Source organism: Chiloscyllium plagiosum, unplaced genomic scaffold (genome assembly GCF_037043375.1).
Source record: "Chiloscyllium plagiosum isolate Xiang-an unplaced genomic scaffold, Cpla_swu_hap1 HiC_scaffold_23, whole genome shotgun sequence".
Taxonomy (NCBI): domain Eukaryota; kingdom Metazoa; phylum Chordata; class Chondrichthyes; order Orectolobiformes; family Hemiscylliidae; genus Chiloscyllium; species Chiloscyllium plagiosum.
The window spans coordinates 38,821,673-39,398,388 of record NW_028270161.1 but is presented as its reverse complement, the minus strand read 5'-3'; the positions used below and the strand labels follow the sequence as shown (position 1 = coordinate 39,398,388).

Below are 576,716 nucleotides of genomic sequence, written 5' to 3'. Positions count from 1 at the left end.
AAAACTTTCACATCCTTCCTATAATGCGGTGACCAGACTGTACGCAATACTCCAACTGCGGCCGCACCAGAGTTTTATACAGCTGTAGCATGACCTCATGGTTCCGAAACTCAATCCCTCTACTAATAAAAGCTAACACACCGTATGCTTTTTTAACAACCTTATCAACCTGGGTGGCAACTTTCAAGGATATATGTACCTGAACACTGAGATCTCTCTGCTCATCTACACTACCCAGAATCTTACAAGAGCCCAGTACTCTGCGTTCCTGTTACTCCTTCCAAAGGGAATCACCTCATACATTTTCGTATTAAACTCCATTTGCCATCTCTCAGCCTAGCTGTGTAGCTTATTTATGTTCCGCTGTAACCTACAATATCCTTCATCACTATCCATAAATCTACCGACCTTAGTGTCATCCGCAAATTTACTAACCCATCCTTCTATGCTCTCACCCAGGTCATTTTTAAAAATGATAGACAACAGTGGACCCAAAACAGATCCTTGCATTACACCACTTGTAACTGAACTCCAAGATGAATATTTCCTATCAACCATCACCTTCTTTCAGCTAGCCAATTTCTGATCCAAACCACTAAATCACCCTCAATCCCATTCCATATTTTGTGCAATAACCTATCGTGGGGAACTTTATCCAAGCCTTACACATTCCTGAAGAAGGGCTAATGCCCGAAACGTCGATTCTCCTGTTCCCTAGATGCTGCCTGACCTGCTGCACTTTTCCAGCAACACATTTCCATTTCTAAAATCCATACACACCACATCAATCTCTTTACCCTCATCCACCAGTTTAGTCACCTTCTCAAAGAACTCAATAAGGTTTGTGAGGCACAACTACCCTTCACAAAACCATGTTGACTATCCCTAATCAATTATTCATCTCTAGATGATTATAAATCCTATCTCTTATAATCCTTTCCAACATTTTACCCTCAACCGAATTAAGGCTCAGTGGTCTATAATTTCCAGGCTTGTCTGTATTCCCCTTCTTGAACAAGGGAACAACTATTTGCTATTCTTCAGTCTTCTGGCACTATCCCTGTAGACAATGACAACACAAAGATCAAAGCCAAAGGCTCAGCAATCTCCTCCCTGACTTCGCAGAGAATCCTAGGATAAATTAATATTTGAAGAAAAGGCCTTCATGATTATTTAAAAATTATTGTCTCTTTGTGGTTAAACTCCCAGGTCTTGTATATTATTCATTGATCTATATTTTGTAGTTTCATTAAAACTCTACATTTTAATCACATGTGTACTGCGATTTAATTTATATGTAAAATGTGTCCCTGTGGACAGTAAGGTATCTCAGTGGTTAGCATTGCTGCTTCATAGTGCCAGAGATCCAGGTTCGATTCCAACCTCGGCTGACTGTCTGCCTGGAGTGTGCACATTCTTTCAGTGTCTGCATAGGTTTCCTTCAGATGCTCCAATTTTCTCCCACAGTCCAAAGATATGCACATTAGGTGGATTAGTTATACTAATATTGTCCATTATGCTCAGGGATGTGTTAGGCTAGGTGGAGTAGCCATAGTAAAAGGGGCGTTATAGGATGTGGTGGGGGTACTTGGTCTGGCTGGGATGCTCTTTGGAGTGTTGGTACAGACTCGATGGCCTCCTTCCACACTCTAGGGATTCTATGATTCTAAAAAAATATTAAAAATGCACAGAACCAGCAAAACATTTTAACTTGAATAAAATGTGTGAACATTAATTTACAGGAAATCACAATTGCAGAAGTTAGAAAAACTGAAAAAAGAAAGAAAAGTCCTACCAGTCCTCTCGAAAGCAAGAGAACCCAAGACTTTATTAATTGGTCCGGTAAGGAAAAACACATTTGATATTCCACAACTTTGTTAAGATACAGATCCAGGTTAACAATAGAAGGTTTGCAATGTCACAATGATGTAGAGATGGAATCCTGAGCAACAAATGGATCACAAATGGTGTTGTGGCTTCCAATGGAGAATTCAAGGTGAAATTAGTGATACCTTGTTGTTTGTCTATTTTTCACTCAATGACAAAGAAATCAGATAAATAAGTTGCTTGTACACTGAATGCTACGTACAAGACCAATTTCACCCATTTTTCTAAGAAGAAGCATACAGGCAGGACACCAGCATGGCCAATTCACCTGACCTGCACATCTTTGGACTGTGGGAGGAAACCGGAGTTCCCGGAGGAAACCTACGCAGACACCGGGAGAATGTGTAAACCCCACACAAACAGTCGCCTGAGGCTGGAATCAAACCAGAGTCCCTGGCAGTGTGAGGCAGCAGTGTTAACCACTGAGCCACCGTGCCACCCCTGTAGTTGAGTATCTGGTTTGTGTGTGTTGCTCTCCTGTAGATGCTGGTTTGTAGTTTTCCATTGACTGTTTGTTCCACTGTGACATATAGGAAGGGGAGTCTCTTGTTGTTCTCTTCATTTTTGGTGAAATTTATGCCAGTAAGGATGTTGTTAATGATATTGTAGGTTTCTTCTAATTTGCTCCATTCCGTGATGACAAAGCTCAGTGAGCAAACTTACAACCTGATTAATACCCACCTTGCATGTGTGTTAGGGCCCTCACCGGGTCAAAAGGAATTGAGATGCAGGGGAAATGGGTCCATGGAAGGAAAATGGGGAGAGGCCACTTATGGTCGTTCATCTCATTGAATGGTGGCAGATCACCAGTAAAGGATGAAATGGCCTGGTTTTATGTGTTCCTAAAATATGACATCAAGTCATATAAGTAGCAAGCAGGACAAGTGAAAAAGGTAAGTTTTAACAAGTATCTTAAAGGTGGATGGACAGCTGGGAAATAGAGAGCCATATGGAATGAATGTCAGAGCTGGCGGACAGGGAAACTGAAGGATGACCACCAGTGAAGTGAAGTGCACATCAGATAGACAAGAGATCAGAAATGGTGGAATACAAAATTCATAATGTGTCGCAAGTCCAAAGAAGGTTCCAGGGAGGGGTGAATCCATGGAGACATTTGAAAACAAAGATAATTTTAAAATCAGGGATTTGCTGGATCCTTTATAGCTTGGCTTTGTCAGGGCCAATGGGTGAACTGGATGATGCAATATAGGACATCAAAAATGTATTTCAATCGTCATTTGCTTAAGAGCAGATGTAGCTGTAAGTTATGCTCAGATTTATATTATAGATTAATTGTATAGCAGTCAAAATAATTAGAATTTTAAGTAGAGGATTTTAAACATAATAATCTATAACATTTTGGGTTGTTAATATTTGTTTTTTTTTAACTAGTTGAGAATTGTGAGTGTGAAGTTGCTATCTGCCCAATCATTATTCAATCAGAATAACTTTGATTTTCATTGGTGCAATGTATAATGAATGATCGATCTGTATTCTATAACCTGTATCTAATATAACCTGTTTGATCTGACTACCAAAAGCTGAAATTGCTTCCATTTATTACTTGGTCCTTCAGTTGACCATTATGGTCCATTGAACCTGGATGCTCAATTTCTCCTCGGGAATGCCTGTGGCCAGTCTCTGTGCCATCAAAGTATTCCTTCACTTGGTTGTCGTGGCTCAGCTAATGAGCAAGTACATTTTGCTCAATGCAGCTATACCACAAATTTAAGTTTCACAAAGTGCTCTGATGAATTACGGTATGTTACAATATATTTCTGATCTTTTGATCACTTTCACTGGTTGTTTCCTTTGGCTGTTTTGGGCATCATCTGGTTTGCCTAACTGCCTTACTGATAGGCCATTTGTATGGTTGCCTCATTCCCTGTAGTCTAACTCTGGAATGACTTCAGAAAAATATGTTGATGATCTTTTTTTATATCATAAATGTTATTAAAAACAATTCTTCAGTTCAAACCTCAAGTGTTCTAATAGAAAGGATTAATTAGTTCATGTAAGCCCCTTCCAATGTGTCAATCAATTTATTAAACAGATGGCAAAACTTATGGTTGGCCAAAGTACTCTGGTAACACTATTAAGATAATTGTGGTAGGTTTGTTACAGAAAATTTCCAAGTCCTCCAAAATAATTATTCCCAAAGCACCTGACCAACTTCCAAAAACTTAACATCAACTTCTCAGGTTAGTTGATGGACCATTTGATGATACATACAATTGCCAGTGTCCATTCCTCCTTTTCTGATAATTTTTACTGTTTTAAACACTATGCTGGAGAATAGAAACTTCAATTGCCCAAGAAAAAAGGCTGGACAAAACATTTTCCAAATGTATTGAGATTATCCTTCTCATGTTAAATTAGGGGTAGGTTCTCCTGACTGTTCATTCAGCACTGATAGTTTTCATAAATCCTTAACCGTATTTATTTGGCAGTTCTCTAGCTGCTCTCCTATGTTTTGATTCATGAGTTTCTTACCCCTTTGTTTCTGATTTATCATTCAATTTTGAGCCAATTAAAAATATATATTTGTGAAGAAATAATGGGAATAAGTTTCAAGAAAATAACGATAGGTTGGTGGTTTGAATAGACACATGCCAGATGAAATTTGCCGCAGAAAAGGGTGAGGTGACACCTTTTCAAGGAAGAATAGTGAATGGTCTGTTATGTGTTTGGTGTGTACGCAAATGTTTGAAGGTGGAAGAACAGGTTCACAAAACAGTTAATAAATTGTATGACATCCTGGACTAACTATGTAGAAGCACGAAAAGCAGGATGATGTGAAAACCTACATAAACACTATTTTCACCCCAGCTGGAACAACATAAGCCATTCTGATACCAGAAGAAATTAAGGCATTGGATATAGTATCAAAGAGAATTTCTCAAATCATTCCAGGGATGATGGATTAAGTTAAATGGGTACAAGGGACCAACTCAAATTGTTGTCCTCAGATCAGAGAAAGTGAACAGAAGAATTCATAGAAGTGTTTAAAAGCATGAATGATTTAGACAAAGTAAAGAAAGATAAAGTTTTTCAATGACTGATATGTACAGGGGAGGGTACAGATTTAACATGGTTTGCAAAAGAATTGATATGTGAAACAATTATACACACAATGCTGGTTAGGATTTTAATTAATGGTCTGATAGACTTCCTTCAAAGGGAAGTTGAGTAAATCCTTGAAAGAAAATAGTTCAGGAATATGGAAAAAGAGGATTGAAACGCTGTCACAGACTGGATGGGCCAAATGCCTTCTTCTGCCTATACTATTCTCTGATTCTATGTGACAGGAATTAAATGTGATGCTGAACAGGTACACACAAAACAAAACAAAATCTATTCAATCTTTTGTAGTTATGCTCTCAATGTAAGTTCTGTAGTCCTAACACCAACTAAATGTACAGTTTTTTAAAAAATGCAAAACCAATTTAAGGTTATAATGTAAAAACAATTTCTAACCTGTAACCTTGAGGGATAATAGTATATAATTACAATAAGATGGTAAGAATAGGGGCAGCATGGTGTTTAGCACGACTGCCTCTCAGCACCAGGAACCCAGGTTTGATTCCACCCTCGGGCAACTTGGAGTTTGCGCATTCAGCCCATGTCTGTGTTTCCTCTGGGTGCTCCGGTTTCCTCCTACAATCCAAAGGATGTGCAGTTAGATGAAATGGCCATGCCAAATTGCCCATAGTCTCCAAAAATGTGAGGTTAGGTGAATTAGTGATGGAAAATGCAGGGTTACAGGGATAGAGTTGGGAGGTGGATCTGGCTGGGATGCTCTTCAGAGGGTAGGTGTGAGCTTGATGGGTGCATGGCCTGCTTTCTCGCTGTAGGGATTCTATGATTTAAATACTACCCACGTAATAATATAATCACTTTAAATATTTCCATAAGGATGATGTTATTCTGCTGAGTGCTGAGTGATGGAGCAACATGGATAAGTAGGTTCTGATAGAAGACAGTGGTGCATTCTTCATCAGTAGTTTATGGCAGGGGGTCCTCCACCATTTTGGTTTTAAAATTACTCCTGGGATTTTTTTTCATATAACCCCTACCGTATGGAAGCAGGCCACTTGGCCCATCAAGTCCACACTGACCTTCCGAAGAGCATCCCACCCAAACCCAACCCCACATTTGCCCATGGCTATGCATCTAACCAACACTGACACAGGGAGAATGTGCAAACTCCACACAGTCATCCGAGGGTGGAATCAAACCCACATCCCTCCTGTTCAGAGTCAGCAGTGCTAATTGCTGAGCCACCCATGTTCTGAATATTCCATATGTAACCCAGCCACCAAATAAACACAACCATGTTTATAGTTCCTGTCACTTTGATAAAAAGATGGAAGTAAATTGCAGCTCTGTAGGATCCTGCAAGAGAAAATCAGATCAATCACTATAGATGATGCACATGTAAGCTGCTGTTTGACTTGTCTGTGTGAAAACGTTCAATTTGCATGCAGCCTACACCTTGTGTGAGTGATGTTACTGGAAGTCAGACCCAGGACAGTGAGGTCTGGCAGCAGCAGTTTGATTAATCATGGTGCTAATCTCTGTAAATAGCTGCCATAGACATTCAACCAAATACGAATGGAAAGGTGAACTCTTAGGTTAATTCTCGGTCCAATTTTAGTACATAACAAACACCAAATACCATTGACTTTCATCTCAGCTCACCAGATTGAAACACAGCTCCAGGAGAGTGTGCAATACATGGCAGAGGGCAATATTCTGCCCAATGTCCCTAACAGATCTGGGGGGTGGATGGATTTTTCACGAGTGGCCTGAATTCTGCCATTTTGAGTTTGTGTTTATGAGTGAGCTTCATAGCGCCCAGTCAGCTATAGATCAGAGCAACTCCTCTCATGCAATTTTCCGCCTTTTGCCTTGTAGGTTATGCATCATTGCGGGACCACAGGGCAGCAGATATAGAAATGCTCGCTGTCGCTGGGACCTTGCGGAGTTCACACCACTACAGTTATATACTTAAAGCTCAGCCGTACGCCATTTCAGATACTGCAAGGCATAAACTGTTCCTGAAAATGTGCCTCTCCACTGTCAATATGGAATGCATGGTCCAGAAAGACAAGTTAATCGAATCCCTATAGTGTGGAAACAGGCCATTTGGTCCAACATTCCAACACTGACCCTCCAAAGAGTAACCCACCCAGACCCATTCCTCAACGTTTATCCCTGACTAATGTACCTAACTTACATATACCCAAACACTATGGACAATTTAGCATGGCCAATTCACTTGACCTGCACATCTTTGGATTGTGGGAGGAAACTCACGCAGACGCGGAGAGAATGTGCAAACTCCACACAGACTGAGGCTGGAATCAAACCCGGGTCTCTGGCACTGTTAGACAGCAGTACTAATCACTGAACCACTGTGCTACCCTCTCTTTGTTGATGGGGACCTAGAGGTGCTAGTGGATGGGAGGATCATGCTTTATCCTGCAAAGCAGGTCACTCCACCAGATCCAGAGGGAGAAGATAGCCTAGTAGTATTTTGAATGGACTAGTAATCAACCAGGTAATGCTCTGGGGAAACTCAGATTTCTCCAGTTTCCTCATCTCCCCTCCTCCCACCTTGTCTCAATCAAATCCCTCGAACTCAGCACCGCCTTCCTAACCTGCAATCTTCTTCCTGACCTCTCCACCCCCACCCCACTCCAGCCTATCACCCTCACCTTGACCTCCTTCCACCTATCGCATTTCCAATGCCCCTCCCCCAAGTCCCTCCTCCCTACCTTTTATCTTAGCCTGCTGGACACACTTTCCTCATTCCTGAAGAAGGGCTTATGCCCGAAACGTCGATTCTCCTGTTCCTTGGATGCTGCCTGACCTGCTGCGCTTTTCCAGCAACACATTTTCAGCTCTGATCTCCAGCATCTGCAGTCCTCACTTTCTCCTCGAATGCTCTGGGGAACCCAGGTTTGAATCTCAACACAGCAGATGGTGAAACTTAAATCTACAAGAAATCTTGGAATTAAAAGTTTAATGATGACCATCTAACATTGGAAACTGTTGGAAAAATCTAGCTGGTTTATTAGGAAATGAAAACTGCTGTCCTTACCTGGGCTGGCTACAGGAGACTTCAGGCCCACAGCAATATGGTTGACTTTCAACTGTCCTCTGAAATAGCCTAGCAAGATACTCAGTTGTATCTAACTGCTAAAATGTTTCAGAAAAGGAATGAAACTTGATGTGCCACCTGGCAGTGACTAAGGGACTAGAAACAACAATGGCAAACCCAGTTTTGTTGATTCTGAGAAGTGCTCCTGGAGGGCTGGTGTCAAAATTGGGAGTTGTATACCTTGCAATGTTCCAGACTCCACCATCTCATCCCTGGGTATGTCCTGTCCCACCGTGGGAGGGTGATGCAGTGGGAGAAAATTCCCCTGCAAGATATCAACATTGACTCTTGGCCTCAACATCACAGATGCCAGTCTTTAGGCAATTTGATTCACTCCACATGATACTCCACCAGTTGGTGGCAGTTTTTGAGGATAAATCTACATCTGACATGTGGAAGTCTTTTAAAGACTAGTCTTGCTGTTGTGTTTTGCATTACCAATGTGGTGTTTATGAGAATTATACTATTCCAACATCAAGCATATTTTTGTTCTGATGTCAATACAATGCTGAATCAGGGCATCTTAATGTTTGTCCAGGATTTAGAGCTGAGCACAGTGCAGCTTATTAGTGACTTTATAGAATTAATGTTACAAAATCACACTACTGGATCATATGTCAGCACACTTGTCCCTTACTTTGCCATTACTTAATTTTGTTAGCTAATTAAGTTGTAATAATTTTCGATAAGTAGGCAACAGGATTTTTATGGTCTGAGTTTTTAGTGCTGTTAACATTAGCAAATAAATATGAGGTGTTAACTTCTTGTTCCTCTGTTAATAGATGTTAAGAGGTTTGTTGAACAAATAACATGTCTGTTAAAATAATGAAAAATTGTATAAATGCACTGGTCATAAATACTCTTTTGGCCTTGTATATTTTCTTACATCATGCAATGTTCAATTTTATATGGTCATGTACCTGTCGTGATATTGGGAATGTGTAAAAGGTGTTGTGTAAATGCAAGTTCCTGGTTTAACATCATTATCTCTAATTGTCTATCCTCATTTGCATCATGAATGTGAGAGTAATAACTTGTCTAGTTTTATCTTGGTTGTTAATATCATTTAATTTTTATTTTTTGTGGCAAGTTTATGAACAGTGACTTTGTAGCATTTGTTAAGTAATACCCCTATCACACACCTTTTCAGATGTTTCATGTTATTGTGCCAGACAGGAATATTTGAATTTGGCTAGTCTATCCTGCATTCTTTTTATCTATTGATCTATTTTGACTCATTGTTCTTTCTTTGTCTCCTTCAATCAATTTTGTTTGCAAGCCATATTTATTGGAAGTGATCATCAGAGCTTAAGTACATCAGAAAGGCAAAATGAAACCTGAAATAAATACTGTCTATTAAATTAATTTTACAAATTGACTTCAATACCTATTTGTTAAATGTTTTTTCACAAACCAATTTCACACCTTCGGCGTTTATTCAAAACAACCAATTAACAATCTGCAATCATGTCAAACCACCCAGTTAATTTATTTATTTAAATTTCTCACACTAACCATATTTGGGCTCTTCTTAATGACAGGTCCAATTAGGGGCAGTTTGTGAGCTTATGCCCAGCCCCTTGTCACTTAACAAAGTCTTTCTGAATGCATTCGAGATTACATTGGACTGGTTTTGAATTCAGATCATTGAGGTGAAGGGTCGTTGTGACACAATAGTAATGTCTCTACCTTTAAACCATGACCATCTAACATTGGCAACTGTTGGAAATGAAAACTTCAAGGCCCTACTTGCTCCAGAGATGTGTAATAACAGGAGATATTATCTGAAAGATCACTATCTAACCCACTGTGTTAAGCAATTCCAAAAATGCTGCAGGTTTATCTTAGCAATAAATACTTAGAATTTTTTACAAACCATAATTACCTAAATGTGTTGCTATACATCATGCTGCACTCAAAATACACTAGGGTTTCACCATGATCCTATCAGTAACAAACATAGGAGAAAAACGGTGATTAGAGTGGCATTTAGAAGGTGAGTAGCAGCAGTGAGCAAGGCTGCTAAAGTTGATGGAAGTGAGGCCAGAGACCAAATTATGGTGGAGCAAGAAGTGAGGTCAGAGGTCATGGTGGGAGTGAAGTTGGGACCAGGGAGTGAAGTTGAGACCAGGCAGCAAGACTGCTGGACTGGGGATGAGTGATACTGATGGGTTGCAGGACAATTAGGGATAATGAAGCTGCAAAGGGTGGAGAGCGGCTGCGGGGTTGTGAAGGGGAGAATGTGAGAGGCTGCAAAGGAGGGATGGGAAGAGTTGCAAAGTTGGAATAAGGCGATACAAAGGGCACAGAGGGATTGCATATAGGAGAGCGTCATTTTAAACTTTTCAATAGACTAATATTTCACTAAGTGGGAGCCAAAAAAACCCTGAAAACACTGAGGTAATTAATTCTTGCAAATGAATATCGAGTCTCTAGCTTAAGGCTGCAGATGTTCAGGAGCTGCCATTTGGGAGGAAAATGTGGTGGATGTTTTTATCAGGAATACTATGTCAATTGGAAATTAAATTTTAAAATTTTATTTCTTAAAGATTTGCATTTATTTATTTGAGGTATTTATCTTACCTCAAATTGAATCAAGTGCAGTTACTCTATTAGAGATAAAATGCCACTATTTAGCTGTGACTTCATCAATCTGCAGAAAGTGTGTTTAGGGTGGTGTGTATATAAGCATGTGTCAGTTTTCTTAAAAATAGCTCATTTTATTATGAATGGATGTCTGTTGTCTTTGTGTCAGCTTAAGTGCTGTGCTGTCTGGGAAACTAATGCTTTCCTTGAATGTTGTGGCTTTAAGATTAATAGGTATTTGAAGACATTAATGAATTCTTCCAGTTCTGCTTCTGCATGAGTCTAACAACACAAGTATAGAAGGTAATTCTACTATGTGACTGTATCACCTAACCAAAGCGTTAGTGGGTTTGAAAAAAGAAGCAATTGAAAATCAAAAATTGGCCCTCAATACTTAAAATATAGACCTCAAGAAAAGCTGAAGAGTAGGTCTGAAAACAATTATGTGATTCATCTTTACTGCCTCGATTACCTATAGATGATATGAGTAATTTGAGATGTGTGGTGTGTTAAAATCCCCACTATTAAAATAGTAGTCAAATAACACATTCAGGCTCTTGATGTCCACTCATGAATACCATTATTTCCAACTTTATCAATATAGTATTTGAATTTTGTTACTCATAGTTAGTGAATTCTATGCTCCCAGCAGGATACCATGCTAAAGAGTGTACAGTTTTGAGGCAGCGTTATATCCCTTGATTCCTTGGAACCCTTCTCATGTCAAAGACAGAATGGGATCACAAAATTAGACCAAATACTACTTATCTCAATGTAATTGTCTAAAATAATTTTCATTTTACACATGTTGGAATATTTTGTTATTTTACAGAATCTCAAAATTGACAACATCTACTGGTTATTTGCAGAAAATAACAAATGATATGCCAGTTCAGCATATCAGTACATGGTATATTGAAAAAGATTGTCAACAAATCATAGAATCCCTACAGCATGGAAGCAGGCCATTTGGCCTATCAAGTCCACACTAACCATCCCACCCAGTGCTCCCTATCCTCTTAATTCTGCATTTACCATGGCCAATCCATCTCACCTGCACATCTTTGGACTGTGGGAGGAAGCAAACACAGAAACAGGGAGAATATGGAAACTCCACACGGATAGTCGCTCAAGAGTGGAATTGGACTCAGGTCGCTGAAGCAGCAGTGCTAACCACTGAGACACGCTTCTGCCATCTTTGAGTGATCAGATGCAACATAGACACCTTTTGAAGGAAGTTTAAAGATGGGCAATAAATGCTGACCGAGCTAGTGTCACCTGAAAAATATGAATTAATTTTTTTAAGAAGCTCTTATCAATCAAACTTTTTTAAAAATTCACAACCATTTCATAATTATAAATATCAAGAGTTTCAAATAAAAAAATGGAAAGAGAGACAAACTTATAATTAGAAACTAAAGTACCACACTTGCAATTGTTGGTGCACCAGCGCTGTTATCTTTACATCACAATTTACAAAACATGTATGGGCAATCCTGAATATATGGTCTGGTACAGCCCCTCACCTATCGGGCTTAGGATATCATGGCCATGCTCCCAACAGTTTCGTTGATTGTTAGCAAATCAATGAATTGTTTGGATTTATCATCCCCTTCCTGCAACTCTTCTAGTAATGAAAGGAGCTAGCAGCTGGTGTACGTGTTTCCATGTCCTTTTGTCTCATTCTGTGGGGACGGGTAGGGGTCAGGGTGGAGTGAATGGGTTTGGGGGACCCGGGTGAGGGCGGGGGGGTCGGGGTGTAGGGCAGGGGCTCGCGCATGATGTGCTGCTGCCTAGTCTCCTGAATGGGGAGCAGACTTACCAGAAAACTCCGAGCCCCAGAGGAAATCAATTAACCGAATAATCAATTATCCGAATGAAATAGAGCCCGCCCACCTCATTTGGAAATCAAGGTTTCTCTGTAGTAAGTTTGCAGATGACCCCAAAATTGGAGGTGTAGTGGACAGCGACGAAGGTTACTTCGGATGACAATGAGATCTTGATCAGCTGGGCCTATGGGCTGAGGAGTGGCAGATGGAGTTTAATTTAGATAAATGTGAGGTACTGCAATTTGGGCAAGCAAATCTTAGCAGGACTTATACACTTAATGGTAAGATTCTAGGGAATGTTATTAAACAAAGTGACCTTGGAGTGCAGGCTGTCTAAGAAGAACAGGGGGCCCACCCAGTCATTTGGGCTCCGCTGACGCCTGAGCAGAAGAGCTGGATAGTAAATGTACAGACTTGTACATAGGAAAAATAAATTTTGATGTCTGTATGTAACGAAATGTAATGTGTGCACAAGAATGGCATGACCAATTATAAAGAGATACAAATAATTTTATGAATAAAGTATATTTTTGAAATAAAAAAAAACGACCTTGGAGTGCAGGTTCATAGCTCCTTGAAATTAGAATCGCAGGTAGATAGGATAGTGGAGAATGTGTTTCGTATGCTTTGCTTTATTGATCAGGGTATTCAGTACAGGAGTTGGGAGATCATGTTACCCTGTACAGGACATTGGTTAAGCCATTTTTGGAATATTGCATGCAGTTCTGGGCTCCTTCCTATTGGAAGGATGTTGTGAAATTTGCAAGGGTTCAGGAAAGACTTACAAGGATGTTGCCAGGGTTGGAGGATTTGAGCTATAGGGAGAGGCTGAAAAGGCTGGGGCTGTTTTCCCTGGAGCGTCAGAGGCTGAGGAGTAACCTTATAGAGGTTTATAAAATCATGAGGGCCATGAATAGAATAAATAGACAAAGAGGGGGAGTCCAGAACTGGAGGGCATAGGTTGAGGGTGAGAGGGGAAAGATATAAAAGAGATCTAAGGGGCAACGTTTTCACGCAAAAGGTGGTGCATGTGTGGAATGGCCTGCCCGAGGAAGTGGTGGAGGCTAGTACAATGTATTATTTAAAAGTCATCTGGATGGGTATATGAATAGGAAGGGTTTGGATGGATATACGCTGGGTGTTGACAGGTGGGACTAAATTGGGTCAGGATATCTGGCTGGCATGGATGGGTTGGACTGAAGGGTCTGTTTCCGTGCTATACATCTCGATGACTCTAATTATTCCTTTCTGAAATCTCTCCCATAATTTAAAATCATAGCACTTGCCTGCTCAGAATTTATCTCATTGTTGGTGTGTGAAATAGTTTGTAATTTAATCCGTGACTCTAGCAAGAAGGTTGATTAAGTGGATTGACTATATGATGAATCATAGGTTTCATATATCTTCTTATTAGAGATATAGCTCTACTGTTGGGCCCCTCCCCCATTTGGAACCCCCTGCTAAGCACACTTTAGTCAACACTCTGAGACTACATCAACATGACAATATCTTTTCTCAAATATCCTTTGTCAAATAGATATGCACTGTATCAAGTAACAAAAAAAACTATTCAAATTATGAAGTGTCTTGTGAAAGAATGTCATTTATAAAACCAAATAGCCTAATAATTAACTTCAGTTTAAATATATTTAAAGTATCAGCCTTTCTAGTAAATGTAATTTTTTTTTACATTTTACAAGTTGAATCAATGTTCAAGCTGTGATTTTCTGTTTAAATATTGTGAAAAGTAGAGAATTGGTTGATTCTAATATCCCATTACTTTAACAATGGGTTGAAACTCTCATTGCATGAATTTATTGGACTGTTAGTTGGTCTTTCATTGTAAAATGAAGCCAACTAGTTAATGTCATTCACTAGTGTTTCTAATGCATAACCCAGAAATGACTTGGAGCTGACACCAGCAACTCTTAAAGGATGTTTGACCTTGTCAATAAAGCTAACCTGCTGCTGACAATCCCAAAAATTGCTCCACCAATGGAATGAAGATGTGCATCTTTTTAAGATTGCAACTTTGGAGAACAGCTCCAAGTAAGGATGCTGCTATTTTCATTGTAAGAGAACCTTTCCATTATCAGAATGCCAGACCAACCTGGACAGAGGTCACAGGAAGGACAAATGCATTTGATGTGAACTCCAATTGTTGGGAGAATAAAGAAAGTATTTATTGATCTCTAAAGGATTGTCAAGGTAAGTGTGCATGCCCTTTGTGGCTTTTACAAATTGCCTTAGCTCTAAGCAACATTACAGAGAAAAAAAAAAGTATAATTATGTGGCAAGTGTTCACCTGTTCTCTAAGCGCACTGGCATCCTTTGTTTTTGGAGGATACTCTATTGCTACCACGCTAATATGTTATGAACCAGACCAAAACCCCTCAAAATATATTAAGGAGGTAGACTAGACCCAAATTGGAATAGCTTAACTCTATTGAAAAACTTAACAGAATAATAGATACAGTAACTATTATTAATTAACTTTTCCAATATAGTAACATCCCATAAACACACCCTTGGCAAAAAGGCAAATTCAGAAAACAGATATGTCACATGCAGCTTCCATAGCAGACAAACCCCAGCTTTTGGCTGTGTCCAAGGGAGGGATAAAAAATAGTTTCCTCCTCTTCAAGACCCCAACAGCAACTGCTGCTGAAAACTAAAAACCAAAAATCCCTGTTTCTCTTGGAGTTCAACCACATTCATTCAGGATGCTTCTATTGTTCCACCTTTTGTAAAAAAAAAAATCCAAGACTTCAAAAGATGTTTGTCTTCTCAAAGACTGCTCGGAACCTGTCCCCAAATCTCTCTCTTGAAAATAAACCAGGACAAAACACCTCTTAAAGACATAGTATTGTCACAAATACAATTATGCTTTCCCTTTACACTGTACAAGCTATGAACATCAATTATACGCCACAATGTAGCTGAATCTATGTGTATGAACTCAGTGGATCTGGTTGATGGACTAAGCATTTGACCGTTTCTCAGTTTCTTCATTCTGTCATATGTCCCTCTGCTAAAATTAGGGGCTATCTTTTACAACATATATGAGGAGTGTTTTTTCTCTGTGATGCTTTGGAACTCTCTGCCTCAGAAAGTGGTGGGGGTAGAGGGTCATTGAATATTTTGAAGGCAGATTGGTTCCCTTGCCTGACAAGAATCTAAGTTATCAGGGGGAAGATGAGAAATCAAAACAAACTGATCCTGTTCTGTCATTTAAAAGGATTGAGAAGTGCATGGTCTACTTTTCTTTAATTTGAACGTTTATACAATCATATGAACTGGCGTAAAGGACATACATGATAGGCAGTAGGGCACATTAGCATGGGGAGAACATTTGGGACTTCTGAGAGTTTGTGAGGTGATAATAAATGTACAACTTATTTTGAACATCCTAAACTAACTCCACAGAGGCTGCTATCCCATCACCAGGTCATAATCAATACTAGGGCTGGAAATGTGTTGCTGGAAAAGCGCAGCAGGTCAGGCAGCATCCAGGGAACAGGAGAATCGACATTTTGGGCATAAGCCCTTCTTCAGGAAGAAGGGCTTATGCCCGAAACGTCGATTCTCCTGTTCCCTGGATGCTGCCTGACCTGCTGCGCTTTTCCAGCAACACATTTCCAGCTCTGATCTCCAGCATCTGCAGACCTCACTTTCTCCTCATAATCAATACTAATCCAGTACCCTCGGAGACAGCTCTCAGAGTGAATAGAATGTCTGACACACCTTATCTGTCAGCCAAAGGCTGTTAATCTGGTCCAATCAGGGAACTCCTATTCTATGAGGTCCACCTGGTTGACCTTGTTAAATTACTACACATCCAGAACAAATGTGGTAAATATGGGTAATAGACTGTGTTGAACATTCCACAACACAAGGCAAACATTAAGTGCAATCAAGTCAAATCCTATGGATTTCTTAACAACCCCTCCACCACCAAGATATTAATGTCACACCAGGTCATTAATATCTAATTCTGCTTCAGCAATTATAATTCTTCACTTTGCTACTCTGGCCTTAAAGTGCCCTCTCGGGAATCACTATGTGATGGACTGCCTTAACAATTATCCCCATTCTGGTCAATTGGCCCTCTTTCATGGGTTTTTGTTCCCCTACTTTCTGAGCCTATTTTCCAGTAGTCTCACACAGCATAACTCCAGCTTTTCACCAACAGCTAACTTAACCAAACAAGTCTTCTTTGGTGTTTTCCCCAAGTTCTAAGCTTGTTCAGTTGCATCAAGCAAAACTAACTTGTGAGATTTTCAAACCTCACTCTCTCAGCTGCACTGAAGTGTGCAGGCTTCTCCAAAGCCCCTCACAACTCCCACCGACATAAAACTAGTGACATTCCCTTATTCTCAGCTTCCCAGCTACTTAATTATCTCCAAACCTTTTCCTGGGTCCTGACAGCACAGATCCACCCATGTGCTCTTTACTTCCCTACTCCCTACTTCCTACTTCCAGAAGTTAACTGCAGCACTCCTAACATACAATCTACTTTTTTTTTGTCTTTGCCACATTCTCATTCACTGCCTGTAACCTGTAAAGTCCTCTTTAGTGACCAAACCATCCAGAGTGACCTACTGAAAACCTTGCAATAAGCCCCTCTCCTATTGGTTGACAGAATTGAATGTAGGCACCTATCAACTCTTGGGACTGAGTGTGTTGTGTTCAGAATGTTACAATTCACAGAAAAACTGGTTTTCTCAGTACAATAGGATACAACAGGAAATGGATTTCATCGTATTTTACTTTCTAATAAACTGCATCCACCCAAAGATGAACATTAATTCTTATACCAATGAAGATACAAGAACCACCAGCTGCAGGAATATTCTCTGCTCTCAAAGATTTTAAAATAGATTGTCATGTTTGTAGCTTACACAAATGTTTAGACACTAATTACAACTTTAGTCAGATTCTCAATGTCTGCCACAAATGGTTTATGAAACATTTATTGTAGGCACCATGAACTAGGGAAAGGGAATGGCAGATGCTGAAACATCAAACAGTGCCTGGTTTCAGCTTGTCAATCTCCAGTGTTAAATGCCCTCACTATGCCTATGATAACTCCTGCGTTAGTGCAGAATTTGCAGTGCACAGGATCTCTTCCTGCTCTTGCAAACTTTCTTAGTTTGTGTGCCAGCTGTCATGTAAGACAAGCGTCAATGCTCTAGCGTATGCTTCACCTCATAAGCTGAAAGTTTCTGAGGTTGCCAGGAAGCTTGACAAAGTACCATCTTGAAGCAGAGCAGAAGTAAAAGGAAGAAGCAGTTGCAAGGGCAGTAGAAGGTTACAGGATATGAATACCAGCAATGTCCATAACATTGAAATGTTCCATCATATTGTTTGTTATTTTTGTTTCTCGTGCAACACAGCAAGGTGTATCCATTACAACTATCTAATTTGATTGAATACTCATCAGACCGGAAGAAAACCTTCTTATTAGTCACTACAAGGGGAGGTAATGGCCTAGAGGTATTATTGCTAGATTATTCATCAGGAGACTCAGATAATGTTCTGGGGACCTGGGATTTGAATCATGCCATGGCAGATGCTGGAACTTGAATTCAATTAAAATCTGGGATTAGAAGTTTAATGATGACCATTATCAATTGTCAGGAAAAACCCATCTGGTTCACTAATGCCTTTAGGGAACGAAACTGCCATTCTTACCTGGTCTGGCCTACATGTGACTCCAGACTGACAGCAACATACCTGACTCTCATGTGCAGTGAATGTTGGCCCAGCCAGCCATGCCTGCATCCTGTGAATACATAAGAACAAAACTTGATGTCGTTAATTCAATAATTCTGTTCAGACATGCTATGACATATGTCTGGGAAAGTTGGGACTTGACTCCACATCTTCTGACTTTTTAGCAATTTCTGGCCTGTTAATGGGCTAAAATTCCTAAATTCAAATTCCACCTGCCCCTGTGCTGTGTCATAACATTGTAAACGACTAATTTACTTTTTACATTGTGAAATAGAGTAATGGATACACTTTTGTGTTCAACAAAGAAAATGCTGATAATGGACCAGCTAATGGGAACATTTAGAGCAAAATAATATTAATTTCTTTTACCAGGGTATGAACACTGATGGCATTGATTTACAACAGATAATCCAATGTGGCTCAAAGGAGAACCAGCCAAAGACGAGCTGTAATGTCCATGCAAAGAAATCTGATAAAGGGAGGACCTTTGAAGGTTTCAAGCTGCCAATGACACCTCAAGGTACAATACTTAGCAGCAATATTACAATGATTGTTCTATCTGCTGCAGGGGAGTGGAGACAGATGAAGACAGTCTCCCTTTTTTTTAAACTTGTGCATAGTTATCATGTGATTAAGACAGAATGCAAGTGCAATTTTGAGCACATTTTCAGACACACAGACTTAATGACAAGAGTTATCATTACAACATAATGAAAAGCGTATTCGCTTTTGATTTGGCTCTGGGTTGACATCACCAATAATGAGCAATCACCAAATGTGACCACATTGTCCACCTGTTTGACTTTAAAATTAACCTTCTTGTGTATTTGATGATTGCGAAAAGTTTAGCCATAAAACTAAAACCACCTTGTAGTCAAATGAACATTAGTTTTCTCATGATAATTTCTTGGCATTAATTACTCATCTGACCCTCCACATTGTCCCAAATGTGATGTAACAATGACCCTTAATATAGGTCAGTGATTAGTGGCTTAGTCTGATTTAGTGACATGGGTTATAACAAGGTTTGTAGCAGAATCAGCAAGAAGTATAATGGTGCCTAACTTGACGTCAGGAGCATCTTGTTCCATCTTTTATACTCTTGAGAAATAGCGCAATGAGTTTCTTGCTAGGCAGTGGTGAGTTGCCAATTAAGTGGGTATTGTTAATGGCTTGACTCGCCTCATTAACGTTCAGCTCTCTATCTGATCAAACACGCCAAACAAGCTAGACGCTGGGAAAATGGAAATCAGTGCAGGTAACTGATGAATACTGCTCACCACTTGCTTCAAAAGACCTTGTTGAACTCTGGGCAGGATCCATATGCACTGACACATGCACTGCACTTCCATGGCAACAGATACACGCCAGTGTCTAAAAACCCTCATGCTCCACTTATAGGATTTGTCTGCATTTCAGTGCTGCATTGGCAGTTATCATTGTAATGCAGCAGCAAGGACACAGGGCACTCTGGGACACACACTGAACTCAATGGACCAGACTGCATCCCTAGGCTCTTCATTCACTTCCATAGCACTTGCTTTCTCAGAGCCTACCTGGATCCTTGGATCATCTCTGCTGTCTTGCCTTTCCAGTTCGTACAGACACGAAGGCAGGAAGTGTGGCATGGTATCAGTAGACCTCAGTCAAGTCAAGAGGGACAGCTTCTGCTCAGGGGATCTTGGCTCTGTAAGTCAAGAACAGCCTCCAATACCAGTTCGGAGGATGGACATGCTCAGTTACCTGCTCAGAGCATGGGCATAAGGGGTACTGGACAATTTCAGGATATCCCAGCAGTGACGAGGCATTCCAGGAACATCATCATGATAAGTTGGGGCTGGAATTGGGTGTGAGCAGTGTGGTAGATCACAAATAAAGTGAGTCTGGTCAGATATGTAAGAAGATTTGCAGGCTTCATGGCAAGAATCCCTTCAAAAAAATGCTGTGGCAATTTGGACTGAGCCAAAAGACACCAGATTCACCCACAATATTCGCAGTCATTTTTGTTACCTTTTGTACTTGTGAGCTAGATTTTAGCAATTTGTGTGCTTGGGCTTGAAAATCCTTTTGTTTTTCTGCAGGCTCTATTCCGTCACCATTTAGAAAAGAAAAAGGTTTATTGAATGCAATTAGATTCCGCATTTTCTCAGTTTTACCCACCAGAGTAATCTGTTTACATTCTTTTGTAAAGTCTTGCTCCTATCTACCTAATTGCTGTTCTACTTTACTGTTACTTGCAAATATGGATGTGTAATTCTTCCTTTATTCCTACCTCTGGCCACTCAACCAATTATAACCCATGCTCAACATTATCTCCAAGTTCTCAGATTCTGATTATTTCTTATGCAGAACCTCATTAAATATTATAGAATAAAAAATGCTTTTGCTTAAATACATTTGGAAGAAAGTGAATTGGAAAATCTACTGATGTCTTTTTTGCCCTATTTGAATAGAAGCACTGATGCATTTTAAGAATGGATTGACCAATTACGAACACAAAGAAATCCTAAATTTTGAAGAAATCTGGTTTCTCGGTTTGAAAGCCAAAAAATTTGACTGTTCTCCAGAGAAACAACGCAACATTTGCTTTGATGATAAACATGGTTCTTACGTTAAGGTAATAATACATATTTGGTTTTGACTAACTTAAACAATCAGTATGGTATGGATTTGACTAACTAAAACAATTGCTCTTTTTTATTGATATTTCTTGCTGTTTTCAGACAAGTGGCTGAGATTGTAGGTTCAGCACTTAAACCCTTTCTGCTCAAAATAGAAGTGTTTATGTCTTGCATGCTTCTGTCAGGTCTCTCATACACAGAATGCATCTTATGGATGTTAGCTTCCTTTCTTAGCACATACTCACTTGCACTACTTCTCTTTTAGTCACAGGATTAGTGCTCAGCTATAGGCAGCCAGCATCTGTGACTTATATATCTTTTAGCGCAGAAGAAGAGACAGGCATATTGCCATGGTGGGGAGCACTGAACAGTTAAGGGTGTGGGTATATTGCTGTGAAGCACCATGCTATATTAGATTCCCTACAGTGTGGAAACAGGCCTTTCGGCCCAACAAGTTCACACCGACCCTCCGCAGAGTAACCCACCCAGACTAATGCACCTCCCTCTGACTAATGCACCTAACACTATGGGCAATTCAGCATCTCCAATTCACCTGACATCTTTTGGATTGTGGGAGGAAACCGGAGCACCCAGAGGAAATCCATGCAGACACTGGGAGAATGTGCAAACTCCACACAGACAGTTGCCTGAGGCGGGAATTGAACCCGGGTCTCTGGCGTTGTGAGGCAGCAGTGCTATCCGCTGAGCCACAGTGCCACCCTTAACGTCACATCACTTACATGGCAAGCACATTGCATGAGAGTCAAGCAAATGACCATGTGTAAAAGTCAAAGGGGAGCAGTCCTTAGTGGTGTGGAAAGGACTAAAGCCAGCCTTGGAGGACTGCCACAGTGAGTAATAAGGCTCATTCTATTCCAGTCCAAGGTTGGCCACAGTCAGTCAGATACTTGGTCCAATCTGAGTCTGGGGATCTATATCCTTGCAGTCTGGGGATTGACCACAGTCAATCCTACAGGTCAGGTGCAACCTAGGATTAGGGTTAAATCAGTCAAGTTGTTATAGTGACATCAGTTTGGGGAGTGGGCCATTTTTTAATGAAATAAGACAAAGGGACAGATTGAGTATGAAAGAAGTGAAAGGAAGAGCAGTTAGTGGTGAAACAGGAACAGGAGTAGTGGTGAGGTGCCCCGTGTAAGTAAGACCATACAACATAGGAGCTGAATTAGGCCATACAGCGAAGTAAGTCTGCTCCTTCATTGCTGACATGTTTCTCAACCCCATTCTCCTGCCTTCTCCCTTTGATCCCCTTATTGATCAAGACCTATCTATCTCTGTCATAACGCAATCAGTGGCTTGGCCTCCACAGTCATCTGTGACAATGAATTCCACAGATAAATCATCCTCTGGCTGAAGAAATTCCTCCTCATCTCAGTTCTAAAGGCCCATCTCTTCACTCTGAGGCTGTGACCTCGGGTCCTAGTCTCTCCTACAGAGGAAACATCTTCTCCTTCTCCACTCTATGCAGGCATCTCAGTATACTATAAATTTTAATAAGGTTCACCCCTCATGCTTTTAAACTCCATCAAGTTCACTCCCAGAGTCCTCACTGCTCCTCATGTGGCAAGCCCTTTATCCTTGGAATCATTCTTGTAAATGTGCTCTGGACCCTCTCTATCACCAGTTCCTTAGATGGGGACAGATCTGCTCACAATATTCCAAATGTGGTCTAACCAGAATCTTGTGCAGCCTCAACATTACATCTCTGCTCTTGTATTCTAGACTTCTTGAAATAAATGCTAACATTGCATTTGCCTTCCTGATACCTGAACCTGTATGTTAACCTGAAGGGAATTCTGAACTCGGATTTGTGTGCCCCTTTGTGCTTCAGATTTCTGAAGTCTTTACCTGTTTAGAAAATAGTCTGTGCCTCTATTCTTCTTACCAAAGTGCATGTTTTCCCAGATTACATTACATCTGCCACTTCTTTGTCCATTCTGTCAACCTGTCCAAGTCCTTCTGCAGCTTCCCCGCTCCCTGAACACTACTTGTCCCTCTACCTAACTTGATGTTATCTGCAAACTTTGTAACAATGCGCTTAATTTCTTCATTCAGATTGTTAATGTATGGCATGAATAGTTGTGGTCCTAACACATGTGGAACACTAACTGCCAAGCAGAAGATTCAGAGAGTCATTGAGATGTACAGCATGGAAACAGACCCTTTGGTCCAACTCACCCATGCTGACTATATATCCCAACCCAATCTAGTCCCACCTGTCAGCAACCAGACCATATCCCTCCAAACCCTATCTATTCACATAGCCATCCAGATGCTTTTTAAATGTTGCAATTGTGCTAGCCTCCACGACTTCCTCTGGCAGCTCATTCCATACATGTACCACCTTCTGCGTGAAAAAGTTGCCCCTTAGGTCTCTTTTATATCTTTCTCCTCTCACCCTAAACCTAAACCTATGCCCTCTAGTTCTGGACTCCTTACCCCAGGGAAGAGCGTTTGTCTATTTATCCTTATCCATGCCCCTCATGATTTTATAAACCTTTATAAGGTCACCCCTCAGCCTCCAAATCTCCAGGGAAAACAGTCCTGGCCTATTCAAACTCTGCCATTGGTTCAAATCCTCCAACCCTAGCAATATCTTTGTAAATCTTTTCTGAACTCTTTCAAGTTTCACAACATCCTTCCGATAGGAAGGAGACCAGAATTGCACACAATATTCCAAAAGTGGCCTAACCAATGTCCTGTACAGCCGCAACATGACAACCCCATTCCTGTACTAAATACTCTGACCAGTAAAGGAAAGCACACTAAACGCCTTCTTCACTATCCTATCTACCTGCGACTCCACTTTCAAGGAGCTAAGAACCTGCACTGGTCTCTTTATGTAGCAACACTTGCTAGGACCTTACCATTAAGTGTATAAGTCCTGCTAAGATTTGCTTGCCAAAATACAGCACCTCACATTTATCTAAATTAAACTCCATCTGCCACTTCTCAGCCCATTTGCCCATCTGATCAAGATCCCGTTGTACTCTGAGGTAACTTTCTTTGCTGTCCGCTAGACCTCTAATTTTGGTGTCATCTGCAAACTAACTAACTATACTCCTACGTTCATATCCAAATCTTATATAAATGATGAAAAGCTGTGGACTCAGCACCGATCCTTGTGGCATTCCACTGGTCACAGGCCTCCAGTCTGAAAAGCAATCCTCCACCACCACCCTTTGTCTACTACCTTTGAGCTAGTTCTGTATCCAAATGGCTAGTTATATCCTGTATTCCATGAGATCTAACCTTGCTTCTCAGTCTCCCATGGGGAACCTTGTCAAACACCTTACTGAAGTCCATATAGATCATGTCCACCGCTCTGCCCTCGTCAATCCTCTTTGTTATTTCTTCAAAATTCAATCAATTTTGTGAGACATGATTTCCCATGCACAAAGCCATGTTGACTATCCCTAATCAGTCCATGCCTTTCCAAATACATGTACATCCTGTCCCTTAGCATTCCCTCCAACAACTTCCCCACCACTGACATCAGGCTCATTGGTCTATAGTACCCTGACTTGTCCTTACCACCCTTCTTAAACAGTGGCACCACATTAGCCAACCTCCAGTCTTCCGGCACCTCACCTGTGACTATCGATGATACAAATATTTCAGCAAGAGGCCCAGCAATCACTTCCCTAGTTTCCCAGAGAGTTCTAGGATACACCTAATGTGTTTCAAGACATCCAGCACTTCCTCCTCTGTAATATGGACATTTTTCAAGATGTCACCATCTATTTCCCTACATTCTATATCTTCCATATCCTTTTCCACAGTAAACACTGATCCAAAAATTCGTTTATTATTTTCCCCATCTCCTGCGGCTCCACACAAAGACCACCTTGCTGATCTTTGAGGGACCCTATTCTCTCCCTAGTTACCCTTTTGTCATTAATATATTTGTGAAAACCCTTTTGATTCTCCTTAACTCTATTTGCCAAGCTATCTCATGTCCTCTTTTTGCTTTCCTGATTTCCTCTTAAGTACACTCCTACTGTCTTTTAGCCATCCAGCATTCCCTACACCTATCAGCCTTTCCTTTCATCCTAACAGAAATATACTGTCTCTGGACTCTCGTCATCTCATTTCCGAAAGGTTCTCATTTTCCAGCTGATCCTTTGCCTGCGAACATCTGCCCCCAGTCAGCTTTTGAAAGTTCTTGACTAATGCCGTCAAAATTAGCCTTCCTCCCAGTTTAAAAATTCAACTTTTAGATCCGGTCTACCCTTTTTCAAGACTGCTCTAATTCTAATAGAATTATAGAACATAGAACAGTACAGCACAGAACAGGCCCTTCAGCCCTGGGAAATAGTCTCTGGCTATCGACTCTATCCATGCCTCTCATTATCTTGTTTACCTCAATTAGGTCCCCTCTCCTCCTCCTTTTCTCCAGTGAAAAAAGTCCGAGCTCAGTCAACCTCTCTTCATAAGATAAGCCCTCCAGTCCAGGCAGCATCCTGGTAAACCTCCTCTGAACCCTCTCCAAAGCATCCACATCTTTCCTATAATAGGGCGACCAGAACTGGACGTAATATTCCAAGTGTGGTCTAACCAAAGTTTTATAGAGCTGCAACAAGATCTCACGACTCTTAAACTCAATCCCCCTGTTAATGAAAGCCAAAACACCATATGCTTTCTTAACAACCCTGTCCACTTGGGTGGCCATTTTAAGGGATCTATGTACCTGCACACCAAGATCCCTCTGTTCCTCCACACTGCCAAGAATCCTATCCTTAATCCTGTACTCAGCTTTCAAATTCGACTTTCCAAAATGCATCACCTCACATTTATCCAGGTTGAACTCCATCTGCCACTTCTCAGCCCCCATCTCTGCATCCTGTCAATGTCCCGCTGCAGCCTACAACAGCCCTCTATACTGTCAACGACACCTCCAACCTTTGTGTCATCTGCAAACTTGCTGACCCATCCTTCAATCCCCTCATCCAAGTCATTAATAAAAATTACAAACAGTAGAGGCCCAAGGACAGAGCCCTGTGGAACACCACTCACCACTCACCACACCACTCACCATTGCTTTCCCTGTTAGGCCTCTTGCATTGAAATAAATGCAGTTTAATTTATCCGTGCTACCTTGTTCTCTGCTTTGTCCCTGCCTGCCCTGACTGTTTGACCTACTTCTTTTATCAACTGTACCAGTCTCAGATTCATCTCTTTCCTCACTATCTCCCTGGGTTCCCTTAATAGTTTAAGTCCTCCTGACCAGCTCTAGCAAGTCTCTCTGCCAGTGTATTAGTCCCCTTCCAATTCAGGTGCAATGAATTGTACAGGTTACCTCTACCCCAAAAGTGATTCCAATGATCCAAAAATGTGAATCCTTCTCCCATACACCAGCTCCTTAGCGATGCATTCATCTGCTCTATCCTCCTATTCCTACCCTCACTAGCTCACGGCACCGGGAGTAATCCAGATATTACTACTCTCGAGGATCTCCTTTTTAAATTCCTACCTAACTCTATATTCTCCCTTCAGAATCTCATCTTTTTCCTTTCTTATGTTATTTCTTCCAATGTGTACAATGATCACCTGCAGGTCCCTCTCCCCTTTGAGAACATTCTGCACCCTCTCTGAGACATCCTTGATCCTGGCACCAGGGAAGCAACACACCATTCTGATTTTTTGCTGCTGGCCAAGAAACGTCTGTCTATGCCTTGAACTAGAGAGTCCCCTAACACAATTGATCTCTTGGAACCCAACGTACCTCTAAATGCATTGGAGCCAGTCTTGATATCAGAAACTTGGCTGTTCGTGGTACATTCCCGAGAATCCATCACCCCCTACATTTTCTAAAACAGCATACTTGTTTGAAATGGGGATAACCACACTACCTGCCTACCTCTCTTACCTTTCCTGGAGTTAACCCATCTATGTGACTGTATCTGCAACTTTTCTCCCTTCCTATAACTGCCATCCATCACATCCCCTTGGTCGTGTAAATTCCTCATTGTCTCTAACTGTCTCTCCACCCGATCCATTCAATATAACAGCATTCATAACCAATGACATTTATTGCAGATATAATCCTCAGTAACATGTAAACTCTCCCTAAACTCCTACATCCGACAAGAAGAGCATATCACTCTACTAAGGGCCATTTTTGCTTCGTCCAATCTACAGACCCAGAAAATAGCAGTGTATTATTCCTCTACAAAACACTGCTCCAGGCTAACTTCATACTTATGGCTTATGTTTTTAAGTTTAATCAAGAGACAAATCTCAATAAAACATATAATCAAGAAAGAACCCACTCTACTCACTACTGCAGACCACTGTCTAAACTTTTGCCAGTTAGCCACTCCTCTATCCTTGCCCTTAACACCATTGGCTCCTGTTTAATTTAGCAGCCTTCTTTGCGGTACCTTGTTAAAGATCTTCTGGAAATCCAAATAGATCACGTTCACTGGTTCTCCATTGTCCAACTTGCTTGTTAGCTCCTCAAAGAGTTCTAACAGATTTGTTGGACATGACCTCTCAACCTATTAATCCTTCCTACCCTCTGCTTCCTACTGATTTGTTCCCCACTTTTGTGGCATGTTGTACCGTGGTGTCATGGTTAGTTATCTCATCTATCCTGCAACCCTCAGATTCATCCAGACAAACTGAAAGAACCTCAAGCTATAGCTTATGCTCTTCTGCCCTCTGGGTCCCCTTTCCGCCTCATTCACAGTCACACTCTCCTGTCCCCGAACACTGACCAAATCAGCCAATTCAATCCTAAGAAGTGTGACTTCATCCTGATACAAGGAATCCAAGTAACTACCTATCCTGCCCAATGCATTACAGTGTCTGTGGTTCAGCTTTCATCTCATAAAGTCTGATCCCAAAAGCTGCTTGAACTTCAGACATTTGCTGCAGAGTTGGGATAAAAGGTTCTTTTTCAGAATGGCAGCCGGTGACGAGCAGTGTCCCGCAAGGTTCGGTGCTGGGGCCACAGCTGTTCGCATTATATATTAATGATTTGGATGAGGGAACCGGGGGCATTCTAGCGAAATTTGCCGATGATACGAAGTTAGGTGGACAGGCAGGTAGTACTGAGGAAGTGGGGAGGCTACAGAAGGATCTAGACAGGTTGGGAGAGTGGTCCAGGAAATGGCTGATGGAATTTAACGTGAGCAAGTGCGAGGTCTTGCACTTTGGCAAAAAGAATAAAAGCATAGACTACTTTCTAAATGGTGAGAAAATTAATAAAGCCAAAGCACAAAGGGATCTGGGAGTGCTAGTCGAGGATTCTCTAAAGGTAAACATGCAGGTTGAGTCCGTGATTAAGAAAGCGAATGCAATGTTATCTCTTATCTCAAGAGGGTTGGAATATAAAAGCAGAGATGTACTACTAAGACTTTATAAGGCTCTGGTTAGGCCCCATTTGGAGTACTGTGTCCAGTTTTGGTCCCCACACCTCAGAAAGGACATACTGGCACTGGAACGTGTCCAGCGGAGATTCACACGGATGATCCCTGGAATGACAGGTCTAACATATGAGGAACGGCTGAGGATACTGGGATTGTATTCGTTGGAGTTTAGAAGATTAAGGGGAGACTTAATAGAGACGTACAAAATAATACATGGCTTGGAAAAGGTGGATGCTAGGAAATTGTTTCCGTTAGACGAGGAGACTAGGACCCATGGACACAGCCTTAGAATTAGAGGGGGTCATTTCAGAACAGAAATGCGGAGACATTTCTTCAGCCAGAGAGTGGTGGGCCTGTGGAATTCATTGCCACGGAGTGCAGTGGAAGCCGGGACGCTAAATGTCTTCAAGGCCGAGATTGATAGATTCTTGTTGTCTAGAGGAATTAAGGGCTACGGGGAGAACACTGGTAAGTGGAGCTGAAATGCGCATCAGCCATGATTGAATGGCGGAGTGGACTCGATGGGCTGAATGGCCTTACTTCCACTCCTATGTCTTATGGTCTTATGGTCTTATGTGTTTGCTCTGGGCCAAATTGGTTTCTAGACACTCTCACATGCTTCAACTGTGACATGTGACCTTTCCTACCAGCCCTATTGTGTTCTAATGAGCTGCTTGATTATCTTAATCAACTTTATACTTAGTTATACCTTTATATATTTTATTAACCTTACCACCAGTTGCTATATTATTTTGAATTTTAGGAATAGAATAAACTTTAATCACTTACCAGCTTCAATTAATCAGCTTCTTCTCCTGTAACATTGTAGGAATTAATTCTGGGGCTAAAAACATTTAGGCAAAAAGAATAGAAAACCTTTTTCCCTTCCAGTAATTAACTACCTGAATCTCTTAATTCTGGCATTCTTTGGAAGTCATGCTCAAGTTCTAAGTCACCCACAATTGGCCAGTTTTATATGATCCTGGCACAAAAATGCTTTTCTGACTCACTTAAAGAGAATCCAGTTTCAGCTCGTTCTTCATTAAGCTGCCCTTTCAGTGGAACTCTTGAAATACATCCTGCTTAAAACTGACAACTTAAGTACTTAAACTGTAGTTTCCAGTTTAAAGTCAACTACAAACCACATACTAAATTGGATTTGTTCAAAACTGAACATTTAAACTTTCTTACCCAATAATTGCATGCACTCAGTATTTTGTCAAACTGAGATGGCTAGCTGAATTTATATGTTTCTAATACAATAGACTTAATTGGCTTACTTAAAGAATGAAGCATGGTGGCACAGTGGTTAGTACTGTTGCCTCATAGTGTCAGGCCCCTGGGTTCAATTCCAGCCTTGAGTGATTGCCTGTGTGGAATTTGTACATATTGCCCATGTTTATGGGTTTCTGTCAAGTGTTCAGTTATTTAACACTTAGACAGTCCAAAGATGTGCAGGTTAGATGGATTGGTCATGCTAAATTGCCCTGTAGTGTCCAGGAATCTGCATGCTAGTTGGGTTAACTAAGGTAAATGTGAAGTTAAGGGGATAGGGTGAGATTCTCTTTGTAGGATTGTTGCAGACTCGGTGAGCTGAATGGCCTCTATCTGCATTGTTGGGATTCTATGATTCTAAAGGGGATGTTGCTTCAGATGGCTAATCAATAAGCAATAATGGGCACTATAGTCCATGAGCCTTAGTGAGATGTGAGTGCTATGGCAGAGTTAGAATGAATGCACGTCCCTGTGGAAAGTGAGGTAACAGATAGAAGATAGTGGCATGTACCCTTGTACAATAGAAAAGATTATTGACCTCCTTTCTGAGCATCCCACTTTACCTGGGGCACAGCACTGGCCCAGCCTGCAATTTAGATCCAGGCTGACTTGGTGTGGTGATGTCGTGGCCTCTTGTGGCTGTGCACAGGAAGTAGGACTGCTCTTCTCTCCAAGATGCTGCCTAACAACATCTCCAGATCCTTGCATATAGAGCAGGAATCCTTTCCTCCAGGACATGTCCTTGATTACAGTCAAACATTATATTGTAAGGGGCAATTCATGGCAATTGAAATGATCTACAACTCAGCATTAAATATGGCACCAAAGGTGTGAATGCTGGAACATTTTGGAAGTGATGAACATTTCCCACATAATTATCCAAGAAACACACCCAAAACCCAGTTGCATAAGTAATTTACAGCGGAAATAGCTGAGAAAAGTCATTCTGAGACATGACTGACTAGGTGCTATGACTCTCACTCAACAAAATGTTTTAATTGAAAATGGGAAAATTCAGCCAATTAAGAAAAGGGGAGAATATAAAGAAGGTAGAAAAAGGAAATTAACAAGAGGCAATTTCAATGTCAGGAAATTAGGAGAAACTGAGGCATGATGGTGTGAACGGCCTCCTCCTGTAGAGTAAATTCCACATGCATTTAATTCCTGGGATTAGGGAGGTTACTGTGGGTCAATGAGTTAGGAACTTGCGTGTGGTCCAGATCTTCTGGGTTGTCTTCCCCATTTAACTGCTCTGTCTTCCTTATGCTGAGTGACTCACCCAGTAACATTTTCTCATCTAAACTATTTCAGAAATTTCTCGTGCTTGTATCTGGGATTGTGAGCATGTGAGAATGAAAGCAATGGCTGAGTTTGTGTCTGCAACCAGTGCCAGATTTAGATCGACGGGTATCAAATCTTCAACTGTTTTGTTGCTTGCTTTTTCTGAGGATGTAAAAGATAAAGCAAAACTTATTAGAGGGCTCCTGTCACTGAATAATATTCTCATCTTACTTTGCAGCTTCAGGCAAACATATTTTTCTTTATCTTTTTCCACAATCAAAGTTTAAATATATTTCTTGGCCATCACAAACCTGCGCTGGGCCAGGTCCTTCAACTCTTCGAGTCTCACAATTTGGGAAGCAGACATTAGTGTCCACAATTCTGATTGTCTTTTCTTCCTGGTAAGTGAAGGACTAGATGATTGGAGACTTTGCACCCATGTTTTTTTAAATCGTTCCTGGGATAGTAGCACTGCTGACCAGACAACATTTTTTGCCTGACACTTGCTGCCATTGAGAAGATATTGGTAAGCTCCTTTCTTGAACCATTGCAATTCTGTGGTATGGGTATACCCATAGTGCTGCCTTGGAACACAGTTCCACAGTTTTGACCCTGTGACTGTGAAGAAACAGCAATATAATTCCAAGTCACAACTGTGTTAGGTTTAGACAGGAGCTTAAAAGTGGTGGTGTTCCCACTTGTTAACCTTTGTCCTTCTGGTGGTTGAAAGTGCTGTTAAAGAAATCTGGGCATATTAGAGTCAGAGAGTCATAGAGATGTACAGCATGGAAACAAACACTTCGATCCAACTCATCCATGCTGACTAGATATCCCAACCCAATCTAGTCCCACCTGCCAGCATGCGGCCCATATCACTCCAAACCCTTCCTATTCAGATACCCATCCAGTGCCTCCGCCACTTCCTCTTGCAGCTCATTCCATATAAGTACCATCCTCTGCCTGAAAAAGTTGCTCCTTTGTGTCTTTTATATCTTTCCCCTCTCACCCTAAACCTATGCCCTCTAGTTCTGAACTCCCTGACCCCAGTGAAAAGACTTTGTCTATTTACCGTATCCATGCCCCTCATAATTTTGTAAACCTCTATAAGGTCACCCCTCAGCCTCCAATGCTCCAGGGAAAACAGCCCCAGCCTTTCAGCCTCTCCCTATACTCAAATCCTCCAACCCTGGCAACATCCTTGTAAATCTTTTCTGAACCCTTTCAAGTTTCACAACATCTTTCCAATAGGAAGGAGACCAGAATTGCACACAATATTCCAACAGTGGCCTAACCAATGTCCTGTACAGCCGCAACATGACCTCCCAACTCCTGTACTCAATACTCTGACCAATAAAAGAAAGCATACCAAACGCCTTCTTTACTATCCTATCCTATCTACCTGTGACTCCACTTTCAAGGAGCTATGAACCTGCACTCCAAGGTCTCTTTGTTCAGCACACTCCCTAGGACCTGCTAAGTCCTGCTAAGATTTGCTTTCCCAAAATGCAGCACTTCACATTTATCTGAGTTAAACTCCATCTGCCACTTCTCAGCCCATTGGCCCATCTGATCAAGATCATGTTGTAATCTGAGGTAACCCTCTTCGCTGTCCACTACACCTCCAATTTTGGTGATATCTGCAAACTTACTAACTGTACCGCTTATGTTTGCATCCAAATCATTTATGTAAATGACAAAACTTAGAGGACACAGCACTGATCCTTGTGGCACTCCACTGGTCACAGGCCTCCATTCTGAAAAACATCCCTCCTTCACCAGCCTCTGTCTTCTACCTTTGAGCAAATTCTGTATCCAAATGGCTAGTTCTCCCTATATTCCATGAGACCTAACCTTGCTAACCAGTCTCCCATGGAGAACCATGTTGAACGCCTTACTGAAGTCCATATAGATCACATCTACTGCTCTGCCCTCTTTGTTACTTCTTCAAAAAACTCAATCAAGTTTGTGAGACATGATTTCCCATGCACAAAGCCACTGCTGCAGTATATTTTGATACAGTGCACATGTCTGCGTGGTAGAGGAAGTAAATACTTAAGTTGGTGGATGTATTGCTAGTCTGGAAGATTACTGTGATGTGAATTGTGTTGACATTCTTGAATATTGCTGGAACTACACACAGTCAGACTATTGGAGAGGATTCATTAGATTTTTCTTGTGCCTTGTAAATGGTTGGCAGGATTTGGGGAATCAGGAGATGGATTGCTCACTACAGAATTTCCAGTCTCTGACCTGCTTTTGTGTCCACAATGTTTACATGGTTGTACAATGGTAACCCAACTGTCTGCCCTTCTCTTGAATGTGTGCTAATATTTCCTGTAAGCTAATTTTAAAAAGAGAACTATCAGTGCATTCTCTGATCCCTATTCTACATGACCCTGTCTGTTTTTATAATATGCAGGAAAATAAATGTAAGGAACTTGGATGAAGGAAAAGGACAAACATGTTTTCAAGTTGTATGAATGTGTTGAGTGTGGTACAATATGTTCTGTATATGACCATAGTGCTGGGAATGATGACTGCTCTCTGAATGTCTCTCCATGGCTATTGTGGTAATTAGTTAGCAAGTTATTTACCTTGCTCACATGTTGATCACTCAACATTTTACTCTATTATAAAGTGTCTTTGGAGTTATGGTTGTGCATTGACCTTTTGCATCACACAGGCAACTGTAATAGTTGTTACACACCATCAGCTCTACAAACGATCTCCCTTCTTTACCTAATTTCATCAGCAATCTTTCTATTTTGTTTTCCTAAAAATGACCATTCTTAGTAATTCTGGTCAGCATGTGCAAAAATGTAATTCTCTTTCAATGTTGTAATTTTATTGACAACATTCTATACATGGGTAACACCAAAGCCACACAATTTATTCCTTTCCATATTGCCTATTATTCCTATGGTGATTTTATTTTCTCTTTAGTAACTTAATCCTTTTAAACTGATCCAGACATTGAAATCTTACTGATGAATTGAACTCTGCTTTCTTCACCTTCCTTTGTGTGATTTTCTGGGCTTTCTTGCACTAAGTAACTGATTGTGCATGGGATTTCCATCTGCTTCCATTTGTCCAATAATAATATTAGGTGACTACAGGATTTATTTCCATCAGAATATGCAAGTTTCCTTCAACATGCGTCCAGGAGCGGAGTGAGGACCTTAAAAGTTTGGAGTCCATGATTTTCTAAATGCCAGTATCAAATATTTGAAAAGGACAGATTAGCCAAAAATGGCTAAAGAACACTGGTAACAGATGAACTTTCAAAATTTTCTATATAGACTAATAATCAAATTGGCTGTTTATATGTGAGTTCATTAAATGGAATAATAAATGCAGGTATTTCATTGTAATCACATTCTTTGCATCTTTATTAAGAATTAGCAGCTAGGGTAGCAACAGATATTTGACGAAAGTGCTCTTGCTTTTATGTTTAGGTATTGCATGACCATATTGCATACCGGTATGAAATTCTTGAAGTGATAGGTAAAGGCTCCTTTGGACAAGTGGTAAAATGTATGGACCATAAAGCAAATGAACTTGTTGCTATCAAGATAATAAGGCATAAAACGAAGTGAGTTGCATGTCATTTTATGCATTTAATGCTAAGATATATCTTTCATCTTGTATTCAGTCAATCTTACTAATTGATGGATGTTTATAAACCGTAGGGCACACGCAGACAGAGAAAACAGCATGCTCTACGTGAAGTTCATTCTAGTACACCTCATAAGAATGTGTTTCTTCTTTGATTCATGCTTATGTTCCTTTGTTGCGATGTTTGTCAGCATGCAAAAGTCTTCATCTTGATCCTTTGAAAGTAAAAGCTTAAATTTCTGTTAGATTTCCAGTGGCACTTAGACCCCAGTTGATTCTCTGATCTGACTAACAAATCCATTGCCAACTTCAGGGAATCCTCGTAAATGAGTGATCAACTGCTAAAAAAGGAACAACGTCAGCCCTGTCAGCCCATTTATATAATTACTGCTGCTTTGAACCCAACACCCTTCTACCTCAGCCCTAACTGTCCATGGTGCAAAGACCCAATGGCACATTTCCTGCCCCTGCTAATTGATACCCTTAAATGGCAATTAATGTCCACTTAAGGGCCTCATCCTATTGCTGCAAATACTAAGCCAGCAGCAGGCTGAGGACTCACTCTGAAAAGCAACCCTTTGTTTGTTTGCTTGTGGACAATTGGGGCAGAGGTTTCTTTGTTCAAAAGTGCTGCCTCATTGAGGGACCCAGCATAGAAAAGAGTGGTGGGGTCTGCTCAAAGCCTCCTCCCTCCCCTTGCTGCTGACCATCTTGAGACCCTCCTGCCATCACTGACCTGTGCCTGGTCTCTCCTTGACCTCAGACAGCGAGTGATGTGGTGCTTGCACCAGCCACCACTTCCACAGAGGCGCTGCTGAGTACAAACATTCTGTATGGAGAACAAGCCAATTTTGCTAGTCTCTTTTGCAACTGATTGTCTAAACATTGTTTTATTAAGAATTGGCATTCCTCGCTTTTGGACTTGTGCTTCTATTAAAAATGCAATTAATCACATTTGCTTTTTAATTAGTCTTCACAGCTTGTCCATCCATCCATGTGTCTGTTTGTTCCTGCAACTTCTTAAAATGATATAAAATTGTTTATAATTCCTCCTCATCAAAATTTGGCTGCAGCAACAAGTATTCCCATTTATCAGTCTACCTATATTTTCCTGATAAAACAGAACACTGAAAAAAAGCTCAGTGGGTTTGGCAGCATGCATGTAGAGAGAGAAATAGTCAATGTTTCAGCTCTAGGAGTCCTGGGTTTAAGACCCATCTGCTCCAGAGGTGTATCAGAAGTGTAACATATCTGATTGTAAAATATTTAACCTGCAGAGTGCTTTCAAGCACTTTCTAGTTTTATTTCACATTTCCAGTAACCAGAGCATTCTGCTTTTATATTTTGTCTTCCTGAGGTTTGTTGCTTTGCTTCTGATTGATTCCTATATTTCTAAGTTTCATGTCATCTGTAAACTTTGCTTTGGGTTTAGGAAATTAATATATATCAATATGGGCATAGACGACTGAAGAACACCTGGATATATTTCCTTCCATTCTGAATAACTTCTACACCACTGCTATCTGTCCTTCAAACAATTGTGTACCTACACAACCCTATGGTATTATAGGTTTGTCACATGGTACTAATCCGTGGTCTGAAGCTATTAACTTAGTACTGCATCCAGAAGGTTGCAAAGTACCGAAGTGGAAAATGAAGTGTATTTCTCCAGCTTGCATTGGGTTTCATTGGAACACTGCAATAGGAAGCAGACTGAAATGTGTGAGCATGAGAGCACGATGGTGTATTGAAATGACAAGGGTCTGCTTATGCAGTGAACAGAGGTATTCCAGGAATCAGTCACTAAGTCTACTTTTGATCTTCCCAATGTAAAGGAGACCACATTGTTAGTAGAAAAATTGAATGACATACAGGCAAGTCACTGCTTGCCCTGAAGGAGTGTTTGTTTCCTTTGACAGAATGGAGGGAATAGGCAAAAATAGGTGTTACACTTGCTGTGATTGCATGGGAAAGTGCCTCAAACTGGGGTTAAGGTATTGGGGGTGATAGAAGAATGGGCCAGGGTTTTATGGAAGGAACAGTTCCTTCAGGATCTGAAAGGCAGATGAGGGAAACGTTTTTGGTGGTGGCATCATGCTCAAGATAGCAGAAATGGTAAAGGATGACCGTTTGAATATGGAGGATGATGGGTTGTAAAGTGAGGACAAGGGGATCCTTACTGCAGGTTTGGGATGGAAAAGAAAGACTGAGCACAGAAGTGTGGGAAATATTTGGGAATACAGTTGAGAACACTGTCCACCACAGAAAGGATGCAATGAGCAGTTGAAGAAATGGGCCACTCTTCAAAACATTAACTCTATTTCTCTCTCCAAAAATGCTGCCAGACCTTCTCCAACATCTCCTGTTTTATTGCATCCCATTTTGACTAGGTGACATTTCCATTTTGAGGCCTGCCAACCCTTTATGAACCTCCTCTCTATCTACTTTTATTCTATTCGGTACTACTATTACCCGTTTCTTTAGTTACTTTGAAATTTGCAACATTCTTTACTCTAGGGAAAACAGATGCAAAATGTCATGCCAATGATTCTTCAATTCCCTTTATGTCCCTTCAAATGCGCATTTTGACGACCTACCTGAGCTAATCCTTACTCCAATTTATCACTCCTCTTCTATTTTCCTAATCTCTTGCTACTGTCCCAGGCTTGAATCCCACTCGAAACAACTCATTAATATCTACTGCACTTTTTGTCCTTCTTGTAAGAACATTCATGGCACACAGCATTGTTTTCTTACACAATATTGCTCTGCTCTCCCCGCTCAACCACTCTACAACTTAATCTGCCTTTGGAGGATCAGATCACAAAATCCTTCTTTGCAGCATTCTCTCTTTTCTTCCTCTCCTTATTCTCATACTGTTTTCAATTCTCCCTTCTTTCTTTATTCCTTATCACTTTTTCTTTCCTTCTTCCCCCTTGCAGATGAAAGAAAATTGGATGGTATGGTGAACTGTGAGGTGGATGCAAAGATGGTTCAGTGTGATTTGACGAATTGAGTGACTGGCTAAATACATGGCAGATGATGTATGATGTGGATGCATGTGAGTCTGTCCACTTTGGTAGCAAAATCAGGAAGGCAGATTATTCTCTGATAAATTGGGAAAGGGGTAGATGCACTGAGACCTTGGGCGTCCTGGTACATCAGTTGTTGCAAGTAAGCAGGTAGTGAAGAAGGTGAATAGTATGATCTTCATAGTGAGAAGATTTGAATATAGGAGCAAGTATTTTTTACTGCAATTGTACAGGGTTTTGGTAAGACCACACCTGAAGTGTTGTGGTCAGTTTTGATCTCCTTATCTGAGGAAAGATGTTCTGGCTATGGAGGCAGTGCAACAAAGGCTTACCAGATTGATTACTGGGATGGGAGGACTGATGTATGAAGAGAGACTGGATCAGGTAGGGCTACATTAACTGGAGTTTGGAAGAATGAGAAGGTATCTTTTAACAGGACCAGGCAGAGAAAACACAATGTTTCTGATGACCAGGGAGTCTAGAGCTATGGGTCATAGTCTAAAGTTACAGGGTTTTTTTGACTTCATACGTGGGATGTAGGCACCACTGGCTAGGCCAGCATTTATTGCCCATCCCAGAGAGCAGTTAAGGATCAACCACATTGCTGTGGGTCTATAGTCACATGTAGGCCAGACTAGGGAAGGATGGCAGATTTCCTTCCTGAAAGAACATCAGTGAGCCACATGGGCTTTTTCTGATAATTGTCAATGGTTTTGTGGGCATTATTAGAATTTTAATTCCAGACTTTTAAAAAATGTATTTTAAATTCCACCATCTGCTGTAGCAGGATTTGAACGCATGTTCACAGAACATTATCTTGGTCTCTGGATTAATGTCTAGTTATTAACACACTAGGCCATCATCTTGCCTTGTGTAGACCATTAAGGACTGACATGAGAGATTTCTTCACTCAGTGAATGTTGAGTTTGTGGAATTCTCTGCATAAAAAAGCAAATGAGGCCAAATCATTGAATGTTTTCAAGAAAGCATTAGACATATTTCTTAGATCTAAAAGGATCAAAGGATTTTGGGAGAAAACGGGAACAGGGTCTGAGTTGAATGATCAGCCATGGTCATATTGAATGGCAGAGGAGGCACAAATGGCTGAATGGCCTACTGCTGTTTCTGTTTTTGAAGTTTCTATGTTTGTCCTTGTTACAATACTTAACACACATCTTTGCATCTTATTCTCCTTTTCTTCTGCCTACACCTGCCCTACTTTTCCTGTATACCTACCTCCACCTCTATTCTATTTTCACTAGCCTCTCCTAGTTGCAATCCTCCTTTACCTTTATTCTCTCCTAATCTCTTACTCCATGCTCTCTGCTACATCTATCGTTTCCTACTTGTGTCCTGTACTGTTCCAGAGCTGCATTAGTCCCACCCTCAAGACTGCTTACACTGAAGGCTGCAATTTTTCTTTTTCAAGATGGATAGTACTTTCTGGACTGTTACAGTAAAGACCAAACACCTTCCAGCAAAAGTATATAATTGGGATAAAGCAAAACCAAAATTTCAAAGCAGATTTTTATATTGCAGGAAATTATTGTCAACTAAATTCTGTCATTGCATTTAAATTATAACATTGTCACAAACAGAATATGTTTTTGCTTTTCTGCTTTTGTTTTTTTTATTGATCAATATATACTTACATTTGAAATGTGTGTACATTTTACAGTGAGAGAGTCCCAACTGAAGTATAAGCGTGGCAGCAAGCTTTGTGAATTTAAACATGAAGAAGGTTATTTGTCATCCCATTCTTTCCCCAAAGGTTTAAAACACTTAATGTCTCACTCACTCAACTCACATACTCTATCACTGTCACAATTATTGGATACAGACGATGACAAAAATAATATGATTAAAATTTGGAATTATCTCAGTTTCATTTGTAGCAAGCCTGTTGTTTCTTAGATAAGCTATTGCTTTAGCTTGAGTGAAGGTCTTTAAAAGTTGAAGATTCTCAGTGAGTTGTGAGGCTTCTTTTGCTTTAATTGTAGGGGGAAATGGTACTCAGATGAACTTGAAGTTAGAACTGGCTGGAGAGTTCCTCTCTTACTTTTGAAGTCAAGCAACTTATTACCTTGGCTGCATAATTGTCTTGCCATGTTGGTTTCTGACACAGAACAGCTTTTGATGTAATTTAAAAGCAAACAGCAAACATGGCTGTCTTACCCATGTGACGTTTACAATTCTGACACCCTTTTCCAAATCAGCAAGTGCATCAGGCCGATGAACATTCTGTGTTTTGCACCTCAAGAGACTGAGACACTCAGTCAGCTTGCATTTCAATGAGGGGGTATCATGATACAATGATAGATCTGTGGAATCCATTCCACATTTTTCTAACACCCACTGTGCTTTGATTGTTCCTTTGTCAACAGTGAAGCAGAAAGACTAGTTGGCTGGTGTGTGTTTGTTGACAGTTAAGATTAGAGTGGTGCTGGAAAAGCACAGCAGGTCAGGCAGCATTCGAGGAGTGGGAGCATCTTGCTCCTCAGATGCTGCCTGACCTGCTGTGCTTTTCCAGCACCACTCTAATCTTAACTCTAATCTCCAGCATCCGCAGTACCCACTTATGCCTATGTTTGTTAACATTCTATTCCAACCAAAGAAATGGTCCTAGATGACTGTTAATGACCATTTTTTTAAAAATTGGGTATTTTCTTGAGTATCTAGAATGCCTGGAGCTAATACTGCACAAGTCACAGGTAGTCAGCTTTTATGTTCACTTTTTAAAATCGGGTTTTAAAATTTGTGTTAACTTTGTGCCTATACTGGGCATGAGACTTGCAGATAAAAGTTTAGATACAAAGAATCACATAAATAACCATTGTTCAATAAAATGCAGAAATCTGAACCATTGTAAGCATGTTTATATTTTTAAAATAGGATTCAGCAACAAGCTTTTGTGGAACTGAAGATATTAGATATCCTCCTTAAGAAGGACAAAGATGGTAGTAATAATATTATTCATATGAAAGAATATTTTTACTTCAGAAACCATCTGTGTATTTCTTTTGAACTTTTAGGGTAAGTTGCATTTCACTTTGTCACTGCATTCAATTAAAGCTAATGACCCAGTTAAATAAGTTCAAAAAGATAAGCTATTAAACAAATTACTCATAACAATTTACTCATAAATTTCCTGTTACAGTGATGGAATGGCTCAATTAACCAGGTGTCTGTATTACCTTTGTTACCTCAGCCAAGGCTTAAGTTACAAACTAACTTATCATGCTCAGTGTACCTTTATGTATTTTAACTCTTTGGGAGTGAAACCTGGTGAGATTGTGTGAAGAACTAAGAAAACCAATCCTCTATACTGATGATAGTTAAACTGTAGAATCTTTGCCTTAAACTATTAACCAAGCAAAATCTGTAATTATTTTAGAAGGAACTGATGTAGTTGTTTAGAAAACAGGCAAAGGAGCAGAACCCGTGTTGAATTGTTCAACTGGGTTAATTTGCATCTCTGGATGTCCAGGTAATGTCACTTAAGCTGAGTCTTTCCAAATAACACTTTCGGGCAGATTAAAAATTGAAAGGGAAGAAGGCTTACAGTTCCACAGAACAAATTCTCCTGTATAGATTTGAACTCTCAGTAGAACTTAATCCAACTCTCAGTCTGAGGTATTAAACACACCTTGGAGGAGAAGATTGGATTGTGGCAAATAGAGTTTAATTTAGGAAAACATGAAATTGTTCATTTTAGTAAGAATAATAAAAGACACATTAAGTGGTGAGAAATTGCAGAGCTCTGCAACACTATGGGATCTGGAAGTCCTAGTGTATAAGATTTACATAAGAAGCAGTACAACAGTACAGCAACTAGTTCTGGCAGCAAATAAAATGGAATCATTTATTGGGAATGGAATTGAATACAAAAGTAGGGAGGTTATGCATCAGCTATACAGGGCACAGGTGGGATCACATCTGAAATGCTATGTACAGTATTGATCACCTGATTTAAGGAAGGATGTAAACGCATTGGAAACAGTTCAGAGAAGATTTCTCTATTTTGGACTGTCAAGTTGACTCAGTGGTTAGCAATGCTGCCTCATAGTGTCAGAGAACCAAGTTCAATTCCACCTTCAGGTGACTGTGTGGAGTTTGCATCATCTTCCCATGTCAACCTGGGTTTACTCCGGGTGCTCCAGTTTCCCCCCACAGTTAAGAGATGTGTAGGTTAGGTGGATTGGCCATGCTGAATTGCCCATAGAGCCCAGGGATGTGCAGGCTAGGAGAATTAACCATGGGAAAGCGGAGGGGGTAGGAGTGGGTAGGATGCTCTTTGGAGGATCAGTGTGGAATTGATGGGCTGACTGGCTTGCTTCCACACACTAGTGATTCTAATGTTTGCCAGACTAATACCTGGAATGGGTGTGTTGTCTTGTAAAGAAAGGTTGGACAGGCTAATCTTGTACCAGTGGAGTTAAGTACAGTAAGAGGTGATTGGATTAAACATATAAGACCCTAATCAGTCTTGACAGGGTAAATATGGAGATTATATTACCTCCTGTCGCAGAATGTAGAACTATCTCAACACTCCCAACTTTCTTGCCATTGCCCAAGTTGTTCAGGTACTGGGCAGATTCTGCCCTTTGAATACTTTTGAGGCAGAGGTGAATATATTCCTGATAAGTAGAGAGGTAAAGGTTATTAGGCTAGGTGTGAATTTGAAGTTACAATCAGATCCACATGATCTTATAAAATGGCAGAACAGGCCAAAGGGCTGAATGGCCTACTCTTTTTCCTTGTTATGTTCAACATGTTGAAACATAGAAAATAGGTGCAGGAGTTGGCCATTCAGCCCTTTAAGCCAGCACCACCATGGCTGATTAGGCAATTTCAGTATCCCATTCCTGCTTTCTCTCTATACCTCTTGATCCCTTTAGCTGCAAGGGCCATGTCCAACTCCCTCTTGAATATATATAACGAACTGGCCCCAACATTTTTCTGTTCACAACTCTGAGTGAAGAAATTCTTCGCGGCTGTACAGGACATTGGTTAGAATGTCCTGTTGGAATGTTGTGTGCAATTCTGGTCTCCTTCCTATAGGAAAGATGTTGTGAAACTTGAAAGTGTTCAGAAAAGATTTACAAGGATGTTGCCAGGGTTGGAGGATTTGAGCTATAGGGAGAGGCTGAATAGGCTGGGGCTGTTTTCCCTGGAGCATCAGAGGCTGAGGGGTGACCTTATAGAGGTTTACAAAATAATGAGGGGCATGGATAGGGTAAATAGGCAAAGTCTTTTCCCTGAGGTCGGGGAGTCCAGAAGTAGAGGGCATAGGCTTAGGGTGAGAGGGGAAAGATATGAAAGAAACCTACGGGGCAATGTTTTCACACAGAGGGTGGTACGTGTATGGAATGAGCTGCCAGAGGAAGTGGTGGAGGCTGGTACAATTGCAACATTTAAGAGGCATTTGGATGGGTATATGAATAGGAAGGGTTTGGACGGATATGGGCCAGGTACTGGCAGGTGGCACTTGATTGGGTTGGGATATCTGGTCAGTATGGACAGGTTGGACCGAAGGGTGTGTTTCCATACTGTACATCTCCAAGACTCTATGACTCAGTCCTGAATGGCTTATCTCTTATTCTTAGACTTGAACGTGGTCTTCTAAGTGTCACAACTGACTTGATTTGAAATGCTACTTCAGATAAAATTGTCCATATCCTAAAAAATCTTTTCCATTAAAAAAAATCCTTTTATCATTCCTTTTATGTTTATAGTGCAAACCTGAAAGTTCTGTAACATATACCATTTCACATTAATCAATCTTGAACAAAATTGGGGTTGAAATTGTTACTCCTTGTGCTGCTTTCCTGAGTTGTTGAGTAAAGGTTGTGTTGAGTGCAGGAGCACATCAAATCATTTTTAATATGGAAGTTTGTATTCTCTAATGCTTTGAGGCTTGTTAGTAACTTTAGAAGCCCCAGTCCATAATGGCATCTCTGAAATACACTTTTCGTCCAAATATTCTGTCATTTTAACATTGAGTGGCATCTTATAGAGGTCTGAACAACATGGACTATGGAGAGATTTGTGCCAGAATCAGCTGGGAAGGACCATTTCAACTTGTGCCATTTTTTATACTTTTCACAAATGTGTGGTGAATTATCACTAGATAGTGATGAGTTGCCAATTGACAGCGATTACACTGTTTAACGCCTTGCTGATTGCACAACTTGCCGCATTAATAAGCAATGTCCTAACTTACTAATTCATCAAATAAGCTCAATGTAAGGAACATTCGACATGAATACAATGTAGGTGGCTAATTCATATCGCAGCTTGCTTCAAACAGCCTCCCTACTGCATTCGACTGAATTGCAGCTCAGGCATGACCCACTGGCACCTCATCAACAGACATCAGTATCTGGCATCTGCCACCCCCCTCATGACGATCATGACATCTTGCAGATACACTGCTGAGAAAGCACAGATTGGAATTCCAGGGTGCACTGGCAACCAGCATTCAAAAGACGCAGTAGGTACCCACCTCATAGTTTGAATCTGACTGCACTACAATGCTGCTTGCTTGCTGTCCTAGTACTCACATAATGTGCACTTTCTTGAATGCTTGCACCATCCATGCCTTGAATTGCCTTACCTTGCCATGTTGTGCCATGCCAGTTAACACAGAGTCTTTAGTACAAAACAGTCTTCCAGAAAGCAATGGAGGCTAGTTGTCAGTCCAGTCAAAGGGTGAGGGGCTGCTGTCAGTCAGGAGGCCCCTGTACCATCAGTCACAGAAGCAATGTGCACACAGTCCAGGGGCTTTGACACGGTCAGTCGTCTGCTCGGACTGCTCACAGCCAGGTGATCTGTCGCAGTAGATCGGGGAATATTCCGAGGTCTGTCCTGTAGGAACAGCTTCTGCAGTAAGGGGAATTGTGTACCATCATTTGGGGAGCTTCAAGCACAACACACAGGGATTTGGTCAGCCACTGTAAACTGAGTTCTCTGTCATCACTTTTCTTGCCGTAGATGTGAAGGGCACTAGAAAATGGCAAAGAATGGGCAAAAAAATGGGATCCGCATTTGCCGGAGGCTCAGACATTGTAGCAGGAAATACATGAAGCAACCATTTGCAAAGTGCAGCAGTGAATCCATCATGTTTTTGCTATGCAGTCAGTGTGAATGTATGTGGGGATCAAATGGTGGTCAAAAGCAATTTGTTACATGCCATTGAACTTGAGCACCTCATTAGTGTGGAAATGAGTAATAATGATGCTACAAAAGACCAATACTGATTGAAGACAAAGCACAATTCATATAGAATCGAAGGGTCCTTTATGATGCACATAACATTGCTTTCTCATCTATCATGTAAGTGTGAAGATAGTCTGTGCTGAATGCAGTGTGAAGGTTGGGGTTGTGTGGGTTGATAGGATGTCGGTGTTGTAGACACTCCCTTCTCAATGACATTTGGTGGTCACTCGGCTAATGTAAAATCTTCACTAATTTGCTGCAAGGCTGAGCCAGAGTGTGGATGGATGTTGCAGATATGTCCCTCATTTTCAGACTACACCATGTCCCACCGTGTGGTGGGTGCTCAGACCTTATCTGCAGGGTTCACTACCGATAGCTGTTCTGGGATCCAAGAAATGTTTTTTGCTCATTCTGTTTCCTATGTAGGTCCAATCCACTGAGAGTGATGGGTCCTTCTCCTGGTTACATGTTGGTCACTGCAGCTAGAAGCAAGTGAGGAGTGCAGATACTGGAGATCAGAGTCGAGAGTTGTGGGGGTTTATGCCCAAAACATCTATTCTGCTGTTCCTCGGATGCTGCCTGACCTGCTGTGCTTTTCCAGCACCACACTCTCAACTCTGGTCACTGCAGCTGCTAATCTAAGGTGAAAACAGATGCTGGAGGACCAGGACTGCCAGAAAGCCCAGGAGCAGCTCGCCACATTATGGAGGACAAAGAGTACTCAGTTCAAGACAGGTTATAGCTGCAGGATCCCTTGGGATTTGGGGGTGCACAGGAAGTGCAGAATTCTCCAGCCCTGTCTCTATTTTCTGTGGATGAATGGAGTACAGTGTTGATGTAAACTCCATTTATCACAGGACTCTATGATGGAACTGTACCAGATGGTGGAATGAAACCTGAGGGCTGCACGAGTGGGTGACTGTGACAATCAGCATGGTGTTGAACTTCTATGCAATCAGCTCCTTTCAGGGAGTAAAGAGTGACCTGTGTATAAACTCTCAGTCAAGCATGCACAAGTGCGTCAAGACAGTAACTAGTGCCATCTGTGCAACATCACTCCAGTTAATTTTGGTCCCCTATAATCTGGTCGATGATGCTACCTAGACAGTAGGATTCAGGAACAAACCTGGGCTCCCCCAGATGCAGGATGTATATACATGGCATGGAGAGGGCTGTACGAGGAAGGGTAACTGGACCCAAAACATTAACTCTGATTTCTCTTCACAGATACTGTCCGACCTGCTGAGCTTTTCCAGCAACTCCTGTTTTTGTTTCTCATAGAATAAGAGTTCTCTGATTAGGGCTGTTGATCTGGCCCAATCAGGGAGCCCCGACTGACAGGCAAGAACTGGAGTGTCAGACATGGAGTAAATTTAAAAGATGGCTTGGTGATTGGATACCGGCCATTGTGGAGTAATTTTGGGGACCTAATAAAATGAGGCAGAAATGGATGTGAGAGTGCCATAGGGATGTGATAATTAATTATTGAGGTGAATTTGGTAAGATACTGCAAGAAAACTCACAGAAAAAAAACCTCCTAAAACATAATGCAACTCTGCCTTAACTAACAAAGTAACATTCAACTCATTGTAATTGGAAATCACAAGGATGAAATAAAATATGGACATGTTGCAAATGGGGGTGAAACAAAGGGGTTTAGTTAAAGTTATTAGCAAATATCCTTAGAACAGTTAAAAAACTCAACTTCCATTGCTCTTTAAATGTTGTGTAGTTTCGATATAAGTTTCATGATTAGCTTGTGGTTAGGTCTTAACATCAATAATTGGTGCTTTAAGCACATCTTTGGTAAAAGTCATTTATCTATTTTGAAGAATTCTTCAGAGAAACATTATATATGGACGTATTGTCAGCTTGTCAGCATTTTCTCACCATGATTTTATAATATCAGCATCCATATCACTTTTTCCAAAATAATTGTGGAAAAAAGGGGTTTTGCCTCTAAACAAGTACTTTTCACACAGCAGGTTACAGGTTTCATCACTCATTTAAATCAGTTTCACTTTGCAGTTTACTGTTTGCCTTATGTATCTGATGACTAATATAAACCATTATGCATGAAGAGGACATAATTCATTAGGACAGGAAAGCGTCAGTGTTTGGCAATGATAACCCAGTCTCTATAAAATAAATACAAGATAAACAGCATAGAGACTCCAAGGTAAAAACAATGACTGCAGATGCTGGAAACCAGATTCTGGATCAATGGTGCTGGAAGAGCACAGCAGTTCAGGCAGCACCCGAAACGTCGATTTTGCTGAAGCTCCTCGGATGCTGCCTGAACTGCTGTGCTCTTCCAGCACCATTGATCCAGAGCATAGAGACTCCCACCGGACCTTAAACTGAGAAAGTCTAATGATTATATGCCTGTCACAGATCAAAGTAAATGCAAAGTTATAGATATGGCACCTAATACTTTTAAAATTTGTATAACTTTCAAAATACAAGAAGGCAAATGTATTGTATCTGCTTAGCAACAAGTCTGCTATCCTGTTTAACCAAGTTCCTAACTTAGTTGGATCAAAACAGTAATAAATCAAATATATGCATAGCAATGCTACCAAGCACTGAACTGAAACCATGTAGTACTCACCAATATGTTACATATGTTTATATTTAAAATATATAAATTTATTATAAATTGATCTTTAATAGACATGAGTTGATAATACTTTTGCCTCTAGTCGGAATGCCTGGATTCAAGTCCCACATAATTTGAGCAAATAATCTAGACAATATTGAAGGAAAGCTATGCTTTTGGACATGTCAGCCTTCACATGCAATAGTTAAAGTGACTTCTCAGATTAATGTGAATAACTCCATGGCACTACGTGAAAAAGAACATCGGTTTTCCTGGCAGTCAATTTTTATCTTTGCTGCTTGCAGGTGATAATTTGATGGAATAGATCAGCCTTTGGTTGCAGGACCTGCCAGATTTTCATTCCCATGAATTCAAGGGGGTTGTTTTTGTGGAGGGAAGAACAGTGTGGGAAGGAGAAATGGGAGATTCACTCTGCCAGACTAGAAGCCAGACAGTGAATGTGAACATTTACTCCAACATCCTGGCCAGGTTAGTTTATTTGTAAAGCTTTGAGACAATATTCAGAGGTATGATGAGGTATTAAACAAAGAGAGATGTTCTCTTGCATGACTGTTAGTTACAATGGGAAACAGGAGAATTCCCACTGAAGTTCACTTTCAGAGTTTGTCATTTGTGCTGGGGCATCATTCTGGAGGTATTTTATCATCATTATCATTGCTGCACTGGCTGAGTGTCATTGATAAAAGGATACTGACAAGAAGAAAGGTTTAACGGTAAATGTGAGAACGTGCATTCTGTTGCATTTGCTAACTAATATGATGTAGAAAGACAGTCCCTGGAGAGTGATGGAAGCCAAATTCTTAGATTATGGGAACTCTGAACAACACAGAAAGGAAAAGAATAATATAGCAGCTGTCTCAAGCTTGGTAGCATGTGCACTCTTTGCAGTAAGATCTCCGTAATTTATCTTATCTTTCAGCAGTTTCACTTCTGAAATTAAATAGCACTGTTACATGATTGGCTGCATGATTTATGTCACCAATTTTTTGAAATATTTGACCCCTAAAGGTTATTTGAAAATGTTCCCACAGCAAATGGCATCAACACAAGTTCAGAAATACACGTACAAACTTTTTGGTAGGAAACTTTAAGGCTTTGAATTACTCGCAAGTTAATTACCTAAATTCTGAAATAATTTTAATCTGGAAGGCTATACACTACTAATTATATCCGAATTTTAGTAAAGAAACTAAAATATACTGACCCTGTATTTATTTTATTTGTAACTTTCTTTTTAAAATGATGAAATTAAAAATGACGGCTTTTCAGTCATCTTTTGGATGTACTTATTGGGAAATCATACAAACGCAAATCATGATTTTTCTATCCATATTGCACTAAACATCACGGTTCTGCATGATTAGCTTTTCAACATGGGAATTGAGGCTGTATGCTGGGAACACATTTGGAAAATGTACCTTATTGTTTCAAATTGAGTCATAAAACAGCAAACTTCAAAATGCAAAGTTAAAAATCACACAGCACCAGTTTATAGTCCAACAAGTTTAATTGGAAATACTAGCTTTCGGAGCACTGCGCCTTCATCAGGTGGTTGTGGAGTGTTTCCAATTAAACCTGTTAGACTATAACCTGGTGTTGTGTGATTTTTAACTTTTTACACCCCAGTCTACCCAACATCAGCATCTCCAAATCATTCGAAATGCAAATAAGCCATGTGTTTTTCATTGGAGATACATAATGCACAGATTCCCCGTGTTCATTGAAGTAAAGGCAGAAAAATAAATGAGAAGTATTCAGCATGTCTGGCAGCCTGTGAGGGAAGTTAAACAGGGCTTATGTCCGAAACGTCGATTCTCCTGTTCCTTGGATGCTGCCTGACCTGCTGCACTTTTCCAGCAACACATTTTCAGCTCTGATCTCCAGCATCTGCAGCCCTCACTTTCTCCAGGGAAGTTAAACAGTTAACATTTCAGGTTGGTGGGCTTTGATCAAAACTAGACTAGGTTAGAAATTTAATAGGTTTTGAGAAAGTGAAAGCTGTAGTATGGGAAGAACAACAAGGATGGTCTGTGATGGGATGGAAGGCAGGTGATGTTAAATTATAGAATCTCTGCATTGTAGAAGCAGGCCAATCTGCCTATCAAGTCTACACCAAACTTTTGAAGGTCATCCCACTCAGACACACCCACCTACCCTATCCCTGAAACACTACAATTCCCACCTAGCCTGCGCATCCTGAGATACTGTGGGCAAAAGCATGGCCAGTACACCTAACCTGCACACCTTTGGACTGTGGGAGGAAACCCATATAAACACAGGGAGACCGTGCAAACTGCACACAGACAGTCACCCGAGGCTGGAATTTAACTCAGGTCCCTGGCACTGTGATGTAGCAGTGCTAAACACTGAGCCACTGTGCCATCCCAAATGACAAATGATTATCTAATGCAAGGCAAAATGGAATGGTAATGGACAATTAAAGAAATTAAAAGAATTGTTTGTAGAATGTGTGAATAGCAGGATCCTGGATAAACTTTTGTCAGAAAGCCAAGTGAGAGGGAAGTAAGAGAGAAATCAAAGGAAAACACAAAACAATGAAGCAGAGGTTATAATCTATTATCAACATACCTTACAAACAAGTTCTCATTATTTCTTCCATTATGCTCCACTGTAGATTTTGTTAATGTTAGGGGGCCTGTGCAGCATTCCCAAAAGTGACTTCTTGCCTTTATTATGTCTCAACTCTACCCAAACTGTTTCCACGTCCTGATTTCGTGAACTTAGGTCACCCTGACATGTCTCTGTGATGGCTACGAGAATATATTGGTTTATTTATGTTTGCCATGTTCAACTGTTTTGTTTTAAATAATCATTATTTTTGTATCCTCTGGCCTTATATGCTGATTAACTCTTAGATATATATGCTTGATTCCTTCCTGTCATGGCTGTCTTTCCCCATATTGATACTTTTCTCTTTTGCCTTGTCTTTCTTTTTGATGTACCACATAGAAACATAGAAAATAGGTGCAGGAGTAGGCCATTCAGCCCTTTGAGCCTGCACCACCATTCGATTCAATCATGGATAAGCACGCAATTTCAGTATTCCACTGCCGCTTTCTCTCCATATCCCCTGAACGCTTTAGCCACAAGGGCCATGTCCAGCTCCCTCTTGAATATATCTAAAGAACTAGCCCCAGCAGCTTGCTGTGGTAGAAGATTCCACAGGTTCACAAATCGCTGAGTGAAGAAATTCTTCCTCATCTCAATCTTGAATGGCTTATCCATTATTCAAGTCCTAGTTCTGGACTTGCCCAACAACAGGAACATCCTTCCCAGATCTATCCTGTCCAGTCCCGTCAGAATTTCATATGTTTCTATGAGATTCCCTCCAATTCTTCCAAATTCCGATGAATACAAGCCCAGTCTTTCTTCATATGTCAGTCCTGCCATTCCAGGAATCAGTCTGGTGAACCTTCAATGGACTCCCTCTGTAGCAAGAATGCCCTTCCTTAGACTAGGAGACCAAAACTGTACATAATACTCAAGGTGTGGCCTCACTAAGGCTCTGTACAACTGCAACTTACTCGGATACTGAAAACCCGTCACTAGAAGGCCAGCATGCCATTCGCTTTTCTCACTGCCTGCTACAGCTGCATGCCAACCTTCAGTATTTGTTCCGTCATGACACACAGATCTCGTTGCACCGCACCCTTTCCTAAACTGCCACCATTCAGATAATAATCTGCCTTCCTGTTTTTGCCACCGAAGTGGATAACCTCACATTTATCCACATTATATTGCATGTGGCAAGTATTTGCCCACTCAGCCAGCTTATCCAAGTCACCTTGCAGTTTCTTAGCATCCTCCTCACAGTACACACTGCCACCCAGCTTTGTGTCATCTGCAGATTTGGAGATATTGCATTTAGCTCCTTCGTCCAAATCATTAACATTTATTGTGAACAGCTGAACCCTACGGTACCCCACTCATCACTGCCTGCCACTCTGAAAAGGATTCATTTATTCCAACTCTCTGCTTCCTGCCTGCCAACCAGTTCTCTATCCACGTCAATACATTACTTCAGATACCATGAGCTTTAATTTTCATTACTAACCTCTTGTGTGGAATCTTGTCAAAAGCCTTTTGAAAGTCCAGATACATAACATGTACTGATTCACCCTTGTCCACTCTACTGGTCACATCCTCAAAAAATTCCAGAAGATTTGTCAGGCATGATTTCCCTTTGGTGAATCCATGCTGACTTGGACCAATTCTGTCACTGTTTCCAAATGCTCAGTTATTACATCCTTAATAATTGGTTCCAACATTTTCCAACTGATGTCAAGTCATCCAGCCTATAATTCTCCATTTTCTCTTTTCCTCCTTTTTTTAAAAACTGGGATTACATTAGCTATCCTCCAGTCCAGAATGCTGGAAATTGATCACCAAAGCATCCACTACTTCTAGGGCCACTCTCTTAAGTACTCTGTGCTGCAGAGCATCAGGGCCTGAGGACTTTTCGGGTTTTATAGAGTCATAGAGATGTACAGCATGGAAATAGACCCTTCGGTGCAACTTGTCCATGCCCACCAGATATCCCAACCCAATCTAGTCCCACCTGCCAGCACCCAGTTCATATCCCTCCAAACCCTTCCTATTCATATACCCATCCAACTGCCTCTTAAATGTTGCAATTGTACCATCCTCCACCACTTCCTCTGGCAGCTCATTCCATACACGTACCACCCTCTGATTGAAAAAGTTGCCCCGTAGGTCTCTTTTATATCTTTCCCCTTTCACCCTAAACCTATGCCCTCTATTTCTGGACTCCCTGACCTCAGTGAAAAGACTTTGCCTATTTACCCTATCCATGCCCCTCATAATTTTGTAAGCCTCTACAAGGTCACCCCTCAGCCTTCAACGCTCCAGGGAAAACAGGCCCAGCCTTTTCAGCCTCTCTATAGCTCAAATCCTCCAACCCTGGTAATATCCTTGTAAATCTTTTCTGAACCCTTTCAAGTTTCACAACATCTTTCCAATAGTTTGTGCGAAGATTTGTAGCTCGGGTGCTCGTTGTTGTGGTTCTGTTCGCCGAGCTGGAAGTTTTTGTTGCAAACGTTTCGTCCCCTGGCTAGGCGACATCATCAGTGCTTGGGAGCCTCCTGCGAAGCGCTTCTTTGATGTTTCCTCCGGTGTTTATAGTGGTCTGTCCCTGCCGCTTCCGGTTGTCAGTTTCAGCTGTCCGCTGTAGTGGTTGGTATATTGGGTCCAGGTTGATATGGTCCAGGTCCCAATATACCAACCACTACAGCGGACAGCTGAAACTGACCATAAGACCATAAGACATAGGAGTGGAAGTAAGGCCATTCGGCTCATCGAGTCCACTCCGCCATTCAATCATGGCTGATGCGCATTTCAGCTCCACTTCCCAGCGTTCTCCCCATAGCCCTTAATTCCTCTAGACAACAAGAATCTATCAATCTCGGCCTTGAAGACATTTAGCGTCCCGGCTTCCACTGCACTCCGTGGCAATGAATTCCACAGGCCCACCACTCTCTGGCTGAAGAAATGTCTCCGCATTTCTGTTCTGAAATGACCCCCTCTAATTCTAAGGCTGTGTCCACGGGTCCTAGTCTCCTCGTCTAACGGAAACAATTTCCTAGCATCCACCTTTTCCAAGCCATGTATTATTTTGTACGTCTCTATTAAGTCTCCCCTTAATCTTCTAAACTTCAACGAATACAAACCCAGTATCCTCAGCCGTTCCTCATATGTTAGACCTGTCATTCCAGGGATCATCCGTGTGAATCTCCGCTGGACACGTTCCAGTGCCAGTATGTCCTTTCTGAGGTGTGGGGACCAAAACTGGACACAGTACTCCAAATGGGGCCTAACCAGAGCTTTATAAAGTCTTAGTAGTACATCTCTGTTTTTATATTCCAACCCTCTTGAGATAAGAGACAACATTACATTCGCTTTCTTAATCACGGACTCAACCTGCATGTTTACCTTTAGAGAATCCTCGACTAGCACTCCCAGATCCCTTTGTGCTTTGGCTTTATTAATTTTCTCACCATTTAGAAAGTAGTCTATGCTTTTATTCTTTTTGCCAAAGTGCAAGACCTCGCACTTGCTCACGTTAAATTCCATCAGCCATTTCCTGGACCACTGTCCCAACCTGTCTAGATCCTTCTGTAGCCTCCCCACTTCCTCAGTACTACCTGCCTGTCCACCTAACTTCGTATCATCGGCAAACTTTGCTAGAATGCCCCCGGTTCCCTCATCCAAATCATTAATATATAATGTGAACAGCTGTGGCCCCAGCACCGAACCCTGCGGGACACCGCTCGTCACCGGCTGCCATTCTGAAAAAGAACCTTTTATCCCAACTCTCTGCCTTCTGTTAGACAGCCAATCCTCAATCCATCCCAGCAGCTCACCTCGAACACCATGGGCCCTCACCTTGCTCAGCAGCCTCCCGTGTGGCACCTTATCAAAGGCCTTTTGAAAGTCTAGATAGACCACATCCACTGGGTTTCCCTGGTCTAACCTACTTGTTACCTCTTCAAAAAATTCCAACAGGTTTGGCAGGCATGACCTCCCTTTACTAAATCCATGTTGACTTGTTCTAATCAGACTCTGCTCTTCCAAGAATTTAGAAACCTCATCCTTAATGATGGATTCTAGAATTTTACCAACAACCGAGGTTAAGCTGATTGGCCTATAATTTTCCAACTTTTGCCTTGATCCTTTCTTAAACAAGGGGGTTACAACAGCCATCTTCCAATCATCCGGGACCTTTCCTGACTCCAGTGACTTTTGAAAGATCTCAACCAATGCCTCTGCTATTTCCTCAGCCACCTCTCTCAGAACTCTAGGGTGTATCCCATTGGGGCCAGGAGATTTATCAATTTTAAGACTTTTTAACTTTTCTAGCACTATCTCTTTCGTAATGGCAACCATACTCAACTCAGCCCCGTGACACCCTTTAATTTTTGGGATATTACTCATGTCTTCCACTGTGAAAACTGACGCAAAGTACTTGTTAAGTTCTCCTGCTATTTCCTTATCTCCCATCACTAGGCTTCCTGCATCAGTTTGAAGTGGCCCAATGTCTACTTTTGCCTGTCGTTTGTTTCTTATGTACTGAAAGAAACTTTTACTATTATTTCTAATATTACTGGCTAGCCTACCTTCATATTTGATCCTCTCATTTCTTATTACACTCTTTGTTATCCTCTGTTTGCTTTTGTATCCTTCCCAATCTTCTGATTTCCCACTGTTCTTAGCCACTTTATAGGATCTCTCTTTTTCTTTAATACATTTCCTGACTTCCTTTGTCAGCCAAGGTTGTCTAATCCCTCCCCGGTTAATCTTTCTTTTCTTGGGAATGAACCTCTGTACAGTGTCCTCAATTATACCTACAAACTCCTGCCATTTTTGCTCTACTGTCTTCCCGGTTAGCCTCTGCTTCCAGTCTATTTTAGTCAGTTCCTCTCTCATGCCCTCATAATTACCTTTATTCAACTGTAACACCATTACATCCGATTTTGCCTTCTCCCTTTCAAACTCCAGACTGAACTCTACCATATTATGGTCGCTACTTCCTAAGGGTTCCCTTACTTTAAGATCTTTTATAGAGTCTGGTTCATTGCAAAGCACTAGGTCCAGAATAGCCTGCTCTCTTGTGGGCTCCATGACAAGCTGTTCCAAAAAGCCATCCTGTAAGCATTCCATGAATTCCCTTTCTTTAGATCCACTAGCAACATTATTTACCCAGTCCACCTGCATATTGAAGTCTCCCATGATCAATGTAACCTTGCCTTTCTGACATGCCTTCTCTATTTCCCAGTACATGTTGCGTCCCTGGTCCTGACCACTGTTAGGAGGTCTATACACAACTCCAATTATGTTTTTTTTGCCTTTGTGGTTCCTCAATTCCACCCACACAGACTCCACATCATTCGACGCTATGTCATTCAATACCATAGATTTAATTTTGTTCTTAACTAACAAGGCAACCCCACCCCCTCTGCCCACCTCTCTGTCTTTTCGATAAGTTGAAAAACCATGGAGGTTTAACTGCCAGTCCTGACCCCCCTGTAACCAAGTCTCGGTGATGCCTACTACATCATAATCATTCACTATTATCTGTGCCATTAGTTCATCGGCTTTGTTATGAATGCTACGAGCATTCAGGTAAAGTGCCTTAATGCTAACTTCCTTATCATTAAAGATGTTGGAAGTCATATGTCCTAAGTTATCCTTGCTTTTTACTGTATTCTCAGTCTGCCTCAATTTTAAATCCGCCTGGAAACATGCTATCCTGCTGTTTATCTTGCCATTTACCTCCATACTCCCTGTCGCTTTCACTTTCCCTTCCCCCCAACTCAGAAGTTTAAAGTCCTACTGACCACCCTATTTATCCTCTTTGCTAGAACATTGGTACCTGATCGGTTCAGGTGGAGACCGTCCCAACGGTACAGATCCCCCCTGTTCCAAAACTGATGCCAATGCCCCATGAGGTGGAATCCCTCTTTCCCACACCAATCCCTTAGCCACGTGTTTACTTGCCTAATTTTCTTGTCCCTATGCCAATTGGCACGTGGCTCGGGCAGTAATCCGGAAGCGGCAGGGACAGACCACTATAAACACCGGAGGAAACATCAAAGAAGCGCTTCGCAGGAGGCTCCCAAGCACTGATGATGTCGCCTAGCCAGGGGACGAAACGTTTGCAACAAAAACTTCCAGCTCGGCGAACAGAACCACAACATCTTTCCAATAGGAAGGAGACCAGAATTGCACTCAATATTCCAACAATGGCCAAAATAATGTCCTGTATAGCCACAACATGACCTCCCAACTCCTGTACTCAATACTCTGACCAATAAAGGAAAGCATACCAAACACCCTCTTCACTATCTTATCTACCTGCGGACTCTACTTTCAAGGAGCTATGAACCTGCACTCCAAGGTCTCTTTGTTCAGCAACACTCCCTAGGACCTTACCATTAAAAAGTGTATAAATCCTGCTAAGATTTGCTTTCCCAAAATGCAGCACCTCGCATTTATCTGAATTAAACTCCATCTGCCACTTCTCAGCCCATTTGCCCATCTGGTCAAGATCCTGTTGTAATCTGAGGTAACCCTCTTCGCTGTCCACTACACCTCCAATTTTGGTGTCATCTGCAAACTTACTAACTGTACCTCTTATGCTCGCTTCCAATCCCATCAATTTCCCACCTACCATTTCCTGACTAATAAGGATTTCCTTCACTTTCTCCTTCATGCTTGACTCTCTGTCTTCTTGCATTTCCTGAAGATTATTTGTGTCCACTTTAGTGAAGATTGATCCAAAGTATTTGTTCAACTGGTCTACCCTCTCTTTGTTGTCCATTATGAGTTCACCTGATTCGAACTGTAAGGGACCTACATTTTTCTTCATGGATGTTTTTGTCTTTATATATCTATAGAAGCTTTTGCAGTCAGTTTTTATGTTTTCTGCAAGCTTATTTTCATATTCTGGTCTCCCCTTCTGAATTAAACCCTTTGTCCTCCTCTGCCAAATTTTAAATTTCTCCCAGTCCTCAGGTTTGCTGCTTTTTCTGATCAATTTATATGCCTCCCTTTTGGCTTTAACACTATCCCTGAGTTCTCTTGTTCGCCATGGTTGAGCCACCTTCCCTGTTTTACTCTTATGACAGACAGGGATGTACAATTGTTGAAGTTCATCCATGTGTTCTTTAAATATCTGCTATTGCCTATTCCACGATCAACCCCTTAAGTATCCTTGGCCATCTAATCTTAGCCAACGCATGCCTCATACCATCAAAGTTAACTTTCTTTAAGTTCAGGACCCTAGTCTGACCAACATTTAGTCTAGAGTGGATAAAGACTTGAGCTGGAAAAAGCACAGCAGGTCAGGCAACATCAGATGAGAAGGGGAGTTGACGTTTTAGGTCAGAACCTTTTATCAGGACTGGGGAGGGGGCTAAGAAATAAATAGAGGGAGGGGTTTGGGGCTGGGGGAAAGGTAGGTGGGATGACAGTAGGTTGCTGCAGGTAGGAGGTGGCTGTGATTGGTCGTGGGAAGAATGGAGTGGATAGGTGGGAAAGAAGATGCATGCATAGGGTCAGATTAAGGGGCGGGGTAGAGAGGGAGGGCAAGGCCTGGGATAAGGTGGGGACTGGGTAGATGTGGAAGCTTGTGAATTCTATGTTAAGGCCATGTGGTTGTAAGCTCCCTTGGTGGAAGATGAAGTGTTTTTCTTCCAGTTTGTGTATGGCCTTATTTTGATGATGGACGAGGCCCTGGATATGCATGTCAGCGGGGGAGTGGGAGGATGAGTTGAAATGGCTGGCAACTGGAAGGTGGGGTTGATTGGAGCATACAGGCCGTCTAAATTGAGACCGTTTGAATGTTGTACGGAGTCCATGGAGGATAAGCCAGCTGCTGGTAGGCAGGTACTGAGGAAGGAGACATGGCTATAATAGCCATATCTGACCAACTCTGATCACTTTCCTCTACTATTTATTTTAAAGTTCTCTCTACTTCCCAAGTTATGGAGCGTGCAAGATGACTGGTATCAGCACAGGTGGGGACTGTCCCATCAGTACAGTTCCCACTTTCCCTATCACTGGTAACAGTGTCCCATGAACTAGAATCCACTTTTCCCCCACTAGTCCTCAGTCCATTATCTCTCCCGCTGATTTGCTCACTGCCAATTTTTCACTTCACAAAATAAAGTTCACGGACTCGGTTCAGAAAAAGTGAAGAGTTCAGTTCAGACAGAGAGCAGTTTGTCTTAGCAGGAGAGTAAAAGTTTTAGTTTAAGGCAACAAGTCACTCTAGTTGAAGTGCTTGAATTTGTGGAGTTTCCAAGCCAAATTGTTAGAACTGAAACCATTTCGGTCATCACTATTGGGAAAGGTTCATACTGGCCAATTTGGAAGAGAATTATAACACTGCCTTCACAATTTAAAGAAAAGAAGCTGGCAGGAGGTAATTGAATAAAAACTTAGATTTGAGGTAGGAATTAAATTTCTCTTGATTGAATATTTGTAAAAGGATAGTGTTCAGGAAGAGGTTGAAACTTTGTTTTACTGTTTGTGTTTAGTCATATATATGCATAGTTTTTCTTTTTTTATTTTGTGAAATAACGTTTGTTGTAAAAGAACAATCTCATGTGAATATGTTTCAGAGACTAAGCACCGCAGTAGCCAACTAAAAAAAAATCAAACATCTGCGCTATCAAGCCATGTCTCCTGGGATCTGACATGTTCAATACCACCATCAAGTGGAATCATAACATTGCTTTTATATATGTTGGTAGCCTTGCCATCTGTTGCTATACTATTTTTAATCTTGGGAATAGAATAAACCTTATTACTTACTAAATATTCACTAAATAACTAACTTCCCTTGTGCAGTGGAAGAATCAATTCCTGGAGGCAGAAAAAGTTACATAAACCAAAAACAAAGGCAAAGCACCTCTTTTCCTTCCTCCCCGGCACTCCTTTGAAAATTATATTCTGCTACTAAGATACACTAAGTTTGCTAGTTAAATATGTTGTTAACTGAAAAGGCCTAACTGACCCAGTTACAGATGACCCATTTTCAATTTCAGTCATTAACTAAGCCCAGTTGTACTTCCATTGGAAACCTTGTTAAAACTTTGACAAGTTTAGAATTTAAATTGTAGGTCTCAGTTAAATGTTAACCACAAACAAAATTAGATTTGTAAAAAATGGTATAGACTCTTTTATCCAATGCCAGCATCATAACCTACTCCAGAAATAGAGACAAAGTCAAAGAAGGAAGAGCAAAGTCAGTCTATTTGAAACTGAGTGAAGAGTTAAATTTGGAAGAGAAGTTGATGAAAATTTTCATTCATTGGCAAGAACAGGAGATGTCAGAATATGGTTACGAATGTTTCAGGAAAAGAAATGAAGATGGGGATCTGAGCAGGTTTTACGTATCCCACGCAACGTTTCTTTACATTCTACACAAAATAAGAACTCATGATACAAAGGAGCGTACTATGGAGGAAGAATTGGTTAACTAACAGAAAATGGAGAATAAAGATAAATGGATAATTTTCATGCTGGCAAGTGGTGGAGTGCCATAGGGATCAACTCTTGGGCCTCAACTATTTACAGTTTATAACAACAACTTGGATGAATGGACCAAATGTATGGCTGCTACATTTGGTGACCACATACAAATAGGAAAGTAAGTTATCAAGAGGACATGAAAAGTCTACAAATTGACTTAGAATAGATCAGGTGAGTGGGCAAAAAATTGGCAGTTGGAGTATAATGTGGAAAAATGTAACCTTGTCCATTTTGGCAGGAATGAAGGGAATCTACAAATCTCAACAGTACAAAGAGATTTGGGTGCCCTGGTATGTGCAACTCTAAAAGTTGGCATGCAGGTACACTGTGAGTAAGTAAAATATTGACATTTTCATTAGGGGTATTGAGTATATAAGTGGAGAAATGTTGCCACAGCTGTATTAGAGCTGCAGTTAGATTTAATCTGGAGTACTGTACATAGCTTTGGTGACTTTAAGAAAGGATATAATTAGAAGTAGTTCAGAAAAAGTGCATTCTATTGATTCCTCAGATGAAGGGCTTGTTTTATGAAGAAAGTTTGAATAGGTTGGGCCTACACCTATTGACATTTAGAAGAACGAGTCATGATCTTATTGAAATGTACAAGATCCTGTGAGGACATGACAGACTACGACAATATTATCTCTTAAGTGGGAGGCCAGAAGGAGGGGACACAGTTTTACAATTAGGAGCCTCCTACTTAAGGTTGAGCTAGGGGAAGGCAACTGTTCTCTCTCAGAGGATCATTAGTCTGTGGTGTTCTCTTGCACAGAGAATGGTGGAGACTTGGTCATTGATTATATGCGAGGCTGGGAAGTTAGATCGTCAGAGTCAGGATTATAAAGGTGCAGACAGGAAAGCTGAGGTCAAAATCAGAGCAGTGATTCTCTTGTTGAATGGATGAGCTGGCTGGAGGACTTTGAATGGTCTACTTCTGTTCCTAATTCTAGTGATGTTGTGCATATTCCACAAATAGTGGTAATTGATCCTGTCTGCTGGACTTCTGCTCAGAAAACTGATGTCATAAACTTTTATAATTTGTAGTCAAACAGATTAATAAAATAGGAGAAAGTGATGACTACAGGTGCTGGAGGGTCAGAGTTGAAAGGTGTGGCACTGGAAAAGCACAGCAGGTCAGGCAGCGTCCGAGCAGCAGGACGGTCGATGCTTCAGACATAAGCCCTTCTGGAATGTGGAGGGGGAAAGGGGCTGAGAGATAAATACTGGGGTCAGGGTGGGGCTGGGGGAAAGGTAGGTGGGGCATTTCACTTAAGAAAATAGACTATCAATACAATGGAGAGATTACCAGTGTGCTCATTGTGAACTTAATGGGTTCAAAGACCTTGCTAAAAACTTGAAGATTAATATGATAACTGTCTTGATAAATATTTTAATCCATTTGTGCCACCTAAACTGTATGCTTAAAACTTAATTTTATGGAGGTGTGTTAAGAATGGTAACATCACCCACAAACCTTGTATAATGAGAAATTACAGGTCAGCTACTCAGGATCTCAGTACATGTTATGCCAGTGGGTGAGACTCCCCACAAAGGTCACTTATGCTAGACATGATCTATAGTGCTGCAGCCAAACACAGATGTGCAAGAACTGAACTATGTTGATAACTATTTTTTGTTAAATAGTTACATTGTGGTTAAGAATTGATCAAATGTTCAATGTCTTGTGTTGGGATAAATTTAATGTGTTCTGCTGTAGGTACTGACCTGCCAGGGCATTGCATGTGGACTATCAATGATAGTTTTCAATGATACCAACTGAAAAACATGGGCAGCATGTTTCCCAATGTTGTGCTCCAACCATCAGGACTTCCCAGTTGTGAATATTCATATAATCAAATAAAATTACCATTTACCACATGAAGGATGTTAGATGATAACTGAGTCTACTCTTTTCACAGAATGAATCTGTATGAACTTATCCAGAAGAACAACTTCCAGGGTTTTACCATATCTCTTATTTGTCGATTTGCACACACTTTACTAAAGAGCTTACGAATGCTCTTTAAAGAAAAAATAATTCACTGTGACCTGAAACCTGTAAGTAATAGAAATATGTTGCAGCTTTAGAGTCATAGAGTCATAGAGATGTACAGCATGGAAACAGACCCTTCGGTCCAACCCGTCCATGCTGACCAGATATCCCAACCCAATCTAGTCCCACCTGCCAGCAACCAGCCCATATCCCACCCAAACCCTTCCTATTCATATACCCATCCAAATGCCTTTTAAATGTTGCAATTGTACCAGCCTCCACCACTTCCTCTGGTAGCTCATTCCATACATGTACCACACTCTGTGAGAAAAAACTGTCCCTTAGGTCTCTTTTATATCTTTCCCCTCTCACCCTAAACCTATGCCCTCTAGTTCTGGACTCCCCGGCCCCAGGGAAAAAACTTTGTCTATATATCCTATACTTGCCCCTCATAATTTTGTAAACCTCTATAAGGTCACCCCTCAGCCTCCGACGCTCCAGGGAAACAGCCCCAGCGTTTTCAGCCTCTCTCTATAGCTCAAATCCTCCAATCCTGGCAATATCCTTGTAAATCTTTTCTGAACCCTTTCAAGTTTCACAACATCTTTCCAATAGGAAGGATACCAGAATTGCACGCAATATTCCAACAGTGGCCAAAACAATGTCCTGTACAGCCGCAACATGACCTCCCAACTCCTGTACTCAATACTCTGACCAATAAAGGAAAGCATACCAAACGCCTTCTTCATGATCCTATCTACTTGCGACTCCACTTTCAAGGAGCTATGAACCTGCACTCCAAGGTCACTTTGTTCAGCAACATTCCCTAGGACCTTACTATTAAGTGTATAAGTCCTGCTAAGATTTGCTTTCCCAAAATGCAGCACCTCGCATTTATCTGAATTAAACACCATCTGCCACTTCTCAGCCCATTGGCCCATCTGATCAAGATCCTGTTGTAATCTGAGGTAACCCTCTTCGCTATCAACTACACCTCCAATTTTGGTGTCATCTGCAAACTTACTAACTGTACCTCTTATGCTCGCATCCAAATCATTTATGTAAATGACAAAAGGTAGAGGACCCAGCACTGATCCTTGTGGCACTCCACTGGTCACAGGCCTCCAGTCTGTAAAACAACACTCCACCATCACACTTCGCCTTCTACCTTCTACCTTTGAGCCAGTTCTATCTCCAAATGGCTAGTTCTCCCTGTATTCTGTGAGATCTAACCTTGCTAACCAGTCTCCAATGGGGAACCTTGTCAAATGCCTTATTGAAGTTCATATACATCGCATCTACCACTCTGCCCTCATCAATCCTCTTTGTTACTTCTTCAAAAAACTCAGTCAAGTTTGTGAGACATGATTTCCCACGCACAAAGCCATGTTGACTATCCCTAATCAGTCCGTGCCTTTCGAAATACATGTACATCCTGTCCCTCAGCATTCCCTCCAACAACTTGCCCACCACCAACGTCAGGCTCACTGGTCTATAGTTCTCTGGCTTGTCCTTATCACCCTTCTTAAACAGTGGCACCACGTTAGCCAACCTCCAGTCTTCCGGCACCTCACTTGTGACTATCGATGATACAAATATCTCAGCAAGGGGCCCAGCAATCACTTCTCTAGCTTCCCATAGAGTTCTGGGGTACACTGATCAGGTCCTGAGGATTGATCCACTTTATGCGTTTCAAGACACCCAGCACTTCCTTCTCTGTAATCTGGACATTTTGCAAGGTGTCACCATGTATTTCCCTACATTCTATATCTTCCATATCCTCTTCCACAGTAAATACTGATGCAAAATACTCGTTTAGTATCTCCCCTTTTTTTTAACATGTAATTAATATAACCATTCTACTGCATTGGGCAATACAGTGTTGGAAGCTTATATGTTGTGAAAGTAGATAGTGCATTCCCATAGAAACTAATCAGGGCTCTGAATTTCATGTTTAAATACACATCTGAAGTGTGATGTAATAGTCCATTTACTACCTGACAATTTTCAAAATAATAGATAATTTCCCAACAGAACAAAAATCGATCAAAATATTAAACCAAGGTAAATTAGAAGTGTCAGATTTCAAAACAAATGCAAGTTTCTCTCTTGGATGCACTGAGTATGCTAGACAAAGCTGGCAGCATCATGGCTAATTCAAGATATGTGGAATTGTGGATAGGTACCTAACTGAATACTAAGCTAAGGATAAGGTAGATACTCAAATTGCTAAATGGTGGGGATAAAAACGATCCACTATAATGATACTTGAAGTGGAGCTAATATGTATCAGGAAAGTTATCGATTGATTTATTGTCACGCGAAAAGCTTTATTTACGAGCAATACAGGCAGATCATACTAAGCAAGGATGAAGATCATTTGGTATAAAAAAACTTAGAGGCATACAGATCACGTCGCACAGAAACTATCACCTTCTGTAGTTTCTTACGGACATGGGCAGAGCAGTTGCCATACCAGGCTGCTATGCACCCAGATGGTATGCTTTCAACGGTGCACTTGTAAACGTCGGTGAGGATCCTTACGGACATGGCCAAATTTCCTGAACCGCTGAAAGAAGAAGAGGCATTGTTATGCCTTCTTGAGTGTTGCATCTACATGGGAAGTCCATTTCAGGTTGTCGGTTCCCATTCACTCCACGGAACTTGACACTCTCCACACTTGCAACCTCAGCTCCATTGATGTAGATGGGAGCACGTTCTCCACCTTTCTTTCTGAAGTCAATGATCAATTCTTTAGTTTTGCCGATATTGAGAGAGAGGTGGTTCTCATTGTACCACGTCTAAACTGCCTGGAAATCATTTTTTTGAACAGAAGACTGAATGGTGATCTAATTTTTAAAAAAATGTCAAGGTTATGTAAGGCTTTTATAGAGTGCGTAAAAAGAAACTTTCATATGTGAGCAGGACCAAAACTAGGTTATTTATGATAATCACCAATAAATGCAAGAGGCAATTCAGGAGAAGTTTCTTTACCAGAAAGTGGATAGATTGTGAACTCGCCACCAGAAGGAATGATTGGAGTGAACAGCATAGATGCAGTTATGGGAAAGATATATAAGCTGAGGAAGGAGAAATGAATAGAAGGTTAATATTGGTGGGGTTCGATAAAGAAGGGGGGGGGAGAGGGCCTCCGTAGAGTATAAATACCAACATGGACCTGTTCAACCAAATGCCTTGTTTCTGATCTGTAAATACTTTGTAACTTTGCATTATACTGACATCATTATAGATTGCACTGGCAACATCAACAAAAAAACCCATTTTTTTATTAACCTGTTTTTCTAGTCAACCTGTTCAGAGATATAACATAGAACAATACAGCACAGTACAGGCCCTTCAGCCCACAACGTTGTGCCATGCATTTATCTTAATCTAAGATCAACCTAACCCACACACCCTTCAATTTACTGCCATCCATGTGCTTGTCCAGCAGTTGCTTAAATGTCCCTAATGTCTCTGACTCCACTATCACTGCTGGCAGTGCATTCCATGCACCCACCATTCTCTGCATAAAGAACCAACCTCTGACATCTTCCCTACACCTTCCGCCAATCACCTTAAAAGTATGACCATTCATGACAGCCATTTCTGCCCTGGGGAAAAGTCTCTGGCTATCTACTCCATCTATGCTTCTCATTACCTTGTACACCTCTATAAAGTCACCTGTCTTCCTTCTTCTCTCAAGTGTGAAAAGCCCTAACTTGCTCAATTTCTCTTCATAAGACATGCCCTCCAATCTAGGTAAATCCTGGTAAATCTTCTCTGCATCCTTTCTAATGAGGCGAACAGAACTGGACACAATATTCTGAGTGTGGTCTAACCAAGGTTTTATAGAGATGCAGCAAAACCTCGCAGCTCTTAAACTCAATCCCTCTGTTAATGAAAGCCAAAATACCACACGCATTCTTAACAACCCTATCAACTTGGGCAGCAACTTCAAGGGATCTATGTACATGGATCCCAAGATCCCGCTGTTTGTCCACGCTGCCAAGAATCCTGTCTTTAACCCTGTATTCAGCATTCAAATTCAATGTTCCAAAATGAATCACTTCACATTTATCAGGTGCCACTTCTCACCCAGCTCTGTATCTTGTCAATGTCATGTTGTAGCCTGCAACAGCCCTTGACACCATCTACAACACCACCGACCTTTGTGTCATCAGCAAATTTACTATCCCACCCTTCCACTTTTTCATCCAAGTCATTTGTAAAAAAATACAAAGAGTAGACACCCAAGGACAGATCCCTGTGGGACACCCCTGGTCACCAACCTCCAGGCAGAATACTTTCCATCCACGAACGCACACTGTCTTCTTTCGGCCAGTGAATTGTGTATTCAGACAGCCATATTTCCCTGTATTCCATACCTCCTAATTTTCTGAATGAGCCTACCGTGGGGAACCTTATCAAATGTCTTACTGAAATCTACATTCACCACATCCACTGCTCAATATTGATCAACTTGTCTTGTCACATCCTCAAAGAACTCAATAATGCTTGTGAGGCATGATCTGCCCCTCACAAAGCCATGCTGACGATCCTTAATCAAATTATGTTTTTCTAAATAGTCATAAATCCTATCTCTCAGAATCCTTTCCAGTACCTTGCTTACCACAAACATATGACTGATTGTTCTGTAATTCCCAAGGATCTCCCTATTCCCTTTGTTGAACAGACGAACAACATTCACCTCCCTCCAACCATCCAGTACTACTCCTGTGGATAGTGAGATTGCAAAGAGCATTGCCAGAGGCACAGCAATCTCATTCCTCACGTCTTGTAAGAACCTTGAATATATCCGGTCCAGCCCTGGGGACTTATCTACTTTGATGCTTCCCAGAATTTCCAGTATATCCACTTTCTTAATATCAATCTGTTCAAGTCTATTAACCTGGTCCACTGTGTTCTCTATGAATACTGAAGCAAAAAACTCATTTAGGGCCTTCCCTACCTCTTCAAACCTCAGGCACAAGTTCCCTCCACTATCTCTGATCGGCCCTACCCTCTTTGATCATTCATTTATTCTTCGCGTAAGTGCAGAATGCCTTTGGGTTTTCACTAATCCTTCCCGTCAAGATCTCCTCAATCCATTTTTGAGTTCTTTCCTAGCTACCCTGTAATCTCTAAGGCTGTGCCAGATTCTTGCCTCCTCAACCTTAAGTGAACTTCCTTTTTCCTCTTGATGAGAAGTTCCTCTTCTCTTGTCATCCAAGGCTCCTTCACCTTACCATTCCTTGCCTGTCTCAGAGGGAAAAAGTTATCCAACACTCACAACAAGTGCTCCTTAAACAGCCTCCACATGTCTGTTGTGCATTCTCGTAGAACAATTGTTCCCAATTAATACTCCACAGCTCCTGTCTAATAGCAGTATAACTTCCCCTCCCCAATTAAATACCTTCCCATACTGTCTGCTCATATCCCTCTCCCTGGCTTTGGTAAAGGTGAGCCGGTTGTGGTCACAGTCACCGAAATGTTCTCCCACCAAGAGATCTGACACCTGGCCTGACCTGTTGCCTCAATGTTATTACACACCTCTGGAGTAGGTGGGACTTGAACCTAGGCCTTCTGGTCCAGGGGTAGAGACACTATCACTGAGCCACAAGAGGGCCCAGAAAGTTATAGGACAGTTTTATACAGCACTTTGTTGATGTCCCTACTGTTATATTTGGAAACAATCTCTTGTATTGATTCAATTTATCATTATTTGCAAAGTCTTTCTGTGAATTATTTTAACTATACAATTAAATTCTGCAATAAAAGCTTTACAGAAATATTTTGAACTAGAACAGAATGCAGCATGAGTTTCCTCCATATTGCTTATGAAAAGTTTTGTGAATAATGGCTTTAACATAGATAACACACAGAGTGAACACAGACTGCCATTCATAGAAATAAATACATCTGTGCTAGATTGCCATCTAGTGGCAATGAAATTAAAAAACCTGACTCCCTCTAGGGCAACCTGGTCCACTCTTCCTTCACTCTCAACATTCCCCCCTCCCCACCTTCTCCCCCCATCCCACCCCCATCCTACCACCCACAGCACCTTCCCCTGCAACTGCCAAAGGTGTAACAGCTGCTCATTTACCTCCTCCCTCCTCAGTTTGGAAGGGCCCAAACATACCTTCCAGGTGAAGCAGCAGCTGCACTTCCCACAATCTAGTCTACTGCATTCACTGCTCACAATGTGGTCTCCTCTACACTGGGGAAATGAAGCGTGGACTGGGTGACCTCTTCATAGAATATCTATGTTCTGTCCACAGAAAAGACTCTCAGCTTCCAGTTGCCTGCCACTTTAACACACCACACGGCTCCCTAGTCAACATCTCTGTCTCAGGCTTTCTGCAATGCTCCAGCAAAACTCAGTGCAAGCTGGAAGAACAACACCTCATTTTCTGCTTGGGGACCCTGCAGTCCTCTGGACTCAATATTGAGTTCAATTATTTTAGGACCTGAACTCCCCCATATCCTAGTAAACCCACCAGGCCTTGTTATCACATAGTTTGTCATTACACACTACCCATTGTTCGTCACTAACAGTGTCTATTGATAGCTATTCACCCTCCCAGTCAAATCATTATCAACTCTTTTGGATGTCCAACTGTTCTTCTCTTTATTTGGGCTCTATCCCCACCTATCATTTAATCAATACCCTCTCCCCCCACTCTATCTTCTGCATATAAACCCGACATTTTCCTAGCTACTATCAGTTCTGATTTCTTTTCACAGACACTGCCAGACCTGCTGAGCTTTTCCAGCAACTTTTGCTTTTGTTTCTGATTTACAGCATGTGCAGTTCTTTCGGTTTTTAATAATACCTGATACCTGATGTTCTGCGATATTTTTCCATTGGTATGCAGAAGCTTTGCACAAACATTCACAACCAGCTCCACCAGATTTCCCAGAGTTGGTGCTAGTTACAGAACCTGCCAAACTCGAAATCAGAACTGGAGAATTTCAAGTATTGTTGCAGTTTTAAAAGGATTATTGTCTCCAGGAGCCTGGAAATATTCCCTAAGGAATAATGATTCTGAACTGTACAATAGAGAATGGAACTGCTACTTGAGGAAACAGTGTTTTTAACACTCCCAAGATATCGTCTATGGAAGGCAGCAATGAAAGGTTTATGAAAGGCGGTAGCAGAATAGGCAAATGTGGTAGCGTACATTCAGTGGAATTGGTGATAGCTTGTTAACCAAGGTAATTCTACCTAGTTATTGCTAACCAACATTCTTTTATACTAAGTGGATAGACAAAATATACATGTCACAAAATGTTACATGTTGTCTATGATGGTACACAGAGCATTTTAGAAGATTTGCAGCCTTTGTGAATTTATGTTCCAACGACAATATGTCGGTGGATTTCCCTCTTTGTTCCATACATTAAACTTTATTCTCCTTTCAGCAGGAGAGGAAGAAACCATAATTTCAATGATCCTCAGCCCGATCCTCATTGTTATTCCAATCCCATCTTCCCATCTATTCAGCCTTTCACATACAGTCAGTGTAGAACATTTGCCAAATGAAAAGCTTTCACATGAGAACATTGACGAACCATTCATATAGAATTCATATTTCATTTACATAGTAACTGCAGTAGTTGCTGCTTACTTTGGGACTTTTAAATAATCAAATATACATTATTCTTTCCCATGAAACACATAACATAATACAATAATGTGTTTATTCTTTGTTGTTAGGAAAATATATTACTTTGCCCCAAAGGCCGAGGATTAATCAAGGTGATTGATTTTGGATCAAGCTGCTTTGAGAATCAAAAAGGTTTGTACAGATAAAATAATTTTCACTCTCTACATTTTCTGTTGAACTGTCAAAAGAAAACAATATATTTTCCCTGCCTCATAAGTGATATGGTTGGGGATTCTGGGCAGAGGGTCCACAACATAGAGAAAAGTCATTTTGAGGTAGATCCTGATGCCTACCTCTGAGGGAAGGTCATTGCCAAGGTTGGTTGGGAAGAGTTGCCTTCCTTTTGCACAGAGGAAGGCAGTTAACTAAAGGAAATGAGGTCCCATTTAGGTGCCATTTTGCAAAGATATCAGTATTTTCCCATTGCCTGCAAAATATGAAGACCGTTGTTTCAACTGAAGCTGTCTCGGTGTCTGTCAGAACCGAGTGCTGCTTGCATCAATACAGAAGCTGCTGGGATTTAAAAAACACTGGCAATTGCCATTAATCCTGCAGAGTCTCTCCACCATCTTAATGGCCTTACTGGCTTTGGGTCTCTTTATCTGATTACTTTTCTGCTATCAACTGAAGGTACTTCCATTGCTGATATGTCCCCATAATTGTATGCCTGTTTTAGTAGCATACACCAATCCTGGTGGGCAGCCCATCTGATAGGGCATCAACCCAAGAGACCCACCCATCATCCTTAATAAAACAACGAGTACTGAATTCACCTCCCATAACATTGTGCTGGTGAGAGCAATTTCAGCATTCACATGCCTGGAAAACTGACATTTAGCCAAAACAACATGTTAAGATTCAGCCCAGTATCTAACTACCCAACGTAACTTGTAGTTTATTTAATGATAGCTATTAGCAAATCTATTTAAGACAAGAGTCTCTTCTTGTTAAGACTCACTCATGGTTGTTCCTTTGCTGCCATAAAACGAATGAGCCCTTAGACCCAGTCAAGGAATGCAGAATGACAGCAGCATCTTTCTACCCACAGATTCTGCACAGGATACCTTGCAAACTGTTGCCAGGTGTTAAGATCACACATAAGTCTTGCCTGTCCCTTGTCTCTTTCCTTATTCTTCCAAGCACCAGGCCACCCTCAGCACTCAGAATTCCATGTCCTTGGTAAGATTTGGCATCACATCCTATTATTCTTACAAAATCTCTAGCTCAATGTTTGCTGTGGCCTGTAAAGAGGTACAATTGTTTGAACCTACAGGTGTGTAGCTGAATTGTTACTCATTTATTTTATTTTATTGTTAAAATCTACTTTGTTTGTACAACAGTTTATACATATATCCAGAGCAGATTCTACCGCTCCCCTGAAGTAATTCTTGGCTGCCAATACGGATTAGCAATTGACATGTGGAGCTTTGGCTGCATTTTAGCTGAGCTCTACACAGGCCACCCACTCTTTCCTGGGGAAAACGAAATTGAGCAATTGGCTTGCATCATGGAGGTATGAAAAAAATCAGGTGTCCATCTTTTTTAATTGTATATTTATTTTTGGATTATCTCCTTATTGGATTTGTACTTTGATTTCTTAAGGTATTTGGGGTTCCACCCGCAGAAATCATTCAAACCTCACAAAGAAAACATTTGTTTTTTGGTAAGAGTTGGTATTGAAGAGTTTTATCATTAAATTCAAGCTCAATATGATGTAGAATATTTCACAATTTTTTAAATTACTTTAATAATAATTCAGTTTTCACAACTTACTGGCATTTCAGTGATTGTGTGGAAATAATAGTAGGCTGTAGATAAGAAGAAGAAAATACATGTTGACAACAATTGTTAAGAGTGCAGAAAGAACACAAAATAAAGGTAACATAAATACTTAAGGAATAGGAAACATTATATTGAAATAACAGAAGGTAATAACAATATATTTGTTTAAAAATATCAAGTAGGAGTATTGAAAGAAATGGCACATTAAGTAGTTAGCCAACCAACTTACAGAACATCAGTAACAGAACAAGGTAGTGGAAGATCATAATTAGAAGTGAGAAACCAGATCTAATAAGGACATCAGAAACATGCTACAGATAAGCATCAACAGATAAAATTGTGGGCTATTCTGTATTTAGAAAAGATATGGACAGAGAAAATGGCTGTGGGGTAAATGTCAATCAGAAAAATACTGGCTGTCGCAAGAAAGGTCTTACAGGTACACAATCCTTTAACGGAAAATCTGAAATCTGAAAAGCTCCGAAGTCTGAAATTTTTTCGTGGAGTGTGGAGCGTCATTTTAGCATGTGAACAGATGACCCTACTCCACACCCACTTGAACCACCCCAGACAGGATGGTCAAGCACTGGCAGGCGTCAATTCTGTCTCAGTGCCCATACTATTCACATGTGTGTCTGCTGTTAGGTAATTTTTGTTTTTAATTTCACTGTGAAAATGTCATTTATTCTGAAATCCAAAAGATTCTGAATTCTGAAAAACAACTGGCCCCAAGGATTTCAGATAAAGCATTGTGTACCTGTGCTAACAAATAAAGGAGCAGTATCCATTTGGATTGAAATAAAAGTTAGGAGGAGATTGGTGACACTGTTAAAGATTGCCAAATAGCAGCAGGTGAAGAAGAGGAATGAGTAGGCCAACACAATTATGATAATTGGGAATTTCAACTCCAGTCTATAGCACTTACCAAAATCTTTTAAAGATAACTATTTCAACTTCACCGAGGTCTATTACAAAGGTCAAAAGAACTGTGGATGCTGTGAATCAAAAACAAAAACAGAAGTTGCTGGAGAAGTTCAGCAAGTCTGCACACATCTGTGCAGAGAAATCAGAGATGACGGTTCAGTCCTGTGATCCTTCCTCATAACTGAGAACAGTTATCAGTTCACACAAACGAAGCTGTATCAGAACGAGCCACCTCACACTGCAGCACAGACGAACTTCGGAAAACAGAGGAGAACCACCTATAACAACGTATTCAAGAAGAACGGATACCCAAAAAATACAGTCCGCAGATTCCTCAAGAACAAACCACGACAAGCAGACCAAACACAGCCAGAAACCCTAACCACCTTACCATACATCAGAGAAGTTTCAGAAATGATAGCCAGACTACTAAGACCCCTCGGAATCCTACTGGCACACAAACCTACCAACACTCTCAAACAAAAACTAACAAACTTAAAAGACCCAGTACAACCCATGGACAAAACCAACGTTGTCTACAAAATTCCATGCAAGGACAAACAGGAAGAAAGTTAGCCACCAGGATACACGAACACCAGCTAGCCACAAAAAGACACGACCCTCTCTCCTTTGTAGCCCTACACACGGATGAAAAAAACCACCATTTCGACTGGGACAACAAATCTATCCTGGGGCAGGCTAAGCAAAGACATGCCAGAGATTTCCTAGAGGCCTAGCACTCCAACCACAACGCCATAAACAAACACATAGATCTAGATACTATCTATCAACCCCTCAGAAAACGAACAGGAAATTACATCACCACAAACTCCAGGAACCCCATCCAGGACAAACATATAAATAGAAAGCAGGAGACAACAGCTTTGCTTCACTTGGAGGTTGCCACTGATGATGTTACCTAGCCAGGTAATGAAACGTCTGGATATCAAACCTACAGCTCAGCGAGCAAACCTACACCCTAAACTGAACCAGTCACAATAAAAACAGAAAGTACTGAAAAAACACAGCAGGTCTAGTAATATCTGTGGAAAGACACAGAGTCAACATCGAGTTCAGTGACTCTTCTGAAAATAGAGTCAGATTTGTCTTGAACTCTGTACATAGATGCTGCCATACCTGTTAAGGTTTATCAGTGCTTTCTAATTTTATTCAAATTTTCCAGCATTTTGTTTTTCGAAAACATATTTTTATTGAAAAATAGATTTTAAATATTTCAAGTACAAAACAATACAATTCAAAACAATACAAAGAAAGAACACCAAAAACATTTAAACAACCCAAATCGGCCTCATGTAGAAATGTATAAATATACATATGAAAATATATTTAAAAGCCAATTAACTACTTAACTAAATAAATGATAACTAACAACAAACTAATAAATAATAATAATACAGCTCAGCAAAACAAAACACTAACTCTCAAATATCGAGAGCGTTACATTTCACATATTCATACTTTCACAGTTCCCCCTCTCTGGATATTAGACTTGTAAAGCACAAACGTTACGGCTATACAAAAGCCCTTATTGGTGTGGCATCCAGGTATTCCAAAAAGGGCCGCCATGTCCTACAGAAATTCTCAGTTTTGTGGTGTACCATACTTTTAGGATGCTCCGTAACAATCTTATGCCAACTCGACAGACCCGGGAGATTTTCGGACACCCAATCTAACAAGATATTCTTTCTTGTGCAGAAAGTGAGGATGTTGAAAAGTCATTTCTTATGTGCATCTGCAGGGAATACACTGGGCAGGCCAAGAAGAAGAGAGATCGGATCCTTCTCCACTCTTACACCCAAAATCCCCTACATTGCACCTGCCACAGCACTCCAGTATGTTTGAAGCGTACCACAAGACCAGAAACAATGGGTAAGAGTGTCCGTACCAACTTTACACTTGGGACATGTTGAAGATACTCTGGTTTGAATTTTGACAAACAATCCAGAGCCAAGTGGACCCTGTGGAGAATCTTCAACTGTAAAGCATAGGTCCTATTGCAAATGGATGTCTTTCTTGCGTTTTCCCAAATATCTTCTCATGCCTCTGAGAAGACCTGAACGCTTAGCTCTCTCTCCCACACCCTGCAAAGTGGATCAAACTCATCTGAGGGGCCACCCCCCTAACTGATGATATGAAGTGCTGACAGAAAGTGTACTCTTAACACTGAGCACCCACCTCTCTATGTCAGATTTGTAGGGATCAGTCAAAAGTGTAGTCTTTTTTTGAATAAAATCCCTACCTTGAAAAACACAAAAGAGGTCCCCATTAGATAGCTTGTATTTCCACGCTAACTGATCAAAAGACATCATTGTGTCTCCCTCCAATAAATCGCCCATGCAAAACATACCCCTACTTGCCCAATGTTTGAATCCTGAATCCATCATCCCTGGTTGAAAACCCAGCATACTCACCATAGGTGTAAGAAAAGATGTTTACCAATATTGTCTTTCCTCTGCCGAATTGCCCTCCATGCTTTACCAATATTGATAATTATTGGGTTATGGCAATATTCTTTAACTGTCCTCATTTTGTCCAAAAACAGCAAACTAGTGAGGGAGCACTTTGCCTGAGAGGTTTCAATATCAAACCATACTAAAAAAAGGATCCCCACAAGCTCAATCACTCACGCAAGATAAAAGCGAGCTTAGTTGATAGTTTTTAATGTACGAGAGATCCACTCCCCCCAGTCTGTGAGGTCAATTCAGTTTAGTTAATTTAATAAGGGGTCGCGTACGATGCCAAATAAAAGAGCTGAACCAGCCGTTCAGTCTCCTGAACGTTTACTTACCGAAAATTAGGGAGAGCATCCATATAGGGTATAACAAACTGGGGAGAGTATTCATGTTAATAAGAACTATCTGACCTAACCATGAGACCGGGAGCACATCCCATCATTGAAAGTGTTGTGTGATTTTGTCGAATAATTGAACAAAATTAGCTTTAAACAACCGATCAAGAACAGGAGTGATAAATATGCCCAAATACATAATACCCTGCTCATCCCCCCCGTAACCACTTAAATGGGAATTGAGATTTGCCTTCAAGACCTAGCAACTTTGTAAAACCACCCATAGGCATAGCCTCTGATTTTGCAAAATTAATTTTGTACCCCAAAAAGGTGCCAAATGAGCTGAAACTGCTGGATTTGACAAAAAAAATTAGGACATCGTCCGCATACAATGAAATCTTATGTAATTTTAATCCCACTTCTGAAGCCGATATATTGGGATCCCTACGAATGACCTCCCCCAACAGTTTAGTCACCAGTGTAAAAAGCAATGGTGAAAGGGGACAGTCTTGTCAGCTGCTGCTAAAAATGCAAACATTGCTTGATTGTACCTCTATTGGTGATGATTGCAGGGAGAGGGTCACTGTAGAGAACCTTTACCTATCTTATAAAGGCTTTGCCCAAGCCAAACTGCTCTAGAGTATAAAAAAGGTATGGCCACTCAACTCTGTCAAATGCCTTCTCTGCATCTAGAGAAATCACCAATCCTGTATTGACTGTTGTTGACATACTTGAATTACATAAAGCAGCCTCCTAACATTATTGGAGGATCTGCGGCCCTTTATGAAGCCCATCTGGTCCTCTTTAATAATAGAAAGTTACACAGTTTCCAGCCTTAACGCAAGAGTCTTAGAGAAGATTTTAAAGTCAACATTTAAGAATGAAATGGGCCTGTAAGAAGCACAGTCTTCTGGGGCCTTCCCTTTTTTAAGAACAAGCAAGATATTTGCCTCTCTTAGAGATGGCGGGAGACAATCATGACTTTACGAGTCATTGAACATGTTGAGCATCGGGCCTGACAATATGCTTATAAATTCCTCATAGAATTCACTGAGACGTCCATCAGGACTGGGTGCCTTTCCACACTGAAACTGCTTCACAGCCTCCTGCATCTCTTGCTCTGATAAGGGAGCTTTGAGAGAAGACTCTTGTGTGGGGGTCACGCCTGGGGGCTGCAAATGCTTGAAAAATGATTCCATTTTGGCCCTCCCCTTCTCACAACCCCCAGATTGATATAATTCAGAGTAAAATCTCTGGAATGCTGCATTAATCTTTTTGGAATAACATGTTAGGTTCACAGACCCTTCCCTAATCGACGTAATGGCTAGAGGAGCACTCCTTTTCCAAGTGAGATACGCTAGGTATTTGCCCGGTTTGTCACCATGCTCATATAATTTTTGTTTTGTGAAAGTAAACTCCTTCTTTGTTGTCTGCGTGAACATGGAATTCAGACCACAGCGCTATAATCTTCTGCAGCTTGACCAATAAGGGCCTGTCAAAGTAAGCCTTCTCGGCTGCCTTCAACCCTGCTTCGTGAAGACATTGCTGCTCACCCTTCTGCCACTTCCTACTAGCAGAGTAGGAAATAACTAACCTCCTGCCATAGGCTTTGGCAGTTTCCCAACGGACGGACAGGCTACTAACTGAGTCTGAATTAATGTGGGCGGCACGGTGGCACAGTGGTTAGCACTGCTGCCTCACAGCGCCAGAGACCCGGGTTCAATTCCCGCCTCAGGTGACTGACTGTGTGGAGTTTGCACATTCTCCCCGTGTCTGCGTGGGTTTCCTCCGGGTGCTCCGGTTTCCTCCCACAGTCCAAAGATGTGCAGGTCAGGTGAATTGGCCATGCTAAATTGCCCGTAGTGTTAGGTAAGGGGTAAATGTAGGGGAATGGGTGGGTTGCGCTTCGGCGGGGCGGTGTGGACTTGTTGGGCCGAAGGGCCTGTTTCCACACTGTAAGTAATCTAATCTAATCTAATCTAATCTGTCTAGCAACGCCCTTAATTCCTGAGAGAAGTACTCCACAAACTTATTATCCTCAAGGATAAAGAGATCCATTCACCAATGCCTCAGGCCCACTATAGCGTCCTTAATCTTAACCAACAGATACACTGGAGCGTGATCGGAGATGGTAATATTAACAATTGTACAAGATGGCACCAAGTCCAGGGTTGCCACAGGTGTCGAAAAAAAATCAATCCTGGTGTGACACCCGTGTGGATTGGAAAAAATCTGTAGGGTGGAGATGCCTCCAGATGTCCACCAACCCTAACTTCACACAGATCCACTAATTGTTTAGTTTGTACAGAGGGTACCGGGAGGCCTTTGGGCAACCTGCCTACCATAGGATCCATAAGACAATTAAAATCTCTCCCTATAATCATATGCCGTGACTCGAGACTGATCAATTTAGAGAACGCATCTACCAGAAATTTGAGGGGATGGGCCGGAGGGCAATAAACATTTAAAACACCATATTCTTCCCCGTTTATCAGGGCATTGAGGATTACAAATCTCCTGCGTGTGTCTTTAACACACTCTAGTAACTTAAATGGGAGATTCCTCCTTACCAATATAGCTACTCCCCTACTTCTGGTATTAAAAGATGCAAAGTAAACCTGATCAAAGCCATCTGCTATAATTTCAAATGGTCCCTATCATTCAAGTGTGTCTCCTGTAATAAAGCAGTATCCTCCTTTTTCTTTTTAAGACTTGAAAGTACCTTTTTTTCACTTAATTGGTGAGTGACTCCCCTTGATGTTCTCGGTACACCATTTAATCAAGTCATTAGCCATAACCTTCTGCAGTAACATTTAGATTCAAGAGAGGAGGAACTCAAATGACAAATCGCCGAGCCTTAGTATCACAAGATCCATCGATCATTAAAGCCACAGAAACCAAAACCAATACATTTCACAAACCTATAAAGCTATCAAAGACCATATCAAGCAAAAACCAAAACATAAACCAACATATAAAGTACCAATGGCGCTGAATAGGGGAACTCACCCCCTGCCCAAAGGGAGCATCTACACATCCCCAAACCCAACTTACCATCCCGCTGCACCAGGGCATTTAAATACCCGAACCAGGCATAAACTACCCTTAAGTAGGCATCTAGCCATCCCAAACATTTTCTCTCCTCCTAGCTAGAGCCGCACCACAAACACAAGCAGAAAAGAAAGAAAATACACCACAAAATAACAATGTGAACAAAGAAATTTTGAAAAACAAGTATCCCACCCACTCTTTGGTATTACTTAAATTAAAAATTGAAAGTACAAATCCCAACCACTCCTGAGCATAGTTTAAACCAGATTATTACCAATTTAAAAAAAGGAAAATGAAGCCCCGACCGACTTCCTCTTTTTTTTTAAAAGAAAAGTAAAGACATACACAAACGACACTACTTTTGTACATACTAAATTGTTCAGATTAAGTTAATTTGTCCACAAAGTCTCTTGCCTGCTCCGACATGTCAAAGAGATATACAGATCAATCTAAGGTGATCTGAAGCATAGCCGGATACCTCAGAGAGTACTGGATCCTGTGCTCCCTCAGTCTTTTCTTTTGATACTGTCATAGGAATTTCTTTTCCAGATGACCGCCACTGAGAAGTTCTGTGAGAAAATGATCTTAAAGCCCTTGTAAACTAGGGCCTTCAGATCCTTCCCTTGGATTCTGGAAGCTTCCACGATTCTCTCTTCATCTCTATAGTGACAAGGGCGTTGGTCCAGACCTGACCTCCATGCCATGACCCGGTGAGCTCTTTCAATCTTCAAGCTTCTCATTCCAGCCTCCAAGTTAAGGAATTTCGGCGGCCAGTCCTCAATAAATTCCACCAGCTGCTCACCTTCTTTACCCTCCAGCAGACTGACTACCCGAATATTTTTTATCCTGCCCCTGTTCTCAAGGTCATCAACTTGGTCAAATTTGGTCATCCTGCCCTGGTCAAATTATGGACCTGCATCTCCAGGGCCTGGATCTTATCCTTGGAGGAACCAGTATCAGCTTCCAACACTGTGACTCTGTGTTCTACCTCATCTGTCCTTTTCTCCAGGTCTCCCAGCTGCTGTTCATGCTTCCGCAGCATGGTAGAGATCGGGGCCAGCTTCTCCTCTATCTGCTTGCCCACATCTTGCGAGATTTTGTGAGCTCCTTTACCAGGACCTGGTAGGAAATTGAGTTGGACGTACCTGTTCCCTTCTTCAGCATTCCTGGACAGTGAAAACTAAGGTAAGTTGCTCTCTGACAGTTTCCTGGAACTCCATGACCTTTCCAGAGTCCCAGGATATTGCAGTGGTCCAAGTAGGGCGGGTTAGGACTTTGTCTCGCTTGCAGTGCGGTGTGGAGCTCTGCAATGCAATCTTCCGAGATCACCGCCACCTTGGATCCCATCAGCATTCTGTTTTTATTTGAACCAGATGTAGTACCTCATTTGTTGAAAGACAACTCTCTGTAATGAACTGAAGTGTCAGTCACAATTACACTTTAGGTTTTCAAACTGGGACTTGAACCCACAACTCACTAATTCAGAGGCAGTTTTTTTCTTACAAATTTATTTAACCTATTTATTGTGACTTGTTCAGTATGTACTGATTTAAAAGTTCTGATTTCATACAAATTGTAGTCTTCAATGAGCTTAATTCAGTTATAGAGTCATAGAGATGTACAGCATGGAAGCAGACCCTTCGGTCCAACCTGTCCATGCCGACCAGATATCCCAACCCAATCTAGTCCCACCTGCCAACACCCGGCCCATATCCCTCCAAACCCTCCTTATTCATATACCCATCCAAATGCCTCTTAAATGTCGCAATTGTACCAGCCTCCACCACATCCTCTGGCAGCTCATTCCATACACTACCACCCTCTGCGTGAAAAGGTTGCCCCTTAGGTCTCTTTTATATCTTTGCCCTCTCACCCTAAACCTATGGCCTCTAGATCTGGACTCCCTGACCCCAGGGAAAAGACTTTGTCTATTTATCCTATTCATGCCCCTCATAATTTTGTAAACCTCTATAAGGTCACCCCTCAGCCTCCAACGCTCCGGGGAAAACAACCCCAGCCTGTTCAGCCTCTCCCTGTAGCTCAAATCCTCTAACCCTGGCAACATCCTTGTAAATCTTTTCTGAACCCTTTCAAGTTTCACAACATATTTCCGATAGGAAGGAGACCAGAATTGCACGCAATATTCCAACAGTGGCCTAACCAATGTCCTGTACAGCCGCAACATGACCTCCCAACTCTTGTACTCATTACTCTGACCAATAAAGGAAAGCATACCAAACGCCTTCTTCACTATCCTATCTACCTGCGACTCCACTTTCAAGGAGATATGAACCTGCACTCCAAGTTCTCTTTGTTCAGCAACACTCCCTAGGACCTTACCATTAAGTGTATAAGTCCTGCTAAGATTTGCTTTCCCAAAATGCAGCACTTCGCATTTATCTGAGTTAAACTCCATCTGCCACTTCTCAGCCCATAGGCCCGTCTGGTTAAGATCCTGTTGCAATATGAGGTAACCCTCTTCGCTGTCCACTACACCTCCAATTTTGGTGTCATCTGCAAACTTACTAACTGTACCTCTTATGCTCGCATCCAAATCATTTATGTAAATGACAACAAAGCAGAGGACCCAGCACTGTTCCTTGTGGCACTCCACTGGTCACAGGTCTCCAGTCTGAAAAACAACCCTCCACCACCACCCTCTGTCTTCTACCTTTAAGCCAGTTCTGTATCCAAATGGCTAGTTCTCCCTGTATTCCATGAGAACTAACCTTGCTAATCAGTCTCCCATGGGGAACCTTGTTGAACGCCTTACTGAAGTCCATATAGATCACATCTACTGCTCTGCCCTCATCAATCTTCTTTGTTACCTCTTCAAAAAACTCAATCAAGTTTGCGAGACATGATTTCCCATGCATAAGGCCATGTTGACTATCCCTAATCAGTCCTTGCCTTTCCAAATATATGTGCATCCTGTCCCTCAGGATTCCCTCCAACAACTTGCCCACCACTGAGGTCAGGCTCACTGGTCTATAGTTCCCTGGCTTGTCTTTACCGCCCTTCTTAAACAGTGGCACCACGTTTGTCACCTCCAGTCTTCCGGCACCTCACCTGTACTGTCGATGATACAAGTATCTCAGCAAGAGGCCCAGCAATCACTTCTCTAGCTTGCCGCAGAGTTCTCGGGTACACCTGATCAGGTCCTGGGGATTTATCCACCTTTAACCGTTTCAAGACATCCAGCACTTCCTCCTCTGTAATCGACATTTTGCAAGATGTCACCATCTATTTCCCTACAGTCTATATCTTCCATATCCTTTTCCACAGTAAATACTGATGCAAAATATTCATTTAGTATCTGCGGCTCCACACAAAGGCCGCCTTGCTGATCTTTGAGGGGCCCTATTCTCTCCCTAGTTACCCTTTTGTCCTTAATATATTTGTAAAAACCCTTTGGATTCTCCTTAATTCTATTTGCCAAAGCTATCTCATGTCCCTGTTTTGCCCTCCTGATTTCACTCTGAAGTATACTCCTACTTCCTTTATACTCTTCTAAGGATTCACTCGATTTATCCTGTCTATACCTGACATATGCTTCCTTCTTTTCTTAATCAAACCCTCAATTTCTTTAGTCATCCAGCATTCCCTATACCTACCAGCCTTTCCTTTCACCCTGACAGGAATATACTTTCTCTGGATTCTTGTTATCTCATTTCTGAAGCCTTCCCATTTTCCAGCTGTCCCTTTACCTGCGAACATCTGCCTCCAATCAGCTTTTGAAAGTTCTTGCCTAATACCGTCAAAATTGGCCTTTTTCCAATTTAGAACTTTAACTTTTAGATCTGGTCTATCCTTTTCCATCACTATTTTAAAACAAATAGAATTATGGTCGCTGGCCCCAAAGTGCTCCCCCACTGACACATCAGTCACCTGCCCTTCCTTATTCCCCAAGAGTAGGTCAAGTTTTGCACCTTTTCTAGTAGGTACATCCACATACTGAATCAGAAAATTGTCTTGTACACACTTAAGAAATTCCTCTCCATCTAAACTTTTAACACTATGGTGGTCCCAGTCGATCCCCTACCATAATTACCCTATTATTCTTACAAATAGCTGAGATCTCCTTACAAGTTTGTTTCTCAATTTCCCTCTGACTATTGGGGGGTCTATAATACAATCCCAATAAGGTGATCATCTTATTTCTTATTTCTCAGTTCCACCCAAATAATTTCCCTGGATGTATTTCCGGGAATACCCTCCCTCAGCACAGCTGTAATGCTATCCCTTATCAAAAATGCCACTACCCCTCCTCTCTTGCCTCCCTTTCTATCCTTCCTGTAGCATTTGTATCCTGGAACATTAAGCTGCCCATCCCTGAGCCATGTTTCTGTAATTGCTATAATATCCCAGTCTCATGTTCCTAACTATGCCCTGAGTTCATCTGCCTTCCATGTTCGGCCCCTTGCATTGAAATAACTGCAGTTTAATTTATTAGTCCAACCTTGTCCCTGCCTGCTCTGACTGTTTGACTCACTTCTGTTCTCAGCTGTACCCATCTCAGATCGATCTCTTTCCTCACTATCTCCCTGGGTCCCACCCCCCCCACCTTACTAGTTTAAATCCTCCCAAGCAGTCCTAGCAAATTTCCCTCCAGTAGATTAGTCCCCTTACAATTTAGGTGCAATCTGTCCTTCTTGTACAGGTCACTTCTACCCCAAAAGAGATTCCAATGATCCAAAAATGTGAATCCTTCTCCATACACCAGCTCCTCAGCCATGCATTCATCTCTATCCTCCTATTCCTGCCCTCACTAGTTCGTAGCACTGGGAGTAATCCAGATATTACTACCCATGAGGACCTCCTTTTTAAATTTCTGCCTAACTCTGTGTAATCTCCCTTCAGAATCTCAACCTCTTCCCTTCCTATGTCGTTGGTTCCAATGTGGACAATGACCTCCTGCTGGGCCCTCTTCCCTGTGAGAACATTCTGCACCCTCTCTGAGACATCCTTGATCCTGGCACCAGGGAAACAACATACCATTCTGCTTTATCTCTGCTGGCCACAGAAACGTCTGTCTGTACCTCTGACTACAGAATCCCCTAACACAATTGATCTCTTGGAAGCTGACGTACCCCTCGTTGCATTAGAGCCAGTCTCAATACCAGAAACTTGGCTGTTCGTGCTACGTTCCCCTGAGAATCCCATCACCCCCTACATTTTCCAAAACAGCATACCTGTTTGAAATGGGTATATCCACAAAAGACTCCTGCACTAGCTGCCTACCTCTCTTACCCTTCCCTGAGTTAACCCATCTATGTGACTGTATCTGAGACTTTCCCCCCTTCCTATAACTGCCATCCATCACATACTGTTGCTGTTGCAAATTCCTCATCGCTTCTATCTGTCTCTCCAACCGATCCACTCGATCTGATAAGATTCGCATCCAACAGCATTTATGGCAGATATAATCCACAGTAACCCTTAAACTCTCTTTAAATTCCCACATCTGACAATAAATACATATCACTGCAAAGACCATTTTTGCTCCTTCACAATCTACAGACCCAGAAAATAACACTGTCTTATTCCTCTACAAACACTGCCCCAGGTTAAATTAATAGCAATGGCTTATATTTTAAGTTTAATCAAGAGACTTATCTCCAAAAACACACAATCAAGAAAGAACCCACTGTACTCACTAATACATGCTTTCTCTTGGACAGACTTAAAACAACAATTAACTTATCTGATTCTGTGCTGTGAACTTCGCCCAACAGTTCCTCCAAGATTAGTTGTGAATTTCACTGTTTGTTAATTTTCCCAGATGCACTCCGATGTCCAGCGATACACAAATTCAAACAGCAAAGGCAGTAACTGTGCGGGTTCTCTCTCTCTCTCTCTCTCTCTCCTGCACTGTCCTCACCATGTGCTTCCTTTGTCTGCTCTTCTCCCTTTTAAAACAGTGTTGAGTTGGTTCAAGCTGTCTAAACTTTCTGCTTTCCAACTATCTCAAGAACTAACTAACCCATGCAAATAGATTACTTTAAGCTCTGCAAAGTATTGATGACAGTCATTTGTAATATGACACAATCATTGATGCCAGTCAGAAGGTGGAAACTTTCAGCACTTTGGGTTATTTCATTGGATTTTTAAATTTTTGCATGTTCCAATTTTAAATATATACCGTTATTAGGAAAAATAGTGAAACAAAGAATAAAAGTAGATGCTGATGAATAATTTTAAATCAGTTTAGTCCATTAGCATTGGCAGCCCATTTCTTGCTGGTCAATTTTCTTTTCCAAGTTGAAGAGGTTGAAAGAACATGAAGTCAGAGTTCAGTAGCTGCAATTATTTTGCATACTGCCTGGGCTCTTTCAGTGAAACTGTGGTTCATTTCTGAAACAAACCCTTCTCTTTGACAATGTTGTCTCAGATCTTTCTGGAAGTTCAAATATGCTGGAATCCCCTGTAGGTGGTTCTTACACCGTCTCAGAAGTTTTAAATGCCACACCTTTAAGGACCCATTATGCTGTTAGACAGGTTAATTGAATTATAGATAAAATACAAAAACATTTCTACTAGCCTGGACTGCACAAGTATGTAGGTGAATTTTGCCATACGTGGTAAATGCCTGTCAGGTAATTGGAAAACCATAGGCAGTAATAAAACCCGCGCTTTTAATACCTATTCCTGCATTTGAGGAACCTTTCACAAGAATCTTAATTGATTGCGTAGGATCCCTACTTAAAACAGAAAGTGGGAATCGGTATTTGTGAACAATAATGGAAATGTCCACTGGTTTCCAGAGGCTATTCTATTATGCAATATCACAACCAAAAGATTATAAAGGAGTTACTCAAATTTTTCACTAGATATTGACTACCCACAGATATACAATCATATCAAGGATCAAACTATACATTAAAATTATTCAAGAAAGCTATGGACAGCTTAGGAATAAAACAATTCAAATCTACTGCATACCATCCAGAATCACAAGGGGTGCTAGAAAGGTGGCATCAGACATTAAAGACCATGTTGAGGTCTTATAGTCAAGACTACTCAGATGATTGGGATAAGAGAAAGTGCTAGAAAAGCTAAAAGGTCTTAAAATTGATAAACCTCCTGGCCCTGGTGGGTTACATCCGAGAGTTCTGAGGGAGGTGGCTGAGGAAATAGCGGAGGCGTTGGTTGAGATCTTTCAAAAGTCACTGGAGTCAGGGAAAGTGCCGGATGATTGGAAGATCGCTGTTGTAACCCCCTTGTTCAAGAAAGAATCAAGGCAAAAGATGGAAAATTATAGGCCAATTAGCCTACCCTCGGTTGTTGGTAAAATTCTAGAATCCATCATTAAGGATGAGGATTCTAAATTCTTGGAAGAGCAGGGTCGGATTAGAACAAGTCAACATGGATTTAGTAAGGGGAGGTCGTGTCTGACAAACCTGTTGGAGTTCTTTGAAGAGGTGACAAGTAGGTTAGACTGGGGAAACCCAGTGGATGTGGTCTACCTAGACTTCCAAAAGGCCTTTGATAAGGTGCCACACGGGAGGCTGCTGAGCAAGGTGAGGGCCCATGGTGTTCGAGGTGAGCTACTGGTATGGATTAAGGATTGGCTCTCTGACAGAAGGCAGAGTGTTGGGATAAAAGGTTCTTTTTCAGAATGGCAGCCAGTGACAAGTGGTGTCCCGCAGGGTTCAGTGTTGGGGCCGCAGCTGTTCACATTATATATTAATGATCTGGATAAAGGGACTGGGGGCATTCTAGCGAAGTTTGCCGATGATACAAAGTTAGGTGGACAGGCAGGTAGTACTGAGGAAGTGGGGAGGCTGCAGAAGGATCTAGACAGTTTGGAGGAGTGGTCCAGGAAATGGCTGATGGAATACAATGTGAGCAAATGCGAGGTCTTGCACTTTGGAAAAAAGAATAGAAGCATGGATTACTTTCTAAACGGTGAGAAAATTCGTAAAGCCAAAGTACAGAGGGATCTGGGAGTGCTAGTTGAGGATTCTCTAAAGGTAAACATGCAGGTTGACTCCATGATTAAGAAAGCGATTGCAATGTTGTCAATTATCTCAAGAGGGTTGGAATATAAAAGCACTGTTGTGCTACTGAGACTTTATAAATTTCTGGTTAGGCCCCATTTGGAGTACTGTGTCCAGTTTTGGTCCCCACACCTCAGGAAGGACATACTGGCACTGGAGCGTGTCTAGCGGAGATTCACACGGATGATTCCTGGAATGGTAGGTCTAACATATGAGGAACGGCTGAGGATCCTGGGATTGTATTCATTGGAGTTTAGAAGATTAAGGGGAGATCTAATAGAAACTTACAAGATAATACATGGCTTGGAGAGGGTGGACGCTAGGAAATTGTTTCCGTTAGGCGAGGAGACTAGGACCCGTGGACACAGCCTTAGAATTAGAGGAGGTAAATTCAGAACAGAAATGCGGAGACATTTCTTCAGCCAGAGAGTGGTGGGCCTGTGGAATTCATTGACACAGAGTGCAGTGGAGGCTGGGACGCTAAATGTCTTCAAGGCAGAAATTGATAAATTCTTGATGTCACAAGGAATTAAGGGCTACGGGGAGAATGCGGGTAAGTGGAGTTGAAATGCCCATCAGCCATGATTGAATGGCGGAGTGGACTCGATGGGCCGAATGGCCTTACTTCCGCTCCTATGTCTTATGGTCTTATAAAAGAATTCCATTTGTATTTTTTGCCATCAGAGGTGCACTAAATGAATCGACCAAATTCAGCCCTTTGAATTAGCTTTTGGGCATAAAGTGAGAGGGTCATTAAAATTGATTAGGGAGACATTAGTAAGTCATAATTCGGAGACCACATATTTGGACTATGTGTCATACTTTAGGGAATGATTAAATAGAGTGGGGGAGTTGGCTAGACAGCATTTAAAAGTATCACAGCAGACAATGAAACAGGAAGCAGACAAGAAATCAAAATTTCTCAATTTTGCTATTGGAGATAAAGTGTTATTTCCAGTGATAGGTAAACCTTTAAAAGCAAGGTTTAGTGGACCTTATCAAGTTGAAAGGAGTTTGAATGAGGTGAACTATTGCATAAGGACTCCAGACAGAAAGAAATCTCATAGACTATGTCATGTAAATATGTTCATAAGATATTTTGACAGGGAAGGAAAGCCAAAGGAGACTGTTTTATTGGTTACAACACAGAGTAAAGAACCAAGTTCAGAGGATTCTGAATTGGACATTCCTCAAATTAAATTGGACAATGTGGAAAATGTCAAAAATTGCGATAAATTATTGAGTTACCTTCCGGAGGAAAATCGAAATGACCTGAGAGAATTATTGATATCGCATGTGGAGATAGGTGGAAATAAACTGTGAGGTACAAACCTAATAATGCATGATGTAGGTATAGGAAATGCTATTCCAATTAAGCAACATCCTTATAGGCATAAGCCTCTAAATTTGGCACAGGATCAAAAGGAGATTGAACGCAAGCTCCAAGATGACATAATCAAAGTGAGTTACAGTGACTGGAGCTCACCCATAGTAAAGATGCCAAAACCAGATGGTACCCAATGGTTATGTGTGGACTATCTCAAAGTCAATGCAGGCGTAAAGCCTGATTCGTATCCGATTCTACATTTGAAAGAACAGATGGGCCAAGCAGAGGGTCCAAAAGAGCACAGACAATTTTGGCTTTCGTAACATCGAATGGACTGTATCAACTTAAAGTGATATCATTTGGTATGATATCACTTGCAGGAAGTGCACCCATCTCCAGCTCCTCCAAGACCGCGTTAGGGAACTGGAGCTGGAGTTGGATGAACTTAGGATCATTCGGGAGGCAGAGGGGGTCATAGATCAGAGCTTTAGGGAAGTAGTAACTCCGAAGATGGCAGCTAGATGGGTGACAGTGAGGGGGACTGGGAGGAAGCAGCCAGTGCAGGGACCCCCTGCGGCCGTTCCCCTCAAGAACAAGTATACCGTTTTGGATACTTGTGGGGGGGACGACTTACCAGGGGTAAGTAACGGGGCTCAGGCCTCTGGCACGGAGCCTGTCCCCGTTACTCAGAAGGGAAGGGTGGAGAAGAGCAGAGCAATAGTAATTGGGGACTCAATAGTTCGGGGCACAGATAGGCGGTTTTGTGGGAACGAGAGAGACTCACGTTTGGTATGTTGCCTCCCAGGTGCAAGGGTACGTGACGTCTCTGATCGTGTTTTCCGGGTCCTTAAGGGGGAGGGGGAGCAGCCCGAAGTCGTGGTCCACATTGGCACCAATGACATAGGTAGGAGGAGCGCTGAGGATGTTAGACAGGCTTTCAGGGAGCTAGGTTGGAAGCTCAGAGTTAGAACGAACAGAGTTGTTGTCTCTGGTTTGTTACCTGTGCCACGTGATAGAGAGTCGAGGAATAGGGAGAGAGAACAGTTAAATGCGTGGCTACAGGGATGGTGCAGGAGGGAGGGATTCCGGTATTTGGATAACTGGGGTTCTTTCTGGGGAAGGTGGGACCTCTATAAACAGGATGGTCTGCACCTGAACCAGAGGGGCACCAGTATCCTTGGTGGGAGGTTTGCTAGTGCTCTTGGGGGGGGTTTAAACTAACTCTGCAGGGGCATGGGAACCCAGACTGTAGCTTTAGGGTGCAGGACCTGGAGTGTAGGGAGGTTAGGAACATGGCATCATTTTCAAAGGAGGGTGCCTGTAAACAGGGAAGTGGCTTGAAGTGTGTATACTTCAATGCAAGAAGTATACGAAATAAGGTAGGTGAACTTGCAGCGTGGGTTGGTACCTGGGACTTCGATGTTGTGGCTATTACGGAGACATGGGTAGAACAGGGACAGGATTGGCTGTTGCAAGTTCCAGGGTTTAAATGTTTTAGTAGGGTCAGAGGTGGGGGCAAAAGAGGGGGAGGTGTGGCATTGCTTGTCAAAGATAGTATTACAGCTGTGGAAAGGACGATGGATGAAGACTCGCCATCAGAGGTAGTTTGGGCTGAGGTTAGGAATAGGAAAGGTGAGGTCACCCTGTTAGGAGTTTTTTACAGGCCCCCTAATAGTCCTAGAAACGTAGAAGAAAGGATTGCGAGGATGATTCAAGAGAAGAGTGAAAGTAATAGGGTGGTTGTTATGGGGGACTTTAACTTTCCTGATATTGATTGGGAAAGCTATAGCTCCAGTTCGTTAGATGGGTCAGTGTTTGTCCAATGTGTGCAGGAGGGTTTCCTGACACAATATGTAGATAGGCCAACAAGAGGTGAGGCCATACTGGATTTGGTTCTGGGTAATGAACCAGGCCAGGTGTTAGAATTAGAGGTAGGTGAGCACTTTGGGGACAGTGACCACAATTCGGTGACTTTTACTCTAGTGATGGAGAGGGATAAGAGTGCACTACAGGGCAAGAGTTATAGCTGGGGGCAGGGAAATTATGATGCGGTGAGGCATGACTTAGAATGTGTGGCCTGGAAAAGTAAGCTTCAAGGCAAGGGTGTAATTGATATGTGGAGCTTGTTCAAGGAGCAACTATTGAGTGTCTTTGATAAGTATGTACCCGTCAGGCAGGGAGGAAAGGGTCGTGTGAGGGAGCCGTGGTTTAATAAGGAATTGGAATCCCTTGTCAAATGGAAGAGGGCGGCCTATGTAAAGATGAGGCGTGAAGGTTCAATTGGGGCGATTAAGAGTTATAAGGTAGCCAGGAAGGACCTGAAGAGAGAGCTAAGAGCAGCAAGGAGGGGACATGAAAGGTCCTTAGTTGGTAGGATTAGGGAAAACCCTAAGGCTTTCTATAGATATGTCAGGAATAAAAGAATGACTAGGGTAGGAATAGGTCCAGTCAAGGATAGTAGTGGGAAGTTGCGTGTGGAGGCTGAAGAGATTGGGGAGACACTGAATGAATACTTTTCGTCAGTATTCACTCAGGAACAGGACATTGTTGTCGATGTGAGTACCGAGTCACAATTAAGTAGTATGGATGGCTTTGAGGTATGTAGAGAAGAGGTGTTGGAAATCCTGGAAAGGGTGAAAATAGATAAGTCCCCTGGGCCTGATGGCATTTATCCTAGGATTCTCTGGGAAGCAAGGGAGGAGATTGCAGAGCCATTGGCCTTGATTTTTATGTCCTCGTTGTCTACAGGAGTAGTGCCAGAAGATTGGAGGCTAGCAAATGTGGTTCCCTTGTTTAAGAAGGGGAGTAGGGATAACCCTAGTAACTATAGGCCGGTGAGTCTCACTTCTGTTGTGGGTAAAATCTTAGAGAGAATTGTAAGGGATAGGATTTATGAACATCTGGATAGGAATAATGTGATCAAGGATCGTCAGCATGGTTTTGTGAAGGGCAGGTCGTGCCTCACAAACCTTATTGAATTCTTTGAGAAGGTGACTAAGGAGGTGGACGAGGGGAAAGCAGTAGATGTGGTGTATATGGATTTTAGTAAGGCGTTTGATAAGGTTCCCCATGGTAGACTACTGCAAAAAATACGGAGGTATGGCATTGAGGGTGAGTTGGAGGTTTGGATTAGGAGTTGGCTGGCTGGAAGAAGACAGAGGGTAGTAGTTGATGGCAAAGGTTCATCTTGGAGTGCTGTCACTAGCAGTGTTCCGCAAGGATCTGTTTTGGGACCATTGCTGTTTGTCATTTTTATAAATGACCTGGAGGAGGGGTTAGAAGGTTGGGTGAGCAAGTTTGCGGACGATACGAAAGTCGGAGGAGTGGTAGACAGTGAGGAAGGATGTGGCAGGTTACAGCGGGATATTGATAAGCTGCAGAACTGGGCAGAAAGGTGGCAAATGGAGTTCAATATAGCTAAGTGTGAGGTGATTCATTTTGGTAAGAGTAATAAAAAGATGGGGTACTGGGCTAACGGTCGGATACTTGGTAGTGTGGATGAGCAGAGGGATCTTGGTGTCCATGTACACAAATCTTTGAAAGTTGCCACCCAGGTAAATAGTGCGGTGAAGAAGGCATATGGCGTACTGGCTTTTATTGGTAGAGGAATTGAGTTCCGGAGTACTGAGGTAATGTTGCAGTTGTATAAGACTCTGGTGCGGCCGCATCTGGAGTATTGTGTGCAGTTTTGGTCCCCATACTATAGGAAGGATGTTGAGGCACTGGAACGGGTGCAGAGGAGGTTTACCAGGATGTTGCCTGGTATGGTAGGAAGATCGTATGAGGAAAGGCTGAGGCACTTGGGGCTGTTTTCATTGGAGAAAAGAAGGTTTAGGGGTGACTTGATAGAGGTGTACAAGATGATTAGGGGTTTAGATAGGGTCGACAGTGAGAATCTTTTTCCACGTATGGAGTCAGCTATTACAAGGGGGCATAGCTTTAAATTAAGGGGGGGTAGGTATAGGACAGATGTTAGGGGTAGATTCTTTACTCAGCGAGTCGTGAGTTCATGGAATGCCCTGCCAGTAGCAGTGGTGGACTCTCCTTCATTATGGGCATTTAAACGTGCATTGGATAGGCATATGGAGGATAGTGGGCTAGTGTAGGTTAGGTGGGCTTGGATCGGCGCAACATCGAGGGCCAAAGGGCCTGTACTGCGCTGTATTCTTCTATGTTCTATGTTCTATGAAAAATGTGCCAGTTTCATTTCAGAGACTAACTAACAACGTCATTTCCGCATCACCCAATTGTGTAGTTTGTATTAATAAGCTGGCGATGTTTAGTCACACGTGGAAGGAACATTTGCAACATTTATCAGAATTAGTCATTCAGCTTCGGGAGGCAGGCTTGGTGATAAACCTGGCTAACAGTGAATTTGCCAAAGCCCAAATCATCATCCTGGGCCATGTTATTGGACACAGACAAATGGCCCCGTGGGATGCAAAAATAAAGGTAACTGTGGAGTTTCCCATACCATCAACCAAAAGAGCAGTGCTATGATTCCTGGGATTGGGTGGATTTTATTGGAAATTCATACCAAATTTTAGCTGTGTGGCTGCTCCATTCACTTAATTACTAAAGAAAGACAAGAAGTTTCACAGGACAGCAAACTGTCAGAAGGCGTTTGACAGTCTGAAAGCTGTGTTAATCACTGCCCCAGTATTAGCCACACCTAATTACACAAAGCCACTCAAGGAGCTATCGATGCAAGTGATGTGGGTGTCAGTGCTGTGCTCTTACGGGGGGGACGGCAATGAAAAATATTTCTACCAGAAGGTGAACATTCATCAGCGGAAACATTCGACAGTTGAAAAGGAGACTTTGAGCTTGGTGTTGGCATTACAGCATTTCAATGTTTATGTTATCAGTAGTGTATCTGAGACAGTCATATACACTGATCATAACCTATTGAAGTTTGCTGAGAAATTTAAGGACAAAAATTCCAAACTGTTTAGATAGAGTTTGTTGTTACAGCCATTCATTTTGAAAATTGTGTATGAGGCAGAATGAGAAATGCATTACCGAGACTTGGATGAGAAATTGAGGTGTTCAGTGGCAGGAATAAATGGACTGAAACAGAATGTAGTAGTGCATGTTTGCATGTTTATAGTCAATATAATGAAAATGTGTTGTAGGGTATTAGCAGTGTAAGATTCAGTGGTTTTAAAGTGAAGCCATCTTTGGATATTGATGGTTCATTCTTTTTTAAGGGGGGACGTGTGACAATGCTGCTCCTTTAACAAGGTTATTCCGTCCTTGGTTTTTGCAAGAGGAGTCATAAAGACAGAGGTTCCGATATGTCTGGAAATATCTACTTCAGAAGGCTTTTACGTATTTGTTAAAACACTTATACAATGAAAGCGGAGTGGCAAGTTCTCCCAGTCCAGGATTTTTTCTGGTTTGGTTTGGTTTGATTTCAGCAAGCAGTCTGTTTGAGGCTGTGGGTCAAAGAAATGCTGCTAGGGAAAAATGTTTCCTGATTCAACAGAGGTTTTCTGGCTGTCTATTTCTGCAATCTCTCTCTCTCTAAGAACTTGTGTTGAATTTACCTTGTTGCCAACGGGTGTAAATGGGATATTGCGGGAAATTGGAACAGCTCTTTGTTAAGTTGCTTTTTCATGTCGGTTGAGTTTCAAATAGTTATATTATTCTAAATTTGGATCTCTTTTGTTTGTGTTTCATTCAGTAGTCTGTAAATAAATTTGGTTTTGTTTAAAACTGAGTGGTTGAGCCAGCAGCATCATTCCTGGAATATCTACCTTACACCGGCTTAAAACAAGAAAAGTTAGGGTCTGGACTATCTTCAAGAAATGCTTTAAGGAGGTCTGCTCTGGTCCATAACATAAGGATTGACTTCATGGTAAAGGAGCCTCGAGATGACAGTGATCTCAATAGGATAGAATTTCCTGTTCAGTTTGAAAGGGAGAAGTACATGAATCACATAAAGTTAGTAAATGGGTACAGCAAGTGATTAGGAAGACAAATGGAATGTTGATATTTATTGTAAGGCAAACTAAATATTAAAGTAGAAAATTGTCTTGCTACCATTGTACAAGTCAGTGGTGAGATCACATCTGGAATACTGTGCACAGTTTTGATTTTTTTTATTTGAGAAAAAGATATAATTGTTTTAAAGCAGTTCAGAGAGAGCTCACCCAACTCAAATATGAAGGAAGGTTGAATAAATTAATCCTATATCTATTGGAGTTTAGAGGTTTGAGAGGTGACCTTATTGAAATATAAAGCTCTTATGAAGACTGAGTAGGTTGGATACTTCAACAGGAATTACACATTTTTCACAAAAGAACAAATCTATGAATAGCAGATGGTGCAGAAGATAAATTCTCTTCAACATGCATTGTTTTATCTTGATGAATATGATCAACTATTGGACAGATGAACAAGAGAGGTACAAGAAATGTGGAAGTAGAAGGGCACATGACTCATGCAGGTTGGACATTACATTCAACATAGGTTCTCTCATGCTTCTGAATCATGCATATCTGTTACTCATAAATATTGACCAATTTGCTTGGCATTCCATTTTGTGAAATTTGCATAGATATAGTGTTGCTCAAATATTCATCTCTCCTCTTTTGGTCCTCTATCAGACATCTTGTAGTGGCAAGCACTTGAAGAACCAGATCCCTTATCCTCAGCTTCTGTGGTCACAGTCTCAATTGCCTCAGGAAGGAAAGCCATGATGAACATTTTTCACTCAATTCTGCTTATTAAGGAGCACAGTGGAGAGGTCTGGCACATTGGGGCACCATATGTGGAAAACTTTCAAAAATACTTGGTCTGGACAGTTGAGCACTTAGATATTGTTTTTATTTAGGTATGTAAAACGTTTGGCTGTAGTAAGAATAGGAGACATGTAACTTAGGAGTGTGTTTATAAAGTAATGTATGGATGAAGATAAGAACAGAACTATTAACAATGTGGCCATATGTTGGATCAGAAGACATTCCATATCAGCTTGCTAAAAAAATGTCTCTTGCAAGGGCCAATTTATTGCATTCTTCATCCTCCTTTTCCTTCTCAATAACTAAGTACTAGGCTCGACCTCTGGGTTCTTCATAATAACTTAATCCCAAAGGAAAAGCCTTGGTAACTGGGATAACTAGTTCCAGGAGAAAAGCTGCTGAATCAACAGTAGAAAACATAAAGACAAAAACTAATCCTGCAGTTCAGAGGGTCGAAATGGTGAATGAGAAAATGAACTATTCTCCCAGGAGTCCTCAGGAAAGATAAGGTGCCATTTTTTCCCATTGACACAACTTCTGATGGGAAATGACTGTTGTTATTTCTGATGGTGGGTACGTGCTGCTCGAGCAAATAAAGAGCAGAACATTCAGGCTGATGACGCAGTTTGCTCAATTGCTGGTTCAGCACATAACAAATATGCATAATGAGCTCAAATCTGGCTGGCTTTCTGCAACAGGAGCAAACTTCTAGTCTTCCTCCCTTCCCAGCAACATCAGTGAGGGAATACTCAATTTAAAAGAGTAGATATAATGAGAGTATATTTCCTCTGTTATGGTGACCTCCAGATAACATTGTAACAGAAGGTGGAGTTTATGATAGTCTGCAATTTTGGAAAATAAGCTATTGGTGAATTTTCTGCTGTGCTGTAAAATTTCTTCAACTTTTAAAGAATCTTTTACAGAAGTATTTTTTAATATACATCATTATTACAATGCACTTGTGTCTTTTCTAACTGAATAATAACAACTTGATAGTTGGTTTTCTATTTCTAAGAATTCATATACTGCAACTTATAACAACGTAAGGCTACAAAGACTACAGGGTTGTTTGTGGCTGCTCTTAAACAATGCTCTCTTAATTTATGATTCCTTTTTAAATTTCAAACATATTATTTTAGTTGACAATTATTTTTCTGTTGAAGATTCTAAAGGATTTCCTAAAAGTGTAACAAACAGTAAAGGAAAGAAGAGGCGTCCAAATTCCAAGGAGCTTGCCAGTGTACTAAAAACAAAAGATAACCTCTTCCTAGACTTCCTGAAAGGATGTCTCATGTGAGTTTAGCATTTTAACATGCATGTAGCAATAATCTTGTGTTAATGATGTCCATCATCTGTTCAATGAATTTACTAATATAAGCTCATACTGTGGAACTTGACTCATCATGAAACTCACATTGTGTTTTTATGCTCAATAGATATAGATGATTTCATATTATTTACATTAGCCCCTGAAGTGAATACAATACTACAATTATAATTCATTTGTTATTTGGATTTTATTTGAAATAGATGTTCATTTAAAAGTTTAAGTTAGTTTGTGGATTCGAAATGAGAGCACCTCTGCTAAACAATCCTGTTCTGTTTACTCTTGTTCAGCTGGTCATTACCTTTTCTTTTTATATGTGGAAGTGCACTTACACACAATCGAATGGTCTTTTCCCCCATCACCATATCACCATGACTTTTTCTTGTTTTTGAGCTATTAACTGTCACCAGTAACTCACCCATGTAGTCAATTAGATATTTATATGCAAAGCCAATAAAAGGGCAACACAAGCCATCAAAAGTGTGGGGGAGTAGGGAGAGGAGGATGGGCTAAATCAAAATGGAGTTGGAGGAGGAAATTAAGTACTATATTCCTGAAGTATCCAGCTCTCTGTAAAGGCACTGAGTATATTGGGGAACACCACATCCTCCTTCCCCAATGACACCTGGGCATGAACATAGCTGTGGAAGAGGAGCAGGCAGTCAGCATTAATGACCCCCCACAACTTGCTGCCTGGACCTGTTTATGGCCAATTTGGCCTTGCCCAGGAGCATACCCACGAGGAATTCCTCACACTTGCCCATTGCCCTCCGCACTGGATTTCTAAATATCAGGAAGGTGAGGTTGAAGTGCAACCAAAGCACCTCAAAAGATTTCTCAAATAACTAAAAAGGGAGTGTAATTACCCACAACCAATATGTATAAATCCACAGACTCCACAGCACGCAAAATAAACAGTTGGGCTGGGAGACCATGAATTGCCACAACCTGCAGTTGCAACTGGTCATTATTAGGGGAAGCTGTTAATGATAATACTGCTCACGAAAATACCAAAACTCATCTTTAATGAGGGCTAACAGACTCTTTGATTGTCAATCAACCATTTAATAATTATCAGGTGGCTGTTCCTTGTATGCACTTCAATTCCTTGACCATATTGTGCTAAATGCGCATTAACTCAGTGTTGCTGTTTTAAACCTCAGCTTGGCCTTTCTGGAGACCCTTTAATGCCTAAAGATTTTAGGGAAAATCACTGTCTCTGTGGAGATCATATATAAATACAAACATTACTTGCTATTATTTGTTTCCACAAGAATTTTGTCTGTTTTGACCATTATTTGGAAATGGAAGGGGTAGGGTGCTGAATAATATAGTCTAAACAAAATGCTGTCAAGATAGCTGTATTTTGGATTCCTTTTTGGGCAACAGGCCGATCCTATAGCAAATGCGAGGGCAGGAAATTTATCTAACTTTCGTGCAGTGCTCAAGGCCATGATGGCAGGCTGTAAATTGTGGGATTTAACTTTGTCTTTAGCAATAGTGAGAAATATATTAGAATTGAGTTAAAATGCCTTTAGCTTTCGGGGAGTTTGCGAATGAAGAAGAATTGTAGAGTAATAATCAGAGGTTTGTCTGCATGTTCCTAAGGGAGTCTATATCAGTTGTACTTTTGAGTGTCAGTCAAAACCTTTTCTGACTATGGCATGTCAGGGAAAAAAAAATCATTTGCCAACTCTCCCAGGGATGTACCATACCCTCCAACCTGATCTGTAAACTACATCCGAAAGGAATGGTCCAAGTTGTAATAGTACAAATGACTACATTACGAAGCTTTCTGAAAGAGGCTCCTTTCAAATTAAACTGAGCATATAATTTTGTAACACAGATAATGCTAGGAAAACCCACCAGGTCTGGCAGTGTATGGAGAGAGAAACAGAGTGTATTTTGAATCCTGCATGATTCTTCTTCAGAACTGGATTTGTTTTTTTTACCTTTTATTTAATGGAAAGCCAATAGCACAGAAATGCACTCTTTAATGTAACTGAGATTCTTTGATGAAATTTACATGGCTGTCTTGTCTGTGCTCCTCCTCTGGTAAAGCCACATGTTTCTTGACATCTGTGCACTGTTACTTGCCAAGGGTTAACTCCTCAAACTCATTCATTGCATTCTCTGGGATGCGAGTATTTGTTTTGGTGCTTGAATGCTGAGAAGGACAAAGTTTGGGTATGGTGCTGATTTATTCTGGCTCATTGGTACTACTGATGTCTAATCTTCAGCCTACAAGCACGGAAAATGGATATGTTGGTATATATGATCACAGAGATATCTACAAGCATAGTTTCCTTTATTGATGATACTGAAAGTATTTGTGATACCAATTAGTTTTTGTTTTTGCTGATGGTGCTAAAGGTCCTGATTGAACTATTGGTGCTGACAGTGCCAATGATAGTGATAGCACTGATTATTTGATAGTACAGGTGGTTCTGGGGTAATGCGCGTTTCAACAGCACAATTTGGCTATAATTTTGCTGAACAATTAAGGAATGTTATTTTTGAGAATGCTTTTCTCCATTCAAATAGCGTGATTCCAGTGCGGATTGGTTCGCGCATTTCATTCTGTGCATTCGCCGATATCCACGCTGAAATGTCCATGCTGTTGTGCGCATGCACCGATATCCGTGCTGATCTGCACGTGCACTGGTGTCTGCGCTGTTCTGTGTGTGCACAATGTTGGTGCTGGGCTTTGTGCTGTTCTGCGCCTGCGCCACTGTCTCCGCCAAAGTCTCTGTGGCGTTCTGCGCATGTGCCAAAGTCAGCTGCTGACAGAGCAGTTTTTTGTGAGAACTACTGTATAGAGAGTAGCTTTTTTACATTTTCTAAAAGTATTGTGTTAAATTTACTTTTGTTTTGTTAATAAATATAATTTCAACCTGCATCCAGGTTGTGTTATACTTTACATTAGACTTTTGACTGTGTTTTGAGCGATTGTGGGTGATATTTTTTTGCTGGTCTGCCCCTAACCCCACTCTTCCCATAGGCCCCATTATTTCTGTTAAGCGATTTTCTATGAAGCGAGGTTTCACTGGAATGCAACTACGGCATTATAGGAGAACTACCTGTAACTGATTATGCTAATAACACTGGTACTGAAAGTACATTTGATGTAGCTGGTGTTCATATTATTGGGAGTACTGATGATTGTAGAGTCAGAGTAGTCCTAATAAATAATTAATAATGTTCTGTTATGCTAGTCGTGCTAATGTTACTGATAGCACAGATGATAAAAATGGGAGTGATCTTGCCTACAGCATTGATCCAACCGATGGTGCCTAATAATAATTGCAAATGTGCAATTGGTAATGACTGTGTAGTTGGAATTGATACTACAATTGCACCTAAAGATGCTGATGGTAACCTCAAAGATAAGTTTTATGATTTTGAATACTTTTTTAAGGTGGAATCCTGAACACCGCCTGACTCCTGATGAAGCAATGAAACATAGATGGATTCAGCAATCCAGAATGCAGAAATCACGTCTTAGAATGAAAGTGATGCCTATGACTGGAAGTAACAATAAACAAGCAAATAAAAAAGCTCAGCTCTCAAAGACAGGTATTAAGCATGTTATCGAGGTTAGGAATAGGAAAAAGCCTATTTCTTGAGATTGTGCTCTTAGTTGGAGCTTGATTGACTGAAGCATATATCTGGAATTCAGATGGCAAAGTCAGCAACCTTCCCCAGATCTCAGGATTTCCCTTTTATTATTTATAATGACTTCTGCATCTGAATTCCTGCCTGCACTCATAAAATCCCTACAATGTGGAAGCCTATTGAGTCCATACTGCCCCTCTGAAGGCATCCCACCCAGACCTACTCTATCCCTGTAATCCTGAATTTCCCAAGGTTAATTCACCTAACTTACACATTCCTGAACACTATGAGCAATTTAATACAGCCAATCTACCCAATCTGCACATTTTTGGGCTGTGGGAGGTGTTACGACACAGCGGTGAACCCCTCTGTTAATTAAAGTAAACACCCAGAAAAGCTTACCTCGCCTTGTAATCTGTTAAAATATGAGTGACAGAGAACTCCCAAGTTCCACTATTTAATGAAAATAATATCAATTTATTCCTTAACTCTAACAAGTTAACATTAAACAACAACTATTCACAACTCTAAGCACTCCACTTCTCTTAACTGCTTATTATCTGCCTCCAACTCTATGACAATATACTGTTTCAATAAAACTCTTATTAAAATTACATCAACTTAATTTCAAAACCATACAATGGCTGTCGTGGACAGTGTCTGTCTTCTTCCAGCTGAAGATGTCCTTGGTTTTTTTCTTTCTTTTACTGCGAATATGTTTCATTTGAAAAAGTACTTTTAATAGAGAGTGTTTCAATGGCAGTTATTCTGCTGATGGCAGTTACTGTGTCTGACTTTCAAACTGCCTGTTTTTTTTTTACCCCCGACATCAGATTGTCTCATTGGTTCGATGTTGGCAAAAACAATAAATTCAAACTTGATTGGGTTTTAGTATCCTGGGGCAAAATTTAAACTGATTGGTTAAACTTGAATTATTGTCAAAACAGCAACCAACTCAGGTATCTATTTCACAGTCAAATGTTACATATTTTCAACTTTCCAGTACATTCTGGAACTGCTAATTAGTCATATGGCAAGTGCTCAGTGTTCTCTCTCTTAAAAATAGAATACACGCCTTCAACTTGATAACAGAGGAAACCCATGCAGACACATGGAGAATGTGCAAACTCCACACAGACAATCACCCATGGTTAGAACTGAACTTGGGTCCCTGGTACTGTGAGACAGTAGTGCTAACCACTGAGCCACCATGCTGCCCTATTTGGCAAAGCTCAACATTAGACTTCTTGTTCACATAATGTATATTTTGATTATCATTTCCCATACCATCTTGCTTCGTGAATTGTTCAAAATATTATCACTCTTATTAAAGAACATTTTTCCCAAAACCTATTATAATTTTTCTCTTCATTAATTTCTAACAATGTCCTTTAAATCTACTTACTGGCATATATTGAACCAGTCTTCTTTTTGGGCTATATTATTTCCTAATTTCCAATGGACATCAGAATCACATGGGCCTCGCATAAAATTGTAGCCACTACTCAATACCAATTCTCTGAACTTGGACTTTGATTCTGATGTCTTTTTTTTCCTGGGTATTATGCAGGTGGTAATTAACAATGTGCCTTATAAATAAATAAATACACTGGTAAACTCAAATTTTTGTTGTGTACCTCTCATGGTCAGTTTATTTTAAAGGGAGATGCTCATGATATCATCAGTATATTGCAGCCTTTGACCCAGGATATAAATTACTTCTACACCATCTTATCCTAGAATCACTGGAAGCACGACACTACTGGAAATACATTGTCCTGTATACGCTATTACCTAAATGTTAGCCAAGACACTTATGTGTCTTTGAATGTAATGTTTATGCATTATATTTAATTTCAATACTACAATATTCACATCCAGTTTTTTTATGCTATTAAGATAACAAAACAATTGCTGCATCTAGTAAAATACCTTTCAGAGGCAACTTCACATCAACTTCCAGAAGAGTTAATGGTTGAAGTCATGTCACCATGACTGACAGCAGGAGACAAACCAGCTTTGGTGAATGGCAGGATCCAGGATGGTATATAGCCAGTGGTAGCCACTACTTGTAATATGGCAATGGGAATATACTGGGCTCCCTCTCTGATTGATATAATCTTGGAAAGTCCCCACAAGTATAAAATGAGGCAAGTGGGGACATTAAATTGTTCAGGAGGCCAAAAGTCAGCTTCCTGATGAAAGAAGGGGTGTATATTGGTGACATATCATCAGCAGATTGAGCTTCTTGACAGCAAGCATTAGGAACCTGTTTTTTAATATATATTTTCATGTTGGGTAGGTTAATTAAAAAGCTATCTTGTGTGAATTAAGTACTATATGCCTTTCCAAGTAATCAGTGAATGTGAAATAACGTGCCTTCAGATTGAAGACTGATTAAGCATTGTGTACATCAGTGAGGTTGGCTTCCATGTGGATTTAGAATGAGTAGTAGCTGCCTTTTCCCCCATGAGAACCTTTATGCAACTGTTGGTGAGAAGGCATTGATGATTGAGATTGGGTAGTGTAGAAGAGTCATATTGGACTCTGTTTCTGTCTCCACAGATGTTGCCAGGCCTGCTGAGTTTCTGGAGTATTTTCTGTTTTTATTTTAGGTTGTGGCCACTGCTACGTATAAAGTTCCCCTGTTGATCAAGAGTGCACAAGACAGGAAGGAAGTTCCTTTGCTGCCCTCCCCTGGGAATTAGGACATCCTGCTGTCCGTGGATGGCCTGGAGGAGATACATCACTGAACAATAAGGCCATGAATCTGCAGCCAGATATCCGTCCTTTTTGTATGGAGCAACAGCAACTCCAGAGTCACTGGATGAACAGGAGGTGGTAGCAGTTATTGTTACCAAAATCTCTTCCCAACCTGTCTCCAATACACCAGGAAAATTCAGTCTAAGAATTCATCAACCCCATATGCCCTCAATAGGAAATATGTAAACTATTCTGCCTAATAATTTGTAGATCATGAAATTAGCAGCTATATATGACAGTTAATTTTTTAAAAATGATAATACAAATAGAAACACATAATTTCACATGGAGTCCTATTCATATTCATGAGTGGACATGTGGATTAGGAGAAGCTATCCTTGAAGGAAGATTAAAGGATAATCTAAAGGCGTTTAGGAAACTAATAGAGTTGAGAGGGCAGACAAAGAAAAACCATTTACTCCTGTTCACAGCTCAGAACAGGGGATCATAACCTCAAAATAAAAGCTCAGCTCTCACACAAAAAGCTTGAGAATAACTGAAATTTTCAACTTTTGGCTTGACAGATTTCTTTACTAGGAGAAGTCTCTTAAGAGTTACAGAACCAAAGCAGATATATGAAGTTAAGGGTCAAATGAACTATTATCTAATTGAATTGTGGAACACGCTGTTGGGGTGGAATAGCCTACTCTCAGCCAATTCCACCAGAATGGAAGGAAATCTTGCCTGTTCCTCATGATAAGTCCCCTATTTTGAGAGAATGTAACATTAATGAATCACAGCTGGATGAGGGTAAAATAGCAAGTTTAGGAACTGCTGGCTGAACAAACCCAGACAATGGTTGGTTTGTGTTTTATAGTCATTAATCAGGCATTGTTGGTTAATAGGGCACATCTGGATGGAGCAGTGTCATGCCAATCGAATAATATGCCAGTGATGTGATATTATATTTAGTGCTGCCAAAAAAGAACTTTCACAGTACTTTATCGATAAGTACTGTTTCCACAAGAAAGTATAGAGTAAATTCACTAGTTGCATTGAAGAAGTGTACCATTACATGACCGTGTAAGTTACGAAGTAGTCAGCTTACAACTTGCAAATTTTAAGTGAAAGGGAACTGTGAAGATGAAAACAACCCAACATTTTTTAATGTTCAGCTAGCAATCTGGGTGAATGGTTGCCCGCACGTTATAGAAACCACCCCATTTTCGTTCCATTGGTCACAACAGAATGAAAAGTTGAAAGGTTCTATTGTGGATGAGCAATCAATCCATTCCACCAGCTGAAAATTTTTGCTCATCATGTAGATTTGTGATGACTATCACATCAAAGCTGATTTCTTAAATATAAATTATTCTAATAGTTTGCCAATTTTTCAGATTGCACTTCATATTTTACAACAGGCAAGATTTCCTGTGAAATGGATGTGAGGCACAACCTTCATTTAGAAGAACAGACGTCCAAGGCCTCTAGGGTCTTCTGCCGAAGAAGATATAACAAAAAATGCAAATGACAGTTGTGAAGTCCCTGCTGAGAAAAGTCCGAAAGACAAATCATTGGACAACTCACTGTACAGTTTTCAATCTGAATCAACTAAAGAAATAAAGTGTCAAGAGGACAATTAATTTCTGTCACCTGTTGTTTAGATTATACTTGTAGTCCTGTTGGATCTTACTCAAGCTGGTTCTTCCAGTAAAGCTGCTCCTTATTTAGAGAAAACTACAACATAGGAAAGCTGTTTTAATTTTATAATTATCTGTAATGGAGAATGATGGATCATTTGGGCATCATACAGAAAATATATATGACTGTAGGCTCTACACGTGATATACCAAACGAATGTATCTATGCAATAGTTTCTGCCTGATCTTTTCACCCATTGATTTATACTTTCATGAATAATAAAAGCCAATGACACAAACAATAAGAGTCCCAATTTATCATCTCTTAAAGCTTTAGTATAATTTTGTTTGCAGTCATACTTTGAACTAACAGGTGACACTATAAACAAATTTATCAAATTTATATATATGTTACATTCTCTATAAGGCTTCAAAGTTGTAATAAATATCAAAACATAGGAGCCAAGACAATCCTCAGGTATGTGATCTCAGCAATTATGTTGAGGCCATGTTTGTTACAGAGATTCACTGCTGCTCCCTCTAGAGTATGCAGTGCCAGTGAGAGGTTACCTAATTTGCAAATGGATAGCAGTCTTACTTAATATTAGACATCTCAGACACTTATATGTCCTGGAATGTTTCAGTGTTCATGTGGACTCCTCTCAATCCCTGTACCTGTGCCCTAGAAAGTCCCCACATACACCAGGTAAAGAAAGATAAGACACAGAAACATTGAACAGGAGTGGGTCATCCAGCCCATCAAGTCTACACCATCATTCAGTATGATCATGGCTGATCAAATATTTCAATGTCTTTTACCCACTCCATTTCCATAATATGTCAGAGGTAACCAGAAGGAGAAAGTGAGGTCTGCAGATGCTGGAGATCCAAGTTGAAACTTTATTGCTGGAACAGCACAGCAGGTCAGGCAGCATCCAGGGAACAGGAGATTCGACGTTTCGGGCACAGGCCCTTCTTCAGGAATGAGCAGAGAGTGTTCAGCAGGAGAAGATAAAAGGTAGGGAGGAGGGACTTGGAGGAGGGGCGTTGGAAATGTGATAGGTGGAAAGAGGTCAAGGTGAGGGTGATAGGTCGGAGTAGGATGGAGGCGGAGAGGTCAAGAAGAAGACTGCAGGTCAGGAAGGCGGTGCCGGGCTGGAGGGATCCGGCTGAGACAAGGTGGGGGGAGGGGGGATGAAGAAACTGGTGAAGTCCAAGTTCATCCCCTGCGGTTGGAGGGTTCCCAGTCGGAAGATAAGACGCTCCTCCTCCGACCGTCGGGTTGTTGTGGTTTGGCGGTGGATGAGTCCAATGACCTGCATATCCTTGGTGGAGTGGGAGGGGGAGTTGAAATGCTGTGCTACAGGTTGGTTGGGTTGGTTCGTCCGGGTGGCCCAGAGGTGCTCTCTGAATCGCTCCGCAAGTAGGCGGCCTGTCTCCCCAATATAGAGGAGGCCACACCGGCTGCAGCGGATGCAGTAGATGATGCAGTAGGTAACCAGAAACCTATTAATCCCTACCTTAAACATTCTCAAAGACTAAACTTCAACAGCTGTCTAGGGTAGAGAATTTCAAAGGTTCACAACCGTTTGGAGAGGAAAGAAAAATTTTCATCATGTCAGACCTAAGTGGCATGCCCTTTGTTTTTAAGATATGCCCCCCAATTCTGCAATCCCCAACCGGGAGAACATCTTACCTGCGTCTACCCTGTCTACTCCTTAAGTATTTTGTGAGTTTCAATGGGATCATCTTACTCTTTACCCTTGAGATTACAAGCCCAGTTTACCCACTCTTTCTTCACAGGATAGATCTGCTATTCCCACAAACACGTCTGGTGAACCTTTGTTGCATTCCCCCTATGCCAAAGATATCTTTTCTGAGATAAGGAGACAAACTGCACACAATACTGCAGGGCTAACCAAGCTCCTATTCATTTGGAGCAAGACTTCACTACTCCTGTACTTAAATCAGTTTGCAATAAAGACCAACATGCCATCAGCCTTCCTAATGGCTTGCTGCAACTGCACTTGAGTCTGCAGAGAGCAGCTAATTTTATTCAGGTGTCAAGAGATTCCTTGAATGTGTGCAAGTCTAAGGTGTTGAGAGCTTCCAATTTAGCCCCTGCTCTGTGTCACTGACCAAGTAAGGCACACGTACAGGAACTGCCCCATACAGCAGTGTGAACATATGCAAGATGCACTGCAGCAATTAACCAAGCTTACTACTTCTTAAGAACAAAGTAGAAAATCACAAGAACACCATGACACGCAACTTCCACTCAAAGCTACTCCTTTGCTGGCCTTGCCAGTAATGCTCAGGTTGCATGGAAAAAGGGGACTTCAGCTTGAGGCTAGGAACTCACCAGAAGGCTGGATTTTGGGTTACAATGCTGCAGGAATTTACTCAGTCCTTGTTGCACTGAATGTAGGCTCTAGCTAGTTGGCAAGTTTTCAGAAGATTTGAGAAGCTGGTTGGTTGGGTGCAGGTTAGGGAGAGAGGCTATTTCAACATGTTCTGCTTTTAATCTAATATAACGTAATTTTTTCAGATCCTTTCATATTCTTTTACTTTAATCTAAAATAACATCACTTTTTCAGATCCTAAATTTTCCTTCTGTAGTTAACTGGTAACATTTTAAAGCTGTAATTAATCTAGCATTTAGCACTTATGGCAAAATATGGGGAGGCAATAACCTAGTAATATTTTCATTGGATTGTTAATCCAAAGAAACAGGTAATATTCTGGGGACCTGGAATTAGGAATGATGTCCATTAATCTATTGTCAAAAAAATCCATCTGATTCACTAATGTCCTTGAGGGAAGAATACTGCTAACCTTACCCAGTCTGGCCTATATGTGACTCCAGACATACAGCAATGTGGTTGATTGTTAACTCCGGGGAACTAGAGATGCCCTCATCCTGTGAAGGTATAAAACAAATCTTTGGATGAAAATTCTTCTTCAAATCTCTCTTTTCACCTACTTATGTTGAAGTGATATCCTCCCATTCCTCCTATTCCGTTAAATGCATAATTGATTCTCTATCTAATACCCTGATTCTGAAAATAAACTAAAGCTATTTTTAGAAATGTTTAGAGCAAAAAATAAAGCATACAAAACACTACTTTTATGCCTTGAATAAAGACATAACATTTTGGAATACTTGACAAATCAGATGGCAGCTATGGAAGGAAACATTTAACATTTTAAACTGTGATGATCTTTCTATGTCTTTGCATCATAGTAACCACACACTCAATTTCCTTCAGCTCTAATGCTGAAAAAACTCTTAATTCCTTATAACAGCAGCATCAGAGCTGCATTATCCTGTCAAGCTATTTGATGGTCAAACCATTAACAGGCATAGCACAGGTCTACCTCTGTCAAGGCCTTGTGCAGATGTTAGAGGTGGAAATCTGTGAGTTTTAAAAATTTAATATCGGGGTGCAGTTGCAGGTCTGTATAGAATTTTCAGCTTTGCGAGGGTACAATACTGGAGGTTAACTCTCATGATAATGCAATATTGACATTTTTTGCATCTGTTTTAGAAAAGCTTGTGTTCCCTGTAGTTGAAGTCCTCTGATCCATGTTTTTTCCTGAGGTAGACAAGCAGGAGGCTGGAAAAACACAGCAAGCCAGACAGCATCAGGAGCTGGAGAATTCGATGTTTCTGGTGTAACCCTTCCTCAGGACTGGGGGTGGGTGTAAGGGGAGCTGCAGATAAAGGAGGTGATGGGGGTAGGGAAGTGAAGTGGGGATAGTTGAAGAGATGTCAAAGAGCTGGAGAGCTGAGGAGGTCACAGCATTGTGGCAGTGAGAAAGGGACTCACTGAGTGCACGTCTGAGGGAGGCAGATAACTTCTTCAAAGTGGGCATCCTTGGAAGAGACTTCATGTGGAACATACTTGGTTAGAGACAAAAAAAAATGCAGATGCTGGAAGCCAAGGTAGACAAGCAGGAGGCTGGAAGAACACAGCAAGCCAGGCAGCATCAGGAGGTGGAGAAGTCGACGTTTCGGGTGTAACCTTTCTTCATGGTACAGGAAGATCAGAGAAGCAGGAGGCCACCAGGAACAGGTAAAGAAGGAAAACCTATGGTGAAGAGAGGAAACCAAAGAAAGAGGCGGGGGCTGTGAGGTAAGCTGTGAGTATAAAAGGGGGAACGTTACATAGGGCTCAGTTGGGAGCACTCTCATTTCTGTAAGCGTAAGGTTCAAGTCTCACCCCACGGCTTGAGCACATAAATTCAAGGCTGACTTTTCAGGGCAGTTCTGAAGGAACAATGCACTACTGGTAAGTGCTGTGCCTCAGTTACGATGTTAAGCCAGGATTCCATCTGCTTGTTTAAGTGGATGTAAAAGGTTTCATGGCAATATTTTAAGAATAGCACAGAAATTATCTTCGGGCACTATCCAATATTTATCCCAGAATCAAAGTCACAAAACAGATAATGCAGTTATTATCCCATTGTTAAACAACATCTGTAGAATACAGATGTTAGTTTGTGCTATAAATACAAGCGGAGCAGAAATCACAGTTAGGAAGCTTTTGTTTTATACTCCATCAGCAACTAACAGGAATGCATTGAACTGCAGCAAAAACTAATGGTTTTTATAGATTGACAGAAATCACAGTGCAGGAGCTACTTGAGACCTCATATCCATACAATGCTGATATTTTACATTTTAATTATTCTCCTCCAGATCTTTTTACATATCCTTTAGATCCTTAGAAATAATTAACCCAACTTTTCTTCCAATGACATTTTGATCCCTGCTTTATTTGCAAAATGAACTACTCTCGGGAAGCAAGGCAGGGCAGGTGACTGAGGTGTCAGTGGGGGAGCACTTTGGGACCAGCAGCCATAATTTTATTAGTTTTAAAATAGTGATGGAAAAGAATAGACCAGAGCTAAAAGGTGAAATTCTACATTAGAGGAAGGCTAAATTTGACAGTATTCGAAAGAACTTTCAAAAGCTGATTGGAGGCAGATATTTGCAGGTAAAGGGATGGCTGGAAAATGGGAAGCCTTCAAAAATGAGATAACGAGAGTCCAGAGAAAGTATATCCCTGTTCGGGTGAAAGGTAAGGCTGGTAGGTGTAGGGAATTCTGGATGACTAAAGAAATTGAGGGTTTGGTTAAACAAAAGAAGGAAGCCTATGTCAGGTATAGACAAGATAGATTGAATGAATCCTCAGAAGAGTATAAAGGCAGTAGGAGTATACTTAAAAGGGAAATCAGGAGGGCAAAAAGGGGGCATGAGATAGCTTTGGCAAATAGGGTTAAAGAGAATCCAAATGGTTTTTACAAACACATTAAGGACAAAAGAGTAGCTAGGGAGAGAATAGGGCCCCTCAAAGATCAGCAAGACAGCCTTTGTGTGGAGCCGCAGGAGATGGAGGAGATTCTAAATGAGTATTTTGCATCAGTGTTTACTGTGGAAAAGGACATGGAAGATACAGAAAGTAGGGAAATAGATGATGACATCTTGAAAAATGTCTATATTAGAGAGGAGGACGTGCTGGATGTCTTGAAATACATAAAAGTGGATAAATCCCCAGGACCTGATCAGGTGTACTCCAGAACTCTGTGGGAAGCCAGGGAAGTGATTGTAATGCCTCTTGCTGAGATATTTGTTTCATTGATAGTGACAGGTGAGATGCCGGAAGACTGGAGTTTGGCTAACATGGTGCTACTGTTGAAGAAGGGCGGTAAGGATAAGTCAGGGAGCTAAAGACCAGTGAGCCTGATGTTGATGATAGGCAAGTTGTTGAAGGGATTGCTGAGGGACAGGATATACATGTATTTGGAAAGGCAAGGACTGATTAGGGATAGTCAACATGGAAATCATGTGTCATGAACTTGATTGAGTTTTTTGAAGAAGTAACAAAGAGGATTGATTTGATTAGATTCCTTACAGGCCCTTCGGCCCAACAAGTCCAAACCAACCTGCCCAAAGAGAAACCCACCCAGAACCATTCTCCACATTTTACCTCTGCCTAATGCACCTAACACTATGGGCAATTTAGTATGACCAGTTCACCTAACCTGCACGTCTTTGGATTGTGGGAGGAAGCACCCGGAGGAAGTCCACGCAGACACGGGGAGAATGTGCAAAGTCCACACAGACAGTCATCCAAGACGGGAATCAAACCCGGGTCCCTGGCGTTGTGAGGCAACAGTGCTAATCACTGAGCCACCGTGCAGCCCCAATGAGCCACTGAGCCACTGAGCCACCGTGATGAGGGCAGAGCAGAGGACATGATCTATATGGACTTCAGTGAGGTATTCGACAGGGTTCCCATGGGAGACTAGTTAGCAAGGTTAGATCTCATGGATTACAGAGAGAACTGGCCATTTGGATACAGCACTGGCTCAAAGGTAGAAGACAGAGGTTGGTGGTGGAACGTTATTTTTCAGACTGGAGGCCTGTGACCAGTGGAGTGCCACAAGGATCGGTGCTCAGTGCACTACTATTCATCATTTATATAAATGATTTGGATGTCAGCATAAGAGGTATAGTTAGTAGGTTTGCAGATGACACCAAAATTGGGGGTGAAGTGGACAGCGAAAAAGGTTACCTCAGATTACAACAGGGAGTGTTGCTGAACAAAGAGACTTTGAAGTGCAGGTTCATAGCTCCTTGAAAGTGGAGTCACAGGTAGATAGGATAGTGAAGATGCATTTGGTATGCTTTCCTTTATTGGTCAGAGTAATGAGTACAGGAGTTGGTGGGTCATGTTTCGGCTGTACAGGACATTGTTTTGGCCACTTTTGGAACATTGCATGCAATTTTGGTCTCCTTCCTATTGGAAGGATGTTGTGAAACTTGAAAGGGTTCAGAAAAGATTTACAAGGCTGTTGCCAGGGTTGGAGGATTTCAGCAATTGGGAGAGGTTGAATATGCTGGGGCTGTTTTCCCTGGAGGAGAAAGTGAGGTCTGCAGATGCTGGAGATCAAAGTTGAAACTTTATTGCTGGAATAGCACAGCAGGTCAGGCAGCATCCAGGGAACAGGAGATTCGACGTTTCGGGCACAGGCCCTTCTTCAGGAATGAGCAGAGAGTGTTCAGCAGGAGAAGATAAAAGGTAGGGAGGAGGGACTTGGAGGAGGGGCGTTGGAAATGTGATAGGTGGAAAGAGGTCAAGGTGAGGGTGATAGGTCGGAGTAGGATGGAGGCGGAGAGGTCAAGAAGGAGACTGCAGGTCAGGAAGGCAGTGCCGGGCTGGAGGGATTCGGCTGAGACAAGGTGGGGGGAGGGGGGATGAAGAAACTGGTGAAGTCCAAGTTCATCCCCTGTGGTTGGAGGGTTCCCAGTCGGAAGATAAGACGCTCCTCCTCCGACCGTCGCGTTGTTGTGGTTTGGCGGTGGATGAGTCCAATGACCTGCATATCCTCGGTGGAGTGGGAGGGGGAGTTGAAATGCTGTGCTACAGGGTGGTTGGGTTGGTTCGTCCGGGTGGCCCAGAGGTGCTCTCTGAATTGCTCCGCAAGGAGGCGGCCTGTCTCCCCAATATAGAGGAGGCCTCACCGGCTGCAGCGGATGCAGTAGATGATGTGGGTGGAGGTGCAGGTGAATCTGTGGCGGATATGGAAGTTTCCTTTGGGGCCTTGGAGAGAAGTGAGGGGGGAGGTGTGGGCGCAAGTGTTGCACCTCCTGCGGTTGCAAGGGAAGGTGCCGGGAGTGGAGGTTGGGTCGGTGGGGGGTGTGGATCTGACAAGGGAGTCGCGGAGGGAGTGGTCTCTACGGAAAGCTGATAGGGGAGGGGAGGGAAATATATCCTTGGTGGTGGGGTCCGTTTGGAGGTGGCGGAAGTGATGGCGGATGATGCGCTGTACATGGAGATTGGTGGGGTGGTAGGTGAGGACCAGTGGGGTTCTGTCCTGGTGGCGGTTGGAGGGGCGGGGCTCAAAACTGTTTTCCCTGGAGAATTGGAGGCTGAAGGGTGACCTTATAGAGGTTTATAAAACCATGAGGGGCATGGATAGGGTAAATTGACAAAGTCTCTTCTCTGGGGTGTGGCAGTCCAGTACTAGAGGGCATAGGTTTAGGGTGAGAGGGGAAAGATATAAAAGACACAAAGAAGCAACTGTTTCATGCAGAGGATGGTACTTATATGGAATGAGCTGCAAGATGAAGTAGCGGAGGCTAGTACAATAGCAACACTTAAAAGGCACCTGGATGGATATCTGAATAGGAAGGGTTTGGAGGGATATGGGCCGCGTGCTGGCAGATGGGACTAGATTGGGTTGGGATGTCTAGTCAGCATGGACAAGTTGGACCGAAGGGTCTGTTTCCATGCTGTACATCTCTATGACTATATAAATCTCAGCTTCCCCAAGTTTTCTTCTCCTTTGGTTCTCACATATGATTTCTTTATGGTTTCCCATTTGCTCACCAATGGAAAATATCTTTCACCTGTTACCAGTAGACTTTATCCATCCCTTATTGGCTGACCCTGTCTGGGAACCACCTGAGTTTATCACATTGCAACTTCCTCACCCTAATCTGTCAGAAATGCTGGCCCCCCCCAGCCCCCATTTCCCATGCTTTGCCCAAGTTTTCCAAACTGCACAGCCTTCACTCACCTGTCAGAATCCCACTTTCCAATTATCCCTCTTGTTCCCAGCTGGACTGCAAAGAAAATAGTTCATTTTTATCATGAATTGTTAACCTGTATTGAGAACCTGAGGACTGGGATATTGTCAATGTTTTATGAATGGTCAATAAAAAGATCATTTTACCCAGCCTGTCCAGTGGATATTGGACAAACCAGTGCCTGAAATGGTAGGTGCAACTTACATGTAACTGATCGCTTCCAATGGGGTTGCATTCCGAAGCTACTTTTCAGAAAAGGCAAATGGCATAGCCATTAAAAAGCTGCACTTTCTTCTTTAAAGACGTAGAGTGGAGCTGCTTACCATCTTAACTGGAGGCTTATGTGACTTTATTCCAACACAAGAGCTGGGGCTGGAAGAGGCCAGTAAGGTACTTTGACTTTTCAAGTTGATAAGTTCATAAGATATAGGAGCAAATTAGGCCATTAGACCTATTGAGTCTGCTCTGCCATTTGATCATGGCTATTACGCTCCTCACCCGATTTTTCTGCCTTCTCCCCATAACCCTTCAACCCATCGCCAACTAAACATCTGTCCAGTTCCTCCTTAAATTTACTCACTGTCCCAGCATCCACTGCACATTGGGGTAGCGAATTCTATAGATTCACAACCCTTTGGGAGAAGTAGTTTCTCCTCAACTCTGTTTTAAATTTGCTACTCCTTATCCTAAGATTATGACCTCTCATCCTAGAAAGCCCCACACGAGGAGGCATCCACTCCACCTCCATTTTATCCATATCTTTTATCATCTTGAATACCTCAATTTGATTCTTCTGAAATTAGTTTTAAGGAAAGTTGGGTGGAGCAGGTACGTTCTTCCAGACCCAGAAGAAAAACTTGGGTCTCACATTTTCTAGAATTCTGACCCCCCTTCCCACTTCCTTCAAGTAGGAGATTCTCCTGATCATTTCTGGCAGTGCAGGGTCTCCCTCTTTTGGGTTCTTGGTGGTGGTCTCCTGCTGCCTAACATCTGCTCAATGATGCCTATGCAACTAAAACCCAAAATCTGGTCTTAATAGAGTGAAGGTGGGCATTTTGCTGAAACCCTTTTTGTCTTTTTGTCAGGAGTTATAATTTGACCTCATGTTTCACAACTGTACCTTAATACTGAATACTGAGATTGCACTGCCCTCTGCTGCTTGTATCCAGTTATGGCATGAGCTCTATCAAAATGATTCTGTACCATTAATTTCATTGTCTACCTGGAATGAGAGGTTGTGACTGTGTTCTTAAATGTTTCTGCATGTGCTTTTCTTCATTTTCAGAGTTACTTAAAAGGTTTCTTGGTCCTTGTTTTTCTAATGCGCCCGTTTTAAGGGCATAACATTGACTATGACCTATTTTATCAGTTCTTTGTCCCAAATGCATGGCTTAGATTTTGCCTGTCCAAATTGCTGGAAGTGCATACTTTTCAGATGGACTTTAAATGGCATGTTTCATCAGTGATATCAACCTGACTGTTGAGGTTTTCTTCTTTGCATTTCCATCAGTCATTAAATTGAAAGTGAATCTCTGGAAAGTTTGAAATACTGAAATAAAGCTTGTCATTACTAACTCACACAGAAGGTTTTGTTTTGATCTCTTTCTTTTGCTTGAACAAAAACAGTCTCTGCCAAGGGATTGAAGAGCTAGCTCATATTTTATTGATATCTTAGAGTTCAGGTAGGGACATCACCCAGGGCCACAGAATGAGAAGCCACTTTAGAACTTATTCATGGATTATTTTCAGTACGAGGAAGATGAGGAGGAGAAGAATGATGAGCAGGGTACGCAGTACATGAGGCATTCCCAGAAGAGAACACAATTTTACTTACAATTCATAGTGGAGCTATTGATTCCAGTTCAGAGATAGTTCAGAAGATTCTGATTTGCTGTTGGATACACTCCAATCATACTGTATGATACCAAGAAACATAAAATAGGTCAGCACGGTCACAAGTTACTATGCCTGCAGAGCTACTATGGGGGCCATTACTGGCACTGTAGGCATCTGTTATGTGCTTAAGCAAGTCATGGATGCAGTATTTGTGAAAGTAAAACAGTTTATCATTATCCCAATGCAGCAGACATGAGTACCATTGCTTCTTTCACATGACTAGATTTCCAACAGTACAGAGAATAATTGATGGATGTCTGTGCCAATGAACAGAGGAAGAGTAGGTCTTTCCAGCCCTTTGAGCCTGTTCCATCATTCAATGAGATCATAACTGATCTGTGGTCTAACTCTATATACCCGCCTTTGCTTAACAGAAATGTATGTATGATGCATAGATGAGCATCCCTAACTTTTAATCTCTGGAATTTTACTTTATAATTTCCCCCCATGAGGGAAAAACCTGGTAGTGTAATGTCACTACACAGACCAGATTGATTTCCTGCCCTGCAATGCTGCCTTTCTCAAGGGAATCATGGGAAATATTTGCAGCAGCACTTTGTAATTGAACTTCTCTCCTTTCCCCAGAGTGTTATCACCACCACATTATTATGTATGTGGAAAAAAGATTCCCTGACAGCTTACCTATTTATATGATTTATTACATGATGATCAGGAGATGGCTCAAGGAGGACGAAATTCTACTGAATGATGCCTTACTCATGATTTGGAGATGCCGGTGTTGGACTGGGGTGTACAAAGTTAAAAATCACACAACACCAGGTTATAGTCTAATAGGTTTAATTGGAAGCACACTAGCTTTCGGAACGGCGCTCCTTCAAAGGAGCGTCGCTCTGAAAGCTAGTGTGCTTCCAATTAAACCTGTTGGACTACAACCTGGTGTTGTGTGATTTTTAACTCCTTACTCATGATCACTACTGTTGTCATCCATCAGCAACATGAGAGCAAAATTACTGTGTAACCATTATCATCACATTAAGCATATTACTACAGAAGTCATTCGACTAAAGGAACTGATCAGACAATGTCCTCCACAATCACTCTCCACATTCTACCCACCAGGAAGTGAAAAAGTAGGAATTCCTCAAATATGAGTTTGATTAGGTATCGGAGAAGGCTCCGCATTGTCCGCTATTGTGATCCAATAGCCTCTAAAGAAGGAAAGATCCCCTTAAACTCCACTGGTGTTTTTACTTTTCATCTTCTTGCCAACTAAATTCAGTTTCATGTTAATTCAAAGTGGGAAAATAACAAGCCTCATCATTCTCCAGTAATAGCACTCTAACAAAACATTTCTGACCTCAGCTTCAGATAAATAAGGGGTTGGGGGTAAGGTAGCAGGGAAGATGATAGGTAGATGCAGGCAGTGGATGATGGTGATAGGTGAGAGGGGAGGGTGGAACGGATAGGTGGGAAGGAAGATGGACAGGTAGGACAATTCAAGAAGGTGGTGCTGAGTTCGAGAGTTGAATCTGGGATGAGGTGGGGGGAGGGGAGATGAGGAAACTGGTGAAATCAATGTTGTTGCAGTCTGGTTGGCAGGTCCCAAGGCAGAAGATGAGACGTTCTTCCTCCAAGTGTTGGGTGACTTGGATTGGGCGGATAAGGAGGCCCAAGGCTTGCATGTCCTTGATGGAGTGGGAGGGGGAGTTGAAGTGGTTGGCTACAGAGTGGTGGGGTTGTTTGGTGTGTGTGTCCCAGAGATGTCCCAGAAACATTCCGCGAGTTGGCATCCTGCCACCCTGTGGTGAAAGGGTTAAAATTGTGTCCCAATACATGTGTGAATCTAACCGAAAATGGAAGGTGTCGCTTAGTCCCGTGTGAATCTTATTACACACCTTCCCGTGTGAATCTTCTTATCTTTATGTGACCAGAATGGAATGTGTTTTTCAGCCTTGCTCTGCTGTTCACATGAATGTTTAGATCTCGAAAAGAGTATATCAGCTGGAAAAGTCTCCAGTTCGGTAGAGTCTGCTCCGGGGTTGCGTTTAACCGCCGAGCGTGGGTTGTTGGCAACCGCTCTATGAGAACTGACGGCTCCCAGTTCCGGTAACACGTAGAGTGAGTATAAACCAGACCCGTTGTAAGTACGAGACCTGGTTGTGGCGACGCTGCGGGGAATAAAACACTTATATTCTAGCAGACTCGCCTCTTGGTCGTTTGTTCTGTGTCAGACTACTTTCCTGCGAGCCTGGTCCTTGACCTTGAGAATTTTTTTAAAACATTTTGGCGTAGTCGGCAGGATCAATCGCAATTGAGGAAAGATTTTGATACAGAACAATGTTTTGGAAAAAGGCTAAGAAACCAGAGGAACAAACTGTGGAGGTCCCGACCGTCCCGGGATGGCATGGACCGTGGCATGGCGTGGCAGTTTGTTTGAGAAATGGTGGGGGGCGACCGGAGAACTGGGAGGCCGAGGGCGTAGGAACCCCAGGGTCGCTGCTGTCCACCCTTGAGAGGATCCCAGTCCTGCCGAAGAACCCCTTGCCTGGGGTACAGCGGAGGATGTGGGCCTGTGCGGCGGCTTGTAGACAACAGTCAGACAAGCGCCAAAAAGCTGAAGCAGAATTAGCCCTCCTGAAACATGAGCAGGGACTCAGTTCGGGAGATGCCTCTATGTTGAGGCAGGAAATTATGAAGTAAAAAGCTGAATTGACAGCATTAACTGAACTAGCAGGACGAACTATTATGTATCTGTCTGCTAAGAAACGGAAAGAGAAAAGGAAGGTCCCTCGAACCCCGGACCCAGTACAAGTACGGGCGTTTGTAGCCCAGTTAAATAACGGGGATCGGTGGGATATCGATCATTGGGATGGGAACATTTGGGGAGATTCAGATGATCAGTACGAAGAGGACCCACCCGTACTCCAAGCTAAACCAGTGGTTAGGAGAAAGCAGGTTCAGAGACGTCTCCCAGTGCAACGGGAGGTAATGTTAGATGAGGAAGGAAACCCTATACGGAATGAACAAGGGGAGGCAATTATGCATGAATTACCGCGGGCTCAGCCTCCTGCAGAATTCTCTGAATTAACGGAAGACTTCACTACCGATGAGGTGCTGTTTATCACCCAGAAAACCCGACGTAATCCTGGGGAGCCGTTAGAGCTATGGCTAATTCGGCTCCTCGAGGAAGGGGGGCAACAAGTGCAGGTAGACTATCAGGATGCTCCCAAGTTTGGTGGATTAGCAAAGGATGCTGCCGTAGACCTGGGGTACCGCAGACAAGCCAAGGATATGGTAATAGATCGCAGTATGGGGACCTTATTTGGGATGTATGCCAGGGCAGTGGCCGAACAGTATCCCTTCCCGTCCGATTGGCCCCCCTTGGAAGGAACTTGGACAACAATTAAGGAAGGGGTTCAGAGGCTAACCCGTTTGTGTGTGCGGGATGCCCTGTTGCTGGGAGTGCTGGACGAGGTAGATAACACAAATGTTAGTAGACAGACTAGAGACCACCTAGTGAAGACTGCCCCCCCCCCATTATAAACCACTGTTATTAACCATAATGTTGAGTGGACGGGGAGAAACCCTAGGAGATGCCCGTAGTATGATGAGGGAGATGGGTGGTTTGGGGGATTGGGGACCCACAACCCGTGCTTCTCAGGGGGGCACGGAGGGGCGTCGCCCTGAGGCTCGGGCAGGGGGAAAAGTAAACCCTAATCAAGGAAGTAACCAAGGCCCCTCACGGCGTGCTTTGTGGCAAGCTTTGATACGGGCGCAGGTCCCAGCATCGGAGATTGATGGCCTACCTACACCGGAATTAAAAGACTTATGCAGACGAAAGGGACTGAAGGTGTCCCGGGTAGAGACGGAGTCCCGACCCACTATGGAAGACCTAGTGGAATTACTAACACAAAAATGTCAGACACGGGGTCCGGTTGTTAATGAGCCTCGAAGGGGTAGAACTTCCACTTCCCAGCGGTGGGAATCCTCGGAGGACGAGGAGGAGGAGGAGGTACGGCCTCCTCTCCGAGAGTGTTATAAAGTGGATAGGCGTGGCCGGAAACCTAGTAAGAAAGGCAAGAACAAAGAAGGGCGAGGCAAACGTCTTTACCCAGTGCTGTCTGGGGAAGATGAATGGGAGGAACAATAGGAATCGGGCCAAGCCCCAAGGGTTTGCCCACGAACGAGCCAATGGTCAGCAGACGACATTCGACCTCATGTATCATTGACTATCTATTGGCGCAAATCCGTCCAAACCGTTATGGCTCTAGTGGACACAGGGGCGGAGGCCACCTTAATCTATGGGACGCCCCATAAGTTTAAAGGAACCCCAGTCACGCTGGTTGGGCTGGGAGGTAATCTGATTGAAGGAAAAACAGTACAATTGCCCCTAAAGATAGGTACAATGCCCATTAAAACTTATTCAATTATCATTACACCAGTTAGAGAATGGATCCTGGGAATGGACATTCTGGCCGGTTTAACACTTCACCTCCAACAAGGGAAGTTTGAATTTGGAATCACGAAAATGGCTTTGCGCTGTAGGACGGTGTTAGTGGGAAAGGTTAAAATGGACCCCTTCCCCATCCCGATCGCCGATCGCGTAATAAGTCTTAGACAGTATAGGATTCCCGGCGGACATAAAGAAATATCCGCCACAATTAAGGATTATTTGGAAGCGGGAGTGCTTAGGACATGCACCACGGCGTGGAATAACCCCTTATGGCCCGTACATAAAGCCGATGGGTCATGGCGGATGACGATAGATTATCGGCAACTAAACCGTCACACTCCGGCCTTGACGGCAGCGGTCCCGGATGCCGTCACTATTATAGGACGAATCCAACATCATCCAGGGGTGTGGTACGGAGTAATTGATTTGGCTAATGCCTTCTTCACAATTCCTATTCCCGAAGATAGGCAGGAACAGTTCGCATTCACTTGGGAGGGTAGACAATTCACGTTCACGCGATTGCCCCAAGGATATCTGCATAGCCCTACTATCTGCCACCGGATAGTTGCAGAACACTTGGCTGCCTTTAAAGTGCCTGACGAAGTGATGATCTCGCACTATATTGACGATATGATGATACAGGGGACAAGTCAGAAGCAGGTTCAGGAATTGCTGGACCAACTGGTTCAACATATGCGAGGATATGGGTGGGAGATCAACCCAGCCAAAATCCAGGGTCCCTCACAAACGGTAAAATTCTTAGGAATCATGTGGAACAAGGGGGAAAGGGAAATCACTGCGAAAGCTAAAAATAAGATTCAGGTCTTTGCCGTCCCTCACACCCAGAAGGACGTGCAGCAATTTATTGGGTTATTCGGATTCTGGAGACAGCATATTCCCCATTTAGGACAAATTTTAAAACCTTTGTATCGAGTTACGAGGAAAAAGGCAGCGTTCGAATGGACGGAGGTCCATCAAACTGCATTTGAAATGGCCAAGCAAGCGATACAGCAAGCTGTATCCTTGGGAAAGATACAGTCAGGACCTGTAGAACTGCAAGTCTCAGCACAGGGGGATTATGCCAATTGGAGCTTATGGCAAAAACAGGGAAGAACCCGTAAGCCATTGGGATTTTGGTCCCGAAAATTACCCCCGGCAGGGGAACGGTATACCCCCTTTGAGAAACAGTTATTAGCATGCTACTGGGGCTTGGTGGAAACCGAAGCCCTGACCATTGGACATGAAGTGATCATGAGAACAGCTATTCCTATTCTTCCGTGGGTACTTAGTGACCCCACTACCCACAGAATAGGAACTGCCCAAGAGAGCAGCATCATTAAATGGAAATGGTATGTGTCGGAGAGAGTGCGGACTGGACAGAAAGGAGTGTCAGTCCTACATGAGCAAGTGGCGGAGGCCCCTGAGGAAGGGGAAAAACGGTTTGAGGTGATTGAATACAAGGAATCACCCGTTAAGATGGGAAAACGGTATGATGAACTGACCCCGGATGAACAAGCCACGGCTTGGTTCGTAGATGGGTCAGCCCAATGGAAAGCGGGACAGCGTAGATGGAAAGCTGCCGCCTTTAACCCAAAACAAGGCACTACCCTAGAAGAATTAGGGGAGGGAAAAAGTAGTCAGTGGGCAGAATTAAAAGCAGTGCATATGGTAGTCATGCAAGCAGGGGTCATGGGAGTTTGTTTGTTCTCTGACTCGTGGTCAGTGGTTAACGGCATGACACAATGGATGCCAACTTGGCAGGCCAATCAGTGGATGATCCAGAATAGGGAAGTATGGGGTAAACAGTTATGGGAAGATATATGGGAGAAAGCTCAATACCTGGTCATATACATCACCCACGTAGATGCTGTTTTAAAAAAATTCTCAAGGTCAGGTTCGTAGGAGAGTAGTCTGACACAGAACAAACGACCAAGAGGCGAGTCTGCTAGAATATGAGCATTTTATTCCCCGCAGCGTCGCCACAACCAGGTCTCATACTTACAACGGGTCTGGCTTATACTCACTCTACATGTTACCGGAACTGGGAGCCGTCAGTTCTCGTAGAGCGGTTGCCAACAACCCACGCTCGGCGGTTAAACGTAACCCCGGAGCAGACTCACCGAACTGGAGACTTTTCCAGCTGATATACTCTTTTCCAGATATAAACATTCATGTGAACAGCAGAGCAAGGCTAAAAAACACATTCCATTCTGGTTACATACAGATAAGAAGATTCACACGGGGAGGTGTGTAATAAGATTCACACGGGACTAAGCAACACCTCCATTCCGGTTAGATTCACACATGTATTGGGACATAATTTTTAACCGTTTCACCACATTCCACTGCTTGGCCCAATACATGTGTTACATTATGATTCACACATGTATTGGGACATAATTTTACACCACAGATGCCCATACATCTCGAAATGATGTGGAAGCTCTACATAACCGATATGTGGATGGTATCGTCCGAACCATGATTGTGCAAAGGGGCACCTCAGTGGACCTAGCTAGATGGGCACACCTTAAGGCTGGGCACTGGGGAGTGCAAGGAACCTTGCAATGGGCTCGAGACCGAGGAATAGATCTTATGGTAGATGATGTTAAGACTGCAGTAAACCAGTGTGAGCAGTGTCAACATCAGCGGCAGGGAGTGCCCCAACACATGATGGGACATATCCATCGGGGGGATGGTCCGGGACAGAGCTGGCAAATGGACTTTGTGGGTCCCTTACCCTCCTCACAAGGATGTAACCACATATGTACAGCTGTGGACACTATGTCTGGGGTTTTGGTAGCCCATCCCTGTCGTCACAACAATCAACAGGCTACCTTGCGATGTTTAGATTTGATTGAACAATTTTATGGATTGCCCATACAGGTCCAGAGTGACAATGGCTCCCATTTCACAGGAAGGGTGGTAAAGCAGTGGTGTCACGATAACCACGTGGAATGGGTTTATCATGTACCCTATCACCCACAAGCTGCGGGACTTATAGAACGAATGAATGGGCTTCTGAAGTCCTCACTACGAAAAGCAGGAGGTTGCAATGACTTAACAGGTTGGAAGAAGCAACTAATTCGGGTGGTGAAACAAATTAATAATCGCCAATTAGGAAATGGGGTAACACCCTTGAATAGGATGATACGAGTATGTGATACCCCAAAGACTCAGCCTATTAAAATGTGGAAATTCGCTGAGGAAGCTGATATTCCCGTAAGGGCCACGCCGGCTTCGGCTGGACTGGACTGGACCTACGAGCACTAACTGCCCAGACTTTGATCCAACAGAAACCTACGGTGATTAAGACCGGATTAGGATTGATTTGTCCCCCTGGAACCTATGGGCATATCTTCCCGCGGTCGGGACTGTCACTAAAGGGGATTGATGTGATGGCAGGCGTAATTGACGCGGACTACCAAGGGGAGTTGGGGGTGGTCCTGGTCAACATCACTGCTGAACCTTACGTGATACAGAAGGGGGACAGAATAGCGCAATTGGTCATTAAGCCATGTAACCTTACAACGGTGGAAGAGACGGGAGCTCCCGTTACGGTTACTGAGCGTGGGACGGGGGGATTTGGGTCTACTGACACTAAGGGGGCCAAGGTATGGGTGCGCCAGACGACCGGCCCCCCCAGGCCGGCCGAAATCATAGCACAGGGGAAGGACAGTCTGGTCACCATTATGTACCCCGGGGACCCGACCTGGGCAAACGTCCCGGCGAACCAGTGCTACTTACGTGAGACCTAAATAATGTTGTAATTGCTATGCACCCGCAGGCTGGCCCTCCGCCTTGAACATGGGGTGGTCATGGGGATTGCGACTCCTATTGGCGATGTTCGCGATCGGATGGCCACTCCAGGGCATCGGTATCACGGCCTGGACGCTGGTACCGGTCGCCCGCCATGAGGTGCGGTGGGAGGCCAGTAGCCAGCGACGGACGCAGGACAATTTTACATGTGAACCCGGTCAGCAGTGCGTTGTTCTGACTCTCACCAGCGACTGTCAATTGTACACGTGTGCACAGTGCTACATGCGCCGGGATGGGGAAAAATATGACATATTGTTCATACCGCCTAATTGCACCCTGGTGGTGAATGCCCAAGTCAAGACGTGTTTGTGGGACCGACGCACCCAGACATGCGGGACAACGGGGACTCATTGGAGCGTCACAGCTTGGGGGGAAGATCTGTGGCTGCGCAATGCCACCGATATTCGGAATCGTCATCGATTCATGTGGTTAATAATGGTACTGCCCTCGACGAACGCCCCGTCTGAGGCGTTATTAAACCCCACGCGGGGCGGGCCAGCACCGAAGAGGGGTGCCACGGGGGGCGTGCGGTCGCATCGAACACAGTTGGCCCCTATTATGTCAACTTGTCAACAGATGGCCCGGGCGGTACTGCACACTGATGTTCATTGGCGGGTACAGTTGCCCCTCATACCCGAGTGTCATACCAAGAGGCGGCGACGAGCGTGGTACGACACCCTGCTGGGAGGCGCAGGAACTGTTATGGGTATCTCGAATGCCATTGACTCTGAGGTAACCCGTACTAAATTATCTAACACGGGACAGGCCACCTCACAAGGACTACATACTATTGGAAGGTGGATGCCATCCGTAATGATGACTCAAGGAGAGACAGCTGAAATAATGATACGATCTCTGCAATGGGAACTGGATGTCTGGGGTGCCACTCAGGAACTGTTTGAGAACATTACGGCTCAGTTAAATTGGACTGCCTGTCATATTCAAATGTTGCATGCTCAAATACAGAAAGAACGCTTTTTGCGTGTGGTAACATCCCCCAATGTACAAGCGTGGAGGGGAATATGGAATGTATCTGAGAAATTGTGGATGATAACCCATCCAGAACGAACATGGTGTAACGCAACTATGTGTAACGGATACTTTGTTACCATGAATGTAACCCACACTGTTACGGTCTGTCGATATTATGTATTACCAGTGATTACATCTTCTGGATATTATTTTCTGAAGACAAGGGGACAGTGGTTTAGCCCAGATACCAATATTACCTATGATCTGTCCGCTTGTGAACAGACTGATCAGGGGAAAACTTGCCTACTGATGGACAGGTATCGGGACCCTTGCTTGACTAAGGGAACAGCCCTGTGCGAATGGACTGTTGAAACTCCAAGGGACATGATGTGGCAGATTGGGCCACACACGCTCTGTGTGGCTACCAATAATCCACATCCTATGCTTCCCTCAGCACCGTTCTCGAGATGCCTCTCAAATGTCTATCAGTGGCACTGGCAGAATCAGACCTATCTGTTGACCACTTATAGCAGTGCTCGCCACTTTACCAAGGTGCAGTGGAAAGTGCTGATGAATCCTTGGAACATTTCCCTGGATCGGTTTAAGCGAGCATTGGACCGATCCGAGGAGCTTAAGCAGATATTACGAAAGCATCAAACCAATGTCACCAAGGTTACGGTGTCTACCTTTATACATGGACAGGAGGTAGTACATGCTGCCCGTGTAGTGGACGTGGAGTCAGCTCATCATTGGTGGGACATATTGAATGGTATGTCCTCCACTGCGGGGACATTCCTGTTCCCACCCTTGTCGATCCTGGTAGCGGTCCTGGTGATTTTAACATGCTGTAATGTCCTGACTTGCTTGTATATTTGGCGTGTACGTAGGCGCTTGTTAGAAAGAATACATTTGGGCATAATGTAACACATGTATTGGGCCAAGCAGTGGAATGTGGTGTAAAATTATGTCCCAATACATGTGTGAATCATAATGTAACACATGTATTGGGCCAAGCAGTGGAATGTGGTGAAAGGGTTAAAATTGTGTCCCAATACATGTGTGAATCTAACCGAAAATGGAAGGTGTCGCTTAGTCCCGTGTGAATCTTATTACACACCTTCCCGTGTGAATCTTCTTATCTGTATGTGACCAGAATGGAATGTGTTTTTCAGCCTTGCTCTGCTGTTCACATGAATGTTTAGATCTCGAAAAGAGTATATCAGCTGGAAAAGTCTCCAGTTCGGTAGAGTCTGCTCCGGGGTTGCGTTTAACCGCCGAGCGTGGGTTGTTGGCAACCGCTCTACGAGAACTGACGGCTCCCAGTTCCGGTAACACGTAGAGTGAGTATAAACCAGACCCGTTGTAAGTACGAGACCTGGTTGTGGCGACGCTGCGGGGAATAAAACACTTATATTCTAGCAGACTCGCCTCTTGGCTGTTTGTTCTGTGTCAGACTACTTTCCTGCGAGCCTGGTCCTTGACCTTGAGAATTTTTTTAAAACACACCCCAATGTAGAAGAGGCCACATCAAGAGCAAAGGATGAGGATGTGCAGGAAAAATTCTGCCCCTCCCCCCATTTCCTCGCAGATTCAACCCTCCAACTCAGCACCGCCTTCTTGAACTGTCTTACCTGTACACCTTCCTTCCCACCTATCCACTCCACTCTCCTCTCTGACCTATCACCATCACCCCCCCTACCCCATATTCCTGATGAAGAGCTTATGCCCAAAACATCAATTCTCCTGCTCTTCGGATGCTGCCTGACCTGCTGTGCTTTTCCAGTGCAACACTTTTTGTCTCTGATCTCCAGCATCTGCAGTTCTCACTTTGTCCTCATTTTTATGTTACACAACTCCTGTATTTGGATAAAAATCACACAACACCAGGTTATAGTCCAACAGGTTTATTTGGAAGCACCAGCTTTCACAAGCCGCTCCTTCATCAGGTGGTTCTGTCCAGCACTCCGAAAGCTAGTGCTTCCAAAGAAACCTACTGGACTATAACCCAATGTTGAGTGATTTTTAACTTTGTCCATCCCAGTCCAAGTCATGACTCCTGTATTTGCATAGTTTGCTCCCTGGAAGGAATACCTTGATTTATGCCAGATATCCTTTGCATGAGCGTCCCTTTCTGGGCATTCCATGATGTTTCTTTCTTGTTCGAGAACTCAGTCCTGTTCTGAATAAATACTATTGATTCAACTTCATGCCAACATTTTTTTTACTCTCAGTAAGCTTTGGATTGAGTGAGAAATGAAACCATATTAAAACATGGGCTGGATTGCCTAATTCTGCTTTTATGTCACATGAACTTATGTAAACAGGTAAAGATACAGTAAGCATAGTCTTACCAGATAGTAGGGTTGCTGTCTCATTAGATAGAAACAACTGGTGGTGGCTTAGCCTGAAGATCACCACACGTCAAGCAAGGGGAGAATTTGAGAAGGAGGATTCTTCATGGTAACTTCAACCAGTGTGGGAATTGAACCCATGTTATTAGTATTATTCTAAATCACAAAATAACCATCCAGCCAACTGAACTAAACTAACCGCCTGCAACATATATTACATTAGCAGATCAGTAGCACTTGTGTTCGCCAGTTTTTTCCCCCAAATTCAGCAATTTAACAATTATTTGTATGGGTATCCAATGAGCTGCAGCTGGTGTACAATTGGAGTAAGTTATTTGGAGACAATTCCACCTTCTCCAGAGGTGAAAATAATAACGTCGCTGAACAGATTGATTAGAAAAAAAGACGTATCTGGATTTATTCGAAAATAGGTCAATTTAATATGGTACTTAGTAAACTTACGAGAAGAAATTAATGTTACATTTACAGAGATAGACATAAACTGCGAATTGTGACCTTCTCTGATCTGGGTTAAGATTTACGGTCCACTCAGGGTCCATTGGTCCTATTGGTCAGCGGGGTTTAGCTGCTCTCGTCCTATTGGTCATTGGATTATGCTCTCACCTTATTGGTCAGTTGCTTTATGATGCAGTGATTGTATTGATCAGACTGCGCAAGCGCTCTCTTGGTGACCCCGGCTCTTCACAGCTCATTGCTGATTGGTGGTTTGGCATCAGCTGACACAAGATGGCGGCGGTTTTGGGTAGCGGCGTCTGGGCTCGGGCCCGTGTCCTCCCAATGTCAGGTCGGTCTTTGTCCCAGTTTTATTCCTTTGATTTTGCTCTCGTCTAGTGGGTTTTTCGTTCTCCCCCTGATATCGAAGTCGGAACTCCAATAGTGCTTTAGTCTCCTCGCGGCTCCTGGTCCCTGGGGGCTCTTGTACACCCACACACAAGGTGTACATTGTTAACTGAAGGCCTTTTAACAGATACTCGATTCAAATTTAAACAAATAGGAAATTAGTTTCAAAGAATAGCAGAATGATATAACGCAATAATACAAATCGTATCTTTGAGTAATGCTGTTATTCCTGTTTCCAAACATTTTGGATACGAGTCTTAGTTCAGGTCGCGAAGCACTGACAACTCAGTTGTCACTGGGTTTTGAATTGATGGGTAGATTTCGGTTTTGTAGTGAATTGTTCCTGTGCCTTGGCCTAAAGCAAAGGCATTCGTGTCAATTGGTTTGTGAGATCTTGCTGTGTGATAAAAAGACACCTAAATGTTCACTGTTTGTGTAGCACTTTGAGATGTTCCTTCGTTAAATTCTAAGGTGTATCTAGAAATGGAGGTCTCTCCCTCATTACCGTGCTGCCAGTATGATTAATAATAATGTCTTTGGCTGTTCTTTTAATCTGATTGGAGTAGTGAGACAGGTTAGTCCAAGGCGATCTTGATTTGTTCTGTGTAGAGAGTAATACATCAATCAAATGTAACATTTGGTGAAAGTGTGCCAGTTACTCCACTGGAAACAATACTTAGAGTTCAAGTTGTAATGTATTTGTCATAGTTGTGTGTAGTTGATGGAAAGTTTGGTGATGTTAATAGGGAGCTTGAAGTGGTGGACCATGGCAACAAAGAGCATGCACCTTTTGTTCAGTCAGAGATATGAAATGTGCCATACAGGATTGTGCTGGTTGAATCTTGTCATTAGATGAGGGTATTCACCAACTTTGGAATAAAAGGTTGCTATCAGATCAGATATAACACAGGTAAATCATGTAAATGTGTGTGGTTGTGAATTTCTAGTCATTAATCTGTTCAAAGACCACTTGAAAAATGAGAGGGGTTTAGGAAAGAACAAATGAGGTGAATAATGAGAGGCATGTGGAATTAGAAATTAGAATTAATGCATTTGGAGACAGGTCAGCAATTTCTATTAGCAGATCAGTCAAACCTGTTAAAATCAGTACATGAATTAATTGTGTTGAGTTTTGGATTCTTATTAATTTGTATTCTGAAACTTTGACTTGTTATCCCAAAAATTAATGTTTTCTTTTGGGGAAAAAAAAACGTCATGTTAGAAATACGATTTCATATTGAATCAAGCAGGTTTCATTACAATGATGTTTTGAGTTCTGCATTATTCTAGTGGTTTCCTTTATTGTCAAAGGTTACTAATTTAATTTTGATGAAAAGCTTTGGGTTACTGCATCATTATGCAAAATATTGTTTGGATATTTGATTTTAATTTGACAAAATTGGTTGTAAGACCTTTTATGAAAGTTGAACTGATTTCCAACATGACTGATCCAAAATAGGTTTTTGTTTTAAATATTTGTTCACCCTGTTTTTGTTCTTGTATCAGCCACAGGTAGCGACTGTCTTGTTATAAGGGAAATTGAAATGAAAGTACGGATGTTTTGTTTGTTATAAAGGGCTATGATGAGACCATTTTGTTTTGGTCCTTTCTTTTAAGGAAGCATGTAAATGCATTGGAAGCGGTTCAGAGGACGTTTGCAAGATTGACTCCTAGAATGAGGAGGAGTCAGACTCGTAGAGACATACAAAATGGAAACAGACCCTTTGATCCAACTCTTCCATGCTGATTACTTATCTTAACTAACCTAGTCTCGTTTGCTTGCACTTGGTCCATGTCCCTCAACTCTTCCTATTCATAAACCCATCCAGATGCCTTTTGAATGCAGTAATTGCACCAGCCTCCACCACTTCTTCTGGCAGCTCATTCCAAATACACACCACCCTTTGCTTGAAAAAATTGCCCACTCTCGCCTAAGTCTATGCCCTTTAGTTCTCGATCCCCCCACCCCCACAAATCCCAGGAATAAGACCTTGTCTATTTATCCTATCCATGTCCCTCATGATTTTATACAGCTCTGTAAGGTCACCTCAGCCTTCAACAATCCCAAGAAAACAGACCCAGCCTATTTAGTCTCTCCCTATAGCTCAAATCCTCCATCCCCGCCAACATCCTTGTAAATCTTCTCTGTACCCTTCATGTTTCACAACATCCTTCCGATAGGAAGGAGACCAGATTGCATGCAATATTCCAAAAGTAGTATAACCAATGTCCTGTACAGCCGCAACATGACCTCCCAACTCCTATACTCAATGCTCTGACCAATAAAAGAAAGCATCCCAAATGCCGCTTTCACTATCCTGTTTACCTGCGACTCTACTTTCAAGGAACTATGAACCTGCACTCAAAGTCTCTTTGTTCAGCAACACTCCCAGGACCTTACCATTTAATGTATAAGTCCTGCCCTTATTTGCTTTTCCAAAATGCAGCCCCTCTCAGTTACCTCAATTAAACTCCAATTGCCACTCCTCAGCCTGTTGGCCTATCTGATCAAGATCCTGTTGTAATCTGAAGTAACCTTCTTCGCTGACCACTACACCTCCAATTTTGGTGTCATCTGCAAACTTACTAACTATAGCTCTTAGACTCACACTCAAGTCATTTATATAAATGACCAAAAGTAGTGGACCCAGCACCGATCCTTGTGACACATCACTGGTCACAGGCCTCCAGTCTGAAAAGCAACCCTCCATTACCACCCTCTGTCTCTACCTTTGAGCTAGTTCTGTATCCAAATGCCTAGTTTTGAAGTTAGGTTGTTCATGCTGGGCTTGTTTCCACTGGAGTTTAGAAGAGTGCACGGTGACTTGATTTGAATTGCATAAGATCCTGAAAGGTCTTGACAAGGTGGACAAGGAAAGGGTGTTTCCTCTTGTGGGTGAGTCCAGAATTAGGGGATATTGTTTTAATATTAGGGATTGCTGTTTCAGAATAGATGAGACTTTTTCACTCTTAATGTTGTACGGATTTGGAATGCTGTGCCTTATGTTATGAAGTTGAGGGTGTGAATTATACCTCTGAGAGAGAGAGAGAGAATGCTGTTCTGAACTGAGAGATTATAAGCACCTGTGTGTAGAACTGGATGGCAATCCCAGAGTGTACTGGAAAATAGAAAATATGTAACATTTGACTATGAAATGGACACCTGAGTTTATGTTGCTGTTTGGTTAAATTTGAATTGTTGTCAATCAGTTTAAATTGTGCGCTACGATACTGAAATCCAATAGCGTTTGAATTTATTGTTTTACCAACATCAAACCAATGAGACGATCTGATGTTGCAAGGATATAAGAATGCGGAAAGTTTGAAAATTGGTCAGAAAGCAACTGCTGTAAGGAGAGAAACGGCAGGAAAGATAAATGCCAATGTATCGTCATGCTCTTAAAGAAGTCAGAAAAAACACTTTCTGTGAAAAGTATCTTTTTCATGTAAAGCCTATTTGCAGTAAGAAGGAAGAAGACAACCCAGGGAGACCAGCAGCCGGAGGAGTAAAGACACAAAAGAAGACACAGACTGTCATTTTGAGATTAAGTTAATGTAATTTTAATGTTTATTTGGAATAGCATATGTATGTTTTATAGAGTTGGAGTCAGATTATAAGTAGTTAAGAGATTTTGAATAGTTTTTGTTTAATGTTTACTTTTAGAGTTAGAAAATGTTGTTATTTTCTTTTAAATAGTGGAATTTGGAGTTCTCTGTCACTCATATTTTAATAAATTACAAGGTGAGGCAAACTTTTCTGGGTGTTTGGTTTAGTTAACAGAAAAGGTTCACTGTGTAACACTTAAAAAAAATGGGGGAAGGTGGGGGGTCATTGAATATTTTAAGTCATTGGATAGATTCTTGTTAGGCAAAGCAATCAAAGACTATCAAAGTAAATAGAAATGTGAAATTTAAAACACAAGATCAACCATGATGTCATTGAATAGCAGCGTATGCTAAAGGGACTGAATGGTCAACATCTGCTCCTGTTCATAATTTGTTCCATTCAAATATGTAAAATTGGCATGTAGACAATGTTCCCTTTTAAATGTTAATTGTCAATTGCATATCCTGTCATGATAGCTGTGTTGTCTTTCAGGTTCTGTTTCACCAGGTTTAGCCTCAGCAGTGTCCATTCTGATTCAGAAAAGGAAGATCCATCACCCTCCCATTCCTGGTGGTAAAGGTGGACGTTCGTCCTTTAGTGGGATTGTGGCCACGGTTTTTGGGGCATCTGGATTTCTTGGACGATACGTGGTGAATAGGCTAGGTGAGATCCATTACATATTTTAATATTGTCTTACAGTAGGGATTATGAATATTTATTTTCTAATCAAGTTTTTACTTAATATTTTCTTCAGCCTTTGTGAAATAAAATGTTATTTTCAATTAGTAAAGTGCAAAGGATTTCTAGTTGTGAATGCTGCAATACCAAGCCTACGATTTGAGATTTGTTTCATACATCAAATTGATAGAAAATTTATAAATAACTGAGTTGTGAGTGAGGCATTGAAAATATCGATTTATTTCAGCATTTTATGTAATTTAAGCCATGTAAATACATAATTGAAGCAATAGAGGTTCAGATTCTGAAGGTATGATGGGAAAACGCAATATAACATAAGGCTACATGGTAATATTTTAAAATAAAACAAAATTACTAAACTCCCAATTTATAAACTTTAAAGGTGGGTATAATCATATTTGCTGTAGCTTCACTGTAGCAGTTGCAATCATTATAGAAAGTGGTTGCATAAATAGCATATGCTCTCACTCTCAGATTTCTAATTGTTGAGAATGATTGATTGACTGTAATTTTCCCCATTGTTGCAAGTGTTGTAAAGTTTCATTGATTACAATCTTTGAATTCCTTGGTATTTACCTTTTTAGGGTTCTTCATTAGCCTTCATTTAAAAGTTTGAGGAACTCTTTAACAATGTTCTAAAGAGCTGATATTGCAGGTGTTGGAAAACTGAAATGCCAGGCATCTGGAGCCCTCTGAAAAGGACGCCCACTAAGTCTTGTCTAACTATAAAACTGGACCCCTCCAACTAACCACTGGAGCCCTCCCAATCACTTGCACCTGACCTACCCAACCCTCACACTAGTTTACCTGTCAACTATACCCCCTGTCAATCTATGAACCCCTGTGTTCTTAAGGAAGGTAACTGGACATGAAATGTTAACTCTGCTTTCTCTCCACAGATGCTACCAGACCAGCTGAGTTTTTCCAGCAATTTGTTTGTGAAAATATTAGCTATCTTAACAATAAGATAACTCGGGGGGGGGGGGGGGAATTCAAATGATATGACATTGCATCCACTTTCCTGTGTGTCTCAAAGCAGGACAGTAGTTAAAGATGAAGATTGAAGATGATTTTAAAAGTGAAGAGACCTGTAAAATGTGTGCAAAGACCAACTGAAAATGCCACATGAAGACAAATCGTTATCTTTTAGAAAGTGACAAACAGCAAAAAAAGTCAATATTTCAGCTATTTGATCAGAATTAGAAAGCTGCAGAGATCTTATCCAGAAGGAAAACCAGAGGCCAGCAGAAACGATTGATCTCTGTATGGTTGGATGACGTATGTTTACAGAGAAACTACACTGGATGTGCAAGGATGGCACAAGACGTATGTGGTCGACCATGACTGCAGACGTGGTGACAAACAGCAACAGCTTTTACTTTTACTCCAACTCATAGAAGTTGTCTGTTTGTCAAACTGGGATCGTGGATAGAGTCATAGAGATGTACAGCATGGAAACAGACCCTTCAGTCCAACCCGTCCATGCTGACCAGATATCCCAACCCAATCTAGTCCCACCTGCCTGCACACGGCCCATATCCCTCCAAACCCTTCCTATTCATATACCCATCCAACTGCCTCTTAAATGTTGCAATTGTACCAGCCTCTTCCTCTGGCAGCTCATTCCATACACGTACCACCCTCTGTGTGAAAAAGTTGCCCCTTAGGTCTCTTCTTTTATATCTTTGCCCTTTCACCCTAAACCTATGCCCTCTATTTCTGGACTCCCCGACCCCAGGGAAAAGACTTTGTCTATTTATCCTGTCCATGCCCCTCATAATTTTGTAAACCTCTATAAGGTCACCCCTCAGCCTCCGATGCTCCAGGGAAAACAGTCCCAGCCTGTTCAGCCTCTCCCTGGAGCTCAGATCCTCCAACCCTGGCAACATCCTTGTAAATCTTTTCTGAACCCTTTCAGGTTTCACAACATCTTTCCGGAAGGAGACCAGAATTGCACGCAATATTCCAACAGTGGCCTAACCAATGTCCTGTACAGCCGCAACATGACCTCCCAACTCCTGTACTCAATAAAGGAAAGCATACCAAATGCCGCCTTCTTAACTATCCTATCTACCTGTGACTCCACTTTCAAGGAGCTATGAACTTGCACTCCAAGGTCTTTGTTCAGCAACACTCCCTAGGACCTTACCATTAAGTGTATAAGTCCTGCTAAGATTTGTTTTCCCAAAATGCAGCACCTCACATTTATCTGAATTAAAGTCCATCTGCCACGTCTCAGCCCATTGGCCCATCTGGTCCAGAACCTGTTGTAATCTGAGGTAACCCTCTTTGCTGTTTACTACACCTCCAATTTTGGTGTCATCTGCAAACTTTCTAACTGTACCTCTTATGCTCACATCCAAATCATTTATGTAAATGACAAAAAGTAGAGGGCCCAGCACCGATCCTTGTGGCACTCCACTGGTCACAGGCCTCCAATCTGAAAAACAACCCTCCACCACCACCCTCAGTCCTTTTACCTTTGAGCCGGTTCTGTATCCAAATGGCTAGTTCTCCCTGTATTCCATGAGATCTAAGCTTGTTAACCAGTCTCCCATGGGGAACCTTGTCAAATGCCCTACTGAAGTCCATATGGATCACATCTATTTACCTGCCCTCATCAATCTTCTTTGTTACTTCTTCAAAAAACTTAATCAAGTTTGAGACATGATTTCCCACGCACAAAGCCATGTTGACTATCCCGAATTAGTCCTTGCCTTTCCAAAAACATGTCCATCCTGTCCCTCAGGATTCCCTCCAACAACTTGCCCACCACCGATGGTCTATAGTTCCCTGGCTTGTCCTTACTGCCCTCCTTAAACAGAGTGGCACCACATTTGCCAACCTCCAGTCTTCCGGCACCTCACCTGTGAATATCGATGATACAAATATCTCGGCAAGAGGCCCAGCAATCACTTCTCTAGCTTCCCACAGAGTTCTAGGGTACACCTGATCAGGTCCTGGGGATTTATCCACCTTTAACAGTTTCAAGACATCCAGCACTTCCTCCTCTGTAATATGGACATTTTGCAAGACGTCACCATCTATTTCCCTACAGTCTATATCTTCCATATCCTTTTCCACAGTAATAATGATGCAAAATATTCATTTAGTATCTCCCCCATTTTCTGTGGCTCCACACAAAGGCTGTCTTGCTGATCTTTGAGGGGCCCTATTCTCTCCCTAGTTACCCTTTTGTCTTTAATATATTTGTAAAAACCCTTTGGATTCTCCTTAATTCTATTTGCCAAAGCTATTTCATGTCCCTGTTTTGCCCTCCTGATTTTCCTCTTAAGTATACTCCTACTTTCTTTATACTCTTCTAAGGATTAACTCGATCTATCCTGTCTATAACTGACATATGCTTCCTTCTTGTTCTTAACCAAACCCTCAATTTCTTTAGTCATCCAGCATTCCCTATATCCACCAGCCTTCCCTTTCACCCTGACAGGAATATACTTTCTCTGAATTCTTGTTATCTCATTTCTGAAGGCTTCCCATTTTCCAGCCGTCCCTTTACCTGCGAACATCTGCCTCCAATCAGCTTTTGAAAGTTCTTGCCTAATACCGTCAAAATTGGCCTTTCTCCAATTTAGAACTTCAACTTTTAGATCTGGCCTATCCTTTTCCATTGCTATTTTAAAACAAATAGAATTATGGTCGCTGGCCCCAAAGTGGTCCCCCACTGACACCTCAGTCACCTGCCCTGCCTTATTTCCCAAGAGTAGGTCAAGTTTTGTACCTTCTCTAGTGATGATTTAAACATCCAGAATTGAAGTAACACTATGTATTTTCCACATTAGTCATTTATGTTGGTCTTTTTTTCCCCCTCTGTTATTGTAAAAGTCAAGTGCAATTCTTGTATGATGATTCTTTTGAAAAAAGCCTAGATCTTTATGGTCATTGACTAACATTTTGTATAAATGCTGTTTGCTTTTTAATATTAGGCTTGGGAGAAAAATATCTTTATTCCTTTTTCCTTTGTAATATCATTTGAGTTTTCTGTTCGAGTTCAAACGATTTTGCACTTATCGTGTCTACAGTTGAGGGGTATTGATTGTAAATTCACTGATAAAATACTACCTTTGCAAGTGTCACCTGTAGCCTTGACACAATGTGTCCCTGCACATATCTAGGTGGGATCAGAATCTTTGCTTCCTTTTTAGAACGAAGGTTCCCTCTAAGCTGTACAGCTGCTCCAATTAATATTAATCAATACATCAAATGTTGACTTCCAGCTCAGAAGTTGCTGCTGTGTGTGGAACTCCATGAAGAAAAAACAACCTAGAGGGAACATAGGTTATAATGAGTGAAGGAATTTGTTTAATAGGTTAAATGTTCACATTGACAGCAAGAATGGTAGCATGTAAACATTTGGTCTAAGGTATATTGTTCGCTCTCTTGTTGGAATATTTTGGGTATCCCCAAATACTCCTACCTTGGAAAGTATGTGGGTAAAGGTTGGCCCTGGTATAAAGATGATAAGCAGTAAACATTATTGTGGGTGAATAAATTAAATATTGAGAGAAACCCAGATTGTGTTTTCAGAATATACCAAATAAATTGGAAAAAAGTGAATTTAATGCAACAGCCAGATAATTATTTACTCTTGCTTAATGATTTGAGTGAAATAATTGTACAGCTTGTGAAAAACAATTAATGTCATACTGATTAAAGGGATGGGCTCCCCCAAGGAAGAGGCACTAAAAGAGTTTGTAAAGAGTCATACAGCACGGAAACAGACCATTCGGTCCAACAGTCCATGCCAACATAATCCCAAACTAAACTAGTCCACTTGCCTGCCTGCTTCTGGTCCAAATCCCTCCACATCTTTCCTATGTATCTATCCAAATGTCTTTTAAAAGTTTTAATTGTACTCAAATCCACCACTTCCTCAGGAACTTCATTCCACATGCGAACCACCCTCTGTTTTAAACAATTTGCCTCATGCTTTTTAAAAAATCTCTCATCTTAAAAATGTGCCTCCTAGAAATCCCCCATCCTTGGGAAAAGACAAAATCATTTACTCTATCTATACTTCTCATTAATTTATAAAGTTCTATCAAATCGTATATTAGAAGGACTTCTTTTTAACAATGACATCAAAGCTACCCCCTTAATGTAATAGAGGATTATTTCAGTGTGCTGAATGACTTTAACTCCATGATTGAATATAATTAGAAATTATTTCTTTTTTTTTTAAAGAAACTTTCTGTAGTTACATGCTAAGTTTCTCAGGTAGTCCCCAGTTTGGTGTCTGATCTTAGAATTGTCTTTGACCGGAAAGGAAAGGTGAGGTTTTGGCCTTTTTATGCAACAGCTATGACGCAGATGATACTCGGAAATTTTATTTTGTATATTAAAGGTTTGTTTAATACATAATTCAATCTTTTCAGGGCGAATTGGTTCTCAGGTGGTGATACCACATCGCTGTGATCCATATGATGTCAATCATCTCAGAGTCATGGGGGATTTGGGACAGATTACCTTTCTTGTGAGTCTCAAATACTGTTAGTGACGTGTAACTCGTAGATATCTTTAGAGAGTTATCAAAAGTACATTTAAGATATTAGCTCAAGTTTGTACTGTGATTTCAGCTGATGCTGAATTACCAGGTTTAAATGAACTTGTAAGGGGCAAACCATAATCAAACACATCTCTACACAGCTGAAGACAAAATTATTGAGCTGTTCTGGGAGAAGTAGCAATTCTAAACCAGAAAAGCAACAACACTCAAATGTAAAAGAAAAGAAACCGGTTTGAATGATTGGGAAGTATATGCAGTCTACATGTTGGAAACATTTTGAATCTAAGGAACTGATTGAAATAACAAGTATGTTAAATGGCTGCAATTTAAGGAGCCGCAAAGGACTGATTTAGCCAAAAGAAGGCTGTCCAATTAAAGAATCCCCTTGCACATGTCCACCACTAAGAAATTAAGTAGCTGAAACCACCAAGTAAGAAATGAAAATGCAAATATACTAAGTTGCGTTAGTTTTGAGGGGTGGGTTGCCATGATTGACACATGGTGGACATTAATGTCTCAAAGCTGTATTTTAATCTTCTTCTAATATGATTAATTTGATTGTCAGGATTGGAATCCTAGAGATATAGATTCCACCAGACGAGCTGTGGAACATTCCAATGTTGTTGTTAATCTTGTTGGACGTGAATGGGAAACAGGGTAAGCATCAATTTTTACCAGAGTCAGAACAAACATTATTTGTTTTACTATATTAACTTGTTTGTTTAGGGTGTAATTTATATACCACACGTTAGGATCCTTTCTCTTTGTTTCTGATCTGGGAACCTTTACCTAAGTGAATGAAAATGTAGAACCAGCCCCACTGGGCTGCTGCAAGAGTAAGATTTGTGTTAGTCATCCACCTCTTTTCAAGGCACTGACTAAAACTGGTCTGAGCTTTCACTAGATTACTTCAACGGATAGAAATCACAACAGCTTTCAACTCTGCACACAGCAACTTTCAAAAAAAAAAAAATGGGGCCGCCTTGTCCAGAAAGAAATAAAACTAAAAAGTTGCACTTGCATGTAACTACAGGCATTCCAAAATGCTTTCCAGCCAGCGCAGTATCTTTTGCGGTTACTTTGCTATTGCTGGAAATGTGGCCATCAATCCTCACATTGCAAGTTCCTGCAAACAGCAATATGATAATGGGCAGATAATCTTGTTTCTTCTGCGATGCTTTTTTGGGGGAGGAATGTTTCTGTAAATGCTGGTCAAAATAGTGCTGTGGAATCTTTAACACCCATGGAGAGGGCAGATGAAGCCTTAGTTCTGAATGACATCTCTTCTTCGGCGCTACGCTGAAATGTCAGACTTATTTATTAATTTGTGTTCCAGTTTTAATGTGGGACTTGAACCCACAACCTTCTGACTGAGGCGGAAATGCCACCAATTGACCCACAGTCATATAATTGGGAGAAATGTAATGTGCACTGCTGAATAGCTATCAGCAGTTTACGATACTGTATAAAGACAAAATGCAAAACTGGCCATAATTTCCCCAGATGCTAAGTTTCTGGTCTTAATGTTGGAATATTGCGTGCAATTCTGATTTCCTTCCTATCTGAAAGATGTTGTGAAACCTGAAAGGGTTCAGAAAAGATTTACAAGGATGTTGCCAGGGTTGGAGGATTTGAGCTACAGGGAGAGGCTGAACAGGCTGGGGCTGTTTTCCCTGGAGCGTCGGAGGCTGAGGGGTGACCTTATAGAGGTTTACAAAATTTGAGGGGCATGGATAGGATAAAGAGACAAAGTCTTTTCCCTGGAGTCGGGAAGTCCAGAACTAGAGGGCATAGGTTTAGGGTGAGAGGGGAAAAGATATAAAAGAGATCTAAGGGGCAACCTTTTCACACAGAGGGTAGTACGTGTATGGAATGAGCTGCCAGAGGATGTGCTGGAGGCTGGTACAATTGCACCATTTAAGAGGCATTTAGATGGGTATATGAATAGGAAGGGTTTGGAGGGATATGGGCCGTATGCTGGTAGGTGGGACTAGATTGGGTTGGGACATCTGGTCAGTATGGACGGGTTGGACTGAAGGGTCTGTTTCCATGCTGTACATCTCTATGACTCTGTGACTCTATAACGTTTAACCTTAGCTACTGATAAACAAATGGAAGCAAGCAGAAGCGGATGCTGTTTACAAATGTGGCCATTTTCCGTGCAGGTGTGGACAATATCCAATTTTGCTTCACTGCCACACAACTTGACACTTTCATGGCTTGTTAAACGATTTAACAGATTTTTCAGTTGTGAGTTAGCTACATTTGCCTCCAAACATGGAGCCTCTTCTGTCTCAAGCACAAATTCTGTTTCTATTTTCTCCAAAGGAGACCGAAGGAAGAGCAGAGAGACTGAGGGGGCACATGATTGAGATATATGGGATTGTGGTGGGCATGGTCAGGTTAGACTGGAGAAACTTTCCCTTTCCTGGAGGATTCGATGAAAAGGTAGCATATATTTAAAATAAGGGGCAGAAGGTTTAAAGGGGATGTACGGAAAATATTTTCACCCAGAGGGTGATGGGAATTGAAACTTGGTGCTTGTAAGAGGGGGAGAGATAATATTTAGCTGTCATTTTCGATGCGAAGGCAAACAAAGCTCTGGGTTCTGCTTGAAAATTTTGACTAGTGCAGACTTGATGGGCTTATAAGGTCTTTTTCCGTGCTTTGGAGAATGGAGTAAAGTCAGATATCCAAAGTTCAGGTGCATAATTCTTTGAAGTGTATGTTACATATAGACAGGGTGATTAAAAAGATGTCTAGCACGCTTGCCTTCATTGCTCATTCCTCTGAGTTTAGGAGTTGGGGAGTTGTTTTGAGGTTGTACAGGACATTGGTGAGGCCTCTTCTGGAATACTGTGTCCAGTTCTGGTTGCCCAGTTATAGGAAGGATATTATTAAGCTGCAGATGGTTCAGAAGAAATTTACTAGGATGTTGCTGGATGTGGAAGGTTTCAGATATAAAGGAAGGCTGGGACCTTTTTCGCTGGAGCATTGGAGGTTGAGAGGTGACCTTAATAATGAGGGGTATAGATAGGGCTCATAATTTTTCTCTAGGACGGGGCATTTCAAGACTAGGGGATGGACTTTTAAGATGAGTGAAGAGAGATTTAAAACAGACAAGGGGAAAAATTTTTTTGAGGTAGTTCCCATGTGGAATTACCTTCCTGAGGATATGGTGGCTGTGGGCACAATTGCAATGTTTAAAAGACATTTGGAGAAGTACATGAATAGGAAGGGTTTGGAGGGATATGGACTATGAGCAGGCAGGTGGGACTAGATTAGTTTAGGATTATGTTCAGCATGGACTGGTTGGACCAAATCATCTGTTTCTGTGCTGTGTGACTCCATCATTCTCTCTATTCACCTTTACACTGTGTATAATGTTTATTTGGAGATTTTTGACAATGACAGCCAAAAATAATGCAAATTTTATTTTCTGTTATATATCAATGTTTAAATATTTTAGGAACTTCAAGTATGAGGATGTTAACGTCAAAATTGCACAGGATATTGCTCGTGCATGCAGTGAATCTGGAGTTGAAAAATTAATCCATGTTTCTCATCTGAATGCACACATGAAGAGTGTTTCAAAACTATTAAGAACAAAGGTAGGAAGAACGTGACATCTTGGAAGTTAGAACCTCCAGCTGTAATATCAAAATCCACAGAACAAAGTGGAAATGCACTTGTTTTGAATGTTTTCTGGCAGGCTGTTGGAGAAAAGGTTGTGCGGGAAGAATTCCCAGATTCTGTCATCATCAAACCATCTGAAATTTTTGGAAGAGAGGACAAATTCCTCAACTATTTTGCAAGTAAGGGTTTCTTTTGTAAGCATAATGTGCTTTCGATTTCAATTCACATTTTGTGAATCATTAATGTTTGGGCAAGTGTTTTATTTGGAAGCTTTGTACATATTTACGTACAGAATCATACCTTTTGTGCCTGTATTGACTCTTCCAAAGAGTTGAGGAGAAAGTGAGGTCTACAGATGCTGGAGATCAGAGCTGAAAATGTGTTGCTGGAAAAGCACAGCAGGTCAGGCAACATCCAGGGAACAGGAGAATTGACGTTTCGGGCATAAGCCCTTCAGGAATGAGGAAAGTTTGTCCAGCAGGCTAAGATAAAAGGTAGGGAGGAGGGACTGGGGGAGGGGCGTGAGACACCTGGACCAACCAACCCAACCACCCTGTGGCTCAACACTTCAACTCCCCCTCCCACTCCACCAAGGATATGCAGGTCTTTGGACTCCTCAATCGCCAGACCACAACAACACGACGGTTGGAGGAAGAGCACCTCATCTTCCGCCTAGGAACCCTCCAACCACAAGGGATGAACTCAGATTTCACCGGTTTCCTCATTTCCCCTCCCCCCCCTACCTTGTCTCAGTCAAATCCATCGAACTCAGCACCGCCTTCCTAACCTGCAATCTTCTTCCTGACCTCTCCACCCCCACCCCTGTCTGACCTATCACCCTCACCTTGACCTCTTTCCACCTATCGCATTTCCGACGCCCCTCCCCCAGTCCCTCCTCCCTACCTTTTATCTTAGCCTGCTGGACAAACTTTCCTCATTCCTGAAGAAGGCCTTATGCCCGAAACGTCGATTCTCCTGTTCCTGGATGCTGCCTGACCTGCTGCGCTTTTCCAGCAACACATTTTCAGCTCTTCCAAAGAGCTGAAATTTAAGCCCGCACCCAGACTTTTCTCTTTTACCTCCAAATTAGTTCCCTTTAAATTCGTGTCCTTTTTAGAATTTCTATGGAATTTGATTATTCCATCTTAAGTGGTACTTTGAAGATCCCTATAACTGTTTTGCATGAAAAGAATTCTTCAAAATTTTCTGTCCAAATTTTTTCTAGCTAAGGAGTGGGAGAGGGTGTGGATATGAGAACAAAATAAACTGATGCTGTTGTGCAGGTAACTGTATTTTGCAACAATTTCTCTGGATAACTGGTATGCAGCACATTACTTTTAGGACTATGAGTCTAGATGCCAAGATTGTTAAAACCAGAGATAGGAGTCCAACCCATCGTTAGCACTAGAAGTTTAAATTCAGTTTATGCAATAAATATTCAATGAAAAGCTGGCATCATTAATGGTAAACATGGATCTCCTGGATTGTGGTAAGAACAAATCTGGTTCACAGGTTTTTCCTTTAGTGAAGCAAATCTCCATACTTGCTTGAAAGTTTAAAAATGACCCCAGATCCAAAATGATTGCCTTTAGAAATGGCCTGGCAAGCCATTCAGATGTAGTCAAGAAGGTGAGTCAAAACCCCACGAATGTTGTACTGTTTAAGTTTACTCTCACTGTTTTTCAGAAAGTTCATTATTTCACAGATAACCATATGTCTGCTCATTTCACCAGTGTCTCCACAGCCTCTTGTAGGCTGCAGCTGTCCTTTTCACTATTTACTACGTTGCCAAGTTTTGTTTCATCATAAACTTGAAAATCGTTTTCACCATTCCCACATTCATTTATACAGCAGCAATTTTCCTAATACCAACCCCGTCCATGCAACTGTTCAGTCAGAAAACAAAACAATCGCCACTATTCTCTGCTTGACCCTTAACTAGTGATAGCTAATGTTATCACTGCCACTTTTGATACTGTGTGCTTTTTCATTCTGTTTATAGCACTTTATCACATGCCTTTTTAAAGTTCATATGTACAATAGCTACTTCCCTACCTTTATCAACCTTCTGTTATTTCATCAGAGAATCTTTGTCTCTCACAAATCAGTGCTGACTGTCTTACTAAAGTGAGAATTAATTGTGCATCTTTATACAACAGAGATTTTCATCTGTAGCTAAGCAAAACTCAGACATGATATGACTATAATGCATAAAGTTAGAAGTGATTTGTGACAATGGACTTCTTATCAGTGAGAAAAATGTGTTCTGAAGCTACAGGCTTCAGAAGGCTATTTTTAGTGAAGCTGATTCATTGGATGAGACTGTCAACATCTTTATTGAATCACTGTAGATAGAATTAAACTGTATACCAGTGTACTTGACACAGCAGCTAAATGGCTAATAATAATGGAGCAAAAACATTGGACACAAAAATACATACAAAAATATTATAAAACAAACCAGCAGATATTAACTGACTATAAAGGCCCAGTCTGTATAAATTGGACCATGAAAAATTGTGACGTGGAACCCTTGAATTTGAGGTTAGAGCTAATAGTAGGCAAGGGAAAGGTCGATATTCTTAAATTTCAGTTCACATTTTTTAAAGACAGTCCAGATGAGAAATCATTTAGCAGTAAGAGCCTGGATTAGAACTTGAATACAAAGAAAATGTCTCCACGTAAGTATGCAATGTTTTATTTTACTATTAAATGAAATGAAGGCATGAAGAGTAAATTGTATATGCAAATTGTCAGCTTGTCATTATGTTCAGTACAAAAATATTTTACTACTTTTTGAGGACACCATTGGATATTGTGGCTTTTTTTCTAGATATGCGTTGGTTTGGACGTGCCACACCCCTTATTTCTATGGGCATGAAGACTGTAAAGCAACCTGTATATGTATGTACATTAGAAATGGTTTTAAATTGTTTAGTTGGTGCTTAAAATCCTGATTATTTCTTTTGACCAATTATGTAAGCGTAATTTTCTATCTTAATAACACAGGTGGTGGATGTGGCCAAAGCGATTGTAAGTGCTATTAAAGACCCTGACTCCAATGGAAAATCATATGTTATAGTTGGGTAAGTTTTAAAGTTAGCATTTACTTCAGCTTCCTCCTGCTCAAATTCTCCCTGACCCCTCTTATCAGATTAACCTTTGGTGTGTTGTTTCTCATCACTACTTTGTTCCTCAGTTCTCATGGAAATTATTTCCTGCTTGACTCAATGCTTGATTTTCCCCAGATCGGATTCTTTTAATCATCAAAGTCTTCCTTTCTTTAAACTTTAATCCTTTCTTTTAACAATACTGTTATCATTTTATCTTCAAAGCAACTTATCTGTGGACCATTCAATCTCGTCACTTTCTTCATTCGAGTCCTAAAATATTACCTCTATGTTCAAATCCCTTTTAGTCTGCTTTCTGTTCTGTCCACAGCACTAGAATTGCCTTAGTCAAATTCAACAACATAATACTGCGAGAATAGAATAATTCTGCCCTTCCTTTCTCAGCTGTTCACGTGATTGTCTATTGGTTTCCTCCTTTCTCTTTTGCGTTGCTGTCCACCACAGTATCTTAGTCCTATTCTTACCTGTCCCAAAGTATCAGTCCGCTTTCAACAGACTGTCTTCCAATCACCACTTGATCACTTTGGCAGTAACCCAAGGCTGCAGCTTTGGCACCTTCCTTCTCCTTGGATGTGATCCAACACTCATTGTGGCAGGAGTTTGAACATAAGCATAGATTTAAATGAGTGCTTGTTCAACTGGTTATGAATTGTAATAAACCAAAATACAGCAACATAATGTTTTCAGATTGAGGAACAATTTAAGTGCATGGCTTTTTTTTTTTCATTTCTCTTTGCATGACCATGCATGCTCAGTAATTTTGTGTGTGCCATGTGTGGAGGCTTAGCACAGCTATTGCTTTAGCATTGGCCTTGCAAACTTAGAGGGAATGTTTTGCTTCGGTGTAATTATCCTTGGTTTTGGAATTGACAATACAGATTGTGATTTTATATATTCTAGTGTGACTAATTTTGTAGTAAACATCAATATGATTTTAATTGCAGTCAAAATTAAGCTTGTTGGAATTTTTTATCTCTCTGTAATGGGTGATGAGTTGAGACTTTTATGTTCCTGAGCAGTATTTATAATTTTTATTATTTAACAGGCCTCATCGATACCTTCTTCATGACCTTGTGAAATATATATATGCTGTTATGCATCGGCCATTTGTTTCATACCCAATGCCAAGGCCTATCTATCAGTGAGTACAAGCTATAAGATTACAGTGATGGAATTGATGGCAGGGATAGTTAAGAGGATACTGTGAATCAGTTGTTTTGAAAGGAAAAAGTTTTAAATCGCTTACTTTTGCTTGTAAAGAGATGCGTACCTCTCGGATTACCTGGTTCATGTCTAGATTTACACACTGTTTTAAAGGTCAAATTCATATCCTAATTGGGGTGTTTTTATTTAATTATGTAGCTCGTGTATTTTTTCAATTTTTTTAAAAATTACATTTGAAAGTGAACATTCTTTTAAGCTTCCAATTCCAAGAATTTTTTTCTTTCTCATTATTTTTTTAAAAAATTGGAGGCACAGTTCACCATTTCCTACTGTGACAATTTGGGAACAGAAATCTGGTAGAACTCAGTGTGTTTTTTGCTTCAATCTGACATTAAAAGAAGAAGCTAAAAACATATTAAAATATATAATACTTTTAGTGCCGAAGATAAATTCTTAGTATACAAGGAAGAGGCAATGGTGTAAGTGCTAATGTCGCTACATTGGCAATCCAGAACCCTAGCATGGCGGTGAAATTTGGAAGTCATGAAAGCCAAATTTGAATAAAACCCTTTTGGTCATCCTTACTAAGTCTGGCCTTTGTGATTGACTCTGCTTTTGCCCTCTGAATTTATGAGCAAGCCACTCTGTTCAAGAGCAAATATGATGGCTTAACAAAAGCTAGCCAAGCCAATGATGCCCACATCCCATGAATGAAATATATTCAATTTCATGATCTAATCAAACTGGAACAACAAATTTAAAGTTAAAATTATGTTACATTTTAGTATTTGTAGCCTTCTAATTGTCCCATACATCAAAGTTGCACGAAAATATAGAATTACAATGTGTCTGGTTTCTGCTTTCTGATTCTCTATTCCTACCTGCTTTTATCTTGATCCTTTTTTTTTTCATTGCTTGGTCCAACAGCAGTGCATCTCTGGTAAAATTATTAGATCAGGTGGTCAGGAAGATTCTTTCCCCCCCCTCATTTTGTAACTGGTTTAATCTTGTCTATTGATGTAGCTGGATTGATGCATCTTTGTGGCGTTCATACCCAGTGGCTCTATGGTTAGCACTGCTGCCTCACAGCGCCAGGAACCTGGGTTCAATTCCAGCCTTGGGTGACTGTGTGGAGTTTGCACTTTCTTCCTATGTCTGGGTGCTCCTGGTTCCCCCCTCAATCCAAAGATGTGCAGGTTAGGTGAATTGGCCATGCTAAATTGCCCATAGAGTTCAGGGATATGTAGGTTAGATGCATGTCGGGGGAAATGTAGGATAATTGGGGAGGAGAATGGGTCGGGGTGGGTTACTCTTGGAGGGATTGGTGTGGATTTGTTGGGCCGAAGAGCCTGTTTCCACACTGTAGGGATTCTATGATTCTACTTCAGATTTCAACATGTCTCTGTCTTGTTTCATCTTCGAATTATAGTGGTACAGTACAGAGAGACCATTTGATCCATCATGCCCATGCCCCTCCTTGTAAAGCTATACTACTACTGTTTCTGTACAAGCCCAGTACTTTTTCCTTATATAAATCATATTGAACTCCCTTGAAAGTCATTGTTGGATCGGCTTCCACCACTTTTTGAGAGAGTGCATTTCTGATTGCTGCAATCTGCGACATAAAGAAACAAGTATGGACTTCTCTGCCATTGGAAATGAGTTTTTCCATGCTATCAAAGGTTGCCTACCTCTGCTTAATCTGTTCTGCTCTGTGCAGAATATCCCCAGTTTCTCCAGCTCCACAACCCTCAGAAATGCATGTGGTTCTCTAGTTTGAGAATTTCGAATACCCCCAATTTTAATAGCTCCACCATGGGTGGCTATAGCCAAAGCCCCAGATTCCGGAATTCCTCTATACATGTCATTGCCACTCTATCACTTTCACCTTTAAGGCAGTTTCTAAATCATCATCTTTAACGAAAAGTTTAATTGGCGAGACTGACAGCTGTGATTCAGTGCCAACTTTATTTGATAATGCTGCTATGGTGTATCTTGGCATTTGCGATTTTAGAGAATCTAGAGGCCTGGCATTCAAACTGGAATTCCATTAACAAACATCGATTTAGACCCCATTTACCAGCCTCTTCAAAAAAGAACCAAAGTGATATCACCCACCACAATAGACCAAAACACACAACAAGCAGGACAGAACACCAGCACTTCATCAGAGGCTCACTGATGTTACTGAGTATGGAGGTGAAATGTCTGAGAACAAATCTACCAGCTCAGTGAGCAAACTTAGAACCTGCAACTTATGATGTTTCATTTCATTAAAGGCATAAAAATACAAGTTGCTTTTATGTACACCTCCCTCGATCTTTGTCCTTCAGCTTTTCTCCTGAAAGCAGATGCAACAATCTCTTAAAAGAGAACTAGATAAATGCTTTACAGTTGTACAAATTAGTTTATATTCAGTTAAAACAGCTTTTCACCACATACAAATCTTACTGATTTGAAAGAAGGAACAGAGTTTTGGATCTAAGGTTGTGGATTTAGAACACACTATAAATCAGTGTAATGGGCTTGAGTAGTTTTATGCTACATTGTGTATGCTCAGTGACCAGTTTGTTTGGTGTTAATCAAGTAAATGGCTGTTATTCCTTTACTACAGTTTGCTGGCAAGACTTTTTGAACTGAGCCCTTTTGATCAATGGACGTCTCGTGACAAAGTGGATAGGGTATGTGTTTGCTCTGCTTAGTACATTACTTTTTTTGATCGTGACATTGGATTTTTAAATCAGGATTGTAAAAAAAAAAAAATCAAACTAAAATTGTTTAAGTATCTTCAGAAGTGTGTTAAATGCATCATCAATTATGATTCTGTGTGATGTATGTTGAATTCTGTATTAATAGTTCAAGTTTCTTTACTGAGATCATCTCAGAATGTATTTAGTTGTATTCTCGGCTGTGAACACTTGACCTAGACTGCTATTTAATCCCAATAACACTTTTGAAGAATTGGAATTTCTCCTTGGTTTAACATTCCTCCGTCAGCTGACACTGTCCAGAATATTGGGTGATTTTTTTGTTTATTGCTGAGCTAAGATGGGTGTCACATTTCCTTCCATTCACTAGGAGGGGTGTGACATCATCAGATTATCTTGAATTTTTTTACTTTCCCAATCTATATATTAGTTCTTAGAATTTTGTTTTGCCTTGGATGGATGGCAAAGGGTAATGTCGGCAGAATAGACATGTTTTAATCAATGTGATTAATTCAACAAAATTAGAATTCATTTAATGATTATTGTGCATTGTCAGCTTTTATAAAGCCACTACTTGATTTTACCGCAGAAAGATTGTAATCCATCTTCTTTCAATTATAACTCACCCCACCTTGCTATAATTTATCAGGTTATGAATGTAAATTTTGAGCCAGTTTAATACTTTGGATATCAAAAGTATGATGGCCTGTGCATTGAAGAGGATATGTGATTTCTGGAGCTGGAAAATGCTAAGAAATGCTTGTGGGATTTAAATTTTAAAATAGTAAATTATCAACTGCGTTGTTCATGGAGATTACCAAGCATACTTTTCATATAATGAAAAGCTTCCTGTTACCTCTGCCTAGTGCAATAAATATACACTCCAACTGTAATGATCCAAACTATTCTAGTTTCATATCATTTGGCTCAACTGTGCCCTGAGGTCAGGCCTTGGGTTGCTAACTCTAGTTGAAGCATTCCCGGAAGTTTGACTGAGATATTCTGATGACATTATTTCCACTCATTTTTCTGCATTTATTTTCTACTGGTTAGGTCCCCAGTGACTGAAAATCTTTCTTGTGTTTAACTGGTGTACAAAAGTCCAAGAATCAGGAAGCCATTCATGAGCAGGGAAAGAGGGGAAACAGTGCGAAAGAGGAGAAATCCATTTTGAGCCACAACTGCCTTCAAATTCCAGGGTTCCCTCTCCCAAATCTCAATGCATCTCCACTCCCCTGACCACCTGCTACATTATCCTTGATTCCCAGTTGGACATTTGAGGACCAGAGTAACAATGAGAGAGTGCATTGTTACTCCAAATCCAGTTTCATCAGCCCTGGATTTAATGTTGGGATATTGTATTTTCCAACAGCCCTGGATTTTTGCAGCTGTTCAGTCTTTTTAAAAAATGTACGATATTTCTTAACTTTAGGCTCTATACAAATTATTTATTGTAAGTTTTCCTATTTCAATGTAATACTTCAATTAAATTTGTCTTTTTAAAAAGGTAGCATAATTGAGAGAAGATTTACACAATGCAAGCATTTCAGTGAATCAATTTCTGGAGTACTGAAATAACTTTCTCCTATCTGTCTGTTTATGAATTTATTTTAGTTGCACATCACAGACCGTAAATACCCTGACCTTCCTGGTCTGGAGGACTTGGGAATTACCCCAACACCTATTGAACTAAAAGCAATTGAAGTTGTACGACGTCATCGGAAGTATCGTTGGTTGGATACTGACCTGGATGATGCAAAACCAGCAACACCTGTGAATTACTAATATATTCTGAATGAGATATTCTTGGATTCCTGAAGGATTACCACATGTATCTACTTTTGACAGTAATGTACATAAAAAGTTGGGCCTGTCCAGTTTTAAAGGAATAAATTCAAATATTTAAACATTTTCTTTGTGGCTTAATAAATTTAAGGACATAAGTAAATAATAGCTCTGATATGCGATTATACTCACTTGCATCTAGGTTTTGCAGCTCAACTTGTAACTTGGGCATCTCTATTAATTAGCGAAAGCATTTTCGTGTGGTAGATAAGGAATTAGCAGGACCTTAGAGCCTGCTATGCCATTCAGATAAATCAAGAATAATCTAATTATGGCTCAACTGCAATTCCTTGACTGTGCAACATATCCTGCGCCCCCATCAGTAATCTTTGACTCCCTTTACTGTAAAAAAGGAAATCTAATGCCACCTTCATTAAACTCAATGACCCAGCCACTACTGCTTTCTGGAGAAGCGAATTTTACATGCTAATAACCCTCACCCACAAAAAAAACTCATTTCTGTTTTGAAAGGGTGAACTCTTTCCCTTAAACTATGTATCTTAGTTCAACAAAACACATCCCCCTGATATCCCCCCCCCCTTTCAAATGCTGTCAGAATCTGTGTCACTTATCACCTCTCATTCATTCTTCTAAATACTAATGAGTATAGACCCACCTGTTCAACCTTTCCTAGATTAATCTCCATCTGCACACTTGCCCACTTGATTGGTCTGTATTCCAATGTAGCTTTATGCTCTAAATTACATTTATTATGTCTCTTAGTTTAATGTTATCTGCATATTTGGATATAGCACTTTAAGAAGGAATAATGCAGAGTGAGGGGGTGAAACATAGAACCTACAAAAGATCACTGGCATTTGGACACTGTTATATTCTGTTGATCAGAATTCCATATAGTCCTTCTCAGTACTACCTCACAACTAATTGATGGCCCATATTAGACTGGACATTAATTTTTACACTTTCTTGGCCAGTCCCTGTTAGTAACGCAAAACATGACCCATCCATCACAAATGTGTACTGATTCTCATAACCATCACCAGAGAGAAAAAAAATTACCTTGTAAATCGTTGTTACTCGGTAAAACCACTCTGCAGAATTTGGCTGCCATGTTTTCTTGTGCTGTGGAATTGCTTTGTAAAAACACTTTTGTAAATATGCTCAATCTCAACTGTTGCAGTGCAGAAGGAGGGCATTTGACTCATGTTGCCAATTCTTCAAATAAGCATTTCATTTAATCTTTTTCTTTTCCCACCATACTGCAAGAGGATTCAATATGTGGGTGTACCTACTAGAGAAGATGCAAAACTTGAACTATTCCTTGGGAAATAAGGCAGGGCAGCTGACTGAGGTGCCACTGGGGAAGCGCATTGGGGCCAGCGACCATAATTCTATTAGTTTTAAATTATGATGGAAAAGGATAGACTGGATCTAAAAATTGAAGTTTTAAATTTGAGGAAGGCTAATTTTGACGGTATTAGACAATAGATGCAGAGGTAGGCCATTCTGCCCTTCGAGCAAGCTCCACCATTCATTATGATCATAGCTGATCATCCTCAATCAGTATCCTGTTCCTGCCTTATCCCCATAACCCTTGATTCCACTATCCTTAAGAGCTCTATCCAACTCTTTTTCTTGAAAGTATCCAGAGACTTGGCCTCCACAGCCTGCTGGGGCAGAGCATTCCATATACCCACCACACTCTTGGTGAAAAAGTTTCTCCTTAACTCTGTTCTAAATGGCCTACCCTTTAGTTTTAAACTGTGCCCTCTGCCCTCCAGAGTGTCCAATCCTTTAATAATCTTATACGTCTCAATCAGATCCCCTCTCAGCCTTCTAAACTCAAGGTTATACAAGCCCATTCGCTCCAATCTTTCAACGTAAGATAGTCCCGCCATTCCAGGAATTGACCTCTTGAATCTACGCTGCACTCCCTCAATAGCCAGAATGTCTTTCCTCAAATTTGGAGACTAAAACTGCACACAATATTCCAGATGCAGTCTCACCAGGGCCCTGTATTAGGTAAGAACTTTCAAAAGCTGATTGGGGGCAGATGTTTGCAGGTAAAGGGATGGCTGGAAAATGCGAAGCCTTCAGAAATGAGATGAGTGTCCAGAGACAGTATATTCCTGTTAGGGTGAAAGGAAAAGCTGGTAGATGTAGGGAATGCTGGATGATTAGAGAAATTGAGGTTTTGCTTAAGAAAACGGAGGAAGCATATGTAAGGTATAAATAGGAGGGATTGAGTGAATTCTTAAAAGCATTAAGAGTATACTTTTTAGAGGGAAGTCAGGAGGGAAAAAAATGGGACATGAGATAGCTTTGGCAAATAGAGTTAAGGAGAATCCCAAGGGATTTTATAAATACATCAAGAACAAAAGGATAACTAGGGAGAGAATAGGCCAGTAAGCCTGACATCGGTGGTGGGCAAGCTGTTGGAGGGAATCCTGAGGGACAGGATTTACATGTATTTGGAAAGGCAAGGACTGATTTGGATAGTCAGCATAGCTTTGTGCATGGGAAATCATGTCTCTCAAACTTGATTGAGTTTTTTGAAGTAACAGAGGTTTGAAGAAGGCAGAGCGCTAGTCGTGATCTAAGGCATTTGACAAGGTTCCCCATGGGAGACTGGTTAGCAAGGTTATATTTCATGGAATATAGATTTGATTAGATTCCCTACAGAATGGAAACAGGCCCTTTGGCCCAATAAGTCCACACTGACCCTCTGAAGAGTAACCCATCCAGACCCATTCCCCACATTTACTCCTAACCAATGCACCTAACACTATAGGCAATTTAGCATAGCCAATTCACCTGACCTGCACGTATTTGTGATTGTATCCAAACGGCTAGTTCTTCTGTGGGACAGCACGGTGGCTCAGTGGTTAGCATTGCTGCCTCACAGCACCAGGGACCGGGTTTGACTCCTGCCTCGGGTGACTACCGGTTTGCATATTCGCCCCATGTCTACATGGGTTTCCTCCGGATGCTCTGGGTTCCTCCCACAATCACAAATATGTGCAGGTCAGGTGAAGTGTGGCATTAAAGAATCCTTATAAAATTGTGGTTAATGTGTTTTTATCTTAGCTGATACTGCTACTGGATGAGTCCGATCCCAAGCTGTCATCTGGCTAGATAAACCATTTTAAAAATAATTTAATTTCACTAAAACATAAGGATGCAGTATGGCAGATTTGGTTTTAATAATGAAACCAGTTTTGTTACACAAAAGTTAATTTGAACAAACCAAGCATTTATTTGAAAGATTTCAAAACAATGGAGTAAAATCCTATATATTCCCAATACCATCACTTTACACTACTCAAGTACTGAAGAGAGAATTTCCTTTTCTATTACATCAATAGATTTAATTAAGTGTATTTCTTCAAATACTCAAGATTATTTGATAATTTGTGAAACTCAGCTTAAATTGTCTTTTGATTCAAATAACCCCTTCAGGTTTCTAACCAAATACCTCTGGTCTGGAATTTTCAAACTAAAACTCTTATACTGAGGTAACCTATTTCTTAACTGTTCTGAGCTATCTCTTCTCATGGAGAAATTGTTACATTTGACCCAGCCAAATCTTCTGAAACTCCCCCATAAGCTTTCTAATATGGGGTTTGTTCTCTCTTCTCTCCCCACTACCAACCCCCCGATAAAAATTAGTTCTTTACTCATGCATGGAATGCAGGCATCGCTGGCCAGGCCAGCATTAATTGCCCATCCCGAGTTGCTCTTGGGGAAGATATTGGTGAGCTGCTGCAGTTCATTAAGTGTAGATATATCTGTAATCTGGTTAGGGAAGGGGTTCCAGGATTCTGATCCAGTGATACTGATGAAATGCAGATGTATTACCAAATCTTGATAGTGAATAGCTTGGAGGGCATCATTTGAGTGTCATATTATTGTGTAGATGCTGCCCTTATCCTTTTAGATGCTAGTTGTATCTGGTTTGAAATCTGGCCTAAGGAATTTTGTTGAATTTCTGCAATGCATCTTGTATATAGTTCATACTGCTGCTACTATGTGGCAGTGTTTTGGGGGTGGGAACTTGATATTTGTGGATTGGTACCAATCAAGTAGGCTGTTTTGCCCTGGATAGCATCAACCTTGAGTATTATGGGAGCTGCAATCATCCAAGCAAGTGGGGAATATTTCATCGCACTCCTGTAGCGTTTTTAGGTGGTGGACAGGCTTCAGTGAGTCAGAAGATGAGTTACTTGTGGCAGGATTTCTAGTGTCTGATCTGCTGCTGATTGATCTAAACAAAAGGTAAGCCAATTATTTATGTTTATCCCCCTATTGAAGAACTCTCTTAATACAAAGTCACATTATGATCCCAGTCTTCTCATGTGTGAAACATACTGGTTTAAAGTCAAAACTTCACAAATACTAACAAGTTAATTATTAAACCCTTTAATTCAAACAGACCAGAACACATGCCACTAGTTCGAAATGCAAATTCTAAAATAAATAATAATATATAAATCCCACACCTTACATCATGAATTGGAATCAGGAGGAAAACCTCCCTGGTTTGCGTAATATCTAGTTCAATGGAAAGTAATTGTGGTGGTTGGAGGCTATTCATCACAACTCCAGGCTGTTGCATGAGTTCTAAAGGTCAGTTTTTCAGGGTATCATCTTCAGCCAAATCATTTTCAGTTGCTCAGTCGATGAGTTTTATTTTTGTCATTATGATGGTGGAGATTTTTTTCTGTGATGACTATAATGTGCAGTTCGATTCACAGTTTTCCAGAATGAAGCAGGACTCAGACTACATTCAGTCTTGGACTGATAGATGGCAATGACCACCTCTAACAAATACTGGAAATACTCAGCAGGTCTGACTGCATCTGTGGAGGCAGAATCAGTTAAGAAAAACTTGAGGGAATTAGTTACTTGTCCAATACTGGGTGTCTTGCATGCAGGCTGACAACAAAGGATATGAGTTGTGAAAAGAAGATGTGAGTATTGTCAGTGGAACATAACGGTTCTTTTCACTATGCTACCAGAGGGGAGCCGGTATGATAAGGCTAAGTTTTTCTCGAACAGAAAAATATCCTGCTCACCACAACTCTGCTTCCTAGACCTTAGCCCCACTATGAATCTGTTGCCCTGGTCCCTTTAATACTCTAACTTTTCAGCAATAGTACTGAAGACTTGTGCTCCAGAACTAGCTGCTTCCCTAGCTGAACTCTTCCAGTACAGCTCCAATGCTGGCATGTACTTGATAATGTGGAAGGTTGCCCAGATATATCATGAAAGACAATTATCACCCCAATTATCAATCTCTCTTGATCATCAGTAAAGTGATGGAAGATGTCATCAACAGTGCTATGAAGCAGTACCTGCTCAGTGAGACTCAGTTTGGATTCCATCAGGGGCACTCAGCTCCTGACCTCATTACAGCCTTGGTTGAAACATGGATGAAAAAGTTGTATTCCACAGGTGAGGTGAGAGTGACAACCCTTGGCGTTTGGGCTGAATTTGACTGATGTGGTATCAAGAAGTCCGAAGAAAACTGAAATCAGTGAGTACGGCAGTGGGAGTGCAAACTCTCCTCTGGTTGGAGTTGCAACTATGCATAGGAAGATGTTTATGGTTGTTAAAGGTCAGTTATCTGCAGGACATCTTTGCATGAGATCCTTAGGGTAGATCTAAACATCTTCAGCTGCTTCAATTATTTTGTCTCCATCATTAGGTCAAAAATAGGGATGTTTACTGATGATTGCCCAATGTCCAGCAGTATTTGTGACTCATTAGGTACTGAAGGAATTCATGTTCAAATGTAATATGCAAGCTTCAGCTGACAAGTGGCAAGTAATATTTTATAGAATTCCTAGTGTGGAAGCAGGCCATTCGGCCCTTTGAGTGCATACCAACCCTTCAAAGTGCATTCCACACAGATCCAACCGATCCCTGTAACCCTACATTTCCCATGGTTAGCCCACTTAGCCTGCATATCCCTGGACACTGGGCAATTTAGCATAGCCAACTCACCTAACCTGAACAGCTTTGGAATGTGGAAAGAAACCCGTGCACCAGTAAGAAACCCACGCAGGGAGAATGTGCAAACTCCACACTAGCAGTCACCTGAGGGTAGAATTGAACATGGATTGCAGATGCTGTAAGGTGGCAGTGCTAACCACTGAGCCACCATGCCACCCCATTTGCGCCAGACAAATGTCAGGCAATGACCATCTCCATTAAGAGACAATCTAACCTTGGTATTCAATGGTCTTATCATAATTGAAACCCCATTATCAATATCTTTGGGATTACCATTGACTAGAAATGGAACTGGACTCACTAGATAAACATACTGACTACAAGAGCAGGTTTGAGACTAGGAATACTGCAGTGTAACTCTCAATCAGAATCTCCAAAGTCTATCCAGATTTACAATGCACAAGTCAGGAGTATGATGAATACTCTCCACTCGCCTCGATGGGTGCAGCTCTAACAACACTCAAGAAACTTAGCCCATAAGACATAGGAGCATAATTTAGGCCATTCAGTCCATTGAGTCTGCTCTGCCATTCAACAATGGCTGATAAGTTTCTCAATCCCATTCTCCTGCTTTCTCCACATAATCCTTGATACTCAAGAACCTATCTATCTCAGTCTTAAATATACTCAATGACCTGGCCTGCACAGCCTTCAGTGGCAATGAATTCCTTAGATTCACCACTCACTGACTAAAGAAGTTTTTCCTTATCTCCATTCTAGAAGGTTTTCCCTTTACTCTACTCTAAAGTTGTGCGTTCGGCTGTTAGTCTCTCCTACCAATGGAAACATCTTCCCAACATCTACTTTGTCCAGGCCAGTAAGTATTCTGTGTTTCAATTAGATCCCCCCTCATCCTTCTAAACTCCACTGAGTATTGACTCAGAGTCCTCAAATATTCCTCATATGTTAAACCTTTCATTCCTGGGACCATTCTCGTGAACCTCCTCTTAACACACTCTAGACCACGTACATCCTTCCTGATATGAGGCCCAAAACTGTTCACAATACTCCAAACATGGTCTGACGAGAGCCTTACAGAGCTTCAGAAGTACATTCCTGCACTTATATTCAAATCCTCTCAAAATAAATGCCATAATTACATTTGCTTTCCTAACTACCGACTCTACCTGCAAGTTTACCTTGAGAGAATTTGTGACTAGAATTCCCAAGTCTCTTTGCACTTCAGACTTATGAATTTTCTCCCCATCAAAAAAATAACACTATCCAGGTCAATGCAGCCTGCTTGACTGGCATCACATCCACAAGCATCCACTCTCTTCACCCCTGACGTTCAGCAAGGTATACTATCAACACCAAAGCTCCTAAGACAGCTTGACAACCACTTCCACCTAGAAGGACAAGGGCAATAGTTAGATGGAAACACCATCAGCTGCAGGTTCCTTGCCATCCTGACTTGGAAATACATCACCTGGGTCAAAGTCTAACATGTGGACTGCGGCAGTTCAAAACGACTTTATGGGATGAGCAATAAATGCTTGCCTGCCAATGACATCCACGTCCCACGAGTGAATAAAATTGTTGGAAATATGAAATAAAAACAGAAAGTAAACCGAAGAATTGCAGATACTGGAACTCTGAAACGTAAAATGCTGCAGAAGCTCTAGCAACACCTCCCTCCCATAGCGGAGCTGTAAAATCGGAGCTACGGACTACAGCCCCCAGAATGCATTGCTGGAGACGCGCAGGCGCGACAGACAGAGGCGTAACGGCTTCGTTCAAATGGACCAATGGGAGGCCAGCTCGCTGAGGGCTGGGTTAATTTCAAATCCCTGTGAAAGGGGAGAGTGTCGTTAGTGAACGGTCTGTCCATTGGTGTGGTGGAGATTGCGGAGAGGCTGAGGTGAGGACAAGCAAGGTTCAGGAGGGGAAAGACTTCGTTGAATCCTCGGCCCAGCTGCTGAGTGATTGGAGAGGGGGCTGTAAAGGGGAGAGAGATAGACACAGACATGGAGGGAGCAGTGGAGGCTGAGGTGAAGATTGTGAGAGAGACAGACATGGATGGATGGATGGATGGATGGAGCGAGCGAGCAAGCAGTGAAGGCTGAGATAGAGGTGAGGGTGATGAGAGAGTGTGGGATATTGACTCTGAACAGTGAGATTAAATTCCCATTGTGTCTGCTGCTGATTTCCTCAAACCTTTTGAATTTTGCTCTCGTATTTGTGTGTTCCAACAGGTGTGAAGGTCAATTCAAGAAATGGATGCGCAAACTGACAAAGGTAATCAAATGTTTGTCACTTCAGTTGTTGTATAGTAATTCAAGCATTTGCACCAGTTTTGAAATGAATTAACTTGTGTTTCACTTGCAAATAAATTGCCACAAGTGCCTCAAAAGGTAGTAAGAGGGGTTATAGTTGAATAGAATGGTAGGATTTAATGTATCAATCAGTCTGTGTTAATTCCATTCAAACTCTTAATGCTCAGTTGGTAGCATTCTTGTTACTTAACCCTGTATGTTGGATTTTGGTCCATCACTGGAGCAGATCCTTCAGGTGAGACATTCAAACTTAATTGTCCTTTTGTTCAAGTGGATGCTGAAAATCTCTAGGGCATGTTTTGGGAAGTGTGAGAGGCAAAGTAGAGTTTCTAGAGTTTCCAGGCCTCCAGCACTTTAATGACCCTTCATTCCATTATTATTTTTAAAATGAGAAAGGCTATTCACCAAATATGAGGCCATGTAGAAAATGTGTGTGTGTCTCAGTATGTGTATGTAAAGACTGAAGAAGTGAAGGTAAAACATATAATTGAGAAACTTTTTTTTCCAAAACTAAAGCAACAGTAAAGTTGAATCATAAAAGATACAAATGTGTGCAACAGTGAATGAATGCAGTTTGGTACATATCCTGAATTGTTCCTTTCCTAAATGTTCATTATTATAATCACCATGAACTGGTAATCCATTGCAAAAAAATTACTTTGATTTTATCAATTGTGTTCTTAAGCTAACATTCTGGATTAGTGGTGCTGGAAGAGCCCAGCAGTTCAGGCAGCATCCAAGGAGCAGTAAAATCGACGTTTCGGGCAAAAGCCCTTTATCAGGAATACAGGCAGAGAGTCTGAAGGGTGGAGAGATATGAGAGGAGGGTGGGGGTGGGGAGAAAGTAGCATAGAGTACAACAGGTGAGTGGGGGAGGGGATGAAGGTAATAGGTCGGGGGGGAGGGTGGAGTGGATAGGTGGAAAAGAAGATTAGGCAGGTATGACAAGTCATGGGGACACTGCTGAGCTGGGTTGAGGTGGGGGAAGGGGAAATGAGGAAATTGTTGAAGTCCACATTGATGCCCTGAGGTTGAAGTGTTCCGAGACGTAAGATGAGGCGTTCTTCCTCCAGGCGTCTGGCGGTGAAGGAGGCCCAGGACCTCCATGTCCTCTGCAGAGTGGGAGGGGGAGTTAAAATGTTGGGCCACAGGGCGGTGTGGTTGATTGGTGCGGGTGTCCCGGAGATGTTCCCTAAAGCGCTCTGCTAGCAGGCGTCCAGTCTCCCCAATGTAGAGGAGACCGCATCGGGAGCAATGGATACAATAAATGATATTGGTAGATGTGCTGGTAAAACTTTGGATGTGGAAGGCTCCTTTAGGGCCTTGGATAGAGGTGAGGGAGGAGGTGTGGGCGCAGGTTTGCAATTCCTGCGGGTTGTAGGGGGGCATGGACCTGACCAGGTAGTCACATAGACTTAGTAAATCATTTTAGGTAATCTATGTCTTCCATAGTACTTGGAGAGTCATTAGCAACCATTACAAAGAAATTGCTGAGCATATTCAGAAGTGGCATAATGGACATGGACACCTGGAAACACACTGGTCATTGCATGCAGTAACTAAATTCTGAGGAAGAATCACTTAACCTGAAATATTTATGCTGATTTATGTCTACAGATGCTGCCAGACCCGCTGAGCATTTCCAGCAATTTCTATTTTGGTCACTAAACTAATATCTGACATTGCTGAAAGAATTTTGGGATACATTTGAGATTCAGAAATTGGCTGACTGAAGGTTGTAAAACTTTTGGTACAGATTAATAGAACTATGTGAGATTGTGTTTTGGGTGAAATTGAGCTGGCAGTGGCAATGTGGTGTAACTTAAAGAGACACTACTGTCTTTTATGAATGCACAAAAAGCAAAAGAATTAACCATGGAAATGGTGGCGCTAACTGAAGGCTATAAAGGTGGAAAATCTGGGCATTTTTCTTTATACACAAAATAATTATGGAGACAAACAGCATGGAAATAGTCCTTTTCGTTCCAACTGGTCCATGCTGACCAAGTTTCTCTCTCTAAACTGGTCCCATTTGCCTGTATTTGGCTCATATTCCTCTAAATCTTTCCTATTCATGCACCTGTCCAAATGTCTTTTTAAATGTTGGAACTGTACCTTTAATGAATATGTTGTCTTAATGAGTACAAGGGCTAGTGGAAAATTGTAGCTGAGGAAATTGACTCTGAAATGTTTGATGTCATAAACAGTAGGGGAAATACTAAGGGGTTTAACATCTTTAACTTAACTCATCAAGCTAGTATGAAATGTACCCCAAGTTACTAAGGGGATCAATGGAGAATAAGGAGATTCTAATCATTGTTTTCCACCCTGTCTGAATGCATGTACTGCTTTGTCCTGAATGGTATTAAGTTGCTTGAGTGGTATTGGAGCTGTACTCATCTAGGCAAGTGAAAAGTATTGCATCACACATCTCTTTTGGGTCATTGCCCAAAGCCTGTCTACCATCTGTCAGAAGGTGAGTTACTTGCCACATAATTTTCCTGTCTCGACTGCTCTTGCAGACACAGTATTTATATGGCTGGTCCAGTTCACAATCAATAGTAATTCCTCAAGGTATTGATAGTGGGGGATTAAGCAATGGCAACATCTTTGAATGTCAAGGGTGATAGTTAAATTTTTTCCATAAAAAGAGATAGTCAGTCATTCCCTAGCACTTGAGTGGCAAATAACATTCATGACACTTATCAGCCCAAGCCTAACTGAGTGACAACAGGACAGATGATCTAACCTTTTTAATGGCAAATTATTTTATAAAATAGTGAGGGACAATGTAAATTGACATTTAGGGCAAACCCATTAGTAAAGAACTATGAGCATGGATTTGATGTCTATCAGGTCTTACTAATGTATTTGACTGTCCATTTTACCTCCTAAAAAAGTCAATAAGGCTAGTAAGTTTGAGGATTTTAGTAAGGCATTAAACTGGTCATAAGTGGGCGGCACGGTGGCACAGTGGTTAGCACTGCTGCCTCGCAGCGCCAGAGACCCGGGTTCAATTCCCGACTCAGGCGACTGACTGACTGTGTGGAGTTTGCACGTTCTCCCCGTGTCTGCGTGGGTTTCCTCCGGGTGCTCCGGTTTCCTCCCACAGTCCAAAGATGTGCAGGTTAGGTGAATTGGCCATACTAAATTGCCCGTAGTGTTAGGTAAGGGGTAAATGTAGGGGTATGGGTGGGTTTCGCTTCGGCGGGTCGGTGTGGACTTGTTGGGCCGAAGGGCCTGTTTCCACACTGTAATCTAATCTAATCTAAAAGTATAAGAATCTATGGAATTCAAAACACCTGGTAAGTTGGATCTAAAACTTGCTGCATTGCAAAAAGCAATGGCTGACGCACATTTTGAGATTGGAGAGTGTTTTTGATAAGCTCTTGAGGCTTGGTAAGAGGTGCCTTGCGTTTTGTGGTGTGCATCAATGAATTTAGGCTGAAATCTAGGGTATATGATTTAAGAATTTTTTCAAATAATACAGAATTTGTTGTGTAGTTGATTTAGTGAGCAAGAAAGCAGGAAGACAGACTGCAGGAGACAATTGATAGATAATCTGGACAGGAACGTGGTGAGTGGCATTTTAGACCTGAGAAATGAGATAATGTATTTGGAGAGGAGAGACAAAGAAATGTAGTGAAAGAGGATATTTATTCAGACACTGCTCTTTAATGGGCAAATTCAAAGTTAAAGCTGCAAGTGTTTTTTACATTTAATTTCTTATTGTTCTATGTATTTCTGTTCAGTTAATTCAGTTTAGCAACATGTAATTTTGTATTCTCAGATTTCAATCTTTTATCTGAAGAGAATTCTGACCTTGACATTCTGTTATCTCCTGCAAGGTAAACGCTTTTTCTTTTCTCTCAAATTTAAAACAAAAAGAAATGCTGATGCTGGAAACCAGAAACAAAACTTGCTGGAAAAATTTTTGTTTGCTTTTCTAATGCTTTTTATTGCTGTGGCAGAAAAAAAAGTAGTGTTCCAGTTGCAGTAAATATATGTTGAGTTCAGTTGGAAGACATTTTAAGACAATGATGTATGCAACTGGTTTTAAAAAGCAATTTCAACTAAAAGATGGTTGCATGTGGAAACTTTCAAACCAAATAAGTTTTGTGAAATTAAAGGTTTCAATGGTTGCAAATAACAAATTTTCATTAGTTGCCATGTGTGTAGATTTTAAAAAGATACAAACTTTCTTTTGGCCCAAACATGCTTATCTAGTCTAAGTATTAAATTATTTTTGGACCAAGGAATCAAAATGTGTGTGAAATGTTATTAATGTAATAAACTGATCATTAGTTCACTGCGTATCTTTTTGCTAAGGTTGAGGCCTTGTCTTCGCAGGAGGATAAAATGCAATGTTGGAATAGATTGCGAGTACAATGTTGTTAGCCATAATGCTGCCCTTGATAAATGGCAGTTTAGGGCAACTAAGATGGTACCAGATAATACAGAAAGTAACCTCTCTTCATCAAACTGAAATGAGTGAGCTTTTTTTATAAAGGAAGATGAAGCCTGGAGGTAAAATTTCAGAATTTAATGTTACCCAGGCAATTATTCAAACTGGAAACTGAAATCAAAGTAATAAAAGAATTTGCAACATTCAGCATTTAATACAGTATTTCTGGAATGGGGTGGGGAAGGGAAGAAAAGTGGGATTAAGAATTTTCCACCTATTTTGACTTTGTGCTGCCTGACCTGTAAATTTTTCATATAATGTGATAACCAGTTTCTTAAAGCTATCAGGGAAGCAGCAAAAGGTACACTTCCCTTTAATTAGTTATAAATAGACTTTAGACCTCCAATATTTGTTTAAAAAAAGGTGATAAAACTGAAGAAACATAGTGATTTCAATCAATTTTCTACAGAAATGTCAGATTCTACCTAATGGAAAATGCATCTGTGTGTTGCTTATTTTGCAAGAACAGGATTATGAGCTGCCATGGCTCCATCACATCCTCCTAAACCAAAATAGCCTGCCCACGCTTGCTAATCCAAACACTTACATATGATGTTACTACTTAATAAAGCGCACAATTTATACATTTTTGGCCTGAGTGTAATCATAAATTGGGAACAGAAAGCAGAGATTATTAAAATTAATGTATGTTTGCACCAAAATCTGCAAATATATTGCATTGTGCTTGTGCAGGTACAAAATGAACAGACACTCTTTCTCTGGGAAGGACAGGAAACTGTGTTCAAAGCCACTGTCTAGAACTGATTCTACAGCATTGGTTACATCAGGAACCATTTTGGGCAGTTGGTATCTGACCTTGAGCAGTAATGAGTTCAAGAAGTTTTACTTTGTATGGTGTGCTCGACTTGAGGAACTTTTTAATGTTCACACTTCAAGTATAAGAACTATAAGTTTAGAATATTTCAATTTTAAATTAATAGGCTTTTTGTTTTCTAGTGGAAAAAGTGATGATGATGATGAAGTTTTTCTTGGGCCAGTTCGGCATGTGGAAAAATGTGTTGCTATTGGAATCGAATTAAATTGCAAGGAAGATAAATGTTCAAAGGCCACAGAGGCTGAGAATTGGAGTCCTTCAAACACAGACCTGTTTTTTGAAGTTTCCAAAGAAGCCAACTTATTAGCACAACGCTTTGAAAACCATATGGAGGGAAGATCTAAGAAAATGGGAAATCAAATGACTCACAATAAAATGGTGGAACAATTTATAGAGGAATCTAAATTAAAACTAACCCTTCTAAAAGGTATTAGCAGCCCAAGTTGTTCAAGAAGAGAAACTTTTGTAGTTCAAGATAGTCCATTGAGGTTACTTCCACCTGCAATCCAGAAACGTCTGCAGGTTAATTCCCAAAATGCTCAACCTCATTTTCCATTTAAACCACCAATGAAAGTTGCTATTCAGGTATCCAGCTCTTCAATGCAGCCCCAACAAAACTCTGGAAATCCATCATTAGTTAGTAATAATGTGGCTTGGACTGAGAACAATACTTCAAGGGAAGATCCATCAGTCAAACAAGCAAAAAATGAACTAGCAAAACATGAACCAGCAAAATATGATGCATCAGAAAAGGTGAGCAGTTTTCTATTTCATAAAGGAACTCCATTTAAAACAATACTAGAGGCTTGTTAAATAACTGTTGGACTTGTGTTAATGTCTAAGGTTTTCAGTAAGTGTAAACAGCTCGATACAAGATTTTATGTGCTGTTTTAGTAAATCTTTTGTTATAGTTTGACAGCAAGAGCAAGGTCTAATGTCCATATTTATGATTCTACTGCATAAACAATACTCTTTTCCCCCAAAGCTACCTGTTGTTACTTACTTTCCACTGACTTATGTTTTTGGTTCTGTCTTCAAGAAGTTGGTTGAAAGCATTCACTGAGATCCAAATAACTTGCTCCTCCTTTCACCCATCCCTTTTTAGTTTTAAAAATAGGGGACTTAACATTCAATACTAACATTATTCAAAAAAATTGAGCTGTAATAATTAGGCCCCTTCTGTGATGCCAAGAAAGCAATCGCAAATACCAGTGGCTAAGTCTTCATTGAATGGCATTAAATTGTATAATACTTGTTTTAAGGAAATTTAAATAATTGTCTTTTTTAATCCTGAACTCTGTATCTTGCCGAGCCACCACCAAGTGCGCTTGTTGAATTACTTCAAAATTGCAATGCAACATTAAGCTGTATCCTAGTTGATCTCTCGTTTTTTTTTTAACCTTCATTTATGCAATTTTGGTCTTTTTTGTTTCTCTTCCCTGAACCACCTGTCTAAACTGTGAAGTGCTGATGGTAGAATACCTACATAGCAGAAAGAGGTAATTTGACCCATCAAATCTGCAGTAACCCTCCAAGGATCCCACCCAAACTGGCCCTACTCTAACCCCACATTTACCATGGCCAGTCATTCTAACCTGCACATTTTTGGACTGCAGAAGGAAGCCAGAGGACTTGTAGGAAACTCTCAGACATGGGGAGAATGTGTGGAGTTTTGCATAGGTGGTCACCCAAGGTTGGGATCAAACCTAGGTCCTTGGCACTGAGATAGCAGTGCTAACCACTGGGCTACCGTACAATCCTGTGGGTGTTTCACATCAAAAAGTGACTAAAGTAACTATATTAAATTTTTAAAAACCTCCTTTATTCTGTATTGCCTTGTATTTAGATTCTTCACTAAAAAATAGTTCTTATTGAAATTGTCCCAATTATCTTTACAGTTTTGCACCTCTAATATCTTGTAATTTTTAGGTTCTGATCTAAAATAGCTTAAATATTCAAGTTTCTTTTCCGTACCAGGCAGTATCTGCTGAATCTGTAGTACCACCACTATTATCTTCTGCGACACTATGTATGACCTTAGTTGGGTAAAAGAAATGCCTGTGTAAGTGAATTTGTACATTGGCACTAGAAATCTTCTGACAAATTCCACTCTTTGTTCACCCAATGTAGAAGAACACTTATTTGGATATATTTATCCAAACGTTTGGTATATTGTAAATGTTAGTTGCTTGCACTTCCCTACAAGTTAAAGATCCTTGGAGAAAAGTAATTTATTTTGTGATTATTGGTTTCAGAGTATTTGGATGATTATTTGGGTTGATGATACTTTGTTTTCCTTTGAAAGGTTTAGTTTTCTAATTGGGCTTTTGAGTCCAAGTCTGGATGACTGTTTTATTGCTGTTGTTTGTAAACGATACAAGTCATTTTTTTCAATGCTTTCAGTTGCTATAGGATCGCATGCTGAATGAGCTTTATCCACTGGACCACTTCTATACATCCAACTATTGTCACGTTATGCACAATCATATAAAATACAACTGTGACGTTGTCTCTTTTAAATCTGCTCCTTCCTTTTTCCCTTTTCCCTTTTCCCTTTTTCCCTTTCCTCGATATCCGTGCATAATGGCTGTTGCGCCATCTATCTCTTTAGCGTTTGTTGGGAAAGAATTTGCAAGCTAGGAATGCCAATACTACAGTAAATGTTTCTTTATTTTGCTTACAAGATCAATGCATTGACCTTGAATCTTTGTAAAATCCTGTAGTACTGACTTGGTCAGGGAGGGAGGTGTTGTGGTAATGTCACTGGACCAGCAATCTAGAAATGCAGGCAAATGTTCTGAAGACAGGGGTTCAATCCCACCAAACAGATGGTGAAATGTAACTTTAATAAAATTAGGAGAACGAGCTGGTAGGGCCTATAATGGTGACCATGTAATCAATGTTGATAGTTGTGTAAACTTACCTAATGTCCTTCAAAGAAGAAAATTTACTATCCTTACCTGTTCTGTTTATGTGACTCCAGAATCACTATGGTGTACTTCTTAACTGCTGTCTGGGCAATAAATGTTTACATAGCAAGTGTTGCCCACATCCCGCCAAGGAATTTAAAAAAAAAAATGATACTGATTTTTATATTTCTATCCTCATCCAGCCTAAGTCAGGAACTAGGTTGACACACTGCGGAATGAAACTATTGAACAATACTTCATCGGACAATCTCCCAGATGCTGTTGCTAATACTTCCAATGAGTGTGATTCTCCTCCCCATTCTAATGCTCTTGGCCGTAAGGATGGATCACTGGCTGCACACCAGGTATGGGATAAGAGCTAGAGTCAGTTATTCGAGAACAAATTATGCTGGAATTTGTGTCCATGTTGCTTTTGCACATGTATATGTTACAGCCAACTTGTAGTCTGGAACAATAGGCTTTGAGTTACCACTTGGTCGATGAGCACAGCTGCTGAGCAGTACCAAATCTCTCTTCCTAATTTTTTTCCTCCTTATTTTCTACTTGGATAGTCCACAAAAGTGAGATGCTGTAAGTAGAATATTGTTTCCTTTTATTACTTGTCAAACTTTTTTGGTTAGAATTTAAAGTACATATACTGTATTTCATCTTGGGTGCAAGAATAATGATTTTGTTGAAGGTGGTTCGATGAAACTTAATCCAGTTTCAATATTGATTCCATCAATGCTTTACTTAAATTTGTGGTTTTTAGGAATGCAACCTCACATAAGAAAGAATATTCCATATAATGAATATAAATCCATCTATATGGAAAGTTAGTTCAATCAGTGGTCTTAATGTTTAAAAAGTAGACTTTTTATAAAATGACTTCTTGCTCTAGCCAATTACCTGAATTAGTTAATGTACAGATCCAAAGGTGGTAATCTCCTAATTTCAATACAGACATGAAATTTATGGTTGATCTGAAAAATAGTATTTTATTTTGGTTTGTAATGTGTATGAGTGAATTGTATTTATTTTAGTTTTATAGCTTCAATAGTTAGGAACATTCAAAATTTTTAATCTGGTTTGGAGAACTGTTTGTTCATAGTATACTGGCTGCCTTAATGTAGTCAAGTAGCTTCTGCTGTAGTGTTTCACTTTTTTCTTCATGGCAGCCATTGAATATATTGCATGAGGTGAAGTTGAGTTTGAATTTTCAGAGTTGAGTTGCTACTGTAAGGAGATAGCATGGATGAATTTTAAAACTTAAAAGTCTATGACCTTTTTAGGTGTTAGGTGAGTCAGAATGGCTGAATTTTCCATTCCCTGCTATTGTGAAGATCAAGTGATAACAGATAAAGTTGGACTTTTTTTCCTTACTCTGGCAAAATTCTGAAATAACTGCAGAAGGGCCAAGAGTGCCATAAGCTGCATTACACCCATATCTCTGAGGAGCAGTGAACCCCTGGAAAATCAATATTAATAAACAGGGCCGTGTTCTTTGTAGGTAGAAAGAACTCTATGCACCTATTTCTAATCCGCAAAATAATAGGTGACAGCCGTTTGTGGGTTCATTGCTCAGGGCAATGCCATGACAAATCAGCCAAACTGCCTGTTTGAAACTAAACGGAACCAAACAGTTAACTTGTCAATTAAAACTGCATTTAGTTATGCTAACAAAAAAAATAAATTCTTGTAGCTTTAGGTGTTATAGTAATATTGTGCCAGAGTGATAATTTCTAAACTATGGAGGGCATGTATTTGCATTATAGTTGTGAAGAATATTAAACAGTCTAGAAATGGTTGAAAGCCCTGGGAAATATTTTTGTTTTCCAGAGGAAATGTTAGCATAAAAATGATGAACAGTATTGAAATAGAAGTCAGTGGTCCACTTGAACCATCACTTTTTTTTTCCCAACTAAATGTATTATTTTTTCACTTTTTTTTTTCCTTGTTTATCCAGTTTCCTTATTTAAGTTAAACTATAATACTTAAAATGCTCCTGCCTGTGGTAGAAAATCAAAGTTTGTGAGAAGATTTGTAGCTCGGGTGCTTGTTGCTGTGGTTCTGTTCGCCGAGCTGGAAGTTTTTGTTGCAAACGTTTCGTCCCCTGTCTAGGTGACATCCTCAGTGCTTGGGAGCCTCCTGTGAAGTGCTTCTGTGGTGTTTCCTCCGGCATTTATAGTGGCCTGTCCCTGCCGCTTCCGGTTGTCAGTTTCAGCTGTCCGCTGTAGTGGCCGGTATATTGGGTCCAGGTCTATGTGTTTGTTGATGGAGTTTGTGGATGAGTGCCATGCTTCTAGGAATTCCCTGGCTGTTCTTTGTTTCGCTTGCCCTATAATGGTGGTGTTGTCCCAGTCAAATTCATGTTGCTTGTCGTCTGCATGTGTGGCTACTAGGGATAGCTGGTCGTGTCGTTTCGTGGCTAGTTGATGTTCACCTAGACAGGGGACGAAACGTTTGCAACAAAAACTTCCAGCTCGGTGAACAGAACCACAGCGTGTGGTAGAAAATCCTCACTATTTGCCACTCTTCAGGAATGCAGAAGAAATATTATTGAAGTAGATTTCTTTGTGACTCTCTCTCTTGTATTGATAGCCTCCAGTTATGCTGTTTCCACAAAACAAAACATTAATTCTCTGTATCAAAATCTTTTTTAAAAGATCAATTATATCATCCATATGTTCTCTTTAGAGATCCAGCCTGTTAATCTATTCCTCTTCTATATATCCATGTATTTCTAGTATCATCTGTAAATCTCCATAATACTCTGTATTGCCCCCATTTCCTCTCCTAATATCCTGCATGTGTGTAAACTGACCACCTAACAGTGATTCACATTTTAGCACAGTATCTCTTTCCATTCTATCCCTCTAATAAATGAGCCTTCCTACTACTATAGTTTTATGGCCTTCAAAACAGTGATGCAATTTTTAGTGATTATTGATTTTGTGCTGTAACACTGCTTTGTCCCTCTTCCCCCAACTAGACTTGCACCTTGCTAATATTATCTGGCCTGCTAGATCTCTCAACTTCCATATATATCACCTGCAGTTATCTTATTGAACTTCACATGTGGGTGTTGTACAGGCTTTTAGGAGATTAAGCAGATCAGCAGAAATATGTGAAATTTTGAACAAATGCTTTGGGCAACTTTCGTTGTACTGTTAGAATTTGAAAAAGAAACTTTTTTTGATTTCCTTATAGGTCAGTGAACCAAATTTACCTGGGTTTAAAGCTTCGAATTCTATGACCAAGGATCGTACTGGTTCTGCAGCAAGGACTCTCAACCGTACCTCTTTGTTGTCATCCGGTCTTCATTCTCATCTCCACAATTCCAATAGTGGTGGCAGAGGCAAGTCAGACTTTAAATCTTAATATTTTGTAACTCATATTGTGGCATATGGCTTTTGGTTTTCATGTCTGACACTCTCTTTTTAAGTATATGCCATTTTCTCTCTTGTTGAGGAATGAAATTGAGGAGCCTTGTTTACTTCCATGAAATGCCACATTATCCCATTCAAGGAAATAGGACCTATTCAACATCCTAAATGTACTCTTTCTCAATGATTGTCATTAGCTTTGTCCTGGACTGGAATATGTTCATGTTACCCTGCACTCAAAATAATTCTTTGCCATTCTTGTGTTTACAATGGGAATTAAATTTTTGACTTGCAATTCTCACCATTTCCAAAAGTGCTTTGGATTGGTCAGGTGCTCGAGAGCATGGTCAATTCCTTCATATTTTTGAGCAGGGGTACTTGCATTGAATTACAACTCTGATTAGCAGTTACACAGACCAAGAGATGGAAAGCATAATTAAATTGTATGGCTTCTTGTTTCCAGATGTGGAACTGGTGAATTGAATGGCACCCTTTTGTGCTGGAAATTGCTAATTATAGCAATATATTTCAGAAAGCTGGTATGGTACAAATGAAACTATTGAGTTGAAAAGTTTAAGTTTAATATGTTGAAAGTGCAATTTACACCAAAAAGCATGTCCTTCTGTAAATTACAGTTGAAACTCACTTTAGGTCCAAATTTCAATCTGGAGTTAGAGAGCTGAAATGGCAGACGTAGTTATGTTTATAAAATGACACTATTTAAAATGCAGCATCTAGTACAAACATAAAGGCTTTTTTTTTTGGTTAAGTGTATCTGAAATTCTGCTTTGGCATTATTATTTGCTAAACATAATCTTGCTTTCAAATCAAGATAAACTAGTTTTTTGTTTTTAAATATTTTGGTTTTATCTTTCAACAGTGCCCCTAACCATGCGCTCAAATGCATCAAACCTACAAACCTTGAAAAACAGCAGCAGAATTGCCAGCCCAAAGACCAAGTCATCTAGTTCTAGGTGCTCAATAGATGTTCCAAGAACATCACTAACACCAGCAAATACTTGTAAAGTAACTGCTCCTGGAATGATGAGTCAGAAAGGAACAGGGATGCAGAGTCTTCCTAATAAAGGTTTACAAAGAATTAGCTCAACCGATACAAATGTTGATACTAAAGTCAAGTCAAACCAAACAGTAAATACACTAGGGAGAGATCGGTGCCCAAAGACCAAAGCTTCTGTTAACAGCCAAGCTGTGAAAAGATCCAGCGGTAAGTATGAGCATTTCACAACTTAAACGTGGGTCTAGGGTATTTTCTTTTGTAAATTTTCATGAAACTTGGGACTACTAATTGCCAATTAAACTATTAAGAATATGAAATGATTATCATTTACTGATATTCAAATTATTTTAAATTATCTCCAATGGTGGGTGAGGGGTTATAAATGATCACTACTCTATTTTGAGATAACTATTCTATTTTGCCTGGTTCTCTTAACTGTTCCCTTAGCATTCAATTGCATCTTTCCAGTGAAGATTAACAATTATGTTCCATTTTTACATTACAATAGGAGGGAAGTAGATTTGTACAGTTAAATTCAAGGTTACACTATTGGTGTACAACATCTAAATGAGAGGACTTGTTTACGCTTTGGTTTCAAGAGATCTCCACTGATGTTGCCAAACCTACATTTCTCTAGCCATTTCTGGTTTCGTTTCAGATTTTCAGCACCCACAGTTTTGTTTGTTTGTTTTGTTTTTTGTTTTCAAAACGAAATGTTTGCTGGTACTGGACCTCTATCTTGCAAAGTAAAATACATCCATTTAAAAAGGTGTGCAGCCTCCAGTCCAGCTACCACATTATCCTGTCTACCCTTTTGTGTATCACTGAAAAATTTGCAAAGTTAACCATCAGCAGTTGTAGGTTTTCTTGTTCCCCAGATATGCCTGAGTGGTGCCCAGAATAATAATAATTCTCCAGATGTGGGCATTACTGGCTGGGCCAGCATTTATTTCCTATTCCTAATTCCCCTTAAGGTGCTGGTGAGCCTCATTGAGCCATTCCAGTAGTGCTGAGTTGGAACGCCCACAGCTCTGTAAGAGGCCATTCCAGGAATTAGATCCATTGACAATGAAGGAATGGTGGTGATCAAGTTCTAATATATCCTAGGAGCAATTAACAATCAGAGTCTGACACTGTGCCATATAGGACCATATTAGGACAGGTCACTAAACGTTTGACCAAGAATATCATTTTAAGGAGCCTCTTAAAATGAAGAAGTTTAGCAAGGTGACGACATTGGCAGTTAAAAGCCAGTTAGGTTGTGCAGAACTGGACTATATAACGCAGACAACTCTGTGCTCTATTCTAGATTAACATATTGAAGTGGAAACGGTGGATTAAGTTGATGTTTAGAAACCAAAGTAGGGCTATTTTGGGTAGAACAGTGGCTCCGTGACTTAGCACTGCTGCCTCACAGCACCAGGGAACCAAGTTTGATTCCAATCTTGGGACTGTCTGTGTGGAGTTTGTGTGTTCTCCCAGTATCTGTATGTGTTTCTGCCAATTGGGGCGGCATGGTGGTTCAGTGGTTAGCACTGCTGCCTCACAGTGCCAGAGACTGGTTTGATTCCAGCCTCAGGCGACTATCTGTGAAGTTTGCACTTTCTCCCTTTTGTCTGCATGGGTTTCCGCCCACAATCCAAAGATGGACAGGTTAGGTAGGCGACGTGCATTATTCAAGAGTAAATGCAGGATAGGAGGGTAGAGGTCCGGACAGTCAGTGTGGATTTCTTGGGCCGAAGGGCCTGTTTCCACAGTGTAGGGATCGTATGGATCTATTCTGCCAGGTATTCAGGTTTCTTCCCACAATCCAAAAATGTGCAGATTAGGTGGATTGGCCTTACACTATTGGCAATTTAGCAAGGGAATGTGTAGGTGAGGTGAATTAGCTATGGTAAATTTGGTGTTTCGGGGATAGGATGGGAAAGCTGGGTCTGGGTGGAATGCTCTTTGGAGGGTTGGTGCAGACTGGATGGGCCTCATGGCCTTTATTTGCATTGTAGGGATTTTATCATTCTCTGTGTACCATTTCTCCTCTATTCAACAGTGGTTATTCAATAATATTTCATTTTATCTCTGGTACAAAAAGGATTATTTGACATGTTTTGGAAACGATTAATCGTCTTTATTAACTGTGATTTAAGCACCTTCACCTGGAACAGCAAGGCCAAAAGCAACACAACCAAAGAAGCTGTTGTCCTGCAGTGCAGTTGAGAGGTAACCAGAATTTGCTAATTACAGTAGAATGTCAAAACAGGATATTATCAGTCTATATAGTTGTAGATGTTCCACCCTGTTTGTATTTAATAAGTGTTTTGTTTTTAAATAGTCAATCTTTTGGCTAGCACTATTGGGTGATTGCTGTAGTGGTATTGTACATGTTCATGCTTTTCAGTATAAATTTCTTGGAATGCAATCAAGCTTTACTTTTTTTTGTTTCCATTTCCCTTTGAGCCAATTACGTCTATACCGGCTTTACAACTTTTCTTAATAAAGTAGTAAAATATGCACACTGTGTGGCTGTTTCCTACTATATTTCAAAGTCTTGAAGTAAGGTTATAGAAATGTTTTTCTCCAAACATACAATTAATCTTTCTAAGATATATCTTTTTGTTTAAAGCTACTAATATTGCTTTAATCTCTCAGTGGTACAGAGTTTTGTACTCCAAATAAACCACCTATTCGAGGAATGCTGCAAACACCTATCTCAAACAAGCTGGCATCCATAACATCTGCAACAAAACGTTTATCTGCTTTACCCACACCATTAAATCGCCGCAGATCAGGTATTCCAACGTTCACTCCTCAAACACAACCAAGACCTGTGTCATCTCACAAAGCCACAACTACACGAAACCGCAGTATGTCAGCCAGTGAGACCATTCTAAAAAGGTGAGAGGGGAAGATTTTATTTGAGCTTAAACTTTAGAAAAATTCAGATAATTCATCCATTGCTTAAAAAATTGTAGTTATTTCAAAAAAAGTTTGCGAATCTTGGAAAATTCAAGCATAATTTAGTTAATGGGGGGGGGAAAGTACCTCAAACTTTCCAAGAACACATCAAATTTTTCTTTAATGGGTATTGGTGAAGGACTAAATTCCCTCCATTACTAAGTTGATAGTGCAATTATATGAACATAATAATTTCACGGAAAGATCAGTTCTGCCACATTGTAATACACTTTGAATATAAATGTTTTTGTTTTGTAATGTCAGTGATGTATAAGTACAGTAATTTAATTTCTCTAACACTCCTTGAGCAATACAACAAGCTTTCCGACTTCAAAAGTCTTGTAAAATAAGTCTTGACTTTGGATGTTTGTTGCTAATCACCTACCGACTAAGTGCATGCTTTCAGCTGTTATGAATTATGACTCGGGATAGGGTGCAACTTCAACGTTTACAAGTCATTTTACAGCCTATTGGCATTAACTATTTTGCCTTGGTAGTGAACAGATGTCGAAAAAGCCAGAGGGTCTTTGCTCATCTGATTCTTCTGAAGAGGATATGCCTCCATCCATGGTTCCTTGCGTTCTTGATTTCTCTCCTGATAAACCACTAGAAGAAGCTTTAAAGCACACATCTGAGCCTCAAAGCAAGGAGGTAGGAATGTACAATAAATACAGGGAGTGTTGTGGACACCACAGTTAAATGTTCAGTACAAAATGCTGATAAATATACAATTGAATCCTTTGGGTGCTCTTGAATAATGAGGTTATAACGTAAATCCATGATTAGTTAGTTGGGTTCTTGGACCATAGGCATTAGCAAATACTGCAGTTATCTTAAGTTCTTTGTTTTGTGCTGCCATCAGAGTTCCAAGCACACGCAACACTCAAGAAATTCTTCCTTTTATCTGTCTTAAATTGGCACTCGTTAATTCTCAGACTCTCCCATGAGGGGAAGCATCTGTTCAGGATTTACCCTTTCAAACCCTTAATTCTAATATGTTTCACCGAGATTGCCTCTCCTTCCTCGATTCCAAGCAGAAGACTCTCAGCATGTTTAATCCTTACTCATACTGTCCATACCATGGATCATCCTTATGAACCTTCTCTAAACTGCCTCCAATGAAATAACATAGATAAGCGGGACCAAAACTGTATACTATGCTAAATGAGGTTTCATCAGCACCTCGTACAATTGCAGTAAGTCTTCGGTACACTTCTACTCCAATGTCCTTGAAATAAAGGCCTTCTTGATTACCTGCTGTGCTACTTGAGCTAGCTTAGTTTTGTGCATAAGTATCCTCAAGATTGTTGTAATTGTTCTCTATTCCAAAACAGTTTGCCACGTTATGCTCCATTTGCCAAATGTTTGCCCATTCACTTAACCTCTACCTCAACTGTTTTGTATCTGCCTCACCACCTGCCTTTCTACCTGTTCTTGTCTGCAAGTTTAGTAATAGTACACTTGCTCGCTGCCTCCCAGTCATTAATATATTGCAAACAGTTATAGTTCCAGCACAGATCCTTGTGGAGCCCCGCTGGTCACAGGTTGCCAACCTGAAAAAGAACTCTTTTTACCATTAGCTAATTCTCTATCCATGCCAATATACCACCTCCAACCTCTTATCATACATTTTAACCTTTTTAGTGAGGTACTTTGCTGAATATCTGCAGTATAATGATAGGAACCAGGTTGATCTCCCTGACTGAGGCTTTTGATTGGAGTTGTTAATCTGGGCCAATGTGGGAAGACCTGGCTCATAAGAATCACTTCCAATAAGGCAACTGATGCCTCCAATCTGGTTGGCCACAGCCAGTGTATTGTGCACAAGTAAATATAGGGTGGCTTGGTAACAGGATACCGGCCTCCATGCATTTATTTCATTCAGGAAATCAACCTAACAGACACTGGTTTCTTGCCAGTCGCACAACACAATGTAGTCACTACACTAGTGTCTCGTATTCATTCACTTGTTTCTTCTTTTGAGTTTACCTTGAAGGTGACGTAGCTTTTACCACTTACAAACAGGTTTACAGTCTACTTATTGGGAAAAGCATGAGATTAAATGTGTTAAATATCTTTGGATAATGTATTTTCCATTTTTTGAATTAGCTAATAATATTTTAAATTTTTACATGCATTTATCTAGTTGGCAATGTTGCTTAATGGAAAAATATTTTTGTAACTCCTTGGTACCCATTGAATAAAACCATTATTATACGCCCTACTTTTTTTCATCCATGTTAACTTGTTTTCTTTAGAATTTCACTGTTGAAGCTGGTACAAAAAATAAGCAAAATCAAGACCGTCCACTTATTGATCTCTCAAATACTCCTGAAATAATTAGAGTTGCACCAATGAAGGCTCCTGAGCCGGTAAGTTATTTTAATGTTGGCTAGCTCATTTCAGCAAGTGTAAACTTAACTGTGAACTTAAAATTCTAGGGGTATCTGAACTATGGCTGAGTTTCAAAGCCCAGGAAACACCATTCTATTTGTGCCTATATTTAAACTTGCTGATTTTTGGATTTAATGAAGTTTTAAAGTGAGTTACCTCCCCAACTTTTTGTGGTCCATACCTGAAATGCTAGCTGCTTTCTCACTGGTTCCAATATGGATTCCAATTTCCAGTGCATAACCTTCTGAAGTGTTAAGGTTCTATATTTTGGTGCTTTAGGAGACTGGAAAAAATTAAAGAACAGCATTTTAGAGATAGCATGCTTTGGAATTCTTGTGAAGGTTAGTGAGTACAGAACCAGGAGAAAACATGTAGTTGAATGTACAATTGGAGAAAGCAGAGGGAAAATAAATTGTTGGTGCAGGCAGGTCTTGTACAACTTGAGATGTTTTTGGCTAGGACCAAATCATGTGAAAAGGCAGAATTTAAACTAATTTTGCAAGATGAGGGACACGAGGAAACAACTATAGAGATGAGGTGCATAATGGAATTGAAGGGGCAAATGAAAGTAGACTAAGAAATACTGTAGAATGAGAATAAATTTGCATAAAAGCAATAAACTAGCATGATGTCACAGTGCTTGTTCATGTGAGTGCACTTAAGGATTAGATTTTACAAGCTGAAGTTGCCACATTGTCTATGTTTATGTTAGGTAGGATGGAGATCTGACTTCAACATGGAACTAACTTTCTTGGATACTGTGAAGTGGAATAGAGAAGCAAAATAAATGATAGGTGGTGATTTTTGAAAATATCAATCCATCTTGATATTGTAGTTTTAGTGGGATGATGCATGTTTGAAGTACAAGGTACAGGTAACCAAAAGGTGCAATGTGAAAGAAGGGTGAAGAATTAAAGTTATTTAAGAAAGTGTATTGTGTTTCTAGCTCAGTAAAGAAGAACCAGTTGTGGCTCTAGATATAAAAGTCTTTAGTGAGAAAACATCTAGGTAATGATCCTAGTAGGGCATTTCCTGTAATAATTATAAAAATGACAAAAATAAATTTGAAAATACCCAGATAATCATTGAGATAGATTTGGTAGATTGCAAACAAATTGGCAAAGGAAATGTGATTAGGCTGTTTAAGACAGTTGATTTGAATAAAATCTAAATATTCCCATCAAGAGAAACAATGGTAATCCAGAGATTCTAGATTTGGATGTCTAAGAATATACAAAATTTTTTAAAACTTCTTTTCCTGTTTTTAATTTAACAAATTATCAGGGGTACAACATGGACTTATCCAATTTCGTTTCAAAAACCATGATTTAAATGTGTCTCCTCTGCAATTTTGTATCCCAAATCTTAATTACTTGTTGCATAAAATTTCTTTTTCTTTTTCCCCTTCCACCAATAGCTGCAGTGTCTATCAATTCTGCACATTTGTCATGATCTTGAACATCATTCTCAAATCCCCCCCCCAAATTTCACATCGATAAGGGGAACAATTTCAGCTTTGCCAGTTTATCCACAAATTAAAGTCTGTCTCCTCCCTGGAAGCATTCTCTTAACTCAGATACAGAAAAGATTTAAGCCAGTGTTTATAAAAGGTTCAGCATAATATGACTGTTCTTTTGTTCCTTGTACTGTTTTAAAAGTCCATTATCTCTAAGACTTTTTTTTTAAAGCAGTTGTAATAGGTTCAGTAATTTGTGGACAATAAAAACCTTGTACCTCATAATGCTGCACCCCTCTTTAGAATGATATTTTCATTTTATGTTGCCTATCCTTGTTCTTCCTATTCACAAATGTACAGTTCTAAACTTCTGTACATTAAATTTCATCTGCCAAATATATGCTCATTCAATCAGCCTGATCATCATTATACTCATTTACAATTCTTCTAAAATTTACATTATCTGAAAATTTTGAAATTGTGACCTGCATATCCAATCTGGTCATTTAATATTGAAAAAAAAACAGTTGTCCAGTTCTGCAATCCCATAACAAAACAACAGTTCGTACTATTCTTTCTTGTCACTTAAGTAGAAAACTCTGCAGAATGATATATTTTTTTTAAAAAATTTTGCATATCAAAGATAAGTGGAGGTGGTCTGGGATAAAAATTGAAACCTTGTGTAGGCAGAGGATATGACTAAGGTGCTGATCTATCTTCAAACAGGATGAAGTTAATGTAGTACATGAGAAAGAAATGGATATTGATCAGAATAGCAATAGATAGAAAGAAGTGAGGAAAAGATTCATATCACTCAAGGTAACAAGTCATCTTATCCAGATATGTTGCGTCACATCTTGCTAAGGGAAGCAAAGATGGAAATAACAGAGACTCCGTTCACCATTGTTTGATCTTCCATGGATATGGACCTCGTGGAGAACTGCAGGCTTGCAAGTGTAATACCTAAATCAAAAAAAGAGTAACCTGGTAACTTCTGGAGAGCCAATCCATTGTCTTTGGTATGACAGCACTAGAGGCCACCATTAATGACAAAATTAATTGACCCTTCGAGAAACATGGGTTAATGAGTCACCACCAGCATTCATTTAAGTACGTCGAGACTGATCTAAATAACAGGATTGGTTAATATAATGCTGTGGATATATTTATGGAGTTTAGAAAGATTAGATATAGTAGAACATAAGACTTATTCAAAACAAAGATGTCGCCTTTTAAAGGGATAATTAACTTCAGTATGTAATTGGCTGCAGGATAGGTGGCAGAGCATGTGGTGAACATTGTTTTCCATCAGAGAGAAATAGGTACTGGAATTGCGAGAGATCTGTATTATAACAATTACTTTTTTTTGTTTAATGATCTACACTTAAGTCTTGATATTAAACTTGGCAACATTGTAAATAGCAAAAGACTTTGGCATGGGCTGATTTTTAAAAGGTTTCAAATGGCAACTGGGCACGTATTTGCAGGATTACAGGGAAAAGGATTAACTTGGGTTGTTCTTTCCAAGATCTGCTATAGCTGAACAGCTTCCTTCTGTTCTCCAAGACTTTGTTGACTGTCCTTTATTTTTCTGAAACTAAAACAATTTCACTTTCAGCTTATAGATTTCAACTCTCCGCTGATTATATTGAGCCCTGCAAATAAGGAAAATGTGAATCTGGACTCTCCTTTACTGAAGTTTTAAAGATGCTTTCTATGGTCTATACTGTTGTAAGGTTGTTTTAATTTTGTGCGAGCTGTTTTTGTTTCTTGTTTATTTACTTTGAATACAAACCTACAATTTTCTTGTTTTTCTATGTCTGTGGTTGGACTGAAATAATGTCTGTCACTTGTTCTTCTGGTTTACTAAAAATGTCTTTGGACCGCAGTTAATCCTAAATTGTAAATGCCACTGTTAAAGTCATGTTTTCTTGGTAGATTTACTTTTTTATTTTACAATCTGAAAAGCTAATCAAACAAATAAAGAGAAAATTTGAAATTTGTGTACATTTTTCAGAATTACTGTTGCCTCTTCCTCCTTGCTGTGCAAGTATTTTCTTATTAAAATAATTACAATCAAAGCTGTAATTACAGCCAGATAGCAACACAATTCTTAGAATATAGATCCCTTGGCACCGAGTACAAAATCCACTAAGTTTCTATACAATGTTGCTCACGTTCTGTAATTTCAAGTGATTAGGCAAAGTTGCAGAATTCACTATTTTAATAAAGGTAATACTTGGGTTAATATCTTATGCTGAAATTCTGCATTAAAATAAAAGTATGTTAGGACATTTCAATACACAAGATGAAATTATAAAAGATTAGTTACGCTGAGATTTAAAGGGCGACAAAAAACAAATTAGTGCAGTTCTTGTATTTTCCCACTACAATTATGAGAGAACAAAACTCTAATGTTTCAATGTAACTATTTACTAAACTCAAAATGAGGTATCAGGATTGTCATGTCCATTTCTACATAAACTTTAAATCTGTTATTATTAATTATATAGTTCTGTGTAGCTGCATGACAATTGTTTTCATTTTTTAATGAACAATACGCTGAAGCTCTTCAGGACTGACATTTCCTCCACTTATTATGACCACTGCTGTCTTTCCTTTAAGATTGATCTTTTCTCCAACAATAGCAGCAAAAGCAGCTGCTCCTGAGGGTTCCACAACCAGGCCAATCTTGTATAGCATGGAAACTGCCGCTTTTATTTCATCATCTGATATCAATAGGATTTCTTTCACTTGTTGTCTGCAAATCTGGAATGCTTTTGTACCTATTGCAGAATAGAAAGACTTTGAAAGACCCTGATAAATATTTGTCTTACTGGCATATTTAATTTTTTCTCTTGCTTTGAGTTTTGATGCCTTGAATTGTTTTTCTGGCAGTCATCTTGGGTATTTTTTAACAATCTGATTTTTTTTTGCACTTATCAAATACATTATTTGTTTACAATTTCCAATGTCCAACTTGCTTTTTGCAATCCTTATTTTTTAACCTCCCATTCGAAACTAAAGCTGTATCTTCAGCTTCACTCACCTGCAAATGGTGGAGCAAGTCCTGAGGCAATGCTGTTTGCATCCATAGACACTGGTTTATTTTCATTAAAACTTCTGTACATGGTACAAGCTGATGATCAAGAATAAATGGTGAAATTGGTGCCTTTAAAACTGGAGTACAAAACGAAACTGTGAAGTATAGTTTACCTCCTCTTGGTTCCACTCCATATACATTTGTAGTTGTACAGCCAGATAGTTTGATGGCAGCAGCCACCCCTGCAAGCAAACCACCACCTCCACAAGGAACTGCCACAACATCAGGATATGGAATTTCTTCAAGAATTTCTAGACCAATGCTAATAACACATAAAAAAGAGATACCATCTAGATTCAGATCAGTGTTTTTTTTTGTCTTAATGTTTTTGAAGTAAACTTAATTGCACCAGTCACTTGTGCTACTTACTGAAATAGGTACTCATTTTGGTAGCTTCATTTTCTAGTTTTTGCTGTTTTGTATGAAGTATAGTATCTTGCTGTTAAAAGCATTCAATACAACAGTTGTTCTTGTGTATGAAATTAGACTTTTATGAAATTGCATACTAAGCAGCTAGCATCAAAAGTTATTTGATCTATTAAACAATTTTCATTAAGGAAGTCACTTTTTTAATATAGCCTTAACTCTACTTTGATTAGGGAGTCACTATTGGAATAAAGTAATATTGAGTATGATCTCTTCAAGAGCCTATGTAAAAGTTAGATGTGTCCAGCTGAGAACTAGACTCAGTTTGGTCAATAAATCCTATGGAGTGAGTGAGGTTGCCTCTTTGGCTCTGGTGTAATGCAGTAAATTGTAAGAAGGAAGTAACTTCACCTCCATCAGTTTAAAAAGAGAAAGATAGGAATTGGACTTTTACCTTCCATGGCCAGCAATCAAATCTATGTCATCAAAGGGGTGTAAGAAACTCATTTTCTGATCCTCAACAAATTGTTCCACAGCAGACAACAATGACTTGGGTGGCATCCGCTCAACTTCTACACCATAACTCTAGATTGTGATATAAAAATGTGCAACATTCAAAATTACTAATGCCATTGATAATTGTAATAAAGAATATTTATGCTATTTATTAAGACCTATGAAGGGACACAACACTGTCAATTAATTTGTAATACTTGTTTCTTGAATACAAATGTTATAGAAATTGTATCACTTGTAAAGCATCTTTTTATTTTTTAAAAAAGCTAAGTTTCTAACCAGTTCATAGTGATGCATTTCATTTTATGACTATGGTTTTGAGGTGACTTAAGCTGATTGTATTCTGTTCAACTCAAGTTCAGATACCTACAGAGAAAATGCAATTTTCCTAATAGAATCTGAAACTATTTTGACAATTTGGAGTCCCTAAATATACCTTCCAAAATGTTTGCCACTAGGCACATGAAGATGATCTAGTCACAAATATCTTGCACGTGCTGAGCTACCACTTTTCATCTCATTTGTTCCAATAAACTTTGTATTTTGTTTAAAGCTAAATTGAACAGAAATCAGGGCTTAAACTGAAACCAAAATATCCAGGTGTTAGAAATACTTAGCAGGTCTGGCTGCATTCATGGAGAGGAAAACGCTGGTAAAGTTTTGTGTTGAATTCAACTCTTTGGTCTATCAAGTAATAGCAAGCTGGTTGATGCTTGTCAATTTGCTAGAATTCAGCATCCAGTTTAGGGTCTTTGCACTCTGGGTGGTGGGGGCCACTCAAATCTCCAAGTAAATACATTGATTTTTCTGACTTTGGTATTTTATGCCAAAATATGTGGGGATAAGTAACATTTTGAAAAATATTAATCTCTAACAGGCCTTTTCTGTTTTACTTTATTTTTTGTAGTTTGGCTTCAAATATATCTTCAATAAAAGTTCATTTGTCAAAATTGAATAAACCACGCAGAAACAACTATCTATTGAAACTGGTGATGGAATTCAAAATTAAAGCTCTTTCCTGTTATCTATCAAGTGTTGTTTGCTTAGGGCATTTGGGTTTCTTGTAACTCTTAACAATCTACTTGCTGTAGGCCTGATGTGAATTCTCTATCCAATTCAAGGATCCTGCTCTACAAGGAGTTAAGATATCATTAATTGTAGAACTGCAATTAAGATGACAACATTCAAGATTTTTAATGTTAAATAAATCCATTTTAACTTTTAAAGTTCTGAAATCTCATTAAGTATGTGCAAATTGTGAGGAGGCCCTGTACTCCTGTAAATTAAGCTGTAAAATTTAAAAGTATAATTTGCTGATAGTTGAGAGGCAATTAAACCTACAGTTCCATATTTGCTGTTTGAAGTAGCAGACCCTTTGCCACTACTAGCACTGTAAACTCTACCCCATTTTACCACTGGATTGTTGGGGTGGGGAAGGAAAATGACAGTGAACAGAAGAGTCATCACATAATGGGCAGCAGAAACACAGGCCTGAATAAGAATATTTACTTAGTCGGTCTGCTGTGGAAAATAGGCAGCAAGCATGCAACTTAAATTTTTAAAACCTCGCAAATAAACAGTGTAAGCTACTTAATATCCACCAATACTCAGCCAAAGGTACATCTTACACACACCAATTACTTCCACTTTTGAGCTCGGTGTAGGCTTCCTAATTTTTTCCACTTTGTATCACTGCATTTAGTCTCTCAACATTATCTCCCCAGGTGGTGTCTTTGAAATTGCAAAATTACATTTAAAGAATCAAAAAGAAATACGTTTGTACCATACCATCAAATATTTTGTAACTTTTCCTTATATGTTTCATCCCCCTCCATCATTCTCAACAGAAATGTAAATAGAGTTTTAGATTTCTGCCTATAACCTCTTAATCTGACCAAATGGACAGTACCAAATACTCCTTTTCCTTCTTTAATCTATGCAGGGAACCAAATCCTTGAGCTGGTACCTCAGCCTGATGCCACAGGTATATCAAAATTGCTGTGTAATCATGATTACATAAAGTAATGCTATGCAATACTTTGGCAAATATAACTCCTACAACTCTTCCTACTTGGCACTTCACCATTAAAAATGAGAACAGCACCAAGGTAAAAGTTTCTTCCAAGGCCTCAGAGATATGGAACTCCTTCCCTTCTTAATGGCTTGTAGTTTCAGACTTTTAAAGTCCAGATGTAGAACTACATTTTTTTTGTACTTTATATTCTCTGCCTAGTGACATGGTGACATCCTACACTTGAATCTTGTCCTGGGCCATGTTTCCGAAAACAAATATGATTGCTTCGTAAGCTGATGTCATTGTTGCAACAATTCACTCTTTGCTTCCGGCTAAATAGCCTTTTCCTTTCCTTGTTTTTAGCTACAGAAAAGGTTTAGATTCAATTCAAATGTATGCTTTCAGTTAACATATGTATATCCATGCTTACTGCAATCAGGTCGGTCCTTGACGCCGGTGCTGTATCTGGCATTAATACTTTTCCTCGATGCCCAAAATGCTTCAAAGCATAAGCAAAGGCTTTCCCATAATTTCCTGCTGACATTGTAATGAAGTGCCCATTTTCTCTTCTGGAAAACTGATTTGCTACTCCTCTGATCTTGAATGAGCCTGCAAAATAATATGTTTATGTAATATTTGTATTGAAGGCATATCAAAAACTGTAAGTGCCACATTGAATGTTACAAAATTGGTTCCATTTTCTGCGCAACTTTAAGATTAGAGATTGTAGTATGCCAGTATTAAGGTCAGTAAATTAACTTACATTCATACATTTATTAGTGGGAAAACAAAATCAGTCAACCAGAAATGTTTAAAACACAGTTCTAACTGAAGTGATGTAAAATTCCTACACACTAGGAGCTAACAAGACATCTGTAAATAAATGTAATTCTACCTGACTTGTCACTCCTCTATTTTGCTATATATCTCTTAATTACAAACTAATGCCTGTGGATAGCTACATAGTTAAGTCAGATTTTGGTCTCAGAAAAGGCTAATTATTATAGTGACATGGTCTACTAGTAGCACAATTTTTTAAATATTTCTGACTTTTAAAACAATGTTTTAGTTTCAGAAATCCAATATTATTAAATAAACATTAATTTCAAAATATTCTGTCATTATGTTTTAACAGTTTAACCAGTAAGTCTGAACATAATTATGTACAGTGTGTCTCCCTTCAGCTTAAAAAAACCTAAAAATTCACAAATCAATCTACTGTACTGCAGTACATGGAATAAACTCAAAACACAGTATAAGTATTTACTGTACTGACCTGTTGTCTGCATGTTTTCAAGCTTCAGATACAGGTCACAGTTGATTTTCATTGGAACTGCACCATTAGCCAGGTGGATCATAGGTGTTTTAATAACTTGCAAAGTGCTCTGCTTTACTGCCTCCCTGGCTTCCTGCAACATCTGTAAGCTCAGCAAGGTTTCCGCTTCTTCCATTTCCGTTCTTACTCTGAATTGTAAAGCATAGAAGTGCACTTCTTCAACTTTTTTTTAAAGAATGAGTTGGTATCTACCTCATTCTTGTCTCATTCTATCTACCAAGCTCAAAAAATGTTGCCAGGGAGATTTGAATCACTATCAGAAATTTTACTCAGTTTGTGATCAAATTTTGCTACAACAAAGATTCAGATTGCCATCTAAAAGACTCCTGATGCAGTAAAGGATCAAGTGAGGAATCATTGTTTTGTTTCCAATTTACTTGCCTGAAAAAATCTGAATCGTATCATAGTCTGTGAAATGAGTGCTTAGTTTTCCAATTCCTTCTGCCCCTTGTGATCTTTGCTGCCTTACCGAATATATGCCATCTTCCCCATTCTTCAGGTTTTCAACTTGAGCCTTTGTGTGGCTTTGCACCTGCCTTTCATTCCATCATTGTTGGTACAGCCCTCAGCCATGTTCCTATTTGCTATCCTAAATCCCTTGATTTCTTTAATGATATTTCAAGGTGTATCTTAGTCTTGACTAAATCTTTGGCCCTCTCTTCCAACTCTCCTTCCTTAGTTTGGCATCCCCTTTTATTTGTTTTGTTCTCTCCTTTTGTAATATGCCTTTGAACATTTACTATATTAAGGATATTACATAGGTGCAAGTTGTTACTTGAGCCCCTCATTAAGTTGCCCTAATGGCCATTCTTCATGTGTGATCATTTGATAGTTTTTTTTATTGTGAGTCAGAGTGCAGCAGTGTGAGGAGATCTTGTGTTCATGTCCCAACTTCTGAGCCAGAAATCCTGGGTTCAAGTCCTACCTGCTCCAAAAGTGTATCACATATTTGAACAGGTTGATTAAAGTATCTATAACTATGTGAACAGTTTATCTGTCATTCACAAATACTGAATGTAGGAGTCATTAGAAAGCAATCATAAGGCAGGAATCTGTAAATCCTACTACCTTGCTAGCTCAGGGGCTACTGTGTGACATTTGTCACTATCTCAGCTAAGCTCATCTGTTGTTGAGATATTCAATACATTGATTTCTTTTCAAAATGAAACTATTTTCATTTCATGAAATAATGGTCATAGGGCCATTGCTCTCCGAAGAGCAATCGTATTTTCCTGAGATTAATTTTGAATTGTTAACTGTCCTCATGAATGATATAAGCACCCCCTGTCAACCCTATTTCTATTGGTGTTAACTGCAAATAAAATAATGTTGTTAGCTCCAATATCTGAGGCAATCAAAATACCTGAACATTTCGAAAACCTTGATAGAGGCGTGTGTACACTCAGAAAGGTGGTCGAGGTGACACATGTTACTAACCTGTTAGTGAGCTCAAGATAGTCATGTACAAAGATCCGCATTAAACAGGTGGCAAGTTATCCTTGAGCATTAGACTTAATTCCACAATATCAATCCCGTTGTTAGTTATTTTAAACTGAGCTAAGTGGATTCTTCCCGCCAATTGTAAGTATCTATGTTGATGATTTGAAGATTGCATTGTTATGTGTAAATTGACTGTATTCTCTCGGTTACGAAAGACTCAGCTGTACTCTGACTCAGTCAAATAAAAACTATCAATATCCAAATTCTTTATTGTTTGCATTTGACTTTGCTCTGTCCCGAGATCGTGACAGGGTTTTAGTATACTCTTAAAAATGTTGTTCTAAAAAATAGCATTGGTGACGTCGATCATCTTGATCGCAGGAGAAAGTAAGTCTGGAACAGCTGGAAAGCGCACACACAAGGCAGCAGCAAGATCAAAACAGCCATGAAAAATAAGTTTAGTGGTAGTATGTTTTAACATAAAATAAGTATTTCTTTTAAAAAAAAATTAAAAAGTGTTCACTGCTTTTTAAGTCAGTCCCTCATCCACTCTTCCCGTTCCTGTGCAGCATTAAGACTCTTTCCAATATGTATTTCCGGCATTCTGTCAGAAACTAAAAAAATGAAGCGGCCTGTCAAAGGTATCATAACATCGCAAGGACGGTGTTGTTTTGCTTAAATATTTTTTAGAAAAGTTTCATTGTTGAACATCAGAGGTCATCCCTCTCACTTCTCTGACGGAATTCTTCGAACCTTATTAAACAATATCATCAAAGACAAATTAAATCTTATGCCCTCGATTGTATTAAATTGCCGGTAAAATATTCCAAGGTGGTGAGGCGGGGGGGGAGTATTTGTATACCTTGACATTGGGTCCCCAGAGGTTTGTTTAGAAATAAAGGAGCTTCCTTATACCAGCAGTTTCTGCTCTGTCAATACTCACTGGTGTTTGACTTCAGGGAGCCGCACCGTGTCTTCATGTTCCCCTGTCCGTTCAAACACACCACGGGGTTGGGATGGGCAGGGGGTTAAACAATGTCAGGGCTGTGTGTGTGTGCAGGGGACAAATAACTCCGGGGCGGACTCCACCAGCCAGACACTGTTTCCTGGGGGATTGGTATTGGGAGGTACACGGAGCTGAGGGGTTAGCAGAGAGGCTGCCCTTGGCTCGGGGTGATGAGCCGCCCGCTGCGGCATGTGGTGTGTGCCCTGTCCGGAGGTGTGGATAGCGCTGTAGCGGCGCTGCTGCTGAGACGGAAAGGTGAGGAGCTGACAGTACATCGTTACAGATTTAACACAGTGTTTCATTCTGGGACACAGTGTATCCACCGCTGGACTGCAGCAATTATTGGGATCTGGACATTAAGCTGGTGCAAGGCCCCTGCTGACTGTTGCTAAGACTTGTTCTTGTGGCACAGTCCCTACCTGGGAACAAGTCGCATGTGTTCCAGAGGTATAGGAGTAAGTCATCTGGCCCGTGGAGCCTGTTCCGCCATTCAATGTCTGCCTGATCCTTTCGTAGACTCAGTTCCACTACCCGCCTACTCAACATATCCCTGTCCATTCCTATTGAAGGGCTTTTGCCCGAAGCGTCGATTTTCCTGCTCGGACGCTGCCTGATCTGCTGTGCTTTTCCAGCACCACTCTGATCTAAACTCTGCTTTCCAGCATCTACAGCCCTCACTTCTGCCTATATCCCTTAGTTCCTTTACTGTCCAAAAACCTTGCTGTAAAAGCATTCAACGAGGTAGTTGAAGCAGTGCCCAGTGAAGCAGTTAAGGCTACCTTGGTATGTAACTCTGAACAAGTTGAATACAAAACAGACTTGCAATGACAAGGCGTATGAGGCTGTGGGCCAAGAGCTGGAAAATGGCATTAGACTATGTGGTTGTTTTTGGTAGCATGGATGTGATGGATCAAAGTGCTTTTTAAAAAAATATCAGCTATTGAATCATGAGGCAGGGCAGTATTGCCACAACACATTAGAAGGTCACTATTATTATCCAATGTACAGTATTCAGGCTGTGTTAGATTAGATTTCGTATAGTATGGAAACACGCCCTTTAGCCCAACAAGTCCACACTGACCCTCCGAAGAGCAACCCACCCAGATCTATTTCCCCCACCCTATATTAACCTCTGACTAAATGCACCTAACATATGGGCAATTTAGCATAGCCAATTCACCTGACCTGCACATCTTTGGATTGTGGGAGGAAACCGTAGGAAACCCATGCAGACACCGGGAGAATGTGCAAACTCCGCACAGACAGTTGCCCAAGGTGGGAACCTGGGTCCCTGGCACTGTGAGGCAGCAGTGCTAACCACTGAGCCACCGTGTTCTCCCTATATGACATTCCAGTGAGTTTATGGATTTAGGAATATTCATCTTTAGGCATGTATTGATGAGACTACTAGTTGAGCGTTCTGTGGGACACTGGGTTGTTTTGAATCAGAGTCAGGGGTAAGCCATCTCCCACAGAAGGAAGTGCGTTGTATCTTGACAGTGATGACAACCTAAACAGGAGTTTTCACCAAGAGCATTCCAACTAATGTCATCAGGTACACAACATTGCCAAAAGCAGTGCTGCAGCCTGGAATACATCACATTGTCAGAGACAGTCACATAGGACTTTTTTGAAAAATATGTTTCATAAGTGTCACTGACAAGACTAGTGTTTGCCCATGAGAAAGTCGTGGTAAGTTGCCTTCTTCCTTCAGTGTGGTATAGGTATTTCATAGTCACAATCAAAAATACACCTTTCACCTTCAGAAGTCCTGCTATCTTGTGAGTATTCCCTCAAACAGCATTGTGTTGGATGATGGAATTGTCAGTAACCTCGCCACAGCGAGCTCACGTTTGGTAGGCTCGACCACAGGATTTGAAAAGAGCAGGGAGTTTGTTTTAAGGCAAAGATCAAAGTCTACTCAGTTAGAGGTTCTTGCATCAATTCCCTATGGCTATGAGGCACAGGTGACCTACTTCTATTACAATGTGACTAATGCATTCTGTCTTCATTGCTTAAAATCTATCTGCAATGCCAAGTGATTGGTCAAAACCCCTAATGTTTCTTGCAAGGTGCTTCATACCAGGTATCACTAGCATGTTTATTAGAACTGACCTTCACTGGGTCAGCCATGTGGCTCACATGGAGGATTCCTGTATACCAAGGATCCACATGAAATTTTCAAAAAAGGCATTCTGAAAACCAATTCTTAAGTGTGTAAGAACCAGTACATAGGGGGAGAAGAAACCCTGAACAAATTCAAATAGAGAAGGCTCTGTTATCAAGGAATCTTAACATTCAAGGACAAAGGTGTGTCTCTCAGAATAGGAAAGTGCATAAAAAAGACAGTGCCTTCATCTATCCATGCATCAGTCACTTAATCTGTATTTAAAAAATCACATAACACCAGGTTATAGTCCAACCTGTTGGACTACAACCTGGTGTTATGTGATTTTTAACTTTGTACACCCCAGTCCAACATTGGCATCTCCAAATCATTAATATGAAGTATTTGCAATTAAACCTTCAAATCATCAAGCTTTGGTTTAATAGTGCTTATGAGGTGACATCAATATTGGTGATTATCTCCTTGTTGAACCCTTGAAGTGAAGGGAGGAGAATTGATCACCAGTCATGAGGGTAGGACATGTGAGCTTGATCATATCTGTCAGCTGTGAGACCTCTTAGCTCTGTCCATTGCATCCCTGCTTCTTTCCATTATTTAGGAAGACTGTAATCCTGGCACTGAGATTCATAGACCACGTCATTGAGCAAATTGCTACAATCAATCATGTAGCAGTTCATATTATGTAGATAAGGTAGGGAGTAAAGGGACATCACCTTTGTGTGCCTTGTTCCAGCACTTGCATATGTGAGCCGTGAGAACAAACCCTATCATATACATCACCTGACTGCACTCATTGCACTTATACAAGTTAAGCAAATGTGTTGGAGTAGGGCTGTCCTATAATGATGAGTGTCTGGTGCAATGCATATAAATTTGTACCCATCGTTAAGAATGGCCTTCAATGTGTTGGTATTATCAACTTGTTAAGGATGACTAATCCGGTCTCTCTATCGCATTTAGTGATTTGTAGGTTTGCTTACAGACATTCACATTGCATGTGAAAATTGGCCATGTTATTTGCAATCTTGTCATGTATCTGAGCTAGATTAGATAGGCATACCCTCAAGGATTCACTGTATTCAGTGTACGCTGCTTTGTGATGGGATAGCTGAGAGTAGAGGAGTTTGACCTCAGCAAATATCTCTTCCAACTTGATGTGGTATTAACCAGTTAATTCTTCCTCTGCCAATTAGCAGTGTCCTCTTATGGAGTCTGAATGTTTTAATTTTCATTATCAGTTTTTGCAAATCATCCTGTTGTGTGCAAGCTAAGAAGCTTTGACAAAATGTCTTTTTTTAAATAATATTCAAGTTCTATATGATCAAATGACTATTTGTATATAATAACTTTTATATATTAGCCTTGTAGAAAGATTCATTTCACTTATCCCATATCAATAAAATTAGTTTCTTAACACTTGATAATTAAAGAAAACTCATGAATCACTATGGATTAGAAAAGAAATTATTAGGATTACTGAAATTACTAAATGGGCTGTTGTTAGGGTCAGTCTTATTTCAATTTCAAAATTTTATAATATGAAACATGGAAATATTGTGACTGATGGCGATTCTGTGAAACTTCAGAAGTACAGGTGGAAAGGATGGACAATTGACAGATGAAACTTAGCACAGAAAAATGTGAAGTGATTCATTGTAATAAGAAGGACACAGATACCTGGCTGTGCAAATTATTGAAGGTAGAATGCAGGCTGAAGGAATGGTTAAAAAAAACTGGACGGCACTGTGCGTATTATAAATATGGGCATATTGTACTTAAACAAATTATATTAAATCTGCATAAAGTACTGGTTCTGCTGTATTGTATTCAATACTGGGCACCAGACCTTAGGAAGGATGTGAAGGTGGTGGGCAAGGGACAGATTCACAAGAATGATGAATAGTGACTGCAGATTACTTCCAGGGATGAGGAACTTTGATTATGTAGATAGGTTGCAGAAGTTGGGTTTTTCCTTTGGACAAGGGAAGGCTGGGAAGATATTTGATAGATGTATTCAAATTCTGACCTCTGGCCAGGATGGAGAGAAACTGTTCCCATTGTTTGAGACCAAAAAAGTCACAGGTTTTAGATGATTGGTAAAAGAAACAAAGGTGAAGGGAGGAAAACCATCTTACACAGTGAGTGTTTAGGATGGGGAATATGCTGCCTGCAAATGTGGTGGACCCAAATGCAATCAAGGCATTCAAAAGGATTTGGATAATTATCTGATGAGGAGAAGTGTGCAGGTCAGCGGGAGAAGGCACAGAAGTGGCACTATCTGAATGATTTCTGCAGAGGGGTGGCATGTTCATAGTTGGCTGAATTGTCTCCTTCAATGCTGTAAACACTGAGATTCTTTAACAGTTCAGTGGTCTGTTTAAAATTAACTTAGCATTCTTGTTGAATGGGCAAAGGCTAAAGATCAATGTGTATAAAGATTAATTAATAGCATCCATAGAATGCAGGGTATTCTGGTTACACTTGCCTCACATAATTATTGTACAGTCAGTTCTGCTATAATGCGATAGTTCCATTCTTGTGCAATCCAGTGTATAAGAAAATGGCGTAATAACAGCACCATTTAAATTAACTGGATCGGAATCGCATTTTAACCAATGCACACTTTAAAAGATCGCGCTATTCAAACAGTGCCCCCAATTCGTCAGTCGTGTTATAGCAAATTCACATTAACAAAATGCGCGTTATAGCAGACCAACCTGTATTAAGAAGTGAATTACTTGAAACAAGAACAGCTATGTTTCTTGATTGGCTCCATTGACATTTCTGACTGGATGCCACCAACAATCAAGAATCTACAATAAAGCCCTTGCTTTCCAGCCATGTAGGTGCTTTAGTGTCTGAGGCAGGTCTATATGGACACACTGAGGATGCTGCAGAGATTCCCATGCGTTATAAGTGTTGTCAGTATATCCTTTAGCTCTTTATTGAAAAGCACTGTAAGTGGTGTTCCAGTGTAAGCAGGAAGCAACGAAAGTTGCTTTTGTTGTATGTGATCGATTTAAGATGTTGGGAGCCTTCACATCTGCATTTTTTTCCCAGTTGGGCACTAAAAATGATTGATTGAAACCACATCCCAAATTATGAAAGTGCTGCTCTGTTTTAAAATTACTTAAATTATTTTTTTCATCAGTAATAAATTAGAAATAAAGTCAAATAAGAAACATAGACTAAAGGTGTGGAACACAAGTTAGTTTTTGCAGCTTATTTGAAATATTAATAATTTATGTTAATACTGAATAAAATTGCTCTTTTGAGCAGAATTACTGCTGGAGTAAGATTTATTTCAGTAGTGCAGTAAAAATACTGAAACGTTTAAGGAAATGTTCCAGAGAGCCTGAAATGAAACAAAATACTATTTGTATTTTGATGCCAGCAATCCAAAATAAAAACAAATCAATTGGAAAAGTTCAGCAGGTCAGCAAGCATCTATGGAGAGAAGCAGAGTTAACAGTCTTTTTTTTCGCTAAATCTGAGTTGCATTGGATTTTCTTGAGTGTTTTTCGCCACAAGCCAAGTAAGTTTTCACAAGGCTGATGTAACTTATTATAATTCCGCAACATATTACCATTCCGCAAATTGCACATCTTCGAGGCTGATAATTGCTTAGCAGCAAGGCAAGCCACCAGTTTTTGTGTCTGCGCTAATTAGCACAACAAGCAAGGCAAGGCAGGGATGCTGTGACTATGCATGTAGGTGCTAAGATAGTGAGATCTAAGAGAGCAAGTAAGAAGCCCTGATATGTAATCTACTTCAGTCCAGAGCTGGTGCCTGTCCTGTGTACAAAGTGTCCCCATTGAGCCTTTAATGCAAGTTGCTGGTATGCTTTGTAATGGAGGTCTGTGCTTTCCAGAGAGCACTGCCAGTGCACAGTAGAAGTGCCAAAGATGGTTGTGTTGGGTTGTCCGATGCTGAATGCTGTGGAATGGGAATGAGTGCAACTGGTGCATGTTGATCATGCCCTAGGGTATGGCCATGGAAGTCACTTGGATCAAGTGGCAAGCTGAATCTGCCAAGTCCTCACTCTGGTTTCCTTGCTGAGTTTTTTGACTTGAGCTTTTCTTGAGCTTGTTTAGTAAGATGGGAGGCTGAATGTTAATAAGGCAATTTGTGGCATTACCAAGGTGTTTAATAAGCAACAATCCCTTCTTAGTATCTTGTTGCTGCCTAACGAGAATTTTGCCGCACTGCTTGTGTAAAAGGTCGAGTGAGATGATCTTGATGACAATCAAGATGGACCTCACTGCTGAAGTCACCTGATTCTGTCAAGAATCTCACTGTAGCTCATGCCAATCAGTCCATTTTTAATATTCCACCCAGTGTTTCAGGTCAGCGACCTTTCATTTGGGAGTCTGTTGGTTGAAAATTTTAAGTACAGTGTTACTTGGACCTAGATAATGTGAGTAAATATTTTCTAATCAACCTGTTCAGAGATGTTATTACACACTCCTGGAGGAGGTGGGATTTGAAACCGGGTCTCCTGGCTCAAAGGTAGGGACACTACCACTTCACTATAGGACTCCCTCAGATAATGGTAGTACATATATTTTCTAGTCACCTGTTCTAGGATATTATTACTCATTTTACTCATTTCTGGAGCAGGTCTCTCTCCTCCTACTCGTTGCTACTTAACACCCACTCCTTGTTGCATAAGGTAATGGTTTGGAAAGAATTGATAGTGAAGTTGTATTTAGCTCCACTTAGTCTGATGATGTGACAGATAGTGTTTGAGTGGAACTGGGAAGTTATCCACAATGGGGAGCAGATGCATTCTCTAAATCTGATGAATTCCAGTAAAGAAAACCTTAGTAGTAATGCTAATTGTGCTTATTCCTATCATGCTTTTTAGGTTTAGGTTACTTACAGTGTGGAAACAGGCCCTTCGGCCCAACTTTTAACTCATCTTATTGAATAAGACGCATTCATCTCCTGTAACATCTCTACAATGGTACAGCTTGACCACTGATCATTATTAGACCTTTAATACAGCATAAACAAGATGGATTAATGACCATGAGTCATCTCAAACAGCCCTTGCATTGTGTCACATACTGGCAGAGGTGGCACATATCAGTGAGGTGCCAGCAGTGGCAATCAGGGAAAACTTCATGTGTTACCCTCTGATCAAATTTTTATCATCTATCCTCATGTTTGTTTGATAGAAACAGCTACCACTGGATATAGTTAGCAAGCCTGGCAGCATGTGTGAAAAGAGAAAAACAGAGTTAATGTTCATTAGGGCACAAATCTGACACAGTGACCCTGTTTTTCTATCTATAGATTATGCCAGGTCTATTGAATGTTTCCAACATTTGCTGTGTTTTTAAATAAAATTTCACATTTCTAGCACTATTGTAATGTTTTGCTTTTGTACTAATATTTTCTCAAGTGTCTCAGTATCTAGTTTTGTCTGATAATGCTGCTGTGAAATGTTTTGGGGGTGTTCTTCTGTGTAAGAGCCACTCTATAAATTCCAGTGCTTGATACCAATCCCATCCTGATCATTCTTGACCAGTAATTTATAATGTCTATTGAGCACTCTGTATTTGTGTTTTGTAGGGCGAAATTTCATCACTCATCATTAGTTCCACACCAACTGTTCTCTTTTTGTACTTTTTAATGAATGTGGATGCCTGATTGTTTCTGTCCTGCATTTAGGAAATTAATGAGTCCAGATTAAACTGGTTGCTTTGATTGTTTCACAACTAGGGCACCACCAGAGGGAGCTCAAGAACAGCCTGATAATGTCTCAAATGAAGTTGTGAAACTTCCAGCTGCCCTGATGGTTGATTGTCTGTTAAGTTAGTAGCTTAGCATTAAAATCTGTGAAGGTCCCACTCTGATCTAGGCTTTTCAATATTAGTTGATGTAGGGCCACTGGAAGGGGAAATTCAGTTATGATTCTTATTCCAGTTATCTGTTGAAGAAGTCTTTTTATGTGGATGGTATGTGGCAGCACTGGTGACTTATGCCATTAAAGATTCTGTCAAGACTTATCTTGCTAACATTTGAGATATAGCAACTTTTATAAAGTGCCAACAGATTGCAGAAGCAAATGAGATACCTAATGGAAAGACTGGGGCTTTTTTTCCCTGGAGTGTCAGAGGCTGAGGGGTGACTTTTATAGAGGTTTATAATATTAGGGGTATGCATTGGGTGAATAGCCAAGCTCTTTTACCTAGGGTGGAGGAGGTCAAAATTGGAGGTGAGAGAGGAATGATTTAAAGAAGCCCTGAGAGGTAACTTTTTCATACAGGCTGGTGCATGTATGCAATGAGCCATCAGAAAAAGTGGTACAATTACAGCGTTTAGAAGACACCTGGATGGGTAAATGGATAGGAATGGTTTAGATAGAAATGGGCAAAATACTGGCAAATGGGATTATGTCAAATTCAGATGTCTGATTGGCATGGATGAGTTAGGCTGAAGGGTCTGTTTCCATGCTATGTGACTGAATCTGTAAGCAGGAACAAATGAAATTTAGAGAAATATATACCTTTTACTGTTCCATTTTCTCTGCTTTATTTACAATTTTCAGGGCTTCAGCAGGATGTCATCATCATTGCACCGTCTTGCCAGATCTTAATACAAAAGCAAAATATTGTGGCTCTTGTACATCTGAAATGAAAACAGAAAATGCTGGAGACACTAAGCAGGTCCAATACCATACTTAGGGAGAAAAATAATGTTAGCACTTCAGGTTTGTCACTGAGTCACTTAAAGAATAGACTAGGATATGGATGGCAGGTTCCCCAGGCTAAAGGCTCTGGCAATTTAAACTAACAGTACTGTGACACTTTATTTAATTCAGTTTTAAGGACCTCATTGAATTCTGTAAAATGAAAGTCTGTCTCAACTGATTAGATTATTGTATTTTGTTCACCCTTAGTCTTAGTTTTGTCCAATTCAGATCCATTGCATATGGTCTGTCTTGTGTTTTTCTTAACTCGGGTGAGTGACACTGTTAATCCAATTCTCACTAAGTACAAGCGTGTGGTACAATAGTGCACATCATTTTACAATAAATTTTCATTATTACTGACAGAAATCAGAAGGATAATTAGTGTGGGAAATGGAAATATCACTGTAGTCTTTCAAGATTAAGTTTCAACATTCAGAAACAGTAGAGGGCAGTTTCCTCCTTGTCACATCTTACTCCAGTATGGCAGAGGCTGGCTGTATGTTGATTTTTTTTTCATTTATTCGGATGAATAGCAAATTGATTCCAGTACTGAATAGAATATGCCACAAACAATGTTTAAATCATATTTCTGAAATTATGCACTTCTTACATATCTTTTATAAATAAGCTGACATGGAGAATCTTACATGTTTCATTTGTTATATCTTGACAACCACCTAATGAAGGAGCGGTGCTCTGAAAGCTAGTGCTTCCAATTAAACCTGTTGGACTATAACTTAAACGTCGCAACAGTGAACAGTTGTGTGATTTTTAACTTTGTACACCCCAGTCCAACACCAGTATCTCCAAATCATTGTTATATCTTGTTCTTGATAACATTTCCAAGCACATCTACATTGTTTAAACAGATGATCTTTTATCACCTGAACTATACATCTGCTCAGTATTACAAGTTATGGTGGTTTCAAACCAATCTTGATACTCTTTTCAAAGATGCATATTCTTAGTCACCTCTACAAACTTAAATCAACGTGTAGCCCTTTAAGGCTATCAAACAACTCCTGGCTATTTGTGGCAATGAATTTACTTTAAAGGTTCTGTGAATGCAGCCTTGAAACTTCAAAAGTTTGCTTTCAGCTCTATCTGGAAGCTGTGTGTATGTATCTAACAGTAAGAGAACTGCTTTGGAAGAAGGAAAAAATGTATCTTCCATTTCCATATTTTGTCTGCATTTTTATAGGATTTGAAGCTGAATTTGCCCAAAGGTATTAATTTTTGCAATGATTTATCAAGTTTGTTCAGTCTTTTGAAATGCATGATTTAACATGGTACACTGAATAGAAAGTAATAGTCTTCACCACAGTCCAGTTGTCTGACCCCTCAAAGAGTATTTATCTTGAGAGTCATTAACAGTTTGTGAAACTAGTAAAACACTAAAAAGTGGATCACTGTAGTGATTTTTCTTCCCCAAGTAAAAATCAATGTGTACACAACGTACTATGGATCAACATGACATAATCAGATTTGGCTATGATTAGCCTTGTTCTGAGAATATCTACTATATAGCTTCTCTAAAATATGTGCACAGCACTGTGACTAAGTGAAAAGCTCTGATTACTGATCTATAACTAGGAAACAATTGAACCGTGTATTAATCAGTTCAGTTTTCTCTCTCAACTTGTTATATTCCAGCTAACCACCAGATCTCTCAGTTGTACTCTGAATTTTTCACGCAAAACATAATAATAAGTACTTACAAAACATATGTAAGTACTTACAAAATGCGCTAGTCTAATAGATGACTTTTATGTAACTGCTGGGAAAATCAATTTATATTCGGGCAAAGAGTAATGATTCATCAGACATGAACCTTTCTGAGCTTGGAAGGGCAGCAGATTTATTCCAGCTTCAGTGTCATTTTGAGCCTATTCAGTGCTGTTTTGTGCATTTGATCCATGTCCTCTGGATGAGGTATTATAACTATCATGTTTAGTTTCCATTACAGGTTAGGCATTGTGCCAGTAAGCCATTCCAGAACTTGCTAACCAGTGTCATATTTCCTGAAATACCACTCCTTGGTTCCATATGCAGCAGAGTACATTGTCTAAATTATTAGTTTATCAAGGACAAAACTGGCTTCCACATACCTGTAAACTATTATACAAGCCAAAGGAATGAGCGCTGTGACTTCTCCCATCCCCATGTAACTTAATAAACTAATTTAGTGACTAACTGAGCCTTCCAGCTATGGAAACATGATCACTTGGCCACATTCTGGCCGTTTTCCCCTCCACATAAAAGTTTCTATATGTAATGTACTGTGGACTGATGGGACATATATTTGGCGATGACTTTTTGCATTGTTTGAGAAAATCAGTGATATGAATTCTCTGAACTGGGTGCCAAGCTTTTGTTACAAGTCACTTATAACCAAACATGTTAGTTTACAAAAAAAATCTGTCATACTAAAATAACATCTTCTCAAATCTTGATATTTATTTTGTGGATTTGGAAACTATTGATCCTCTTATTTATAGAAATTTTCAGTTCAAGAAAAGAATTATTTTCCTAGAGTAATCTCCTCATTATATTTATGGTCACGTTTTATCTTGACGGTGCATGACTTCTCAAGTAATACAATATTACAAAAAAAGAATCCAATATATTTTCACCAGGCTACCACGTGACCGGTGTCTTTATGAAGAACTGGGATTTGTTCGATGAACATGGTGCTTGTGCTGGGAATCAGGACTGTGAAGATGCCTTCAGAGTCTGTAAGATGCTCAACATCCCTTTTCATCAGATTTCTTATGTGAAAGAGTATTGGCATGAGGTCTTTAGGTAATGTACAAGTTTTCAACTCAGTCTTTACTTTTAAAATACTCGTGTAATGATTATTTTGAAGGTGATTTTGCTAGTTTCTGTATTTCTGAATGCAAAGAAAATAAGTGAATGGGTTAGATCAAAGTAGATGTTCTGGAATTGAAAGGCTTTTCATGTACAATTTAAGAGAGAAAAGTAGCCAAGAGCAGGCATTGAAAATGAAGATCCAACAGTCTTCTCCTGTCAATAGCGAAATGAGAAACTGAAGCTAACAATAGAAGAAAAAGAAGAAAGATTAGATGGGTGGGGGTGGGGGTTGGACGGGCGGGGTTGGCAGTTGGACGGGCCGGGGTGGGGTTTGCGGGGGCGGGGCTGGACGGGCGGGGGCGTAGTGGGGTGGACGGGGGTGTTGGTGGGGGGCGGGGGTGTTCACTGACAGCTGACTCTGAGGAAGCTGGATCAGTGATAAGGACTCTCCAATGTAAATAAAGAGTTACTTGGAGACAGAATATTGAACACTATGGAGTTATTTCAGGAATATTGAGAGAAGTTTGGGTCCTGTATCTAAGGAAGAACTTGCTGGAGGGGGTCCAGAGAAGGTTTACAAGAACGATCCCAGGGATAGAGGATTTGTCATGTGAGAAGTGATTAAGCACTGTGTCTGTACTCAATGGATTTTAGAAGAATGGAGTGGATCTGATTGAAACATAGAATACTGAGAGGCCTGGGCAGAGTGGACATGAAGATGATGTTGCCATGACTAGGAAGAGTAGGAGCTGAGGACACAGCCTCCGTGTTCTTGAGGGAAACAGGGGTTTGGGGGAGAAGGCAGAAGGATGGGATTGAGAAACGTTGATTCTCCTGCTCCTTGGATGCTGCCTGACCTGCTATGCTTTTCCAGCACCCCACACTCGACATTGAGAAACATATGTATGGCAGAGCAGACTTGATGGACCAAATGGCCTAATTCTGCTCCTATATTGGTTTGTGTGTTTGTGCTTCTAGATCCCTTTGCTCCTCTATATGCTTTAGAATCTTGTTTTCCAAGTAATGTGAGATTTTGTTTTAACCAGACTGTAATACTTTGTAGTTATTTGTCTTGAAATTCACTTGCCAATTGAATGTCCAGTCTTAAAGTTCATTATTACCTTGCAACCGTTTCTCCTCTGTGTTAGGTTGGCTGCCTAATCTCCGCTCCTACCCCCAAAAGAAAATCGACGCAATCAGCAAATATAGAAGTTGTGTTATTGATTTCATAGCCATTAATGTAAATTGTGAATGACCGTGGCCCTAGTGCTGATCCTTGTGGGACACCCACCTTCACTGTGCCTTGCTTTTCAGGTTGCAAAAGCGATGCTGGGAAAGTTCTGTTTCTGTGTAGCATGACACAATCAAATGTAGTCATGCATTTCAGAATATGCCTCAAAGCTCTAATTAATCTAAGTAATTAAATTTTAAGATGCTACAGTGTAAGATTTCATATTAGGAGAACACATTGCCTGAACATGAATGAAGATGTGTTGTTTTCTTTTCTTTTCTAGCAACTTAGTGAAGGAGTATGAAATGGGAAGGACTCCAAACCCTGATATCATGTGCAATAAAAATATTAAATTTAAGTATTTATTGCAGTTTGCTTTGGAATTCCTGGGTAAGTGCTTATGCATTCATTGGATGCTTGAGAAAGATAAAGTATCTCATATGCTTATGGATTAATCATGAAAATGTCCAGTAAAATACGCAGTTTTGTGCACTTCTCTGTAATTTGGAACTGCAGGGCTGCCATCAATTCTTTTTAAAATGTGCATACATATTTGTGGTGTTATAGCTTTAAAATTAGCTGTAAATGTTCATCAATATTGACATTAATAATCATTGAATAATAAAGATGTCCTTATGCATTAATCTATTGAATTATAACAGCATTTGACTTGACAACTGCTGCTTCAATTTTGTTTTCCTGTTATTAGCAACCGTTCAGTCCTCTGTGATGTTTTACAGTGGAAACCAAGATCAAGTCACAACAGGCGAAATTACTGGGTGGGAGGGTAATTGAATTATTAAGGTTTAGGTTAAGATAAAAAAAGAGTGGAGAGGCACAAGGAAAGAGGAAACAGCAATATGAACTGAAATTGACATTTTTTAAAAAGAAATATCTTGATGTGAAGACTTGTTTTCTTTAACCATTAAATTAGATAAAGTGTCTTTTCCTCTGTGTAACCAAAGAGAAGTTCAAAATGTACATCAGTTATGTAATGAACACTATATTTTTATTGAACTAGGGGCAGATGCAATGGCAACTGGTCATTATGCTAGAACATCACAGCGTGATGAAGACGTTTTCCAACAAAAATATATCAGAACTGAAGATCATTTTCATGACCACAATAAGGATGGTGAGTGAAGGACTTGAAATCTACGTATTCCTTATTTTGACCCAATGTAGTTTTCAACGAGAGGAAATGTTTCTTCAGTCAAAATTTAATTAGGACACTTTGTAATCACAATTAATCTATTAGGTTACTCCAGAGGCTCTGGACATTCAAAAAGTTAAATTAAGCATTGCCAGAACCAATTACTAATGTTTCCGAGTCAGATTTATAAATTTGTTCATTAAAAGATGAAACTGTATACGTAGATTACTGGAGCTATTACTTTATAATCAACAACAAGTCAATAAAGTAGCATTGATTGTGTTAATACCCTTTGATCGGGATGTCTGTTGACATTAATCAAGTGAGCTACAATGACCCTGATCTTTTATTACCACAATGTAAACATATGAGTGTGGCTCAGGTGCCAGAAATGCCACTTTGCAGAGATGCCATTAGTGGAGTATGTTTCCTATGAGGTTATTCTTTTCTGTGTTCTCTCCCTCTCCATAAAACGCATATTTTCTCCCTCCTCATCATGAGGCATGATATTAAAAGATTGGAACTAAACTGCTATTAGTATTTAAGTTGAGATGAAAAGGTGGATAGATCTGGATAATGTCACAGTAGGAATTATTATAAAAATGATCAGAAAATAGATTTAGATTCTATTTGTTCATAAATTTAGCATTGATAGAGTCATAGAGATGTACAACATGGAAACAGACCCTTTGGTCCAACTTGTCATGCTGACCAAATATCCTAATCTAATCTAGTCCCATTTTCCAGCATTTGGCCCATATCCACCTTAACCCTTCCTATTCATATACCCATGCAGATGCCTTTTAAATGCTGTAATAGTACCAGCCTCCACCACTTCCTCTGGCAGCTCATTCCATACACACACCACCCTCTGAGAAAAAGTTGCCCCTTAGGTCCCTTTTTATATCTTTTCCCTCTCACCCTAAACCTATGCCCTCTAATTCTGGACTGCCCCACCCCAGGGAAAAGACCTTGTCTATTTATTCTATCCATGCCCCTCAGAATTTTATAAATCCTTATAAGGTCACCCCTTAGCCCCTGACGCTCCAAGGAAAACAGCCCCAGCCTATTCAGCCTCTCCCTGTAGCTCAGATCCTCCAATCCTGGCAATATTCTTGTAAATCTTTTCTGAACCCTTTCAAGTTTCACAATATCCTTCCAATAGGAAGGAGAACAGAATTGCATGCAGTATTCCAAATGTGGTTTAACCAATGTCCTGTACAGTCGCAACATGACCTCCCAACTCCTATACTCAATACGATGACCAATAAATGAAAGCATTCCAAACACCACCTTCACTATCCTATCTACTTGTGATTCTACTTTCAAGGAACTATGGACCTGCACTCCAAGGTCTCTTTGTTTAGCAACACTCCCTAGGACCTTACCATTAAGTGTATGAAGCTACTTTATTGACTTATATCCAACTGCCCTGATTTGCATTTCCACAATGCAGCACCTCACATCTACCTAAATTAAACTCCATCTGCCACTCCTCAGCCCATTAGCCCATCTGATCAAGATCGCATTGTACTCTGAGGTAACCTTCTTCGCTGTCCACTACACCTTCAATTTTGGTGTCATCTGCAAACTTACTAACTACACCTCCTTATGTTCACGTCCAAATCATTTATATAAATGATGAAAAGTAGTGGACCCAGCACCGATCCTTGTGGCACAGCACTGGTTACTAGTCTCCAGTCTGAAAAACAACTCTCCACCACTACCCTCTGTCTTCTGCCTTCGAGCCAATTCCGTATCCAATTCCGTATTCCATGAGGTCTAACCTTGCTAATCAGTCTCCCATTGGGGATCTTCATTCTTTGCTAAATTTCTAAAATTTTAATTGAGTCAAAGCCTGATTTGATCTGATCTGGAGTGGAGTGGAAGGGATGGCATTTCATTCAGATGCTGACTTGTGATTCAGACGCCATTTACAGTTTAACTTGGTGCTAAATGAAACTGCTTTGCACTGCCATTTCAGAGTAATGTAAATGCACCATAAGAAAGCAAGCAGTAAAAAGTGACGCAGATTGAAATGTGAAAAAAACATTTTTGCAACTTTGAAGTAAGGCATATTTTAATGTCTTGTCAAAACTTTTAGAGATAAAGGTGTAGCAATTTTGAATTACAAGAAGTTTGTAGTTTGCAAAATAAAACAAAACTGAAGCAAGTAGATCAATGTAGAGTGAAACCATCAAGACGATGGTAAAGGTGAGATAATTGTTGAAAGAAGAGGAAGTATATAATGAAGTTAAACAAAACTAGGTGATCTCTGAAAAGAGTTAAAATCCAAACTGAAGAAGGGTTACTGGATCTGAAACATAAACTCTGATTTCTCTCCGTAGATGCTGCCAGACCTGCTGAGTTTTTCCAGTAACTTCTGTTTGTGTTTAAAATATGAACTGTAAACTGTAGCACCAGTCGACCATTGATCATTAAATTAGGCAGGCCTCAATATAGGGTGGAATTTTCCCTTCACTGGTATAGCGAGAATAGGGATAAGGTGATTAGGATAGGATAAAAGTGGGGCAAATAAAATTTTCAACACGTAGAAAATCATGCATAATTTTCCCGTCGTGCCTCCAACGGTGACTTCAGAATCTCACCCTTGAGTAGCGACCCGTTTATTTTCATTTTTTTAATATATATCATTAATATTCCTGAGTCACCATAATCACTTTAAACTTCAACTTCTCCTCTCCTCCAATCAGAATCTTGATGGTGCAAATTCCTGACAGGTAAAACGGAGTAATCCCTGGCAGCTTCAGCTGCTGAATGCCTGTCCTGACCATTATGTACTGCTTCTTCTGCACAACATCCTGCTTACTCCATGGTTATTATCCTTGATTCCTCAGCTAAACAAGTTAACATTGACAAACCACCAGCCTCGCCACATTTTTGTGCCTCTTTTCAGACACCACCTCAGGTGTTCAACACTCCACCTTGGAGATCAGGGACATCTGACCTTCATATTTCTGCCAGGTCACTTTGCACACAATAATCACACATTTCACGCATCTGTTTTTACACTTACATTGTCAAACATATCTTGGAATTCTTAGCTTGCTTTGTTAGCACTCATTCACATTTGTATAGGTAAAAGATCCTTGATCTGAACATCCAAAAACTGAAAAGCTCCGAAATCTGAAGGTTTTTTGTGTAGTTTTTTTTCTCATTAACAAAGTTGTTTAGCAAGCAAACAGTTAACCCAAGTCGACACCCACTCAGATGCGACGTGGGGGGCATGGCCAAGCACATTCTTACTTGGAAGTCTGCTCCTCCGGTAAGATTTTTAAAAATTTCACCATTAAACTGTAATTTATTCTGAAAATTGAAAAATTCCGAAAACTGTTGGTCCCAAACATTTTGGATAAAGGATTGCCTACCTGTATATACTTGAAGGGATCCAGACCCTAATGGTGATATTGCATTTCTGGAGTACAATGTCTTGAGTGTACTGTAATTTAATTTGCCTTTTAGTGCAGAGGCAGGAAGCTTGTGACAGTGGAGAGCATTGAATGATAAATATGAGACAGGAGATGGACATATCACTGTACAGCAACATTCTACATCAACCTCAGAGCTGCAGTATGAACCAGCAGTTTATGAAGCAAATGCATTACATTTATTTGAAGCAAATATCAATGTGTAAAAAGCAAGGGGAAGTGTACATAATGGGGTAAAGGGAGACTACAGTCTCAGTCACTTAATGTCGTATTCCACTCGGGTGCTGGCCATTGTCAGCCCAGTAAATCGAGCTGTCCAATAGTTCACAAGGGATTCCAAGTAGGTCAGTTAGGGTGCTGTCCAAGATGTGGGCAGTTTATCCGGCAACAGACAAAGCATAAACTGATTATGATCTAAGTGGATATAGAGTATTTAGCACTGATGCACAAGCAGGAAAGGTGGTAAGTATCCCCAGTCAGTGATCAGAAAGCACAGAGGGCAGGAAGGATTAGTTGTGTCAGAGAATGGGTTGAGTGGAGAGCCCTTGATTCAACATGATGCATGTGATACTGAAAGCTGTAGTCCTTGAGTCTCAGTGAGGTACATGTGCAATGGCAGAGTTAGAGACAATGTTAGCCCTGAGAGTATGAGGTAGCAGAGAGTGGAGGCAACACTTACCCTTATGTGTGAGAAGATCATTGATCTTGCAGGATGGCTGTGTGTTCTAGTTCATGCGGGGGCCTTGTACTTAGCTATGCAGCCTTTTGGGTCCAGGTTGGCTGTGTCTGATGGCATGGCCTCTTCTGGTGGGTCCATGGGGAAGATGACTGGTCTTCTCTCCACCATACCATTCACCAACACTTCCCAATCACCCTTCATGAAATGGGAAATGATTGCCTTTCTTTGGGTCCCTCTCTTTGGAGATTAGCGTTGAGCTGCACGTTGTGAGGAGTCATTCCTGGCTTACAGTCACTGTATAAATGCAAATGGGAAAATCTAGCCATAAATTTCATCAAAGACCATATAATTATAACTTGTTTTTGTAAATTTTGGAACCAGTCTAAGATTTTGGAGATGTCTGATGACAAATTAAGTGATCGAGCTCTGAGTTATAGAACATAGGCAAAGAAATGACAAGAGGAGTAGTTATGGTGAAAACTATTCTTTAACTCATGTACGAGCAAGAGCTATCAATGCAGTAGCTCAGTTGGGATTTGATAACAGCTTCCAGAGCTTTCGGAAGAGTGGAACCTGGTGGACAATTTCAAGGGCAAGAGAAATCACTTTTTTTTGGGAAAAGGAGGAAATGTTTTCCTTACTTGAACAATAGTAAGAATGGAGAGCTACCAAATTTAGAGCAGTATTTTTGTGCAGTAAAATATGAAATAAAATACATTCATTTCTGAATCCATAGGTGTTAACGGGTTTTGAGAAGATTTGGAGCTCAGGTTGAGGTTCTGAATGTAAGTTTGCTTACTGAGCTGGAAGGTACGTTTTCAGATGTTTTGTCATCAGTAAGCCTCTGGTGAAGCATTGGTGTTATGTCCTGCTTTCTATTATTTGTGTTTTGGGTTGCTCAAATTGGTGATATAATTTCCTGTGTTGGTGATGCCTTTCTTGTTCTTTTTCTCAGATAGATGGGGTCCAGATCGATGTATTTGTTGTTAGAGTTCCGGTTGGAATACTGTGCTTCTAGGAATTTTCTTGTGTGTATCTGTTTGTCTTGTCCTAGGATGGATGTGTTATCCCAGTCAAAGTGGTGTTCTTCCTCATCTGTATGTAAGGATGCTAGTGATAGTGGGTCATGTCTTTTTGTGGCTAGTTGATGTTCATGTGTCTTGGTGGCTAGTTTTCTGTCCAATGTAGTGTTTGTTGCTGTTCTTACAAGGTATTTTGGAAATGAGGTCTGTTTTGCTTGTTGTCTGTATGGGGTCTTTTAAGTTCATTACCTACTGTTTTAGTGTGTTTGTGGGCTACCATGATGCCAAGGGGTCCGAGTACTCTGGCAGTCATTTCCGAGATGTCTTTGATGTAGAGGAGAGTGGCTAGGGTTTCTGGGCGCATTTTGTCTGCTTGTTTGAGAAATTGGCGGACTGTGTTCATTGGGTGCCTGATCTTTTTGAATACGCTGTATAGGTGATTTTCCTCTGCTCTTCATAGTTCCTCTGTGCTGCAGTGTGTGGTGGCTCATTGAAACAATGTTCTAATGCAGCTCTATTTGTGGGTGTTGGGATGATTGCTTGTATAGTTCAGTATTTGGTCTGTATGTGTTGTTTTCCTGTGGACACTGGTTTGAAGTTCCCCATTGGCTGTTTGCGACATCTAGGAATGGCAGTTTGTTGTTGTTTTCCTCCTCTTTAGTGAATTGTATGCCAGTAAGGATATTATTGAAGGTTTCCTCTAATCTGTTTCATTTATTGATTACAAAGGTGTAATCCATGTAGTGGACCCAAAGTTTGGGTTGGATGGTTGGCAAGACACTGCTTTGACTGGGACAACACATCCATCCTCGGACAAGCTAAACAGAGATACGCACGAGAATCCCTAGAAGCATGGCATTCCAACCAGAACTCTATCAACAAACACGTTGATTTGGACCCATCTACCACCCTCTGCGAAAAAGACCAGGAAATGACATCACCAACCCAAGGAAACCTAAACACGTAAATAGAAACCAGGATATAACACCAGCGCTTCACTGGGAGCTCATTAATGTCACTTAGTAAAGTGATGAAACATTGAAAACAAATCTTACAGCTCAGCAAGCAAACTTACATCCATTCATTTCTGAAGCTGAGGGGTGGTACTAAAACTAGGTGTTGGTATCAACAATCTTAAAACCTGCAAAACTTTTAATTAAATCCTAACCAAGATAAGTTATTGCCATTCTCTGTCTAACTGCCCATTTGTCTTACCTTTTGCAGCTGTGAAACTCTTACAGGCAGCTGACCCAAAGAAAGACCAAACATTCTTTCTGAGTCAGATATCACAACACGCTTTGCGACATACCATCTTTCCCCTTGGTGAGTTGAGAAAAAATGTTGTAAAGGAAATGGCAGCTGAGGCAGGATTTCACCATATATTAAAGAGAAAAGAAGTAAGACTCTTTAATTTTATTTTCATCTTGAACTTTGAACAATGCTTTAGTAATTATAGTCATCAAATCTGACTTTGGTTGGGATTAAATACTTCCATGGATGATATTCATTATTTTGCTTCTTACAGAGTATGGGAATCTGTTTTATAGGTGAAAGAAATTTTGAAAACTTTATTCTTGAGGCAAGTACAAATCACAATTCCGTTTTAAAAATTGAACATCTGTGTTGGGAAGTGGAATTGATTTTACTTTTCAAATCTGTGATCAGATAAGAATCAAGATCGGTCATTCAGAGTAAAGTTCTGCCATCTCTCTAAGATAGCTTGGAACTTATGTGCCAGTATTTCTGATTAAACAAAGAGATGCTTCTGCATGACATTCGCATGATAATCCATTTGAAATGAACAGATGTGAGGCCTCTGCTAAGTAACCATATTATAAAATGTAACAAATGGTACATTCTCCTAATATCTTCACCAACAATAATTCCCACTCTAACATATCCTTTCTCAAACCAGTAAAGAACATATCTATAGACCAATCTGGCACTGCTGTTGCTCATTTCAACCATCCTGATTTAAATAAAATGAATTTTAGGCAGCTGTGAATTCGTACCACCTAGAAATCATCTGGTTGAGAATACCAAAACTCATTTTATTTAGTACCTGTAAAAAGACAGTTAGGAGAAATTAACTCAATTAATTTGGGCTGGATTCAAACCCATTGCTGCTTACTGAGAATTTTGATTGTATTTGTATCAAAGAAATATGTTGATCTTAGTTTTGAGCATTCAAAGTAATTTCATTTTAAATTTTTTATTAGTATCTAGAACCTCGCCCTGGAAACTTTGTTTCTATAGAAGATGGAAAAATTATGGGAACACACAAAGGTAGTTATGTTGTTTAAGAAAATTAGAATGATTTCTTTTTAGTTAAGTTGTGGGTTTTCTGTTTCTTCAAATAAGCAATTTCGAATTTTACTCATTTAGTTAGTTGTCTTCCATTTCAGATTATCTTCTGTTCCACACTTTTTAAGGCAGCTTGATGTTAGTTTGGTCGAAGCAAGGTTTATGGAATGATTATTCTTTGCTCCTTATGGCAGCAGCATCTGTTTTTCTCAACAACTGTAATTGGTGAGCATCCATTTGGATGTTCTTTCTAAAGCATATTTATTTGTTCATTGCATTGCTGGCTAGGCCAGCAATTATTCCTTACCCAAAATGTCTCTCGAGAAGGTGTGTGCTCAATAATGGTGAGATAGGCAGTGATAATGTAACTGAACTAGTCATCCAGAAGCTCAAGCTGATGTTCTGAGGTCATGCGTTTGAATTGCATCATGCTGCACCAAATTGCAGATGCTGAAATTTGAGTCCAGTTTAATATTTCTTTTAAAATTACATAATACAATGAATAAAATCTAATGACAACCAAGTAACTACTGTTGTTGAAAAAAGCCCAACTAGTTTACTTATGTCCTTCAGGAAAGGAACTCTGCCCTCCTGACCTGGTCTGACCTACGTGCAACTCCAGATCCACAGTAGTTGACTCTTAACTTCCCAATAGGCAGTAAATGTGGCCTAGCCAAAGAGGCTACATATCAATTTTACCATGTTAGCTGTACCAAGGAACTCCAGTAACCTAGGTGCAGCATCAAGGAAGTCCAGTCTTGAATTTTTTTACATTTGTGATATTCCAAAGCAGTCTATTGTATCCAGAACACAACGCAGCACAAGGCTTTGGGTCACCTATCTCAGAACAAAACACTAATAGGAGTCATATAACAGCAGCTCCCTGAAATGGCAACATTGGAAGTGTGGGGGGAAAAAAATGGGTCATCGTTCTGAAAAAGCATCAATTTTAATTCAAAAAACAAAATTATAGGGTCCTGTGGTACAGTGAGATAAGCAGCTTTCTGCAGATCTTATTCCAAAATAGTGTTCCTTACAATGATGAAATATGTTCCGGCAAAGACATGTACTGAAGATTTACTGAAGTAAATCACTGAAACTTTAATTATGGTTTTGGATGCAGGTGAGCTGAAAGGTTAATTTCCAGATGTTTCCTGAGGATGGTCTGCACCTGAACCTGAGGGGCACCAGTATCCTTGGTGGGAGGTTTGCTAGTGCTCTTGGGGGGGGTTTAAACTAACTCTGCAGGGGCATGGGAACCCAGACTGTAGCTTTAGGGTGCAGAACCTGTAGTGTAGGGAGGTTAGGAACATGGCATCAATTTCAAAGGAGGGTGCCTGTAAACAGGAAAGTGGCTTGAAGTGTGTATACTTCAATGCAAGAAGTATACGAAATAAGGTGGTTGAACTTGCAGCGTGGGTTGGTACCTGGGACTTCGATGTCGTGGCTCTTACGGAGACATGGGTAGAACAGGGACAGGATTGGCTGTTGCAGGTCCCAGGGTTTAAATGTTTTAGTAGGATCAGATGTGGGGGTAAAAGAGGGGGAGGTGTGGCATTGCTTGTCAAAGATAGTATTACAGCTGTGGAAAGGACGATGGATGAAGACTCGCCATCTGAGGTCATTTGGTCTGAGGTTAGGAATAGGAAAGGTGAGCTCACCCTGTTAGGAGTTTTTTACAGGCCTCCTAATAGTCCTAGAAACGTAAAAGAAAGGATTGCGAGGATGATTCAAGAGAAGAGTGAAAGTAATAGGGTGGTTGTTATGGGGGACTTTAACTTTCCTGATATTGATTGGGAAAGCTATAGCTCAAGTTCGTTAGATGGGTCAATGTTTGTCCAGTGTGTGCAGGAGGGTTTCCTGACACAATATGTAGACAGGCCAACAAGAGGTAAGGCCATACTGGATTTGGTTCTGGGTAATGAACCAGGCCAGGTGTTAGAATTAGAGGTAGGTGAGCACTTTGGGGACAGTGACCACAATTCGGTGACTTTTACTCTAGTGATGGAGAGGTATAAGTGTGCACTACAGGGCAAGAGTTATAGCTGGGGGCAGGGAAATTATGATGCGGTGAGGCATGACTTAGGATGTGTGGCTTGGAAAAGTAAGCTTCAAGGCAAGGGCGTAATTGATATGTGGAGCTTGTTCAAGGAGCAACTATTGAGTGTCCTTGATAAGTATGTACCCGTCAGGCAGGGAGGAAAGGGTCGTGTGAGGGAGCCGTGGTTTAATAAGGAATTGGAATCCCTTGTTAAATGGAAGAGGGCGGCCTATGTAAAGATGAGGCGTGAAGGTTCAATTGGGGCGATTGAGAGTTATAAGGGAGCCAGGAAGGACCTGAAGAGAGAGCTAAGAGCAGCAAGGAGGGGACATGAAAGGTCCTTAGTTGGTAGGATTAGGGAAAACCCTAAGGCTTTCTATAGGTATGTCAGGAATAAAAGAATGACTAGGGTAGGAATAGGTCCAGTCAAGGATAGTAGTGGGAAGTTGCATGTGGAGACTGAAGAGATTGGGGAGACACTGAATACTGACGAAAAGTATTCATTCAATCAGGAACAGGACATTGTTGTCAATGTGAATACTGAGTCACAATTAAGTAGAATGGATGGCTTTGAGGTATGTAGAGAAGAGGTGTTGGAAATTCTGGAAAGGGTGAAAATAGATAAGTCCCCTGGGCCTGATGGCATTTATCCTAGGATTCTCTGGGAAGCAAGGGAGGAGATTGCAGAGCCATTGGCCTTGATTTTTATGTCCTCGTTGTCTACAGGAGTAGTGCCAGAAGATTGGAGGCTAGCAAATGTGGTTCCCTTGTTCAAGAAGGGGAGTAGGGATAACCCTAGTAACTATAGGCCGGTGAGTCTCACTTCTGTTGTGGGCACAATCTTAGAGAGAATTGTAAGGGATAGGATTTATGAACATCTGGATAGGAATAATGTGATCAAGGATAGTCAGCATGGTTTTGTGAAGGGCAGGTCATGCCTCACAAACCTTATTGAATTCTTTGAGAAGGTGACTAAGGAGGTGGACGAGGGGAAAGCGGAAGATGTGGTGTATATGGATTTTAGTAAGGCGTTTGATAAGGTTCCCCATGGTAGACTACTGCAAAAAATACGGAGGTATGGCATTGAGGGTGAGTTGGAGGTTTGGATTAGGAGTTGGCTGGCTGGAAGAAGACAGAGGGTAGTAGTTGATGGCAAAGGTTCATCTTGGAGTGCCGTCACTAGCGGTGTTCGGCAAGGATCTGTTTTGGGACCATTGCTGTTTGTCATTTTTATAAATGACCTGGAGGAGGGGTTAGAAGGTTGGGTGAGCAAGTTTGCGGATGATACGAAAGTCGGAGGAGTGGTAGACAGTGAGGAAGGATGTGGCATGTTACAGCGGGATATAGATAAGCTGCAGAACTGGGCAGAAAGGTGGCAAATGGAGTTCAATGTAGGTAAGTGTGAGGTGATTCACTTTGGTAAGAGTAACAAAAAGATGGGGTACTGGGCTAATGGTCGGATACTTGGTAGTGTGGATGAGCAGAGGGATCTTGGTGTCCATGTACACAAATCTTTGAAAGTTGCCACCCAGGTAAATAGTGCGGTGAAGAAGGCATATGGCGTACTGGCTTTTATTGGTAGAGGAATTGAGTTCCGGAGTACTGAGGTCATGTTGCAGTTGTATAAGACTTTGGTGCGGCCGCATCTGGAGTCTTTGTGTGCAGTTTTGGTCGCCATACTATAGGAAGGATGTGGAGGCACTGGAACGGGTGCAGAGGAGGTTTACCAGGATGTTGCCTGGTATGGTAGAAAGATCGTATGAGGAAAGGCTGAGGCACTTCTGGTTGTTTACATTGGAGAAAAGAAGGTTTAGGGGTGAATTGATAGAGGTGTACAAGATGATTAGGGGTTTAGATTGGGTCGACAGTGAGAATCTTTTTCCACGTATGGAGTCAGCTATTACGAGGGGGCATAGCTTTAAATTAAGGGGTGGTAGGTATAGGACAGATGTTAGGGTTAGGTTCTTTACTCAGCGAGTCGTGAGTTCATGGAATGCCCTGCCAGTAGCAGTGGTGGACTCTTCCCTCATTATGGGCATTTAAGCGGGCATTGGATAGGCATATGGAGGATAGTGGGCTAGTGTAGGTTAGGTGGGCTTGGATTGGCGCAACATCGAGGGCCAAAGAGCCTGTACTGCGCTGTATTCTTCTATGTTCTATGTTCTATGTAAAAGAAACAGGAAGTGACTTCACCACAGGAAATAACATCTCCAACCCAAAGAAACCCAAACATATAAATAGAAAGCAGGAATTTTCGGCATTGCTTTGCGTGAGGCCCACTGAAGATGTTACCTAATAGGTAACGAAAAGTCTGGAAATGAACCTTTCAGCTCAGCAAGCAAACCTACATCCAAAATCTCTACCTGAGCTACAAATCTTCTCAAAACTCTTTTAATTTAGCTGTCATCTGCTTTGCATGTTGTTGAATAGATTAAGGGGCAGTTGAAATTTTGAGCCCGACGATCAAATGCTTTATAACAGTGAGATGACAATTGCGTCAAGATTATAGCAGTAGTTACAGACATGTACAGGTTGGCATTTTTATAATGTGAGTGAAATTGATGAGACTCTATTCCACACAAACAGTGAAAATTGTAATCTTTGTTTACAATTAATAATAGACTCCAGAAAGATAACACGATCAGAATATATCAAGAACTAGAAAGCACAAGATATTTCTAAAAACATGGTTTGATAAACCAAAGAGTTACTGTCATTGGCAAGTGCATTTCAATTTACTGCCTTTATATTAACTTTTAGGTTGGTTTCTATTCACTTTGGGACAACGAGCCAGGATAGGTGGTCAAAGAGATGCCTGGTTTGTCGTAGACAAAGACATAAATACAGGGGATGTATTTGTGGTGAGTGTCGTGGAACCCATTAAAAAGCTAGAAACAAACCTATTGATGAAACATATATATTGGATATTTTAGCACCATGAAGCTTTAGTATACTCATATTAAATTCAAATTGATAAAGGATTCAGAATGTTTTTGAGTTTTCTGAATCTCCATTTGTTATTGATCCACAGATTGATTTCTTTGCTGGCTCACTATGCAACCATTCAATTAGCAACATTAGAGTAAACTTCATTATAGGTGTCACTGGCAAGACTAGGGCGGCACGATGGCACAGTGGTTAGCACTGCTGCCTCACAGCGCCAGAGATCCGGGTTCAATTCCTGCCTCAGGCGACTGTCTGTGTGGAGTTTGCACATTCTCCCTTTGTCTGCGTGGGTTTCCTCCCACAGTCCAAAGATGTGGAGGTTAGGTGAATTGGCCATGCTAAAGTAAATGTAGTGGAACGGGTCTGGGTGGGTTGCTCTTTGGAGGGTCGGTATGGGCTTGTTGGGCCGAAGGGCCTGTTTCCACACTGTCAGTAAGTAATCTAATTTCCCCACCATTGACATTAGAATGGTCTGTACATTGGTCTATGGGGCAAAGTCCCAGGGTATTGACCCAGCAATGATGAAGAGAAACAATACATTTCCGAGTTGCAGTGGTGTGTGGTTGGAGGGAAACCTGGGAGTGATGGTGCCATGTACCTGTTAAACTATTCCTAAGTGGTAGAGAACAAGGATTTAGGAAGTAGGAGTGCTGTTGAAGAAGTTGTTTGGGCTAAATTCAGGCTGATTGGATATAATTCCTTTCTGCTGAGGGGAATACACTGATGACTAATCGTTTTATCAGTGATGGCATTTCAAGGTGATTAATGTAAAAATTCTACTACAATTTCTATAGTTACAGAATTGCAGAAGGCTGAGTGGTTGTAGTGAACAGTTTGCATGATCCAGCTTCATCATTCCCTTTGTCACTTTCTAAATTTCAATTAGATGACATTGAAACATCTAGTTTTCCAGACAGAGAATCTCTTCGTAATTTAATTATCTATTCAGTTAGTTGACCAGAATTGAGTGACATTGGAAGCAGTAGAACTGGCAAGTATAGAAAAGGCAAGAGAATTAGGTGTGATGGTAGATAAATTTCTTTTGTATTAGACCTCTGGCTAGTATGACAGTCTCAGGTTCTCACTGAAATCAAGGTGTTTACAACATAAGGCTTATATACCTCAAGGTTCTCTAGTTTGTGTTTAATATATCTCTTATCCTTCCAGCTTTTCTTTACTTCTGCCACTATCTTCCCAATTTGGCCGTGCCCTCTTAATCAAATGTTGCTCCTGATCATGGTTCAATAGCTTCCATTTTCTGTAACCAGAGGAACCTGAACTCGCGAGGACTGATTAGGGATAGTCAGCATAGCTTTATGCGTGGGAAATCATGTCTCACAAACTTCATTGAGTTTTTTGAAGAAGTAACAAAGAGGATTGATGAGGGCCGAGTGGTGGGCATGATCAATATGGACTTCAGTAAGGCGTTCAACAAGGTTCCCCATGGGAGACTGGTTAGCAAGGTCAGATCTCATGGAATACAGGGAAAACTAGCTATTTAGATACAGAACTGGCTTAAAAGTAGAAGACAGAGGGTGGTGGTGGAGAGTTGTTTTTCAGACTGGAGGCCTGAGACCAGTGGAGTGCCACAAGGATCGGTGCTGGGTCCACTACTTTTCGTCATTTATGTAAATGATTTGGATGCAAGCATAAGAGGTATTGTTAGTAAGTTTGCAGATGACACCAAAATTGGAGGTGTAGTGGACAACGAATAAGATTACCTCAGATTTTGGGCAGCACGGTAGCACTGCTGCCTCACAGCGCCAGAGACCCGGGTTCAATTCCCGCCTCAGGCGACTGACTGCGTGGAGTTTGCACATTCTCCCCGTGTCTGCGTGGGTTTCCTCCAGGTGCTCCGGTTTCCTCCCACAGTCCAAAGATGTGCAGGTCAGGTGAATTGGCCATGCTAAATTCCCCGTAGTGTTAGGTAAGGGGTAAATGTAGGGGTATGGGTGGGTTGCGCTTCGGCGGGTCGGTGTGGACTTGTTGGGCCGAAGGGCCTGTTTCCACACTGTAAGTAATCTAATCTAAACTCTCGAGCCCCACTCATTTCCTTGATTTGCCACCACTCACCCTGTTTGCTGTGGTGAGATCCTTTTCTTTCTGTCACCGATTACTGTAATCTCTGCTTTAGCTCTTGTTCTCTTCCACATTTGATACTTGAGCTTTTCATTCAAGTTTCATTCTGCAAGCTTGTACTGTTTTCTAATATGTATAATTATACCTTCCTAATAACAACTGTGTAGGTCAATTGCTAACGTGTTGTAGAATCTATTTCACACATTGAAAATAGAGCAGGAAAGACAGACAGTTCAAATCAAGACTGTGATTTATGCCAAGCTATTCAACAATTTAGACATGCTTAGACAAAGTTTTCACCTATCTTTAATCATCTGCCAGTGATGTATTAATTCAGCTCCTAAGGCTGTCAACTTCAGCAAATAATTTTGTATTTTTTCCACCAAAATCATCAGTTTTTAATGCCATTTGTTTGGGTGGAGGTGCATTTTAATGGAAATATATTTCCATATGGAAATATAACATAGAATCCTGTTTAAAAATGAAGTATTGAGTGTTAGTTTTATCAATTATGGCTGGTATGTTAGTTGAAACATTTTATGAACATATTGCCCTTGAGGGAAATTCAAATTTCCTCTGCTACCCTCTTTGTTTCTATCATGGAATCGCTTCCCTAAACACCTTGACTTTGTCTACTCAAGTGGAGGAATATGCATTGTGAAAAACCATATATGTTGTCTGCCAGGCACCAGGAACTAATCACCCAGCTCTGTACAGGAATTCACTGCAAACTGATCAAGTCCACTGGATTGCTCAGGACCCACCATTAGAATTGCTCAGGAACACAGTGATGCAGTGTCACTTTCGCTTCCAGCACCAGATGCCACTTGGTAAGAAATGGCTGATTTTGTGTATGCATCTAGTCTGAATAAAATCAGAAGTCTCATGACACCAGGTTGTAGTCCAAAAGGTTTATTTGAAATCACAAGTTTTCAGAGCGCTGATCCTTCATCAGGTGAAAGAAGGAGCAGCGCTCCGAAAGCTTGTGATTTCAATTAAACATGTTGGACTTTAACCTGGTGTTATGTGATTTTCTGACTTTGTCTACCCCAGTCCAACACTGGCATCTCCACATCATGTCTAGACTGAACAGACAACGCTTCCGTGATGATACCTTTGAAGTAAATGTGAGTGTTTGTGTGCATTACTTAATATTAGCATAATCACATATGTTGTATGATGTGATGCCAGAATCATCAAAAATACCTGAATTTATTGAACAATTTCCTAACTGGCTCTACATCAAACTGTTACAGCTGACAAGAAGATACTGCAGTGATTAATACTGAACAGAATTGTTTGTTCAAATGGGAACTAGCAACTGCAAAAGGAGAGAACATACCTGGAAAGATTAAGAATTCCAGACTAGTAAGCTAAAGTTTCTCCAATGGGCATCAAAAAATTAATTATTCTGTTTTGAGAAAAGAGTAGTTGCCACAGTCCCAGAGGTTTCTAATAAGAGAGCAGCCTCATTAGAGTTGTCTGGAACTATGGCTGAGGTTACCACTAAGGTCCCACATTCTTGTCCATCACCTGAGGTGTGGTGACTCTCAGGTTAAACTCACCATCAATCCTGTGTCTCTAACGAAAGAGCAGGCTCAGCTGATGCAGGAATTGAACCGACACTGTTGGTATCACTCTGCATTGCAAACCTGATATCCAGCCAACTGAGTTAATCAATCATGCCCACCCCCATTACTAATGTAGTATCCTTGTAACTGTAGCCTTAAAATGCATGAGTGAGCTTAATGTTGAATGATGTACAGTTTTGTTCTGTAGACTAATGATCATTTAAAAACTTCCTGCGACTGGCCAGAATTGTTTCTCTCGAGTTTACAGGTTAGAGCCTTCGAGGGGTAATGATCATTCTAAGCCAGTGCTGTCCATTTATAAATGAAGCGAAGTTACAAACTGAGACACTTCCTAATGAGGAAGACAGGCAGAAGCAAACTTCACTTTGATAAATGTGTTTTCGTTCATCTGTTATAGTTTCACTTCACTCGTAATTTTTGCCAATACTTTTTTCATAACAAAGGTAGGCCATATAGCTCCTTGAACCTCCCCTTCTGTTCACTGACAATTCCCACTTTTCCAACTGATCCCCACATCGCTCAGTTCCCTTACAATCAACATACAGTGAGTTTGTCTCATTTGTTGACAGTAAGAATAGTTTAGGTTTTTATATTGTATATACTCTTATTGTATTATTTCCCCTTTCAGTGCAATGCCAGTTAACTCTAAATCCAGATTTAACAGTTTGGGTGACTCTTGCTAAACCAGTCAGAGCACCAACTCCAGGACAAGTGAGTTCCATTTTCATTCTTTCATTTCAAATATCACTTTATTGAATGTTGGGTAAAAGGAATGAAGAATGGCTAAGGGTGTAAATCTGCTGTATTTGAGCATTTTATTAAACTGGTTCTTTGGAATCAAAGTGTTTTAAAACCATTTTTTTTTAAAAAGGGCCAGAAGCCACAAGTTCAAGCCCCGCTGTGGAGTTAAGAACAAGAGGGCAGATAGTGAAACTTTGAGTTGGGCTGGGCAGGGATGATGTTAGGAACCATTTTCTCACACACAGGCCAGTGGAAATCTTACACTTTTTAAATAGACAAGTTGAGACTAGTTCCATTGAAAAACTGACAACATTGATTTTTTTTGGATAAGGTTAAGAGGTATAGAACCGAACCAGATGATTAGATTTTAGATATCCAAGTTCTGACTAAATGTAAGAATAGGCTCGAGGGGCTGAATAGCCTGCTTAAATTCTTATGTGTTTGCAGATTTTAATGATGGGTAAAAGCTTCCTTATCTAATGTTGCAAATCCAATTGAAATATGAAACAAAACGTATTTTGTATTATTCGAATGATTTAAGTTATTGAAGGAAGCAAGTTAATTCATTCCATATAATTGCAGAGTCCAAAATATCATTGATCAATTGTTGGCTCAATACAGTTATAAATGTTATATTTGTGATAACAGCTTCTTTCAATGTCTATGTGGTTTGTAATGTTTATGGTTGTCTAAATTGCTTATACTAAAGTGATTGGTGAACAATGCTGAAAAGGATAGCTTTTCATTAGTTGTGATTAAGTCAGTGAGTTGACTAAATATTAGTACTCTGCTGTTGAACTGTGTGTGTTAAGGCCAAAAGCACTTTGCTTATGGCAAACTATCAGGCCCCTTGCTGATCAAAGAATGAATCAGGATGTAATAACAAATTAAGCTTGATTCCATTTTATAATCATTATTAACCACTGTTGACATTCAACCTGCAGGATTACATTGTTGAGTAACTTTGAGGTAATGAGCTACAGGATGCTGGAGCTTATTACAGCTTCTGTGTCAGTACGCAAATCTTCTAACTCTGGAGAAATTTACATATACATTCTAAAAGGATTCCATAGCAACTTCTGAAAGTTCTGACAGATGCCTGGCTCAACATGTTGAGGGACATCCCAGAGTTTTATTTGGATTGCTAAATAGCATCTTAGTGTATTTTACTCCACTCTTCCAAGAAAAGAAAATGATGAATGCTGTGTATGACTTAAGTTAAGATTATACCTGGTCAATCAACATGTAATGTTTTGATATTCCTATGTTGTTGGTTACAGTTTGCTGTGTTCTATAATGATCAAGAATGCCTCGGCAGTGGTAAGATTATGGAGCTTGGCCCATCCATGTACACACTTCAAGAAAGAAGAGGGAACCGAATTGGTGAAACCCAGAAGACTGATAGAACTGGTTAAAGACCTCGCCACACAACCTTCAATTTAACATGAAAAGGTGCTATGAGTACAACCAGAACTGATTGCATTTATGAACATGCTAGAATTCAAATGCACTACAATTCACCATAATAAAGTTACATGGCTAAGGCCTGTAACCATCAATGTGCTGCAAGGATTGGTGCTGGGTCCACTACTTTGTCATTTTATAGAAACGAATTGGATGTGAATATAGGAGAAATGGTTAGGAAGTTTTTGGGTAACACCAAAATTGGAGGCGTAGCATACAGTGAAGAAGGTTATCTCCAGTATACAACAGGACCTTGATTTGATGGGTTGAGGAGTGACAGATTGAGTTTCATTTAGATAAACATGAGACATTTGTATTTTGGTAAGGCAAATCAGAGCAGGACTTAGAGCAGGGTCCTAGGGAGTGTTGCCAAACAAAGAGACCCTGGGTTGCAGGTGAGTAATGAAGGTGTTTGGTATACTTGCCTTTATTGGTCAGTGCATTGAGTTGGGAGGCTATGTTGCTGCTGTACAGGACATTGGTGAAGCCGCTTTTGGAAAACTATGTTCAATTCAATATCCCTAATATAAGAAAGATGTTAAATTTGAAAGGGTCCAGAAAAGATTTATAAGGATGTTGCTGGGGTTGAAGGGTTTGAACTTACTGGGAGAGGCTGAGGGGTTCTTTATAGAAATTTAGAAAATCATGAGGGGCATGGATAGGGTGAATAGCCCAAGGTCTTTTCCCTAGGGTAGAGGACATAGATTTAAGGTGCGAGCGGCAAGATTTAAAAGGGACCTAAGGGGCAACCTCTTCATGTAGAGGTGGCAGAGGCTGGTACAATCATAACATTTAAAAGGCATTTGGATGAATGGGAAGGTTTTTGAGCAGTCTGTTTCCATGCTGTACAACTCTCTAACATTTAAAATGTTAACAGAGGAGGTTATCACTGTATTTTGTGATTCTGCTTCCTATATAGTTTAATGGCTAGCGGGGAAATTTTTAAAGTCTTTGGACCTGGGTCTCAGTCCATAGACCCTTTAGAAATTTTGGGAGCAGAGGTCAGTGCAACCAATTTATGGTGGTCAATTTCAAACCCCAGTTACCAAAACATTCTTTAAATGATCAGAGAGAGAGATGTGCATTTTGTCAATCATTTTTGTAATATGTTTTCACGTGGAATTAATAAAATACCTTTATTCTATGGACCTATTTCCACTGACCTATAAGTAACAAATCATTTAATGATTGTGTTTGAGTTTCAGAATAAATGATTAGCCTATAGAGTGGGATTTATCAAATTATGGAAATTAAAATAATAATAAAGTCGTGAATGGGCACAACCAAACATCTAAAACAGATGAGGGATCTTTCACCAAAACTGATGATAATCCGACAGGAGAATGCCAATAAGCATTGGTGCAGGTTTGCTAAATACATTCACAAATGGGCAGTTAATTGGACTAATATATTAAACAGAGACAGTTGTTTACTATACCTATTTATTTTAGGCTTTACAGCACATTCTTTCACCCTTCTGATAAAGTACCTCCCAAAATATTAGCCAGTTTATGAAATGCTGACTGGCCTGCTTTTAAAGAAAAAGTCTGTCAAAAATGAATTCAGTGTCCTCACTTCTTATTTTCAAAATGGAATTGTTGTTCCTGTTCAAGCGTGTAACAAAAAAAACTAATTGATTTGAAAAGCAAATTGTTCTTAAAAAGTTGAGCCTAATGTCACTGTGACCAAATGACCCAAGGAATGCATAACAGTAAAACAAGCTGCAAAGTAGGGACACTATTTCAGCGCTAAGCCTATAATTCAGTTACCACAGTAAAGGTCACACTTTGCAATATTGTGTAGTTTTCAAGTAACACTAGCCTCCAGAACTGTACACTCTTCATGTCATTAATATTACAAAAAAATGAAAGAGTTTTGAAGATTGAGAGAATTGAAGAAAAGTGGATTGGTTTAGAAAGAGATTAAGGAAAATGGATGATTGGTTCAATTGAACCAATGAAAGGTATACAATAATTTGAATTGAGAGAATGGGAGATACAGGCTGGACTGGTAAGGTATGGCCAAGGTCCTAAGAGATTAGTGTAGGTAGATGCACAGTTTGAAATCACTGCAGAAGGATAATGCATAATTATTCTGTGAAATCGGCCTTTCATTAAACACTTAGAGAGTAAGCAGAACAATTCTGAATGAGGCACAGTTCAAAAAGTCAACTAGGAGAGTATTTGGAGTCATGGAAGAAAGTTAACATTGAATTGCAGAGGAGGTGAAAACAAAGACAGGTAATATTTGGATGGCTTGAAGTTTAGTTCCCAGTCAAGCGACAGGGGTTTAGTTTAGTTCAGTTGTTCACTGGTTTGTGAAGCAGTGTAATATCAACAGCATGGGTTTAATTCCCATGACAGCTGAAGTTACACAAAGGCCTGGTGTTCTCAACCTCTCCCCTCACCTGAGATTTGGTGGCCTTCAGTTATAAATCACCCACCAGTCGCCCCTCTCTCTCTCTCTCTCTCTCTCTCTCTCATGAGAGAGCAACCCTATGGTCTGGTGAGACTATAGTGACTTGATTCTTGGTCAATCGTCTCACAACGTCATTAATGCTGTTGAAAGATATATCACTTGGTAAGCAAAACATTCCAAAATGTCATTATGAAAATTACAACTTTTATGATAATTATTTCTTAAAAGATATGAGAAAAACAGAAGAATCAATTCTGTGTAAGTACTAGAATAGCAAAGTAAGAACTGTTTTAAAATAGCCTTTTGTTTGAGGAAGCTCGTATGGATCAGAGAGCAGCATAGAGTCATTATTTATAATTATCATACTTCATCTAATATATATCATGAAATTTGCAGGAGAGCCTGCTAAATAGACTTTAATTTTATCTAATCTGCTAACGGATGGGCTCTGCTGACAATTAGTAGCAATAGACTTGACTATGACACATGTCTGCAGTTAGTTTGTTTATGTTCAAATAATTATACTTTGTTTCATAGTGTTCAGCAAAGTATAAATTAGTGAAGAGTAACTCTTAAACATTTTCCTATTTCAGATACTATATTTTGGAGCTATACTTTTTAAACTAAGATTAACACCATGCTAAATTGTTATTAGTAAATAATCCATTTTTAATTTTTGTCACTTGGAATTCTGTTTGAGTCCCACTGCAAAATATTTTCACAACTGAGAGCAGGAATGCTGTACTGTCTTAATGCATCGTCTGTACTAATTGCCAGAAGGGACATGGGCTTAGATTTTACTTTTCAGCCCCTCAGAAATTGCCTTTCTTCCAGACAAGAGAGTCTATCCATAGTGAAGAGCTGGAATGCCATTCAAACCTACTGTGAGGGAGCTGCCAAGCCTCCATTAGATTCCTTTCACATCCATATTATATCTCAACAAAGTGTCTCTTAATAGGAAATGTCACCCTGTCTTCACTGCAGGGAAGCACCTATTCAGTCCCTCCTCGTATTAAATTACCTGGTGTCTACTTGATTCATGGCTATAAGGAATTGCATGCTTTTGTCTGGTACTCTATGGAAAAGAGTTGATTATTACTGGCAGAGAGATGAGCTTGCAGCTAATAGCCCTAATCTCTATGGAGATGCTGAGAGTGTTTTGAGTGTACAATATGCCTGGAAATGCAAGAAACATGGGGTCTTCTAGAATTTAATAGCAGGACCTCATTTATTTTTTTCTTACTGTCTTTCTTGCCAGCAGCTTGCTTCAAACTCTGGCATTTGTTGTACAGGGAGATATGTATAGGTATGAAATGCACTTAGCTGCTATATTGGCCTGGTTTACCTCCCTTCTGATACTGTGGTTCCCAAATCCAGAAAATCAATCTAAAGGCAAGTAAACGTCCATGGCTATTAATTGCTGCAATAAATTCCAATCTACCACCAAATAAGGTTGTGGCTTTGCTGAATGGTGTATTCACAGGTATCCACACACCTCTGCTAAACCCAAAAGTGAATGTGTTGACGTCTGGGTGTTTTTAAATCTAACAGAACCAATGTAAACTACTCACCATACCCCACAACCCATCCATTCTTGTAAGCTACAATTTCCCCCATTGTCTCTGTAGCAAGGATTAAAATTTAATACATTTTATAAACTGAGCTTGTATTTTAGAAGAAATGAGTGTCATGGACAACTCACTATAACTCCAGAGGTTATGGAAAATGTGCTGAATTCATTTCCAAGGTGATTAACCTCTGTCATTCACAATCCATTCCCCTCCCCAACTCTGCATGTTTCTCAACTTATTTACAGCTTCCCTTCTTAAACACCACTGCATCCTACCTCCACCATTTAGAGATTAGAACTTCACAAAGTTAATTTTATATGACAACAGTAATGGCCTTGACAATTTATTCCATCATGGAGACACCGTCTTCAACTATCACCAGTTTCTACAAATTCAAAAGTTTTTTTTGTCCACAAAATGGATTTCTAAATGTAAAATAAAACTTTTCACATTAAGCTTACCTCCATTGAATGCCTCTGTAGAAATAGATATCAGCCTAACGTTCAATGCTTCGCTACAGTCAGGGCTGCTCAGGATTCTTGAATACTGGTACATCTTTTGAGAAAAATATGTAAAATTATTTGCATTTGGAGCCAAGAGGAGCAGGATCACTTTGTTCAGTCAGCCTCTTTTCACCCTCAGCCACCATCATTTTTAGGTCTCAGCACATCGTTAATTTACTTAAAATCGGCAAGCTGAGTATGACGTCTCAATAAATTAATCAGAGTATGTATGTATTCTGTAAAGTTGTCATTGGACACATTATCAAAATTCCATTATTACCAAACTTCTACTTCTCAAATATTATGTTTAATGCCAGTTTATTACATATATAGTGGAACATGGACTATTATTTCAGTGACAAACTTGCTTGTTAATTTCCATAGAAACATGGCCAAAGTAGTAAAATTCAGTCAGGAGTTGTGTTTTTTGGAGGGATTTCTGCCATGAGGCTGAGCAGGTTTTATTGCCTTATCTTGCCAAATTTGCCTCATTAGCAACCTAGTTTCTACAGCATCCCTCATCCAATTCCCAGCCCATCTTGCCACTTCCAAAACAACTTGTCATTGCCATTCAGCAGAGATCCCAGAATTCACTGACGTCTGCTCTGCACATGGTAGACAAAGTGGAGAGGAGCCAACACCCTGGTGTATGGGTGGGGACCTGGAGGTCCAGTAGTGGCACGACACCATGCCAGCTTGGTGCAGTCACTTGGAGGAATGCGCAGCAATGCAGGAAGGTCAATGACCTCCATTCTGCTAGTGTAAGTGCCACCATCTTCTCTCCAATACTTCAGACTCACTTTATCTCTGTTACTGTACCTGTATCCCAGGGCTCATGCTCTACCACTCTTATCAATGCTTGCAACATCTTTCACTTGTCATCCAGCCCAACCTTCAACACAACTAACCCTGCATTATCTGTCCTACCTACTCACTCACTCAGGAACAGTTCCCCACCCTGCACCAGCTTTGCCATTCACTTTCAATTCCCTTAATACCTGCCCCCTCTCTCAATCCAGGAGGAAAATTGCCCCCAGTAGGGCTGAAAAATGCAAGACAGATGCTAGACTGCCCTACATTCGGCTCCTCACTCCAATGTGAAAAGCATCCTGACTATGTCCAAGCTCTGAGCTGTATCAGGCTGACCTTAACTAACTGTATCAGGAGTTAGTAAAAGCTATCCCTCTTGACTTGACAGAAGCTTGCTAACAACTAATTACATAGCTTCCTGGCTTTGTGTCTGTGCTAAGCAGCAAGGCAAGACAGAATTAGTAGGAGTCATATATGTCTGGCTGAGGGTGCGAAGTGGGAAGGAATACCGAGAGCATCCAGGTAGGCTCACAGTGAGTGAACGCTATGAAAGCAAGCAAAGAGCCCAGACCTACCGCTGGTCCAGTCCATGAGCTGGTGCAATGGTATTGGCAAGTGCAGTATTGAAAAGCACAAGTGGATTGGCGGTGTGCCATAAGAGTCATTAGAAATTAAAGCATCAGATGCCAGTGTGCATCAGTGAGCAAAATTAGCCAGGTACCTGCTCAGGTTTCAGATGTCGAGCTTATTGTTGTGTTTGGAAGGTAGAAAGATGAATATTAACAAGGTGAGTTGGGCTATCATCAAAGTATTTAACAAGCAATAATCCCCCTTTAATCAGGAATCTTGTCACTACCTAATGAGAAACTTGCCATACCACTTGTAAAAAGTGTAAAAGATGCCCCAACATTGAAGTTGGCCTCACTGGACTGCTTGCCAGATTCTTCCAAAAATCTCCCAGAGCCATGTCGCTCAGATCCCTACACGATTCCATCTGGAGAAAATTTGTTTTGAGAATGTGGAGCCATGTATTTCAGATTTATGTAAAATTGAGTAGCTCTTAAAAAATAATTAAATAGGATGTTAAAAGACCAGATGAACAGTCAGGTATGTACCTGCTATAATATATCATTAGGTGGCATTGCTAAATTTTTTCTCTCTTCAGTTTTACCTGAAAGCTTCACACTAACCAAGCAAATTATAGGTTGAAATCAGAAGATTTTCAGACGAGAAACCTAGCTACATATTGCCATATTTCACAAGTAGTCAGCACCACAGAAATCTCTTCAGTGTTTGTTAAATGATCTTGCCAATGATGTCATTTAAAAATTTAAATATTCAGTAACTTTTGCACAGTGCACTATTTCAGTTCAGAAAACAGCATTGTAGCAAAATGAATGTGAAATGTCACTTGTCTAAATCTTTAGTTGTACTTACAAAAGCTAGTGACTTCGCTGTCTCCTTCCATTGTAATACAGAAAAAAAAAACTGCTGAACAAACCATAATGACATGATTTGCATGACAAATCCTGTCTGTAATGATCTGCTCTACAGTATTGCCTTTTCTGCACAGAACCTTTCATTTAATCTGTTTATTAAAATAAGCTGTAATAAGAATTTTTGACACGTGTTTGATCTTCCAGATATCTCAAGATAAAACATTTTATAATTTCATCAGAACTGTTCGTTTAGCATTCATACAGACGTACCAAACTGAATTGCAGGATTTCTGCAAGACACGTGAATAAAGATTATGGAATTACTTTATCAAGAACTGAATGAAATTTCATCCCTTAGAGACCATAGAATTCCTTCAGTGTGGAAACAGACCCTTCAACCCATCAAGTCCACACTGACCCTCCAAAGAATATCCCACCCAAACCTATTCCCCATTACTCTACATTTACCCCTGACTAATGCACCTAACCTACACATCCCTGAATACTATGGACAATTTAGCATGGCCATTCACCCAACCTGCACATCTTTGGATTGTGGGAAAACCCACATGCAGACACAAGGAGAATGTGCAAGCTCCACACAGCCAGTGACCTGAGGCTGGAATTGAACTGGGGTCCCTGGTGCTGTGAGGCAGCAGTGCTAACCACCGTGCCACCCCATTTTGAAATGATAAATGAAATGGCAGTTGTTTCCAAAATGACTATTAAAAGTTATTATGCACTAGTAAAAGTGAAATTGTGAACTTTTCTTTTGATCAAACTCAATGCGTTTTTTAAATGCTAAAAACTGCATGTTTTATTGTACAGTATTTACAATTAAAATTATATTTGGCTGATTTAAGTAAATGACCCTTTCTTCCCTTTCTCTGTTATTGCTCCTACTCTTTGAGGCTCTGAGGGATAGCACTGTTCTTGTGTATTTGGTTAGGTTCAGCTGCTGTGTCACTGTTTACTGCTGCCACACATTATTCAGTAGTGCTGTTCCATTGTTGCCAGTCTCCATTCTGCATATTTTTCTACACAGCCTACAATTATTCAGGAGCTATAATTCCTGAATACTCAACTTGCTGTTTGTTGGCTGGACGAATGCCAAAATGCAGTTCATCAAATAATGTGCATTTTGTTAAGACAGTACATAAGGCATGTTTAAATTTCTGATACTTCAGTCACAGATAAGAGAAACTCTGTCAAAAAAATTTTCAAATAACTTCAATTAAAATCAACAAGACTTTATGCAAAATAAATGTTTTAAATTAGTTTACCTATGGTATTGCTAAAAGGATTTAGATACCCCTGCAAAGTCTAACTTTTAAAAGTATCTTTAGAATGTTCCAAAGCCAAACTTCAGAATACCCTCCCCATTCCTCTCCACTTTCCTCCTTTAAGACACTCCTTAAAGCCTATATCTTTGACCAAGCGTGACCCAGTATTGCCTTTTGTGTCTTGGTGTCATATTTTGTTTTATAAAATGCTCCTTTGAAGCGCCTGGGGAAATTTCATTATGTTAAAGGTGCCATGTATGTTGTGTCGTCACTTGATACTTTAACACCCAGATAGCATATGCAGTTGCTTTGTTGTTGGTGCTAATCAAAGCTATGTATTAGTTAAAAAAAAATTGAACTTGGCCCCACAATCACCTATTTGTTGAGTTTCCAAGGTCAGATTCATCACCGAGGCTATGTCAAGACAAATCAGGTCTTTTGGAATTCGTCTATCTCCGTTGCTATACGTCTAATGATGACATTTTAGGGTTGAGATAATTTTACTGGTTTAAAAATATAGTGTGTTCATGAAGCTAGCTACATCTGCACCACTTGACAGTTAATGTTGTAGAACTTCATAAAAATGAAGACCAGACTCAATGAACAAGGGAACATTAGAATATATGTCTACACTATCAGACACATGATGATTGCTTTTAAGGAGACTTTTGAAAGAAAAACATTTAGCCAGGTAGAAAGGTGACAGAATCGTAGAATCCCTACAGCATGGGAACAGGCCATTTGGCCCAACAGGCCCACACTGACTCTCCGAAGAGTAACCCACCCAGACCCATTCCTATTCCCCTACCCTATTGCTCCACATTTCCCCTGACTAATGCACCTAACCTACACATCCCTGAACACAATGGGCAATTTAGCATGGCCAATTCACATAATCTGCACATCTTTGGATTGTGGGAGAACCAGAACCAGAACTTACCTCAGTTAGTTCCGGTTTCTGGGCCAATATCTTGCCCACATGGATGCTCCACTCACATACCTTTAACTAAAGAAGCCCTTCCTGAAGAAGGGCTTATGCCCAAAACATCGATTCTCCTGCTCCTTGGATGCTGCCTGACCTGCTGCGCTTTTCCAGCAACACATTTTCAGCTCTGATCTCCAGCATCTGCAGCCCTCACTTTCTCCTACCTTTAACTAAAGACATGCTCATTTATTTTTGTTTTAAATTTGAGAAAAAAGAAAGAGCAGTGGAAATTTAGCTTGAACACTCTCTCACAAAAGGATCAAATTGACTGTGTTGCCCTGCAGAGTAAACGTTTGACTGTATATTGAACGTCAATCCCGTGACAGTCATTCCTTGTTAACTGATTTATTGGGTTTTGTAAATCATGAGTTGGAAAGTACACAACTACTGATGGGAATGATTGATTCATGCATAGTATCCTGTTGGTGTTTTAAATGAGGGAATCCTTAATGAATAGGGCACTTTGGCATAACTCAATCTTACTTTCCTTTTCTGCCTTGTTATTAATCTTTCCTTCTGTCAGGTATCATTTTCACTTCTCATTGCTGGGCTTCTTAGAGTTAAAAAAGAGTGCTGATCTAGTAAAAGAAATATTTTGGTTTCTCAGGTCTCTCTATAATTATAATCACAACAGTGGAATCATTCCAAGACTGATGAATACATGCAAGCTTTTCCATCATTTCCATCCTTCCTAAAACTGAAGCACTTAAAGCACAATACTCCAACTGGGGTCTAATGAAGAACTACAAACTCAACATTACCATTTTTTACTGTATTCAGTCTATAGGTAGAAAGCCAAAGATTAAATTTTCCATTTGTTTGGCTCTCTACATTTACATTGCCAGCATTAATAATCTGAGAATCTGCACAGCAGCTTCTACAGTTAAAATGTTACCATCTGAAGTTCATTTTCTTATGAGAAGCAACCATTTATCACAAAGCAAAGCAATTTTAAAATGACTTACTTCTTTGCTTACCTGTAAATACAACCTTTCTCTTGCACACCAACTTCTTTACTCTCGTGTCAGAGACAATTCGAGGATAACTCTAAAACACTCCACAAGCAGCATCAATTTAAAAACCTGAGCCACCTTTTCTCCCAAACTTACTTTCCCTAAATAAAGTAATTTGTTTAGTCTTTCCATTACATATCACAACTAAATTATTTACTCCTTGATCAGGTCTTTGCAAATAGAGTCATAGATCAAAGAGATGTACAGCATGGAAACAGATCTTTCAATCCAACCCGTCCATGCCGACCAGATATTACAACACAATCTGGTCACATCTACCAGCACCCAGCCATATCTCTCCAAATCTTTCCTATTCATGTACCCATCCAGATGCCTTTTAAACATTGCAATCGTACTAGCCTCTGCCACTTCCTCTGGCAACATATTCCATACACATACCACCTTCTGCATGAAAAAGTTGCCCCTTAGGTCTCTTTTATATCTTTCCCCTCTCACCCGTTAGTTTTGGACTGTCTCACCTCAGGGAAAAGACTTTGTCTATTTACCCTATCCATGCCCCTCATGATTTTATAGACCTCTATAAGGTCACCCCTCAGCCTCCAAGGCTTCAGGAAAAACAGCCCCAAGCCTATTCAGCCTCTCCCTATAACTCAAATCCTCCAACCCTGGCAACATCCTTGTAAATCTTTCCTGAACCCTTTCAAGTTTCATAATATCCTTCCGATAGGAAGGAGACCAGAATTGCATGCAATATTCCAACAGTGGCCTAACTAATGTCCTGTACAGCTGCAACATGACCTTCCAGTTCCTATACTCAATACTCTGACCAATGAAAGAAAACATACCAAATGTCTTCTTCACTATCCTATCTACCTGCGACTCCACTTTCAAGGAGCTATGAACCTGCACTCCAAGGTGTCTTTGTTCAGCAACGCTCCCTAGGACCTTACCATTAAGTGTATAAGTCCAGCTAAGATTTGCTTTCCCAAAATGCAGCATCTCGCATTTATCCGAATTAAACTCCATCTGCCACTTCTCAGCCCTTGGTCCCTCTGATCAAGATTAGACTAGATTCCCTACAGTGTGGAAACAGGCCCTTCGGCCCAACCAGTCCACACCGACCCTCTAAAGAGTAACCCACCCAGACCTATTTCCCTCTGACCAATGCACCGAACACTATGGGCAATTTAGCATGGCCAATTCACCTGACCTGCACATCTTTGGACTATGGGAGGAAACCGGAGCACCTGGAGGAAACCCACGCAGACACGGGGAGAATTTGCAAACTCAACACAGATGGTCACCCGAGGCTGGAATCGAACCTGAGACCCTGGTGCTGTGAGGCAGCAGTGCTAACCCCACTGAGCCACTGTGCCGTCATAATCTGAGGTAACTTTCTTCGCTGTCCACTACACTTCCAATTTTGGTGTCATTTGCAAACTTACTAACTATACCTCTTATGCTGACATCCAAATCATTTATATAAATGATGAAAAGTAGTGGACCCAGCACCAATCCTTGTGGCACTCCACTGGTCACAGGCCTCCAGTCTGAAAAACAACCCGCCACTACCACCCTCTGTCTTCTACCTTTGAGCTAGTTCTCCCTGTATTCCATGAGATTTAACTTTGCTAATCAGTCTCCCAAAGGTGAGGCAATATTGTAAATACACACATGCTCTAATAATATTTCTGAGTCCAAAACTGTCTAACAAGTTGTACATAGAAGGCCCCTCAAAAATATACTGGGACTCAGGCAGGTAGAGGAATGGAATTGATTTATCAAACAGCAAGGCTGTCAGGACTGTGTTGATAATATTGAAATTGCTCCTTCAGTGTTTAAGAACATCTTAATAACACAAAGTAAAATGAACCACCAGTGTGGAAAGTGTGGCATATCTTTACTTTGCATCAATGTACAAAAATAAGATGTAATGTTCAAATTGGGAGTCCAATCAGAACTGCCATTTTGTATACTCACTTTACTCTGAAGTAGTTTCCTAGTACAATGTGTTGTGGATCCAACTGGGGATCTTGTGATATGCAATGAGGCAAATTTAATAAATGATTTCAATGGAAAAAAAATCCCCTGGGAAATGGGAGAATTTAGTATTAAGTTGGAAAGTGAGAAACTTGGGTTGAAACAACTAGGCTAAACCTAAGTAAGGGTAATGAGAAAGGAATGAGAAAGCAGGTGGGTGTAGCAGCTTCATGGGTGCTAAAACACAAGTAGATTGCCAACTTGGCCAAACAGCATGGGATTCTGGGTATGGGACATATCGGCCTAGTAAAGCTCTGTAAATTTCAAACCCAGAAACTAGACACAGTGCAAACATAGCCAAGTGCTAATCATACTGGCATAGCGTAAAATGACACATCTTATCAACAGTTCAACCAAACAAAGGAGGAATGCACATTTTCAGGCAAAAACCAGAGGGAGAGAGAGAGAGAGAGAGAGAGGTGTACCCAGGCCCTGATACACAACGAAACAAATATTAACAAGCCATCCAAATGATTGATAATGCTTCAAACGATTAAAGCGAGTCTCCCTGATTGGCCAGAACTATAGAGAGTTGCAGAATACCATCCAAAAAGGTATAAAAAACAGAGGTTACTGATAGATCAATCAATTGGACTTTCTGGAGATGAAGTAGTGGCCAGTGTGGCAAAGGTAAAGACGACTGACTGTCCGGAATGAGAGAGAAAGAATGATGACTTCATGAAGCTGACTAAATCTACAAGACACTCTGAGAACTAAGGGGGTTGGATAGGATAAGGAATAGTATTGTTAGTGTTAAAGCCTTACTGTTACTTGTTCCTTGATACAGTTGCAACAATTTGCATCAGTACCAGCTTGTGTCTGTTGTGATTTGACCATTCTGATCTTGTGGGACATCTGACTAAATTCATTTATAATCTATTAGTTAAAGAGTCTGACAGGTCCAAAGAGCTCAAACCCTGGAAAAGGAATTTAGCAGAGCAGACAGTTGACAAACAATGTCAGAGGTTTAAGAAAATAGCTCATAACTTCACAACAAAGATATCCAAATGAAAAAAAAGTAAAGCAACCATAGTTAACCAAAAAAGTTAAGGATAACATCAAACTGAAAAAGAAATGCTAACAATAGTCCTAATCTGGAAATATGAAATGTTTAAAAGTCAACAAAAGATGGCAAAAAAAATTAAAGAGTGTGAGGATAAACTTTGAGGGTAAATGAGCAAGCAATATTAAAACTGACAGCAAGAGCTTCTTTAAATAGATAAAAAGGAAGAGAGAGAGACTAAAGTGAACATCAGCTCCTTAGAGAATGAAGCTGGGGACTTAATGGGGAACCAGAAAATAGCAGAGGAATTGAATAAACACTTTGCATGAGTGCTGATGAAGAAGACACTAATTCCAGAGTCACAACAATCTCATGAAGGGGAAATCATGCCTGATGAATTTATTAGAATTCTTTGAGGAAGTAAGAAACAGTAGATGGAATTCATTTCCAAAAGTAGTTTATAAAGTACTACATATTTGACAGTGGAATAAGAGCCGCATGGTGTTTTGGGAGTGGTATACCTGCATGGAGCAAGGATTGGTTAACTTTTAGAACACAGCATTGGAATAAGGGGGGCATTTTCAGAAAAGCGACCCATGCCTTATTAAGTACCACAAGGATCAGTGCTGGAGCTACAATTATTTGCAACATATATTCGTTGAATGAGGGAAGGTAACACATTATAGACAAATTTGCAAATGGCACACAAAATAACCCTAACTCCCCAATAATAGATGGAAAGGCAAGTTGTGAGGATGACAGTCTACAGAGGGATATAGACATGTTAAGTAAGCGGGCAAAACTTGGCAAATGGAATATTATAATGAAAAATGTGAGGTTATGTACTTTGGCAGGAGGAATGAAGCAGCTGAATCTAATTTCAATGGAAAAGGCTGCAGCACAGAGGAACTTGGGAGACGTCATACATAAATCACAAAAGGCTACAATGCAAGTTCAACATGTAATGGGGAAGGCAAATAGTATGTCGCTGTTTTGTTTCAAATGAATTAAAGAATAAAAATATGGAAATCTTAATAAAACTGCACAAGGGACTAGAAAGACTACACCTAGAATGTTGTGAAGAGTTTTGAACACTAAATTTTGTAATCTTGAACAGTATCTAAGGAATGATAAACTGGCATTGGATTCAGTCTAGAGAAGGTCACTAGGTTGATCCTGGGTGTCAGGGTATTTTCTTATGAAGAGAGGTTGAGTAGGTTGGGGCCAGTGCTCATTGGAATTTAGAAGAACAAGAGATCACCATGTTGAAATGTGAGATTTTTAGGAGCTTTGACAGGTTAGATGCTCAGCTGCTTCCATTTTGGGAAATGGAGTTTAGGGTGTGTTCTTTGGTTGGATCACCTGGTAGTTGCCTGTGTGTTGCTGGTTTTTCAGTTGTTGGTTCACTTCCTTGCAGTAGTTTGTTCTATTCTGAATGACTATGAGTTTAGGACTAACGGCACAATCTAGAGTAAGGGGTCACCCAGTTATTCAAAGATGAGAAGGAATTTCTTCTCTCAGAGGGGAATGAATCTATGGAATTCTTTACCACACAGAGTGTCAAGGAAGTATCATTATGTTCAAGGGCAAGATGGACAGATTTTTAATCAGTAAGGGATTCAAGGGTTATAGGGAAAAGACAGGAAAGTGGAGTCGAGGATTATCAGATCAGCTACAAGCTCATCAAAAGGCAAAATAGACTCAATGAACTGAATGCCCTACTGCTTAAATGTTTTATAGTTTCTGATGTAGATTTACAATTTGTATTAGGCCTTGCCTCACAGCTTTTTTGATTTCGGCTGCATTGGGACAAACTGAGCAGTACACATGCAAAACAAACAAGATATTAATTTCAGATCTCAAGACACTATTGGCACATCTCCAGATTTCAACTTTTTATTTCTAAGTTGTCTCAGTAAATGTAAGGCAGTGTGAGTCATCTCCACAAAGATACGAGTCTCAGACAACTTATAGGAGTGACTGATACCACAGAATCCAAAATGGAATTAATGTATATGCAAAAAAAAAGCAAGGAATAATTCATTTACAGGACTTCTAATATAACTGATGCAATGTGCCCAGTTTCACCTTGAACCAATTTAGAGGATCAAATCCACTTAACTAATTGATCTTGATCTAGTCACTGTCCAGAACAGTGGAGGCAGGGGAGCCAGAGATTTGGTCTTCTGGCTGGTTGTTGGAGTATATAATGATAATGGCCCTTTTAAGCCTCCTTTTATAAATAATGGAAAGTAGCCAAAGATGGACTTCTTAATCTGCTTCCAGGAGCCTTGAACTCTAAGTGCTGGTTACCATAGCGTACCAAAGTGGGCATTAATCTCACAACACAGCAGAAATAGAATAACAAATCAGGATGTGAAAAAGTTAGATTTTAAGAAATGAAGTAAAGGTAGGTCTTGCAGATCTGCCTCAGAACTCTTTGAAAAAGTTTCCTGTAATATAATCAGTGACATTTTCAGAGATTATGGAATATAATTAATTAAGTAAATACTCTACATGATTTGTTTTAAATTGCTAAGAAGAAAGCTGAATAACTGATTAGATTAGATTCTCTACAGTGTGGAACAGGCCCTTCAGCCCAACAAGTCCACACCGACCCTCCGAAGAGTAACCAACCCAGACCCAGTTCCCTCTAACTAATGCACCTAACAAAATGGGCAATTTAGAATGGCCAATTCACCTGACCTTCACAGCTTTGGATTGTGGGAGGAAATCAGAGCACCTGGAGGAAACTCACGCAGACACGGGTAGAATGTGCAAACTCCACACGGTCACCTGAGGCTGAAATCGAATCTGAGTCCCTGGCGCTGTGAGGTATCAGTGCTTACCACTGAGCCACCATGATGCCCATACTGTTTGAGTATTGACCAAGATCAATACGTGTAGCAGGAGTTCATTATTTTCTACCACTGCTACTTTTAATCTGGCCATTTTTGCCATGCATTTCTCACAAGGCGACAGGAAAATCAAATGGTTAGTCCTCGCAATTACTTTATAGCTTTGCTGGCAGAAGCTTGTGGCAAGATTGAACAATCAGTACCTCTGGAGAGTTTAGGGTACAAATGGAAAGACACAAAAGGAGGGACAAAAACAACAAATGAAGGGGAAAAAGTAAACATTGTTAAATTAAATAAGTAGAATTAGTGGAGAAGGTTTGCTGTTTGGTTCAAATTTATTTCATTTTCACCATAATAAAACATCAGCAAAACCATAGCAGCACATTTAGAACTGCAGCCTGAACCATGTTTAACCAGCTATTACCTCCCTAAAGATCTTTAATAGACAGGAACCTTTGTTAATATCTACTATAGTAATAGCTCTCAGACAGAAAAAGGTCATATACAGGTGGGACCATGTAAGCTTTGTGCACTAGCACAAAAGATGATTAGGCAAATTGCACAAACATTTCAATGTGAAATACAAGAATGCAGAAGAGGCTTTTGTTAACACGTTGACTGGCATATAAATGGCACTAGAAACCTGATACAGAAGTCTAACATTTCACTGCTTATTACCTCTGTACACTGCTTCATGAAGGCACTAATATCATTTTGATTGAAATTTCAGAGGGAAAAGTAGCTCACTCCTGTGTTGCAAACAGAAAATACTTCTTTCACCGATGCGCAGTCACAATCTAAATATACAGAATACTCACATGAAAGTTGGAGTTGCTGGAATTGTTTGCATAATCTTTATTTTTTGGGCTGAAAATAATTTAGTTAATGACATACCATCCTTCATTTGAATGCTGTCAGCAATTCTGCAAGAAGATCTGAGATTCATAAAATGTCTTTATCAGATAAAATGAAAGGCTTACTGCTCTTGGCAGGTTCCCACAGTCTATTGCTCACTGACAACTAGAGGAGATCCAGTCCAGTGAATAATTCCTAGGAGGAGAAAATTAGGTGCGCACCTAGCGAATTATGAATTAACTGAATATATGTAAATCTTTTATGCTTGCAATATCATATTTTCAGAATTATTACCCCACACTCATTTATATTGCTGCCCTCAGGCACAAAAAAAGAGACTATTGACATTTCAACAACATAAGAAAAGTCCCCACTGGAATGTGTTCTGGATGGTTCCCATTACTTTGTGCCTCTTATAGCCGAGACTGAGAATATTTTATCTCTTGCTACTCCACCCCCTTTCTGTTTGCTGCAGCAATATCATGGCTGATGGAAGTCCGAGTCTAGGCATTTTTTGAAAGTACAGTTCAAGAGACTAGTGGAAGAATTCTGTCAAGGGTGTTTTAAAGATCAAAGCCATGGATTAGTGAGGGGAGTGTCCATGAACATGATATGGGAGTATATATGCAAGGGAAGTTTGAAGTAGGATAAGGGAACAATAAAATCAGGGAGACTAGCAACAGTGAGTTGAAATGAAATAACAGAACAAGACAAATGCTGAATTCCTATTGATATTGGCGGTGGTGCAAAAGTGAAAGCAGAGTTGGATGAAATGAATTGCCAAATTAGGCTGAAGAACAGGTCAATAGAAATGCAATGGCAGACATATAGGAGGATATTTTAAAATACACTGAATAGATACATTCCAACAAGGTACAAATTTTCCAACAAGTCTCAAAGAATTCCAAAGATGGACTCAACAATGGAGGTTGACTGAAAAGATTAAAGATTGTGTTAAACTAAAAGAAAAGTAAATATATAATTGCGCACAGACAAGTGGCAGGTCATAAAATTAGAGTATTAAAAAAAGCAAAGAGTGATCAAGAAATTAATAAAAAGGGAAAAAATATAGATTGAGAGAAGCTGAATTAGACATACTAGTAATAAGGAGTTTCCATAGATGTATTTTAAAAAGTAAACTTTGGCCCCAAAGTGCAGCTGACAGATGAGGAGTGGATGTTTCTTCTTAGAGGAGGAGCTAGAACTAAGGTTCTTTGTTTAAAAAGGTGTCTCCTATTTAAAACAGAGATAAGGTGAAATATTTTCACACAGAGGCCTGAAAATCTTTGAAATACACTTCCTGTTAAGTTAACGGAGGAAGAAGGTTTGAATATTTTTAAGGAAGAGGTGAACTGGTTTTTGGTGATCAAAGGGATGAAAGCTTATCAGCAGTGGGGAGCAATGAGAGTGTGTGGTCACAATCAGATCTTAATAAATGGTGGAACAAGATTGAGGGGACAAATGGCCGACCCTTGCTCTGGGCTCGTATGTCCATATTGCCTTAGAAAGAAACTGTAACCATTGAACCATTTTAAAGAATTGAACCATATTTGTTCTGAGCTGTAGGAAGAAACTAAGTTGAAGAAAATATATAAACTTGACAATTAGAGTTAACATCATCTCATGTTTTCAAGTGTCAAATAAGATAAAACCTCTGAGGCATTTTGGTAAGTTGCCAAGAAAGCAAAATGTGGAATGGGTTCTTTATAAAACTTACATTCTTTTCTCAACCAATTTATTTATAAATTTCATTTCCATATTGTATTAATTAAATATCTATTTTTCAAAATTAACAGGAATGCAAATACTACACGGGTTAGAACCATCTGACAAACCTTTGGAGCATTTTTTCATAATGTGAAAAAGAATAAAGATGGGAGAAGCCATACTTAGCCAATGTGATTTTGCATGGTATTCTTATAGTTAAATTGAGTAAAGGAACTTCAGATCAATATTAAAGCAGGGGAGACTCAGGAACAGAAGACAAAGACCAATTAATACGCCCTGGAACAACCTGGGGTGGTGCGTGTCTACGGTAGAATGCATTTAATTCAACAGAATATGTAGTTATTTCACCGTATAGTGTGTAGAAATAAATACTTCATCATGGAAAAAAAATCTGGTATTTTGAGTGTTTTAATTATAGTCTGTGCAAATATTATAGATTTGAGATGTACCATGTCAAGTGACCTTTAATTGATTAATTTGTTGCACCTTACAGTCAAACTTCTGTCATGTCTTTTGAAAACAGACTTGCAGTTTAACCAAACTGAAGATTTTCATACCAACATGTGGTAATTTTATCAATTTGTTTTTCACTTCTTGATAAGAAAATCTTTCCCAGGCAGATCTGCTGATGGTACTTTGACAGTTGCTAACTTACTTTCTCCAAAGTTGAAAGTCTCACAGCACTACTTAGTTCCACCGTAAAAAAAAGATCTGCTGCATGAACAGTAAAGGGAATACTGTTAAATCACTGAAGAGCACCCTGATGCATCAGTATTGCTGCACTCTTAACAGCATTATCTAATTGTAAACTTCCCATGTGGCACTCACTAGTGGACAGAAATGTCAACAGGCAGATGGAAAAAGTCAAAATCTCTTTATTTTACAATTATGTTCCTCTGTGTGGTATTTCCAGTGTTTTGCTTGTTAATAAATATCATACATCTGTTTTTTTTAAAAAAGTCCAGTTTCCATCATAAAATTTAAAAACATCTGGCCTTGCTTTAAATTGTGCCAAAACTGTATTAAAGTTTAAAGAAAACCTCTGAAACAAAAGTAGAAGAATTTACTACAGCAGGTGAGTCATGATATACAAACAAACTGTTCCAATAGTTTTTATCTAACATAATTAAAATCAAATCTACAGTATTAATAATGCCAAATATTCACAGGTATCCAAATATAACAAGCAAGATTGGTTGGCAAATACCCTTCCTGATCAACTCTGGTGAATTCTCCCTCACATCCCCTTCCCATTTTCCTGGGAGATCATCATAGGTGTGTGAACAAAAAGTGAATTTCAGAAAGTCTCAATGCAAAAGCTCAAGTGCATAGTTAAGCTAAAAATGGGAACTGTTGGATTCCTAAATTTTGCAATAAGTTTGTCTTAAAAGTTACATATTCAAGTTCTATCTCTCTTATAAATTGTTACAACTTTCTCGTAATAGAAAAATGTTGACTTTACAATATAAACACACCAAATTCAAGTAAAATTGTGCAACCTTCTAGTCTTTATAAAAGTCAGAAGATTTACCTATTCTGCAAACCTTTTGTAATCAAATTAACAAAATCAAACAAATTAAGCATGTACAAATGAGTTCTTCAGAAATTTTGACTTACAAAATATATAAAAGCAGCTATACATCTTAGAATTTTGTTGTACAAAAGGCATTCATTTTAAGACTATACCCTCCCACCATAAAGGCAAATGATGAGATGGAAGGACACTTACAGCCTGAATTTTATGCGACTAACAGTTCAACTGATGTGTAAGACTTATTTTGTTCGAACTGATTTACTGGCACTGCCAATACAGAGACCAACCATTTGTCAATGACACATTGCAGAAGGATAGTGCTTTTTAGTCAGGCTGGCTGCACTTCTAACCAGAGGATTGAATGTGAGGCAGTGGAAGCACTTCAAGGTTTACCTTGGGATTTGTCCATTTCCTCCATATATCAAAATTGTCCACACCCAGATGTACTGTGCAGTGGTTACCTATCTGTTCTACAGTTTGGCACGTGTTGAATATGTGTCCTTGAAAGCAGCACGTATCTGTCCTTCCAGCTCCATAATCATACGGCCATCTGCATTTCCTGGGTCTTAATTCCCATTTGCAGCCACTGGTTTGAAGAAAATCCTACTCATGTAGACAACACCAACACACCAGTGATGAGGTCTGAGGTACATCGGAACGGGGATCACCAATGGCAAGAATCCTCGTGGGTTCAGTCATTCTTCTGATCTCCTGATGGGTCAGATTGAAGTTTCATTACTTCCTCTGGACATGAGAAAAGGAAGGGAGACATGCAGAATCATAGTTATGCAGTAGTTACAGATGAGCTTAAAGAGAAAGGTTATATTGGAATTAGCATGCAGTTTCAAACCACAATGCTGAGACATGGGAGAAAGTTTAAAATAAATGCTTTGCAGTCTTATTTTAAAATGTGAGAAACAGTGGTTAGTTTATAAAGTTTATAGTTTATAAAGACAAATAATATTGTTATGTTACTTTCCAGCGTAATTTGGTACAACTCCAGATTTAAAATTTTGAATTCTGATTTTAAAATAGACAGATTTTAATCACACGTTACATGTCTTTCTTTGACTAAAACTAAACCTTGCAATTGCTTTTGCATCAAATTAAGCCTACTAATTTAAGATAAAATTAAAATTCTCATTTCATGCATAATTCGACCATTATTTGCAGATAAAATAACTGAGGTCACCATCAGCATTTCTATGTAATTATGTTAAATTATATTCTAAGATCATTATTAATGAGAGGGTTTAGTTGCAAAAATTCTGAGGTTAACAATTACTATAGCATACAACTTGCATTATATATTCAGTTTTGAGCCCACTTTATTTGAATGAAAGAGACGAGATATACAACGTTCAAAACAGATCAGCACAAGATTATTTTCGGTGTTCAGTGGGAAGGTGAACGGAGGACATTCCAGAGCTTGGTGCCTTGGCAACTAAATATGGGACTTCCATCTTTGTTACAGCAAATAAAACTGGGAATGCTTAAGAGGCCAGAATGAGTTTGAGTGCAGATATTTTTGAGGGTTGGGAACTAGAGGAGGTTTCAGAGATAGAGAGGGGTGAAGCTGTGGAGGGATCCATGGAAGGATGAAGACACCACAGAGTTGAGCAGCATAGGTAACATTTACAATGAAGGCACAGTATTATTAAATATCATTAGAATAATTAATATTCCAACTTCAATCCACCAGAAAAAAAAGCTTTCTGGTGCTTATTAATGATAGACGTTTTCAATAAACAAACACCAAACTAAAGAAAACTGCTTCTATTTACTACAATAGTTAGTACACTTTAAATTTAGTTATATCATACAATATATATTTAATATGAAAAGACAGTAAAATAAGTTAAAGTATTATTACATTCACACTGCAGTTTATTAGAAACAATTTATTCAGTTTAACAATGGGTTAGGTTGTAAGGAAATGTGCAACTAGCAGACAGGAGGATGTGCAAATTCATTGTCAAATTGACTATTTCCAAGATGACTGTGTTTAGGTTGCTACAGTTAATTTCTGTGGCAGAGGAAAATTACCCAGGGTTTCCTTTCTTGCTGACTTGACTCTTGCTTGAAAGTGAACATGAACATCAGGCAAAGACAGAACTGGCATGACTCTGATGCGTTCAAAAACAAATAATCAGCCGACGTGCACTGGTTGGACTAACCCTGAACAATAAATATTTGGGCAAGATTTGTAAGAGGGTGGAGTTGATGGGATTCGCTCACGCACCACACTGCAGTGGGGATCAATGCTTCAAACAGACAAAGAAGAAAGATACTTTGCATCAAGTTGAAGGATCTGCCAAGATTCTCTGACAAGACTCATACATGCAACAACTAGCTAGATAGCTGAGATATTATGCAGTTGCGAGCATTTATTAATCTACACCTCAGTGTGAGTCACCAACTTCAGGAGTAGAATACAAAGGTGGAAAAAATTGAAAAAAACAAATCACATGGAGAAGACATTGTGTACGAGGAAGGATTCAATACCGTTACAGAGAAAATCAAAGGCAGGCCTTTTTTATTTTGAAAATGAGCAATCTAGGGGACAGGTTGTTGCTCCAGGAGATTCTACACCTCACTGTATAACATACAGTATCTAGGAGCGAGCACACAAAAGCTGAGCAACCAATCTAAATAGACCAGCTACTACTTGAGTAAAGCTAGAGGCTGTTTTCTGAGTCTGTATTCAGACCATTCAGTTTAAGGAATGTCGTGTCTGTGAGGTTTTATGGCGTGTCTAGTCATACATCTCTTCAAGGCATTTACAATTTTGGCAGTTACCTCATGGTAATTTAGAAATTATATAACAAATAAAATCCCTTCGGGTGCTTGGTTTAATGGGGTTTTTCAGTAGAGTTGCTAGGACACCAGCGTTATCGAAAACCCATAGACAGTAAGATTAATTACTATGGTAAACATTTTTGGAATATTAACAAAGTGCTATTGTATGGATGTCAACATTTTGCACGAAGATCACATCCAATGTATAGTCAAATACAATCTTTGGCGCATAAGCTTATTTACAATGAAGCAGTATTTTTCTATTTTATTAGAATAATTAATGTTCTAACTTCAATCCACCGGAAAAAAATATTCCTTCAAATTTCTGTGTACAATATTAGCACATTCTCAACATATTCCTTTGATAATACATTGCTCAATTTATACTAAAAGTGTTATGTTTAAGCAGTCTCAAAAACAAGGTGATATCGTATGAGCATGTGCTAAAGTGTCAGAACAATTTTTACTGTATATGTGATAAACTAAACCAGAGTGTGAGCACTCAGTACACATTAAGTTATCAAATAGAAAAATCTTTTTTTGCCTAATATAACATTTACTACTTTAGCAATGTTTATAAGGATAGATAAGGACAAAACCTGAAGCAGAGAGAAAAGAGAATATGGGATAATTTGGCAATGAGGAGGAAAGTGAATGCTAAAAGTTTGAGGAGAGGCATTGTTAAGAGATAGTTCCTTTATGAACTGCAACTTAGAGTAACTAAGTGCTTCTTTTGGCTTTGACTGGAGTTAGAAGTAAACAGTTTGATGTTTGTGGTTCTGACTCGCGTTTTCTCTCTTATTTTCACCTGCTGTGGTCTCTATTTTTGTTCTGAAGGAAAATGCCAATATTTGGAAACATGGGAGACAGTAATGGAGAATCTTGTAAGGTTCAGATTTCTCAAACCTGACAGTGTTTCATGGTATCATTTCCAAAATTTTCATGACAGGAGTGAATGGCTAAATGGAGCCCATTTATGGTAGAAACCTCTGCACTTTCTTGACCATGAAGAGTGTGATTCAAATGGAGACACATAAAAGGCAGAGGAATCCCTTAAACATGAGCTATAAAGAGGCTAAAAAGACTGGATGGATTCCCACCAAACTGACCACATTTCTCACTCTGCCATTGATGCAGGCATGAATGAGTGCATTTGTTACTTTGAAAGACTGGGAGACAAAGCAAAATGTTAGGAAGAGGATGTACAATTATCAATATAAATAAAATATTTTTAGGAGTCATTTTTTTAAAGTGAGTAGAAAGATTTTAAAATGTTATAAAGACATGATGGGCATTGTCTGTTCCCCAGAGAGTGTGGTTTATGTGTGGAATAAACTTCCAAAGGAGGTGGAGGGATATGAGCCAAGCACAGGCAGGTGGAACTAGTTTAGTTTGGGATTACGGTCGGCGAGGACTGTTTCTGTGTTGTATGACTCTATGAAATAAACTACTTCATGTGGGTGGTGGGTAAGATAGTGCTCCTTATCAAAGGCCACTTGGAGGAAGCACCCTGGTTGGCAGGAGCACAGAATGGCATTCTGGGTGAGCAAGTTCATTGTCCATCACCATGAGCAGCTTGCTACTGTCACTGCTGACCAAGGTGGTCAGGTCTGAAAGTACAGAGCTGCTAATTGTGGTCTGTGGCAGCTGTTGAGGGAACCAAGAGGAAAGACATACTCAACCTCATCAATCTGCTTGCTGCAAATGTATCAATTCATTGCAGTATCCGACTGAATAATTCATCTCAATCTCTCCCGAGATCTGGTTTAGCTCAGTAGGTTGGCAGCTGACTTGCGATGCAGTGTTACCACATGGCTGAGGTTACCATGGAGGATCCTCCTTCTCATCCTTTCCCTTCGCCTGAGGCTTGATGACCCTCAGGTGAAACCATCATGAGTCATCTTGATCTAATGAGAGAATAGTCCTATGGTGCAGTAGGACTATGGTGACATCACATTTACTTACAAAAACAGAAGATTATTGGGACTAGATGTTAGGCACTGATTGGCAAAAGAAATTACATAACCATGTTCTAGGTGAAAAAAAAACGGCTTTGATAAATCTGATGATTTTGGTACCTTTTGTTTAATTAATATTTTAACAAGAGGGACCTTCTTAAGGTGGTAGAGCATGTTGTTAAGGATGGTAAACCAAACACAGGGTATTTTGTTTCCTTAACCTCAGGATAAATACTCCATTTTGCCAAGTATACTCACTCTGAATCAGAGGTGTCTCCATGGACTATGCTTGTGCCTGTTCTAATATTCATGGGTATTGGCGTCACCCCATTTAACTGGTCTTGTGATTGTTGCCTGCTCGGCTGCTTTATCAATATGCTTGTGCCTGTGCGGGTCCCATCACTGGACCCTACTGAGGACGTTCGTGAAGATAAAGCTGTTGCTTTACAGTTAGAAAGTTCATTGTGTATTTGATTTATCCGATTCTTCTCTTTCAAAGGTGGTGGATACGTGACTTTATTTTTAAGAATACCTGTGAGAGAAAAGAATTTCAAAATTTTGTAACAATTTGTCTGATGTTTCTTAAAATAAAGTTTGATCAATATCGTCAAATTAATTTGAATAATGGGTTTTTAAACATCAATATTCAGAAACACTGCTTTTGACAGTATCATCAGGGATGAAGTACAGCTCATTTCCTTTGTGCAATCCCAACACTCATAATGAAACTAGGAATTGTGTAAAATTTAGACATTCATCTTGTAGGTGCCAAATCAATGCTCTGAAGATGACCAGTTGATGAGAAATGTGAATGAATCAGACCAAAAGTCACTCCATCCAGTTGGCCAAATTGAGTATCACAGTAACCAAACTTTCTTAGGATTTAAGTAGTGCCATGGTAAGAACCTGATGTGAGGGTAACTGGGCCAGTTCAGAAAAGTTTATATGACATGAACTTCAACATCAGAACAAAAGAACAATGCAAGGAACAATTTAAAGACTGGAGAAATGCTGATTTGTTCTCTTTGAGGGAAGCAAGAAAGACTTCTCAGCAAACCGCCAGTAAAACCTTTGATCCAATATTGTTTTGTAAATAAAGCTTGAACAGACCAAAATTGGCTGGTGCACCACCTGAATTACTGTGTACACTAGCTCCAAGCAAACACTGGTCTCTGTGAGTGGAAGACTGTTGCATCAGCTGCAGTCATCCTCAGTCTATGTTTAGCGCTGCAATAATTTCAAATAGTTAATAATATTAGTTTCAAGTAGGACCCTTACAATTAGTAGAAATAGAAGAATTCCAATCAATTCAATCTGCTCTAGAAAGGACAGTTACCTATCAAACAATACTTAGCAGGGTAGATATTGAACTTGTACCTTGTCTAATGCTCTGTTTGCAAATTAATTGGAGCAACTATATTTCCAAAGATTCTGAATATGTGCCCTCTGCTCAAACACAAAACCTGTGTCCTCTGTCTCTTTTGCCTTCCATTTAATTTTTGATAATTGAATTTAATACCGTTATAAATATATATTTTGCAGAGGATTTTTTCAAAATAAAATGAACTAGTCTTTAAAACCTTTGCAAATAGTTGTCTACCTGTTTTTATTTTACATTTAAAGTCAATTCATTCCACACAAAATGAAGACAGATACTCACTTAGATAACTGGCAGAACAATAAATGCAAAGATTTGAATTTTGGGAAGAATACTTGCCTTTTCTTTGCTCTGGCTGTGGATTGGAACTTGGGTGAGGTATCGATGTGCTTTGCTTTTCCTCATCCTCACCACCTCTAGCAATATCACTACAGTGATTTGATTTATTTTCTCTGTGAAGTTCAACGTTTACTTTTGTTTCCACCTTCAGTTTCTCCAGCGTCCCATGGTCCTCACTGTCACTGGCTGTTGTACATTCTGCAGGCCAGTAACGCTTCACATGATTGGGCAAGGCCTCACCTATTTATGGGATTAGTTTGGGAGGAAGGGATGTTGAAGTTTAATTAGAAATAAGCAACAATCACAGCAATATCAGACATGTCAACACCATGCTTAATGCGCAAGCAAAATGAAGACTGAGGATTCCCACAGAAATGTCTACACAGAAATCTGAAGGCCCTCCAGAGAATGAAGCACTGCATATTAAGGGAAAAAAATCCTACTGCCCTATTACTTCTTATCATGCAGCTTTTCAGCCTCCATCCACATCTGGCTGTGCATCTATGAAGACCATGGGCATGTTTTGGTGTTAAACCTCCCTTTATAAATGCTTATTGTGTAAGAAATTAAATTTGTCAAAAGTGCAAGCCTAGAATCTGAATTACGTTTTAAATCCAAACATTAGAATGGCATTCCTCCGGACCATGGATTTCTGAAAGATCATCAGTTTCTTATGATCAATTAACAGGACAGCAATGTTAGATTTCCTCTCTCCCTGAAGAGAAGTTTTGCCCTCAACATTGTATCCAATCCAGTCCATCTGGAAACGAGTTAGATTCACTCATTGGGGCATGAATAAAGCAAATGCCAGACTGAGAAACCTTTATGCCGACCTGCACTCAAAGGCAGACTTCTCAGTCAGTGAAACTACACATATGACACAAATAGGTACGACATCTTTCTTACTGTTGCTTGTGTTTTAGCTTACCCTTTGGTGTACTGTGTATAGGATTTTTTTCATTATTTTTAGGTGCTCCTTGTTTCCATTTGGAGTCCCTTTGAAACTCCTCTTCTTCACTTTCTGATGAATGGCTAGAAGCATAGGAGCTACTGTGATCATCTTCCAGCGACAACTCGCTATCGGAGTCAGAATCTGGCTCTGGGAATTATAGGCAAGTTGAAAAAAAATCCTTTATCCATCCAGAGGAAACCGCATCGCAACAACTAACTCATAATCTTCAACAGTTAAACAGTCCATTGTTAATCACCATCCAGAAGGTCACAGCACGAATATGAATACCATTAGAAATTACAATACAGTTGTAAATAAGGACACGCAGTGGTCCCAAAACATATGGGTTGATACTTGCAGATGAAGGTCTGATAACCAACCTGTAGAATTACTTACAACTTTTGAACAAATCATCATAGATTTCACCGGGTAGCAAAAGGTAGCATTTACTGATGTACTTCAAATCGTTTGTATTTATTCTAAATCAGTAAGATTACATTCAGAATACCACTAATCAATATTGAAGCTTGTAAATAATTTCTGTATAAACAAGCCATATAGAGAGATGAGTCTGAAAAGCCTTACCATTAGGTTTCTTTGTTTTTTTGTGGAATATTGAAGAATCCGGTTCTGTTTGGCCACCCTCAGCTTGACTTGATAGTAAGCTCACTCTCTGAGCTTCTTCCCTGAGAAATGATGGAGAATGCCTTCAGTACTAAAACAACTTGATCAAAATGAGCAAAACTAGTAGCTTACAGGCCAAATGTCTCCCTATCAGAGAAAGAATAAACTGAAGCAAGGAGAAAACATTTTCCCTTTATAGGAAAGTTATGTTCGAGAGAAGGGTCAATTCTGGAGAATAAAGGGGTATTTTCACTTTCAAAAAGCAGTTGAGACCAAGAAACACAAGGATCAGAGGGTATCGGACCTAGGATCATCAACCTTGATCAACAGGAGCCAGCAAGAGGACACTATCCCATTGCTTAAAGAGGAACTGGCTATCCAGATGGGAAACCAATTTAAATTCATTAAGCAGTGGATAAATGGGCCACTCTGGTGACAATGAAAAGCTATCTTGGGACAGTTATAATAACTCATAAGTTGCAACAGTCAAGAAAGCACCACAACTTCTGTACTTGCTCAAGAGGCTAAGGAAATTTGGCATGTTCCCAAGGACTCTTACCAATTTTTTTACATGCACCATAGAAAGCATCCTATCTGGATGCTTCACAGCTTGGTGTGGCAACTGTTCTTCCCTAAACCCCACCAAATTACAGAGAGTTGTGAACACAGCCCAGTCTATCACGCAAACCAGCCTTCCATCCATTGATCCCATCTACACTTCCCACTGCTTTGGGAAAGCAACTAACATAATCCAAGACCCCTCCCACCACGGTTATACTCTCTTCCACCAGGCAGATGATACAAAAGTTTGATAACACGTATAAATAGATTCAGAAATAACTTTTTCTCCACTGTGATCAGACTTTTGAATAGACCTCTCAAATGTTAATTCTGATCTCCCTCTCTCTGCATCTTCTCTGTGGCTGTAACAGTGTAATGTGCACTGTGACCTGCTACCCTGATCCACTTTGTATAGCACAATCTGCCTGTATAGCTTGCAAAACAATACGTTTCACTGTATCTCTGCACATGTGACAACAATAAAATCAATCTGAACAAAGGATATAATTGTACAACAAGAGGAAACCGGTGTAAATCTAATGACTAGGGGGGAAATGGTACAAAACTTGAGAAGGAAAAGAATTACAATCACTAAATCGACATGAACAGTGTAGTTTTCTATCAATTAGCTGCAGGAATTCTTCATTTCCCCTCAGCGGCCGATTTCATGTTCTATGCTTCAGAAATAAAGGTGACTAGCACGGTCTTTGACAGCTCTGCTATTTAATGATGCAGCCCCTTCCAGTCTCTTTACAGGAGGGTTTCATCGTACGTTGGAGTCCCGTGTAGTCATGTGAAATTTTGAGGAATTATTCTTGTGCTCACAATGTTGTTATTCAATAATTATGTGTCAGAATTCCAAGTGAATTTATGCAGCCTCAGGTAGTACTTAACCAGAAATTAAACACACCTCATCAACTAATGATTGGTGCCAAGTCATCACATTTTCATGACTTTGAATGTCTGATTGCAAGGGTTTAGTTGATTAGAAAAGCATTAATAAACTGGGCAAATAGAAGCATGGTCATTTGTTATTGTAAAAGAAACGTTATTTGACAGCAAGCAGCATAAATTAAGCAAATTAAGAGTTTGATGGCAATATTCCATGCAATTGGTCATATTACAAGTATGCTTGGAGTGAGCAGAATCATGCACCCACCACCTGATTACCTGAGTTTAGAAGCAAGGCAGCTATTGTGGCTCTTGGCTGACCTGACAGTGCTGTCCATGGAGGCCGTGGATTCTCCAATAGCAGTGCGATACATTCGCCCTTCATCCACATATGTATTGTTACAGTTGAGAGACCGCTGGAAGACAGCATTGGTAAGGCGATATGTTAAATTAGCCAGTAGTTTCAGACACCCAAGCGTATGGGTGAAGGCTGGATGATCTAATTACATCATTGACATCTGATACTTCCTGTGATGAACTGAAATGTTGCTGAACTAATAACAGTTCAACTGCAATAGCATGAATTGCATACCACCATTTGTCATACTCTCCCTTTAGTTCTATCCTATTCGTTATATTCAAAAAATAATTCACTCGCCCTGCTTTGGTGCCTTGATCATGTCATTTTTTAAAATTTGGTGCAAGACCAAATAAAATTAAAAGTAGCATTGAGTGCCTGCCATTGATGCCAGCCTGTTGGCATTTTTAACCAGGCTCTGATTTAAGTGGTCTATACTAGAAACAAGTGGGAGCTGCATTATTGAAAACAAGTTGCAGATCTAGGACCCTAATTAAGTGTGCCAATGCTGAGCTAACCCACAAATCTTGACATATAAGCATAGAAAATCCAAAACCAACATTACTTAAAGTGACCGCTTAGGGCAGTGAAAAGACATTAAAACGTGATTTTTTTGCCACCTTTTAAGCAGTGGAACGTACATGACTTTGTTCCAATCATTCAAATCCCACAGCAGATGGCGAAATTAAATAAATCTCAAATTAAAGTTTAACAAAGACCGTGTAACATTGTCAGTTGTAAAAATCCATCTGGTTCACTAATGTTCTTTACAGAAGAAAAACTGCCATCATAATCATCTCTTCTAGCCTACATGTGGCTCCAGGCCCAAAACAATGTGGCTGACTCTGAACTGCTCTCTGAAAGAGCCAAGCAAGCCACTTGTATCAAATGCTAAAAATTCTCAACAAAGGAATGAAATCTGGCATCAGCTAAGGCTGCAGAAACAATAATGGCAGACCCAACCCTGTCAACTCCGCAAAGGGCGGCACGGTGGCTCAGTGGTTAGCACTGCTGCCTCACAGTACCAGGGACCCGCATTTGAATCCACCCTCGGGCGACTGTCTGTGTGGAGTTTGTACATCCTCCCAGTGTCTGCATGGGTTTCCTCTGGGTGCTCCAGCTTCCTCCCACAATCCAAAGATGTGCAGGTTAGGTGCATTAGTCAGGGGTTAAATGTAGGGGAATGGATCTGGGTGGTTACTTTTCAGAGGGTCGGTGTGGACTTATTGGGTCGAAGGGCCTGTTTCCACACTGTAGGGATTCTATGATTCAAAGTCCTCCTTACTAACATCTGGGGCCTAGTGCGACAATTGGGAAACTTGTCCTACCTGCCTATCTCCTTTTCCACCTATCCACTCCACCCTCTCCTCCCTGACCTATCACCTTCATCCCCTCCCCCACTCACCCATTGTACTCTATGCTACTTTCTCCCCAGCCCCACCCTCCTCTAGCTTATCTCTCCACGCTCTAGGCTCACTGCCTTTATTCCTGATGAAGGGCTTTTGCCCGAAACGTCAATTTCGAAGCTCCTTGTATGCTGCCTGAACTGCTGTGCTCTTCCAGCACCACTAATCCAGAATCTGGTTTCCAGCATCTGCAGTCATTGTTTTTATCCCAAAGCTATCTCACAGCCTAGCCAAGCAGCAGCCTGATACAGTCATAGCTACGGAATTACATCCTATACACAACATCCAAGGCAACCACTATCACCATCCCTGGGGAGGTCCTTCCCTATCGATATACAACACCACTAGATTTTAGAATTCTTCTTTCTATCTCCTTTCACAGTTTGGTAACCTCTCTAACTAATAAACACTCCCCATATGCTTTTCTTTCGACATGTTAGGTTCTCCTTCTGGTTTTACAAACAATGGATTGTTCCACAATTGCCTAACTTTGCATCTATAAAGTTTTTCAGTATTAGAGTTGCAACGGCAAATTGAACTTGATCATATGGAGATGCAATTCTGTTCTATCATTTTGGTTGGCATCGAGAGAATTGATCATGTTTTTAAATTGGCAGACATGTTGTTCTGATGCTTGACAAATCATTCGAAAAAGTTTTGATGAAGGGATTAACTCACTTTGCAGAATGCAATACTTGAGCTATCTCGCATGAGAACAAAAATAAAACTTCCCAAGCAAAAATGTTTAGTCGACAATTCCTGCAAAAAATGCAGCACTCATAAAATTAGCTGGGTATTAACAATACTCGGCTCAGTTCAAGATATTGCAAAGCTCACCAGTAAGATATCATTTAGAACATTGCGTACATTATTGTTAATGAGACATGGACGTACTGCACTTTTGAAATGTACTCCAAAAGGAACCTTTTTTTAGCACTGTGTAATTTACACGAAGGATTGAAACTGATTTAATGCAATAAAAGGCTGGGTGGGATATAATTCATGTTCTTTTCTTTAACTCTGACCAGTTAGCACAGAACAAAAGGACACAAGTATAAAGTCAGTAAATCTGCATAGAGTGACAATTTGAAACAAGGTCAGTTAACACTATGGTAATTAATTGCACCAGAAAGAAGCCTGATGAATATCTATTTGAGAATTAACTGAAATTTGCAAGGACCAGCACATACACAAACCATTGAATATTTTATGGAGCACAGTGGTGCTTGTGTTGCTTGGCCAATGGAAATGTCATCTGTGGAATGCAGTTGGTCAGGGTTCAATAATGTGGATGGTAATTAATGAATGATATTTGGGTGATTTGTTGGGTTGGGCAAAGGCCTCAGGAAAAAATTTCACACAGCATAGTGTTGTTACAACTTTTACCTGTTGTTATTCAGCTCTCTGAGAACATGAAATAAGAGAGGTTGATGTAACAATGGACCAATTTGCACATGATCAGCAAAAAGATTGGACCTCATGGAGTCAATGGCCTTTTCAACACACTTAAGTCTTCTCCAATGAGGAATGTTTAAATGTGTCATCTCATGTTCTTAAAATTCACATGACATCCAGCTGAGTAGTAATTACTAAAGGAGAAATACTGGATCCAACATTCAGCCAAAATCATCCGTCAAAATTTAGTTAAGATACAGTGACACCTAAACCAAAGAATAACAGGAATAACAAATGTCACTGACCCCAGTGGATAGAAATTAATAAAAGCTGTATGAGTGTAAAATTTTCCAAAAGAATATATTTTATCTGGTTCCCTGTGGATATAGAACATATCTCCTCCTTTCTTCTTCCACACCTACTCCTTTACTGCCACGAGGAAACTTCAGAACTTTCCCTCTCTCTCTCATCTTGTTTGTGCTGCCAATGAGCAGCATGGTTACTGCTGGTTCCACACAGAAATACTGTTCATGATATATTCGGTTCACAGCAAATTACTATCACCCAGACACATCTTAAGGAGGATTCAATTGAACTCCTTATTACCTCCACTATCTATGGTGAGATAAGTTTGCTGGTTCATGGATTACACAGCTTTAGTGCTTCATGCGAGGAAAGTGTGAATCAATATTCCAACAACTTACTGATAAAACTGTGGTTCTGGTCAATACTGTGTCATCTGCATGTTGCTTCTTTCCAGTGAATATGTTCTTCAGACCTTTCCGAACTTCCTCATTGAAAATACAGTGGCAGAAGAAAATGAAGAGACCCTGAAATCACAAAGCTAATAATTTACAATGAGTTATCTCAGAAAGATTTCTTACCAGCAAATCTGGTCACTTGTTTATATTGTGATACAGTTCTTAGCCATTGGTTAAAAAGATTCCTCCTCAGTCCTGATGGTGATAAAGTAATACATCTACATATTAGTGCTGTCACATTGCTATCTTGTGATAATAAGAGAAATTGATATTATTTTCATCTGTTTCTAAATTGTATGGTGGAAATTTCCAGTTTTAAAAGTGCATAAAATATTAACCTATGCAAGCAATTTGTAAAGATTACATTTTTTTTTCTTTATTTTGGATTGTGGGCCAAAATGGAAAACAAAACACTGCTTTAAAACAAGAACTGTGGAAAAAGTTGCTGCATTTTTAAAACAAGTTCTGGAACTCATTGTGAGTTATTTTTACACTGTGGCATTGCTCAAGCAGCAGAAGATGATGTTTGAGTGGATGTATGTTCACAGCATATTGTGCCCAAAGACAGACTGTTGTTTGGCTTTTCCATCAGGACCAGTTGTGAAAGCCAGGAATCATCAGCATGGCAACTCCTGTCTGACTGACTCTTGGGCAAGTGGACTAATTGTCACATACAATACAGAAGCAGTGGATCTCCGGACAACAGGAGACAGTATCTCTCTTTATATCTCTCTGAGGTGAAGCAACCAAGAACTGAAAGATAGATAATCTCTCCCACCATTTGCTTTATGCTGTTGCCTCTAATCAGTGATTGAGAAACCAAACAATGATTGAGTCAACCACCCTACCATTCAGTATCTTCCGCAAATAACTCAAAAGACTTGGATATGAAGATTGGACGTGAGAAAGACTTGAAAGAAGACAGACATCTCATTGAAACCTGTGGACTGGTGCTATTTAACTGGGTTTGGTCAATACCTTTCCTCCACCCATAACATCCATATGTTTGTGTGCCTGTCTGCAGGTATGTGCAGAGGTCGAGGAAGGAGTTAGGGCTTAAGTTAGAAGAGTTATAAATTGATAATTCCTACTTTGTTTTCCTGTGGTTAGACTGATTTATTTGCAATAATAGCTGTTTCTTGTTAAGTACGAAAATCTGGTCAGTTTTTCCTGTTAACCCCTGGCCATCAGACAGGTAAGTTGGGGAGCTTTGAATAATTTGCTTAAATCTTTAACTTTTGCCATAAATATCAATGCTCTTTCCCAAATGGATCCTGGCACATTAGGAATTAAACTGCTAAAAAACTAATACTTATTTTAAATTAACTTTAGTGTTTTTCAAACTTCAGAACGTCATTAGTTTACCATTGTATAAGTAAAAAAACAAAGCACATGCAAAATTACACTTAAACAAGTCTTTTGTTGTTCATAGGCCTATGCAATGTTTAAGTATCTCAGCATACTGAGGTTAATCTGATATCAAATATCTATCAAACTGCCCAAATAATCAGTACAAACAATTGTACTCCAGGCATAAAATGATAATTCTCCCTAGTTCCTTATCAATCCTCAAATTTAAACCTAGATTAAATAATGTTTGCAGTACACTTGAACAAAAGGGTTGAAAGCTGTTAACATGTATAATCATAATAAGATAAGAAACCAGGCTCTATACATAATCAATTTATCCAATAATTACTTTCATGCCATTTTTACTTCCAATGCCTTGCTGAAACATTAGATCTAAGTTTGGTTTTTAGTGAAATATTGCTTAAAACGCTTCTCATTGAACAATGCATTCCGATGTAAATGGTCTTTTGTGTGATGCCTAATAACGTGTCAGAAAGGGATGAATAAAGAGGAATGTTATGGAGGTTTAAATTCACATCAACCCAGGAGCTCCAGGATATTGTAATACCAGTCAAGAGGTTGCTTTAGATGAGCAAAACCAGACAGATTCTTGTATTTCCAAGGAAGGTGTGGTAAGCTATTCATTTTGAGTACAGGGAGTTCCTCACTTTAACAGCAAATACTTGTATAAATTTGCAGCCTACAAATGCTGACAATACCTTTAGCAAAAAAAAGAATAATTACTGACTTTAGAAGCATAGTGGCACGGAAAATGGAAGAATGACATTCAATTAGCATACAGGCACATGATTCAAGCCATGGACATTTTGATAGAAGGCTAGGTTTGCTTTGCAAGTAATCCAACTGGTTACAGATTGTATGAAAGAAAATAACATTTATGGGGGTCTATATTCTTATAAAGTAATGCTGTAACATCGTAGCACAGTGGCAGCTTTAATCTTACCTGGAAGCAACTGAAAATGGCAAATAGATAATGGAAAGTCATTGTGTCATTATTCACTGCCATCAACCCCAGCAACCAAGTAGCACTGATGAGAAGCAGCATAAGGAAGGCTGTCCTTAGGCCAGATCTAAAACAAAGCATATGTACCACATTCAGTGTTCAACAAAACAGAACAAGGTTTGCATCAGACTATCTTGTTCTCGTCACCGATTGTTCTGTAACTTTTATTCCTACAGCATTGCAATCTCTCTCAATATGGAATTATTCTTATCAGCCACAATCTTGTGTCATCCATTTTCTTATCACAGCCATGCTATCTCTAGTAGTAACTGTTCACAAATATTTCTATTGTCCTTTTGAAAAATTAATCCTGCAAGTTTCTTCTCTTAATTATTTAATCTTTCCCAACAAAGTTCTCTTAGAAAACACATGACTGGATACACAAAACGTGGATACAGACACTGGGGGGCAGAATATGTTAATTTTCACAGCATAAATTAGTTGTTATCTCACGATAAAAATCAGTGTCAATATCAAGTTTTGGCCCCAAGTCATGGAGGTCACATTCTGATCCAATTCCTGCTTTAGTTCACCACTACCTCTTTACTTACTCCTACTTCATCTATCTGTATAGCTGCATTTCTTAAACTGCAATATTTTGCAAGCTGTAACTAATAGTGTGTCCTGGGGATGAGTGTTGTGGCCTCAGCTATTTATGCACTGTCGCCAAATCTGCAGAAAATACAAAGATAGGAAGGAAACTCTACAAGGGTTATAGATTGGTTAAGTGAGTGGGAAATAATTTGGCAGATGGAGTATAATGTGGGAAAATGAGAGGTTGTCCACTTAGGCAAGAAGAACGTAAAAGCAGAGTATTATTTAAATGGAAAGAGATTGTAGAACTCACTGTTCCAAAGAGATCTCGGTGTCCTTGTACATGAATCATGAAAGGTTTGCATACAGTCATTAGGAAAGCAAATGGAATATCGGCAATTATGGCAAAGGAGATGGAGTATCAAGATAGGGGAATTGTATGAAAACTGTAAAGGGCATTAATGGAACTACAGCTAAAGTATTGTGTACAGTTTTGGTCACCTTAGTTAAGTTGGGGGGGGGAATACATATATTGGAAACAATTCGGAGAAGGCTCACTTTGTTCATTCCTGATGTAAGGAGTTGTCTTATGAGGAAACACTGAGTAGGTTGAACAAAACTCATTGGAGTTTAGAAGAATGGAAGATAATTTTATTGAAACATTACAGAGTTTGACAGTGGAGAGGATGTTTTCCTTGGTGGAGTTGGGGGACATAGCTTAAAAATCAAGGGTGGCTCATTTAAGGTAGAGATGAGGAGAAATTTCTTTTCTCAAGGGTCATGTTTAGCGATGTCTTCCCCAGCAAGCAATGGAAGCTGGACCTCTGAATATATTCAATTCTGATGCAAATGTTTGATTCACATGGGAGTTAAAGGTAATGGGAGACAAGCAGAACATGGAAGTGAGGCCACTAGAGAGGATGCTTGAAGGGCCAAATAATCTACTCCTATTTCTTAAGTTTTTACGTTCAGCCAGTCATCCTTACTGATCATAATCATCAATTTGAGATAAATCTGTGCTGAATCATGGACAGTCTGTATCTACCATCTACAAGAAACAATCTCATTTTCAGAAACAATCACATACCCAACAATCAAATAGAAAAATGACTTTTTGTATTTTCATTTCTGAAAATATTGCAAAGGCTCTAAATATTGCCTGGATATCAATCACTGTCAATAAAGTAGATAAAAATATGGATTCAAGACTCACATGATACCAGTCTTTTCAAAAGACCTGTGCCTAGGTCCACAAGATGCTTTGGCAGCAAGTATGAAGATGACAATATTTATCTGAGGTAATAGAAATTTGTGATAAATTAAACCCCACATATTTCGAGAAAAGCACAGCTGTTAAGACAACAAACAAGCCAGAACCAAAACCAGGAAGTTAAGAGGAGAATTTTATTTTTCTACAGTAGTAGCATAAGTCAGCACGAGGATTCAATTTGCTAAGTTTTTGCTAAAGTAAGTTAAAAAAAACGATATTCCTAAATTTTACCAAAATAAATGTTCATTATAAAATACTATCAAACAAAATGTGAAATGGTTGTGTAAGCCACAGAGTTTTGGTTCCACAATATTATGAGTGAATGGTGATGAAGGATACTTACAATGACTACGACACAGATAGGGCCAGCAAAGCTCCAGATCAGGGTATCGTGCACAGACAGCCAGCAGAAGTCAGGGTTCCCATACCCCTGTGGATCTAATCCCATAGCCAAACCTGAAAATAACAGTAAACAATTCCTTCCTTTGATCTCTTTCCACACATAAAGTGTTCCCTTGCACACAGAGAATGAACATAGAACAATACAGTGCAGAACAGCCCTTCAGTCCTCGAAGTTGCACCGACCTGTGAACTCATCTAATCCACTTACGCTATTCCATCATCATCCATGTGCTTACTCAAGGATTGTTCAAATGCCCCTAATGTGGCTGTGTTAACTACATTGGAAGGCAGGACATTCCACGCCCTTACCACTCTGAGTAAAGAAACTGCCTCTGACATCTGTCTTAAATCTATCACCCCTCAACTTGCAGCTATATCCCCTCGTACAAGCCGATATCATCATCCTAGGAAGAAGACTCTCACTGTCCACCCTATCTAATCCTCTGATCATCTTGTATGTCTCTATTAAATTCCCTCTAAGCCTTCTTCTCTCCAATGAGAACAGACCCAAGTCCCTCACAGCCTTTCCTCATAAGACCTTCCCTCCAGACTAAGCAACATCCTGGTAAACTTCCTCTGTACCTTTTCCAGTGCTTCCACATCCTTCCTGAAATGGGGCGACCAGAACTGTACACAATATTTAAAGTGAGGCCGCACTAATGTTTTGTACAGTTGCAGCATGACATCACGGCTCCAAAACTCAATCCTTCTATAAAACCTAACACACTATATGCCTTCTTGACAGCACTATCAACCTGCGTGGCAACTTTCAGGGATCTATGTACATGGACACCAAGATCCCTCTGCAAATCCACACTACCAAGAATCTTTCCATTGACCCAGTACTCCGCCTTCCTGTTATTATTCCAAAAGTGAATCACCTCACATTTATCTGCATTGAACCCCATTTGCCACCTTTCAGCCAATTCTGCCTGCAGCCAAGTCTGCCTGCAACCTGTAACATTCTTCCACACTGTCCACCACTCCACCGAATTTAGTGTCATCTGCAAACGTACTAACCCATCCACCTATGCCTGCGTCCAAGTCATTTATAAAAATGACAAACAGCATTGGTCCCAAAACAGATCCTTGTGACACACCACTGGTAACCGGACTCCAGGCTGAATATTTTCCATCAACCACCACTCATGGCTTTCTTACAGAAAGCCAATTTCTAATCCAAACTGCTAAATCACCATCAATCCCATGCCTCTGCATTTTCTCCAATGGCCTACCATGTGGAAGCTTAAAGGCTTTACTGAAGTCCATGTACACCACATCAACTGCCCTACCCTCATCCACATACTTGGTCATCTTCTCAAAAAACTCAATGAGGTTTGTGAGACATGACCTGCCCTCGACGAAACAATGTTGACTATCTCCAATCAATCTGTTGCTTGTTAGACGATTGTAAATCCAATCTCTTACAATCCTTTCCAAAACATTTCCTATAACAGACGTAAGGCTCACAGGTCTATAATTACCTGGGTCATCTCTGCTGCCATCTTGAACAAAGGCATAATATTTGTAATCCTTCAGCCCTCTGGTACTAAACCTGTCGACAATGATGACTCAAAGATCAAGGCCAAAGGCTCAGTCATCTCTTCCCTAGCTTCCCAGAGAATCTTCAGATAAATCCCATCTGGCACAGGGGACCTACCAACTTTCACACCTTTTAGAATTGATAGCACCTCCTCCTTACTAACCTCAATCCTTCTGTCTAATAGCCTGTATCTCAGTCTTCTCCTCTACAATATTCTCCTTTTCCTGAGTGAAAACAGAGGAGAAATATTCATTTAGCACCTCTCCGATCTCCACAGGGTCCACGCACAACTTTCCATTTGTCTTGACTGGCCCTATTTCTACGTTAGTCATCCTTTTATTCCTCACATACCTATAGAAAGCTTCAGGGTTCTCCTTTATTCTACCTGCTAAAGACGGCTCATATCCCCTCCTTGCTCTTCTTAAAACTCTCTCGTTAAATCCTTCCTAGCTAATCTGTAACTCTCCATCGTCTCATCTGAACCATCTTGTGTCAACATCACATAAGCCTCCCTCTTTCGCTTAACAAGGGATACAATTTCTTTAGTAAACTACGGTTCCCGTCCCTTATCACTTCCTCCCCGCCTGACAGGGATATACCTATTAAGGACACGCAATATCTGTTCTTAAAACAGCTCCACATTTCGATTGTCCCTATTCCCTGCATTTTGCTAGCTCATTCTATGCCTCCTAAGTCTTGCCTAATCGCATTATAATTGCTCTTCCCGCATCTATAAGTCTTGCCCTGTGGCATGTACCTATCACTTTCCATCGCAAAACTAAATGTAATCGAATTATGATCACTCTCTCCAAAGTGCTCACCTACTACTAAATCAAACACCTGGCCTCGTTCATTACCGAGCACTAGATCCAGTGTGACCTCCCCTTTTGTCGGATCTTCAACATACTGTGTCAGGAAACCCTCTTCTACACATTGGACAAAAACTGATCGATCTGGCATACTAGAGTTATAGCATTTCCAGTCAATATTGGGGAAGTTAAAGTCCCCCATAATGACCACCCTGTTCCTTTCACTCCTGCCCAGAATCGTTTTGCCAATCCTCTCCTCCACATCCCTGGAACTTTGCAAAGGCCGATAAAAAAGGCTCCCAGCAGTATGACCTCTCCTCTCCTGTTTCTAACCTCAGCCCATACTACCTCAGTAGACGAGTCCTCGTCAAAAGTTCTTTCAGCCAACGTTATACTGTCCTTGACTAACAAAGCCACACCTCCTCCTCTTTTACCACCTTCCCTAATCTTAATGAAAGATCTAATCCTGGAACCTGCAACATCCATTCCTGACCCTGCTCTATCCATGTCTCAAAAATGGCCACAATATCGAAGTCCCAGGTACCTATCCATACTGCAAGCTCACCTACCTTATTCTGGATACTCCTGGCATTGAAGTAGACACATTTCAAACCAGCTTGCTGTCTGCTGGCACACTCCTGTGACTGTGAAATCCTGTCCATGTCCTCCCTACTCACATCCTCCTGTGCACTGGAACTAAAACACAGATTCCCATCCCCCTGCTGAGCTAATTTAAGACAGCATCATGTCTCTCAATATTGTAAATGTTAGAAATCTGGCATCAAAACAATGAAGTGATGTAAACACTCAACAGGTCAGCCAGCATCTATAAGGGAAGCATGGTAAATTCAACCATTCAGATCAATCATGTGTCATCAGAATCCACCTGAAACTACTCTCAAAATACCAGGAGGTACATGTTAACTTTGCTCTGTAATGAGTGAAAGCAAATTGATATCCTGCTTAACAACTTTGGTGATGTATATTTCCACTGAAGTCAATTCAGTCACATCTATAATGCATCATTGCACAAGATCAAAATCTAACTCAAAGTATGGGAGGCCAAACAAAGCCAGAAGCACTGCAGGTTTTGCTGTTATCTGAATGACACAGCTGCCAATTAACAAGTCGTTTCAGGAGTCGGGCTACCAGTTACAATGAAATAAAGATAACATGCTGGAGAACTCAGCAAGTCTGGCAGCATCTGTGGAGAGAAAAACAGAGTTATTGTTTCAAGTCCAGTGAAGGATCACTGGCACAGCACTTTGTCTTTGTTTCAGACTTCCAGCATCCACAGTTTGATCTACCTGTTATAATGGCAGGAATCCCCCATCCAATGGTATAGTAGAATCTCATTTGTCCATGGTTCACATTCCTCAGGTCAGTCAGCATGCGGTAAATATGCAGACCCTCCACAAATGTCCAGGCAAAGGTACACAGGTAGAAATAATGCAGTAAGAGGGCGATCACACTGCAGACAAACTACAAGAGAAAAGTTAGTGCTGGAACATCCGAACATTTGCTTTTTGCTTCTCTACAACTGCTGGCTTGGGTAGGCAGCAGCACTTTAACTTAAGCGTAACCTTTGCTGTCAACATAGTGTATAAAAGAATGGAGCTCTTGTGGTGCAGTAGTAATATCCCTACTTTTGAGCCAGGAGGCTTGGGTTCAAGTCCAACCTGTTGCAGAGACATCTAATAACATTTCTGAACAGGTTGATAAGAAAACAATTTTTTTTACATATAAGAGAATATTAAGGGCTCATGTGGCACTGTGAGGTGTCCTTAGTAGCTAGAAGATCCAGGTTCAAGTCCCATTTGCTGCATCATTATGTGTCTAAACAGGCAAATGAAAAATATCTGTGAAAGAATGCTGGAAGATTGGTGGTTTCAGCCTTTGATGAGGTGTTAAGTCTTATCTCCCAGCCCAATGCAAGTCAAAGAAAATTGTTTTCTAGGTGTAATTAATTGCTCCATAAATTAGGTATTCATGTTAAAGCCCTGCTTCATCACACTTAGTACAATAAAAATGTTTTAAATAAAATACAAGCATTATGTGCAAGTTTTCCAAAATATGCTCATCCAACGAGGAGGTTGGAAATGTGATATTTATTCCATGCATACTGCCAAGAGAATACAAGATATTAAAACAACAGTGATGTGCTGTGGCATTCATGAACTGAGCATACTGTCTAACATGAATACTCACAGCATACTATACTCCAGATAAACCTTTGTTCTGGCAATGCCAGTGTTTACAGTTGAAAATAGCACCCTCTGTTACAAATCATGTCGGAATACCCAGCCATTTAAGTTATAAAGGTTTAATGAAACATGAGGTTTGTAATTAGCAGTTTGTAAAGGTTAAAAGCTGCAATGAATTTCTGCTGTAAAGAACCCAAGGATACACAGCAAATTTACTGAATTATTTACACTATTTGATAATCCACATAATTAGACCTCTCCCAATGTTTACCATTTTGTATCAAATATTATCAAAGGCTTGGATGAATCCCAAATACTTGCAAATCGTTCTAATGTTTTAGTTGCACAGAATATATATAGTACAAACTACATTTGATGAACTACAATAGAGTGCTTGTAATTCCAGGTAACATTATGTTTTTTTTTCCACACTTAACTCTGTTAAGTGGCTATCTTAGTATTATCCAACTGCATGTCTACATACATTGAATTTATGATATTGAGGTGCCAGTGTTGGACTGGGGTGGACAAAAATAAAAATCACACAACACCAGTTATGGTCAATAGGTTTATTTTGAAGTACTAGCTTCCAAATAAATCTGTCAGACTATAACGTGATGTTGTGAGATTTTTAATTTTGTCAACATTGAATTTAGTTATTTCAGCGCTCCACACAAATTATGTTACTGGCAGAGGGAGGGCTGGCGAATTTACTTTGATGGCAGCAACCAGCGAACTGCATTTGGGCACCTCATTGATGTTGGCAGTGCACCAACATTATATAGAATAAGCTCCAAACTGAATTGGTTGTGTTTGGGCGATCATCATTAACACCTCATATGACCACCATCTACTTCACACTGATTTCTGGGTACAATATCAATATCCCAGTCTTTATTTCTTACTCTGGTGAAAAGCACCTCAATCGCTACTTCGCACACTATTTCTGCCTTTTTCTCAGCAATTTTCTTACCTTGCCAAAAATATCAAGGACCGAAAATCTGATAATTGTGCAGTAAACAATAACCCTGTTTCTGATCACACCCGAAGAGATCTAATCTGCTGAACTCCACATTAGCAAAGCTTTGTTTTTCTGGTCTCATGCAGTGAATGATATCATCAGAGAAGATCATGCAGCAAATCAGCAGCTCAGGCCAAAGTTCTTAGATTTTTCTATTTATTCATAAGTTGGGATGATTTTAAAATTTTACTTTGCTTATAATAATGTATGTACTCACTAGGTGTTGCTTATAAGTTTTCTCTGGAACGACCATCTGTACAAAAGGTGGATGAATTCATTTCAGAACTTGTATAAAACTGAAGCATTTTCTATGTTAATGGAAAGCATGGTTGGTTTGGAAATATTTGAGGCCCAATTTTGTTAAAAACTAATTACTGAAACTTCAAAGGCATATGATGGATTGAGGTCAAGAGTGTGGTGCTGGAAAGTAGAGCAGGTCAGGCAGCATCTGAGGAGTGGGAAAATCAATGTTTCAGGCAAAAGCCCTTTATCAGTACTCAATTTCGTCTATATGAAGGATTTAGCTGGACAGCGCACATGATGTTTCCCATAAAATTAATTTTAAAAGTCTGAAAGACTCATGCTATGTGAAACTCACAAACTTGAGAATTTTCTTTTACAATATGAATGAGACGTGTTTTTCAATTTTGAAAGCAGTGAGTTTCATGCAAATTAGTTGTGAATACATTTTCACACAGAATGAAAAAGGCTTGAAATAGTATACAAGCAATTGAAGGTGAATATCACTACACAACTCCAAACCAGACACAATGTATCCATTGAGAAATGACTAAGCAGACTACTACTGAACAGCCATAATCCTGAGTAACATATGTACTATTGAAATTCTGCACCATAATAATTTCAAAAACTTGAATGCCCCTGTAAATTATTGTTTTAAGTTACAATACACTTTAAGAGAATGCATCCTATTTGCAATGTTTTGAAGAGTCCTGACAATTAGTAGGGCTTGGAATTATAACATTGAAAATATATATTGTTTTGCTATTACCAATTAGACGACAGTCCGGGCAGTTATTGAAGCAAGTTAACAACCATAATTAAAAGAACAAAGAAAAACTTTATTTCTACTCCACTATGGCAACTTTTACCACTCATGTGACCACTTTCCTTGATTGATAAACTACAAAACACGAAAAATTAATGTCTCTCACTGGAAAATGCATTCTCATCGCGCATAGTATTCATGCATTTAGTGCACAAATAAAACTTCAACTTTTTAAACCTCCTTTGAATTTGAAATCAGTTTCCTGACTGTGATATAGCAAACAATAAACAAGTTCTGAAACAGATCATTCATTTTGTTTCTGAGGAAATTAACTGTTTACCATTCTGATAATATTGAGATTTAGTAGCGTCAACATATTAAATAATGAGAAAAATGTGCACTTACTGGATTGTCTGTCTGATTAATTCCAATGAGGAAGACGAGTTCAGAGAAGAAGAGAGCAGCCACCAGATTTTTGTGAATGTTATGGAGGTTTGAACGTAGTGTTCTAACCAGCATGAGGAACAGGAAAGTCACAAACAAAGCAAACAAGGAGATTGCGACAGTGGTATATGTGACGATCTTCAAAGGGAGCACCTCACCATGCTGGAAAAGAATTGATAACAGGAATATCAAAATTTATACAAAAGCAAAGTCATGTGTTTGGCCACTGCTTTGCACTGCCTATGACAAATTTAAATTTCTCTAATTTTGCTGGGAACAAGCTTCATTTTAACAGTGTTTCCAGCAAACTCTCAGCAGAGTAAACTGGAAACGATTAACAGGGCTATTTTAAACGAGGAAAAGTCAGGTGAGTAGGAAGTTAAAGTCAGCCCCCCATTCTTTCACCTGCCCTAAAGTTTCCAGGCATGGACTCATGGCAATATAAGCTGTTCTCCTGAGCGGAGGAACGTAGGAAGGACACTCAGACAAAACTTTTAAACATAGCCTTGTTAGGTCATATTGATGTGACCAAGTCCCAGCTGCAGTGTTTATGAGGTGAGTGAAAAGCAGGATTCAGTTTCCTGCCAGACCAACACAGAACAAATGCAAAAAGGAAGTACATGTCTAAATTTCTCTTTCTCTCTTTCCCTGCATCACACAAGTAACTACAATTCAAAAGTATTTCATTTATTTGGGACATCTCAAGTACTCATGAAAAGATGCCATATAAATGTAGGAACTGTCCTTTATCCCTGTAGACCCAGGAGTAAAAAGTGTTCTTCTGGCCCTGAGGAGCAAAGTGTAGGTCTCCAATGGTGTGCTCTTGCCCAGCTTTTCCACGTCCACAACTGACTGTTGGAGAGCTAATCCTTTCATTTACTGGATGTAAGGCAGGATCTGGTCATGCAATTTTCCATCACTTCCTGACACACTTCAACTAAAGAGCCTGACACTGCTCAAACAAAAGTCAAAAGAGCGCTGCTGGAAAAGCACAGCAGGTCAGGCAGCTTCCGAGGAGCAGGGGAGTCAACATTGAGGGCATAATCCTTCTTTATGATGGGATTATGGCCGAAGCATCCACTCTCTTGCTCCTCGGATGCTACCTGACCTGCTATGCTTTTCCAGTGTCACCCTTTTCAACTCTTACTCTCCAGCATCTGCAGTCCTCACTTTCTCCCACTATTAAAACAAGGCTCAGGAGTGAAAACCCTTGGACTTCATTTCCGGAGCAGAATGAGTTTCCATAATCCTCTCACTCACCAAAAGCATGTCTGAAGTTAAAATCTATGCTGGTGGCTAGAAGTTCTTTTAAAACCAAAATGTTTTTTCTTTATGAGAATGTGTGGTTTTTGGGTGGGTTATACACCAAAATATATGAAAACAGTGTTGTAAACAATAAAACATCAAGGAGGTAAAATTAAAATGATCAACAATTACAAAGCTTAGGCCCCAGATTTTAATTTTGGGAAAGCTAGGGCCATTTTGAGTGATCTGTATGTGGGGAGCAGCATGCAGCAACAATCAATAAAAGTGCTGATTACATTGCATACAGCAGACCCAGCTCAGTAACACCGTTGTTACTATACTGCCAAGGCATTCTGCCTCCACCCATCCCAAATTGTGAACGTGGGAGCAATAGACCTTCATCAGTCATCTCTTGCCACTAATAAATTCTGTCTCATAAGCATTCCTTTCTTTTCAATGGCTACTGCTCAGAAACTGAAATAAATTAAACAGCATAACCTAAAATGAGCTCCACAACATTCTTGAATCTATTAAGTAACTCATGCTTTGAAAACATATTTCGAATTAATACCAGCCATCGACATCCTTACCTAACCACGCCTTCTCATTTTCTACTAAACGCTGGAGCTGTGTTAAGGCTTGAGCATCAATAATACTGCAATAAAATATTAGTAGTTCAAAAAGACACAGTGTCGCTTCAGGCTATGGAGTTTAAGCTTGCCAATGTCCTGCAAACTTCTTAATGTTGGCAGAGGAGGCAACATGCAAGATGACGTGTCCCTGCCTGTATTCAATGAGTAGAAAAGGTGTTTATTAAACTGGAAGAAGTGTGCTGCATTGCCTTGAGCACAATGGAAAGATTTAGTGCCTAGTCATGTGATCAGGTCTAACTTACCTCCCGCTTGGAGATGTCCATGAGCACTGCAAAACTAGTCATGTGATTGCACTGGCAGTTTATGTGTGACTCATTCCGAAGGACAAGTTCACACCCTTTGGAAGACCACCCTCCTGTGCCTCCAATCCTATCAAAGGAAAACAAATAAAGGGATTAAGAAAGAACCAAGAACTACCAGCTGAGTAATGTAACTTTCTAATGTTTGTGCATCTGTTAAATAATGAGCATGTCTAATCTATGGATACTGAGTTTTCTTTTTTATTTTCCCCATTAACTCTGGAAATATGATCATGTTACTTTTAACCAAACACGAGAGTTAGAGATGCCCTTCATAGGATTAGCCTCTTGCTGTTCCTTGATACTGCATTTAGCAACTGAGTGTCAAAACTGTGAAGAAAATGCACAAAAAAATCTTGCAGATTTTCACATTTAAGAACGTATTGGAAAATAAGATTAAATATTAAACAAAGCATGTAACTTCCACAGCATCAATTTGAAGATAACACAAACAGAATTCTGGTGGGATATGTAAAGGGCACTTGCTCCAGCTTTCATGCTAACCTTTCTGCACTAGGACTGCTGCAGGGTTCCAGTGAAACCCAAAGCAAGCTGGAGGAACAGCAGCCCATTTTTCACTCAGTGCACTAGACAGCTTTCAGGACTCAACACTGAGTTTAATAGCTTTGAGCCATGAACTCTGTCTTGTTTTGATTACATCCCCTCCCCCTCACGGTGTTCCTTGCATGGGTTTGCTTTCAGCCGAGCTGACTTATTTTCTGCAATTAGCAGCTACACTTCATCTATATCTCTCCTCTAAATCAGCACTCCCTTTGCCTTTTGCACTGGGCCTGTTCTCCTTTCTCAACAGCATAAAAGCATCACCTTAAGGCTGTCCTGCGGTGCAGTGGTAGTATCCCGATCTTTGAACCAGGAAGCCCAGTTCAAGTCCCATCTGCTGTACAGGTGTGTAATAATGTCTTTAACAGCTTGATTAGAAAATATTCGAAAACCTATTACTTTTCCAGACCCCTTCAGTCCTGAACAGGAGTCATATTGGTCTGGAAAAGTTAACTCTGTTTGCTCTCCATAGATGCTGCCAGACTTGCTGAGTTTCTTCAGCACTTTGTTTTTATTTCACATCTCCCACTTCCACAGTACTTTACTTTTATACAGAGGGGCACAGTTTATACAGTTCTCTATTTATGAAGGAATCGTACGTGAACTTTAGGTATGATGTGATGATGGATTCCAAAATGTTATAGTGAAGGGTGACACTATATTGACTTAGTTACCAAATCCGGTGGTTAAAAAAAGTCATTGGGATACACGTTGAACCCTTTGCGTTTCAGCAGGCAATTCTTACTATTTCCATCTCATCAATTCACTGGGTTCAAAGGTGAAAATAGAAGCCAAAAGCAGTCTTGTCTCACTTACGCAAGAGTGTGATTCCAAAATACACAGAGAGGCTTGGTCCTTTCCTCTGTTACAAACAAGCGATATTTTAGAGTCACCGGACTCTCCAACTGCTGTGGCAAAGGGTGGTCATTCGTGTAAACTGTAGCACTTACAATGGGTGTGTTTATGACTGGCCGATTAGGTACTCTGAAGAAAAACAAAATTTCAAGAAAGGCATCCATATAAATAAAGCTGTCCACATGAATTCAGGTGAAACACGATCTGCAGCAACAGAAGGTCTCAATATTCTTTAAAACAGGATGCCACAATCAGACACATATTCCCTTCCCTCCTTTAACAGCATTCCACGGGTACTCTTCCCTCTGGGACACCTTGGTCCACCCTTCCTTCACAACCTCCCCACCCATCCCCCCCACCACGACACACCTTCTTCGATTGCATGGGAATATAAGACCTGCCCATTTACCTCCTCACTATCAAAGGCCCCAGACATACCCTCCAGGTGAAGCAGCAATTTACCTGTACGCCATTTAATCTAGTCAACACTATTTTTGTTCACAATGCGGTCTCTACACTGGGGAGATGAAATGCAGACTAGGTGACCACTAGGTGACAGAACACCAGCAGGTGTCCATAAAAATGACCCTGAGCCTGCCACTTCAACACAGCACTGTGTTCCCACGCCAACATTTCTGTCACACACCTGCTCCAGTGTTCCAGTGAGCCTTAGCAAAAGCTCGAAGAACAACCTCTCATTTTCTGCTTTGCACCCTGCAGCCTCACGGACTCAACATCGAGTTCCACAACTTTAGAAACCAAAACAACTGCTGATGCTGTAAATCAGAAACAAAAACAAAGGTTGCTGGAAAATCGCAGGAGGTCTGACAACATCTGTGAAGAGAAATCAAAGTTAATGTTTCGGATCCAGTTGAGGAAGGGCCACCGGACCCGAAACATTAACTTTGATTTCTCTTCCTGGATGCTGCCCAGACCTACTGAGCCTTCCCAGCAACTTGTTTTTATTGTCCATAACTTTCGATCCTTCCATGTTTTTTACCCACCCCATACTTGGCCCTGATATGGATTGCTTTTAGCACAGTCATCTATTCTCACCTACTCCTAGACCTATTTTCACATTATACTGTATATGGGTTGTTTTCAGTAGAGCTCACCCATTTTCTCCTAATCTTAGCTCTAATTCTCACTGTACAGCTTTCCTTCTATCCTGGTCTGCTATCCACTATCTCCTTGCTTACCTAACTATTTCATATCTCTCGTTCTCTCTGGGCTCCATCTGCAGCTATCCACTCACCTGTCCCCTTTGACCCCCTTCCCCCAACTTCATCTTCAGTCTAAATACCCACGCAGTAAGCCAGTAGTTTCTCAATACTGCATAATATGGAAATTAATATCTTTAACACAAGCAATAATTTACCTATGATCCCTTAGTGAGTTACAGTGAGGACAATTGACAGGAAGCCAATACCATCTAGCTCAGCAATTACAGATTTTACACGCATAAGTTTTTTTTTTGTTAATGAGTTGAAGATATAACTTTTGTGTTTGTAAATTCCTGAACAGAATTTAACTTTAAAACTCACCTTACTTCATTTTCAAATTTAGTACTGATTACAAAATCAGTAGCCACTCATGAAAGTTATACCAAATACTGACTACCCTGGACAAGTTTGGAAAGGGTGGCTTTCAACATATTTTAGAAACTTAAAGCTGGAAGGTTCACAAGTATTTTAGAAATTTGATTGCATAAAAAACAAATACAAAATCTTACCTCATACTTCTTCGATCAGGATCATATCGCTCGGGCAAAAGCAATCCCAGTGATCTGTAAATGATCACCACAGCGACTGCATACGGGTGGGAGCCATCTGCATTCCTTTTGTTCCTTTCTGAAAACGTATCTGCTGACTTTCCATTGGCATTGTGTTCAGGATGGTCACCGTACCCTGGAGGATTATAAGGAGATATCGTATGACAGCAAATAAGCAAGGCAACCTTTTGACACTTTCAACTAGAGACAGCAATGGCATAATGGTAATGCCAATTGACTGGTAATCCAGAACCCCAGGATCATATTCTGGGTTCAAACTTCACCACCGAAGATGATGAAACAATAAAATCTAGTCTAACAGCTTAAAGCTTCAGTAGCTGAAGGCATAGCTGTCCATGCAGAAGGGCTTCAAATAAGGAATGTAGATGCTGTCAAAGTTGGAGACTGCAGGTACTTCAGAGAATTGTGGGGATGGATGAAACCAGGGAGGGACTTGAATATATGGATGAGGATTGTAAAATGTTGATTAACTGGAAGGCAATGTGTGTTAGCAAAAACCCAGGGATGATGGGCAAACAGGCCAGGAATGATGGGTAAACAGGTCAAGAGGCAATTACAAGCAGCAGAGCTTACTAAGTTTAAGGAGACCAGAGAAACATTGCAATAATGAAGGGAGAGTTAATAGAAAAGGATTTCAGCATTGAAGGGCTGATACAGAGTGGAGATACAAAGGTGGGAATAGGCAGTTTTAATAATGTTGCAGCGATGCTGCTGGAAGCACATTTCAGTGACAGATACAAAAAGTAAAATCATAACTCAGTTTCTGACAGGATACAGGATGACGTCAAGAGCTGGGGAACCAAGTTTGTGATGGGTCCAATGAAGTCAATGACTTCTATCTTCCGAAACATTAAGTTGGAGAATATTTCTAATCATCCAGTAGCAGGTACTGGACAAGCAATCAGATAATTGCGAGAAAATAGATGGGTTGAGAGTGAGATGGTGGGAGGTAGAACTTGGTGCTACTTAGTGCACACATGGAAAGCGATGCTGAATTTTAACATAATGCCATTGAGGAGGAGCACTGTATAATAAGGAGGTGGGGGAGGGGGGAAAGAGAAAGAGAAGTGAATGACAAGGTTAGTCCTTGAGGATACCAGAGGTTAATGGTCCAGGAGCAGAAAGAGAAGGCACACAGCAGGAGATTCTCTGGCCATGACTGTATTGATAAGAATGGAATCAGGCTGTTCCATCTTGGATCAGGCTGTTCCATCAGTTGGATGACAGTGAGGCAGTGAAGGAGAATAATGAGTGGCCAACTACTTCACAGATTACAGACAGGTTGAAAAGGATGAGGAGAATAAACTGTCATTCTCATACAGGATATCATTTGCGATTTCGGTAAGAGTTGCTTCAATACTGTGAAGCAGGGATTCGAACATTAGATTCTCAGAAATGGATGATGAGTTTGTGAGGCAATCGAACATGTATGGCCTTCAGCAAGAGAATGAGGTTAGAGTGGGTCATTAGCTAGCAAGGAGAGATGAGGAAGCAGCTTTGAAAGAATGATGTTAGTACCCAAGAAAAGAGAGCCATTAAAAATATCATCCAAAACAGGGGCCAAGAAGGGATGTGGTGTGGATAGCCATTTATCAGGAATAGGATTCAGGCAGCAAGAGGTGGGTCTTGTGGACAAGAGCTCCGAGAAGGTGTGACAAGAGACGGCTGAGAAACGAGGCAATGACGTGACGACTGAGTGAGGGAGAGAGGAAACTGAAAGCAAGTTTGACTTAGTGGGATATGGGAAAGGTGGGAAAGCAATCTGAGTGGCAACACCATCAACCTCTCATACCTGTTGCTGGAGGTAAAGCTAAGGGGGGACGAGACAGAAGTTGAAGAAGATGGTTTGCAGCAGGGAAAATAATGGAAGTGACCTTTGTATTCTAAAAGAATTCTCGAACAAAGCAGTTTTTGCAGATCACTGATCAAGCCAGATGTGGTGCTCAGTAGCTAAACCAGTTATCTGCCAGATCTGATCAAGTCATCTGACGTGTTTCAAAGGTCAACCCGGACACCTAAATGTTTTGACCATGAGGATGATCGCTGTAAAGTCTGACCAATGATCCGCCCACATTTTCTTTCTGCAGACAGCTTCATTCAACAAATGATACAATTACGTACTTTTAAATGACTGTATACATTTTGCTTCCTAAAGAGTGTAAGGGTTGCATGCTTCACTTACATACACCTTGGCTGGGAGTGGGGAGGGATGATTGAGCCTAATCTTGTTGTCCTCTTAATATTGGCACAACACCCAATTAGGATGCATCTAAACTGACCCTAAACTAATCGTAGTACTGTACATGATGAAATTAACAGAGTTGCACATGACCATTCTCATCAATGTAAGAAAACAGCTACACATCTAACAAGGGATTGTGTAAAAAGAATACTTCTCATTTTGTTTCATTACTGGTGAAAGTTCCATGTCATTGAAGTCACTTGACATCAAGCTGCTGTGAAGCTAATGTAATACTTACACTGAATGCTCACTTTCAAAGGCTTCAAATTATTTTCCCATGAACAGTTCAAATGAAAAGCAAATTAATTTATCTTAGGAGCCAATAGCCAGCTAAATTTCATCCTTTTGAATTTACTTAAGTTCTCAAACATTCTCAAAGAATTTTGTTCATTTTTGAAATTCAGTAAGTTAAATAAAGCCAGGTGACATGTAAGAACAGCATACTTTTTGGTGGTGTTTCAACATTTGTATCCACATTGCACATGCACCCAGTCACACATATTTCAAGTTTGGAAGTCAAAATTTAGAATCTTTTTCTTCCTGCATTCATGCTATGTGAATCCTGCACAGTTTGAGTTAGAAGCAATCAACTTATGATGGATCAAATCTGGCTCATGGTAAATACAACTATACTTCAATAACAGAAACACAACAATAAGGCAGAAGTTAATGCAACGTACCTGGGTCACCTTCAATTTTGAGGAGAGCATCTGGAAAAAACACACTGGATTCAAGGTCTTTGGGAAATTTTTCATGAATCTTCTCATATTGTGGCATGCTGGCACCAGCAAAGTTCACCATGTCCAAAAGTTCGACTGCAATGACTTGAGGTAAAGAGAAACACACACATGAAGTCCAGATGCATGGGAAAATGTTACGGTCACATTTGTTAGCTGAACATTTAAACTACAGATAGATTTAAAATAGATATTCACTTTTATGGATGTCCTATTGCATTAAAGGGCAGTTTTCTCCAGATTCCTGAATGACACCAAAATTGTTCAAAGAGTTTGTGTTTGGTTGCTTCAAAACTTTGCGCACAGTCACTTCAGACTAAGGTTTATTCAAACAGGGTGTAAATAGCAGCTTTCTACAAAGTACTTAACTGGCTAAAACTGTGGGGAAGTGGGGTGTCTGTGTGTGCCTGTTGGAGGAGTTGGGCTGGACAGAACTGTGCTGCTTTGTAACATGACTGTGACTTGAGGAGACTCCATAAATAAACCATTAAAGAAACAGTAACTGGTGCATCAAAACAAGATTAGTCCAGTCTGCAATATGGAAAGAACCTGCATTAATTTTGCATTCAAAACAGTTCCATTAATTCACTGATGGGGGAGTAGATAGAACACTAGCAACCAAATGGAATCTGACAGATCATGTATTGGGGTTTCCAACAACACATGATGAAATATTAATAGACTGCATTCCAGGACGTTCACTGACTGATTTCAAAGTGATTCCAAACTCATCTCAAGTAGATTGCTGATAGGGTGAATGGCACAGCAAGGGCATTCTCTACTGAGCTCAAAATGAATCTCACAGGGACCTAGCAAGAATTTTACCTCTATCCTGTGAATCTACACTGGATTGTAGCATTGCTCTTCATCAAATTTTATTCATCACATTACCATTAAAATCCCTGAAATGCCTGATTGATGAACAAAGTGTAACTTTTGATGCAGTTTCTGATAGCAAAATAGGAGTGAAAAGTGTTGAAGCTCTTACTGATTTCTTGATTGTCAGCTGTCGGGTGGAGGAATGGCCACATTGCAGCTTCTCTCGGAGCACTGAGTGATAAACTACAGCTTCAGGGTTTCTATGCTAATCTGTACAGAGCTTGACATTCTGAGGTTGGAGACATTTCAGAGGGGTAACTATGGTGATAGGCACACCCCTACCCCTGCAAAATCTAGCCCAGTATTTTTCAAAAAGGGGCTGTCATTCTGACCCAAGTACAATAAAGATGGAGTTGTCTCGATTACTCACTCATGTTTGGAGTGACAATGGTGAAGGGCCGAAGGTAGGTTTTCCTCAGGTTTCGTGCTATGGTGTGTGCATATTCCTCATAGTGTTTCATCAGATGTGCAGTTCCTCCTTCTGTGCGTTGGATTTGTTCCCAATGGTCCTTGTTCTGAGGGTCTAAAATAGCACTCGCAGCTTTGACAATGTTCTGAAACAGAAGTTATGGCAAACATTTAATGCTTGCAAATTTGCATTTCAGGTGCTTTGCGTTTGAGATGGAAATCATAAATTCCTCATCTTATTAGATTGGTCAACCACATTTCTGCCTGGGAAAGGTGCCAGGCAAAAGGAGATTTTTGTAACTGTTTCTAACCTGTATCCCGATTACCATTGAACAAGAATATTACTCTCTGTAGTGCTGTATTATTTACAGATAATCTTTTAAGCTTTTTATAAGAATTGGAGCCAAAGTCACCAGTTAATATCCTCTGTGGGGTTGACTGCCTCGGTCCAGTTGGTAATACTGTAAATGATACCCCATTTGTGAATACTAAAGTCCTTATGCTGTTACTTTAACTTGGGAACTTTATTTTAGATAGAAAACAAAATTGAAACTGCAGTCATAAAATAACAAGGTGGTCTTGGTCTTACTCCCTGGCTATGCGTAACCAGTTTCAAATGATATGCAGTTGCAGATATGACACAATGGCTGTCAAAATCTGATTCTCAGTGTGACCACATGCGTCTTCATGTCTTGCTCTGAACCCAAATCCAGGAACAAAGCATTAACTTCAGTATGATTCAAAAAGACGACATTTTTTGATATGATGCAACAAAGAATGAACACTTAAAGTAGTAGTGTTAAACAACCATTAATAAGCTCTGTTCAAAATATACTTTGCTACTGCATATTTATGTATATCTGCGTAAATACGGCAGCTTAATTTACAGATCATCTTATATTAAGCATCAATGGATGCATTCACATGTAGTGGCAGAATAATGTTGCAAATCAAAGACTGAATTGCATCATTTAGGGTGCATTAACCATAATCTAAGAGAATGAATACAACTTGTTTAAGGTACAACAACACAACTGTCATTACTTTGAGATATTTGAAAACTACACTGTACTCTCCTTCTCATAAATTTTATGTCAGATACCTAGCCTGCCTTATAGAGTAGGCTCGACATCAACTTGTCATCTGTACTAGGCTCGCTAACCAGTCAACCACAGGTGACCCAAAACAGCCCAGGTCCCAATGTCTTGGTGCTCCTGCAGAAGGTTGACCTGTCTGCAGAATGCCCTCCTCCGGCAGCACTATTAAACTGAAACTTGTTGTGGAGGATTTGGATGCAGAGCACATTTAACCACATCAGTATCCCAAATTTCTAGAATACTGCTAATCAGCATCTTAATCATTAAAGGGCAAAGTTGGAAGTAACACAAGCAAAACTCAAAAGGTTAGCTCATGAAAGCCACATATATAATAACCAGTCATGAACACAAAGGATGAGTCAGTATCATGTTCTTCTATTAGCATTACACAGTCAAAGAACAAATCAAAGAACATTACAGCACAGGAATGGGCCCTTTGGCCCTCCAAGCCTGCATCGACTTGTTTAAACTTTATAGCACCATATCAGACATATCACACAACCTGTTATTTTGAACACCAATGGGCATGGCAGACTTAATGAGAAGACATATTTCAAACTTGGTGTTCCAACTATCAGATCCCATTTTGTAAGGATACTAAGTTTTAAAAGTACAATGAAATGATATTGTCCAATATGGCTTTTAACATTAGGCACAGCAAGTATCAGTTACAATACATTCCAGCTCTGTTAACAGCAGCAGCAGTTCCAACTGGCAGTGACCTTTGGCTAAACATAGGAAAGTATTTCTCCTTTGGAGCTAATGAGGAAATAGGCTGCACTTTAAGACAATTAACTCTGGTATCAAGGGTCATGGTCAGTGGCTTATAGCAAAAGACCAAGTTTCAAGAGTTGACTTAATCACATGATAATGTTAATGAAGGTATGTCTGTCATTCTTTCCATACCTTTGACTTGAATTTCTGCTACTTAGCTGCAGGCAAACTTCAGCCAAAGCAATGGAAGGAAATACTGATCCAAAACTGAACTGCTTAAAACACCTTCCCCACTATACTCAGAGAAAACAGGCAATTGTTTTTAACATTATGAACAAATGTCTGTGTTAAACAAACAGTGACTATGACCTTAAGCAGATTTCTTTTCCTGCTGGTTGAACATATTATGAGCTAGGTTACATAAGAACTAATTAGGTTTTAGCTTGACATTCCTAAATCTTTGGGCTTTAATAGCATTAGCAAGTGAAAAGTAGACACCTGATCTTTGGAATCTACAACTATGTTGCTCTGCTTTCAAACATCAACCCTTTTTCAGAATCACAGCAGATGGATATCACTATTAAATTGTACTTACAGAGGCTACAGTATCTATTCATAATGAATACAAATGGGTGGCCGTAGAAGTTAAAACACTTTCCACATATTGATCACTGACTCTGTTCAGCAGTGAAATAGGGTTGTTTGTATGTCCCAGAGGAGAACTGTGTGCCCTGCAATCGCACACATCTACTTTAGATACATATTAAAGCTCTGTCACCACAAAATATTTTATCACAACATAGTATCACGTGATAAGCTACAGCAGGAAACATTCCAACCCATTTCTTAATATATTGGGGTGCTTCCTTCATCACCCCCTCCAACTTAATGGCATGTAACTACCATAAACTGCAGCTGGGGCACAAAGATTAGAAAGGGCGGGTGGATTCAGTTAGGTGAAATCAAGGAAGGAAAGACACAGGTTAAAGAAGATGGTTTCAGAACTGATTTTAACTTTAGCATATTGGATGCAAAAATTTTGGGACTACTTGCACTTTAGAGGTCACTATACTATTCTTGCACTACATAAGTCCCTTTACCCAGCGTATTCAAAAATTCAAAATTACATTAAGAAAATAGATTTCATTCTGAAGGTTATTGAAGGGAGGGATGTGTGAGCTAACTCTTGGAGTGCTTTCTGTTGTATGTTAGCTGTGGCTCAGCTTCTCTTATCCTCAAGTCAGAAGCAATTTCAGAGTCACAGAATTACAAAATTGTTACAGTGCAGGGAGGGGCCATTCAGCCCATCATGCCTGCACATCTTCTGAACTGGGGTTCAGACTACCCTTGGTAGTATGGAAAATAAAGAGCATGAAAGCATGGGAAGGATTAAAGCATGAAGACCACAGGCGATCTGGTGCAAGGGGTCTGTGGAAGGCAGGATGGGATAAGAATAGTGGAATGCTCTTACACCAATTAGCAGAGTAAGGTTGAGGCTGAAAGGTCACTCTGGTGAGATAACAGTTAGCCTCCCTGTTAAGTATCATTATGACAAGATTGGGACCATAAATATTTGGAACATGACATTAAATATCTAATTAATAGTTAGTAGAATCAGCCTGCTTGAGATGATTGACAATAAATATCTAATCACGACATTAGGAAAATATTAAGTAGGGTCTGGAATGGAAGATCATTGTTGTAAAAGCTGACATTAAATAGCTAACTGTGACATTAGAATAACAATAAGTAGAATGTAGGAAAATCTATAGTGAGACAACTAAAGAGATAATGGGAACTAACATCACTGGTTTATTGTGTAGCTAGAGTGAGATACTTTGAGTAATATAGTTGGACATGCTGATAAGCTAACAGAAACATGATTAAAAAAGTATAAAAAACCACAGATCCTGAGGTTTGGGGGCATTCGAGAATCTGCTTTCTCAGTGTTACAGTTTTTATTTGCAAATAAAAGACCTACTTCTTGAAGAACTCTCTGTGTCTCCTGGTGATTCTCTACATTTTCTCCAGGACAGTAATTCTCATGGCACTACTGTTGAAAAAGAGCAGGGGTTTACCCCATGTGCCCTGGTCAATATTTATCTCTCAATAATAGAACATTTGGTCATTATCATATTGTTTTTTCAGGAGTTTGCTGTACACAAATTGGTTATATATTTTCCTAAATTACAACAGTGAATGCACTTCAAAAATAAATCATTGAGTATAAAGCACTTTGAGATGTCAGGTGGTCACAAAAAGTGCAATATTAAGTCAGAGAACTATCACAGTGCAGGAGGATTGAGCTTTCTCCTCTGCCACCATAGCCTAGGTAACTTCTGCGCCCTTGGTAAAGATAGATGCAGAGTACTCACTTAATAGCTTGATCATGTACCCAGCCTCATTTATTAACGTGAGTATTTCTTTCTTTGCTTCTTTAATTGCTTTAATAATGCTTCATAGACAGGATACTGCTTCACAGAAAGAAATCAACATCTTTCATTGAGTATATAAGAATAAAGTAGGCAATAGCAAATACCACACCTCATTGAACTCAACATCTTGGGTTGCTGCAAGTTCAAAGTCCTGCTGGTTTCCTTCATATTGAAGGATCCTCTTTATCAACTCATAAGCAATCTTCACATCATTCCCATAATACGTTGGTGTGTGCTTTGTAGCATTCTGCAACATGTTGGCAATTTTCTTTGAATTGCGTGTATCCATCTTGGTTTCATTGCGATGCAGTTTTTCCATCTGTTGGTAAAGTATACGAAAAGAATTGTATAAACTTGTTTAACAAGGGATATTGCACTACCCTAATGGGGGATGTCCCCCAGTGAATTGAGATTTAAGAGAGGAACAGTCCACAACGGTTTTCTTCTTAACAAGGTCACCTAGGAAAGCATAAAAACATAGCACAGAGATTATGTGCTAACTTCCACATTCTTTCCAGTGATTCCTGTGTAACATTGGGATGACTGCACTTAGGATAAGACCAAAAGGATGGCCAGAAGATGAAAAGCTGCCCACAAAAGGCAAGCAACCATTTGAGAGCAACTCACACCCAACTCTTTGGACTCAAATGTCCATTTCTTAACAGCGCTACTGGCCATAATGAAAAGAAAAATCAGTTCCATAAAATTTTCTGGACTGGTTTTCAGATTTTCAGTCAACACCAAAAGTGTTAGCTAATGTCATGCATTAAGATATACACTTCAGAGTGGCACATCATGCCAATGTGCCATGTTTGTTTACCACATAATACAATATTTCTTAAAAAGAGGATGAATTTCATTTATAAAATACCTTGAAAACTCACAGGACAATTCAGAACGCTTCACAGACAATGAAACAATGCAGAACTGCAATTGCAAACAAAAAGGTCCCAAACAGATCCAACAGTTCATTGAATTCCTGATGGTGTTGATTGAGGAATAAACAGATCAAAGACGACATCAGGGGAATTCCCCTCATCTTCCTCGTATATTATCATTCAACCTCATCCAATATTGATGGTGTGACAGTTTAATGTCTCAACTGAAAGAATAGTACCACTGACAATGTAGCACTCCCTCAGTACTGCAGTGAAATATCAACTGAGAATGTGCAGCAGGTCTCCAATGTGGGACTTCAATTTACAACTATCAGAATTAGGAATGACGTCTTAAGGTTGGTGGGGCAATGATTCCCACATGGGACCTCTACATCCACTCTGACAAGTTCTTTGCAAACTCAGCATGGACACTTACTCATTGAGAGAAAGAAATGTAGTTCTGAGAAAACTTGAGAAATTACAGACAGATACAGACTGGGATTTAGGGCTTGAGAAATTACAGACAGATACAGACTGGGATTTAGAGCTTGACTGCTGCCACTTCAGCAGATTCTTGGAACTTGGCAATAAAAATATAGTGAAAGACAAATGAAAACTGAAACTGCAGCAAAGAATCAGACTGTTAGGCTGATTTCTCCAGCTCAATTGAGAATCAATCCAATTATTAGTGTTTATGAGACAATATTTATTCACGCTTGGCTCCAAGAAAGCAAAACTTGTATGGTATCGAACCATGTTCTTTATGCCAATTTTGTTCATTCATTGACCCAAAACTTTAACTCTGTGTTGCTTTCTCTGATCTGCCAGGTATTTTCAGCATTTCCTGTTTTCATTTCAGATTTCTAGCATCAGCACAATTTTGTTTTTGTGTTAATAACAGGTAAAATAAAGGGACCTACAATGGACTTGAGCTGAATGAAGGTGAGTGTAGTACAGTTGAAAAGGTCTGGAGGGAGCCATCCTTTCTCTTCATTGCAGTGACGAATTGCAGTTCCTGTATAAAGAGAAACAAAGATCTGATTACCAGACAGTCACTGCTCATTTCATTAACTAAATTGAGTATATTCAGACACCCACAGGGTGACAACTGGACAACCTCATAATTTAGTCAAAGTCATTCTTTGTTGAGCATTGTAACTTTTAATTTATTGCAATGCCACAGGCTCAAAGAATAACTATGCTACACTAAAGTACAGAGAAGAAAGAAAGGGTGATCGATAGTGAGAAAGAAGGTAAGACGACAATTAAGAGGGTGGGAAGAGCACATTCAGAACTCTGTGTACAATGATGATTTTACATTTGAAAATGCTGTGCATGAATTAACTTTAATAATTAGCAATTATGTACATTGAAATAAAAATTCTAAAGGTGCCCTGAAGGTGTTACTTGGAGCTGATGTCCATTGTTTAAACCGTAGATTTCACCAGGTAGGGGAGCACCACACATTTGATTATTTTCTGGAATAATCTGTCATAGCTCACTCTTAACTCTTGGCTTAATGGCCTTTAGCCTTCCTCAAAAAAAAGCCAAACTTTAGGCTTATCTAAAATTGTAAATAAATGTTGTTTGAAAACAGCTGAAGCCTTCAACTTAACTTTATATTGCAGTGGTGCTTTGGAATTCTCAAAATATGAGTAGAGAGTGGCTCTAAGCAAGTTAAATGCAAAACTGCTGGGAATCATTAATTGCAGCTGCCCAAAAAGCAGCTAACAACAGGTCCTGGCAACTACTCTGTAAATTCTGGCAGTCAGATTTATAGGACTATAATAGAGCAGGAGGACATTCACTTCTGTGGCAGCTTTCTGAAGGAGCAATCCCCTTAGTCTTTCAGCCTATCCTCATTCTTTGTCATTGCTGACAAGCATTCAAAAATAGATTTTAATGGTCATGTTTTTCTAACCCATTCATCAAGTAAATATACAATGCCTAACTTTCTGTGACAGAAGTCAAAACATTGAGCAGGATCAATTAAAAATTCAGATATTTTCTAAATGAATACAATTTTAGTCATTTGTACATGGACTTTCAAGCCTGACCCATGTATTACTGTTGAGTAAAGTACAATATCATAGGGAATACAGTGTTAAAACTGTAACATTTGGGAGACAATTATGTCAAATATTACATCCTTATAACTACTGCATTATGGAAACAGACATTTTTACTTCAGTCTAAATCTAAGTAATTAAGTTGGATCATCTTTTTGTTTCATAAATGCTCATTTATCATTTGCAGAATGACATTTCTGTTATTCACACAATACCATTTAGTGTTTCCTGCAGCAAATGTTTCATTAAATTATGTAATGTATCACATATTAGCCAAGGTTGGGGGCTAGATAATGAAGTAGAGATCTACTAGCCTTTATTGATGTTCTGTTTCAGTGTATTTCCAACTGCCAGATTAACAAATATTGCAAGTTGGATGATGATGCTTAATTCTTAATCAGAATCTGCTGTTTCTGGAGACCAATATTCACGCTCTATCAATGAAAGCCGATCACAGCACATTTGAAATCTGGTATTTTAACCAACGCTGACTTATACAAGTTGAAGAAAATATCTTTACATAAATTTCCAGAGTGATTATGGTGCTGCTCATCTCAGCTATTACTGGATAATCTTTATACAATTTCAGTTTGGACCACCACTATTCCCATTAATGTTCTATACCAATACTCTAGTTGCACCACATGTACAGCAATCCATGAAAAACTAAATGCTAAGAAAGGAGGGCCAGTAGATATTCTGGGGAAAGTATAGCTCGAACCAATTTCAGGAAATATTTTACACTGAAAGTGATTCATTTCCTAATGTCATGGAGATACAATCAATAGGTTAGGAATGGGAAATAAGATCAGGAGAAATAGGATTCAAGTTCTCTCCAGTTGCAAGTACCTACACTGCAAGATACAAACCTGCCACTTGTAACCCAGCAGTGAATCTGTTGGGAATATAAAACACTGTTTGGCGTATTTCTGATGTGGAAATGATCATTGACATCATACCACGCAAAATGTTGACCACATGGAATTACATCATGAATCATTACATCGACAAATAAATCCAAATTTCAAAAGTGGGGACAGGTACAGCAATGGCTAGATAACTCTGCATTAGTGATGGGGAAATCCAAGAGTCAAAATCAATGGTCACTTGGAATAAGTACTAGTAAATAAACCACAGCCACTAGGGATTTGCTAAGGACAAAACTGGTTTAACTAACCTTACTAAATTATTTGAAGTAATATGGTTAATGCAAATAGAATTTTCAAAGGGTTATTTTTGTACATTAAAGGTTCGATTTAAATACAAGTGGTTGTGGTTGATATTTAAGATAGCTCAAGTTATACACTAGTATCTACATGATTAAGACTAAATAAGGCATTCTAAGTATTCAGAACATGGCAGCAGGAACAGGTCATTCAGTTCCTTGAGCCAGATCCACCTTTCAAGATCATGGCTGATCATCAACCTCAATGTCATTTCCTGTGATATACCTTGAAGCCACTAGTAGCTAGAAATCTATCAACCTCTATCTTGAACATGCTGCACTACAGAGCTTCCACAGCCCTCCACAGTACAGGATTTTAAATATTCACCACTCTCCGAACAGAGAAACTCCTACTCATTGCAGTTGCAAATGACTTGCCACTTATTCTGATACTGTATCCCCTTGTTCTAGAGTTCCCAACCAGAGGAAATTACTGCATCTGCACACCCAGGTTTTGAAGAATTTTCTAAGTTTTACTGTGATCATCTCTCATTCTTCTAAATTCTAGAAAATTAATTATTCAGTCTCCTCACCTCTCCTCATAAGACAGTCCAACCCTCAGTCTATATCCTTTTTTTAGGGAAAAAAAAAATTGCAACGATACTCCAGGTGCACGCTCATCAAGTTTCTATACAATGGGAGTGAGAACTCTTTACTCCTGTTCTCAAATCTTCTTGCAATAAAAGGCCAATGTTGTGTTTGCTTTCCATTTGCATGCTGCATCTGCATGTTACTTTTCAATGATTCATGAATAAGGGCATGCAGGCCATTTTGGACATCGCCATTTCTCAAACCATCACCATTTAAGAAACAGCCTACAACTCTGCTTCCCCACCAAAGTGGATAACCTATCACTTATCCACATTATAGTTCATCTACCATGTTCATCCCCACTCTCAGCCTCAAAATTCCCTCAAAGCCTCTTTGCATCACCTTTCATCCACAATCCCATCTGGTTTTACGTCATGCACAAACTTGAAAATAATGCATTTTATCGCCAGTGTTTTTTTTACACCCCTGTGACAAACCCAATTTAAAATATCAATAAAAACCAACATGAACATCCAATCGCATGGGCATGATCTCTTCCAGATGTTAAGAAATGTTTATACAGCCCAACAACACATGCAAGCAGGGATGAGACAAAGCTTCTCTGAGCAATACTACTTATCTCAGTATTTAGGTCTAAATGTGTGATCTCCCCACTTCAACTTTGTGTTCATGCAATTTATAGGTAATGTTTCCACCAGTGACTCACCGATTGATCCCTTGGGGCACGGCATGGCTGCTGGTCGTCCATATTTTGTCCTTGGCCACCAAATCCCCGCTTCAAAGGCTTTTGGACACACATTATATTTCACTGAAACAAGTCAGATAAGAGTTAGCTCAGAGTTACTTTATAGTCATGGGAACAGCAAACTCAGTCCTTGAATATATGCAGCCTAAGTATGGGAGATACATTGGCCATTAATACTACAATGCAATAGTACCAGTCCAACACATAAATCTGAAGTTCTTTTAGTTTATTTACATATTAGCTACTAGAAAAGATGTTTTAAAAAATCCAAACTATTTAAATAAATCATATAAATACACATGAAAGCTCTTGAAGGAAGGAATTTTTTTTTGAGTAATTCTTACAACATACCTTCACAGCCATCACTGGTGATTTCAGCAAATGGGTTATCACAGCGATTACAGTGTTGCCCAATCACACCAGACTTACAGGAACATTGACCTGTTTCCACATCGCAGGTACGGGATTGGGAACCCATTGGAAAACAGTCACATGGGTAGCAAGTGTCGCTACCTGGAGGCTGGTAATGGTTGTCCTGCAAAGGAAAAATCAACCCAACCTAAGATTTCATGTGTGGCAGACCCTGCCCTGACATTTTTCTGAAAGGCTTAAACAGGAATAAAACCCAAACAGCTTATAAAATCTGTTTGAAGATTAATCTCTGAAGGAAATAAGAATCACTAATCAGCCGGACATTAAAAAGAACACAGTTAAACAAGTCTTAGTGCTTTCGTGACACTAGCTTGAAGGAGGGTGAACACAAGGCAAGAATATATTTGGATTACATCAAATTGACTTCTAATAGTTCTCTGAAGTTCAATGAGACAGGAATGCTTAGATTTGCAGAAAGCCAGGAGAGTATGGGAATGGGAATCCCAGCATGGACAGAGTCATGGAGGTCCTGCCAAGTTTAATGACTGGCCTTCACTTTATTGGCTGTTTTGTGTTTTCTGTCCATCATCCACCACATTGACAGCTGACTCATTATCTGGTGGGAAAACCAGCAGCAGGGGGGTCACAGCCGGAGACTCCTGGGGAATCACAGGCCAGGCAGCAGTGGTAGGACATCGGGGTGAGCACACATCAGAATTTTCTGAGCCACAAGGTGGGGGAAGGAGATGCCAATCTGCAGTAAGGAGGCTTCCCTGCAAAGGCCAGGGGAACATACTGGTTACTCTTGGACCACGGTGACGGTTATAAAACAAAAAGCACTTGCTTGCAGCTCACCTCCATTTTCTTGCTGAAGTTGTCCCACTATGGGAGGAGGCACATTTCCTTTTCATTCGGGTTTAACTGCCACCCCCAACCTCTCTAACCACCTCTCTATTGCTGCCAGTTCTTTACACCATTAATTTGACACAATTTGCACCTTTGTACAGGCTGGTTATTTTTCCCTATGGCCACTGCACTAATGGTAGACATTCATCACACAAACATTTCTCTTAGTTCAGTCACCACATTAACAACTATTTTTCAATTATCTTTCAAAAATCAGATACACTGAGCACCTAGAGGAAACGTGCTGACTCCCATTGTCACAAAACAGCAGTAACTTTTCTCTAGCAGATTATCTGACAGGATGGCATTTTTGACACATCATTCTCTCTTCCTCATTACCCTGACAGCAAAGAGCAACAATTCAACATCTTCCCTATCTACCTGGTCTCTCAAGCTGTCACAGAGGGAGGACAGCAAAAAAATTCAAATCCAGACTTCAGTCCAAACATTACTCCAACATCAAAATAAATAGTGTTGAAGACAACAGCATATTCCCATTGAGCTGGATTCCACCCACCACCGCCCTGGTGATTTTAAATGGGCACTAATATTTGCCATGGAGCTACTGTACCTGATGTCAAGAATATCAGAACATAGCAACTTTTTTATTAACTGGTACCCAGGGGACCAGGAGAATGCCAGTTGATTAAATATTCTGGATAATCAAGATGTATGTATGATCACAGTAAACCCTGATCAAGCAAAACTTTGAGATGACAACATCCCTCAAAAAAAATCGATGGTAAACCATCAACATGCCTCCTAAAATCAATGTAAAAACACAGTAAGTAACAAAAACATAATATCACAGTTATACTTTATTTACAGCATAATTACTCAGACATCGCAGTATTTATGGTACAGTATATAATTTTTGCATGTTGAATCAGGAGTGTCAGTTGACAAGGTGCCAGTTAAAACAAAGTTTGCTGTATCTGAATCCTTTTAAATCAGAAAGGTGAAAATACAATGACAGAACAGCAGAATTCAAGCAAAAACTACTGATTTGATGACTGGGATTAACACGCTCATTTTCACAAGTGGAGAAAAGCTAGTTTGGTCATTTAGATTGAAGTAAGCTTTTAGTTTTGTAAATGCTGCTGTGGATGAGAGCTGTGAACTATGATGGAAACTACTTGCTATTCTTCACAGTCAGGACATTCGGAACAAGTGGAAAGGGTTTGTTTATTCAGAGCACTGAGAGGGAATAAACATTCACAATTCAAGGAACTTGTTATGAAGAGAAGAGTGCTGTAGGAGAACTTCAGAAACGGCTTATTTTAAACCATTAAACACGTTTTATCTGGAACAATTCCACTGACAAACTCTGCTATACATCTAATTTATTCAGTTACAGAATCATTCACTGTAATGAAGGACCTCATACTAGGGAGTTGTATTTTAATGGGAAGGAAATAGATGATTGGGTTGGAAAATAAGATCCATGTCATTGATACATTTGGTCACAGTTTGGCATTATTCACAAGTTCATCGTTAAATTTTACAAGCACATTAGCAACTATTTTAACATGGGAAATATGACTATTGTCATGTAAAAAAGTAATGACATAGTCAGAGTAATCTATTCCTCTAAAAACATCATTCAGACTGTCTGCGAGAGACTTCAAGGTAAATACTAATACCAACAGTAATCACTTATAGTAGTTGATAGAGAATTACTGCAGAATGTTATGCTGCAACTAATCACACATCCAGTGGATTCCATGCTTTGTAAATCAGAGACAAAATTAACCAGTCAAAATATTATTTTAATGAATAGTGAGATATGTATGTATGGGGTAAAAAGCAGAAGAAAATGGGAGATTTTTAAATAAGACTATAGAACCTATATTAATTGAAAGCTAGTTTCAAATATTCATTCCCTCCAAAGATGAAGCCTCCAAATGACTGGGATTCCATACACAGAAGACAAGTCCGTCAGCAGTTCCTCACCTTGCACCGGCATTCACCTGTGGTTTTGTTACAGTCAGGGTTGAAGCCTTTGTTGGTATCACAGTTACAAGGACCACACATGGGATTCCCCCACCTTCCCCTTGGACACGGCAGGTCAATTCTGAAAAGAAGCCGCAGATTAGACCTTCAACATTGCAGTAGGCACTAGTTCTAAACAATGACACATTTTCTGAACCAACGGTCAATAGTTACTTAGATGGAAATCAGAAAGTCTCCACCTCCAAATCTCAGGATGGTATTACTTCCACGATGAAGGCCAAATCCACTTCCCAACCTCTTCAGGATGAATATTAACCAATTCACATAGCTAGCAGGTGCAAGCAGCTTGCCAATTTTTCAAAACAATGCAGGAACAAAAAGAACTGATAACAGATTCAATCAATCTCAGGATGGAAGCATCCAGCCACAGGCAAACGCCTGCAATAAAGCTCTCTCACGGGCCCCCTCTAAAACGTGATACACTGTACCTCAAACGTGACCGCTGTCACAAATTGCACTGCCAAAAGTCTAGCATTGCAGAGATGACTCAATCACAATCAGACTGACCACTGTGTTGCACAACGCAATTGATCAGTTAGATATATTTTTATAACATCTAAGCTCAAATTAAAACATATACTGGCTGTAGACAATTCTTTCTGAACGCCAACAATGTCAAATTTCCAAAACATAGAGGATTACATTTCCAAAGTGGTTGCTGCTTTTTTATGCATTGGTTGCATTTGGTCAAGAGACCAAGTTAAGGGTAAATGTGTTCTGTCACAAAGGAACCATGATGTCACTTGGTTAGAAAATAATTACAAATATATCAGCATGTTTCCAACTTATTGTTAGCCATTTCTTACTTGTTTTCACAGTATTGGCCATAGTAGTTTTCTCCACAATTGCAAGTGTAGCCTTGTGAGGAGTTTGGATCATGGACACAGCTGGAGATGTGTTCACATGGATTCAATCTGCAGACATCCATACAATTTTTCCCAAAGAACCCTGTCAAAGAGTGTAAACTCAATCATTAGCATTAGTCTAGCACGTGCATGCACAATCCCTTCCTATAACAGGGTCTGATATGCAGCAAATCATATTCAATGGTGTTCTGAAAAGGAAAGAGCATAGGATTCTAACAAGCCTTAAAATGTCAACGTTAGAGAGATTAGGTGGAGTTTCATGAAGCAACTGTGCTTGCTACTCACCTTGAAGGAAGTAGCCCACAAAAATCTGGTGATCTCTGTGGTGCATTTCCCTAATATGTTATTGGCTTGAATCTGGAAAGTGTATCTCCAGGTGACCAGCTGCAGCGAGGTTAAGAAGCAGGGTAAGTAGCCAGTCATGTTAAAGCATTTACATAGCAGCAAATGAAAAAGTAAAAGACACTGAATCCTTCCTATTAATTTTAAAGAAAGCAAAACAAGTGAACTGAAGATGTAGTGTTAGAAGTGAAATCAAAATATCATAACTACACATTGAAAGTAGTGGCATTCCTTATAATAACTGAGATATTTAGCATCTAACAGGCTTGGTCTCAATATGGACAGCAGAGATGAACTGTCAAGGTGAGACCGTGACATTAGGGAGGAACTTGACAGAGCATACCATTAAGGAACCCCAACAAAACTGAAGTCAATGAGAATGTAAGGAAGCACACGCTATTGGTTGAAGTCATATCCAGCAAGAAAGGAAATGTCTCTGATCTCAGTCCCAGGACATCTCTCCAGGAGTTCCTCAGGTTTATGTTTTATGCCCAACCATCTTCAGTTGCTTCATCAATGAGCTTCCTCCCATTGTAAGGTGCGAAGTGGGGATGTTTGCTGATGATTCTATGACATTCGCTGCCAATCGAAACCCCTCAGATCCATGTCACAATGCAGCATTACCAAGACAATATCCAATCTTGGACTGATCAATGGCAAGTACCATTTATATCATTCAAGTGCCAGCCAATGATCATCTCCAGCAAGAGTGTTTTGAACCATCATCCCATGAAGTTCAATAGCACCATCACTGAATCCCTCACTATCAACATACCAGAAACTGAACTGGACCAGCTATATTAATGCTGTAGCCACAAGAGCTGGTCAGCTACTTGGAATTTTGTGCTGCCTTAACTAATCTCTTGACTGCCCAGTGCCATGTTCACCAACACACAAGTTAGAAGTGTAATGGGATATGCTTTAGTTGCCCGGACAAGTACAATTCCATCAAAACTCAAGAAGCTTGACACCATACAGGCCAAAGCAGCCCACTTGTCTAGCACTCCACCCACCACTTTCAACATTCACTCCCTTCACCACCGATGCACAAATGGTAGCAGTGTGTACTTGACATGGAGTGCAGTAACTCATCAAGATTTCTTCAACTGCACATTCCAAATTCTTGACCTAAACTACCTAGAAGGACAAGAGGCTTCGGAAAACTACCTCTTGGAAGTTCCCCACCAACCTATACACCACCCCCATTTGTGATTATATCACCGTTCCTTCAGTGCCACTTGGTCAAAGTCCTGGAACTTCCCACCTAACAGCATACTGGGTGCACTTAAACCCCACAGACTGCAACAGTTCAAAAAGGCAGCTCACCATCACCTGCTCTGGAAAGAAATGCTGGGCCAATAACACCCACATCCCAGGAATTAATTTCAAGAATGAAACACAGATTTATAATAAATGACAACAGCTTTTAACCACTCTTAGTACTTAGATTTAAAATTTCCTTTGTTCTTGTGAAACTGAAGTTTCTGTATCATGTCTAATAAAGGTTACCAGGACACAATCGCTAGTAACACAAGTAACAGCACTTCACTGACTCTCAGTGATGTTACCTAGTCACGGTGATGAAACACCTGAAAACAAACCTTCCAGCTCAGCGAGCTAACTTACATACTTATCACAACAGTCTCAGAAAGAACATTTAAATCAAAGTTTCAAATGAGAGCATCCAAAATCTTTTGTGAAAAATCAGACTTGTATCAACAACATTAATTTTCAATGGTGACCAAATATTCTGCCGCATGGAGTTTACATTGAAGTTATAAATACCTGGTTCACAGATACAGGAGTAGCTGTCCCACTCATCAAGGCAGTAGCTACGCCTGGGGCAGGGAATAGAATCACATGGATCTGGAACATCACAACCACTCTCTACGTGAAATTTTTCAGCCCGATCCATGTTCAAGGTGGCTATGTTTGTTGAAGTGTCACCCATCCGCAGGCCCTATTTCAGAAAACAAGAAAGAACTCTTTTCAAGTAAACTGATTTGAAGCCTAGAAAACACTCTCACTGGATCACACAAACAGATATAGATATATTACTTACAAAGCTCCTTATTCAAGAGACATTCAAACTATATATTTACAAAACCAAAACAGAAGAGTTTGCCAACTGGTGCTAAATTTAAGGTGACAGAGGAATAATAAGCACTTAACCAATTCAGCATTATCCTACTGGTAAAGAACTCTTTCACCTGCCAGTCTTTTCTACCTAATCTCAGCAGAAAGGATTAATTTGCATCCGAGTGCACATTTACCATCCTCATCATTCTGCAGTGGATACTTTGGAAATGGCATTGATAAAGTGCCAAGACAAAACTATGAAAGAATTGGCATTATTTTCTGTTGAAATGACACCAGCTCCCAAGTGCAAGTGCAGCATAAAATCTAGGCTTGACTGCCAAGACAATAAGCAGTTACATGCACTCTGTTACATACAGTGAAATTCTGAGTCTGGACGTACTATCGACAGATATTGGCATGTTCCTAAAAAGGAGGTAAAGGCTGGGCAGAGGGTTATCCTATGCAGCTTACACAGACTTTCCATTGTCTGATCTCGATATAGGATGGTAACTGACTGTGTCCCCTCTGATCCAGGAGACAGACAAGGTGAAGCAAGAAGTAAAGGAAAAGGCTTGAAAAGTGAATCAGGGGTGTGCACCAACAATAAAGGTAGCTTGGTGGATTTCACCGGGATCAAGGTCAGTGTCATTGTCAGCATATATGCATTTTATTGTGGTTCATGATCAAAGTATGTTTGCGTGTGAAGTTAGTGGCATTTTCTCCCAAATTAGATGGTTTCAGCAGCAAGTTTTTGACAGATGTTTCTAATCACTCACCAGATGTGGGCAATGCTGGCTGAGTCAGCATTTATTTCCCATAACTAGTTGACCTTGCGAAGGTGATGCTGAGCTGCTTTCTTGAGCCGCTGCCGTCCATTTGGTGTAGATACTCCCACCGTGCCCTTTGGAAGGCAGTTTCCAGGATTTTGACCCAACAACAGTGAAGGAATGGCAATATATTTCCAAATCAGGATGGTAGGTAGTTTGGAATGTAATTTACAGGTGGTGGTGTTCCACATATCTGATGCCTTTCTCCTTCTAAGTGGTAGTGGTCATGGGTTTTGAAGGTGTTGTCAAAGGAGATGTGGAGAATTTCCGCATTTGACGGATGGTACACACTGCTGCTACTGAGTGTCGGTGTTTGAGGGAATGAATGTTTGTGGATATGGCATCAATTAAGCAGCTGATTTATCCTAGATGGTGTCGGGTTTCCTGAGTGTTATTGGAACTTATCTAGGCAAGTAAGCTCTATGCCATCATTCTCCTGACTTGTGCCTTGTCGATACTCGACAAACGTTTGACGGGTTTAGATGGTGAATTACTCACTGCAGGATTCTTAGACTCTGACATGCTCTTGTAGCCACGGTATTTGTACAGCTACTGTAGATCAGTATCTGGTCAATGGTAATCACATGGTGGTCATGGGGGATTCTGTGTTGACAATGCCAATGCATATCAAGGGGTGATGATGAAATTCCCTCTTGATGGAGATGGTCATTGCCTGGCACTTGTGTGGCACAATTATTACTCATCACTTTGTCAGCCCAAACTTGGATATTGTCTGGGTCTTGCTGCATTTGAACATGGGCCACTTCAGTATCTGAGCAGTTGGAAATGGTCCTGAGCATTGAGCAGTCACAAAAGAATATCCCCACTTCTCAACCATGATGAAGGGAAAACTGTTGAGGAAGCTGATAATGGTTGGGCCTGGACACTATCCTGAGGAATGTCTGCAGAGATGTCCTGGAGCTGAGTTGACTGACCTGCAACAACCACAACCATCTTCCTGGTACTCTCTTAGAATTGGTTCTGAATTTAAATGAGAGTAAAGGGAAATGCTTCTCTGAGCAGAATTGTCCAAGTGAACAAGTTTTAAAAGTGAATTTCGGTGAGAGCAGGAGGACAGCCCCTAAGTCCATCTTAAACATTTAAGATTTAGCAGGTTGTTAGGAAACAGTTAATAATACATTTTACATCATATTGCATAATTTTGAGATTTAGAAGTCTTTTCGACAAACTAACATAACAACAATAGGGGCCTCAATTTTCCACCTGATTGCTGCCAACATTTTCTTTGGAAAATTTGGGTGTGGGGAAATGGAACATCACTTCGAAAATGCACCACTGCATGCTGGCCTTGCTGTGGGAATCCACCTCATTTTCCACCCCTGCAGCTCAATGACTTAGAACATATCCACCCTTACATAAACCAGCATACTGCAACAATGCAAATTATAATGTATAGTCATTGACACATTTCAGGGATTTCCACAACTATAATGCTTGGCAGAAAATAGCGTCTGAGATTCGAGGTATGCAGCCTTGCAGTGGTGCGAGGGTTGGGTTCAGAATTTGTGTTCACTGTTAGGGTTTGTCAACTGTTAATGGAACGTTGGATTGCTTGCCATAGGCAATTTCTGTCCACTATCCAGAGCAGCTTTCTGGCAGAGATCCAGGAACCTGCCTCTGCTTTTGAAATGATCGGAGGTCCCACAGATCAACAAGGATCGTGGTATATATGTGGGCAGAAGTCCAATCCTGCTGCAGAAGTGGAGAATCAATGAAATATCCCACAACTTTGGAATAAAATAAGTTGGTTGCCTATAAAAAGAAATGCAAGTTCCCATAGTAAAGGAAACACCAGACCAACAGTGGCCTTTTGCCTTATACCTGCATACAGCCATGGAATCCTTGCTGCTTTGGGATACCATCTTCAGGGAGGTGTCCAACATAGATGTTTATCAATTTTAATCCTGGTAATTCATTGCCAATTTCTACACTGTCCTGCATAGAAACATACACAAAGATTAAAGTCTCAAAACACACGTTGGTAGGTATTAGGTGGCGAATGTCTAACACATTCATATGGCATTCCACTGGCTTTATCAGACCCAAAGTGACAAATAGAGAAATGACAGTGATACTGGACAAAAGATTGCTTTATAAATGCATTAAGTGCTCATCCTCTGATATCATTAAGGCTAATTTTAGCTTCAAGTGATCAAACATCATCCCAACAGAGGGCAGTGAGCTACAAATCTTCTCAAAACTTGCCAGAGGGCAGTGAAAATCTTTCCCATGTTATTCAATGTAGCAACTGACACTCACCACTTTTGTTAGCAGCTGATAGTTCAGTGTAATGCAGGATTATCACTTATACATCATTAACTAGTATAACTTATCCAGATGATACTTCTGTGAATTGCATAATTTTGCCTGATTGCTCTTGCCTCCAATATCTCCAGTTTTGTTCATTAACTGCATTAAAAAATCTCTAACTCATCAAAAAGCCTTACTCTGAAGTAAGCTGTTAACCATTACAAGTTTGACCTACTCAGAACAACTTCCAAAGGAAGTTCTCTGGAATGGTTGGTACTTGTGCAACTGTGATTTCAGACAGTGCTGCAGCCTTCCCCATCCAGTATTACTCCTGCTGGGTTTTGATATTCTGTCTTACAAACAGAAGGCTGGTTTTTGGACACATTTTGGGGCTGGGGTCGGTGAACAGAAAATTGTTCTGGGACAATAAATGCATATGCAGCCTTCTTTCAGGTACGTAACCACCCAAGGCTGGATATGAACATATCATAAGAGTACACCTTCCACCATCTCCACTTCTCAAGGCAGGACAAAGACAGAGCAGACAGAGAACTAACAAAGAATTGAGGAAAGAATAGACAGTCAAGGAAACAAAAAATATATTTAAAAGTGAACTGTCAAGAAGAGACAAAGGATCCAGAACAGAGAAGAAGCAATGAGGAGTAATGTTGAATTACATATATCATAATTAATGAGGTGCAATGTTAACATTACAATCCAGATGCACTGCACAACTGCACCATGATGACTATATGACAGTTGGTTTACAGCGATTCCCAAATGGTGCGTCAAACAGCATTTGGGGTCATAAGCAAACCCCTCGTGTGATTCAAAATTGGTATCTGTGCAGAGAACATCTTGGATCCATGGATCAATACTCTCAAACAGCAATGAGGCAGATGAGTGAGTGTCAAGCAGATCTTGGATGTCTGTGAGTGTGATTGTATATGTATATGTGTGTGCGTGTGCGTGTGTGTGTGTGTGTGTGTGTGTGTGTGTGTGTGTGTGTGTGTGAGAGAGAGAGAGAGAAAGTGAAAGTGAGACAGCATGCAAGAAAGAGATGGATAGGGGACTGTGGTGAGAAAAGATTGATTACTGTATCATGGGAATGGGAAAAGGAAAGACGGTTTGGGAAGCACAAGTTTGGAATCTGTGCAGCTGGGAGACGGGTGCTACAGTGTTGTAAGCCCTCTCCCTCCACCATCTGCAGTGTAATGTGAATCTGCACCATGAGTGGGACCTCAACATTGCTAAATGTTAAGAAGTTAAAGTCAGCTTTCTTGTTTGTCCTTTGGTTTGCTCAGCTAGAAACACAGAAATCAAAAGTTATCAACGAAATCACGGTCATCCCCAAGATAAATCCAAGGAGCTGAAGAGGAGAAGCTCGGCTGTTTAGCAATGTTGAAGGCAGCACAAAAATTAAACTATTTCAATATATTCACTGGAGGCTGCTGGGTAAAGCAGAAATCTTCCTTGTGCAAGTTACCTGGTACATTCCATAATCCAAAGACAGGACAGCCAGGTACTTGATGTCCTTGCCATCTTTCATACTTTTTATCTCAACCAGTAAATGGTGCCAGTTTCCATCACTGACCCGTGTCCGAGTCATTCGCAGTTTGGCTTTTAATCCACGTTTGTTATGTACTTCAAATTCTAAGTTACTATCAATTATCTGCCAGAAACGGAACAACAAGAGTGCCAGAGTTATTCACAATGTCCACACCAAAAAGAAAGATACATGCATTATTTCAACTTTGAATGCCCTCCTCCGCTGAGGAAATGTAGGCATGAAGCCAGTTTATACACACACCCTTAACAGAAACACAGAGCCTTTACATTCTGAAAATCACCAAGCATAACCAGTGGCCATTTTACGGCTGTGTAGTACTGGAGATGTTAGTGAAAGCTTTAGAGTTTTCCTCCTCCAAAGATTATTGCAGCCCCTTGCAGTTACATAGTATCTGGTCTAACACACGATGACTCCATTTCAGAATCAGCAAACTCATTAATTTCCAGGTGTTGAAACTCAGACCTTACTCTCAAATCTAATTGGCCAGTTTATATATTTTTTAAAAATGACACTTTATTGAGTGATTATTCACTGATTTATTGATTAGACTGGAATGCATTGAAACTTGAAAAGAAAAAAAGAAAATCTCAATAAATCACTCATTAATAACATATTCCTTTTTTATTTACAAAAGCCAGCAGTGCCTGTATTTAGCAAACCTGGAATGGATGTGAAATAATGATTTGATAAATCCAACACATTCCACTGCCACTATATGCAGCAATATTATTGCTATAATAGTGAAAAAGTGCAGTCCATTGATCGAATATAGCATCACCAGGAATACCAATAAGTGAAAGATATCTCGAGATAGATGCTCACCTGAATGTTAATTTTGGAGTAAGTCCCAGCATTTGCTTGCACAAGGAATCCATTTGACTTTCTCGTGCGGAACATTAGTCCAATGTACCATGGCACAGATATAGTGATATCCAGGTCATCCCATCTGAGTTGACTGGTGCCCTTAAAACGCTGGGAATTGGGCATTACTGGAGAGAGAAAATACCAGTGTCCATGAGTATAAAGTGTCCATGATGAAAGATATGCCATTTATAATGATAATATACATGTATTAGCCTAGTGGTATTATCACTGCACTGTTAATCTAGAGACACAGATAATCTTCTGGGGACCCAAGCTCAAATCCCACCATGGCAGATTCAATAAAATAAATTCTGGAATTAAGAGTTAAAAGATGACCATGAAACCATTGTCGATTGTCAGAAAAACCCACCTGGTTCAGTAATGTCCTTTAAGGAAGGAAACAACCATCCTTATCTGGTCTGACCTCCATGTTACTCCAGACCCACAGCAACGTGGCTTATTCTTAACTGCCTGTGGGCAATTAGGGATGGGCAATAAATGTTGGCCTAGCCAGAGACACCCTCATTTCGTGAATGAATTAAAATAAAAAAAAGTATTAACTTTAGTTCAAAAGCTTTTGTGTTCAGTTTGACAGAAGCTTGTCTGGGTTCTAAAGCAAGTCAAGTTTCTCTTAGATCAGGAGATTGTTCAGAGCAATCAAGGAAATTAGCTTGATACGGTATAGTTTGTGAAACTTCCAGACCAGGAGGGTTTGCTACAAATTTGCTGATTATTAAAAGATTGTGGAAGTCTAAATGCTCAGTTGCATGAGGATTCAAATAACAAGTCTCCCCAGCTCACTGTACTAGAATTGAGAAGAAGCATTAAATCAAACCGACACATTTGATAGGGAAGGAGACTGTCTGGATTTGATTAACTGTAAAGCGATGGTGTTGGGGAGTAAATGGGATTTTATTTTTCTGCGCATTTTGAAAGGTTTTGAACAGTGTTATATTCAGATAGCTTTGTTTGGCTATTTAATTTTTCTCCCTTTTACATAATAAACTTTTGTAGTATTGTGAAAAACATATCTGTTACCTGCTGTGAGCTGGGATCATAAGTGATTTAATTTCTATACAACCTATGGAAGGAAATTTGACAAAAATAATCCAATGAAATGAATGTTTTGCCAAATCACTTTATCAGGATGGAAAACACAAATTGAAATGATAAAAGCTCTGGTATCAATTGAGCCTTTTATACCTAATAAAATTAGTTTATGAAATTATCAGGCCAATAGACTCTCGAAAATAGAAGTCAGCCATTTAATCCCTTGACATTGCAAGTCATTCAGCGAGATCATGTCTAATCTCTATCTCAAATCCATTTGCTGATTTTGGCTCCATAACACTTTATATCCGTACCCAGCAAAGATCTATCCATCTTGGTCTCAAAATTTTCAACACATTTCTCCTTCGTCTTTGGAGAAAGTTGCTAATTTCTACGATACTTTGTGTGAAGAAGCGTTTTGTGACATCATGCCTGAATAGCCTGGCTGTAATTTTAAGGTGACCTCAACCTGTCCTAAACCCCCAGATTGGATGAGATTATCTATTGGAGTGAAAAGAAACAAATTATCAGTCCAACCAACTCAATTAGGCCTGTCATTAATCTTCTATATTCAAGGGGCTTCAAATTAAATCTGTGCAACCTGTCCTTATATGTTATATGTAGTGCTGACATACTTTCTGTACAATAGCAGTCAAACATGGTGTAGCAATATAGCTCAGTATTGGCACCCACATGGACTGTACAAGACATATAGGATGTATGCTGATTACAGAGGAATTCTAATAGTCAAACTTACTCCTTTTTCTAAAAAAAATTTTTTTATTAATAATAGTTGTAACCAGAGACATAAAAATTAAATTCAAAGGACACAACAGCGGCACAGAGATAGGAAGTCGCCATGACAACCCATCCACCTTAGAGGGACCAAAAACATTTTTCTAGGTGTCTGCGATAGAGACATTTTCTTGTTTACTTCATTGACAACAGAAGTATTTTGTAACAACAGAGACAATCCTTAGGTACAGTTGTTTTTGATCCTAATTAACAGTTCTACAATAATTGACTGTTGTTGTAGTAGAGTGTGATCACTTCAGATTAGATCAGGTAAATCTGATGTTCTGCTGCATCTGCTAATCGGGCATAGTATCCAGGCCTACATCCGGTCATAGAGCCATAGAGATGTACAGCACGGAAACAGACCCTTCAGTCCAACTTATCCAAGCTGACCAGATATCCTAACCTAGTCTAGTCCCATTTGCAAGCACTTGGTCCACATCCCTCTAATACCTTCCTATTCATATATCCACCCCAATACTTTTTAAATGTTCTAATCATACTAGCCTCCACCACTTCCTCTGGCAGCTCATTCCATTTATGCACCACCGTCAACATGCTCCTTAAGTGCCTTTTAAAGTTTTCCCCTCTCACTCTAAACCTATGCTTTCTAGTTCTGGATTTCCCCCACCCCAGGGAAAAGACTTTAGCTATTTACCCTATCCGTGACCCTCATGGTTTTATAAACCTCCATAAGGTCACCCCTCAATCACTGACGCTCCAGGGAAAACAGCCCCAGCCTTTCAGCCTGTCCCTATAGCTCAAATCTTCTAGCCCCGGCAATGTCCTTGAAAATCTTTTCTGAACCCTGTCAAGTTTCACAACATCATCCCAATAGGAGGGAGACCAGAAGTGCACACATTAGTCCAAAAGCGTCGAACCAATGTCCTGTACAGTCATAACATGACCTCCCAACCCCTATCCTCAATGCTCTGACCAATAAAGGAAAGCATACCAAAAGCCTTCTTCACTACCTTATCTATATGTGATTCCACTTTTAAGGAACTATGAACCTGCACTCCAAGGTCTCTTTGTTCAGCAGCACTCCCCAGGACCTTACCATTACATGTACAAGTCCTGCTCTGATTTGCCTTTCCAAAATGCAGCATCTCACATTTATCTAAATTAAATTATATCTGCCACTCCTCAGCCCATTGGCCCACCTGATCAAGACCCCCTTCTAATCTGAGGTAACCTTCTTCGCTGTCCATACACCTCCAATTTTGGTGTCATCTACAAACTTACTAAGTATACCTCCTACATTCACATCTAAATGATTTACATAAATGATGAAAAGCAGTGGACTCAGTACCGATTCTTGTGGTACACCACTGGTCACAGGCCTCCAGTCTGAAAAGCAACCCTCCACCACCACCCTCTGTCTTCTACCTTCAAGCCAGTTCTGTATTCAAATGGCTAGTTCTCCCTGTACTGCTTTTTGTTCGTAGTGAGCTCGGTTGGCCTTTTCCCACTCATTTGAAGAGCAAATGGTTTTTCAAGTATAAAAGGGAAAGGGAAAAGCTACAATGATACAGTCACAGTCACACAGAATAATCATGAATAGCATCAACTACAACTGTAATTAGGAAGGCAGCAGAGTTTGTTGCCACTCTATAACATTCCCTGATGATGAATTCTTACATAATTGGTCTCTAAGTAATTTGCAGCTATTACAGCAATAACAGCCATAACCAATATAATTAGATAGAAAAAAAAACAAGAAATGCATCATTTGTTAGACTAATTATCATAGCACTCTTGTCTTAGATTCAGGCCTTTTACATTTAATATTTCCTCATCATGGATAAAATGTGATTATCCATTTTTACCCTCAGCAGGATGCTGCTATTAGGTATAATCAGGGGAGAAGGGGTATTTGCACACCACTCAAGGGCCTGACATTCTGAACAGTGTTGGGTCATAACAGTAGAGCACAATAGTAACTTCCCTCTCATATCTTGCAGATAAAAATCAAGTGTCAATTCTTGTACTACCCCACAGACATTTGTTCATACTGTCAATGCTGGCAGTGCATTAACATGAAATCTGTAGTTAACTGGAAGTTGTTTTAAGCCAGTTTGACTTTGCTGTATCCCATGTCAGATTCCACTGGATATGCAGCGTAATAATTGAAATATTAAGTTCTTAATGTTCGAACAAGCAGATATGTTGCTTATTCACATTTTATTCATGATTAAAAGGTGCATAATATGTTATTCATGGAATGAATATGGGTATGAAATAGAGTAAATGAGACTTTGCTCCTCAGTTCTGTGAAGGTGATAGTTTTATTAATAGTAAGAAACTCATTTTTTAAGCAATGGGTCACAACAGCACTTTCAAAAATCATTTGGCTCCAGCTGAATAACTGGATAGGCCAGCTGCTGAGATAATTGCTGAAATGTTTGCTAAGTCAAGCTTTCATAACTTACACAGAGAAGCTAGAAACATATTCAGCACAGAAAAAAAGATCGATGCCAGCAGCTGGACAGTTTAGTTCTAATGGTTTTTAAACTATCAAAGCTAGAACGAAGACTCAAGTTGTTCTAGCAGTCCATTAGACATGGCTGAAAAATGCCCTGACCTTTTCTTAGAATTCAGTGTGCTAATCTGTAGCTATGTATCTTGGGGCCAGACAGAGACAATACGAATTGCATCTGGTAGATGTCCGGAAGGTTGCTGAAATATTTGCCATCTAATAAGGCAAGTAAGAAATTTAAACGAGCGAAGACAGGACTGACATTTCACTGGAGTTGAATGTCAGCAAGGGAGGTTGCTGGGGGGAAAAAAGGCTTTAATCTTTCTTTTTGATATTTTTGATCAGATCTTTCAAAATTTTCTTTATCATATAGTTGACTTTGTTTCATTTTATTTTGTGCAATAAACTTCTGTTCTTTTGTTAAAAGTCCATTGGGAGCCACTTTTGAACATGTTCAGTGACTAATCACAAAGGTAACCAAATTGCAAAATAACCATATGGTTTATCAAGGTAGGCTTCAATCTGGGATCCAATTTGTCCAGTATTACCATCAGTTGGGATCATAACAGTACATTTCCAAATATTAGAGGAGAAAGTGAGGTCTGCAGATGCTGGAGATCAAAGTTGAAACTTTATTGCTGGAACAGCACAGCAGGTCAGGCAGCATCCAGGGAACAGGAGATTCGACGTTTCGGGCACAGGCCCTTCTTCAGGAATGAGCAGAGAATGTTCAGCAGGAGAAGATAAAAGGTAGGGAGGAGGGACTTGGAGGAGGGGCGTTGGAAATGTGATAGGTGGAAAGAGGTCAAGGTGAGGGTGATAGGTCGGAGTAGGATGGAGGCGGAGAGGTCAAGAAGAAGACTGCAGGTCAGGAAGGCGGTGCCGGGCTGGAGGGAATCGGCTGAGACAAGGTGGGGGGAGGGGGGATGAAGAAACTGGTGAAGTCCAAGTTCATCCCCTGTGGTTGGAGGGTTCCCAGCCGGAAGATAAGACGCTCCTCCTCCGACCGTCGCGTTGTTGTGGTTTGGCAGTGGATGAGTCCAATGACCTGCATATCCTCGGTGGAGTGGGAGGGGGAGTTGAAATGCTGTGCTACAGGGTGGTTGGGTTGGTTTGTCCGGGTGGACCAGAGGTGCTCTCTGAATCGCTCCGCAAGTAGGCGGCCTGTCTCCCCAAAATAGAGGAGGCCACACCGGCTGCAGCAGATGATGTGGGTGGAGGTGCAGGTGAATCTGTGGCGGATATGGAAGTTTCCTTTGGGGCCTTGGAGAGAAGTGAGGGGGGAGGTGTGGGCGCAAGTGTTGCACCTCCTGCGGTTGCAAGGGAAGGTGCCGGGAGTGGAGGTTGGGTCGGTGGGGGGTGTGGATCTGACAAGGGAGTCACGGAGGGAGTGGTCTCTACGGAAAGCTGATAGGGGAGGGGAGGGAAATATATCCTTGGTGCTGGGGTCTGTTTGGAGGTGGCGGAAGTGACGGCGGATGATGCGCTGTACATGGAGATTGGTGGTGTGGTAGGTGAGGACCAGTGGGGTTCTGTCCTGGTGGCGGTTGGAGGGGCGGGGCTCAAGGGCGGAGGAGCGGGAAGTGGAGGAGATGCGGTGGAGGGCACCATCGACCACGTCGGGGTGAAATTGCGGTCCTTGAAGAAGGAGGCCATCTGTGTTGTACGTATTTTGAACTGGTCCTCCTGGGAGCAGATGCGGCGGAGACGAAGGAATTGGAAGAATGGGATGGCGTTTTTACAGGGGGCAGGATGGGAGGAGGTGTAGTCCAGGTAGCTGTGGGAGTCGGTTGGTTTGTAGTAATATTTCCAAATATTAAACAAGTTATAAAGACAACATTAATATTTTGAACAACAGTCTGTATCACAGAGGGGATGTAGTGGCATTAATTTTCTGTATATACTTACGGCATTAAAGAGCCTCTTATGTGATCAATATAGGATTAAGATTTACGGTAATGGTTTAGACCACCAGTATTGCAAGACACCATTTTGGAAAAGGAGTTGAAATGAGCACAGGGAAGGAACTGCTGCCTCAGGATTGATTACCAAGTAAATTATTTACTGGTAGTCAGGATTTGGAGGTGCAGGTGTTGGACTGGGGTGTATAAAGTGAAATTTCGCACACTCCAGGTTATAATCAAACAGGTTTATTTGGAAGCACTAGTTTTCGGAGCACTGTTCCTTCATCAGGTGGTTGTGTAGAATAAGATTGTAAGACACAGAATTTATAGCAAATGTTTACAGTGTGATGCAACTGAAATTATATATTGAAAAAGACCTGGATTGTTTGTTACATCTCTCATCTTTTAGAATGACAGTGTTGGTTTCATTCCTTTCATATGTAAATCCCAGAACTTTATATTAAAATCACATTGTGGGTTGCTGGTGCTAATTAAAAGGACCGCATGCCATTTAGGTGGCTAGTGCTTCAATCTACAATCTTTCACAAAACCAGCCAATGACAGAAGGCATGAAGTAGCTTCTGAGGATTTCTAGGGCTCTTGTGGCATAGTGGTAGTGTCCTTAACTCAGAGCTAAGAGGCATGGGATTAAGTCCCACCTCTTCCTATTGTGTATGATAATATCTCTGAATAGATTGATTAAGTCACCGGGGCGACATGGTGGCTCAGCAGTTAGCACTGCTGCTTCACAGTGCCAGGGACCCAGGTTCGATTCCAGCCTTGGACGACTGTCTGTGTGGAGTTTGCACGTTCTCCCCATGTCTGCACGGGTTTCCTCCGGGTACTCTGGTTTCCCCCCACATTCCAAAGATGTGCAGGTCTGGTGAATTGGCCATACTAAATTGTCCATAGTTGTTAGGAGCATTAGTCAGAGGGGGGTGGGTTACTCTTCTGAAGGTCGGTGTGGACTTGTTGGGCCGAAGGACCTGTTTCCACACTGTAGGGAATCTAATCTAAAATATCTTGAGGGGCTCTTGTGGTGGAGTGGTAGTGTCCCTACCTCTGAGTTAGGAGATGCAGAGCCAAGTCTCACCTGTTCGAGAGGTGTGAGATAACATCTCTGAACAAGTTGATTAGAAAATAACTACAAGCTGGGGATTTTTAATAATCTTCAAGACCATGTTCAGCTTTCACTGCTTTTGCTGGAGATAGCCTGTGTATGAAGACTTCTGAGGACCTCAAGAAACATTTGAAACACTCTGCAAAGTCTTCACCAAAAAACCTTTCCCTGGAAATTATTTGAGGACTTCACCTCAAATGAATTGGTATTGAGTGACTCAACTATAATGGGGAAACAAGAGAGAACACAGTAATGGTGAATATTCCAGAGGACCCCTTTAATTTAGGGGAGAATTGGGAAGAATAGGTGGAGGGGATTAGGGTAGGCAAGACGCAGCCAGATGTAATGAGAGAGGTACAGGAGGGTGAAGTGGAGTAGTCCTGCACACCTGCTGCCTTAGACCCACCATCCTACAAGACGACTGCCTTCTCCTGGATCTTCTCCATCACAGCTCCCAGTGTCAGAGTTCTTGCATCCCACTCCCATAGCCACTGAGCTTTGAACCATTCTATTGTCCGTCAGCTAGTGCATACTAAACGTTCCGTGGGAGAGGATTCATGGAACCTGTGTGCACCACTTCGCAAAAGATGCTTCTAAAGCTGTAAGTGTCAATTTTAACACCTCCAGGCAATATTTATAACACCAACAATTACCAAACTGGAAACTCTAACTTTCAAACATATGCATCCTGGAGCACAACACCCAGTTAGCTCCCTCCAACCAAAATAATTCCCTGTGAGTTTGAAGCAAGTCTTCCATCTCTGGAGTTTAAATTCAGACCATAATAGTGGGATTATGGGTTACAGATAGAGACCCCAATGAAGTACAGGCCTCCACTCGGGGTTCAGCAGAAAGCCCTGGTTCATAGGGCAAGGCCTGCATCACTCAGCTGCTCTAAGTGAAGTCCTCATATCACAAGGAACACGCATTCTCTAAGTGGCCACTCAAGGGTCCCTGACTCCACGGGACATAGCCGAACTGGGCAGATGCAGGGACTAGCTTATTAAAGATTACAATAAGCCTACAGAGAGAGAGAGAGGGGAAGGAGGTTGGAAAGGGGGGGGAGGGAAGAGAGACAGAGGGAGAGACAGAGAAAGAGAGAGAGAGAGAGAGAGAGAGAGAGAGAGAAAATGATGAATCAAGTCAGGGAAACACATTGGATCCTTAAAAATGTGAATATTTTCAAAATATGATCCATCTACTTCCTACAGTGGCAACAGAGCCTATGGAAGTGGGCAAGACTGTGCACCTAACCGTAGACAACATCGTGATGCCAGATTCAGGTGGACATTTAAGAGCCGACAAGTCTCTATAAGTCAAGAACCCTCTGTCAGATTCCACATCATTTGACACTAGAGAACACTGACAGACACAGTATCAGTGCTGCGATTACAACTTTGCACATAGTCGAGAGAAGAAAACATGAATATCAGAATGATGTCGAAGTAGGTTGGGAGTAAAGGACATTCTTGGACTGTGCAATGGGACCTTAAATTTACCTACACTGTGCTTGATCTAGAAGTGCATTATATTGATACTTCATTCTCGACTGCACATTTTACCAAATCTTATTCCAAAATATTAAAATACCTTTCAATTGATTTGTTATGTTGCCTTTTTAAAGCAACACATGCAAAAAAGTGAGTTTGTAGAATACTGGAAGTAAACCTTAATCCAACGTTTGACGAAAGAACATTTTGCACATTTAGCATCCTCAGGAAGTGACAGTGTGTCTGTGACTCTGCCTGTTTTTAAATCAGAGCAGCTTTCAGCTATGTGGATTATTTGAAACACTGAGAAACATTAGCTTGTCAAGGTAAAACAAAGCTGACAATACAAAAACGTAGTGCAACGGAAAAAACATTACTAAAATTTTTACTCTTCCTTTATTCTGGATTTCTAACTTTAACAGGAACCACATTAAACAGGATGCTCACTGATTTATGGCTGTAATCCAGTCATAAAGGGCATAATGATTCCTTTTCATGCTGATACTTGATTTTGTTATGAAATAAAGTAGCAGAGTATCAGGATCCAATTGCATGGAATTACACCGTAAACTATACTTAAATGTAAAAATGTAACTCATTTTGATTTATCTCACTCTGAAATTTAACTCTACTATTTAAGTTACTTGAGAATCTGTCTTGGTTTGCCTTTAGAGAATGACTTCCTAACATTTTGCTCATGTCGATAACTCTGGGCTAAGTGGCTGAGATCCAGCAACACACAAGCTAAATTAGAAAAACCACCAGGAAGCTAATCACAGGAACAATAATTCCTAGCAACCCATTAGCACATCCCACATGGTGTATCACTGACACAAGTTCACAGCGCACTTGGATAATGTTCACAGAAAATTTAATTGTCCGCTGCTTGAAAAAAATTCTCTCTTCAAAACACAGCTCCAAAGTATCTAGGTAACTTTTTACTTTTCATCCTTAGGTAAGAAATCCAGATTGAAGCTGAAACGTGACATACGGAATGGACTGTAATCTTCAGGGTGACCATCTTCAGTAATGGAACTGGAATGACTGATTTAAATTGGTTGATTAAGTGCATCAAATTACAGGTAGCAGGCTAATGCTTCATTTTTGCAAAATTGGGTTCATCGATTTATGAAACTATAAGCTTCAATGATTCGTCATTTACTATCTTATAAGCCGAAAATTGAGAATACCTTCGTGATAAGAGTACAATTCAATCAGCTAAATTACATTTGAGCATTAAGCAACTTGAAATGAAAAATTGTATTCTCAGTGATTGCATTTCGTTATGAAATATCAGCCACAATAATTAATTTTATAACTACACCTTGGCAACATTCTGCACTGATGGAGTACAATGAAGGTTTACCAAACCGATCCCTGAGATGGAGGATTGTCCTATCAGGAGAGATCGAGGTGATGCGGCTGATATTCTCTCGAGCTTAGGTAATTTATTTTGAAGTACAGAAAATTATTATAGAGCTTGACAGAGTAGTTACAGAAAAAAAAAGTATTCTCCTGGCAGGGAGGGGGAATCCTGAAGGACACATTCTCAGAAGAGGAGGTAGGTTGTTTCTGACTGAGGTGAGGAGAAATGTCTTCACTAACAGAAAGGTAAATCTTTGGAATTCTATATTCACGGTGCTGTGGAGATAGAGTAATTGACATCCAAGACAGAGATCGACAAATTTCTAGACAGTTGAGATTTAACAGGATATTGTGATAGTGCAGGAAAATTATGTTGAGTTTGAAGATCAGTCAAGATCTAGTTGAATGGCAGAGCAGGCTTGAGGGGCTGAATGGTCTAATATCCTGTGTTTCTTTGTTTCATTTTACAAAAGAAGTTAATTAAATAGCTTGACAAATGGAGATTTTGCTTTTTGGAAGTGTATTAAACATCCATCCACTTTTGGGGAGCTTATAAGATTTTACCTTTGTCTGTTCAGCAAAGTAGCTAAAATTACCTGAGCCTGCCTTGTTTAAGGGTAGAGGGACCAGAAGTGATTTAGGATTAGGTGTAAAAACCTAATAGGCTGCAGAAAGAAACAAAAAGAACACAAGAACTTTGACCGTAAACCTGAACTAAATGTTCGCTGAATCAGTTCAGGTTAGTGTATAAGTTAACCAGCTCATTCAGCCCAGGCATCCTGTAGATTGACCAGTTCTCTGGTGACACTTGTTGACTTCGCTAGTGGCAGTGACTTGGATCAAATCAGATATTTATAATTCGAGCAGGCCCTTTTTTTCTGGTGGAGGAAAATCACTCACCTTGCTCACAGTTCTTGCCACCAAATCTGACAGGACATTCACAGCTGTATGTATTCCATTTGTTCACACAATGCCCGCCGTTTTGACAAACATTTACATCACAGAAGTTCTTTTTAGCAGCACATCCTGTAATCAAAAAAGGGGGCACTTAAAATCCATCTTTTAGCCTTACCAGTGACACCATTCCACTTGGAAACTTTCCTGATACTTGCTACCCATTTCTCCTTTCAGAGACCATCTTTCCAATGTGGGATAAACTCTCTAAATGCAAGCTCCTCCCAGCTTATAAAGGAAGTGACTGTGCTGATAGCCAAGTTATGGAAAATGTAATAGCTTCATACAAAATGCAAACGTTTAGATTGTGATAGAGATAGGTGGATAGCAATGTGTTTTGGGTGATATCTCATTCTGCACTTTCTGTAAGACACCACCTGTTATTCAAAATGCTCAAAACAAATTTCTAATCCAGGGTGTATTTCAGAGAAATCACAATGTTCCTTTTACAAACCAATAATTCCTTCCAGACACCAATATACTCATTTCCCATTGTTTATGATTACTATTTATCAAAAAGTTCAGAAGAGTTGAAAGTAGTAGATGTTCCAAAATATCACAAGAGCGATTAGATTAGATATTTGAAGAACAATAAAGGCCATTTGGGCCAACGAGTCCACCCATTTGTAACGAATTTCAAACCTGACCTTGTCACCATGTCCCCCAATTTGATCTTCCTTCAGAAATATGTCACTTACTTCCTGAGTCTAGTTACAATGTTCAATGTGAAGTCTTTCACCTGGATATGTTTATACAATTTTATCATTTAGTAGTGAAAAAACATTCTCAAGACTTTCCTTTCTGTAATATTTGGATATAACTTGCTTTCACAATTAATTGAACCATATCTGTAGGCAAAGCCATTGTTTTGAGTGCCTGCAGCCTAATTAATATTCATTAAAAATTCAAACTATGTACTCAAGTACAGAAAGAATATTAAACCACTCATTAATTAAATGACTAATTAGGTTAGAAAGACAAGCAATAAAGTTTGCACTCAGTCTCCATTAGAAAAGGAAGCAACCAAAAAACTGCACATAAAAACTGAAAGATGCTGTAAATCAGAATCAAAACAGAAATCAGTGGAAACACTCAGCAGGTCTAGCAGCATGTGTGGAGAGAAATCAGAGTTAACATTTCAGAGTGAATGACCTTTCCTCAGAGCTGATGCATAACTGCACATCACTGGCGAGACGGGTTTCTTCTTACCACTTGTGATTTCGTACTGATCCACGAGTAAACTCTGCACAGTGCAAACTTTGATCATACCTGCGAGTGTGCCGTTATTGGCTATGAAACTAGCCATGTCAAGTTGCTTGCTGTCAATGGTCAAATATCTCATACATCCCACAAATTCCCGATTGCGCACGGGAAAATCTTCAGGCAGATTGGGGACACCACCAAGCAGTAAAGGACCTGTCAAATCCAAAGACCTAAAGAGGACATATAGATAAATTCATCCTCAGCTTCAGGTTACTGTCATATAAATAAGGGTGCGGGGGGTGGGAAGAAAAGCTTAAGTGATGCAGCAGGCTTAAAAACAGAGATAACTAACACAGTGATTGAATGACTATGTCTTTCTGTTCTGAGCCATCACAAAGATTGAGAGGGTGTGATGCAGAACTGGTATACAAGGAATAAAAGGTTGCTCTCACAAGGAAGAAACATCATTTTCCACAACGACACAAGGGATCAATTACATTTACAACAAACACTTAAATAGTTTTTTGAAAGTCATTTAATTGAATGATAAGGGGATTAGCTTGTAACTAAATATTTATTGGAACCCACTTTGCAATCTCATTCTCTGGCTCTCACTTTTTTAGTCAATAATATAGTTTGGAATTTAAGATAAAATTACTTAAAATATAAATGTTCACAGGCAATCTCAATCGATTTACAATACAATAGAACCAGCAGTGCTGTCTGTAACATTTTAGGCTTTAAACTAACTTTTACGCTTTGAACTACAGCAATAATGGTCAATTACAACACTGGTATCTACAAGTGACTCTCAACATGAAGGGGCCATGCACTAGCAGCCAAAGTGCTACTGAGTCACAATGCTCACTCTCTTGAGGCCGAGCAAAAATAGTTTTGTTCTGCCTGCAACTCCGTTGGGTTAAATTACCAAGAATTTAACGAAAAATATTGTACTCGTGGCAGTTGATATGGTTTATGGGTGATTTGAGCCAAGTTTTCAAGATATAAAGGGAAGTGACTGGGGAAATCGGAAGTATTTCCACTAGTTGGGGACTCCAGAACTAGATGTCTCAGCATAAAAAACAGCAATACGAACCAGCAGTGAAGCTGAAGTAGCAATAGATGACAGAAGTTTTGAACTCTATCCCTCAAGCACTAAGTTACACTAAATTAACATTAATGTTAAATTTGAGAATTAGATTTTCTGTTAATCAAAAATATTAAGGGATAGGAGGCAAAAAGTTAGGCCAGACAGCCTAGATTTCCCAGAATGCTGGACCAGGCTTTAGGGGCTAAATGGCCTCCTTCTGTTCTTATATTTTTACTAATGCACTATTAAAACAGTATTGTTCTGGTGGCTGCAATGGGCAGAGTGGGGCAGATGGAAAAAAATAGTGCAGGTGGAGAACTGCGTGCACAATTAAATCACAAATAGGATCGACAACAGATTCCAGCTTGGACTTCTGAACTGCAGAGTAAGCCAAAGAAAAACATTGCAATGGTACTGTTGGAGTCAGCGCTCCAGACCAGAGTCGAAAGAAAAATTAAAGTAGACTCAAGCGCCACTTCTGACCACTATCCAGTGATTTAACGGTCCTTGCTGGGGGATACATGCATGGTCATTGGAAAAAGTTCGGTCGATGTTTGAAAAGGTGACTGCCCCTCACAGAGTCATAGAGATGGACAGCACAGAAACAGACCCTTCAGTCCAACTCGTCCATGGTGACCAGATATCCTAAATTAAACTAGTCCCATTTGCCAGCATTAGGCCAAAACTGATTCACACTAAATTAACATTAACGTTAAGTTTGAGATTGAGATTTTCTGTTAACCAAAAATATTAAGACATATGAGGCAGAGAGTTAGGCCAGAGAATCTAGATTTTCCAAAATGCTGGACCAGGCTTTAGGGGCTAAATATCATATTTACACTTGTAAACATTCAGTTACAAGCTAATCCTTTATCATTCAATTAAATGCCTTTCAAAAAATTATAAGTGTTTGCTGTAAATTTAAGTGATTCCTTGTGGAAAATGATGTTTCTTCCTTGTGAGAGCAGCCCTTTATTACTTGTATACCAATCCACCTTACCGGCACATCTTTGGACAGTGGGAGAAAACCAGAGCACCCAGAGAAAACCTACGCAGACACAGGGAGAACATGCAAAAATCCAAAGAGACAGTCGCCCAAGGGTGAAAATGAACCCAAGTCCCTGATACTGTGAGGCAGCAGCGCTAACCACTGAGCCACCTTGTTGCCCTAATCTGACGAATTGCCCTTTGGATGAACTCATGGGAGTGTGTCTGTGATTCCTTCCAAACTGGACCACATCAAGAATCAATGCAGGTAAGGAAATGAAAGCTAGGCTCTTGTATTCCTTATCAAATCTTCTAAACGTGGTGTTGGTCAGGTTTCATGGTCAACTTAATATTTACTTTGGTCCATTTTTATGAGGGCTATTATTTTCTAATGTCGTAACAATTGTAAAAGCTGTAAACCTAAAAAATCAGGACATGTGTGAGTGGGCCTACAAAGTCAGTTTGCACATTGGGTCATGACTTTTAAACAGATTTTTAAATCAGGAATCAACCTGAATGAAAGACCAAGGTGAGGGGCAAGGCAGGAATGTGGAGTTGAGGATTATCAGACAAGCCATGATCTCACTGAATGGCACAGCTGACTCAATGGGCTGAATGGCCTAATACTGTTGATACGTCTAATGGTCTACAGTATCAAATCACCATGGCTGTGTCTCACCATCTAGGAAAGGAATAAAACAAACAGACGTCAGGTGCTGTCACACAAGAAGGGAGAAAATGTTAGAAGTCGGGTCATCAAGGTTGGGCCTACACTTCTTTCCACGTAGTTAGTTAATTATTACGACTGACAGAACTAGGAGCAGGTCTCCTGCCTAGTCACAGGCCAGGACATAGGCAAACAATGGACAGGTCGAAAAATAAATATAAATTCTCTTGCACAATTAAATTCTATTAGAAGTGATTTTCTGTAACATTGAATGGAGTTGATATTTATCCTCTTAATAAATTTTGAGAACATCTATTCAACCAAAATAAGGAAAGTATAAATCCCAGGACCTGATCTGGTATATACCAGAACTTTATGGGAAGATCAGAAAGTGATTGCTGGGCCCTTTGCTAAGATATTTGTTTAATCGACAGCCAGGGATAAGGTGCCGAAGACTGATGTGGTGCCATTTTTTAAGAAAGGTGGTAATGAAAAGCCAAGGAACTGTAAACTGCTAAATTATTAGTGGGGAAGTTATTAGAGGGGATTCTGAGTGACAGGATTTACGTGCATCCAGGAAGGCAAGGACTGGTTAGAGACAGTCAACATGGCTTTGTGTGTTGGAAATCGTGTCTCACTAACTTGATTGAGTTTTTTGAAGAGGTGACAAAGAAGATTGATGAAGGCAAAGCAGTAGACGTTGTCTAAGTTGACTTCAGCTAGGCATTTAATAAAGGTCTGCATTGTAGACTGGTTAGTAAGTTTAGATCACATGGGATCCAGGGGACCTAGCCAATTGGATACAAAGTTGGCTTGAACAAAAGAGAAAGAGGGTGTAGTGGAAGGTTGCTTTTCAGACAGGAGGCTTGTGACCAGCAGTGTGCTGCAAGGATCGGTGATGGGTCTACTGCTTTTTATCGTTTATATAAATGATTTGGATGTGAGCATAGGAGGAATGGTTAGTAAGTTTGCAGATAATACCAAAACAGGTGGTGTAGTAGACAGTGAAGATGATTATCTTAGAGTATAATGAGACCTTGATCAGATGGGCCAATGGACTGAAGAGTGGCAGATGAAGTTTAATCTCGACAAATGAGATGCATTATATTCTGATAAGGCAAACCAGGAGAGGACTCATACACCTAATGGTAGGGCCTTGGGGAGTATTGCCAAACAAAGAGATCTTGGATTGCAGGTTCACAGTTTCTTGATCGTGGAGTTGCAGGTAGATAGAATGCTGAAGAAGGCATTCTGCACACTTGCCTTCATTGGTCAGAACATTGAGTATTGGAGTTGGGAGGTCATGTTGCAGCTTTACAGGACATTGGTAAGGCCACTTTTGGAATACTGCATTCAATTCTGGTTGCTCTTCTATATGGTGTTAAACCTGAGAGGATGCAGAAAAGATTTACAAGCATGTTGCTGGGATTGGAGCATTTGATTTATAGGGAGAGGCTGAATAGGCTAGGGTTTTATTGCCTGCAGGGTAAGAGGCTGAGGGGTGACCTTATAGAGGTTGATAATGTCAAAAGGGATGTGGATAGGGTGAACAATCAAAGTCTTTTTTGTAGGGTGAGGGTATCCAAAACTAGAGGGCATTGGTTTAAGGTAAGAGGGGAAGATTTAAAAAAGGAACTTGGGGCAAGATGTTTTTGTGTAGGGGTGCATGTATGGAACGAGCTCCCAGAGAAGGTGGTGGAAGTGAGTACATTTACAACATTTAAAAGGCATCTGGATGGGTATATGAATAAGAAGGGATATGGGCCAAATGCTGGGAAATGGAACAAGGTCAAATTGGATTGGGATCTCAGATTGGCACGGACAAGTTGGACCAAAGGGTTTGTTTCTGAGCTGTATGACTATGACTCTACAAGTATAAATAGGTAAATGAATTTGATCTTACTTCTTTGATCCAGTCTGTGTTCCCTGAGCAGCACATGAATAGTTTCCAATACGATTTCCAAATCGCACAGATACTGCAGTATCACAATCATCAACAGTAACTACTGCAACCTTCTCTCCTGATGGCCCATGAGGAATACCTAATCTGCCAATATTTGGCTAAACAAAAGAACAGGTCAATTAGTTTCTGCAGTGAGGCTAGAGGAGACACATGACTCTTTTTCAATTATCCCTGCTATATTGAGCTATGAAACAGAACAACATGAATACATTGAACACGAGAAGAATTTTATTTAAAATTAACAATCAGTTTGGGCCTGTATTGTTCTACATAAATCTGGACTAACCATAAGAGAGTGCAAGCAGCTGCAAAGTCTTTCCCCATCAGGTGTACAGAGCAAAATCCATCAACAATGTTTTTTGATGCTTACCTAGAAACCTGCTATTAATCAGTTCATGAGTGGTATTTACAAGAGTTCTGGGCCCAATATGCTTTCTCCCTCTCTGAAACAGACACATATACAGCATGTACGGTGATCAAATGATAGTAGAACATTTACCTATAAAATCCACTGAAGTAATTTGTTTGCTGTACTTCAAATGAAAAAGCAACAAAAACAGTTCCAAGTTTTAAAAGGAAGAGAGGATTTACTGAAATCAATCCTCAACAGAAAGAAATTCAGATTAATTGTTTCATACATTGATAGTTATGCACAAAACCTCAGTGACAGTCCATTTTTAAAATGCCTTGATCTGGCCATGCGTGTCGATGGAAAAATGCAATATTGTATTAACAAGGGATGATTGAATCATGGACCACATATCAAAGGCTGAACAGCTTCTTAAAAGACATTTCAATTAGAGACCTACGATGTTGTTTGAGGCAGCCAATTTCCTAGCACACATGGGTATCAATCACACTAGACCATTTCATGGACTCAAACTTTTATTTATCCAAATGCAATATATACTTATATGCTCATTCCACTTACTGATTCCAGATGTTTACATGCAGGTTAGCAACACTGAAGGCTCAGCAACTCTCAAGAGTGGACAAAATAACTTTGAGATTTAGTTCTGTGGATAGGCTGCCCACCAATGTCAATTATAAACCCACTGACTCCCACAGTTACCTTGACTACACTTCCTCACAACCAGTTTCCTGCTAGGACTCCATTCCGTTCTCCAAGTTTTTCCATCTCATCTGTTCCAATGATGCCACCTTCCACATATATGCTTATGACATATCTTCCTTTTCTATCAACTGAGGAACCCCACCATATGATTGTGAGCACTCTCAGCCATGTCTGCTCTCACTCCTCCTCACTTTCCTAGAACAATAGGGTTCCTCTTCTTCTCACTTGCCATCCTGTTAGTCTCTACACTCAAAGGATCAGTCTCTGCTGTTTTCGCCACCTCCAGCAGGATATCACCACCAAACACATCTTCGCCCGCCCTTCCACAGTTAGTTTTTTTTGTGGATTTCTTTCAATCCAGTCCGCTGTATTCACTGCTCACAATGTGCTCTTCTGTACACTGAGAGTGGGGTGGGGGAGCAAACGTAGCCTGGATTGTGGCCATTCTGTGGAACAATGCCACTCTGTCAGAATGATCCTGACCTTCCAGTTACTTGCCATTTCAATACAGTACCCTCCTCCCAAGCTAACAGTTCAGTTCTGGGCCTGCTGCACTGTTCCAGAAAAACTCAGCACAAGCTGGAAGAGTAGCACCTCGTTTTCTACAATAGGCATTTTACAGCCTTCGGGACTTATCACTTATCAAGTTGAACAATTTCAGACAGTGAACACTGTCCTCCATTTTGATTACTGTCCCCTTCCCCCTCCACTCTCTTCTCTGCTCTGGCTTGCTCTCAGCAGAACAGACCCTTTTTCTATTGACATCTACCACCAACACAGGTCTGTACCAAAACTCCTCCACCACCATTAGTGCTCTCACTATCTTGACACCCTCACCAACTGATCCACCTCCTCCCCCTCCCTCTGTCAACAGCATGATAATTTTCCAGTCCCTTTCAGTTCTGAAGGAGAGGCATATTGAACTCAAAATGTTCACTGTTTCTTTTTCCACAGATGCTAGCAGACCTGCTGAGTTTCTCTAGCATTTCTGTTTCAATTTCCGATTTCCAGCATTCGCAGTATTTTGCATTTATTTCACTATTAGCATTTAAATGGATTAAATTGCAGTTTGGTAGTGTAGAACATTAGCAAAGCTGACACTTCATCCACGACCACTGGGTCACAAAACAGAATGAAGCTGACTGGGAAGGAGTCCACAATGTCCACTGCTATCAAACAAATTGTGATCCTGAGACTCAAAGAAGCAGAATCTAAGGAGCATCTGAAAAGAGAAGTGAAAGGTATGGAATGGAGAGATGTAATAAGGGAATTCTAGAGATTCCGCCACCAATTTAATGGGTAATGCACAAGAGGGCAAGATTGGCATAGCACAGATATCTTGTAGTGAAGATGCTGCAGAGAAAGAGAGGATGAGGGCACAGAGGAATTTTAAGACAAGGATAAGAATGTTAAAATTGAGGTGTTGTGCAAATTGGAAGTGAACTTGTACCATCGAGAGTACGCACACACATATATACAGAGGCATACCCTCATGTAGATACTGTAGGCCCATACCATCACAGCAGATCACTGAACTCAGGTAGAGAGAACCATTATGCTGGCATTCCAACCCACCAGGCCTGTATTAGCTGATGCTTAAGAAAGTTGCTGCGACCATTTTCTTTAAATGTAGCAAACTACAGGCCTATTTGAACTCGTGTGGGAGCAGAACTCCATTCTTTGGTCCTTCTAGAAGAGTCTCTCGTATTGACAATACTGTATGTTGTTTATTGCATGTAGCAACAAGTTACAAGTTGCATTATTATGATAGACATTGCTACAGAGGTATTTAGGTGACCCAGAGAATTTTAAGGTTTCACTCCTTCGCGATTTCAAGCTATTCTGCAGCCAAGTCCACGTGACATTATCACCAATAGTTGGTGCTGATGGCAGTGCTCAATATTAACTCTTTCAAGAACATTATGAACCAGATTGTTCTCAAAGACAACAAAATCAAGTTCATTTTTCAGAGCTTTAGTTTTTAAATGGAAGTGCCCACAGCATCTACATGGCCTTCCTCAGCCAAATGAGTGCCATTGTTTGGTCTGTTGATCATTATTGGGCCACAGCAAGGTGAACTTTTGCAGAAAACCCAAGTCCAACTGCTCTGCTAACATATGATGAGACATCAACCAACTGTGTTAAACTAAGATGCAGCAACCTCTGAGCCTCAAGTCAACGAGCAGCTGATCCAAGAGCGATCACCTATATATTCATCCACAAAGTATTAGCAAGTGCTACTGCAGTTATATTTTGAACCAATTAGAAACTGCATTTGAAGTGCTACTGACATTGTAGTATTTGAAGGGTTAAAGGTTTCATGTCAAAGATACATTCCAAATGGCATTTTGTCACTGCATTAATTGAAATACAAAGTCTGCACCACCTAATTCAAACCTCAGCCACTGATAGCTGTTTTGACAGAATTGCAAACATTCTATTTTCCCACAAGTTCAGTGCTATTTTGTACAAATATTCAATTGGCCACTAGCTTCAATCATCCTACCTGGCCCACAGAGTCAGTTCACACACAATCAGCTCACAAAGTCTCTTGTATTCTCAAAAAAACATTCATTCACTTAAATCTCAAAACCTTTATATGAGATTGGTCCTTTTACTCAAACTGCCCCAAGCTCTGGCAATGCCACATGATGTTTATTCAGTCTCTGACATACTTCATCAAATCCAAAACGTGCAGCTGTCCACACACTGACTAAGAGTTGTTACACTGATTGTGAGATAACAGTAGCAGCAGCAAACAGCCAGTGTCAGGATTGGGCTTTGACAGTTCCATTTCCAGGTCAATGATCCATTGGTCCCAATTATTTGCAATACTGGTTTAATAAGTTACAGCTCCTAGCTCCAGCAAGTTCAGAATATAAATTAAATGAAAAAACTCACTTTCCATAAAAAAAAAGAGAACCAGAAATAGCAGGGAAGGTTTTACCAGAATAATAAACATGGTAATTCGCACTCCACTGCTCTCAGGAGGAATCGTCTCAACAGCAGAAAGGTGAAAGTGCTGAGCAGGAAAAGATAGAAGGCCGCAGATGGAGTCAAAGAAAAAGGATTTTAAGAAACAACTTCGGGAGGTCGAAAAGAACAGGACAAAGGGTCTCAACAGAAAATTTTAATAACATTGAGAAATGAAGGGAACAAAGAACAAGCAGTCACCTAGCTATCAGAGAGAATCAGTGGCTGTAGAAGGAAGGTGATGTTAGTTGGATGTTGCAAACACTTTGGAGGAGACAATGCAGGTCACCGATCTAGATCAGCTGAACTCTGTAAACAGTTTGCACTGGGAGACCAAGGAGAAATGAACTGTACAGTCAATCAGTGGCTGAGGTGATTAAACTGTGGGTTAGAGACTCAGGAACAAAGGGGAAGATACAGGGCCCTGAAAGGCCTTGCTGCTGAGGTTAAAAATGTCATGACAACAAACCAAAGTGCTGTAAGTAGATTACTAAAAATTTCAACCTCTTTATCCTTCTTGAAGACACTATTTTACTACACTATAGGTGCTATACAAATACAATTTATTGTTGTTGACAACTAACAGAACAATGAGACTGAAGCATATTAGATTTTGCTAGTGAGGGCAAACAAAAAAGTTGACAAAGCCAGGGCCAGACATGGAGATGCAAAGGAAGATAGCGTCGAGTTTGCAAACATTATACTGTTGGAAATCTCACCTTGTCTTGATATTGACCAACCTGAGTGTTTGGCAACTGGTGTTAAGGTCTCTGCTGGTTAAATTATTGTTAAGATTATGGGGCGGGTCTTACTGTAAAAGCAACATGCACATTTACCAAAATTCAATTTAGCCACAGCATCAACGTACCATATTAATACTTTTTTTGTCCTTAACCAATCATACTTTTAAGAACTCACTGGATTTACATTTGAATTATCTACCAAATATATAGCAGAAACTGGCCCACAAATTGAACAATTTAATCTGTGAAGTTGCTTTCCTTCAGGCAGCTATTGTTCTCACAGCACAAAGCATTTCTGAGCTGAAAGGTGCAGAGAAAGGTCCAATTCACAAGGCACACTATGACTTGCCCGAATTCAGCAAGATCCCATTGCTTCTTCCTTGATGACAAATCAATTGTGAGGTAATGAGTTTTAACTGACCATCCAAATGTATATTATGTCTTTATTCTCACATTCAGCAGTAACACAGTATGCTGCAGATTCTGGATTAATGGTGCTGGAAGAGCACAGCAGTTCAGGCAGCTTCCAAGGAGCTTCGAAATCGACGTTTCAGGCAAAAGCCCTTCATCAGGAATAAAAGTAGTGAGCCTGAAGCGTGGAGAGATTCCTGATGAAGGGCTTTTGCCTGAAACGTCGATTTCGAAGCTCCTTGGATGCTGCCTGAATTGCTGTGCTCTTCCAGCATCACTAATCCAGAATCTGGTTTCCAGCATCTGCAGTCATTGTTTTTACCTCGTATGCTGCAGAGTTGATTGATAATAATGTTGATATCAGTAAATTGTCTTTTGCTTTGGTGAATCATCTACTTTGGTGGGAAAATACAAATAAATATAGAGGTTAGAAACTAGATTTCTGAGACACTGGGTCTCGTCAAATTATGGAAATTCATATGCAGGGGAACATCAAGCAGTTAAGAAAATAAAAGGTATATTAATTCTAATTGCAAAGGCATTAGAACACAAGAATAAAGAAGTCTGGTACTAGAGATGGAGCAAAACTTGACCTTCTCTTGAGAAATAAGACAAGGTAAGTGACTGTTATTGGGGAAGCATTTTGGGACCAGTAATTATTTTAATAGAATTATGATCATGTTTTAAAATAATTATGGAAAAGGATAGGCTGTGTTAAAAAAGTTCAAGTTCTTAATTGGAGCTAGACAAATTTTGATGGCATGAGACAGGAACTTCTAAGAATTGATCAGAGTAGACTATTCATAGATAAGGGGACAACTGGCAAGTGGGAGGCTTTCAAAAGTGAGACAACAAGAGTTCACAGGCAGTATGTTCCTGTTAGCATGAAGGGTAAAGCTGGTAAGAGTCAGGAACAATGGATAAATGAAGATATTGAGGCTCTGGTCAAGAATAAGGAGTCAGACATTAGGTGCAGACAACTGGAATCAAGTGAATCTCTTGAAAAGTATAAGGGGTATGGGGCATTCTTACGAGGGAAATCATGAGGGCAAAAGGGATTTGGATTTAATTGTCATGTGTGCTCAAGCACAGAATCATGAGTACAGGAATACAGTCAAAGTGTGCATTGTGTGGAAACATTATACAAGAAGATATGAGACAATCTTGACGGAGAAGGTTAAGGATAACCTAAAGGGTTTCTCCAAGTTCATTAAGATCAAAAGAGCAACTAGGGAGAGAATAGGGCCCCTTCAAGAAAAATGAGGTCATCCAAGTGTGGAACCACAGGAGAGGGGAGAGATACTAAACAAATATTCTGTGTCAATTTTTACTGTAGAGAAAGAAATGGAGGCTAAATAACTCAGGAAAATAAATATTCACGTCTTGAAAACAGCCCATTACAGAAATAGCAGTGCTGGAGGTCTTAAAACACAAAGGTGGATAAAATCCCCAGGACCTGATCTAGTGTTTCCCAGGACCTCCTGGAAAATCAAGGAAGAAATTGCAAGGCCCCCAGCAGACATATTTGTATCATCTACAGCTATGGGTGAGGTGCCAGAGGGTGACTAATGTTGTGCCTATGTTTAAGAAAGGCTGCAAGGAGAAGTCTAGGAGCTACAGGCATGTGAGCCTGATAGTGGTGGAGGGGTTTTTGAAAGATAGGATTTACACGCATTTGGAGAGGCAAGGAATGATTAGGAATAGTCAGCATGGCTTTGTGCGTGGGAAATTATGTCTCACGAATTTGAATGAGGTTTTTGAGATGTGACCAACAAAGATTGATGAGGGCAGAGCTGCTCTTTACGGGGATTTTAGTGAGGTCTTTGACAAGGTTTCGCATGCCAGACTAATTAGTAAAGTTAGATCACATGGGATTCAGAGAGAGCTTGCCATTGGATACAAAATGAGCCTGATGGTAGGAGACAGAGTAGTGGTGGAGGGTTGTTTGTCAGACTGGATACCTGTGATCAGTGGTGTTCCACAGGGATCGATGATGGGTTCACATTGTTTGTCATTTTATATAAATAATTTGAATGAGAATTTAGGAGGAATTGCTAGTAAGTTTGCTGATGACACCAAAATTGGTAGCATAATAGCATAATGAAGGTTATCTAAGATTACAAAGGGATTTTGATCAATTTGGCCAATGTGCTGAGGAGTGGCAGATGAAGTTTAATGTGGATAAATGTAAAGTATTGCATTTTGGTAAAACAAAGAAGGGCAGGTCATATACAGTTAACAGTGTGGCCCAGGGTCATGTTGTCAAACAGAGTGCTGGGGTTCAGGTACATAGTTCTTTGAAAGTTGCATCACAAGTAGACAGGATAGTGAAGGAGCAGTTTAGCAGGCATGCCTTCATTGCTCAGACCACTGAGTATTGGACTTGCAATGTCCTGTTGAGGTTGTACATGATGTTGGAGAGACCAATTTTGGACTTATTGAAACATATGAAATTCTTAAAGAGCTTGACAGGTAGATGCTGGGAGAAGATTTTTCCTGACCACAGTCTAGAATTATGGGTCACATTTCGGTAACAAGTTTGGTAACCACTTTAAATTGCGGTGAGAAGAAATTTCTTGGCCACTATGTGTGAGAATCTTTGGGATTCTCCATCTGAAGGGCTATGGATGCAAAGCTTTAGAGTGTATTTAAGATAGAGATCAATAATTTTTGGAGACGAAGGAAACGAGGTGATATGCAGATGCAACAAGACAGGACAAGATTAGGGTTAGGGTTATGAGCTTTGTGAATTGCGGGACACCCTCATCCCCATGTTCTTATGTGAAACATTCCAAGATTCAAATAGCTGCAAAGATGAAATAAACTCTCAATAACAACTTCAATACAATTTTGAATTGTACTCAGTGAATGTTATTGAATAGCTTATCTGAACACAAAGCAAAGTAAGTTTTTATTATCAGTTATTTTTCTGATCAGTTATTTACAATCTCTCTTTGTAATTTAAACTTTGGAGTTTAGTGTCATTCCAACATTCAATGACTCTCCAACATTCTTACCAAGACCAACAGATGTGATGCCAGATCCAAACGCAGTATTCCAGATGTTACCTGACTAGGCTCTGTACTGGTGGTGAAGCACAACTTCTATTCCCCTCATGTTCTAGTCTTCTCCCAAAAAAGCCAAATTTCTATGAGCTTTTTGTTTATTTGCCATACTTGTCCATGGCATTTTCATGATCCATGCACAGACTCTTAAGTTGATTTGTACTGTCACTGCTTAATTATTTAGAAGACACTCAATTCATATTTGTTCCAAAGTAATTGACCTCATAATTACCCATATGGAATCCATTTACCATAGTTTTTTTTCGATTCACTCATGGGACATAGGAGTCACTGGCTGGCCAGCACTTATTGCCTGTCCCTAGCTGCCCTTGAATGGAGTGGCTTGCTAGGGAACTTCAGAGTGCAGCGGAGAGTCAACCACATTGCTATGGGTCTGGAGTCACATATAGGCCAGTCGAGGTGAGCTTGGCAGATTCCCTTCCCTGAAGGACATTAATGAGCCACTCGGCTTTTTTCCAACAATTGGCAATGGTTTCATCGTTATCAGAAGATCCTTAATTCCAGTTTTTTTTATTGGTAAGATTTAAACCCAGGTCCCCAGAAATATTAGCTGAGTTTCTGGATTAATAATCTAATACCACTAGGCCATTGCATCTCCCCCGCCCCCAACCCACTGCCAGTTTTGTCCATCCATATTCTCATAGTAGCTTTGTAATTTTATACTGTTTACATAGTCAATATGTTATACAGAATGGAAATAATTCCTGTATTTAGCTTGAAATTTCATCACATCACCAGCAGAGGTTAATATTTGAAGGAGCCTTGCTTGAGCAGTGATCACTATCTAGCTTTCAACAATACCCATATAACCAAAAGCTTCAAATACCTGCTGCAGCCACCAGCACAATCTCTTCCTCTCCAGGTCTCATATCTAATATCATCCTCAGTTTGTCTTTCACCAATTTTAAACTCCAAGAGCAGCACCAGTACTTCACCGATTTGCCAAATATCTTGTTTTATTCTTTAGCCTTGGCAGTATCTTGAACTATGTGATTATTTTCTTTCACTTCTGTTTCTCAGTTTAAAAAATATTTCCCGAAACCAGAGCAATGGATGATTATTAACACTATCTGAGGAAGTTACATTTATTACTTGTATTGTGTTTGTGAAGATGATACAGTTGCTGCATTGCAGAATGATAGAAGTTTCTGTCCACAATATTTGAAACGCTACATTCCCAATCTTTGCCGTTCAAGCAATGGGAGGATACTGTCAGCAAAGAAAAAAAAAACAATAAGAGGAACTAATTCTCCTTTCCCTCATTTATTTTCAGGCAGCTCTTAATGACTAGTTTCTACTTAAACTGGTGCAAGCCTGAGATTCAGGGCTTCTGCCTCATACGTCTCAGAGTGTGCCTCGGAATGAAACACAAGAATTACAATGGAAAGAGACGGATCAAATATTTTAACAAGCTCCCCCACAGAAAAGAGAGAAAGGAAATAAACTGTGGCTATAATCAATGTTGTTACCTGATATGCATGCATACCTGGTGCTGAACAACATAGCAGTACTGAGCCACAGATGATGTAACACCATGCTAAATCATAGTATTCTTCCCAGTAATTACACCAGCATTCAAATATGAATGGATACAGTTGGAAAGTACCAATTTTTCGAGTTACAAAGCTAAATTCCTGGGACACAGTTATGAATTCTGTGAAACACATTATCATAATCCTTTGTACTACTGACATATTTGTTTTGAGTATTAATTAGAGTTATCAATATACTATTGTAAAAGTGATAACATGTGATAATGTAAGTCATCCTGTCAAACTACTCTGCAATAGGAGAAAACTGAAGAGCATTCTGCCCCCAGACTTTCCTGGCGATTCAAAAATACTCAGTCTGCATTGGAGTGTGTTAAATATTGAGAAACTCTGACTGAATTGTCAATTAATAGTTTGAAGGAAAAGTATCAATTCCTCAGAAAATTAGAAAAAAAAGAAATCAGATAGCAAAACTGCAATCCACCTATTTCTGGTTTTAATAGAGAGAGTTTGGGAACACAGATGAGATGGTGAGTGACCAACCTTCTCTCAAAGTAGGTGTGGCAATCACAAAGAAGCTGTGTGTCTTAATTTTATTTCAAGGTTTTTAGGAACCCCAGAAGCTGGAAGGAGGGAGAAATGCTGGATGCATGTTCCTTCACCAACACCTCTACCATCTATAATTGAAACCCTTACCCCAACGATGTCCCACTTGCCCCTCAAACCAATACTGAACTTGCACAAGAAACACTTCCTGTTCATTTCCCAGTCTGACAAACAGCAAACCAGTCAATCCGGTGGACTGCTGGCTGGAAATCCGTTAAAAAAAAAGTCAAATAGATCCTGCTGTTAAATTCTACAGGCCCTAGATAAAACCTATATTTCTGGGTTACTGTCCAACTCTTCCTACACTCTACCCCTCCTCTTTTCCCAACTCTATGTTGTCAGGCCTCAAGTCTCAACATCAGTGCACTGTATGACCATCACGCCGATTCGGATAATGTTCTCTCTTTACTTGTGCCCTATGGCAGTCCACAGAGAGCAATGCAGAATGAGAGTCGCAACAGACTTTTCTTCCTTCAGTGAAGACCCCCAAAGGATCAGCTCCACACTAACTTACAGATGCCCAAGTGTTAACTGGAAGAAAACACCTCCAGTTTTGGGAACAAACTTCACCTTCAACTGAGAGGCACAAAGAATGTGCCCCTCCTGAATCAGAGCACTTCTCAGTCTCCAGAAAGACTGAAACAAGAACAACTTGCATTTTAAGTGCACCTTTGACGTAGGAAAATATTCCAAGACATTTCACAAATATCAATCAAAACCTGACACTGAATCACAAAAGTAGACATCAAGGCAGATGACCAAAAGCTGGATCAAAGGGGCAGATTTGAAGAAGCATCTTCAAGTTGGAGAGACAGTTACAGTGACAGAAAAGTTTAGCCAGGAAATTTCAAATTTTTTTTCTTCAAGGATTCCAGGAAAGTGTATAACTACGTGCTAAGATTACATGAATCTGAATAACAAGTTAAGTGTAGACCACAAATAAAGAAATAAGAACTAAAGTTGAAAGAAGCTGCAGAATCTGAAAAATTCACCAGAACAGAACAATGCAAACAAAGAACTAAGGGAAAAAGAAGCACATGAATATTAAGTGAGAAAACAAGAATGAAAGATGAAAATAGGAAAGCCTTACGTTTATTCAGTAGCTTTTATATCCATTGCATGCTCAAGCGCATTTTCTAGCCAATTAATTATTTTGAAATGTACTACTGACTGATGTTATGAAAGCAGAATAGGAATTTGAACCAACTTTTAGCTTTTGAACCTCATACCTCTGGGACAACCAGCATTGCAAATGATATATGTGCTGCTCAAACTGTCATCACGGTATTGTTTCATAGCACTCTCCGGAAGCACAAGAGAATTTTGAGACTGCTCCTCTTCAAGGATAATAGACACATTTTTCTGGTTTCTTCACCTCACCACCATTTGTTGCTGTTATTAATAATCCCAAATTGTGGCAGTCACTGTAAATCAATGCTCAACACAATAAGGCAGCCTTTACTTTTAAGTTTTACATTTACACAGACCTTTTCCAGCTACTTTTTTCTTATATATATATATTTGTTCAACAAGTGACTGAGAGTTGTGTCATATAATTGCATACCTATTGTCACCAGATCACATTCATAAATGAGTTTAATGTACTCAGCTGTTGATAGTTGAAATTAGATATCCCTGATCAAGTCTCAAACAATCACCCATGGATACTGGAGTTCAGTGCATAGGTCACTGTTTATCATAACAGACTTCACAGCTGAATGCAACTGTGATTTTTTTGTATTAAGAATACAAAGGATGCAGGTTGCATAATGTGTTGTAATGTTCAATTAAAACATGTAGGAGAAAGTGAGGACTGCAGATGCTGGAGATCAGAGCTGAAAATGTGTTGCTGGAAAAGCACAGCAGGTCAGGCAGCATCCAAGGAGCAGGAGAATCGAAGAAGGGCTCCTGAAGAAGGGCTCATGCCCGAAACGCCGATTTTTCCGCTCCTTGGATGCTGCCTGACCTGCTGCGCTTTTCCAGCAACACATTTTCAGCTCAATTAAAACATGCTCATCCACTGAGTTCTGGGCCGAGACAATGCCTGCAAGAAACTGGGTCTCAGTTTTGGAATCAGTTACCAACACTCCTCACACCTCACAAGAACAATGAATTACAAGCTGTCAGTTGCAGTTGTGGGCAGCTTCCAGGAATAGGGGTGGGGCTTCTTGACTCTCACAATGGGGGTGAGCATTGTCAATCAGCAGGAGTCTGGAGAGCCTCACAGGGAGTTTGTTGAATGGGGCTAGCTGACTGCTAGCACAGATTGATTTCAGGCTGTTCCATTGCCAAGCGGTTGTGCTTTGATCTGATTTTACACCTCAAATCTTGGTGCAGTACCCATCAATTTCCACCACAAAGGTTAAATAGTCAATAATCAGTCAAGTATCTTCAGAACCAACATTATTCTATGGTCTCATTGGATTATATTACATCTGATGAGCCATTGAGAATCCAATGAACATCTAATGTACTTTCTTCAAACCTAATACATGAGACTTGGCCATTATTTAAAGAACATTTAGCATAATAGTTAGTTAGACAGAATGTGATATTATTTATTTCTTCTGTTAATTTATTTGAACCAGCATAATCTGATTAAACACACGTAATGGCTGCACATGGAATATATTTCCAAGTAGGTCTAATGACAATCCCGCATTGAATACGCAATTGCCTGTCTGCTGAATTCTTTTCTTCTTCTCAATCTTCCACTTCGAACCTCCTGCAAGCACAGTTGCGCTGGGCTTCTGCAGATTACTGTTACTTTCATCACCAATCCCATTAGCAGATTTTCAGTCATACAGCAAGGAAACAGACCCTGTAGTCCAGACAGTTCATGCCAACCATGTTTCCAAACTAAACTAGTCCCAACTGCCTGCACTTAACCCATATCCCTCCAGCTATTTCATCACTTCTTTAAAGTGTACTAGTCATCTTACTCTGTCTCTTGTATTCCCTCAATGACAGTAAGCTTAAAATGAAACAGCTTTCGATAGCACCTTTATATATAAACTACCTTTCCTTACTCAAAGTAAGAAAAGTCACACAACATCAGGTTATCGTCGAACAGGTTTATTTAAAATCACAAGCTTTCAAAGCACACCTCCTTTATCAGGGGAAATTAAGAAAACATACAGGCTCAGAATTTATAGGGAGAGACTTCAATGGGCACAGGGATCAAAAGATCAGGCATGAGTAGAGAGTGGAATTATAAGTCTCTGCAGTTGATCAAGTGTCAGACAGTGAGTACAGAATTAATATTAAGCATGCAAATAAAAAAATCCAACACTTAAATCTTAAATTAAATCAACAACCTAGCTTAGAATTATTGGCAGACTAATTGATTGTAGAGACATCCTGGTAAGCTCAGTCCTGTCTTCATTTAATGCTCAAAGTTCCACGAGCCACAAGAAAGAAAAATAATCCATTATTTTACATTTCTCAGCTCAGCAGTATTGAGGCCATTTGTAATAATCCTATTGCTGCCCCAATTAAACTTATGACATCCCACATCTCTAAAACTCAGCTTCACAGGGCAATGCATTTCCTAATTAAGCACCCAGGAGGTTTCAGTTTTTGCTAAAGTTATTCCAAAATGTTTGCTCATCTCCAGTGGTACTACACATGGGTAGGCTCTGGTCTGAAGCAACGTAGTTCTGCATGGCAAGTGTTTACAGACATCGCTCAAAGTAAACTATGGGAAATTGAATCCAGAAGTCAATTGCAGATTAATTATTGTCACTGCTCTCAATTTCTCTTGACTGGGTAACCCAAATTCTGGATTAGTGGTGCTGGAAGAGCACAACAGTTCAGGCAGCATCCAAGGAGCAGTAAAATCGACGTTTCGGGCAAAAGCCCTTCATTAGGAATACAGGCAGAGAGCCTGAAGGGTGGAAAGATAAGTGAGAGGAGGGTGAGGGCGGGGAGAAAGTAGCATAGAGTACAATAAGTGAGTGGGGGAGGGGATGAAGGTGATAGGTCGGGGGGGGAGGGAAGGTGGAGTGGATAGGTAGAAAAGAAGATAGGCAGGTCCTACAGTTTGTTACAGTTCTTGTAAGGTACAAACACTACATTGGACAAACAGGCAAAAAAGGTAGCCACCAGGATACATGAACATCAACTAGCGACAAAAAGATATAATCCACTCTCACTAGTATCCTTACATACAGATGAGGAGGGACACCACTTTGAATGGGACAACACATCCATCCAAGGACAAGACAAACAGAGACATGCGTGAGAATTCCTAGAAGCATAACATTCCAACCGGAAATCTATCAACAAACACCTTAACTTGGATTCCCATTTACCACCCCCTGAGAAAAAGAACAGGAAATGACAACACAGAGGAAATGACATCACCAACCCAAGGAAACCAAAACACAAATACAAAGTGGGCTATACCACCAGTGCTTCATTTGGAGGCTCACTAAAGATGTTAACTAGTATGGTGATGAAACATTTGAAACAAACGCTCCAGCTCAGCTAGCAAACCCACATGCATTGTTCAAAAATGTTTTACAACAATTTTTAAATATGGATTTTGCTGTTTGGCAAGTAAAGAACCAGCCTAAAATTTTTGTATAAATTGATATGAGTCATCGTTTAGTTCAACAATATTTTAGAACATAGAAAAATACAGCGCAGTACAGGCCCTTTGGCCCTCGATGTTGCGCCGATCCAAGCCCACCTAACCTACACTAGCCCACTATCCTCCATATGCCTATCCAATGCCCGTTTAAATGCCCATAAAGAGGGAGAGTCCACCACTGCTACTGGCAGAGCATTCCATGAACTCACGATTCGCTGACTAAAGAATCTATCCCTAACATCTGTCCTATACCTACCACCCCTTAATTTAAATCTATGCCCCCTCGTAATAGCTGACTCCATACGTGGAAAAAGGTTCTCATGGTCAACCCTATCTAAACCCCTAATCATCTTGTACACCTCTATCAAGTCACCCCTAAACCTTCTTTTCTTCAATGAAAACAACCCCAAGTGCCTCAGCCTTTCCTCATACGATCTTCCTACCATACCAGGTAACATCCTGGTAAACCTCCTCTGCACCCGTTCCAGTGCCTCCACATCCTTCCTATAGTATGGCGACCAAAACTGCACACAATACTCCAGGTGCGGCCGTACCAGAGTCTTATACAACTGCAACATGACCTCAGGGCTCTGGAACTCAATTCCTCTACCAATAAAAGCCAGTACGCCATATGCTTTCTTCGCCGCACTATTTACCTGGGTGGCAACTTTCAGAGATCTGTGTACATGGACACCAAGATCCCTCTGCTCATCCACACTACCAAGTATCCGACCATTAGCCCAGTACCCCGTCTTTTTGTTACTCTTACCAAAGTGAATCACCTCACACTTGGCTACATTGAACTCCATTTGCCACCTTTCTGCCCAGCTCTGCAACTTATCTATATCCCGCTGTAGCCTGACACATCCTTCCTCACTGTCAACAACCCCACCGACTTTCATATCATCCGCAAACTTGCTCACCCAACCTTCTAGCCCCTCCTCCAGGTCATTTATAAAAATGACAAACAGCAATGGTCCGAAAACAGATCCTTGTGGAACACCGCTAGTAATTGCACTCCAAGATGAATCTTTACCATCAACTACTACCCTCTGTCTTCTTCCAGCCAGCCAATTCCTAATCCAAACCTCCAACTCACCCTCAATGCCATACCTCTGTATTTTTTGCAGTAGCCTACCATGGGGAACCTTATCAAACGCCTTACTAAAATCTATATACACCACATCTACCGCTTTACCCTCGTCTATCTCCTTAGTCACCTTCTCAAAGAATTCAATAAGGTTTGTGAGGCACGACCTGCCCTTCACAAAACCATGCTGACTATCCTTGATCACATTATTCCTATCCAGATGTTCATAAATCCTATCCCTTACAATTCTCTCTAAGACTTTGCCCACAACAGAAGTGAGACTCACCGGCCTATAGTTACTAGGGTTATCCCTACTCCCCTTCTTGAACAAGGGAACTACATTTGCTATCCTCCAGTCTACTGGCACTATTCCTGTAGACAACGAGGACATAAAAATCAAGGCCAATGGCTCTGCAATCTCCTCCCTTGCTTCCCAGAGAATCCTAGGATAAATGCCATCAGGCCCAGGGGACTTATCTATTTTCACCCTTTCCAGAATTTCCAACACCTCTTCCCTACATACCTCAAAGCCGTCCATTCTAATTAATTGTGACTCAATATTCACATCGGCAACAATGTCCTGTTCCTGAGTGAATACTGACGAAAAGTATTCATTCATTGTCTCCCCAATCTCTTCAGCCTCCACACGCAACTTCCCACTACTATCCTTGACTGGACCTATTCCTACCAGAGTCATTCTTTTATTCCTGACATACCTATAGAAAGCCTTAGGGTTTTCCCTAATCCTACCAACTAAGGACTTTTCATCTCCCCTCCTTGCTGCTCTTAGCTCTCTCTTCAGATGCTTGCTGGCTACCTTATAACTCTCAATCGCCCCAATTGAACCTTCACGCCTCATCTTTACATAGGCCGCCCTCTTCCATTTAACAAGGAATTCCAATTCCTTATTAAACCACGGCTCCCTCACACAACCCTTTCCTCCCTGCCTGACAGGTACATACTTATCAAGGACACTCAATAGTTGCTCCTTGAACAAGCTCCACATATCAATTGTGCCCATGCCTTGAAGTTGAAACTTTATTGCTGGAACAGCACAGCAGGTCAGGCAGTCCAGGGAACAGGAGATTCGACGTTTCGGGCACAGGCCCTTCTTCAGGAAGGGCCTGTGCCCGAAACGTCGAATCTCCTGTTCCCTGGATGCTGCCTGACCTGCTGTGCTGTTCCAGCAATAAAGTTTCAACTTTGATCTCCAGCATCTGTAGACCTCACTTTCTCCCCATGCCTTGAAGCCTACTTTTCCAAGCCACGCATCCTAGGTCGTGCCTCACCGCATCATAATTTCCCTGCCCCCAGCTATAACTCTTGCCCTGCAGCGCACACTTATCCCTCTCCATCACTAGAGTAAAAGTCATCGAATTGTGGTCACTGTCCCCAAAGTGCTCACCTACCTCCAATTCTAACACATGGCCTGGTTCGTTACCCAGAACCAAATCCAGTATGGCCTCACCTCTTGTTGGCCTGTCTACATATTGTGTCAGGAAACCCTCCTGCACACATTGGACAAATAGGCCCATGGCTGACATTCAGGCAGTATGGAAAGGGAGGAAATTGACATATAATTGTGGGCGTCATTGTGGTGGAGTCCTGAAGCTCTCCAGTATGTGCCTCATTATTCAGTAATTACATAGGACCTCCTGACAGGTCCAGGAGATATACCTGATACCTCTCATTGATAAATCAAACAATTTATTCACTGTCACATTTGCTGTACTATTCTTTCCATCACATGGGTCATGAGCAGAAAAACATCCAATAATAATAATACGGTAATAATTACAGAATCACTACAGTTTGGAAGCAGGCCATTCAGCTCATCAAGTCCACTCTGAACCATCAAAGAGTATCCCACCCAGACCCTAACCCTGTAATCCTTAATTCCCATGAATAATCCACCCTAACCTACACATCTCTGGACACTATAGGCAATTTAGTGTGGCCAATCCACCTAAGCTGCACATCTTTGGATCCATAAGAGAGATTTTTGATGATTTTGATCTGAGGATGTAATGTCTGTAAAACTGTCTCAAATGCAAAGTCATTAGATCCAAAGGACTCAATATTGAGTTCTCCAATTTCAACTAACCTCTCTTCCCATCACCTGACTCCCTTCCCAGCCCCTCCCCCTCCCTTCCATTCCATTCCTCTTATCAACCCTTGCTTCTCGCCACCAGCCAGATTCATTCCTCCCATCGACAAACCAGGTGGTACCCTCTACCTATCTTCACCTAACCCCACCTCACCACCCTGCCCCCACCACTACCCCCTCTATCTGCAGCTCCCCTTACACCCACCCCCAGTTCCGAAGGGTTACACCAGAAACGTTGACTTCTCGAACTCCTGGTGCTGCCTGACTTGCTGTGTTCTTCCAGCCTCCTGCCTGTTTACTCAGAACTAATGGCAGGGTACAGAAACTGCTACTTAAAGACAGCAGGTACACAACATTAACAGCTTAATTGTAATTTCTGCACCAATGATGAACCCAGTTCTGTTCCTGCAGATTTCTTAATGCATTATCGTGGATTTACAGATAGGAAAATGGAAGCAAAGCCCAGAGAACCACTTAAGAAACAAATGGATGCATTGATAGACAGAATTTTAGCTGAAAATGTGTTGCTGGAAAAGTGCAGCAGGTCAGGCAGCATCCAGGGAACAGGAGAATCGACGTTTCGGGCATAAGCCCTTCTTCAGGAATGAGGAAAGTTTGTCCAGCAGGCTAAGATAAAAGGTAGGGAGGAGGGACTTGGGGGAGGGGCGTCGGAAATGTGATAGGTGGAAAGAGGTCAAGGTGAGGGTGATAGGTCAGACTGGGGTGGGGGTGGAGAGGTCGGGAAGAAGATTGCAGGTTAGGAAGGCGGTGCTGAATTCGATGGATTTGACTGAGACAAGGTGGGGGGAGGGGAAATGAGGAAACTGGTGAAATCCGAGTTCATCCCTTGTGGTTGGAGGGTTCCTAGGCGGAAGATGAGGCGCTCCTCCTCCAACCGTCGTGTTGCCATGGTCTGGCGATGGAGGAGACCAAAGACCTGCATATCCTTGGTGGAGTGGGAGGGGGAATTGAAATGTTGAGCCACAGGGTGGTTGGGTTGGTTGGTCCGGTTGTCCCAGAGGTGTTCTCTGAAACGCTCCGCAAGTAGCCGGCCTGTCTCCCCAATATAGAGGAGGCCACATCGGGTGCAGAGGATGCAATAGATGATGTGTGTGGAGGTGCAGGTGAATCTGTGGCGGATATGGAAGTTTCCTTTGGGGCCTTGGAGGGAGGTAAGGGGGGAGGTGTGGGCGCAAGTCTTGCAGGGAAAGGTGCCGGGAGTGGAGGTCAGGTTGGTGGGGGGTGTGGATCTGACGAGGGAGTCACGGAGGGAGTGGTCTTTACGGAATGCTGATAGGGGAGGGGAGGGAAATATATCCTTGGTGGTGGGGTCCGTTTGGAGGTGGCGGAAATGACGGCGGATGATGCGCTGTACATGGAGATTGGTGGGGTGGTAGGTGAGGACCAGTGGGGTTCTGTCCTGGTGGCGGTTGGAGGGGCGGGGCTCAAGGGCGGAGGAGCGGGAAGTGGAAGAGATGCGGTGGAGGGCATCGTCGACCACGTCGGGGGGGAAATTGCGGTCCTTGAAGAAGGAGGCCATCTGGGTTGTGCGTTTTTGGAACTGGTCCTCCTGGGAGCAGATGCGGCGGAGTCGAAGGAATTGAGAGAATGGGAGGAGGTGTAGTCCAGGTAGCTGTGGGAGTCGGTCGGTTTGTAGTAGATGTCCGTGTTGATTCGGTCGCCTGAGATAGAAATAGAAAGGTCGAGGAAGGGGAGGGAGGAATCTGAGACTGTCCAGGTGAATTTGAGGTCGGAGTGGAAGGTGTTGGTGAAGTGGATGAACTGTTCAACCTCCTCGTGGGAGTACGAGGCGGCGCCGATACAGTCATCGATGTAGCGGAGGAAAAGGTGGGGGGTGGGGCCAGTGTAGTTGCGGAAGATGGATTGTTCCACATATCCTATGAAGAGGCAGGCATAGTTGGGGCCCATGCGGGTGCCCATGGCTACTCCTTTCGTTTGGAGGAAGTGGGAGGATTGGAAAGAGAAGTTGTTCAGGGTGAGGACCAGTTCAGTCAGTCGAAGGACAGAATTTTAGTCTTCCTAGGTAAGTGATCTGGGAGTAGGCCTGACAATACTATAGTACTGACAGGAGCCACTAATCTGCTTTGCATTACTGCTAAACAGCTACTGGACTTGTAGTGGCTGACATTCAGGCAGTATGGAAAGGGAGGAAATTGACATATAATTGTGGGCGTCATTGTGGTGGAGTCCTGAAGCTCTCCAGTATGTGCCTCATTACTCAGTAATTACATAGGACCTCCTGGAGAAAAGCGATGCAGGGTTCTCAAGCCGATAACCAACGGGCAAGAGCATGGTTGTACTCATTAAATTCCAGCCAAAGCCTCATGTCGATGATACCATACAACCTTAAGTCGATTTCTTCCTGACTTTGTGATACTGCCTGACCTGGAGAGTGTTTCCAGCATTTTCTTATTTAGACTTCCAGCATTATCAGTATTTTGCCTTTGGCATTATGTTCGATTTTGAATCAGTTTGCAACAAGTATTAGTGTTTTTGTGATCTCAAAATGTGTAAAATAGGGCTATTTATGTCTCAAATAATTCATGGGACGGCAGAATGCAGTTTCCACAGCTTTTTCCGCATCTTGAGCTTAATTGAAAGGTTCGATGTTTAATCTAAAAAAACTGGTCAACAACGTCATCAGGAAGTCAAACGTTCGGGCATCCCTGAAGGATAAAGCTGACGAAAACATGTCAACAATGCCAATCGACTTCAAGTTACTGTCATGCCAACAGAACATGAGCCTGAATACTTAGTAGAAGTTTATCCCCACTCCCGCCAATGAACGAGGAGAAATCTGGTTTGGCTAATGGAAAATGCATTATTCAACAGTTCCCGTGAAGATTGGATTTGGATGAGTCACTAGGTCAGTATGCAACAGAATTAACATACACTGTTAAAGAGGATATTTTTCAAACAATTCTCTCACACTAGGTGCAATAACTTTAGAAAGTTTAATTGAGCTCATCATTACAGGGAGAGCCTAACTCCAAATATTTTATACCTCGACAAAAAACAGAGAGAATCAACTAAGAGTTAAATGTAACAATGATCACTTGTAACTGTTTGGTTCAGTAAATTTGCAAAAGAACCATCTTCTTGTCAGTGCTTCGTGAAAGTCTGCAAACAAGCACAATTTGTGAACACTCCCACTAGTGATTATTCTCATTGTGGGATGTGATCAGTTTTGCAGACACTGCTATGACATCAAAAGTGATTAAAAACAAGTTGCAGAAACTCAATTTGCACTGAACCTAAGTTCTCCAATCGTTTGACTGGGTTATGCCAATTTTGGAAGAATTGCATCTAAATAAAACTAGGCGAAACAATATAGATAGACTGGTCAGTACTGAAGGTAAGAAACACTTCTATACAAAGGGTGGTAGAAACTTGAAACTTCTGCAAAGGATGGATGATGCTTGACAGTTGTTGATTTGACTTCTGGACATTTAATTTAGAACATAGAACATAGAACATAGAAGAATACAGCGCAGTACAGGCCCTTTGGCCCTCGATGTTGCGCCGATCCAAGCCCACCTAACCTATACTAACCCACTATCCTCCATATACCTATCCAATGCCCGCTTAAATGCCCATAAAGAGGGAGAGTCCACCACTGCTACTGGCAGGGCATTCCATGAACTTACGACTCGCTGAGTGAAGAACCTACCCCTAACTTCAGTCCTATATCTACCCCCCCTTAATTTAAAGCTATGCCCCCTTGTAATACCCGACTCCATACGCGGGAAAAGGTTCACACTGTCAACCCTATCTAACCCCCTAATCATCTTGTACACCTCAATCAAGTCACCTCTAAACCTTCTTTTCTCTAATGAAAACAGCCCCAAGTGTCTCAGTCTTTCCTCATACGATCTTCCTTCCATACCAGGCAACATCCTGGTAAACCTCCTCTGCACCCGTTCCAGTGTCTCCACATCCTTCCTATAGTATGGCGACCAAAACTGCACACAATATTCCAGATGCGGCCGCACCAGAGTCTTATACAACTGCATCATGACCTCAGGACTCCGGAACTCAATTCCTCTACCAATAAAAGCCAGTACGCCATATGCCTTCCTCACCGCACTATTTACCTGGGTGGCAACTTTCAGAGATCTGTGTACATGGACACCAAGATCCCTCTGAAAATCCACACTACCAAGTATCCGACCATTAGCCCAGTACCCCATCTTTTTGTTATTCTTCCCAAAGTGAATCACCTCACACTTAACTACATTGAATTCCATTTGCCACCTTTCTGCCCAGCTCTGCAGCTTCTCTATATCCTGCTGTAACCTGCCACATCCTTCCTCACTGTCAACAACTCCTCCGACTTTCGTATCATCCGCAAACTTGCTCACCCAACCTTCTAACCCCTCTTCCAGGTCATTTCTAAAAATGACAAACAGCAATGGTCCCAAAACAGATCCTTGCGGAACACCGCTAGTGACGGCACTCCATGAAGAAACTTTGCCATCAACTACTACCCTCTGTCTTCTTCCATCCAGCCAATTCCTAATCCAAACCTCCAACTCACCCTCAATGCCATATCTCCGTATTTTCTGCAGTAGCCTACCATGGGGAACCTTATCAAACGCCTTACTAAAATCCATATATACCACATCTACCGCTTTCCCCTCATCAACCTCCTTCGTCACCTTTTCAAAGAATTCAATAAGGTTTGTGAGGCACGACCTGCCCTTCACAAAACCATGCTGACTATCCTTGATCACATTATTCCTATCCAGATGTGCATAAATCCTATCCCTTACAATTCTCTCTAAGACTTTGCCCACAACAGAAGTGAGACTCACCGGCCTATAGTTACTAGGGTTATCCCTACTCCCCTTTTTGAACAAGGGAACCACATTTGCTATCCTCCAGTCTTCTGGCACTACTCCTGTAGACAAAGAGGACATAAAAATCAAGGCCAATGGCTCTGCAATCTCCTCCCTTGCTTCCCAGAGAATCCTAGGATAAATGCCATCAGGCCCAGGGGACTTATCTATTTTCACCTTTTCCAGGATTTCCAACACCTCTTCTCTACATACCTCAAAGCCATCCATTCTACTTATTTGTGTCTCAGTATTCACATCGACGACAATGCCCTGTTCCTGAGTAAATACTGAAGAAAAGTATTCATTCAGTGTCTCCCCAATCTCTTCCGCCTCCACACGCAACTTCCCACTACTATCCTTGACTGGACCTATTCCTACCCTAGTCATTCTTTTATTCCTAACATACCTATAGAAAGCCTTAGGGTTTTCCCTAATCCTACCGACTAGGGACCTTTCATGTCCCCTCCTTGCTGCTCTTAGCTCTCTCTTCAGGTCCTTCCTGGCTACCCTATAACTCTCAATCGCCCCAATTGAACCTTCACGTCTCATCTTGAGATAGGCCGCCCTCTTCCATTTAACAAGGGATTCCAATTCCTTATTAAACCACGGCTCCCTCGCACGACCCTTTCCTCCCTGCCTGACAGGTACATAATTATCAAGGACACTCAATAGTTGCTCCTTGAACAAGCTCCACATATCATTTACACTCTTGCCTTGGAGTCTACTTTTCCAAGCCACACATCCTAAGTCATGCCTCACCGCATCATAATTTCCCTGACCCCAGCTATAACTCTTGCCCTGTAGTACACACTTATCCCTCTCCATCACAAGAGTAAAAATCACCGAATTATGGTCACTATCCCCAAAGTGCTCACCTACCTCTAATTCTAACACCTGGCCTGGTTCGTTACCCAGAACCAAATCCAGTATGGCCTCACCTCTTGTTGGCCTGTCTACATATTGTGTCAGGAAACTCTCCTGCACACATTGAACAAACACTGACCCATCTAACGAACTTGAGCTATAGCTTTCCCAATCAATATCAGGAAAGTTAAAGTCCCCCATAACAATCACCCTATTACTGTCACTCATCTCCTGAATCACCTTCCCTATCCTTTCTTCAATGATTCTAGGACTATTAGGAGGCCTGTAAAAGACTCCTAACAGGGTGACCTCACCTTTCCTATTCCTAACCTCAGCCCAAACTACCTCAGATGGCAAGTCCTCATCCATCGTCCTTTCCACCACTGTAATACTATCTTTGACAAGCAATGCCACACCTCCCCCTCTTTTACCCCCACCTCTGACCCTACTAAAACATTTAAATCCAGGAACCTGCAACAGCCAATCCTGTCCCTGTTCTAGCCATGTCTCCGTAATAGCCACAACATCGAAGTCCCAGGTACCAACCCACGCTGCAAGTTCACCTACCTTATTTCGTATACTTCTTGCATTGAAGTATACACACTTCAAGCCACTTTCCTGTTTACAGACACCCTCCTTGGAAATTGATGCCATGTTCCTAACCTCCCTACACTCCAGGCCCTGCACCCTGAAGCTACAATCTGGGTTCCCATGCCCCTGCAGAGTTAGTTTAAACCCCCCCCAAGAGCACTAGCAAACCTCCCCCCAAGGATACTGGTGCCCCTCAGGTTCAGGTGTAGACCATCCTGATAATAGAGGTCCCACCGTCCCCAGAAAGAACCCCAGTTATCCAAAAACCGGAATCCCCCTCTTTTACCCCCACCTCTGACCCTACTAAAACATTTAAATCCAGGAACCTGCAACAGCCAATCCTGTCCCTGTTCTAGCCATGTCTCCGTAATAGCCACAACATCGAAGTCCCAGGTACCAGCTTACACTTATCAACACGGTATTAAGGGATATAGAGCAAAGTTGCATACATGGAGTTCGGAAATGGACTTGCAGGACTATGTAGCATAATCTTGTTCCTATGTTTAACGTTAGTTACATGCACAGTGTGTGCTAGAACGTGGATGTAGATGAATATCCAGTATCTTAATTAGCTTAAGCTAATTATATCTAAATCTTTTTTTAAAATCATATGGATATCTATTGCAGCTATTCGTTGAAAGATGCAATAAACTGTTCAACTATAGCAATTAAGGCTTATTTACTGCATTTGTTTTATCACACAAAACAGGACTGCATAAGTCAATAATACAAATCTTCTCAGCCTGCACATTGTTGCTTAAGAACCGACTTGCTACTAGTGCAATGAACTATTAAGCATACAGTACCAAACCCAACTGCATTACTGTCTGATGTAGAGACTGAAAAACATAAATCATACTGTCTACATAGTTACTGGTAGACAGGATTTTGTGAATGACATTTAGAACGCACATGAAACTTTGTTCACAAATTCCTCTTTCAACCTGCTCCTGTACGCTACAGGAAATGTGACCCTGATCAACTGTCAAAATATAACTGGAATTTAATTGGAAAAAAAGCTGCCCCTGTAAATAGAATGGGCAGAAACAGCAAGGAGTTGCTCCTCCAATGACTGACTGAGTCTTTTCTGTACTTGCTGTGTGGTGTTCGGGGGGACAGGTGGGAGACAGCAGGAGGTTGCCAAAGGTTAGAAAAGATATAAAAGAGCAGGAAAGTATTTTAAATTTTTCAATAAAGGAATACACAGCTAACTAGAAAAGTGAATGTGAAGTAGGGAATTCATTGCAAAATTGTATGCAGTCTCTCTCCTGTGGGAGGGTCTGGGTGCAGAAGGTATAACCACAGAGTAAGGAATCACTCAGTTAGGACAGAGATAGGGAGGAATTTCTTTTCTCAGAAGGTAGTGAATCTGTAGCATTCTTTACCAAAGAGGGCTGCAGAAGCTGCCTCGCTGAGTATATTCAAGGCTGAGACAAGACATTTTAATCAGCAAAGTAATAAAGGATTGTTGGAGGAAAGGCAAGAAAGAGGAGTGGAGGATTATCATATCAGCCAAGACCTTGTTGAAAAATGGAACAGATTCTATCATCCAAACAGCTTACTTCAGACCCAATGTTTCATTATCTCTTGAATAAAGCTGCAGGAATTCAGCTGTACAATATGTGGGGGTGGGGTGTAAATGTAATGGACTATTGTAATGAACACTGTCAACTGCATAACTTAATATCGAACTTTTTCATTTCATAAAGATTTCAATTGATGTCTTATTACATCATAGATTACATTCCATTAATTATTTGATGTACAAAGATGGTGTTGGAGATAAAACACAAACATTCAGTTGTTCCACAGACTGGTGAGGTCACACATGGTTAGGGTGATGGCTTTTTTTTTCATAGAAGTGTGTTAGTTTTCTTTTAAACGCATTTGTTCCTAACTTGTCTTTTGTCTAGTGCCTATTTAAATATTGTCATGTCGAGGAAATGAATGCTTCTCTTGTGCTATGTGGCTTTAAGTATAATGGAGCAGTGATCATTGTTGGGAATATTGCTGAATCCTTCCTGTGCTGCTTCTGTGAAAGTTCAAATACCCCAAATAACCACACAAATACAAGTACTGTTACTTAGGGACTGTACCAGGTTAAGGAGTTTGGCAGGTTGGAGAAGGAGCCCCAGAAATCTAAAACATAGTCCTGAAAAAAGGAGCCCTTGGTAACTAAAAATACTTTGTGCCCTAACCTTGTCCATTGCAATGACAACCCTCTTTAAACCATATGATATCTTCACCACAAGATCTACACAGGGCATGGTGATCCACCAAAACTTCATGAGGATGATTGTAGATGGATAATAACTGCAGTTTTAACAACATGGTACACACTTCAGGAGCATTCATATCTGTAATGTATCTGTAATGGTACATTAACTTTAAACTGAAGCACTATGGCTTTCCCTTGAAATTTGTGTGATGTTTTCAACCTGCTCTTGATAATTGTGATAACTCCTCTGATGCAGAAAAATACCTCAGATTGATCAAGAAGGCATTTCACATCTTGTCCAACGTTGACAGTCTTGTGTGCTGTTTAAAGGTAAAACAAGTGAACCATTTAAAATAAAAGAAATGTAGATAAACTGTTGGAAAAGACTGATGGGCAACAATTAACAGGTTAGAAAATGCTGTGCCTGGAATGGTTAAATACACAATTGGCACTGAACCACAGGGAGTTTGCAGATCCAAGATATTTCTAAAAATGTATTTGTTTTGTGATCATTGCTGGCTGGTCAGCGTTTATTGCCCGTCCCTAGTTACCCTTGAGAAGGGGGTGGTGAGCTGCCTTCTTGAACTGCTGTTGTCCACCTGCTGTGGGTTGACCCACAATGCCATTAGGGAGGGAATTCCAGGATTTTGACCCAGCGGCAGTGAAGGAACAGCAATATAATTTCCAAGTCAAGATAGTGAATGGCTTGGAAGGGAACTTGAAGGTGGTGGTGTGCCCATGTATCTGCTGCCCTTGTCCTTCTCGATGTAAGTGGTTGTGGGTTTGGAAGGTGCTGTCTGAGGATCTTTGGTGAATTTTGGTCTGACCTAACCACATATTGATTTAGCACTAGTCAAATAAGCCACTACTTCCATATACTTCAACACCTCCAAATTGGCAAAGAGCAAGAATCAAGGAAAAAGCAAAGAACCGTTCATCCTCACTATCAAAAACGTACACAGTTCTAGTCTGGAGTTTAACAGCAGGTGATGAGAAAATTAAGGCTCTATCTCAACTTCTTTGCAAGTCATATTTTTTGGAAAAAAGATTTCTATTGCCCAAACTTAGACGGGAACAATATTTAAATTAAGTATTCACCGAAGCAATGTGAGGAGAGAAATGATACAGAATTCAAAAGGCACAAAGGGAAAAAAATGAATTGAGTTTGGAAAGCCTACACTCAAGTTCACTTCAATGGCCACAGCATTTAAAAAGGCTCACTATCCCACAGATCTTAATTAAATTTACTTTCAAAATTAGTGAAGGGCAAATCTTAAATTGTTTCCACTCCAGTTTTGTCAGAATTATCTTGGAGTAAATTTCACAAGGATGCAAAAAACAAAATGTTGTATAAATATGAACTCGGATAATGATTAAATCTAGGTTGCTTCTGGGCTCAAATAGGGGAAGAATCTCTTTAATAAATCTTTACAACTTATTTAAAGTGTTCCAGGTGTTTGAACTTTCATAAGGAAGGGTTGGGCATTATCTTTGCCATCAGCTCGTGGTATTCGCTGACAGATGTGAAATCTTATCAAGAAAAACGAGTGGATCTTTTTTTCTTCTGTGGTTGTTGGTTTATAATTCCATCCAAGCATTCTACTACAAATGTCTGTCTGTCTCCCCTATGGAAGCGTAATTTATTTTAACTCGATGTCTAAACATGCAGTAGTACCCAAAACAAGCATTCTGATGATGGTCGGTCTCCTTTATTGTGTGTGAGCTTTTCCTTAATATGAAGTATATTTCTAAAGGACACCGGTAGTTTCTACTTCTACCAGTCTTTGGTTATCTAGTCATGCTGAACGTGAAGTTTTTATTGGCCAGATAAATATCAGGGGTCTTCCTAACAATGCATGGCTATTCAATGAGCCCACATACACTGGAAAATAGTTTTGACTACTTTTGCAGGTAGGAAAACATGGTAAGCAAGAATCTTGCAGTTATCTTAAGAAACATATCAGGCACAATTTCCTTCTTCACCAAGTGATGGATTGCTTTAGTAAGAATGCAACAGATTTCCAAATCCCTTTTGTACTGTCCATTTAGCACCCTCGGCACTGGAGGAACGCTGTCTCATTTTTACTGTATCAGTTGTAGATGATAGAAATGACAAATAAAAAGCTTACTCTCCACTCTACTCTGCTCCTTTGTTTACTTTATGCTCTTCAAACACTAAGTCTAAACTAAATTTAAAGGTTACTCGCTTTGATACCTTAGATCATAAGCTTCAATACTATGTTGCAGGTCTTTTCCTAAACTATCCTTCTTTACAAAGTTGTCAATGCTGCCAGGAAAGCATTAAACAAATAGTTAGAACATTGTCTCCTTCACAGTTCAGAACATAGATCAAGAACCAGAACTTACTGATTTAAAGTGATTGGAAAAAAACAGTAACATTATGCTTCATGATGGATTGAAGGGAGCTGATGGTCATGGGTCCTTACATTTTAAAGGCCATCATTTCATTTTCATTAGAAAATCTGAATACATCTTGAAGTGGAATGAACACTTCACTCAATAACAAACCTGTTTTGCTCTTTACTTTCATAGAAAAACTTACAGGCAGTGACTTCCTGAAGAATAACCCAAACAATTTCCTGCTGACTGCACACTCTTCTTTAGTTGTCTTTCCAAATGACCAAACATTAGCCAATACCTGTCAACGCAGAGTAGTTCCACTTCATAATTTTTTTTCACAAATTAATGAATGGAAGCCTGTATGTCTAATTCCCATATACTTTCACGGTTATGCTTTCCCTTCAGAATCATGTTTTAAAAACTAAAGATTTGTTGAAAAAAATGTCCTTGTGCACTTGAGAAATCTCAGCGACCCTGGAGCTGCTGATTTCCTGGGGATTTTCTGTTACACGTTGACTACAAGTAGATTAGATATTTTTTCTTGATCCCCTATTCAAAGCAGCTGTTGGTAGAGCTTACTCATGGGTAGCATTGATATAAAATTGCAATGATTATATGCTTGAAGATTGTGAAGCCTCCCAGTGTACTCCTCATTCATAACTGGTTGTTTATTATCCCATTACATTAGTTATTCACTATTCATATCATGTGATGTTTCTCTAGTTCTATTCCTCCAAGCAAACTGTTAACCAATAGCATTCCAAACACAAGAAATGTTCTCTGAACTGTTTTGTTTTCCTACATGACCTTATCAAGATACAAAGCACAGCATAAATTCTGCTGAACCTCTTCAACTCACCCATACCCAGTGTTGCCCTTGCAGTTTCTGGCAAATTGTGATTTCATGGAATAGTAGTCTTTATAATGTGCAAGCAGGCCATTCAGCCCACCGAGTCTACACTGACCCTCTGAAGAACATCCCACCCAGACCCACCCCCTTACCCTATTCTTATAGTCCTGTATTTTCCATGTCTAATCCATCTAGCCTGTACATCCCTGGACTCTATACGCAATTTAGCACCTAACTTCCACATCTTTGGACTGCCAGAGGAAGCCATAGCACCTGGAGGAGACCCACGCAGACACAGGGAGAATGTGCAAACTCCACACAGACCGACGAACCTAAGTCCCTGCCACTGTGAGGTAGCAATGTTAACCCCTAAGCCACCTCGCTTTCTCATCTCCATACACTTTTCTTCCTTTCAGGAATAGAGTGGAATTTCCAGAGAGCTCATAATAAGTCTTAATGTGCACTGCTTAAAAAGACTATAACTGCTTGTAATGACATCCCAAAGTAAGCACAAAACAGCCAGCTGACTCCCAATGTTTGGAGTTTCTCAGTATTTCCAATTTATATACAGACTGGTCAGATGAAATATTACAACTGCGCAGAATCATCAGATCTAGCAGAGGTTCAAAATGTGTAACTTGTTTGCAACTCTTGTAATGAATGTACTAATAAAAACTTTCCAAATTACGACATTATTTGTTTTTCTTTGAATTGTGGGTTTAGGGAAATCAAATAGGAAACACGTTAGAACAGCAACAGGTCAACTGTTCAACAACTGGAGAGGAACAATCATGAAATAAAGTCAACAGGGTGAGCGCACTGTGGAATTAAGCTAAGAAAGAGCACAGATTCCATTTAGGAATATAAACACTTGGGAACATTCACCAGCCAGAGTGAGAGGGGCTGTGGAACCATCTACCATGACAGATTTCAATATCAGTGAGAATAAGAACAATTTAAATCTGACACCTTATGTCAGATTCCACCAATTGTAATTAACAAATATTCTGTCCTCAACTATTAAAGGAACCAGTTCAATGCTATTCAAGTATCAAGTGCACCATGGAAACCATTCTGATGTGTACACTGGTATTTATAGTAAAGCTGACTGAAACCAGAGTTGAATTACATGTCTGCTAGGACTACTTTATTCTTTGTACTCATCTCTCACACTGCAGCAGTATCAACTGTACAGAAATTGTTACGCTAAAACAGATAGTCTTGATGACAGATTACTTCACTATTATAAGCAAATTGGCACTCATTTCCTTTTCTTTTCCCATCTCATTTTTCCAAATTGCATTCTTCACATTTCTGGGCATTTGAATAATTATTTGATGAAAAATGGATTCCGCACACTGTACTGACCTAAGTAGATAATGTACTACTTTTCATTCACAAGCTAGAGGCATATTAGGGAAAACACAGATGGGAATATTTGCAGAATGTTCACGTGAACTTGCAATATTGCAATGTGAAATAAAGTCTAAACATTTTTCAGACTGATGATAGTTGATATTTCAGTGACTGATTCACATATTAAGCTACCTGCAGCCATTCCACAGTTTATGAGCACTATAGTGATATATATCTGGGAAATCCAATTTCTGCGGTGAGTGCTTTTGCACAATAGCAACAACGTGAATTTACCAAGTACCATATGCATTCGGAGTGTAAACCCCAGATCAGGGTGATGGGTGGGGTATGGCAAAACTATTTATTGAACAGATGAACTTTGAAGAGAGTACTCAAGATGGAAACATAAGTGTAGAGAGGAAACTACTGAGAGTTGGATAAGGTGGCTGAAGATTAGAGTGGTGTTGGAAAAGCACAGCAGGTCAGGCAGCATCCGAGGAACAGGAATGTCGACGTTTTGGGCAGGAGCCCTTCATCAGGAATGAGGCTGGAAGCCTCAGAGATGGAGAGATAAATGGGATGGGGGTGGGGCTGGGGAGAAGGTAGTTGAGAGTGCAATAGGTAGATGGAGGAAGGGGTAAAGGTGATAGGTTGGAGAGGAGGGTGGAGTGGATAGGTGGAAAGGAAGGTTGACAGGTGGGACAGGTCATGAGGATGATGCTGAGCTGGAAGTTTGGAACTGGGGTGATGTGGGGGAAGGAGAAATGAGAAAATTGGTGAAGTCCACATTGATGCCCTGGGGTTGAAGCATTCCAAGGCGGAAGATGAGATGTTCTTCCTCCAGGTGTCGGGTGGTGAGGGAGCGGCGGTGGAGGCGGCCTAGGACCTGCATATCCTCGGCAAAGTGGACGGGGGAGTTGAAATGTTCGGCCACAGGGGGATAGGGTTGATTGATGCGGGTGTCCCAGAGATGTTCCCTGAAACTCTCTGCGAGAAGGCGTCCAGTCTTCCCAATGTAAAGGAAACCACATCGGGAGCAAAGGATACAATAAATGATGTGTGGAAGTGCAGGTAAAACTTTGATGGATGTGGAGGGGGGAGGTGTGGGTGCACGTTTTGCAATTCCTGCGATGGCAGGGGAAGGTGCTAGGAGGGGAGGGTGGATTGTTGGGGTCGTGGACCTGACCAGGAAGTCACGGAGGGAACGGTCTTTGTGGAAAGGGGATTGGGGTGGGGAGGGAAATATATCCCTGGTGGTGGGGTCCATTTGTAGGTGGCAGAAATGTCGGCCAATGATGCAGAGGTTGGTGGGATGGAAGGTGAGGACTGTGTGGGTTCTGTCTTGTTGCGGTTGGAGAGATGGGGTTTGAGAGCATGAGGTGTGGGACGCCGATGAGATGCGTTGGAGGGCATCTTCAACCACGTGGGAGGGGAAATTACGTTCTTCCAGTCTCGTTCCTGATGAAGGGCTCCTGCCTGAAACGTTGATTTTCCTGCTCCTCAGATGCTGCCTGACCTGCTGAGCTTTTCTGGCACCACTCTTGACTCTAATCTCCAGCATCTGCAGTCCTCACTTTCGCCTAAGGTAGCTGAAGGCTACCCTTTCAGGAGTAGTGCAGAGAAAGAGCACAGATTCACAAAACCAGGAATTGAACAATATTATTTGTCAGTAATATAAACTCGTCTTATGAAGAGTCTATGCTACATTGCTCATCACCCTGCTCAAACAATTGCACACCAGCATGAGTGAGACCGTGATCTTCGCCTTCGGGTTTGGGGAGTGGTCAGACCATTCTCACACTCAGCCCAACTGAAAAGTCAAAATCACAAAGCAGTGTTGATGATTTAATGGACAAAATTTGGTATGATAGTCTTCGACAACAGGCCGAGTTTGAAGTCCTGTAAGTGCACTGTGAGTAAACATTAATATCTCAACACACCACATTCAAATACATCGTCCATTCAGGATAAAATATAAGAATGTTGGTTTGATCAAAGTTATGTTGTTCCAGTGAAGTTACACAGTGTGTTTATTAAATACGGCAGAGTTTAACTCTTTAAGATCACAATCTCAATTCATCAGTCCTGGCAGTTCCACCAGGCACCAAATGTTTTTATATCTGCTTTCAATGAAAACAAAGCATAAATTCTACCTCACTGTTATCTTCCTGCCTTTTCAAACAAGGACCTCAGATCATAACCCATTATACTTTATCATGAATAGAGCAGCTGATGAACCAATTTTAAACAGGAAGCTGTAAATTTCCCAGTCACATTTGCAGCAAAGCTTACATGAAAAAAATGGAGAAGTTGCAGGGATAAACAGTGCTGACTGCTTGGCAAAGGAAGTCAGACAAATCCATCTCCAATAATATTATTAAACTGCTGAACTTGACAACAGCCACATATTTCATTTCTCTAATGAGTTGTTATGATGTTTTTAGATGGATGTTTAGATTAATTGCTGAATAACTTCAACCTCTTCAAATCAGGCTGTCTATCCTGTTCGACTGTTCTGGTACTTTCCATAGAAACAAGCAGCCTCAAGTGCACTGTTTGAATTTACTCACAATTCAGGTGCCAACAAATAATCCGCTGTTTATTAAAGGGACCATCAGTACTCAATACAGTTCAGGTACCCTAAATGGTGCAGCTAAGCACTCTGGAACTTTCGAAGATCTTTGCTATTTCCCAGCTTGCCTGGAACTCTGATTATGGGATTAAGTTACCAGCAAAAAAAAAGACTCAAATTTGATCCTTGATCAATGTGGAGGTGACTGACACCACACAACCTAGCACTAGAATTCCTGTGGATTGCTTAGAGAATAAAAATCAGCTACGGTTCCTATATTCAGTGACCTTAGCGGAATGTGATCTTCCCCCACTACCAGTCAGTAGAAAGTTAACCTTGTCTGTGGCCCTCAACAACAGAAAAGCTCCATTAGTCCCAGTGCTAAAATATTTTTTTTGTTAAAGTGCAAGGGGTCAGTAGCAGCTGTGAACCACACCCTGCAAGATCAGCATCCATTTTTAAACCAAATTACCTGAAAGATATAATAATATCTCAAGGACCATTCGCCTTCATGAGTGATGTGTAGATGTGAGACACGGGCCATGCATCAGTTAGGCATCAAGAACTGACTTCCAGCAGCACAGGAGAACTCATCCATACTGAATTAACCCCTTGTGCTTCGTAGCATCTCCTAATAAACATGCATTATCAAGCAGACGAGTGGGATTTTCAAGAAATACAGATCAGGAACCGACAAACGCCGGCACTGGACTCAAAAGGTTCATTAGAGAAGGCGGCCAATAGAATGTCGGATTCTCGGGGGCCCATATAGTTGGGGACGGCTCCTGAATCTGGAGAGCCCATAGGAGGCAATGGGTACTGGGAAATGATTAATCAGCGACCCCATTACCAGAATCGGGCCTAGATGAAGTATGAGAGAATCTTGAGGGTGGTTACAATTCTGGTCACCAGCCACTAAAGGACTAAATAAAAATACCCCATTGGACATAATGAGGAAAGCCCACCGCTGTGACAGAAACTGCCATGGTTTCTACCAGTTCTCAGAGCAGCACTTCCTTGTATTGAATGGAGAGTCTGGTTCTGATGTCTATGCAGCCTGCCACTAAAACAGCCTTCAGACATTTCAGATTGCTTTTGCATTGGCTGAGATATCAGGCTGCCCCCCGGTAGAGCTAGCTTCAAGGATCTTAACTGGAAGTGGTGGAGGCTGGTACAATTACAACATTTAAAAGGCATCTGGCTGGGTATATAAATAGGAAGGGTTTAGAGGGATATGGGCCAAGTACTGACAATTAGGGCTAGATTAGGTTAGGATATCTGGTCTTCATGGATGAGTTGGACTGAAGGGTCTGTTTCAGTGCTGTACATCTCTATAACTCTATGGTTACCTGCTACAGGCAGCCGGTTAACCACTCCCATCCTCACTGTGGTTCCCACAGAATTTTGGGGAAGCAGGAACATGTCACACAGAACCAGCTTGATGGAACCCGCTTCCTGTTTTCAGGCCCCGGGTCTCCAGTCATAGCTTCAGAGGCTACAGAAAATTTAGCAGCAGACTCCCTTTACTTCTGATATGCCTCTGACTCTTATGGAAGCATGTAAAAGAACCATAAAATGAGGAGATATCCTTATGCGTTACATAATTGCCAGCAGGAAAGAACATGTTTAAAATTAAAAAAACTGAATTAGCAGTACCCACACCCACCAACTTCCTTGCACTGACTTTGCTTTGAATTTGATACAGGATATCTGTCCAAAATGATTCTGGAATGTGTGCTGAAATCCAGTTAAAGTTGTAACATATCACTTTTATTCTTTATTTTATGAGTTAAGTTCATTATCTGTTCTCCAGACTATTTCCAGATTTTATTTCCTGTTTCCTGTCTCCAGTTCTCTTGCTTCCAACACAAGTCAATCAAGACCTGGAAATTCTGAAAACGTGATTTTAAATTTGCTAATGTATTCATAATAATACTCAAACTTTATGCATTATGAATAAAACAATCACTTAGATTAACACATGTCTGGAATAAAGATTAGAAGAAATAAGGCTAGATAGCAAGACCATATTCAGTGTCAGCACAAAGGATTTCTGATGACAGCTTGCATTTCTAAAACTTAAAAGACACATTGAATATACACATGTAACAATGGCTATTTAGTACACAGGTAGTTCAGATTCTTTTTTGGTACTTCTTTCAAAACAATAAAACATTTGGAGGGACTTTAAACATGTATTGTGTTTTTCTTTGTAGTTTTCCCATGCACCCACACCATCCACTGGATGTGTGACATGGGCATGCATCAGTTAGGGACCAAGAGCTTACTGTCAGTAGCACAGGAGCACCTAATGTTCACTGTCTATCCCTTCCTGCTGAGGTCAGAGAAATACAATCTCCTTTGTTCCTCCCCAGCTTTCAGATGAGACAGAAAACTTACCATGTGGGCAAACCATCGGGGCAGCACCCTCCGACATAACAGAGAAATCTTTTAATTTGCAAAGATGTTGAGAGTGAGGGGAAAGGGGTCAGTAGCACCATATGAACACTGATTTCTTGGTTTCCCTGCATTCTGCGCACATTTTGGCACCAATAGGTTCCTGCTCCTCCTGGTCGACACAGACATCTGTGAAGGCTTCCAGAAGCCCAGTAAAACCCAGCAAGACTTTCAGTGCTGGGAACAAGGGGCCAGGAAACACTTGGGCTGAAACCAGGATGTTGGGAATACTGGAAAAGCATTCTTCATGTGTTTGGCATCATTTTCTATTTAGTTCAGCTACCTCAATCCCATTTCCCTGCACCTGATCCAACTTGCTCATTCCTGTCAAAATCATTTTACTTTCAATGTGATCGCATCACAAAGTTTATCTGGTGCTCTCCTACTCCATCCGTTCCGTAGCACAATGGTCCACTCCTCAATCATTCCCAACAACTCCTCTCCTTCCCATCGCGACACAGGAAATGTAACCAATGTCCTCTTAGCACCTCTTTTCTTACTTTCCTTTTATCAAGCCTCTAGACATTCCTGCCAGGTAGAACAGTTATTCACTTGCATTTCTTCCAATTCAGTGGACTGCCCTTGCTGCTCCTTTTGTGACACTCTTCCTCTGTCGTATTGGGAAGACCAAAGACAAACTGGGGAGCTGAACACCTCCATCCAGCCTGCCAGTGGGATCTCAAATTTCCAGAGTCCTACCATTTTAATTCTTCACTCTACTTTCACCTTTCAGTCCTCAGCTTCATGCGCTATTCCAATGAAGGTCAAGGAACACCAGCTCATCTTTCAACCAGACACTTTACAGACTCCTGATCTTGACATTTGTAATGATGCTGCTCCTTTAACAAGGGTATAGTGTCGTTGGCTTTTCTCCCCCAGAGATCATAAAAGACACAGAAAAGTTGACGTTTGAAGGGTTTTAGGGCCAATTTGATTACAGCTAACAGGTACTGCCTCAGGCAAAGGGCTTTCACGTTTCAAAAAAAAATCTGTTTTAATGAAAGGGGAGTGGCCAGTTCTCCCAGCTCAGCTTTTCTCTGGTTTGGTTTGGTCTGGCTATTCACTGAGAGCAGTCAAGCAGCTGTAAAAGCTGGTGGACCCAAAGAAGCAGGTCCATGCTAATCCTCCCTCTCTCGGACATCTATCCTATAAGACCCTGAGTTTGATTTTACTTTTTGTGCCAAGGGGTGCTTATGGGGATTGTTGCCAGTATTTGGAACAGCATCAGTAAGTTGAGATGATCTGTTGGGTTTTCGGATCGGTTAAGTTATTCAGTATTCTGTTCTCTTTTGTTTGTGTTCCATTTGGTAATTTTGTAAATAAATGCTGTTTTGTTTTAAAATTAAGTGGTTTGACCAACTGCATCCCTCCTGGAATATCTGTGTTACACCTGCTTAAAACAACTAGCTAAGTTAGCATCTGGGCTACTTTCTTGAAATGTTTTGAGGGGGACTGGCCTGGTCCATTACACATTGAATTAAATTATTTCAGTTCATGGCCTCCACCCCATGTCTTTGTGACAGCTGCTCTTGGCCTTAATATTCCTGGTCTTATTAGGACCTCTTGAAAAATCTTCTGTTGTTTTACCTGTTCCATTGCCATCTCCTTTTGCCTAATTCAATGAAGCATCAATCTGAATGATCCCCTCTCCACAAATGCTGCCAGACATGCTGAATATCACTAACATTTTCATTATTTAATTTCTGGTTTCTGGCAGCCACATTGCTTTGCTCTTGTCTTTGTTAAGGTCTCCCCATGCCCAGTACATTTCCATAACAGCCAACTACCTTCCCCGATTGTACTGTGTGCATACTTATGGAAAATTCAAAACCCAGGAAGGTTGGAGGTTTGGTGCTAACTTGAAGGGCTGAATGGCCTCTTTCCACACCATAGGATTTTACGATTCTATGATATATTGGAGACCATTTATTCTGCAGACTGAAGTACCTTTAAATTTGGTGGTCAACTTTACAGAAGGGTTTTCCTGTTGCTCAGTCAATGGCCAACAAAAAATGGAGTAAAAATTAAATAAAGTGGGTCTGTTGATATGCATTAGTCATCACACGGTTAAATTCCCGTCAAGGAAGGGTGCACATCATACACGTACATTCAGATTAAAATATCATTTTTAGCAAGCCTCCTGTATCATCGAAGTTACAGGAAAACAACTTAATCATGAGAGACTACAGTGCCTGAGGTCAGATGGAATTATTAAGCAGAGTGGATATAAATTGTCATTTGGGTTAACGCCCATATTTTCTGTTAGATTTTGTTGAGGAGGATTTACAGATTTAAACTTTAATTGTTATAGGGCAATAAATGTGGAGTTTTTAAAAGAAGGTTTTTTTCAGCATTGATGTACAATGAACAATATCGAGTCAATTGTCTATTGATGTTGGTGAAAAGGAAAATTGCAGGTGTGTAAACAATGTCAAATCGGATATTGCTCATTTTACATCACTGTAAAAAGTCAAAAATGCCCTAGTCTTTGTGGCCTTTATTTTCATCCAATATTTCATGATTTACAATAAAATTTCATAATTTAATGAAATAAAAACATAAAATGATGGAAATACTCAGGCAACATCTCTCTCGGGAGTAAAACAGAGTTAGAGTTTCAGATCTGTAATCCTTTGTCAAATCAAGCTTCCACAAGTTTCTGTTATAATTCCAGACTTCCAGCATCTGTAGCATTTTGTTCTGGTATTAAAATGGAGCTGACCTTTTAAAGTAACTGAGCTGAAGTCCAGTATCAAAGTTAATATCAGTTACAAAAATACATACAATGTAAAACAGAAAGCAACAGGGAAAAACTTCGATTCACTGAGTTGCCCCTAAGTCAAGAAACAAACAAAAAAACTGAGGACCAAAACTAATCCCAAAAGTGTTATGAATGAATCATGGAGGTGACCTAATAACCAGAATACTGCACAGGGTAAAACAAGAGCCATTTGTTAACTTGGACATCTGAAAAGAATTTTAAAAAAGAAAATAAATTGTCTACAAATCATCTATCCTGGAAAAAGTGAGTTTCCTTTCAACAGACATGGTATTACACTGACTATATGCACTGTCCTTTCTCAGGCAACATCCCTAGTATGAAGGCACTGGTTATGGTTAACCTCCTGTAATGCTGGGCTATATCACTTACATGCCTGACTCAAGAGTTCCAAAACCCAGCCTTCCATTCTGAACTTTGCCCTCCCAAGAGGGCAGAAGAAATGCTTCAAGAGTATCCTCAAAGCCTCACAGAAACAGCGAAACTAGAAGCAGGAGTAGGCCATTCGGGTTTTCAAACCTGCTCCACCATGCAATATGATGATGGCCGATTGTGTATTTCAATGCCATATCCCCCAGTTTCTCCTCAAAATCCACAATACCCTTTAAAATTTTTTTTAAAATTGCTTTGACACACACACACACAGTAATATGGCGTCCATAGGCTTACTACGCATTGAGTGCAGACACATCTTTACCTCATGCCTAAATGGCCTACCCTGGATCCTGAGACTATGTCCCTTGGTTTTGGTCCTACCAGGGTAAACATCCTCTTTGCATCTAGTCTCATCAGCCCTTTTCAATAAAATCCCCTCACATTCTTCTAAACTCTATCAAACTTAGGCCTAAATAAACTAATCTCTTGATAAAGAACTGCCCTGCCATCCTTGGTATTAGCCTAGTAAACCTTTGCTGTACCCTCTCTCTCACACATATATCCTTTCTTAAGGAGGAAGTCTTGTATTGCACACAATATTCCAGCTGTCGTACAAAGGCCCTGTGTCACTGCAGTAAGTCATTCCTGATTCTGAACGCAAATTCTCTTCCAATAAAGGGGTGTGTGTGTGTGTGTCTGTGTGTGTGTGTGTGTGTGTGTCTGTGTGTGTTTTCTAACATGTCACCATTTAAATAATATTCTTTCTTTCTCCTTTTCACACCAAAGTATATAACTTTATATTTAACCATGTTGTACTGCATCTGCCATGTGCTGAGTGAGTGGGAAACTTGTCTAAATCAGAATTAACCCTCTAAATCCTCATCACAATTTACAATCCTACCTAGTTTGTCAAAACCTATAATTCTAGGTTTGAACACATACCTCCACAGCATTAACTTGGGCCTCTGGATTACTAGCCCTGTTATACTACCACTATCCCACCATTAGTCCCTGGTTAGACTCAACAACATTGCTGTCACTCAGGAGTCGCATGTTGGCCAGACTGGGTAGGGGCGGCAGATTTCCCTCCCGAAAAGATATTAGTGAACCAGATGAGATTTTAGGACCACTGATAGTTTCACAGTCATCTTTACTTAGACAGGACTTACTAACCAAATTTCTCCAGCTGGCATAGTGTGATTTTACCCCATGTCTCCAATGTATTCGGCTGAGTCCCTGAATTACTACTCCAATAATATTACCACTGTACCACTGGCAAGATTGAGGTGGTGACAATTAGGTTCTGCTCAAATAGGTTAAGGCCTAAAGAAACAGATAATTGGGCTAATGATGTCACTGCACCATGGTTACTATGATTCATTATAATCCCTCATCAATTAAGTTTACACACCAGCCATGAGGAAATTCAAGTCAGTCTCAGGTTGGACTGATTGTTTCCCTTCCCTCGCCATTTTCCTGGTCAGAGCTACTTTGGAGAAAGGCCAGTGCCATGTCTCACTCCATTGGTTATGGGTGATTTATAAGCTGGAGGAGAAGTGTACAGAAAAGCAGACAGATTTCACAGTTTCAGTACTGACGGTCGTCACAGTTGAACAGTCCATTGACACGCAGGTGCACACATGAAGAATGGATTTGTGGACAGCAAAGTACCACATTCCAGCGTGAGTCAATGCTTATTGTATCGGCTGTAAACTTATCAGAAACTCACAGTACAGTGAACAAACATTTTCAGAACGGGCCTGCGAACCACAAAAAGATCAAACGTCCTGCTTGTCACAACACAAAGTGGTCAACTAGAACAGAAACAGCCAATTAATGGAAAGGGCAATCAAGGCTCATCTATTCATCAAAAACATCTGTATGCTTATTGACTCTTCGCTAAAGCCTAATGAACATGAATAATTGAAGCCTGCAATCAAGATGCATGCTTTGCTAAGCTGACATTGCCAAATAAAAAAAGACATTCCTTCACAATAATATCAGTCACTCAGTCATGTGCAAATATATTTTCATTTCAGTTACAGTTCTATATACTGCAATCTCCTCTTTCACCTACCTTATTGTAGTACTGTACTTGAACGGAGTGCCATTCTCCATCACTTACTCCCCCTGGGATGAAGGGTGCCACTGTGGTCGTAGACTCTCCTGTTAAACATGAGTGATTCAGTTAAGAGAGAAACTTTGTATGCATATAAAGCCACTGCCACATTATAATCCTAAAACTTCAAAAATAATGCATTACGATCCTAGACATTTCCAATGTTTGTTGCCTTCACTCCTTTCTTTTGAATAATATTGTCCTGGGGGAATGTAATTCCTGCTTCCTTGCCTGTTCCACCACAGTTTTACATCATTGTTATTTTCCTTCAACCCCTCATATGGTCTCAAAACTGTCAGATTGCTTGTCAACACCTGCTGCCAGCTGAAAAACTTTATCCTCAATTAGATATTTAGAAAAGTATAGTCATTGCCTTCGGTCCCTGCCACAAACTTGAGTCCCTCATCAAAATATTCAGTCAATGTATATCCAACATAAACAAATGGCAGACGCTAGAGAAAAAATGCCTCAGATATGTAGGAATACCAGTTTCTGAGAATCAATACCATTAGTGCGGTTTCACAAACAAAACAGCTTAATACAGTCGATGATCTCTCTCTCTCTCTCTCTCTCTCTCCTGCTCTTCCCCTTGTAAGATAAGATCCAATTCTCTCCTAAAAGCTGCTACTGAAACTGCTCCATATGCTACAATTATGAAGCTTTTAAGATAACATTTTGGGACGGTATCTTCAAATCTAAGGTAATTGCAGGGAGTTATGTAACCTTCTCTGCAATTTGTCTAACAGTAAGCCTTTGATTGTTAAATTTTGAAGGAAACAGCAGATTGCTTCACTGAAGTGAAATGCAAATCATCGCCAAGATCTGATAGAATCATAAAATCCCTGCAGGATGGGAGCAGGCCATTTGACTCGAGTGCACCGACCCTCTGAAGAGCATCCCATCCAGACTTACAACTGTCCTCCCCACCCCACCCCTAACCCTATAACCCTAATCCCCATAACTGCATATTTCTCGTGGCTAATCCACCTAATTTCCACATTCTTGGATATTATGGGCAGTTTGGCATGGCCAATCCACCTAACCTGCACATCTTACAACCGTGGGAGGAAACCAGAGCACTCGGAGTAAACCCTCACAGAGGCAGGGAGAATATGCAAACTGTGCAGACAATTGCCCAAGGATGGAATCAAACCTTGGTCCATGGCACTGTAAGGCAGCAGTGCTAACCACTGAACCACTGAACCGGCTGGTTGCACATTTACTTCGTGAGTAACAGCTGTACAAAGAGAAACAACTGCTGAGTCAATATGTTGTGGACTCTGAACCTTTACATAAAGGAACTAGGTTCTATTTATTGTGTGCTTTTTTAAAAGACCAAAATGGAGCAAGAATTTATAAAGACAAACATTCACAAGGTATTGAAAGGCTGGATGCAGGGTGGGTCTCACAATATCGATCTCTCTAAAAATTTACATTAGGTTGAGCACTTTGGAAGCACCCATCAGATCTTTAAACAAATGGAAAACAAATCAATGCACTGCCATCCCTTTTAATTATCATTAAGGAAGCTAATTTGTTAATGGAAGAGTACCTACAGCCAAGTTGTAATAACAGGTATAAGCACCTGGAAAATAAGTTCATAAACTTTTAAAAAAAATGTTAAGTAGTTTTCTTCTGAATAGGAGTAAACCATATGCATACACACACAGACACACACACACGTATGCATGCAGAGCTGTGCTACATTACTGGTGGAAGAAAATTTCTCAATTCTTGTCAATGTTCACTTGTTAAATGCCACTGCAACTAAATTAGCAGTGCCAACTTAAAAACATTTGAGTGCCAACTCAATTAAAACCTGCAATGCCGTGCTGCGTCTGATTTTGTCTTTGGAATGTCCTCTACAATAGATCTGACTTTCAGTTACACATAGCAACACAGTCCATCACAATTACACTTAAATGTCAAATCTTGAAAGAAGCTGCAAGAGTAATCTGAAGTATGTAACAAAGAAAATCTCACTGTCTGGCTTTCGTTTTCTGTAACAGTGCCTGGTTCACGTCCATCAACAGGTTGAACACTTATAAGTGAACTAAAAAAGAACACCTATAATGATCAGTCCGGTGCTCTGTTTGTGTAGATCATAAAACAGTACATGATGCACCACTGCAACATTTTCTTTGATGTTTGAGGTGATAGAAATGTGTAGTAATGCTGGAATGTTAAAATTCTGTCAGTGTAGCCTGTGCTGCTTTAGAATATCTAACACAATAAAATATAATTAGAACTCTGCATCGGGGAACCGGGGAATCACAAACATATTAGCAAAAAACTTGTTTGAAAAAAATGCTACTGCAAGTCCAATATGAATTCCAATTTTGCAGTGGTCTGCAAAAGTAATTATATTGGAATTTGTTTCCTTTTGTAATTTTCTTCATTCCTTTGACAGATACCACAAAAATATTAGAAGATTTGATATTCAAATCCTCTGAATAAAATTTGAATATCATTTTACCTCCACTTGAGCTTATCAGCACAATGTTACTGGGATTATCTTATTTAAAATGTATTTTATTTACAGTCAAGTAGATTGGTAGGAAAAAGGGGTTTAATGACAAGTATCCCTTCCAAATAGTGATGAGGCTGATGATTCTGTTGTAATGGCTATCTTCAACAGATGGAATAAATTGTTTTAAAAATAAAACAAAGTCCCTAACATTTAAGGCCCAGCCACACCTAGTGAGAACCATCACATTGTACTGTGCTCATCTAAAGTTATTCACGTTAATAAAAACAGCAGCATGAGGCTGGCAGTAATATTTTAAGGAATCAGTAAGTCATGTAAAGCAGCATAATCTGTAAGTGTACAGGCTTTGAAAATGGTCCTTCTTCGATAGCAAGTTTAAGCACAATTATACAGCACCATTTTAGATTATCTCATCGAACTTCAAGAGGCCAATGAAGAGCAAAATAAGCATTGAACCCCATTTGGTTAAGACATGAAAATCTACTTTTTTTGTGGAAGTTTAGTGGATTTATACATCACACCTTGTTGGGTTATTTGTTAATTATTGAAAGAAGGTGAAGTTAAATGAAAATAAGTCAAATTGCATCAATGAAATGGTGAAAAGCTGGTGATTACATTACTAACACAGATAATTGTTAGAAAATCTTTTATTTTTAGATTGCATAATCTGCATTCTTTATCGGGTGAGCAATGTTTTAGCACCTCTACGGTATGCCTACACAAGATTTGACAGTTGATGTGAAACTGAACTTCAGTATTTACTCATTTCAGTGCAGAATAATGCAACCAAAGTTTTATTTTACACTTCTACTTCATTATATTAGAGGGTTAAGCTATTTTCTATTATCCCCTCTCTCTAAAACATTCCCAAAATACTGGCCTTTATTTCTTACTTCTTTCAAAAGGTCATTAAAATTGTTTATCATTGTGCTTTTGAATCCCCTCCCAATCTGGCCAGTTTCTCACAAATCATTGAATTATTACTCCATAAATGGTCACTCTATGGAATTTTTATTATTTTTCCTCAAAGTGGTCCTCATGTGTCTTTCCTTCCCTACTATTTTCTGCTTCCATATTTCATAGTCACACAAACACAATCCTTTCATTGGAGAAGTGGGATTTTCTAAGCTGCAGACATTCTATGTCCCTCGGAATATTGCTCTGTGAACAGAGAAAGTACATTTCACATTTTGTCCCTCTGAAAATGAAACTTGGCTGCAAATGGGCAAAACTCAGGCCTTGCAACTCAACAGCTAGTTAAACACTCAACCTGCTTGAAGCATCTAAGAAACAGGCAGATTTGCCAGGTTGGACATTGACAAATGCTGTAGAAGTTCAAATTAAGGAAATTATGCAGCATTGTATTTTTAAGAAAGATGACTAATGCAGCATTAAGTTTGGATATTCCCACTCAGTAGCTGCAAAAGGCTTGCAAGTGGTGCAATTAAGTAAAAACAAATGGTAAAGATTATTTAAATTGTAAACGTTGGTACAAATCAAAGCACAAACGGACCTATGATTACACACGGCATATCTGTTATCGGGCTCTCGAAATGATCAACACGAGGCCCTTCACTTAAGCCTGCATGCAATTCTTAACTATGTAAGCTTTAGCCAATGAGTAGCAAAACTTAAGGCACCTTTTGTACATGTTGCAAAGATGACTATTGATTACATTTCGTTAAAGCTTACTTTCCCTTCCAGCCAAATGTGTAACTATTCAAGAACAGATCCCTGATTAAAAAACAAAGAAGATTTACAGCCCAGGAACAGGCCCTTCGGTCCTTCAAACCTGAACCGATCCAAATGTATTGTCTAAACCTGTCGGTCAATTCCCTCTACTGAATCCCTCCACTCCCCATCTACTCATGCATTTATCCAGATGCATCTTAAATGAATCTACCGTGCCTGCCTCTACCATCTCTGCTGGCAATGCATTCCAAATGCCCACCACCCTCTGAGTGAAGTACTTGCCGCATGTATCGCACTTAAACTTTTCACCTCTCACCTTGAAAGCACAACCTCTCGTTATTGAATCCTTCACCCTGGGAAAAAGCTTGACTCTATCCACCCTGTCTATACCCTTCATGATTTTGTAGACCTCAATCAGGGCCCCCTCAATCTCCTTTTTTCTAGTGAAAATAAACTAACCGACTCAACTTCTCTTGCCTGGTACCTTCCATACCAGGCAACATCCTCATAAACCTTCTCTGCACCTTCTCCAAAGCGTCCACATCCTTTTGGTAATGTGGCACCCAGAACTGTACACAGTATTCTAAATGCGGCCAAACCAATGCCTTGTACAATTTTAACATGACTTGCCAGCTCTTATACTCAATACCCCGTCCAATGATAGCAAGCATACTATATGTCTTCTTGACCACTCTATCCACCTGTGCAGCAACCTTCAGGGTACAATGGATCTCCACTCCCAGATCTCTCTGCCCATCAACTTTTCCCAAGGCTCTTCCTTTCATTGTATAATTTGCGCTAGAATTAGTCTTGCCTAAATGCATCACCTCACATTTGTCTGGATTGAAATCCATCTGTCACTTTTCCGCCCAACTCTCCAGTCTATCTATATCCTCCTGTATTCTCTGACAGTCCCTTATGCTTTCTGCTACTCCACCAATCTTTGTGTCATCTACAAACTTGCTGATCATACCAACAGTGCCCTCTTCCAGATCATTTATGTATATTACAAACAACAGTGGCCCCAATACTATCCCCTGTGGAACACCACTGGTCACCTTTCTCCATTTCGAGAAACTCCCTTCAACTACTACTCTCCATTTCCTTCTGCTCAACCAATTCTTTATCCACCTAGTTAGAACACCCTGCACACCATGTGACTTCACTTTCTCCATTAGTCTACCATGGGAACCTTATCAAACGCCTTACTAAAGTCCATGTATATGACATCAACAACCCTTCCTTCATCTATCAACTTCCTCGAAGAACTGTATTAAGTTGGTAAGGCACGATCTCCCCTGCTCAAAACCATGTTGCCTCTCACTGATAAGCCCATTCTTTTCTAAATATAAATAGATCCTATCCCTCAGTACCTTCTCCAGCAACTTTCCCACCACCGAGGTCAGGCTCACTGGTCTGAAGTTACCCGGAATATCCCTACTACCCTTCTTGTACAGGGGGACAACATGAGCAACCCTCAGTTCTCCAGCACTTCACCTGTATTTAAGGATGCCACAAAGATATCTGTCAGGGCCCCAGCTATTTCCTCTCTCGCCTCTCTCAGCAACCTGGGATAGATCCCATCTGGTCCTGGGGATTGGTCCACCTTAATAACCACTAGCATACCCAACACATCTTCCCTACTTACGTCAACGTGATCCAGACTAATCAAACTTCTATCTCTAATCTCAACATCCATCATGTTCCTCTCCTCAGTGAATACTGATGCAAAGTAATCACTCAGAATCACACCCATTCTCTCAAGTTCGACACACAGCCTTCCTTCATTATCCTTTAGTGGGTCAATCCTTTCTTTAGTTACCCACTTGCTTCTTATATAAGAATAAAATGCTTTGGGATTCTCGTATTTTCATTCAGATTGTATTTCGTCAAAGTTTGTGTGAAAATATCAAGTGTAAAAGATCTAAATCACAATGTTTGGGAAAACAATCTAAAGCTGCTCTTCATGGGGGCTATTTCCACAGTAGCTCATCATCTACCAAGTGTGCTGGATCTAGCTCTAACTTTTACTTTTATGTTATCTAAAAAACATAAAGTTTGAGTTACAATCTGATCCTCTGTGGTGAGTTATGCATTAACTAAACAGTGAAACACATACTGATAAGTTGTCTACTATGACCAACAGGAATTTCTAACAATTTATTTTACATTTAAGCAGACGAAAGCGATAACAGTGCAGCTTTACCTGCTGAGAATGGGTTAGTACTTGGATGGGAGACTGTCTGGGAATACCGATGCAGTAGGCTTTAGCTCTTTTGTGGTTCAGTGGTAGGGTCTCTATCCCTGGACTGAGTGACCTGGGTTCAAGTCCCACCTGCTCCAGAGGTGTGTAATATAATGTCTGGACAGGCTGATTACAAAAGTAGATTAATTTTTTTTAATTACCTGCTGAGAAAGTCAGTTGGATTTGTTCTTCAATGATCTCCAGAGCAATAAAATCATGTTTTTCATTAAAACGGCCGTTATAAAGAAGCAAGGCATTTCTCTCCTGTGTTGCAAACCTGCAGTAGAGAGGGAAATGAGAAGACATATAGCCAATTAACAAGGTATGCAGGAGTTGGTATAAGGAAACCTACTCTATTATACACTAAGCAATAGCTGTGTGTCTCAGCCTCTCATAATTGAATACAGGATCTGAGGTTTAGAAAGGAACTGTAAATCCATGTGTTCATCGAGGTACATTTGAATACATTTCTAACCCATCAATTACTAAGAATTTGGAGCAGATTAGTTACACAATGATTCCATAAATTTACACAAATTCTACTTTAATTTCGGAGGTGGGTCTTTCACCCAACCTTTATATCAACAGAGAATGTACCGGCTGTTCCAGGCCCCTAGAAAACCAAGTCCCTTACAGCCTTCATTGACTCCAGGAGAAATCATGCTCATGAATGTGAGGCCCATTGGGTACGTTAATAATCTCCAATCCTTTCAGAGAAGAAATAATAAATCAGCCATCAGGCTGAAGAAATGCAATTCTTGCACTGAGTGAAGGTTCCAGAAGGCAGTTTGCTTCAGAATGGTCAAACCAACCTGCCACCACTATAGTGGCATAAGATGAGAAGATTTAGGAGCAAAAAAAATAGGCATTTCAAACTATCAAATCTGCTCCACCAATGGATTTCAACTGTTCTGATAATCTACAACTGGTTTCTCTCTACCACTCTAATGGAGGTAATGGGATGGACACCACTGTTACGCCCTTACAATTGCAAAGGCCATAGATGCATCTGCTTGTGACTGCCAGCACTGACCCTGGTAAATTCACTGGGTCAGCAGATGTGACCATGAAACTGATCCCTTTGATAACTGGAGAGGAGCCCAAACAGAAACGCTGCCTATACAGTGCCAATTTAGACTGCCAGATTTCAGCACTCACCTCAACAAACTTAATGGGGCTGCTCTACCTTACATTGGCTTCTTAAAAGAGTAGATCTTGCACTTAGAAAAAAAGACCTTTTTATATTTCGAAGTCCAGGCCCCAATCTAATCTCCCCCACCTCCCATTTGACATTCTTCATGCTTGAAGATTTCACAAAAAAAGTTCTGCCCAATCCTTTACTGATAACAGTTTCAGCAAGAAGAACAGAGCTACATCTGTTAATAAAGTAGAAGAACACCTTTTATTTCTACACATAATTAAACAGGGAGAAAAGAAAAATAACAAATCAATCAAATAATTTTTGGCAAATATTGCAAATAAAGGAAAACTTACAATGCAAGCATCAAAAAACAAAGGCTTTTGGTACAGAATAAGAAAGAAGCTTGCATCCCAAACAACATTTTGGTAATTGGTAGGTGATATTGCCTGCACTATGTGCAAGGCCTGCTGCATAACTTTTAAAACCATTAAAGTGAGAAATGGTTTAATCCTAACCAGTGACATGATAAATTGCATTCTTAAACCACCTTAGGTGGAGAGGAATCCAGGAACCTGTGAACACCACTATTTCAAAAATGGGATTATCCGTGGGCAATGCCATGGTCAATCCACTAATAATACCAACATTCTAACACTTAATAGTTAGGGGAAAGAAAAACTCAGGAACATAGTTTTTTTGAATTTTCCAGACACAACAAACAGTGAAGGATTTCAGAGGTATTGACTTCTTATTTACTAATTTATTCAATGGGATGTGGGCATTGCTGGCTGCACCAGCATTTATTGTCTGCTGCTAACTGCCATTGAGAAGAGATGGTGAGCTGCATTGTTGAATCAGTACAGTTTGTGTTTTGTAGGTGTACAATCAATCAGTCTGTTCAGGAAACAGATCCAGGATTATGAACCAGTGACAATGAAGGTACAGCTGATTGAGTTCCCATGTATCTGCTACCCTTGTCCTTCTAGATAGTAGTGATTGCAGGCTTTGGAGATACCATTGGAAGAGCCTTGGTGAGTTGCTGTAGTACATCCTGTGGATTCTATTCCTGTGTGTTGATGGTGGAGAGAGTGAATGATGAAGGCATTAGAATTAGAATTAGAATCCCTACAGCATGGAAACAGACCCATTTTCCTACCCTGTATTTACCCCTGACTAATGCACCTAATACTATGGGCAATTTAGCATGGCCAATTCACCTGACCTGCACATCTTTGGACTGTGGGAGGAAACTGGAGCACCCAGAGGAAATGCAAGCAGACACGAGGAGAATGTGCAAACTCCACACAGACAGTGGCTCGAGGCAGGAATCTAACCTGGATCCCTAGCGCTGTGAGGCAGCAGTGTTAAACACTGAGCCACTGTGCTGCCCATTTGGGGGCCAATCAAATGGGCTGCTTTGCCCTGGATGTTGTTGAGCTTCTTAAACATTATTGGAGCTGCACTCATCCAGGCAAGTGGGGAGTATTCTGTCACACTCATAACATGTAGATGGTGGATGGGTGTTAGGGAGACTGGTGGTCAGTTGCTCACCACAGAATTCTGAGCTTCTAATTTTCTCTTGTAGCCACAATATTTACACAGCTGATCAAGTTTAGTTTCTAGTGAATGGTAACCCCCATGATGGTGATACGGAGTCATTCAGAAGTGGTTTGCTGGTTCCTAGCTTTCTGGTTTTGCATTGTGAGAATACATCAGCTGGTTGATTCCTTTGCCTGCTTGATGGTGTAATTTCTGATGGAAATCTAGAGAACTCTGTGACAGCATAAGGAAAGGTAAAAAGCATATTAAAGAGGTTATTTGATCTTTGTAGACAGCTTTCTTCAACATCAATGATGAGCATCTTTGCTTTGCCATTGACTGCAAAAGTCTGCCCACTGTGTTCTTGAAGTGGTACACCATAATTACTCAAAGCTGTGTGGGGCTGGTTTGACATGATAACCATGCGGATGTTTATTTCCTTGACATAATATCTTGCTTTATCATGATTTTATTGGAAATGTAAATATTGTCAGCAATATCCTTTGCTGAAACTGACTTCTTGGCCAACATTAAAATTGGTATTGACATAAAACCTGCCACTCAGCTGATCCACTCAAAACTGAAGTTCATGCCTCTTCTGTTCCACATCTAAGCAAATCAGCTCCTTTAAGAAGGGCAGTAACAACTCTGTATTGACTACTGCTTGGCAATTACTTGCTTTTCTGAACAGCATATCTTGTATGCATCCCTGTGAACCGATATCGGTCGGTCAACGTTAGAAAGACATTTGGAAAATTATGCACCCTTCAACATATTTGTAGTGCTCTGGGGTGAACATTTTAATGTTTCTATCCAGCCATTATTGGGCATGTACTGTTCTCAATTTTTTCGGTTGTTTTAAAATTATCCAGACTTTGGGTGAAATCTGTTAGTTAAGTATCAATTGAAGTTAACATCAGTGGGTTTGCTTTAAAAAAAGGTGCAGGTTTTCAAAATTATTAATTTAATACTGGCATTTTAATGAGTACACTATGAGCTATTATGTGCTTGCTCTTCTACCCAGTTAGTCATTTTAGATTGCATCTGGTCCCCAGCCACTGACATACCCCTATCCATCCTCAGCTTAAGCACTCCATCACTTTCCTGGCACCCTAACCACACTCTTGCCTAAAGTACTTACCCTCTCACAAGAGCTGTCACAAAGTTTCTCACAGTGCTGCTGCACATTTCACTCTCAGAGCATGACACATTGACTGTTGTAAAAAGGAACATGATTTGACTGTCCCCAGGTAACTTGCACAGGGACAGGTTGTGTTGAATTCAATGCTAGTCTGCATTTCTGAGGTATTAATGTAAAATAAATACGAACAAGGTGGCAAATGACTGTAATTGCCACTTCTAACCAGAAGAATCAAACTAGATGGGTCATGAGATGAAATTCAACTCAGAATGAAGCGCCACTACTTCTGTAAACCCACATTGTAATGTTTGCCACAAAATAAAATTGTGTTTCTATCATCTTAATTGGCTCAATTTTAAAATGTGCTGTTTGATGTGGAACCGAGCTACGCAGACTGGGAAAGCCTCGTGCACGAAATCCTGTGTTGAGCCAATTTGATCTCCAGGATGGCAGTAAAGACATTATAAGTAGTTTTTGTGCCTTTAGGCTAGGGAGGGAGGGCGGGAATCAGATACCTATTCACTGATCAGTAATTGTAGAGCTGACTGAACCTGTTGTAGCTGAAAGCTTCATTTGCAAGGCAGGTTTATTAAAATTATGAAGAAGCACTGCAAGCTGGCCAAGTCTGGTCATGTGATGGAGGCCACCAGTAAGCATGCACCAACAGGCACAGTGTATATGGCCATCGTGCAAGTTGCAGAAGTGTTTCTGGAATGCAAGAGATGGCTTTACCTCATGAAGCCTTATTCTCATTAATACTGCCATGAGAGTCATACTGTGTAGGTTGTGTGCCTTCAAGGGATCGAACTATCAGTCTAACAAAAAACCCTTCAATTTTGTGCCACTCATCAATACTGAGTGTAGGCCAAGTAGAAAGATTAACCCTTTGGCTCCAGAGGATTATTTAACTTAAAAGCAGTGCAGTAGTTTTAAAGCTTTAAAAGGTTGCTGCTAATGCAGGTTAAATAGATGTATTAGTGACCAGTTTAAAGCTGAGATCCTTAACACTTCTGGCTTGAGTTGAAGAGACTCCTACCCAATGCTCCATCAATCCCACATGCAAATCATAGCTTGTTTACCTAATCATCGTGTGGTCCTGTAATCCAACAGTTTACACATTAACTCATAGGTAGCAGATTGTCTCCAGCTTGAACAGCAACTATCCACAATTATGTTCAACATTTCTTAGATACTTATTACTGATCACGTTAATGAGCTCATTCAGAATATTGTCAGAGCACATCTTGCTTGATTTTTGACAGTTTTGGCATTATTATCACTGCAAATCTCAGCCAATATTACTGACCAAGTACGGAGACTAAATTAGTGCAGTAGATCATTTCCTATGATTTAGTGCAGTAGATCATAGGCTAATATTGTTGCCTATGTCTGGGATTTTTAAACCAAATGTAAAAGCCCAAACTAGACTGAGAGGGAGAGTGCAGTTCAAAAATAACAGCAGAGCAGAACAATAATGGATGTGAATGAATGGATTGATGTGAAAAGACAGAGAGGCAAAATATGTTAATTATCTCAATGAAGGCTAAGATTTTTTTGAGGTTTGACTGGAATATTGGGGGCAATCACCTTATACTTGGATCACTTTGTACAAAGCAGCAATTAGTCATGTAAATGTACAGCAATATTCTTCTCAGGAACACCTCACTTAAAATGAAAATCTAGAACTTGAACTATAACTAAACTTGTAAAAATGCAAAAAGAGCAAACAACTAAGCATCTTTCCTAGCATATTTATAAAAGTTTCCTGAATGATAGTAGACACCTAAGAGCATATATTGTCTTAGAATTGTTTGCTTAACACTTCAGATAACTTATTGCAAAGCACTGAACTAGGTACAACTAGGAAAACCTGTAATTTCATTAATGCTTTAGCTGACTGTGGAAGGGTGCTAAAAGGGGATTTTAATCCTGAGGGTATATTTGAATTTTTTTATCCACTTGTAAAAAAAAAAATCTCTTCACAGGAAGATTTTGTTTTGCTTTCTCAGCATAAGTGCTGCTAAGTACAACAATTTTGTATGCAAACATGGAGAACTCGAGATTTGCACAATTTTCTTCACATTTTTCACTTTGGAGTTTAAGGATGGCAGCCACACCTCCAGAGGTGTCTACCTGGTGTCCCCATTTTCAACACGATGAGTACACTTTTTAAAAAAAAACTATCATTGCTAGGATAAAAACAGAAGACAATAAGAGTGTGACCAGATACTCAGTTGTAAACTTGGTAACTTGCCAAATGATTATGTCATAATATTCCGTTTATGATTTTTGTCCCACTAAATCAAATCACAGTATTATTTGGATTTCTCATCATTCCTAAAAACACAAGCTGGTGGTAAGTTTTTGTGCTATCTTTGAGTCCCTGGGGTACCAAGCATTATCTCCATGGTGATATCAATAGACTTTGTTAAGTGTACCAGAGCTCAGACAAGCTGAAACAAATGGGTATTCGGAATTTAGCATGCTGTCCATTATATAAAAAGCTGCCCCACTTCATTAACATGCACAAAGTAGCACTCACGCAAAGTAGAGCCAAAGACTTCTTTGTGAAAAAAAATGAGAGGCATTCTCCAATATCCAGTCTACTTTATAACTCCCTGGAAAGGTGCCACAGTGCATAAATTAAAATCAATCCTACCAATGAATTCAGAGAGCAGATTGATTGAAATATAAATTTACCATAAAAAGGAACAAATCAGATACTCGCACAAATGTCTCAGCACAGGAAGAATACGCTAACTACAGGTTACAATCTCTGATTTCCAAATACAAGTGATTAATAGAATGAAAGCACAGGAACATATGATTAACAATCCAAGTCACAATCGGAGAGGTTTTCAGTGTGCTTCACATTGTAAGAGCACAACTTAGCAATTTACATTCCAGGGCTTATTTTCTATGCTGTCACTACTAGCTGGATACATTACTCACAACTACAGATAATCGAAATGTCACAGGCACATTGCTTGCTGCATTTGACCAGCTAATTTTTTAAAGCAATTTTTATTGGAAACTCAATGATGCACACTTTTATAACACTGAAGTACACACGAGTACCACTGCTGCATTCATCAAGAAATCATTGTACAGCTAAGGGCATAATTGCATGGATAGTTTATAACTTGGAGACAGTGAGAACTGCAGATGCCGGAGCTGGAAAATGTACAGCGGGTCAAGCAGCATCAGAGGAGAAGGGGAGTCGACGTTTCAGGTCGGAACCTATAGTCCTGATGAAAGTTTCCAATCTGAAGCATTGAATCCCCTTCTCCTCTGATGCTGCTTGACCTGCTGTGCTTTTCCCAGCTCTATTCTTTATCCATTGTGGATGTTTTATAAAATCACTGAATACGTAAACACTTCATGAAAGTAAACATTCCCATACCTTGTGAATTCAATGTCTACTGAACCTATGCATTAATTGTAGAAAAATACACTACTTGGAGCAAATAATGTCATGACTTTAAAGTGGCATATTTTGTCCTGGGTTCCATGTTTATGTAGAGTTGTGGGACAGTGGGGAAAGATCATGAATATTGATGATTGTGTTGTTGGAGTTGGTGCAGCTCAGCGGGTAGTTTTCTACACTAATAGGATATGTTTGGTTTTGTGGCTCTCCAAGAACATTCCCCATTCTACTAAATATTTTTCTTCTCCCAAAGAAGAAAAGTATTGCCGTTGATGGCAGAAGTTCCACATCTATCTCTTGTAGGCAACGTTACAACTGGGTTCTGGCCTGCTTAGGAGAACATACTTGTCTGCTCATTCATGGAGCACCACCCTCAGGTACAGCAAATACAGACCACTGTCCTTTTTCAGATCACGCCAGTCATCTCTCAGATGGCTATTTGGATGACAGAGCATGGCCAGAATGTGTGCAGGAGAGTCATTCTGAACATAACTGCCCCCAGTATGGTAAGAGGAAGTTAAACTTGTGCAGTTAAGGCAGGCTGCAATACTACAATGTTAGTTCAAACTTTGGGTGAAGATTTGTAGCTGGGTGCTCTTTGTTGTGGTTCTGTTCGCCGAGCTGGAAATTTTTGTTGCAAACATTTCGCCCCCTGTCTTGGTGACATCCTCAGTGCTTGGGAGCCTCCTGTGAAGCGCTTCTGTGGTGTTTCCTCCGGCATTTATAGTGGAACATCTGTACAAGGTATTCGCCAAAAACGGATACCCGCGCAATTTCATCAACAGATGCCTAAGAGAAAGACAACGGAACGAGGACATGCCGCAACCCAAAGGACTAGCCACACTACCATACATCAGGAGCATTTCAGAACTGACAGCCAGACTACTGCGACCACTAGGACTTATAACAGCACACAAACCAACAGCCACCCTCAGACAACAACTCACCAGAACGAAGGACCCGATACCCAGCATGAGCAAAACTAATGTAGTATACAAAATCCCATGCAAGGACTGCACAAAACACTATATAGGACAAACAGGAAGACAGCTAACGATCCGCATTCCAGAACATCAACTAGCCACGAAACGCCACGACCAGCTATCCTTAGTAGTCACACACGCAGACGACAAGCAACATGAATTCGACTGGGACAACACTACCATTATAGGGCAAGCCAAACAAAGAACAGCCAGGGAATTCCTAGAAGCATGGCACTCGTCCACCAACTCCATCAACAAACACATCGATCTGGACCCAATATACCGGCCACTACAGCGGACAGCTGAAACTGACAACCGGAAGCGGCAGGGACAGGCCACTATAAATGCCGGAGGAAACACCACAGAAGCGCTTCACAGGAGGCTCCCAAGCACTGAGGATGTCACCTAGACAGGGGACGAAATGTTTACAATGTCAGTGGAGAATCTGAAATGGCTTTCCTTCACTTTGCTGCAGGCGATGGTGTTTTCCAAATGACTGTGTTTGTTGCATAATTCCTCAAGAATCACCCTGGGGTGAATTCTCAGGCAGTTCTCTATTTTACCCTTGGCTAGTGGTAAATAATGTACTAAGCAATAGAAATTTCATTTCTTTAACATTCTAACATAAAGAATGTCTCATAGCACTTCAAAGGCACAATTATCAATTTTTTACACTGAGTCATGTAAATGGACAACAGAGTAAAGGTTTGGTCAATTAGGTGTCAAGGAGCATGCCAAAGGAAGAAAGGGATTTAGAGGGGATTCCCCAAGTTAGGCAACTGGAGCAATAACAAACAAAAATATAAAGGCGGTTGGAATTGGAGGTGTGCATTCAGAGGGCTGAAGAACTGGAGGAGGTTACAGAGAGAACAGCTTAAACGGGAGTTGGCTACTTTGCCCTTTTCACTTGCTCTACAATTTTACTGGATCACTGGTGAGTTTTTACCACAACTCCCATTTGCCTGCATTATTCTCAAATCCTTTAATTTCTTTCAATCTAATAAGTCATTCTTCTTCATCCTGAAAGTATTTAATAACTAAGCAATACAATCCTCGAGATTTAAAGATGCCGGTGTTGGACTGGGGTGTATAATGTTAAAAATCACACACCAGGTTATAGTCCAACAGGTTTAATTGGAAGCACCAGCTTTCGGAGCAACAACCAACTGATGAAGGAACAACACTCTGAAAGCTAGTGCTTCCAATTAAACCTGTTGGACTATAACCTGGTGTTGTGTGATTTTTAACTTTGTACAATCTTCAAGGTAGAGAATCCCAGAAATTCATGACCCTTTAACTGAACGCATTTCTTTACATCCCAGCCCTAAATGGCTGACCCCACATTCTGAGTTTGTGACATCTGATTCTTTATTCCCAGCCAGGGAAATATCCTCTCAGCACCCAGTCCCTTCTGAATTTTACATGTTTTAATTAGATTGCTTTTCTTTCTTTTAAATTCTAGGGAATATCGACTCCACATCTCCTCATCCCAAGAAGCAATCTGATGAACCTTTGTCACACTTCCTCTGTAGGTGGATTCCTTTCTTCGGTAAACTTAAACTGTTCACAATCGTAAAAGTGTCATTTCTCCAAGGCATTACAACCATATAGTAAAACATTTTGACTGTTTTTACATTTCAATTCCTTTGTAACAAAGGCAAACATACCATTTGTTTTTCCAATTGCTTGCTATAACTACCTGTTCATGTTACAAGAACACCCAGTTCCCTCTGAATACCAAAATTCTGTCTCCCCACCATTCAAAAATATTCCACTTCTCCTTCCAAAGTAGATAACTCCACAGTTGCCCACATTATATTCCATCTTCCATGTTCTTGCTCACTCCTCCCTTTGCAGCCTTTTTGTCTCCTTCCCACAACTTACGTTTCCACCTAACTTTGTATCAACAGCAAACTTGGATACATGGCAATATTGGACATATTCTATATAATACTCACTCCCACAAAATTCTAAGTAGTTGCAAACTGAAATTCAATTTAAAACTTGAATTTAATTTTGATCTTCAAATGGAACTACAAGTTAGCTCGCAGAAGGTACCTGTCAGTGGAGGTTAACTATCTGTCAACTGAGAGTGATGGCCTGAAGAAAGACCAATTATAGGGAAGATGGGAAGCTGACTGAGCAATTATAATTTAGCTGTAACTGAAAAAGGTCATTAAAAGTAAACAGCCTCTACCTGATGCCCAAGAGGTCATAACTGGAATGTACTGTGAAATAGGGTGTGTACACGTTAGTAAGTTTGTGCAGAAGGGATAGGTACACCTACTTTTGGCTCCAGTACTTATTCTGGTTCGTGTGAGTGTGAGGCATTAACTATTCAAATTGTTGTGAAGTGCTTTAGTGTTTAATGTTTAACTGTACAAAAAAAATGAAAAACTTACAACAAATGAATAATGTATACTTGTGATATCTAGACAAGATATGATGAACTGGTTGTGTGCCTGAAATCCAGCGTGTGGGAGTTCATTGACTGTGAGACTGTCGCAAGCAAATCCATTAGTCGATGTCTCCATCTCAGAAACCTCCAAGCTGGAGTGTGAATTATAGCTAACTCTGAAAAGGAGGGGGGAGAAAAACCTATCTGAATAGCTTGTTCCAGACCTCTATCGCATCAGGAGGTGAGATTAGATGAGATTCCCTACAGTGTAGAAACAGGCCCTTCGGCCCAACAAGTCCACACTGACCCTTTGAAAAGTAAGCCATCCAGACCCATTTCCCTCTAACTAATGCACCTAACACTATGGGCAATTTAGAACAGCCATTCTACCTGTCCAGCACATCATTAGACTGTGAAACCCACACAGACACGATGAGAATTTGCCAACTCCACACAGACAGTCACCCGTGGCTGGAATTGAACCTGGGTCCCTGGCGCTGTGAGGCAGCAGTGCTAACCATTGAGCCACCGTGCTGCCCCGAGCCGCAAGTTCAGAAAATGGCTGGTGCAACGAATAGCATACAAAGTGATGGCAGCTCAGGTTAAAGACAGTGCAGTGTTCGGTCAAAACCGATCCTATTCAACACGTATAGCATACTGTTAAACGTGAAAGCAAGGATAAAAACTGCTGGAGGACACCGGTAGCATATCAGAACGTGAACAGAGTTGGAAGCAGAGGCAAGTGCAGTGACTATCACTAAGGAGAAGCTGAAGGGTTTGAAGGTCAATAACCCACCCAGACCGGATGAACTACACCCAGAGATTCTGAAGGAGATAGCAGAGGGGATTGTGGAGGCGTTGGTGGTGATCTTTTAGGAATCACTGGAGTCTGGGAGTGAATCAGAGGAGTAGAAAATGGCAAAGCACCACTCCTTATTAAAGAAAGGAGGGAGACAGAAGACTGGAAATTATAGGCTAGTTAGCTTGATTTCAGTCGCTGTTAAGATTTGAGAGTCCATTATTAAGGATAAGATTGTGGAGTACTTGGAAGTGCATGGTAAATAGGTCAGCACCTTGACAAGATGCTGCACAGGAGGCTGCTAAATAAGAGAAGTGCCCATGGTGTTGGGGCAAGATACTGGCATGGATAGAGGATTGACTGACTGTCTGATTGAAGTTTATAGGATACAAAAAGGGCTGGATAAAGTGGATGTGGAAAATATGTTTCCACTCGGAGGAGAGACTAGGACCTGGGGGCACAGCCTCAGAGTGAAGGGACACTCCTTTACAATTGAGATGAGGAGCATTTTTTCAGCCAGACAGTGGTTAGTCTGTGGAACTTATTGCCACAGAAGGCTGTGGAGGCCAATGCATTCAGTGTATTTAAGACAAAGATAGATGGATGGTTAGTAAAGGATATCGGAGAATGGGGTTGCTAAACATTACAGCCATCAACGAACGGCAGACCAAACTGGGCCAAATGGCCTAATTCTGTTCTTATATCTTACTGTCTTATGGCAGCAGGAATGATGATTGTTGATACTAACAGCAGGAGGCTGTCCAAGGCACGGAAGGAGAAGAAGGGAAAATGTAACTTGGTGGTTATAAATAATTCAATAGTTTGGAGGAGGGATACTATTCATTATAATCAGGATTGAGAATCCCATGAAACAGGCTGCCTAAAAGGTGGCAAAATGAAGGACACTCTGAATAGGATATTGGAGATTTGGAAGAATCATTTCATGATGATCTATATTCAGATCAATGAGATAGGGAAGAGTAAGGAAGAGATTCTTTTTGGAAAACGCTGGGAACAAAGGATTGGAAACTAAAGACCAGAGTCTCTAAGGATTTCAATGTAATGAGCTATGTACAAATTGAAGCAATAAGATAATAACATGTTCAAAAACATTGAAAAGGAAGGAGAATGGAATAATACTTCAGAAACTGTATTAGACACCACAACTAAAAGGGAAAGCCAAAACGTGTAAAGTAATTAGATCAGGAGTGAAGATAAGAAACATGTAGTAAAATGAGAACAGCAGGACAAATTGTGATGTGTGGCCCAAATAAGTATTCTTTATACCTCTTGTCCATAAAACCCACTTCTTGTTTCCTTCAGCCTATTCCAACGAAGTTGCTGATCATCCAGCTTTCCCTGCTGGACCCCTGCCTGTGGATATTGTGAAGTTTACAGTTCTCTCTATTCAGGTGTTGCCCCTTTCTCCTTTAAATATGTTATCATCACTCCTCCTCTCAAAAACAAAACACCTCAAATCTTCCTTCCAAGTGAATGACAATCCTATCTCCAACCTTCAGTTCCTCTCCAAAGTTCATAAATGTGTTATCTTCTCCCAAAATCGTATCCACCATTCCATGTTTGATTCACTCCAATTTTGATTTTTTTTTCTGTCTGCCACAGTACCAATACAGCCCGTACCAAAGTGACAAGTTATAATCTGGGATAACGGTAAACTTTTCCTCCTCAGCCTGTCTGCAGCATTTATCATGGTTGACCACGCCATCCTCTTTACAGAGAGCGCCAAGCTGGCTTTCTTTGAAAAAGGTGGGTCATGCCCGATGAACTGGAATGACGCTTTTTTTAAAAAAAGGGGTGATTAAAGTTGTGGACAGGGGAATTTCTCTGGACGTTTTGAGAGGACATGCACAAGACACGTGATAAAAATCCTCATAACAGACACTGACCGAAGTTGAAACTGATGGAATTGATAACAAATTATTGACCTGGTGAGGAAATGGGCTAAGTGGAGAGAGATAAATAGTAAGAACAATGAACAAGTACTCTAATTGGTATAATGAGGTTCGTGGTGACGTGCAGGGAACTGTGTTGGGGTCTCAAGCTTCACTGCACTTATTAATGACTTAGAGGAGCAAACAGAAAGTCACATATCCAGAATTACCAATTACACAATAGCTTGAATAGCAAGCAATGTAGATGAAAGCATTAAATTAGAGATATTGATGACTTAAATTAATGGGCAATAGATTTTAACATGATGTTATAATTATACAAATACCTGGAATACTATGAGCACAACCCCTTAGGAATGGCCTTGGCAATCTATTTTTATCAGAATATAGGTTTAAATTATGTGGAGACTCTATAGATATCTGTTTTGCATTCCCTGGAATGTATAAGGTCAAGTGGTGGTTTGACTGAAGTTTAAGGCATTTCACAGAATAGATAGGATCTTTCCAGAAAAAATTATTCTGCTGGTTGAGAGTCTCCGACTGATGGCATCGTCCAGAAAAGAGACCCAGGTCATTCAGAGATAAAGTTCAGAAATATTTCTACACGAAAGCATTAGAGGAGTTTAGAACTCTTCTGCAAACAAGAATTGAAGCTAGATTAACTGTTAAACATAATGTGCAACTAGTAATTTTTTATTAGCAAAGGTTTCAAGTAATAGGGGCAAAGGAGGCTACATGCAATTAAATTCCAGATCAGCCATTACCACTTTGAATGACAGAACATGACCCAAAAGCAAAATGACCTGCTCCTACCTCAACATGACGAAGTGGAGTCAACAAAGTCACCCCCCTTTGCTAGAAAAACGCATGTACTTCCAAAATCCATTCTTGCCACTATGTTTCAGTTTCCAAAACTTCCAGTTTCCTAATTGATGTGAGAGTTCTGTGCTAATGTGCAATTCTGTACTTATGTCCTAGAGTTCTGCATCACAAGAGTGAAAGTCTTCTTTATTAACTTCACACATTTTGGAAAATAACGGCACAAGCTATTGATGGAGCTTTACAATCTTGACTCCTGTGCTTCACTGCGGATCAAAATGAGCACTGAATTGGGCTCCCATTTCTTGGGAGATTTAATAGCATGAGATTGCCTTCAATAATTTATACTCACATGAGGGAGACAGTGAAATGGAAACGCTGCCGTAGACCCTTGAAAGTCACAAAGGATTGTGGAGGAAAGCTACGTGTCGTCATTTCACAGTATGGCCTCTCATACTCGCCAGATGGGCATTCACATCTGAAGCCGCCAACAAGTAGATTAATGCAGGTCCCTCCATTCTTGCAGACTCCAGGTGCACAGCGGCCTGACCTACTGCTCACTTCACAGTGTTCACCTAAAACACAGGAGAGAATATGCAGTTACTCTATAGTGTACAAATCATCATTACTCTTAACAATCTTTGAAAAGAGCAGTTTACCTGCTTTTGGTTTTATCTTGTCTCATTTTCATGATATACTGCAGTTCTTGAAGTATCAGCACTTCTACTTGAGGACAAGATTGTAGCAACATATCTTGAGACCTATCTCTAAGTTTCTCCAGTGTGTCAAACACAATGATTCATTAATAAATGAATTAACTGCTCAATACGGATTGCTGTACTGTCACACGCCTGTTCATTCTCTTGTAGCTGCTGTTGCATTAGCTCACTGGGATATTTTTAATTTTGGCTCAGTTAAAAATGGTGGAGTGCCATTTACTCAATATTCAGCATTGACAAGTATGAAGCAATAGGTTCCAGACTTTTTAAAAATAAAACGTGATGCCACCAGTTACTAGAAATAGCCAAAATCGCAAGTTTTGAGGGTCTGTTTTGGACTTAGTTAAAATACCAGAAAGTTAAAAAAAAAGCTGCCCAGCATGAAATTACGGGAAAAGAAAAAGATGCGAGTCACTGAAGTGCTGGTTTAACCTGCGTATCTTCTAAAGCTACTTCTGTCCAGGATTCCTTGTGTATGGTATCCGTTGCCAGAATTGGTGATAGAAGCAGCTTTAAAAGTAACTTTCAGAAGAGAATTAGACAAATACCTGAAGAGAAAACAAATTACTTAGTGATGGGGAAAGCAAGGGATTACATAGATTAATTCATCTATAACAAGCTGTTTCTGGCACCATGAACCAAACAGTTTCCTTCTGTGTTCAATGATCTTAATTTCTGATAAAGACATCTCCATACTCTGCGTGGTTTCAACTAACATGACATCCACTGTTAAAACCGGGGTGCAGCATAAATTGTTTGATTAATCAATTTTACCACTGGATAGAACACTTTGCAATAAGTTTATCAACCAACCAAGATTCAGGGCAGAGATTATTTGCATACTTTGGGCCTTACCAACAAGTAGCAAGAGTTCATTTTGAACACTTCATCAGCTTTTGGGGGCAATGAGAAGTTTATGATGCTGATATTATTGCTGTTCATTGTGTTCTGAATTTTGTTTTTGTGAATTGTTTATAAGGATGCTTTGTTATAAACTTGACCAATTGCTTCAGGGAGAAAACCAGGCTAAGCTGTGGTTGTCTGCATTTAATTAGGTCTGATAGCAGCTGTCACAGTCCAATTAGTATCAATGTCTCAGACACTATCAATCGGGGCCTTCTTTTTAAAGTGCACTGACACTTCACCACTGTCTTTCATGTTTTGAAATCGTTTGGCACACATGGACTGGGCAAGCATCATCGCTCTCTAAAGGGGAGATTAGGCTATTATCCAGAGATGAAGGAGAGGTCTTTTCAGTTGCTTAAATTAACCCTGGTCCAATGGCTTCACTCAGTGCCAAAGGTTTCCATTTCAGTGCCTAAGTGTCTTTAAAAAATGAACTACTGCAGAACAATGAAAAAAAAATTAGAAACCTGACTTTAGCTGATATTTGACAAAGCCAGAGAAACTCAGCAAATCCAGTTTTGTAATTATGAAGCTGTAGCCCTAACAATCGTGGGACAGTTACACAAGTAATGAAATCAACAGTCTCAATGCTGATAAAATGTGTTTAAAATGTGCCCTTTGTACCATTCTGCTTTATGAATACTTCAACTCTATGCTACATTGCAAAGAAACAGATATTGTGATATCTTGTAAAATGCTTCAAGTCATTCCTAAGCAGCAGTAAAATCATTTCAGTTACAAAAATAACAATTATTTTTGCACTGTATTTATCGTTCCTCAAGATGACAATAAGCGCAGCTTTGGTGTGACCATAAATACAATTTCCAAACTGTACAATTAGCACTGTCAGAAACTAACATCATGAGTCACCTCTTTTTGTAAATAAAAGCCAATATAAAAACCAAACAAAATAAGGCATTTTTTGTGAGATTGCTTTTCAAAAACAGATAACCAATGCTACTGAAACAAGCAGACATTAAAAGAGACCACATGTCAAATGACAAATACATGCCTCCTGATAACCTGATTCCAATGCAAAATGTCTCTTTAATATCACTAAGTCAAACACAAAGACTGAAGTTTTCTGACCTCACACACTCAGAGGTGACCCATTTTGCAGTTTGTTGAAGATTTGTCCTCTGAAAGCCACTCAGTTTCTGTACCATGGCTTGTTATTAGTATACACACTGGACATTCACTTGCTTGTCTCTGAACAACATTTGATTTAATACTGACAAAGTTGATGCTCACAAGCAACCTAAGAGTCACTTCTTCATAATTCTTATCAGGTTTTTAGAATTTTGTTGACGCTAGGATCATCAACAAATATCATTATTTTTAGGTGGACACAAGTTAAATTTTTTAAAAACTTTCTTTCGACAAATGTGCTTTGAAGGTGCAGGTATTGAAGAAATTGTGCACAAAAAAGATTCATTTTACAAAGGCACAAGGGATTTTGTACTCATGCAGAAAGTGTAATAATTATGGATATTCAACTGAATGCATTTCAATGGAGTCTCAAGTTCATGAATTCTCCCAAGACTGTTGTGAAATATATTAATAGTAAGAGAATGGAGGCAAATTAGCTTCTGTGTTGCAAAAAGAAAATAGTGGAACTAATACAGAATTGGAATAAAGTATTACACTGAATAACAGAGCAACTCAAATTTAAGTATATTATTCAAACATAATTGGCAAGGTACAATTCCAAGTTTTTAAACACGAAATGCATAAATCCATTGCTGCATAAATCCCTTTTTGAGAGAAGCTGCATACACTTCCTTAAATATGACCTCTGAGTTGAGTTTTTTTAAGAAAAGCTATTTCTGCTGGTTGGACATGGTGAGGACATCTCTGCCTCTTACAGTACAAAGACACCACTGCATTGCCATTTTGGTCCAGTGTCCCATTAGGAGAAGTGAGAGAGGTCATTGTCATCATTTTCCCATGAGATGGTCCTATAAATCAGACTGTAAAGTCTGATCCCAAGTGGATTCTTATACAGGCAGATGTGCAACAAGACCAAGAGTCATAAGAGCAGAAATTAGGTCATTTGGCCCATCAAGTCTGCTCCGCAATTCAATTATGGCTGATAGGTTTTCCAACCCTATTTTCCTGCTTTCTTCAGAAACCGTTGATCCCCTTGGCAATCAAGAACTTATTTATCTCTGTTTTAATTATACTTAATGACCCGGCCTCCACATCCTTCACTTGCAATGAATTCCACAGATTCACCACACTCTGGCGAAAGACATTTCCCCTTATCTCCATTCCAAAGGATGTTCCCTTTACTCAAAGGTTGTGTGCTCGGGTACTTTAATCTCCTGCCAACGGAAACATCTTCCCAATGTCCTCTCTTCCCAGGCTGTTCAGTATTCTGCAAGTTTGAATCAGATCCACCTCATCGAGCATAGTTCCAGAGTCCTCAAATCTTCCTCATCCATTAAGCCTTTCATTCCTGGGATTATTCTCAAGAACCTCCTCTGGACCAGATCCAGGGCCAATATATCCTTCTTAAGGAATGGAGCCCAAAATTACTCACAATACTCCAAATGTGGTCTGATCAGAGCTTCATAAAGCCTCAGAAGTACATCCCTGCTTTTATACTGTCAAGATGAATGACATTGTATTTGCCTTCCTAACTACTGACTCAATGTGCAAGTTTACCATAAAAGAAACCTGGGCTAGAACTCCCAAGTTCCTTTGCACTTCAGATTTATGAATTTTCTCCCCATTTAGAAAATAGTCCATACCTCTGTTCTTCCTATCAAAGTGCATGACCTCACACATTCTTATGTTATATTTCATCTGCCACTTCTTAGCCACCGATAGTCACTGCTTTCCATCCTGAGGAGGACACTTTTATCCCCGCTCTCTGCCTTCTGCCAGACAGCCAAGCTTCTATCCACATGAGTACCATGTCTTTAATACCATGGGCCTTTATTTTACTCAGCAGCCTCCTGTGCGGCACCTTATCAAAGGTCTTTTGGAAGTCCAGATAGATAACATCCTTTGGCTCTCCTTGGTCTAACTTGCTCATTACCTCCTCAAACAAATTGGCTATTTGTTTATTTTTACAGAAAATGAATGATATATTGCCCAGTGCCATTTGAAAAATGTGAATGGCTTTCAGAACTACTTTTATGGTTTGACTTACTCAAATGGATAAGAGGGGTGCCAAGCAGGCATATTGCCAAGAAATTAATACAGGTATTTACAGAAAGTCTGTGTTTTCTGATGCCACAATTGCAGAGGGCACACTCCCTGCAAGTGCAATTGCATTGCCTGTGATGTCACTGACATGGGTATCCCAGGTAGCTGCCTGCACTGAAGATGGCTCAGATCTGACAGATATCACGACTCCCCGCCCCAGTTTCCTGCAGTGCACAACAATGAGTTCAATGGCTGGAGAAACCACACGTGTCAGTGAACAGGATAGGGGTCAAGCTCCTGTTTGGTGACAGGAATTAGTGTTCCTCAAGCATGGGGAGTGCAAAGTATTTGTCGCTATGGGCTTTATTTGCATACATTCAAAGCAGTGTTTGGTCTGGTGGTCAAGAAGCATCCATTTCCCACATCATGGTGCTCCTGCAGCGACCTTGCTGGTGTGAATGGAAGTTGCAGATTGGTCCATTGCAGATGCTTCAATCTCAAAGGGCAGCTGCACAGCTTGCAGCATCAGTTTCTGTGGGCAGTCTTCCAGCCAGGCATCAGCTCAGCAGGAACTCCAGATTAATTTAACAGTCAATGAAATAGCTCCTCCAGTACATTTTCCTGTTAATGACATGAGCTGAACTGGGTCACTGAAGCACACTGCTTCTGTGGCAAAATTGGAGGTGAATACAAACAGAAGATAAACAACTTGATACTCACGCCCTTTCTTATTGCTAAAAGTAGTAAGTGGAATGAAAATATGCCTTTGTACTTTCCACACATGCACAGCCCGAGATACTAATGGAACAAATGCAGGGGAAAACCTTTACTAGAATAATAACTGAACTATCAGCAAGAACAATAAAGGTCACAGATGTTAATTCCAATGAGAAAATGCTTCTGCCTAGAGAATGCTTACACATTTTACAGATTTGTACAGCTAATTGGATTGTCAAAGATAACAGTGATTTTTGATGCAGCCTATAAAGTCTGCACCAGCTCTTTTAAAGATGGATCTAGTTAATTCTACTATTTCCGCATTCCACCTTTCCACCACCCCATACCCCAACTAACCAACTTTCTCTATTCAAAGTTTGTGAGAAGATTTGTAGCTCGAGTGCTCATTGTTGTGGTTCTGTTCGCCGAGCTGGGAATTTGTGTTGCAGACGTTTCGTCCCCTGTCTAGGTGACATACTCAGTGCATGGGAGCCTCCTGTGAAGCGCTTCTGTGATGTTTTCTCTGGCATTTGTAGTGGTTTGAATCTGCCGCTTCCGGTTGTCAGTTCCAGCTGTCCGTTGCAGTGGCCGGTATATTGGGTCCAGGTCGATGTGCTTATTGATTGAATCTGTGGATGACTGCCATGCCTCTAGGAATTCTCTGGTGGTTCTGTTTGGCTTGTCCTATAATAGTAGTGTTGTCCCAGTCAAATTCATGACAAGCAACATAAATTCGACTGGGACAACACTACTATTATAGGACAAACCAAACATAGAACAGCCAGAGAATTCCTAGAGCATGGCACTCATCCACAGATCAATCAATAAGCACATTGACCTGGACCCAATATACCGGCCACTGCAACGGACAGCTGGAACTGACAACCGGAAGCGGCAGATTCAAACCACTATAAATGCCAGAGGAAACATCACAGAAGCGCTTCACAGGAGGCTCCCAAGCACTGAGGATGTCACCTAGACAGGGGACGAAACTCTGCAACACAAATTCCCAGCGCGGCAAACAGAACCACAATAACTTTCTCTATATCCCTTCAAATTTTACTCCTTCAGTTGTTATTGTTAACACAGATATTGCAGCTTTGAAGCTCAGTATCAGAGAGATGATCTGAGAAAGGTATATCAAGTATGAAATAGTTTGGGAAAAATGTCTGCAAGAGTGATACAAACCAAACAAAGATTTTTGAACTGCACAAAGGCAGATAGATACAGAAAGAACAATTCATAACTAATGTCAACAACTTATTTTTAAGAGAGTGATGAAAACATCAAATGGAATTCTGAGTCAGGAAAATCTAGGAATTGTTTGAGTTATAATCGCAAGTCTGGGGATATGGCTGAATTAAACTGAAACAAATCAAATTGCTTATAATGATCTTCCTTTATAACTCAAGCAGGCCACAGAGTCACGGAATGTTAGAGATGTACGGCACAGAAACAGACCCTTTGGTCCAACTAGTCCATGCCGACCAGATATCCCAACCTAATCTAGTCCCATTTGCCAGCACTTGGCCCATAGCTCTCTAAACCCTCCCTATTCATATACCAATCCAGATGCCTATTAAATGTTGCAATTGTACAAGCCTCCACCACTTCCTCTGGCAGCTCATTCCACACGTGCACCACCCCCTGTGTGAAAAAGTTGCCCCTTATATCCCTTTTGTATCTTTCCCCTCTCACCCTAAACCTATGCTTGTAGTCCTAGACTCCCCCATCCCAGGGAAGAGACTTTGTCTATTTATCCTATCCATGCCCATCATGATTTTATAAACTGCTATGAGGTCACCCATCAGCCTTTGACGCTCCAGGGAAAACAGCCCCAATCTATATGGTCTCTCCCTACAGCTCAAATCCTCCAACCCTGGCAACATCCTTGTAAATCTTTTCTGAATCCTTTCAAGTTCTACAACATCCTTCCCATAGGAACAAGACCACAGATAGTATTTTTCTTCAGTGAAGAACAATTTCCATTGATGTATGTCTTTCGCAAACACTGAATATTCACAGGAAAGTCTTTGACAGTCAACTGAAGTATTTGTAAAATGTTGACCTTTTTGTAATTCAGCAAATGTAGCAGCCAAATTGCAGCCAGCAAGCTCCCACAAACAAGACTGATAATTTCACCAATCGTCTTCCTTTTATGGGAAAGTAACCAATTCACTAGCCCATCCAACTTAAGCCCATCCATGGTCTACAAAATTGAAAGTAAGCACCACCAGCAAAGCTGTGCACCTTGACAAATGCATTTGTCCTTCGACAAGATTGTATTTGACAAAATGTTTTCCATAAATGAATTCTTGTGTCTTGACCAAAGATGAAACTCCTCAATAAGACGTTTGTCATCGGATTAAAACAATTTAAAAGAACACTGGCCTAACAAAATAGACAAAATATTTTTGTCAGGAGTGGGAGGCAGAAACCGACTAATATCCTCCAAGAGAATATTCTGTGTGAGTATCCTGATGATGTGCTTTGATATGATCTATTATCACATAACATCTATCTGAAAAAAACTGAAATTGCAGTAACATATAACTGGGATCCTGTCATCATTGCCTATCTGTATACCTTCTTTAGCAAATAATCTCCTTTTAAATGTTAATACTACTACTATAAAAAAATCATTATGTAAATCGGTCATTTCTGAAGGTCAAAACACACATGATCATTTTGGGTCACTTTCTCCAACTTCTCTCACCAGTTCAAAGTCATAGTCTCAGACAACACATCTTTATGTGGAGGCATCTTAAAGATTCAATTATTGACTTTATCAGCACCATTTGTATAAATTTCACACAGTTACCTTCTTCTTGGCTTATATAAACGTAACCATTAGGTTGTCTCCTTTCAGATTGACTCTCTAGAAAAGGAAACCAGGCCAGTTCCAAATGTAATTAGCTAATTGTTGTATAATCCAATTTCGTAGATGATTGTCAAATATGTAAATCCTTTCATGTTGGCAAACCTAGACATATGAAGACAAGTCAACTATCATCACCCGAAGATATTATAAATAATTAGCTTATGGAAAAGTCAGCAAGAAGGAAGAAAAGCAGTGTAATTGCTGTGCACAGGAAGCAGAGAGTTTGCTGGATATGGAGGCAGTAAGAGGGAAAGATTGGAGATTATGTTACACTGAATTATACCCTCACCTATCATCACATGGAGGGAATTTATCAAATAGTTGACAGTCACTTGGCACTTCCTGTCCACTTCTCAATAGATTTTTTTTTAAACAAATGCAAGGCTGTTTGTGAAGTTGTGTTTTTGTTACAAATGTATTTTGCTGTTCAGTTAACAGCATCAAGGAGGGAATGATGGGCAGCTTCAAATGAATTGCACAATCACTTGGGTTTTATTTATTACTGCACTTGGGGTAGCTACAGACAGCTTATCAAAATGCAAATGAAATTCAGGATGCAAGAGGAGCTGCAAATGCAGTTGGCCCCATAACAAGGGGAAACAAATTCTACAAAACAAAATTCGAGTGGTTTCACAAGAATGCTCAGAATTGCTTAACTCCAAATCCCCCCCTCTCCCCACACAGCCCCCACCCAAAGGTTTACTCACTATTGGGAAATGTAGACAAGTAATTGCTTGCTGAATATTCCATTCTGTGCATTAATATTATCCCTGTTTCTCACCATTTCAACACCTCCATCCATCTCCGGTCTCACCTCAATGCCTCTGGCCTTCTTCAATATTCCAAACAAGCTCAAAATAAACTTCAAGTACAATACTTCTGGCTTCAGTGTAACTTTTTATTTGAAAACTGACCAGCAAATTCTGACTATGGCCATTCTCCTATTTTCTTGCCAGTTTCTACTTTTTGTGAGTTACTTGACTTCACTGCCTTCTACTTTGCAATTGCTTTATGTTTTTTTATCTTAAGGTGACTTTTCCAGCCTTTTTCATATTTTCATATCTTCGTATCATCATATTTCACCTGGGTTTAGCCTTTTAACAAAACATTCATTTACTTTGAAAACCTCTAACTGCTTCTTCCCAGCAGTAGTTGCAGAGAATGACATGGGCATTACAATATGAAAATTGCCTGTTTGATTTAACCATTTGAAGTTAACAATTATTTTTCTCCACACTTGTACACCTGTCAGGTTTTTTTTCCTTTTCTTCAACTTCTTACCTTCCCTATTCCTAAATGTTGACATGGAATCTGCTTCAATCACTAACTCTTGCTAATGTAACTGCAGCGTACTGATAAATATTCTCTGCTCTCTGTCCCAAATCTCTCATATTTCATCTTACATCCATGTCTTATTAACCCCTAAAACGAGTTTTCTATTCATGCTGTAACATTTTGTCATCATTTTAAATATCGCTGTAAATCACCTCAGAATGCCCTCTGCTCTAATTAAATGGACCCAAATGCTTCAGGGCTATTTTCATGCTTGTATTTTCTCATGCAATGTAATACTGTGCTAGTAATCTTCCTCTGTAGATTTCTCAAGCCTCAGATCAACATCCTCCAAAGGTGTGTGCCCAAAACTGCATGCGGTACTCTTGCTGTAGCTTACAAAACCGTTCACAAAGTACATTTTGACTTTTATGTTCTGCGCCTCTTGCCAGAAACAGTATTCCATTTGTTGTTTGTTTTCATAATGGCTTTATCCACTTGAAATGCTGCTTTTAATAGCTTGTCAACCTCAGCTCTCAAATCTCTCTGCTCTTTTACATCACGTCACTATTCCCTGCTCAAAGTGTAGTTGGGATTTTTTGAACTCTTGTCACTTTACTGGTTCCTGTGGTCCACAGAATTACTTAAAATGCCTTCTACTTCTGTGTTTTCTACAAATATAGACTCAACTCTCTTTTGCTCTTGATCCAAACCACTTACATACACAGCAAACAGAAGCAGTCCCAGACCAGGACCCTTTTCCCAAACATAGAGAAGCTGACCTTAACTGCTACTTGAATTTGTCCCTTCTAACCACTCTTTGATTTCATTTATTATCTTCTCATTAATCTCAATTAATCTTATCAATTAATGTCTTGCAACTTGTCAAAAGCTAGACCATATTTATCAAGCACATCAACTCAAACAACTCTCGGGTTTGTAAGAACAATCTTATTTCTTAAACCTGTAATGTTAATCAAGATATTACTGATTTAGTCGTGAAAGAAAGTTTCAAACATATTCTCAACCTACACTACTTTGGTCTATAATGAATCAGATTAGTTCACCATCCCTCTAAATACAGACACTGCATTGGCCATTTATCTTCATCTTCTCAATAAAATCCCAAAATACCAAAACTGCACTTTTCCACCTTCAAATCCTTCAACTTAAGTGATCAGGTTCAAGCACTTTAGCCTAATTAACTTTTATTTACAGTTTCCTTTTATTTATTTGGTCATTCTACTATTGTATTATTTCAATACTTTACTGCTCCCAATACAATTCAGTCCCATCTACATTGATACAAAGTGCTTGTGCTATGATTCCAGAGAAAACTGTAAAACAACATAATCAAATTTATCAAATTACCTCCCCATCACAAAGACATTACCAAGATTTCACTTTTTGTACTTTAATGCAAGTAAGAAGCAACATAAATGGAACACAAGTTGTCCAGCAAATCTTTTAAATGGAAGGATAAATGTCACTGTAGTTAACAGAACATCGATAGGCCTTGCTCAAAACAAGCACCTGCCTCACTCTCCACTGACATGTGCCATCATATTGATGCACAATTCCAGAATATGTTGCTCTTTATTCAACAGGGCAGGCAAGCAGACTATCCAACAGCAGCTTTCACCAGAGTTTCATGGGCACAATTATCATTAGCCATGTTTCTACCAGCTTGCTCCCTCAAGTTGTGAAAATCCTGATGCTGTAGCTTTCCAGAGTTCTTGGTTCAACAAGTCAACCTTTTCGGAAATCATTCAGCTGCTCAACGTTTCCCAGCAATTCAACCTTTTTAGCCCACTGGCATAGTCCATCCAAGAGTTCCTGCATTTTGTGCAGATTTCATTTTGTCTGCAGCTCTCCAGTCTCCCAGTCAGCCATAGAGCGATGCATGTCAACTTCCTTCCTGCAGCACAGCTTCCAAGTTAAGGTTTGCTGAGTCAGAGGATCTGTATTTATTTTCCAAGAACAGTAGATTCCTTGAAGATCTAACACCTCCCCCCCCCCCCCCAACCGCACTCCCCCGACCACTCCCAACCCCACTGGGGAGGGGTCCAGATCTTCATCTTCACAATTGATGCAATCCCTTTACAGAATTCCTTTCTAAATACTGTCAGAAACAATGGAAAATTCAAAATTAAAGAAATCATGAATTTTCCTTACCACCGCTTCTGGATTAAAGGTTTGATTGTCCTTTTTGTTGGCAGTATTCTGATCAATATCTACTTATCGGTGATGTAAGCTCAGTGAGATGACCTTGTCGCAGACAAGCAAGGCCAGCTGATAAATTAGATCCAAACACTGCAATTGAAGATGACGGAGCTCCAAATACTGGTCAGAAAAAGGCTTTCATGTCAGACAAATCTGTCATCTAGTGTAACTGTATGCTAAAACAATGAATAACATTAGGTTAACATTGTCAAAGAGGCATGTACCCATTGCATTTCCATCTAGCTTTACAACAAAATGATGTCTTCAAGACAATAAAACTTTCTATTTTTAAACTTTAGCCTTCTAGCAATAAAGGTCAAAATTCCACCTGCCACCTTTAAATGCAGGTTCAGCAAGTAATTATTTTTTAGTGATCATGCACAAGAACACCCAGATCCTGCTGCACTCTTTTTGAAAACAGTCTCTCTTCATTTAAATAATAGTCGGCCTAATGATCCTTCCCAGCAAGGTGCACAGCATATTTTGCTAAATTAAACTCCATCTGCCAAGTCTTTGCCCACTCACTTGACCCATACCCTCTGTATATATCTATACCCTCTTGCATATTCCTTACATCTTAATCACAACCTGCCCTATTTCTGCATCGGGGCAAAATTGGGTACATTTCACTTTGCCCTCTCCTCCAAAACATGAATGCAAATAATAAATAATTCAGGCACAAGGAATAATCCTTGTGGCACTCCACTACTGAAGTCTTTCCAGCCTGAAAAAGACCCATTAATCCCTATTCTTCTTCAGTTTGTTAATGAATCCTTAATCCACCCGAATACATTACCCTCAATACAGGTACCACCAAGCTGCTATCTTCTACAATAAATTCCTATGTGGCACCTTATCGAATTGCCCTCTGGAAACTTATCTCAATTGCTATCAATAAAAAAATCTTTTCTGGTCATTTATTTCTGGTCTGTATTTTATGCAAACTGGTTTCCTAAGATTCTACAAACAAATTATTACATTTTTTAAAAATGCAGTTCGCTGACTGTGAAGCATTTGTGAAAGGCCACACCACATAAATGCAGGGTTTTCCTATCCATCCATATCTGATATCAGCCAATGGCCCAGTTAGGATAATGGAAAAGTGTATTTCCAACTACATGGTTTTAGATCCACTGAGACACAAGTCAGACCTGAAAGTGAAGACCAACTATCCATCCACAAATGTTCATTAAGACTTGATTTTTAAAAAAACTCTACCGTTCAAAATTTGAACTATTCAAAAGGTTTCTGATCAAAATACCTAGCTTTCAACATTGACAGCTTTTTTGGTATCAATCTGAAGTTGAACAATTGTTCAACTTTGTTCTTTACCCACTGCCATTGCTGACAGGAATCTCGCTCCAGGCCCATAAAACTGCCACTATCACTGCCTCGTTGCCACGCCAACAGGATTTCTGTTCTATTGCTGCAGCCACACCTTGCTGCAGAGTCTCACTCAGCAATCACCACAGCATCGCCAGAGTCCTGATAGGGACTCACAACGTAGCCACTGATGAAGCCGCCACTAGGACTCGGGCTCACAATGCTGACACTGCTAAAGCTGCCTCTGAAGCTCCCATCAAAAGTCTCATTTCGGACCCCATCAAAGCTGTCTTCCTATCTTCTCCCACCTTCTTTAAATCAATCCCATCACTACCAATGCCACTGTGACTGAGCTCTTCACCAGAGGGTAATTAGGAGCAAAAAGTAAAAAAAAAGTAAGTAAAAAAGGAGGAAAAAGGAAAAGCAGATGGAATGGACGAGCCCCATGCTCAGGAGCCTGAACGTTGCCTATCTTGGGTATATGGCTTCTGTATTTGTTTAAAACAATTTACAGTGGTAACATTTTCCCATTCTGATTAAAGTTCATTGACCTGAACTTTGCTTCTTTCCCACAGATGCTGCTTGATCTACCAACTTTTTCCAGAAATTTCTGGTTTTATTTCATAATTTTGACCTTTTATATTACTTTGTTTTGGTGTACAGATTGAAAAATTCATATAGCAATCTATTCTAAAGCAGAATCAGGTCTTCATCTTAAATAAATACATTTCAAATAGAGAGAGACACTTACCTGTATAGTCTTCACGACATTCACAGTTATAGCCTCCCTCCCTGCTTCGGCAGAGACCATGGCTACCACATGGATTTGAATAACAAAGGTCAATCTCTGTTTCACAATAATCTCCAGTAAATCCAGGAGGACACCTGCAACGCAGTCCATTGATGGGATGAATAGGTCGGAATAAGACAGTGTCGGATGAAATAAAAGGAGCTGAACTGTCAAACTTCAGCACAGAGACACATTTCATGTAATTTTCACAGGGCTCTCTCAGGCAGATATTGTCATCAAAGGGAAGGACTCTCTGAGTAGAGATGGTGGTCAGCAACGTCCTGTTGAGGTAAATTTGTTCCTGCAGATCCTCTGAAGGGTAGTATTGATTTCTTACTCCACCTGGCAGCAATGCAGAGAAACTCACATTCAGAATGTTTGCACTAACATCAGTGTCATTTTGAATATTAAAAATAAAAATGTCATCTTTGGTTGTGGACAACACAGCAGCGACTCCTTCCACAAAAAGCGACAGCAGTGGAGACAGAAACTTATCCTGGGACATGTTCTCCAAACGCACAGTAATGCTGTTTGTTAGCATGTCTTCTGTGATGATGGTCACTCTCAATGTACACAGTGCAGTAATGATGTGAGTACCATCTAGAGAGAGAGAGAGAAAACAAGACAAACCATTACAATTTGATAGAGAAGCATATATGATGTTGTTAGAATGATTGGCACAGTGAGAGGAGAACTTACTGCTCCCTGTCTGCACTTCTGAATAATGATTGCAACCAATCACTGAAGAACCAATGCATTAGCATTCCCAGACAATTCTCTTATCCACATCTGACAAATCAACAAGTGAATTAAGGCTATAGAGGGTAGGGTGTGGTGCTGTAAGAAGGAGAACAAAAAATGCTCCAATAGAACAAAATCATGATCCAAGAGGAGGAATATTATTTTAGTCATGGTGTCAGAGATGTGATGGAAGACATTTAAAAGCAAAAGAGAGAGATTTAGATCTGTAAGATTCAGAGTATGAAATGGGACATAATCAGGGAATGTTATATTCAAGTCAGTGTCATTGTAGTCTCTATTACGTATGCACATCAAACAAAACCTTAACACGCAACACAACTGCACTGCCAAAGCCTAAATGAAAGGCGTCTGCGATTAGTCAATCGTTTTTGCATATTTTAAATATTGCCTGAGGACACATATATATATGAGAGTGTAAATGTTTCTTTAATTCTGTACTCTATAATTAAGGGAAAACATGAAAGTGAAATAGTAGCAATGTTATTACAATAGAAATCCATCATAAAATGTTTTGAAAACTGTTTCCAAAAACCAAATTCAAATTCTCTTTCACAGCAAATGGTTCCCTTTGATCTTTCTTGCTGCCTTTCCCTTTTCATTTCCACTGGCAGCTGTGAGTTTGTGAATTTGTGTCCAAGGTTGAGGTTATCTGCTCAGCTAACTAGATCTCTTGTTTGAACTACCAAGCTCCATAACATGCCACAAGACTCTTAAATTTTCTCATCTTCCCCCTGCTCTCAGACTTGTTTTACCTCCAAGAGACCCATGGAATACTTCTCTTTCTCAACTATTTAACTCTCCTTCAAGCCTCCTACAATCTATCTTTCAAAGAGTCTGATGGATTCCTACTTGCTATCCAATTACAATCCACATTCAATCTGCATTTCTTTAAATGAAGCATCAACAAACTTTTGTACCACTACTTGTGCAAATTCTCCCAACTTGATTTTTTTATTTGTTTCAGAGCACCAAAAATGACCTGGTCAAGTATTACAATTAGGCTCGTTGGCTCTAATTGTGCCCCTTCTCAGGATCTTACCTGCAGCCTTCAAGACAATCTCTCCTTACAGAGCCTCACGATCAGCTACTTCAGAGTTCTGTTTAATTCTGAATTGAGTTTCAAATCTCTCAGGTATTTCAAAAATCGAGACCTCTGATTTCCAGCTCCAAATTATCAGTGGCTTGAGTCCTCATCTCACTATTACAGAATCCTCACTGTCACCTTTTTTTAATACCAGTCTTAATTTCCCAAAACCCAATGCCAGGCATCTTATCTTAACCCCTTGCAAACTCCAACTCGACCACTCACATTCTGCCCCAAACAACTCACATTCTGCAATCATCAGCCTTAACCCTGTTGACCTCAAATGGCTACCCATCATCCAGTGGTTGATTTTGAAATGTTTGCTTTAGTCTAATTTATTCCAGTTCTAAGTTATCATTTGAACATAGCTTCCAGTTCTGCTAAATTGTTGAAAACTTAACTCTTATACCAATTGCATATTTTGAATGAATGGATTACATTAAATTATTTGTTTTAAACTTGATGTCCATTTTGTGGATAATAATATCTGTTGATTCTCCCTCACTACCTATTCACTTTTCCAATTTTATCAACACAACTGAAAATGCTTTTCTGTCTCAGAGTCAATGAAGGATTATACATCTGAATGTCAGGCAATATATAGGTGCTCACTCATTTGCTGGGTATTTCATGCATTTTCTGCTTTTCCTTCTGATTTGTAACAGTTGTAGAATTTTCACCATAAAAACTAGCATGGGAGAAGTCTTGTATGCCAAATCCTTTTAGAACAGGAGACTTAACATTGCTCTTGATAGTCAGGAGGTTGATACAGCCTCTGTATCAATTGACATTATTCTTTTCGGCAAGATACATTTTTATGTTGACACAGTAACCCCCAAGGTTTTAAAAGTGATTCCCCATATCATGAAAAATGAAGGACTAACATCACACAAATTCCAGACCTTTCGCACAGTTTCACTATCATGAATTGCATTAACTCAAATCTGCAGGATTAGGGGTTTTGAACAGTCTAGTATTCCATACTTTTCAATTTTGTAACCCAAATTCCAACTGTCATTACGTTTTAAAACAAATATTAGGCATGAAGCCATTAGGTTAACCATTTTTCTTTAAAATGATTTCCAAATGTTTTCAACCTGCATGTTTTTCATTATCCAGAACAGTGAGAATGCCAGACAAATCCTATTTTATCATATTCTTATAACGTAACCTGGCAACTGGAGCTTGGCAGATAGGCAAGTAAAGCCCTGATACCTTGCAACAATCCTCTACTTTACATCAGCTTATCTATCAAAAGCTATTTTCAGTACTTGGTTGATGTCAACGATCCTTTGTTTTTACAGTTGATAGGGCTTGGAGTTTACTTTACATTAACCACAGTTGAGTAATGATAATCTGCAAGCAGTGCAAATCCTACAGGGTGGGAGAGCTATAAAATCCACTGATAAAAGAGTTAAGATCTGCCAAAGGGGAATTTGAAAAAAACACTTGCAAGGGCTAAAACTGCTGTATACTGCATTGCAGCCACATGGGTGTTAGACTGCTTTTTAATTTAAATTTCAAGTTTTCACATCTTTTTCGAAGTGTTTTCAGACTTTTGGAAGAGGGTAGTTTTATTATAACTACTCATTTAACTGTAACTTTTGTACAAACAAGGAATGTGGCTGAAAATAATTTCTGGATGGACAATAAAGTGAAAAACAATTAAATGCAACAATCAAAGTATTCTTAAATATGAAAAGGGAGAGTGAGTGGCAAAAGGAACTGTGGATCTATTAAAGATAGTCAGATGCAAGAGGATAATGAGGAAGAAGGCAATGGCAGACTTGTCTAATGGTTAAGGATGACAGCAAAGAAACATGATCATCAAAGAAAACACTGAAGATGGTGAAAATCTGAAATAAAACTAGAAAAATGCTGGATGCACTCAGTACCTGTGCAGAAATATTGTTACTGCTTCAGATCAATGGCTTTGTTTAAGAATTGGGGAAAACAAAAATCGAGCTTTAAGCAAGTGGAGAAGCAGAGAAGGGCCTCCCATGAGAAAGAACAAAAGAAAATCCTCATCAGAGGGAGGAAGCAAAAGAGGTGAAAGAACAAAAGGGGCAATCAGACTAAAATTGATGGCAATCAAACAAAAAAAAAGCAGCCTAAATAGCAACAGCAGAAATTTGAAAGACTGTAAATTAGAAAATAGAGCAGAGATTATGATCTGATATTGATGAACTCAAAATTGAATCCTGAAGGCTATATCAGGACATGAAGACATATGAAGTGACTAATCAAAAAAATGAAGTGGTATCCAGTGACCCTCATTCTCACCACATAACAGGATGAAGACAGAAAGGTAAAAATCACAGGAGGTCGGAAGGTTGGAATCATACTTGTAGAACATTGCCCCTCACTCCACAAACTGGTCGCTTGATTGGTGTGTGCTCTCCCCGAAGGTAAATGAAACCACACGGTGATCAGCGAACACAATATGTAAAATTGGAAGTGCTGTTTTACCTGGAGCAACACAAAGTTAAAAATGCCAAACCAGGGATGGTGGCAGGGGAGGCAGTCTTAATTGGATTAACTGCAAGTCTCAAAGTAAATAAAAAGTCAATTAAGAAAATAATTGAAAACAAAATAAACAAATCTTTCAGATCGGATATTCCTCAGGAAATAAATTTGGAAGTTTGGCACAATTTTCCAAAACCCTTTAAATTCAAAAATTTGCCTTCAGATTGAAATATTTCAAATCTCACTCCATTATTTAAAACAAGGAGGGGACAGAGGATAAAATACATGAATTACATGAAAGTTATTAGAATCTAACATGAAAGAGCAGCTGGAAAAATAGCTGTTGACCAAAGCTATTCAGTACAGATACATGAAGAGTAGATCATGCCTGGTGAATTTAAATGTTTTGAGGGTGTCACTTACATGGTAAGTAGGGATCTGCCCATAGATCTTAGCTGTAAGAAATTTCAGAAGGCATCTGTTAAGATTGCAAAGAATAAAAAGGCGTATATTCATAGGGTGAAGCAACTCAAGTTTCACAATCTCAGGATCACAAAAATTGGAATGGGTCTGATTTGGTAGTAAATGCTCTTTGAATGTTGAGATTCAGTGCAGGAGTAATCTCACACTGTTTCTAGATAATTATTTTTGTTAACAAGGTAAGTAATAGTGAAAATTGGACATTTGCAGACTTTTGGAATGTGGATTTCCGATCTCCAGGAATTCTTAAACCAAAAAAAAACAAGGGTTTGATTAATCAATAATGTTTGAAAAATAGGAATAGTTACAGAGTAAATAAACAACTCCAAATAGCACGACCGTATGATAAACCCTTTCCTGCCATCTGTATTTTGATCAGGACTAAAGATCCTGAAGAAAATCTGGTGTGTTGTTATTGACAATAGATGCCAAACAATTTGGAACGTTGTGGTTTGGCAGGTTCTAATAATCAGACATCAGTCATACTTATTGCACTTCTGTTCAGAGAATTGTTGTAATATGTTTAAATGCCTTCATTAAGTGAAGAGGGTGGAAGTAAAACATCAGCTTCCTAACAAAAACTCTCGACTATTTGTTGCAACTCTCTCTAATCCATTTAATTAACATCCATGGTAAAGACAACTTCAGTTACCTAATAGATGAGTTCTAGCCTATACTTTTCAAACACGTTGCACGGAGATGTTGGTTGTTCTAAGCAGCTTATCAAGTGTTTTAAGAAGCAATTTTCTTGGATATACTCTCAGAAGCGGTGATACCCAGCTGCACTCAAATGTAACATAAACCACCTTTTTTTTAACCCTTTCAACAGATTAATTGGTCATGTTATGTTTTGCTAAATAACAATTATCTAATGGCTGTGTAGTTATTTTGAAGGATATAAAAGATGGATTGTGCGTATCTATTGCTTCACAATTATAGAGCCATGCAGCATAGAAACAGACCCTTCGGTCCATCTCGTCCATGCCAACCAGATATCCTGGATTAATCTCAATACATTTGCCACATTTGGCCCATATTCCTCTAAACCCTTATTCATAGACCCATCCAAATGCCTTTTAAAAGTTGTAATTGTACCATCCTCCACCACTTCCTCTAGCAGCTCATTCAATACATGCACCACCCTCTGCTTGAAAACTTTGCTCCTTATGTCTCTTCTAAATCTTTCCCCTCTCACCTTAAACCTATGCCCTCGAGATTTGGACTCCCCCACCCTGGGAAAAAAGAACTTAGCTATTCAACCTATCCTGATTTTAGAAACCTCTGCAAGGTCACCCCTCAGCCTCTGACACTCCAGAGAAAATAGCCTAAGCCTGTTCAGTCTCTCCCTATAGCTCAAACCCTCCAACCCTGGCAACATCATTATAAATCTTGTCTGAACCCTTTCAAGTTTAACAGCAACTTTCTCATAGCAAGGAGACCAGAATTTAAAGCAGTATTCTAAAAATGGTCCAATCAATGTCCTGTAAAGTCTCAACATGACCTCCCAACTCTTATCGTCAATGCGCTGACCAATAAAGTCGAGTGTACCAAATGTCTTCTTCACTACCGTCTACCTGCGACTCCACTTTCAATGTTGCATTATTGTTGGAGTCTGAGCTTCCTAATGTGAACATAAATGAGGGAGAAGCTCAGCTTTTCAATCAAATATTTTAGTTCCATTTCGTATCTTGATAAAGAATCCTATGTCAACCTTAATAGCAATCAAGCACTCCAATCATAAACACTCGGTGACATGCTGACAGGTCGAGACACATTGCTACCAATATTCCAAATTGCATTCCTCAACTGAGATATAATCATCACACCACTGCAAGCTCAGAAAGCCAACACACATTGTATTAAAAAGCACTCTTCATTGAGCAACCCAAAGAATGACTAATTCTTATGTATGTGCTGGAAGTATAAAGCCCAACTTAAATGCATAATGAAGAAGTGAATTACGTCTAAAGACATTGTGAATCTCGCTTTCTTCTGTCAGCACCCGCAAGACACCATTTATTTGTCTTCATTATCCTACTGCTGTGTGTGGCACTTTCCCAGTTGGTGTTCAAGGCTCAATATTTTGACAGTTTCATTGCATTCTTTTCCTAATGTCAAAATCCATAAATGTAAGATAGCTATTATATTTTATTTGATAACTTTAACTTGCATGGCCTAAGCAAAATAAACTCAAAACCTCAAACATGATACAACAGTCGGGAATTTGAATGACAGGTATAAAAACAGCAAGAGGGGCTTTCATGTAAAAGGAGATTATTAATGGAAACGGCTGACCTTCAGAAGTACAAACATCAACCAGGTTCAGGGGTAGGAATATAAAATGTCAGTTCTAAACGTAACTCGCAATCACAAAGCCCAATTATACGGAGGTCTTTAATATAGAACCACTAAACACCTACAAAGTGAAAGTAGGCCATTTGGCCCATCGAGTCCGTACCAAACCTCCAAAGACCACTCTCCCAGACCCATCCCCTGATCACATCCTGTAACCCCCTATTTACCATGGCTAATCCACCCAGTCTACATATCCCAGGATCTTCATAGAAATGTTCCTAAATTCAATGAACATGTCACCTGAATCCAACACACAAAGCAACCTCCAATTATATTTCAATCCAGGTGTTAGGTCTCTGTCATTCTGCTCCTCTCCTGGAATCAGGTCCAAATTATTATTTTGTTTTAGCTGTACAATTCTCTGTTCAAAGGAGCACTCCAAATGCAAGGAAACAACTCAATGATTAGCCTTTCCTACCCAGCAGAGCACTGTTGTCCAATATGCTTGCCACATGACAAACCAGTCACAAGTCTGTGCGAAAGCGACACAGTGCATTTTTAAGTGGCACACAATAATGAGTTGTGTTTGAGTTGCAGTAGCTGATATGGATAAATCATGAGAAGCATAGATAAAGTGAACAGCAAAATCTTTTCTCTAAGGTGGACAAGTTCAAAACTAGGGGGTATATTTGTAAGTTGAGACAAGAAAGATTTCAAAAAGACAAGGGGCAACTTTTTTTTCACACAGTGGTTTGTGGGCAGAATGAACTTGCAGAGGAAGTGGTGGATAGAGGTCGAGTTACAACATTTAAAAGACATTTGAATAATTCTTTACCATAGAGGGCTGATGAGGCTAAGCATATTCAAGGCTGAGATAGACAGACTTTTAGGCAGAAAGGGGATCAAGGCTTTTGGGAAAAGGCAGACGGGCAGTAAAGGATTATCTCATTGAATGGCAGAGTTCACTTAATGATTGAATGGCCTATTTAAGTCATATGATCTTATACCAGGTTTCTCATGACTTGAATATTGAAAGACCACTTACTCGTTGAAAGAATAGACAATAGACAATAGGTGCAGAGTAGGCCATTCTGCCCTTCAAGCCTGCACCACCATTCATTATGATCATGGCTGATCATCCTTAATCAGTATCCTGTTCCTGCCTTATCTCCATAACCCTTGATTCCACTATCCTTGAGAGCTCTATCCAACTCTTTCTTAAACAAATCCAGAGACTGGGCCTCCACTGCCTTCTGGGGCAGAGCATTTCACACACCCACCACACTCTGGGTGAAGAGGTTTCTCCTCATCTCTGCCCTAAATGGCCTACCCCTTATTTTTAAGCTGTGTCCTCTGGTTCGGGACTCACCCATCAGCGGAAACATGTTTCCTGCCTCCAGAGTGTCCAATCCTTTAATAATCTTATACGTCTCAATCAGATCCCCTTTCAGTCTTCTAAACTCAGGGCATACAAAGCCAGTCGCTCCAATCTTTCAACATAAGTTAGTCCTGCCGTTCCAGGAATTGACCTCGTGAACCTACGCTGCACTCCCTCAATAGCCAGAATGTCTTTCCTCAAATTTGGAGACCAGAACTGCACACAATACTCCAGGTGTGGTCTCACCAGGGCTCTGTACAGCTGCAGAAGAACCTCTTTGCTTCTATACGCAATTCCTCTTGTTATGAAGGCCAGCATGCTTTCTTCACTACCTGCTGTACCTGCATGCTTGCCTTCATTGACTGGTGTACAAGAACACCCAGATCTCTTTGTACTGCCCCTTTACCTAAATTGATTCCATTTAGGTAGTAATCTGCCTTCCTGTTCTTGCCATCAAAGTGGAAAACCCATACATTTATCCACATTAAACTGCATCTGCCATGCATCTGTCTACTCACCTAACCTGTCCAGGTCACCCTGTAATCTCCTAACATCCTCCTCACATTTCACCCTACCACCCAGCTTTGTATCATCAGCAAATTTGCTAATGTTACTATTAATACCATCTTCTGTATCATTAATATATATTGTAAAAAGCTGCGGTCCCAGCACTGATCCCTGCGGTACCCCACTGGTCACCACCTGCCATTCCGAAAGGGAGCCGTTTATCACTACTCTGAGTTTCCCGTCAGCCAACCAATTTTCAATCCAAGTCAGTACTTTGCCCCCAATACCATGTGTCCTAATTTTGCTCACTAACCTCCTATGTGGGACTTTATCAAAGGCTTTCTGAAAGTCTGGGTACACTACATCCACTGGATCTCCCTCGTCCATCTTCAGAGTTACATCCTCAAAAAATTCCAGAAGATTAGTCAAGCATGATTTCCCCTTCATAAATCCATGCTGACTCTGACCTATTCTGTTACTGCTATCCAGATGTGTCATAATTTCATCCTTTATAACTGACTCCAGCATTTTTCCCACCACTGAGGTCAGACTAACTGGTCTATAATTTCCTGCTTTCTCTCTTGCTCCTTTCTTAAAAAGTGGTACAACATTAGCCACCCTCCAATCCGCAGGAACTGATCCTGAATCTATCAAACTCTGGAAAGTAATCACCAACGCATCCACGATTTCTAGAGCCACCTCCTTTAGTACCCTGGGATGTAGACCATCAGGCCCCGGGGACTTATCAACCTTCAGACCTAACAGTCTCTCTAACACCAATTCCTGGCAAATATAAATTCCCTTCAATTCAGGTCCTTCAGCCACTGTTACCTCTGGAGAAGGAAAATAGTCCACCTTTGGTCACTTTCTCTGTTCTTGCTATGTCTGGGTGCTTTTAAAAATAATACATTAAGATCTGTGGAACCGCTGTATGAATTGTTGTGAAAGCAAGACAGCAATCCAATTGTCTTGAAGTGTTCTTGGGGAGTCTAGTGACATGGGATGCCAAGTGAAGAACTTGACTTGTATAGCTGGTAGTTGTCAGTTATTGCCAAACAGTTGAGATGTGAGAGTGAAGGACAGTGTTGCATGAATAAAAGGTAGAAATATTGCCAAGTTAGGGCCATGTAGCAACATTCAAATGTGTGTGCCTCATCTTAACAGATCTGTTGAAAGGAGTGATTGAAAGGATTAGGGGTGTATTGATGTAAACAGAGGTGTGACAGGAAATTGGGCATGAGCCAAAAATCCATCAAATGTTCAGAAGCTATGTTTGGAAATGTCAGATAATAGAGGAAAAGCAAGATAAATGTCAAAGTTTGAAGCCAATATGTAGAAACTTATCAATTCTGTTCCTGCTCTAACTTTCCTGATATATCAATTCCAATAATATAAACATTTTTAAAAAATCTTCTGGAGACATTTGTTTGATTGTGAAATTAACTGAAGCACACTTTGAAACAGAACACTTCAGTTAATAGACTGTCTCCACCCTGAGTGTGCATACAGCAGACCTGCTTTTGGAACAGTGCATGACCAAAGCCTCCTTATTTTGGCAGAGTCTAATTGGTAGTTATTGCTAACAGTTCCAAATCTCAAGCCTATTTTCAAAAGACTGCACGTTTGTTTTATTCATGTTTCATCTATTTTATGTCATGTGGTATATCGGTGGCTTGAACACTGCAAGTTTGACAAAACATTAAAATTCTATTGGATAACATTTTTCTGGTGACAGAAGTCCTATGCCAACATTACACTGACCTTGGAGACTCTTTATTCCTTTTCGATTTTGAGAAATAATTTAAAAGAGTCATTGAACTTATAGCATACCTGCCAAATTAGAAAGAATGGGGTCCACTTAAATGGCTTTCATACGATTGTTTACATCCATTTTTCAACCACAATTATCTGCTTTCTATTTTCTAAGTCAGTTATTAATTTAGCAAGAGACATAAGTCCATGCATTTTACAGGTAAATATCAGTGTGATATTGGTATTGAACAGGTTCATTTCTTTACCAAAAAAGCTTAAGAGGATATACTTGCAAATCCACTGATGTGATCATCATTACAACCTTGAACATTTATAAATCTGATGGAAGCCTACAAAAATAATGCAAATATTCTTCTTTTTATAAAGAAGCTAGGATCACACTATAATAAATTATAGAAAGATAAGACTAGCATCATTTTTTATCCACATATCATATTAACAGAATTAGTTGATGAGATGGAGAAAGATGACATGATTTCAGTGTCTCAGGCTTTATGCCAAAGTCATTCACATTATAATTTAGACAATGAGTTGCAAGAAGAATAGATCACTTGTCCCATTATTCATTGTGCTTATTCACCATTTCATTTGTGGTGCTTTATTACAAGAAATGCATGCCGTACAGAGAATACAGAATGGAGAACTAGAACACAGCATTTAATCTGCCTGATAGGAAACCTTCTATAACTTACACATAATAAAAACTCAGATGGGTCTCTTACTTCCTGCCCAAGCATCACACAGTAATTCATTAGCAAAAATCCTAAGTTGCACACCTCCTCTTAGTAAAGAGCATGACAGGATTCCCTCAACAGCACCTTCCAAACCTGCAACTTCAACCAACTGGAAAGCTGAGGGAAGCAAATGTTTGCGCACACCACTAGCTGCAAGTTCACCTCCACACATGCCATCCTGAATTGGAACTACATCATCATTCACTGTCACTGGTTAAAATCCTGCATCTTGAATATTGTAAACATTTCAATCTGGCAGTTCACACCACCCTCTTAAGGTCAACTGACAATGGAATATTAGGGTGGCTGCTACATGAATCTGACAGTTGGACATCCTTCAAACAGTGTTTGAGCACCAGGATCAATCTGTCAAAAAGATGTCCACATGGGAATCACTTATGCTTATGAAGGATCAAGTTGATTGGTTATTCCACTGCTATTCTACTATTTTGATCACTGTTCAACATACTGTTGTTATATTTTATCCCCTCTGTAAAACCATAAGATACACAGGAAAATTGGGCTCTTTCACACTCTTCACATAGTTGAACAGCAAAATTTAAACTATTATTTTTATATACAAAATTATAATTTAAATGTAGCCTACAAGAAAAGCACACAAGCAAAAATAAAGTTTACCCACAACATGTCACATTTTTGGCTTAACCTTTACAGATAGAATGCAATAGCACTAGTAATTTTGACATTGTGGGTGATGAGCCAAAGAAAAACTGGCATCTGTGTTGTTACTGACCATTTCTAGCACAGCCATGATGAATACCCCATGTCATGTGTCATATCAGTCTTAAACCTTATCATTCCAGATGGGAAAGGAGAGTATTGTACAAACCAAGGAACTGAACTGGATCGTTAAATAAGGGAAGGGATGCAGAATGACTAATCTGTTGGCCAGAAGCCACATCAAAACCACCATCAACACCAAAACTATTACTTATTTCGAACACGATTTTCCATCCTTGACACTGAGCAAGGGATGCCTTCAACAACACTATTTAAAGGATTCACCAAATTTATTAATTACTCATTCTTTTGCTAAATTGCTCTTTCAAGGTTTGATACTATACCAGCTAACTGTAACCTTCCAAAAACGGCTTCCTGCTGTTCCAGGTGAATTCTTCAAAATGCCACTATGGTATCCTACAGAATTAGAAATATCAGTCTCAACTGAGATTAGCAGCCTCTGGAAGGTACCCAGAGACCAAATGGCATAACTCGACATTGGAAAAGGACATTAATTGTGAAAAAGAGCTAATGTACCTTTAGCCACGGGTATTAAAATATCCTACTGGTACCCCTTTAACAGACCTATTTTTGTTGTAAACATGGCACTTGAAAAAACTTCATACAGTCTTCCAGACAATGAACTGGGTAGGAGTCAACCCTGGTTGCATTACTAATATTCTTGAAGTCTACACAGAGCCTGGTTCAACCATCAGACTTATGCATTCAAACAACTGGGGATGATTAGGTTTCTTTCCATCATGTATGGACCTGATTCTTGAAACTTCAGGATAAGGTTGCTTTTATGTGGAATGGGTCTCCTCCGCCCAGCCACATTATGTGTGGTGAATACCGTGCACCCTGGTTTGATCCTCCACTGCTTTAAATGTTGTGGACTGGCCCGTCAGGTCTCATTGTTTTGCATCGAAATATGAGAGCAGGTATCAAATATTCCGAGCAATACCATATCAGTTAACCAGACAGTACGAGGTTCAATTCGGGAATTTGGCATTCCTCCCTTTGTCTTATTTGCACTATGCCTTACATCCTCCACTATGCTTGGTTATCCTGTTCCTGATTGTAGTTCCTTTTCAACACGTTGATTTGACAGCCTGCTCATTTTTTTCTGTGGTCTGCGGTTTCAATTAAATAATTCACATAGGGAATGGGTGGCTGGTTGTTCTGTCCACCTTTTTGTGACTGGGAGATTTGAAAAGCTCTTGTTGCAGGCTTTCATGAATCATTTCCAGAACATGGATAAGAGTTTCAGCTCTCTGATTGATGAGTTATAGGGGACCTCTTACTTACAATACACTACAGCTCAAGAACAGGCCCTTCAGTCCACCAAGCCTGGACTGATTCCCAATCCTTATTTAGACTTGCTAATTATTGCCCATGCGTGGTTTCTATCCCTCTGTTTGCCTCCCGTTTATGTGTCTATCAAGATACATCTTATATGTTAGTAATGTGCCTGCTTCCACCACCGCCACTAGCAGAGCATTCCAGGCACCTACCGCCCTCTGAAAACTTTTCCCTGCACTTTTCCCCTAAACTTTCCCCCTCTCATCTTGAACCTGCGCCCTTTTGTAGTTAACCTTTCCATCTTGGGAAAAGCCTCTGACTTTCCATCTTATATGCCTCTCATAATTTTGTAGACCTCTCTCAGGTTGCCCCTCAGCCTCCATCTTTCCAGTGAAAACAATCCAAGTTTATCCAAAGTCTCTTTATAACTAAAATCCTCCAGACCAGGCAACATCCTGGTAAGCCCTTTTTGCATCTTTCTCAAAGCATCCATATCCTTCCGTTATTGTGGCAACCAGAACTGCAAGCAATATTTCAAATGTGGCCGAGCTAATGTTTTGTACAGCTGTAACATAACTTGCCAACTTTTATATTCAATGCCCCAGCTGATGACGGTAAGCACGCTGTATGCTTTCTTGACCAGCTTATTGCCACTTTCAAGGATCTGTGGACCTATATGTCCAGATGCTTCTTTTTGTTAGTGCTCCTAAGAGTTCTAAACAACTAAGAGAAAGTGAGGACTGCAGATGCTGGAGATCAGAGTTGAGAGTGTGGTACTGGAAAAGTACTGCAGGTCAGGCAGCATGTGAGGAGCAGGAGAATCGAAGTTTCGGGCATAAGCCCTTCATCAGGAGGGCTTATGCCCAAAACATCGATTCTCTAGTTCCTCGGATACTGCCTGACCTGTGCTTTTCCAGGACCACACTCTTGACTCCGAAGGGTTTTGTTATTTATTGTACAATTTGCACCTGAATTTGATTTTCCAAACTGTATCACCTCATATTTGTTCAGATTTAACTGTATTTCAATTTCTCTGCCCAAATCTGCAATCTATCTATTTTTTGCTGTATCCTTTGACAATCCTCCTCATCCCTGCCAATTTTGGTGTCATCCACAAACTTACTAATCATGTCTATAAACAAATGCAAAGAGATTAGAATTCAAAGAGACTCTCAGCTCATTCAGTGAATTTTAGGCAACAAACATGAGAAATTCAACACTTTACATCCCAGTGATGGAAGCGTTCAGTCATATGCTGTGAGCATCTTTAACGTCTGATGACACCATTCTGAAGACTCCTGTGACTGTGGATGATAGATTGTGGATTTTAGCTGTGTTATATCCAGAATATTCATGCCTTACTGAAAAATTAGACAAAAAAATTGGTTCCATGATTCAATTGGATGATCCATATTGGGTGAAGAACTGGGTTAACCTTTCTATCAATAACTTGACAGGAATCGTTTTCAGGGAACGGCTTCTGGAATCTGGGTAACCACATCTATAATAGTTATTATATACTGCTGGTCCCTTTCAATTTTTGGTAGGAGTCTCACACACAATCTACCAACACTCTGTGCAATGGTTCCCTAAAAGCTGGAATAGAAATGAGGGCACTGGTTTTATTGCAACCTTGCGGTTTTGCACAAGATTGCATAGGCAGAATCAACATGGTTTTGTAAAAGTGAAATCCTGTTCATTTATAACAGCTAATTGGATGTAAGGTAATTTGTGGTTGTATTGGACTTGGATAACCAAAAGAGATTTGATAAGGGGTCTGATTCAAGGTTACGACACAAAGCAAGAGCTCATGGTGCAAGGGTAACATATTAACATGGATAAATGATTGATTAATTAGCAGGAAGCAGAGAGGTGGGGTAAATGTGTTGTTTTCCAGCTTGATAAGATGGATTCTAAGAGGATATTTCCATTTGTAGTGAGACAAGGAATGAAGGACCGCAGCTCTGACAGTGAAGACAATGTTGAAGAGAAGTTTTGTGACTAAGGTTTATTAGTCTGTGAAATTCTGTTTCCCAGAAAACAGTGGAAGCTAGGTCATTGAATTTACTCATGGCTGAGTTGGATAGATTTTTGATAGACAACGCAGTCCAAGTTACAGCAGTCAGACAGGAAAGTGAAGCCAAGGCCACAATAAAGTTCAGAGTCAGTCTTACTGAATAGCAGAGCAGGCTCAAAAGGGCCATATGGCTTACTTGTGATCCTATGGTCCTATGTTGTGCCTGTGGTGTTAAAGGCACCATTAACGATAGTGAAGCAGGCATGTAAATTAACAGCATAGACAACATTTGCAAAAAGGAAAACTGATATGACAAAAAAAACTAATGCATTATTTATGGGTAGAGTCAAGGAACCAACTGCACAATGCTGTAATTATTAAATTCCATAAGAATATTCAAATCAACTAGCACATGGCCTCGATTCAAATATCTGTCCAAAATGACTTAATGTGAATTTCACAAATACTTGCTCCGTTTGTCATCTCGAGTGTCAAGAACTTTATTCAAAAGTAACTTTAAGAACATTTACTGAATCCCACTAAACTCCTTTACAATACAGTTGTATATGCTTGGCTCATTCAAAATGTCTCAAGGCCTTGATAAAGAAAGGAAAAGGGACATCAAAGTAAGACATGAAATTAAAATGACCAAAAACATAACTGAAGAGAAGTTTCTGTGGAGTATTTTGGAATATTGTAGAGAATGCTTAAAATGATTGTACTTTGGAGTTGACTGCACGCAGTTACCTGCCAGGCATCAACTCAACAGTAGCCCTGTTGTTTGCTGCCACATCTCATCCCATTCAGGACTTCAGTCAATTCTACAGAGAATCTCATTGCAATTTCATTTACTTTTTCAGTACGATAATGTTATCTCAATAAGTCCATCATTATTAAGACAATCTCTTCTTTTTTTCCTGTTCTTTTTAAAATGTTCAAACTCCCCTAGGATTATTAAATTCCTACTGCATACCATTAAAATATACACATGTTCTCTTAAACAATGGTTAAAGTAGTTGTTTAAAAAAGTACTGCATTTAGGTTTGTGCAATCTTCAATCCTACTCCATGACCTTTGTACACTCTCATCTTTCTCACTTGCATTGAACATGCTTCACTATCCTTCGTTCTGTCTTTAATATACAACTCCAAAATTTCAATTTTTCCCTCACTACTAACTTCCACTTGTTAACTCATATTTATTCCTATGACCGCACCTTATTTTCCTTTTGTCTTCAATTTCTCAGTCTCCAACTATTTCCTTGTCCAATATTTCCTCTCAATCTCCTCCCTATTCTTATTAACTGTCCCTGCTTGCCCTCCATTTGCCATTCCTAAACATTCCCATCTCACATTTCTCTCATTAACCTGATCTGCCGACCTTGATTTTCTCCTTCTTTCCAAAATTTATCTCCAGACTTACCCTCTCATCCTTCCTTTATTGTTTCTTTGATTGCCTTGTCTCTTTATCCTGTCCTCTATCCATGCCCCTCATGATTTTGTAAACCTCTGTAAAGGTTACTCCATCACCTCCGGTGCTCCAGGAACAACAGCTGCAGCCTATTCAGCCTCTCCCTATAGCTCAAATCCCCCAAACCTGGCAACATCCTTGTTAATCTTTGCTGAACCCTTTCAAGTTTCACAACATCCTTCCGATAAGGAGACCAGAATTGCATGCAACGTTCCAAAAGTGGCCTAACCAATGTCCTGTACAATTGCAACATGACCTCCCAACTCCTATACTCAATACTCTGACCAATAAAAGAAAGCATACCAAACATCTTCTTCACTACCCTATTTACCTGCGACTCTACTTTCAAGGAGCTATGAACCTGCACTCCAAGGTCTCTCTGTTCAGCAACACTCCCTAGGACCTTACCATGAAGTGTATAAGCACTGCTCTGATTTGCTTTTCCAAAATGCAGCACTTCACATTTTTCCAAATTAAACTCCATTTGCCAGTGCTCAGCCCATTGGCCCATCTAATCAAGATACCATTGCACTGAGGATAGGATAAATAGACAAGATCTTTGCCCTGGGGTGGGGGGAGTCCAGAACTAGAGGACATAGGTTGACGGTGAGAGGGGAAAACTTTAAGAGGGACCTAAGGAGCAACTTTTTCATGCAGAGGGTGGTGCATGTATGGAATGAGCTGCCAGAGGAAGTGGTGGAGGCTGGTACAATTACAGCATTTAAAAAGCATATGGATGGGTATATGAATAGGAAGGGTTTAGACGGATATGAACCAAGTGCTGGCAAATAGGACTAGATTAGGTAAGGATATCTGGTTGGCATGGACGAGTTGGACTGAAGGGTCTGTATTTGTGCTGTAGGTCTCTGTAACTATGACTTTGCATTCTACATCTCGGGATATATTCCACAAGACTAAGATACAATAATGTCTAACCTAATGCTGCAACTTCTCTCACTTAATGGCACACACTTTTTAAGCTACAAATATTTCTTCAAGCTCATATCAGATTGCTCTGGACCACTTGGCTCACTGCTGTTGAAACACTTAACATGCACTGCACTGTTCTTGACAGAAGGTACATGAAGACACACTGTGCCTCTTTCAACTCCACAAAATAGGCATCAGCCCTTCTGCAGGAAATGTCTTGCCCAATCAAAGTCAATCATCCTGGCTTTAAAATGTAATCAAATATTGGCAGTTAACTGTCAGTCATCATTATTGATGTGTTCTATGTTGGAATATCTCTATCAAAGTTGACTTGCAACCATACACTCTCATCTCATGCAATATAAATACCATTCTCTATTTGCAAAGGTATTTTTCCCCAATTATTCTTAGGAACACAAAAATCTTTAACAAAATGTGTCTTTCTTTTAAATATAAGTATAGACAATTTTGTATTACCAAATAATATTGACCAAACACTCCTTTTAAAATCGGTTGAATGTAATTGGAGAAATAGAGGTAACTGTGAGAACAGGCACAGGAATAAAACTTTAAGCCACCTTCAAAGTGGTGACTTGATGTTTCTTTGTGTATTCAGCATTTCAGTGGGTAATTCCTTTACAGAAATCATGCATTCCAGCTGCACGAAACCTCCAATATTACATTATTGAACAACATTAAACAGTAATTCAATATCACAGCTCTTCAATAAACCTGCACTGTCAACACCATGTGGGAACCTGCACAACTCTCTCAAGTTGTAGCAGAACCGGTTTTAAGTTTCACAGGAAAAATTCAGAAGTGCATTATATGTTCACATTCTAGCAACTGCTCCACACAGTCTTGAGATGGTGTCTTCCAATGCTATGAATAATGCTGTAAAATTACATTTCCCCCTCCCCATTACACTCCTTCATAAACACAAATAAATTATAATGAGCTCTTCTAATGATTTATTTACTAAAAATAGGGTGAAACAAATTCTTAGCTCTAGGTTTTGATGCCTATTCTGTGCTGAGTCAATTGATTTCAGTCAGGACATGAGTCTGCTATTACATTTTACCAGGGAGGGGAAGTCCACAAGATTTGATGACTGGCAGTAAAGGCACCAAATGGCAAATGTCTGTTACAGCTGGAAGCATCTTTGACAGTGATGCCCTCCGTGGTTGAGTAGCCTGCTGATATGTACTGTCTCGGTGTACAGTTGAAGAACGGCCACTTGGGTGCCAACCAGCACAGCACAAATTCATACTCTGAGAAATGAGAGAGTGCGATTTCTTGCCAGGCTTGCAACCCACTTCCTTCCAAACCTTACTAGCTCCTTCACATTTATTGCTGCAATACTAACATTCCAAATATTGTTTGAGGGCAATATGCCAAGAAGATAAAAAAGGTGTGGAGTTGAACATGAGATTCCCAAAAAATAAAATTATGAATTCACTTCAGGTCATTATGAATATTTATGACCACTCTGTTTTTTTCCCTTCTTAAAGTACCATAATTCCAGAAATTCAATTAAGTTATGAAGGTTTTATTTCTCACCAAGGTGTTTTTCTGTGGGAGAACAGGCTCCTCATATGTCAACGCAGTGATCATTCCTCATGTAGGGCCTTTGCAGAGAACTGGAACTATGGGTAACAGCATTATGAAGTGTAATAACTTTCTGCACCTGAAGCCCAAAAAAACTGCCATCTCAGATCATATTCAAGACGGTAAGTCCTGGATGCTTTTACCCTTCCATATATGAGACGGACTTGTACCTAGCTATCAGCATGCTGCAGACCAAACCTAGGACAGTACAGGTTAATGTGAATTAGATCAACAAGATCTGTGTGTAACTACTGGGTTATCAAAATGCCTTGCCGTGATCTTCCCTCACATAACTGAAAGTCTGACATGTGCAGGCGGCTGTCCTTGTCTGAAAATCTAGTTGTCTCAAAATTTCCTTTCAATCACTGAACTCCCCAGTAAAGAAATCTGGGTCCTTCATGGAAACAATCCTCCTAAAGAAGGAGCAAAACACAGGAAAAAGACAGAAAATGCAGAAAATAGTTTACACAGTTGATGTGGAGAAACAGACCCAAATATTCCGACCAGTCAGAAACCCTCTCTCTGTCCTTGATTAGATTAAAACTTATCACCTTAAACTTTAGATGTGTTCTGCACTGGAGTTTCCGGGACAGGGGCTTCCTATAAGGCCATAAAAAATAAGAATAGGAGGTGGCTATTTGGCCCTTTGACTCTGCACCGCCATTCAATAGGATCATGGCTGATCCGATATTCCTTACATCCACTTTCCTGTATTTCCCCATAACCCAACTGATCAAGAATCTATCTCAGCCTTTAATAAAAACAAGGACGCTACCCCACAGCTCTCTGTGGCAAAGGGTTAAAAGACTCTCAATTCTCTTAGTAAAGAAATTCCTCAACTCAGTCTGAAATTGGTGCCCCTTTATTCTGTGGCTAAGCCCTGTGGTCTTAGATTCTTCCACGAGGGGAAAAATCCTCTCAACATTTACCCTTTAAAATTCTAAGCTTCAATGTGATAAAGTTATAGAATCCCTAAAGTGCATAAAGAGGCCATTCAGCCAGAGTCTGCAATGACCCTCTGAAGAGCATCCCACCCAGAATCACCCCACAACCCTATACCTGTAACCTTGTATTTATCGTGGCTAATCCACCTATCCTGTACAACACTGGAGGCCAGTCCACCTCACTGTGGGAAGAAACTGCAGCATTCAATGGAAACCCAGGCAAACACGGGGACAATATGCAAACCACCAGAGAGACACAGACTCAGTCACCTAAGCCTGGAATCAAACCCATGTCCCTGACGCTGCAAGGTCACAGCGCTAACCACTGTGCTACTGTGTCACCCATATTTTGTTCTTCTAAACTGCAGTGCCAATTTGTTAGGAACCTGCACTGCACTCCAGCAGCGAAGAAAATCTTAAAAGAAGCCATGCCCCCTTTTACAGTAGGGCTTGTGCTGTGTTTTTTAACAACCAGTCGCTGTGACAGCAAAAGGACAAGAAACTGGACAGTGGGATGGGGTCTGGTCAGACATAGGGCTGTCATGAGTCTGGGGGTTGTAAAGATTCGGGGAGATGTCAATTTCTTTTTAGGGGGGTGCAGGGAAAAAGAGGGCCAAGAGTGAGAGTCCTTTTCAGTTTAATAGTTACCCAAGAATCAGTCACATTTAGTCCTCGAATTGTTCCTGGGTGAGTATTAGCTAAACTGAATTGGAATTCTCTGACTTCTAAATCAACCTTTGGAGGTTCCCATATGCAGAATTTTCAATTACCAAGGCAAATCCTAAGACATTTGCAGTGGCTAGGAATCCACATGGTCCTGCCATACAATTCCTGTCTGTGCTCCTCCAGTGACAGACTATCTGATCATTGGAATATCTGGACCAGTTTCAGGTCAATGACCTTTCATTGGAACTCAGAAATGATTTGGCAGTCTGAATGAACAAAGAAACTTGTTAAGGCATATTTTCATAAAGGAGTTGGTGCCCAAACACCTCCACAGAGAAACAGAAACATCGCAAGTCTCTAAAACGTTAATTGCATAACTTACGACGGAGAAAACCATACATCTTCTCAAAGACAGACATCTCCTGTGTGTTTTGGCTCTGAAATTCCGAGTGCCGGAGTTGGCAATAGGTGTGATTTCTTTATGTAAGATGGGGCAGGAATTTGGAATGGAACCTAATTACTCCAGCACTACACCCCACAGGCACAAAACTTTAATTTCCACCAAACTGTGTTGGCGGGTGAATTTTCTTTCTGGTATTTTGAGCATTTGCCTTCTTAGTTATAATGAAGAGCAAAAGGAAATATGAAGAACACAAGACCACACTGAACACGATTGATACTTACTTTGGTGCATCCTACCCATGAAGTTGAGGGGAGTTATTTCCACAGAATGGGTCAAGTTAAAACCCATGTCCCCAAGTAATTTATAAAGGAGTGGTTATTCACAGGTCCTGGAAACAAACTGCCCATTTTCTTCATCTTTTGGGGAATCATGCAGTAAACCGAACACAAAGAAAGTAGTGAAGATTCCATCAAAAGCTACTCATGAAATGCAAATTACACATCTTCAAATCAGAAACACCAAGTTGTGGACATCAGGAATGAGTTCTAAAATGGATGAAAAAGAGTTTCTAGAACTCGCAATCAATATTGGAATAACTCTGATCTTTGACAAAAGGTTATTACACATCAAAGTGCATGCAATTCACTGAATGGCAATTTTAAAAGGAAGCATCTGGAAGTTTTGGAAAATTAACACTGGCAAGAACATGAAAAGAAAAATAGTTAATTGGCAATTTAATCAAGCAACACAGAATAAAGCTGTCATTTTCTATTTTTAAAAATTGCACAAGTTTTAGCAAGGGTGCAAGCCTCCACAGGCAAGCCTGCAGACACTTTAGAAGAGTTCAACAAGAACTTACATTGATTTAATTTTCTCCATTAAAGGCAGTAACATTGAAGTGTAATAGACACTTTAACAAATGGTGAAGAGTTTAACAAAGGCTCAAAGGAAGAGTGGAAGATGCAGAGTTCAGGAAGGGCATGCGAGATATGAGTTATAAATTTGGGTCAGGGGTACTGATTGCTAATGTAGTGAGGACAGGAATGATGTGCGAGCAGTTTGTTGTGGGACAGGGTACAGGCAGCGGAGTTTTTTGGATGAAATGAATGTGTCTTTCAGCTTATACTTGCTGAAAAATATCAAGGAAAAATATAGTATTCTAATTTCAGATTCTGATCAGAATGAACCTGTTGTGTAGGCACATTAAGTTGCCTCAGGGGCTTTATTTTTGTAAATTTTACATGTTCCACGCTCGGGATGTTCTGGATAGGGTTCCCCCTCCCGAGGGGTCTCGGATTGGCCCAGAGGATTATGGTTGATCAGTCGGTTGGGTGGTGCACCTGGAATGTCAAGGGGAGTAATTCGCCACTTAAAAGGAAGAAAATATTATCAAATCTTAAGAAGGAAAGAGTTGATATAGCTCTCCTACAGGAGACACACCTGTCAGATAAAGAACACTTGAAATTACGACAGGGCGGATTTGATCAGGCCTTTTTTTCTTCTTTTAGCTCAAATTGCAGGGGAGTTGTTATTCTTGTTCGGAAGAATTTCCCTTTCAAAATCCTAAAGCAGATAAAAGACGAATCTGGACGATATATCTTGATTAAAGCCCTCATAAATGGAGAGGAATATGGGATTTTAAATTTGTACTGCCCCCCGGCACACCCCTTTAAATTTATAACGGAAGCCTTTTCAAAATTGATGGCTTTTGATGCCCGTCATATAATTATAGGGGGAGACTTTAATTGTATTATGGATCTGGAAATAGACAGGATTCCCAAGAGTACTGCAGGAGTATCTCCCAGATCTAGACAATTGATGGATCTGAACAAAGAATTAGGATTAGTAGATGTATGGAGATGTCTTCATCCACAGGGTAGAGATTTTTCTTTCTACTCTAATCCACATAAATGTCATACCAGAATTGATATGTTTTTTGACCCCTCGATTTTTTAAATTCCATATCATCTTGTAAAATAGGTAATATAGCAATTTCTGACCACGCTGCTGTATATATGGAAACTAAGGCAAGGAACAGTGGGACATCCCCTCGGCATTGGCGTACGGACCCCTTCTTAATGAAAGATAGTAAATTTGTAAAGTACTTCTCTCAAGAATTTAAAACTTTTTTAGAAATTAATTCAGGTACAGCTAGCAACCCGTCAATGATGTGGGAGACCATCAAAGCTTACACGCGAGGCTTGATCATCTCCTACTCAGCGACCCAGAAGAAATTAAAGGGAGAACAACAGCGTCTGCTTGAAACCCGCTTAAAAGCGGCTGAAACAGCATACACTGATAGACCTTCTATTATTAAATTGCAAAGGATTACAGCTCTTAGGACAGCTCTAAACACTACACTTACTCAAACGGCTAAGAGGGAAATATTATTTGCAAAGCAAAGGTTATATGAATATGGCGACAAACCGGGTAGATACTTAGCATTTCTTGCAAAGAAAAAAAAGGCCCCTCAGACTATTATGTCTATCAAGGAAAGTACGGGTATTTTGACTCATGATCATAAAAAGATTAATGCGACCTTTAGAGAATTCTATTCTGAGTTATATAAATCACAGGATTGTGAAGATAGGACGAAGAGGATGCAGTCATTTTTTAAAAAATTGACTTTTCCAGACCTAACTCCGGAACAAGTATCGGTCCTAAATGCTCCTCTTACACCCCAAGAAATAGTTGATGCAATTAGGCACCTTCAAAATGGTAAGGCGCCGGGCCCAGATGGCTTTCAAGCTGAATTCTATAAAGAATTTACAGAAATACTGGTTGGTCCACTTATGGACATGTATAACTATGCATATAGTCAGGGCTGTCTCCCGCCTTCGCTGAAAGAGGCAAATATCTCTCTTATCCTTAAAAAAGGAAAGGACCCAGAAGATTGTACATCATACAGACCAATATCCTTGCTAAATGTAGATTTTAAAATCCTCTCTAAAACGTTAGCACTGAGACTAGAAAGGATACTGCCACATATTATAAAGGAGGATCAGACGGGGTTTATTAAGGGCCGTAGATCATCCAATAATGTTAGAAGGGCTCTGAATATGATTCAAGCTTGTCATCAGGGAAAGATACCAGTAGTGGTTTCATTAGACGCGGAAAAGGCATTTGATAGGGTCGAATGGTCATATTTGTTTTACACATTGGAGAGGTTTGGTGTTGGACAGGTGTTTACCAAATGGATCTCAACATTGTATAGTGATCCCAAAGCAGTTGTGGTTACCAATGGATTAGGCTCGGATAGCTTCAGTGTGGGTAGGGGCTGCCGTCAGGGATGTCCCCTCTCGCCATTGTTATTCACGCTAATAATTGAACCACTAGCAGAAGCTATACGAGCTGATCCTAATATAGTGGCCCCAAGGATTGGTACAGGTAAACATAAAATTACCCTTTATGCAGATGATGTTCTTCTATTCCTCAGTAACCCTTTGATGTCCATACCTCGCTTAATCCAAGTTATTAATACATTTAGTGCATTCTCAGGCTATAAAATTAATTTTTCAAAATCGGAGGCTATGCCAATGGGTGGCCTTGCTGTGATACCCCGCTTAGCGGACGGTTCCCTTTTTCCCTTTCGCTGGTCCCTGGAGGGTTTCTTATATTTAGGCATTTTTATTACTCCAGTATTTGGTCAGTTGTATAAGGCTAATTTTGTGTATTTATTGGAAAGGATAAGGCAGGACCTCCAGCAATGGGGAGACCTGCCAATTTCCTGGTTGGGTAGAATAGCATTAATCAAAATGAATATCCTGCCCCGTCTCCTATATCCTATGAGAATGCTTCCGGTGATGCTGCCGAGGATGGCTTTATGTAAATTATACGGCTGGCTGAGTTCCTTTATCTGGAACCATAGGCGGCCCCTCATTAAGCTGAAGAAGCTACAGCTTCCACAGACAAGGGGTGGATTGGACTTCCCAGATTTTAGGAAATATCAATTAAGTTCCCTATTAAGTTATATAGCTGATTGGGTCTTATCTGATCCACAATCAATCTGGTTGGACATCGAGGCTTCTCAAGTAAAATACCCACTTATTAACCTTTTATTCTCAGACAAGAGGAAAATCATTACAGATCACTGTAAAAACCCTATAATACTAAATACAATCAAGGCTTGGAATATAATGCGGCAAAATGAGGGTAATTCACATAAAACATCCCCCTATGCACCGATAGTGGGAGCATGGGGATTCCAACCGGGGTTAACAGATCCCACTTTTAAACTCTGGAGATCCAGGGGTATCTCATGTCTCGGGGATTTATTTAAAGATGGGGTCCTGATGTCTTTCGGACAGCTGCGTCAGAAATTCGGATTACCCAATGGAGACCTCTTTCGATACTTCCAAATTCGAGATTATATACAGAAGAAGACTACGTTATTAGATAGTCTTTATAAATAGAGAATGTAGTGTCCTACGACCAGTGGGGGTATCTTCCGTCAGTAATATTTATCATTTACTACATGATGAAGTATCGGGAGATATGGATAATCTGCTTAAAACATGGGATCAGGATCTGGGACTAGAAATCTCCACAGAAACGTGGAATGATATCTGGGAAAATGCTAGAAGAATTACTATTTGTAACAGAACCCAGGCTATCCAGCTGAAGATACTTCATAGGGCCCATATTGCAACGGTTCGATTGGCAAAATTTAAGGCAGGAGCATCTCCAATGTGTCCTAAATGCAAAATAGAGGTGGGCACTCTTGTACATTGCTTATGGACCTGTCATAAGATCCGTAGATATTGGACTAAAGTAGCAAGTACCCTGACAGAAATTTTAGGAACGGAAATTAAAGTGGACCCTGTATCTCTCCTTTTGGGCTTTTCGAACTTTCCCTCCCTGGACATGCACGGGAAGAGACTATTTTCTATTCTTTCTTTCTGTGCAAGGAAAAATATTTTGGTGAACTGGGTGGCGGAGGGCCCCCCTGGACTTTCAAATTGGCACAGACTAATTATGGAATGTATTCCCCTTGACTTCCTTACAAATATGGTGCACCGAAAGACCGAATTATTTTATAAAATATGGCAGCCCTTTTTGAATTACATAAATACAGATATTTCGGCTATCCTAACAAGGGCTTTTATTTAATTGAGATTACAAACCTGGCTGGTCCGCGGCCCCTCGGGGGAGGAATCCCGCACGAATACGGGTTTTATTATATCTGATGCTAACACTTCCCGAGCATGTAAGAGACTTAAATATACACCCTGGTTAGTTGTAGGTTAGATTAGCAGATAGTTGAGTTTTGTTTGTTTGTTTTTTTTTTCTTTTCGGTTTTTTTTTGTTGTTTTGTTTTTTTTTGTCAAATTTTGGCTATTATATATTTGAGCTAATTATATATCAATGTTTATATCTGAGAGTTTTGTTTATTTTTGTAAACTTGTAAAAATGTTAAATTTCTAATAAAAATATCTATTAAAAAAAAAGTTGCCTCAGGAGAGATTCCTAAGAGAGAATGCATTCCATTAACTGCCTAGATTTCACGGGTCTCAGTGGCTACAAAGTTACTCACACAGAGGACCTTAGTTTATTCAAGCAATTAATTTGCGCCTTCCAAATATGACACCAATTAATGTCATTGTTACCCTGGTCTCTAATTTTAGTTTAAAACTCTGGCTCAAGAAACAAAATGTAACCAATGAAACTGAAGCAAGTAGTACGGGCTGCTTTTTTTTTATTAGAATAAGAGCAATATGTTTATGCATCAAACGAGGGAGTGACTGAAGTGAAGTTATCAGAATGAATTCACCTCACCTTATATGAATAGCCACAACACAACCAAACTGTTGAATATTGAGTGCAGTATAAAAGCATCAGGGGACAAAAAAAAATTCAGTCCTGAGAAAGGTAGCAAAACTATTTCACTGCTGAAACACTATTTAACGTTGCAAATCTCTTGTTGTACAATGTTGAAATCCCATTTTTGGAAGTGGCATCAAAATGAATTTGAAATTTTGTTCAAGTAACAATTCAAATTGACATCAAAAAGAATGAAGCAATTTAATTAGGCAACACAATAGAACATAATAATTACCCCAATTAACAAGTATTCTTTGAAGATTGTAAGCTTGATAAGTTTGTGAGAAGATTTGTAGCTCGGGTGCTTGTTGTTGTGGTTCTGTTCGCCGAGCTGGGAATTTGTGTTGCAGACGTTTCGTCCCCTGTCTAGGTGACATCCTCAGTGCTTGGGAGCCTCCTGTGAAGCATTTCTGTGATCTTTCCTCCGGCATTTGTAGTGGTTTGAATCTGCCGCTTCCGGTTGTCAGTTTCAACTGTCCGCTGCAGCGGTCGGTATATTGGGTCCAGGTCGATATGCTTATTGATTGAGTCTGTGGATGAGTGCCATGCCTCTAGGAATTCCCTGGCTGTTCTATGTTTGGCTTGTTCTGTAATAGTAGTGTTATAGGACAAGCCAAACAGAGAACAGCCAGGGAATTCCTAGAGGCATGGCACTCATCCACAGATTCAATCAATAAGCACATCGACCTGGACCCAATATACCAGCCACTGCAACGGACAGCTGGAACTGACAACCGGAAGCGGTAGATTCAAACCACTACAAATGCCGGAGGAAAGATCACAGAAGCGCTTCACAGGAGGCTCCCAAGCACTGAGGATGTCACCTAGACAGGGGATGAAATATCTGCAACACAAATTCCCAGCGCGGCGAACAGAACCACAACAAGCTTGATAAACTGATGCAGTTTTATTCATACATTATAATAGGTTTATCATCATAAGTAAACAAAAATAACAATGTCTAGCCTTCACTTGTCAATAATCCTATTTGCAGTACTGACCATAATAAAACCATAAAAGCGGGATCAGAATTAGGCCATTTGGTCCATCAGTCTTCTCCACCATTCGATCATGATTGAAAGCACCCCCCACACCCCCAAATACGTTGATCCCTTACCTATCTATCTCTGTCTTAAATATACTCAATGACTTGGCCTCCACAGCTCTCTACTGCAAAGAGTGTCACTGATTAACTGCCCTCTTGCTGAGAAATTCTTCCTCATCTCAATTTTAAAAGGTTGTCCCTTCACTTGAAGGCTGTGCCTTCAGGTGCTAGTCCCTCCTACTAGTGGAAACATCTTCCCCATGTCCATTCTATTCAGGCCTGCCAGTACAGGTATTCATTAAATTTCAATCAGATCCCCCCTCATCCTTTCAAACTCCATTGAGTACAGAACCATAGTATCAAAGGCTCCTCATATGACAAGCCCTTCATCTCCTGATCATTCTTGTGAATGTCCTCTGGGCTCCTCCAATACCAGCAAATGGGCCTAGAACTCCTCTCAAATTTTCCATGAGTGGTCTTAAGAGTCTTCCATAGCCTCAGCAATACATTTCTGCTCCTGTATTCTAGCCCTCTTGAAATTAATGCTAACATTTCTTTTGCCTTCCTAATTGCCAACTGAAAAGAATCCTGAACTAGAACTCCCATGTCCCTCTGTGCTTAAGATTTCTGAAACCTTTCCCCATTTTAAAAGGAATCTACGCCTAATGCATATCCTTACACTTCTCCACATTGCATTCCATCTGCCATGTCTTGCCCACTCTGCTAGCCTGTGCAAGTCTTTCTGCAGCTTCCATGTCTCCTCAACGCTATCTGTCTCTTCATTTATCTTTATGTGATGTGCAAACTTAGCAAAAATGCCAAACAATGGGGAGGGTGAGTTAATATTTTAGTTAATTTGATTAGAATGTTCCAAAATCGCCAATTTTAAGAACCTTCCAAAGAGTTCCAGACATAGAGGAATTGCCCAGCAGAAAATTCAATTTCCCAGGCAATTCCTTCGCAGCCTGCTATGATAGTTATTCTCCTCGGCAGGGAACCTACAATTAGCTCAATGCCAGAGTTGGAGAAGGTGCAGGATGGTGAAATATTTACCAGACTTTCTGTTTGCTACTACTGTCAAATCAACATTGCTCGAAAATATCTCTGCAACTTTTGGCTAAGAATAACATCAAGGTTGATTGTGATGCACCCGTAGCCTGTCACCAGTCAGTTTAAATCCATATATGGTTATTTAGTTACCTTGCAGCTGAGGATCCAAACACCAGTACAAAGTTCTGTCTCCAGTTAAGACTACAGAAATAAATAGTCTGGATAAAAGATTTGAAAGAACATTACTTAAATTTACTGATGACATCAAATTGGAGCAGGGGACATTTAAAATTGACCACAGATGGACGAGTTTTGCAATTCAATATCATGAAGTGTTACTAATGCAAACTATTTGATGAAGACAGAGTAGTGTGAACCTATTTCCTGTTCTTATTGCTTGAATAGTGCTGGCCATCAAAAGCATCAGCATAAATAACACAGGGCTGGGAGCAGGTTCCAAATTGAAATAATTACAATGGTTGATGCAACTAATTACTCTGCATCATGCAAAGTGGAAGTTTTAATGTATATTGAAACAAATGTATTCCTCCACAAGCCTATTCTGCCAAAGTTTTAGAATCTGGAAGCAACTTTGTGAATGATTGTCACAGAGTTACTTCCCAAAGATATGAAGACTACAATGTTGGTGGAGTTAGTCAGACAGAAAAGAGATAGATCAAAGACCAGCTTGTTAGAATGCAGATAATAGTCTTTCAACAATACAAAAAACTTTTAAACTTGACATACCTCAGATTACCATGAATAGGAGTATACTCTGTTAATGTGCAATACTTTTTATAGAAGTCTAACATACAATTCTTGACTTGACCTTCATAAGCAGGTTTGCCTTACAGCTAAAATCTCAGTTACAGCCCTAAAAGCAAACGACAAAAAAGACAACCCAAATTGACTTCCTGAGACAGCTCAAAACAAAAATGACTACGACCACTGACCTCCCAGAAATCTGTTAGGGTCATGAGTGTTTATTTCTGATGGAAATCTCACTATGGAGGTAACATCCAGTCCCTTGTTCCCTTTGGTCAGGAATACATCTATAAGGGAGCACAAATAACCAACAATGCAAGAAGATCTTTCAAGAATATGGCCAAGTGTGGGAAAGTGGGACTACTATAGATAATAGTATATTTTTGGTGGTAAAGATTCGATGGGCCAAAGGGCCTCTTCTGTACTCTATGATTCTAGGACAAAATTAACAGGGTGTCTGGGGAAAAAAATCTTTTAGAATATGGTACCCTTGAGCAAAGCCAACATTAAAAACAGAGTCTATAATTTGTTTTGAAAGAAAATTACACCATAATTACTTGAAAGTGTGTAACAGTAAACCAGAGGGATTAACATCAGGACCTCAGAGGAAAAGATAGGTGTGACTAGTTGATTCTTTAGATGGACTGAAACTTGATCAAAAATGTTAATGGGTTGTTATTATAACAAGAATCTGTTTTGTTATGTTGAAAAGATTTTAAATGTCTCTCTCATCTGGACTCTTATAAATTTGGCAAGAAATAAGTTACAGTGCATCTGAACCCCACCTAAAATTGTTCAAGTATGTTAGTGCCAAAACCAGACTGATGTACCTGACAGACACTAACTAATGAAGAATTGCATGTCCTTCAACAGATACAGACCTATCACATCAGATAATCCATCAACACATGAAAAAACATGTTTATAGCCAGGGACAAAATGGTTGTTTGGCAAGGCACTTTCGAGTTTCAATTTCACGAGCTCGATCAGGAACAAGTCTGGTCTCAACAACTGCATTTTAAAACCTTGGAAAAAGCCTCAGTTGTTGAATATGTGAGAACAATATGAATGCAAGTAATGTGGAATTTAAATAAGAAAGGTGGTATCTACATGAGGCATTACGAGAAATGTTCATACCTGTCAAGTGAGTTTATAGATCAATTAGTAAAAAAGTGAATAATATTTAATTACTTTGAGGTGTACATGATTTAAACCTTGTCTGGGATGCAGCTTAAAACAAGGCTTCCTTTATAGAGCAGTCAGTTCTGACTGAGTTGTATTCCTCACACAAATATAGAGATAAACTAGTGGGCTTCAACTATCCTGGGACATGATCTTGAGAATTTACTCAGACCCTGGATCAGGACACCTGTTTCTGCCTTTATGGGAGAATCATGCAATTTGTTGAATCAGGACTGGACACTTGATCTCACCTGTCAGACAAGAATGTCCAGCTGTTCACTCTGGACAGATTGTTCTGTTGAACCGACAAATATTCATCTCTGATTCATGAAACAACTTCTATGGGTGAGGGGTTAGGAGGCGGAGGGGGGAGGAACGTGGAATGTGCATCTAGATTTCACCTTCCAGGATGTCCTAAAATGTTTCATAGCTAAAGGAGTGTTTTTTTCCTGCTCAACCACAGTTGCAGTATCAAGGAATAGGGCTGTCACAATAAACACTGAGAATCCTGATGCTAGCCAGGGTTCCAGGAGGGAATTAGGATTAACATCCCTGTTTTTGGGTAAGGAGAGGGTAAATGGGCAGGCATTCTCTCCCACAGAAAGCTGTTGGGGGGCAGTTCATTAGCTATATTCAAGAGGGAGCTGGACGTGACCCTTGCAGCTAAAGGGATCAAGGGATATGGAGAGGAAACAGGAATGGGATACTGAGATTGCATTATCAGCCATGATCATATCGAATGGTGCTGCAGGCTCGAAGCTACTCCTGCAGCTATTTTCTATGTTTCTGAAATAACTGCACAAAGATCGGTGTCCTGTCACCTTTATGTACTAGTGCCAAGTAGCCAGCCAATTCAAAGACAGTCCTCAACTGCTGGATTTAAAAAAATATATATATTTTAGTAAACCCCTACACTACTGCCAAGCACCAGTAGTGCTATCTCCTAGATATATTGGTCAGCCAAGGCTTTTCTGATTGGCCCAGGTTAATAACCCCAATCAAGAACCTCACAGTCTACCAGTTTTGTCACAATTCCCAAGCGTGCCACAGTGATGCAGAAAAGGAATTGTTCAAGTGGCTAAAATCTATAAACCCCTGTCATGGATATGTACATTTTGAATTAGCCATTAGAAAAATTACAAATAATCTGATTTTATGTTTTTAATGCTATGGTATCAATGAGCATCTGATTCATTTTTGTACCTGGTACTTATAATTGGAATAAAAAGGGAATGCATTAAAATGGTATGAAGTGTTCATGAGTTATCAGCAACAAATCTCAATTATGTAGTTCCTTTAAGATAGGAAGTGTCCCAAGGTTTTCCACAGAAACACGGTTTGTTAAAATTTGATACTGCATCAAAGACAGGGACGTTGGAAAAGATGACCTAATGCTGGTTTAAAGACATGCATTTTTAAGGAGAGCCTTACAAGTCGAGGGATCCATTGATGCTTAAGGCTGAACGCATAGCTGTCAATGTTGGAGCAAAGGATATTGGGCAGAGCTGGAGGAACATTGTTTTTGGAGGGTTGTAAAACTAGAGGATGTTACAGAAGTAAGAAATGGAAGAGGATGAGTTGTAAAGTTGAAGTATTTGTAAACCAGGAGGAAGTGTAGGTTAGCTACCGCAAAGACGATGGCTGAATAGACCTTGATGTAAAATTAGGATGTGAACAGCAGAGCTTTGGATAGCTGCCATTCATGAAGGGTAGAAGAAAGGTCACCAACTGGAAAAATGATTGCAATGTTCAAGTGTGGAGGCAAAAGCATGGGTGAGAACTTTAGTAGCAAATAGGGTGTGCTAGAGTGGAGAAGTATGATATTATGGATGTAAAAGGAGGTTGTCTTTGTAATGAGAGGACATGGGCTCAGAAACATTGCTCAAAGGTCAAGTAATTTGCAGATATTTAGAGTCATTGAGACATACAGCACAGAGACAGACCATTTAGTCCAACTCGTCCATGTTGACCATGTTTCCCAAACTAAACGAGTCCCACTTGTCTGCCCATATCCCTCTACACCTTTCCTATTCATGTACTTGGCTAAGTGTTTTTTAAGCATTGTAACTGTACCTGCATCTATCACTTTCTCTGGCACATACTCTGCGAAAAAGTTGCCCCTCAGGTCCACTTTAAATCTTTCTCTTCTCACCTTAAAAATATGCCCCCGAGTTTTGAACTCCCTCACCCTGGGGAAAAGACCCTTGCTTTCACCTTATCTATGCCCCACATGATTTTATAAATCTCTATAAGGTCACCCCTCAACCTCCAAAGCTCCAGTGAATAAAGTCCTAGCCCACCTCAAATTTACAACGCAACTTCAAGTTCAAATCCTTCTGCAGCCTTATCTTTATTTCTGTAACATCGCGCTATAACTCAAATCCTCCAGTCCTGATAACATCCTTGTAAATCTTTACTAAAACCTCTTCAATTTAATAATATCCTTCCTAGAGCAGTGAAATCAGAACTGTACACAGTACACTAGAAGAAGCCTCACCAATGTCCTGTACAACGTCAACATTACATTTCAACTGAGCAATGAAGGCAAGCATGCCAAACGCCTTTTTAACTAGTCTATCTATCTGCGATGCAACTTTCAAAGAACGAGGTACCTGAATCCCTAAGTCTTGCTGTTCGACAACACTACCCAGGGGCCTACCATTAATTGTATAAGTCCTGCCCTGTTTGTCATACCAAAATACAATACTTCCCATTTACCCAAATTAAACTCCATCAACCACTCCTCAGTCCAAAAGCCTAACTGATTAAGATCTCTTTCTAATTTTAGATAGTCTTCTTCACTGTCCACTATACCACAAATTTTGATGTCATCCTCAGACTTTCTAACAACGCTTCCTAAATTCTCACCCAAATAGTTTATATAAAATGACAAACAAAAATTGACCCAGTATCAATCCTTGCATAATACCTCTGGTCACAAGCCTCCAATCTGAAAAACAACTCTCCATCATCACCTGCGTTTCCAACCATAAAGCCAATTTTGTATGCAATTGGCAAGCTCTCCCTGAATCCCATGTAATCTAAATTTACGAATTAATCTACCACGTGGAACCTTGGCAGGGCTTTACTAAAGTCCATGTTGAGAATGTCTACTGCTCTGCCCTCAATCATTTTAGTTAAGTCCTCGAAAAATACAACTGAATTTGTGAGATACGATTTCCCACACACAAAGTCGTGCTGACTATCCCTAAACATTCCTTGCCTCTCCAAATGCATGTAAATTCCATCTCTCAGAATCCCATCGAACAATTTACCCAATCCTGATGTCAGGCTCAAAATAAAAATAAAATAAAATTTAAATAATCAATTTCAGGGTAATGGAGGAAGATAGAACTGCAGGGATTTCCAAAAAATGATCTAAGAAAGATTTATGAATTCTAACTAAGGTTTTTCAGTTTGAAGTGTGTCACATTATTTGTGCCTACTGCTACCACTTTCCTTAACCATTACCAGGGAAACTTTGATGTCTACCAGAGATTCCATCTGGTGATAGCCAAAGACTATGAAAACAGTTGAAAGCTGTAACTTACTTAACAGAGTTTCTAAAAAAAGGTTTTAATAAAAATGGATACAGTACAATTCACATGGCATTAATCAGAGAACTGTATGAAGATTTGTTTTCATGTAGTATTAAAGCATTTCTTTAAATGCATTGTTAGATCAAAAGCAGTGGGGAAATAAACATTCAAATATTTATTTTTACAACTGCAGAAGTTTGTAGTCACCAAGGAATCCTCGACACTCTGCCCACCTCAAACCTCCAAATTCCAGAGTGTCAGTTTTGAATTTGAATTTTCCAACTACATATGTCTAACAGACAAGAGAACTACAGGGTAACAGGTTAGTTCGTGTGGTGATAAGACATCATCTGATCTTTATTTTGTCAGTACAGTCACAAATACCATCTAAATCATGCCACATGTTTTGGCTAATTACAGAAGAGCAAGACAAAGTGAGTGAGATTCTTAGCAAACAATGGCGTTACTCACAGGAACACTAAAAGGAAGAATCACCACTTCAGTGCTAACAGGGAAAATGTATTTAGTTTGGACACTTAATACCCATGGGATCTTTGAACGCACTGCTTAAACATGGTATTTCTAGCACTGGACTCTATACTAACAGATTATCTAATTTACCTGATATCTAGTTTAACTATATAATCAGCCATTATCCTACTGAATGGCAGAACAGATTTGAGGGGCTGAACAATTGTTCCTATTTTTTTAAATGGTCTTATATTCTAATTTATAATATACCAAACAAAATACAGGGAACACCATAGGAGACAAATTTATTTGCAATTCTAGTTGTAGTACCCTAGAATGAACACAGCCTAAGATTTGATCTGAAGTCAAGTTAACTCAGAGTCTCACTTGTGAGTTCTTGGTTTGGAATTCATTCTTAAGGGAATGATGTGTGGTGTGCTTTGGAGACCAAACTCCAAGCTGCCTTCCAGGCTAAGTTAATGCTTACATCTGAAATTGTAGCATCGACATCTGTAATATCATTTCAGGATATTTATATTGTATTTAACCGTTGAAAATTTAAGTAACAAACTACACATTTATCGTACCTCTCACCTTGTTAAAAGTGCAAAAGCTTCACAGGAGTATTATTAGACCAGACATAACAATAGGTGCACCCTAGCTCAAACTACAAGTTCATGTCGCAAGTTTATAGAATTAGGACATTCAACAATCTTGAGACATCATTGCAATGTTTGCAATTTTTACTCTGCCAACCTGTCTGATTGATTTTCTCTGTTCACTATTTGTGTGAAAATCATAAATAGATTATTTGGGAACACGTTGTTTGTTGCGAAAGTGTCAATGAAGAGAAAAATTTTACCTCCAGTAAACTGTCTCAATTACCAGCAAGTTATGGCAAAGCTTGCTGGGAAGGAAAACAAATCCAATCTTACACTCTGCACTAAGTATTTCACTACAAAAAAACTCCCCTTGCTGAAGCCAGGCTGTATCAACCAATAACTTTCTTGCTTGTAGCAGGGAGAAAGCTTGCAGTCCTAGGGATTCAATGCTTGCAGATATCTGTCATTGGCTTGTTTCTAACTTTGTAATTAACTACTAGCTGTTGCCAAATGAAAATCTTTTTGCATGTTGGCAACATGTCCGGCGAGAAGTGAAATTCTGGTTTCAAGTTGTTGCATTCACATAACAAAATAATATCAAATAGAATTCAAAGCACCTTGCTTACTTCAAGTTACAACAGTGACTGGCAAATAACATTTATTCATGTGGATCTTGGCTGGAGCAGGAAATAAGTCATTAATCAATTGCTAACAACAACAAAAAGTTATATTGACATTTGAAATGGCTGATGACCGATTCCTATTGGATTATATATATTTCTGGGTCACTGACATGCCTTTTTGGAAAAAACTTTACCTGTCATGACCAGCAACTGCCCCTACTGTTTACCAATTCTTTCTTTAACTCCTGGATGTTAATATATCTTAAGCACATATGAGTGTACGCGCACACACACACTGAGGTGAAGTAAAATGTCAATGTCAGGTTGAAAAGCTGACAAACCTGTGTATTATACAATTTAATGCAGTAGTAAACAATGGTGGATGAAGACAACTCTCTCCAATAAGCCAATAAAAATTAACGGAGTTTCAGTAAATGATTATACAGCACTCAGATTTTTAAACTTTGGCAAAAAAAAAGTCCTGTCCAAAGTGTATACTAAATGATTGAGATGCTTAGTTAAGCCGTGCTGAGCAAACAAACATGCAGATCACAGCAACCAATGTGTTAGCCATCAGCCTGACCTTGTAATAGCTACTGCATCAGCCAATTTTCACTTATCTTTGAATCCGTTCCTGCCAGGGGATCTCATTTACTAGTCTGAGAGACAGCATTCACTTGTTAAAAAGCAAGAATAATCGACAACTGCCAACTACACAACTGAACAGTTCATAGAATTAGTTTAAATATAAAACAGTAGCGAAATGCACCGATACTGGCTATATTTTTATTTAGAGAAAAATGAGGAAGCACAAAAGAAAACAACTAATTCTCCCAAGAATAGTTTCTAACAATTATCCGAGGATATTAACATCTGTTATTTTAAGCTACTGACATCAAAGATCTGGGCATCTAACCTTCCCCAGCATATACAGCAGTACCAGCAATGCCCTGATCTAGAAAGAACATTTCACAGAATCCTGATTCCTACTGCATAGGAGTGTTCAGAAGGTTCAATCGTTAAACTAACAATAGTCCAATTCACACATCAACAATTCATCACATGCCAAAATCACTAAAGAATCATGTCCAATACAGAGTCAACCACTTCAACAGAATGCAAAGAAAATTGGCTGAAGAACAAAAGCTGGGGCTCATTGACTGGCATCTGTCTCGTACAAATGTTTCTTTTAACAGTGTTGCACCATCATGACTGAGACAACTATGATTCATATTGAAGTCCATCCTGAAATTAAAACACAGGAAGATTTGCAAAGAGTTGCTGGGACTCGAGGGTGAGAGCTTTTGGGAGAGGGTGAATAGGCTGGTTTTCTTAAGACCATAAGACATAGGAGCAGAAATTAGGCCATTTGGCCCATTGAGTCTGCTCCGCCATTCAATTATGATTGATTTTGTTTCACAACCTCATTCTCCCACTTTCTCCCCGTAGCCTTTGATCCCCTTGATAATCAAGAATCAATCTATCTCTGTTTTAAGTATACTCGATGACCTGACATCCACAGCCTTCAATGGCATTGAATTCCATAAATTCACCTCTCTCCAGCTGAAGAGGTTTCTCCTCATGTCTGTTCTAAAGGGTTTTCCCTTTACTCTAACGCTGTGTCCTTGGATCCTAGTCTTTCCTGGAATTGAAACATCTTCCCAATGTTCACTCTGTCCAGGTCATTCAGTATTCCCTGATGCATTGGAGACTGAGGGGTGACATTATAGAGATTCATAAAATCATGAAGGGCATGGATAGGTGAATAGCCAAGGTCTTTTTCCTAGAGTGGCGGGTTCCAAAACTAGAGGGCATTAACTTAAGGTCAGTAGAAAATATTTAGAAAGAACCCGAGGGGTAAATTTTTCATGTAGAGGATGGCACGTGTATAGAATGAGCTGCATGAGAAAGTGGTGGAGGTGGGTACAATTGCAACATTTAAAAGGCATCTGGATGGGTTTATAGGGCGGCACGATGGCACAGTGGTTAGCACTGCTGCCTCACAGTGCCAGAGACCCGGGTTCAATTCCCGCCTCAGGCGACTGACTGTGTGGAGTTTGCACGTTCTCCCGGTGTCTGCGTGGGTTTCCTCCGGGTGCTCCGGTTTCCTCCCACAGTCCAAAGATGTGCAGGTCAGGTGAATTGGCCATGCTAAATTGTCCGTAGTGTTAGGTAAGGGGTAAATGTAGAGGTATGGGTGGATTGCGCTTCGGCGGGGCGGTGTGGACTTGTTGGGCCGAAGGGCCTGTTTCCACACTGTAAAGTAATCTAATCTAATCTAATAAATAGGAAGGGTTTAGAGGGATATGGACCAAATGCTGGCAAATGGGACTGGGTCAGATTGGGTTGTCTGATCTGCATGGACCGAGGGGTCTGTTTCCATGCTGTATGACTCTATGAATCTCAAAAGGCTGTTCTACCAAGAAATTGAGATAACCAGATTATTTCCCCTCAGGAAATATGCACTCAGTAAGATTATGAAAAACATGTCTGCACTGAATAGGTCCTTATTCGTTTTTATACCCAGAATGGATATTCATATAATGGAGAAGTAGAGAAGGGGCATAAATATAAACAAAGTGGGGCATTCTAGATAAAATTACTTTTTAATCCAGAGTTGTAAGATTTTGAGTGCAGCTCCACAAGAAGTAGCTGAGCTGAATAGTTTAGCAAAAGGAAGTCAGAGAAACCAGGTAAATGTATGAGGGAGAAAGGAATATAAGAGCATGCTAATATGGTGAGTTGTAGTGTATGGTTCTGTTGGCTGAAGTACCTTTTCCTGTGTGAAGTTCAAAGTAACTATTTATCATTTCTTAATTGTCTCAAATTATAATCAGTAAGAGTTTGGAAGTAGAAATGAATGGACTGCAATAGAGCACAGAGCATTGGTGACAGTGCAAAAAATGCAAACAAATAGCATTGGAGGACGTTAAGTGAGCAACATACTGGGTTGTGAGCATTCAGCAATCAAATATGTAGAAGAACTGCTAATGTGTACTTTTCATCCTCCTCTGCTCGAGTGCTCAGAGCAGAATGTTCTCCTTGGTAATGTTTATCCATGCAAGCAAAATTGTAAACAAAAAGAACAGGAGCAAGCAGATGGATATACCTGTACAAAGGAAGATACAGTAGGAGAAGCAGATGCTAGCTAACAGCCAAATGCACTGTAGCATGTTAAAGTAATAATTCTGAATGTTGATAAACATATTCACCAGCATTTTGTTTGGTGTACAAGAGATGAGCAATAATTAGAGTAATTTGCTCAAATTAAACATGAAACATTTGGCATCTTTCTCATTGGCAGATTTCTAACCACACCAGCTTCAGGCCTTGCTTGTTTGTCCAATTCACCTTCCATTTTATTTCCTTCATCTTTAAGCTTTATCCTGTTTTCCCCCATATCTTTCCACTGTTTAGCAATATTTTTACTGCTTTGCAGATATTTTTGTGCATCACGTAGCAGTCTTTCACCTGTCCAGCCTTTTAAAAAGCCCATTAAATACCTGAATGATCCAGAGTATTATTGCTGTTATTTGATTTAATATATTCACATTTAATTTTCAGTTGCCAGTTTGCATCCAAAATGGAATCAACATTTCCTTTTTCAGAAGCAGAAGGATCCATTGACTACTTCTGTCATTTTTGAGAGATGTGCTGCTATTCAATTTATCACAATTTGAATGGAATAACTCTGTTACAGGTCATCAAGCAGAAAAGTTCCAAATTACCCACAAAAAGTTCAGCATGTTATTAACCAAAACATTAAAAATTTCCACATTCTCCAATCCCTCACTGCAGCATCAATAAGCCATGAAGAAATGATTTTAAAAATCATTTATAAATTCTTCTAAAGCTTCTGACAATGTTTGTGTCAAATTTGGAGAATTCCTTCATCCTGATAGACTGGAGACAACATTCCCTGCTAAGGTGCATGGTAAAGCAACAATCCAGAACACAGGGGGCAATGCAGCAATTAGACCACATAAAGAAGAAGAACGGTGGGAACACTGGTCAGAGATTCAGAATGATACACAAAATGTTTCCATCCTGAACATATATTAGAATCCCACTGCCAGACAACCTCTGCACTAGTGGCAAAGTGAATTGTGGGTTTCCAATGCAGCCATGATAAGATGATCAGCATGCATACAAAGCATAACTGAGTCACAAGATTATCTACAAATTATGTCATTATGTGTAAAATTACTAGGTTTTACTGACAAATCATGTTATTATATAGTCTGATGAGATTATGTTCCAACATCACCATTGTCTCAAAGGCTAAATGATTTGGATGCGAACATAGAAGGTACTGTTAGCAAGTTTGCAGATGAACCAAAATTGGAGGTGTAACTGACAGCGAAGGAGGTTATCTCAGAGTACAACAGGATCTTGATTAGATGAGACAATGGGCTGAGGAGTGGCAAATGAAGTTTAATTTTGATAAATGTTAGATGTTGCATTTTGAAAGGCAAATCAGGGCAGGACTTATACACTTAATGGTAAGGTCTTGGGGAGTGTGGCTGAACAAGAGACCTTGAAGTGCAGGTTCATAGTTTCTTGAAAGTGGAGTCGTAGATAGACGGGATAATGAAGGCGGCATTTGATATGCTTTCCTTTATTGGTCACAGCACTGAGTGGAGGAGTTAGAAGGTCATGTTACCATTGTACAGGACATTGGTTAAGCCACATTTGGAATATTGTGTACAAATCTGGTCTCCCTGCTACAGGAAGGATGTTGTGAAACTTGAAAGGGTTCAGAAAAGATTCACAAGGATGTTGCCAGGGTCAGAGGGTTTGAACTATAGGGAGAAGCTGAATAGGCTGGGTTTATTTTCCCTGGAGTGTCAGAGGCTGTGGGTGACCTTATAGATGTTTATAAAACTGTGAGGGGTACAGATATGGTAAATAGACAAGGTCTTTTCCCCAGTGTGGGGCAGATCAAAACTAGATGGCATAGGGTTAAGGTAAGAGGGAAAGATTTAAAAAGGATCTAAGAGGCAGCTTTTTCACACAGGATTGTACATGTATGGAATGAGCTGCCAGAGGAAGTGCTGGAGGCTGGCACAATTACAACATTTAAAAGGCATTTGGATGGGTATATGAATAGGAAAGGTTTAAGAGGGATTGTGGGCCAAGTTCTGGAAAATGGACAAGGTTTATTTCAGATATCTGGTTGGCATGGACGAGTTGGACCAAAGGGTTTGTTTCCATGCTATTGAGTCCTAATGCTCCAAGAATGGAAGTCATGCTGCAATTAAACAGTGACTGTCACCAAGAGTCAATGTAAAACTGGTTCTTGAGTTCTGAAAAAGCGACCTTAACTCTGATCTCTCTCCATAGATGTTGCCAGATCTGCTGAGCTTTTCTAGCAATTTCTGTTTTTGTTTCTAATTTCGAGCGTCAGCAGCGTTTTTTGTTTTTTAAAACTAGTTCTTGTTGCCAGTCGAAACATTTTACTTTTATCTAGCTGTGTGTGACACAGGCTGAGGAAGAAGGCAGTACAACGTAGCTTGGAATATGCTGTAGAAACATCCTTACCAAAGAAAGTCAGTGATCTCTTGCCACTGAAAACAAAATTGAAAAATTCCAAAAATGTGAACTATAGAATTGAAAAGAAACACACACACTTAAATAGGCAAATGATACAAATTCAAAAAGCACTCATCTGCATTTTAGCCAAGGTGGATAAAGGTGGCATTATGTCTGTAAGTGTTTTGCAAAGCAGCCAAACCACAGCTAAAACAACTTTTCACAACCTGCCATATCTTTATCACATTCAGCTCAATTTATGTCAAATGAATGCAGCAAAACACAAACAAACTAATTAATCTCAGAACAAATGCTAAGAAAACTTTACAGCTAATTTCAGAACTTTAGCATGACAATAACAGCAGTCACCTTGGGTGAATTCCATGTGAACTCCATCGAAGAATATACAGGCTTCAAATAACTGCATCTCCTCATTTACAGGAGCTGATCACATTCTTGACTCTGCACCAGAAAGGTTGTAATTTCATTTTGTGCCCAAATAGGAAGGGTTTGGAGGGATATGGGCCGGGTGCTGGCAGGTGGGACTAGATTGGGTTGGGATATCTGGTCGGCATAGACGGGTTGGACCTAAGGGTCTGTTTCCATGCTGTATATTTCTATGACTCTATGACTCTAAGTATTCAACCACATTGGCAGCAGTCAAAACACTGTGCAAAACATGACTCAAAATTCACTTCAGACTAGATGCAGCACAGTATACATGGATCAATACTTCCATGATAATGCCTGGAATTGATCAGGACTTTTGTTCCATCTTTGTTTCTCTTATCTATTTTCTGTTCGAGTGTCAGTTTATAACAATTGAAAACATTTCTTGCACAGAAAATTCAACGTTTATTACTGTGACCCAATGTTTTCAGTAACTAGGATTTCAAAGTTAATGAATCATGCTATGAACCTTTGATCAATTGATATTTTATCAAACCTATTCCTTAACATTTGTAAGTTGCTTATTGCCAAAAATACTACATGCTCAAGGGACAAAAGCGGGAAGAGGAAATAAATACAATAAGTAATAGGGAATCTAAATGCTAATTATATCCCATGGAGCTGATAGAATGCATCCCAAGATATTAAAGGAAGGAAATACAGAGCTGTGGGTGCACAGGCAGTATTCTTCCAAGAATACTTAGACTCTGGAAAAGTCACTGAGGTTTGGAAAATGGCTGATAGAACATTGTATTTTAAAAAGGGAAGCAGACAAAACAGAAGTAACTTTTGGCCAGTTAGCTTAACATCTGACATTGGGAACTTGCAGGAGTCTCTCTAGGGATGGGGCAGCAGACCATTTATAAATACATGAAATAATTAAAAGCGCTCCCATGGCTTCATAAAGGGGAAATCATGCCTAATAAATTTACAGTTCTTTGAAGAGGTGACAATTGAGACAGATAAAAGGGAAGAAATGGATGTCATGTTTGGATTTTCCAGAAGACATGTTTACTTTATTATTCATTTACAGAATAGAATTTCCTAACAAAGCAGCAACGTGGTCATCATTAGACTTGTATTTCCAAATTTTTATTGAATTCAAATTCCAACATCTGCCATGGTGGGATTCAAACGCAGATCCCCAGAACACCACTCAGGTCTCAGGATTTATTGTCTAACAATAACACTACTAGGCTATCAACTTTCCAGACGGGGTATCAAATACATAATAAGAGTGCACAGTGTTGAAGATGGTATATTAGCATGAATAGAGGATTGGTTAATCAGTAGAAGTTAGGGATTTGGATAAGTGCGGCATTTTCAGGATGGCAATCTATAACTAGTGAAATAACAGAGGGATTCATGTTCAGGACCACAATTAATTTTTAAAGATGTATTTAGTGATTTGGGTAGCGAAAGTGAATGTATTACCACCAAATTTGCAGAATACACGAAAATGGTTAGGATGGCGTGGTGAAGGTGATGCTGAGAGTTTACAAAAGGGATACAGACAGGTTAAGGAGGTGAGCAAAACTTGGCAGATGGAACACAATGGGAGTAAACGTGTAGCCATGCACTTTGGCAGGAAGAATAGAGGAGCTGAATATTATTTAAATGGAGAAAGACTGCAGAAAACTGCAGCACAAAGGAATTTGCGAGTCTTTACACATGCATCACAAGGATGAGCATCCAAGTTAGGCAGGTTAAAGGGAAGGCAAATGGAAGGTTGCCCTTTATTTCAAATGGAATGAAGTATAAAAAATAGAGAGATCCTTCGAAAACTATACAAGGCATGCGTAAGACCACAGCTGGAATACTGTGAACAATGTTGGATTCTTTTTCTGAGGAAAAATATACTGGCATTGGAGGCAATTCAACGAAGTTTAACTTGGCTGATACCAAGGATGGAGGGACTGTCTTCTGAGGAGAGGTTGAGGAGATTGATCTTGTTCTCACTGGAGTTTAGAACAAGAAAAGGGGACCTTATCATAAAAAAGATTCTTAGGAAGCTTGACAGGGTAGATGAGGATAAAAGTGGTTTCCATTGTGAAAATATCTAGGACCAGAGGGCCTGAGCTCACAGTAGAAGGGCCACCCAGTTAGGACAGAGATGAGGAGTAATCTCATCTCTCAGAGGGCAGTCAATCTGTGGAAGTCTTTATCACATAGGGCTGTGTATAGAGACTGTGTTATTATGTATATTCAAAGCATGTATATTCAAAGTGGGCAGCACGGTGGCACAGTGGTTAGCACTGCTGCCTCACAACGCCAGAGACCTGGGTTCAATTCCCGCCTCAGGTGACTGACTATGTGGAGTTTGCACGTTCTCCCTGTGTCTGCGTCGGTTTCCTTCGGGTGTTCTGGTTTCCTCCCACAGTCCAAAGATGTGCAGGTAAGGTGAATTGGCCACGCTAAATTGCCCGTAGTATTAGGTAAGGGGTAAATGTAGGGGTATGGGTGGGTTGTGCTTCGGCGGGTCGGTGTGGACTTGTTGGGCTGAAGGGCCTGTTTCCACACTGTAATCTAATCTAATCTAATCTAATCAGAGATGGACCGATTTTTAATAAGTAAAGAAAACAAGGAATACCGGGAAAAGGCAGAAAAGTAGAATCAATGATTTGCCATGATCTTATTGGATGGCAGAGCAGACTAATGGGCCAAATGGCCTACATCTGCTCCTGTTCTTATGATCTGACCTCTAATAGTTAGGAAACGTTGGGAATGTTGTTCTTGTTTGTGGGAGTCTCTTGAAGTCTCTTGAAGAGACTTGAATCAATATGGGATATTTATTGTAAAACTGCTGTCTAAAATAAGAGCAAAGAATTCTACTGCATGATAATACAAACCTACTGCAATGAGAAATGCAGCAATATGAATCTGTTACTAATCGTGTCTTGCTGCAATTTCGTAAAACAAAATATCAAACTCAGTTTTCCACTGAACGACAGCTGGCATTCTGATTCTTATATTTGTGCTTTCAAACAAAATTGATTTTTAACTGACAAAAGCTCCATGAACCATTTTACATTCCCTAATGTCACATGGCATTCCCTTATTTAGCAGAGTCAGTGGAATCTTGAATAGCTCTCTGAAACACAATATCATGGGCAGTTAGCCCGACTCGAAGCCAGAACCTCTAACCTGTTGAACATTCTGAACATTCCCACAATCACACCCTCTGGGTCCCCTGAACCATTTCACTCATAGCCCCACACTTCTGTCCCTAAACTTAATTGCCTATTTATTTCAGTTTGGATCAAACATTTCTCTAATAAGCCAAGCAATATATAAGACGTTGTGTGGTGAAGCGGTAGTGTTCCTACCACGGAGATGGAAATTTCAGGTTCAAGTCTGCCTGCTCAGGAGGTGTCCAAACATATCTGAATAGGTTGATGAACAATACTTTTTAAAACCCTATTCCACCCGTTATCCTAAAGTTTGGGCAATGCAATAATACATAGTATCTAAAGTTAAGCAAACAGTACAGAAAGATCATTTACAAAATGTCAATGTTTATCTACCCAGGGAAAACATTAAATATAGTTCACCAAAGATCACTAGTAACAGCTTTAGAATTACAGAAGCCCTGCAGTGTAGATCGAGGCCATTCAGCCCACTGAGTCTGCACCGACCCTTCAAAGGGCATCACACCCTATCCCAGTAACCCAGATTTCGGCTAACACACCTGACCTATAAATTCTTGGACACTGCAGGAAAATTTACCACAGCCAATTCACCTAACCCACACACCTTCCGACTATGGGAGGAGACCGGAACACCAGGAGGAAACCCACACAAACACAGGAAGAATTTGCAAACGTCACACAAACAAACAGTCACCCAAAGCTGAAGTTGAACCCAGGTTCCTGGCGCTGTGAGGCATCAGTGCTAAAACATTGTGCCACCATGCCGCGCTATTGGAAGCAGGCCACAGTGTGAAAATAGCAGAAGCTAGCAGCAAATATTTTGGTTAGGCAGGGGAAAAATAAAACAAAACATCAACTCATTATTTACATTGCACACACGAAGTCTAGCATACAAGATATGAAGCTGTGTTAGCTGGTGTTACCTAACACATGGTAGATATTTGGAGATCAATAGGTGAGACTGGTTCATGAAAATGTGCATTGTCATAATACTCAACCCATCAAAAGGACCTCCTGACAGAAGCTTCTTACTAACAGGATACTTTCCTGAATGGGAGTTTATAAACAATCTAGTCTTCAAATAAACGACCCTCATGGACTTTATCAGTTACTTTGTTCACACATATAACTCCATTCAGAAAGCGAAATACCTAAAAGCAAAATAAACAACATCCACCAGATATCTTTGAACACTCACACGATAAGTAAAATACATACTGTACTGTTCTTCTGTCCAAACATCTCTGTTCGTTTCCGACCTATGATGTGATTTAACAGGTGGGTGATATTTGTACACTGCTCGAAGGAGATTTAGTGCCGGCAGTACAGAACAAATCTGCATATTTATTTTAAATTCACAAAAAAAAGCATGACTTTGCTGCAGAATGCCCATGCTTCAGCTATACCAGTGCTTTATACAGATATAAACAACCTCTGGGTGAAAGTGAGGACCGCAGATGCTGGAGATTAGAGTCGAGAGTGTGGTGCTGGAAAAGCACAGCAGGTCAGGCAACATCCGAGAAGCAGGAGAATCTATGTTTCGGCAAAAACCCTTCATCAGGGATGCTGCTCCCCCGATGCTGCCTGACCTGTTGTGCTTTTCCAGCACCACACTCTTGACTCTAATAAACCTCTGCCTGCTTTTCTTCTTGTTGTGCATCCCAATCTGTAGGCAGCTTGCTTTCCTGATGTTATACACTGCCTTGATAATTTTAATGAGTTATCCCGAATGCCCCAAGTTCTTCTCCAGTGTTCAATTTGGAACCAGTAATCATTCTAGATTTGTGACTTTGCAGTTTCCCAGCTTGATTATCCTTTGTCACCTAATTACCCCTTCTCAATCTGTGTATTTGGTTACCCTCTTCCTTTCAGTTGACACTCCTGTATGTTGTCATAACTAGGACAGCTCTGCTCTATCTCCAGCTCCAAATCATTTGTATGTTAATGTAAATAGCAAGGACCCCAACTTTGAATCTTTCACACTCACTGACCTATTTGTATAGCTTTGTTTCCACTGCATCTGCTGCTTTAGACAGTTTTTGCCTCCCTCAAACACCTAGCTGTTATTTGAAGCTTTCGTTTAATTTCGGAGGACAATACTAAAGGTCTTACTGAAATCTAAACACAATTTTGTCAGGAGTTGAGAAAGTAAATGGATGAAAGATTGTTTGCACCAATTGGTGATCAGTAACAAAGGAATGTTACTAAAGGTGTAAAACAAAGAATTTTGTCCTGTTTATAATAACATCATATTTTTTCACAACAAAGAAAGTGCTTTCCAGCCAATGAAGTACTGTGAAAGTGTACTCAGTGTTGTAATTAGGAACAGCAACAGCCAATTTGCACACAGACAGCAACACAAAAATAACCTGATCATCTATTTTAATGATGTAGATTAACTTCAGGCAAGATAGCAGCATATTGCTATCGTTTGTTGTTATCTGTCCACTTGAGAGAGATGTAGCCTTGGTTTCATGATTCTCTGGAAGCATAGCATTCTATTAAGTGCTACACATTAGAGTGGGTTATTAAGAAATATGAATATGTGCATTGGCTAATGAATATGGAATTAGATCAGCACTCATTTGAAGGCCATTACAGAAGAACAGAGAAATACGATGGGAGCAGATGTGCTGTGTATGCAGCGAGTACTGGCTTCCTCTTTGCTGAAATTTCTAAGGCAACAGGCAACGCGTTAGGAATTCTCATCTTACAAATCATGCAAATACTTTCATCATTTTAGTCAGTCAACTGAGGTCAATTTTTTTCAGTTGGTTTAATTTCCGCAGAAACTAATGACCTTCTGGATAGTGCTCTCTGTTCTGGGTACAGCAATCAGAAGCACATGGTCAAATTCAACTGGCATCAGGCCACTATACACTTGCACAGCAGTGTCCAACTTGCTTTCCCAAGATGTTTATGGCATACACCTCCAAACTATCCTAACCTTCAAAACAGTGAGCATTCTCAGCAGCCAGGTTCTCAAGTTGGGGAACATGTTCTATTAGAATGCTGAACATGACAACAATAGATCAAGAATTAAGAAGCACAAGAAACCTTTTTTCACTTCTTTTTGACAGCACTGTCCAAGGTTGAGCTTGATCGTTCTCAATAGAAATCATAGAATCTCTGCAGTGTGGAGACAGGCCATTTGGCCCAACAAGTCCACACTGACCCTCCAAACAGCATCCAACCCAGATCCCACCCCACCCCCATACCTTATTACTCTACATTTCCCCTGACTAACACACCTAGCCTTCACATCTCTGAACACTATGAGCAATTTAACATGACCAATCCACCTAACCTGCACATCTTTGAGACTGTGGGAGGAAACCTGAGCACCGGACGAAACCCACGCAGACAAGGATAGAATGCGCAAACTCCACACTAACAGTTGTCTGAGGCTGGAATCAAACCTGGGACCCTGGCACTGTGAAGCAGCAGAGCTAACCATTGAGCCACCGCGCTGCCCCACATAACAGGAATCATAGAATCCTGGCAATTCAGCCCATCGAGTCCACACTAATCATCCAAGGAGCATCCCACCCATCCCCTGTCACCCCATTGTTCTCACTGCTAACCCACCTTGCCTGTACATCTCTGGACTTTACAAGCAATTCAGCATGGCCAATCTATCTAACCTGCACATCTCAGGACTGTGGGAGGAAACCAGAGCATCCAGAGGATTTACACAGATACGGGGAAAATGTGCAAACTCCACACAGACAATTGCCCAAGGGTGAAATTGAACCCGGGTCACTGGCACTGAGGCAAATATTTACTCAACTGGCCATAAAATTATATCCTGCACAGGCAGACATGTCTTAAGACAACCTCAGGAATATGTGATACAAAAAGGAGACAATAGCTGGCTCGTTTTGCAGCAATGCTTTAATGAACTACTGGAGCAATGGGAATGACGACATGAACAATAGTTAGACAGATCTATTCCGTCCAAAATGTACATTTAATTGCTGAAAAATAAACTGAACAGGACAGATATAAGTCATTGTGGTTCTCCACTTTATAACACAGGAAATGGAAGATGGAGCTTAGAACACTTAAGATCCTCAGCAAATGAACATTCATGTTGCACGTGCCAATTACTTGCAAGATAACAAAACCACTGGGGTGATTGGTACCATTCAATGTTACACAGTGTGGTAATTGTTGCCTAGCAATACAGCTCTTAGCCAATCCAAGATACTTTTTTAAAAAAAGTTGTTAATCTTCCAGTGGAAGCAGCTATAATTGCATTTTATGTTGCTCATGCTCATGCCTGTATGCCAAATAGGTAGCAGGAGGAGTCAGGTATAGGTCAGCAGAGTTCAAGCTTTTCTTTGCCCCACTTTAGTTTGTGTAGCACCTCCCAAGCTCAGGTCATCCCAGGGTGTTGTACAGCCAATAAGGTACTTTGGAAAGGTGTTCAGTGCTGCCACATTAAAAAAATTACTATGTTATAATGCACTAAAATCAATTATCCTCTCATTTCAATTTTGACCATCTGAATTTAACTCTCAACTCAATTATCTGGGCAGACGACAGGGAAGGTTGGTTGGCTGAATCAGGATGGTATGGAGGAGGAGAACAGTACAAGTTAGCCACTGGCCTTTCACAGCATGAGAACTGGAAGATATTATCTATAATCTTCTGTATAGGCCCATTGAGCAGCTCAGTCAAACCAAACAGAAAGCACTTCTGCCAACAGCCCTCATGACAAGAATCACGATTGCATTATTTCATCTCAACACCACATGAACACTCCATTGAATGGTCTTGGTCTGGTTTCAATTCTGCCCTCAGCACCATGACTGCTTTAAAGAATCAAAGTCATAGAGTTAATAGCAGCAGAGTGGCTAAGTGGTTCGCTCTGCTGCCTCACAGTGCCAAGGAACCGGGTTTAATTCCACTCTCAGGGTGCTGTGTGGAGTTTGTACAATCTCCATGTCTGTGTGGTTTCCTCCAGGTGCTCTGGCTTCCTCCCACAGTCCAAAGATGTGCAGGTTAGGTGGTTAGGCCATGCTGAATTGCTCATAGTTTTCAGGGATGGGCAGGCTGGGTGGGTTAAGATTAGAGTAGTGCTGGAAAAGCACAGCAGATCAGGCAGCATCTGAGGAGCAGGAAAATTGATGTTTTGAGCAAAAGCCCTTCATCAGGTTCCTGTACTGTTCCAACACCACTCTAATCTCAACTCTGATCTCCAGCATCTGCAAGATAACAAAGCCACTGGGTGATTGGTACCATTCAATGTTACACAGTGTGGCAATTGTTGCCTAGCAATATAGCTCTTAGCCAACTCAACTCAATTATCTGGGCAGAGGACAGGGAGGTTGGTTGGCTGAGTCAGGATGGAATGGAGGAGGAGAACAGTACAAGTTAGTCACTGGCCTTTCACAGCATGAGAACTGGAAGATATTATCTATAAACTTCTTTATAGGCCCGTTGAGCAGCTCAGTCAAACCACTTCACTTTCGCCTAGGCTGGGTGGGTTAGCAATGGGAAATGCAAGGTTACAGGGACAGGATAGGGGACAGGGTGTTCTTTGCAGGGTTGGTGTGAACTTGATGGGCTGAGTAGCCTGCTTCCACACTCTATGGATTGAATGGTTCATACAGGCATACAGCATGGAAACAGACTCTTTGGTCCAACTCGCTGGCACCGATGGACATCCCAATCTGACCTCATCCCATTTGCCATTGCTTAGCCTAAATCTCTCTAGACCCTTCCTATTCATGTACCCATCCAGATGCCTTTTAAATGCTGTCATTGTATCAGCCTCCACCGCTTCACCTCTTGCAACTCATTCCATATCACCCGCTGCATGAAAAGTTGCCTCTTTTAAATCTTGCCCCTCTCACCCTCAACCTATGCCCTCTAGTTTTGGACTCCCAAATCTTGGGGAAAATACCTCATCTAATCACCCTATCCATCCTCTTCATGTTGTTTAACAAATCTCTACAAGGTCACCCCTTGATCTCCGATGCTCCAGGGAAAATAGCCCCAGCCTATTTATTCAGTCTCTCCCTTTAACTCAAACCCTCTAGTCCTGACAGCATCCTTGTCAATCTTTTCTGAACCCTCTCAACATCTTTCTTATAGCAGGGAGACCAGAACTGAATGTAGCATTCTAAATGTAGTCTCACCAATGTCCTGTACAGTCACAACACTTCCTAACTCCCATACTCAATGCACTGATCAATGAAGGTAAGCATGTAAAACATCTTCTTCATTATCCTATCTACCCGTGACTCCACTTTCAAAGAATTATGCACCTGTAGCCCAAGATCTCTTTGTTCAGCAATGCTCCCGGGGCCCCTACCAAAATACAGCACCTCACATTTATCGAAATTAATCTTCCTCTGCCATTCCTCAGCCATTAGCCCATCTGATGAAAGTCCCATTGTACTCTGAGGTAATCATCTTCACCATCTACTACAGCACCTATTCTGGTGTCATCTGCAAACTTACTAACCATTCCTCCTATGTTTACATCCAAATCATTAATTAAAGTGATAAAAAATAGTAGACCCAGCACTGATCCTTGTGGCACATTGCTGGTCACAGGCTCCAGTCTGAAAAGCAACCCTCGACCACTGTGCTCTGACTCCAACCTTCAATCCAATTTTGTCTCCAATTGGTTAGCTCCTTTGGGTCCATGAGATCTAATCTTGCTAACCCGTCTACCATACGGAACCATGTCAAACACCTTGAAGCCCATACAGACAATGTCTACCACTCTGCCTTCATCAACCTTCTCTATCGACTCTTCAAAAAACTCAATCAATTTAGTGAGCCATGTTGACAATTCCTAATAGTCCTTGCTTTTTGGAATACATTGAAATCCTGTCCCTCAGGATGTCCTCCAACAACTTACCTGCCTATGACATCAGGCTCTATAGTTCCCTGGCTTTTCCTCACAGCATTTAGGAAATGGCACCACATTAGCCAACCTCTAATCTTCGGCACCTCACCCATGGCTGTCGATGATACAAATATCTCAGCAAGGGGCCCACAATCTCTTCCCAAGCTTCCCACAAAGTTGTGGGAAACACTACTGTGTGCAATTCTGGTCTCCCTCCTACAGCAAGGATGCTGAGAAACTCGAAAGTGCTCAAAAAAGATTTACACGATGTTGCCCGGGTTGGAGGGTTTTAACGAGAGGGAGAGACTGAATAGAGCTTCCGGGGGCTCAGGGGTGACCTTATGAAGGTTTATAAAATTATGAGGGGCATGGATAGGGTAAATAGATGTGGTCTTTTCCCCATGTGGGAGAATCCAAACTAGATGGCATAGGGTTAAGGTGAGATGGGAAAGATTTAAAAGAGTACAATGGGACTTTCTAAGGAGCAACGTTGTTCACGCAGAGGGTGATGTGTGCATGGAACGAGCTGCCAGAGGAAGTGACAGAGGCTGGTACAATTACAGCATTTAAAAGGCAGATGGATGGGTATATGAACAGGAAGGTTTAGAGGGATACGGGTGAGGTGCTGGCAAATGGGACGAGGATCTATCTAGGACATCTAATCAGCATGGACAAGTTGGATCAAAGGGTCTGTTTCCATGCTGTACATCCGTGTGACCCAATCAGGTCCCAGGGCTTTATTTACCTATATGCATCTTAAGACCTCCAACACCTCCTCTTCTGTTGTATGAACTATTTTCAAATCCTCATTAACAACATTTTCTGTGACCAAACCATATTGTTTTACTTAGCCTGGTGGGCATCGCTGGCTGGGCCCAGCATTTACTGCCAATTCCCAATTGCCGTTGAGGAAGTGGTGGTGAACTGCCACATTTTATGGTCATGGTCGATAAAATCAACGCCATTAGGGATCTTCAGGGTTTTAATTCAGGAATGGTGAAAGAATGGCAGTGTACTTCCAAGCCGGGATGAGTGTGGCTTGGAGGGAACCATTAGAAAAAATGAGGACTGCAGATGCTGGAGATCGGAGGCGCGAGTGTGGGGCTGGAAAAGCACAGCAGTCAGGCAGCATTTGAAGAGCAGGAGAATTGATGTTTTGGGCAAGAGTCCTGCCTGATGAAGGGCTTGTGCCTGAAACTTCGATTCTCCTGCTCCTCGGATACTGCCTGACCTGCTGTGTTTTTCTAGCACCACAGTCTCGACTTTGAGGGAAACCTGCAGGAAATGGTGTTCCCATGTCTCTGTTGTCCTTATCCTTCAAAAAGTGGTAGTCATGGATTTGAAAGAAGCTAAAGGAGTCTTGGTGAGTTTATTGCAGTGCATTGTATGGACGGCACATACTGCTGCTCCTGTGCATTGATGGTAGTGGGAATGAAAATTGCAAGTGGTAGATGGAGAATGGGCTGCCTTTGCCAGATGGTGTTGAGCTTCTCAAATGTTGAAGGTGCACTTGGTCAGTCAAGTAGAGAATATTCCAGATCACTCCTGACGTGTACCTTATAGATGGTGGACAAGCTTTATGGAGTCAGGAGTTAAGTTTCATTTGTTCTTTTAACTATAGTACATTTATGCTCGTCTAGTTCAGTTTCTAGTCAACAATATCACCAAAATATATTTGTAGTACAGGATTCAGCAATGGTAACTCCACTGAAATGTAAAGGGAGGTGGTTAGATTCTCTCTTATTGGAGATGGTCATTTTGTGACACTTATGTGACATGAACGTTACTTTTACCATTTACCAGCCCAAGCTTGGATGTTAACCAGGTCTTGTTGCAAATGAATACTGACTGCTTCAGTGTCTGAGGAACTGCTAATGGTGCTCAACAGTGACAATTGCACATTCTCATTCTGATCTTATATTAGAGTGAAAGTGAAATGAAGACAATGAAGATGGTTGGACCTAGAACACACTCCGATGAACCCTTGCAGTGATATCCAGGGATTGAGATGCCTGACTCCACCAACCACAACCATCTCCCTTTGTGCTAAGCACAACTTCAACCAGTGAAGAGCTTTTCCCTTGATTCTCATTGACTCCAGTTTTGCTAAGGGTCTTGATGTCACTCTTACCTCCCTTCTGGAGTTCAGTCCTTTAGTCCAGGTAAGGACCAAGGCTGTAATGAGATCAGAAACTGAGTCTCTCCGGCTGAACCAAACTGAGCACCAGTGAGTGTACAAGCCCACTCCATAATTCTGCCAACAGCCTCCTCCATCATTGTCATTTATAGCTATGCAATCACAAGAAAAAAAAAAGTTACTGTTACAAATGCATGTTACAAACCTACAAATTTTGTAGCTTTACAAAACAATTTCAATTGATTCCTGCAGATTAAATGTAACTAAATTAAGAACTATAGTTTCATACTTAGATGTTGTCTCTTGTTGAGATTGGGCTAGCTCATTTCATTTCCTCTTTTGGTCAGAAACTAATCTTGTTCACAAGGGCAATTTTCCACTTTGTTCCAAATCAATGACTACCTGCAGACCTCTGGGTCAGAAATGGTGGAACTTTTTGACAAAATCAGGAATTCAGTGACAATGGATTCTTGGAAATGCAGTCTAGTGCAATATTTGGCCAGTTTCCAATGACAAAGCATATCACTGACATCCTTTAAAACCTATATGCTGAAACTTCACACAACTTTCTGCCTGGGTAAGCACTCCCTTAAAAATTAAACCATACTTTACATTGGTACAGATTAGGTCTAATTGACTCTGAACATTGACTAGTTCAGACACAACCCACTCAAAATATAGATGCCTGATCAAAAGGACAAAAGTAACCACACTGCAACCAAAGTGGTCATATTAGATTAGATTACATTACAGTGTGGAAACAGGCCTTTCGGCCCAACAAGTCCACACCGACCCGCTGAAGCGAAACCCACCCATACCCCTACATTTACCCCTTACCTAACACTACGGGCAATTTAGCATGGCCAATTCACCTGGCCTGCACATCTTTGGACTGTGGGAGGAAACCGGAGCACCCGGAGGAAACCCACGCAGACACGGGGAGAACGTGCAAACTCCACACAGTCAGTCGCCTGAGGCGGGAATTGAACCCAGGTCTCTGGCGCTGTGAGGCAGCAGTGCTAACCACTGTGCCACCGTGCCGCCCACTACCACCGTGCCGCCCACTATCTCTGTACCCTCTTGCTGACATAATGTAGCACCACAAAAACAACTGCTAAAGATCCTTATTCCGCTGACCCCCACCAACCCCATACCCCCAATCACCACCATTAATGGTCACCCATGCTATTCCATTCAACTTTTGAATTAGACAAACACAAACTTTACAAACTCTTTTAGCTATTTGCAAAGCAACAACACGTTCTCCTGAAAATGTAGAGTCCAGTTGCAACATGGAGAGCAATCCCATGAATGAGTCAGTTCTACTCACTCCATCATGGAATGAACATACAAAACAGGAACAGATGTTGGCCACTCAGCCCCTCCAACCTTACTCTGCCACTCAATAAGATCATGATTGATCTATTTGTGCTTTGAATTCCACATTCCATCATTTAGAAAATGTGAGGTTATCCACCTTCATGGGAGAAAACGGATGTGCGGCGTATTTCTTGACAAGGTGAGAGGTTGGAAAATGTAGCTGTATAAAAGGGAGCTAGATGTCGTGGTCAGGAAATCACTGTAGGCTAACATGCAGATGCAAGTATGTACCTGCCTACTTGCAAGGCTAAGGAATGATATCCTTTACTGCAAGAGGATTTGCACACAGGAGTACTGAAACCTTGCCTCAACTGTGCACAAGATCATGAGACTGCATCTTGACTGCTCTGTGCAGTTTTGGTCTCAGAAAAATCTATTATTGCCATACTGTGAGTACAACAAAGGTTCATCATATTTGTTTCCAGGATGGTGGGGCTATCCTATGAATAGAGATCAGGTCAACTGGGCCTGTATTCTCTACAGTTTCAATGAATGAGAGATGGTCTCATTGAAGCCCACGAAATGCGTAAAAATACTTACTGTTTTATGGATAGAAAGGAGGCCTGGGTTCATGTCCCACCTGCTCTGGAGTTGTAACATCTTGATGCATGCTTCTCCTGGTTGGGGAGTATAGAAGCAGTGGGCACAATGTAAAAATAAGGAGGATGCCTATTAGGACTGAGATGAGGCAACCTTTTTCATTAAGTCCAGAGGGCAGTGAATTATTAGAATTCTCTATCCATAGAGGGTTGTGGAAGCTCAGTATGCAATATATTTGAAGTAAAGGTTGATATACATTTTGATTATCAATGGTGCACTGGGTCATGGGGATAGTGACAGCACAAAGATACTGAAGTGTTCATTCAGCCATGATGGCATTAGTTTGCAATGCAGGCTTGACAGGCTGAATATCTAGCTCCTGTTCCTACATTCATATAAGATGACTAATATAAGCTGCATATTTGCTGATGAATTTGAAAGTAGATGGACTTTCTCAAAACTCGCTAATAGATGGACTTCACTTGCTAGAATTATGAATGTGAAAAATGAGCATCAAAACTGCTTTTATTGTTGATTCAATATAAAGGAAGTGAGCAGTAATGCATTTGATTGATTTGAACTCCATTTAGTGAGACAGCTGAGCAGTTTCACATTTGAATTCTACGCACAGAATGTCAAGCTTCCCCTTGAATTACAAATGTGCAGTAAATGGATCTGCTTACTTTTGTTGATCAAAACAATTTAACCTCTTCAAAGTTTGTGCGAAGATTTGTAGCTCGGGTGCTCGTTGTTGTGGTTCTGTTCGCCGAGCTGGAAGTTTTTGTTGCAAACGTTTCGTCCCCTGGCTAGGCGACATCATCAGTGCTTGGGAGCCTCCTGCGAAGCGCTTCTTTGATGTTTCCTCCAGTGTTTATAGTGGTCTGTCCCTGCCGCTTCCGGTTGTCAGTTTCAGCTGTCCGCTGTAGTGGTTGGTATATTGGGTCCAGGTCGATGTGTTTGTTGATGGAGTTTGTGGATGAATGCCATTCATATGGCATGGCATTCATCCACAAACTCCATCAACAAACACATCGACCTGGACCCAATATACCAACCACTACAGCGGACAGCTGAAACTGACAACCGGAAGCGGCAGGGACAGACCACTATAAACACCGGAGGAAACATCAAAGAAGCGCTTCGCAGGAGGCTCCCAAGCACTGATGATGTCGCCTAGCCAGGGGACGAAACGTTTGCAACAAAAACTTCCAGCTCGGTGAACAGAACCACAACAATTTAACCTCTAATCAGGGATATTTTTGATTTAATTATAGAGCTAATATTTTGATTAAACACAGGGTGTTTCAATGGAATAAGAAGACAAGATCCAAATTGGAAGTTTAGGACTCAATTATTTATTTGGATCCACACCTTAAGAGTGCTGCATGCAATCGACATTTAACTTTTGGCTTAAAATTATATTCTCTTCAGCAATCTTCAATACAGATCTGAGAAAAGGTAGAAACAGCTATTTTTAGAAGCAGCTCTTCAGATACTCCAACTTGACATTTTTAACTGAAAAATTAGTGGATTCACATTCAGAAACAGGTCTGCACCATGTGTTACTGCTAAAATAAATGCATTTACCCACTGGGTAGCTAGCTCATTTGAAAATCCCAGGTTCAATCCCTGTACTAGAGCGGTGCGAATCAGTTATGCAAAGGATCAGGCTTAGTCATAATTTATTTAGGATTGAATAACATGTTGACTTTGCATGTTGAGTCTCACATTAATATTGGCCACTTGAGGAAGCACAGAATCATGGGTTGATTCTCTATCCATTAAGGAAGCAGCAAGTTCAGGAGAGGGAAGAAATAAAAGAATTGCTGGGAAAGATAAAGAACAAAAATTATCTATATTCAAAACCTACCAGAACAGTAAAGAATGATGGAGATGAGTAAAGTACTCAGTTTCAAGGATAACAGAACTCCAAAGTGCCTTATATATGCACTTAAGCAAATATTGGTAATTCTATCCATGAGGAGAAACGCAGTAGGTTGAAATCTTCGAGGAGAAACGCAGTAGGTTTCCTGAAGAAGGGCCTGTGCCCGAAACGTCGAATCTCCTGTTCCCTGGATGCTGCCTGACCTGCTGTGCTGTTCCAGCAATAAAGTTTCAACGTAATTCTATCCATGACTTGTAATCTTGTCTCAACTATTTTCGTTATCACATTCACTAACTTAAGCTAGTAAAATATGAACTTTTAAACTTATGTTTGTAACATTGTTATTATTGTCATAGACATACAGCATACTTCATAGTACCAAATCACTTCAAAAGAAGCTCTGAAAATTTGTGTTTTGTTTTTACTGTAAAAACTGCCCTTTATTTGAGAGAAGATTTTGAACAAGAGAATATTCTTGCCTGCAGAAAATTTGCAGCCACCCCTACAGAAAACTCTAACGGCATGTTTTCCAGTCACTTCTTCAATAACAAAATTACAGAATCATCAGAACTGATACAAAAGAGGCAGGAGTATTTTTTAGAGGAGAGAAAATAAAAGCTATTCTTCACCAATTCCTGGAAATTAGGAGAACACAGACTGACTGATCCATAATGATAACTGTCCATTGGATCAAAACCTGAATATAGAATCACTTTAAGAAGTAGTTATTCAATGTCAACACATCACTAATAAAACTTTCCCATTTCCATCTCTTTGTTCTAAAATTGTTTAAATTGGAGTCCAAGGAATTCCCCAATGGCTGCAAAGTAAGTGATCCCAAAATCTGCTCTCTACTTCTCCAGGGAACTGGAGGATTTTGGCCACTGTTTTCACTTTTAGCATGGCTGCTGTTGATGACGTTGCTGAATTTAAGGTGGACCCAGGGGTTTGTCCCTTTGACCTCTGCAATTAGACCCAGAGATTAGTTTCCCATAAGTCAATAAAATTACCAGTTTTACAGGGAAAGAGCTAATGAGTTAATTGGATTCTGTTTGTTTAAATAAGGGAGCTGACTTGAATAAAGTGTGGCATAAAATCCCAAGAGACTGTTAGTTATTTTATCCCGTTCAATTCACAAATTGAATCTGCCTGGCACGATGTAAGTTTTTTTTGGCACTGTGATCAAAGCTCCAGTGCAGTTGCTTATTATCTGTGTCAAAATGACTGACTGATCCTGTCTTCAGCAGATGCAATGACCACAGCTCACATAATCCCAAAGCACTGGTTCTGGTCTAATATTCTGGAGTCTAAGCAAAATGATCTGGTCCATTTGAACTCTTTTGACAGTTAGAAGTCAATACTATTGCTTTAATAATGTTCTTTTGAAAAAGTACTGTAATTATTTAGAGATGTTTTTATTGCAACCAATGCCACTAAATAAAAGCACAAGAAACCTTATGCACATAATTTCCAAACAATGCAGGTAAAAGTTTTTTTTCCAGTCTTCCTCAGATAGTTTTTTATTAGCTTGTTAAGAGATGTACTTCCAGACATGATGAGAGCTGTTCTACATCTGGTTACCTTTTCGCTGTTGTCAGAAAGCAAAACTATCAAACAGGAGGCAAGATAATGAAGGCTTCAAAAGCTGACTGGAACTGTGGTTCCCATGATTCAAATACAACCATTCCCAGAAGTATAGATAATAGGCACGCATTGTAAATTAGTTTGAGGAAGGTACAGTTAATGCATCTCTCAGTTCGGCTCCTTCAGCAGGGCCACTGCTCATGCAGTTGGCACTTGCCTAGACATAAATAGTCAAGAGAAAGCAATCCAAATATACATTTTGAAATTCTATTTTTCAACACATTAATATTGGAAAAGGTCAAGTAATCCTTTCAATTTTTCCCTCTTCAATTCAGAAGATCATATCTCATACTAAGGTGTGATTCCAGACACATCTGGTATCTTATTCAAGTGGCTTTGTCTTGAAACCTTTAATAAATATGTTGGCAGAAGGAAGATCTGATCAAGAGTAGGAGACAGCATCAACCATCTGCCCTCCCAACTTTGCCCCTGTGAAGAACAGCCATTGCAGTCTTATAATAATCCAGTCGTTTCCTTGGGTTTTACTTAGCTGCTAGAGTGGGAGAAAGTGAGGACTGCAGACACTGGAGGTCAGAGTCAAAAAGTGTGGTGCTGGAAGAACATAGCCGGTCAGGCAGCATCCAAGAAACAGGAGAGTCAATGTTTTGAGCATAAGCTCTTCTGATGAAGAGCTTATGCTCGAAACATCGACTCTCTTGCTCCTCGGATGCTGACTGACCAACCGGCTGTGCTCTTTCAACAAGTATCTTAAAACAATATTCGTGACATGCAATAACAGAATATTTCTATAGCATATAGTTCTGAACAAATTAAACTCAGCTTTGTCTCTACAATTACAGCTACCACACATTAATACCAAATTAAGTGGCAAAATGTGCTCAATTTTAACATTCTGCTCCTGATAGATGATAGAAGATCAAAATGTAAGCAAAGCTTATGCACTCCTGCTACCCACCATTTGCCTTAATGTTTCAATGCCTGGGTTAGCAGCAGTTTAGAAATTAAAAGGTTGATAGTCACATCTGAAATGTTGGAAGCATCTGATGACATTAGTCAGCCTCCTTTGCCAATCTGTGTATGTTTTTTTGGTCATGGGATATGAGCATTGCTGGCAAGGCTGTTTTTGTTGTACATTCCTAAGTTCCCCTGAGGCTGTGGTATTGCACCATTTAATTTGGAGATGGCACATTATTTCTGGGGCCTCTGGAACAACTGAAGCAGTTCAGAACTTTTCTTCTACCGTTAGGGTATATGGCCTGGGGGAAGGAGTGCTCTTACTAGCTCAACAAGAGAAAATCTCCCCAAAATCTTTCACCTTCCTCTGAATGGCCCATCTAAGTCACTGACCTTAACAAAGACTGTTCCAATTGGTCACAGGTCATGGCTTAAGCAGAATGGTTTTCTGTTCTTTCTTTGCCACCTTCCCATCCCCCTCCCCCCCCAAAAGAAAATTCAGCCCCACCATTTTCAGGGAAATAAGTTTAAGTCTCCAAGGTGTCATGGGCTGGGGCTAATGGACTGCTACCAGTTTCAGGCCCCACAGCCATAACTCCCACTCAGAGTTAACAGCACAACTTATTTTACCCATAGTAATGGACATTTGATTCCATTTATTCTCTTCCCATGCTGCCCTTCAGTTCATGGAGTCAATAACACAAGACCATGACAAAACATCCTGTCATACTGTGACACCTGGAAATGTAAACTAAGACACACACACTGTTTGTTGTTGATTGATCATTTAGCACAGTTATTCTTACACTTGACAAAATATTTTTGCTTGTTTCATAGACAGCACATGTTCATAAATAAAAATCTGGAAATCAGTGAAACAATTCCTTCGTGCAAGACAATAAAAAGAAAGCTATTGCAAGCTAAACATTAACAGCATCAAGAAAATAGTTTATGCAAACTGTGGACTGTAAGAACAGGGACAGTAAAAAAAAAACAACAAACACAAAATATGGTGTTTCTGAATGGCAGCAAAGTCTAATGAAGCCAACCTGCACATGACTTACACAGGTATCAGAATGAACTGAAATACCAAATACACTGGTATCTGGTGGCTAGGAATCCGTAAAGTTAAATTTGCACCACAACTGAAACCCAATATTCAGAACAACTGAACTTGCTCTATTTTCAGGGCACACACTGTGCAACAAGGTAATATCACTCTATGGCACTTTACAATAAATTGAGATTTCCAGATGGAGCTAGATCCCAGGCAAAGCCAGCATATTAAAACAAATGGATTAACTCCAATCCTATCAGGAATAAGCCGAATACTCCTGGATCAGATATTGGCCAAATTTAAGAGTCATTCTCTGCCCAGAAGTGTTGTGTCGATAGAAGGTAGCCTCAGCACTTACATTTCATTAAAGTGGAATTTTCATTTGCTGCATAGCACGAAATACAATTCTGGCTCAGTTGGTGACTGTCATAAAATAACTTACTGGGCCAATAAAACCTTTTCAACTCTGACACCAAACCAACTTGAAAAAGATTCTCTTCCACAATTTGCAAAGAGGCTGCACAAGATTAAGTTGAGGGTCACGGAGCTTTAACGGAGATATGTTTATTGTGCATTTTCTTCAACTGTCTCAAGATCAACTCTAATACTCAAAACCATTGTAACTTTTCTCCTTTACCTGCAAGGTCAAGAAAAGTTAGCCAGACGTTCAAAGGTCATTGCTACTTGGAGAGTCATTCACAATGACTGTGAAGTGAAACATTTCAATTATTCACCAGTTGTTTTGAAAAGGAACAGGCGCAGAGTTCAAAGGTTGAGGGGTATTTATCACATATCACGAGACAACTTCCTCCCGAGAGTACACTCAAAAACCCCAAATCCTTCCAAAGCTCTTAATGCAACAACATTCGCAAACAAAATTGCTGTTATCTGCAATACTTTTTCTTTCTGTAAACGTACCTTGCTGCTCCAAATAAAGGATGTTAGTTTGTGGCAATAATTCCTCAGTTGTAGATCTGTAATCTTAGTCAGCCTGTTGCTGGACAATGCCTCTTCCCAATACAAAGAATCCGAAATTACTCTCTTAGCTTCCCCAACTGAGATTGTACCTTTCACTGCTAAGATATCCAACATGGTTTACTGCTTGAAACAGTCTTTGGTACTCATTGCAGTGCAGTTGGATAAAAGGACATTGAAAAGAGCAGGTGACAGAAGTTCTGTATCCTGGATACAGAAAAGTTGGTATGCTGCTGAAGGGCTCATGCCCAAAACATCGATTCTCCTGCTCCTTGGATGCTGCCTGACCTGCTGCAACACATTTTCAGTCCTGCTGCTCACAGAAGGAAAGCAATTAAATATATCTTTTAAAAATAGAAAAAGTGTACAGCGTCTCCCTCAATATGTTGTAAATTTTATCTATTCTTGCATACACTACAAGTACAAGCATAGTCCCTTTTGGTTAAGTGGGTTTGTGAGCAGTCGCATTCTTTTGGTCTTGTATCTTGCACTTGAAGCAATTTGCTGATGCCCATCAAACTGAACAAGGATTGAGAGCACTTGTAGTTTTTAACCTTGTTTGCACTTTGGAACAGCAACTAACTGATTGCATTGTGCCAAGCATGTATTTTTTAAAAGTCATTTATGTTCAAATGTTATGCAATCTGCTTCAAACTAACATTTGAGATGGAGTCAGGTACCATCTTTGTTAACTGACCAATGTGTTTTCAACACAATTCTGCGATGTCAAAGCAGGTTGATCCCACAATTTTACATAACATAGGTATTGTACATTGTGTAGAAGCTCACACAGTCACCTGTGCTACTGAACCTTTTAATATTTGCTACATGTTCCTAGCTGACTATATTGATTATTTTGTTCTCTGATAAGCAAAAAGTTTCTTTTAAAGTTGCAAACTCTCCCAAAATTCTCATTCCTTTGTCCATTACTCCTTATATAATCGGACAGGTGGTACAAATAGGAATCTTAATAATGGAGGAAAAGCATAAACAAGGGGCTGTTCTGCACAAGAGATGAAGGAAATTTCTTGTTTATCATAGCTTAAGAGATTACTGATATTCACAGACAAATGCTCACCATTTTACAGTGGCATCCCTTGAGCCATATTTAAAGAGGCAGAAACCTGTTATTTCAATGCTGTCTAATGTATCTCAATTATTGCATTATTTTCCTCAGTCTGTGATCGCCAACCTATCCTTCTCTGACCTCCTCTTACTTGAACCATTTAGCTGGATACACTGCTCAGAAAACTGATATTTTAGTCAACAGAATATATTGAGATGTATGCATGAAATTGCAAAGGCACAACAGGATTCAGTTCATTCATGATGGATAATTCAAATGGACTGATTTTTTAAAAAACAAACCCATTGCTACATTGTTTTCCTCTTCTGATGTTCCTGAAAACAACAATTCTTATTATTGTTGGTTCTTTGAATGCCAGCCAAGACAAGGTACCTTATCTATCTTGTCGCTAGCAAATAGCCTTGCAAATTCTGGCTGATAATTCCCTACCTTCAAACTTAGTTGTAAATGCACGCGAGACCGACTCATTCAACAGAATCTGGGAATCAAACTGAGGGATCTTCTGGATAAAGTAACTAACATTGATTGATTCAGTTAGAAATCACACAACACCAGGTTATAGTCCAACAGGTTTAATTGGAAGCACTAGCTTTTGGAGCACTGCTCCTTCATCAGGTGGTTGTGGAGTACACGATTGTAAGACAGAATTTATAGCAAACGTTTCCAGTGTGATGTAACTGAAACTATACATTGAAAGATACCTCGATTGTTTGTTAAGTTTCTCATCTGTTAGAATAACCATGTTAGTTTCACTTCTTCCATATGTAAATCGCAAAACGTTTTTTTAAAGTTACATTCTCAAGTGAACTTTAACAATTGTGTCACATTGACTCAGGTTACCAAGGCATAATAATCAAAACATTTCCAAACGTCTCGCTTCCAAATAGACATGAACACCACTCTGCAAACCACTTGTCATTCCTCTTCCCCTTCAATATGTTGACTATTTGTGAAAGTACAGCATCATGTGTATAATTCACCTTTAGAAATACCAAGTGATCGCTGAACAGGTATACACCTTGACATTAACTAACAATTATATTACCCTTACCACAGGGATGAACTAACTGAACATAACCATGGGTCAATGGATTGAACTGCTCTCTGCAGCGAAGATATTCACTGTGTAGGGTCTCTGAGTCAGCCACTGGAGTAGTGCTTATACAAGCAGATCTGAGCTTTGTTTTAACATCAATATAGTGTACAATTTTAAAAATGATTTATTTAACTGGGGTTACAATATACTCAAAGAATGAGGCACAAAAAGATAGAGGGTTCCACTCTCTTTCTCAACAGTTCAAATATCATTCAGCAAAACTGAACCTAAAGCATGAAGACAGAGTAACCATCTGCTTTTTATGTGGATTCACAGACGATACAATTAATCTTACATTGCCATTTTCCAAAGCACTTTAAGAAGTTATGAAAGTGGGACTAGATTCGGTTGGGATATCAGTTCGACATGGATGGGTTGGACCGAAGGGTCTGTTTCCATGCTGTACATCTCTATGACTCTATTTAAAGGTGGATTTCAGGACTAGTTCAAATAGGCTTCACACCAATTTAAAGTCAGAAATAACCTAAACATTTTGACTGTCACAAGTTGCTGATGTGGTACAGAAACCAACACTAACTGGGGCAGATTTTAAAGGATTCTCCATACAGTCCCAACAGGTTATCTTTCTAAACAGGATTTCATTCTCTCTGCAGTTTGGTAATAAAGTTAAATATCTTTTGTGGCAGAAAGCAGGATAGGCACTTCCATGTCGGTATCGGTTTGCTAGAAGTCTCTTGAATTCACATAGAGGCTCTCACATGCAAGTTCAAATCACTCTTCAGTCTCCCAGTGAAAATGGGGTGCACTTAGTATTACCACAACTCCCATACAAAGATGACGATTGGTCAATCCCCTGACAATCATGCTAATGACCACACTGTCCCAGATTTGATTTTATGCACATTATCTTCAACTCATCACTTTACTAGAATAATCAATTTGTATCACATAACCTTCTTCTGTTTCAGCTAAAGGAGTCACCCTGTTTTAAAATCAGGAGATATGTTGTTTGGTTTACTGCATCTCAGGTACTTTTTAAATTGTCTCTGAACTGCAACAGCATCATTTGTTATGTACTTGGCACAGATATTCAAATATAAATGGGGATTGAGATTTGGTGTGGACACATTTAGAAACCACAGTCTTAGAGGTTATCTCTGGACTCTGAAAATTGTAGATTGTGCCCGGATAGTCAAAGTGCTGCTACGGGGAGGGGGCATGGCCCTGTGGTAACTTGCTTGCCTCCCTCTAGTTGATGGCTCATGATGCACTGCAAAAACTCATCCAGGCTTCTTTAGCAGCAGCTTCCAAACCCACAGCCACTAACATCCAGGAGGACAAGGGCAGCAACTTCATGAAACATTACCACCTCCTCCAAGGTCTCATACCAACCTGACCCAATACTATATCGCCATCCCTTCACTATCATAGCGTCAAAAACCTGAAAACACAGAATCTATCGACCTACAAATGAAGAACTGCAGCTGTTCAAGGTTTTAAATTTTAAAAAACTGACTATCTAGTCCAGTCTTATCCAGGGCAATAATGGGCAGGCAAAAAATGATGGCCCTGCACACATCCCAAGAATGAAATTAAAACTTTAGGAGTTTGTTAACAAGACGCAGAGAGCAAGGATGGAGTTTGCAACTATCAAAATCAGCGAATCCAAACTGAATGACGCATGATCATGCCCAGTTATCAGATTTCTTTTTATTTATTGAAAACTCTATGTTTCGCGAGACAGCTCACACCACGTGCTGTGTTGTACTATTAGTTTCTTACATGGCCACTTCCCTCCCTATTAACATGCTGACCATCTGAGGAACTGCTAGTCTAACTGACAAGGCAACAGCAGGATTGATCACGGTTGCCATTACTTAAAGTGTCAAGTGGGAGACTCCAGCCTTCTGGAAGTGCTCAGCACCACTAAATCATTGCCAAGCTCACCTCTTACCTAAAACATTTACCAATGTTACTGAAACAACGCTGCTGAGGTGGAGTTAGGACTTGGGCCTCATCTGGGTGTTAGCTTTCCAACACCCCTTTCAAAACCCAGTTCTCGTTCCTGTAAGAGATTATTTTCTGTAAATCCTGCTCAATCTCTACCTCACTGTCTGGCTCCACGGTATCAATAAAACACCATTCCAGTTGATAAAAGATTCTTCTTTAAAAGAAAGCAGAATCAAGACAAAAGTTATCCTGCTATACAAAGTGAGAAGGGAACTTATCAGTCACATGAGAACAATCTCTTTCATGGCAAAACTTGCTTTTCTTCATTTTACTGATGAGGGCTTTCTGTTCTTCTGGTCAAAATGTATTGTACATGTATACAAATTGAATTTGTATAATGTTTTGCTTCTGTAAGTTGTAGCATACAGCGAGGTTTGTCATAAACACCTATTTGTTCATTAGATTAAGACAAGTAATTTGGAGTGGGATTACACAGGGGCTGACATAAAGGCCACCAGGGTGGATCAATGATCACAGAGTGGCCTCATCAGAAGAATGAGAAACAAACCTTCAGCAGAATTACATGGAAATGAAGGGTACAGGAGCAAAGTAAAGGACTTCGACTTTACATGCTCTTTGAGTCACAATGGTAGTGTGCCAAGAATGATTATACCTGTGGGGGTAAAAATGCACTTTTGAGATACAAGTTGAAACTTGACAAACTGCTTGAATAAGGTTTAGAAATATGCTTAGGCAATGGACTGAATTCCATCCCACTGATTTGACATACTAAATGAATAATTTAACTCTCTATGCATCTTGCGGTCTCTCACCTGCACTGCAGTCAGTCTGCTGTAATGTTTGGCAACTGGCAGAATTCCAAAAATAATTCACTGCCCCTTTGAAATCAGTTTATGATGCTGAGATATTGAAGCTAGATACATATTTGGGGCCAATGCCAAACCCATTTTAAGTTTTAAAAAACTGACTATCTGGTTCCATACAACAGATACAGGGCATACCAAGTTGCTCTGACCAGGTAGAAGTCCTTTTAAAACCTACATTTCTATCCATACAGGACATTTAATTCCATATGTAATCATATAAACCTAGTTAAAATCATAAAATATTTGCACTCATTATGCCAGAGGATTCTGATAACTACTAAGCAAGTTCATGATCATTGCATCCTGAGATGAGCAAAAAACAACTTGAGGGACTTGTTTCACACATTTCTGACCAATGAGGGTTTCCCCAGTGATGAAGAGTCCTGTTCTACAGGCACACTAATGAGTGAGACTGACTTACTCCAGTGTTGGTGTGCAAAAGTCGCAGCACATTATTGCACTGTCAATCAAGAAAACTGATCATTCAGCCCAGTCATTGAATTATTACAGTCTGTGTACTGTGTACATTTTGTGAGTTGTGAGTTGTAAGTTGTGTAAGCTGAAAGTGCACTGTCAAACCTATAAGTAAACTAATGCAACAATGATGTTCTGGTCAAGGTTCCCAAAGTCTCGCAATGTCTTCAGGAACAGCAAGCTGGTGCTGGTGGTTTTTTTTGCGGAGTAGGGGTGTGTGGTTTAGCAAGGGTCCGGGGGTGCAAGAGAGAGAGAGCGCAAAATACTAGGACGATACTGGTCATAATAGTTGGGAAATTACTGACAACTGCTACCAGTCAAAATAATTCCCCTTTCAAGACTTCAAAACTTACCAGCACTTAAATGCATATAACTAGCACATGTGATGTTATCTACTGGATCCGTATGTTCCAGTGTGACACAGCTGAAAGAATATCCAACATTTCCCTACTTGGATAACAGTACAAACATGGTAAGTAACGAGTTTTGAGAAGATTTGTAGCTCAGGTTGAGGTTCTGAATATAGGTTTGCTCGCTGAGCTGAAGGTTCAGTTTCAAATGTTTCGTCATCACACTAGGTAACATCAACAACAAGCCTCCGGATGAAGCACTGGTGGTATGGCCTGCTTTTTATTATGTGTTTAAGTTTTCTTGGGTTAGTGACATAATTTCCTGTGATGTCATTTCCTGTTCTTTTTCTCAGGGGATGGTAAATGGGATCCAAGTCAATGTGTTTGTTGATAGAGTTCCGGTTGGAATGTCATGTTTCTAGGAATTCTCGCATGTGCCTCTGTTTCGCTCATCCTAGGATGGATATGTTGTCCCAATCGAAGTGGTGTCCTTCCCCATCCATATGTAAGGATACTAGTGAGAGTTGGTCATGTCTTTTTATGGCTAGTTGATGACCATGTATCCTGGTGGCTAATTTTCTGCCTGTTTGTCCAATGTAGTGTTTGTTACAGTTCTTGCAAGGTATTTTGTAGATGATATTAGTTTTGCTTGTTGTCTATATAGGGTTATTCAAGTTCATTAGCTGCTTTTTTAGTTTTGGTGGGTTTGTGGGCTACCATGAGGCCAAGAGGTCTGAGTAGTCTGGCAATCATTTCTGAGCTGTCTTTGATGTAAGGGAGAGTGGCTAGGGTTTCTGGACACATGTTGTCTGCTTGTTTGGGTTTGTTGCTGAGAAATCGGCGGACTGTGTTTGTTGGGTACCCATTCTTTTTGAATACACTCAGCAATTGTTTTTCCCTTACACTTAATGGGACTTCATCATCAAAAACCCAGGCCAAACCCTATTTTTCTTAAAGTTATCTGAGATCTCAATTTTTATTTGCTCCTCAATTTTCTGCTGACTATTGGGGGGTCCATAGTACAATCTCAGTAAGGGCTCGTCCCTTTCTCAGTTCCACCCAAATAACTTCACTGAATCTTCTTCCAGTAACATCCTCCCTAAATACAACCATTATGTTCTCCTTAACCAAAAACACCACTCTCTCTCTTCTCTTGCTGCCTATTCTATCCTTCCTATGTCATCTATTCCCAGAACATTAAGCTGCCCCTCCTTGAGCCACCTTTCTGTAAAACTATGATATCCCAATCCCACGTTCCCAACCATGTCCCACGTTCATTTGCCTTACACGTCAGGGCTTTTGCATTGAAATCAATGCAGTTTAAATCGATCAGTCTGACTACATTCTCTGCCATTCTCTTGTCTGCCTTGACTATTTAACATGCTCTCCTTTTCTACTGTACCAGCCTCAGACTCACCTCTTAGGCTTTAAATGAGTAACATGCTATGGGACCTAAGTAGCACTAGCAAAATTCCTCATCAGGATATTCTACCCCACAAAGGATCGCAATAATCTAAAAATGTGAATCCTGTCCCTTACAGCAGCTCCTTAGCCATGCATTCATCTGACCTATCCTCTATTCCTACTCTCACTAGCACATGCACTGCATATTACTTTCCTCAAGGAGCTTGGCAGCAGAGTGGTTCAATGGTTAGCACTGCTGCCTTATAGCTCCAGGGATCCAGGTTTGATTCCACTCTCAGGCAACTGAGTGGGTGGACTTTGCACATTCTCCCCCATATCTGCATGGGTTTCCTTTAGGTGCTCCAATTTCCTCTCTCAGTCCAAAAGATGTATAGGTTCAGTGGATTGGCCATGCTAACTTGCCCATGGTGGCCAGGGATATGCTGGCTAGGTGGATTAGCCATGGGAAATTCAGAGTTACAGGGATAGGGTAGCAGTGTAGGCCTTGGTGGGATGCTCTTTGGGGGGCTGATGTGGACTTGTTGTATCGAATGGACTGCTTCCACACTGTAGGGATTGTATGATTCCATTTTGTAAGTTTCGATCAGCTGTCCCCTCATCCTGTTAATGTGAAGGACAAGGCTAGTAGGTGTCAGGAATGCTGGATGATTCAATAAAATTGAGGCTTTGGTCAAGAAAAAGAGGGAGGTATATGTGAAGTATAGACAGCTGGGATTGAGTGAAATCCCTCAAGGAGTATATTTAGAGGGAAATCAGGAGGGCAAAACCGGGACAGAAGATAGCTTTGGCAAATAGAACTAAGGAGAATTCAAAGATATTCTACAAATACATTAGGAACAAAAGAGCAACTAGGGAGAGAACAGGACCCCTTACAGATCAATGAGGCCATCTCCATATGGAACCACAAATGAGATACTTAATAAATATTTAGTGTCAGTATTTAGTGCAGAGAAGGACATGAAAGCGAGGGAACTTGGGGAAATAAATAGTGATATCTTGAGAAGGATCCATATTACAGAAGAGGGGGTGCTGGAGATCTTAAATGTATAAAAGGCGGATAAATCCCCAGGATCTGACCAGAGATTTCCCAGAACTTTGTGGGAAGCTAGGGAAGAGGTTGCTGGGCCCCATGCAAAGATATCTGTATAATTGACAGCACGGGTGGGAGGCTGGAAGACTGGAAAGTGGCTAATGTGATGCCATTATTTAATAAAGATGGTAAGGAAAAACCAGGGAAATAGGGACCCATTGACCCTGAAGTTAGGGTGATTAACTTGTCAGAGGGGATTCTGAGAGACAGGATTTACATGCATTTGGAAAGATAAGGACTTATTAGGGATAGTCAACACGGCTTTGTGCATGGAAAATCATGTCTCACTAACTTGATTTAGTTTTTTTTTGAAGAGATGACAAAGAAGATTGATGAAGGCAGAGTGGTAGATGTTGTCTATATAGACTTCATCAAGGCATTCAACGAGGTTCTGCATGGTAAACTGGTCTACAAGATCACAGGGAATCCAAGACAGCGAGCCAATTAGATACAAAATTGAAGATAGGACACAAAGGGTGGTGATAGGGGTTTATTTTTTAGACTGGAGGCAAGTGACCAATAGTGTGCTGCAAAGATCAATGCCAAGTCCACTGTTTTTGTCATTTATGTAAATAATTTACATGTGAACTCAGGAGGTATAGTTAATAAGTTTTCAAGACAACACCAAAATTGGTGGTATGGTCGACGGTGAAAAAGATTAGTGCAGAGTACAATGGGACCTTGATCAGATTGAGCTGAGGAGTGGCAGATGGAGTTTAACTCAGTTAAGTGTGAGATTTTGGTAAGAAAAACCAAGGCAGGACGCACACAGTAATGGTAGGGCCATCAGAAGTGTTGCTGAACAAAGAGACCTTTGGGCGCAGGTGCATAGTTCCTTGAAAGCAGAGTCACAGGTAAACAGGGTGGTCTTCATTGGTCAGTGCATGGAGAATAGGACTTGGGAAATCAAATTGAAACTGGTCAGGTGAGGCCACTTTCAGGATACTGCGTTCAATTCAGTTGTCCCTGCTATAGGAAGGATGGTGTGAAACTTGGAAGAGTTCAGAAAAGATTTACAAGAATGTTGCCAGGTTTGAGCTATAGGGACAGTCCAAGAAGGCTGGGGCTTTTTCCTTTGGATGTCAGAAGCCGAGGATTAACCTTTTAGAGGTTTATAAAATCAAGACAGGGGTGTAAATGGTGAATAGTCAAGTCATTTTCCTAGGGTGGGATAGTCCAAAACTGAAGGGATTGGTTTAAGGTGAGAGAGGAAAGATTTAAAAGAGGCCTGAGGAGGAACTTTTTTCACATGCAGCTGTCAGAGGAAGTGGTGGAGGCTGGCACAATTCTAACATTTAAAAGGCATCCAGATGGGTATATGAATAGGAGGGGTTTAAAGGGACATCAGCCAAATGCTGGCAAACAGGACTGGATCAGTTTAGGATATCTGGTCGGCATGGATGAGTTGGACTGAAAGGTTTGTTTCTGTGCTGTACAACTCTCTAACTATAAACTAAATATAAAGGAGTTTGTGTAATTTTCTATAGGCTGTGATTTAACTAAGGACTTACAAACAGAACATTAAACTGCCTCTTCTCAGGTGTGCATTTCCAACATATTTTCAGTTTGTTCTAAAACAGTTCCCCATTAAGATAACATCTGGTACTGTAGTCACAGGCTGGTTAAATTGCAGGAAAATTACAGACCAAAGGTACCAGACTAAGCATAGGCAGTGCTCCAACTGCTGTCTAAGACCGTGAGAACCAACCAGATAGGAAGTCAATTTAAAAAAAAGATACATCAGCATTAAAAAGAAAGAAATTACCCTTTCATATCAGGGTCAGAAACCCTGCAGGGCTTTGCAAAAACAAAGCAGATAAATGCAGGACACTAAATTGCTGCTTATTCCAGCCAACAGCATAGTCACAGCCAAGGGAGACTGTAAAGAGCAGAGCAAGAGTACCGATGTGTGAAGTGACTGTCATCAGGACAGGTTCATGTACAGTGGTATGATGTTTCTAATGTATTCATATTTGGCTCTGAACTGGATTTCCAAAGATTCAATTAAAAAATTGATTCAATAAAAATAAAAGATCAGCTAGAAAGAGAAGCATCTTTCTGCAAAATGCCATCAAAATGACTAAGTGCCCAGCTGGAGGTTCTCACACACTGACTTACTGATTTCAGCCATGTCCTAAGTCCACCATGAGGACACTACATTTACCGCAATTCATGAAAATAAACATTGTGGCAAAGATGGAAAAGTTGGTGCTGCTTTGGATAGGAGTGGTGGTGGTGGAGGGGTGAGGGTGGGGTGGGGTGGTCAGCATCAGTAAATGCTATCATGAACATATCCTTCAGGCCTGACTGTTCCGTGATTTAGGAAGTCCTATGAGGAGCAGAGAAAATAAAAGGAGATCATCAGAAAAGAACAATTATAAAGTAAAAGAGAGAGGGAGATTCATCTCCTGTTGCATCCTTTGATACCCTTCCTCACTGTCCACAAGTCCTCCAATTTTTGTCTCATCTGCAAATTTACAAATCACACCAACGACATTTTCATCCAAATCATTTGCAAATCATAGAAACATCTAATTTTCAACTGCCTACAAAACTGAATGTCAAAGTACACCATGTCATGAAGAGGCGTTTGGTATTCCTAGTTGGATTGGCTGATAAAAGTCAAGCGCTTATCAAAGCTGAGGTCAGGAAATACTGGCAGGCAAATTGATTGAGGCATCTCACTCCACAATTATGGCAAAGTTCCTCAAAATATCCCATCCTGCTGTCCCCAGAAGACTGAAAGTTCAAGAAGGAACCACAGAAAGATTTTTAAATGGGAACTAGAAATAAACAGTAACGTTTCTCTGTCCAGCACAAAATTGAAGGATGAGAATTTACATTGAACATGTCAAAAGAAAATAGCAGATTTGGCTCCTTTTAATCCAGAACTTGGTGAGAACAGGTGGAACAGGTTACCAGTCGTGTAGGATAGTAAATGATGGCTAGGTTTAAAAAGTGCCTGGATTCATTTCTGTGATGAAAGGAGGGAAGTAGGGCCTGGTTAAATGAAGCTCGGCTCAGTAGCAAGGCTTCTGCTTGACAAATGATGTCAGAAAATTGTAAATTCAGAATTGCAACACATTGTGTAATCTAACACCACAGTGCAGTACAAAGTGTGTTAAGGTGTCCATCACAAAAGTCAACTTTTAACTGGCATCATCAAAATGGACTGGCCTGAATTTCATTAATGACAAATGAATGGAGTCGGTGAGACATTGTACTTGTGCACAACCTTCTGTTGCTTTAGGCATTGGAATTTACAATAATTACAGATTAAATGTAGCGTGTTGGCTGCTATAGGAGGAGATCTGGGACCTGTACGAACAGGTCAAGCAATGGTATATCTTTTGAACTAATCAGACTAATAGACCTCACTGAGACACACTTCCTGGTTCAAACTATTCAATTAGAAAATTGAATTCAATATCAAATCAGAATTACTTGTTACGTTTTTATCACCATACAACAATTAACTCGAACTAAAAGAACAAGGATCCTCACATGTAAAAGTTAATTTTCAATGTCAGATTTTTTTTTGGCAGCAGTTAGAACTCAACATTAAGAATCCACTTACTCAAGTTTCAATTTTTCCTGATGAGTTTGGTGGATATCTAGTGGGCAACTGCACTATTTCTTGTAATGGTTTGAATACGGAGTCTTTTGTTGAGGTACTGATGTAACAGCTTCAGCAAATCAAACCTTCCTGATTTCCATGTTCAACTGGACATATGCAGTAACTGGAAGCTGCTAATTTATTTCAAAAGAACAGGGAGCAATGTTACCCTCTCTGTTACTTTGTCCACAGGATCTTGGCCACACTGTTGGATATAAAAAGATCCAATGGAATTTTTCAAAGAACAATAAGGGGTTATCCTGGTGTCTTTGCTAATCGTTACCACTAAACAGTATCATAAAGACATACAGCATGGAAACAGACTCTTTGGTCCAACTCATTCATGCCGACCAGATATCCTAATTAATCTCGTCCCATTTGCCAGCACTTGGCCCATATCTCTCTGAACCCTTCCTAGTCATATACCCATCCAGATGCCTTTTAAATGCTATAATTGTACCAGCCTCCACCACTTCCTCTAACAGCCCATTCCACACACACACACCACCCACTGCCTGAAAAAGATGCCTCTTAGGCCCCTTTTAAATCATTCCCCTCTCACCCTAAACCTATGCCCTCTAGTTCTGGACTCCCCCACCCCAGGGAAAAAGACCTTGTCTTTACCCCATTGTACTTGTGTGACCCACATCACTACAGTAACTACATTATTCCAGAACCACCCGATGAAGGCGTAGTGCTCCAAAAGCTAGTGCTTCCAAATAAACCTGTTGCACTATAACCTGGTGTTGAGTGATTTTTAACTTTACACGACATAAGTTCTTCAATGGTTGTGAATTCCTTTGGGGTGGCTTGATGTCATGACAGGTACTCCCTGAATAGCAAAAGTTAAAGGAGGAAAGAATTTCTAAGCTGAAGGCTTTAAGACATGGGCAAATCTTAATATACCAGCAGATTGAATGCCCACAGAACTCAGCAAATGCTGTTTTCTGTTAAATTGCACATTTTTTTCCAGTTATGGAGGAAAATAAAGCAGCCAAAAAAGTTAGCAAATATACAAGTTTGTGCTTGCTAATTTGTTTTTTAAACTTGATCTGCTGCTGTGGGATCCACCCTATTTTAAAAAAAGGAGCAAATTACATAACATTGGAAGTTTCTGGCCATGCTTAGAACCCATATTTAAAATGGAACACGAATACACAATAGTTTATGTAAAAATGTTACATGCCTTTTACTTTCTTCTATTCGCCTTTTCTTAAAAGCTTGATACTCAACTGGTTCAACCTCTCAGTTTGAAAGACAATGAGAACATGACATCTGTCACTGTACAGCCTGTGAAACAGGGTTAGTTGGATTGTGGGAGAGCAGGAATGTGGACCTCCCAATTGATCAGCTCAGCTTTGCTCAAAAGATTGGGCTTTTGAGGGTGTGGCTGGGGGCGCGAAATACAGATGTATTATTCTGTCAGAACTTTTTTTAAAAAAATCTGTGAATAAATGATGCATATTTGAACAAGCACATTGGTGAAAAAACTGACTCATGTCGATTCAATCACTAATTCTTTCAAAACAACAGTTTGTCGGGTGAAAATGATAACGAGACACTTGTGACATGGCATTGTCTTATCAAAACAACCCAGCATAATGCACAAGCATTTCAACAGCTTTTTTAAAATTATGCCCTCTTAAATCTTTCAATTTTGGACATGAAAGTTTTATTCCAGATAAAATTCAATAGACAGGCCTATTTAAATCAGTCAGTCTATCAGACACTGCTCAAAGAACACCAAAGCAAGAAAAATATCGCACCCCCTGTGAATTGTTGTGTTTAATTTGTGTCCAAAATACAATAAAGGAGGAGGAGTATCTGGATGAACTTTTGCTGGTTATGTAGGAGATGTAGTACTATAGGTGCTTGTGTGTCAGAGTTTTTTTGCAAGCCATGGAAAAATAAAACACACAAAAGAATCCACAGCGTTAATAAATAACAGGAAATATATCGCAATTTTGTCGTTATCTCCAACTGCAGGTTTGTTCAGAAGAGAGATCAGATCCAAATGAAGAGCAATAAACTGTGCAGAACCAAATTATAATTCCTTTTTCTAGTGTCAACATCAACTATTTTCTTTGGCCGCACCATGTCAGGCAGAACATTAAATCCACACATCTATTTTCATGTCCATTATCTTCACTGTTCCATAGTTTAAAATTCACCATTCTGACAAGAAACTTGATGAAATGAACACATTCCTCTGAGCTACTGTGGAACGGAGCAGTGAAGCCTGTGTTTGCTGAGGGTAGTCCATAAAGACAAAAAAATTGCAGATGCTGGAATCCAAAATAGACAGGCAGGAGGCTGGAAGAACACAGTGAGACAGGCAGCATCAGGAGGCGAAGTCGATGTTTCGGGTGTAACCCTTCTTCAGGACTTCAGGTAGTCCATAAACAGGACTTCTAGTCCAATGTGCAGTGCACCAACACAACAACTCTCCTTTATCTTGAAATTAATTTAACATATCTATATTCTAGTGCAGGCTGCATTCTTCAGTACTTGTGTAATCATATAGTTCTGAAATAGAGACTCACTTAAGGCTAGTGTGAATAAGCATTCCCTTAATTAAACAAATTTTAAAACCATTATTTAAAAATTAAAACTTCCAACCTCAAGTTAATGTGAGGTACAAGTAAATACTTAAGAACTTTTAGAACGGTGCGGTTGTTATGTTTAGTTTGATGCTAAAAGTGATTGGTAGAATAATACATTGGAATAAAAAATAATTATACGAGCAGTCTGCTCACCAGAAACTCTGCACAACACTATTTCTCAATCTGACCATTGGTATATACCAATGCAAACCTTTTTGAGTATTTGCAATAAAGGATTTAGGTCATTAAGCAAAGGTTAAAGATTGTATCTTTTTTCTGTAGTTCTGATTGGACTTAAACGGGAAAGGGTCTGACTTATAAACCAAATGATGACAGAAAGTGTCAATGCTGTTTTTAAAAAGCAAATTACCTGACATTCATTGTAAGTGATGTTTACACTGTTGCTTGTTCAAGCAGTGGGGCAAGCTTTTTGCAAATGAGCTTGAGTGAAGGGATTGGCTCCCTGTAGCTGCACAAGCTTGTGGGTGGGAATGTTTGGCTCAGAAACTATCAGACCTCTAAAGCTGCTCATTATTCTATTGCAGAAAACACCTCAACCTTGATGAAAGCCACTTTATTTCCCCTCAGCATTTGCTGTGGCTCTCGACCAATAAGTCAGAGCTTTTATAAGTGCAAATGAGTCATTCCATGCCTCCTGCAAGCAAGTGACAGTACCTTGGAGAAGGAAGATCAAGGAGCAGAATGTCTGGACGAGGGGACATAAAAAAAACCAAGTCATCGCAGTACACTCTGTGGTCAGGGGTCATTGATGCCTTCCCAACGTTTCCTTCTGCACATGACACCCATTGAGAGTGGGTGAGTGAGTGAGTGTCAATTTGTTACTATTTATCTGTGGCCAGAATTAATTACTACTTATTAAAAATATTAATAAAGTAAAGGAACCTAGTCGAAGAGACAAATAAATTGGGAAATGTGGGTACTTTTGGAAAATCTTTAGCTATTGTGACAACTCCAATAGTGCTGCTGGATTTCCAGTGCATTACCCCAATGAGGCCTAGCAAGAACAACTCATATAGAGTTGAGTTTGCAATTGACATTTCTCAATTACACAAGCCTGATAGACATATAGTCAATCCATTGGCAATGGAATAATTCCAAATTGTGCAGTTTTGTTCAAGGCATTGTGAAAACAACAGGCATATTCAGCAAGTGTCACATGTGAGGTTATGTTTGGGTGCCATTGCAAAAATTGCTCTTTTCAGTGTTGCCTCCTACCTCTCCGATCACGGAGTGTTTGGTGATACTGATCCTCAGGAAATATTACTATTCATCCCTGTTTCAGCTCGTGATTCTCGCAAATGGGCAGTAATGTTCAGGTCACACTTGGAAGCATCTGTTATAATCTTTTGGCTTTGTTTGGCTTCCTCATACCTGAAGAAAATCCTTGGAAATGCATCCATTTTGCATCTTGTAAACATGCCTGAGTCAGCAAATTTGCCTCGGTTTAAATGAGTGCAAGCAGACATAGCAGATTTACCTTTGTGAGGGCTGTCTTATTCATGTTTAGTTCTTTGTTGAGAATGTGTCCAAGAAGAAATTTTGAGCTTCCTTTCATGAGACCTGGATGACAGCGGTATTTCATGGTGATACGTAGCAAGGTGTTGAGAACACAGGCCTCATAAATCAGCTCAGCCCATCGTTGCTCTGTGTGTACCTTCAGACAGAGTCAACCTAAAACATTCAGGTTGTACTGTGCTAATCCAGAATGCTCTGATCCAGCACATTTCTGTGGTCTGGCATCCACCGTACTTCTGGTTTTCCTATAGTGGCTCTGCATTAATCCTTGCTCATATAAATTCTTGGTACACTTCCTCTAGTCTGGATACTCTTATTCCTGCTTTTGGTGTCTAATCAGAAAACTACGCATCTATTTCGCATACAATTTATATAATTCAATATGGACTAAAAGTTTGTGCAGGAATAATCTTGACCTCCCATGGTCGAACAAGTTCTTTTGTTCAGTGAAGGCCTGGTCCTGAAGGTGCCAGATTAGGGAGATACAGCTTGTATTGATTTGAGCATGTGCAATTGGATGGTCGGTCAATGGATCCAATGTCGCAGAACTTACTAACAAATTCCAGTAAAGTGTTATTTATTCTGATGAGATTTCCCATCCTGCCTATAACCAGCTTTCATGGCAGGTATAGTAAAGGGAGAACAATGTGTGATAGACATTCCATGAACATTTGTTGCTGACACTGTGTGAGCGATTAGCATTGCATCATTGGTGCAGAGCAGTTTTCTGATCAAGATAAGCATAATTTTTAAGGTCTTCACTTCCAGTCTGGACAGATTATAGACCTTGCAGCTTTATTTAGTATGCAGGTAAACTCTGTCCACATCTGCAGGGATCGCAAAGGTCAGGAGCAAAAAATACTTAATAGTCATGTTCCTTCCATTCTTCACACAAACTGCAAGTGATTTGTCAAATCATACATTAAATGTACAGCATATGATGAAAGGAACGGATGAGACTAGGGAGCTTGAGCAGTTAGCCAATTTTCTCCAGAATCTTGGGGAGTATTGCTCTACTGATAATGTTGCATGTTTCAGGAGATCTATGAGACTAGTACAGGGATAGGTGCTGTTTCCTCTCCCTCCGTTGTAGCTGGCACATGGAAATGGTGGGCAACTGCATTGATGCCTGCAGTGATTGGAACGAGGTCAGCCAGGCAGATCTCATAACATATGAGTTCCCCAATTGCGACTGTTAATCTGGTCTAATTAGAGGGCCCTAGCTGACAGATAAAAAGAGGAGTGTCAGAGATTCTGTTCACTCTGAGAGCTGGCTCTGATGACGACATGCCAGAATCAAGCACTTGCCACGTCAAAGTAAAGGGTGACTTGGTAATGGGATATCGGCCTCTATGAAGTTACATCAATGCCAACATTGAAGCTACACTTCTGGATACACAGTCCGTATGAATGAAGCCTTTTCAGCATAATCCTATCAAAGGCTTAGGAACTTATACTAAGTCATATTACCATATTCAAAAGTCATGGGACTCAATTCATAAGAACACAAGACGATTGAAGTGGGTCATTTAGCTCTTTCAGCCTACACCACAATTCAACAAGATCATCAGTGATCTTCTAACTCAACTTCATGTTTCTCACACTACAGCCGTACACCCTAGTGTTTTGAGTACTAATGGAATTAGTGACCACTGTCTTGCACGTACTGAGCAACTGAGAATCCATAGCTCTCAGGGGTAGCTAATTACAAATATTCACAATCATTTAAGTGAAGAAACTCCTCTTTTCAGTCCGACATGGCCAACTCCTTATTCTGTGACTCAGACTCAATTTTCTAATTGCTCAGCATCTAACTCATAAAGCCCTTAAGAAGTTAGCATGCTTCAATTAGATCACATCTTCCAGGAACTACCTGTCAATTCTAATCAATTTTAGAAAGTCTGTTCATGTATTGGATTTTAGTTCAGTTGGCTCACTCAGAGGTTTCCCGGACAGCACACTCATCACTGAGATCCATGCCTTTCTTTTCACATTAGAAGTGGGGCCTAGGAATCACAGATGTTCTCAAAGTTAGCAGACCAGATCGTAGAGAAGTCAACTGAAGACTGACTAGAAAGTGGGATTGCTTACAATATGCATCAGTTTATCTTGGAATGATTGCTGCAACAACTCAACTTCGTACAGAATTTATACAAGTTTATTACTTTACAAGTAGATTACTTTAAAATGAGCTAAGTTGCAATTATGCTGTATTCACTGAACAAACAAAAATGCAAATGAACACAAGAACAAACATTCCCATTCACAAAACCGCATTAAAAATCTCATGAAATGTTTCATTGCAGAAAAATACAATAAAAGCAGGCTACTGCTGAGGCCCAATTTTAAAATTCTGAACAAATGCTGTATTAAATTTATACATTTATTTTATTTGTGAATTTATTTTAAAAAGGTGTATGCTCATTATAAACGGTCAATAAAGGGCAAGACTAAAGCTTTCAAAAGACGTGTACAAATCCTGTTCTGCATTCCTACAGGAGACAGTAAGCCCATTATTTATAAACCAACTATACTGACACAATGCTGATGACAAAACTCAGCCATTTGTTTTACCTCTATTCATTCGAGTTTAATTACTTTCCTCTCTTTCCAAACTTAATTTCTGCCGAAAATGAGACAAGCCAACAGCTGTCCACAGCTTTCTGATCTTGTCAGACCCCAAAATCTGTTTATTTACATTTCCTTAGCACTTTCATTTAAAATACTTCAGAAGACATGGGATATTAAGAACAACGAATAACACATTGTTTTAACAACAACAAAACATGCTGCTACACACAGAGTCTTATCAGGAAAGTGGAAGGTTACAAGTGGCAACATGCTATGGGAGATGGAACGAGATGTTTTAAATCTCTAAGTACTTGTCACAGCTACTGTGCTAACCATTCAGAGATCTGATTATTCATTAGATATAGTGATTTATAATGAATGTCTTTAATTAAACATTTCTGAAAATAAACTGGACAAGAAAGCAAAATCAATTGACGCTCTACTGAGCAATTTCAAGTGAATTTTAGAAATTCCCACACACTTTCATGGTGTAAAAGGTTTTGTACTTTTTAAATAACATAATATCTCCTCTACCTTTAGATTTCCTTCTTGTATTCATGAAAGTGCTAACATTGACTATTCTCCTTTAACTTACTGAAGTGGTCAAGTCCTAACAATGGCCCAACATTTCCTGCAGATCATTGGGATAGAGTTTCAATAGCATTGCATTTCTACCATGTATCAAGTAATTATAGCATAAACAAGTTATGTCAGCCATTATTCACAAAAGATCATAATTTCCCAGAACATTTGCTCCATTCACCAATAGCTTGGCCAAAACCAGTCAAAATTCATCATAGTTCTGCCCTCAAGCCAAGTAAACATGAATTGAACTGCCTAGATTTTAACAAGTTTTCACATTGAATTATTTAGATTGAAAAATAAAGACAGGCTATTTAAATCGTTAGCTATGACCTCTTTGATATTTTTAAACTTTATCACAACTAAGTCAATATTTATTTTCTGTGTTGTGTTTTGTGCAGGACAGAATATTGAATACCTTTGCATGCTATTAACTCAAGTTTATAAAAACAGAGAAATGTTCGATCCATCTTCTGGCCAGGAATGTTGGTCTTCTCAAAGAATGCGCGAAAACATTTTGGCTGGTGCTCCATTCAAATATCTCCAGGAGCTGTGATGTGTACTTGGTTCCCAGAGACAGCAAAGGTTCGTTCATTCTGGATGAAGTGGGGTCAGCTGTGACACCAGCAGCAATATTCGAGAGAATTCTGGGGTGGAAGTCTTATCTGGGGGCAGGGCTGGAGGTGGTGACAGGTCAGAGCATGTGCAAAAGAGAGAGTAGAGAGAAAAAAAAGAGAGGGTCAAGGAAAAGCCACGCCAGGAGGGGAATTGGTCCAACTCTTGGATCCACATTAACTTTAAAGAAGTGCACCTGTATGTCAGTGGCCTCCAGCAATACCAGTTAAGAACTACTGGGTAGAGCCCAAAAGGATCATTGGAGTAAGCTTGGTGAATGCTCCACTCAATTTCTGTTCAGTCAGATTCCTCAAGTAAGCATTGAGATCTTTGTATATGTCAAAGGGTCTAACACTAGTTTCTGATTAAAATTCCAGGCACACTGGGGGCTATCATGTTTGTGGCAAAATATTGAGGATTGATTTTCGGCTTTCACCATTTGATTTTTAATACCTGGGACTTCCCTGGATTGAAACACTTTCAAAAAGGAAAAAAGCTAGCTTAAAAATTGCTGCAGTAATTGCTCAACCACAGGTTCAGCCAAACTTCAAGATACCATAAAGAAACAAACACCTGTCTGAACTTAAAATTGTATTTTGTTTTAAATCATAGAGACTGAAATCAGTTAGGAATAAAGGAATTCAAATATTCAGTTTCAGGTATACCTATGTGACAAGTTTAGAGATGTGTTTCAGGGAACTGCTTTTGACAGAGCATTGGTGATGGCTGTCTGTGTGGAACAACAGCAGGGTCTCTCTCTCTCTTTCTCTGGACGCACAATGTCTAGCGACAGAGAAAATTGGAGAAACATCCAACACCATGAACTCAAAAGATATCTGCAATGTTAGTAACTACTGCAGACTCAAGATATTGGTATTCCACTATGTTTTTCAGTTAAAACCTGATACTTTCAACATGGTGAATTGATTGAAATTCAGAATCCTACGACTCAGAACTGGGTAATCATGATCTTTTTCATTGTCATTTTTGAGGTCCTTCATTCACCATCAGTCTAACGATAACATTGACATGACTTTTCCAGGAAATTTTACAAAATGGGAACAATTTACATCGAAAGTCACAGACCAAGAAAATTATTGGTCAATGAGTGCCATCAAATCATTTAACCAGGAGAGATGTTACAGCTGAGTTCAGCCCTATTTTGTTCAATATTGACACATATAACTCTAGCAGAAAGTGAGGACTGCAGATGCTGGAGATCAGAGTAAAAAAATGTGGTGCTGGAAAAGCACAGCCGGTCAGTCAGCATCTGAGGAGCAGGAGTGTCGACGTTTCGAGCAAAAGCTCTTCATAGAAGCAGCTAAAGAACACTGATCAAGCGTGGCATATTCCTGCCATTCGTTGCACCTCTGTCCAGCTTGGAAACCAATTATAACAATGTTTACCAAACCACTTAACACAGCTATCTGTTTGAACTGAGGCAGCAAATAATGAGCAAATGCATGAATATAAGTACATGATACATTCTGTCATTATTACCAATGATTAAGATCATAGTGCAAGCCATAATCCTCACGATGATCAAGTTCATTATACAGGAAGCTCATTGTTGCACAGCACTGGAGTGACAGATCACCTCAGTCTTAAACATAGGAAGCTGGTGTAATGTGTTGGAAATTGTGGAAGACAATATTTGATGAAAACAATTTTAAAAATTCTGGGAAACAGTGGCATGTGATACTCCATACAGGTTTAACAATATTATCCCACATTCTCAAAAAATATTATGCTCCAACTGTAAAAGGCAAATCATTCCACACTTGTTGAAAGTTCAGATAGCACATCGAAACAAAATACAGACGTCGTCCAACAATCACAATATTACTCCCTGTCTGTGCATTTGCAGAAGGAAACTCTTGAGCATTTAAAAAATTCTAGCACTTAAGTAAAAGCTGTGGAGCTTGCAAATCCCATACAACCCCTCGCCACAGATTGTAGAGGGATTTGACAAAGTTTGCTATTTTTGATATTATGGTTCCTCTATGCTGGTGCAGCATCAATACAGATTGCAATGGTAACTTGAGTGAGGAGGGACTGTCACGACTGTGGCAAATCATCACTGAATCAAGAGAGTTCCACTGGCCAAACCCGTTTTGACTGCTGCCAACCCACATTGCAGAGGTAACAGCTAGAAATTCTGCAGCTCAGCTTTGTGGCCTCAAGTGGAAATAGTAGAGGTAAAAACAATGACTGCAGATGCTGGAAACCAGATTCTGGATTAGTGGTGCTGGAAGAGCTCAGCAGTTCAGGCAGCATCTAAGGAGCTTCAAAATCGACATTTCGGGCAAAAGCCCTTTATCAGGAATAAAGGCAGTGAGCCTGGAGTGTGGAGAGATAAGCTAGAGGAGGGTGGGGGTGGGGAGAAAGTAGCATAGAGTACAATAGGTGAGTGGGGGAGGGGATGAAGGTGATAGGTCAGGGAGGAGAGGGTGGAGTGGATAGGTGGAAAAGAGTTAGGCAGGTGGGACAAGTCTGGACAAGTCATGGGGACAGTGCTGAGCTGCAAGTTTAGAACTAGGGTGAGGTGGGGGAAGGGGAAATGAGGAAACTGTTGAAGTCCACATTGATGCCGTGGGGTTGAAGTGTTCCGAGGCGGAAGATGAGGCGTTCTTCCTCCAGGCGTCTGGTGGTGAGGGATCGGTGGTGAAGGAGGCCCAGGACCTCCATGTCCTCGACAGAGTGGGAGGGGGAGTTGGGCCACGGGGCGGTGTGGTTGATTGGTGCGGGTGTTTCGGAGATTTTCCCTAAAGCTCTCTGCTAGGAGGCGCCCAGTCTCCCCAATGTAGAGGAGACCGCATCGGGAGCAACGGATACAATAAATGATATTAGTGGATGTGGAAGGCTCCTTTAGGGCCTTGGATAGAGGTGAGGGAGGAGGTGTGGGCGCAGGTTTTACAGTTCCTGCGGTGGCAGGAGAAAGTGCCAGGATGGGAGGGTGGGCTTTAGGGGGGGCGTGGACCTGACCAGGTAGTCACGGAGGGAACGGTCTTTGCGGAAGGTGGAAAGGGGTGGGGAGGGAAATATATCCCTGGTGGTGGGGTCTGTTTGGAGGTGGCGGAAATGTCGGCGGATGATTTGGTTTATGCAAAACTCCTTAGCCCCTTAGATGCTGCTTGAACAGCTGTGCTCTTCCAGCACCACTAAATAGTGCCTGGTTGCCATACAAGCATTTTACTCAGAAAGACCACAGAAGTCTTCCTATTCATGCCATGGTTTCAACACGAGTTTATTTTCAATGGGTACTGACCCAAGCATTTTGTGGTCCATATCGCCTAACAACATCCCTGACCTGCTACTCTGAACAAGAGTCTTGTAACAGGGGGCACTGATTCTATTCGCTATTTCATACTTGCTCAGAAGCAGCATTACAATGACACAAATCATTGTACACTCAAAGCATCACTTAATTGTTTTTTTCCCTCAAAAATGTTCAAAAAGTATGACACTTGGATTTACCAAAGACAGGTGAGAGGTAGACAAAGTCACTCTTCAAATCCGGCAAATCATTTAATTCCACAAAGTAATGACAGCACTGTTTGAGTTAAATCAATCACATGTTCCTGTCCACATGTGCAAGGGGACAGAAGAAGCAGGGAACAAGGAGCTGGTTCTAGATTTCCATGTGCATGTGAACCTTCTGGACAAACTGGAATATGCAACTGCAAAGAGACAGTAATGGTAGGCCCACCTCCAACTGAATAGGCTTCCTGCTGGAAATATGATTATCATGTAACAGGTGCAAAAGAGTCCTGGAAACCCAGTGAACTGTATCTCAGTGTGAACCAGCATTTTCAGATGTGGTGAGGACAAAAATGGGAGTAAAGATGCATTTAATTTGAAAACCAAGAATTGCAGAATTTTAATATGCAAGGCTAAGGGAGCCAGAAAATATATATAGTATCAAGCTTTAAAATGACCACTTCTATTTTAATAAATTGTCTGCAACAGAAGGATTGGTCAATTAAATACTTCAAAAGGCACCCCACCCAGAAAGAAACCTTACCTCAGACAGTTATCAAACAACAATTACTATTTAAGAAAAGTCCATAATTGCTGAAGGCGTTTCAAAAATTCTTGGCAGATTATTTTGTTAAAGTCTGGATTAAAAATACAAAAGAACTTTACAAAACCTCAAGACAGTTTGCAGAGCAATGATCTACCCTCACTTGAAGCACTTAACCTGTCAAGAAAAACAGAAGAACTCTCAATTCAATGATCTACAGTCAGTTTTTAAAAATAGATGCAGGTTTGATCAAGTCAAATCCAATCATGTGACAATTAACAGGATGCTGAGCAACTGGCAAATTAAAAGGAACCATTTTGAAAGCATTTCAGTTTGCCTCCCACTTTAATATCTCAAAAACAATGTTTTTTTTAAAAATCCAGGTGTTGTTTAATTTGTTCATCAATTGTTCATCAATTCAGCAATGTGATTTCATAATTAAAGAAACATTCACATCCATGTTTGTCTAACTGGATGCTAAACAATGGTTTATTATATGTTCAGCCCCCTAACAAAGTGAATAAGGCAGAGAGTGAGCATGTGAAATTGCTCTCTAGCACAAATACAAAACAGGCAGTAGAACATGGTAAATCTGTATTACACCTTCCCAGGTTGTATTTCCAGTGAATCTGTTGGGCAAGGTGTAAAAAACCAGGCAGCCATTTCACCTACGGTCCATCTTTGCTACCCACAAAAATCCCAGTTCTCCTCCATTCCCAAATTTCTTCCACAATGGTGTTGGAGTTCGCTGATGTAAACAAAGAGTACATTCACTGATATGGGGAAAAAAACAACACGGATATTATTTGCTACCACTGGGTCAACGGTCATCTTGCACATTTAATCTAGCCAGAATTAGTTCACCTGCAAACCAAACTGAATGAATATGCTTCGGATAATTTCTATAAGGAAGCTGTAACTGAATACTTGGAGACATCTCGGCATGGAAATTGTTCAAGACTTCCTCACAACGAAAGACGTTGCTTCGGATATAATAAGATTGTTATGCTGACCACATGATATTCTGTTTCTGCTACAACCATCCAACTGCTCTCAGATCTTCACAGCAAAGGAAGTTAACTCCAGGATTCTTTTCTCCATTGCCAATCAATTCTATAAACTCCCCATTCCCACCATGGTCACATTTAAGAGAGTGCAGAAGCTCATGGACATCCCTGCAACTGCAACAAAGATTGAGCGTGTCTTTTCTGCCTCTTTCCACCACCAATCCCGCAGTCCTTTGCTCGCCACTTCAAGCTCCCCCACGTGCTCCTTCCTCCCCAAACCTAGGATTAGGGTCTTTTCCATTCTCCTCAAAACAGTTTAACTGGATTAGTCAGATCCCTTACAAAATTGCTAGAACATATTAACATGACAGGAAAAGTTCCATTACACCTGCCCTATGTAATTGAGATGCACCACGAACAATAATGCAGAAATGTGGCACCCACAGAGTTAACATTTGGATTGGTGGTTGCAAGCAGTCATTTTAGACATGTAAAGTTGAATCGGTTTCTTTCTCCACAGATGCTGCCTGAACTGCTCAGAATTTCCAGCATTCTGTTTTTCCTTTCATATTCCTCGCATCTGCAGTATTTTTACATTTATGCCTCACCGGCTCACCCAGGCATGCCCCTTCCCTTTATCTGGTTGGGAGGACACATCCTCCATCGCACTGACTTTTTCCAGGTGTAGTCCCAGCTCGGCTCACCACACCTGGTGGCATGTAGACCACACAGCTGCCTGACAATCCGATTGGTCAGCAGCTCCTGGGGGCAGGACGCAGTCATAGAGATGCACAGCACAGAAACAGACCCTGCTGTCCAACTCAGCCATGCCAAGCAGATATCCTATATATATCTAGGCCCATTTGCCAGCATTTGGCCCATATCCCTCCAACCCTTCCTATTCATATACCCATCCAGATGTCTTTTAAATGTTGTAATTGTACCAGCCTCCACCACTTCCTCTGGCAACTCATTCCATACACACACCATCCTCTCTGTGTGAAGGTTGCCCCTTAGGCCCCTTTTAACCCTCTCACCATAAAACCTATGCCTCACCTCAGTGAAAAGACCTTGCCTACTTATTTTATTCATGCCTTTATAAATCTCTATAAGGTCACTTCTCAGCCTCCAACACTCCAGGGAAACTAGCCCCAGCTTATTCAGCCTCTCCCTATAGCTCAAACTCTCCAACTCTGGCAACATCCTCATAAATCTTTTCTGAACTCTTTCAAGTTTCACAACATCCATCCTATAGCAAGGAGATCAAAATTGCAGGTAGTATTCCAAAACTGGCCTAACCAATGTCCTGTACAGCCACAACATGACCACCCAACTCCTATACTCAGTGCACTGACCAATAAAGGAAAGCATACCAAACGCCTTCTTCACTAACCTATCTAACCATGACAGCACTTTCAAGGAACTATGTACCTGCACTTCAAGGTCTCTTTGTTCAGCAACACACCCCAGGACCTTCCCATTAAGTGTGTAAGTCCTGCCCTGATTTACCTTTCCAAAATGCAGCACCTCATTTTATCTAAATTAAACTCCACCTGCCACTCCTCGGCCCATTGGCCCATCTGATCAAGATCCCTTTGTAATCTGTGGTAATCTTCTTTGCTCCAATTAAACCTCCAATTTTGGTGTCATCTGCAAACTTACTAACCATACCTCCTATGTTCACATCCAAATCATTTATATAAATGATGAAAAGCAGTGGACCGCCTCCAGTCTGAAAAACAATGCTCCACCACCCCCTCTGTCTTCCACCTTTGAGCCCGTTCTGTATCCAAATGGCTAGGTCTCTATGTATTCCGTGTGATCTAACCTTGCTAATCCGTCTACCATGAGAAACCTTGTCGAATGCCTTACTGAAGTCCACATACATCACATCCACTGCTCTGCCCTCATCAATCCTCTTTGTTACTTCTTCAAAAAAAAACTAAAGTTAGCCAGACATGCTTTCCCATGCACAAAGCTTTGTTGATTATCCCTAATCAGTCGTGGTCTTTCCAAATAGATGTAAATCCTGTCCCTCAGAATTCCGTGCCCTTTAAAAAGGGTCCACAACCTAACTTAAAGCAGCTACAGAGTTGCCTAACAGCCGAACACAGTTGTACATCACACACACCAGCAAAAGACCCTCACAGTGACAAAAACTAAAATCAGCCTCGTGTGTGACTGATGGAGAGACGGTCTTCCTATATTATTCCATACAAATATGGACATTTTTTTAATCTGAACTACACTAGAGATCGAAATTAAAATGAGAATCTAACATTCTGCCACAGAGGTAAAGGAACTTGGTGGAGCTGTGTAAATAGAGGGAGTTGGTTCTGCACATTACCCATCTCTAGGCTTCATTACGTAGCATGGCTATTGAAACTGGCTTCTTACAGTGAATATGAAAAAGTGGGGAAGCAGTGCGCAGACATCACTATCCTGAAACCAGATGCAGTACAACTGTGAAGACAAAAGCAGTTGAAGTGCTGGACTTACAGGAGGTGAGATGTTACTGGAATAGATCTGATAACACAAAAGTGATAAACTCAAGCAAGTTACTTCAGGAAAGGAATAATAATGGAAAATCTCTTAGACAAACAAAAACATCTCCTGTTTGCAGAATTTAGTGACAAGTCTTTTTTTTGACATCGGCAGAAAATTTTCCACCATAACTGGAGAATAATGTTACAACATAAACAAGAATCTTATAGCTGGATTATTTGGGGTTTTCAATCTCCTCTTGTTGTACAGAATGTTTTTCAATAATTTGCAAATGGCATACCATTATTAGTGTAAACTTGGTAGACTAATCTTGTTTTGTTACAAGAAAAAAAAGAGCCCTAGCCACTGAAAAGATAATGTCAAATCGCAACTGGAGACAACTTTGTACAAGTCAATGCTCTGTTTATGTAGCAGGTGGACTGTTTGATTTACTTACTTGTTTGTTTGAAGATCCTAATATAGATTGTAAGACATGGTCAATTTAAGAAGCAAACTACCATCCAGTCTTGTGTTCTTTGTCACTTTCTTCTCAAATCAGTATAGGTTTCAAAAGGGCAAAAGATTAGGGGATGGACAATAGCCTTGTAAATACAAGCCTGAGGGTTGGATTGCATTGATCTGTGAGTCTGTAGACATTTCAGACTCCCACTAGTTGCAGCAGATAGACATTTAGGTTTGAATTGTTGCACTATTAATTTCTGTGAAAAACTACTATACACCTTCATTTCGATTGCAACTTGCCAGTACCATAATGAAAGTGCCACAGGGACTGTGGCATCAACAAAGCCATCCAAAAAGATTCAATCATTTACTTCTTGGCAACTTTGTTCATTAGTAACTTGAGGGCACAATGACTTTGGCTAACATCAGTTGAGCATAAGGAATCTTAAACAAAAGCAGTGTGAGACATACTATCTTGCTAAAGGAAACAAAATCTCCTTTCCTGATGGCATTTTTCAAAACCAATCGAAAGTGCCTCTTTGGATGTTCTTTACAGTTTCCAGTGGATTATATTTTTTCTTTAATTCAACCAGAAATTAAATTTACACCTCATTAGGGCCAAAGTCAACTCTGAGGTTATGAATTGGCATCCGTTTTACACTGGAGCCAATTTCCTGTCCATTCAAGTCAAATTTTAAATTTCTTCCTATCTGCACTGAAACCCTTGGATACTTGTCCTCCAAACCTGAATCTGTTCCTAATCTGCAGCACAGTCAGTCAATTTATTTCATACATAAAAGGTGACATTATTTAAGCATCCGAAGGAATAAAGAGCTCAGAGCACTTGCTTCAGGAGCTCATGAAAGTTATTCTAGATCACCATATCACGTTGATAGATCTCTTTTTCACAATATATCACTGGACTGCATATCGCAATCAGTAAGGTACAGAAGGAGGCTTCCACAGCAGCCATCAATCACTTGTGCTGAGCTAGAGATCAAAATTCAGTGCCCATGTAATTTATTAGCTATTGGCTTACATACGGGTTCCAAGGCAACCATGAATACATACCCTGATTTAAGGACATGTGATGATTTAGCTTTTTTCCAAACTTATTCTGTGCTTCCTACAAAAAGATACCTGCTACAAGTAAAATCAATCTTGTATTATCTCAATGTCACATCCCTATATGTTAAATTGTGAACAGAATAGCATACCAAAGATTAATAATTAGTCTTAAATGTGAGTGAAAGCAAAGCATGAAGAGAAAAGGAAGTGAAAAAAGTTAACAAAAAATGAGTTTTCAATTAAAATGAACATAGAACAAGCATTGAATTTGTATGAGCATTTTAATATACTTACTTTTGAGATTCCAGTGCACATTATGTTCCCTATTCACTATTCAAAGAGGAGGAGATGGTTTGTCAATTTGCTTTGCTACGTGCAAATTGGCTGTGTTTGCTTATAGAACAACAGTGACTCATATTTTAAAGCTAATAATAATTGCCTGTGAAATTGTTTGCGACAACCTAAAGAATCTAAAAAGCAATATGAAAAATAACTTTTCTTTTATTACAATTTATGGGATTTTGCCATTCATAAGACATACAGCATAGAAACAGACTCTTTAGTCCAACTCGTCCATGCTGACCAGACTAAATTAATCTCATCCCATTGCCAGCACTTGGTTCATTTCCTTCTAAACCCTTTCTATTCAATTACCCATCCAGATGCCGTTTAAATGCTGTAATTGTACCAGCCTCCACAACTTCCTCTGGCAGCTCATTCCATGCACGCACCACTCTGCGTGAAAAAGCTGCCTTCGGTCCCTTTTAAATCTTTCCCCTCTCACCCTAAACCTATTCCCTCGAGTTCTGGATGCCCACACCTCAGGGAAGTGTCTATTTACCCTATCCATGCCTCTCATGATTTTATAAACCTCTAGAAGGTCACCCCTCAGCCTCCGACACTCCAGGTAAAACAGCCCCAGTGTATTCAGCCTCTTCCTGCAGCTCAAATCCTCCAACCTTGGCAACATCATTGTAAATCTTACCTGAATCCTTCCAAGTTTCACAAAATCCTTCCAAGTTTCACAACATCCTTCCAATAGGAGGGAGACCAGAATTGCACACAATATTCCAAATGTGACCTAATCAATGTCCGATACAGCCGCAACATGACCTCCTAACTCCTATTCTCAATGCTCTGACCAATAAAGGAAAGCATACTGAACACCTTACTCACTATCCTAAATACCTGCGACTCCAATTCCAAACAACTATGAACTTGCACTCCAAGGTCTTTTTGTTCAGCAACACTCCCCAGGACCTTAGCATTAAGTGTATAAGTCCTGTCCTGATTTGCCTTTCCAAAATGCAGCACGTTATTTTTAATCTAAATTAAACTCCACCTGCCACTCCTCAGCCCATTGGCCCATCTGATCAAGATCCCATTGTACTCTGAGGTAACCTTCTTCACTGTCCACTAAACCTCCAATTTTGATGTCATAATTGTTAAGCCGATGAATAGAATAACAGCCATCGAAATTTAAAACAAGTCATTGCATGTGATGCACTTGAAGTGTTTCACTGATATGATACACATCTTCCCTTTTTTTACAACTCATCATGAGCCAGTGAAAGAAATGTTTTATACTATTACAAATATCAAGTATTACAGACCTGCCTCAATGGAATGTATGAGGGGGGGGATAATGCAAGCAACATCCAAGCATTGGTCAGCATTCAAGAGTGGATTTTCTAGAAACTCTACACTTGGAGAGAAACTAACAGGATCCACATGATCTTTCATTTGTATTGAAATGAATGCCAATTGTAAATTCTTTGGAACAACTTGAGAAACACTAGTAGATCCATTTTGAGGCTATGTCATTTTAAAACAAATTCCCAATGACAGTAAGCACAAGTAATATCAATATATTTAAAAAGCGAGAGTCTTCAGGAATCCACGCAACTTTTCAAACATGGGATGTGGGTTGAATGCTGGTTTGTGTTCAGTGCGATTGTAGAACAAGCCCGTTTAGTATGCATTCACTGCCAACACCATACTGCATCACCTCCACACTCCCAGATAGAAATCAACTCCGTTGCTCTGGATTTCACATCATAATTGAAAGCACTGTTAGAGACAAGGTAATATATTACTATTCGTTTAACATAATGATAGTCTCCATTTTGCCAGCATGGTTCCAAGATGTAAACAAAACACTTAAAACTGGAGTCAACACCCAGATTTCCTATTTTAGCCCACTGGATTTTGAAAATCCAAGCTCCTGCAGACAGGTGCAGAATGAGGACAATGGAGACACTCTACCAAACTGTAATTGCTGGATTCCACTTCACTATCTCCCTGATTATCCTTCTAACTGACAGTTACCAAGCTGTGCTTTTCCAGTGCAATCATGGCTAAATATTTACAAAGTGCTTTTGCAATCGGAGGAGCTTGTTACTGCCCCACTCAGCAAAGCAGAGGCCTCTTTTACTGCATCCACTGATCCATATCACTCCTGAAAACAATTGAGCCATGTAATGCCACCAAATAGATTCCTAATTCCCTCTTGGGTTGCTTTTGTTGCAATCCATTCAGATTACCATTGATACATAAACATGTCTCAAAAGTGCTTTTGTTTTGTAAGTGACACAAATTTGCATTCTCACAGTAAATGCTGGTTGCTTCCATTAACATCTTTATTTAAAATGCAGAACAATGACCAATACTAAAAACTTACTTCCCTTTTGAATTTCTAAGAGAAAGTTTGAGTCACCATAACAACAGCCATAAAACAGCAGGATATCTATTCTTACCACCCAAAATACACTCCAGGAGTATCCATAAATGTAGTCTGTTATTGAATAAATTCTCAGGAAATTACTTTTATCTTCTTCCAACTATTGCTACAGAAGTTCAAGAAACTGTGTTATACGTTTTGAGGAAGGTCAGTCATTTTCCCATGCATAAAATTCCAGATTCAGATCATGAAGAGTTAAAAAGGTATAGTAAATCAAACGCTTCATGACGTAAGGAACATCTTTGATTATGGGATAAGTCTTGACAATTTCAAGCAAGGAGCTTGAACAATGTGAAAGATATCAAACTCGCCTTCACCGCCGCTCCCTCACCACCAGACGCCTGGAGGAAGAATGCCTCATCTTCTGCCTGGGAACACTTCAACCCAGGGCATCAATGTGGACTTCAACAGTTTCCTCATTTCCCCTTGCCCCACCTCACCCCAGTTCCAAACTTCCAGCTCAGCACTGTCCCCATGACTTGTCCTACCTGCCTATCTTCTTTTCCACCTATCCACTCCACCCTGCCCCCGACCTATCACCTTCATCCTCTCCCCTACTCACCTATTGTACTCTATGCTACTTTCTCCCCACCCCCACCCCCACCCTCCTCTCATTTATCTCTCCACCCTTCAGGCTCTCTGCCTGTATTCCTGATGAAGGGCTTTTGCCCGAAACATCGATTTTACTGCCCCTCGGATGCTGCCTTAACTGCTGTGCTTTTCCAGCACCACTCTAATCTAGACATAGATATGTCAGCCTCAATTCTGAAGACAGACCTAAAAAAGGGCTGCTATTAAACACAATTAATTTGACACAACGATTACCATTATAATCCTATTATCCTGAAGACAAGAATTCCAACTAAACCACATCAGGGCACAAACACATCTCTAAGAAGTTTATCAGAATTGATCCACCATTGTAAATTCACTTTCAAATTACATTTAAAAAATCTTGAATCAGCACTCAAAAGGAAAAGGGAAAATAATGCAGAAAACGTTTTTGGAAAATATCAATGCAAAGAAATTTTCAAAACAAGAAGGAATTATCTTTATAAACTGGACAGAGCTCATTATAACAGCAGCTTTTATTCAAACTTATTGAACTCAAATTCTTGATAGTTAAGTCTCAGGTGAAGGTACACAGATTCCTCCAATATACTAATGCAAAGATTTAGAATATCTCTGACATTAGATATAAACACGTTATATAAAATTTCTGTACGATATATTCACTAAGTTCAATGTCATAAGACATCAGCAGGCCAACTTGGGCACTATCCAAGTTCTTCCTACCTTACAAATTATGAAATGCCTTCTGTGCATTGAAAGGCCAGTCCATATTGTACATGCAGCAGAAAGAGGAGAAAGTAATCACATACTTAGAAAACTGGGCACAGTGATAATCCTATTTTGTGGGCAATTTTGCAGTGTAATTCTATTACAGTTTGCAGATGTTTGAGGATTACAAGACATTTTGTCATAGAATCAATTTTAATCATACTCAATTACTTTTGAGAATATTTGAATAGAGTGGCATAATGTGCTGTGATCCTTGTTTTGCAAAGTACATCACATGCTACATGTGAACTGTCACATTTCAAGCAGAAACAGAAATTGCTGGAAGAACTCAGCATCTGGAGACAAAGAGAAGCAGAAAGTTAACTTTTTGGGTCCAGAGAACCTTCTTCAGAACCAAAACAGGAAATTCTGGGGCATTTTCCAGCTTTCCAGCAGCTGTAGTTCTTTGGGGGGTTTTTTTTGTTTAACATTTTTAACATATTGGGTGGCAGATTAAGTGAATCCAGAGCTGAAAAAAAAAGACTAAAAAGAGTTAGGTTTTCCTCACTGGATCAAGCAAATAATCCAAGAATAAGGATTTGCTGAATAAAGAACAGAAAATATGCCAGAGAAAAAACACCCACTTTCAAACACTGAATTTTCATATAATGCAACTGGGCAATTTATTTTGGATAGTGGCTTCAACTGTTCATTTTGTTTCTCATTCTGTTGAATACATGGATACAGAAACAATATTTAAAATAGGATAACGAACGCTATTTTAAATAATTCTCCTTAATTCTTACACAGTTACGCCAACATTTGTTTTTAAACAAAGTGGTGAAAATGGATGTGGATGGATTAAAATGACACCGGTGTGTTAAAAGGAAGGTGTGAGACATACACAAGGGAGACTCATATGGCATCTGAACATTTGACTTAATTTCACCTAATGATTTCATGTCTACTGGAGATTTTGAACTCACTTTTTCTCCGTGCTTGTTGTCCCATATCTTCATCTGATTAGCTGTTAATTTGCTTCAAGAAAGGTCCCAATCTAGGTCTCTATTCAAAAAGGCGTGGACTTAATGTAAACTTCTTCCTTAAAATCAAATTTTTCCGTTTTTGATTAACAACGTGCATTTCTCCACTGAACCAACATGCACATTTTGTTGTCTCAAGACAAAAAGAATATCTGAATACTATGAAAAATACAACTGAAGTGATAATGAATGGAGAGGCACATGCTTGTTCTTGTTTCTCTGAACAAGAGCCATTAGAATTTCTAAAGTTCATCAGGAAGTCAGAAGGTTATTTTTCAGGTGCAATGTGATTTACTGTTATTCAATTGGAAAGGGTGGAGAAAAGATTTACAAGGATGTTACTGGGACTAGAGGGTTAAGCTAGAAGGAGAAGCTGGGACTGTTTTCCTCTGGGGCGTAGAAGGTTGAGGGGTAACAGAGGTTTATAATATCATGAGGGACAGAAATAAGGTGAAAAGCAAAGGTCTTTTCCAGAGGGTGTGGGTGATACGTATATGGAATGAACTCCAAGAGGAAGTGAGAGATCATGTTGCGGCTGTACAGGACATTGGTTAGTCCACTTTTGGAATAGTGTGTGCAATTCTGCTTGCCCTATCGGAAAAGGTTGTGAAACTTGAAAGGGCTCAGAAAAGATTTGCAAGGGTATTACCAGGATTGAAGATTTGAGCTACAGAGAGAGGATAATATGCTACAGCTGTTTTCCCTGGACCATTGGAGGCTGAGGGCTGACCTTATAGAGGTATGTAAAATCATGAGGAGCATGGATAGGATAAATAGACAAGGTCTTTTCCCTGGGATGAGGGGAGTTCAGAACTAGAGGATATAGCTTTAAGGTGAGAGAGGGGAAAGATTTAAAAAGGACGAGGGGGCAACTTTTTCACACAGAGGGTGGTGCGTGTTTGGATTAAGCTCAGAGGAAATGGTGGAAGCTTTAAAAAAGCATTGGGATGGGTATATGATAGGAAGAATTTAGAGGAATATATGAACCCAACGTTAGCAAATGGGACTAGATTAGTTTAGGATATCTGGTCGGCAAAGACAAGTTGGACCGAAGGGTTTATTTCCGTGCTGTACATCTCTATGACTCTAAGTGGTAGATGCAGGTACAGTTACAACATTTAATGAACAAGTACGTGAATAGGAAGGGTTGAGAGGGATATGGGCTAAACATAGGCAAATGGGATTAGTTTGGGAACTTGATCAGCATGTACGAGTTGGACCGAAGGGTTTGTTTCATGCTGTGTGACTTAATGAATATGAAAAAGTATGAACTGCAATTGAAACGTTAATCACTCAAATTACTTCCTTTACATAGGAAATGCTGCAAATCTAAAAAAAAATTCATATAAATTATATCCAATGTTGTTCTTTACTACATTTTGTGAAATCACAAGCAGCAAAACTGCTAACAAACACTTTCATACTGGTTTGTGCAGTTCAGAGAGTGAATGAGGAATTAAAGAACATGATACAGAGACAATTTTTTTTCTTTCTTTCTTCCAATTTGATTCACAAGAAAAGGATATATTAGCTTGTTACAAAAAAAACTTGCTCTCGCATAGGAAGGTCATCCCACCATCGGGTCACGATATTTAAACCAAAAGACTCACCTGTAGCTAAAAATATTAAGAGCTGAAGTAGAGCTTGCACTGTTATCTCAGGTATCAGTTTTCTAACCTTTCTGCCAATTAGGACATAAATCAGTTGAGTAGTTCTAGTTTCTTGGCATTCCAGGAGACCAGTCATGTGATGACAATATGTCTTCAGGACTCAAATCACAGTCACAAAACCAGGCATTGATTCTGGGTGAAACTAACTCAACTACTTCATTCACATTCAATGTACCTGAAGTATAATATTAAAAATGATTGTTTCATAACACTAGAAGTAAAGGCCATTCTCCTCACCAGGTGAACAGAATGTATTTAGACAACACATATAACAGACATTGATCTCTGTGCATTTATTTGCTATCATTTCCAACCATCAGCATTCAGTGTTGAATTTTTGCAAAATAATTTGGCAAACTTCCTAGCTCCAGCAAAATTCTATTTTCAGATGATAGATGATAGTGTGGGGGGCACGGTGGTACAGTGGTTAGCACTGCTGCCTCACAGCGCCAGAGACCCGGGTTCAATTCCCGCCTCAGGCGACTGACTGTGTGGAGTTTGCACGTTCTCCCCGTGTCTGCGTGGGTTTCCTCCGGGTGCTCCGGTTTCCTCCCACAGTCCAAAGATGTGCAGGTCAGGTGAATTGGCCACGCTAAATTGCCCGTAGTGTTAGGTATAGGGGTAAATGTAGGGGTATGGGGGGTGGGTTGCGCTTCGACGGTTCGGTGTGGACTTGTTGGGCCGAAGGGCCTGTTTCCACACTGTAATGTAATCTAATCTAATCTAGAACAAGTTCAGTTTCCATGCAGGGGTGCAGGCCAAAATGCTCACTGGCAAATTTCCTGCTCATTTCTTGTTTGGCGTAGTACAAGTGTACAGTCAAGCACCAGTAGGGAGCTGCACCCTATGTGTTTTAACAGTACAGCAAACTGATCATTGAGATGCAAGTCTTGTACACATGGCCGCAAAATCAGGAAGAACCTACTCCATTTCAAAAGCTGCCAGTTCACCCAGATCAATAAATTCTCTGGGACCCTTTTCCATGCATTCATTAAACTGTAGGTCTTTTTGTCTCCAATTTGACATCTTTTGAGGCTTGCAAGTTTTGTACATTTTTTTCTGGTCTGTACCCATTATCCAAGTTAAATAGCTTTCTTACGTCAACTATACCTGGATAGCTTGTATTACTATGAAAGACATATATCATGTTTCCCTTCAAGTCTTTGTTCCAGCATTAGCCTTTCTTCACAACTCAGTCCCCAAGACTTGTGTATCATCCTGATCACTCTGCACCAAATCCTTTTTAATGGACTGAAAACGTAGTATTGGCCAACTGTTAAGAGAGAGGGGCTGGGAAGTATTTCAATGAGGCTAATCTTCACTGGAAGGCTGCACTGTCTACTGGCTGCCTGTGATTTTTAAAATTAATTTTTGTTTTTACAACCAGCTTGGATGCATGAATATTTCTTGAAGCTTTCGTGCAATGGCTTCCTCATACCTTCTACTGGTCTATTCCCTGTTATCATTTTCTCTCTAGGGGATGTGCCAGTCACATTCCAAAACTGGACTTAGCACAATCAATCTCTAGCCAACAGTCTAACTTTTTTACCATCCTGTTTAGAATTTAACTGATAGCATCCTACACAATATCCTCAAGCACATTTCGAACAAGTTAAATATTTTGTAAAGAAATCTCCAAATTATTAGATGTAATGCACTACACCTTTTTAAATGTTGAAGTCAATGAGGTTTCAATATTGCAAGCATAATGGCAATGGTTTCAGAATCCAGCCTGTATTTTACAGGAAGACAGTTCAGTTAAACAGGTCTGGAATTACTGAATTTAATGTAAAGCATATTGGTTGGAGGATACCAGATTTAATCAGTAGTTGCTGTTTTGTGAACTGGTCTCATGCAGGACACGAACTGGGCAGTACAATTAGATTCAGGTGATATTGAGATAGGAAAGGGATTCCCCATTAGTGATCCCAACATAAAGTATATGTAGGTGGGCCTTAACTGGGCATTAGTTGTAGGTTGATTGGATAATTTCCTGACACTGGGGTTCATAGATGAAGAATTTCTGCTTTGCTGGGGATCAAAATGCTACAAGTACCTCTGGTTCCAAATCAGAGTCAGAGTCAGTGCTTTCATGATAAAAAAGAAAAGAGCAATGTGAAAAGAAACATTATTTTTGGATTAACAATTCAGACTCTATGCTCAAATACTGTGAACCCTACCCAGGCTAGTGCGGACTGAGTTGGAAGTATTGTAATGCAGATGACGAACAGTGAATTAGCTCAAGCCTGCACCCATCCATCATTTTGTGACATTCTGATGATACTTGCCCAGTCACAAAACAAAGGAGAATGAGCCAAATATTCACAGCGCTGTCCTGCTGCTGTAACTATAGTGAAGTGGGAGGTATGACTCACTGATGAGGACAGGGTCATGTCAGACTGTTAGGGACATCATGAGCTGCTGTTGTGGGGAACTGATGTGGGTTAGGCAGGGGAAATCAGCACTGAAGCAGCAAGTTGTGTTGTCAGCTGGGAGCAAATACAATCCTTTTCAAACTAACTTCTTTCCAAAGAGGGCAAGTTTCAATGTGCAGTTCCTCTGGATATTTCACACCGTGATCCTGATCTGGAACTGCACATCCTTCTTAACTTTCCAGCGGGTCAAGCAGACAAGGATGAAAATGAGGACTGCAGATGCTGGAGATCTGAGTCAAAAAGTGTGATGCTGGAAAAGCACAGCTGGTCAGGCAGCATCCAAGCAACAGGACAGTCGACGTTTCAAGCTTAAGCTCTTAATCACATTCCTGCCGAAGAGCTTATGCTGGAAACGTCGACTCTCCTGCTCCTTGGATGCTGCCTGACTGGCTGTGCTTTTTCAGCACTACACTTTTTGAAGCAGGCAAGGATGCCAGCATGCTATATATGGTCTTAATCTCCTGTGGTGAACTTTTGCACACATTTGCTTATTTGCTAAACTCAATAACTGTCAGTCATTAAGAAATTTATTAAAACTGTTGTCTTGCAATCAATAACATCCAAGCCAGCTGAAGAGAACACAGAGCACTTTTGTGTATATTTGTTCTTCATCACTAGTGAAGGTTATTTTAATTACTATTCAGCACACTTGACCAAACTCTGAGCAACAAAATAAGGAGAATGTTTCAACACTAAGACAACACTTTCACTTGTCCAAACACAACCAGCTGTGAACAAACAAGGCATCAACAGTCAAATGTGAAGCGTGTTTTCAAATCCCCTCTCAGGATGGTTCAAAGACAGGCCGATATTTCAAGCTTGCTCTGAATGTTACACCATCAGTATCAATCGACTTTTCCCTGCTCTTTGGCTCATCCCCTTTGATGACTGCTCTGAACATCATTCACAATTCCTCAAATACTGAAGCAGTCCATGTTCAAATGCAACAAAGTCTGGATAATATCTCGGCTTGGACTGACAAAAGGCAAGTAACAACCACGTCACACAAATGCCAGGCAATCTAACCACTGCCCCTTGACATTCAGTGGTGTTACGATCACTAAAATCCCCACTATCAATATCCTTTGGGTTACCATTGACCAGAAACTCAACTGGGAGAAAGTGAGGACTGCAGATGCTGGAGATCAGAGTCAAAAAGTGTGGCGCTGGAAAAGCACAGCCAGTCAGGCAGCATCCAAGGAGCAGGAGAGTCGATATTTCGAACATAAGCCCTTCATCGGGACTTTTTGGAGGCGGAGGGGTAGAGTTGTTGGGCAAGGGGACTGAGGCAAGGTTGGTGAGATATAAATGGGAAGAGGTGGGGCTGGGTGGGAAGGTAGCTGGTAATGCGATAGGTAGATGAAGGTGGGGTGGGGGGGGGGAAAAATGGTGAAATCAACATCAGTTTCCTCATCTCCCCTCCCTCTACCTTATCCAAGACCCAACCCTCAAACTTGGCACTACTCTCTTGAACTGTCCTACCTGTCCATCTTCCTTCCCATCTATGCACTCCACCCTCTGCTCCAACCTATCAGCATGGTGGCAGAGTGGTTAGCACTGCTGCCTCACAGCGCCAGAGACCCGGGTTCAATTCCTACCTCAGGCAACTGTCTGTGTGGAGTTTGCACATTCTCCCTGTGCCTGCGTGGGTTTCCTCCAGGTACTCCGGTTTCCTCCCACAGTCCAAAGATATACAGGTTAGGTGAATTGGCCATGCTAAATTGCCTGTAGTGTTAGGTGAAAGGGTAAATGTAGAGGAATGGGTCTGCGTGGGTTGCTCTTCGGAGGGTCGGTGTGGGCCGAAGGGCCTGTTTCCACACTGTAAGTAATTTAATCTATCACTATCACCCCCCAACTTCATCTACCTATTGCTGTCCTAGCCCCAAACCCCTCCCATTTATTTCTCCATCCACATCCCCCCCCCCCATTCCCTCAGACATATTTCTGATGAAGGGCTTATGCTCGAAATGTTGACTCTCCTACTCCTTGGATGTTGCCTGATCTGCTCCAGTGCCACACTTTTTCTCAGAAACACAATTGGGCTTGCCATATAAACAGTGGCTACAAAAGCAGGTCAGAGACGAGGAATACGGTGGTAAGTAACTCACCTTTTGACTCCCCAAACCCTGTCCACGATCTACAAGGCTCAAGTCAGGAATATGATGAAATACTCCCTACTTGCCTGGATAAGTGCATCCTCAACAACACTAAAGAAGCTTGACACCATCCAGGACAATGCTGCCCGCTTGATTGGTACCACAACAACAAGAATCCACTCCCTCCAATACCGATGCTCAGCAGCAGCAGTGTGCATTATCTATAAGATGCAATGCATAAATTCACCAAAGATCCTCAGACAGCATTTTCCTAACCCATGACCACTTTCATCTAGAAGGGCAAGGACCGCAAATACATGGGAACACCCACCAACCTGGCTTGGAAATATTGCACTGTGTCAAAATCCTGGAATTCCCTCCCTAAGGACATTGAGGGTCAACCTATACAATGTGGACTGCAGCAGTTCAAGGCGGCAGCTCACCACCACCTTCTTAAAGGCAAATAGGGACAGGCAATAAATGCTGGCCAGCCAGCGATGCCCACAAGTGAATATTAAAAAAAAATACAACCACCTGTCATGTCCTCACAAAGCTCATTCACATTGGCTCAGAAGAAGTATCATTCACAACAATCATTCATCATTCTGTCAGTTAAGAATGGTCATCTAAGTTAGGAAATAGTGTGTTTATTTCAAAGACCTTGTGCCAAAAAACCTTCGCCCCATCACAAGACGCAAAAAATTCATGAAATAAATCTTCCTCAAGCTTCGCAGCACATTGCTCACACATCAGTGTGATCAAGTCCTGCTCAGTGAGGGACTCATTAACCCCATTGGAATGTGGGCATGCATTAATAATTAATCCTGCACTCTCACCTTGGGAGATGGTTTTTACAACATTACTAAAGAAAAAAACAGATGCAGATTAACTAAACAAAAAAACTTTCAAAACATTGTAAAATACCCATCTGGCTAACAAAAGAAAACTTAGGTTTAAACCGTCAGCTGTTTACTTGTTCAGAACAATTGTTACAGCACAAAATGGTCATCAGAACTTTGCTGAATGTGAACGAGGTGTTGAATAACTAATTTAAATTTCTGCTGTTGTCATGAACATAATGCTTACAATACACTTATCAACAGAGACGGAGGCAAAGTACTTTGTTGGGTAAAGTTTGTCACAGAAAATACAACCAGTGTTGTAATATGCTTTCAGTACATGAAAGCGACATTGACAATTTGGTGGAGTGGGTAGATAGGTATCAGATGAGATTCAATGCAGAAAAGTGAGGGGGGATGCATTTTGGTCAGAATCATTTTGAAAGATAATATAAAATGGATAAGTCAATACCAAGGGGGGTGCAAAAGTAGAGGAACCTGAGTGTATATGTGTAAAGATCACTGATGGTCACAGGACTGGTGGAGAGAGCAGGTAATAAAGCTTAGTGTTCCAACTTTAATAGGGGCACAGGGTATGAGAGAAAGGACGGGATGTTGAACTTTTACAAGACACTTGTGAGACCTCAGAGGGAGTATTGCTTACATTAAAGGAAAGATGTGAATGCATTGGAGAGAGTACAGAAGCAATTTACAAGAATGGCTCCAGGAACAGGAAGCTTCAGTTAGGAGGATGGATTGAAGAAGTTGGGATTGTTCTCCTTGGAGAGAAGGCGGCTGACAGGAGATGTGATGGAGGTTTTCAAACTCATGAGCAGGCTGGATGTAGCAGATAAGGAGAAGTGGTTCCCACTCAGAAAGGAAAAAGAATGGGAGTGCATAGATTTAAAGTGACACGCAAAAGGGTGAATGTGAAAAAGAAAACCTTTTCCCACAACAAGTAATTACAGAATGGAAGGCACTATCTGGAAATTTTAAGGATTTTACAGATTCAATTGGGACCATCAGGAGGACATTGGATGGTCATTTGGATAGAAACAATGTGCAGGGATATAGAGAAAATGTAGGAGACTAACATTAGGTAATGGAAGCAGTGTAAACACAAGGGGCCGAATGGCCTCATACAGTACCATAACAATTCTGCGATTCAGGAGGAACATTCCTGGTTTGTCACTAGTGTCGACTGATAATGAGCTGCTTATAATCAACTCCTCCAACACACTTTTTTTGCCTCAATGCTCATGTCATTGGATTTCCAATTCTTTACTTCTCATTTCAGTCCGTTTTCAGTGTTTCTTAATCTCCCAGGGAGTTGAGGGTGAGGGCAGAGGAGCAGGCAAGATGATCATGTTACCCCTAACATTTGGTTCTTCCACAGCAGTGTACTTCCTGGTTCTCAGTGATGTAGCAAGTGCTTTGTGCTAAACACAGCAATTGCTGGAAAAGCTCAGCAGGTTTGTGGAGAGAAATCAGAGTTAACGTTTCTAGTCAAGCTGTTTTGCTTTTTATTAAGTGCTTTGTGCTACAGGATGGATAGCAATCCCAGAAATGCAGAGCTTAAACATCCGTATCCAGGCCCAGATTACACCCAAAACATTGACTTCTCCAGCTCCTGATGCTGACTGCTTGCTGTGTTCTTCCAGCCTCCTGCTTGTTTATCTTGGAATCCAGCATCTGCAGTTTTTTCTTGTCTCTAAGGAAAATTCAGCAGACCAGAGCCTTTCAATTTCTCTGTTGGCCTGCCCTGAGCACTATACATTTTTCAGCAGTTTATCCCTTTAGTGGGAGAATAGTGTTAAATCTCCATTACAAATACAGTGCTTCCCTGATATGGAGTAGGAATGAGGAATGATGATTTTGGATCATGCTTCAATGTTTGGCATTGTTATCAGTTCATTTGTTATTTAACTATCTTATTGGAGTATGGGGATGGTTGTCTCTCAGATGACTGGGAGATTATTGTTGATTTGAGAAGGCAGTCATATCAGTGTAACTCTCTGATGATAACAAATTGTGCAATCTGCAACAGTCCTCACAACTTCTTTGTGAAGTTAAAACCAACAAGAATCAGAGTAGTGCTTTGTCACTTTTCAAATAGCTGCACACATGCAATTTTGCTGGCTGTTTGTTAACTATGTAGGAGATAGACATTCTACTCTCATTAAAGGAGCCATTTTACTCCTTAAATATTTCAATGGACACGTAAGCTTGTGTGTAAAGTGCCACAATAACAACACAGAGTGAAGCAGGACAGTGCATGTATACAAGACTCTTAACAAATCTACAATGGCACTTTTGTAAGTGAACGATCAGATATCATTTTTGTTGACCTTATTGTGTGTTGTTTCAAGCAACAAGGAGGAAGTGTACCGTGTGACTCAAAGTTTATTCAGTTATGTACATGTTCTGACTCATAAGTAAAGGGGACAGGTGAGAAATATTTTAAACTTCAAGTAATAAGGAGAAGAAGTAAGGAACAACTTGTGTCAGTAAATACTTGGCCAGACAAATTAAAAAACAATTGTTTAAACTAAGTCTAAAATGCAGGAGGTATATCAAGTTATTAATACCCCTTCAGAGTAATACTGAATCAGTTTATATAACGATAAAAATAACCTAGTGATTCAGTTATTACACAGACTAGTTTAACAAAACAGCTTAATTTAGCCTGCGCACTTTTCTACTTCTCATAAAACAGTGAAAATCCACTGTTTTGATCACATAAAATCCAACTCAAGGTTCCATTCAATCCATCTTAAACCAGGTCAAACCAATTTATTTTGGGATTTATAATTACAGTAATTAACTCTAATCTTAGTAGACATAAAATAATAATTCCACATTTCACAAAGTATTTGAACAGATTGTGTTAGATTGACAGTCTCCAACAGGAATCATGCACATCAACTAATTGAGGATACCTATTGTCCATTTTCTTGCCCAATTATGAGGCTACGTTCGCCCCAAATATTTATATTTCAATTCAACATTATACTCTCCAATGACAAAGGTCTATAAATCTGAATAAAATCTTGTAATTCAGAATTTTATTTCACAAAATTAATGATATAGGAACCAAGGGACTACCAAGATCTCTTGTCGTTCAGTGACTCCTCAATGTCTACCTTTTTTTCAGAAGAATAAGGAAGTGGATGGAATTTGATCTATTTCTTTTACAAATGAAATGAAGACGATTGGACTTCACCAAAGAATGCATCAGAACTTTTTAAAAACTGAAACAAAATCCTTGTTGTTCCTAGATTCTAAGGAAGGATCTTTGAACCTTTATACAGCCTTCAGTCAGAATTAGCAGGAAATGGTTTCACATTACAATATCACGAAGGAACAAAATTAAAACGATCAGCATTACAATATAGTGCAAACTTTCATTTTGTGGGAAAAGGAGATGGTATCATAGTGGGACTGTTACTGGATTAGCACTCCAAAACGCTAGGTTAATGCTCTAGGGACATGGCTCGAGTCCCACTGAATGTGAAATTTGAATTCACTGCCATTTTATTCCATTTTTTAAATATAATCATGTAACCATTTATGCAGCACGGTGGCTCAGTGGTTAGCACTGCAGCCTCACAGTGCTAGGGACCTGGGTTCAATTCCAGCCTCAGGCGACTGTCTGTGTGGAGTTTGCATGTTCTCCCCGTGTCTGTCTGGGTTTCCTCCGGGTGCTCCAGTTTCCTCCCTCAGTCCAAAGATGTGCAGGTTAGGTGAATTGGCCATGCTAAATTGCCCGTAGTGTTAGGTGCATTAGTAAGAGGGAAATGGGTCTGGGTGGGTTACTCTTCGGAGCGGCGGTGTGGACTTGTTGGGCTGAAGGGCCTGTTTCCACACTGTAGGGAATCTAATCTAATCTAAAAACGGTTGTAAACACCCATTTGGTTCATTAACATCCATTTGATTTGGTCTACATGTGACTCCAAAGCCAAAGCAATATGGTTGATTCTTAACTATACTCAGGACAATTAGAAAGGGCAATAGATGCTGCCTAGGCCCAGTGAATTTGCAGGAAATCTGGAATTGTACAAAGCTGCACAGACTTCTCACACTTCAGTTGAGAAGTTTCAAAAGTCATGAGTGTCCCAAGTACAGTAATTCAGCTTTAATTTCAGGGCAAGACAATTAAACAAATATGAAAATGTGTTGCTGGAAAAGCGCAGCAGGTCAGGCAGCATCCAAGGAGCAGGAGAATCGATGTTTCGGGCATGAGCCCTTCTTCAGGAATGAGGAGAGTGTGCCAAGCAGGCTAAGATAAAAGGTAGGGAGGAGGGACTTGGGGGAGCGGTGTTGGAAATGCGATAGGTGGAAGAAGGTTAAGGTGAGGGTGATAGGCCGGAGTGGGGGTGGGGGCAGAGAGGTCAGGAAGAAGATTGCAGGTTAGGAAGGTGGTGCTGAGTTCGAGGGTTGGGACTGAGACAAGGTGGGGGGAGGGGAAATGAGGAAACTGGAGAAATCTGAGTTCATCCCTTGTGGTTGGAGGGTTCCTAGGCGGAAGATGAGACGCTCTTCCTCCAGCCGTCGTGTTGCTATGGTCTGGTGATGGAGGAGTGCAAGGACCTGCCTGTCCTTGGTGGAGTGGGAGGGGGAAGTTGAAGTGTTGAGCCACGGGGTGGTTGGGTTGGTTGATCCGGGTGTCCCAGAGGTGTTCTCTGAAACGTTCCGCAAGTAGGCGGCCTGTCTCCCCAATATAGAGGAGGCCACATCGAGTGCAACGGATGCAGTAAATGATATGTGTGGAGGTGCAGGTGAATTTGTGGCGGATATGGAAGGATCCCTTGGGGCCTTGGAGGGAAGTAAGGGGGGAGGTGTGGGCTCAAGTTTTGCATTTCTTGCTCATTTGAAATGCAAAAGTTGCGCCCACACCTTCCCCCTTACTTCCCTCCAAGTGCCATTCTGGGGAGCTTACAAATTTACTACTTTTCAGATAAAGTTATGGCTTAACTACTCCTCATAAAAACCTGCTAAAAGGCAGCATCCAAAAAAGGTAACATCAAAAAAGATCTCTTGAACTGTATTGTCACAAACAGGCTGGAGTTCATGTTTCAGTCCAGCATGAGGGGGCAGGCCAAAGAGGGATCACTTTGGCACAAATCAAGTTTCTATTTAGAGTCATGGAGGTGTACAGCACAGAAAGAGACCCTTTGGTCCAACCCATCCATGCCTGCCAGCACCCAGCCTTTATCCCTCCAAACTCTTCCTATTCATATAACCATCCAGTTGCCTTTTAAATGTTGACATTGTACTAGCCTCCACCACTTCTTCTGGCAGCTTATTCCATACACGTACCACCCTCTGCATGAAAAAGTTGCCCCTTAGGTCTCTTATCAGATCAAAATGGGCCTGTGTGGATCAGCAAGGCAGTGGTCAGACAAAGACTCCTTCAAAAGCAAAACACAAACTGAAGCAACCCACGGTGTAGACTTATTGCTCTTTACAAAAAAACTTAAAGAAAAATCTTCACGTCCTTCTTATTTAAATATTAGGTTTCAACTTCAGATATAACCATTAGGTTTCCCCCTATGTGCCGACATGTGTGTATCTGTTGGGTCTGTCATCCTTGTTGCCCATTACCTGTTCTACAAGCAAGCATATAATTTCCCAGCTGTTGCCACATGCAAAAGTATCTCAACGACCTTATGACATGCCCTTGGCTACATCTGAACTTTCAAAACTTGACACGCCAGAACCAGCCACTGCTGACAGCAGCTTTAGAAAGTTTGTTGATCCCAACAGTCAGTCCAAATTTGATAGCACTGAAAACTTTCAGGTTGATGACCTTTCCACCATCAACCTGCATGTTTTGCTTTTGTCATGTCCTTTCTCGCCTGCAAATGAACATTTGTCATTAAACACAATCAAGTTAACTAACTTACTGCTTACTAAAAATGCAGTGGGGACCAGAGGGTGTACCAAACCATCTAACAACACCATCAACTTGCATTTAAAAACAGTGTTGAATGTATTAAACATACCAAGACTCTCCACAGGACAGTTCCATGGCATTATTAGGAAAGATAGCCAAAACCCTGGTCATACAGGTCAGTTTTAAGCTTGGTTTTAAAAGGAGAAAGACAAGTAGGTAGAGAGCTTCATAGAGGGTATCCAGAGCATAGGATCGAGGCAGCTGAATGCAGGGTCACCAATCATTGGGCTATCAAAATTGGGAATTATCAAGGGGGCAGAATTAGAGGTAAGTAGAATTCTTAGAACGTTGTGTGGTTGTAGAAGATTACAGAAACAAGGAGGGTGAAGCCATGAGGGGATCTGAAAATCAGCATGAGAATCTAACTCGGAAAATACGCCAGAAAGCATCCTCATTATTCAGAAACGATCCAATGCCTCTCAGCTTGAACTGCTTGCTGGTACTTAGTGCTGTCTTACTAATGTTGTAACTTGATTACAAGAAAATGGAAGTTCAACATTTGAGATTGTCTTCAAACAAGGGCACAAAATTGAATCATTCTGAAAATGTGGTACTTGTGGGCTAAGACGGAGCAGATGGAGTTTAATTTGGATAAATGTGAGACATTGCATTTTGGTAAAACAAACAAAGGTAGGACTTACACAATTAATGGTAGAGGCCTGGGTAGCGCTGTCAAACAGAGAGACCTAAGAGTTAAGGTACATAGTTCTTTGAAGGTTGCATCACAGGTAGACATGCTTTGTACGCTTGCATTCATTGCTCAGACCACTGTGTATAGAAGTTGAGGTGTCATGTTGAGGCTATACACGATGCTGGTAATGCCCTTTCTGGAGTACTGTGTGCAGTTCTGGTCACCTTGCTAGAGAAAGTATCATGATTGTAACAATGTCAGCCAGTGGACTACATAGAATAGGAGTTCCCTGATTGGGGCTGTAAATCTAGTCTAATCCAGGATCCCTGGCTGACATATAAATAGGAGTATCAGAAGTTCTGTTAATTTAGAGTTGCCTCTGAGGAAGCTGGATCAGTGTCAAGGACTTGCCATGTGTAAATGTAAGGTGACTTGGTGACGGGATACCAGCCTCCATGGAGTTATTACAGGAAGGATATTATTAAACCTGGAGAGAGTTCTAAAAAGATTTACCAGGATGTTGCAAGGACTGGAGGATTGTAATTATAAAGGTACGCTGGGACTTTTTCACTGGAGTGTAGGAGGTTGAGGGGTGACGTTATAGAGGTTTATAAAATTGTGAGGGCACAGGAAAGGTGAATAGCAAAGGTCTTTTCACTAGGGTGGGAGAGTTCAAAACTAGGGAGCATATTTTTAAGATGAAAGGTGAATGATTTAAAAGGGACTCAAAGGGCAACCTTTTCCACACAAAGAGAGGTTTGTATGTAGAGTGAACTGCCAGAGGAGGTGATAGATGCAGGCACCTTACAACATTCCAAAGTTATTTGGATAGGAATCTGAATAAGAAAGGTTTAGAGAAATATGGGCCAAATGTGGCAAATGGGCCCAGTTTTAGTTTGGGAAACTTGGTTGGACGAGTTGGACCAAAGGGTTTGTTTCCATGTTGTAGGACTCTCTCATCCTTTATGTACAGTGCATGAATCAATGTGAGCTGAAGCATAATTATCATGTGGCAAATTGGCATGATAGTTGGGGAGCATTAATTTGTTAAAAATTAAATTGTACGGTTGAAAGGTGAGCTGTCTCTGGTATTTTCTTGAGAGTTAATTTTACAGAAGAACATTTTCTGTCTAAGTATTTGTAAATATGGTTATGAGCTAAAATAATCAGTATTATAATAATTTTCCAAAGCCAGTTTATTATCAAACCTTGGCTGCTGAAAGCGACAGTATCGAACATTTTTGGCTGGGCTTATGAAGCAGCTGATGAAATTAGAGGATTTCAAGAAAAAAAAACTTGTGCATGCACACTTTCATATTCATAAAATATTTGCTCTGAAATTCAATTCTACAGCATACCTCATATAAGCTTTGAAATCTAGTGGAATACACAGGGGGGTCAAAACACTTCCCTTCCCTAACCACTTGGGATGCTTGTTAGTTTTCAGGGCTCCTTTGTCATTTCAAACAATTTGTATTAGTTAATACAAATAAATTAGAACAAAGCCTTTTGTATGTGTGTTAAAATACGGTGTATCTGCACTGAAAAATCCATCACCATCCTCAGTAATTATCAACACCATTAATTAATGCATAATTAAACATTAATTTGTATATTTAAACTGTTTCAACACTGAATACAACAGACCAAGTTAGCGACAAATGTCTTTTTTCTGCCCCCAAAATAACAGACACACTTCTACGCACATCACCTGAACATTACCTGGTGCAGACTGGGGCTAAACCAGCATTCATGGCTGTCTTCGAATTGCCTTTGAGAAGGGCTACTAAAACGTTTAACAATTGAAACAGTGTTCATTACAATAGAATGGAATTTCCTTCTCCCACCCGCCTACAAAGCTCGCTCAGAGCTTCCTTTTCTCCTCCAACCCTCTTCACAGATCCTTTTCCTGTCATCCTACCCAGAAGTTGGTTGTCCCTTGTATTTTTAGCAAGCTCAGGAGAGAAACAACCCGTGGTCAGAGGAGGAACTCTCCACTAATTCTAGTAATGGGGGCAATTTTTCTCTGATTGGTCATCCCCATGAGTCACCTTTCCTGTGCATTTTCAGGAGAGGTCATCTACCACCCCCATGTATTCAGAGATCTGTTTGACAGCTTATTTGGCAAATTCCACCAAATTTGTTGCTTCTTGCACTGCTCTGGTGTTGCCATTTTCCTTCTAAATTTCTTTCCTTTATTTCCTGAAGGCAGTGCCTTGGCTAGGGACACATTTGTTCAGTGAAGTAGAAGAACACTCAAATGACATCTATAAAATGCATAGCATCATATATGGTTTGTACTACAAAGTATTATTCTAGTCTCTTCAGAGATGCATTTCTCATATGCTTGTCTGTTCAAATTTCAATCTATTCTTGAATAGTGCTCACCTTCAATTTATTGATCAGAGAGATGAATTATTATTCAGGAGAGAAAAATAAGCTATGTAAAGGTGATACTATAGAGTTATCCCACTTAAATACTGGAAGTAACCCAAGCTCCTTTATTTAGTCAATGCAGCAGGCTCCCATTAGAGGGTTTTTTCCTATTTAAATCTCCGATATAATGCAGAGATTAAGAATTCTTCATTTAAATGGAGAACGATTACAAAATGAGCCTTCTACATATCATCCCTACATTTGATTCCTACTATTCATTTCTATGATGTACAAAAAGTTCAGTCCACTTTCATTTGCCCTAAACCTATATTCCATACAAACCACTAAACTAGACTTGCAGCATTCACCATGTTCATTTGGAATACAGGTCAACTTATGAATCTGAGGACCCACAAATTTGATATTTTCTAACTACTTCTTGATTGTTCTGATTCCATTGAAGTGGACAGATATATTGTACATAGTGCATAGCATTCAGGCCACCCAACAGAAGAACGAGTGAACCATGGATCGGATTTTAATCCTGTGGATGTATATGTTTTGAGAAAGTTAAAATTTTATCCCTTTTATCAATGCAGACCAAATGTATCCAAAACTGGCAGCTAAAGAGTGATAAATCTGACAGTAAATGGAAATTTTAAAATGCAGGTGATTCAAAAGTGACCGACTAATAGTGGAATGTGATTTTTGTAATTATATGAATCAGTATTTTAACAGAAAGGAGTAGACGTTTAAATTTTACATTCAAACTTTAAAAAGGGAGGTCTTACAATGTACCCAGGAAATTACTTCATAAATTTCCATGAACTTAATTATAATGGAAAGAAACTTCAACTAACATGACAAGTACATATCTATTTCAGAACCTGTGCAAAGAATCTTGCTTCTTTTCCATCTTCGTTCAGAAGATTATACTGCTCCTTGTAGGCATGCAGGGATTTCAATTCAGTGTTGGTACTCCCTCTCCACTTATATCAAGAGCATGTAACCAATGTGCAAGGCAGCCTGTAGTGCATGAGGGGTCATGTGCAGTTATTTTAAACTGGAGGTTTAGTAAACATTCGAGACAGCTGGACCTGCTATCAGCAATTAGCCAGTGTTGCCTTGCTCTCTTTCACTGTATAGTGAAGTGTGAGCATCTGTGCCTCCCTGTAATGGACCAAGAGCAAAGCAACATGTCCAAATGGACAGTTTACAACGCAATCATCGAGATGACAATTAATGTATCTATCAGATGGCAGTCTTATAATCGCTCTGAAGTGATTTTTTTTTAATGTCATTAAAAATCATACAACACAAGGTTATAGGCAAACAGGTTTATTTGGAAGTACAAGCTTTTGGAGCACTGCTCCTTTGTCAGGTAGCTGGTAATGTATACATTGGACACGGTGAAGACATATTGAAGATTGTTCTCCCTGATAGTCAGTCTGATGGATTACAATACTGATAAACTAATTACTATATCCCAAATAATGCAAGTGTCAGTGATTATACATAATTTATGATAAGTCAGAATGCATTCATACAATTCATAGTGCAACAATAAAATCCAATGAGATGAAAGACCCTGCTGCAGCCAAGTGCATCAGCAGGTTTAAGATCTGGCAGTCCTCATTGATGTGGTGATACACTTAGATTGCAGACACACTGACCAACTGCAAGGAGTTAATAATGTTAGAAATAGCAGACACTATGCGATGCATTGGGCAAGTTAAGCAGTATACAGGACTGACTGCATTCTTTCAAAATCATCTTCATTAGAGGGGTATAACCACAGTTTGCTGCCTTTGGCTACTATGCTCTGCACTTTGCCTTGATATATTTCTCAATGATGTGGAATTCTCTCTCAAGATTAAACAGGAATCCAAATGCAATTTCCACCCTTAAGAACGCAGACAGCAGAGAAATAATACGGAGCAATATTCTGTTTAATCGGTTTCACTTTTGTTGACATTCATAATTAATGACCAGTAATAAATTATATCTGACCATTTCAAAATTGCAATAAACATTTCTTAAAGGGAGAAGGTTTCTGAAGTTTAGTACTTATAATAGAACTATGAAGGTTCAGCAATATTAGATTGTAGGGAGGCCATGAATAGAACAGAAAAAATAAATTTTGAAAACTTGATCAAGCCTGATAAACAATGCATACTCTCACTACCACTGAGAAACTGAGGACAGGTTCAATGTTCCCAACCTTAAAAAAAACTCAAGTTCATGTAGGAATATGGTTGAAAATGGATTGGCTGAAAATATCATAGAATCACAGAATCCCTACAATGTGGAAACAGGCCCTTCAGCCCTGCATTCTGGATTAGTGGTGCTGGAAGAGCACAGCAGTTCAGGCAGCATCCAAGGAGCAGCGAAATTGACATTTCAGGCAAAAGCCCTTCATCAGGAATAAAGGCAGAGAGCATGAAGCGTGGAGAGATAAGCTAGAGGAGGGTGGGGGTGGGGAGAAAGTAGCATAGAGTACAATAGGTGATTGGGGGAGGGAATGAAGGTGATAGGTCAGGGAGGAGAGGGTGGAGTGGATAGGTGGAAAAGGAGATAGGCAGGTAGGACAAGTCCGGACAAGTCATGGGGTCAGTGCTGAGCTGGAAGTTTGGAACTAGGGTGAGGTGGGGGAAGGGGAAATGAGGAAACTGTTGAAGTCCACATTGATGCCTTGGGGTTGAAGTGTTCCGAGGTGCAAGATGAGGTGTTCTACCTCTAGGCGTCTGGTGGTGAGGGAGCAGCGGTGAAGGAGGCCCAGGACTTCCATGTTTAGGCAGAGTGGGAGGGGGAGTTGAAATGTTGGGCCACGGGGCGGTGTGGTTGATTGGTGCGGGTGTTTACCTCTTTTTACCTTCAGCCCAGCAGGTCCACACCGGCTCTCCAAAGAGTATCACCCAGACCCATTCCCCCATTACTTTACAGGTACCCATGACTAATGCAACTAACCTATGCATCCCTGAACACTATGGGCAATTTAGCATAGCCAATTCATCTAACCTGCACATCTTTGGACTGTAGGAGAAAATAACAGCACCCAGAGGAAACCCACGCAAACGTGAGGAGAATGTGTTAACTCCACAAAGACATTCACCAGAGGCTAGAATTGAGCCTGGGTCTGTGGCGCTGTGAGGGAGCAGTGGTAACCACTGAGCCACCGTGCCACCCCAGCAGCATGTACTCTACAAACGTGCAGCCAATTGTGTTGCTTGTCCAGTCAGGACCACTCTGACTGGGAGGGAGTTAGCTTGTAGGATTAACTGAAACCCAAATGGTTAAGATAGTCAGTCAGTCAAAAAGTGTGGTGCTGGAAGTGCACAGGAGGTCAGACATCATCTGAGGAGCAGGAAAATCGACGTTTCCTGGTCATCGAATGCTGCCTGACCTGCTGTGCTTTTCTAGCAACAAACTCTCAACTCTAATCTCCAGCATCTACAGTCCTTACTTTCAACCCAGTCAGTCTGACTGGTCACTCAACAAAACTCTGTGAAGTATTACAAACTTCTCTGATGCAGCTACATCATTACCATGTCTGAATAAGACAGCTGACTTAGCTCCAAATTTTCTTCACCAGTCATGGCCAAAAGAGTCATCTTCAACCCACTCATTTAGAGTAATACTGCACGGAAACAGACCCTTCGGTCCAACTTGTCCACGCTGACCAGATATCCTAAACTAATCTTGTCCCATTTGCCAGCATTTGGTCCATATCAGACTCAAGCCTTCCTGCTCCTCATGTCCCCATCCAGATGCCTCTAAAATGTTGTTATTGTACCAGCCTCTACCACTTCCTCTGGCAGCTCATTCCATAGATGCACCAACCTGTCCCTGAACAAAGTTGCCCCTTAAGTCCCTTTTACACCTTTCCCTTCTCACTTTAAATCTCTGCCCTTAGCATTTGGCAGAGATCTCAAATTAGTACATTTTCTAGCTCAAAACTAGTTTTTAATTTTTTAAAAAAGTGATAGCTGCTAGTTTTGTGGAAATGTTTGTAACTGATGTCAAAAGTTCAACAGAGTCTTTTTCTGAAATTGTGCTGAACTCATTGCTTCACTTTTTCTAGCACTTAGCCAGAAACTCAGAATCACAACAGTGAGTCTATCGTGAAGGGGGAAGCTACTAAAGTGACTGAATCAAACAGAAATCTCCTCAATCCCACAAGTGTTCCTACAGCACCATAGTGATCAAAGTCGAAGTGGAGGAGATTGAAAACTGGAGACAGAGCTGCCTCAGGGAATTTTAATGGGGAGCAGGAAACCGGTGACTGAAAATTAGTAGCTCATTGTCCAAAAAAGAAAATCAAGCAAGACATAAAAGAAAAAAGTTGGGCAAGTTGTACAATGGATTACATATTCATTGTCATTCAATCTTTGCCTGACGATAAAGGTTAAAATGACCCCTCTGTATGTATATTTGTTGCATTGTTTATATACAAGATTAATAAAGAGCAATTGTTCAAATATTAATACGGGAAGCAAACATGCTAGTTCTAATCCATCACCAAAAGGTCCACTGAGAGAGAGCCAATATTGTAGAAAGGGCATGTATTTTCAACTGATTAATAGAGTTCAGAAATTAAGCAGAAGATCATGGAAACTCCTCTTGGATTTGGTTGGAGCAATGTATTCAAACATGTGTGTGACTGGTGTCTCTGCCAGCTTTGTGGAAACAGCTCATGTTATTTTTCTCCACCCCCTCAACAAAGATAACTATACATTGTTCCCACTTTGAAAAGCATCCAGATTTCCCCTGTTTCTGTAGCTCAATAAAAAGTAGATTTTAATTTGGCTGCCAAGAGCAAAAGTGCTTCTCGCCTTGTGATAAAGAGCTTTTTTCTGCATTATCTTTGCTGCCTTTCTTCAACGGAATAGTCGTATTGGGAACTTGTGACACAAACTGAAAGCATTGAGGGCCTGATCAATCATTCTATTAGTGGACAGTCCTACGGTGGTTCATTCAAGTAGTAATTCTTCACAAAGGAACCTTAAGAGTGAACATCAGCAAACGGGTCATATCCATATGTATGCATGCCCAGCAGGGGTTACTGAACAACAATCAAGAATGAAAAGACAGGGTGGTTTCCTCACCCTATTTGGTTGAAATCAACTGTAGTAACGGATGGGAGAAATATGAGATGTCATGACAATATTTATTCCTAAGTGCCCTTAGATTCTATCTGGAGTGTAAATTCAGTTCTGGGCAGTACTCTTGAGGAAGGTTATGACACCCTTGAAAAGAGAGTGATGTACACATTCACCAGAATGATTCCGGGGCTTCAATAAGTTAAATTAAGATGCCGAGGTGTAGCTTGTTTTCCTCAACGATGTAAACATTATTTCTTGTAAACATCTCAATTGGTTCATGCTTTAAAGGAAAACTGTTCCCTCTGATTGGAAGTCTAAAGTTAAATACAACCTTCAGGGTGATGACAATTATTTTTATTCCCTTGTGGGACATGGGTGTCACTGGCTGGGCCAACATTTATTGCATTGAGAAGATGATGGAGAACCACTTTCTTGAACCACTGCAGCCCATGTGCTATAGGCTGATCCAAAATGCCATTTGGGAGAGAATTCCATGATATGGACCCAACAACACTGAAGGAACAGCTATATATTCCCAGTCAGGATGAAGGCTTGGAAAGGATCTGCGGCTCTTGTCCTTCTAGATGCAAGTGGTCATGGGTTTGGAAGATGCTGTCTAAGGAGCTCTGGTGAATTTCTGCAGCACATCTTGTAGATAGTACACACTGCTGCTACTGATGGTGGAGGGAGTGGACATGATGCCAATCAAGCAGGCTGGATGGTGTCTTGGATGGTGTCAAGTTTCTTGAGTATTTTTGGAGCTAAGCCCAACCAGACAAGTGGTGAGTTTCCATTACACTCCTGACTTGTGCCTTGTAGATGGTGGACAGACTAAGGAGTAAGGTGAGTTATTCACTGCAACATTCCTAAGCTCTGACTTGCTGTTGTAGCCACTATTTATGTGGCTGGTCCAGTTGAGCTTCTGATCAATGGTAACCTCCAGCATATTGATAGTGAGGGATTCGGTGATGATAACACTATTGACAGTAGTTAGATTGTCTCTTATTGGAGATGGTCATGTCCAAGCATTTGTGTGGTACAAATGTTACTTTCTATTTGTCAGCCCAAGCTTGGATATTGCCCAGGTCTTGTATTTAAACATGGACAGCATGAGTACCTGAGGAGTTGTGAATGCAGCAATCATTGGTAAACATTCCCACTTCTACCCTTATGATGAAGGAAAGGTCATTGATGAAGCAGCTGAAGATGGTTGGACCTAGGACACTATGTGAGGAACTCCTGCAGACGTGTCCTGGAGCTGAGATGTCTGACCTCCATCTCCCTATGTGCTAGTTATGACTCCAACCAGCAGAGAGTTTGCTCTCTGATTCCCACTGAGTCCAGTTTTGCTCTGTTTCCTTTATACCACACATGATTGATTCAATCAAAAACCTCAAACATTCTCCTTCAAAACTTCAAGACTGTCGGTTGAAAGTTTCACAATTTATATTTCAAATGGTTGCTCGTCCTAAAAGGTTATAGAACAAGGCAGCTAGAGAAAACAGGAAGCTTAGCAATGATACAACTGAGAGGCTGAATGGCCTGAAGCTGTTCCTGTGTGACTTTGTGCTCTTGCCTTCTGCATCAAGCTTGTCTGATATCTCCTTCTATTGACCGTCCCACTGACAGTGTTAGTGCAGAATTATAAATGAGAAGTGACCTTGGTTAGGTTTACAGAAAAAACTGCCTGCCGAGGAAAGGAAGGGGTTTAAAGAAATTGAAAGGAAGTAATTTAAGATGCTTGCAAGAAGGAGATTAGATATAGTTCTTAGGGCTAAAGGAATCAACTGTACAGGGAGAAAGCAGGAAAAAAGTACTGAGTTGGATGATTGCCATGATCATATTGAATGTCAGAACAGGCTTGAAGGGCCAAATGGCCTACTCCTGCTCCTAATTTCCTTGTGTCTATATTTAAGGTTGGATTAGGTAAACTTTCAGAGTGGACCTTTTTGGCATTCTCTCAATCTGGAAGATTACAGTAGTCCTCAAGAAAGGGTGTAGTCAGCAGTAGAAGTAAAAAGCAAATAAAATGTTAAAGTTAGCTTGAATACATGCAGCAAGCCAAATCTGTCAAAAATGCAGATTACTCAGGTCATGTACACGCAAGTAGCAGAAAATTATTTATCATAATTGATATTCAGCTTTGTCAAGTATCTGTCTGTTAAAACCAGTCTTTATTCTCGCTCACTCATAATGCCAGTGGCAGGCTTTTATCTGTCACGGATCAGACACGCTTGCCCTTTGCTCATTTTCCTTATACGTTTGTACTTGTGGGGGACCAATGAGAAGCTACCCATGACTGGATAATTGCTTGCATCTTCTCGATGGGGTTTGTGCTGTAGCGTGGGAGAGGCGTGTGCCTGATGCAGCACCACCTTGATTTCACTGAGGGCTGGTGTGGCTGCAGACTCACCTTGCACCATATTCTACATCTTGGCCAAGGTAATAAGTGTGCCACTAAGTTCAAATGCTTTTAGAAACATTCCAGAAACCTTGTTTGTGGCTTCTCAGTAGTTTTTTCAATTTAAGATGCATATCATTTTTTTTTTTAACCTACAGTGTGGAAACAGGCCCTTCGGCCCAACAAGTCCACACCGACCCTCTGAAGAGCAATCCACCCAGACCCATTCCCCTATGCCTAACACTATGGGCAATTTAGCATGGCCAATTCACCTAACCTACACATCTTTGGACTGTGGGAGGAAACCGGAGCACCCGGAGGAAACCACTGAGCCACCGTGCCGCCCTTTTCTACTTATCTTCTACTAGTAGCCTTACCTTTGGCTTCAGTCGAGGTGGCACCTGGCATTGTGGATCAATACACTAATCATTTTAGATGCAAATTATTCTTAGTATTTGAGCTTCTGGTAGACTCTATAGCAATGGAAACTTGGACAGAAATGTTTCATCTTAGTTTATGAGTTATTACATGAGTAGCAACACATTTGCAAGTGATTGTGTATAAATGACAACTCATTAATGACCAAATTAAGTCAATGGACTTCAAAAGTCCCAACACCACTCCACATAAAGGTGCATTAGGAAAGCAATTATTTGTGGAAGTGGATAAGTGTTCAACATCTCAAATAATTAACAGGGCTCCTTTGATTCCAGGAGCTAACCTTGTGGGAGTTATCCAGTCTTTCACAAAGAATAGAACTTGAATTATCAGTTACAATATGCACAAATTTCCAGGAGCAATACATTGTCAACAAATGTGGCTACAAGAGAGAACATGCTATTCTTTACAGAAAAGAAGAAATTCCTATCCAAGAACAAATCACTGTTTTCATAGTTACTTTTTAAAATCCTCAATTTTCCTCGGGGCCCCACAACTCACTCAAGTGATTGCTTTAAGAGATTATGCAGGTGACCAACTTGTTTCCAAATATCCGCTAGCAAATGGCTAGCATGAAGAACACAGACTGAGCTATGTGTTGCCTTTATTTGTTTTAGTTAATGGAAGACTCAGAATCGCATTTGTAGCTCACCAAATGCTGAGCTAAAAATCAGGAGCTTTCAGAAAAGAAGGCACAAAACAAACACTTGAATGTACGACTGAGCATTCAGTTCCAAACAAACAATTGTATCGGTCTCAAAATGCTAACTCGGTTTCTCCCTGTACAGGTGCCGCCAGACCTGCTGAGTTTCTCCAGTGTGTACAGTACTTTGGTTTGATTTCACTGTTGAATATACAGCCGATCAGGAAACATGGCAGAACTTTGAACTCTTCATGCTTCAAACAGCAATTATTCACAAGAAGCAAATTAAATCCAAGAACAGGAGAGGCCAGATCAAGTTCTGTATAAAGGCTGGTAGCTCTGATTGTTCAAAATCATTTGTTTAACATGACTGAAGTCTTCATTTTCACATTGCTGGCAAATTTTAACTTCAGGCTAAGTTCAGAAACATGAGGAGGCTCACACTCCAAATAATATGCTCGTTTGTTCAGGACTTCTTTTTACAGAAGAAGCAGCACTCGCTCCATTTCGAGGTTTGAAAACTATAAGAAATGGGAACAGGAGAAGGCCATTCAGCCCCTTGAGTCTGCTCTCCTTTTCAGTAGGTTCAGGTTGATCCAACATTTCACACATCCAACTTTCCTGGCTTTTCCCACAACAGTTGATTCCCTTATTGATCAAGAATCTATTAATGTCAGCGTTAAATATGTACATCTGGGTGTTAGTGGGAGTAAAAGATATCAAAGTATGAAAATGTTGTGTCTAGATTAGAGTGGTGCTGGAAAAGCACAGCAGTTCAAGCAGCATCCAAGGAGCAGTAAAATCGACTTTTCGGGCAAAAGCCTGATGAAGGGCTTTTGCCGGAAACGTCGATTTTCCTGCTCCTCAGATGCTGCCTGAACTGCTGTGCTTTTCCAGCACCACTCTAATCTAGACTCTGGTTTCCAGCATCTGCAGTCATTGTTTTTACCTATGAAAAAGTTGTTACTGAAAAAAAATAACTAACAAGGACGTATGTTACCTGTTTCAATTAACAGAATAAACTCCAGTCAAGTATTTAAATCAAACAATCAATTCTCATCAAACAGAAATATCATCTTGCAGTGCTAAAAGGATGTACATGTATTTGGAAGGGCAAGGACTGATTAGGGATAGTCAACATGGCTTTATGCATGGGAAATCATGTCTCACAAACTTGATTGAGCTTTTTGAAGAAGTAAAAAAAAGAGGATTGATGAGGGCAGAGCAGTAGATGTGATCTATGTGGACTTCAGTAAGGCGTTCGACAAGGGTCCCCATGGGAGACTGGTTAGCAAGGTTAGATGTCACTGAATACAGGGAGAACTAGCCATTTGGATACAGAACTGGCTCAAAAGGTAGAAGACAGAGGGTGGTGGTGGAGGGTGGTTTTTCCAAACTGGAGGCCTATGACCAGTGGAGTGCCACAAGGATTGGTGCTAGGTCCACTACTTTTTGACATTTATATAAATGATTTGGATGTGGACATAAGAGGTAGAGTTAGTAAGTTTGCAGATGACACCAAAATTGGAGGTGTAGTGGACATCGAAGAGGGTTACCTCAGATTACAAGAGGATCTTGATCAGATGGGCCAATGGGCTGAAAAGTGGCAGATGGAGTTTAATTTAGATAAATGTGATGTGCTGTATTTTGGGAAAGCAAATCTTAGCAGGACTTATACACTTAGGTAAGGTGCAAGGGACTATTGCCGAACAAAGAGACTTTGGAGTGCAGGTTCATAGCTCCTTGAAAGTGGAGTTGCAGGTAGATAGAATAGTGAAGAAGGTGTTTGGTATGCTTGCCTTTATTATTCAGAGCACTGAGTATAGGAATTGGGAGGCCATGTTGCAGCTGTACAGGACATTGGTTAGGCCACTGTTGGAATATTGCATGCAATTCTGGTACCCTTCCTATTGGAAAGATGTTGTGAAACTTGAAAGAGTTCAGAAAAGATTTCCAAGGATGTTGCCAGGGTTGGAGAATTTGAGCTATAAGGAGAGACTGAACAGGCTGGGGCTGTTTTCCCTGGAGCGTCAGAGGCTGAGGGGTGACCTTATAGAGGTTTACAAAATCATGAGGGGTGTGGATTTGGTAAATAGATAAAGTATTTTCCCTGGGGTGGGGGAGTCCAGAACGAGAGGGCATAGGTTTAGGGTGAAAGGGGAAAGATATAAAAGAGATCTAAGGGGCAACACTTTCATGCAGACGGTGGTACGTGTATGGATTGAGCTGCCAGAGGAAATGGTGGAGATTGGTATAATTGCAACATTTAAAAGGCATTTGGATGGGTATATGAATAGGAAGGGTTTGGAGGGATATGGGCCGGGTGCTGGCAGGTGGGACTAGATTGGGTTGGGATATCTAGTTGGCATGGACGGGTTGGACCGAAGGGTCTGTTTCCCTGCTGTTCATCTCTATGACTATGACTCTATGACTATGACTTGCACAGTACAAGGCTTGGTACATTCTGGGCTCAGGAATGGTGAGATTACACAATATTTAACAAAGTTGCAAAGAGCTCACATTGCTTTCAACTTAGAGCATTCCTGCATTTTTCAGTTAGTTTTCATCTATGTCACTACAGGCAGTTTAATGGAATGGTGATTTACAACATCCTCTAACTTCGTACAACTGAATCATAGCATGATGCGATTAATTGGAAGTTGCTTCCCTACCAACTAGCTTGCAATCCAGCATCTGTACACCACCTCCTCCATCTGCATTATTTATCTTGGCAATAAAATCATAAATTCACTGAAACAACCAGGCTCTGTAGTTCCAAACCAATGTCATACCAACAGCTTTAAAGCAAACTATTAAGCACAACAACAATTCTGGTCTCCAGATTAGAAACAAAATGAAATGGGCTATCTAATTGAGCTTCCTATTAACGGGATCCACAGAACAAACTGCGAGTAACTCGGTGACAATTTGCCATATTCGGAAAGGCTATGAAATGAAGATTCAGAACTGTTGCATTGGGATTTACAAACACAATGGAGTCTAAATTTAACATTGTTGGGCCAATTATGTATATCTAAAACAAAGATCGACAATTATACAGACTTTTCAAGAACCAAGTTTATCCCAAAGCACCTTGCACCCAGTGAATGAAGTTTTGAAATGCAATTGCTGTTGTGATGTGGGAAATGCAATAGTCCGTTGGACGGCAAGGCAATAATGACGACATAAAATGTTTTTGCAATACTCATACAGAGATAACTATTGTCCAGATTAACATAACTCTCCACCCTCCCACAAGAATATGCTAAGGAATCTTTTTATATTAATTCTTTGGATGTTGAAGTTGGTGCTGTTTGTCCAGTCAATATTTCTTGTCCATCCCCAACTTTCACAGGACAGTTAAGAATTAGCCACATTCCAATGGCCTGGAGACATGATAGGCCAGACCAGTTAAGAATGGCAGATTTCCTTCCTAAAAGACACTAATAACAGCAAGTACCAAAGGACACAAGTGATTTTCAGCTTTTCTAACATCAGCTTAGAAGGGGAAAGACTTGAGTCCTAAGCAGAAGAAATAAAATGCCACCCATACAGGTTTACTTTAAAAGCTGCTGATTCTAGAAAAACATCTACTAATAGGTTTATTCATTGCACAGGACATATTAAATGGATATTAATAAGGATATACCAAAGGAAATATTCAGAAGAACTCATGCAAAAGAATGGAGGAAAGCACACACTATGAAAATTGCTTACCAATGCATTTTTGGAACATACATTTATCACACTAATCTCCAGTTTCAGACACAGTGGCTTTGAAAAGATTAGATTATAAATTCTTCATTCTTGAGCAAAAGAACGTGGATTATTTCTATAGAAAGTACAGCAATTCCGTTTTGACTTTCAGAAGTTAGACAATTAACTCCTGAAAGCTCTTCGGGATACCTAGGCTGAGTGATGTGCCAAACTTTCAATTACCAAAACATAATGCTACACACAAATCCTTGAGAGAAAGTGGGATTTTTAACTATCATAGCCTTTCTCATTGTATCAAAACTGTAAACATATTACAGCATTTTTACTGAAATGGAAGTTCAGCATTTCCTAGCAATGAATAAGCTGGTAATACATCCCATCACATCCAGTCCTCACCCAGACTCACCAATTCCCTCAACGGGAACACTTCATCGGCCTTGATCAAAACTGCAATCTTCAGGGAATAGATAGACAGAGGTTTTGACTATGCATACATCTTCAGTTTGCAGATTGGAAAATATTTCAACAAATACCTTGTGAACAGTAAAATGGCACAAAACAATGGATCAGACACAGACTGATCTTTATGTTACAACACATTTCAATCATTGCAGAAGAGAATGGATGGACAATGTGAAAACGTCACAGGCCAATGCAACATCGGTGACATGGATCAACAGACAAAAGTGGCAACAGAAGGTGCAATTCTTCTCAAACTTGGAAACAAATATTTCCAGAGTCGCCTTTTTTCCAGAAGAATGCTGTCTTTTTTCTAACAACTGAAAAGCTTCAAAATGTCATATCTGTCTGGAGTATTCCTGCCACCAGAGACGATTAAAAACTATAGCAAATTATTAACATAAAATTCTCATTTTTCTGGGCTCCAAACCCTATATTCTCAGGGGTGGACACTGGTTAATGCTCATGGATAGAAATAAATGCAAATCTGACCAGAAGTGCCAATTGCTCAATATCTTCTATTGTCAGTTTATTAACAGAATTACTCAGGACTGTGTAGACATCTTTGGCCCTGTACAGTCAGATATACCAGGCAGTCACAGGTGGTAACTAGCAGGGAACCTCCAGCGAAATTTACAAAGGGATACAAACTTAAATCAAATGACAGATAAATGACCAACTGGCCAATTCCTGATGAAGGGCTTTTGCCTGAAATGTCAATTTTCCTGCTCTGCAGATGCTGCCTGACCTGCTGTGCTTTTCCAGCACCACTCTGATCTAAACTCTGGTTTCCAGCATCTGCAGGCCTCACTTTTGCCTTCAACTCCATAAATCCCAACTGCCTCAGATTACCAATTCTTTCCGTAGTCAAGAGTCTATCTCCTCTGCCATAAACATTTTCACCAACCCTGCCTCCAATGTTTTCTGGGGAAGAGAATATCAAAGATTTTACACTGCTCGGACAAGAAAACTCCTCATTTCCATCTTAAATAGAAGACCCCTTAATTTAAACCATGTATCTCGTAGTTTCAACTCTCCCACAACAGGAAGGTGAAATGTATGCACTGGGTGCAAAAAGACCTCAATGAGAGGGGGATAGAAGGCTATGTTGGTAGTCTGATCTGCTCAATCATTTTGATGGTCCCATTCTTCCTCCAATGAAATGAAAAAAACTATTGCATATGAAAAACAAACAGCAGGAAAATAATGATCATAGAACTTGCAAATGTGAAAAGTTGGTGCAGGAATGGCCTGCAAATTGTTCACCGATGCCTCTTACTGATTTGCCTCAAGAACGTACATACATAGTTCATTTCCTGACATTTGCTATCAGTGGGTTGGGGCACTTCATTTACGAGACACATAAATATTATAAAACATTGTGTTAGTTAAAAGTAGACAACTGCACTTGGTTTAGAAAGAGGGAGTTTCTTTAATCTATTTAAAATGATGTTGCTTATTTGCTTGATTGGCATATAGGCAAAGTTATGGATATTATACAGTTAACAATAAATTCACAGCCATCTATCAGAAGATATATATTCATTTTGCCAGAAAGAACCTTCAAAATGGCCCTATCATATAAATATTACCTCTGTTTGCATTGTGCAATCATTAGATCTGTAGCACTTCTCTTTGAGAAATTCCATTTGTGGGGCTGAATGATGTGGACCATGGCAAGAAATGTGGCAAGGAGACCAGATCTCGAAATCGGCAGCAAATCACTGCATCTTTTAATTAAGTTCGGAGCACAAGATCAGGTTCTTACTAGACAGCACAGAGTTGCCTATTAGAGAGATTATTACTTGTTAATGACCTCATTAACTGCAGATCTCACTTCTATGATGTGCAGCTTTCCATCATACCAGCCACTGTGAGCAAACTGGATGCTAAGAATTCACAATGTGCAAGTCTGAACGAGTACCTGGAACTTCAGCTCACTTCTCACCTTGAACAGCCTCCATGTTGGTCACCAAAATAGCCTCTCGGGGCACCACTTAGGCACATCGGCTGTGCACAACCATGCCCACAGACATTGGCATCCAATCCTCATAGTACCACTCTTATCTGCTTGCTGGTTGATTAGGAAATGCAGACCTGCATTTCAAGGTGCAATAGCAACTAACATTGAAAGGCTGCTGAGAGGACATGCTGTTCACACGGATAGACCACCAACTCACAGATTGGATCAGGCTGCATCTCAAGGCTCTGTACTTGCACTCTTAGTATTTGCTCACTTGGCATCTACCTGCATGCTCACAGTATCCATGCCTTGCCATTCTGCTCCATGCCTGTTAATGTGTTGGTTCTTCAACAAGCGTCTAAAAGATATCAGTGTTGCTTTATTGTCATGTTCTTTTGTGAAGACAGAGAGTCAGGTTGCTCGTCATGCTGGGACATCTTGTAAGTCATGCCAAGATGCCATTCTACAGCATGTGCCAGCTTCCTGTATGGCAAGCACACGGCACATTTATACAACAAACCAACTTTACTGGGAACCATGTGGAGGGATAGTGCTCAGTCCAGTAAAGGTAAGGATCCCATCAGTCAGGGGCTTGGGCTGATCAGGGTCAGGGGATATGTCCACTACAGTCTGGAGAGTCGGCATTAGTCAATCCTCCCTCTAGGGCCAACAGCAGCAGCAGTCAGGGCAATCACATGTCATCAGTCAGTGGCATTCAAACACAGAAGTCAAGCATCTGATCAGTCAGGTCTTACTATCACAGACCCAGTCAAACATCTGCAGCGAGCTTTGGAGAATGGTGAGGAGGGTGCAAGGAGGACTGTTGGTGCAAATTGGGCTAACTTTTCTAGGTAAGAATGTGTATAGGGTATGAGCAGGCAGGGAAAGAGTTAAGCTTTAAAGTTTTGTGAGGCAAGAGGTTCAGCTGAGCATGACTCCGATCAGATAAGAACTTGCAGTTAACAATAGAGTGCTGGAGGCTAGCATAATGAGTTAACAAGGTGGAAAAGCATTCATATTGTTGAATGGCTCAACATGATTGGAAGCATTCAGTGTGTAAGTCAGCTAACAAGGTGAAAGGTATTCATTATGTGAAGCCAGTTAAGGTTAAGAACATTCATTTTTTCACACCAGATCGCTTAATTTTTGCTATTGACACTCACTGATTGTAATGGTCACCCAATCAATAAATATGTTGAGGGGGGAAACGGGACAACAGTGGGATGCTCAAGGCTGGGGGGAGGGGGATCGTAGCTGAGGTTTGTATTTAGGTGGAGCGATGGGTAACACTCAACATAAAATTCAACGTGTCTATCCATTTGGAGCAATAAACAAGGTGATGGTGTTAGATGCTGGGAGAATGGGAGCTGTCTTCTGAAGAGGAGAATGAGAGCATTGGGAAGAGGAAGCTCTCCTTATCCATGACAAAGCTCAACTGTGTCAGGCACTACATGCCAGGACACTGACCTGACTTACACCTGGCTCCAGCAGATAAGAACTGGGTGCAGCAGAAAATTGTAGATTCTAAGTTTGTCGCAGGTCATCATGCCAGTATTTGGTTTGTGGGTATGAACTGCAGCCTTAGTTCATTTGGTTAGTCATTACTTTTGTTGATTGGAAATAAATCGATCATGTTCTTGTCTGATTGCTTGCCTGTATATGATATTTCCCAACTGGTCAAATGACAAAATGTGGGTCTGCAGTGGGCATTGGGAACATAGTTTTGGTGACCCGGAAAGGGTGGTTAGTTGAAATGTAGACAAGGACAAGTAAATTGTGTGGCCTCGTGGTTAAACAGCAACGAAGATAAAAGAATGTAGTTTTATGTGCAAGGGAGTGTCAGCCATGCCAGTTATGTGCCAAGAAGAGCATGGCATGGTGGCTCCTGCCAATGTTATACTTGGTACACGGTTACTTTTTTTTTAAGGAGAGTGGTGTAGGTACTGGGGCAATCTTTCAGGCAATGTCTAGTGAGTTGAGAGTATTTCCAGGAATGGAAAGTGGAAAATTGGGGCTAGAATCAGCTGTGAGAGACACCACAGGGAAGGGTAAGTAGTTAATTAAGCAAATTTGAGAAGGTAGTGTGAGATCTCTCACTAGGCCTTGTGGAGAAAAATCCTCCATGAAACTTGATGAATATAACACGTAGCCAAAAAAAATTTGCAAGATTGAGCCCATATACATTTCACGGAATTATTAAGATGCAGAAAAGAGGCCTTTGGGCCATCATGCATATACTGGTTCTATTACCTAGTGCCAATTTCCTTGAACAAATCTTCAACTGAACCTGCCTCCAACACATTTCCAAGCAGTGTATTCTATATCTTAACTACACTGTATGATCCCTGAAAAAGTTTCCTCTCCATCTTTTAATAGATAGTTAACTTCAAGCTTCAGTTTTGCTCCACATAATGATTGCCATGTACATTTTTTCAATAGACAAAAATGCGACAGAGACATGCCATAAAAATTGACACTGCTGCATTTCAGAAAGGCTACATCAAAAAATATAACATTTCCTCAAAGTCAAATCCCTAAACAAAAGCTAATCTTATAAAAAGAGAAAGAAATGTATGCACCTCTGGGAAACATACAGGTATAGAGACTTTCACATACTCATCCGTATTGTATTAACAGTTTTGAGAAGAGATACAGCACCAAATAAACCAGGGTTATAACCCTCACCTGCATTCAATAAAAAGTGTAACGCTCCTCAGAACACAAGTGCACACACACAAAACACAAACCAACAGCAATGCAAATACTATATACATTTGAAATGCACGCAGACACAGGACTCATGTGTATATACCACAAGCCAAAAGATTTAAGTGACATAATCTAACACAAACGGATTGACAACAAATCAATGATTGTATTTGTCACCAACTACTAAAGTCCTACTTAAAGCAAGCTGTTGCTGAAACTCTCATCAATGCCTTTGTCACCCAGGCTTTAATTATTTTATAACTCAATTTCAAGTAAACTTCAACTCATTCAAAACTCCATCATGCATATCCTCTTCTGTACAATGCTCACTGTTCTTGCAGCTCCACATTAATTGAATTTCATCATTTTCATCCCTTCCTATTTTGAAACACTCACAGGAGTGCCTTTTTCGAGTCTTGGCATCGCTCGATGTTTTGGACTCTCTAGCATCACCAAAGGCCAAGGGCCGGGATGGTACTGATGGTTTATGAGACTCGGGCATTGGTGGCCATTCGTCAGTCTATTGGTGGGGGTTAGCCGATCCTTGTCTTGGGCCATCGCGGTCTTGCGGTCGTTTGCTCATTTGTCACTGAAGAGTTGTAATAATTCGAGTGTCAGTGACAACGTGAGTCTTGATGTCATTTGGGCGAAGGTATTGAATCTTTCGATGCCAAGGAATTTCATGAGGCAGTTATTTATGCCCAGCCACTTGCCTCATGCGCTCATCGCGAAGCCAAAGTGCTTGGGTTGCGAGCCTCCTGTCAATGCCATTATCTCGTCATTCAGGTGTTTATTTCTTGTCACTTTTTTCACGCCATGCCATTTCCAGAGCCTCACTGTCATTCTCGTACTGCACTGTGACATCTACTATCGCAATCTTTTGATCTTTCTTAAATATAAGATCGGGTTTCCTTAGGGAGCCATCTTTTGCAAACAATCTCGGCTCCACGTATGATGTCCAACCATACTTACTGACATGTTTTTGCAACTGGTCAGCGATCTTATTATGGTGTTTTATGCAAGCGTTCTTTACAAATGGGCAGCATCCTGGTATGTGAGAGATTGTCTCGGCACAGTTTGTTTCGATTTGGTCTTCCTCGAGATAGTGTAGCTTTTGTCAGGTATAGATTACACTGCAGGAGCAAGCTGTTTATAAATCTAGAAGATTTTTGCTGGTTTGCTGCTTTTAACCATGAGTTAGAGATCTTGTTGTCTCTAAAGTACCGGATGCCTGACCCTTGACATTCCAGTTTTTGCCACTTTTCGAATTTCCATTCCCTCCGACCTGCATACCTGTTGGGTGGATTCTGTCGCCCAGCGTCTGCCGCCTGGAGTGCTGGCATGATGTCTTGGATGTCAGTCAATGGGTCAATTTCCTCCTCGCTGCCGTTACGGCTGCTATGTAGGAAATTTTCAATTTCTTTAAGGACCTTGAGCACTCGCAGTCCCGCAATGGTATCTGTGTTGCACTCTCCTTTATACTGAAAGGAGGCCCGAATTACCAGGTCACTGGATATCTCAAGTGCCTCGTGTCTGTGAACAATCGCAGATGGAATTTGAACCTCCAGTTTTGGGACGCGTAGGCTGCCGTTCCCGTTGCCGTTCAGTGTCTCATTTCTACTCCCCCTCAAAAATCCTACCTTCCTTCAGCTATGATCTATTGTTTATCCCTCAAACACAGGCAACTATTCTGGCCCAAGCTTTGCAATTACTCAAATTCCTCATTTAAGCTCCCCCTTTTCAATGTAACTTTTGGCATTCATTAATATCTCCTTTGTTTTCTCATTCCTATTTAAGTATATCATTGTGAAGTGTCTTCAAATCATTTTACATTAAAATTGCCATAAAAGTGAAAGCTGTTGTTTTTGCTGCTTTTGTAACTACCAAATTTACACATGCACTAGCCTCAATTTAAAAACCTAATCCTTTAAATTTAACAACCTTTTTGATATTAAAACATCCTAATATTTCAAGGAAGCTATAGAACAACTGGAGCAAAGTTAAAATGTCTTGTAGAGTAGTTTTGACAGTTAAGGTAGGTCAAGGCAAATCCAGGGTTAGCTGCAGCAGCTGCTCCTATGAGTTAAGCTCAGTTGTAGATCATGCACTGATATTTGTTACTGAAATACCTATAGAAAATGGTTATGGCTGGGAAAGCTGCAACATCAATCATTAGTTAATCATTGCCACAGATAAATTCAACCACATGCATTAAGGCATTTGCACCCAAATTCCAATCTTTACTTGAAAGTCCTATTGTTCTTAGTTGGTAAAACATGTACTCCCAGAAAAAAATAAAGGCGGTTTGTGGGTATTATTGTTAAGAGGTTGCTGACTGTATTTGACATACTATTAAGCCACCCAATCTGACTCCAACTCCCACAACATCTAGTGAAGTCAGACGTCGTCAAACACAATATAGTTAATCGTGTCCAGATCAAAGAATTATTTAAAATATATTAGAAATGACAATCATAATCAAATCAATAGTAGATTATGATTTAAAACTAAAATTTTAAATTAGTCCATATTGTAAATAAAACTAAAATACATACTTATTCTCAATAGTTATTCTATAATATGAGCACCTTGGCCAAGATAGAAAAAAGAACACACAAAAGTACAATGGATGAATTTAGTCCATTGCTGGTGAACTACTGAACTGATATTATCATTTCTAATTCTGGATTAATGGTGCTGGAAGAGCACAGCAGTTCAGGCAGCATCCAAGGAGCTTCGAAATCGACGTTTCGGGCAAAAGCCCTTCATCAGGAATAAAGGCAGTGAGCCTGAAGCGTGGAGAGATAAGCTAGAGGAGGGTGAGGGTGGGGAGAAAGTAGCATAGAGTACAATGGGTGAGTGGGGGAGGGGATGAAGGTGATAGGTCAGGGAGGAGAGGGTGGAGTGGATAGTTGGAAAAGGAGATAGGCAGGTAGGACAAGTCATGGGGACAGTGCTGAGTTGGAAGTTTGGAACTAGGGTGAGGTGGGGGAAGGAGAAATGAGGAAACTGTTGAAGTCCACATTGATGCCTTCAATTTATTCCTGATGAAGGGCTTTTGCCCGAAACGTCGATTTCGAAGCTCCTTGGATGCTGTCTGAACTGCTATGCTCTTCCAGCACCACTAATCCAGAATCTGGTTTCCAGCATCTGCAGTCATTTTTTTTACCTCATTATCATTTCTAAGCCAGACTTCAGGACAAGTGGTGTCAATGCTCATACTGCCATAACTCACTCACAATACTTGATACAGTTGCCACAAGTCCAAAATGCTGCCACTATTACTGCCCATTTCATGTAAATTCTTCACAAAAAAAGTAACAGTCCAAGAGCGCACAAATAGAATTTACATTTTTCCCCCACGCATTTCATTGAGACACTTCTTTTCCTCACCTTGTTTGAAACTCAGTGTATGCATATGGCAACACAAGATGACAATAAGGAAAGTGCTGGAGATTAGAGTCGAGAATGTGTTGGTGGAAAAGCACGACAGGTCAGGCAGTATCCGAGAAACAGGAAAAATCGATGTTTTGGGCAAAAGCCCTTCATCAGGAAATTCCTGATGAAGGGCTTTTGCCCGAAACGTTGATTTTCCTGCTCCTCGGCTGCTGCCTGATCTGCTGTGCTTTTCCAGCACCACACACTTGACAGTTAACAGGGTTTCAGGAATGAAAAAGCAGTGTGGTGACTCAGTGGTTAGCACTGCTACCTCACAGCACCAGGCACCCAGGTTTGAGTCCAGCCTCCAGCGACCATCTGTGTGGAGTTTGCACATTCCACCCAGTTTCTGTGTGGGTTTCCTCCGGGTGCTCCAGTTTTCTCCCACAGTCCACAGTCCAAAGACGTGCAGGTTAGTGGATTGACCGTGGTAAATTGTCCTTGGTGCCCTAGGATGTGCAGATTAGGTGGATTACCCATGGGAAATGTTGGGATAGGGTAGGGGGTATGCTCTTCACAGGGTCAATGTAGACACGAAGGGCTGAATGGCCTGTTTCCACACCGTAGGGGTTCTATGAAAACAGGAGGCCATACACAAATGTTATCAAATTTCGAAGCTGGTCCAACAATATTCAAGAAGCTTTACACCATCCAGGACAAAGCAGTCCTCCCGATTGGTACACACTCTTAAGCATCAACTCCCTTCACCATACCACTCTGTAAAAGCAGTGTGTACCATCTGCAATATGTACCTTGGGAATTCACCAAGGATCCTTAGATAGCCTAAACTCATGACAAGGGCAGTAGATACATGGAACACCACCACCTGCAAGTTCATCTCCAAATCACTCACCATCCCAACTTGGAAATATGTCTCCATGTAGGTCAGTGTCAGTGGGTCAAAATTCTCGAACACCCTCTCTAACAGTTTTGTGAGGCTATCTACATGAAAATGGACTGTAGTGGTGAGAGGAGACCACTCACCATCGTCTTCTCAAGGCAACTGGGGACGATCAATAAATGCTGGCCCAGCCAGTGATGTGCACATCTCCTGAATTAAAAAATGCAGCCATTGCCCCAAAACCATTACCACAGCATCAGTCTCCAAATTCAAAAGGAGAATAGTTGTAAGGTGGCACGGTGGCTTAGTGGTTAGCACTGCCTCCTCACGGCACCAGGAACTAGAGTTCAATTCCAGCCTCAGGCGACTGTGTAGAGTTTGCAGATTCTCTGTGTCTGCATGGGTTTCCTCTAGGTGCTCCAGTTTCCTCCCACAGTCCAGAGATGTGCAGTTTAGGTGAATTGGCCATGCTAAATTGCCCATAGTGGGGTGTGTAGTTTAGGTGCACTAGTCAGGGGGAAAATGTGAAGTAATAGGCTAGCAGAATGGGTCTGGGTGGGATACTCTTCAGAGGGTCAGTGTGGACTTGTAGGGCTGGATGGCCTGTTTCCACACTGCAGGGACTCTGTGAATTAATTGGAAAGAAAGAAACAAATGTCATACAATGAATGAGCTGCGATTTGCTAAGATTGAATTTGGAGGCCAAATTTCATTTGGATTCACGCTTTGTCTTTGAAAGACAATTGTTTGATGACAGATTCTCAGCAAATAGGAAATTGAAATCATCTGAGATTTCATGAAGGAGTCTGATTTTCCAGAGCCATTGGCAAAACTAAATTTTAATAAACTTGGAATGTAAATTCCTTCAGTAAAACAACAAAAAAGCCTCACCTGATTTCTGCTTAAAATTCAAAACAGTTATATCCTTTATATTTTAGCTTAGAATCTGAGTTGCTGTATTTTGTCATGGTGTCATACATGCACAATTATCCAAAATATGAAGCATGGTAAAACAGTGAAAAATCTTGCTTGAGGGTCTACAAGAGCTTTGGTTATCCGTTAGGCCCCACTACTTATCATTCCACTCCAAAAAACATACTTTTTGTGAAGTATGATAACGAAGTAAGGACATGTTCACTGTTTGTTGATAAATATTAACCTCTACCAATATTTCAGTAAATCCAGGCAGCATTACCAACTTCAATCACTTTAAAACAAACTAATTTGTTAGTCTTCAAGTATCCTACTCTTAAGCTTTTGATCAAATTCCTCGTTCAGGGGCAAAAATCAAATAAAATATTGCTGAGCTGAGCTTTTCAGTGCATTCAATTTTTATAACATCATACAGAACAATTTCTAAAAACAAAACGATAAAACATTGCTCCGAAATGCAGAAAAAAAAACAATATAAACTGACCTGCCCTATAAATGAAAGCAAAGTGTAGTTCATCTAGACTCCCACAAATAACTACGCATGCAAGTACAACAATGGCCATGTTTTCACAATTTGAAGATGCCAATGTTGGACTGGGGTGTACAAAGTTAAAAATCACAATACTAGGTTATAGTCCAACAGGGTTATTTGTAAGCACTAGCTTTCGGAGCGCTACTCCTTCATCAGGTGGCTATGGAGTATAAGACCGTAAGACACAGCATTTATAGCAAAAGTTTACAGTGTGATGCAACTGAAATTATATATTGAAAAAGACCTGGATTGTTTGTTAAATGGCTCATGTTTTCACAGTTTCGTAATCCCCCATTTATTTAACACTTGGTGTGTAAACCCATTCAAAATTATTTGCAAAGTGGTACCAATCTCACCCAATTGATAATATGCCAATAAACATCGCAATGTTAATTCTTCACAGATCCTGGTGCAAGGAGAAGAAAAGAAAGGTAGACAAACCATTGTGAGCTCAAATAATCCAATTCTTTGATGGGCTCAAGAAATGGAGATGGTGGCGATGTGATTTGCTCTTTACCAAACCCCCTTAGTTACATGCCTGAAACAAGGGGGATGTAAGTACGAGATTGCAAACAAACAACATGTTACATCCTGTAACATGTCATCAGTTTGTGCTCTGATAGCAACTACTGCTCTGCATAGAGCTTCTGTAAAAAGGAAATCACAAGTTTAGCAAGTAGGTAGATATTCAGCAAGAATGCAGATATTCAGCATGATGTATCACAGAAGGATCATCATGACAATTGAAACAGCAGTGAAAATGGGACACCTCAAATTCAGAAACAAAAACAGAAATTGCTGGGAAAGCTTAGCTCTGGCAGCATCTGTGGAGAGAAATCAGAGTTCACGTCTTGGGTCCAATCATCCTTCCTCAGGCCTCAAAGTCAGATTTGGTTAATGGATAGGAAACAAACATTTTAGGATTATGGGGCAATTTAGCTGTTGTAACTGTATAAAAATCATTTGCCCATTAAAGACTTGCCCCAATTTACTGCAACGGGGGTAAACTAGATGTTGCTTATTGGGGACACAGATAAAATGACTAGGAAGAACATCAATAAACAAGGCTGCAGACTTAGAGATTTGTAGAATGAATATAGGGAGTTGCAGAGATTTTTTTTCCACACCCAGAATATGGCAGAGTTCTGGAATTCACTACCTGAAAGGATGCCAGAGGCAGAGGCCTCAGGAACTTTTACAAACGTAAATATAAAAATATACATTGATGTGTGGTAACCTACAGTGGTACAAAAAATGACTTGGAAAGTGGGATAAGGCTGGATACATTTTGTCTTACAGTTAGCTATAGATGGACTGATGACCTCCTTCTGTGCAGTATGCTTTCTGTACTTCTATGATTATCAACAAAATTTAAAAGCCACCAGAGTCTCGACCTGACTGTAAAGACCACTGAAATCTCAGCCAAGGAGCAAGTCCATATTTGTCTGGAAAGCTGATATTGATTCATATCGAAAAGGAGTTTCTTCAACATTGCTACCGACTTTAGAACAGGGGATTTGACAAACAGCAAGGAAGCCAATTCAAGTCTTTGCAAACAAAACCAGAGGTTAGCATAACGTGCCAGACAAGAGGCAAATGCAATGTGGTGGAGTAACGTCAGAAATCATGCACCTTGAGAAATAAAATGAGGTGGTGGTGGCATAAACTCAATAAAAACTTGCTGAAAAATGGCGCAGTTCACCAGTCTGTAACACAGACTGCCAAATTTTAAAAATTACTGAAGTTGGACAATATAAATTTACATGTTAAATTATTAAATGATCAATTTTTGTCACTTTCAGTCATTCATGTGTGATTTAGATATGAATATAGGAGAAATGATTAGTTTGGAGAAGACACCAAAATTAGTGGTGCAGTGGACAGTGAAGAAGCATAATGGGATCTTGATCAGATGGGCCAATGAGTGGCAGATGGAGTTTAATTTACATAAATGTGAGGTGTTGCATTTTGGTAAGGCAAATCAGGGTTGAGCTTAAACAAGTCCTGATAGGGTCCTGGGGAGTGTTGGCGAACAAAGAGACCTTGGAATGCAGGTTTGTAGTTCAAAATGAAGTTGTAGCTAGACAGGATAGTGAAGGTGGTGTTTGGGTGCTTGTCTTTATTGAATATAGGAGTTCAAAAGTCATGTTGCAGCGATATAGGACATTGATAGGACTTTTTGAATACTACATTCAATTCTGCTCTCTCTGCTACAGGAAAGCTGTTGTTAAAAGTTAAAAGTTGAAAGGGTTCAGAAAAAACTTACAAAGATGTTAACAGAGTGGCAGAGTTTGAGCGAAAGGAAGAGGCTGAATTGACTGGGGCTTTTTTCCCCTGGAGCGAAGGCTGATGGTTGACCTTTTAGAGGTTTATAAAATCATGAGGGGCATAGATAGGGTAAATAGACAAGGTCTTTTTCCCATGATTAGGGTATCCAAAACTACACGGCATAGGTGTAAGGCGAGAGGGGAAAGATTTAAAGGGACCTCAGAGGGTGGGGAATGTATGGGATGAGCTGCCAGAGGAAGTGGTGGAGGCTGGTTCAATTGCAACATTTAAAAGGCATCTGGATGGGTATATGAATAGGAAGGGTTTGGAGGGATATGGACCAAATGTGGAAAATTGGACTAGATTTATTTGAGATATCTGGTCGGCATGGATGAGTTGGACTGAAGGGTCTATTTCCATGCTATGTGAGTTAACATGGGAAGGTGGTAAGTCAGGAATGACTAAACATTTTAAAGGGATAAAGTAATAAAAGCTACAATAGGACAACAACATGGCAATGAACCAGACTGAGATTGTTTTGGCAGAGACATTTCAGTACAAATAACTTCTTTCTTTGCTGCAAAGGTGCATCATTGTCTGACTTTCTGCTCAGCCCATGCTCATTGGTATGACAGCACATATAAATGCAGTTGGTGCATTTTACCAGATACAGCTAACTGAGATCCGCAGGTCATTGATCAGCCTGCCTTGCTCCTAACAAAATGGCAGGAGGTGGAGAGGGTCGAAAGCATCAAGTCCCTCAGGATGACAATACTGACAATCTGTCTTTTTTTTAGATTAGATTAGATTAGATTAGATTAGTGTGGAAACAGGCCCTTCGGCCCAACAAGTCCACACCGACCCGCCGAAGCGTATCCCACCCATACCCCTACATTTACCCCTTACCTAACACAACGGGCAATTTAGCATGGCCAATTCACCTGACATGCACATCTTTGGACTGTGGGAGGAAACCGGAGCACCCGGAGGAAACCCACGCAGACACGGGGAGAACGTGCAAACTCCACACAGTCAGTCGCCTGAGGCGGGAATTGAACCCGGGTCTCTGGCGCTGTGAGGCAGCAGTGCTAACCACTGTGCCACCGTGCCGCCCACTACATGGGAGATCCGTCTTGGATCTCCCATGTAGATGCGACAGTCAAAGTGGCACAACAATGCCTCTTCTTCCTCAGGTAGCTTAGGAAATTCAACATGACCACAAAGAACCCTCACCAACTTCTCCAGATACATCACAGAAAGCATTCTATTTGGGTGCATGATGATCTGGTACGGTTCTGCACAGGACCATAAGGAAGCACAGACGATCACAGAAGTCAACCTCCCATCAATGGACTCCATTCACACTTCTCGTTGCTGCGGAAAGGCTGCCAACATCGAAGATCCCTTCCATCCTGGTAATGCTCTCTACCTAACTCTTCCAACAGGCAGATGAGACAGATGAACACACAAACCAACAGATTCAAGTACAGCTTCTTCCCTGCCATTAAACTGCTGAATGGACCTCTCTAACTTCAAATAATATTGATCTCGCTAATGTTGATCTTGCTTCATGCACCTTGTGTGTGCTTTACTCTGTCTAAATACCCTATAATCTGTATGTCCTTGTTTGCTATGATCTGCCTGCAATGCTTGCAAAACAAAGCTTTTCATTGTATTTAGGTGCATGTGCCTACAATAAATCAAAATCAAAAATAGAAACAAGAAATAGTATGAAGAACTCTGCAATATAATAGGTGGTCAAGTCTTTGCACAGATCTTATCACAGCTCACCTTGAAAGTAGCATGCACTGGTTTGCCATAGTAACCATGTTCACTCCAGCTGATATATGCAGGGACTAGCATGGATTCACTTGGTAGCCTGACCAACATGGCATCTACCTACTGGTTATTCTCTTTAAAAGTGAACCAGAGCATTATTACATCATTTCCATACTATCAGTTCCTCCCAAAAATGCAAAAATAAAGCCTGAAATCCACATCAATCCACTTTTGCCACTACAACTTATGAACTGGCAAATATGATTACTTAAACATTGACTTTTAATATGAGCTGGTATTATAGGACATGGCCACAACAGACAGGATAACACATCAGCAGGTGCATGTAAGAAAGGTAGGAATATAGGCAATTTGCTAGGACTCATAAAACATAAAGGTCAGTGTTCCCAACCAAACAAAATCTCAAGTTGACTTTGCACTGAAAGAACAATTATACTGACAGCAAACAATGGAATATCCCCACTGAACCATACTGAACTACCATTAAATTATTTTTATGTTCACAGTAAATCTTTGAGAGCATAATAGTTTCTACAGCTTCATCACTAGTAAAATGGTCACCTTATCGAAAGATTATTGTTTTGCCAAAGTAGGTCTCTGTTCCAAGTGTTGAATTATTTATTTGTCCCCGACATACAAAACCATGGATCCAAGATACAAATTGGATACAAATCAAGTGTGTTACACATTGCAGTGTGTTCCCTCAATCATGACATACTTTGAATAGTTCGAACCAGAATGTATTTCAGTCAGCTGAACATTTCCGGCTGCTGGATGATTGGATTTTAATTTTCTAAAAAATCTGGTCAGCCTCCTCCTGAGGCAGTACAGTTGAAATTAACTGAAAATGAGCCACTCCTATAAAGCCATTTCTTTAGTTTACGCTCACCCAAGTAAGCCTTAAACAACCAAAATTCTTCCTTCCAATCATGTTGATGTAGCAACAATAGCCCATTCAGAGTTCTCAATATGTCACTTGTATCAGACTACATATCGTGTGGACGAGCCAGGTTTGCCAGTAGTGACATGAATAAGTCCCCAAAGCATTTCAGATGCGAGTATATTTTCTTTTTGATCTTTGCGCACAACAAAAGGAAAGAAGGGGATTTTCCATTTATAATGAATAATGGACTGCAGCCTCATGTTACCACTTAGAAGTTAAACTTCAGGTCAGCATTTATCCGCAGTTCCAGATCAATTCCCATAAAAATTTAAGCAGAAATCACACTCAAATCAACTAACCAGGCAGGCATGTTAGAACATTTTGTTCAGTTCCACCTACAGGAGATGTTAAAGCTGTTATATGGAATGCCCCAGGATCTTAAGAGCATCAATTTTTCAAATAGAACATGCTAATGAGGTTCTGTATTGAAACTTGCATATTAAAAATTCTGAACAAAGTTTTACCTGTAATGAATTCAATGCAACGCAAACTTACACATAAAACTCAATTTGCACTTTGACCATTCTGACACAAACTTCGAATTATACATTACATAATCGTACTTGAGTGGCATGGTGGCTCAGTGGTTAGCAATACTGCCACACAGCACCAGGGACCCGGGTTTGATTCCACCCTCGGGCAATTTTCGGTGCAGAGTTTGCACGTTATCCCCAGTGTCTGTGCAGGTTTCCACTGGGTGCTTTAGTTCCCTCCCACAGACCAAAAGGTGTGCAGGTTAGGTGAATTGGTCATGCTAAAATTGTCCACAGTGTTCAATGATGTGTAGGTTAGGTGCATTAGTCAGGGGTAAATGTAGGGGAATGGGTCTGGGTGGGATGCACTTTGGAGAGCCTGTGTGGGCTGAATGGCCTGTTTCCTCACTATAGGGATGTTATTTTAAAAATTACAAAGTCTTCAATAATGCCAGCAGTTCCAGTTGATTGGCAATGGACTGTAGAATTGAGAGTGTGGTGCTGGAAAAGCACAGCAGGTCAGGCAGCATTCGAGGAGCTGGACAGTTGATGTTTCGGGCAAAAGCCTTTCATCAGGAATCCCTGAAGGGCTTTTGCCCAAAATGTGGATGCTCCTGCTCCTCAGATGTTCCTGACCTGCTGTGCTTTTCTAGCACCACACTCTCAACCTAAATCTCCAGAATCTGCAATCCTCACTTTCGGCTAATAGATGTAGAACTCAAACTTAGCAAAACAAAACTGTGTTTTGCGCCAATTTGAGGCAATACAGCTAAAGTGAAATGCAGCCTTAAACAACAATGGAATATCCTCAGTGAACCATACTGAACTACCATTAAATTATTTTTATGTTCACAGTAAATCTTTGATAACTTTTTAAATAACTTCTTAAACCAACTTTATACTGAAAATAACTGAGAAATCAGGATTTGTGCAATGAAGCAATTCAATTATCAAAATAGCCCAGTTACACGGTGACCATTTTTACTAGAAACTCAAGCAGGTTGCTTTTTGATTAGTTTGATGTCTAATACACTAAAGCCTGCATCCATGTTTTAAAATTTAAAAAATAACCGACATCCCCCTCCTAGAATAAGCCATTGATAAAGCAACATCCACCTCTAAGTGTTTTGCTTACTGTATATTCTCACTCCCCTTATCTTCACCATCAGAACATTTACTGAAGTCTACAGAACATAGTTATAGTTTGGCAAAGCTTAGGTTTCGAGAAGTACAAATGTGCACAAGAGACTTGTTGGACATGAACCAGCTACAACCATGTTGTTTGCTGGAGCAGCTCATTGTTCAGATTCCTCCTGCTTTCCCAGACTACATTAAGTGGTCAGGATTTGGCTGCAAGTTTATATGGAGCTCAGTGAGGAGAATCAGTGCCAATTTTATTTTCAGTAAATGCAGCCCTGGGCATTAAAGACTTGGTCCAACACAAGCAATTGAGCTTTTCGGTAGTTGGTTTGTGATCTTTATAAACTGCTGCTCTTCAAGGTTATTTCAAACAAAATCTGGATTTGGCATTAGAAAGCCTTTCAAATAATTTTGAGAGGAAGGAAAGTTAAACACTGAAATATTATTACATCAACATTCACATTTTCAGCTGCACAGCCAGAAGCGGCATATATAAATACGCACAAGACAAGTGATAACAACGAGCAGAACAGATCAAAATGTTCCACTGCTAGTTCTCATATATAAAACCAATATCTTAATAGCAATCAATTACAGGAACAGTATCCAACATAAGAAGGAATAAATTTATTGAACACGTTGGGTATAAGTTGATTAACTATATTTAAACTAAAGGAAAACTGGGACATCAAAAAGCAGGCATGGTCATACAAGCATCCCAAATCTAATCAGAGATACATCAGCTTCATCCAGGCCAGTGGTGGATTTGGAATACATGCAATTTAAAAGAACTGAAGTTTTTCACTGTGACATTAGACAAGCCATGATCTTTCCTTTGATAGAAACACTGCAAAATACAGGACGATTTTATTGTGACCAGCTGCATAATGAACTGGATCAGGTATCTCTTTAATGGCCACCCCTGTAGATTTTAGTGTAACAATGCAAGAAAGTTAGGAGTACATTAAAAAATGATACTTAAATTCTTTTCTGTTTCAGTTTTCTCATGTGTGTGCGTCATCCTTGTGCAGGGGCTATATTCATCTTACAGTTTTAGTACGTGCGTAGTTGAAGTGAGATCGATTCTATAGGTGCATGGGTATACCGAGGAAGAATGAGAAAGTAGATATGTCATTGGTGTTCCTGGGACATTGCTGTGCACAACATTGGTTTCTGCATGTCACATCAGTGTCTACGATTAAAAAAAATATTTAATTTTGTGCGTGATTGCTTGTAGAAACATATTTGCCTTTTATAAATGCTGTTGAAGCCATCCCACATACAAATGGGGCATGTTACCTCATACTAAACAGCAGCGACTACAGTTGAAGGCGCTGTACTCCAGTGTTGTCCTGGTGCTGTTTTCTTGGCGGGTGTGCTTTTCTTCAGCAGCAAGCCTCAGCTTCCCTTCTCCACTTTTTAGACCGCTGCATAATTCCAGCCTCCAGTGAGAGTGATAATTTGTAATGTCCTCTCACCTTTCGACATTCATGTTCAGTGACTTCATGTCTCTCTTGCAGACATCTTTGAAATGAAGATGGGCCACCCTTGTGCTGTCTTGCCAGCGGAGACGCCGTTGTTGGAGCAGGGTGAAGAGGCTGGGTATTTGGGCGCAGGCCAGGACCTCATTGCTGCTGACTCGATCAGTCCACTTGATGTACAGGATGCAGCTCAGGCTGCGAAAGTGGAAGGTGTTGAGACACCACTCTTGTCTGGAGTAAAGACTCCAGGTCCCACTGCCAGAAAGCAATGTGCTGAGGATGTAGGCCCTGTAGATTGTAACCTTGGTGTGCAGAGTCAGCTTGTTCTCCCAGACTCTTTGTTGAGCTTGGAGTCTAGGGAGAGACTGTCTGTGATGGTGGAGCCAAGGTGTGTAAATTCATGGACTATCTCCAACTCGTAGTTGTTGATGGTAATGGCAAGGGGCTGTCAAAACCTTTACCCTACACTTTAGTCTTCTTCAGGCTGATGGTCAAGCTGAAGTCCTGGCAGGCTCTTCAGAAGCTGTCCATTGCTCTTCCAGGTGTGTTGCCAGTGCCGCGTCGTCTGCAAACAACATGCCCCTGATGAGGACTTCACGAACCCTGGTTTTCACCCTCATCCAAGACAGAATGACTAAATCCATAGCATTGATTCCAGTTTAACTTTATCTTTTGTAATTCTGCATAATACAAAAGATAAAATTAAACTGGGATCAATTCTATTGACTCAGTCATAACACTGCTGGTTATCTGTAATGAACTGTAAATTTTTTGAAATGATCCTTACTTTTATATCATCTTATTCTTCAGAAAAGTAAGCAACTTCAAACATCTATTAAAATCTAACTGATACGCTCTCGCATTTTACATATTATTTACTTATCATTTATATGCTATTCAATTAATCATTTTTGCTTTGAGTGTATACTTAAAATAAGTGAACATGTAAGATTATACAGGGTGACCCCCGTATCCACGGAATCATTCTCCGTGGTTTACTGTGGCTCGAACATATTATAGGGAACCTTCCGGAACCAGGGACTAGGGGATTGCTGGGAAGGTAAATTTCCCATTTAGATGAATAGATTCGCTCCTATCTCTGGTTTCGGACTTCCGCGGTAGGTCTTGGAATGCATCCCTGCGGGTACGGAGGGACGACTGTATAATTAACAGAGATCTATGATTATACTACATCAATATTCTAGCTAATGCTCTCTTACAATTCTGGTGTCATAAATAAGACAGCACTTGCAATATGTATCAGAAAATGCCAGTAGTCAGGATGGTTTTAATCTTTGTACATTTGCCTTTCAATCCAAAGTGCCAACAAGTTAAAAGGTTATCATGAGCTTGCTCTCAGAGTTGTGACTTCATGCTGTCGAAAGGCAGTCTGAGGTCTTAGTGCAGCAAAGCAACTTGGATATTCTGGTCTGCAAATTCTCCCACAAAAATAAAACAAATCTCAAATGCAAGAGGCCAAAAGCAACATAGGTCTTCAAAATTTCATCAAACATATACACATCTGCTATGTATGACTCAGTTCCTTGGCATTAGAATGGTGTATAAATGGTGTCAATTCCAATGGAACTGAATCACACCAAAACAGCTTCCGAAAGGATTAAAGGCACATAAACGGGGTACTTGAGTCCCTCAACAGGAAGAGTTAGGTTCACATTGTGAAGGTTTATGGGTTGAACATGAAAGAAAGAGCAGTTTAGTACCTAATTTCTTAAATGGAATTTGTCAGTCACGCCTCACAACTTGAACATAACCAACAACATTTTAACACTTATTGATGACTCTCTTTCAGTTTTGTGCCATTGTTACAATTATAACCAAACTAGGAGATTCACAATTCCATAACTAACGAGGGAAGAAACTCCGCTTAGTGTAGTTTGAAATGAAGTGGAGACTGAAGTGTACGGCAGTTTGTATGTCCCACACTGTTCTCCAAAGAAATGAATGAGTTACATATACAAGAAAAGAACAGAGTCTCTGCAGAATCAAGAATTCTGGTGGCCATATGATGTCAACCTTTGAGAAAACCTATGGCAAATACAAACACACATCACAATTTATTAAATTTAGCAATTACAGAAGATCGCCTGAAATACTATTCTGCAATTAGAGTATCTTGTATAAAGCACACAACAGCTTTAAATATATTCCAGTTACAATAATCACTTCATAACATATTACAAGATTAGATTAGATTAGATTACTTACAGTGTGGAAACAGGCCCTTCGGCCCAACAAGTCCACACCGACCCGCCGAAGCGCAACCCACCCATTCCCCTACATTTACCCCTTTTACCTAACACTAAGGGCAATTTAGCATGGCCAATTCACCTGACCTGCACATCTTTGGACTGTGGGAGGAAACCGGAGCACCCGGAGGAAACCCACACAGACACGGGGAGAATGTGCAAACTCCACACATTCAGTCGCCTGAGTCGGGAATTGAACCCGGGTCTCTGGCGCTGTGAGGCAGCAGTGCTAACCACTGTGCCACCGTGCCGCCCACAGTGATTCAAATAGGTGCTTCAAGCGTTATCTTCTTCTGCATTACCAAAATATTAAGTAGAGGTGAAGACATTCAACAAAGCAACAAGAAATCGTTGCCAATTTTCACAAAGGACAGTTTTTAAAAATCAATTAAAGAGACAATAATTACCAGAATCAGTAAGTATGATGATCTTAATGGTCTGCTGTTGCAAACAATAATTCTTTTTAAGCTGCCTCACTTAGAAACTGCTACATCTGCAGGACTTTGCCAACAGTCATCAACTGAAAATGTTATCTATTTCTCTCTCTCCACAGATATTACTAGACCTGCTGAGTACTCTAGGCATCTGCACTGTATTACCCTTGAATCAACATAAGTAATTTCCTTGACAAAACAGTCACTCATACAGGCAATCATTGTTTGGGAAATGCTTTAGGATACTATTAAGGACATGATGACCTGCTCTATCAATACCTGCAGTGTTTGTCAGTTTTACAGCCAGCATCAATCAATACATAATTTCATAAACCATCAACGCCATACATATTTTCAGCATAAAGGATATCCCTCACTTACTGGGTGTCTACACTTGACAATTTCAAATTATCATGAGCTGGCTTCAATAAGATAGAAAGCACACTATGGAAATGAGAGATTCATCTACATATGAAAAATCATGACTTGCACCAAAGAGGAGTATAAGGGCTTTATTTAAAACAACATTTTAGAATATTTTATTCATAGCATATTGAAGAGTTTCATGAGAATAAATATTAAAAGCCATGATGATAATGACAACAAAATCAAATCAAAATGCACAGGGCAAGCAATTTTATTTAAGTGTGTCTCACAGTCTTTGAGCTGTGTTATTAGCTTGGTAATTGATTGCAATGCCATTTGGTACAAGAACTGAAATCAGGCTTAATGACAATGCTAACCCTATGGTGCACATTCACCTCAAGTCAGCTTGACAAGCTCACTTCGCCATAAAATGCAGACATATATTTATAGAGCTTGGTCACAACTTTTAACTTTTGACCTTGTGGTTGGACTCCATAAAATCCATTTGTTTCTAAACAAGGGGTTAGTTTCCTGATGGCTGTAGGGTTGTGATTCTGAAAAGATAATCCTTTTAGCTCCTCACTGCAGACCTTTAAACAAAATCTTCAGAGAACAATGAAGTAGTCAATCTTACTTCAAGTGGTGCAGCACTGCTGTAGATATTTAAAATTATCTGTACAAAGTTAAATTAACAGACAACTGATGTACAACTTAAATTATCTATTGGAGGAGTGAATAAATTAGTCAAAATTATTGGACAAGTTTGCCTCAAGGGATACCGCATAAGACTGAATCAAGGATTGGGGATTCTCATCCTTATGCAGACTTAGGAGCAGATCGAGTGAGTGCTGCACTGTCCGACATATTCTCCTGACTGCTGGCTTCGATGAATATGTTCAGTGTCCTGATCAATATTCCTTCTTCAAATCAACTGCACCAAAATGTAATTATGCATTCATTTATTGAGTTGTTCCTGGTACAATTATACAACATACAGATTCACTGTCACATCTGACTACATTTCAAATATTTTTCCTTGAAAGAGAAAACTGTTGATGCATCCCCAATGGATGAAACTGAGCACAATTAAAATGGAGTGCAAATCTGGAGTTTGATGGTTGGGGATTTAAAAGTGTTCATTTTGATTTAAAATGTAATCTAGTCTATAATTATCAACTGAAAAGTATAGTGTAAGTAGATTAAAATTAATTTATTTCTCGCTGCTTAGACAGAAGAATGGAGAACACCTGCAGAATTCCACCAGGATCCAGTTATTCAGGTGCATGAGTTACAAAAAGCTACAATGCAGGTACAGTATATGAACAAGACAATCAACTGTCATTTCGAAGATGAATCGGAAATATAAGTAAGGATGTTACAATTCATTTAAACAAGGCATTGGTGAAACAACTTTCAAATACTATGTAAAATGTGGTCTGCTTGTTTAAAGGAAGGACGCAAATGAATTGGAGGAGGGTCAGAGGTAGTTTACTAGATCGATACCTGGATGAATGATTTCCTTATAGATTGGACATGTTCAATTTACTTTCCACTGGAGTTAAGGGTGACATGACTGAAATGTATAACACGTTGAATAATCTAAACAAGGTGGATGCGGAAAGGATGATTCCTCGTGTGGGAGTGCTGAGTTGGCGGGAGGGTCACAATTTAACAATTAAGGGTCACGTTTTAGGACAGAGAGAAGAATTTTTGTTTCCTCTGAAGGGTGTGCAACATTCTAAAGTTCCTGCCTCAGATGCTGGTGCGAGAGAGATTGCGCAATAATATTAAGACAGGGATGGATCAATTCTTGTTAGGCGAGGGAACCTGTGGTTCGTGGGGTTGGATGGGAATGTAGAATTTTAAACACAAACAGAGCAGCTATGATCTTATTGTTGGCAGAGGTGGGATGTGGGACCAAATGGCCCACTTCTGCTCCTAATTCATTTGTTTCAAGGTAAGGCTCTGTACAAATGCAGTATTGCTATTCCCGTTTTTTATTTTCTGGGTGTGTTTTTTAAAAAACTTTCCTTGATTGAAGCTATTAGAAATACTTCCCATTAAAGAAGACAGAGATACAATTAAAAGACTACAAAGTAAACAAGCCATTGTTCAAGATGAAAATGTTGAATTTTTCAACACTATTCCAAGCAAAAACTACACCATCGCTGGAAAAAGAGCAAAAGTCTACACTTCGCATCGGCTAATCAGGACTCCGTGGCATATAATTACCATGTCCATCATTTAAAAGCACTGAATTGTTGGCATACACCAAAATGTTGTGCACAGATCTCAAACATTGAGAATTGATCAAAATATCTTCAATATCAGACCTGTCAGATTAGGGACCTTTACATTTTATCGTAATTCACTGAGCAACATCACCGTGGTAATGGCACAGATGCAATGGCTATGAAGCTCCCATGTCTGATTTTGGCTGGAAAGATGAAAGATAGCATCTGGTGTCAATATCTCAGTGATGATGGAGTGGGTGGAAGCACAAGGTGAGATTTTGTTGTACTGTAGGCAGTCAGTACCCATAGCAACATGGCCCTTCACATAAATAACTTCAGTGGAAAAAAATATAAAATCAAAATCAAAATATATAAACTTCACTCTCCAATAAAGCAGCCACCTTATCGCCCCACTAAACTGTAAACATTGGTCAATCAAAAAGCTAACTTTCAGATAGTTCTGGTTTAAAAAAAAAAGGTCTATCTCAGATACTTACTTAATCAGATTAAAGTTTTAAAATACTGACAAAAGAAAAAAGGTTCTATTTTGCAGCTACTATTTTGAGACAAAGAGATCACCAGATTTGAGAAAAGTAGCAACTCTTGTGCTGTGACATTTCCTCTATGACTGACAGCTGAATGCTCTCCCTGTCAGGGCCAAATGCTATCTATGTGTTGAGTGTACTGTTACTTCCAGCTGTCCTGTTACACAGCTGTTGGAATGTCAAGACATTATCCCTGGCATTTCACTTCAGAGGCTTCATGGTAATTGATACAGTTTGAAAACTGTGCAGATCATTTTGTCCACAAATGCTAACCTTCATCAAGAACTGGAATCTGAATGAATTGGAAAAGGACGTCATGGAAGAATCTAAACCTACAACTAATGTTAACAGAAAAACAGGCATTGGGGAAAAAAAGAGACAGGTGATCCAGAACAATTTTAGCTAAAGGTTGAAAGTCATGTGAAATTCCTCTATTCAGAATACAAATAAAGATAAGGTCAGGATGGCAAATGGACTGCAGTTTGAATGCTACCCTGGTTCACAACATACCAACCTCATAATTTTTTTTTTGTTCTCCCTGTTCTAATGAAGGAGCTCAGTACATAAACCATTCCCAGAACTTTATCAATGAAACTCTAAAGCCAACTGCTCAGAAGTAATTGGTCAAGGCAGGCAATTCAGCTTCAGGCTACCTGAGACAGTTCGGCCAAGACAGGAAACGTGAAAAAAATCAATATTCATCCACTCAACATAGCAGTGAACTGATGTGTTGTCATCAAACAAATTATTTAGCAAATGAATTTTCATAGTCAAAGGATTAATTTAAGACATTTTCAAATCTCTACAAAAGAATACTTCCCAACACTGAAGGTATCATATACTCTGCAAGCCTTGCAACAACAACTTGGGTCACTGAACAGCTGATCAGCAACACCTCTTCAGTAAGTCATACACAAAGCATCTAAAGCACATTGCACTGTATCCAAATAAGGTCACTGTCAAAGCACTACCAGCGTAATCAAGGACTCCTACCCCCAACAGGTAATAACCCATTGGCTAGCACAGCAGCACACATCAACGCTGTTGACAGTCTCCAGGGTGATCAATTACCCAAGTGACTCAGGGAGGCCCAGTGGCACCCACAAGGTATGATCTATATTTAGATACCAATGAGATGGGAAAGATGTATCTCTGCATTACGGAAACATGCAAGCTGTCGCATCTAAAACAACTATTTCAATAATTAACATACAATTTAAAGATTTTCTGTTTCCAGCCCCACCGGTAATTTGTAGAGACAAAGCAAAACTATATTTACTGTAGTCTATGACAGCCATTATTAAACCATTCAGGGATTTTATCCATTTCTTTCTCAGTTATAAGACAGTAAATGATTTGCCACAATGCAACATCCACAACAGTTCTTATAAATCTCTATGTTTATCATTTTACTGCCAAAGTAATTACAAACCTGATACCTCAGGAATTGGAAATGCCACACAGTTTCAGTTCAGAGAAGGCTTACTGCACGACTACCTGGAATGGAGACGATTACCTGATGAGGAAATACTAGACAGACTAGGCTTTCATCCTTCAGAGAATCAGAGACAACTTCATGGAAACATCTAAGATCTTGAAAGGAGTTGATCAGTGGATGTGGAAAAGGAGGTGCCACTTGTGAGGGAGAATCTAGAACTAAATGGTCATGATTTAAAGATAAGAGGTTACTTTTTAAGACAAGAGATGAGGATGTCGTTTTTTTTCTAAAGGTTGAGTCTCTTTGGAATTTCCATCCTCATAAAAGGTGGTGGATGCAGTCTTTAAAATATTTTTTCCGGCAGAGCTAGATACAGTCTTGATGACCAAGATGAAAGATGATCGGGGTATGCAAGAAAATATAGTGGAGGTTAAAGGTCAGATCAGCCATGATCTTATTGCATGGCAGAGCAGACTCAAAGAGGTGAAAGGCCTTCTTTTGTTCCTTGTTTGTTGGTTATGGAGAATAAGGGGGCTCTTTCAGCGCTTTATTTATGCCTCAAGTCAACATAACAAAAAAACACGTATTTTATATACTATTTGAGAGACTGAGGAAAAAGTTGCCTACCCATTGTCCTTCATTGTAAATTTTACACTTGCTTTTTAAACATTTTTACAATGTTCTGCTGACACAATGTGTGCTTTACAAAGACAATTCAATCACTTCAACACCTTCCAAGAAAAACTGGCAAGATATTACAGTTCCTTGAAAAAAGTTCACGTTTGAAACAAACGCTATGCCTACTCACAAAGATAGTGTGGCAATCAACAGTGAATGGCAGTAAAACAAATATTCAAGAAATAATCAAAACAGTTTGATTTGTTCTAAGCTTCAATTTCAGCTGCTGTCCAATACCATGAACAAAATTAAACTTCCTGGTACTGAAATCTGAATGACATAGACTCAAATGAATTCTAGGTACTGAGACATGCTTTGAACATATTAAAATGGCCTAGTCTCCTTTCAAACTTGCAAGAAAAACTGCATTAGAAACTACATGCATGGCATTCTAAAGTCAAGTCTAGAATGTTTATGAATTTCCTACACATACTAACTGCTAGTACGCTTCTGCCTTAAAATTATGGAAAACTACTTGAACACCACTTCACTTGATAAAAGTAAGAGGCTTTAAACACTGGAATGTTTCCTGTGAGATGAGCTGAATTGACAAAATTACCACATTACCTGAAGATCATTATCAATGGCATTGAATTCAAAGAAAGATTAATACCTCATTCCAGGATTGTAATATATCAAGTTCATTCACTGAGATTCTTAATGCAGTCCAACACTGGCACAACGTTTGAATTTCAGGTTTATCTCAAGTGCTCAACAGCTACCTACTTGTTTCATTGCATTTTCAAAAATCAGAAAAGAGAAGACATATGTACAAGTAATGATAAAGTGCAACATATTCAAATCTGTCTTAATCTAATGAGATTAATTTCTACCAACAAATTGGTGATATAAATTGCAAACAACTTGTACTAAGCCAGAAATCACTAAAATTGCAACACATATTCTATCTTAAACAGAACTACTCATTGAAAGAACATACAAATGAGACTAAACTAGAATGAAATATCCAGACAAATAGGTCTCAGTCAATTGCATCTTTATGTCAGAAAACTGAAAACAAGCATTGCTTCTCCGAATAACAGTTCACAGTTAACTAATGATCACATCATACTGCACAGGTGTTCATGTAACTTATCATTTTGAGGTGTAGTCTCAGAAGTAGCAAAGTCAATGGAAATTACTTAAAACACCATTTAATGTTAAATTCAAGATGTTAGCGCTTAAATTCTTGACCTTTCATCATATTAAATCTTCAAAAAACAGATGACTATCTATTATGGAAGTGTACTTCAAACTCCATATTCCAAATAAATTAAACATGGAACTCCAAGCCTAGAAAAACACAAGCAAAAGATCATTTGCCCCTCTTAAATTTTCCTCAAGAGTTTACATTCCAACCTAAAGCACCACTTCAAACACAATTGAAATATAATGCTGTAGTGTGCTGCTTATCTTACAAATTTATATCTGAGTGCAGTGAGTACAAAGATAACATTTTCACGAGGCATTAAACAATTTAAAAGAGGAGTATTGCCATCTTACCTGTGACAGAGATCTTCAAGTTTGCTTCCAAAGGTCTGTTATTGTCCAAGTCTTGGCTTAATTTAAGTTGTCCAGTGTTTTGGTCCAAAATCAAAAGATTAAGCTCATTGCCCTCTATAAAAGTGTAAAAAAGGTGATCTGATACATCTGGATCATATGCTGGAATCTTCCCTATCACACCAGAAGGAAAGCTGTTTGATTTGTTTGTCACGTAGTTGTTAAAAATGATCTCAAAATTCCTAAGCACTGGAGCATTGTCATTTTTATCCACAAGTCGAATATGTATTGTGGCTCGATTGACCAGAGGTGCTGAAGTGGCCTGGACCACAATTATATATTCAGTTTTGGTTTCATAATCCAAATCCGTAAGGGCAATGAGATCCCCAGTAAACATATCTAATTGGAACACCTCAGGGATGTTTCCTTCCACAATCTGGTACATGATTTGTGCATTTGTTCCCTCATCAGGATCTGTCGCTGTGATCCTGGCCACTGAGGAGCCGACAGGACTGTTTTCTTCTATATAAATATCAAACTCATCCTTTTCAAAAGCAGGAGCATTGTCATTTACATCAAGCACGGTGATTTGGACATTCACAGATGCCTTAAGTGGTGGGTTACCTTTATCTACAGCGAAGGCTCTCAAGTTATACACTGGCACATTTTCTCTATCTAACTTTCTGCCAGTTCGAATAATTCCTGATGAGGGCTCTATGTAGAAATCCCCATCTCCATCATCACCACCATGGAATGTATAAAACACTCTTCCATTAAGGCCAGAATCCCGATCCGTTGCTGAAATCTGTAGGACACTATTCGACAAAGGGACATCCTCATATACTGTGCCCTGGTACAAATCTCGCACAAATTGAGGGATGTTATCATTAGCATCATTAACCAAGATTTCAACATAGGTCGTATCAGATTTCTGTGGAATTCCATTGTCTCTTGCTGTTATTGCCAATGTGTATGATGCCTGATCTTCATAGTCCAGCTCCATTTGTGTCGTTATGGTTCCAGTGTCAGGATTAATTTTAAACTGGGGAAAGTTGTCTTCCATGATATAAGTTATCCTGGCATTCTCCCCTGTATCTTCATCAGATGCACTAATAATCACCACTGTCGTGCCAACTGGTTTGTCCTCATTGATGCTGAGTGTATAATGTGAGCTCTGGAATACTGGTCTGTGTGTGTTCGCATCAGTGACATTGATATAGACCTGGACTGTGTCCAACCGAGTTCCATCAGATGCTGTAACCGTAAGAACATATTGCCTTTCCTGCTTGTAATCTAGGGGCAAAGCTAAAGTGATTAGTCCACCACCACTTTGGCTAGTTATTGAAAATCGATTTCTTGTGTTGCCACTTGATATCTGGTATGTAACCACACTGTTAACATCCTTATCAATCGCTGTAACAGTCAACACACTGCTCCCCACAGGGGCATCTTCATTCAATCTTAGATAATAAACCCTTTCAGTAAAGGTAGGATTGTTGTCATTTACATCCAACACAGTAATGCTGATACCAGCTGAGGAGGTCATGGATGGAATTCCATTATCTCTAGCTTCTACAGAAAAAGTGTAAAATTCAGTCATCTCTCTATCCAATTCCTTTGCAACTGTAATCCATCCTGTATTGTTACCTATAACGAGTGGGAAATCTGGAGGAGTAACTACCAATCTATATTCCAAACGAGCATTGTTGCCAGAGTCAGCATCAATAGCCTGGATGTGAATGACAGAATACCCAATCGCCACATTCTCCAACACTGTGGCCTGAAAAGGTGTACTTACAAATATTGGAGCATTGTCATTCACATCAATCACTTGTATCATGACCAAACCAGTACCATTGATTAAAGGTGGCCTTCCACCATCTTGGGCTTTAATTCGAAGAGTATATTCTCTGGTTGTCTCATAATCCAATGGGTTGATGATATCAATGTTGCCATTTACAGAATCAATGTAGAACTGGCCTTTTATATTTCCACTCACTATGCTGTAGTGAATTACAGCATTGTTCCCTTTATCGCGATCAGTAGCTTTGACCTGCAGGATTTTAGTATTTACAGAAACGTCTTCAGGCACTTGGACAACGTACCGCTTTTCACTGAATTGAGGGAAGTTGTCATTCTCATCCTCCACAGTTATATAAACAGTTGCTGTGGCACTCAGAGGACCAGGGTCTTTTCCTTGATCATTTGCCTCCACTATTACGTGGTATTCAGATACAACTTCGCGGTCTATGACTCCTCTGGTCCTTACAACCCCAGATTTGCTGTCAATCTCAAAGACAGAATTATTTCCATTATTGTTGACAATACGGTACAGCATATTGGCATTGGAGGGTGCATCACTATCTGTTGCTCGAATGGTCAGCACCTCATAGCCCACCTCCACATTCTCCCGAATGACTTCCCTGTACTCAGATAGTTCAAAGAGTGGTGCATGGTCATTAGTGTCACTGACAGTCACAGTAAGGGTGGCAGCAGCCATTCGACGAGGTGTTCCATTATCATATGCAGTAACTTTAAAATAAACAGGAAAGAAAGGTATAAGTGATATAAAAGGTCATGCTGGCAACATAGTAAACTCCTAACAATATGGTGAATCATACTGCAATGCGGGTTGTAAACTGCTACTTTTCGGTGAGCCAATGAAGCAAAGGTCAGGAATCAATTTTTGTACTTTCTGATCTCAGTGGTTTAGCACCTCTGTATTTAATTAGAGCAATGTTAGGAACTAATTTAATAATAAATAAGAGTCAAATCAAATACTTCTTTAGTAGATGTATAGGTATCTTCAACCACAAGCTTTGAAAATGTCTTAAATACATCCCATCTCCAGGTAACAAGCTATTCCCATGTCTTTACTAATGCAGATTACTGCATTTCAGATCCATAGCGTATCAGAACATGACTCCTCCCAATTTCAAGCCCTCCACCTCTTCGGCAATTGCTCTTCGGTAATTATTTTCTGCTTTTAGTTGTGACTAATTGTGGGAGCAGGCTATTTTAATAACGAGTCCTGACCACACCCCAACCACACTTCACTGATGCCTCATTCGAGCTGAAAATGCTTTCTTAAATCAGGACCAACAATCACTGGCAGTAGCAGTACCACGTCAAAGGTCCAGATTAGTAGCTGAAGGTACTAGCAGAAAATTAAATTTGTTGGGTTGACAGGATGGAGATATTGTGGGAAAAATGGAGGAAAGGCAGGTGTGGAGCTTTTAATGGGTACTCCTTCCTGAAGAAGGGCCTGTGCCCGAAACGTCGAATCTCCTGTTCCCTGGATGCTGCCTGACCTGCTGTGCTGTTCCAGCAATAAAGTTTCAACTTTGATCTCCAGCATCTGCAGACCTCACTTACTCCTCCCTACCCATACACACAAGCCCCCTACTCGCTGATCATCCCCACGATGGCAGCAAACTGACGCTCCTCAATCCCAACAGGCAGGCCATGCTGCTTTACTAGTTGGAAAGGCTACCACTTTTCTCAACTGCTGGAAACACAGGTAACAGTCAGTGGCTGGTTGAGGCCCTTAAGTGGTAGTTATTTGACTGTATCTTCCTGTAAACACACCATTATTTGCCCATTTCACCACCTAATTCATCACTTACAGAGAAATGAACACTCTGCCCTTCTAGTAATGAGGCTGCTTTGGTAACAAAGTTATGGATTTCAGCTGACTCCAGGATTTAAATACATGATCGAGAATAAGAAGTATTGCAATTCAAGAAATGCACACTAGAGAGTGTGGTACTGGAAAAGGACAGCAGGTTAGGCAACATCTGAGGAGCAGGATTCCTGAAGAAGTGCTAATGCCCAAAACGTCAATTCTCCTGCTCCTCAGATGCTGCCTGACCTGCTGTGCTTTTCCAGTTCCACACTCTCGATCTGATCTCCAGAATCTGCAGTCCTCACTTTCTCTTTTCAGAGATGCAGTCTTCCATAAAATACAGAGACATGATCCATCTCATTACAGTAAAGATGCAACTGTACTTTTTGAATAAGATCAAGTCAATTAACAACTGTGCTGATCCTCATTCTCCCCTCAAAAATAAACAATAAAATGTACGTCATTGCTGCTTGTAATATTCTGCAATGTGCAAACTGCCTGCCACTTGAGTCTACAGAGTAAGTAATTACAATTTAAAAATAATTCAAGTGAAATGCTTTTAGACAGGATAAAGTGCAAGCCATTCCACTTTGATACACTGGGAAATTCCAGTGATATGCCTGGGGTGTCCTTTCATTTAATGATGTGAAGAGACAGAATTCCATGACTTGTACCATAGCATCATCTGTACTCAGATTGAAGCTGTTATTGTGAATATTTCTTCCTAATGGCAAGATGTTTATATAGCCCACTTTCAAAGCCACAGAGAAATGGCCATCATACCATGCCTCCAAATCCCTATTGCCTTACTATCTCTCTAACAATAATCACCTTTAAAAAAAACCTTAATTCCGTGATACAGTCAGTCAATCATTTCACTAACTTTTCCCAATACTTTTTGTTCAGTGTACATTTTTGACCCTTTTCCCATAGTTGTAACATGCCCTAAAACATTCTATGTTAAAAAGAACTTTATGCAAATACCAGCTGTTGTCAGTTATGTAATAAAATATTTACAATTCAAATAAAACTCAATTAATTCTAAGAGGTTTTTTTAAAAAATGTCTAGGGCTTTGCACAACACATTCCTGTATGTCTGGCAATATTATTGGCACAGGTCATTTTTGGGTTACCAGGCGGCAGCCAAAGTAATCGATCAGGACTTAGTAATGATTTTCTTTTGCATTAATGGTAATTGCTGCAATTTGGTGGATACCAAACACAGATGAGAATAGGCTGTACAGAGAAGCACACATTGTTTCAAAAACACATACAAAAGCTGTATGCAAACACAGATACATAACTTAAAGACCAAGTGACAATAACTGAAAAATGAAAGGAATGTAAAAGCACAATTTTAAAATAAACGTTATTAATCATGAACTTACACATCGGAGGTGAATCAAATAGAGTAAGAGACGGAGTATAAATACATCATTTCAACCATACAAGTAGAACATAATAGCAAACAATCATACAAAAGTGAACAAATAAAGCTATAATCTGGGATGAGATTTAAAGAGATCCCTGGGGCTGATAAATCAACACCTTATATTTCTTTATTTTGGTGGTGCAGGTATGATCAAAACTCCTGTAAGGATTCTTCCCAAATAAATATGTTGACCCATGGTCCTCCTCCTCTTTGTATCCTCACTGATGTGAAGTAACACTCCTTCTGTTACTCAAAACAAGAATGTGAAACTGGTCTCCTTGTTTCACCTCCCTTTTTTGTTCTTACAATGTTTAGGGTTTTTAAAATTCAAATTTAGGATCCCATATCACTATCCCTGAAACAGTTCCACTTCAATTTCTAGCACCAACACTTTTTCACTTGCCTTCTTTCGCTTATGGGATGTGTGTGTCACTGGTTGGGACAGCATTTATTGCCCATTCCTAGTCATCTTTGAGAAGGTGATGGTAAGCTGCCTTCTTGAACCACTGCAGTCCACATGCACCTACAATTCCATTACAGAGGAAATTCCAGAGGATTTTTACCCAGCTTGAGAGATGTCAGGTTGCTACATTTTAAGATGACTTCTGCAAGGAAGTGTCTTTAAAACTGTCTACCTTGGCAATACAAATGTGTCAAGGTGAACTATTATATCCAAAATAACACATCAGATTTGAAAAAAATGTAAATAGTTGAAGGTAAGATAAAGCTGCATTGTTTAAAACATGTATATAAATAGAAAAGGATTTTTGCATTGTTTGCAATTTGTGAAATTATAAGGTATGAAATACCACCCATACAGCAATAAATGCATTGTCTGCAATTTCACTCTCCACCCTGTCATGAAAGCCCATGACATTTCATTTTCTCACACTGCCACAGAATATGGACAAAATAGAAAATGTTAAAATAAACATTACTTTACATAGATTGCAATTTATTTTCCGTGATATATTTACATCACATTATGCCATAAAGTTCATTTCACTTTGCAGAGCATAATGAATATAAGTGGCAAGGTAATAATAGGTAATATTTTGGTATTTTGCTTTTTCAAACTTTTACAAGCAAAATTGTTAGCACAGAAATTGCTATGTACTCGAGGCACATTATTCAAATTGGTTCCATCAACGGGCAATACTGTTTAAATTCTGAGCTCTGCTGCAATTAGATTTGATCGTTTCCTGAATAGGGGGTGAGTAATCTGTTACATTAAAACATATCTGCTGGTCAAAGGGAATGCATATCTTCTACATGGTGTCTTTAGAAAGATTTTCTTTAATGCAGCTCACCACGGTCACAGACAATATGGAAGATCAAATATGTTGTTTCCACTATCATTACTTGTTTATATAAGCTTGACAACAAATCAATAAACTCTCAAATGTTAATTAATGGCTCTAAATTTAAAAGATCACACCGATGTTGTTTTCTTTCTAATAGAATACATTTACAAGCGACAATCATTATAATGAACACTCAGTCATGACATCAGTTGGAAATAATTGACAAATAGTCGTCATGGCCCTTATTCTATTTTAGGACTGCAGCAGTGTTTAATCACTAAGAAAAAAATTCAAACTTGCATTGTTGGATTTGTATGAACTGTTCTATCATACATATATTTTGGATTTTGACAATTCTATTAGGAAACGTGCACAGTCATAGAATTACATAGCACAGAAGGAGATTGTTTGGTCCAGCGTACCTGTCCTTTGACAGAGTTATCCAATTGGTCTGCTATTCCCTGTTCAACCCATAGGCAGCAAATGTTTTCTTTTCAAATACTTATCTAATTTGCATTTGAAATTATTGAATCTGCTCCTACTATCGCTTCAGGCAGTGAATTCCAGATTATAACAGCAAAATAAAAAGCCTTGCATGTGTCATTTCTGATTGTCTTGCCCATCAACTGAAACCTGTCTCCTTTAGTATAGTCTAACAATCTGTCATTGCAAGCAGTTGGACTTTATCTTAACTTCAAAACCCTTCAAGAGTTCAAGCACATCTCTCATGCTTGTCTGCTCTGAGGAGAATACCACTAGTTGCTCTAGTTAATAGTTTTCTATATTTTAAGAGATGGCCCTTATTTTGAACATTGGTGCAGTTTTCATTCCGACTAGTATCTTGTAATCAGGCTTTCAATTCCTCCATGGCTATAACATTAAGCGCTGACATCCTTTTAACAGCTGATATTACAATTATAGTGAGAAGATTAGTAATACTAAGTGACAAAATCAATTCCAAACTGTGCGTGATGCATAAAACAATTTCTGCACAATGTTACTTCCATTCTATTACTAGATCAAAACGAAATACCAGAACATTTTTACCTTGAAGGGCTTGTATGTAAAACAGCCTGAAAGCACTCACTGCTTAGGTTTATATAAAATGTTTGTTCATTTCTCGATCAATACAGAGGGAGAGAGATGAGAGGCTTTTGTCTGTGCAATTGTATCCCACCATGAGTTAGTGTTTCCAAGTTGGAAGAAAAATGTTCAGAGGGGAAAATAAACTAATCTGGTGCGTGAACTGTGATGACTTATTAACATTAATACATAAAATGCACACTTTTAAAATCAAACGTCAGCGCGCACAGTACCAGGTATTTTAAACTGTAAAATTATAGCTTCATCTGCTCCTGAAAGCTTCCGCTTTGCTTTTGTTATTTCCAAGCGGGTTAATTTCAATACACTCCTGCTCGTCTCCCATTACCAGCCTTAACTTACTCCATGTCCCAATCACTCCGGGTGTTCTGCTGACCTGCAGTAACGTCCACTTAGGCAACATCTTAGATATCAAGTTCACATCCTTATTTTCAAATTGTTCCATTGCTTCAGCTGCTCCCACCTCCTCCAGCACTCGGACTCGCGAAAATATCTGCCTGCGTTCCTATAACTCTGACCATTTAATAATTTCCTATGTAAGTTGCTCCAACTCAGGAAGCAGGAGGGAAGCTCTTAGACATGGAAATTCTCTGCAAAACACCTGCAGTTCTTTTCCCTCCTGGTCAATTTGTGTGGTCATGCTCGTCTGAAGCACCCTGGGACGTTTTAGGACATGGTGCGACAGTTGGTAGATGCAGGTTGTGCATGGACCAGTTTAAGGAAAACGAGTGAACGCTTGGAGATAAAGATTATTTGTGAAATTCTTGAAAGCATAATTTTCACTTTGACAGCGAGATTCAAAACTCGAAGGTTTGAAGTTAGAAGAAAAAAAAACAAACATGAAACATGCACACGGGGACGAAAAAAATAAATCATAAGCTCACTTTTAAACACGTGGGTGTCCTTGGTCTCCCGGTCGAGTTGCTGTGTAGTGGTAACTGCTCCAGTGTCAGGATCAATGTGGAAGTAGTCACTGGATCTGCTGTCAAACAGCGACTCCATGGTGTACTCCAGGCGTCCGGACTCCCCTTCATCGAGATCGTGGGCGCTGAGGACGATGACCCGAGTGTCGGCCGGCTCGTTCTCGGGCACCGAGACCTGGTAGCTGGGCAACTGGAACTGGGGGCTGCGGTTGGAGCTCCTCTTGCGGCGGGCGAGAGGCCGAGTCCTGTGGCCGTGCGGCCGGAGAGCGACCACCCGCACCCGGATCAGGAGGGGCTCGGGCTCGGGCTGCGGACTGGAAGCCGGGCTCCGAGAGCAGTGCAGCTCGGCGGCAGGCCCGGCTCCGCTGCCGCTGCCCAGGCAGTAATCCCCGGAGGCCAGGAGCTGGCCGGAGCGGAGAGGCGGCAGCAGCAGCAGGCGGCTGGAGTTGAGGCTGGTGCAGAGGGGGGAGAGAGGCCGGAGGGGAGCGGGCACCACATCCCAGACATTGAGCAGCAGCTGCCCGGCAGCGAGGCACGGGCTTGGGCCAGCCCCCGGACCCAGTAACACCGAGACCGAGAGCTCGGTGCCCGGACTTTTCCGCCGGTACTTGATGTAACAGTCCTCCCCGTGGACATAGACGGGCAGGCGGGCCCTGACGGTCAGCAGCCCCGCTGGCCCGGCCGCCCGGTACCGGAGGTACACCGGGAGCGGGTTAGTGGGCAGCAGCGAGCAGTCCAGCGGCTCGGTCTGCCTCAGCTCCCCACTCTGGCTGCCCAGCTCCAGGCACCTGCTGAGCGGCCCGGGGGTCAGTGAACGGTCCAGCCGGTACAGCCAGGCGGCCGCTCCCAGCGACAGGTTCGCCAGAGGCAGCGGCGGCTCTGCCCCGTGGCCCGCGTCCTCTCCCTGGGAAAGGTGGAGGCTCAAGCAGCTTATCATGGGGATGTGCAGCAGGAGAGTGAACAGGAGCGGACAGCGGGCAGACATGCTGCTGACTTCCATTTCCCAAACTAAAAACTCTCCCTCAACACTCCTCAAACTTTACATCCTGGCAGCTCCCAGTCTCCCTGCATACAACTCTTTACACTCCCTTACCTTCCCTCCCTTTCTCGCCCCTTACTTTTACTGCCTTGCTTTTTTTTGTTCTTTGCCCCGTTCTCTCCTCTCCTACTTTTCCTTTCCACTTTTCCTTCCTTTCCTTCTCTCCTCCCCACTTAATTTCCACTGCACCGACTTTATTTCCACTGGCCCCCTCCCCGCACTCCCCTTGTATTTCTTTTTTACTTTGAACCCAATTTCCTTTCAAGATGGCTCCGCCGCCCCGATTCTTATCCGCGTTAAAGCCGCTCCCGTTTCCCAAACTTTCAGCGATACCACCACCACCACCACAACAACAACTGAGGCTCTCCGGAGTGAGCGCAGCGCCCAGGGAAAGAGGCAGGCGCCACCAGCAGCAGCGGCTCCCATCTCAGCGCATCAGACGTCTTCCTTGTGCATCCCCCTCAGCGGCCAGCACCCGCCTCTCTTTCTCTCTCTCTCCCGCTGACTTCCCCCGATCTCTCGCCCTTTCCCTGGCTCATCTGTTGCCCCCTCCTTTGCCCGGTCTCTGGTTGATCAAACCACGGTGGAGTCTGCGATGCAACAAGGTGTCGACCCTCTCTTTCGTTCTCTCAGGTGGGTTTGAAAGTCTCTGTCTCTCCCCCGGTCCCGCCTGCTCTGATCGGGAGCAACGTTAAGGTGCTGCACACATTTTACAAGCTGCAAAACCCGGAGTTGTAGCGGGATCCACACAGCCGCCTCCAATAACTCCACCGCCACCAAATGGATTAAAAAAGACAACACAGTCACCATGTGACCCACTTGCCCAACTCCAGGGGAATTCTAAACCGACAACTGGGCTCGGTACAGTTACTTTAAAAAAAGTCAAAGGACGAGACAGAGGCACAAGAAACAGCAACAGATCCACTGCTTAAAAAGTGGGGAATTGCACGTTGTTGCTATGGTGACTGGGTTTCAACAGGGAGGGATCCCAGGAGACATTTGTGGGCGTTTCATTCAGAAACAAAAGCGAAAAACGAACTGAGAGGATTAGTAAAAAAGCTGTGTGTAACCCGAAGCCACCGCGGCTAGGAGCGAGAGAATTCACTTGTTAGTAAACCAGCTCAGGCAGAAATGACGAGAGGTACGCAAACCATCCGGTTAAATCTCAGGCGAGAACCGTTCTCACTTTCATTCCTGATTTGAACACTTACATAATTTCGGTTATAGTCTGATCAGCACAATTGATATGTTCATTTTGTACGGGAAAATTTGATTTTAATCAGTATCTATTTTTTTCGTTTGGTTAGGAAATACCAGCTACAATTTCAAGATTACATTCGTGAAAACAGCAGATGTCAACTTTGATTATTTTTATTCGGACTGGAAAATGTGTATTTTGCAAATATTTATGAAAAACATATGATTTCTGAAAATTACCAAGTCTCAGCATGTTTCCTCAATCTTTTGACAAGATTCACTTGGTTATTCAAATTATTATTGTGACTCTCGCGTAATAGATTCATTAACAATTATTTGAATCTTTGACATGAAATTAAATGATGATGAATAACTAAAACAGCTCATTGATGGCGGCAACCTAACGTGGAGTTTTTAAAAAAAATGTTATTATGGTTCTTGGTCATTGCTGCGCACGATCCAAAGGCGAATTAAATTCAGAAACTCAATTTACCCGCGTTTCTCCTCCTCTGGGAATTCACAAAATGAAAGCCTGCTCTTCGTAAGTATTAACATAAAGGGGTGGGGAAGGGTGTGTGTGTGAAAGAACAGATGGTAGACGCCGTGTAATCTTACCATTAAACGTATTTCTTTGGCATCATTTCTGTTTTTCGTTTCTTTCCAGAAGGACTGATTTGGAGATGCCGGTGTTGGACTGGGGTGTGCAAAATTAAAAATCACACAACACCAGGTTATAGTCCAACAGGTTTAGTTGGAGGCACTTGCTCTCCCAGCGCTGCTCCTTCATCAGGTGATTGAGGAGCAGCGCTCCGAAAACGAATTCTTCCAAATAAACCAGTTGGACTATAACCTGGTTTTGTGTCATTTCTAACTTGAAGTGGGATGGTTTTCTGAGTCTCAACCTGGATAAATAGTCAGTAAACGGTTCTACTAAAATGCTGCTGATTTCTGGTTCAGATTTAGTTTAATTTTTCCCAATCTCTCTCGTGTTACTTTACAAGCGCCTGAACTCCAAAGATTGACCCAATGAGTTAAACGATGTTCAATGCACGTCTCTTTAATCCAAATAACTGACTGGTATCATTGATGTTAGGGACGAACAACAAATGTGCTGGCCTACCCCGGGACAGTCACATACTGTTAACGAATTTTAAAAATCCATAAATCATCTAGATTAACAGAACAGCAAGGGGTGATTATGTTGTATGCAATTTCTGAATTGCATTTTACCAAGAAACATAATGCATGATTTTATGAAATGAAGCTATGGCTGAAATTACGAGAAAATATAGGAACAGAATTGGGCCATTCAGGCCATTAAGGTAATGGTTCAAGATTAAAAAAAACTGCAGATACTGGAATCCAAGGTCGAGAGGACCTGAAGAAGGGTTACACCCGAATCGTCGACTTTTCCACCTCCAGATGCTGCCTGGCTTGCTGTGTTCTTTCAGCCTCCTGCTTGACCGCCATTCGATCAGGGCTGATATGTTTCTTAACTCCAATTTCCTGCCTTGTCTCAGTATCCCTTGAACCCCTTACCAATCAAGAAACTTGTTATGTATCTCTGTCTTAAATGCATTCAATGACTTGGCCTCCACAGCCTTCTGCTGCAATGAGTTCCAGATTTACCACCCTGTGGCTGAAGAAATTCCTCCTCATCTTAGTTCTAAAAGATCCTCACTTCGCTCTGACACTGTGCTCTCAGGTCCTAGCCTCTCCTACTAGTTGAACAGCTCCAAGTGTACTCTACCCAGGCTTCTCAGTATCCTGTAAGATTCAATCAGGTTCCCGCCCCAACTCCATCCTTTTAAACTCAATTGAGTACAGACAAGTCCTCAACCACTTCTTACAAGGAGAAAGTGAGGATTGCAGATGCTGGAGATCAGAATCAAGATTCGAGAGGTGCTGGAAAAGCACAGCAGGTCAGGCAGCATCCCAGGAGCAGAAAAATCGACGTTTCCGGCAAAAACCCTTCATCTGGAATCCTGATGAAGGGCTCCTGCGCGAAACGTCGATTTTTCTGCTCCTGGGATGCTGCCTGAAGCACTCCTTACAAGACAAGTCCTTCTTCCCCAGGATCTCTCTTGTATACCTCCTCTGGGTCTCCTCCAATGCCGACACTTCATTCCTGAGGTACTGGGTCCAAACCCAATGTTCCAAATGTGATCTGACCAGAGCCTTATCCAGTTTCAATAGTACACTTCTACTCTGTTTTCTAGCCCTCTTGAAATAAATTCAAACATTGCGATTGCCTCCCTCGCTGCCAACTGAACCAGCATGTTAACTTTAAGTGAATCCTGAACTAGGACTCCCACCTCACTTTGTGCTTCAGATTTTCGAAGCCTTTCCCAGTTTAAACTTTAGTCTAAGCCTCTATCTTTGCTACACAATAATTGCACAACCTCTTACTTTCCCACATTATATTCCACCTGCCATTTCTTTGCCCACTCTCCTAACCTTTACAAAGTACATGTAGAATTTATAACATTTTATTTCGCAGTTGCTTGGCTGGTTTGATATTTTGTTGCTTGTTCTCTGCTGATTTTGAAGTGATGGCCTGTTCTGGGTATTCCCTATGGGTATGAAATCCTGTTGCAGATAGTCGCAAATGTTGCAGTTTCGAGAACGGAATAAGAGCAATCCGTCATCTCAGCAGTTGTTCCATTCTTGTTAAGTAAAATAATTTTGCACGCCACTTCAGACGAAGTTTTTTGCACAAGAATCTTACACTTTTAAACTTCTATGCCGCTTACCAACTGAAATGGTAACGTACAAGACCACTAATAGTTGGGAGAATTGTGTTTTGAATAATTCGAAAATTCTGAATTGTTTTATAATTGATGTGTTGAACTCTTCAGAATAAACTAGTTCTTATGATAACTGTTTGTACACAATAATTGCACAACGTCAATATTCAATAAGAGGGTTAGTGATGATCGGTGTACAGATTTAGATGGAACTGCTCTGCCCTATTGCCAACTCCATTTTACCTCAACATCGTTGTTGATTGAAATCAGAAATAATTCTTTGTCAATTTCTTTTAGCATTATTTTTACAGCATCAATACTTTATTAGTCAATTATTGTAGTTCCATCCGTCCCGTGCAGTGTATGAAACATTTTGAACTGTTTCATTTCGCTGGAATTGTGCATCTGCAGAAGTGTGACTTGCAAATATAATCAATCAAACGATTATACAATGTATTCCTACAAATAAAACAAAGAACTGCGGTTGCTGGAGATCTGAAACAAGACGAAAGTGTTCAAAAACTCAGCAGGTAAGGAAGCAGCTGTGGAGAATGTGTTCTGACGAAGGATCGCTGGACTCGAAACATTAATTCTGTTTCCCCCTCTACCAATGCTGCTAGAGTCGCTGGTTTTCTGCAGCACACTGTTTGATAAAATACATTCACACGACCAATAAAATATAATCACAATTGTTGCACTATCAGCAACGCGTGACCAGGGTGTGGTTATCTTAACTTTGGCACATCGTAACTGTCTATGATTTAATGATTACACAGGAGCTTTGTGGCAGTTTATATAAAACAGATTTCTGTTATCAGTGTAAATAGAAATATAAGTATAAATAGAGCCACTGTGTAGGCAGTCAGAGAATAACATACAAGTGGAACGGACAGTTGCAGGATTTTAACCCTGTTTCTTTTAAGAATGAGATATTTTCAAATCAATACGTGGTGTTGCATAGGAAACTACATGTAATGGTGTTCGTACGTTCCTGCTACCTTTCGTTATTTTCCAACCCAATGTTAAACGGCGGGTTGTGATTCTCGGCAGTGACCAGTTAGAAGAAAGTGAGAACTGCAGATGCTGGAGATCAGAGTCGAGAGTGTGGCGCTGGAAAAGCACAGCAGGTCAGGCAGCATCCGAGGAGCAGAAGAATCGACGTTTCGGGCATAAGGCCTTCAGGAATTCCTGATGAAGGGACTCTCCTACTCCTCGGATGCTGCCTGACCTGCTGTGCTTTTCCAGCGCCACACTCTAGACAGTGAGCAGAAACCTATTTACGTAAATTAGTTTCAGCGTTAATGTCCTCATTATTATGTAGTCTTGCCTCATCAGTATTCATAATACCAGGAGAAATCGTAACAGGAGTAAGCCATTTGGACCGTCTGGCCTGCTCCACCATTCAATAGGATCATGGCTAATCTGACATTCCTCACATCCACTTTCCTGCCCTTTCCCCATAGCCATTGATTCTCTACTGATCAAGAATCGAGATATCCTAGCCTGGACTCTTCCCCAGCCATAACAGCTCTTTGTGGCAAAGAATTCCAAAGACACTCAACCCTCTGAGAGAAGAAATTCCTCTTCATGCAGGTTAAATGGATTGCCCATGCTAAATTGCCTTTAGTGTCCAGGGATATACAAGCTAGGTGGATTCTGAAGGGCTTATGCCCAAAATGTCAACCCTCCTGCTCCTCGGATGCTGCCTGACCTGCTGTGCTTTTTCAGTGCCACCCTTTTTGACTCTGACTTTCCACACCTGCAGTTCTTACTTTCTCCGGATTTTTAACCATAGGAATTCAGGTTACATGGATAGGATGGGCGGGGGGTGGACCTGAGTGGAGTGTTGTTTGAAGGGTCAGTGTGGACTCGATGGTCCAAATTGCCTGTTTCCACAATGGAGGGATTCTATTCTATGCTATTCTATCTCAGTCTTGGTGCCCCTTTACTCTGAGACTATATCCTCTGGTCCTTGATTCTTCCACAGGGGAAAAAGTCCTCTCAGCATTTACATTGTATCAAGCTCCTTAAGAATCCTCTACATTTCAATGAGATCACCTCCATTCTTCGAAACTCCAGTGAGTACAGCCTGTCAGCCTGTTTAGCCTTTGCTTATATGACAATCTCTCCATACCAAAGGTTATCCTAATGAATCTTTTCTGAACTGCCTCTAATAAAATAACATCATTCCTTAAATAAGGGGATCAAAATTCCTCACAGTACTCCAGATGTGGTCTCACCAGCATCTTGTAAAGTTGTAGTAAGACTCCCCTACTCTTGTAGTCCAACTTCCCTTGAAATAAGGATTAACATTCCATTAATCTTCAGGATTACCTGCTGCATCTGTGAGTTAGCTTCCTGTGTTTCATGTACAAGTATCCTTAAGTTTGTTTGTGTTGCAGCTTTCTGCTGTTTTTCTCCAATTAAACAATGCTCTGTTCTTTTGTTCTCCCTTCCAAAATTAACAACTTTGCATTTTCCCACTTTATATTCGATTTACCAGCTTTTTGTCCACTTAACCTATCAATATGTATCTGTTTGAATTCCTCTCACAACCTACCTTTCCCCCTATTGTTGTGTCATCTGCATATGTGGCTGCCGTATATTCACTTCCCTCCTCCAAGTCATTAATACATATTGTAAAAGTTGCAGTCCCAGCACTGATCCCCATGGAACCCAATGGTCACAGGTCACCAAACTGAAAAAGAACCCCTTATCTCCACTCACCATTTCCCGCCCTGAACCAATGCTCTATCCATGCCAATGTACTATTTCCAACACTGTGGGATGTTATTGTCTTAACCTTTTGTGAGGTACCTTGTTGAGCATTTTCTGGCAGTCCAAATACAACACATCTATAGATGTTCTCCTCTATACAATCTGGTTGAGACTTTCTCAAAGAACTATCGTAAGTTAGCCAGTCACGATTTCCCCTTCATGAAGCCATGCTGACTCTGCTTGATTAGATTATGATTTTCTAAATGCTCTACTATTACTTCCTTAATAATTGATTCCATTGCTGTTCCAGCAATAGATGTTAGGTGGGAATTGGCTGATACTTATGTATTTATTGCCTCCCTCCCTTTTTTGAACATGGGTGTCATGAGCAGTTTTCCAATCTCTGGTACTTCTCCAGAATCCAAGGATTTTTGGAAAATTACAAGCAATTCATCTACTGTCTCTGTAGCTATCTCTTACCTGTTCGGCCACCCATTGGATAGAAACTAGATGGCAACAATTCTTGACATGAAAATTAAAATGATTACTTGGGAGTCCAGCTCTCCATCAGTCAGAAACATCTGAGGGCACCCTCCAAGGGTGGTGATCATATGTATGCCCCGGAACCATGCAGAACAGTAGCAGACTGTTATTACTTAACCGAGTGCACAACTCACCTCTAAACATGGTACTGGAACCAGGAATCCAGGGATGTCCTGGCAATGGCTCGCACCTCTGTTTGTGATGAGTGAAAGAACACAGCATTGTGGTTCGTAGATAATGAGGTGATTTTGACAAGATAGCATGAAAGAAAAGACAAGGGTTCATGGACCAAAACCTTCCATGAAACTGGCCAAAAATAATAGCCATTTTTTGGCAAAATTCAGTCCTCTTTCTTCACCACCTCATTTCCCTTAATACCATACAATTCTGGTTTGCTACTTTGTCCTATTCTTTGTGGTTTTTTTTCCTTTATGAATGGGGAATTAAGTTCCTTGATGTAATAAAGCAATGCTCTCCTAGTGACCGGAGATTGGATTTGCCTCTCATTAATTCCCATTTCATATCTGATAACTCATACTTTTGCTAACCACTCATTTTAACTGCAAACCTCCCATCCTTTTACCTTCCTTACAATCAAAAGTGCCTCATTTGTGTTCATAAGTTGCCTTGTATTCCTTTAAAATAAAGTTAAATCAGAATGCAGATGGACACTTTCTCTCTCCAGTTGTATTGACTGGCTCTTTCCACCTACACTTTCAGAGAGTAGAAATATGTCTCACAGATGTAAGTGATTAAAGTTAACTGCCTTGAACTGTCAACAAAACATATTCAGACCATTAATTGGTTTCAAAATTCGACCATTTACTTGAAATTAAAATGCATTTGATGAAGGAGAGTGAGAGAGAAACATGCCATGATGGACCATGTGGTGTTGGTTTACGCACTTTGATTTGTTATAATCCTACATTTGCAAACTTAATTCAGTTTTCCAGCAAAGCATGGAGTAAGTTTACAAATGAACAATATAACCTTTTCTATTCGTTACCAATATCCCAATTTTGGGATATTCTCAGCAGTTGCTATTTTGAAGTTTTTATTAGATAAGAAAATAGTTCCCTGATAATCCCAGAGGGAATTAAAACTTTTTTGTAACTCAGTTATTTCATCCTAAGTTTCATTAACTTGTATTGGTTTCTACAGACACATTCTCTGATCAAGCCAACTTAAACAGACTCCATCTGTCTTTTGTATTATTCCCTAGACAATGTCCGAACTTGAGCCTTGCATGCAATTGTTGAGCCACTATGAGGGAAAAGTAGCTGAGGAGGTTTTCTATTAACTTTCTTTTGGATTTTCTGTCTGAAGTTTTCTTCTCATAAGCCAGCTGTTTTAGTCCACTTGTTCAGACATGTTGTGTCACATCTCCAGGGCAGGTGAGGTTTGAATCCCAACCTTCTGGTCTAGAGGTAGGAACATTACAGTATACCACAAGATCCTAAAGGATTTGAATCTAGTACATTAACTGAGTCTCTGGATCACCATGCCAATGACATGACCACAATGTCACAATATTCCCTAAAATTTGGGGGAAGAGCACATTTAAAGAAATTAGTTATTTTGACTACAAAGGGAACATTCTCACCTATTCTCCATACCAGATGTCAGGGCTTTAACAATGTTTCTGCTCAGTTACAAACCTTTTGTGAGTGAAGCGAACCCCCACACTACAGAAACATGGCACTTTAATCTGACCAAAGTCAACCATTAAAAAATTATTTAAAAACTTGAAAACCATTCTCTCCTTGGAAATCTTTAGTAAAAGGCAAAAACATTTTCTAATTTGAAGAGGAATAATAGCTTTAACTGAAAACAATGGCAACATTAGGATTCAAATCCTGCAGAGAAACTGGAATCTTAATCAAACAATTTAAACCTCTTAGCCATGCTATCATGGCAAAATCTCACTACTATTTTAGTTCCAACTTTGGGATTTGAATATGCAAGATTTGAAAATGGATAAACAGTGATGCCTGCAAATCCAATTTGGGTCAGCCATTATGGTCATCTGTAACCAATGCTGAAGTTTCTCTCTTCTTTACAGGTTGCACAGGGAACACATCTTGCCCATTAAAAATGAACAGTGATGCTGGATGATCACTTAGTAACCTGGACTCGCTTCACTCTGGTTCCATGTATGTTTAAATACAAAACTGGCTGAGGGATGGCCAACTGAGAGTACAGGGCGATCCACGGAATCATTTTCAGTGGTTTCACTTACCCACGGTTTACTGCGGCTCAAACATATTAAAGGGAATCTTCTGGAACCAGGAACCGGGGGATGCCCATAAGGTAAACTTCCCACTGAAATGAATGGGTTCGCTTCAATCCATGGTTTTTTTCCTTCCGCGGTAGGTCATGCAATGTATCCCCTGCGGGTACGGGGGGACTACTGTAAGGTTTTATGGGTATTTTTGGGGTAGAACAAGGTTTGTAAAGGAGTTCCCCAGGGTCAATACTAGCACCTTTGCATTTCCTAATATATATTAATAATCTAGATCTTGGTGTGCAGGGGATAATTTCAAAGTTTGCATGTGAGATAAAACTTGGGAGCATTGGAAACTATGAGAACAACAGTGTAGAACATTATATTTGTGAAGTGGATGGATAGGAGACAGATGAAGATCAATGTGAAGAAGTGTGAGGTGATGCACTTTGGTACAGAACATGGAGAGACAGCATACAGTAAAAGGTACTATTCTAAATGGTGTGCAGGAACTCGGTGTATGCATTTATAAGTCATTAAAGGTGGCAGAATAAGTAGAGAGAGCTGTTAATAATGTAGACAGTATTCTAGGCTTTATAAATATGGGCATAAAGTACAAGGTTGATAAAGTGTGGCAGATGAGGCAGCATCCAAGAAGCAAGAGTATTGGTGTTTTGGGCAGGACACTTCTTCAGAATTGGGAAGGTGGGGGTGGGGGGAGGTGAGAGAGATAAATAGATGAGTGGGGCTTAGGGGAATGGCAGGTGGGATGGCGGGAGGAGGTGATGATGATTGGTCGGAGGGAAGTGTGGAGCAGATAGGTGGGAATAACGATGGGCAGGTAGGTCAGATCAAGAGGACAGATCTGTGTCAGAGTTTGGACCTGAGATGGGGTGGGGCAGAGGAGATTTGAAAACTGGTGAATTCAATGTTCCTGCTATGTGGTTGTAGCCTCCTGCGATAGACGATGAGGTGTTCTTCCGCTAGTTTGTAGGTAGCCTTGTGTAGGTGGTAGAGGAGGCCCAGAATAGAAATGTCCTTAGGGTAGTGGGAGGACGAGTTGAAATGGAAAGCTACCATCATCTCCTACTTCCACCCCACCTATCACTATCCCACTTACCTTTCCCTAGCTCACCCCCCCCCCCCCCCCCCCACCACCAATTTATATCTCAGCTTCCTTCCCCCTCCCCAGTCCTGAAGAAGGCTCCTGCCCCATCTTGCTCCTCAGATGCTGCCTGACCTGCTATGCTTTTTCCAGTGCCATGCTTGATTAACTCTGACTCTCCAGCATCTGCAGTCCTCAGTTTCTCCTGGTTCCATAATGTACAGGAGCAGGCATATTATGTTAAAGTTTTGTTAGACCTCACCAATAATATTATGTACATTTCTGTGCACTGTACTGTAGGAAGGATGTGAATGCATTGGGAGAATGCAAAAGCAATGAACAAGAATGGTTCTAGAGATAATACATTTCAGTTATGATGAAAGGGTAGAGAAGTTGTGATGGCTTTCCTTGAATAGGAGACAGGTAAGAGGTGATTTGATAGAAGTTTTTTCAAAATCATGATCTATCTTGACAGAGTATATATTTAGAAATTGTTCACACTCATAAAAAAATCAAGAACACAGGCAGTATAGTTAGTAAGTTTGCAGATGACTCCAAAATTGGAAGTGTAGTGGACAGTGAAGAAAATTACCTCAGAGTACAATGGGATCTTGATCAGATGGGCCAATGGACCGAGGAGTGGCAGTTGGACTTTAATTTAGATAAATGTGAGGTGCAGCATTTTGGAAAGGCAAATCTTGCCAGGACTTATACACTTAATGGTAAGGTCCTGGGGAGTGTTGCTGAACAAAGAGACCTTGGAGTGCAGTTTCATAGTTACTTGAAAGTGGAGTTGCAGGTAGATATGATAGTGAGCTGAAAATGTGTTGCTGGAAAAGCGCAGCAGGTCAGGCAGCATCCAGGGAACAGGAGAATCGACGTTTCGGGCACAAGCCCTTCTTCAGGCTTGTGCCCGAAACATCAATTCTCCTGTTCCCTGGATGCTGCCTGACCTGCTGCACTTTCCAGCAACACATTTTCAGCTCTGATCTCCAGCATCTGCAGACCTCACTTTCTCCTCCGGTATGATAGTGAAGAAGGTGTTTGGTACGCTTGCCTTTATTGGTCAGACCATCGGGTATAGCATTTGGGAGGTCATGTTGTGGCTGTACACAACGTTGGTTCAGTCACTTTTGGAATGTTGTGTGCAATTCTGGCCTCCCTGATATTGGAAGGATTGTGAAACTTGAAAGGGTTCAGAAAAGATTTACAAGGATGTTGCCAGGTTGGAGGATTTGAGCTACAGGGAGAGGCTGAATAGGCTGAGGCTCTTTCCCCTGGAGTGTTGGAGGCTGAGAGCTGATCTTATAGAGGATTATAAAATTACGAGGGGCATAAAGAGGGTAAGTAGACAAGGTCTTTTCCCTGGGATGGGGGTATCTGGAAGAAGAAGGCATAGGTTTAGGATGAGAGAGCAAAGATATAAAAGGGACCGAAGGGGCAACTTCTCCATGCAGAGAGTGAATGGAATGAGCTGCCAGAGGAAGTGATGGAGACTGGTACAATTACAACATTTAAAAATCATTGGGATGGATATATGAATAGGAAGGGTTGAGAGGGATATGGGCCAAATGCTGGCAAATGTGACGAGATTAGGTTAGGTTATCTGGTTGCCATGGACGAGTTGGCTTGAAGGTCTGTTTCCATGCTGTATATCTCTATGACTCGAAGAACTAGAGGGGCACAGTTTTAAAGTGTTTCACAAAAGAAGCAAACGTGAGGTAAGAAACAACTTTTACACAGTGAGTAGTTAGGCTATGGAATGCACTGTCTCTAAGTATGGTAGAGACATTCAATTGAGACATTCAAAGAGGCACAATTATTTAAATAGTGACAATGTGCAGGGTTGTGGGGAAAAGGCAGGAGCTGGTCCCTAACTTAAAATGCTCAGCCAGTGCAGGAATAATGGGCGAAATGGCAGTCTCCCTTATAGTAACAACTGTGTGATTCTGAGATATGGTAATTTAGAGCATTCAAAGAAGGTTCACAATTCTGGAGATGAAAGGCTTGTCACATGAAGACAGATTGAGCAGTTCAGGCCTGTACTGACTAGAATTTAGAAGGATGAGAGAAGTCTTAATTGAGATGTACAAGATGCTAAAAGGGATTGATGAAGTAGACATGGGGAAGATGTTCCCCCTTGTGCAATCCAAAAGGAGAGGCCATAGTTTTAGGCTAAGGAGTGGCAGATTTAAAAGAGATGAAGAACAATTACGTTCTCAAAAGGCCATGAACCTGTGAAATACACGACTCAGTGTGTGGTGGACAGCAGGACACTGAATAAATTTGAGGAAGAGATAGTCAAAGTTGTAATTAGTAATAGCTGGAAGAATTATGGGAACAAGTAGTAAAGTAGAAATGAGGCTGAGGTGAGGTTAGGCCATAATCGTATTAAATGGTTGAGAAGGCTCGAGGGGCTGAATTGTCTATACCTGCTCTTGTTCTTCTGTTTTTTATAAACAGCTACAAGAAACACACAGTTGCTCATCATTTTCATGAATGTTTTCATTTGTTTCTGTTTCAGATAACCAACAGGATATTCAAGTACAGGATCATTCCAAGTATCTTACATTCCAAGGAATCAATTGTTTCAGCATTGTTAAAATTAGTTATTCCTATGGAATATAGAAATATATACTCCATACCCGAGGAATTGCGTGTTGTACTCTATCTTGAATATCACAGTCAATCTGCAATAATATGGTGTAGATGAAAATGACACTTTAGGAAAGGTTTACAAATAATCTTGGACACTTTTTTCTTTATTTCTTCATTCTCTAGCCTTTTTATTCAATGTTTTGATTTTTTTTTCTGTGTTTTAAGATAGTGCCAGAGAATGGTGACACTATACAATACTTTCCACTGTATTTTGTAGCAAGACATGCATCACAATAAATAAATCAAATAATTTGAAATATTTCAGCATGCCATTCATATTGTTTCAACTCTCAAAGAATGGATCATTTATTCCATGAATTAATGGAGCTAACATGATGTGGGAGTGGGATTTAATAGCTGTTATTTTCAATGAGTGAAACTGCCAAACTTGGCACCCACCTAGAGATTTCTATCAAGAGAAATAGCTGCACTCTCCCGCCATGTTGGTTTAACTAAGTGGGTGTTAGATTACAATCTTCCCTGGGTGTTGGTTTAGCATGTACAGTGACTGGATAACAATATGCTGCAAATGTAAGTTTAGTTGACATAAGAGTTGGTTTCCAGTCTGTGTGCAATTATCAGTTTTACAAGTTGTTCCCAATCAGATGGATGACCCTGAAGATTTTGTAAACATGGTACAATTAGGCTTTTGAACACCATAATCAGGGTTAGGCCCTGTGGCCAATGTTGTTGATGATGACAAATCTAAGCAAAGCATTCACTTTGACAACAAAAACTTTCTGCCCTCTGGTGAGAAGCAGAAAGCCTTTGTGCATCTGTTTGCATTTCGACATGGTATTTATCATCCCTGGTCTAGGGCACTAGAGGGAGCTCCTGTTAAGTCATTGCAGTTTTCACCTGAGTTGACCACCAATCATAAGTTATTCTCCACTTGATTTTTGTAATCTAATTCTTACAAATTGACTGATTAAACATTATACAGGACATTTATTTTGTGTATTCTATATAACAGATTTATATGTTCTTTTTTCAGTATTTGATGCCGGGAATGATTATTTATGTAATATACAGTACACTGTTCCTTCAATTCTTAATTTTTTTGTTGAGGGTCACGCTCCTTGGCAATTAACACTAAAGACCCTCTCTCAGAGGTGGCCCAATCACCCCAGCGTAATTGAGCATTGAGCAAGTTCTGTCATTTCAGATTTCAAGAATGCCCATTTCAAATAAAAATTGAGTAATTTTCCTCAGGCTTAAGTCCTAAAAATATTCAGGACTGCTGCTTCCCATAGATTAATAGAGTGCTAACTTGCAGCATTTTTTGTTTGGCTTTTTCTTACTGAATATCAAGGGAACAAGATGTGAAGCAGCAAGCCTGTTGAAAACTTGCGACTAAGAGCAGTTTGGTTACGAGTGCTATCATGGAACTGTGGCGAGTTGTATATTTTAATTTGAAACTGTTAGAAATAACTTTTTTAAAAAAAAGTTAATGCAGGTGGGGGTGAGAGATGATTGCACCTCTAATTGCTTTGTAGGTAAATATTTTTGCTCTATTACCCACCGAATAATATAAAGCAGAAAAATATTGGGTTGAATCATTGATGTGTGTTGAGTAAACTGATCTCAGGCAGGGTAGCAGAGAAGGTGCTACATTTGGTCTCCGATGCCTCTAATCAATAACTGAAATCTTGGCTGATCTCACCAATTAGATCCTCTAAATTCTGTTTTCTTTACTCACCTTTTCTGGTGCATTTACCTTTATTAAGTGAGATGGATCTTGTTTAAATACACTTTCATCTTCCAGTCCCAGTTCACAGTCTGTTAACATGGAATTTCATTACATCTGTTGCTCAGTTGAGGTATTACTGTTCAAACAGAATTGACATAAAGCCAAACAGTGAAAATGCCAAGAACAATACATGGATGTTCACTAAAGCGATTTACCTCAAATTTGTGTTCAATAAATGAAGTCTGCTCTAGTTTTTAAAATTTAATTGTGTATATATTAAATATATTTTAGATGTATTCTAGATATAATATTGTAACAAATCATCCTAACTTGTACATTTGTAAGGTGAATACCCTTGAGGTATTTTGTGTAAATTCACCCTTTTTGCATTAAACTTATAGTTTCTTAGAATGCAAAGCAAACAATTTTATTAATGAAATTCCACTTAAGAACCAGTAACTCCTTGCTAGATATTCATGTTGGATTCACTATTCTGAAGTCTTACAACATATTTCCTTCAGTTTTTTTAAAACTTTGTGTACATACTTCTGGATGAGGAAACTTTGGTTTATTAACTGAAAATTAACCAAATCAAATATGCACTGATTTGATTCTCCTCACATGTCAAAAATGATATTTCTCTGTATTGTTGAATGAAAAGCATACACCATATTTAGAAAAGAGCACAGAAACAGATCAAGCCTGTTTACCTTTCAATTAAATAATTCAGCTGAACTCCATTTATTTGGAAAAGAAAAACAGTAGTGCTGGAAAAATTCAGCAAGTGTGGCAGGATTTTAGAGTGCAAAACAGAGTTAACATTTCAGGTTAAGACCCCCTCTATATTGGGGAGACAGGTCGGCTACTTGCGGAGCGTTTCAGAGAACACCTCTGGGACACCCGGACCAACCAACCCAACCACCCTGTAGCTCAACATTTCAATTCCCCCTCCCACTCCACCAAGGATATGCAGGTCTTTGGACTCCTCCATCGTCAGACCACAACAAAACGACAGTTGGAGGAAGAACGCCTCATCTTCCGGCTAGGAACCCTCCAACCACAAGGGATGAACTCGGATTTCACCAGTTTCCTCATTTCCCCTCCCCCCACCCTGTCTCAGTCAAATCCATCAAATTCAGCACCGCCTTCCTAACCTGAGATCTTCTTCCCGACCTCTCCGCCCCCACCCCAGTCTGACCTATCACCCTCACCTTGACCTCTTTCCACCTATCACATTTCTGATGCCCCTCCCCCAAGTCCCTCCTCCCTACCTTTTATCTTAGCCTGCTGGACAAACTTTCCTCATTCCTGAAGAAGGGCTTATGCCCGAAACGTTGATTCTCCTGTTCCCTGGATGCTGCCTGACCTGCTGCGCTTTTCCAGCAACACATTTCCAGCTCTGATCTCCAGCATCTGCAGACCTCACTTTCTCCTCTAAGACCTGAAATGTCAACTATGTTTTTCTCTCCACAGATGCAGCCAGATCTGCTGAGTTTCTCCACTATTTGCTATTTTTGCTTCAAAAATCTCCAACATCCACAATGTTTTGTTCCATTTATTTGTTCTTGCTTCATATTCCTTGATTATGATACTTAACTCAAATCTATACAAATTAAAAACCAACTATATGTAGCTTTTTGTGAGTAGTGGGTTCCATGTTTCCTTTTCTATTTGTGTGAAAGTGTTTATTGATTTTATTCTGAAATTATCTCACTCAAATTTTAAGGTTATGCTCTGTGGTCCTGAATTTTTAAAAATTAATTTGTAGGATGTGGGCATCCTCAGCATTCATTGCCCATCTCTAGTTGTCCTTGAGAAGGTGGTGGTGAGCTGCCTTCTTGAACCACTACAGTCCACCTGCTGTGGATTGACCACAATCCCCTTAGGGAGTGTGTTCCAGGATTTTGACCCAGCAACAGTGAAGGAATGGTGATATATTTCTAAGTCATTAGGTGAGTGGCTTGGAGGGGACCTTGTAGGTGGTGATATTCCCATTTATCTCCTGCCCTTGTCCTTCTAGATGGATATGGTTGTGGGTTTGGAAGGTACTGTCTAATGAGTTTGGTGAATTTTTGCAGCGCATCTTGCAGATAGTACACACTGCTGCTACTGAACATTGATGATGGAGGGAATGCATGCTTATGGATGTAGTGCCAATCAAGTGTGCTGCTTTGACCTGGATGGCGTCAAGATTCTTGAGTGTTGTTGGAACTACACTCATCCAGGCAAGTGGGGAGCATTCCATCACACTCCTGACTTAAGTCTTGTAGATGGTGAACAGGCTTTTGGAGTCAAAAAGAGAGTTACTGTAGTATTCCTATCCACTGACTTGCTGTTTTAGTCACTGTTTATGTCACAAGATCAGTTGAGTTTCTGGTCAATGATAACTCCCAGTATTTTGATAGGGGATTCAGTAATGGTAGCATCATTGAATGTCAAGAGGCGTCAATAGATTGCCTCTTATTGGTGTTGGTCATAGCTTGGCATTTGTGTGTCACAAATGTTACCTGCCACTTGTCAGCCCAAGCCCAGGTTTTGTCCAGAGTTTGTTGCATTTGGACATTGATTGCTTCAGTACCTGAGGAGTTGTGAACGGTGTTGAACATCGTGCAATCATCCCACTTCTGACCTTCTGATGGAGGGAAGGTCATTTGTGAAGCAGCTGAAGATGATTGGGTCTTGGACACTACCCTAAGGAACTCCTTGTGCTGAGATGACTGACCTCCAATAACCATAACCATCTCCCTATGTGCCAGGTTAGACTCCAACTAGAGGACAGTTTGCACCCTGATACCCATTGATTCCAGCTTTGCTAGGGCTTCTTGATGCTACACTCAGTCGAATACAGTTTTCATGTCAAGGGCTGTTACTCTCTCCTCACCTGTGGAATTCAGCTCTTTTGTCCTTGTTTAACCAAGGTAGTAATGAGGTCAGGAGTTGAGTGGCCCAGGCAGAACACAAACTGGCCGTCACTGAGCAGGTGTTGTTTGATAGTACAATGGATGATACCTTCCATCACTTTACTGATGATCGAGAGTAGACTAATGGAGCAGTAAAAGGGTCTTTTGGATTTGTCCTTTTTTTATGTACAGGACATACCTGAGCAACTTTCCACATTGTCAGGTAGATGCCAGTGTTGTAACTGTACTGGAAGAGCTTGGCTAGGGGACTTTGGAGGGTCGACAGTGCTGTTTCTGTCATTGTCTTTTCAGGTGCCTAGGTTGATGCTAAGTGATCAATCTGGATTCATTTCTTTATGACTTTGTAGTGACTGTACAACTGAATGGTTTGCTAGGCTATTTCACAGTCAATCAGATTGCTGTGGTTCTGAAGTCACACGTAGGCCAGACCCGGTAAGCATGGCAATTTTATTCCCTGAAGTACATTAATGAACCAGTTGGGTTTTTCTGACAATGGTTTCATGGTCTTCATTGGATTATTAATGCTAGATTTTTATTGAATTCAATTTTTACCATTTGCTGTGGAGGGTATGGAATCCAGGTCCTCAGTGCATTAGTTGCGTTTCTGGAATAAAAGTATAGTGATAATGCCACTAGGCCATTGCCTCCCTTGGTACAAGAAGAAAAGTTTATCTATATCTATCCTATCAAGTTGCTTTATATTATTAATTACCTTAATTTTATTATCCCTTGATTTTTCAAACTCAACTGATGTTCCCTCTAACTGCAACTAAAATGTTCCTCATGGGAAACAAACCAGCCACATGCAGCAAAAAGAGAGAGAATTTTGTATAGGGGCCAAGTTTATACCTCTGAGTTTGATATTTTAACTATTTAAAATCTTACTTGTAATTCTGTTTAATTTATGCTGTATCCCTTTCAAAGTGTCTCCCTTTTTGTTTGGTTCTCCAAACTGAACATAATACTCCAGATGGTGCCTGGTGAAAGCTCTGCACAACACAAACTTCACTTCTTCAACTGGAATTCCAATCTCCTGATAAATGCCAACATTCCATTTTTAAAGTTTCTTTGTGCGTCTTTGTAGCTTTTAAAAAATAGTTTCATAGTCTGCTGAAAGAGCTTCCAGGAATGGAAACCTTAGCCAACATTTTCTCATTTCCCAGATTCCGTCCAATTGAAGCTTTGCTGTTGTCTAGCTGAAACTTGTGAATGCAGATTAACTTGGCAAACCAGGAACCTGAAGCAAACTAAGAGAAACTTGTGACTTGTCTATTCCTATCACTGCATAACTTTTTGTAAATCTTCCTGTGCTCCAACAATAATTTCAGTCAAACTTGTGGCACAGTCCTGCTGACCACTGTCGTTTCTTGCAGCGCACCCTTACGACTTTTTTTAAGTAGGTGTCTTTGTATGCATCAATAAGTTACCATATTAGAAAATTGTAATCATAGCCCAGAACCTGTGAATACTCTACAACAGCATAAAAGAGCTGGTAATATCAATATAAACATTCTTCAATGCCTTGAAGAAGCCGGCCATGTGGAACTTCATAGCTTTAGTTATTTTTGCAATTGCAGAAAAATGCTGATGATTAGTAGATGTGATTCTAGGCCAGTATTTAACAAATGATGGATGTCAGGCAGCCTTTCCCTTTTGAGGTTAACCAAATGCATACTCTACTCTGCCAGTATCACATATAATGTTTGCCTGTAAATTCTCTAAACTGGATAAGCTCATTTTCTCCTTTGTCTGCTCACCCACTGTGTAAAGCGTTAGTAATCAATGCTTTAACTATTAGATAAGACATTTCTGAACTATGGCAGCAGAAGACTTGGTCTCATTCCAACATGCATTTAGTGAAGAATGATGTATCTGGAATACAAATGAGTTCAACACAGGAAATGTCAGGTTGATTTAATTATTCTGCTGTAATGGACTGGAAAGTCTAAGCTCACTGGGTGCTCAGTTTTAAGTTTTTATCTTTTACATTGATGCTTGAAATGTTTTATGGAATTCAATATGCACCTCACCGCAGGGATTTCTACAGATGGATTTCCATTTTGCTAGGTGCAAAGAAGAACTAAATCTCATCATCAAAACATCAGAGTGGGATATGCAGTAAGTTTGAAGTAAGTTTCTTTTTCTTTCAGGTACAGAAAGTTGGACAGCACCAGATCTTGATCCCATTTCCCTGTGCTGGAGATCACGTTGATCCACTAAATTTCTTAACCTTATTTTCTACCAACAAGGACTTTACAGAGGGGTTCACTAGCTGTTTGTTGAAATGAAACTCAGGGAAACAGGTTCAAGTTGCTACAAATATTTGGGTGCATTCTGATTGTTTGGTATCCAGGGTCAGGGCAGACAGGAATGTTGAATGTTTTGCATATTAAAATAATTGGAATTACAGGATTTCTTTCAGTATCTTTAGTTACTTCAGCACCATTTGTGGTGTATATGTGTTATCTTTTATTTTCTTTCTCGGTGCAGTATTTTCATTTATATATATAATTTTTCACCTAGCTGCTTATCTATTTTGTTGGTTCAAGTCAATTCAGATTCAACTATCTCACTTGATATTTTTACCAAATTTAATCAGATTCCATTTTACGTTGAAACCAGAGTTACTTCAGCCAATTAGAAAAAGTAGCAGTACCAACAATAATCCCTCGAGCACTTCAATTAACTAGTTACACATCCAATCTTCTAAATTGTATCTGCTGTTTCCTTCCCCTGAGATATTTCCTTATCCATGAATCTCAACCTCCTTAATGTTAAACAGCGGTCTTTCATGTAGAACTATGTCAAATGCTCTGGAATTCAAGATATACTACTTCACAAGAATTTCTTAAAGTCTAGGAGAGGGATGGTTATCTTCTGAATTAATGTTGTTTGTCTTTTGATGGTGATTATTGCAACATTCTTAGATTTTTTTTCCACTCCTCTTCTACACATTTATTTTTTGCATATCTACTTATAATTGTTTAATTTTCGAAGTCTTTAGGAGCATCTCCAATCATTTTGATGCCGAGGTAATCTTTCAGTGACATGCCCAAATAACTGAATTCAATCATTACGTGTATATTAAACCCAAGGTGTAGTCATTTCATCCTTCTAAACAATAACATCTTGTTTTAGGAAATAGGTTACAAAAACAAGACTATATTTGTAGATTATCAATTGGAAAATAATTGAGAAATAAATCAGAGTACTGAAACTATCTAACATTTCAATTGGTATTTAAAGAGTTAATTGCATATATTCAGCGGTACAAACCTAAATTGTATAAATCATAGAATTTAACCATCGCCACTGCAAATAATTTAATTTCACCAAAGACTGTAGCAATGGCATGATAAGCTTTTACCACTGCAAACTCATTACTAGACTCCAGGTCCTGGATATGATTGGCCTGACAAACTTCAACAACTGCCAACGTTTTGGAATCTCAGATGATATTAGAATCCCAAACAACATTAATTGAACCAACTGCATCAACTAGAAATTTGACATGCCAAAGCAATGACTCAAATTCAGTTTTGGTTTAATTGCAATGTGATGAGCTGCAGGTGCAAAATTGATATCTCACTACACTTCCTCAATAAATGGGAGTTTAGATTAGATTACCTACAGTGTGCAAACAGGCCCTTCAGCCCAACAAGTCCACACCAACCCTCCAAAGAGCAACCCACCCCCGTCTGACTAATGCACCTAACATGATGGGCAATTTAACATGGCCAATTCACCTAACCTGCACATTTTTGGACTGTGGGAGGAAACCAGAGCACTCAGAGGAAACCCACGCACACAGGGAGAATGTGCAAGCTCCACACAGACAGTCACCTGAGGCTGGAATTGAATCTGGTACTGTGAGGCAGCAATGCTAACCACTGAGCCACCATGCCAAGCTGTATAAGATTGAAAAGGCAAAAGTAAAGGATCTGACAGAGGGACTGAAAAGGTACTGGTAATAGCTGGCAATACTTTGAAGGCCAAGAAGGAGTACTCTTTCTTCTCCTGGACCCATTTTAATAAGTTATTTCGTAGCTTCAGCAATCCATTCACTGGCAAAATCACAAGAAACCTTGGAAACTGGGATTCACGAAGCACATTACAAACTCTGTCCATTACCATCAGAATTTCAACTTACATAGAAATACCATTTTCATCTTTCAACAGCTTCAGCTTGTTCAAGTAGTAGAGTGAGCTGTAACTGGAAAGAGTGAAAATACTCATTTTCAATTTATAACTGTTTCTGCCAGTGTCTTGTGTAGTGGTAATGTTCAGCTTTCGGCTGAGAGGTCTGGGTTCAAGTTCTACATAAAGCATCCAAACAGATTGATAAACACAAGAAAACTGTTTCTCCATCTGTTATGTCTGAGTGCCTGAAATAAAGAAGCTGGGTCTGCACTGATTATTCATGTGGAACATCCTGACTTTCACTTTGATAAAGAATCCAAAAAGATTAGGAAATGTGGGTTTAGAAATGTATTGCTTTAATAAACTATAATAATTTTAATCCATTTTTAATGTTTGAGAAAAGGAAACTCTCAAATGAATGTCACAAGTTTTTTGTTATTTGAAGATGTAGAGATTTGATTGTACTCAGTGGCTGCTTCTGCATACGTGTACTTAAATAGAAATAGTTCTCATCGTGAATCCAGGAAAAAGAATGCATTCCTGCAACACCTTAGAACAGAAATCAACTCAGAACATATTGCACACAAAATCACAGCTGGACTTTCATTGCTAGTGTATCATAAAGTTTGCCTGGAGGGCTTCCTGGCATCCCTCTGGAGAAGTGATAACTCTGCCTCCTCCTCCAATGTAGCTTGTGAAATTTATCGAATATGTTTCTGCCACGCTGCGTTCTGTACAGGTCAGAGGTGGTTGTAGAATGATTTCCTGCCTTTACCTCAGGTTAGACTGTAGCTAGGCAAAAGTGAGGACTGCAGATGCTGGAGATCAGAGTCAAGATTAGAGTGGTGCTGGAAAAGCACAGAAGGCCAGGCAGCATCCAAGGAGCAGGAAAATCGACATTTCGGGCAAAAGCCCTTCATCAGGAATGAGGCAGGGAGCCTCTGGGGTGGAGAGATAAATGGGAGGGGGGGGGGTGGGGCTGGGGAGAAGGTAGCTAAGAGTGCAATAGGTGGATGGAGGTGGCGATGCAGGTGTTAGGTCAGAGAGGAGGATGGAGCGGATGGATGGGAAGGAGGATTGGCAGGTAGGACAGGTCATGAGGATGGTGCTGAGCTGGAAGGTTGGAACTGGGTAAAGTGGGGGAGGGGAAATGAGGAAACTGGTGAAGTCCACATTGATGCCCTGTGGTTGAAGTGTTCTGAGGCAAAAGATGAGGCGTTCTTCCTCCAGGCGTCAGGTGGTGAGGGAGCGGCGGTGGAGGAGGCAGAGTGGGAGGGGGAGTTGAAATGTTCGGCCACGAGGCGGTGGGGTTGATTGGTGCAGGTGTCCCAGAGATGTTCCCTAAATCGCTCTGCGAGGAGGCATCCAGTCTCCCCAATGAAAAGGAGACCGCATCGGGAGCAACAGATACAATAAATGACGTTTGTGGATGTGCAGGTGAAATTTTGATGGATGTAGAAGGCTTCTTTGGAGCCTTGGCTGGAGGTGAGGGGGGGGGGGGGGGGGTGTGGGCGCAGGTTTTGCAATTCCTGTGGTGGCAGGGGAAGGTGCCAGGAGGGGAGGGTGGGTTGTTGGGGGGCATGGACCTGACCAGGTAGTCATGGAGGGAACGGTCTTTGCGGAAAGCGGATAGGGTGGGGATATATCCCTGGTGGTGGGGTCCATTTATAGGTGGCGGAAATGTCGGTGGATAATGCGGTTTATGCGGAGGTTGGTAGGGTGGATGGTGAGGATCGGGGGGGGTTCTGTCCTTGTTGCGGTTGGAGGGGTGGGGTTGGAGGGCAGAGGTGTAGGACATGGATGAGATGCGTTGGAGGGCACTTTCAACCACATGGGAAGGGAAATTATGGTCTTTAAAGAAAGATGCCATCTGATGTGTTCTGTGTTTGAACTGGTCCTCCTCGGAGCAGATACGGCGGAGGCGGAGGAATTGGAAATACGGGATAGCATTTTTGCAGGAGGTAGAGTGGGAAGAGGTGTAATCCAGGTAGCTGTGGGAATTGGTGGCTTTGTAAAAAATGTCAGTGTTGAGTCGGTCATCATTGATGGAGATGGAGAGGTCAAGGAAGGGGAGGGAGGTGTCAGAGATGGTCTAGGTGAATTTAAGGTCAGGGTGGAATGTGTAGGTGAAGTTGATGAACTGCTCAACCTCCTCACGGGAGCACGAGGTGGCACCGATGCAGTCATCAATGTAGCGAAGGAAGAGGTGGGAGTGGTGCCAATGTAACTACGGAAGATGGACTGTTCTACGTAGCCAACAAAGAGACAGGCATAGCTGGGGCCCATGCGGGTGACCATAGCTACCCCTTTCATCTGGAGGAAGTGTGAGGATTCAAAGGAGAAATTGTTAAGGGTGAGGACCAATTCAGCCAAATGAATGAGAGTGTCAATGGAAGGGTACTGATGGGAACGTCAGGAGAGCAACAGACAGAGGGCTTGGAGGCTCAGGTCATGGCAAATGGAGGTGTTAGGGGGGATTAGGTGTCCATGGTGAAGATGAGGCATTGGGGGCCAGGGAAATGGAAGTCTCGGAGGAGGTGGAGGGTGTGGGTTCTGTCTTGAATGTATGTGGGAGTTCCTGGACTGGGGGGGTAGGACAGTATTGAGCTAGGTCGAGATGGGTTCGGTGAGACAGGAGCAAGCTGAGACAATGGGTGTGGTCAGGCTTGTGAATCTTGGTAAGGAGGTAGAATCGGGCGGTATAGGGTTCCCGAACTATGAGGTTGGAAGCTGTGGATGGGAGATCTCCTGAGGTGATGAGGCAGAATGTAGCTCCCTTTTAAACTTGCAATCTGGCACTAAATTTTGTTATCCTCTCATTTTTGCAAGCCCTGCTAGGAATGCAGCCACTCAATAGCATGCTTAATATTGACTGCACATTACAAGTATGCAGACTTTGTGTGCTGCCTGCATTGGAAGCAATGTGTGGGGAGTAATTCTGTATCCTCATCCCTGTGCCTTTTTACAGGCCCTCTATGACTAGCATCTCTTGTGAGAGGAGATGTTGGGGCTAATTGAAGAGTGGATTAAGGTGCCATGGAGGGTAAGGTTCTTATAGAATGCTGGTACAGAAAAGGGAGGGGAAGATGTTCTTGAATTTGGGGGCTATTGGGCTGGAAGGTGAAGACAAGGAAAAATAAGAAGAACCAAAATAACTGTGGATTCTGTAAATCAGAAATAAAAACAGAAGTTACTGGAAAAGCTCATCAGGTCTGGCAGCATCTGTGAAGAGAAATCAGAGTTAAATTTTTGGGTCCAGTTCAGTTCTGAAGATAAGGCGAAGCCTCTTGTAGTTCTGGGAGAGCAGACAATAGGTGAGCATAATTCTCCTCACAATAAATAAAAACATTGTCTTGGCTTTTCTAGTTACTTGCTAACTGCATCCCAACTGGATGTAGGTTTGCTCACTGAGCTGGAAGGTTAATTTTCAGGTGTCTTGTCACTGTACTAGGTAAAATCCTCAGTGAGCCTCCGGATGAAGCACTGGTGGTGTAACCCGCTTTCTATTTATGTGTTTGGGTTTCTTTGGGTTGGTGATGTCATTTCCTATGGTGATGTCATTTCCTGTTCTTTTTCTCAGGGGGTGGTAAATGGGATCCATGTCAATGTGTTTGTTGATAGAGTTCCAGTTGGAATGCCCCGCTTCTCGGAATTCTCGTGCGTGTCTCTGTTTTGCTTGTCCAAGGATGGATGTGTTGTCCCAGTCGAAGTGGTATCCTTCCTCACTCATATGTAAGGGTATTAGTGAGAGTGGGTCGTATCTTTTTGTGGCTAGTTGATGTTCA

The 576,716-nt window shown here is 40.4% G+C and overlaps 6 protein-coding genes and 1 non-coding gene across 12 annotated transcripts; 4 read left to right on the top strand and 3 right to left on the bottom strand.

Moving 5' to 3' along the window:
- The first annotated feature begins 18,579 nt into the window (after positions 1-18,579).
- On the top strand, positions 18,580-103,123 carry dyrk4 (dual-specificity tyrosine-(Y)-phosphorylation regulated kinase 4). The gene is given in 12 exon segments (XM_043713200.2): positions 18,580-18,724; positions 20,658-20,821; positions 34,228-34,364; positions 40,312-40,452; positions 61,252-61,390; positions 69,049-69,130; positions 70,339-70,511; positions 70,601-70,661; positions 94,801-94,930; positions 98,383-98,540; positions 102,704-102,755; positions 102,757-103,123. Coding segments are annotated over 12 exon segments (1,551 nt in total). The 3' UTR covers positions 102,926-103,123.
- A 22,536-nt stretch (positions 103,124-125,659) lies between these two features.
- ndufa9a (NADH:ubiquinone oxidoreductase subunit A9a) lies at positions 125,660-148,215 on the top strand. The gene is made up of 11 exons (XM_043713691.2): positions 125,660-125,778; positions 129,934-130,104; positions 135,537-135,634; positions 136,233-136,324; positions 139,137-139,278; positions 139,380-139,482; positions 142,137-142,207; positions 142,313-142,389; positions 143,480-143,575; positions 146,213-146,279; positions 147,921-148,215. The coding sequence occupies exons 1-11, from the start codon at positions 125,721-125,723 to the stop codon at positions 148,089-148,091; spliced, it is 1,146 nt and encodes a 381-aa protein (XP_043569626.2). The 5' UTR covers positions 125,660-125,720; the 3' UTR covers positions 148,092-148,215.
- Positions 148,216-155,972: 7,757 nt separating this feature from the next.
- Positions 155,973-177,600, top strand: gtse1 (G-2 and S-phase expressed 1). Its single transcript, XM_043713201.2, has 12 exons — positions 155,973-155,988; positions 156,323-156,365; positions 160,194-160,251; positions 161,826-162,456; positions 164,816-164,977; positions 167,823-167,970; positions 168,879-169,223; positions 171,161-171,233; positions 171,663-171,908; positions 172,466-172,619; positions 174,227-174,340; positions 177,437-177,600. The coding sequence occupies exons 2-12, from the start codon at positions 156,344-156,346 to the stop codon at positions 177,521-177,523; spliced, it is 2,040 nt and encodes a 679-aa protein (XP_043569136.2). The 5' UTR covers positions 155,973-155,988; positions 156,323-156,343; the 3' UTR covers positions 177,524-177,600.
- A 580-nt stretch (positions 177,601-178,180) lies between these two features.
- LOC122561688 (serine racemase) lies at positions 178,181-185,665 on the bottom strand. 2 transcript variants are annotated; one of them, XM_043713694.2, is made up of 7 exons: positions 185,537-185,665; positions 183,094-183,281; positions 182,248-182,426; positions 179,742-179,872; positions 179,035-179,183; positions 178,868-178,957; positions 178,181-178,604 (listed from the first exon to the last, which is right to left on the bottom strand). In XM_043713694.2, exons 2-7 carry the CDS (start codon positions 183,266-183,268, stop codon positions 178,366-178,368), a joined length of 963 nt encoding a protein of 320 aa, XP_043569629.2. In that variant the 5' UTR covers positions 183,269-183,281; positions 185,537-185,665; the 3' UTR covers positions 178,181-178,365. The 2 variants fall into 2 exon arrangements, with proteins under 2 accessions (XP_043569629.2, XP_043569628.2); XM_043713693.2 differs by lacking the exon at positions 185,537-185,665 and adding an exon at positions 185,456-185,536.
- A 54-nt stretch (positions 185,666-185,719) lies between these two features.
- Positions 185,720-219,087, top strand: trmu (tRNA 5-methylaminomethyl-2-thiouridylate methyltransferase). 3 transcript variants are annotated; one of them, XM_043713687.2, is made up of 11 exons: positions 185,721-185,854; positions 197,064-197,229; positions 198,753-198,859; positions 199,491-199,604; positions 205,997-206,169; positions 206,298-206,351; positions 206,992-207,058; positions 211,878-211,978; positions 214,828-214,972; positions 216,363-216,445; positions 217,756-219,087. In XM_043713687.2, the coding sequence occupies exons 1-11, from the start codon at positions 185,770-185,772 to the stop codon at positions 217,888-217,890; spliced, it is 1,230 nt and encodes a 409-aa protein (XP_043569622.2). In that variant the 5' UTR covers positions 185,721-185,769; the 3' UTR covers positions 217,891-219,087. The 3 variants fall into 3 exon arrangements, with proteins under 3 accessions (XP_087855670.1, XP_043569622.2, XP_043569623.2); XM_043713688.2 differs by lacking the exon at positions 206,298-206,351; XM_087999544.1 differs by lacking the exons at positions 214,828-214,972; positions 216,363-216,445 and having other exon boundaries at positions 185,720-185,854.
- An 18,178-nt stretch (positions 219,088-237,265) lies between these two features.
- celsr1a (cadherin EGF LAG seven-pass G-type receptor 1a) lies at positions 237,266-551,247 on the bottom strand. 3 transcript variants are annotated; one of them, XM_043713695.2, is made up of 36 exons: positions 549,911-551,247; positions 541,568-544,096; positions 387,642-388,280; positions 374,049-374,271; positions 359,698-359,813; positions 353,070-353,158; positions 311,476-311,633; positions 306,895-307,058; positions 305,572-305,697; positions 294,427-294,593; positions 293,521-293,706; positions 291,606-291,719; positions 288,643-288,817; positions 286,456-286,597; positions 285,590-285,710; positions 282,710-282,893; positions 282,320-282,421; positions 278,688-278,782; positions 276,999-277,208; positions 272,606-272,789; positions 271,300-271,443; positions 268,318-268,492; positions 266,547-266,714; positions 265,113-265,239; positions 262,934-263,134; positions 259,602-259,776; positions 255,884-255,996; positions 255,484-255,563; positions 253,677-253,803; positions 251,306-251,431; positions 247,722-247,858; positions 245,952-246,052; positions 245,343-245,513; positions 244,415-244,654; positions 242,956-243,229; positions 237,266-238,684 (listed from the first exon to the last, which is right to left on the bottom strand). In XM_043713695.2, exons 1-36 carry the CDS (start codon positions 550,947-550,949, stop codon positions 238,660-238,662), a joined length of 9,147 nt encoding a protein of 3,048 aa, XP_043569630.2. In that variant the 5' UTR covers positions 550,950-551,247; the 3' UTR covers positions 237,266-238,659. The 3 variants fall into 3 exon arrangements, with proteins under 3 accessions (XP_043569630.2, XP_043569631.2, XP_043569632.2); XM_043713696.2 differs by having other exon boundaries at positions 237,266-238,651; XM_043713697.2 differs by having other exon boundaries at positions 247,764-247,858.
- An 8,651-nt stretch (positions 551,248-559,898) lies between these two features.
- Positions 559,899-560,014, bottom strand: LOC148145875 (U5 spliceosomal RNA). The gene has a single exon (XR_015761226.1). It is a non-coding gene; the product is annotated as a U5 spliceosomal RNA (small nuclear RNA).
- Positions 560,015-576,716: the final 16,702 nt, after the last annotated feature.

Bases quoted from the DNA above. Each gene is read 5' to 3' on its own strand.
- ndufa9a (XM_043713691.2), top strand. From the start codon at position 125,721: ATGGCGGCGGTTTTGGGTAGCGGCGTCTGGGCTCGGGCCCGTGTCCTC. The intron at 135,635-136,232 runs GTGAGTCTCAAA...TTTGATTGTCAG, and splicing joins TGGGACAGATTACCTTTCTT to GATTGGAATCCTAGAGATAT. The intron at 136,325-139,136 runs GTAAGCATCAAT...TAAATATTTTAG, and splicing joins GGACGTGAATGGGAAACAGG to GAACTTCAAGTATGAGGATG.
- gtse1 (XM_043713201.2), top strand. From the start codon at position 156,344: ATGGATGCGCAAACTGACAAAG. The intron at 162,457-164,815 runs GTGAGCAGTTTT...ATCCTCATCCAG, and splicing joins AATATGATGCATCAGAAAAG to CCTAAGTCAGGAACTAGGTT. The intron at 174,341-177,436 runs GTAAGTTATTTT...TTTCACTTTCAG, and splicing joins CAATGAAGGCTCCTGAGCCG to CTTATAGATTTCAACTCTCC.
- LOC122561688 (XM_043713693.2), bottom strand. The intron at 182,427-183,093 runs GTCAGTACAGTA...ATTATTTTGCAG, and splicing joins TGAAAACATGCAGACAACAG to GCTCATTCAAGATCAGAGGA. The intron at 178,605-178,867 runs GTGAGTGAAGCT...ATTCTGCAATAG, and splicing joins ACTTGCTCCACCATTTGCAG to GTACAAAAGCATTCCAGATT.
- trmu (XM_043713687.2), top strand. From the start codon at position 185,770: ATGAGCCGCCCGCTGCGGCATGTGGTGTGTGCCCTGTCCGGAGGTGTG. The intron at 198,860-199,490 runs GTAAGTGCTTAT...TTATTGAACTAG, and splicing joins GTTTGCTTTGGAATTCCTGG to GGGCAGATGCAATGGCAACT. The intron at 211,979-214,827 runs GTGAGTGTCGTG...GTTGTCTGCCAG, and splicing joins ATACAGGGGATGTATTTGTG to GCACCAGGAACTAATCACCC.
- celsr1a (XM_043713695.2), bottom strand. From the start codon at position 550,949: ATGGAAGTCAGCAGCATGTCTGCCCGCTGTCCGCTCCTGTTCACTCTC. The intron at 307,059-311,475 runs GTAAGATCAAAT...TGTCCTCTTTAG, and splicing joins ACACAGACTGGATCAAAGAA to GTCTTTGGATTTGACAGGTC. The intron at 266,715-268,317 runs GTAAGATTTTGT...GTTTTTCTTCAG, and splicing joins CCTGATCGAAGAAGTATGAG to AGTACCTAATCGGCCAGTCA.